The sequence below is a fragment of the Tursiops truncatus genome, chromosome 2, assembly GCF_011762595.2.
Source record: "Tursiops truncatus isolate mTurTru1 chromosome 2, mTurTru1.mat.Y, whole genome shotgun sequence".
Classification (NCBI taxonomy): domain Eukaryota; kingdom Metazoa; phylum Chordata; class Mammalia; order Artiodactyla; family Delphinidae; genus Tursiops; species Tursiops truncatus.
Window position 1 is genome coordinate 164,791,548 of NC_047035.1, and position 477,124 is coordinate 165,268,671.

General features: G+C 43.4%; 1 protein-coding gene and 1 long non-coding RNA gene across 12 annotated transcripts; one reads left to right on the forward strand and one right to left on the reverse strand.

Annotated features, from left to right (window-relative positions):
- Window positions 1–34,548: 34,548 nt before the first annotated feature.
- Window positions 34,549–39,139, reverse strand: LOC141277895 (uncharacterized). Its single transcript, XR_012329768.1, has 3 exons — window positions 39,101–39,139; window positions 37,264–37,396; window positions 34,549–35,246 (listed from the first exon to the last, which is right to left on the reverse strand). It is a non-coding gene; the product is annotated as an uncharacterized lncRNA (long non-coding RNA).
- Window positions 39,140–124,546: 85,407 nt separating this feature from the next.
- Window positions 124,547–451,909, forward strand: KIAA1217 (KIAA1217 ortholog). Of its 11 annotated transcripts, XM_019933399.3 has the most exons (22): window positions 124,551–124,996; window positions 134,513–134,796; window positions 281,121–281,319; window positions 331,976–332,174; window positions 336,126–336,219; window positions 374,219–375,051; window positions 399,523–399,627; window positions 400,098–400,147; window positions 406,635–406,801; window positions 418,845–419,020; window positions 422,961–423,091; window positions 423,591–423,738; window positions 426,179–426,608; window positions 428,994–429,177; window positions 430,952–431,115; window positions 431,903–432,064; window positions 442,755–442,874; window positions 446,960–446,995; window positions 447,144–447,221; window positions 447,334–448,929; window positions 449,450–449,572; window positions 450,282–451,909. In XM_019933399.3, the coding sequence occupies exons 1-22, from the start codon at window positions 124,927–124,929 to the stop codon at window positions 450,774–450,776; spliced, it is 5,844 nt and encodes a 1,947-aa protein (XP_019788958.1). In that variant the 5' UTR covers window positions 124,551–124,926; the 3' UTR covers window positions 450,777–451,909. The 11 variants fall into 11 exon arrangements, with proteins under 11 accessions (XP_019788979.1, XP_073657750.1, XP_019788980.1 ...); XM_019933402.3 differs by lacking the exon at window positions 446,960–446,995; XM_019933404.2 differs by lacking the exons at window positions 399,523–399,627; window positions 446,960–446,995 and having other exon boundaries at window positions 124,552–124,996.
- The last annotated feature ends 25,215 nt before the right edge of the window (window positions 451,910–477,124 follow it).

The following is a 477,124-nucleotide window of genomic DNA, read 5'->3' on the forward strand; positions in this document are numbered from 1 at the left end:
AAAATGTCCAAACCCTCTCGCTTGGCTAGACCTTTCTTTGCTAATGCAGCTTCTAAGCTGCCAACATCTAGAAGGGATGATTTAAACAGCAAACAGAAAAAAAACAGCTTAGGAGAGAAGATTTTGAAAACTGGAAGAGAAGGAAATTTGGTCAAACAGCAGCAGGTGCAAACGGCAGCCACTCCTGCCCAGCGGAAGACTTCGCCACACAAAGGTAATGTTTTAAATCAGCTGCTTTTGTCAGTTTAGGCTTAGAAACTTCTCTCTTAATAATACTGCCACGTAACTTGAATAAGACTCTTTATGGTTTCAAAAACTTATCCGTGTGAGCGTGACATTTCTAAAATCCTAGAGTGCCTTGCTAAAATAACCAATAATTAGGAAGATGGAGGTATTAGAACTTTCTTTCGTGAATTAAGGAATGATGAAAGAAAAACTGATTGCTTTCCCTTCTCTTCGAGAATGAGAGATGTTACTCTTGGTTGTGTTTCACAGTCTTTCTTAATCCAGTTATATACACATATTAAGTTATTAATCCAGTTAATAACACATACTAAGTTTCTTTTTTTATTGCTTATCTATATGAAAAGAAACAAAAAAAGAAATAATATGTTCTAAAAACACATCATTAACTAGCAAAAGAATTTTTGCATGCTTAGTTTTTTGCAGTCTCTTTGAAAAATGAATTTGTGTCTGAAATGATAATCTAACGATATGGTTCCTGGCCAAGCATGACAAAAATCTCTGCTAACGTTATTACCTGAAGCATTTAAATGAGTCTTCTCAGGTGATTATTAGAATGTTTCACTGAAAAAGAATACTGTTGAGTTTTTGACATGGAATTGAGAAATGGAACAACCAAATAAAGCCGTCTATTGTTTTTGTGTATATAATCACAGAGGGCAATGAAATCATAGCTTAAAATATCATCATAATTTCCTTCATTATACCAAGACCCACATATTCAATCACTAAACATTTATAATAGTTATTTTAATACATTTTGAACTCTCTATCAAAAATGTAATATTTTTAGCCCTGTGATTTTGTACTAAAATAAAAAATTGTTTTAATATACTCATTCTTATAAATAGAAGTTTTTATTTTGTAGAAAAAAATAAGTTCATTGTATAATTTTAGTCCTGACCTCTTCTCTATTAAAAACTGTTACCAATGAATATGCAGTTATACCTTTTTGTGCCAGGTGCTATTTTAAGGATGCAAATTTCTGTCTGGAAATTTAAAATTTTTCCCTTAATGTGGCTTATTATTGATTTATCCCCTGTGATCAATGAAGTGTTTGTACAAAAACTATTTCATTAACCAAACTGCTTTATAAAAGACACATACAGTGAGCACTGAAGGACTTTAAAATGCTTAATAGGCTGAGTTTCAGCTGCCTAAAAGGAAAGTTCTCTTTGATGTTATAATAGTCTAAAAAATTCTTCTAAAATGGAATGTCAATCACCTCAATCTGAAGAGTGTCCAAACACTTATATGGTGTGTATATATATATATATATATATATATATATATATATCTGTGTCTGTGTCGGGTATACTGGGGAGGGAGTTTTTAAACAAACAATCTAAGGCTAAATGCTTATCCCGAAGATTACTCAAAATACTGACCTTCTTTCAGCAACCTATGGGGTTTGAATGGACTTAGTGCGTGAAAATAGTTTTTCTTTAATAACAAATTTGGTTTGGGGGTTAGTTAAAAGTTATTTGAAACCAAGAATGATTATCAAGGTACAAGGTCCCTATAGATAATGCACGTTTTTGTAAAAAATAAACTGGGGGCAGATTAAAATATGGTGGTATTTCCTTTGCGTCTCCCTGAGAGGAGGATCCAGGCTGTCCAAAAGGAAAACTTCAAGAATTTTGAAATTGGCAGCAGGACTGGATTATTTGGAACGACAATACTCATCAGAATGTATATTTGTTTTTCTTTTTAATCAGAATCCTTTTTTCATGGCCACACGTCATATCATACAGAACCAATAGGAACCTTTAATTGCTGGAGAACAGGGCTAAGGCTCTCTTTATAGGATAGTCATGTTGTATTAGGCTTTTACTTAAAGTGGTTATTATAAGATCAAGAAATCCAAATAATAGTCATGCTATCTTAGATTGCGTTGAGTTGGTATATGCGTTCCTACCCATGGCAATAGGATCTTAGTGTTCGCTCTTTAGAATGTTTATTTCATGTGATCCACAAGGTTTAGTTTAGTCTCTTTATGTAAGTTCTCGTGGACCCGACTTCCTTTTTTCCCTTGTGTAATTTGTTTGGTAATGTATGTGTATTCTGGTACCTTTTTAACTTAAAAAAAAAAGTTAGCCTCTCATTTAGTTTATTCCTTAAATTAGTGCAGTGAGCTTTCCCTTTGCTTCTTTTCTATGCCCCCCTCTCTACCTCTTAAATTTTATCTTCTGTACTTTTGTTTTCTTATTAAAAAGGTTGATAACAGTTATTTTTTCGTTATCATAATTCATGGTTTATCTATAGGCTAATTCTAAAAGTTGAAAATCAATGAAGTATATAAGTAATAAGAGTTCATAAATATTTTCATTGCTAAGCCAAAAAGTGTGCTGTCATCATTTTCTCTTACAGCCTTAAAACTCTTTTTATTCTTCTCTCCTCAGCATTTCCAATTCTCCCAAGGACAAATGGCTCTGATCCTGTTTATAAAAACTCATTTTCAGATACTTCTCTCTGTATCCCTCAGTCCTTCAAGGCTTTTCTCCATAACCTTTCAGGATCAAGAAGTGTTGACGAGAAGTCCCATGTCGTTCACACATTCCTTTGTAGGTGATTTTTTTCTCTCTCTCTTGAAGCTTTGAGGATATCCTCTTTATCCTTGATGTTCTGAAACTTCTCTGAAGTATTTAAAAGTGTGGGGTTCTTCCCGTTCACTTTTACTGGATATTTGATGAGCCCTTTCAATTTAAAGAGTAATAGTCTTCAGTTCTGGGAATTCTTTTTTATTATTACTTTGATAATGTCTTCCTCTGTATTTGCTCTAATTTTCTCTTTATGGATCTCCTATGAGTTGGCTGTTAACTCTACTGTATCAATTTTCTCATACTTACCTTTCCCTTATATTTTTTATCTCTGTCTTTTTATGTTTCTAGATTGTTTTCGACCTTACCTTTCAACTCCTCTAACTTTGATCATCATCATATTTTTAATTTCTAAGAAGCTTTTCTTCGATTATTTTGAGACCTAAATACATGGGGGTTATTTTCTATATATAAGCAGTAGATCTGTGTGCTTTATTTACCTGATGTAGTTATCTTTGTCTGTTCCAGCTTGAAGGTACAGTTCATCCAAGTTTAATGATGTGAGTAACCACATCACTGTGATGTTGGTGTGCTTTTCATTCTGAGCCAGTAGTCCATATTGGCCCCTAGAACAGAAAAGCTTGGCAATCAACAAACTTTAGGACAACAGCATTAATATCTAATTTTCACCATGAAGAACTTTCTTCATGATGAAAACTGTCCACACGGAAGATGAATGTTGAAGTGTATATTGAGATGTACCAACAATTTTATTCAGAATCAGGGTACGAGTCAACATCTGAGAATGTGACATTTCTTCCCAAGTTTTCTGTACTCCCCTGAATTCTGTTTAGGTATATTCCCTCAAATTGTCTTGTCCTGATTTTATTCATTTATGTAGCCTCTTAACTCTTCTAAATAAAGGAAAGCATTTTTTTCAGAAGTGGCAGGAGCGCTGACCACTATCTTGGTTTGAAAAAATATCTTCTGTCTCCTGTACATGTGTAATGATGATGATGATAGACTTCAACCTTTACTGAGGTCATCCTATGTGGCCAGCACAGTTCTAAGCACATTATCAATATATTATCTCAGATAATCTTTAAAACAATCCTCTGACATCCCTAGTTTGTAGATGATAAAACTGAGACAAAGAGTTTCAGTTATTTTCCCAAGATCGTAAGGTAGACAGAAAAAGGTAGAACCAGAATTCTGCTTCTCGCGCTTCTGACTCATGCACCTACACACTTCGCCACTCTGCTAAAGCACCTTTTTAGACAGAAAAACAATTCTTTCATCAAAGAAGTTATTAAAAATTAATCAAAACCTTGAGATTGGATGGACTGGTCCCTGAAAATAACTGTCTGGTGACACTTTGTAGTTCAGAATATGCTCTTCTGTTTTCAGCCTTTTGATTTGTTGCCCAGGGTTGCTGTTTCTCAGATAAAACGAAGAAATGAAGAGGGAAGAGAACAAATTTCAGAGTTAATAAATATATTACAATACTGTAAATGTTTTTTGAATATTGAGGCATGAAAGGTTGCACTGAATATAGGACCTTGCAATCCCAACATGTACACTCTTGCCTACAGACTTGAGAACGTATGGGTGTGCGCGCACACACACAGAAACACAAATACTCTGCGTACAATTCTGGGAAGGCTCTTCCATCTCATGTGACCTGGTGGTCCAAGTACAAGCCTGTAGGACACAAATCACTCAAGTCTAATTCTTTTCTAACACAGGCTACCTATGTGGCCTTGAGCAAGGCAATTATCTCTCCTGACTGAGTTTCGTCAACCATTAAAGAATAATCATATGTGGTTTATGGGGTGAAGTCGTGGTGAGGATTAATGACTTAGTTAATGTGTGTCCAGAGCTTTCAAGAGCACATGTGCTGCGTGAATACTCTAAGTCAAGCACAGTGGGGTCTCTGTTTACCTTCAGTTGCTGTGGAACTGTATTTTTTCACAGATATCACACATGTACTCCCACCAGGAAATCTCCATGATCAACCCCTGATTGCATGCCTTACACTCTTCTGTTTGCACATGGGGTAACCCCACGTGCATCTTATTTGCCAAAGCACATATCGACTGAGACTGTCTCTGGATACCTGGTGTCCAGTGTTGTCCACCTCTGTAAGTCAAAAAGATTAATAACCAGAGCACAAGTGTGTTTTCTCTCTAGTAGGCTTCAAATTCATTCTCGATACTGCTGATGACTACAGTGACATTAAGCCCTTGTACATTAGACTTTCACACAGGGAAGTAATGTGGAAGGTAATCATGTCTATAGGTAGGCAGTGTTGCTAAAAGGTGTCCTCAATGGACTGCTTTTACGTGTAACAAGCTGATAATACCAGTGAACAGTCATCAACCACTGGTAGGGCCTGCACTTTGTCTAGTACTTTCCAAAAGCAGCAGTGGTTTTGTACTGATCGTGTATGTCCTTTATCTGGTTGCCTTTGTGACCAACACCTCTCACTTTAGAGGAGAGCTGAGGTCAAGTACACAGTAATTCTTCAACAAGGCAGTGGTAACATGCTCACACAGTTACGGAAATCATACTTTTGGCTCTTTATTGATACCATTCAGTCCAGAGTCATGCATTACACATCTGTATAGCTCTGTATAGCTCTGTCATGCATTACACATCTGTATAGCTCTTACACATCTGTATAGCTCAATAATAGGTTATTATTGAAACTCACGTGGCCTACCTTGGACAGTTGTTTTACAAATAAAATCTAAACATACTTAATGCTGCTTACCAGTATTTAATGGCATTTTTTTCTTCAACTAGAGGCAGTGTGCACTATGACTGTGTGAATATTGAAAATGAACAGTTTCTTCCCGAGTTCGCCTTACTTTCCTTGATTAATCTTATCTATATTTATCTTCTTCTACCTAGTAAGATGAGAAGAAATATAACATGTATTCCCATATTTCGTTTGCTTACTTGATGCTGTTAAAATGTAATATGTCATAGAAGGAGTATGAGACCACCTCTTAAAATTAATCTGGGGTTTTCTTTGAGTACATCTGTGTGTTATTAGTTACTTTGACATAGTCAATTTATTCTAGAGGGGTCAGTAACTCACAAGTCTGATCAAAAATGAAATGCCGAGCTTCCCTGGTGGCTCAGTGGTTAAGAATCTGCCTGCTAATGCAGGGGACACGGGTTCAAGCCCTGGTCTGGGAAGATCCCACATGCCGCGGAGCAACTACGCCCGTGAGCCACAACTGCTGAGCCTGCGCATCTGGAGTCTGTGCTCCGCAACAAGAGAGGCCGCGATAGTGAGAGGCCCGCGTACCACGATGAAGAGTGGCCCCTGCTTGCCACAACTAGAGAAAGCCCTCACACAGAAACAAAGACCCAACACAGCAAAAATAAATAAATTAATTAATAAACTCCTACCCCCAACATCAAAAAAAAAATGAAATGCCCCCGTACCAAAGAAGCATAGGCTACTGAGGAAAAAAAGAATTAACAGTCTCAGAACTTTAGAGTGGGATAAAAACGTTAAAATCATCTAATTTATCTCTCTCTTTTGGTACATATGGAAAAAGCCTAGAGTTGCTTCTTTTGATCAAGACTGAAGGTGCACTCTTTGAGCCAGTGTCTTCCAACTCAGTGCTTTTTTCCCTTTCCTTTAGCCTACACGGAAAAGGCAAAAACTACTAGAACATCATGAAGCTTCCCTTCAAATGTTTGCTTCCTTGACATGGACTCCTTTTGACCTCTGATATGTAACATCTCTTGTGCTATGCAACCTACACTCCTAGTTCTCTGTTACTTGCTTCTTCCAAGTTTAAGATTACTGGGCAACGAATGGCCAATGGTTGTGCTAATTCTTTGTTGGATATTATATACGTAATTAAATTATAATCAGAGCTCATTTAATACTGAAAAGTTGTGAGCACTATCTCTTATTATGTTTATGTTTGGTTGCTTATCTCTAATGAACCTGATAAAGAAATATATTCCTTACCTTGATAAAGGTAGAAAATCATCAAATGATTTTCTGTCTCTCCTTTAGCTACAGTTGAAACCTAAAGTAACAAACTATTTTTACAAATCTGTTTCTAAAATCTGTATTATTCAGTACCTTCCAAAATTTAGATCTGTGTCCCAGTGAAGTTTTCCTTCTATAAAAAGCTTAAGAGATTGTATACAATCACAAATGAGAAATTTGCCAACCTCAATAGAATATTTTACTACCTGGGCTACTTTTTCACTTTCATTCCCTATACTCAGCTTTTTACTTTGTTGTGTATATTGCTTCTAACTTTGAGTTGTCAGGTCTAATGAGCCAGATTCTCTTCAAAATCCTTCTATTCCATTGGGTTTATTTAAGCAATCAGAATTTGACCATTTGAAAAAAAAATCAGAATTAATATAGATGAAAGAGTTTGTGGTTACCTTGCTATTTGGGGATATAGTTATAAAAATTCTTCCAAGCTAATAAATCATCTCTTTGTATCATTATATGCCACATATGTTCTTAAGAATAGTTTCATTGATTGTGGCCATTTAGGAGCAAACTACCATGAATCTCTACTTGTCTGTCTGCCTACAAGGCACTTATCTCTTCTATAATCACATAATACCAAACATCTTAGCTCATGTCCAGATATGGGTAGGATGACTGTCTGGGAATTTGAGAACCTACACAGAAGAAAGGCCTTCTTGGTGATGCTGCTATACCTGGTTAACTATTATGGCTTCTTGAGTTAATCATCTCTAGGGTCTTAAATTAAGTCAAAAACTCTACCTCTGTGTTTTTTTCCCACCTTTTTGTAACAGGAAAAAAATCTCAAATGGATTCAGCTTCATTTTATTTTCCATGTTTCCAAAGTGTACATTTACATTGCCAAAATAAACTAGAGAAAACCACAAACAAGTAAAGAATCCTTTCTTATAGAAGAAATTTCAGTTGAATGTTATCTGTCAAGAATAGAATTTTTGTTATATTTTGTACTTCTTGATAGTTCATCTTTACAAATACACAAGTTAGGCTTTAAAGGAAATTAATTTTTTAAACATAAGTATTTATTCAGACCGTGAAATATTATCCTTATATTTGACATGCTTATCATATTATGCTTATATCTACATATGCTTATCATATGCATTATGAATATGTATAATATGCTGGTATATTATATGTATTCATTACTTTGAAATTAATAAACTTAGGAAGTTCCAGTTGAATATGTGTTAGATAGATAGACTTTTTTGAGCCAGTATTTTAATACTTGGTAATTAGGTTGTTTTCTGATAATATAATTGCTACAATCCCCTACTCACCTAAAAAAATAACTCACTGACTATCTACTCTATGTCCGACATTGTGCTAAATACTAGAAAATTTAAAAACAAACAAAACAAAAACTAAAACATGGTTATTGACTTTGTGGAAGATCATATTGAGATATCCAGGTTATCTGATCTAAATAGAATTCTCTGAATAGGTTTATATACAACATTGAAATGAGTGCATGGAAAAAGCAGAGTAGGCTACTTCCCCCAGGTAATAGTTTATACCAGGTAGGGAAGAAAGGATTATAAAAGACCACATTGCATTTATAAAATGGCAAAGTAGACCAGTGTTGACAGAGTAAAACAGAACTGGGGGAAAAAGAGATGGAGGGAGGGAGAGGGCTATTTGGAATGATTTCAGAAGAGAAAAAGATGTTCATATTTCCATTCCTTCAGTAAACAATTATTGGGCCCCTACTATTTGTCAGGTGTTCTTCTACGCTCTAACCAACTCGAAGGCCATGACAGATGAAGGCTGTGGTTCCACAGGGCTTACTTTATAAAGTGGGTTCTGTGATAAACAGTAAACAAGGCAAAGTCACAGAGTAATGGGAAGCAAGGCAAGGAACTGAGAAAGTCAGAAGTTCTGTTTGTGATATGAATGTGGACCGGCTAGTCAGTATTCAAGAGACAATGCCAGAAAGGAAATTAGAAACGTGGATCTAGAGATCAAAACAGGGCAGGGGCTGCTGATACAGAAAAGTGGATCACCGATATATAAATATTATTTAAAGCCATGGGACTGGATGAAATCACCTACGGAGGATGTAGAAAAGAGACTGTAGCCCATGTCTGAGAAGAGAAGGTGGCCCAGGACTCCAGAGCACCCCAACGTTCAAGGGTCAACACAGGGACAGGGGTAGGACCAAAATCTTAAGGCTTGTGTACACCAACTTGAGAACGTTCTTTTAAAACTCCAGGCCAGAGTATTCTAAACAATCTCTCTCAACAAAACAAATGCATTCATGCCCCCATCTGTGGATACAAACAAATACCCCAAGTAGGAATTTTCTTTGAAATGTTTTATATTTAAAATTATGCAAGCCTGAACTCTAGACCATGATATATTTTTTTGACGATTTTTTTTTTGATGTGGACCATTTTTAAAGTCTTTATTGAATTTGTTACAGTATTGCTTCTGTTTTATGTTTTGGTTTTTTGGCCACGAGGCATGTGGGATTTTAGCTCCCCGACCAGGGATTGAACCTGCAACCCCTGCATTGGAAGGCAAAGTCGTAACAACTGGACCGCCAGGGAATTCCCCCATGTTATATTTGATATAACATCACATTTAACTGAATTACCATCAGAATTAAAATGTTTTCGACTGTGTTTAACTTATAGCTTTAGGTATCCACAAAAGCCTATTACATATCATAGGGGTGCCCCTGTTACACTTTAAGAAGAAAGATTCAGCAATGGGGAGCCATTAAGAGACTTCCAACATCATTTCATTCTTATTTACAATTTCATATTTATATCACAGAATTATTTTATATGGCTTATTACTATTTGGCTGGCTATTCTTCACATATCCCTGAGAGTAGTGTTTTCTGTTTTCTGATTATGAACTTCTTTCTCAGAAGGTGAGGGTTCATTTGCTACTTCAATTTCTAGCACAACATAATGTGAATTTTTTTATGGTGAAACGTCTATTTTCATTCTTCGAGATTTTTGAAGTCGCATCTTGAATATTTAAAGATAATACACTAGGAAGACTTCAAATCTGTTCTATTTGCACCCTATCTATTAATTTCACAAAGATTTTTAAATAGCTGTAACTAGAAGAACCAACAAAAAATAATAATGGAAATAGTACATAACAGATGTTCAGAGAATGCCCTCCCAGGAGAACAAAGCTAAAAACACCGGATTTTTAAAAAATACCATATATATCTTTTGTAGTGCCTGGTTAATCTGACAGGAAAACAAATGAGTTTCTCAGAGGCCAAAAAACAAGAAAGCTTCAATGCAAAGGAATAACTGAAAGCCAGACCCATCATTTGCTGTAATGGTGTCTGTCCATCCCTTGTGGCCCAGGAGATTTTAACAGACACCTCCAATGGAGAAGAAGGTGTCTTGGAAAGAAGATGCTCTATATCCAGGTATCTAAGAATTCCCACAGGTAAAAGTCCAAAAACATGAGCCCCCAATAAAAATTCACAAAATATGTAGAGGAACAAGTGACCATAAATAAGAGTCAGAAAGGGAAAAGAATTGCAGAATTTCAAAATCTACATAAATTGCCAATATTAGAATTATCAGATATAGACTATGAAGTAAGTGTATTATATATATTGAAAGAATAGATTCTAACAATATTGACCTGTAACATTTGAACAATAGATTTTCTAGGAATGAAAAATGTAATAACTAAAGAAAAAACTCAGTGGACTTGTTAAATGGTTCACTAGCTTGACAGACTTTTAAAATTCCTAATAATACAACACTGAGAGACAAAATGATGGAAAATATGAAATAAGGGTTAAAAACACAAACAATAGAGTGAGGAGGTCCAACGTAAGTCTAATTGGATGTCCAGAAGAAGACCATATGGAGACTAAGAGAGACGCATTACTTGAAAAGATAATGGCTGAGAATATTCCAGAGCTGATCAAAAGTCATTAATATCTGAAGTCAAGAAACCCAACAGTTCTTAAGAAAGGTGCGTTAAGAAGAAAACACTACCACACCTAGACAGAAAAATTATGATAAATAATTATTTAATTTTTATATCTATGGAGGGTTATGATCAAACAGCAGTTGATAGATCGGTATACAGCAGTTCCTTAATTTTAATAAAATGTGTCCTCTGTAGATATGTCTATGGATAATACATTAATATGTCAGTTACTCGTTACTAGTTATAATTGGGCCAAATACATTTGAGAGGTGTGTGTTTTCTGGCCACATCTTGCTTTTTGACCCAAGCAGAAACACAATAGTTAAAACTCAACGTAAAGTGTAAGAGCTACCACCTGTTTTCCCATGGGGGCAGGGGAAGGAACATCAGTGCTAATTTGTTCAAGTTTTGCTGAAAGTGTTTTCAACTCATTTCCATTTGCATACTATCAGATGAGAGAAAGGTTGAAAAAGGGGGAAACTATATAGACAACACTATGCAAATGGGCATTAGAAATTGGAATTCTAGAATGAATATAAATTGTTTTATACTCAGGGCATGTATATGCGTCACTGAAAGCATGTCTCTATGGAATTCAACAAGTAGTCATGTTGCTTGGATGACATTGTAGTCTTGTAAATATTTGTAAGGATATTGCTATAATCATCATGTCTTGAGTATTCGAGAAAGTAGATACTATATCTACTAAATAAATCACTATATGTTTTAGCATACCTATTGAAACCGATTAAAGGGAACACTGTACCGTCACTGAGGGAATTAGAACTTCCCTTAATGTATAATCCCCAATTACTGAGATATTGTTTCTTTTCCAGTTATCCATCTAAACAGCTAGAAATTCTAAAAACTGTGCAGATAATTATGTAATCCTCTTCTCTATTTGTGAATCAGGGATGCACAAAATATTGCAAGTTTTGTTTGTAAAACCTTCATTGGGTTTGGTTTGATAAGTGCTTTTATACTCACTGGTTTATTTATACATATAGAACTCTACCAAGGGACTTCCCTGGTGGCACAGTGGTTAAGAATCCGCCTGCCAGTGCAGGAGACACAGATTCAATCCGTGGCCTGGGAAGATCCCACATGCCACGGAGCAGCTAAGCCCATGTGCCACAACTACTGAGCCTGTGCTCTAGAGCCTTCGAGCCACAGCTACTGAAGCCTGCGTGCCTAGAGCCCGCGCACCAAGAGAAGCTACCACAATGAGAAGCGCGCGCAGCGCAACGAAGTGTGGCCCCTGCTCTCCACAACTGGAGAAAGCCCGCGTGCAGCAACGAAGACCCAATGCAGCGTAAAATAAATAAATTTATTTAAAAAAACAAAAACAAAAAAACTCTACCCAGCTGAACTTCATGCACTAAACATTGGTCGTCCTAAGGCTAACTTTCCTCTTTCCACTTGTACTCAGGTAATCTCAGTGTTTCTCCAGATCTGACCCTTAATTGCTTAGTGAAATCAGCAAAAATAGAGAAGAGGGGGTGTTTTTAAATCTTTCTTTATAACTTAATATTTCGTTAAATAGACACCTTGCTTAATGATTTCTGATTTTGAAGCACATGTTTTGGGAAGTCACGTTTCTGCTTTGTTGATCTTCTAATGCCAAAAAGTGAGTAAAAGATCAAGTATTATACATACAGCCTGGTGTGGATTTACACAAGATGAAGAGCATATCTACACCGTGCTGAATGGTTAACTAATTGCCTTCATTTGTCAGATGACCAAACGTGAACCATGACTGCTGCAATGACCCTGAAAAGGCATTATTCCCCATCATCGTCAGAATGTAGGGGGGAAATGTGGTGAGCATTGAGGAAGGAATGGGGGAGTATGGCACAGAAGGAGAGAGAGAAGTGAGATAAGGAAAATATATTTGGAAAATGACAAAAATAATAGAATATTATTTTGCTTATTATTTCACCATCTTTTAACTCAGCAGACAGAATCCTTGATTCAGAAGTACTTCCTCAGCATTACTTTTTTTTTTTTTTTTTTGCGGCACGCGGGCCTCTCACTGTCGTGGCCTCTCCCATTGCAGAGCACAGGCTCCGGACGCACAGGCTTAGCGGCCATGGCTCACGGGCCCAGCCACTCCGCGGCATGTGGGATCTTCCTGGACCGGGACACGAACCCGCGTCCCCTGCATCGGCAGGCGGACTCTCAACCACTGCGCCACCACGGAAGCCCCTTCAGCATTACTTTTTACGAATGTTACTGAAAAGCAAAAAGGGAAAATGTCTACTCTGTTTTAATAATAAAATCCAATTCCAGAGGAGAGATATCTTAGAAGCACTAATTTAGTACAGACATCCTAAGTGGAAGATTGGTCAATTCATCAGGAAAGAAGAAATAAACATTGTTCTTTCCTAAATGTATAAGGTAAACATAAATCATAATAACACGATCATTTGTGTGCTGCTATTGAGATGTTTAATCTGAGTTCTCAGTAACATGTTACGTTTGTAAGATTCATTGAGGGGCAGTGTGTGCTTCCTGACAAATGTGGTCAAATAGCTTCAAGGATCATTAGGTCATTCAAAGGTCAAATGACAAGTGTCATTATTAAGTAGTCACCACCACAGAAGCCTTAGCTGTGCTTCAAACACTGATAATTCAGCAGGACCTGGAAGACTGGTGAGAAGGGGGTGAGTGACATCAAATTTATGATATCAAGGTAACTTTGGAAGCAGTTTGGAGGATTGGGAGTTGGAGATTAAGAACATGGACAGAACTAAAAATAGAATTACTAGATAATCCAGCAATCCCGCTCCTGGGCATATATCCAGACAAAACTATAATTCAGAAAGGTACATGCACCTCTATGTTCATAGCAGCACTATTCACCATAGCTAAGAAATGGAAACAACCTAAATGTCCATCAATAGATGAATGGGTAAAGAAGATGTGGTACATATATACAATGGAATACTACTCAGCCATAAAAAAGAACAAAATAATGCCATTTGCAGCAACATGGATGCAACTAGAGATTATCATACTAAGAGAAGTAAGTCAGAAAGAGAAAGACAGGGCTTCCCTGGTGGCGCAGTGGTTGGGGGTCCGCCTGCCGGTGCGGGGGACGCAGGTTCGCGCCCCGGTCCGGGAAGATCCCACATGCCGCGGAGCGGCTGGGCCCGTGGGCCATAGCTGCTGGGCCTGCGTGTCCGGAGCCTGTGCTCCGCAACGGGAGAGGCCCGCGTGCCGCAAAAAAAAAAAAAAAAAAAAAAAGAGAAAGACAAATACCATATGATATCACTTACATGTTGAATCTAAAATATGACACAAATGAACTTATCTGTGAAACGGAAACAGACTCACTGACATAGAGAACAGACTGGTGGTTGCCAAGGGGGAGGGGTCTGCGGGAGGGATGGAGTGGGAGGTTGGGATTAGCAGATGTAAACTTATATATATAGAATGGATAAACAACAAGGTCCTACTGTATAAAACAGAGAATTGTATTCAGTATCCTCTGATAAACCATAATAGAAAAGAATATTAAAAAAAAAAAAAAAAGAATGGATAAAGAACACAGACGGAGAGTAAGTAAACCCAACAGAGAGGGACAGGATCCGGGGCAGGTGAATCTTTTCTTTCACTCTCTTGGGGAACTTCTCCTGCCTCTAGGAATCACATTCGCTTTCAAGTGTACAGAGCAGCTCTTTCAACTTCCCTAACAGTCCCCCTTTACAGTGAGGAAACTGAAGCTTAGAAAAGTTAAGTGCCTTAATGAGAGGTCTCAAAAGTTGGAGAGTTGCAACCCAAACTCAGGGTCCTCTCTCCCCTGCTCTCTCCTGTCCTAACCAATAACATACAATAAAAGCCTGTTCTCCTTATTATGCTAAGAGAATACTAGAAAAGAGATAGAGAGACTTGAAATCTCATGAGTTCAGAAATTTTTAAAAGAATGCTATTATACTCTCAGATATAATAAGTTGAAACTACTATTTAAAGGATATTCAGATGTAACGGACTATTTTGGATGTAAAGGAGGGTCAAGGGAAGAAGCATTATTTAGAAAAAATTTGGCCCAAGGAATTGAACTGGGCCTTGGGGTTTGGAGACTGGCCACTATTACAGAGAGGAAGCCCAGATGGAGTGGTCCTCTGGGAACCCTGAGAAGTCATGCCACCTGCAGAAGGGACGTTTTCTTTTTTTTTGGCCGTGCCATGCAGCTTGTGTGATTTTAGTTCCCCAACCAGGGATAGAACCCAGACCGCCAGGGAATTCCCTATGCAGCTTTAACATATTAGACTGGCAACTTTCTAGGATTCTCCCCAGCAAAAGCCAAATCTATTTACTTTGAATGAACTACTTTTCTCTCCTGTGAGAATCTTCACATTGGACATTCACCAGCAATGCCAATGTGTGGGCAAGTTCCTGAGCTCTAACATTGGTGTTTCCTGCGACTAGCTGAGTGACCCTCTCTGAACCCCAGTTTTCTCGAGTAGGATGCAGGGCACAGTAGATCGTTGGTTTCTAAGTTTCCTTCCATGGCTCTCTTATTCCATGAGAGTGTGGTCAGTGCCATGGCACTTGGGGTCCTCTTGCCTGTGGAACACACTGGAGGGCTATGTTAACCCCCTTCATCCCTCCTTTGATGGACTGATTCAGGAAAGGATTTGTCATGTCCATTATGTGCAGGGATTGTGGGAAAAGACACCTATGAAAGAGACATGAGTAAAGAAAACAAATACTGAAAGGCAGAGAAGAGGAGATGTCCTGGGATGTGTAACTGTGAGGTTTGGAATAGAGACAGAGTGTAGGGGCAATGGGAGAGCAGCAGTCACTTACACCCCCAAGGAGGGCATTTGAATTTATCGTAGGTCCATGAGGCAACTCTGAGCACCAGAGCTGGGTTTGGGCACTTCCTGTCCACACCATTAAGCTCTCCTGATCCGCTGTTTATCAAATGACCACCTCTTATAATTTTCTCTCTGTATGAGGAGGGTAACCCTCTCCTTTTCCCATAGAAAATAAATGGCATAATACCATTTTCCCCTTCGTGGCATCATATTGTCATTAAAAGGAAATAAGGTAAGCCTATTGAAATACAAATAAGGTATCTGATTATTCCTATTCCTTTGAAATACTGAAACAGGCTTCCTGTAAAAGATCTGTGGTTGCTCTTGGATAAGAGATGACCCGTTCCTTGATAGAACATTTTCTTGCAGCCAGATTGATCTTTTGCAAAGGGGAGTGCCGCTCCTGACGCTGTTCATAGATAACTTCTGGGACGGTGGCACAGCTCACATCTACATCCTTAGCACCCACAGACGTGGCCCCGACGTCTATAGTAATATTCGCATCCCCAATGCCAGACTATAGGTGACACTACTGAAATGAAACACTGATATAACAGATAATCTCTTCTGAAAATTTAGAATTGGATCTGAGAGATGATAGGAAGTTTCTGTTGGTACTTAGACCAAAATACCCTGGCACATCCAAGTTTGGCCCAGTGCATAGAGAATCAGAGAAAAACAGTTTACAGGGAGAAAAAAATAAAGAGACGTGCAGAGAGACAGATGAGAGAGGCAGAGACAGATGAGACTGCTGAGTCCAGACTCTCCTGAGGTCCTTCTGTGCATCTCTGTGTCTTCTATGAAATGTTGCCGCATCCTTTAAATCTTTTCGCTTAAGCTAGCGTCAGTGGGTTTCTGTTGCGTACAACCAAAGGATCCCTAATTAAGTATCCGGAGTATCCAAGGCCTTTTCTACCTTTCTTATTTTTGTTTAAGGTTTCTTGTAGGTGTGTCAGTTCTGGCTAGCAGGGTGAGAGATGAAAACAGGCTCATTGTACTGGTATTGGCTGTTGGCTGTGCAGGCTTTTTCAAACTCTGACGATAGTCTAAGCTGTTTGGTTGTTTATCCAGTGCTCCTGGGTCAGTGTTTGTCCTTGGTTTTATTAAAAAGGATGGAGGAATAAGCAGGGATACTCTGTCCTTGGCATGACTAGCATTGCTCAGTGGCACATCTGTTTTCCTAAGTCATTAATGGGTCCTTCCGGAAGCAGCCAATCCTTCCTCAAGCATTAGGTCAGCAATCCTGATTAGAATCGCATCAACCACCCATGAAACTAGAAGCTTCCCTGTGATTTATTGTTACAATAAAACCTCACTAATTAATCATAATTAGGAGGAAAAGCCCATCTCAATTTTAAGGTTCTGAAAGAAACAACATTTTAATTTCTTCCAACTTTACATAGTGATTTAAATTAGGTTAACCAAGCATATTTGACTTAACGTATAAATAAAAATTATTTCTAGATAGCACATCGACTTTATATGTGCATTTTTGGTATGTAAGTGGTCTTTAAGGAACAGATTGTTTTTCCAGGCAATTTAAATATTCTACTTACATTTTTAGAGTATTAATAGTTCAGCAAGTGCTTTTTCCCATTGAGAGCACAATGGCTAACTTAATCTTAGCACGACATGCAGAGAGACAGATGAGAGAGAGACAGATTATTTTTAAAATAATCTGTCAAAATTATTTTTAAACAAGTAGGTCCTGAACTGTAGAGATTATTGTTATTTTTGGATCAATATGACAATGGTTAGGGTAACAAATGGGTTGAGTTCGTGTCATGAAAGCCTGTTTGGAAGCTTTTCTCTATTTTTCACCGGGGTTTACATCACAGTCACAAATAAAGCTGATTTATTTAAGTCTAGTGGGATGATTGTGTTGTGGATGTGCTGAAAATTGTTTCTCCTGCCCATTTGATAACTCTTTGATCTTTACACTATGGTTCCAATTTACAGAGGGACAAGGGTACATGCAAATAAGCCTGGGACAGAATGTTTGGTGCCCCGTGTCATTTCCCCTGATTGTTTATTTCCTTTTCTGAAGTCTACAGAAAATGAGCTAGGAAGCCAAAACTGATGCTGTGAATAGAGCTATCTTAAAAGCTATGCTGATTTCAAGCATGCAGGAATGTCTCTAGAGGACACCTGATGTGTGCTGCATTGGGCTGTCATGGCCCAGAGTTTTTATTTTCTGTTTGGGAGACAGATAAAAGCTGGCACGAGGGAGCTGGACACAGCATTTGGATTGACCCTGGGACCACATTTGCTGCGGACTCCAGAGGACCTGACTTGTGCTGGCTGTTCGCCTCCTGCCGGTGCCCCCCCTCCCCCGCTCCCCCCCTCCCCCCCCCCTTCCTTCCTGTTACATTGGACACTGTCAACTTCCTGCCTCACTTTTCACCTGAGCCCATACAATTATCTGCACAGTCTAGTAGGTTGATGCATGCTTGAAAACTAAGGCAGGGTTTTAGAACTCCTTGGAAACTGCCTACATGCTGGCGTTCCTTCCGCTAGGACGAGAAGCTGCAGCCTAGCCCCGTTGGGCCCAAGAAGAGCATCTTCCGACTTCACAGGGTCCGGTCTGCTAGAGGTGTACCCCCTTGGCAGATCTCCCAGGCAGGTAAAGACAGGGCTAAACACGGCATTAACGTTGCCAGAGTTAGTACAGGAAGATGAAAAGAAGCTTTCTGTCATTGAAAGCCATGGGGCTTTGTCCCCACTTGCCTCTGGACAGCAATGACTGAGGAGAGCGGATAACTTATCCTCCAAGGAATTTACTATGCTCGCCCAGGGTGCCAGCTTCCGTCCCAGTTTTGGGGGGCTTCAACATTTTTGAGTATGTCTGTTATTTGTTTGCCACCTTTACTTCCTTTTTACAACTTTTTACTTTATAAAAATAAAGCATGTGTGAGATGCCACGATCGAATTTTCCTAAAGAGGGACAGGAGGGAAGCAGGGCCTATGGCGTGAGCACAGCCTTCCTTCCAGGGCCACACTGCGGTCTCTCTCCCTGCTTTCCTCCAGTCGTGGTTTCCTGATCACAGCGGGCACCTGGCCTAGAGGACGTTGCTGGTACAGAGCACCTGAGCATCACCCTGGCTGGGCTCTAATCCAGACCCTACTATTTGCTATTTGCATAACCTCTGGCAGACTCCTTAGACTCTCCAGGACTTGGTTTTATGAAAAATACAACTGAATGATATAAGAGGATGTGCTCAATGATCGCTAGTTAGCTTCATGACGTAAGAGTTAGGGTAATAGATGGGCCTTCATATATCCTGGGGGAGCATTGGTCTCCACATCTTCCCAAGCACCTCGACGCAGTAGAGGAATAGCACTTTACGTTTCCGAGTACTTGGACAGACATCTCAATATTTTGTTCATCGACTATTAATTAAATTATGTTTGCTTAATTGGTGAGGTGATAAAGCAAATTTAAAGCCAAATGTAAATCTAAAATTACGTCATTAAGAAATTGCAACTAGTTCCATAGAGGGGAAGGGGGAGGAGGGAGCTGAGGCTGCCCTGGGTTTCAGCCTCAAGTGGTGAGTGATGACAGCTCTGTTCACCGAGGCAGGGATCGCAGGGTGGGGGGTGGGGCCACAAACAGGTTGTTGATCATCAGTCTATCTGAAGACCTGTTGGGTTTCAGGTGCCCCGGGAACATCTAGGGGAGATGTCCAGTGAGAGGCTGGACCTCGGGAGAGAAACCTAAGAGCTAACACGTTATAGTTACTAATGGTTTAGTCTTTGCATCTGCCTTCTTCCTGTCCGGAACACTCTCTTCGGGGAATCGCCACAGTTGGCTTTCTGTCTCCTTCAGATCTTTGCTGAAAACATCGTCCTTGCAGTCCGACCCTTCCGGGCACCCAGTTTTAATGGGCAAGTGTTTTCCACCCAAGCACTCCCTGTCCGCCTTCTCTGCATCATACTTCCCCCATAATATGTAGCATTATCTAAACTACTATACATTTTCCTTATCTTTACCTAATTATCTCGCTTACGATATTCTATTTATTAGAATGTAAGCTCCATGCAGGCAGGGATTTTTGTCTGCTTTGCTTGCTTCTGTATCTGCAGCAGCTAGCAGGGGGCCTGGGACATATAAGCCGTCAATAGATAGTTGAGTAAGAGAACGAGCCCTTCCTGTGTGCCTGCCAGTAAGTGCTTCGTATGTACTCTCTCCGTCTCCAGGAGAGAAGTTTAGGAGCTACAGCTTAGGGTTAGTAATGAGCGCCATGAAAATGAATGAGATCTGCAGAGAGAAGAGGACCTGGAACAGAAAAATAAAGAACGTCATCCTTTCAGAGACAGGCCAATGTGGAAGTGGACTACACACAGGAACCCAAGAAAAGTCACTCAGAGAGCAGGAGACAAACCAAGCTGCTGTTTTGCTGTCAGACCAACTGGGGGACCATTTCAAGAGGGAGGAAGCACCTGCAGGTGTTGGATGCTGCAGAGAGGTCGGCTTAGATAAGGCACAAGAAGTGATTAAGAGAGGTGAACCTATAGAGCGTCCCCAGCTTGTCCGCTGCATCTGATTCAGATTCCTACTGACAAACCTCTTACCAAAATGGGCGGAGTTGTTTTTACTATCTCCTCTGACAAAGCATACTGCAAGGATATAAATGGCAGAGTTTACTTTTAAGCAAAATGTAAGTAATGATATATAGTTCAGTGGTTCCTAGACTGTGGAATATCAAGAGCTACAAATATTTGAGAAAAAAAAAATGGGTCACTGAAATGTTAGATTGCCTTGCCAATCATCTCGTTATTCTGCTCAATGCATATCGGGCAGCCTGACCACAGGGAAGGAATAAATTCAGAATCATTTAGGAGACATGACACCCAGACACCAAGATCATCTCTGTTGGCTTGGCTTCTGGTCCTCAGTGTAAGTCAGAAATGCTTTTGGGAAAAGGGTATGACTTCCGGTCCTTTGCCACCAACAACTCACCCTATTGCGGGCGCTCTCATTTGCTCTGCTGCTTCCTTTGCCTTTGCCTTAATTCACATCTGTGAAATTCTGGATTGAATCAGAGAAAACAGTGGTTCCTAGAGGTGCCAAGGAGTAGCCTGCGAAGTCTTTAGCACCTTTGACGAGTAATCTCCATCAGTCTCCCCACCCCACAAATAAATACATAGCCATGTAATCTCAGTTTTTAAGTGTATTCATTATGTCACTTGAAGGCTAGCCCCCTGGCTGCCCTCAGTGTCCCCCTACACACACACACACACACACACACACACACACACACACACACACACACACACACACACTCTCTCTCTCTCTCTCTCTCTCTCTCTCTCTCTCTCTCTCTGTCACACACATACACACATACACACATACACACACACACACCCCTAGCACTGGGCAGGTGAGATTCTATGTGATGTGGTGGTCTGGTGCTGGTTGTTAATAGAGTGAGGCTTTATAAGGAGGAGAATACTGAAAACAGGGTGGAAGTAACTCCAAAAAAGAGCCTTGACAGAGGAGGCTTTTTTCCAGAGGCTTTTGGCAGTTGAGCAAATTAGTCATTCCTTTTGCTTCTGACAGTATTTCAAACCAGTATAGCCTCCCTCATTTTTGGAGAGTACACATACTCTTTCATTATCAGATTGACATTAGCCAGAATCTTTTAATGTCAACAAAGACACGTGAATGATTGTTCCCCTAATTATTTCTTATTTCCCCTTTGGAAGTTTCCATGTGTACAAGATTTTAAATAAGGAGTATGTCCAGATTAATTTTTTTTTTTTTTTTTTTTTGGTTCTTGTAAGAATCCTGAATTTTATCAAGGATGCAGTTTAAGTGAACTTGGAATAAAGCTTTAGTTTCATATTTTCTGGCTAATGTTCCATAAATGTCGTAACTTTGCTGTTTAATGGGGAATGTGTTTTTTTATATAATATGCACCAAACATTAATGGACGGAAGAGAGGGAATGACTGAGAAATGCCATCTCAAGCTCAAGAACATCAAAATTAGCAATAAAAATAGAAGGTTCTTATCACCAGGAATGGGAGGAAAACAGTCACAGACATTGAAACAGATACAGCCCAGTCCATGCTCCCAGTTTCCCATGAGTCCCTCATGGGGTGACCTTGACCCAGCAGTTCAACTATCTCATGCCTGTATTTCCTTCATCTGTTCATCGAGGACTAATTGCCTAAAAGACACGGAGGTTTCCAGCTGGTGCAGGGGGGTTGTTACAGTGCTTCCGTGACATGGACCTAGGTCACCGCACTGTCCTCTAAGGCCCTGGCTAGGGGCACTCATCTAATCTGGAGATTCACGCATGATATCTGTGGTCTCCAAGCTCAGCAAATCCATTAATCCTTAACTGAAAGCCACTCTGCAGGAAAAGGTTTAATACCAACCATGAGTAAGGGCAGCAGAAAAAACGGTCTGATTTATTTGGAAGTATGAATCCTAGAAAAGCTTTAAGAAATGTAGTTTTATTACTCTGACAGATTGATAGTAACTAGGATCAGGTTAAATCTGGCCTAATGGCCATTCTTTAACAAACACTGAGACAAATTTTTAAGAGTCGTCTGTTTTTAATGTGTTTTCTTTGTGTGCTTCTACAGGCACCTCTAAAGTGGGGGTCCTTGAAAATTACGGTCCTACATAATTTGCGCATTCTTCTGTGACTATATTTATGTTACTCTTTGGCTTAGTAAGTATTTATTTCAGTGTTAAATTTTACATACTTTCCAAATGAGTCTCAAATTGTTAACTAAAGGGGTCCAAATATATGAAGTTTTATTATTGTGATAGTTATCTTTTAGCCCAGATTTTCTCTGCTCGTGCAGTGCTTGGCAAACATAATAAATGTTTGAATAAATGAATTAGTGAATAAATGAATGAATGGCAAAAGGCCATAGATTTAACCCTTATACCCCTTAGTTGGTTTCACGTTATTCCATTCTGCAGGGACAGAATCCTAATTCTGACCATCTATTTAGTGCCATCTGCAAAGTCCATTTGTACAATCTAGGCTTAGTTCAGGCTGCTATAAGAAAGTACCCTATATTGGGTGGCTGATAAACACAGAAATTAATTTATCACAGCCGTGAAGGGTGGAAGTTCAAGATCAGAGTGCAGCATGGTCAGGTTCTCATGAGAGCCTGCTTTCTGGTTCACAGATGGCCATCTTCTCACTCCGTCCTCACATGGAGAAGGGTCAAGGGACTTCTCTGGGGTCCCTTTTATAAGGGCACTAATCCCATTCATGGGGTCTCCACCCTCATGACCTAATAACCTCTCAAAGGCCCCAACCTCCTACAGTCATCACATTCAGGATTAGTGTTTCAACCTATGAATTTGGGGGTGACCCGAACGTTCAGTCTGTAACAGCCACGAAGGAGAGCATATTACAGCCGTGTGACATGGGGTTTGTTCCATCACAGCAGAGTCTTCTCGCTCATGGTGACAGATCTCAGCACGCTTCACATTTACACATTTAAGAGTAGGAGGGATTAATAGGGGTATGCACTTCCTGGATGCACAGGAGTTAGAAAGAGCACATTGTGAGTCATTCCCTCTGTACACCAGACCAAGCTGCATCAGGTTACCCGGGGCTTCCCGGATGGGATGTGAAGGAGCAGGGCATCTGCTGATTTCCCAAACCATGTGAGTGGACTGTCCGCTATTGACGAGGTAGCCCAAATGTCCCTGCTCTGGACTCCCTGGTCCATTCCCATTCCACATCTCCCAGTGGCCCCAAAACTGTGTTGGCATAGGACAAACTTCAAGGATTAGGATGAGAATGGCTTTTCCCTGGAGAACAGGTTTATGGCTTTGGGACACATGGCTTTGCTTCAGCCAGGCTCAAGGAGTCCTTTCCAAACTCACATTCTCCAAGTCTCTGTATTCTTTTTTTTTTTTTTAAATTGAAGTATAGTTGATTTACAGTGTTGTGTTAATTACTGCTGTACAGCAAAGTGATTCACTTATACATATATATATATATACATTTTTTAATATTCCTTTCCATTATGGTTTATCATAGGATATTGAATATAGTTCTCTGTGCTATAGAGTAGGACCTTGTTGTTTATCCATTCTGTATATAATAGCTTACATCTGCTCACCCCAACCTCCCACTCCACCCCTCCCCCAAACCCCTCCCCCTTGGCAACCACTGGTCTGTTCTCTATGTCCGTGATTCTGTTTCATAGGTTCATTTGTGTCATATTTTAGATAATTCAAAAGATACATGCACCCCTATGTTCATAGCAGCATTATGAACATAGCAGCACATAGCAGAAGCACAATAGCCAGGACATGGAAACAACCTAAATGTCCATCGACAGATGAATGGATAAAGAAGACGTGGTACATATATACAATGGAATATTACTCAGCCATAAAAAAGAATGAAATAATGCCATTTGCAGCAACATGGATGGACCTAGGGGTTATCACACTAAGTGAAGGAAGTCAAATAGAGAAAGACAAATACCATACGATATCGCTCACATGTGGAAAAGTCTCTGTGCTCTAACGCCTCTTGGCCACTCTGCCTTGCTCTCTGCCTTCTCCGCTGGGGACACCTCGACCACTCACTGAGATTCAGTCACTGTAGACACTTTCTTAAACACGTCTTCTCTAGACTTTCCAAACAGAGCTAAGCTTCCCTTTCCTGTGCTCCACAATGACACAAATCACATTGGATTCTAGTCTCTGCTTTCCAAGGGCATTTGTGACAGGGGTGGGGGAGCGGTGGAGAAGTAGGAAGAGGGGCTGTGAGCGTTTTGAGGGGAGGGTCTCTCTCTGTAACCCACACCAGATCCCCAGCCCCCAGCGTAGAGTGGCTGCTCTCGAGATTCTGGAGTGATTCAAAATCAAGCGACAACTTCCTAATCACAGAGCTACTTCCTGACATTCTCAGCCCTGCTTTAATGGTGCTAAGTATTTTGGAAGGAATTTCTCAAAGGTATACACAAATGTATTTATAGTATGGCAGGCTTGCAGTATATAACAGCGTAGCTGAGAAAATCAAAACAATAACCAAAAGTCATTAAAGCACTAGTCACCTGTGTAGATTATTTTGGGATTCACAGCCCAAGTTGCCATCTGCAGAATTCTTCCCTGGTTATATTAGACTTATGACTGTCTTCAAGCCTTTTCCAAAAATAAGAGGTTATGTTTCCTGATGTTAAACCTCTCGTTTTTTCAGGTACATTAAAATGAGATTACTGCAGCAGGTTCTTTTGTACAGAACTATTCCACAAAACGTTTATTGGTCCCTATGAGTTCTGAAGGCATTAAATCGGATATCCAGCAACTGTGTTATTATCAGTCCTGGCTTACAAATTGCTCTGCACCATATCACAGTGAGGCTTTATGGAATCTGAGTGATTGGCTGGAGTCATTCAAATATCCCCTGAAGGTCTTAAATCCATCACTTCATCCACAATCTACCCAACAACGTGCATCATTATCGTTCTGGGGGATAGAATGCTCTTTTTCTGAATGGGTCATTCTTGTTACACTATTTTCTTTTTAAGGGTAGAAATAGATGAGGAAAAAATATAGCCTGCTTTACTCATTAATGAGTCAGAGGAAAAGTCACCACCGCTTCGAATTATCAAGGGTCAATGTCAGGGTCTATAACAAGGAAACATGTTTATTTTATCAAGAAGCCTGGCTAAGATGCCAGACTGTACAAGGTTAGGGGAATTTCCATGATCATGTCACCTGCCCCCAAGTCCTGTACACACCCAAGTCCTGTGACCTGGGGACTATTTGGTGACTTGGTGGTTATTTGTGACATTGAGATCAAATTTTGAATATCAGAAGAGTATTTTTATAGAAAATGAGGCAAAAACATACCTCTGGGGATGAATCTGTAGCTTTTCTTCTTTTCCTGGCACCTGCTTCATCACTGTTGGACAAGCAAATGTGACAGACGTCCTCCTCCAGAGATGGTGATTGGCTCTTAGAGAAGAGGGGGAGCATGATGTAATCATGAGACAGTCCGGTTGGGGTCAAGGGTTTACGTGGTTGGGTCATCTGAAAGGTCTGACCTTGTCCTCTACTGTCCCCTGTGAGGTCACTTTAAGGTCAGAGTAGGGCTTTGAAAGGCTTGTGGCTTTCCTGCTCTCCCAGTAAGACGGAGTGGGTACCTTCTTCAAATCAAAACCCAGTCCCTCCCAGCCTCTCAGCAATCCGTGTCAGTTAGAATTCTCCAGAGCCTTGCTTTCACTTACTGTGTCCCCCTCCTCTCTCCTCTTCTACGTCTTAACCCTCTCCAATCCTGTTGTGACCTTACCACCTCCGCAAAACTGCAGAGTCTTTACAGTACTTATGATCATCAAGTTAAACATAGCGGCTTTACCGTAAAACTCAGCAATCACACGCCCAAGAGAAATAAAAACTTATGTTCAGGCAAAACCTGCATGCGAATGTTTACAACAGCTCTACTTGTAGTCAACAAAAACTGAAAATGGCCAGCGTATCCTTCAACCTATGAATGGCTGGACAATTTGTGGTATGTGTATCGCAAGATGGAACCCTACTCAGCAATGAAAAGGAATGAGCTACTGATTCATGTAATAACATGAATGATTCTTAAATATATGTTGCTACATGAAAGAGGCCAGGTCCCAAAGGCTACATGTGTATGATGCCATGTGACATTTTGGAAAAGACAAAACTCTAGGAGTGGAAAATAAATCGGTGGTTGCCAGGAGCGGGAAGAAAGGTTGAACTACAAAGGGATAGCGTGAGGAAATCTGGGGGCGAGGGAACTGTTCTGTCTCATGACTGTGGTGCTGGATACATGGTTCTTTGCATTTGTCAAAACCCAGAGAACTCTATAGCACAGAGTATATTTTACTGTATATTAATTTTTTTAATATCAACTAGGATATAGGGGACCAACCCAAATGGAATTCAAACTAACAAATGAAAAAACAAAATAACACTAAGGACCCCCGGGGCCCCATGGTGCATCCGGCACCTTGACAGACTTTCTGCCCTTAGCTTTCTGGCATTGCGCCCTCTTACTTTCCCGCTGCGTAATCGGCTTCTCTTTCTGAACCTCCTTTGCAAGCTCTTTCTTCTCTCCTCAGCCTTTCCATGTGGCCGTTTCTTGAGCCTCAGGCCTAGGCTACTCTTTTCTCACTGTACAAGGTCTCCCTAAACAACTTCATCCACCCCCATGGTCTCAATCACCAGATACACCCATGAATTTCCAATTTCTGTCTCACACTGGGACCTCTCTTCTGAGCTCCAGACCGATGTATGCTACTGCCTGCTAGAAGTATCCACTTTGGACTAAACTGTCCCAAGCTCAGCTTCGCACCTAAGGCTCCCCCACACTCATACCTGCTTCTTCTCCCGGGCCCCCAACTCATTAAAGACTAAGAACTTGGACTTCCTGCTTAACTTCCCTCCCCATCTCTTCCTTCTCCTCACTGCTGATCCCGGCATCTCGTTCTCTCTTGAATCCACATGTTTTGTCTGTTTCCACTGACGACCGTGGTACCACCCTGGTCCAACCCACCCCATCTGTTGCCTCCAGTCCCACCCCCCACCCCCATTTGGTCACCCAGCAGCGTCTTCTTCAAACCTTCTCCACTGTGTAGCTGGAGTGATCTTTTTAAAACACAATAAATTGTTACATTTCTCTGCTTGAAACCTGTCTGTGGTTTCCCATTGCTTTTATAATAAAGCCCCAATTCCTCAATGCATCCTCCCAGGAGTTGTGCGGTCTGCCCCCTGGTGACCTTTGGCCTTTCTTCCCCCATCTCTCTGCCCCCTTCCCTCTTCCCACAGATGCATCAGACTCTCTACCCCATCAGGCCCTTTGCGTACACGGTCCCCTTCACCTGCACCTCACTAATTAATCATCATTCCCCCTTCAGGCTTCAGCTTAAATGTCGTTCTAGGGAGGCTTTCCACGACCCAAGAGACCAGCTTTGCTTCCCTCGTTACGTGCTTTCACAGTTTCTCTTTCTGAGCATTTATCTGAAATATCAACCCCCTTCTCTAAAAGGCAAGAAAGAAACGGGTCTGCCTATTCATTTCCCTAGAGCTAAGGATGATGTAGAAGACTCCGCAGGTATGGAACAAATATCTGTTGGAAGGAAATAAATGAGTTTAGTAGTGCACAGCACAGTGCGTTGCATACAGGTAGTGGTGCGCCACTGAATGCATCGGTGCGTGCGAAGAAAAGAGGAGAATGTGTCCAATGGTATTAATTTGGTAGTCGTGGGCAGGGGCGACGGGGGAAACCTAAAAGCCAGAGATGACCATATGATAGGCAGAGTATGGGGTAGTAAGATTCTGGGTTAGAATGGTGACAGTACGAATGGAGAGGAAAAAAGACATTATAGGATTTGATGACTCATTGTATTTGGAAGTGAGAAGGGAAAACAGAGAATCAGAAATTAGGGTCTGGCGATTTTTAAAAAATAATAAGACATTAAGAAAAGAGAACTAGGTTTCAGAGGAAGCTGATGATGTCAGGTTAGTAAACTGTCCTGGGGACGGTGAGGTTTGCAGAGAAGAATTCCAAGTGGCCTAAAAAAGAGAAGTCAGATTCCAAAGACTGTCTGCGTGCCTTCTCCAAATCAGGACCATCTGCAGGGAACGCTGGAGTGAAATTGTTGTTTATGCAGATCATTTTCTCCGCAAGTGGTCCCCTTCTCTTAGGCCTGGGGGGCGGGGGTTGTGTGAGGCCAGGGCCACAGCAGCGCGGGAGGTACCTGCATTCTCTTCCAGGGAAGCTGCCTGGAACTGGAAGCCGCAGTCTCCTTCCTCTTGCCTTCCCACAAGGTGCCAGCGGCCTTTGGCACAGGGTGACGCAGAGGAAAGGCCACAGAGCTCGACAATAACGCAGTGACCTGTGGGTGTGTGGGTTGTGGACCTGGTGCACTCTGGCTTTCTGAGATAGAGGAAGAGGAGTAGCCATCACTAAGACACGTGGGTTCTACGGAGGCAGCGAGGCTGAGGGGGCCCTGGGCAGGGGGGGACTGGAGGAGAGGTTGCAGAGACCTGTCTCAGTGTAGGGGCCGAGAACTCACCCAAGTGCGGACGGGATGGAACTCTTTTGCCTAACTTAGAGTGAAGGGAGAGGATAGAGAGTGGTTTTAGGCTACACGGGCTAGAGAAAGGAGATGTCTGAATATGGAACTGAAGTTTGCAGAAACCCAGTAGGGAGGGAGCCAGGACTGCTCAGCTGAGCTCTGCAGGGGTGGCTTCTGGCCTGGGAGGGTTTTGCCCAGCTATGTCCTCAGAGACCAGAGGCCCAGGTTAAGGGCTCAGACACTCTAGTGGAGCAAGATCCATGCCAGTCACTCTCCGGCAGCTCTGGAACCAGGGGAAGTTCTCTGAGCTCTGCGGGGAGATGGGAAGTGGGTTTAACTTGGGCTCCATAGTGTCGTTCTTTGTTCAGACTCCAGACGATTTGACTATCTGATGAGAGCAGTTTGTAGTTCTCATCTGTCTGAGTGAGAGAGGGAGAATGTGTGTGTGTGTGTGGCTGTGAGATAGAGAGAAAACACTTCTGTCTGAATGTGCCAGTGTCCGTCTTGGCAGGGATTCAAGACCAGACCACACCCACTTGAGTCCACCCGTGGCTGAAAAAACAACAGCAAGAAAAGCTTCAAGGCTCCCTCTCTGATCCCGCTCACGAATCCTACTCTTGTGTCGGCAAATCATTTCCCAGCTCATACGAGGAAGCCTTTTATCAATATTATCCACTGCAGGGGTCAAGTTTCCTAGTTCTGCCCCTGGGGAGATTATTCCCACCTGCAACACAGCCAAGCTTCACCTTCCTGAAAAGGAAGACTTAATTTTATTTACTTGTGTTTTGTTTGGTGGCCAATAACGTCCTACCTGGTAGAAGGGTGATGGTAGCTATTGCATCATTAGGACAATCCATTTCTTTACTTGGCCTCCTTTTCTCTCTGGTCCTCACTCTAGCAATCACCCTGCAAGATCTGTGGGTCTTATTGCAGTGGTCTTCAGATCTTTGAGGGTTTTTTCATCACTCCACCAGGAAACAAGGGTATGAGACTGCTGTTAGGAGAGTTATGTTGGTAATGAGCCCAAGTTGTTACTCTACTTGGCCAGTAACTTCTAAGGACACCAGGGTGCACGTCTGTTTCAGGGTCTGAGAATAAAAGGTGTCTCTGCAGATGGCAGCCTTGTGGGTGTATGTTCTAAAGGTCCCCAGAGAGAACTCTCTGTAACTCCTGGTACTGAGTCAGGGGAGCAGCAGTAGTAATCTGGAGAGATTTATCCTCCCCCAAATACTGTATATTCCATGCTTTGGGCCCCAAAATTATCAAAAAAAGAATGACAACAAAATAAACATAACTAAAAGTTGCCAGATTATAACATACACTTTCTCGAGTCTATCTACCTATCCTCAGCTTTTACCGTAACTAGGATGCATTTTCACTCTTATATAAGGCTAGCACTTAATACATAAAGTGAATATTGCTTTTAGCAAGACTGTCATTTAGTTTGTGTCCTGGCCCAGTTTAAAGAGTTGCCTTAAAGGCAAGAAATATTATTAACTCTTCTCTTTCCAAACAATTCTAAAAGGATATCAGTTTTTACATTAGAGGATATATTTCTGGTAGAGTGCAATTTGTATTATAAATAATCTAAATTATCCCAGATAGTTTGCTTCTCCATTTTCTTCCTTTTAGTATCAGTTTTAGGGAAATTGTTTGTTGACATGTTTCTTGTAAGATGGGCTAGGAAAAAAAAAACTTAGCTATGCAAGCCTGTTATTAACTGCTCTAAGAAAACACATGCAAAGAATATATCCAGGGGACCTAGAGCGGGTATTCAGTAATAGGAACTTCCTGGCCATTTTGCTGGGAATTTTAGCTCTGCTAACAAGCATTTTTTAAGGTTTTATGATTTTTTTCTTTTTCTTAAAAAAAAAAAAAAAAGTTCCACGTGTTACTATTGTCCAAAAGAACTAAAACAACAAACTGCAATTTGCTCACTCAAATCACAATAACAGTCAAGGTCAAAATATAGTCACAGCTTGGAGAAAGCGGCAACCTGTGTTAATAGCAGACACTCCTGCAAGAACCCAGCTGATGGGACATCGCAGGAGGAGATGCTAGCAGAGGGCACACGGGATTGGCACGAGTTCCATGTTTTTTTTCTCAAATGGGTGTTAATGGAGCTTTGTAATATGTTTATAGATTATTCATGAAATCCCCTAACAAGTTTAAATGCTGTAAAAAAAGATTTCTTTTCATTAAAACTAGTTTTAAGTAGTTAAGTCATAGTTAATGGCAACCGCCCAGGGCATCCATTCTTATGGAGATGGCTAGACTGGAGGATGCTTAAATCCAGGATTTGAATGTGATTTGAAAACGTTTGCAGAGTTTTCATGGATTCATGTTTTGGTTACATAATATTATTCCTATGCCTGGGAGCTGATTTTCAGTTAAATTGAAGGGCTAGAGTCATTAAGATTTTCTGAAACAATTCAGTGATCCAGATATCCCGATGTAAATATTAGATCGAGCCGTATGAAATTGCCACCGTTAGGTCATTTTGCCTACAAAAATGACAGTTGCATAGCATTTAGCCTAGTATTTTTCACTTGGAAATCAGTCGTATTGTGCTTTTTTCCCTTCCAGTTTTATTGGAGATATAACTGACATACAGCACTGTGTAAGTTGAAGGCGTACAACATAAGGATTTGATCTATGTACCTCATGAGATGATGATCACAGTACATTGAGTGAACACCCAGCATCTCACATCAAAATACAAAAGAAAAGAAAAAGAAAACCCACTTTTCCCTTGTGATGAGAACTCTTAGGATTTCCTCTCTTAACGACTTTCATTTATCACACACAGCGGTGTTCATTATATTCATCATATTATACATTACAGCCCTAACACTTGTTTATCTTATAACTGGAAGTTTGTACCTTTTGACCACCTTCCTCCAGTTCCCCCTCCCCCCGCCTCTGGTAACCACAAATCTGATCTCTGTTTCTGAGTGTGTTTTTTGAAGTGTAATTGGCCTACAACACTATGTTAGCTCCTGGTGCACAACATAGTGATTCGATATTTCTATACATTTCAAAAGGTTCACCACGATAAGTCTAGTTACCATCTGTTACCGTACAAAGATATTATTGACTGTATTCACCGCGCTGTGCATTTGATCGCCATGACTCATTTATTTTGTGACTGGAAGGTTGTACCTCTTAATTTCCCTCATCTATTTCACTCACCACCCCCCAACCCTCTCCTCTGGCAACCAGCCGTTTGTTCTCTGTATCTACGATTCTGTTTCTGTTTAGTTTTGTTTGTGCATTTGTTTTTTAGATTCAACATATAAGTGAAATCTTACGATGTTTGTCTTTTTCTGTCTGACTTATTTCACTTAGCATAATACCCCCCAGGTCCATCCATGTTGCTGTAAGGCAAGAGCTCATTCTTTTTATGGCTGAGTAATGTTCCATTTTATTTATATATATATATAATTTTATACATATAATTATATATATATCACATCTTCTTTATCCATTCATCTATCAATGAGCTTCCATATTTTGGTTATTGCGAATAATGCTGCAATGAACATAGGGATGCATATACATTTTCTTTTTTAAAAAATTTATTTATTTATTTATTTTTGACTGTGTTGGGTTTTCGTGGCTATGCACAGGCTTTCTCTAGTTGCGGCGAGCGGGGGCTACTCTTCGTTGCGGTGCATGGGCTTCTTGTTGCGGTGGCTTCCCTTGTTGCGAGCACAGGCTCTAGACACGTGGGCTTCAGTAGTCGTGGCACATGGGCTTAGTAGTTGTGGCTCTTTATATGACAGAATAAAACCCCTGTGTGTTTACGCTTCAGTCATGGGGGTGGGGAAACTCACTTACCTTCAGCTGAATAATAAGCCAGGAAAAAGGTTCTCATTGAATATCTCAGCTTGTCTCGCCTTTCTGTTATCAAGAGTCTATGCCAGATGAACAACAGAATACATCTCAATCTGCTCTGATCGGTTCACATATTTTTCTGCCTAAATGCACAGGATAGAACCAAATCCTCTTGCAAAGTCCCCATCAGCTATTTCATAACCCATATAAATATATATAGTATATCTTGGAATGTCTTGGTACACCAAATCTCCTAGCAATCAGAATTTTTTTCCTGATAAAAGGCCCTTGCCCTCACAGAAGGGATGAAGAATATTGCTTAGTGTTGCGAAGGGGAAGAATAGTTCTGGCAAGGTGCTGGCTGTGATATCATTGATAAGTTACTTCCTGTTAGTTGTGGAACTGATAAAGTGGAAGAGAAAAAAATAAATGAAAAATTCGTGGTTTGATCACATTACTCTACGACATGGTTGGTGACTCAGTGGAGTTGCTCGCACAAAAGCAGATCTGGGGGTGAACCTAGGAGAGGGTTCAGAGCACCCAGCAAGAATCCTGTGTCAAGGCAGGGAAGAGGGGGTAGAGAAAGGTGCTGTGGGAATTAGCAGCCAGGAAGGTTCTGGAAGCCTCCAGATGTCACATTTGACCTCTTACCCTAAGGCAGGCTATTTTACTTTATCCACTAGTTGTGAGCAACTGTGTAACCATAGGGATCGTTTATAACAGAAGGAAACCACACATCTTCATAAAAATACTAACCTTGATTGAGGCAGGGACAGAAATGCTAGGATTACCTCAGAGCCAAAATTATTTAGGTGGCAAAAATCAGATAAAGCCACCTGATAATCATGTTATTAACTAGAATTCAATGACTGAAGGGCTCTTGAGCTTAAAAAGACATCGTAGGCTGGATAGTAAATAAGAGCTAGAGGGAGTCGAAAAAACGTGGCACTTTAAGTTTTAAAAGATGTTAGCAAAATACATCTTAGAATTTACTACCCTGAAAGCCTAGCTTAAATCTGTTGTGAAACAGTTGAACAAATATTAAGAGAAAAGAAACCTTTAAGCCAACTAAAGGTTAGAAAAACCTGGAGTTAGAAATCATGTTTTTTACTCACTCGATTGCTTTTTCATGGAATGATAAAATTAATGGATAAGGAGAATGCAATAGACATAATATACCTGAACTTCCAAAAAAGCAGTTATTGTGGGCTTCCCTGGTGGCGCAGTGGTTAAGAATTCGCCTGCCAATTCAGGGGACACGGGTTCGAGCCCTGTTCCAGGAAGATCCCACATGCTGCGGAGCAACTAAGTGTGTGCGCCACAACTACTGAGCCTGCGCTCTAGAGCCTGCGAGCCACAACTACTGAAGCCCACGTGCCACAACTACTGAAGCCTGAGCTCTAGAGCCCGTGAGTCACAACTACTGAGCCCATGAGCCACAACTGCTGAAGCCTGTGCGCCTAGAGCCCGTGCTCTGCAACAAGAGAAGCCACCGCAGTGAGAAGCCCGCGCACACAACGGAGAGTAGCCCCCGCTTGCCGCAACTAGAGAAAGCCCATGCACAGCAACAAAGACCCAACACAGCCAGAAGTAAATAAATAAAATAAATAAATAAATATTTTTTAAAAAGCAGTTATTGCCATGTCACTGAATTTTCCTGGATAAGTCAACTCAGACTTGCCAAGATCTAAATATGTCCCCTGGATTAAAAAGTAGATAGAAATCTTGGTAACATCGAATAATGATGATGGGGGCGGGGGGGGGGTGGGGTTGAAAAAGCAAAGAGCTCCCCAAACTGGCTGTAGCTTGCATTTTACTTTATTCATCACTCTTTTCCTTAAAGATCAGAGAAATGGGATCAACACTATGAATTAAAAAAAAAAAAATGCCACCATGGATGTTTAATTTATTTAATGTCACAAATGGAAAGAAACATAGTAACTCTTTTGTCTACCTTCCCAGTGGCCTTTTTAATTTTTCATTGTGATAATTACCTTGCTTTATGTAGCTAGTTGAGTTCATTAACTTTTCAGTTGAATTGTGGTCTTTTTTTTTTTCTTTTGTAACACTGTAGAGTTCACTGGTATATTACTGGGCAGTATTTACATTGATCCACAGCTTTATGGTCTCTGGATGCTTCCCACTTTCTGTCGATAATTCTCTGTGTGCCCGAGAAAACCAGCCAAAAGGAGACTAGGTGGAAATTGGGTGATGGAGTGGAAAGTAAGCTAAAGGGGATCTGAAATGAACAGAAATCCAGATGGACATTCAGGGGGAAATGAAGAATGTTGAAAAGGAGAGAAAGAACGCTTAACAGTTAAAGGATGAATGGAATGCTGGATCCAGAAATAAATATAAAAAGAAACAGAATAAAAAGAAAAAGAATAAAAAGAAAATGATGGAAGATGAAGCTATGATAGAGGGTTTAGAGCAATAGGGGATTTGGTTTGAGAACACTTTGGAATTGGGGGTTATTGAAATAAAAATTCAATTTGATTGTAGCTGACAATTCATATTTTTTTTTTCATTCATCATTTTTTTACATACCCGTCAAGTGCATAATGGCTCTGGTATAACTGTGGTTGAAAACCGGACTTTGGGACAGTCTTACAGACTTGAGTTTGTACAAGAGGATTGTAGTTCATAATTTTCCTTCTCAATATTGGTAAATCAGTTAATCTCTGTCTTCATATGAAGATGGACTAGTTGTATATTTGTATCCATCGTGAAAAAGTGAAGTATCAGCACAGATGTTCCGAGCTCTCCTTTCTCCGTATGTAAAGTAGGACGATCTGTGATTTTATTCATTGGCCTCAGGGAGCAAAAGGAAAACAAAAGCATAAAAACATGAAGATTCATTTTCCAAAAGAGTTTGTGTTCACTATTAGTGATTGCCATGATTGGGCAATAAAAACGTACAAATTTCAGGTTGGCATCCCTTTAACAGTGAAATGAAAGTATGTAATTATGCGTCTGGAGAAGAGAAATACATGTAGATTGGGGCATATGTATGCAAAGTCCTGACCAATAGCTTTTTTCCTGTCTTCCTGTGGCTCCACCTAAAGCAAATACATTACAAACCTTTGTTGCAAAGTGTTACGGGAAATAATTCATTAATAAATGTTAAACGTTCCCAAATGGCACAGGTTTTAAGTGCCCATGATGCCGGTAATGTCTCTGCATTGTAAATTTGAATTTTAAATTATCAGGGGACAAATAGTTCGGTTAGAACAATGCAGGTTTTAGTTTCCTCAAAGTGCACATTAAAGGTCAGGGAATTTGACAGCCATTCACCAAAACCTATTTTCAAATTATGTTTTTCAGACATGACATACTTTTAATACTTTTTTCTTTATGCATTCTATTAGCTTAACTATTCAGACTTTTAATAGCTACGATGGGCATTGTATTGACATTTTTAGTGACACATTAATGTATGCCAAGAATGATTGTGCTATGCGGTTTGTTTTACCAGTAGTTATTTTTGATGTTAGCTGTTTGGTGCAAAATACAATTCTTACGTGTTATGGGAGCATAAACTTTATTGCTGTCTCATTACCATGCAGAGGCCGAATATGAGCAAAAGAATAACATCCTATATTAATCTTCCAAAGGTTGGTTATGGGTAACCCAAGTGATGGTATTATAGTTTAATTAGTGGAATAGGAGGGAATGAATAGGTTCAGTGCTGCCTGATAAATGTAATTCTCTCATGGAAAGATTTGTACAGTGAAAACCAGTAAAGGAGTGCTGATGGAATGGCTTTTTGTCTAGTTCAGTAATGCAATCATCTCTTCTATGCCCATTAAAAAAAAAAAATCTCCATCCTAAGGCTATATTTTGTAGTGTCATTTTAGGTATTCATTTTGGGGGAAAATAGTTGCTTCTTCAACTTTAAAGAATTAGATCCCATTGAACTAGAAAAAAAAGCATCTAAAATAGCTTAAATTGTTTTTTTTTTTGGAAATGCAAAAAGTCATCACACTGTACATGAGTGAAGTGGTGTTAGTTTCAATGACTGTGTCTGACATTTTTGTGCTCTGCACAAACACTTGTCCTTTGCTGATGGTCCTGTGGAAATTTCCCCTGGGCAGAACAAAATCAGAGGGGTGCATTCACGGCAGAAAAAATTTAGATGAGGGGGTTGGTAGTTTTGAGGGTTTATTTGGGGTCAATTATGGGCATTTCCCTGTAACTTTAAGATTTTCTGACCACAAATGCATTGGAAGAAAGCCAGGCATTACTATGTATACAGAGTGGTAGGTACCTATACGCATACGATGAGTGTTAGGTTGTGTCTGAAGGTAAAACAAACTGCAGTGTCTTTCTCTTCCTTCCACACCAGTATGCTTACCTGTAAGTCCTTCTAACCTCATGTGTCTGTAGCTGTTTGGTTCAGCTGGCCGGGAACCAATAGCCATGAGGCCAAGATATTTGACTTCTCTGTAGGCCAGATAGCCTTATTTTGTTCCATAGGCTGCAATCTGTACCTTGGTGGAGTGGGTTGAATAGTGTCCCCACAAAATACATCTCCCAGATCCTCAGAATGTGACCTTGCTTGGAAATAGGGTCTTTGCCGAGGTTATTAAGTGACAATGAGGTCATAGTGGATTAGGGTTGGACCTGAATCCAATGACTAGTATAATTATAAGAAGACATGAGAACACAAAGATTAGAGAGGAGAAAGCCATGTGCAGACCCAGGAGGCACAGGTTAGAATAAAGAATGCCAAGGAATGCCAAGGCTTGCCAGCAAGCACCAGCAGCTAGCAGCGAGGCATAGAACAGATCCTCCCTCAGAGCCCCCGGAAGGAACTGATTCAGCCTCACCTGGATCTGGGACTTGTGGACTCCAGAACTGTGAGAGAATAAAGTCCTCTTGTATTAAGGCACCGGGTTTGTGTTATCTTGTTGTGGCAGCCACAGGTCACCGAGACACCTGGACGGACAGCCTGTTCACATTCTACCTGTCACAATGGCATCCCAGTGAGACTGTAGACAGGTATACTTCTAGGTCCACCAGTGGGAGTCAACAGTCTACCAGTCAGGAAAAGAATGCATCTTCACAATGAAAGGGTGTAACTAATGTGCCCTGGTCCATCCCTGCCAAACAGCAGCTCAGGTTCTCTGCCTCAGAAACACCACGTCCAGAACAGGGAATCTCAGTATGACCGCTAAATTCTAACATCTCTCCAGTACAAAGTCTGATGATAAAACACTGAGAAAGCTCTTTCAGAAGCCAGGCTTTTCCTCCAGGTGTGTCCTTAATGAGGGATTCGTCTGGTTGAAGATAATGGAATCCGCTCTATTTTAAACAAAAAGGAAATTTTGCTCAAAAAATTGTTGGAGGGCTTCCCTGGTGGCGCAGTGGTTGAGAGTCCGCCTGCCGATGCAGGGGACATGGGTTCGTGCCCCGGTCCGGGAAGATCCCACATGCCGCGGAGCGGCTGGGCCCGTGAGCCAGTGGCCGCTGAGCCTGCACGTCCGGAGCCTGTGCTCCGCAACAGGAGAGGCCACAACAGTGAGAGGCCCACGGACCGCAAAAAAAAAAAAATAATAAAGAATCGAGACAGCAACAAAAAGCATTAAACCAAGTGTGGGCCCCTCTAGACGTGGGCCCTGTGTGACTGCTCTGGTCACAGCCCAGGATGCTGGCCGCGACTCTCGCCATATTGGCCTGCTCATCACACCTGCAAAACAGATGCTTCCTGCACCGTTGCTCCTCCCCACCTACATCAGGACCAAATCCACGTCTGTGAGAGCGCAGAAGCCTGCAGAACCCTGGCTGCAAGGGCATCTGAGAAAAACATCCTTTCCGGCAGTGCAGGCTCTTCCCCAATGGAAGCACTCTAGGAGGAGCTGGGAAAGACGCTGGGCTGCTCTGCTTATCTACCCAAATGCACAGACGCCAGAAGCAAAGATGCCTTTTGCGGAGCGACGTCTTCTCCCTCTGTTGTTTCGAGACCCATCCTGCTCTGTTGTGGCTTTTCATTCACGACACCTGACGCACAGCGGACCGAATGCCATGCGTGCCTTCTCTGTGGGAGGCATGTGTTGGGTGCTGGAGATGCCATGGTGATGAAAGAAGATGAGGTCCCTGCTCACTGGAGTTTCCCTCAAGTGGGTGGAAATGAAACATTAACGCCTGAACAACCAAGTGGGATGATGTCAGGTGACCATTTCTGGGGGGCAGAGTTGCTATATTCCAAAATACATCTCAAAGCCATTCTCTCCCCTTGAGCATCAATGGTACCATTTTATCCCAGCCAACACCATCTCTTAGCTGATCTCCTCATTTTCACTCTTACCTCCCTCCAATCCATCCACCACGGCACGGCTAGGCAAATCCTTTTGAAAACCTAAATCAGATCATGGACATTCCGTTGCTTAAATCCTCCCCCTAGTTTTGGCCTGTCCTTGGAAAAAGTCCATACGTCCTCATGAGTCCTACAAAACCACATGCCAGCTGGTCCCTGTCTGTCTCTAACCATCCCCCACTCGCCCACTATGCCGCACCAGTGTCCTTTCTGCTTCTGGGGACACGCCAAGTTCCTCCTGACCTCTGTCTTTGAACTTAGATCTTATAGTTCACGGGACACGGCAGTCCTTCTCAGCTTGCGGCATTCAGCTGACAGGTCACCTTCTCAGAAAGGTTATCTCTGGCCACCTACCTAGGGCAGAATCTTCACACCACCCCACAGTTACGCTACAGCATGTGTTTCTCCCCAAGCATATCAGAGTCTGAAATTATCCTGTTTATCTGTTTCTGGGTTTCCCCTTCCTCTCTATGAGGTCAGAGACCCTACCTTTGTGATTCAATCCTTCACCCCAAGCTCAGCACAGTGCCTGACACATAGTAGCAGCTCTAGAAGTATTTGTTAATGGGCTGACTTTCTGACAGATGGATGAGTGGAAACACAGCTACGCTCACGGGGCTTAGAAAGTTGGATCAGCGTTCCTTATTTAAGGAGAAGGAATTCAACTTAAAACCTGAGCAAGATTTGGGGTGGCTGGAGAGCTTGGGAAAGTTGAAGCAGAGATTTCAAAGTGACAGGCCGTAATCAAATCATGCAAGTCAGCTATTCTGGAAAAAATGCAGGCTGGCTTCGGGGTGAAAAGGCCAGGCCAACAACTGTCCAGTAGGACGGATGATCTCACACTTGTTCAGGGGTTGTTCTGAGGTTATTCTCTTCCTGTTCACGTGGTGCGCGTTGTCACAGTGAAATCGCTGGAACCAGATGGCCTGTTCTTCTCCGGGGGCTCCCCTGGCCCCTGTAGCACTGGAACGGCTCCCTGCTTCTTATACGAGCCCCCTAAGGACAGAGGGACTAAGTGCTGGAAAGGCCCAGCTACCATGCTTGAGGGTTTTCTTTTCAGGTTGATTTCCCAGCTTTCTGCCCAGCCCCAGATGAAGGCAGACAACTGTCCAGATTCCTTGGGGCTGAGGAGGTCCCCGGATGGCAGGACCTTCAATTTTAAAGCTAGGAAAGTCCAGATTGGGACAACGGAGTCACCCTTCCACCAGGCCACCGAAGGAAGGTGTCCAGCATCCTTATGTTTTTCCTCAAGGTCTTAGTCCTGGCAGCTTGCTGTAGCCGCTTCCCACCCCACATCCTGACTTGTGATTAATGTTCATTGTTTTTCCCTCCACCTGTGGCTTTACGTACTTCTCCCTCTCAGCCCTGCTTCTTTGGCTTCCCTCCTTGATGGTGTCCGGATTCTGCCTCCAAGTGTGTCATCCTACACCACCCTTATATGGTCTGATCCATTTTGTACCCCGGGACCTCAGGGTTTCACCTCCTCCTTGTAACCCCAAGAAGCCCTCCTGCCATGTCTACTCTGGGAGGAGTAGGAGAACGTTTAGGGACATTCCTTAAATACAATTATAATGATACCTCTGACGATACAACTCAGGGGAAAATAATGCCTAAGTATTCATAGTAGTGACCCTCTGTCATATTGAAGATGGGTCTGCAAGCTTTTTCTCTAAAGCTTGCAGTAATCTTTTCGGCTAGACGGTAATCTTTTAGGTTGTGTGGACCATACAGTCTCTCATAACTACCGAGCTTTGCCACTGTAGCATGAAAGCAGCCAAAACAGTATGTGAACAAATGGGCCTGGCTGTTCCAATAAAACTTTATTTACAAATACTGGCAGTGAGCCTGATTCAGCCCCTGGGCCATAGTTTGTGGATCTCTTCTGTAGAGCATGCTTCCAGATAATTAAAACATTTCTTTTCTTAAGTCCACAGAAGCTTTCTTTGTCCCCACCACACAGATAGGCCATAGCTCCACGTACACCTTACACACCTTCTTCTGTATTCCTGTCTTTACCTCCTTTAATCATTCATGCCATCACTCAGCTGGGCTTATGGAAACATCTGCCCCACAAAGTGAATTCTTGCACAACGACATTGACATGGAAAGAAAGATCACGTGGAACTTACTTTTAGAGGATGTTTAATGCCAGTTTGTAATATAAAAGCTGGACATGGAGTCTGAGCCAATAACTAGGATAATTGAGATGAATACCTAGTTGATGCTTTGTCAATGGGATTGCTAGATTAATAGGGTAAAACTCCTCTGATGAGGAGGATCACCGTCACCCCAAATAGTGGCTTTAAAGGGAGGTTTTGAGATGTTCGCTGTTTCTGGTTTTGTTTTTCAAACTAAAGAGTATTAATCTGTGGGATCGGGGGCAGGCCTCTGTAGGCGTGAGTGGCTTACTAGAGCGCTGCTTTCATCATGTGTGCAATTTAATATTCCTGAGCCAACCAGCATCTTCGTAGCATATTTTGAGTTGTGCTGTCCTTAGAAGTATACTTTGTTTTCATGTGCCCCTTGGCCATCTGTATGTCTTCTTTGGAGAAATGTCTGTTTAGGTCTTCCACCCATTTGTTGATTGGGTTGTCTGTTTCTTTGATATTGAGCTGCATGAGCTGTTTGTATATTTTGGAGATTAATCCTTTGTCAGTTGCTTCGTTTGCAAATATTTTCTCCTATTCTGAGGGTTGTCTTTTCATCTTGTTTCATCACGAATTATTAGAGAAACGCAAATCAAAACCACAATGAGGTATCACCTCACACCAGTCAGAATGGCCATCATCAAAAAGTCTACAAACAGTAAATGCTAGAGAGGGTGTGGAGAAAAGGGAACCCTCCTGCACTGTTGGTGGGAATGTAAACTGATACAGCCACTATGGAGAACAGTATGGACATTCATTAAAAATAGACCTACCATATGACCCAGCAAGCCCACTACTGGGCATATACCCTGAGAAAACCATAATTCAAAAAGACACATGTACCCCAATGTTCATTGGAGCACTATTTACAATAGCCAGTATATGGAAACAACCTAAATGTCCATTGACAGAGGAATGGATAAAGAAGATGCGGTACATGTATACAACGGAATATTACTCAGCCATAAAAAGGAACGAAATTGGGTCTTTTGTAGAGATGTGGATGGAACTAGATTCTGTCATACAGAGTGAAATAAGTCAGAAAGAGAAAAACAAATATCATATATTAACGCATATATGTGGAATCTAGAAAAATGGTACAGATGAACCTATTTGCAGGGTAGGAATAGAGACGCAGACGTAGAGAACGGACATGTGGATGGGGTGGGGAGGAAGGGGATGGTGGGACGAATTGGGAGGTTAAGATTGACATATATATACACTACCGTGTGTAAAGTGGATAACTAGTAGGAACCTGCTGTATAGCACAGGGAGCTCAGCTCGGTGCTCTGTGGTGACCCAGATGGGTGGGATCAGGGGTGGGACGGTGGGAGGGAGGTCCAAGAGGGAGGGGATATATGTATACACATAGCTGATTCACTTTGCTGTACAGCAGAAACTAACACAACACTGTAAAGCAACTATACTCCAATAAAACAGAAAAAGCGTGACAAAAAAAGTATGCTTTTTAAAATTGAAGTATAGTTGAATTACAATGTTGTGTTAATTAACGGCTGTACAGCAAAGTGACTCAGTTATACATGCATATATCTATATACACATTTTTTTCATATTCTTTTCCATTATGGTTTATCACAAGATATTGAATATAGTTCCCTGTGCTACAAGAAGCATACTTTCAAACGGAGAAGGGGTAGAAGGGGAAAGAAAACACTGGTAACATTTTAAATTAATTTTCAGAATACGATCCATCGATCGTGCACGTACATGGAAACTGTTTATCTCAGGTGAGAAGTCAGGAGGTGAATGTGAAGAGACAGGGAGAAAAAAAAGGGGGAAAGAAGCTTGTATTTCAGCAGAACGGGCTTATGTGCATTTACCTGGCCCAGAGGTTGGATGTGATTGGAACAGGGACGATGACGAACAGGGCACTAACATTCTGTTGACCCTCTTCCTCCAAGTCCTCTCGGCTGGTGGGGTTATTGCAGAAGAAGAGAGTTCTCTGCAGAGCAGCAGCAGCCCATGTGGGCTCATTGCTGAGCAGATACTGCTGAGTCTAGAAAACGGAGAGCCTTAACAAGTAAATTCCACACCCCCTCGAATTTGTGCCTCGGTAGGGAAGCCTCAGCAGGAAATCCTCCATATGTTTTCCTTTACTACAAGGAACTTCAGAGAATGAGTTCATTCTCTTCAAACATCCTCTCACTGCTGTAAAACGGCACTGGCTGGATGATGAGAAATGTCACCAGGAACACGAGAGGACGCCTACAAACGGAGATAGGGGAGCAGTTACTCTTCTGAATCAGATATTAGTTTGGGAGAAGTTTTATTTTTCCTTTGCTGCTTACATTCTGGACTTCGTGGGCTTTTTTCATTTTGGTTTTCTTTTTTTAAGGACAGTCTTTTGTTTTTGACTGCTTCCTAGTAGAGCTTGGATACTTGGAGAAATAAATATCAAAAGAAGATTTCTCAAAAATTTGTCCTATGGAGGAATGGAGCTCATACCCTGAGTACCAAAGGATTATAGCTCAGATTAGCCCTTGCTCTTAAACAAAAAAGCCAAATTTAAATTCAGGATTACTGGAAAAATATCACTGCAAGTAAGTACTTTGTCTTTATTGTTTTCTTTCTTCCTTTTTAATCTCCTAATAAGCATCTTTTTGGCCTATTGTAATCTCAGTGAAGTTAACAGTTAGATTCTAAATATAAGTAAAATGATTTTGCTAGCTCGTAAATTAATTGCAAGATGAGATATGAAGTGTTCTGCTCTTAACAGTTTAGCAGGTAATATTTATAGAAATGTTTATGTTATCATGCCAAGAATCACTTAATTTCATTAATGTCTCAAGTGAATATCTTTTGCCTCATTTCCTCCAGTAATATAAACTCTATTTTAGATTGGAAAATAAGCCAGTAAAAATGTCTTCTGAAAAGAGCATGGCTGCCCTAGCAAGCAATCAACTTTTGTTGACTTCTCTGGAATATTAAGGGAGATTTGCTGAAGGACCTGTAAATCTACAAAGTAAAATTTGCTACAACTCTGACTCTTGTGAACCCCTTTTGAAAATATGATGAAATCAATGTAGCAAATGTGAAAAAAATCTTAGTGGCGAAAGGGCATTGAAACATCAAAATATTTCAGCTGCTATTACCTTTTCTTAATTACACTATTAAACTGAGCTCCAGCTGTGCATACGTTGTTACCTGCTCAGGACTCCAGGAGTCAAGAGCTGTCAAGCTGATCTAGCAGGATGTGGTAGATGGTGCACAAGTCATCAGGGAGGAAACTAGAAGTGGCCAAGATGTCTTGTTTCCCTCCAGATTCCTAATTTCCACCACCCGTCCCTCTGCCCTCCCTTCCTGATGTGGTAACTGCATCAATTTGTTAGGAGGCGTCCTGCTCCCTCCCTGGCAATCGTAAATAAAGAACTGGCTGCTTTCAAAGTCAAGCCACGTCTGATTGATCTTTGGACAAGAATGAACATAGGAATGATCTGTGCTTTCTCTGCACTCCAGTTCCCCCACTGTACCGCTAGAGCCATCCTCCGGGACCCAGCTTTCCGTACACCAGCTGGTCTGAAACGATGTATTCCAAAGAAAGATAATGGTGAAAGTCCCTTCCATGAATGGAGCGTGTTGCACTCCTTCCTCCCTCCAATTTCCCCTAGTCTGTAGAGACTGTCTGCCTTGTCCTCTAAGAAACATGATTCCTGTTCATCACTGGTTGCAAAGCCAAATTCTCCCAGCACTGGCCTCATGACTGTGCAGCCTGTCAGTTAAAGATCATTATCTGCCAAGCCATCTGTTATTCTCCCTTAGGAAAGGGTGTTATTTCAGTTCTATAGGTATCCTTTAAATGTTCCCTACATGTTGTATAGCAGCTAAATGTAGTCTGAGGGTTAAGTCCTGTTGATAGCAATGGGAGTCTGTGTCCCACTTTTGAAAGTGTTAGTGGTAATGGTGTAATCTTGGATGGCCCAAAAGAGAGAGGTGAGCTGGGGACTGTGAAAAATGCAGCCAGATGAGAGGCTGGTCTTTGCCATCCTGGAAGGTTGTTGCTTTCATTTTATTTATTTGTTTATTTATTAGAAAATTAGCTATAGGTAGAATTGTTTGTTTGTTTGTTTGTTTATTTATGGCTGCGTTGGGCCTTCGTTGCTGCCTGCGGACTTTCTCTAGTTGTGGCGAGCTGGGACTACTCTTCGTTGTGGTGCCTGGACTTCTCATTGCGGTGGCTTCTCTTGTTGCGGAGCGTGGGCTCTAGGTGCATGGGCTTCAGTAGTTGTGGCACACGGGCTCAGCAGTTGTGGCTCACGGGCTCTAGAGCGCAGGCTCAGTAGTTGTGGCGCACGGGCTTAGTTGCTCCGCAGCATGTGGGATCTTCCCAGACCAGGGCTTGAACCCATGTCCCCTGCATTGACAGGCGGATTCTTAATCACTGCACCACCAGGGAAGTCCCAGTTGTTGCTTTTAGAGGAATTACTTGCTTCCTGATTTAGTTGTGCCTAAGGGCTTGTGCTTCTTTTATGGGGCATCGTGTTGTCCTAACAGCCCCTGTTACGGATGCTGGCTACCCATCAGCGACGGCAGTTTGGAGGCTTGACCCTTACAAAGGAGACCCATGAAGAATGTGAGCTTTCCTACTTGTCACACTCCTCCTTCACTAGTTAGGAAAAAGATTTTGCCTTCTTTAAGTGGTCTATGCTCTATCTGCTAAGTGAGAGTGGACCTCTATAACTTCTCGCCCTCAATAATGGAACTTACATTGCTGAATTTCAAAAGCCATCAGGTCATCTCTGCAACCTTGGAGAACTTTCCTTTTGTAAAGAGAATGTTTCCTTTGCTTTGAGCAGCTCTTTTATAAACTTATGTCCTGGACAAATCTGAACTACCCTGTCCTGTGGTACTAGCAGGTGATGACGATGACGATGATGATAATGACATCTAACGAGTATTGACTGCCATCTTTTGCCAGGTGTGATACTAAATATCTATGACACTTATGACATTAAATCTTCCCTGCCTTACCTGTAATGCAGATAATGTAGACAGCCTCCTTCACACATTTCAATGGAGGAGGAACAAAAGAGATATAAGAACGTTCCTATCAACTGGCATCCTGTCTTCTTTTTGTTTGTTGTCTTTGTATCTTTCATTCAACTGTCTAATGACCAAGGTTATGGATTGTCCAGGTTCCTTTCTGTATGACTTTAATTCATGGGTAACATTCCTGGCGGAACCTAGGCAGTGGGCTGGGGTGGAGTGGCAGGTGAAATTGGAACTTCAGCAGTGAGCTTTAGGGCATGTATTGGAAATGAATTTCATTTCTTTCTGCTCTGCATTAGACTCTATGTAGAGTGTGGCTTCACCCCACATCATGCTTCTCTATGGTTCACTTTCTTCAGGGTTATGGGGATAATTAAACTTTGTTGGCTTAAAAGCATCAAAATCCTGGGGAGAAAACAGCACATTCGTGAGCAAACGTGTTTTAACTGTTCATGTTGGGCCAGGTTCTCATTGGGAGCAAATAATACACTTAGAAGATAGAACAAAGTCTTTCAAATTACCAGAAGGTGGGTAATATGGAGGGAGAGGGTTCAGATTTTTTTTTGCAATCATAAAACGTATATTTTAAGTAAGGTTTACTATTAATATCTACTGTTATTAAGATTTTATTAACATATGACAAATTGGGATAAGCTGGTTTGTAGATGATTCAGGACAAATGACATATGAAATAATGAGTAAATGAATAAAGAAGTAATACATTTATTAATTGGGAGATGGAAGTCATTGGGGATTTAATAATACTTTTTTTGCTTTTTGATATTGTTTCTAATCTGGGTCATGGAAACATTTTAAGATAATTTGCTGCCTTGATTATATCTTTGATTCAATGATTATTTATTGAGTATCATTTAGGGCATCACTCTCTGGAATAATCCATGATTACATTTGGGAACAAATGTAGGGCTCTAGGGTGAGTGAGTATATTAGATGAGGAGAGAGAACAATTGAATTCAGAAATACTAACCTCTCACAACTTCAGATTCACAGAAATTTGAAACTAGGATAGATTTTGGATCATCTTATCCAACTCCTTTACATTATATAAGAGGAAACCGAAGTCAAAAACTGATTTACACATCACTAATTAGCTACAGAACTAGGATGAGAATTCTAGCCTCTGGCCTGCAAATCCAATAGCTTTTTGTTTACTTTTCAGTTCTATGTTTTTAATATATTATTTTTTTAATCATTCAAAAATAAAGATATGCTCCATGATCATGCCAATTGCATTGCTTTCGCCTTTTAAATATCTTAATGTAAAATATCTCAAACACACAAAAATAGTATCATGATTATCTGCAAACACACCACCAAGATTAAATATGTTATTTTGCTATCTTTAGTTCAGATAATGTGTAAAATAAAAGGAAGCACATTACAAATACAGTCAAAGCACTATCCCCACCTTTCTCCCTTCTTCCCTCCCAAGAGATAGTCATCCTTAAATTGCTATATATGATTCCTATGTACTATACTTTAGTACTTTTACTGTGTGTGGGGGTTTGTATATGTGTGAGGGGGTGGTGGGTTTTTAGGTCCAGACGTGGATGTATCTATGTGAGGTTATATCTAACATCTATTTGTGGTTATACTATTGCTTTGTGTTCAAATTTTAAGATATATAAAGCATTGTCTTTATATATTTATATATTCTCTAACTTTTTTATTCAAAGTTGTTTTGGAGATGTATCCATGTTGATACATAGGTATCTAGTTGATTTTGTTATAACTGCGGGATAGCATCACATTGCATAAATCATCGAAGGTTGATTTATCCATTTTCTTACTGAGGGAAATTTGCATCGTCTCTGCAGTTTTGCTATCTGAACAGTACAGCAATGGTCTTTGTATATATCTTCTTACACTTGTGCTAGGATTTCTCAAGAAGAGTTCAACCTAGAAGTTGAACTGTCAGGTCATAAGGGTACACATTTTCCCTAGAGATTGTTAAGCTCTTCTGCAAACTCTACTGGTTTATTTGACCACCAACGATGTTGAGCAGTAGTTCTAAACTCTGCCTGCAGAAAGAATCAGCTAAGGAGCACTTTAAAATGACCAATGCCTAAGTCCCACCCCAGACCAATTAAACCAGAATCTCTGGGGATGGGAGCCAAGACAGTTTTCAAGTTCCCTGGGTGATTCTAATGTACAACTAGGGTTAAGAACCACTGATTTAGCATTTTTCTGTTTCCCCACATGTTTTCCAACATTTGGTATTATCAGACATTCTGTTCTGCTAATCTCTGGGTGCAAGGACTTTGTAATTACTGGTGAAGCTGAGTATATTTGTACAGTGTTACTGAGCATTCCAATGACTTCCATTGAGAATTACGTGTGGCATATTTCACCCATTTTTTCCTCTTTAATTGTCTTTTATTATTGATTTGTAGGCACTTTCTTTACATTCTGGACAGTAATTGTGAAAGGGGGGCATATAATTGCCAAATATCTACCCTAGTCAATAACTTATCTTTTCACTTATTTGTGCTACCTATCATATATAGAAGTTTAAAAATTTTTAATATACTTAAATCTGTCAATATTTTCCTTTATGCTTTGTATGATGAGAAATCTTACATATTTTCTATATGATTTTGTAAATCTATGTTTCTGTCTTTTCTTCAAAAAGTTTTACAGTTATACTTTTTCCCAATGAAGTTTTTAATCTGTCTAGAATTTATATTTCTGTATGGTGTAATGTATTGATCAAATTTTATCTTTGCTTTTTTTTCTTCTTTTTTTTGGTTCTAGTACAGTTTTCTAACTAGTCCATCTTTTCCCAGTGACATTTAGTGCTATTGAGACCTCATATGTCTTTTTTCCATTCCATCCTTGTACCAATACCATGTTTTAATTATTACAATCCTATAATAAATGAACCATTTTAAACTATTTTTCCAAAAATGTGCATTGCCTATTCTTGAATATTTACTATACCATATGAATGTATGTGCAACACCGTTTCAGGTTACATGAAAGACAGTGCTGTGAGTTGGCTTACAGTTGCTTTGAATTTATAGATTATTGGGGGGTGATTTCTCTATATAAATTCGAGTCTCCCCATTCAAGGGCATAATTTAGCTCTCCATTTATTTAAGCTTACTTTCATGTCTTTCAATATATTTTATAATTTTCCCTACAAATATTTTCCAGATTTTTGTTAGATTCATGATTGTTGTTGAAGTGAATTATTTTTATTGTAAATTTTATTTTTTCCTGAAATGTTCTAACTACTGGCTGACGGTTCATAGAAACATACTAGATTTTTGTTTAACTCTTGTTTCCAACCATGTTGAACTCATTTGTTTTAAAAGTTTATCAATTACTTAGATTTTCTAAATAATCATATATACAAATAATAACAATCCTGTTCATTCTTGTAACATTGATGCGTTTTATTTTAATTTAACTGAGTATAAAGATTTAATTAATTGATTAATTAATTTATATTCTCTATATATTTTTTTCTACTTGCTATCATGATTAGGCACTCCTGCACAAGGTTAAATAGAAGCATTGACAGCAAGCATCCTGTCTTGTCCTGAGTTTTATATAAAATCCCTTTGACTTTTTCACCATTAAGTATATTTTCTTGAGTTTTTACTGGATATTTTTTATCAGGTTAAGAAAAAGTTTCCTTCTAATTCTTCTTTGCTGAAATGTTTTATTAGGAAAGTATTTTGAGTTTCAAATATTTTCTGCATCTGTAGAGATGAATTTATGGTGTTCCCCTTTTAATATGTTAACTGGTAAATTATATTAATAAGTTTTGAAAATTGAACCATCCCTGTATTCTGGGATAACGCCTTGATCATAATTTTTAAAATATTCATTCTAAGTTTGGTTTGCTAATATTCTGCCTAGGATTTTTATATTTATAGATGAAACTGGCCTGTAATTTTTCTTACTCGTTTTACATCAGTTTATCTTCTTATGGGTTAAAAAATGATTATCAGCTTATTCTATTCTATGGAAACATTTAAATAAGATTAGGATTACTTTTAATTTGAAACTTGATAGAACGTATCTGAAAAAATCCTAGGTCTGTGTGTGTGTGTGTGTGTGTGTGTGTGTGTGTATACAGACTTTAGTGATTCCATTTCTCTTAATTTTGGTCAATTAAGGTTTTCACTTCCTTCCTGAGTAATTGTTAGTTACATTTATAGTGAATTTACCATTTTGGCTAGATTTTCAAATGCATTGACATAAAATTGTTCCTGATATTCTCTTTTTTAACAATTTCTACCTTATCTGTAGTTGTTCCTTTTTTTCATACTAATATAGTCATTTGTGTTGTCCCTTTCTCTCTTTTTAAATCAGTATTGCAAGAATGTTATCAGTTTATTAGTTTTTTTCAACTAATAAACAATTTTTGTTTTTCTAGTATATCTCTGTCATTAATTGGCAAATACCCTTGGCAGTCAAACCATAATTTAGTTGGGTATATTATTCTAGATCAGCAGGTATTTTCTCTAATTCATTTTATTGGGTTGGCCAAAAAGTTCATTCGGGATTTTCCGTAACAACTTACAGAAGAACTCAAATGAACTTTTTGGCCAACCCAATAAAATATTCTATTGATTTCTGTTACTTATCTTTGGTTTTGGAAGTCTACTGTGCCTATTGTTATCCCTTGGTGCAACTTATCTTTTCTCTCTGGATACTTTTAAAATCTCTTTTAAGATCTCTTTGTAGTTCTGCTGTTTCACTACAATGTATCTCATTGTGGATTTGTCTTTTATTTATCTTGATTACTTCTTAACTCATAGGAATCATATATTTAATCTATTCTGGGACATATACAGGCCTATATCTTTGAATATTGATGCTTTGATAATTCTGTTCACTCTCTGAAATTAATATTAGACATGAATGTTTTGTTCATTTCATGCTCTCTGTCTCTTAATTTTATATTTATCCCTTTATCTCACTGTGCTGCATTCTGAGTTGTTTCCTTAAACCTGTCTTTCAGACCACTGATTATGTCTTCAGCTGTGTCTATTCAGCTGTTTCACCTCTCCATTGAATTTCTCATTCCATAGCTATAGTTTTCATTTCTAGATAGTCTACCTACCATTATTTTAATACCGTGTTTTTCTTTTCATATGGCTTGTATTCCTTTTAGTGTTAGTCATTTAAAATTTATGTGAAATAATCTCTTATTTTGTTCATTTATCCAAAGTCCTTAGGGTTCAGAGTCTTCTATTTGTTGTGTCTGGTGGTATGATTCTTCTGATGGATTGTTTCTTCGTGTGATGAGTAATTTAGGACAATGGGCTCATCCTCAGTAGGGAATACTGTATAAAAACATGCAACCAGTGTCCCCTTCAGACATTTTGCATTTGTTTTTGCTTTTTGTGTCCTAGGATGAATCCTTAGGCTAATTTCTTGACTCACAAATTCCTGGACCACACAAACAATCCTGATTATAAATTCTGGCACTATCTTTTCCCTTCATTTGGTATCTAGATAGAGACAGACAGGCATCTTTACCGTGTCCATTTGCTGGGACTCTATCACCTGTCCGTACCCTTACATTGGAATTTAAACCCAACCTTCTGGGTTACTGAGACATGTAAGTTTTCCCGATGCAGACCACAATCTGTTTGTGCCCTTACCATACTGCTTTTTAGATCCACATATCTTACCCCTGGCCTTCTCTCTTGCATGCTCTTTCTCTCACTCTTGCTTTCTTTTTTTGCAAACGTAGTAATGCATTTAAAAGAATAGCATCTTGGGCTTCCCAGGTGGCGCAGTGGTTGAGAGTCTGCCTGCCGATGCAGGGGACACGGGTTTGTGCCTCGGTCCGGGAAGATCCCACATGCCGCGGAGCAGCTGGGCTTGTGAGCCACGGCCGCTGAGGCTGCGTGTCCGGAGCCTGTGCTCTGCAACGGGAGAGGCCACAACAGTGAGAGGCCCGCGTACCGCAAAAAAAAAAAAAAAAAAAAAAAAAGAATAGTGTCTTTTTATCTGTTTTTTCTAAGTGGGAAAGTTTTCAAATTTTCTTGAGAAAAAAATTCAGAACAAGAAGTCCTAGTTTGGCCTTTTGGACAATAAAAAAGAAGCCTAAGAATTTCACAAATCATATTCTCCATGCAAACTTTTCTTGCTAGTTTCTGTAGAAATGTAGTTTATCCAAAAATCAGCGTGAAAATTATTAATGTAACTCTGAATGTTTTGCTGTGTAACTGCTGACGAATTGCATTCCTTTGAACTTCTACGATAAACTCAGCCACAGCCTGGTGTGTTGAGAATAACGGGGTGAGGAGGGGCTATATCCTACTTTGAGAAATTTTTCAGGGAGTGTTCTGTAGAAGAACAAATACTGTTTTCTGAAAAAGTGCAAGCATCATTTGCTTTTTCTTAGTGAGAGACCAGAAGGATATATATTTTTAAAGGTTATAATGAAACCCCAAAGCCCTTTCTGGCTCTATAATTCTGTGATTTTTTTACTATCTTGAGAAAATTTCCCAAAAAATCTTATAGCCTGTGTGCAGCTTTGTAACCAAATCCTAGGAATCAAAGTTCCTTAATCTTCCTAAGATGCTCTCCTTTTCTCTCTGTCATTCACCCTAGCGTCTTAGCAAGTCCATAGATATGAAAGGGACTGTATTCAACCTTTTTTTGCCGTTAATATTTTTTGATCTGATTTTTCCACGGGATGTCAAAGAATACATTGCCAAACAAAACAATTATTTGACTAAAGAGAACGTTACTTATTGAATACTATCTAAACATGACATATTTCAAAGTATACACTGTTGGAAGTTTTCAAAACTTCCACTGAACATGCTATAATTTTGAGATATTTTGCCCCAAAATTCTCTTTGGAAGCAACAACTTAATAATAAGACACAGTTGAAATAAAAACAAAGGATTCTTTTAAAAAAATATCAAATGTTCTTTCAACACTCGATACCCAAAGTTATTTCTGAGGCCTCACCGTATTATTTTAGATTAAATATCTAAAACAAATTATTACAAAAATAAACCCATCCCTTCGCTGGATTTCATTCTGTGTTTGGATTGGGGTGGAGTCAGTTGTTAGGTGCATGACCAGAGCACAGGCGCTGAGTCTTTTTATTTTCTTAATTATGAATTATCGTTTCAAGCCCTCATTGGCGGTTTACCATGGCAGTAATCCCTACCAAAACAGTTGTTCGTCTAGATCCTAAGTGGTTTGCTAGAACATTAACCTTGACTTGACCCCTGATGGTCACAGGGTCAATAATTACAACTTCTAGAAAAACTATCAGTAGGGACTGTACCCTGAATTATGTTACTTGCCTTTAAAAATAATTATAGTATGTTTGTCATTCAGAAGGACTAGATCAGCAAGGCTAATGAAAATGTTTAAATCCTTATCAGTTGGAATGAAAAGGGCTGGCTCCAGAAAGTGCTGACCTTGGAATTTTTGTGCCGCTTGTGTTGATCCTGTTTGCTGATGCACATGACCTACTGATGTGTGGCTTGGCAAGCCATAGAGGCTTATTCACCCATGCTGGATGGGAAAGGGGCTTCCGGGCCGCTCCCTGGGCTGTGGCATTCCTCTGGTTCTCTAACAAAGCTTTCAACTGGCGTCTGGGACTAATGAGCATACAGTCCCAGGAGCAATGGAGCACAGTTTTCCGTCACCCATTAAGACGAGCTCTAAGCCCCAAGCTTATCAAGACTGAACCAGGAGAAGCTAGGGCCAAAGGCTGAAGATAAAACAGTCACTAATAGTTTCATAAACTGCGTGAATAATTCCACGTTAACAATAAATACTGCATGTTTAGTGATATTACCTAAGCCCTAATAGCCAAGGTGCTCACTGACCCTGGCCATTAAAGGCAACATAGCTCTTTTCAGGAGAATCTGAATTAAGCCTACTTTACATAAAGTTTAGTCTGAGGACATTTCTCCAAGTAATCTTCCCCCTCTTTGTGTAGACAAGCGACCTCATTCTGCTAGGGTCACAAGGGATGAAGTAAGTGCTAGAGGTGGGCCATCCTGAGCTGGTGGGAGATGTACAGAAAATCCTGGTGCAGATGATTCTGCCTTAGGATGTCGGTTATTTTTGCATTTTAATTTAAGCTTTCAATTATGTGCCTTGCTGCAGTGTAATCGGGGAATAAATAGATTAGAGGAAAACAGGGCGAAAAACTACTCATAGTCGTTACATATTATTTATTCTATTTTGTCAAGGATGTCAGAAATATAAGGTCATTAAAAATCAGTAAGTTGCTGGAAATGGGGATGATGGGAAGGGGGAGTCATACCCCTTCCCTAAGACCTTAGCATTGATGTTTGAAAGGACACTTGAAGATCCTATTCGGCCACTGGTATATTGTAGACTTCATACATATAAGTGGCATAAGTGAATATGGAGACCTACTCAATAAAAATATTTTAAAAGTCTTTAAAGTACATAATCATTAATTTGTAATTCTAAAGCTGTTATATTCTTCCCCACTCGCATTGGTGATCTTGATTTTACACAGCCATCCCTGTACTATATGGCTCTACTATTTTTTGTCCTATATATTTGCATCCTACCATTTCTACTTCTCTGTCTCATTTATTTCACAATGCTGTTTGAGAATCCCTGGAGACCTGGCTTAAACTTCCTTTCATCCTGTCCAGATTGGCCATCTCATTCCAGTTTTTCATTGAGCTCTTCTTTCTTTCCTCTATCATGGCATTCCATCGTTGCTCTTAATCAGGTCTGATTCACGGTCACAGGTCTCATGGGTCTCTGCCCATGTACACTGTTCCACGTTACCTTTGATGCCCCTTGCCTCCTTCTTCCTTTCTAATAGGACCTGCATCCTTAACATCTACAGACTAGTTGAGAAACTTGTTGATCATTCTCTCATGCCATCTCTCACACAAAATGTTTCTTTGCACATCCCCTCTGCCCTCAGTATATAAATTAGAACTCAACCTTTCAATGTAAACTTACTTGATTTGGGACTATTGGGTATTTGAAGTATAACTTGAGCAACACTCCTTTCCTATGTTAAAATATGTGTGATTGACATGCATTGGGAAGGCCGGATATGACTGGATACCAGATTATAGGCAATTGTAAGGCAGTTACTAGGTTTCATGTTCTGTGGCATCTCGTGTGAATCCATGAACTCTTAATTTGCAGAATCAGTATCACAGAAGCTGATGGTGGTGGTATCGAACCCCCTAAATGAACTTCTAGCAAATATATAGAGTTGGCAGAGTGCCGTGGAGTTCTAGCATTATTTAAATTATTCTAAAAAAATATCCAGGAACCACCCCAAACAGATAAATCATCCATATGCTTATAAACATCAGAACAGTATCCATTGGAATTACCTTTTCATGCACCTAGCGACTGGCATATACAGGTTCTCAAGAAGTATTAAATCTATCATCATTGGAATATGTTTTCAATACCGTATGATTGATCACCATCATCAACTCTTCCAGCAATTTTTCTGTAAAATCTGTAGCTAGTTTATGGTTACGTCAAGAGTCCCAAAGCCACTGTGAAATCAGTGCAGCAGTTGGTGGTCACAGCTCCTTAAACTGAAGTTCTTTAACCTAAGGGTACAAGCTTCCATCTTCCCTTGGTATGCCTAAAAGATAAAAAGTTAACATTTTTCAAGATTGATGAAACAGTGATAACAGTTCTTCCTCATGGAAGAATGAAAATATACATCTTTAGATTACTACATGAATGATTTAATTCACACATAAAGAATTATCACAGTTCAGTATTATTAAATATTGAAACAGAAGTAGAAGATATACGATCACCTTTCTTATATTTTATTAAAAGTAGGGTAACACATTGAGATCCAAGGTGGATTTGGAGACTAATTTAAGCTCTGCAGACCTTGGATTTTATACTTATCAATAATGGTTCCCCTGTTCTTTGATTACATGTGTTTCTTTCGAGGTGTTTTTAACTTTAGAACGCTGAAGCAAAGATATTCAGATTCAACCTTGGAATTTAATACATCATCTCTTTCGCCAGAGACATTTCACTGATCCTGTGTTATTTAAAGGCCAAATGGAACTGTTATGGTGAAAATCTGAAAAGAATGTCAGAACTAACACAGTATGGAGATCACATTTTCACAGAAATAATGATTCCAAGTCTTGTCATTTAATTTGCATGGTTGAATGAACTTGTCTTTCTCCTACTCCAGAAATACAGCCTACCACGTCCCGAACTGCAGCCCTTTCGAAAAGAGGTCAAGTCCCTAGGTTAGCATTCCACGATCGTGCCCACTCCACAACTTCAAACCCAGTAACAATTTTTTAATTAAAAATGAATTCTTGTATGACTGATTCACTTTGTTATAAAGCAGAAACTAACACACCATTGTAAAGCAATTATACCCCAATAAAGATGTTAAAAAAAAAAAATGAATTCTAAGCCTATAAGCTTATCCTTTCTGAGAAAATGATGGGAGGAGGATGGAATTGCTCTATATTTCTTTTAACTAAAAATGAAGTCACTTAACCTAGAAATTTGTATCTCAGGTGGGGGCATGTGAAATATCACAGAAAGGAATAGATCGTGTTACCCAGAACCCAAGGACCACTGATGGTACCTTCTCAGGACAGCTGACAAAATTCTTCCTAGGAGAATTTCCCTGGGTCACTTTCATGAGTATATTATTAGCATCCTCTGTGTTAGTGGGCATAGTTCTATAATAAACAATGTCCACATTTCAGTGGCTCATCACTAAAATGTGTGTTTATTACTCACAACATAGTCCATTGGTGTGAGGATGAACAAAGCGTGAGGGTTCTGCTCTAAGCAGTCACTCAGGGACCCAAGCTACTTCAACATGTGACTTTGCTATTTCTAGGACCCCTGCCTTCTCTGCATTCAGCCCACCAGAGGGAGCCAATCACAGAGGACTTCCTGGGAGGTTACCTGGGGCCAGATCTGAAAGTAGTGTATGGCCCTTCTGTCCTCATCCCATTGGCTGGAACTCAATCATACAACCCCATTTAACTGCAAGGGAGACTGAAAAATGAAGCCTAAACGGGTGCCAAGAGGGAAAAAAAATAGGAGCTGATGAACACTGAGCAATGTCTGTCGCACCTTTAGTAGTTTTGAGTTGGGGTTGATTGACAGGGTATGTGAAGATAGCCCCATGGTTGGTCTTGAACACTAGTAGCTATAAGAAAATATTGGACCAAGGGTGCCCATCCCAGGAAGCTGTAACTATATGTTCCCTACTGGGGAGGGTGCTCAATTTTAATGTTGTGAGAAATATAAGATGAATCAGATATTGTTTCTGCCCTCAGGCAGTACATAGTCTCCTAAAGGAGTAGGCTCTCTATATAACTAGCTATCTTCTAGCTCATATAACAGGCTATTAAATTGGAAGTTTTTACTGAGACTCCTAGATCTAATAGACAGGAAATGCCAAAGTTAAATACCAGATCAAGGTTCAGATTTTCAAAGGGCTACCAAAAATGTGTTCCATAACCTAAAATTTTCTTAGCTACAAAGGGGATATAAATATAAAAGGTCTCTGAGACTGAAAGTTGAGAGAGGATATCCTGAGGAGGATTTCTGCTTAAAAAATAAATTAAAAAAAAAATTTTAAACATGCTATGTTTTCATCCACGTCCCTGAGGATGAGGGCTGGGGGCTGTCTGCCACCCCACCTCAACTCTAGTAAGACTGACTTCTACAGAACCATCTAGAGAAGTTGACCTCTACCTCCTGAGGTTGGGAGAGGGGACACAGTAGACTGATGTCTCCCTCAATTCTGAGAAAGCTGGAGGGGATACACCATGACTGGTTAGCTGTTCTGATGTCAGGAGCAAAGGGAAGTTGTTGCTGGGTTGAAATCAACCTGCATAGTGGCATCTTAGATTCTGTCCAATATGGCGGCCCAGGGGTGATGAGACCTCAACAGAGAAATGCTGGAGGTGGACCGCTAGATGCCCAGGGGCTAAGAAAGGAGCAGCAGGCTGGACTAGAGCTGCAGTGATTGAGTCAGCAAGTCAGGAGAAGACCTTAGAGTGGGAGAGTGAAGAACCCACAAAAGTGATCTTAGAGAAAAAGAGTCAGCTTTCAATATTGGCCACACTCTCTTATGATCCTGTCAGTCAAAGAGATCTTTCCTGTCCCTCTTATCTATCTTCCATACTTCAACTGTGGGGATGGAGGTTGGTCACAAAAAGTAATTAGCGGATGAAGAAAGATGGAAATGAGGGACTTCCCTGGTGGCGCAGTGGTTAAGAATCCACCTGCCAATGCAGGGACACGAGTTGATCCCTGGTCCGGGAAGATCCCACGTGCCGCAGAACAACTAAGCCCGTGCGCCACAACTACTGAGCCTGCGCTCTAGAGCCTGCGAGCCACAGCTGCTGAAGCCTGAGCGCCTAGAGCCCGTGCTCCACAACGAGAGAAGCCACCGCAATGAGAAGCCGGCGCACCACAACAAAGAGTAGCCCCTGCTCACCGCAACTAGAGAGAAAGCCCGTGCATGGTAATGAAGACCCAGTGCAGCCAATAGATAAATAAATAAATTAAATTAAAAAAAAAAAAGAAGAAAGATGGAAATGAGACAGATGGAAGAAACCAAACACACTCTTTATGTTGAAGACACCAGTTTGCCTGCAGGCAGCCTTGGATGGGAGATGATGATGGTTCAGCTTTGAGTGATGGTTCAGGGCTGATGAATCCCGAGCTGGGCATTCTCATTTCTGAATTGAGACTGTGTTTGGCAACCGGCAGAGAATGTAGAACTTTTCCTTAACTAGGGATGAAAAGTCATAGCTCTGCAGGAATTTTCATCAGGGACAGTGGAAGAGCTAACTTCTTTGATTAGGCTTAAAGGGACAGTGACAGGCGAAAACAATGCTCTTTTTAAAAAAATTTATTTATTTTATTTTTGGCTGCGTTGGGTCGTTGTTGCTGCGCACAGGCTTTCTCCAGTTGCGGCGAGCGGGGGCTACTCTTCATTGTGGTGCGTGGGCTTCTCATCATGGTGGCTTCTCTTGTTGTGGCTCGAGAGCTCTAGAGCGCAGGCTCAGTAGCTGTGGCACACGGACTTAGTTGCTCCATTGCATGTGGAATCTTCCCGGACCAGGGCTCGAACCCGTGTACCCTGCATTGGCAGGTGGATTCTTAATCACTGCGCCACCAGGGAAGCCCAACAGTGGTCTTTTATGACTACAGCTGGCATAGCTGATTTGTTCATTGTGCCATTCATGTTTGAATTCTGGTGAAGTGCCCTAGGAGAAGTACAAGTAGAGTGCTCTGGGAGGCTGTATAGACAGTGCTTGCTTCTAGCTGGAGTGGAAGTGTGCCTAAGGTAGGGATGCGTGGAGAAGAAGGCACATGCAGCAGACCTGAAAGGTAGATTTAAATGTGCAGAGATTTGGGATGGGCTAGGGAGGGTAGGTGGCTGTTGGAGCTTTGTTACAGGCATTTCTAGCAGAGCAAACAATAGAAAAAGCAAAGGATGTGTCAGTGTACATTCATCCTTGGGGAAAAAACAAAACAAAACAGAAAAGTGCCATTCTCATGAGGGATATTGGTAACGGAGAAGGCTATGCATGGGTGGCACAGAGGTAGATGGGAAATCTCCTTACCTCTCCCTCAATTTATTGTAAACCTAAAATGCTCTTTTAAAACTGTCTTTTTTAAAACAGGTAGGGAGGCAGAAAAACATAACAGATGCCTGTAGAATAGCAATTAGTTCCATTTGGCTGAAGCCAAGCATGGGGCAATAATGGAAAATAAGGTGGAAAGTGTTGGCCTACAGTTTAGGTAAAAAGCATTAGGCAAGCTTGAAACCTCAGCAAGGAGTCTGCAGAAAAGGCAAGGAATCAAGGACGAGGCAGGCTACCAGGGCAAAAGGAGAAGCCTTGTAGTCGGGCTGACCTTCATGGCAGGCGGCCAGACATCTACCTCACAGTGTCCAGCAAGGTACAGGGCATTAGTTTCTATCTAGATAGACCAGGTTGATGTCCAAGGGGGGATAATGTGGTAAGTAGGGTGTGAAAACAAGAACCTGTAGGCAATGAAGATGATAAATTCAGTAAGTTGTACCTGAAGGTAGGAATTTCACCTTGGATTAGGTTTGGGAGTCAAATCTATACAGATAGGAAAGGCTTCTTTTCAGAAAGGCAGCTCCACCACACCAGTTCTATGACCTCTGACCAGTAATCTAACTCCTCTAAGCCTCAGTTTCCTCATCTATGAAGTGGTAATAATAATAATATATGATAATTCAGGGCTTCCCTGGTGGCGCAGTGGTTGAGAGTCCACCTGCCGATGCAGGGGACACGGGTTCGTGCCCCGGTCCGGGAAGATCCCACATGCCGCGGAGCGGCTGGGCCCGTGAGCCATGGCCGCTGAGCCTGCGCGTCCGGAGCCTGTGCTCCGCAACGGGAGAGGCCACGACAGTGAGAGGCCCGTGTACTGCAAAATAAATAAATAAATAAATAATAATATATGATAATTCAGTCCACACACAGATTACCCAGCATGGTGCCTGGCACATTTTTGGTGACCAGGAAAAGCCTCTTCTCTCTCCTTCAAGAGGAGGAGGCTGGAGATTTCTAATAAGCAGACTGCAAATCAGGTTATGGTCCCTGTCTTGGTGAGGGAACTAGAGAAAAAACTCTGTAAGCCACAGCAGATGCTCTGTTTCATGGACCAAGCCAGTGGGGGGCGGGGGTAGGGGTGGGAGGGGGCTTGAGAACAGTGGGTCTCTAGATGCCCTTCATACTGAAGTTAGAGCAAAGAGCACCCACCTTGTGGCAGTTCTCAGCCTGCTGGCCTTGCCTGGGATTGGCTGAGGGACTGGGTAGGGCTGAGTTTGCAAGACTCAAGCTCTCAGTGTTTTAAGGCAGGAGAAGGGAGGCAGGAGAAGAATGGAGAGTGGAGAGCAGGTGGGCAGGCCAGGAAGTTTGAACATGATTCCAGTGCAATCTCCAGCTTTCAAGGAGGGCAGAGCTGGAAGAGGGGAAAGACCTGAGACTTCACGTGTCCATGCAGCCGGGGAGATGGCAGGGTGAGCTGGTGGGGCAGCCCCAAGAGTGAAAACAGCATGGACCGTGGCCTGGAGGCAGAAAGAACAGTAAGAGTCCAGGGATGGGCTCTAGTCATTGTTCTGCCGCTAAGCTTTCTGAGCCTCGGTTTCTCCAGCCATCAAATGCGCTTACGGTGACACTTTCCTCACCCATAGGCTGTGATCTGAAACTTCATCTATGCAGAACTTAGCCAAAACAGAAAAGTAAATTAAGATGGTCTTTGGGCAGTCAGTGTAGGCGTGATTACAACCTTCATGCTGAAAGCATGAGACAGTCCTCCTCTCCAGTTTATTCATCAAGGACTATGTACTTAATTTGGACACAATTTTAATATGCTTGACATCCTAGTTACTCTTCCCAGGAAACTGAAGATGCAAACAGAGAGGGGGCGTTAGAGTAGGAGGCGAGCAGAGGAACAAGCAGGGCCGGAGAGACCACTGCAAACAGGAGATAAAAGGAAGTAAAGGAATTATTTTAGGAATAGCAATGTGGATCCACTCAGTACAGGGACAGACAACGTGTGTGTCTCCATGTGCTCTGGGGACTATTCAGTTTTGTGCTCTAGTTTCTGGAATCTGCAAAAAACATGACTAGTCTATGTTTGATAATTGAGTCCTCAAAAAATGGATAAATTATAGAAGAGACAGAGCAGGGAAGTAGAATATATTTTTAAAGTACTATTGAAAATTATAGAATTTAAAAAATGTGGGCCTTCCAAGGCCCAAGTCTTCATTCTGTGGATATATTCATTTATCCAGTATTTGTCTCTTATAGATCACAGTATTCTTATACAGACCCACTGTGACTATAAGATGTTCAGACTGCTTAAAAAAAAAAAAAAGAGGAAACAGGTATACCAGAACATAGTTAAACGAATGGTCATATCGGAAGGCTATAAACTTATATTGATAATCCTACCATTAGGTAGGATTTTTTGTGTGTCATTTGTATTTATTGAGTATATATAGCCTTTTTAATAAGTTTATAATAATATAAGGCAACATCTTCCTTACTTTAGAATCTCAAGTTATTATTTACAAAGAAAACCACCAATGACAACATATTTTAAGCCTGGTTCTTCTAGAAAACACTGGCTGAGCACTTTATTCCATAAGGACACACTGGCTGGCCCTTGAAATTAGCTCAGAGTGAGGCTGAATTATTCGTATTGTTCACTTTTTGATGACTTTCAAGACATTAGGCCTACCGTAAAGGTCAAAACCCTGGCACCACTGAAAAGATTAGTTTAAAGGTACCATAAACCCTGGGGTCAGGATCCATAGTGGAGTGTCAAAGATGGTTTGAATGATGGTGGCATCATTAAAATAAGGTGACTCCTTTGAAGGGGACAGTGGTCATTTAGTGTGTAAGTTCTGGCATATATGTTTTAAAAATGCATCCCATGGAATCCCATTGGAGAAGGCATTGATCATTATTAGTACCTTTACAAAAGTAAAAAGATGGTTGTCATAGTGGATGCTACCTTGGAGCCTGCAGGTTGCAGAGGCTCAAGTTCACCCTCACTGCTGCCGGCAGGATTAGAGTTCTCTGTCGGCCCCCGGCAGCTGGGCAGGTTGATGACTGAATCCTGCCAAGACCCAATGACTACAGATGCCCGGGCTTGTAGCAAAGCATCCCTGGGCCCTCAGGAAAGTGCTTTTCCAGTGGTGATTGAGAACAGAGACTGACACCTGGCAAAGAGCCTGGTGCTCCACCCACACCTGCTTTGAAAGGCCACACCGCATTTGAACGAACCTGCTTTTCCTGAAATGTCTAGCACCAGGAAGGTGGGCCGAGAGCCAGCACTTTTTGCCCAGACTTTCTTTCAAACTGTTATGAACTGAGTTCATTTTTTAAGCATGTCGTTTTAAAACATAGAGTAAGATCATATTATTACGTAAAGTATCGTAAGCCATTTATAACTCTACCAGGATGTGCCAAGCCTGAACCTGAAAACTGTGAAGATGGTATGTTGTATTTGGAAGGTTTTAGCATAAAAAAATACCTTGTTCACCCTAATGACTAGGAAGCATTAAGGTTTAATTATCTATGTATTCTCTGATTAAACTGATGTCATGACATCTTATTAAAAACACTTCTTGGGACTTCCCTGGTGGTGCAGTGGTTAAGAATCCACCTGCCAATGCAGGGGACATGGGTTTGAGCCCTGGTCCAGGGAGATCCCACATGCTGCGGAGCAACTAAGCCCATGTGCCACAAGTACTGAGCTCACGTGCCACGCTCTAGAGCCTGCGAGCCACAATTACTGAAGCCCTCGTGCCTAGAGTCCATGCTCCACAACAAGAGAAGCCACCGCGATGAGAAGCCTGCGCACTGCAACGAAGAGTAGCCCCTGCTCACCACAACTAGAGAGAGCCCGTGCACAGCAACGAAGACCCAATGCAACCAAAAATAAAAAAAAAAAAACAAAAAAAAACACTTCTTTTCTACTCATGGTCTTAAAAAGCCAGGTTTAAGTAGACATGTCAGTTCATATTTAGCAATTCTTTCAAAAGCACAAATGAATTCTGTTGGGATTTTTTTTAATTGCAAAGGGCATTTGTTTTGCTTTAAATAACATAACTTAAAATATAAAACTAATATATTCTTAATGTAGATTTGAAAAATAGAAATTTAAAAAATCTGTAGATAATGACTATTAAAAATTGGACTTGATCAAAAATTAAAACTTACTCTGCAAAAGACACTGTTGAATGAATAAAAAGGCAAACTATGGACTGGGAGAAAACATCTGAAAATCAGACAGTTGACGGAAGACTTGAATAATGAACAGAAGACAAGAATAATGAACACTTAAAACTCAACAGTTAGAAAACAACCCAATTAAAAAGCAGCTTGTGACCACCTAGAGGGGTATTGTGACCACCTAGAGGGGTGGGAGGGAGATGCAAGAGGGAGGGGATACCGGGGATATATGTATATGTATAGCTGATTCACTTTGTTATAAAGCGGAAACTAACACACCATTGTAAAACAATTATACTCCATTAAAGATGTTTAAAAGAAAAAAAGCAGCAAATGACTTGAACAAACACTTAACCATAAAGAAACATGTATGGCTGGCACATAAGCACATGAAAAGGTGTTCAACTTCATTAGTCATTAGGAAAAGGCAAGTTAAACCATGATAAGATGCCACTATTAACCTATTAGAATAGATAAAATGTAAAAGATTGACAATGCCGCGTGTTGGTGAGAACTTTCACATACTGCTGGTGGGAATGCAAAATGCTGAAAAACAGCTCGGCGGTTTCTTGTAAGGTGAAACACACTCTTACAATATGATCCAGCAATCCCACTTCTAGGTATTTCCCCTAGAGAAATGAAAACTTGTGTTCACACAAAAACTACACAAATATTTAAAGAAGCTTTATTTATAATCTCCAAAAACTGGTAACAACCCAAATCTTCTTCAGAGGATGAGTGGGTTAAACATACTGTGATAAATACTGCTGACCTGAAACAAATAGACTGCCAAGTGTTTCTCCAGCAAAGATGGGTTTATTTGGGATCAGCAGAGAACTGCAATCTTGAGTCTGCAAGGCAAGTGCAAGTCCTGGAAGGGCAAGGCTTTTACAGAGGGGAAAAGGAAGTCGGGAGGACTGCAGTAAACAGAGTCCACGGCTTGTCATTGGCTGAACCTTGCCAGGTCTTTCTTCTTCCTGTTGGGCTATGGACACAGGGTATGAGAGCTCCCCCTTCTGGTCTCCCTATTTATTTAATTGAGGTTTCTGTTTATAAATTGTTTTGCAATACATATAGGGGAATAGTCCTCGACAATAAAATGGAATGAAATTTCTTTTTTTTTTTTTTTGCGGTACGCGGGCCTCTCACTGTTGTGGCCTCTCCCGCCGCGGAACACAGGCTCCAGACGTGCAGGCTCAGCGGCCATGGCCCACGGGCCCAGCCGCTCCGCGACATGTGGGATCCTCCCAGACCCGGGCACGAACCCACGTGCCCTGCATCGGCAGGCGGACTCTCAACCACTGCGCCATCAGGGAAGCCCATGGAATGAAATTTTGACACGTGTAAATCAAACAACTTGTATAAATCATAAAATAGTTATGCTGATTGAAAGAAGCCAGACAAAAAAGTTTACCTGATATATGATTCCATTTGTATGACATTCTCAAAAACCGAAAGTATAGTAACAGAAGATCAGTGGTGAGGTATTAGGTGATTGTGACTGCAACTGGATTATAAGAGGGAATTTTGATGGGTCATAGAACTTTTAGGTATCCTGATGGTGGTAGCAGTTACATGAAACTATATATGTGTTTAAATTCATAGAACTGTTAAATTCATAGAACACACATGCACAAAAGTCAGTTTTATTGTATATCAATTAAAAAGTAAAATAAAATAGGGTTTCCCTGCTGGCGCAGGGGTTGAGAGTCCGCCTGCCAATGCAGGGGACGCGGGTTCGTGCCCCGGTCTGGGAAGATCCCACATGCTGCGGAGCGGCTGGGACTGTGAGCCATGGCCGCTGAGCCTGCGCGTCCGGAGCCTGTGCTCCGCAACAGGAGAGGCCACAACGGTGAGAGGCCCGCGTACCGCAAAAAAAATAAATAAATAATAAAATAAAATAAATAGTATCATGAGTAGGCATAGGTACTAGGATTCCTGTGAGAAAAATTAATTTTACTATTAAATTATCACAGCATAAATAATTTTAAAGTAGTTCCAGAATTTTAGTTCTCTTCATACTATAGGCTACAGCATATTTGAGAGCAACAGCCACAATTTTGCAGAGAAAACTGTCCTCCCCCGCTTTTCCAACTTCGAAATCTTTATTTCGTAACGTTCAGGAGATCACAGAATTTTTCCAGCCATCCAGACTAATCTTTTCCGTGCAGTCACTGAGCAGTGCTGGCGTGTTAAATTTGATAATGGAAAGAGTTACTTGATTAAGAAATTGAATCGTTCTTCAAGGGTCTCCTGAGGGTTTACTCAGTGATGGGAACAAAACGGTCCAATGCACAAACAGGTAGAATACTTGCCTTCCCAGACTGTAAGTGGACAGGAGAGAGTGTGGAAGAAGTAAAAGACAGCCCCTTGGAAACAGGAGGAATGATTTCTGGGTCAAAGAATATCCTCTCCAAGGTCCAGAGAGTTCCATTGTATTGAAGAATAATCCTGCCTGCTTGGTACAAAATTGCACAAAAGGAAGTGGGGTTGTTTTTGGTGGGGGGATGGGGGGTGGCAGGGAGGACTGCCAGCTCAGGACTTAGTGAAATGCGAATTCTTAAATTGAAATGAGATCGTTTTCCTGCCCTGACTGTGGATTCAAGCCCCCAGGTGTTCAGTGGGAGAAGGTGTTGTAATCTCTGCCGGTGTGTTCTAGCCGGAAGACTTGCTTGGAGGAGGCATCTGGGCTCCTTTCAGTCGTGGCTCTGGCACAGGTGACTCCACGCTCACACCTCTGTGATCCGTGTTGAGGCTCTTGGGGTTTTGTGACTTCATGGCAGCCACTCTGAGAAATAAGAACTGGGTGATTTCCTTAAGGGGATGTTGAACCTTTGGGTATGTGATTTTGGCAACACTTTAAAACAACAGATATCTCCATGAGAAATAAACTTTAGGTGTATTGTGGACAAGAATGAAAAGGACTCTTCCTTCCAGAACAAATGGGTGGAGGAAAAAGAATGGGGAGAGTTAGTGTTGATCTTGCAACAGCATTTAAATATTTGGGTTGGTTGGGTAAAGAATTTATGAGCAATATTCTTCACCCTCAGACGGTTATTAGCACTGTAAATTAGCTTTGTTCTTAACCCTCAGATGATTCCATTGGAGAGGGTCAGATCATGACTCCAGAGAATTTCCTCCGAATTCTGAGTCCAGTCACTGGATTGAACAGCTGTGGTCTAGTGATATTCAGCCACTGTTCTCTAACAAATACATATCTGGGGCCCGTCGAACCTCTGATGCCAAAAAGACATAGATGATAAAAGCAAATTGAATCTGATCTCTACTTTTGATCATTCAGAATGAGCCAAGATCAACATATACATATAGTACAAGCTTACGGAGCTGTTATATTTATTTTTTAAATGTTATTTTAATTGACTTATTAAAACTTAGAACCAAGTAACCCATAACAATGATGTTAATATAAATAATGATTCGATTCTTAGGCTATCCTTTGAGGATCTATTTAATCTATGACAGAGATGGACCATGGAAACTTGTCACACACAACCTTCCTTCTCTTGGAAAATGAATTCCAATTTGAGACACAAAATAGACGGTGCACATTGTTCCATCCAGGCAGCTAGAGAAGGACCCCTTTACCCTCTCAGTGGATTCTCTGGTGGGCACACTACACATTTTCTTAGGGTAGAAACAAAGCAGAAACACTAAACCCCTTGCTATGGGGTGAATATCTGTGTCCCCCCCAAATTCACATGTTGAAATCCTAATTCCCCAAGGTGATGGGACCTTTGGGAGGTACATAGGTCATGAGGGCAGAGCCCTAATGATTGAGATTAGTGCCCTTCTGAAAGTACTGTTCTCAATACTAAAAAAACAGCATATATACAGGAAGAGAAAAAGAATTTATTACTAACGTCAAAGACCAAAACTACCATAATTCCACAGCAGGAGAAAGACATGAATCTACACCATACTGAAACTGTTTTCTTACACCGTTAAGAAGTAGGACACAGAGGAGAAATAGTAAGGAGCAGCTCTCTGGTTGTTTCAGGTAGATTCTTTAGGGTTGCAAAGGGCACAGTGATATGCACTTTACCTTAGTTGAAGAACATTTAAAGTTAAATAAAGAAATAAGGAGGGAAGTGTCTCCATAGCTGCGTGGAAACCTGGTGGAACAGGAAAGCGGTGCAGGATGCAGCTGGAGTCTTGCTGCCCTCTGGTCACAGCAGCTGTAACGACCCGGTTATCTTGTCAGCTTGTAAACCTGTGCCCCACCGTGTTAGGGGCTCACTTACCTTCTGTTTCTACTTCTACTTATTTTGCTGCTGTAACCTACTAGTGAACCTTCCCTCTGTGCCCCATACTCAGTCTCACTAAGAACCAGGGTTTGAATGGTTCAGCCAGTCAGCACTGAGATGTGCGGCCTTCTTCACACCCTGGCCTCCTATGTGAGCAGGGAGCCTTTGGATGAGTAAAAAGTAATGCACATGTTGGCTCTCTGCATCATTAGACTTGAACCTACACAATCTAGACAGAGAAGTGAAAAAACAAAGGATCCAGAAATAAATAGGAAACTATAATAGAATTTTTAAAACTAAAAATAGAGTTACCATATGATCCAGCAATCCCACTCTTGGGCATATATCTGGAAAAGACAAAAACTCTAATTTGAAAAGATCCATGCACCCCAATGTTCATAGCAGCACTGTTTACAATAGCCAGGACATGGAAGCAACCTAAGGGTCCATCAACAGAGGAAGGGACAAAGAAGATGTGACATATATATATATGTATATATATGTATATGTATATATATATAATAGAATATTACTCAGCCATCAAAAACAATGAAATAATGTCATTTGTAGCAACATAGTTGGACCTAGAAATTATCATGCTAAGTGAAGTAAGTCAGACAAAGACAAATATTATATGATATCACTTATATGTGGAATCTGAAATAGTACAAATGAACTTATTTACAAAACAGAAACAGACCCACAGACATAGAAAACAAACCTATGGATACCAAAGGGGAAGGGTGGGGAGAGATAAATTAGGAATATGGGATTAACACATATAAACTATGACATATAAAATATTCAATAGATAAACAACAAGGATATACTATATAGCACAGGGAACTATATTCAATATCTTGTAATAACCTATAGTGGAAATAGTCTGATACATATATGTGTGTGTGTGTGTGTGTGTGTGTGTATACATAAAACTGAATCACTTTGCTGTACACCTGAAACTAACACAATTATAAAGCAGCTATACTTGTTTTTTAAAAATCTAAAATTTAAAGGATCAGAAAAATTGTATTAAATAAAGAATTTTATTTTTATTCATGCATACACTCAAACTCTGAAGTATGGTACTTTTCAGTCTTCAGTAAGGGACTACATTTTCAAAGTATGTATCTCACTTTATCAGTCACCTATGACATATTGGTAATTCAGAAGCCTTTCATTGATTAATGTTAGGAAAACCAAACAAAAGAATATTTATGTAGCATCTCTTGTAAAGCAAAGGCAAAAGGAAATAAAAGGAAAGATACGAAGCAAAAATAAATGTAGAGTGAGCCCTGGTAAGGGTAGGAGGGGTGCAGATTTTAAAATGTGTTTGGAAGCCTCACATCTGCTCCACCCTCGTGCTTCCAAGGTTGGTTACAAGGATGAGAGGGGAAAATGTTATTGACTCAGTTTTGTGATTCATGTAAATTCACAAAGAGAAAGCAATGTAAATGAGACTGACTTTTTAAAGTAAGAAATTCAGAAATCCGGGCGTTAAGGGCCACCAGTACAAAACAGGATACGTAATCAGTATCTTTACTGAATAGATAGGAAGGAGGTGATGTATTTTTAAAAGACGTCTTTTTATAGGTCCAAACTGAAATGGCAGGATTTGAGTACAATGGCAGATCGAATTCCCCTGGGACGATTTCCTACAGTTCTGCTATATTTAGATGTTTTGTGCTTACTTCTTCCTTAGGTCCTACCGTAGCCTGTCTCCAAGTTAGTGTCCTCCAAGTTACTCGTGCATCTGCTTTTCCCTCTTAACCCCACCTCTCACATCCTTTATAATTTATATATCCTGCTTCTCTGTGAGTTTTCCAATCCTGGACAAAGAGTTATTTACAACTGCCAAGTGGGCACAATGGTTTTGTAAACAGGGAACTCATTTGAGTTAATGATTATCATCTTATTTGGGTTTTCGCTGCAGGTCAAAGAACACTTTGGAACTTGCTTTAGTATGAGATTGAACATTGTAGAGGGTCTCTTTTGGAGTTGCACAGAGAGAACACAAGCAAAAGTCTCCCTCCACGTGAACTGTCTGGTGTTCACAAAACCTACCTCTGCAGTTCCTATTAATTTGATCTCTGCCCCATCAGCAGCAGCTACATAAACAGGTCTTGAATTGTTAGAAAATCGGGATAACAACCTTAAACGATTGGGTCAAGGTTAACTCTGTCCTATTCTTCCTTGTCTGTTTCACTGGAGTTCCGGGCCTTGCCCACAAACACATCCGGTGTTGATAATCTGAGATTACTCAAGAGCTTAAATTATAATTATTTTACACACCTATACAGGTGGACAGGTAGCTCTTTTATAAGAGGTAAAAGGTAGCTCTTTTATAAGAGCTATTCTGGCCATTAATTCTTATAAAAGAATCATATAAACAAGACTTCAAGAAAAGCAAAGCCAGAAAATAATCGTTGACTGAGTAACCAGCATATGTTTATGCTTTTTTTTTTTGCCTTTGTAAGAAATTCAAGGTACTTCCCTGGCAGTCCAGTGGTTGGGACTCTGCGCCTCCACTGCGGGGGCGTGGGGCGTGGCTTCAATCGCTGGTTGGGGAACTAGGATTCCGCATTCCAAGCAGCTCGGCCAAAAAAAAAAGAAAGAAATTGAAAGGAGACAAGCATCTACCTGTGATAAGAATCAACCACTAAGTTTTGCATTTGTAACATTTGGTCAGGAAAGATACAATGATTGAGCTCCCCCTGCACATTTTTCTGTTTTTTCAGCACATCTTTAAAAGTATTTGGTGTGAATACCCTTCGACGTTTGAAGAAAATTCCAAAGTTGCCTGTTATCATTTATAGACTAAGTTTCTAAGTTGTATAAGGTTTATAGAGAAATACTCTCTGTTTAGAAATTATCTCAAAGAGAATCTAGGCACTGTTGCAGGAACTGTCAACTTGATCTATAGAGGACCTGGGTCACTAATTTCACACAATCTGATCACTATCAAGAATATATTTATTACCTGATTGAAATATCAAACAAGGTGAATACATCCTTTGCCTGCTAAGCTCTGATGGGAGAAGATAGGCCAGGACGACCCACCTTTCTACCTCCCAAATATGGAGGAAGAAAGGTGCTTCTTTAGGGATCTGAGGTTGCTCTGTCTTCAACATCCTATGCTTTGGCTTACAAACTTCAGTGCACCTAAGAATCACTTACGCATCTTGTTTAAAAAAAAAAAAATTCGTGGAGATTCTGACTCCAATACAAAAAGATTTGGTGAGGTCCCAGGATCTGCAGTTTTAATTAGCCTTTCTCAGCAGTTCTGGAAGAGTCTGGGTAATAGCTTCTGCTGGTTGACAAATGTAGGACATCTTGTTCTGTTCTACCACTGTTTTCATTGCAGAGATCAAATAAGCACCCTGTTTCCTTTTGAAAGTTTGCAAACTTAGTTTTTTATTTTTGTAATTCAGTGAGGCTAGGGTGAGAGTGAAGAGAAGATAATCTTTATTTCTCTAAATACGTTTTGTTTTCTAGGAAAAGAAAAACGTTTCAAAGTGATCTATATTGTCAGTTCTTAGAGAGCCTCCCTAAACCTTGAAAGCACCACTTTGGGAATTCTTGGAGGGGTCCAGTTAATATCAGAGTTTTAGAGAGTAAGTTGTCCAGCAGATGTGCTGGGTCTAAACAGGGGTAAAATCATCGTAATGTCAGAGATGTACATTGAGCAAAGTCATTTAGTCATCTGCAAAATGAACTTTCTACTCTGTGACTAGATTCACTTTGCAATGACGTATTTTAGAAAATACAAAATAAAAGCTATTAAACTTAATGTATGTGTTATTGAAACACTGGTTTTTAAGAATATAAGGTTAGGGGGCTTCCCTGGTGGTGCAGTGGTTGAGAGTCCGCCTGCCGATGCAGGGTACACGGGGCGAGGATCCCACGTGCCGCAGAGCGGCTGGGCCCGTGAGCCATGGCCGCTGAGCCTGCGCGTCCGGAGCCTGTGCTGCGCAACGGGAGAGGCCACAGCAGTGAGAGGCCCGCATACAGCAAAAAATAAATAAATAAAATAAAATAATAAAAATATAAGGTTAAAATATTGTCTTAAATATAAATAGTCACTTTTGAGCATATAAGTCCAAAAGAGCTAAGGAGTTGTGTTTTTTTTTCTCCAGCTTCCTAAAAATAAGTTGCCTTTGAATAAAAACCATATATGGAATATTTATCCCTAAAGGAGATTTTTTTTCTTTGTTTTAAATGACTAAAACTATTTTGCATTCTTAACTACAGCATTCATTCCTATGAATAGATTTGAATTTTTTCTTGCACACATTTGAACTGAGCTTTCTAGAACACTATGTAGTGTTATGTGGAAGAACTGCTACTTCTGATGCTAATCTTTTACATCTAAATAGAAAGACACCGGTTTCTAAAGCTAAAAATAAAGTTAAACTAAGTATTTTTCCTACTTACTGATATTTAATTGTACTAAGAAAAGATGTATACTTTTAAAATCTGAATATATATTTTCATTTCTATAAACTGTTTATTCCTGACCCTCAGACCTTAATCTCTTTTGTGTGTCAAAAAAATAATATGAAAACTGCAGTGAGTTCTTATTGTTGTTGACACAGATAACCTCATTCTGTCCTAAAGTGAGAACCTTTGGGTTTTGTAAAGCCCCTGCTTACTGCCTGGCATTGGGTTTCCCTATGACATCGTTCTTAAGGCCTCCTGGATTTTATAGATGCCCGATGTGAATGATTTGATAGAACTGACCGTTTATAAAAGGGTATAATATCAGCAACAAATATTTGCTCCTCAAGAATAGTTGTGTGTGTGTGTGTGTGTTTTCATGTAAGAAAATAGAGGTGGTTTGTTTATAAACGGGTACTGGATTTCATGTGCGAGCTTGAAGTGTCTGGAGGTAAGAAGAAAAAAATAAAGACAGATTTTCTTTTTCAGTAGGACTGCAAGAAATTCTGTATTTTTCTTAAGCATATTTTTAGAAGGCAGGAAGACCTTGTTCACCAATGTGTCCCTAATTGGGAGAAGAGAGCCAACACTGAGAATTTGTTTAAGAGGATGGGCAGGTCTTGCTTCCATATCTTCAGGGACTGGTCTGATTCTGGGTCCACTGGAGAGTGTGGGCCCGACTGGGGAAGATCTATGGGAACGGAAGGGCTTGTTTAGAAGCAATCCTGGAGGTTCCACTGATTTTCAGGTCTACCTTTCCCTCCCTCCTTCTACTCTTTCATGCATTCTTTCAGTTGTCTGGGTGGAGTTCAGCTATCAGATCTCTCTCACTTGCCATGAGCAGAAATCAGCATAAATTGGCCTGGGGGTGGTATGAGGTAAAGATAATAATCAATTGATTACGCAACAAAATGATGCGGATATGTCAGCATCAGGCATGTCTGCCTCCAAGGTCACTGTCATGGGGAATCTCTTCCCCTCCCTCCTTCTCTAGGCTCTTCGTGTCTTCCCGGTGACTTATTCTCAATAAGTGGATGATCTCACAGAGCTGACATCTTAAAAAAGGGCATCATTTTCCCATGAGGATTTCAGTAGTTGGAACTGGAGAGTGTTATCCCTCCTGGGAGACACAGAGGCAAGACTGGCCTGGTCGGCAGCCTTGAGAATTCTGGATTCCAGCTCACACCTGAAATGGACAAGCATGTTATCCGTAGGGGCCAGGAGTAAGATGAGCCAGGGGATGAGGCTTGGAAGACCGGAGAAGCTGAGATCAGACCTCCAGATCCTGGAGATGAAGCCAGATATTCAGAAGCCCATTGTGCCCGGAGCTGAACAGAGAGAGGTGATAAGTCAGAAGGAGGGAGGCACACTTGAGGCAATTGCTAGAACTAAGTCCTAGAGAAATGTCCCAGTTCTTGTATTTGTGAGAGCTTTGTAAAGACAGACATCACATACTTTGCAATTCCACAGTAGTTTGTGCTGCTCAGATCACATTGGGCTTATTTTACCTGGTTGAATAAAAACCTCATGTTAAGAGTCAGGAGACGGAAGCTTTGAGAGACTAAGAAAGTGACTTGCCCAAGGTCACTCTCCCCAGGCAGGGCTAGAATCTGGCCAGAGGAGGGATCTTCCTGGAGTTCATTCATTGAGCATGTAGCATGTGCCAGGCATGCTTTGAGATTCCATGCTACAAGCTGGAAGAGAGGTGTCCCAACAATTCAATGCTGTGACATGTTTAAGAGAGGGATGGACCCAGTGCTGTAGGGAGTGGTGTCATCTGGGTGTGAGTGCTTCATGAGGACGTAAAAGCTCCCTGGAGAGAGAACGCTGTCTTATCCCAGGAAAGAATACATCTGTCTTCCTCTCTACTTAATTTCCTCCCTAAATTTTGCTGAATGTCCCGTTGAGGGTCCTTTGCTAGATGCACTATTAGCTTTTTATGTGGCTTTACCAGAGAACCATGGGACTTCCCTGGCAGTCCAGTGGTTAAGACTCCAAGCTTCCAATGCAGGGGTTGAGGGTTCGACCCCTGGTTGGGGAACTAAGATCCCACATGCCACACAGTGCGGCCAAAAAATAAATAAATAAAAATAATGCTATATAGACCCAAGGGAAGGATTTAATCCAGTCCCCTCATTTTACAGGCTCAGGAACTGAGGGCCAGAAGGGATGGGTGGATCACTTGAGGTCACACAATGGGTTAGTGGCAGTGCTAAGACGTGAATCCAATTCCAAATTTGGTGTTTTTGGTGTTTTTTCCATACTAACCCCAATCATGTAAGTTTTCAGATAAAAGTTAAGTCCCTTGCTGTTAACCAAAGTAGTGAAGTTTTGTGACCATAGGCCAGACCTGACATTTTAGGTTAGAACAGGCTTTCTCTCTTGTTCTGCCTCCGTCTTTCCTCGCTCTTACTTCTTAACTTCCACTGTCGCAAGAACGCTTTGGTTCTTGGCTACGGATAATAAACTCTCTCTGTCTCTCCCTCTCTCAGCACTGAATATATCATGCAATGAGTGTATGATTTTCTTCTGATGTGCTTTTATGTATTTTAAACTCTGGTTTGACTAGTGTGCCTTTGCTGTAAATGCCCAGATTGCAAATGGTAGCGAGGCGCTGTAAAAACAAAACGCTATTATTCTGGTAGATATCCACAGCTAGAGACAGAGCACCCGTTCCCATTTCCTTTCCTTCTCATTTACTGGATAAGTACTTAGCCTTTTCAAAACCCTTCCTGGTGAATAAGTATGTAAAATATTTGCTGTATGTGTCAAAACTGGAAGTTAATGAATTACAAAAAAATTCTTATTTTGTGAAATAGCATTTTCTAGCTCTTTCAGCATGAAGGATACAGAAATAGGCAGTGGCTTTCAGTGTAATGATGGTCTTTACAAAGGGAAGATTATGTTACTTCTGTGAGACTTCACAATCCCCTCAACATCCAGTAAATCTCCTTTTGGACCAAATAAGGCAGAACATATTATGCCTTTTTCATTTATTGTCTAACACTTAAAACAAACAAACAAACTTTACCTTGTACTTCCTATTAAAAAGTACAAGTTCTCTTTGTCAGGAAAGATTGTATTGCTTTATTTTAAAAGCAATGCCAAATGTTTTAGCAAGAAGGGAAGACTCCAAGTTTGGATTTTTTTTTTTTCTCATTAAAAACAATCTCTTCCTAGAAACTGTGGCATGCTCTCAAGGTTCTTTATTAATGAATAAATAAGTTTCATAAGACCCGTAGAGAAAAGGAAAGAAATTCATGCATGCTGGAGTTAAGAATAAACCTAAGAACAGTTTTGTTTGAAAAAAAAATAAATTCTTGAATGTCAACAAAGCTGACTTACTCAATAGGGTGCCTGCTGGGTGCAAATCCAGTGTTCTTGGGCCTTAGGGCCTATTGTCACCTTCATGAACTGTTACCCCAAAGTCAGTAGGCCCATCACAGGCAGGCCCTTTATCCTTTCCACCATGAGGTCTGGCTGTGGGACTGTCTGGTTCACTCTGGGGTTGATTGACTACAGCTGGTCTTGGAAGCAAATGTTCCTTCATGTAACATTAAGGATTGCAATCCTGCACCCTAGGATCCACCAACAGCTGAAACAGCAGCCGGGAAAGGGTTCGTTTACACTTTTGAGGGTAAGGACACCACTTGTGGTTATGTCTGTCTGGAATCTTATTCTGTGTTTTCTAGAGACATTTCACTCTAAACATGGGAAGCAATAAAAACATAGACAGTGGTTACACGACATTATGCTTGTTTCAGGAAGAGCTTGGAGCTTTACACATTTTCTCTAACTCATTTTTGTTTCACCTTGGTTTTAGGAATAAACCTAAGTAATATAAATAAACACACACACACATAATTTATAGAGATACGGAGACTGAGCCACTAAGGTCTCAGAGGCCTATTGTAGTCTAATCAGGACTGGCAGTAATTCCACTGACCTATATACTGTTTTCCGTCTTCTGTCCCCACTTTGCTAGATCACTGCCTTTTCACTGACTGTGTTATTATCTGATTACAGTAATGGAAGGATTAGGACTTTGGAACTAGCCGACCTATGTTTCAATCCTGGCTCACTGATGTGGTAGTTGTGTGATATAGAGCTCCCCACTCAAAGTCTTAGTTTGTTCACCATTTTTTAAAAAAAGGATAATTTCTACTTTTTGGAAGGATTAAAGGAGATAATATAAGAGCACTTGGTACTGTATGATTCGACTTATATGAGGCACCAAGAGTAGTCAGATTCATAGAGACAGAAAGTAGAATGGTGGTTTGCCGGAGACTCGGGGGAGGAGAATTCGGAGTTATTGTTTAACGGGTTCAGAGTTTAAGTTTTGCAAGATGAAAGGAGTTCTGGGGGTGGATGGTGGTGACGGTTGCCTGACAATGTGAATGCACGTAGTGCCACTGATCTGCACACCTAACATTGGTTTAGGTGGTATATTTCACGTGAAATGTGTTTTCCACATACAATACTCGTGCGTTGCCAGGCCACTTTTGTTAAGCTGCCACTCCTGCACCCTTTCCTTGTCTTCCTTTTTGCCCGTGGCAGATGGCTGACCTCACTGGACATCTGATCAGGGGTTATCTGGAACTCTCTCAGCAGGGCAACTTGGGCAGATCCACGTAACCCTAAGTCGCAATGCTGAGTCCACTGCTCAGAAGCTCAGAATCACAGATTGTCCGAGATGACAAGCTCAGAGAATATCTAAGTCCCACGTTAAACACAAGAAAACTGAGGTCCATAGAAACGGAGTTTTTTGCCTAAAATGACATGGAAAATCAGTGGTGGAGCTGGATCTAAAACCCAAGCGTATAAATTCCTAGTCCAGTCTTGGGAATCCTTTGCTTCCCAAGAGATCATGGATCTGTGGACATATCTAGACATCATTTGGGCCCCTCTGGTACCTCAAGTCAGGGTAAGGGTTTTCTGTACTCTGATAAGATAACCTCAGAGACTAGGATGTAAAACATTACCTTGAAAGGCAGTTGTTCTAAATAGCTTTATGGAGGTATCAATGAGCTACAGAACTATACACATTTAAATTGCACTATTTGAGGACATATGGAATATTCAACTCTTTATAAAGCCAAACCCATCTATCTTTTCCTTAGTGATATGTTCTCCCACTTTGAAATTCAGAAAGTCTTTGTCTACTGGAGTTTATTAAAGATTCATTTCATCTTCAAAAAATACTAAATTGTATGATCTGATAAGACTTGTTGTATGTATATACCGTGAAGCCATTACCACCATCAAGATAATGGCAGGTCCATCGCCGCCACAGTTTTCTTGTTCCCATTTTTTTTTTTTTTTTTTTTGTGGTATGCGGGCCTCTCACTGTTGTGGCCTCTCCCGTTGCGGAGCACAGGCTCCGGACGCGCAGGCTCAGCGTCCATGGCTCACGGGCCCAGCCGCTCCGCGGCATGTGGGATCTTCCCGGACCGGGGCACGAACCCGTGTCCCCTGCATCGGCAGGCGGACTCTCAACCACCGCGCCACCAGGGAAGCCCCTCTTATTCCCATTTTTAATGTTGCTCCCTATCCTACCTTGTCACCAGACAACCACTGATCTGTGTTCTGTCACCATAAATTGGTTGGCGTTTTCTAGAATGAATGGAATCATACATACTCTGTTTTTCCTCCGTCTTTTACCCAGCATAATTATTTTGAGATTCATCTATGCTGTTGCATTTATCAGTAGTTTATTCCTTTTGTTGCTGAGTAGTAGTCCATTGTTTGGATATACCACAATCTGTTTATCCATCTAGCTGTTAACACGTATTTAGGTTGTTTTCAGTTTGAGGCTATTACATATAAAGCTGATATGGACATTCACGTACAGTCTTTGCATGGACGTCTGATTTCTGTATTAACCATGTGTTTCTGATGTGACGACATCTGGTGATCTTGGAGAGGCTGCCCCCCAGTCAAGTGTGCATTTCATGTGCAAGCTTACTCCCCAGTGCCTCTTTTTTGGTGCTCTTACAATCTGGGCCACTATCCCCCTGCACTAACTACCCCCAGGCCAGGTATCAGACAACAGCTAGGAGCAACCTCCACACTTTGGAGACTGTTGAAATCATTCATACTAGCCAGTCCGCCTTACCCTGACTCGCTCATTCCTTCTCGAAAACACCACAGTAAAAGCTCTTGCCTTTATCTTCGCCTCGCTCCTTTTGCCTCCTGATTGAGCCAAGTGCTTCCTGGTGCGGTACCCCTGCATGGTGTGCCATGCCTCCAGTTTCTAGGCAACTGTGAGTAAACCATCTTCCTTCCTGACAGTCATTTCTACATCTGCATGTCTTACCAGACCTGATTAAAACAAATCCCAGTTGCATTTTTAAACACTTTCATTGCTCTTGAGTAAATCCTAGGAGTGGAATGGCTGGATCACATGGCAGGTATATGTTTAAGTTTTTAAGAAACTATCAAACTGCTTTCCACATTGCTTGTACCATTTTACATTCTCAACAGCAGTGTAGGAGAGTTCTAGCGCCTCCATTTCCTCACCAGCCCATGGTATTATCAGTCTTTTTAATTTTAACCATTCTAAAAGCTGTGTATCTCATTGTGGTTTTAATCTGCATACCCTTAATGAATAATTCTGTTGAATATTTTTGTGTGCTAATTTGCCATCCTTATATCTTCTTTGGAGATGTATCTGTTCAAATCCTTTGTTCACTTTTTTATTGTTTTTTTTTTATGGTTGAGTTTTGAGAGTTCTTTATATATTCTAGATACAAATTCTTTGTCAGATACATGATTTGCAAAGATCTTCCCCCAGCCCCTGACTTATCTTTTTGTTCCATTAGCAGTGTCTTTTGAAGAGCAGACGTTTTCAATTTTGATGAGTCCATTTTGTCAATTTGTTTTTTTATGGATTTTGGTTTTGGTGTCAGATCTAAGGAATCTTTGCCTGACCCAAGATCACAAAGATTTTTCTCTTCTGTTTTCTTTTAGAGGTTTTATAGTTTTAGGTTTCACAGTTAGGTCTATCATTTACATAGTACTACTTTTTTATCTGGTGCAAGATACCAATTGAAGTTTTTGTTTGCTTTTTTTGCATATAGATATCCAATTGTTACAGCACCATTTGTTGAAAAGACTGTTCTTTCCCATAGACCTGCCTTTGTATCTTTTTCAAAAATCGGTTGTGCATATACATGTAGGTCTGTTTCTCAATTCTCTACTCTGAGATCTGTCAGTCTTTCTGCTAATTCCACACTGTCTTGATTACTATAATTTTACAATAAGTCATGAAATCAGATAGTATTAGTCCTCCAACTTTGTTCTTCTTTTTCAAAGTTGTTTTGGTGACTCTAGGTCCTCTCCGTTGGATATACACGTAGAATCATTTTGTCAATTTCTACACAAAAACCTTCTGGGATGTCAATCAGAATACATCAATTTGGGGAAAACTGACATCTTAACAACATTAAATCTTCCAACCCACGAACACAATATATGTCTCTCCATTTACGTAGGTCTTTTTAACCTTTCGAGCAATATTTTGTTGTTTTCAGTGTACATGTATTGCACATCTTTTGTGAAATTTATCTTTAAGTATTTCACATTTTTGATGCTATGTGAATGGTATTCTTAATTTCAACTTCCAATTAGAAAAAAACTTATGTCAAACTTGAACGCTCTCTTTCCATAGAGAAAAGTAAAACAATGGTTTCCCTGTTCTATTTTGGCCCCTATCTCTCTTCATTCTATTTTGGCCCCTATGTCTCTCAAGAAGTTCTACAAATGGATTTTCCTCTCTGCCTTTCAAACTAAATGCCATGAGTCCTATCGTGGGGCTGAAAATGTAGCCATGTTGCCCAGAAGGAGCTAGCTGTGCTGTCCTCTTTTGCCAAAGGAGCTCAGCAAACTGAGTATATCAGAAACACAAATTTCTAGGGCTTGTAAGAATTCTGTGAAGAGTGCGTAATAGGGATAAATTACTCTTGCCGTGAGAACTTCCACTTTTGCACTTCCTGGCTTTACTATGGTTAAAATTGAAATACCAACGTGGTAGTACCCAAAGTGCTTGAACTTAATACCATTAATTCCCAAGTCCCCGCAAGTCTATAAATTCTTATTCTAAAATTCAACATTTCTATTTGTAATTCCTAAGAGTGCTTAACTTTCAGTTCCTTACCTGTAAACTTTACAAAAAGTAAACAACCTCACATCTGATATCAGGTCTTTATAAGAAATGAGTGAGCAATTCTGTCTCCCCAGCAAAGCAGTTGCCCTCACAAGCTATCTCTTGGTCAAAGTTTGGCTGACTCTTATCTCTTTCTTTTCCATAAAAGTCTTACTGTTCAGTAAACCTGTTCAGCATAAAATATTAAGAACAGAGAGCTGGTTAATACTTCTAAGAGTATCTGCATTTCAAAAGACTATCACTGTAATGCAGACAGGTATTGTAATCGTGGATTTCAGGCATTGTGGGAGGGAAGGCTACAGAGGGGCAAGAAAGCTTCCAAGATTCCCTCATATCTCACTGTTGTCCTACCTTTGCGTAGTTCTGACCCAGCCTTCACCTCTGACTGTGTGACGGTTGGGTTTTAACTCTTGAAAGACGTTACTGATGCACACAAGACTTTTGTGTCCCTATGTCCCCATCTATGTAACTAGTAGATCATGGATCTTCCTTCCTTCCCTCCCTTCCTCCTTCCCTCCTTCCCTCTTTCCTTTTCCCTTTCTTCCTCCTTTCCTTCCTTCCTTCTTTTCTTCCTTCCTTTCTTCCTTCCTTCCCTCCTTCCTTTTCTCTCTCTCTCTCTCTTTCCCTCACAGGAAAGTTGAGAGGTAGCACACGATATCCAAAGGCACCCTAAAGAAAGTTCAGACCCAAGTTGAATTGCCATGATTACCATGATTCAACTCCTTCCCTACATGCCAGCCTCTCAGGCACTGGCACTATTTGGTGACATTTATTAAGCCCCCACTGTTCAAAGTCATGAATGTCCTTCAATTCAGAGAATTAATGTGGGGAACTGGAAAAGACACCCCCAGAGACAAACAGGATGTTGAACCAAGCTCAGATCTACTCAAGCGTGAGGACTAGTGATAAGAAGGAGAAGGGTAAGAAATGATACTAACTAGATAGCATCTCTTTAGAAAAACTTTATGAATCTAGTGCACTCCAACTGATATCTGAAGAAAGAAAGAGACATAGTCTAGCAGAGGAAAAAGGGTAGGGCGACTCAGGTGCCAGGTGCTGCCTTTAAGACCCAAGGCACACCAGCATAAGTATATTCCATGCCCTAAATTGCAATTTTTAAGAAAGTATCCACATACCTGGAACAGGTTAAGAAGGTATGAAATTTGAGTTCATTGACATCTTCAAAAATCTTTTCCATCAAATCCAGGGCAGGGAAAGAGCAGCCTCTGGGAATTTGCAGTTCTCTGAAAGTGTGAAAATAGCAGCAGGACTGTTCGTGTTTAAAGGAAGTCTGCCTAAAGCCATGCTTTATATTCACGCTTCTCTGTGAACATCAAACTACTGCCAGGCCTTTGTTCCAGGTTTTCCAAGGAAAGTTGAACACAGGCTGCCACCTGCCATGAGTTGTCCTTAAGGAGGTGATGTTGGTGTTCGGCAGGACCCCACTCTCCCCTCTACATCCCAGTTGGCAGAGACTGAGCTGAGGCAGGTCCTTGAACAGAGCAAGTGTGTCTGTCTCTGTCCTGTGTGAGGAGGGCCAAGAAGATGGAGTTATCCCTGAGTAACACAGCCCATCACATGGTACTGAGGATGATTTAGAAGAATTGAAGCACTCTGCCTGTATCTGTTACCTTTAGTGGCACAAAAAGTGACCCCTCAAGATGTCAGCCTAAAGAGCAAATATTTATTATTTCACAGGTTTTTGCGTGTTTTTTGTGTTAGGAATCTGGGAGCACTTCAGCTGGGTGGTTCAGGCTCAGGATTTCCTATGAGGTTGCAGTCAACCTGTTGGCCGGGACTGTAGTCACATGAAGCTGGAGGACGTGCTTCCAAGCTCATTCATGTGTTGCTGGCTATTGGTTGAGTATCTCGCTTACTCACCATGTGGGTCTTTCCATAGGCTGTCTCAGCATCCTCACACCATGGCAGCTGGTACTCCCCAGAGTAAGTGAACCGAGAGAGAGACCAAGATGGCAGCCACAGTCTTTTATAACCAATCTTGAAAGTGGCATACCATCACTTCTGCCATATTCTGTTGGTCATCTAGACCAACCTTGGTATAATATAGGAGGGGATTCTAGAAGGGTGTGAATATTAGGAGGTGGGAATCATTGGGGGCCATCTTGAAGGCTGCCTCCACCATAGTCTAACTGTGCTGAGAACACAGTTGGTCCTGGTGTTTGATATAATGTATATCACGTAACATGTCTTAGCTTAGAGGTCCTGCAGTGTAGTGGCAAGACTAGTGGACTTGGAGTAGAGGAGTTGGAATTCAAGTTCAACTCTGGCAATTATGAATGCTATGTGAATTTGGAATGCTGCTTAACCTTTCTGAATATCTGTTATCTCATCCGACATCTCAGGGTTTTCCTTAATAAGGTCAAAGATATCTTTCAGCTCCAAAATTCCATGCCGCTAAGAAATAGGCTATTTGGGGCATGAATGTTATGAAGGCAATTTTAACAAAATGGGCAATGCTAGTGAGAGTTCTCTTACTTCAAAGTAATAAACCAACTGGAGAATTGGCACCTCAGAGCTTCCTTGGACCTTATTTCTTTTTCATTCATGATCCATATTTTATTCTAGTAAGTACACCTCACAATCGCATATTTTTATTTGATAATGCTTTAAGATGTAACGTACACATTTTAACGTGCAAGTAAACTCATCTGTAAGCCCCATTAGGAAGATGTTAGGCATGGGAAGTCTTACAGCTCTGGTTTTCCGGTTCCTGGTGGCTGATGTCTACATGGGTGACAGTTTGGCCAGAGCTACTGATAAGGATGCTTCCTGGCACGTGACCCAAATAAGTGGATGGAATGCTCATTTATGAAGAAAAGTAGAATTTCGAAGTCTAAAGAGACAGCTGTTAACGGCCTCACGTGTACAGGTGCACTAAGACGAGATGAACAGTGGAGTTCTTTATCTCATGTACTAGCCTGGAGCGAGCAGAGGGCGGGGAGAAGCATCCTGGGATGTGTAAGTCTAAGATGAGACTGGGAAGACCACCACTTGCTTATCTTAAATTCCTTCAACGTGCCAAACAAACTCTCCTTTCAGGGCCTTTGCGTTTGCCCCGCTCTGGAATCCTTTAGGTCCAGTTCGGTGATCTCCCCTTCAGAGAAGCCTTCTCCGGCCACCAATCTTCAATGGCACCCTTCTCCTGGTAACCATTCTACCCGCATTTTACTATCGCAGAGTGCTTAGCGCTATCTGAAGTCATCTCGTGGGCATACCTGTCTAAGGTGTTCACCTCCAGTAGACTGTAAGCTGAGAGAGGTCACCCGTCCATCCCGCTGCTGCCGTATCCCTGGTGCTTTCAACAGTTCCCAGAGCAGGGTAGGCACTCGAGATATTTGTTAAATGGGTGAATGAACTGGGCAGTCTGGAAAGGTTTGTGGTTTGATGGAGGTCAGTTTCAGGAGATGTCTGGATGGGGATATGAGAGAATATTAACTGGGCCTTTTTCCTCTTCCCTTGGAATCCATAACTAGGGACTGAATCTGAGAACACAGGCTTCAAGCATCCCACACACCAAAGATAACCCCCAACAAGTGGAAGCAGACACCTTCCCCAAGGCTTCAGGAAGAATAGGCCCAGCTACTAGAAGCAACAACTGTGTTCCAGGAAGGGGAGAAGAGGAGAGAAGGGTTTCCTGTAGTATCAGGGACTATGCCATGAATGCATTGTGACAGGGCAGCCTCTCCCCTGGAGACAGGAGGGATGCTTTTCCCTTCTTAAAAGCCAAGGGAAGATTGACTTTGAAGAGAAGGGTACTGGCAAGAGGGGAAGACTGGCACCCCTCTCGCTTGCCACCTCTGCTTAGGTGACGGGCCAGCCAATCAGCTTCTGTGCCTGGTTGACCTGGGGAGAGGGAACAGGAGAAAGATGGCAGAGCAAAGCAGAGAAAAGAACTGGCCATGAAGCCAGCGGTCCTTGCAGTGTGTGGGTGGCAAGGATGGGTGAGTTTCTCGCGTGGACCATGGGGGAGGGCAGGCTGGGGCCATCTTGAAAGTTCTCCACTAGCAGACAAGGCTCCCAAGTTTCTAAGAGGATGCACGTGTGGGGCTGGGGGTGGGGACGGGGACAGAGGCAGGGGAACGCTGCTGGTAGTGGGAGCTGGGGGTGGGTGGGTGGAAGAGGCTGAACAAGGGCCTGTTCTCCCATCTCCAGAAACTGTGTAGACCCTGCAAAATTAGCCAGAAGATTCAGTCAGGTGTTCGAGAGTCACATTTACACAGTAGATGCTAAGAGCTTGCCCGTGTGAGCCCAAGAAGCAAAGAACGCTACCCAGAGCGATTTCATCTGATCCCTTCTCACTGCCCCGCACCCACTGAGGAGTCAGATTTTGGAGGAGGGTGGGGTAGAGGGGCCCAGAGGCAGACCGTGTCCCGTCCCCATGGGGTGTCCTTAGAGCCACAGCCCAGCCTGTGCTGGGGGACAGAAGACATGAGATTTTGATTGGATACGAGATTGGCGTTTTAAACCAACCTGGATTTTTTATAGGGGAAAGCGACCAGCAGTCTATAGCATCTAGCAGAGTTGTCATTAAGGGACAGGCGAAAGGTATCTGACAGAGCATGGTGGAAGGCAGGAGAAGAGGAAAAAAGTAATATTGAATATTAAATTAAATATTAAATTTTCAACACTGAGTTCAAACTATCCAGTCGCCTAGTTACAGCAGGAAAAGGCAGTTCGAGGGACCTTTATTAAGCGAGTTTCTCAAGCCTTTGCTTTTTCTTTGTGTGAACTATTGCTGCTTTTTGTCAGAGGCTAAGGTGACAAGCCAGTTTATAAAATCCATGATTCCAGACACACCCTTTAGTACTGCAAATTCAGTTACCTTTCCTTCTTGCACGCACCCTCCCCAGCAGAAGACTAAATGCTAATTTTGTGAAAATCATTTTCCTACAGCTTCAAAAGATTTGTTTTAGATCTTTGGGAAAATCATTTTTAAAATTTCAAAGATACTTTTTACTAAAATGGAGTGGCTAGGTTGAGAGAAAAGCACCTCCCTCGTTCCCTCCTTGCTTGATAAATAAATCACCAGGAAAACCCATCAGACTATTCCCAAAAGGGGGGATGTCCTGGGAAGGCATTTCCTGTTGCTGGTGAAAGCTAGTTCAAGGGAGGACCTACTGAAATCCATGTTCGGAACATCCTGGGTCAGAGGCAGCAGTTTGGTTGTTGTCAGCTGAAAGAGAAAGTTTTCTGGAAAGGAATGATAGTTGAAGAAGTTAAAAGTTAACTGTATAGCTTTGGGTTTTACATAATCTGTTTTCAAAAGGAAAATACATTTCTTGAATGGTAAAAAAAAAAAAAATCAGAAAACACACTTACTTTTATCTGATGACAGTAAACTGGTAAAACTGTCTTGCGTGGACCTCTCTAATCTCTGCTGCCAAGAACCCCTTTCATCTTCCTGATAAAAAGCACTGAATAACGCCTACACCTACGAGAGACATTGGAAAGGTTGTGTGTGTGTGTGTGTGTGTGTGTGTTACTTTAGATGTAACAAAAATGTAAAGCAAAGCAATGCCGTGTGTGTGTCCTTTTCAGAATTTTGTGGAATTCGAAGACTTTGTCATGGTATTTGTGCAGTCGTTCATTGGTTAACAGCCAAAAGTCAAGGTGTCTTTATTTTTCCTGCAGTTTATACATGAAAAACCCAGCTTGCGATGGAGAGGTCCCTCTCTGCCGGGCATGGGATGGTGATCTTGTAAGGGGCCAGGTACCCTGGCCCTCCCGCCTCCGAGAGCCCGGAGCTCTTTCCACTCTGCCCAACGCTGAAAGCTGTGAACTACTCATTGGCCTTCCATTATATGATTATATCCATCAATAAACCCCTCTCCTCACTGACCCTACTCCCCTCCCTCACACAAAACCAATATTTTCTTTTTTTTAAGTGTTTTACTTCTTTTTATTTTTATTTTAATTTTATATTGAAGCATAGTTGACTAAGAATGTTGTGTTAGTTTCAGGTGTACAGCAAAGTGATTCAGTTATACATATACATGTACCTATTCTTTTTTCAAATTCTTTTCCCATTTAGGTCATTACAGAATATTGAGCAGTGTTCCCTGTGCTATACAGTAGGTCCTTGTTGGTTATCTATTTTAAATATAGTAGTGTGCACATGTCAATCCCAAACTCCCTAACTGTCCTTCCCCCCAACCCTTCCCCCCTGGTGACCATAAATTTGTTCTCTAAGTCTCTGAGTCTGTTTCTGTTTTATAAATAAGTTCACTTGTATCATTTTTCTTTAGATTCTGCATGTAAGTGACATCATAGATATTTGTCTTTCTCTGTATGACTTACTTCACTTAGTACGATAACCTCCAGGTCCATCCACGTTGCTGCAAATGGCATTATTTCATTCTTTTTCATGGCTGAGTAATATTCCATTGTATATATGTACCACATCTTCTTTATTTGTTCATCTGCTGATGGACGTTTAGGTTGCTTCCATATCTTGGCTATTATAAACAGCACTGCAGTGAACATTGGGGTGCATGTATTCTTTTGAACCATGTTTTTCTCCAGATGTATACCCAGAAGTAAAACCAATATTTTCTAGTCGTCATTTAGACCCAGGATAGGAATTAGGTTTTATCTCCTTTGATAGTTGCTATCTATTGTTAGAGGATGCTGCGGGTACTGAGCTGAGAAGGATTCTGAGAAGATTCTGGACAGGACTCTGTGGTAAAGAAAAATGTGATGGATGGAAGAAGTCCTGGAGCAGAGGGTGGTAACAGGTTTATGAAACATTTGTCTTCCCTCATCTAGACGTCGTGTCTTCCCTTAAAACCTCAGGCTTTGCTAATGGAGAGACCATTAGGATCCTGATTCTGGAAGACTTTTCTTTCTCAGACTGCTGCTGAAATCGAACCCTTGGAGTCTCTAGGGACATGTACCATAGGGACCTCAAAATTATAAGATTTGAACTGTTATTAGTAATAATAATAAACATGTTAGATTATTATTAATAATAGTAATAAAATGAATTCTTATTAATAGTAATAAAAATTATGCCCATCAAGAATTAATTTTCTACTAGACGCTAGGTAATATGTAGATACGGATGTAGGTAAGGCTACAGGTATATAACTTCCAGTCCCTAAAGCCTACATATAAGGAGGGAATTATTATTTTTACAGATGAAGAGACCGAGGCTTGCAGAAAGTATGTAATTTGCCCAAGGACACACGCGAGTAGGTAGATAAGCAGGAATTCAGTGCTGAGTTTTTCTGACTAGAGCGCGGCCTCCTTCCAAAGAAAACTTTTCAGCAGGAGCTGAAGTACTGCAGGCCGTTTCATCTGGGCTGTGGAGACCTTTTGTGGAGGGGTGGACATGTCGAGAAGTCTCTCCCTCTATGGGATCCCTGCATTTTCTTTTTTAAGAGAAACATGGCAGAGTGAAGAGCTGATTACTAAAGAATGAGGTTCCTTTCTGAATGATAAAGGGAGGTGGGAAGAAGGAACCGGCTAGCCCAATATATCAGGGTTTCCTGACTCCCCCGCAGAAGCAGAGGGGGCTGCCCCCATTCAGCCCGTTCACTAGGCCAGTCTCGGGCTCTCCCTGGCCGCTGCCTGACACTATCAGCATTCACATGTGTTGGCATCCAAGGACACCCTGCATTCCAGAGCATCCCACCTCTCAGTTGCTGGAGAAATCATTCTTCTTTTAAGCAAAGAAAAACCCCACAGTCTAAAGAGGCCGTTTTTCATCTGGACCATCAAACAGCAGCTCTGAAGGTATATATAAGTCCTCTCTTGGCTGTGCTTGCCAAGCTCACGATCCAGGGGCTGAAGGGGCATAATTCACGGGATTCCGGCCGCCAGCAGGGCCTGGAACCCGGCAGGAAGGTTGGCCGCTCTAATGAGCTTAGTTAACTCTTCAGAAGCCTGAGGTACAGCAACACTTCCAAAGATCCTCCGCATATTGAAGTTTTGTGCTGTGGCCGCTTTTATTTTTAGGTACCTTTAAATTAGCAAGGGCATTAAAACTCAGAGCTTTGGGGCAAGAAGGCTCTTGATGAATACACTACCACTTCTCATCAGCGCTCGGCACGAAATTAACGAGACTCTTCCGGTTTGGGCGGGGCTGGACCTTCCTGACCGCGTTCTACCACTCTCCTCTCTATTCTGTCTTTTCTGGTCACTCCTAGAGAGTTCCATGGTGCTCTCTGTGTTTATCAGATATGCTTTGCCTCCAGACGTTTGAGTGTGTTTGCTCTTCCTTCTACCTGGAACGTTTTTCCTCTAGGTGCCAGCATGGCTCCTTCTGCCACCTCATTTAGGTCCCCAGAGCATCAGTGTTACCTCATCAGAGACATCTTCCCTAATCTCCAGCCCCTGCCCCCCAAGGCCCACTGCCATCACTCTTTACCCTTTATCCTGCCTTGTTTTGCTTTGCTGCATTTATCAGTCCTTGTTTACTGTTGTCTGCGTGACCAGAAGGCTAACTCCATGAGGACAGGGAATTTATTTTGTTCCCTACTATGTCCCAAAGCCTAGCCATTATTTAATAAATTTTAAAAAAAATCATGGTAAATGGGGGCTTCCCTGGTGGCGCAGTGGTTGAGAGTCCGCCTGCCGATGCAGGGGACACGGGTTCGTGCCCCGGTCCGGGAAGATCCCACATGCCGCGGAGCGGCTGGGCCCATGAGCCACGGCCGCTGAGCCTGCGCGTCCAGAGCCTGTGCTCCGCAACGGGAGAGGCCACAACGGTGAGAGGCCCGTGTACCTCAAAAAAAAATCATGGTACATGAAGGAACGAAATACTGATCTGGAAAAGATGTTGGTACACAATCAGTCAGCAAGTCAGTCAAATTTTACTGAGGACTTAACCTACCCTGGGTTCACTGGGCCAGGGTCAGGCATCCTAGATTGCCAGGACTCTTCCAAGGGAGAGGGTGCTTCTCTTAGAAAAATGGGATTAAGTTTCTGTTCTCATTTTGGTTGCCATCTTATTTTCGTGGCAGCCTGTACGTGGCGCTTCTAACGCTGAGCCATTTATAGGCAATAAAGCACCCAACGCTTGTAAAACAGGGAAAAATCCAAGCTCACTGCATTACTATTTTGCAAGGTAATTTACTAATATTCAAAAGGCTTTAAGGGATTTTATTCCCCAGAAACAAGCTATACTTAATAGCAATAGTTGAATATATTATGCCAGTTCATCTCTGCTAACCATGGAAAATGTACAGATTTTGTCCTACTATAGAGGCTATTGGGTCTGGTTATCTGCACGTGTTCATGCATTATACAAAATCCCAAACTAAATTTAGAATAACATTTTCCAGTGCTAGTTTGTTTTTGTCCTAAATACAGCAGCGTTGGAAAGACTTTATTTCATTTGCTGCCCTTTGCCTGGCGGCAAGTTGAGACTTCAGAACAGAGAAATGGAGTTGCTTCCGAAAGCAGAGAGGAAGGTGGGAGTCCCACGGGGAACTGGCCTCTGTGTTTGGATGAGCAAGTCTTTTTCAGGTATCTCTGTTCTTTGGGGGTTTTTTTTGTTTTTTTGTTTTTTTTGCGGTACACGGGCCTCTCACCGTTGTGGCCTCTCCCGTTGCGGAGCACAGGCTCCGGACACACAGGCTCAGCGGCCATGGCTCATGGGCCCAGCCGCTCCACGGCATGTGGGATCTTCCCGGACCGGGGCACGAACCCGTGTCCCCCGCATCGGCAGGCGGACTCTCAACCACTGCGCCACCAGGGAAGCCCCTGTTCTTTGGTTTTTAAAGGAAACAGAGACACTCTCCCATCTGTCCCCAAGTCCATTGTGTGAAATTTGCCTCCTTTGGGGACTCCGTTATTTTCCTGGCTGTGAAATGGAGAGTCCCTGGGATTTGCAGGAATGTGCTGTCTGGAGACGTTCCCAGGGGAGATTCTTTTTGGCAGCCTTCCTCATACTACAGTCTGGGGACGAGCGCTCAGTAAATAAGCCCAAATTCCATGGCAGAGAGAGGACAAAGGCAATGGTGAATGGTTACAATGGTCAAAAGACACTCTCCACTTCAGACTTTTTGTTCATATTCTTGCCACCTCTACTGCTATAGGTAACAAGAGGTTGAAGTTGTCACCATCCATTTCTATTCTGACTTGACTAAAGTTGTGTTCATCTAAAAGGCACCATAAAAACTTGAAGAAAAGTCTGCAAGGTTTGAAAGTTAGAAAAATTTTTTAAAATAGTATGGTTTATAGTTTCATGTCCTCTGGTTGCTCTGACTATAAAACTGCCTTGAAGGGGGGGGGGTCCCCGATGGACCTGCTTTTTTCAGGGTAATATCCTTGGAAAAGCAAAGTTCCATTGTTTTCTGAACATCCTCTTTTCTCTCACCTGCATCAGCAAAACTGAGCCTTACCAGCCCATTTAGGAGAGCTAGAAGCTTAGATTGACAGGACCAATTTGCCAAACAAGGCGTAATGCAGTTCATTCACTCAGAGACTTCTCTTCGTACCATTGGAATTTCAGAATTATCCTCAGCCGAATTAGGTACCGTTGCAGTGTGAGAACTCAGAGAGAAAAGGCTTGTTACTGTCATCCTCATCACCATCATCATCACCTTCATCATCATTTTGTAGTGAACTTGTAACACCAAAATATACCGCCCTGATGAGAAAAGTTCCAAGACACATTTTTGTTGAAAAGATCTCATGAGTAGGGGGTATAGTGTGCCTGGAAGGGACTTTGCTAGGCTAGGTATTTACAAAAAGCTCAGAAATTCTTTTTAAATAAACAATCTTATTAAAATTTTTAATAAAAAGCATTTGAACTATTTAAAATAAAATACTGTTTTCCCTTCAGTAATGATGATCAACATCATAGTCCAAATCATAGCAAATAGCTAAGAGTTATTGAAATCTTCCTACCAACCAGGAGCTGTGGGGAGCAGTTTACATGCATTGTTTTAATTTAATCCTCACAACATCCTCTGAGGTTGGTGCTATTTTTATCCCTATTTTACCAAAGAGAAAACTGAGGCTTAGAGAGGGCAAGTGACTTGACAGAAGTCCTATTGTTGGTTTGTGATGGAATCAAAATTTAAACCCAAAAGTGTTGGCTACTGTACTGAGTGTGTAATTCACACAGGCTGGTACAGAAAAGAATTGAATAAATTTGACATTCTGGGTTTTTATTGAGAGAGCAGCCATTTGAATGCGATATAAAGGTTTGTTGTGACTTGCCGTGAAGTGGTGAACAAGGAGAAAAGTTTTAAAGGAAAAGCTGTCCAATAATTTGTCTTTCCTAGAGGAGCTGTTTTCCTACTACTGCTATACCAAGAAGGTATTCTTTCATGTCCAGATTCACAGAGACAGGATAAATAGCCCACTCCAGGATTCTGGAAGGCAACAGCTCAGTCATGATTCTGAGAAGCCTGTGTAGTTCTTAGAAGAGCACAAACCCTGGAGCCAAACTCTCTGGGTTCAGGTTCTGGCCCCAATATGTACTGGCTGTGTGACTTCGGGAAAGTTAGTCAGTCTTTCTGTGCCTCCATTTTCTCATCTGTAGAACTGAGACAATAACAGCACCTATTTCAATGAGCTTTTGAGAGGATTTAATGAGTCAACATTTGTCCAGTGGTTAGAGCATACAAGGCACATAGTAAGTACTTAATAAAGGTTGGCTATTACTAGTGCCTCCACGAGAATAACCCTTGTTTAAGGCCCGACAGTTGACCAAAGATTTCAGTGCTGTGCATGATTCCCTATCTGTCCACAAGTTCAAACTCAGAATCTCTGTGCATCTTGTTCTTCAAGGTGTTTAGGGTCTATTTATTTGCTACTATTTTCTCCCTTTGACATGATGCTTCAGACCTGCTTTCACCTTCCTGGCTCATTCTTAAATGAACGTGGACTTTTCCTTTGTTCTGCCCCCAAATTAATGTGTCAATGAAGTTAATTAACAAGATCATTCACAGAAGCATAAGACTCAGAAGTTACCGAGACTACTTGGATGCTATCATAGGAGTTACAGAGACTAAGGATTCCACGTCTAAACTGATCTGGTTCAACCCTCTATCTAAATGGGTGGTTCAACTTTGTCACATTAAAAGGTTCTGTAAGAGGTTAACCTCAAAGGAAGCAGGAGACAATTTTGGGTGGTTGAGACTGTTTCGCATATTGATTTTGGTGTTGAACTGTATACATGTATCCAAACTGTCACTAATGAACACCCTAACATAAATTTTACTTTATAGAAATTGCCTTTAAAAAATAAAGGAGAGGGCTTCCCTGGTGGCTCAGTGGTTGGGAGTCCGCCTGCTGATGCGGGGGACACGGGTTCGTGCCCCGGTCCGGGAGGGTCCCGCATGCCGCGGAGCGGCTGGGCCCGTGAGCCATGGCCGCTGAGCCTGCGCGTCCGTAGCCTGTGCTCCGCAGCGGGAGAGGCCGCAACGGTGAGAGGCCCGTGTACCGAAAAAAAAAGAGTCCCCAGACCCACGCGTTTCCAGGTCTGCTAGCTCCAGGCTTGCTGCCGTGTGACCTGGCTAGATCTACGCTCATCACAGGGTGTGCGCCAGGCATCTCCATGTCTCAGAGTGCACACCAAACCACCACCAGAGCCTAGGAGAGAGGAGGACACCCCCATTCCCCCCAGCACCCCTCCATCACACGCCTGCAGCCTCATGCACGCCCACACACCCGATTTCCTGTCACAGAAGATGATTCTTCCAGAAGATTGAAGAGCAAGGCTTCCACTTCCTACTTAGTAAAACCACATCCTCCTAAGAAGAGGGTGTTCTTGCCTCCCCCAAGCAAATAATTTACATCAGAACATACTGTTTCAAACTAGTACATTTGGGTTACAGCTCTGCTAAAATATTTAAGTTGCGCAATCAGACCACTTAATATTCACCCTGAAATATCTGCATTTGGGCACTTCTTTAGTACTACTTTTCTGTCTTTCCCTTGCTTACATTTCATTGGTTAAAAAGCCCATTGTCTGTCCCAAGGTTAAATTCAAGTCTCTAAGACTCTATAAACTGCTTATAACTTGAATTGATCAAATCGATTTTAAAGCTTAGAGTACAATCTCAGGGAATCCCTTGAGAAGGGACAAATAGGTACGTACCCACACACAAACGCACATACGCATGCAGAATAATTAAAAGTAGGGAGAGAATATTGAGGATTTGATGTGCTGTCCCTTAAAAGGAGTCACTACAAGCTTCTTCACAGGGCGATGGGTTAGTGGGCTCTTCCAACAGTTTATTTGGGAGGAGATGGTGACTTTGACAAGGTGGGAGCAGTGGAGGAGGGGGAAGGGGTCACATTTCGGATATATGTTCAAGATAGTGTTAAAAGACGTTACTATGTAAATTGGATATGGGATGTTAGGAGGTGAAAAGTGATTTTGATTTTGTGGAATATTATTCAGCTATAAAAAAGAAGGAAATTCGGCAACAGTAACAGTATTGGGAGAAAAGGCTCACACGTGCCTTATAGGATCATCTCATAAGATCAGATCTGTTTGGAACTGTTATGGAAGATGTCCACGTGCAGGTGAGTTATGTGCCACAAGCCAAGATGGGCTTGGGGCTACCAGAAGCTGGAAGAGGTTAGGAAAGATTCTTCCTTAGAAGCTTTGGAGAGATCACGGCCTTGCCGACAACTTGATTTCAGACTTCTAGCCTCCAGAATTGGAAAAAACAAATTTATCTTGTTCTAAGCCACCCAGTTCACTATAATTTGTTACAGCAGCCCTAGGAAACTAATACAGGAGCTATAGACATATTTGACATATTACATATATATGTGTAAATCTGTGTAATAAAGGTATTCTACTACTTTTACAAATATCTCAAAGGATGGCATTTAAAAAAATCTCAACTCAGGGCTTCCCTGGTGGCGCAGTGGTTGAGAGTCCACCTGCCGATGCAGGGGACACGGGTTTGTGCCCCGGTCCGGGAGGATCCCACGTACCGCGGAGCGGCTGGGCCCATGAGCCATGGCTGCTGAGCCTGCACGTCCGGAGCCTGTGCTCTGCAACGGGAGAGGCCACAACAGTGAGAGGCAATCTCAACTCAGAAAAAAAATGCACAAAATCCAAATCAATGCCCATATTTATTTTTTCCCCAAGTAATTAAATTGAAAGTGGTGGCAGAGGCTAGCTTCCCTTGACTTCCGGTGAATAGTGTTGATGAGTCAGGACCATTATATCTCAGAAAATGCCCTGTAAAGCGAAATCTGAGTGTTGTGTTTACTGAAGTGATAGCATATGTCGGCTGATTAACAAGTTGTCGAATATTAGAAATTCTTGTCTGATTGCAAGAAGGAGCATCTGTTTGCTAAATCTTTTATCTAATATGTGTACAGATAAGTACAGGTTTGGCACTTTTCCTAAATATCAGATATAAATTTTTGCAGTGTTTAGCCTTCAGAGAGTGACACTGATGTACTGCTGGGGTTTAAGATATTTATTCTCAGGAAAGCAAATGGAGTAAGGCCAGTGAGACAAAGTGTACACTTAAGAGTATTATGAGTCATTCATAATTGTGTCACCATTTTATCTCACATCATCTCCTACAACTAATGTTTCCTTGAGTGTCACTTGCATAGTAATTAAGGAAAAAATAAAGATTACATCTCCTTTAGAACTATTTATTGCTTTATGTATTGATAGAATTTAATAATGCCTTCTATTTACAAAGCAACTTACAGTTTACAAATGCTTCGGGAAGGTTGCTCCCAACCCTGTAAGGATGACAATTAATCGTATCCGCATTTCACAGATAAAGAATCTGCAGTTGAAATGAGGTAAATCAAGCCATCTGGCTTGGAAGTGATAGAACCAGGACATGCAGCCTGGTCTTTTGAGCTCCACCTCTGCACCACCTGCAAATTCCATATGTAGAAGTTCAGGAGCAGGTTGTGGGTACAATAACAGGATCTAGTTAGGGTGAAATTCTGGGGTTGTCCTTTGCACCTTTTTACACGCCCTCCCCCCTTGATTCAATCAGCCACCATATAATAGATTGTTCCATTCTAATTCTAGCAAGTAGATTCTGTTGAGGAGGAAAAAAAGACTTTTCCTCTACCCTCTTAGGTTCAGTGTGTGGGGTCTGCAAATTTAATTGACAGAAAAAAGACAGATTAAGAGGAAAAAGGAATATAAATTTTATTAATATTTTACATGCATGAGATTTCTCAGAAAAGAAGTGAAATTCAAAGAAGTGGTGAGACTCAGGGACTTATATACCATTTTAACAAACGCTCTCTTTCCTTTGTTTGGGCTTCGAGGGTTGATAAATTGTGGGAAAGTGACTAGAAAATACATGGGGGAAACTAATGGAAGATAAGGGTTATTTTAGTAAGGTTTGTTTATGCAGACTCACCTCAGTGCTGACTGTCTCCAGTGATGAGAGTTGCTCTCCTCTTCCTGGTACAGGAATGGGGGACCCCTTCACAAAGGGAAGTTTATGCCCTGCTTTTAGGTCGAAAGGGGGAGGGCGGAGAGTTCCTCCTGCAGCTATTTCTCAATTGCCTTCAACTCAAAATAGTCCTTACGGCAAAGTGGCATATTTGGAGGTGGCATGTTCTGACTCCCTTCATGAACTTCAAGGACCTCTACAGTCGGGCCCTTCCCTATATTTCCAGTCATATCCCCAACCACTCAATTTCTGAACCTTCTTTTCAGCAAAGTGTTTCACTTCTTGCCCTAGACTTCCCTTCCTCTGAACTCGTGCTCCTCCTTGTGTATCTGTCTACAATGCCATTTTCCCTCCTCCCCTTCTTTCCAACATTACCCATCCTTCAGCACAAGATCAAAGTAATTTTCCTATTTTAATACCTCCTCTGACCTCCAGCCACGTCAGGTAGCTGCCTCTTCGAACCATTTTGGGCTCTCGTTGTCTGAGGAATACATCTGACAGTCTGTCATTTAGTCCTTCAGATTTTCCGTGGTTGTTTGAACAGTTACATAAATCATCTCTTGTTATTTAACTTCTCACACTTTGCTCCCTTTTGTCTCTTTAACCTCAATTCTGGTTCTCTCCCCTTGCTCTCTGTATCCTGGAGTATTGCTTTGCAAAGTGTGAGCCAGAAACAGTCTGCATCAAAATCTCCGGAGTTCTTGTTGAAAGGTAGATTCTGGGACTGATCATGGACCTGCCAGTTCACTTCCCAGGTGATTCTTCTGCACGGTGAAGTTTATGAATCACTGATTGAGAGAGCACGTCATTCATTAATGCATTCATTCAACAACTATTTGAGCACAAAGTAGATGCTAGGTACCTGGGATGCAACAGTGGTTGAGGCAGACAGGGTCTTTGTTATCTTGGAATTTGTAACCTAGTTTGGGAACCAGACAACGAACAAGGACATAAAAGTATGATGTGGGTTACAAAGGAGAGCTGTAAAGACCTGTGAGACTATCTAAGAGGGGACTTGCAGGGGCAAGGGTCAGGGACTACTTACCTGAGGATGTGGAGTTGATATCTGAAGGAAGAGGAGGATCTGGCTAGAAGAAGAAAGAGAGGGAGAAAGGAAGAGGCAGAAGGAATAGCACGTATGAAGCTCTGAGATGCGTAAGAGTGTGGCCTCCTCTTTGGAGGGACGGGGAGTGTCATGACTTGAGTTCTCGAGCACAAGGGGGGAGTGACAGGAGGGACAGCCCGAGAGGTACCAAGTGGCCAGATCATGCAGGACCTTAAGGCTAAGGAGTTTGGAACTTATCCTAAGGGCAGAAGGAAGCCATCAGAGATAAGTTTTGTCTTTCAGATCGTTTTGGTTCTAGAATGGAGCAAGCGTGTACCTGCAGAGGCTGATGGGGAGGCTTCTGCAAATGTCTAAGACAGAGAAGATGATGCGTTTGTCCAGGGTGGTAGCGGTAGGGTGGATTCAAATGGTACTTAGGAGATGGATAAAGTAGAATTTAGTTATTAATAGTATACTGGGGTGAAAGAAAGGGAAATGTAAGGGATGTCCTTCATTTTTGTTTTGGTAACAGTTGTCGAAGCCTTGTATCACTAGAGAGGACCAGGGCATGAGGATAAAATTACAAGTTCAATTCCAGGTATACAGATTTTGAAATACTAGTGAAATATTCAGGTGGTCCCAGTCATGTACTTTTTCATATTTCTCATGGAAGAGGTGGAATTTAAGTGGGCTTTGAGAGAATCATGGAAATAATTAGTACCAATGGGGATCCAGTTAGAAGACCACAAATATGTTTTTCCATCAAAGGGGTTTCTTTGGGCTTCCCTGGTGGCACAGTGGTTGAGAGTCCGCCTGCCGATGCAGGGGACACGGGTTCGTGCCCTGGTCCGGGAAGATCCCACATGCCGCGGAGCGGCTGGGCCCGTGAGCCATGGCCGCTGAGCCTGCACGTCCGGAGCCTGTGCTCCACAACGGGAGAAGCCACAACAGTGAGAGGCCCGCGTACCGCAAAAAAAAAAAAGGGGGGGGGGTTCTTTGTGTCTTTTTTCTTACTTGGTATTTGGTGTTGAGCTGAGTTCTATATTTTTTCAGTTCATCTTCAGAAGTGACTCATTTCTCCAAGGAGATTATGATGGCTTTGTTTATTTAATTTTGTTTTGTTTAGGAAGTGGTTTGGCTCTTTGCATGTATTTGTTGGTTCCTTTGGTTGAGGACAAGCTTAATAAAGATGTGCATGTTCTCTAAAGTTAATCTGTAAATACAGCCTGTATTTTTCTTAAGGTAGCATATTAACTAGTTACAGATGAGCTCAAATATACTGGAAGATCTGAGAGAACTTCCGTGAAGAGAACAAATGAAAACAAGGGGTCTGTCATTTTGTACCAACATTGTAGTGCTGCTGGTGAAAATTCAGGTCCTGTGAGAGATTTTAGGAGACTGTTTGTAAGAGAGAGCTGGTCTTTGATGTACTTCAGTTGTGCAATGCTTTAAATTTGATATGATTATTCAAATATAGCCTAATTTCCAAGAAAGAGAGGATAATGGAAGGCTGTGGATTCTCCTTCTACCCTCTAATCTTCCTCCCCTTTTTCTGTTCATCATTGGCTTCTCATTTATCTTCACAAAGAGAATAAGGAATAAAGAAGCAATGGGGCTAAATTACTCTCTTTGTCTTAAAAATAATAACCCCCAAATCATTATTCTCTGAGTTTCAAAAATTACACAAAAGGCTTTAAACTAAGCATGCATGTAAAAATAGGTCATTTGGTTGGTCCTGCATTCCAGGATGAGAAATCTCTACACACAATTCCTGAGCAATGCTCATCTGGCCTCTATTTGGTTATTCTTAGTGGCAGGGAGCTCCCCCTCTATTTTAGGAATCAACAAACTTTGTTACTAAATCCAATTAGACAGAGGATCTTTCCTAGAATGAATCAAAATGAGCCCACTTGCTGACACTGGTTCTGCACCCCACAGCAACACAGAGTAAATCTATTCTGTGTTTCGCGTGACAGCCTTTCAACGTGTTAACACAACTGCCGTGTCTCCACAAGCCTTCTCTTCCGCAAACAAGATAGCTCCAATTCTCTCAAATACATTTCTTGCAAGGCTCAGTTTCTACATCATTCACATTCTTTATAACAATGTCTCTCCTCTGGGCCCTCTCCAAGGGCATTCACCCCCTTCTAAGTGAGAGCCACACTGACCAGGGAGGGACATGTCTGGCAGGACGGCTGCCACTTACTTGTTCTTGTGCTTATGTTCAATGACAGACACTTCCGTTTTAAACAGAGGACAATTAGTAGAGACCCAGGGCTGCGTGGGATGCATGTTGTTTTTAGAACTCTGAGGCATTCCACAGGTAGGTGGAATATTTATGTTTGGTTTATAACAGAGTGGTTTTTCACTTGTGGGACTTGAAATGTGCTGATGAATTCCAGTGGAATGACTCGGTAATAAATGGGAGGGATTTTAAATTCTGTCAGAGTAAAATGGGAAGATATTTGCCTTTTTCACTTTTTATGTAGCAGTTGTACCTTAATCTGCTTTTAGGCACAGCTGTTATGACAGATGTTCGTTTTAGATGCTATCTTTTTTTTTTTCTTAGTATACCTAGCAAAATCCTTTTCATGAAGAGATGTTTCTGAAAGCCCAGATCTTTTTTCTAATGCAAATAAGCTTCCATTTGTATAGCATATTCAGTCTGTCACCCACACTGACTAAGCACCCTCCAACCTTCCAATGACACAGTCTGCTACTCCAAGTCATGGAGGCCTCACATGGAACCAGCGCTTCTTCCTGGCTTCAGGAAACTTGCAATGTCCTGACTGCTGTCCGCGCAGGCTTCCAGCTAATGGGGACGTCACTGGCCAAAAGAGTAGATTTGATGGGAACAGGAAAGTTGGTCCCATAGCTGGGAGTATTAGGCTCAGAGCCAGGAGCGGCATAACATTGTTCTTTTTCCTAATTAGACTCATTTTTAGATTTGGGGCCCTAGCCCCACAGACAGTCATTAAAACAAGAAGTAAATCACAGATGTGCTGGTACAGCCTTCTCTTGGTTGGTGGAGGGACAAAAACTATATTACCTCAGAGAAAAAAGTATTTCTCTCATTACCTACTGTATATAATATAGATACATGTACCATTTATAAAACAGGCGTTTCTATATGCAAAAAGAGAAAGAGATATGTGCTGTATAGTATTTTTCAAATCACTGACCTAAAATGAAACAGGAGACCCTCAAGAAGAGGTTTCCCTTCCAACCTCTGGTCTCCATTTATTTATGATCTAAAAGGGGACATTCTTGGCTCAAGAGTAGGCTCCTGGGATCACCATTTACCCAACTGTCACTAATGTGAAAGTCTTCACACTTGCACTGTGCGTCCATAAAACCACAGGTAAGATCCCAATTTTGAGTAATATCGATGCCCCCAGAAGATATGCCATGTGTTAACCCTACAGTATAAGGAATTCCAGTTGAAGTAACTTACAAGTGCATATGCCAGGACACTACTCAGTTCTGCTCTTTGGTTGGTAAAATTTTAGTTAGAATCCCCTCCAGGACATTCTCTCTTTAGCATTCTCCTTGGAAGTCCTGAAGCTCTTCCTTGTAACTGTTATTTTATTATTTTTTATTTATCTTAAGAAGGAACCTGTAGTAATGTTATTCAGCCATGATAAAGAAAGAAATCCTGCCTCTTGCAACTACATGTATGGATCGTGAGGGCTTTATGCTAAGTGGAATAAGCTAAACAGAGAAAGGCAAATACTGTATGATCTCACTTATATGTGGAACCTAAGAAAGCCACACTCAAAGGAACAGAGAGTAGAATGGTGGTTACCAGGCACTGGGATGAGGGAAATGAGGAGGTGTTGTTAAAGGTACAAACTTACGACTAGAAGATGAGTAAGTCCTGGAGATCTAATGCACAGCACAGTGATTACAGTCAACAATACCGTATCGTAAACTGCCAAGTTGCTGAGAGACTAGATCCTTAAATGTTCTCACCACAAAAAAAGTAGTGATAATTATGTGAGGGTAGTGCAATGGTGGTAATCATATTGCAATATATAAATATTATCAACTCAGCATGGTGTACACCTTATATCTTACACAATGTTATATGTCAATTACATCTCAATTAAAAAATTAAAGAAAAAACCTGTACACATGATTTTAAAAAATCAGAGTACTAATCCGTACATCTATTACCTGATTTACTAGCTTTAAGGAATGGCTTTTGACCCTCGATGTGAAAAACAAAGAAATCAACATATGTGCTCTAACTTCTATTCTCTCTCCCCTCCGCTTTCCAATACATGTTAGCAATATTGTTAAATTCAGTGGCCGTTGTTCATAAAATTTATGTTCTGAAATTGTAATTTTTAGTACCAGATGGATTCTGTCCTCAAGGCAGCTCTTTGACTCCAGTTCTTTCAATCTTCTCTTAGATGACTGGGGTTTGCTCTTCCAATATTTCTGCAAAAGGGCTTACAGAAGTTATTTACCTGAATTCTTAAAATTGAAAATCCTTTGCCTTTCTACTTGAATGACAGTGCTGAGTGTAAAATTCTCGAGTCACACTTGACATTTCTGAATCCTTTGTGCTATCACCCTCTGCCTTCCAGAGTTGACTTCCTCTCATGATTTATTTGATATGCATCCATTTTTTCCTTACTCTACCTTTCAATCTGTACATACAAGTCTTATTTCAGAAAAGCTTCTTGAATGATGTCTGGATAGAATTATACCTTTTTCCCTTCCTTGGTCTTCTCCAGAGATACCTATTATTTACAAGTTGGATCTCTTTGGTTTTCCTCAGCTACGATTTTTTTGTCTAATCACTTTTACCCTTTTTTCCCCAGTTCATTTTACTCTGTTTTCTCAACTCTACACTATGACTCAGATTGTGTTTCCAGCATCATAACCTCCTCCTCTTTTCTTCTTCCAGCGTTGTCTCAGTTCTAGGATAGCTTTATTTATGTGCCTTTGAAACTTTCCTCACAACCCTGACCTCTGCCCACTGTCTTTAGGATCTGTTCCTAAACAGTTTCTGTTTTCTTTTTTAAAGAATAAGAAGTGGATTTTATTTTATTTTTTTAATATTTATTCATTTATTTGGTTGCACCGGGTCTTAGTTGCAGCAGGCAGCCTCCTTAGTTGTGTCTCGCCAGCTCCTTAGTTGCAGCACGTGGGCTCTTTAGTTGTGGCATGGGTGTGGGATCTAGTTCCCTGACCAGGGATCGAACCCAGGCCCCCTGCATTGGGAGCACAGAGTCCTATCCACTGAGCCACCAGGGAAGTCCCCATAAACAGTTTCTGAAAACTTGATTATGGATCCAATTTTTCACTCAGTTTTTCCTAACCTGAGCTTCCTCCATAGTCACAGCATTGTGTGTTCACTAAGCCTCTTTCTCTCATTCTTTTCTCTTTTATATTTGCTCACGCAACTTTTGTAGCTGACTGAGCTAGTCAAAATTAACCTCTTCACAGTTTTTCCCGCACCCCAAACCTCACCTCCCAGGTCATCTATTTCCAGCTTCTAGAAGATATCACTGTCTCTATGTGTCTGTCTCCTTTCACTAATTAATACATTCTTTGCCTTTTAGCTGTCCCTTCTCTAATTAATACATTCTGTACTTTTTAACTGTTTCCACCCAGTTATGAAGGAAACCCTATCAGAGAGAAAAGAGAAGTACCACCCTTGGGAACTCAAGGGTGTAACCCTGAGGGAGGTGACCTCATGAATGCAGTTTCTTTGAAGTCCAGCGTTTTATCTTAAAAATAAGGCAATATTTTTATTCAACTCCATAATATCTGCGTTTGTTTTCAATGTTTGTTTGAAGTGTTGTAAATTACTTTGCTATTAAATTACTTAATTCCCCTACCCCACCTCTAATCTTTGAGTAAAATTGAAGCCTCAAAGAGACAAGCCATAATGATAATAATGAGGTTTCAAGAACTTTCTAGGATGCCACTGCGGGATCCCCAGGAGTATGAGGATCACAGCCATGAATAAATAACATGTTTAAAAGGATCCCTCATTTGCATCTTTCAGTCCCCGGCCTCTGGCACAGTACCAGGTGCAGATTTGGCAGTCAGTAATCGTTTGTGGAATTGACTGGCATTGAAGTTGCAAGATTTCTTCACTCCATTCGGTAGCTGCTGCCTGTGCTGGCTGGTTCTTGGTGCTTTTCTAACTAAAATGCAATCCTCCTTCGTCCTGAAGGAAAGATGGAGGTGGGGCCTTAAAGAATCAATTGTAACATGTGTTTATACTTTGATTATCAGGCGTCAGCTATTGAAGTAGGTGTTTTCTGGTGGCTCCTTCCGGCCTCAAGGAGACCAGACACTGTCTTGAGTACAGTGTCTTGAGGGCTTGAAGGAGTACAGTGGACCGTTTGGGAGCCTGGGCTCTGCAGTCAAACTGCCTGATTGCGAACCCTGGCATTACCCTGGTATCTGTGGGTTTCCTGGTTGACCTGTCAAGGCTTCATTTTCCTCATGTGTAGTACGGGGCTGATAATGAGACCTACCTCATCAGGTTGTTGAAAGGGATAAATGATGCCACCTATGAAAACGTTCAACATAAATCCTGAGACAAAGTCTGCACTCATTAAAAGGCAGATGTTCTTACTACTAGTTGACTGAAGGGGTAGAGAAATCACAGGATGAGCCCAAAACAGTTCATCTAAAAATACTTTGAAAATGTGACCCAGAGACTAGGAAGCAGCTCTGGACAATAATCAATTGCCTTGGTGTAAAATTCCAAAATTCCCACGATGAATATAATAATTTAAAGTATTTTGGCACTCTCCACCCGTCTGCCATACACACATGCACATACACTCTTAACCAGCAATAGTAAAATAGTAGGGGAAGGTTTTGCCTAATAGAGAAAGGTCTTACGCTGCAGCCATTTTTCATCCTTTTCTTCTAAAGCCAGAACTTCCCAGAACAGCTTGGTGTGCATGGGATGCTGAACCACCTAGCTCATGGTAGAGTGGTGAGCAGCCTTGGACTCCCGCCGAGCTTTAGAAGTTAGCTTTAGAAGTTAGCTTTAGAGCTTTCCTGCAGCAGGATTGCCCTGGCTGTCAGACATAAGGAGCCCCAAAGTTTCTCCTACCCACAGATTTCCCCATTCCCCCATATGTCCTGGGAAAGCCCAGCGCTATCTAGGAATTCCAGAATTAGAATGCGCTACTGAAGGTGTCATATTTAAGGGTAGGAAGGCTGCTGACTGGTTATTTTTTTTAACATCTTCCCATCCTTTGGCATCTACTCCAGGAAACGCCAGCCAGAAGTCTCTGATTAGGTACCATATGGATAGAATTCTATAAGAAAACACTGTATAATCTGTATCATTTAAGTGCTGTGGTGAACAGGTGATTTCATGGTAAGGGAAGGATCACAAGCACATTGGTTTGGCCTGCTGTCTTATTAAAAAGTTATCAGGCAACCTTGAACCACTATTTTTTTTCCTAGCACAGTTTTATTCTGTTGAATGTGATTTAAAGACCTGCATTTTTACCTGATTGATTTGGTCAGGAGTAAGAAACATTTAGTGCACAGAATAGAAAAGTTTTTCATTCAAGAGAGGTATTTATGGTTTTGAAATTCCTGCAAAAGAAATCCAGATGGTGATCAAAGACCAAAGCAGTGAGATAGTCATTGTGACCTCATTTTCCAAAGACATCTCCACAAGGTGAAGTGCTTCACATTCCCCTGTTCATGGCCCAGGCTTCTAAGAGAAGCATATTGGAGACAGGTGACATGGGGCCATGCTAGGGTCCTCCCACCAGAGCTAAAGGTCACACCCAGATGAGGATTAGCAAGATCCCTAAAGGCCTGGAGAAAACCACAGGGTCTAATGAATTCATTCTGTGTTTGTGACCAGAAGTGATGTAACAATGGCTCGGGTAGTGCCTTCCTCGAGACTTTGGGAAGCTTACCCTGATAATGGCTAAAAAGCTCTAGCTGCAAAAATCCCTCAGGTAACTTTCCCTTAGTCTCAAACAAAGCTTACAGCTCTGGTTTTATTGAAATCCTGTGGATTTACCTTGTTACCAAATCAGACTTAGGTCTGCTCATCCACCATGCAGTAAAGCCAATTTACTGACACCACATTGTGGTGAAAGTACAGCATTTATTGCAGGGCCAGCAAGGAGTCTGGGCAGCTCATGCTCAAAAGACCTAAACTCCCCAATGGTTTTCAGGGAGGCATTTTTAAAGGCAATATTTGGGGTGAGGGCTGCAGGGTGCCTTCTGATTGGTTGGTGGTGAGGTAACAGGGTGATGTTTCAGGAATGTTAATCATCAGCCTTCTGGTGTCAGCAGTCTGGGGTGTAAGTGCTTGTGCTCAGCTTGTAGTCAGCATCCTCTACCTGGAGTGGGCCGGGAGGTGTCTTTGGTTCCTACAGAACAACTCAAAGATATCCTTCAGATTGTTATGTGTATCCCTTGAGGAGGAACTAGGACTTTTTTTTTTTTTTGCGGTACGCGGGCCTCTCAGTGTTGTGGCCTCTCCCGTTGTGGAGCACAGGCTCCTGACGCTCAGGCTCAGCGGCCACGGCTCACAGGCCCAGCCGCTCCGCGGCATGCGGGATCCTCCCAGACTGGGGCACAAACCCGCGTCCCCTGTATCGGCAGGCAGACTCTCAACCACTGCGCCACCAGGGAAGCCCTAGGACTCTCTTTTATTGCTGAAGTGTTGTTATTACTTTTCTTGTTTAAACTGATTTTCCTTTGTTTCTGCATTCCCTCACTTCCCTAATTAGTTACTGACTGTGCCTGCTCTTTGGAACTCAGGAAGGGCCTAGGAGACTAAAGCCTTTTTCTACAAACAAGAAATGGGGATATATTGCAGGAAGGTAGACCCCTTCCAGGGCCTGAGAGTGGGCTCTTGTCTAATACTCGGAAATGAATTGTCAGAGGAGACACACGTGCTGGCCAAGCAAGAGACTTTATTGGGAAGAGGCGCCCAAGTGGAGAGCAGCAGGGTGCGGGAACCCAGGAGGACTGCTCTGCCACATGGCTCGCAGTCTCGGGTTTTATGGTGATGGGGTTAGTTTCCGGGTTGTCTCTGGCCAGTCATGTTGCTTGGCACATGGTCTGACTCAGGGTCCTTCCTGGTGGTACGCGCGTCGCTCAGCCAAGATGGATTCCAGCAAGGGTTCTGGGAGGTTGGTTGGACATATGGACTGGCACCTTCTCTCTCCTTTTGACCTTTCCCAAATGCTTCCGGTGGGTGGTAGCTTGTGAGTTCCGCATTACTTACCAGGACCTCCTGTTGTAAGATAACTCATGCAAGTGGTTACTATCGGGCCTGGCCAGGGCCAGCAGTTTTGGTCAGTGGTCCCCCTAAAAGATAAGGATGGACTTTTGTACCCGGAGGGCCCTGCGGGGTCCTGCTTGTTTTCCATCTGGAGAGAGTATTGGCTATGAAGCAGTAGAGGTCTGTTACAAGATTTTGTGCCAGTGACCAGTTTAAACAGCCCCTTGGCAGTGTCCCTCCAGGATCTAAATGCTGAGCCCTATGTAGACAGGAGGGTCTTGGCTGTCGTAAGGATCGCCTTCTGTCCTGCTGGGTTATAAATACAGCATGAGAAACTCCTTCCTCATCTTCTCCACCATCAGGTCACATAATATTTGTCTTCCTTTAGCTACAGGGGAGGATTCTCTAAATCGTTGCCATATAACCTGAACAAGAACGATGGTTTAAGTTGTCTCTCCTTGAGGAAATAAGTATGCTGCTAGCTGCCCTAATCCAAAGAGCTCTGTCTGCGTCAACAGTAGATGAGAAAAAATGTTCTGTCCTTAACATTGGAAGGGTGAGAGCAGATCTCAGCTCGCAAGGAAGGGCATTTCTTTTGTCTTGGTGGTTTCTCCCTCTTCTGTGTTTTCTTCACGAAAAGAATAGTCACATATGTGCACTTTGGTTTGCTGATTTAAAGAGAATTTTTACACTTGGTTAGAAAAAAAATGAGAGGCTTATACCACAAAAGAAATTCGAGCAGAGGCAGCGTCGCCTGGAAGTAGTTTTGGGGCTCTACAGGTGGAAGTGAGCTTGAACGCCAGCTCCTCCTCTTCCTAAGGATGGGAGCTTGGTCGAGCTAATGAATATCTTGTTTCCTCATTTGCAAAATAATAATAATAGTAATACCTTCTTCCTAGGACTGTAGGGAGGATTAAATATGAAAGCACATTTAAAGAGTTTACAACAATGACTAACACATGCTAAGGGATAGTTTGTGATTTTAAAAAGGCCCCACTTGGGGCTTCCCTGGTGGCGCAGTGGTTGAGAGTCCGCCTGCCGATGTGGGGGACATGGGTTCGTGCCCCAGCATGCCGCGGAGCGGCTGGGCCCGTGAGCCATGGCCGCTGAGCCTGCGCATCTGGAGACTGTGCTCCGCAATGGGAGAGGCCACGTCAGTGAGAGGCCCGTGTACCGCAAAAAAAAAAAAAAAAAAAAGGCCCCACTTTCCTTACCCAAGTTCTGAACAAATTAAGCGTAAGCCCCACTTTCCTTACCCAAGTTCTGAACAAATTAAGCGTAAGACAAAAGGAGACGAAAATACTGGGAACTTCCCTGGTGGTGCAGTGGTTAAGAATCCTCCTGCCAATACAGGGGACAACAGTTCCATCTCTGGTCTGGGAAGATCCCACATGCTGCGGAGCAACTAAGCCCATGCACCACAACTACTGAGCACTCATTCTGCAACTGCTGAAGCCCGCGTGCCTAGAGCCCATGCTCCGCAACAAGAGAAGCCACCGCAATGAGAAGCCCGCGCACCGCAACGAAGAGTAGCCTCCGGCTCGCCGCAACTAGAGAAAGCCCGCGTGCAGCAACGAAGACCCAGTGCAGCCAAAAATAAATAAAAATTAAAAAAAGAAAGGAGACTAAAATATTAACTTGGTTCCTTGATAAAGTCAATGCTGAAATATAGCTGAGGGTTAGGGCAGCAGTGGGCTGTACCCCAGAATGAGGCTAACATCCTCACCAGTTCCATTCTCACCAGACACATGTGGACCATCTCAAGCCTTCCCACATGGGGGCCCAGAGAGAGACTGGGAGACACAGTGTTAGACTAGAGAAGCCCCATTGCTTTTGGGAGAGAGGGAGGAGCGGGGAGAGGGCTTGGGGGAAAATCACACTTTCTGGAACGTCAGGGAGTGGAAGAAGCGCCTCCCTGCCAATGTGGCCATTGTGAGCCGTTATAATGGCTGTGTCGTGTCTTTTGCTGTTTGTTTTTATTAAAAATCTCCAAGGAGACTATAAATAATTTGCCATCCCTTCTAGGAGACCTTCCCCACCAATCCTGGCCTTTATTTTCACCCTCTTCTCAATTTCCAACCCAGGAGTCTGTAGAGATCGCTTGGGCCTTAGCACAGGTGAGCTGTATTTGCATCGATTTCATATACCTGTTCTCTCTCTCCACCCACCTCATCCCTCCATGTTCCTCAGCGCCCTGGGCATTATGGGTGTTGCACCATTTCCCCAGATTTCATGACATTTCCCGCTCCACGCAGAGGCCAGAGGGAGACCCTGGACATGTATCAGAGGAGACCAGAGCAGAAGCGAGGGCTGATCCATGGACCTTTCTGGACCACAGGGTCTCTACTCTTCACACTGTTTCTACCCCCAAATTGGTGAATTTGCTCTTTAATTTAATTCAACAACCACTTAATAAAAACTGGTGGTCAAGGAGAATGAGACGGGCCCTCCCCTCCCCCCCCGCCCCCTTCAGGGTCACATTCTGGGGAGACCACACTCAACCAGGCAGCCCCTGTGGAGCTTTCTCTCTCCAGGCTGCACGACGTGCTCCCTCCTCTTGCCTTTTCAGGCCTAGAGAAGGTAAGCATCCCCGTGCTGACTGCAGCATCCCTTGTGGGCGTGTGTCGGACCCTTCCCACCCCTATGGAAACACTGAGGTCCCTTTACTAAGCTCTCCTCAGTTACCAGTTCCGGGTGCTATCTATTCTCACTCCAGACCCTGCCTGAACAAGACATTAGGCATATGGCCCAGGAGCACGTGTCCTTGTTTAAACTGAAACCCGAGTCGTCCTTGGATGGTGGCTCTGAGCCTGCCCGCTGCCCGCTGCCGGGGACACGGCGCCAGGAGCAGCAGGCTCTCGGGCAGGAGGTGGCTGTATGCCTCTGCCCCGTCCTGAAGGCTCTCTGGGTGTCAGTTGTTGGTAAAGGGTCTTTTCCAGGGTATCCACCCACAGAAAGGCGGGTAAAAACAGAGGGGAGGGAGGGATCAGGGGGCAGCAGAGCCAGTAAGGTGATGTGTGAAAGTGTTCCCGGGAAGGTAAGGATGTTGGGAAGTCTGATGATTCCAAGGTGGGTGAGGAAGTGGCAGAGTGGGGAGAACAAATGAGGAGGAGAGGCGGCTAAGAGATAAAATGGGCCCAAAAGGGAGCCGTGGGAGATATCTATCTATCTATCTATCTATCTATCTATCTATATAAAGAACTAGGGCTTTGCTATTATATTATTTTAAGAATATGTAACTGTGTTGAGTTTCTGCGAGGAGCTGGTCTCTGTGCTAGACACAGAGGACACAAAGATGAGCTTCGGACATGATAGAGGCCTTGCCTCCAGAGGGCTGGGAAGCCCATGCAGTGGTTTCCAACCTTGCTTTTGCTTCCATATATAGGAACTTCCATACATTTATCCCCTCCCTTCTGGCCCCCACTGAGAATCACTGATGCCCTGGCGCACACACACACCTACCTGAAATGCTAGGCAGGCGCGATAAGCTACACCGCGTAGGTAAGCGTCACCCTAACAGCACTGAAGAGGAAGCAAGAGGTAACATCCAAGCCGGCCCTTGAGTAAGGAGTGTGATACGGGTGGTGAAGCGAGCAGAGCATCCCACACGGGGGAGGTGGTGTGAGCAGCGGCAGAAGAGTGAAGTACCCAGTAGGTCCAGGAAGAGCAGGCATCCTTGCGCCCCACGCAGGAAGGGTTGCTGGATTCAGTAAATAAAAACGGCAGATTGTCCCCCCATTAGGGCAGATTGATATTTTAAAAGTATTCATTGTTTATCTGAAACTCCAATTTGACTGGGCATCCTGTATTTTACCTGTTGGCATCCCTACCTGACCCATAGGGCCTCTGGGCACACCTCCTGGCCAGTCTGAGGAGCATGTCCGGCCCCAGGGCTTCCGGGCAGTTTGCACGGGAAGCCGCTCAAAGCAGTGGCCTTACTGAGACTTGCTTGGTCAGCGGTGGAAAATGTTCCTGACTGTGTTCTGGTTTCGTCTTTAAATTATGATTAGCACAAGAGGAAAGCATTGCCAAAGGTGGCTATTTCAAATATCTCGGCGGTGAAATCATACGACTGTTCCTGCTGTACCAAGTATTGGGGGCTATCAGTGAAAAGAAATGCTGCGTGGGAAGCATGGACGTTTCCACCCTGCAAAGGGCAACAACGCTGACACCCAGACGCAGGCTTTTGACTCTCTTGCCCTCTGGTGGCCGAATATCTACACAGGAATTTGAGTTCCTGCTCCTCTCGTGCCCTTGGACTAACTGCTCTATCTCTGCAGTAAGTGACATAATTAAGGAAGATGCAAACAGCTGCAGGTCCAGGCAGATCCTAAGCCCCAAAGCCAGCCCGAGAGGTGCTTGGATCCAGGGAAGAGGCGTAGAAGGCTATGTTTCTCTTCTGTAGCCTCTTTGTACTTCATGAACCTCCTGGGCCAGGTTTCAGGCCCTGGGGATTGAATCTGCCCACCGCTGCCTTTACTTTCATTCATTCATCTGACAGGTATTTCCAGAGTCCCTGTGATGAGCCAGGCACTGTGCTGGGTGCTGGACGTAACATCTGGCGTATTTCATTTTGATGTGGAGTTAAACCAGAGGGTTGGCACACAGCTCTAGAAATCACACTCAAGGCAAATTGAACAAATCACTAGGCACAGGAATTTTAAAATTGTGAAAGCACCTACATGACTAATACATTTTTCGTTGACTCCAATTTTCCTGCCACATCCTTCCTTTATAACTCATACCTACAGCGTCTTTTTGATAAACGGTCCTGAGACTTCTTGGTAACCGTTCATAATTTGGCACACAGTAATCAATCAGATTGCACATAATGCAAAATTAATGCCATGTGACGTGCCCAGAGCTATTCCTAACTTTATGAAAAAAGAGGGTCTTGGCAGAATGTTGGATTTTTCCTCCTTTCATAGAACATGCGATGCTGAGTTGCTGACAGTGAAAGAATGTACCAACAGAAAGCTATTAGAACGGTGAAGTTGTTTTGGAAAGAGTTGGGTCTGTTTGTGGTCGTACTGACCCAAATATATCAGTGTAAAATCGTAGGTGGGATGTTGCTATGTCACCTGAGTTTGTTCAGCTCTACAGGGTCACTTTCCCGACTTCTGCCACCCCACATGCAGTTCATCTTTACACCATGCCTAGTTCACTTCCTAGGTAGTTCTCAAACCTACCTGCTCTTGATGCAGATTAGTATATATAGGCTGGATAAACAACAAGGTCCTACTGTCTAGCACGGGGAACTATATTCAATATCTTGTGATAAACCATAATGGAAAAGAATATGAAAAAGAATGTATATACACGTGTGTGTGTATATATCTGAATCACTTTGCTTTATGCCAGAAATTAACACAGCATTGTAAATCAACTATACTTCAACTAAAAAAAAGTTTTTTTAATGAAAATTTGCCTTCAGCTTTCCCTTGAAATTTAAAGCACTCATGTTTCAAATCAATAAATACTTTCTTAAATGATCAAAAAAAAATCTACTTGCTCTTTTAATCCTTACTTCCTCCTTAGGTCAGATTCTTGCATCTTTTCCCCTGAACTGTTATAACAGACACTTTAGTGTGGTCCCTTTTTCTGCTTCTCTGAAATACATTCTCCACACACATTGGTCTAAAACACAGATCATGTCTCTGCAGCACTTACAGGATAAAGCAGACTCCTTGTGCATGGAACGCATGGGACCACCACCTGTCCAGCCGCATCTAACATCACTCCCGTGTCCTTCCCATTACGTCCCTGCTTGTAGCTGCTCTGAAGTGGTTTGTGGACCTGTTAAATGAATATCCAAACATAGATACCACTTCTGTGCTATATTGCTTAAGGGTTTTCTCCCTTATATAACCAGATAGCCCTGAGGTGACCAAATCCCATTCTAACCATACTATGAATCCCTGACTGTGTTTTCAGAGTGCTGTCATCCATGAGTACTGTGTTTATCAGATTCCAGGCTTCCTGCCTCCCCCGCCACCCGCCCCCAGCTGTGTAGGATTCTCTGGCTAATTCTCTTTGCGTCCCCAGGGTTGCGTGAAATGGATTTTGACCTCAACATGGAGTAAAAATGCTTTGGTTATAAAGGCCTACAACCTTTTTTTTGGAAAGGTTACTGGTGGGGCAAGGGTGGGGACTCCCAGTCTCTCTAACTGGGGAACAAGTTTGTTCCTGGCAGGTGCTTCCTACACTAAATTTCAACGTGTTCTAATTTTCCCAATCAGTCTTGCAAATGTAATGTCACTGGGCGTGCCTCATCCGAATCTATTCTTGTTATTTCCATTATGTTTAGATTACTGAGGTCACTGCATTTTATTTTTGTTGAGAGCTCTACAGACTTTGAAGAAAAATGCCAAAATAAATTCCCTGAATTTAGTAGAGAGGGAATAGCTATGCGTATCACCGTGTGGGAATGACCTGATGAATACCAACGGATCTCGGGGTTCTGCCCAGCAACGTCACTTTCTACTTTGACCCACCAGACTTAGTCACCTGTCTGGCTCTCTTAGGGATCATGACCCACATGGGGATGATAAAGGATGGTTTATCATGTTATCACTGAGATTGATAGCACTGCCTATCAGGTTCTATTTATTCATTGACCACACTAAAATGGCACTTACGAGGGGCCGGGTACCGTCCTTCTTTTATCCTCATAACAACCCTGTGAGGTAGGTACTACTATTATGTCCATCTTATTGGTAGGAAAACTGAAGTCACTTGCCCATGTTGGCATAGCAAGTAAGGGATGGAGCAGAGACTCACGCTTGGACTCAGAGTCTCCATGCTGACACTCCTGGAGAAATATGAGCAGCTCAAGGTGACGAAAGCCACGTGCTTCTCCTCACCTTAGAGCTCAGTGTGTGCCCCGCTCAGCCTCTGTGTAAAGACGAGGCCTCAAGAGCTAGGCTGTAGCTTGTATGTGCAGACAGCATTGGTACTCAAGGTAGAACGCTGGGAATAAAGCATAAGCAACTCTCTGCTCCCTCCCATTAGTACAGCTGGGGCCCCGGATGGAAGAGCTGCTTAAGAACAAAGACGCTCCAGCCTGAGTTGTTATCCTTCCTCCTGACATGAGCCTGGGTTGTCTGCAAAAGCTGTACTAGAAGAACTGAGATATTAGGTTATCATGGCGAGGGGTCTCAGAATTTATCCAGCCTAAAGCCTTCATTCTACAGGTGAGAAACCCCAGGGCCCAGAGAGGTTAAATAACCACTCATCCAGGCTTCCCTGGTGGCTCAGTGGTTAAGAATCCACCTGCCAATGCAGGGGACACGGGTTCGAGCCCTGGTCCGGGAAGATCCCACATGCTGCGGAGCAACTAGGCCCATGTGCCACAACTGCTGAGCCTCTGCTCCACAACAAGAGAAGCCAAAACAATGAGAAGCCAGCACATCGCGACGAAGAGCAGCCCCCACTCGCCGCAACTGGAGGAAGCCCATGCACAGCAACGAAGACCCAATGCAGCCAAAAACCAAAACAAAGCAAAAGAAAAACAAATGAATAAATTTAGGCAAAACAATTATTTAAAAGAGGCAAATCAGCTTTATTAAAAACAAACAAAACCACTCCTCCAAGATCACACAGCTCAAGAGTGAGCAGGAATTTGCTTCTGTGTAAACTGAGAACCTGAATGAAACAGCACTTTGTTAATTACTAGTTTACTGCCTCTGTTTTGTTATCTTTGGATTTTTTGTTCACCAGGCCACACTTATTGTTGTTGATTTTTTTTTTCTTATTGGATAAACATAGATGCTGGTCTACGTAACTTCTGTGTCATAGTGACTCAGACTGGTGTGAAATCGATGAGCTTTTCCTTGGGAGAATATTTAAACCAGAGTGGGCAGATCGCAGAGCATGTGCTCTTGTGAACAAATACGCAGAGAAGGTGGGAAGGGGTAACAGAGAGACATTGCCCATGACCCCAGCAGATACACCGTGAAACGGTTCGTTTATTATAGCTCCAAACTAACTGCCCTGCTGCTCATCTGCCCCCTCCCCGCCACTCCATGCAATAAAGCCCCCACTGTGCGAACAGAATCACTTTCTAAAGCACGGATTTGGTCCATTCACCCCTCATGGCCTACAGATGACAAGTTAAACTTCTCCTTTGAAATGCAAGAACCCTCGAAATGGCCCTTACTTGTTTTAACAATCTGCCAATCCCCATCCCCATCATCAATTTTTTATTTATTTTTTAAAAATTAGAAAATAATTGAACTAGAGTTGATTTACAATGTTATATTAGTTTCAGGTGTACAACATAATGATTGGATATTTTTATAGATTATACTCCATTTAAAATTATTATAAAATATTGACTATATTCCCTGTGCTGTAGATTACATCCTGTGCTGTGTCTTATTTATTTTATACCTAGCAGTTTGTACCCCTTAATCCCCTTCTGCTATCTTGCCCCTCCCCCTTCCTCCCCATGGGTAACCACTAGTTTATTCTCTGTATCTGTGAATCTGTGAATCTGCTTCTGTTTTGTTATATTCATTCGTTTGTTTTATTCTTTAGATTCCACATATAAGTGAAAATGTACAGTATTTGTCTTTCTCTGTCTGACTTACTTGACTAAGAGTAATACCCTCCAGGTCCATCCATGTTGCTGCAAATGGCATTATTTCATTCTTTTTTATAGCTGAGTAACATTCCATTGTGTATATACCACATCTTCTTTATCCCTACATGTAATGATGGACACTTTGGTTGCTTCCATGTCTTGGCTATTATAAATAATGCTGCTATGAACATCGGGGTGCATATATCTTTTCGAATTACTGTTTTCGTCTTCTTCGGATATATACCCAGGAGTGGAATTGCTGGATCACATGGTGGTTCTATATTTAGTTTCTTGAGGAACAGCCATGCTGTTTTCCACAGTGGCTGCACCAATTTATATTCCCAGCAACAGTGCACAGGGGTTCCCTCCTCACCAACGTTTATTATTTGTTGTCTTTTTGATGATAGCCATTCTGACAGGTGTGAGAGATCTCACTGTGATTTTGGTTTGCATTTCCCTGATGATTAGTGATGCTGAGCATCTTTTCATGTACCTGTTGGCCATCTTTATATCTTCTTTGAAAAAAATGTCTATTCGGGTCTTCTGCCCACCATTAATTTTTAAAAATGTCTTCATTTTCGGCCATTATTTGTCACCATCCCCTACTCCCCACACTCCCCAACACATACCCCACAACTCATGCTCTCAAGGCATTGGCTATTGCACTCGGGTTCCCTGAGTTGAAATGCTCGTTCCCCAGAGATTCGCCTGGTGACACTCTATTTATTCTTTGAGACCACATGGCACCCTCGCTCCCGTCTTTCCTGTTCTTGATAAATATGGTTGCTCCTCCTTCCATGCCCCTGCTTTATACCTTTACTAGAAATCTTCTCATCATTCTCTAATTAAGTCAACATAGATATTATCTTCTTAGTCTACATGGTACCATCATTCCTTCATTGATCCCACCATGCAAAACATTTTCTCAGTGTCTCAGTGGGCCAAGGGCTGTGGTACGAGCTGGGGATTCAAAAATGATCTAAAGCTATTCTCACTCCTTTGAGACCTTACAATCTCATGACAGAGGCTCACATATGAGCAAATAAATACTGTGCAGTATGATAAACATTCACAAATCTATGGCTTGTCTCATCACTTCCTCCATCCTTAACATCCGCCAATGGCAAGGGAGTGCTCGATAACTTCTTGAACAAGTGATGGTAGGAATGAATGATGCCATGGTTGGATGGGTCACCTTTAACCTAAACCAGTACTCCACACGGCAGTGTCTTATGAGGCACTTTTAAGAGTTACACCAACAAAACATTTTACTTTTAAAAACCAGTTATGTGTCTACTCTACTATATGTAAGAAAATATATAATTATCAAACCCATACTTTTAACAATATTATAGATGAGAAAAAGCTTAATCTTTTTAAGTGAGTCAATATAAAGTCCATACTAATATAATATGAAAATTTGGTTGCAGAATATAAATGGCTGAACTTTTAGAAATACTGCCTTAAACAAGGTAACTTTCAGTTTCCTTTCCTTTTTCTTTTTTTCATAAATTTATTTATTTATCTCTGGCTGCGTTGGGTCTTTGTTGCTGCGTGTGGGCTTTCTCTAGTTGTGGAGAGCGGGGGCTACTCTTCGTTGCAGTGCGTGGGCTTCTCACTGCGGTGGCTTCTCTTGTTGCAGAGCACGGGCTCTAAGTGCGTGGGCCTCAGTAGTTGCAGCATGCGGGCTCAGGAGTTGTGGCTTGTGGGCTCTAGGCGTGTGGGCTTCAGTAGTTGTGGTACACGAGCTTAGTTGCTCCGCAGCATGTGGGATCTTCCTGGACCAGAGCTTGAACCCGTGTCCCCTGCATTGGCAGGCGGATTCTTAACCACTGCACCACCAGGGAAGTGCCCACCATTTGCTTTTCGTAGGTTTTGTTCTTTTCCTCAATCCAGTCTGTATAAATTTACCTGTAGAATTTGGGGAACCTCTTGAAATAAATCTTTTAGTGTAAAAACTTGCAGCCAAGGGCAATTTAAATCTTTAAAAAGATAGGACAAAGAAAGTGTGTGTTGAAGATGTACCAAACCATATTTATATTATTTTATTTCAGAAGTGATTCTGTAAACTCTTCACTTGGATGTCCTGATTTTCACAGGTGAGACCTGTTCAGGTGACAGGGGATAGAACTGCACATAGGCTGGGTTGAGGAGGGAGGAAGATTAGGGAATGGCTTTGCCAGGCATCCTGAGCAGTTGGACATGGTTCTTTGACATTTATTAGGTACAGCAGTAGCTACATGAGGACGGGGATGACAGCAACTCTGGGAAACCAACAGGGATCTGTCCTTGTCCTCGTACAGCTGTTTCGTGCCTACCTGGTCTTTTTTTCCTGTGGCTGCCGCTTACTCTTTTTTTTTTTGGCTGCGTGGCATGCGGGATCTTAGTTCCCTGACCAGGAATCAAACCCGCTCCTCCTGCAATGGAAGCGCAGAGTCTTAACCACTGGACCACCAGGGGAGTCCCTGCTTACTCTTTATTTCTCCCTTCTCTCTTCTCTATCCCTCTCTCTCTCTCTCTCTCTCTCTCTCTCTCTCTCTCTCCCATGGCTTTTGCCTGCTAACGTCTCTGTTTGTGGGTCTCAGCTTTTTGCCCACCATATGCTTGCATCTGGGGTGACTAACCCAACCCAAGTTCCCTGGGACTTCCCAGGTTTTAAGCCCAGAATTTCCACATCCTGGGAACACCCAAAGTCCTGGGCAAACCATCTCTTTTCTATATGGCTCGTATGCAAATGCTGTAAGAAAGAAGAGGGAAGACCTGACTGGGTCTCTTAACCCCTCCCCAGCCCAGAGCATCAGAGCTCTCCCACCAGGCTCTCCCATCAGGGTGCTAATCCCTAGTGGCTGGACCAAGGTCAGGCTTGGGGGTGGCATAGAGAAGCTTCCCCAGTGCCTTCCTCAGAAGGTGCTTGTGAGCTGGGCAAGCCTGGAATTTGCTTTGCTGGTCCCCTTTTCACTGTACACACCAGTTTGTCGTTTATCAGGGTCCTGGGGTTCTTATGCATATTGGCTGTGGGTGTGTTGAATGGCGGATGTATATATGTGAGGGACCAGGTAGAAACTACCTGTTATCATTTCATTCCTTTCATTTTTATGAAATCAATCATGGTACACAGATTAGACTCCTAATATAGTGTTATGGAAACCCTGGCCCAGCTTCTAATTATGATCCCAACCTTGTCCACTCCAGAGAACATGAAGTTTGCAAAAAGCTATGTTTCAATAGCAAAACAGCATAACCTGGGAAACGTCGAATTTTAAGCACATGGGGATGAACACAAAATTCCCTCCCACCCCCCTCCGGCTGGAAGGCAGAGAAGCTGAGCTGCAGAGTGGTTGGTAAAGGCCGGAGGTCTTCATCTCCCTCCCCAAGTTCAGCACCCCACCCACCCACTTGGCCCCAGAAATTAGGTCCTTCATTATTAAAACTGTTTCTCCCATCTGCAAGAAACAGAAATTCTCCCCACCTCTTAAATTCTAGGGGCCGGGTTGGGGGAGAGAAAAATGAAATCGCTGTAAAAATACTTAAGTTCTGAAGCACATGATTGGTTTTCAGGAATTGACCGTAAAACTAGAGGGTGAAGAAGCTGGAGGGCTGAGGCTCGGGGCGGGGCTGCTGCAGCATCCCGTACCCCACTGCACTCCCGGGGCACCCCGCGTCCTAGGAGCATCGGCAGCGCCGTACTCCACGTGCGGGGTGAACTCGGCCAGCTCCGCGCCATCCCGGTGTCACTGCGTACCCCTGTTGCCCCCCACCCCCTCCCCTCCCTCCCCCTCCCCTCCCCCACCCCTCCCCTCTCCCCCCACCTCGCGGGAACCGAAGGGCCGTGTATTTGCACTGACCTTTCCATTCTCTGCGTCGGTGGCTCTCTTACAAATAAAGTTTGTCGCTGTTACTCACCAAAGCTAAGAACTGCTGAGAAAACTGAAAAAACAAGTCTAGATGCATTATTGAAACGAAGTCTAGTTCAGCATTTACTTGGCACTGAAGCATAGGGAGACCATCAGTCCAGTTTGAAATGGGTTCCCCTGCCCTGGTAGGAAAGGTGAGGAGCTCTGAGTTCTAGAGGTAGGGGTGGAGGAGAGCAGAGGCTCAGGGGAGGGAGCAGTAAGGACCATCCCCTCCCCTTAGGGCCCCAAGACGCACGTCTGTAGACCTGGTTTCTGCTGAATCAAGGTCACCTCCAGGGCAGGCTCTCAGGGCCCCACACCCCACCCCTGTACTGTACAGGTGTGCCTTCCCGGCCACGCCTCCCCCAGCTCATCTCACGGGCTCTTTCCCCTACTGACCATGTCCAGGCTCCTCTCCAGCATTTCTGATGGCTGGTCCCAGCCTCACCTCCTCAGGGAAGCCCTGCCCACCTGGGATGGTCCATGGCGGTACAGAACCAGCACACACCAGGTCTCAGTGAGCAGAGAGGGTGCTATGCCTGGTGCCGCGTGGCTTGTACAGCAGTGCTCCCCGAATAATACCAGACCCAATTCTATAGTCGAGGGGAGAGGGATTTTAGAAGCTGGGTATAACCTCCCCTTTACCAACCCTGACTTGATTCTTCATTTCAGTAGAGCAAAAGGAATTAGAATAATTGAGAGACCCCCTAAGGTGGTCGTGAGAAAAGAGGATAAAAGATCCTAAGTAGGGGGGAGGGATTAATTGGGAGATTGGGATTGACATGTACACACTACTATGTATAGAGTAGATAACTAATAAGGACCTACTGTCTAGCACAGGGAACTCTACTCAATACTCTGTAATGCCCTATGTGGGAAAAGAATCTAAAAAAGAGTGGATATATGTATAACTGACTCACTTCGCTGTACACCTGAAACTAACACAACGATGTAAATCAACTATACTCCAATAAAAATTAAAACAAACAAAAAAAAGATCCTAAGTATTCAGCAAGTTTAACAGGGTGAAGGCTGACCAGGATACAGGAGGGACAGGACCCTGACTGGCATTAACGCTCCGGGCCTCAGTTTGCTCATCTGCAGAATGGGGGAGGCCAGTGGGGAGAAGGGAACCACAGGATCCCAGTCTTCTGGCTCTGTGATTGGCTCCCCTTAGTTCTTGTTCCCCCACGACCCCCGATGGCTCACCGCAGCTTTTGAGGGAGGCCATGTGGAGAAGCCCCAAAGCAGAAATAGGCCAGCGAAGTCCGTTTCCAATGAGGCCTCACCAAATACTCCATACTGAAAGGGTTCATAATGGTATCACTGGGAAAAGCGAGGAAGCCAGCAGGGCACTAACGTCTGTGGAAGTTCTCACATTGCCGTGGATTCCATCCTGGGCCTTTAGGAATTCTGTGGACTATGTCGTGGTTTAGTTCACTCTGGGAGAAAAGGCATGAGCATATACAAGTTGCAGTTTTCACTTAAAAGCTGCCACCTGGGATCCAGACCGGGTCTGCGGTGACCCCGCATGAGCTCCACCCTGACGTACTGCACACATGGCAGCTTAGCTGCAGTGTGTTGCAGAGGAGGTCTGTGCTCTCCTGTATCTAGCAGCTTAAAAGAGATAAAAAGAAACCCCAATAAAAACTAACATCAATGGATTCTTTTGAAAAGAAAGCAAATCTGCTTAAAGCATTAACACATTGGATCTAAGTGTGGCTCATGAGGAATTTGTTATGACGTCGGGGAGGAAAGTTCCAGGACATCGGAATAGAGAGACTTGAGTGGAGCGGGGGGCTCTTGGCCACCTCCCTTCTCCTTGGCCAGCAGGGTCTCTTTGGAGCAATGGGGATTTTAAGAACTGTGAGGAAGATTGGTTATTCTGTGGAGAGATGCTGGAGCTATAAATGCTTACCTGGTCCCATCTGTGAGATCTTCGCCCTAAACACAGAAAGGAAAATTCTGTTTTGGTGGATGAATCATACAGAATATCATATTGTAGAATTTGTGTTTCTTGATGTGAAATTGGTGGGGCTTGTAATACAGAGATGAGGTTCACACCTTTAACTAATGCTTAAGTTTCTCTTTTGAGGTCTGTGTTGGGAAACTCAAGCAGCATTATTATGTTCATTTTGCATTTGGAAACCAGAGGAGTACGTAGGGCTTATCTTGGACTACACGTAAGTGACCATCTGTGCTGGTTTGCCAGGGACAGTCATACTTTCTGCATCTTGTCCTGTTGTCATTATTAATGGTGTCCCCTTTCCCTATCACAAGTGCTCTGGTTTATATTTAAGTATACAGTCGCCCTACCCAGCTGACACACAGCTGGCAACAGTAGGATTGAAGATCCTGCATTTCATTCACCAGATCACCCATTTAAGCAAATGTTTTCCCAGTTGTCAAAAGTCCTTTATTTCTGACTTACAGAGTGACACACAACAGTGTGTCCTTAAAAAAGGAGGTGGGTGACACGTCAGACATGAGGTCTCTGATTGAAACATTGTTGCTCGTTTTTCACTTCGTTTTGTTTGACTTTCACAGTTATCAAGGCCTTGGAAAATTATATTTTATGACTTGGCCCAGCAATAATTATTTCTTTTGTGTCCCAATGTCATACCATTTTAAGCTCTCGTGTTCTTAATAGGGTTTAAAGTTAAAAAAAAAAGGAAAGAAAAGAAAACAAAAATTGAAACATAGCAGCACAATTCCACAAATGCTTGATTCCAGCCATGATTTCTCTCTTGAAAAACTTACACAAAGGCAGTTGACATGCTTTCCTCAGCCCTGTAATTAAATAGGCCTGCCGAGAAGTCATACACAACAGTTTATGGTTTTTGTGATTAATGCCCAGCATGGCGATGCCTGTTGAAGTTCTATTATCACAACCAGTAATGGCCCAGTCCAGTCATAGGTTTGCTCTGAGTGCAAAATCACCATTTGCCCTTACATCACTCTTTTATCTCATCAGTTGTCTTTCCTTTTATTTATTTTTACATTGTCTTTATTCAGATGATATGTTTTTCTTTTTTTTTTTTTTTTTGGCCACACCACGCTGTATGTGGGATCTTACTTCCCCAACCAGGGATCGAACCCACATCCCCTGCGTTGGAAGCGTGGAGCCTTAAACACTAGACTGCCAGGGAAGTCCCGTCTTTCCTTCTAAATGACACGTCTCTGTGTCTTAGCTCACTTTGAGTCACAAATTGCCAACATATGGAGCCATTAACCAAGAAATCGTCTTGCACCCTTGCTGGTTAACTGAAATGGAGTTGAAAATGTAGCCTGCTGGTAACCTCTTGTAGTTCTCTATGTGACTGTGGGAGAATCACATGTCAAGTTCTTCCCGCTTTCCTTACGCCTTTCACAGCAAATTTCAAAGTCTGGCAGTAGGCAGATTGGTTTGTCCTAGCAATTTTTTAATCCAGAAATTAAATTAAACTGAAAAGCCTTGTATACATCCAGTTCAAATAGTGTTTCTTCCAGAAGGAACATCTCCACAGTAACGGCAATGACAATAATAGTGTGTTTCATGAAGATATGAGTTACTAAGCTAATGTAGATTGTAGAATACAGTTACTGTTTTCCAGAGACCCCTTTCAGAGAAACTGACAATCAGCGAAAAGTTCTTAGTAAAGGGCTGTGTGTTTTGGGGAGAGATGTATAGAATAGTGCCATGGCATTAACACAGAGCCTCTCAAAGTGTTGCCAGTTCCTGTGCTCAAGGAGGAGGAACAAAGGGCCAGTAATGAGTAGAGAAGAAGCTTTCCCCCATATTGTGGTCAGAAAGTTTGACTTCAGGAGAACATGTTTTACTGTAAATATGTCTAAATTTCATGGTCCTTAACGATTGATGTTAATGATCTTCACTGCTAATGCCTTTTTCTTTTGTGCATTCCCCAGAGAATTCTGCTTCGAGGAATGTCTACAGAGGCAGCAGTCTGCTTTGCTTTGGGGGAGGGGAGGGTTCGATCAGCTAAGACACGTGGTCCCCCAAGGGGGTTCCTTGGGCTGCCAGGAAACTAAGCAGAGTTCAGGATGCTTGGAGAGCTGCCCCCATCTTGCTTACCTGGGCGTCATCAAGAGGAGCTCTTCTGCTCTCACACTTTCCAAACAGCCCCAGGCAGGCAAAATCTGCATCTCAAAATGGATCTTTTCTTCCTGGATTGAGCTAGTCTGGAAGGGCCCAGGTAGGGCGGGGTGCTGTTGCTTGTTGAGGACTGCCCTTGGAGGTGCCTTGCTACCTCCTTCATCCTGGGACCCTGCACTCTCCTGGGCCTCTGTACTGTGTCAGGTGACAGGTGGAAACTGCCAGAAGCAGGCTCTTCACTCACCACATCGAGTCAGGTTGATGTCAGAGCCCAAAGCCCAGGGACATCTGGTTTACGCTGATGACCTGGTGCTGCAGGGTTGCTCTCTCTCTCCGTCTGCCCTGCCCCCATCCTTTCTGGCATGAATCATCTGAAGACAAATACACAACATCTATACAAGGATCCGGATAATCTGGACCTGGGGGCCTGAACACAGATCCCTCCTTCATAAGCACTTTGTACCCAAGGAAATAGTCAGGTTGAAAGGAGATTCGGCTGGCTTTTGCCGCAGGCTACCAGTACAGAAACTGTGTAAGATTAGCTCCTCCTTAAAGCAAGATTACCAGGTCCTTCTGTTGCAAAGTCACGGAGTCCTTGAGTTACCTGCGCCTTCAAACCCAACTGCCTGCCTTCCTGCTACCAGGCTTGGCTTTAACTTTCTAGATGATCTACCACTTCTTGGGTTTCAAGAAAAATTCTTTTAGGAGTTGAGGGGTCTCTTCTTCCCTTCCTGATGTGAGTTGAGCTCACCTCCTGGCAGGATGACTTTTCTTTGTCCTTTACAGCCTTCCGAATCTTTCTTCTCCCAAGTGGCCAAAATATGTCCCCCACGCTGCCAAAGCACACAGGTGACTCAAGGTCAGAATCAGGAGCATAGGCCAGCCATTGTTCTGCACACGTTCTTCATCTAAATTAATCTAAAACCTTGCCTGAATGACCTGTAAACTGGCTCAAGTTATGGGCAGCGGCCTAACCTCTATGTTCCCCACCCCCCAAAATGATGGGGCTCCTACAGATTAAAGTATCACGCTCTCCCTACCAGCGAGTGTGTTACTTGTCCGTATCTGAAACAGCAGCACCCACGTTGCTCAGATTAGTTTCCCGTTTTGTTGTTGTTGTTTTTTTTTTGTGGACACTGTGCCTCCTCTTTTCACTTTCTGGGAAATTTGCCAGTGTTTCAAGGACTGGGTAAAGAACAAAATAAATATTTGTAGGTAGTTTAAAGGGAGAATGAGTAAGTTGGATGTAACCCTGTCCCTTCCAAAGAAAAGCATTGAATCCATTCAAATATTTTAAAGTCATTAACTGGAGAGATTCAAAAGGTTGATTTTACTAGTTTGCTTTTCAGATTTGTGATCAACGTGTGTGTGTGTGTGTGTGTGTGTGTGTGTGTGTGTGTGTGTGTATGTTGGGGAGAGGAAGAAGAGTCGAGAAAGTGTAGGGAAAGGAGTACAGACTTTGTAAGTCCAGCTGAAGAGATTGAAGTTGATTGCGTGAAAAGTCAGCTGCCTCTTTGTGTCTGTTAATCAAGTTCTAAACAGTTGGTGCCGGAGTGTTTACTCAAGAACCTTCAGCATATACCCTGTCTTTCTCACTGTCCTTTTAAAATGGGATTTCACTGAAATTTGGGACGTTCCGCAGTCGGCTGTTTATTTCTCTGGATATCAGCCTATTGGGAAGGCTGATTCTGTGTCTGAGATTAAAGGGACGGGAGAAGCGGCTTCCAGCAAAGGCTCCTGCCGGCGATCCTGGGAAATGTTTTCCTTCCTAGGCTGCGGAGTCGCCGCAGTTGGTGGCAGGGGCCACAGGCCGTGCGGGTCCCGGGCAGGAGAGCGCATCACCTGTTGGGGCCTACGGGAGCGCGCGGCGCGGGGCTGGCCTGGGCACAGCCCGCGTTCCTCGGGGGCCCGGCCCGCGGGCGGGCGGACAGACGGACGGACGCGGGGACGCGCGCGCGGGGGGACGCGGGAGGCCCGGCGCTGGAATGCAGTTTTCCCCGGCGAGAGAGACTTTGTACCGGAGTGGAGAGTAGTTTGGGGTGGGGTTTCGCACCGTTCCCTCCTCCCCACCCCCGGGCCCCCTTCCAGGCGCTTTCTGGGAGCTTTTTCAGAACTGCGCTCTGAAGTTTAAAGACCAGCGAAGGGCCTGGGCCGTAGGCAGGGACAATGGAAGAAAATGAAAGCCAGAAATGTGAGCCGTGCCTTCCTTACTCAGCAGACAGCAGACAGATGCAGGGTAAGTAACAGGCTCATTCAAAGATGGAGTTACGGTTCCGCGTGTCCCTCGCCGCTGGAGGCTGCTTTTTAGAACTGCAGACCGGGCGCCTGGCACAGAAAAGGCGTATTTCTTGGGGTGGTGCGTTTCCCAAACTGAGTGGAGAGCTGTGAGCTGGACTTTATCTCTGGAAGGATTTGCTTAGTTAGTAAAAGAAGTGGCGGGGTGATGTCACGTTTGTAGCCCCGTAAGCCGTCAGTACGTGCTAGATCTCTAGGCAATGACAAATATATCGCTAAAAGCAGCTTTTCATACTCACGGCTCCAGCCGTGGGAGAGAGGAGCTCTTTCTGGAAAGCTCTTTCTGGGACGGCAACACTTCCATTCATTGGTTGGGGGATTCCATGAGGCAAAGGCACGTTGGATGCAAGTTTTGTCGTATTTGAGAGTTAAATCGCAGAGTTTGGGCTGTTTTCTTTTCCAGATCGGAACAGCAGGGGAGCACTTGTCCAAGTGGGGGAGAGATGGAAAACTCGGTGAATTTTCTGTATGCTTTCATTCAAAAGTTGGGAGCTGTTAGATAATTTTCTCCGAGCAGTTTCCCTTTGTGTTTATAATAGACTTGTCTTTTCTGTAGGGAATTTCCAGAAGCCTATGTTGTTCCAAAGAAATTTTGCAGTGGGGTTGGGTTGCAGTGGAGAAAGGACTCCTTTGCTGTGCAGTGTCTGACGTCTGTGATTCCAGAGCCTACCCTGCAGTATCATACAGGCAGCATGTTCAGACACCAAACAATCGAGAAGCCCCCAGCCCCCAGCCTATCCCAGGTTCATCCGGGGGCCAGTTAGTAACGGTGTTTGCCGGGCTGCTGTGATGTGCGTGGGAGAAGCAACTGCACAGGGGGAAAGGTGTGTGTTTTTTAAAAAGGCAAAAGGGAAGTAACGAATGACTCATCCGCACCGAAAATGCAAAACTAAGCCAGATAGAAGAAAATGCAATTAGAAGAGATAGACGCACACACACTCCCACCCACCCACCAGTGAAATGCAGGAAACCTTAAGACCAGTAAATCCTGGAGAATCCCAGTCGCATAGCCATCAACTAGCCAGCTGTGTTTGTGCTTCCAAAGCACCACGCTCTCCTCAGTGGGGCTCCCTCGCCTCCCTTTCTCTCCCCATGTTGATAGACAGGATCCTCCAGCAGGAATTCAACCTCTGGGCTTCTGTTGAAATAAAAATACTCAGAATCTAGAGGGGCAACAAGAGTGGGACCGATTTAAGAAACGACTTTCAAACAACCGTAGCAATTCGAAGATACTTCACAGGCTGGAGACCGTCAGACTGAGTGTGATCACTTTCTTTCTTCATTCATTCAACGAATATTGAGCATCTGTTACTTGGGAGTTACTGTTTTAGCTGCTGGGGATCCAGCAATGACCAAAATAGACTAAAAACACTTGCCTTCATTGAATTTTTATTCTGAGGGCCAAGTTTGGGGGGAAGGGGAGTGGTGGAGCTAGACAATGAACAAATAAGGAAAAGAGATGGCATATTAGGTGGCAGGGTTACCAGATTTGGCAAAGAAAAATACAGAATGCTTAGTTAAATTTGAATTTCAGATAAACGGCAAATAATTTTTTAGTATAAGTATATCCCATGCAATATTCAGGACATACTTATGCTAAAAATTATTCGTTATTTATCTGAAATTCAAATTTAACTGGGCATCTTTTATTTTAGCTAGTAACTCTGTTAGGTGGAAATAAGGCCGTGGGGAAAAATAAGGCAGGGAAAGGGAGGATTGAGTGTGGGGAGGGGGCAGGGGGTGAACCCGTAGTAAGGTCATTAGGGAGAACGTCACTGCTGTGATATTTGAACAAACATCCGAAAGAAGGAAGAGCATTTTCAAAGAACAGAGTGGGGAAAGGACGGGAAGAAAAGAGGTTAAGAGATAATTCTAGGCCATATCGGGTAGGGCCTGTGAGAGTGTAGTAAGGACTTGGGCATCTGTTTCAAGGGAGGTGGGAGCTGCTGGCAGGTCTGAGTGGTCTCATAAAGGGTGGATCCTGGGTGCTGTACTGAGAATCACCCCAGTGGGAGTGGGGGAGGGCAGGGAGCCCAGTTGGGAGGCTTCCACAGTAAACCAGGCCCTCGCTTGGGCCAGCGGGTAGGGTAGTAGAGTATTGAGGATGAAGCCAGATTTGCCAAGGTATTGGATATGGGGGTGTACGAGAGACAGAGGAGTCAGAGATGAGTTCAAAAATTTTGGTCTGCGCCTTTGGGGAGTTGCCATTTACCTGAATGGGAAAGTGTTTGAGAGGAGTAGCTGAGAGGGTGTTTAATGGCTTGGAAGTGGGTGGAGAGCAGAAAATCTTTTGGATATGGTGGGATCGAGAGGCTTATCAGGCGTCCAAGTGGAGATGATGTTGATTGCGATTTGGATATTCATGGCTGGAATTGAGGAGAGGGGGACCGGGGATTGTGAACGATGGGCTAGGATTGGGTCCATGTGCAGAAGAAAAGGTCCCAGAGATGCGCCCCGGGGCACACCAGCATTTAGAGGTCAGGGAGGCTGGAAGGGGAGGCTGGAGAGACTGTGAAAGGGAGCTAAGAATCCCAGTTAGATTTCTAAGATCCGGTTGAGTCCTGGGTGAAAATGGTGCTGTGAAGGAGTGTGGCCTCCTCTCCAGTTCTTTGATGCGCGAGAGGCCCACGCAGGGAGGCCAGGCCTCTGATACAGGCATCACCCGAGATGCCACACGCCCACTCCTATCCTTGCACACTCGATCGCATTTGGCATTGTAATGCCGGTGGCAGTGTGGTGTTCGGGGGCAGAGAACATACCTTCTTTGTCTTCACATCCCCAGCACCTAACTGAGCACCAGGCATGAGACAGCGATCAAGAAATTTGCGCTGAACAGAAGGCTAATTATACCACCCCAGGGCTTTGAGTTTATCAATCTACAATAGATAAGGATCCCTTGGGTGATCATGTAACTTGTTCAAACCGAGACAGTTTTGAGAGTGAAAGGGGGGAATGCTATAAATAATTTCGCTGGGACGACAGTTGTAACCCAGAACTGTTTGGCAAACTGGGCGCATATGGTCACCTCGAGAATAGCTCTTATAAATGAGGCTCCCAGGGCTAAATCGTCAGCTAGTGAGTAATAACAGTGTGAAAGGGTACTCACAAGTGCACAGAGGTGCTTAGTAATTAGCGGTTGAATTTGAATCTAACCATATCACGCTTCTTTTGAAGGCCCTGGACTCCTCAGAGGGGTCCTGGGGGTTCCTGGGGATGCCTGTCCACCCACAGCAGCCCTGAGGCGACTGCTTTTGCTCTGGCCCCAAAGGTCTTGAAACCCCTGTGCAAGTGAAGTGCAGTCAGCCACCTGCTTACCTCTGCCACCCCTGATTCTCCCGTGTCTTAAGATACTAGTATTTACTGTGGTGGTAATCATTTCACAATATATAAGTGTATCAATTCAATACATTGTACACCTCAAACTCAGACAAGGTTATATGTCAATTATATCTAAATGAAGCTGGAAAAAAGAATAGTATTGGCAGCCCCACAGAATGCAAGCTTGGGGAGTCCCAGACATTTTGGTCTCTGCTCCGGTCTCCTCTAAAATTGCCCCATCGGTTTCTGTCTCTTATCCTGCTTTACTCTTCAGAGCACTTATCACTATGTGACATTTATATGCACATTATCTGTTCGTTGTCTGTCCCCCTAATTATAATGTGGATCCTCTTTGAGGGAAGGGAATTAAGTCTATCTAGATCGCCATTCCACTACACTTCCTAACTCCTTTCAGTGTTTGGAGCAGTCACTCAATAAATATTTGCAAAAAAATGAATCAATCAATTAATCAGCAAACCAACCTTTGAGACAACAATGCTCTCCTGGGTAGGGGAGGGGCTGTTGCTATTTTGTCTAAAATCTCTTCCAGAAACCTCTTTTTTTAAATTTTGTAAGGTTTTTAGAGCATTGTACATAATGATCTGGTTTCAGCTGTAATTTCTGTGCCCGTTTGTCTCTGGTGGTGATCTTTATGATATTAACAAGAGGGCTGGCAAACTGAGGAACCCTGTGGGCCCCCAACAGAATGTGTGATAGATACGTAGGAGTCAGATAACCTGATCGCCGTAATGTCTGTGGCTTAGCATAATCAAGGTTCATTCTTTTGAACGCACTGGAATGTGGACATTCTTGGCCGAGTGGAACTGCTGGGTGGTTTACCTCCAGACCACCCCGGGGCCTAGGTTCCTTCTGTCTAGTTATGACGCCATTCCCCAGGCTCTGGGAGGCTTCTGCTGGAGCTTTTGCATTTAACCGGCCAAAGGGGAAAGAGGAAGGGCACGGAAGATTATTCAGGAGGTCAGGGGCCAGGACTACAGGTGGCCCACATCACTTCTGCCCACATGGCATTGCCCGGAATTAGAACAAGACCCCAGCTAGATGAAGGGGACTGGAAAATGCACTTGTCTTTTGTGTGCACAGGAGGATGTTATGGTTTGAATACACAGACAGACAAAATGTGGCTGCTGCCGTGGTAGATCCAGGTAGATTGTACAGCGAGTCAAAGCTGCAACTCCCCGCGATGTTCCGATGCAAGAGAGCATCCCGGCACAATTGAAAAAGCGACACCTTAGAGAGAGCTGACCAGCAGCCACTAGGAAGCAGTGGGGGACTCCTTCCCTAGGAGGCCAGGGCCTGCCTAATCTGACCCAGGAATACAATGTCAGAAAAGCCATCAGCCCTGTTCCTGGCTCTCGGGTAGCAGGCAGGCGTGGGATGCCTAAATGATGCCAGGTCCGGATCCCGTTCTGCAGGTCAGCCGACCCAGCCCAGGCAACCCGAGAGGGGGCCAAGAAGCCAGTCTCGGCAGCTCCCGCAGCCTCGCGCCTGCAGGATGATTTGCTGTGTGGGTGTCTACCTTTGGATGACCCATCTTCCATAATCCTCTGCCTCCCCGGCATACCTGGTACATACCTGCCCCTCCCCATGTCCCCACTTTCTACTTTTCCTTTCCAGAAGCGTCCATCCCAGCCAGGAGACCCTTTGAAACTCAGAAGAGTCTCTCCCTGGCACTTCTGCTCTCTTGATCCCCACCCACTCCTGCTTGGGAAGGGTTGGAGGGGCCATTCTCCCCTGGAAGCTCCCAGCTGGAAACAAGCTGCCGGAGGGATGGCTCTGGGCTGGGGAGGGGTAGGGAGGGAAAACTGGAAGCCTTGTCTCCAGGCTCCAGCTTCATTATTTGTTTGACCCCGATTCCCAGAATAGCAAACAGCTCGACACACCCAGACTTAAATGTTAGCACCAAAGTGCCCTCCAGGCAAGGGTTAGCACTGTGTTTCTGTTTGCACGCCTGGGACAGCATGTCCATGTGGATGGTGAGGAATTGGTGGGACTTGAGATCTCTGACTCCGCGCTGTGGAATTGTGACTACGCGTCCTCTGCTGCTCCCCTTTGTTTGTTTCCTCCTCGGCTGAAAGATCCCATTCTCCCCAGATGACCGGAATGGGAGAGCAGTCTCCTCTCCCTCGGGCACGGGAGTCGGTGGCTTCCAAGAACTGAGTCTCATGGTGGGAGAGGCTCCAGTGACCGGGAGGCTTCGTGTGGGAACAGCGTTGGGTTGTTATGGGTGCCGTGAAAGTGGAGCAGGGGCCTGGTGGGGACCCGTGAGCAGATGGGGCCCAGAGCTGAGTGAGGGGCAGGCAGGTGAGGCCGGGGAGGGAGTGGGCGCCCAGGGCAGTTAGGTGTCTGCCAGGGGCAGTGCACTGGTGCCGTTCGCTGCTGCCCTCCACCTCGCCTTAAACCTCCGTAAGCACCTGGAGACATTTTAGAAGAATCCACAGGACAGAAAAAATGGAGAAGTAACCTAAGATTGACGTGACCTTCTTAGTGGGCAGTGTTAGGAAGGGTGGGGCTCGGAGGGTCGCAGAGTTGGGGGCTGCTCAAAAGTGGATGTTGACAGATGGACTCTGAACTCCCAGCTCTGCCCCTCCCCGCTCCTTTCCCAATTTATCTCAAAGAACGTGCAAAACTCTTTTCAGTCTCCAAGGGATTGCTGTTCTGGCGGTTTCGACCCCTTCTGAGGATCCTGAGATGAAACAGAATGGTTCTTGTGAGTCTGTGTGGCAAAGCAAGGCCGAATGGAACTTTCTGCCCTTGTTGGTAGTTGAAGAACAGGAGTGTTTATCCTTATGGGTGTATGTGGATGCTTGTGTTATGTCCAGGTGAAGAAATCACCTTCCCAGCGATTCCATCCTGCTAATTAATCTAGCTATCCTGGATGACTTTTCAAATATATTATTTTCATGATGTCAGAAGTAATCAAGGGCATTTCCTGGCGGTCCAGTGGTTAGGACTCCGTGCTTCCAATGCAGGGGGCACAGGTTCAATCCCTGGTTGGGGAACTAAGATCCCACAAGCCGTGCGGTATGGTCAAAAAAAAAGAAAAAAAAGTAATCGTAAAAATCCACTTGGAAGTCAGCTGTGTTATATCACATATATAACAAATTTGGCTAATACAAAACTCACATGCACACACTCACTCAAGAAGATAAGGCTGAACCTCTTCAGATTGCCCACATATTTACCAACCTGAGATACGGCATTTTCTGTACCTGGCTTTATCCCATAGATCCTATTACCTCCGTGTCGTTAGAGAAGAAACCACAAATAAGGTAGCCATCGCGTGAGCCCATATAATGAGAAGGTAAACTAAGTGAATGGAATTATAGTTAATCTCCCAATATCTTTTTTTTTTTCCAACCCAAAGGTCTTTATTGGATGCTTACTAATGATTAGCACGGGCTGGGTGCTGAGGGAAATTCCAAAGAAACACGTGCATGAAAGCTCATAATACACAGTCGCGTTCCCTTCTCACAATTTTCTTATTGATCCTGCAGTATCGATAGCACAGGTAATGTTATCGCACTCTCCATTTTGTAGGTAGGACATCAAGACAGACAGACACCAGACGGCTTGGCTAAAACCACATGTAGAGTTGGCAGTGGAGCAGGGCCTAGTGCTCAGGGCTTCTGTGTGATTCCTACCGCCATCCCCTTCCCTGTTGAAAAAATACTTCACTCAATAATTGCGTAACATGAGGTGCTCCCATGTTCAAGGTGATTTTCAGTGGAAGACTCTTCTTCTCATCATTTGAAGAAAAAGGGAACCATTTCCACCAATGCTTCCAGATTTCAATTCCATTATTTCAGGAGTGATTTGAGCCTCCCTGGTTTCATACTGAGTCCCAGAGCCTTTTTATTTATTTGTTTTTTTCAATGTCTTTTAATCCAATAGTTCTGTCTTCTCCCCCTTCTACACGTACTGCTGAAACTAATGAAAAGGAGAATGAACTAATTGGGCTCTTTTTTTTTCCTTCCCTTTCCTCATCAGTATCTGATGGAGAAGCTGTAATTAGCCATGTAATGAGAAGTGAAGGGTAAACGAGAAGAATTATTCCCAGAACACACACCTAGGGGTGAAAAACTGGAGCAGGACAAAGAGCCAGAGATTACAGTATTTTCTGTGCCTAAGCAAGGCTGTTGTACCTACAGTTCTAGACACGAGCATTTCTAGGTAAAGAAGAGGGAAACTGTATTGGTGTCATTGCCTCTGGAGGAGCTAGTTTACGTGTAAACTCTGGACACGTGTTGGTTTATATCACTGGTGTCAAGATTTAGTTCTCTGAGACTCTATCCTAAAACTCTTAAATATTGGGTGTATTTTCTGTACTTAATTTTTTAAGATAATTGGCAAATACACTCTTAAATTGGAAACTTATTTTTTTAAAAAAATTTAGAGTATATTTATAATAAAAAATTTTTAAAAATTAAAAAAATGGGACTTCCTTGGCAGTCCAGTGGTTAAGACCCCGTGCTTCAAAGGCAGGGGGCGCGAGTTCAGTCCCTGGTCGGGGACCTGGGATCCCACATGCTGCGTGGCGCAGCACAGCCAAAAAATAATTAAAAAATTAACAAATAGAGAGTATTTAAAAGATTTAAATTTGCATATCTAATAGCAGTTCAACCATGCTTATTTTATTAATGAAGACAGTGAGGCTGAGAGGGGTCCCATCGTTTGTCCTGAGTCTAGGATTAAAGGCAGGACTCCTGAGACCCAGCCCTGTGCTTTTCCAGGGAATGCAGTGGACGAGGATACCTTACTCTGCCTGCGTCTGCGTTACTGTATATGAGCTGCTCTCCATGAAGAGAACTTGCAAGCTTCTCAAGTACTTCAGAATGCTTATTACTTTCTCTTCCTATTCTGTTTTTTGTTCTGTTTTGTTTTGGTGTTTTTTTTTTAAGAAGTAACTCCTGGGACTTCCCTGGTGGCGCAGTGGTTAAGAATCCGCCTGCCATTGTAGGGAACATGGGTTCGAGCCCTGGTCCAGGAAGATCCCACATGCCGTGGAGCAACTAGGCCTGTGCGCCACAACTACTGAGCCTGTGCTCTAGAGCCTGTGAGCCACAGCTACTGAGCCTGTGTGCCACAACTACTGAAGCCCACATGCCTAGAGCCTGTGCTCCGCAACAAGAGAAGCCACCGCAATGAAAAGCCTGCGCACTGCAACGAAGAGTAGCCCCCACTCGCCGCAACTACAGAAAGCCCGCATGCAGCAACGAAGACCCAACGCAGCCAAAAATAAATAAATAAAAAGTAAATAAATTCATTTAAAAAAAAAAGGAAGTAACTCCTCTTTCTCAGTTAACTGGAATAGTCAAACCTGACACTCCATTTGCCACCCATTGAGAATGAGTGGGGATTCGCTATGCGTGGTCGTTGCCAGCCTCAGTTGCTCAGTTCTAAGTAGGAATCACTTGTTCCTACCTGGCCAGCTCAGAGGCCAGGTGTCTGGGTCAGGACCTTCAAAATGCACCACCTCTCTTCCCTTTTCATTGAGTATTTCAGATAAAGTCTGTTTCAAGTAAAACATGTCTAAGCCTTTACATCCCCTCGATTATTACCTGTAATAATATTCTTCGGCTTGCTTGGTTTGTGATAACAGGGAGAAATTGAATTTTCAAGTGGTTCACGTGTCCATGATTATAACGGCTATTTTTGGTCTTGGAGATAAAACAGATGTTTCAGAAACCACCTTCAGATTATAAAAATATACAAAATCCTGTTACCAGGATGAAACTGTGTTTAAAAATAAAGAAATAATCAGAATCACGGAAGTTAACTTTTCTGTAATTACAGATGAAGGTGAAGGGTAACCCAAATTGCCTGCAAACTAGTCCGACCAGGGGTTCTTGTTTTGAATAACCTCAGGGAAGGAGTCAGAAATGGTAGAGTTTTTGCTGCAACATCTTGATTTCTAAAGTACAGTTTTGCATATTTCTTCGATTGTTGATTTGCTCCCCTTCTTGCCACACACACACACACACACACACACACACACACGCACAAATGTGCTAAGTTGCATTCATGTTTTAACAGCTGCTCCAAATGCTCTTGGTGCCCTGTAGATGAGATTTCTAGTGTGAAATCATTAATTGTGAGCTGTATCTTTTTTGTTTTTCAGAGCAAGGAAAGAGCAATTTGCAGGTAGCATCCTTAGAAGATGCAGAATGTCGCAGAACCAAGGAACGCCTTTCTAATGGAAACAGTCGCGTTTCAGCTTCCAAATCTTCCCGAAACATCCCAAGGAGACACACTCTAGGTGGACCTCGAAGTTCCAAAGAAATACTGGGAATGCAAACATCAGAGATGGATCGTAAGAGAGAAGCTTTCCTAGAACATCTGAAGCAGAAATACCCCCATCATGCCACAGCCATCATGGGCCACCAAGAGAGGCTGAGAGACCAGGTACAGATATATGCTGCCGTTTCACTCTGCGGAGCTCATTCTTTTTTTTGTTTGTTTCTTCTTCTTCTTCCACTTTTATTGAGATATAATTGGTCTGTGGCACTGTACATTTCAAGTATACAGCATAATGATTTGACTTACATTCATCACGAAATGATTATCACAGAAAATTGAGTGAACATCTATCATCTCATTTAGATACAAAATGAAAGAAATAGAAAAACAATTTTCTTCCTTGTGATGAGAGCTCTTAGGGTTACTCTCTAAACAGCTTTCATATATAACCTACGACAGTATTATTACATTTATCATGTTTACTTTACATCCCGAGTACTTATTTATTTTATGACTGGAAGTGTGTACCTTTTGACCACCTTCATCCGATTCCCCCTCCCCGTGCAAAGCTCATTCTTCAATGAACATGAGGGAAAGTAAAGACCTTCAGTTTAAAGGGGAAACAAATAGTTGAGTGGGTTGTGCCCACTGTTGCGTTGTCCCAGATCTCTTTGGGGGGTTATGGGAAGGAGGCAGATTGGTTTGACCTGACGGCTTAGCCCTTTTTATCAGCAACAGTCAGAGAACCGGAGGTGAGAGAAGAGAGACCCGGAGAATATGCAGTTCCCCTAAAAGAGCATCCCACCTTCAGCCACAAATACATGTAAAGTGCAGGCAACGCACGGGTATCACTTGACTGAGTAAAGCACGGGACCAACTAATGTGAACCCCGATAGCACTGAGTGCTGGGCACAGTGAATGAATGAATACATGCATACGTACGTACATAGATTTTTCAGGCTAAAACAGAGCATGCAAAGGGGTAGACTTGTGATGAACCCCTTTTCCTTAAAAAGCTGACATTGGGGTTTTGTTTTCTGCTCTTTTCTCTTTTCTAATCGGAGATGTTTTCCTTTTGCGCGCTTGGCTTTCTGCTGTCATCAGCTACCTGTTTTCTCAGGTTATCTTGACAACCATACAGATACCACCACCCGACTGTGGCTCGGGATGCTTTTGTTTCTTGGCTGTGTGTATAGTTACTTGTTAGCAGACAGCGTGGGTTTGGGGTTACAGGAGATGGGGGGGCCACCCTCCTCTGTACCCCTCACAGATAGGCGTCTCCATCTGCGGATGGAGACCATGGTAACGGAAGCAGAGCACACTTAGCCATAGGACTGGTCGGGACAAGGGCAGGCTGTTATTGATTTTGACACTAATCGAAATTAGTAGAGAGACAGGTAGAGAGACAAGCTCTGTGTCTTAAGTCTGCTCTCTCGCCAGTTAGTTACAAAAGCGATGTCTAACTCGCCTTTTGATCGTCCGTGGAAACGGAGATTGGCACCAGCCTGAGTAATTTAAATCTATACTTTATCCGCAATCTCCTGTGCCCCTTTAAATGGAAGCTTCTCTTCTATGAAATCTTCATCAGAGTGCCTAAAAATGTGACATATGCCTCATGAACTGTATGTTGAAAAGTTCACATTCCCAAGAGGCAGTAGGCCCAGAAGAAGAGAAACAAAAGAAGAATCCGGGTTGATGTAGTAGAGATGAGCAGATTAATTCTTCAGTAAATAAGAAAAGGATGGCCATCTTCACTTCAAGCATATATAGAAAATACCCCTATTTTCTTTTATTTCTATTTATTTATTTTTTAAATTTATCTCCCCATCCCAGTTTGATTGAGATATAGTTGACATATAACAAAAATACCTCTATTTTCTATTGATAGTTGGACACGATCCATTTAATTAATGGAGTTTGTGCCTCTCTCTGTGTCATAATATATGAGGCATCATACTTTATCCAGTGCTCTTCAGATCGAGGAAACTCAGGACAGTTACGATTATACAATTTGGTAAAGAAAAGTTGGAATTTGAATCCAGTTAAATCTAAATCCTTGTTTATTCCACTGTTCTATTAGTTGAAAATCATTGCGTATAGAGTAGATAGTATGGTCTGTGTATGAGGTGTAAGGGACATGGTGTGTGTGTGTGTGTGTGTGTGTGAGAGAGAGAGAGAGAGAGAGAGAAAGATAGAGAGAGAAAGAGGCTATAGGGACAGCGATCTGGGTGAAGGAGGCTAGAGAGTTGATTTGTGTTGAGTGAGGAAGGCAAATGTATATTTTTGAAGTTAAAATGTATTATTTTGCAGAGAAATATAGAAATTAGTCTGTCAAAAATGTTAACTTTTCCATTTAAAAAATTTTTCAATTGCTGTAACTGTTATTATTTGTGATGTCATAATTGTTGCTACTACCATGATGATGATGGCTTTGGATAAAGTTATTATATGGGGAGCCTAAAAATAACCAGAAGGTTGTAAAGGGCGATGGTGTCAAAAGACAGAGAGTAATGAATGTGGCTGAGTGGCCTCAAGCTCCAATCTCCTGTCACTTGCATCTCCGCCATAATGTAGTCTGGCCACGGCTGGTCAGCTGCCCCTTCGTTGGGTAATTTGAGATGAATTCTTGTGTATTTCAAGCTGACTATCCAAAAGGGGAAAGGTTGTGATGCGTGGATCTGTGTGTACGTTTTTCCTTCTGCTGCTGTGTTGCAAAGGAACCTTAATCAGCACTGTAAACATGAGAGATAAGCTTAGGTGAGGACTTAGGAAATTCCTATAGACAGCACTTCACCTTCTGTCTTTTTCATTCTTTTTCTCCTACCGCCCATTTCATCTTTCCTGTCCTCTTCTCCACAACACGCTTTGCTCCTCCCTGACCTTCTGACAATGGATGACTCCAGGCTTCCTTTACAGGAAGATCACGTGACCCGCCGTAAGGAGGAATGCACATATCACAGGTCTGATGCACTTTCCAGATAGGGAGTTTCTAAACACCGCAGACTCTTCTGGTGGCTGTTTTCTTGGTTGCTTCCCAGAAAAGTGGCCTTAGTGAGAAGAGCGCCAGTGAGAGAAGTCAAGGATAACGTGACAAAAATGCTGTATCCAGTTACTATACATGAAATATCTTGGTGCTGAGGGAATCCAGGTTCTAATTCCTTGGTATCAAACATCAGGAGAATCAGAGCACGCCTTATGTTTTGAAATATGAATTCAAACACTTGGAAGATTCCTGGTTGAAAACTTATACTGGAGACTTTGAAAATAAGTCAGTCAAGAATTTTCTTCTGTCTAAATTATTGAAAAGCACAAAGGTTTCCTTTACTCTCTTCTACTATCTTTAAAAAATGCAGGTGACAGTATTGCGGAATAGGGCTTATCTGCATAATAGTAGACGGGATCTTTATTGACTCCCCAGCAGACTCCTGTGAGGCAGGCAGGCTGTGAAGCTGCATCATCTGGCAGCGGAAAGGCTTGGCTCTGGGGTCAGGCAGGACTGGGTTGGAATCCAGTCTCCACCATATGCTCGTTGCATGATTTGGAGCTAATGACTTAATCTTTCTGTTTCAGTTACCTCATTTGTCAAGGGAAGATAATACCTATATCACAGAGTATTGAGAAAGAGAATGATGGATTCTCTTCCTGTTTCAGTGGCAGCTCTTAGCATGACAGTATTCTGATTTGTGATGTCCAAAAGGAGAGCCTCGGAGGCTCTTATTTTCAAATTAGTGTTTAAAGTCATTTCACTTTTTTATCAACACATATTTGGGTACCTGAAGGAGTTAATTTTTACCATTATCAGAGCACAATTTTGTTATAGTTCTGAAATTCGCTTGTATTTTTCCTTCATTAAAAGCTTCCAGTTTGGATTTCTTTCACTTATTCATCCCATATATATTTATTTGGCACCTACCATGGAAAACGCACTGTGAGAAATACAGACAAAGAGACATGGCCCCTGCCTTCAAGTCAGTAAAAGAAATGAGGCATTCACATGCAGAGACTAATCTTTCCAGATCCAGCCTAAATGTCACACCTGCTGAGCTGGTCATAGCATCTTGCAGTACCTGTATTGTAGCATCTAATCGTGCCTTTATTGTGCTTTTACTTATGTTTCTTCTCTCATCTAAAATATGCTTTTGGAGCAAGAACTTTGTCTGAATCGCCTTTGTAAAGTCAGCATTTATGGGAGCACACAACCGAAATTAGGCATGATTAATTTTTGTTGAATGAATAAATGAATGAGTGAATATTTCTAATACAATTAGAATGTGACAGGTACCATTTGTTTGGTCCAGATAGCGGTGGGGAATCCAGGGGTAAAGAGATTGATGACAGTTTGGTCAGTCAGAAGGGACTGAGGCTAAGAAGCTAAGGAAGGCTAAACAATTTCCCTCAAGTCAAGAAACCAGCAGGTCAGCCAGGGTCTGAATTTCGCAAGTCTGTGGTCTCTCCATTTGTTTTTGACCTTGGTGTTTGCTTCCTCCGCCTTTCATTTTTATAAAGTTTTGATAACAAATTATGTAGCTCACAGTGGGTCAGGCAATAGAGACATTCATTCCATTGCCATTTCTTTAAAAAGAGAAATCTTATTCAATTCCCGAGCATATGAGATAACCATAGAAAATAGATTCCAGTATATATTTTGCCTTGACAGAAAGTTACTTTTTTGAAATAGCTCTGAGTTCAGAAAGGTCTGTAGTTCAGCCATCTCTCTCGGTCATCGTCACTGTGTCACTCTACAGTTTGGAAGTGCTCTTCTTTCATGTCTTTTCTAGTGAAGAAACAGATGTCCAACTGGCCTCTCTCCTACAGAAGCCAGCTGTCCACTCCTAGTCTCAATAATTTTTCAGTCCTGATTCAGTCCTTATTCCTAGTTACACACAGAATTTCTATTTAACTAACTAGGTATCTAGTATTCTACAGAGTATTAGTTTATGTGTATTCTTGTATCTAACGTGGTCAAATCTTTGGAGGAAAGAGGAACACAGTCGGACCTCCGTATCTGCGGGTTGCACATCCTTGGATTCAACCAACCACAGATAGAAAATATTGGGAAAGAAAAATTCCAGAAAGTTCCAAAAAGCAAAACTTGAATTTGCTGAGCTCTGGCAACTACTTCTATAGCCTTTGCATTATACTTAGAACTATTTATATAACATTCTATTGTATTAGGTATTATGTGACCTAGATGATTCATAGTATATGGGAGGAGGTACATAGGTTATATGCTAACACTATGTCATTTTGTGAAAGGGACTTGAGCATCTTTGGATTTTGTTATCCGAAGTGGGTACTGGATCCAATCCCCCGTGGCTCCCAGGGACCACTGTACATTTTAACTTAAAAGTCTAATGTGTTCTTCCATTTAGTACAAAGAGTGAGAGAGCTATAAAGGTTATTTTCCTTTAACGTGAACATTGTGGAGGGTTAAAATAAGGAGATAAGCACATGAACAATGACAGTATCTGAAATGGGGTCCATAAGTCCAGGAGGCATTTTGTCCGACCTGTTGCTGTCTCTGAGGGCCCCTCAGGTCTCCCTAGAGTCTCTCTTGTGTGTCCATGTGGAAATGACACTAGAGCTGTTTTCTCAGTGCCTGGCGAGTTGGGCACCACTTCCGCTGTCTACTGTATGTAGTCCAGCATATCTGGAGCCTGCATGTAATTATGCTGCCAACTGTGGAAGTGAAGAGAAGGAAGATATCTATCAGTCTGTTTAGTCAGAACCATCTCAAGTTCTAGTTCATGCTAGTCTTTTAAACAGCCTCTGAAGAACTTTATCCATTAGTGAAAAGCTGTACTATGGAACTTGGAACTAGAGTTTCAAGTTCAAGCTCAACATTATCCCTTCCTCCAGTATGGAAGACAGTATGGAGTTTCCTTAAAAAACTGAAAATAGAGCTACCATATGATCTAGCAATCCCACTCCTGGGCATACATAGGAAAAGACAAAAACTCTAATGTGAAAAGATAAATGCACCCCAATGTTCATAGCAGCACTATTTACAATAGCTAAGGCATGGAAACAACCAGAGTGGCCATCAACAGTCAGTTGGTTTAAGATGTGGTATATATATGCAATGGAATATTACTCAGCCATAAAGAAGAATGAAATAATGCCATCTGCAGCAATATGGATGGACCTAGAGATTATCATACTAAGTGAAGTAAGTCAGAGGGAGAAAGGCAAATATCATGTGATATCACTTATATGTGGAATCTAAAAAATAATACAAATAAATCTATATACAAAACAGAAACAGACTTACAGACGTAGAAAACAAACTTTTGTTTACCAGAGGAGAAAGGGAGGAGAGGAGGGATAAGTTAGGAGTATGGGATTAACAGATACAAGCTACTGTACGTAAAATAGATAAGCAACAAGGATTTACTGTATAGCACAGGGAACTATATTCAATATCTTGTAATAACCTATAATGGAAAAGAATCTGAAAAAACATATATATATAACTGAATCACTTTGCTGTACACCGGATACTAACACAATATTGTAAATCAACTCTACATCAGTTAAAAAATAAACATCCATTCCTTTGACTGACATCTCCTTTTCGGATGGTATATAACTGATTTTGTCAAGAATCATGAAAATCACACAGTTAAAGACAGAAGACAAGAGAAGTCTTAACTGCATTTGAATCAGAAGAGCAGGTATTAAGAAATGAGCACTGTTGGGGCTTCCCTGGTGGCGCAGTGGTTGAGAGTCCGCCTGCCGATGCAGGGGACACGGGTTCGTGCCCCGGTCCGGGAGGATCTCACATGCCACAGAGCGTCTGGGCCCGTGAGCCATGGTGGCTGAGCCTGCGCGTCCAGAGCCTGTGCTCCACAATGGGAGAGGCCACAACGGTGAGAAGCCCGTGTACCGCAGGAAAAAAAAAAAAAGAAGTGAGCACCATTTCCAGGTGGTAGAATGAAGGCATTCTTACTCCTGTTCCTTAGTAACTCACTGAGAACAATCAAGAGTATCAACAATGGAAAGAAAGAGGGGGTAAAAAAAAACCCCAAAAAACCTCCGTCTTGCAAAAAACAAGGAAATTATAAGGATCTATGGAATGTTTCTGTGAAGTATACACAGAATGTAGAAAGTGAAATAGTTTTTAAAAAGGAAAGTGTTCTACCAACAATTTATATGATCTTGACCTTACCTTCAGTAGAGGAAGCTTTCTGGATGAAAAGCCAAGTTCATAGATGAGAGGAGGCAGTGTTACCAGATCAAAATACTGCCAGTCGCAGAGAGCCTGTGATTTCAAGGGCTGTGCTGTGTGCCTCCCAGACGAAGAATGAGGGTAACACGATTTTAGGGCAAAGCAAGTAACATATTATTGTGGGGAAGGCGTTTGATGTCACAAATCACAGACGATGGTGCAGGTTACCTCTGCTGACTTCTCTCCCTTGCATGCTAGCTTTCGGTAGCTGGCTGGCCCCATTCAAATGGGAGTTATAAAGAGAAAGAAGCCAAGAGGAGAGGTATACCTTACAACTGACGTGTTAATCAGGATGGTCTTGATTATGCTGCATAACAAGTAAACCCGGTAGGTTTTTTGTTGTATGACACAAGGACGTTTTATTTCTCATGCACACAAAGTCAGTTATTTGCACACCTCTCCAGAGAAGCTGTCCTTGCAGTGACTTTGTGATTCAGGCTATATCCATGGTGTGGTGATGCCATCTTAACACATGGATTCCAAGTCACCGTGACAGGGAAAGAGAGAGCCAGTGGTTCCGCACAGACTCTTAGATATGTTGGCCCAGAAGCGGCATCTGTCGCTTCCCTTCACCACAGCATCTTGGTTCTGGCACCTACAAGGATATTTGCTTTATGCAGATTTGGGCTGTGGAGTTTAGTTTAAGAAAGAAATCCTCCCACACCCCCATTTCCTCATATTAGCTTTCCCAAATGTAATGAATGGTTTTATCTACTTTGTTGTACATAACACTTGATGCCTATCTGTACGCTAGCATCAATCACATTTATATGTAATATAAATATATTAACATAGATTTACATCTGCATGTAATGGCACCTTTTTCATTCAAGTATAGTTGATGTACTATATATATATATATATTTGTTTTTTGGGTTTTTTTAAATACACTTATTTATTTAATTTATTTATTTTTGGCTGCATTGGGTCTTCGTTGCTGCACACGGGCTTTCTCTAGTTGCAGCCAGTGGGGGCTAACTCTTCATTGCAGTGCATGGGCTTCTCATTGTGGTGGCTTCTCTTGTTGCGGAGCACAGGCTCTAGGCGCGTGGGCTTCAGTAGTTGTGGCACGTGGGCTCTAGAGTGCAGGCTCAGTAGTTGTGGCGCACGGGCCCAGTTGCTCCGCGGCATGTGGGATCTTCCCACACCAGGGATTGAACCCGTGTCCCCTGCATTGGCAGGTGGATTCTTAACCACTGCGCCACCAGGGAAGTCCCCTATATATATATTTTTGGCCGCACTGCATGGCTTTCGGAATCTTAGTTCCCTAACCCAGGGATCCAACCTGTGCCCCCTGCAGTGGAAGCATGGAGTCCTAACCACTGGACTGCCAGGGAAGTCCCGATGTACAGTATTATATGTTACAGGTGTACAAGATAGTGAGTCACAATTTTTAAAGGCTATACTCCATTTATAGTTATTATAAAATATTATATTCCCTGTGTTGTACAGTATATCCTCGTAGCTTTTTTTATCCATAATGGTTTGTCTCTCTTAATCCCCATGTAATGACATCTTTAGACTTATTTTTGATGGATTTAATTGTGTGACAGCAGAACTTCCGTCACAGTGGATCACGCCTCATGCCATGGATTTCAGACTCAGTTTATACCTTGGGGATAGATGTAGTCCCTCTGTCATGTATGAAAAGCTCCAAATTAATCACATTTTTGTCTATCCCGTTTGTCTTAACCCTGATCAACCCAGATATGTGAAGTGTTCAAAATTCGCAAATATGCACTGATATTCATGGATCAATGTATCGGCAAAGCCTGGAAAGGAAGGCTAATGGGAACTAAAGATACACTAAGACCATAGATGTAGTGGAGGGCTTGGGATCTGGTAAAAGGCTAACATTGTAGGGGGATAGGTTTTATACAATTATACATATTTTGTAAATAAATAAATAAACAACTGAAAAGCTTATAAGTTATAGTAAAGGAGATAGACCCCCAGCTAAGAATTTCCTCTTTAGAGCTATTACTTTACCCTAATCCAAAGTGGAAGATGACGGTAGAATAACATATTTAGCTGTTTAAACTAATGACTGAATTGGGGTTTACAGACCAATTTCTTGCCTAAATCTTAAGGGAAAAGGAAACAGCTTCTTGGCAGTTAAGAAATCTAATACAGTGTATGCAGAGTAAATAATAATACCAAGTCACAACAGGAAGAGGGAAGAAGCACCCTTACACAGACTGCCGTGCACATAGAGAATCTTAGTTCAACGTTCAGGTTTTCTTTAGCACTGTTTTCTCAGCTGTTATTTATCGTGGTGGAAAAGTGGAGAAGACCTACAAGGACTACATATTATCGGCAGCCGCCAAAACTGTGACACTGTTGCTCTTTACACATATAAGTATAGTCCATCCTCCCCCAAACCCAGTGGGGTAGACACTATTTATTATGAACTTTACTTAACAGAATGGCACAGAGCAGTTAGATCTTGCCCAAAGTGACACAGCAGGTAGGTAGCAGCACCAGGACTTAGTCTTATTACCTGGGTTTGGGAGCCTTGCTCTTACCCTCCAGATTATCCCATCCTTCTGATCAGTGACAGAATCCAAAGATACTCCAAAACATTGAAGAAATAAGGAAGGATTGGAATGGGAGAGCAGTTTGCCCAGCATCAATATGTAAGAAATTTAGTGGTGATCCCAGAATGGCTGAAGTACCAGCCTCCTGATTAGCTCAGCCTTTAATCAGTTTGGGGATGAAAAGGAATTTGGCACAAGAGAAGCAATGGCATCAATCGTGGTGTGTATCTGAGAAAGGCAAAAATTGAGAAAATGTTTCTATTGCCAGAGCAGTGCCTCCAGAGGAAAGGAGCACATGTCATAACGGGATGACACAGTGTATTTGGAGAATGTATATTAGTGTATGTGTGAGTATGTATTTAATGAACTACCACAGGCTTGTGAATAAAGAATATGATAGGACTGAAAGAATCAGTATAAAAAAATTTCTTGTTCTCAGAAATTTCAAATACTATTAGATACGTCAAAGGGAAACAATAGTCATCTAAAGTTGGATGTGATGGAAAACAACAGTAAAAAAAAACAAGCAGAAAGAGCATTATGATACTTAACAGATGATGCTACTCAAGGAATCAGATGAAAGAGCTGCCCTGGAGATATTTCCCAGAAGACTGATAGTTTGCACTGTGGCTTAGAGGGTGGGGGAGGTGTATTTCAGCAGATTTGGAATATTACGTAGTACGATGTGTGGTGGGGACTCAGTAAAAAAAAGACTAAATTCAGGGGGGTATAGTTTTTACTTGTAAACTTGACATCGAGTTTACATTACTCATACAGGATACAGAAAAAGAGAGAAAGAATACTGAATGGGGACCATTCATAGCGCATGGCTTTTGATCCATGTTTAATTGGGTACCACCAACCCCCGCGTTAGCTTTCATTTTAATTAGTGTTGAGGAAGAGCAGGAGAACACGTTCTGAGAGCAGTGCTATATTAAGAAGGGCTCTGCAAAAAAAAAAAAAAAAAAAGAATCAAAATAAGATTCGACTGGAAAATCTGCTGAAGGGTGCCTGGGAGTAGGTGGGAAAGTTGGGGGAAGTCAAAAACCCAAGTAGAGCTGCGCCGTGGCAGGAGACACCTGGAAAGTGATCATCAGTAAAACCTAGAGAAAATTGCCACCGAATTAGATGGAAATTTTGGTACTGAGGAATCCAGAAAAGACCGGCGGGATGCAGTCCACACATTGATGCAGAAGTTATATTGCAAACGTCTGAATTGTCCTAACTCTCCTCACTCATCAAGCTCACTTCTTCGCCATTGTTCATCCTTCCCCCTGCAGTGTTTTCTTGGATTAATTCAGTCAAATGGTTACTTATCATGGTCCTACACTATGAGCTTGGCATTGGGCAGTATATAGAAAATACAAAACACAATACCTGCCCTGCCAAGTGTACATCGCTTTAGCGGAAAGAGTACCAACTTTTGGATCCAGTATGAGTGAGTTGATATATGCTGAGATACTCAGCCGTGTGATTGCAGGCCAGTCAGACCATTTCCCTGAGGCTTTTTCTTAACCATAGAAATGAGATAATAGCGTTGGGGTGCTGATTACATGAGATAATATATCTCTACTGTAACAGGTGTTGAATGCATGTCAAAACTCTTCTCATCAAGGAGAGCATTCTCCTGGGGAAGTCAAGGCCAGTGCCATTAGGGCAGCACGAAACAGTGTACGTTCTCAATGGCAATGATCGAGACCAGCATTTTGTAAAAGTATGTTCTACAGAATCCTAGATCCCTGGGCTGTTAATAGCTGTTTCGGGAATGGGGAGAAAGTTTCTAATCTGGGGACATTCTTGGTTAACCAAAGTTAAATGAATTTCTACATTGCAGGGCTGGTCAGATCTTTTAATGAGCCAGAAGGCATTGTGAATCCCAGGTGGGAGATTTGGGAGCGGGTGGGTGAGGAATGAAATAGGTAGTGTTTCCCAAACCTATTTGCTGAAGAATTATTGTTGGGTACTCTTGTTTTATGGGACACGTTAGAAAGTGGTGGAATGTTATGAGAAAGCTTGTATTCAGAGCAGTGGGAGATTTCAGAGAGGGAAGATTTCATACAGGAGATCAGAAGTCGAATGGAGTCTCATGGAATGATTGAGGGTCTTGGTGACAGGAGACTGTCCTAATTATCTATTTCCTCAATGCCCAGTATATAGTAGGTATTCAGCAAATATCTATGGCAAGGTTATTGACAGATTATGGTCTGAATGATATGATGAAGGTGTGGAGACATTCTGATGGAGGGGAGTGGCCAGGAGAGGCAGTGATGTGACAAGAATGGAGGTGGCTCCCTGGTGAGTCAATGAGTAGGCCAGTCTGAGTGAGGTGGGAGTGCCATTTGGACAAGCCGGGGGAGGTCAGTGGAGTTAAGTAAAGGGAAGTCAGATTGTACTGGACCTTGAATGTCCGGCAGAAAGCTCAGAATGGCAGACACAGGGTACCGCTATAGCCTTGAACCCGGAACTGGAATAAAAGCCAAGTTTGAAGGTTAGCTTTCCAGTGCTACACAGGAGGGACCATGTGAAAAGCCTGGGTGCTGGCTGGAAGCGGATGGAGTGTCCAGGTGGCTGTGATAAGGTCCAAGGTAGTGGCAGTAGGCATGGTGCTCAGCCGGAATAGAAGGATGATGACACATCAGATATTCGAATGAAAAAATGAGAATGGGGGCTTCCCTGGTGGCGTGGTGGTTAAGAATCTGCCTGCCAGTTCAAGGGACATGGGTTTGAGCCCTGGTCTGGGAGGATCCCACATGCCATGGAGCAACTGAGCCTGTGCACCACAACTACTGAGCCTGCACTCTAGAGCCACAACTTCTGAGCCTGTGTGCTGCAGTTACTGAAGCCCTTGTGCCTAGAGCCCACGCTCTGCAATGAGAGAAGCCACCGCAATGAGAAGCCCGTGGACCACAACGAAGTGTAACCCCCGCTCGCCACAACTAGAGAAAGTCCACGTGCAGCAACAAAGACCCAACGCAGCCAAAAATAAATAAATTTTTAAAAAAAAGAAAAGAAAAAATGAGAATGACTTGGCAACTCATTAGAGAAGGATGAAGGTACGAAGAGCTGCAGCGGTGTAGCAGAAAGGCAGGAACACCCAGGGAGGTCCCCCAAAACCTGGTTTCTTGTTCCCACTCTTCTCCCACCTGTGCCATCTCCTTGTGCAAGTCACTAAGCTGTCTGCATCCATCCATATTGTGTGACCCACTGAAGATCTAGAGGAGTGCCATTGAAGTTTACAGCCACTATCACAAGAGGAATGGGGAGAAAAGGACACCAGTGTTAACACTTGGGATCTGATGTTGGAGGTGGAATATGGGGGGGAAGATCTGGTCTGAAGCTCAGTGGAATTTTCGACACAATTCTATAGTGTCTTCCTTTTGAAAGGCTCTCAGATTTGCCCTCGCAGGGCCCTGCTTTGCGCCAGCCTCATTTTGCATTCCCATCTCGGCATCTTTGTCGTGTCTGGCCTTTTCTTTCTCCTTCCCTTGCCCTAATCTGAGGTTTTCAGACCCTGCGCAGGTGTGAAGGTGAATCGTGAAGAGTGAGTTAATGTTATGGGCTGTCAGATGGATCTTAGAACCGAGGTGTTGATTTTGACAGTAAGAGGCTTCGCTCCATCTCCTGCTTGCACCTAAGAGGTACTTAGGGGTTAATGAATGTGTGAGGACTTTGTTTCATGAGTACTTACTGAGACCACCACTGGGCCAGTCAACAGTTCTACTCGGACAGCACCAAGATGCTGAGGGGAGAGCAGGTGGTTGGTGTAATACTTTAGATAGCGATGTACCTGAGAAAGGAACGGGTGTATGCACTGTAATTATTGCGGGTGGATTCCATCTTTTGGGTCCTTCTGCCTCCCTCTATCCCTCCTTTCCCATTCCTTTGTTCCTTCTTTCTTTCCCTTTAGCTTTTAAACATTTAAGTTAGACCGGAACATTCTCATACACGGAAGAGTGCTGAATATTAAAAGTGTGAGAACCGTCGCTCTTCCAAGTCAGCCGTGTACTTGTCCCATCTCTGTGATTCTTTCTCCAGCTGCTCTGTACAACATCTGTTTTACTTCTGGTTAAGTAGCAGGCAGCTTAGCGCCCATACAGGCTTCTAGAGAACAAATGTCATTTGTGTACTCTCGGGTTTACCTGCTTTATTTGTTATTTCAAAGAATCAGTTTGGGCCACAACAGTGAGAGGCCCACATACCGGAAAAAAAAAAAAGAATCAGTTTGCATTTATTTTTCTTTTCCATATTATTGTTTGCTATCTTGTTACTCTCAGCTTTTATTATAGTTTAGTCGCCTTTTCCTAGTTTTTTAAGTTATCATTGTCTTTTATACTGTCTTAGAATGTGTATTGAGTTCACTTATTTTTAGTATTCCTTATTTAATAATGAAGGCATTTAAGGGCAAATATTTCCTGATGCCAGCTTGGGCCATGTCCCGCAGGGGGGTATTTTTGGTTTTGTTTTTCTTTTTGTTTTTGGCTGTGCCGTGCAGCTTTCAGGATCTTAGTTCTCTGACCAGGAATTGAATCCCGGCCCTGGCAGTCAGAGTGTGGAGTCCTACCCGCTGGACCACCAGGGAATTCCCTGTCCCACAGTTTTATATGAAATATTTTCTGTTTCATTGTTTAAAGAAAGGTGAAAATTACAGTTTTGATTTTTCTCTTTTATTTAAGGATTGCCCAGGAATATTTCATTTCCAAGTAGTTGAGGTTATCATTATTTATTTATAATTTCACTGGATGTGATCAGAGAATGCAGTCTGTAAAGTTCCTACCTTTAAATTTGTTTAAGGATTTGTTAAAAAAACATTTTTTTGAAAAGTCAAATATGCAGTCAATGTAAGTGTGCCATAAATATTCACGGAAAATTACCTATTTTGTGTTTTTTATATATGCCCATGCATGCACATATATATGTCAGGTTTCTTGTTGTTGTTTTGTTTGTTTGTTTGTTTTTTAGGTTTGTTGTTTTTATCACTCATTGCTTCTCAGTCCTTATTTTGTTATTCTACTGCTATTCAGTTTTAAACAAAGTATAATAAAACCACTCACTATACTTGTACTTTTATCCTGTTTTTGCATTCTTAAGAATTTTTGCTTTATAATTTTTTAATTGTTTTATTTGTTGCAAACGAATTTGCGATGATTAGTCCTTCTTCCTAAATTATGTCTTTTTACATTCTGTTTAGTGTGTGGTTAACTTTTCTTAATATTAACATTGTCACTCTTGCTTTAAGCTTGTTTGCATTTGTCTGGTATGTTTTACCCATCTATTTTCAAATTTTATTAATGAGTATGTATTAGAAATGACATATAACTTGGCTTACTTTTTTAGCCTAATGTATCAGTCTTTGTCTTTAATAGGAAAATTCAGCCCTTTGATAACTAGTGTAATAACCAATGGACTTGATTATATTCCTTCATCTTAATTTGATAGCAAATATGTTTATTCTTTATTAAATACCATTCACACTCGCTAATACTAAACAGTTACTCGAGTTTTAGTCTTGGGACTTCTCTGGTGGCGCAGTGGTTAAGAATCCGCCTGCCAATGCAGGGAACACGGGTTCGAGCCCTGGTCCGGGAAGATCCCACATGCTGCGGAGCAACTAAGCCCATGCACCACAACTACTGAGCCTGCACTCTAGAGCCCACGAGCCACAACTACTGAGCTTGCGTGCCACAACTACTGAAGCCCATGCGCCTCTAGGCGCATGTGCTCCACAACAAAAGAAGCCACCGCAATGAGAAGCCCACGCACCACAATGAAGAGTCACTCCCGCTCACCACAACTAGAGAAAGCCCGCATGCAGCAATGAAGACCCAACGCAGCCAAAAATAAATTAAAAAAAAAAAGTTTTAGTCTCGACAAACCTCACTTGACATGACGGTAGGAGCTCCAAGTGAAAATGACTGTTACACAGTCGGAGATAGAAGAGGACCAGGACCTGAGCCAGGAAACAAGACTGGACAGAAGCGTATTGGCAGTATCTGCTCTATTACGGTTCTCCAGAGAAACAGAACCATAGGTTAGAGATAGAACAAGAGTGAGCATGAGAGAAAGTGACTGATTCAGTTTAAGGACTTGGCTGCCACAGTCGCAGGGAGTGATAAGTTTGAAATCTGTAGAGCAAGCTGGGAGGTTGGAAATTCAGGTACGAGTTGATGTTGCTGCCTTGAGTCCAAGATTGGCAGGCCGGAAACTCAGGCAGGGTTTCTGTGTTACAGTGTTGAGGCAGAATTCCTTTTTTGGAAACTCTAAGTCTTTGCTCTTAAGGCAAAGGCTTTGATTGGATGAGGCCCACCCACACTATGGAGGGCAATCTGCTTGACTCAAAAGTGTGCTGACTTAAATGTTAATCACATCTAAAAATACCATCACAGCAGCATCTAGACAGTTGTGTGACCGAACAACTGAGCACCATAGTCTAGCCAAGTTGGCACATAAAATTAATCATCACCTCAGTACCATAGAAAAAGCTGACTAAATGTGAATGGGTAATTTCTAAAGCAAATGACATCTAAAAACAAAAACAGAGCCACAGATCAAGGACTTAGCATTAGGGAAGTACCACAGCTGGTTTCCATTGTTTCATTAAAAAATCCAAGTGTTCTTATGCTTTTGGTGATGCTCTGTAGTGTGCTCTTGATTTACAAAATGTATCGTTGTTTTATTCTTTTGAATGTTGGTCAGTTTTTCTTTACACCAGAACTTCAGGTTGAAGGTGCTTTTTGAGAGCCTGCTGTTTTGTTAACCGTATCTGTTTCGTAGTGGTTCTGTGTGTCCCAGGGTTATGAGCTGTAACATGTTAATCCTGTTCCATGAAGCCCTTGCAGGCCTCCACACAGCCCAAAGCTGAACAAATGCCGCCGCTCCGCCGATGCTGCTGTGCTGGTGGAACATCTCGGTCTGGACTGTTCCAGCCCCCATACCAGCTGTTGACTTGGTATATATGAGAGTCTGTGTTGCCCTTTACAATCCAGTATAGTCAACATTCCTTATCTGCGGGTGTTGCATCCATGGATACGGAGGGCTGACTGTACTGCACCACTTTGAATAAGGCACTTGAGCATCTGCAGATTTTGGTACCTGCGGAGGTCCTGGAACCAGTCACTGGTGGATAACAAGGGACGGCTGTATATATTTTCAGATTAGTCTGCTAAATAAATCTTTTCAGCATAGCTTAGTTTAGTTACTATTTAGTATCTCCAGTTATAAGCAAATTATTTTATTGGAGCATAGTTGATTTACAATATTGTGTTAGTTTCAGGTGTACAGCAAAGGGATTCAGTTATAAACATGTGTATATATATTTTTCAGACTCTTTTTTTTCAGACTCTTACATTATAGGTTATTATAAGATAATGAATATAGTTCCCTGGGCTATACAGTAGGGCCTTGTTGTTTATTTTATATATAGTAGAGTGTATCTGTTAATCTCATACTCCTAATTTATCCCTCTCCGCTTCCTCTTTGGCAACCATAAGTTTGTTTTCTATGTCTGTGAGTCTGTTTCTGTTTTGTAAATAAGTTCATTTGTGTTACTTTTTAGATTCCACATTTAAGTGATATCATATATTTGTCTTTCTCTGTCTGACTGACTTAGTATGATAATCTCAAGGTCAATCCATGCTATTGCAAATGGCAAAATTTTCATTCTTTTTCACAGTTGAGTAATATTCCATTGTGTGTATGTCTGTGTGTGTGTGTGCCACATCTTTATCCTTCATCAGTTGATGGACATTTATGTGGCTTCCATGTTTTGACTATTGTAAATAGAGCTGTTTATGAACACTGGGGTGCATGGATCTTTTCAAATTAGAGTTTTCACATTTTCCAGATATATGCCCAGGAGTGGGATTGCTGGATCATAAGGCAGCTCTCTTTTTAGTTTTTTAAGGAACCTCCACTGTTTTCCACAGTGACTGTACCAATTTACATTCCCACCAACAGTGTAGGAGGGTTGCCTTTTCTCCACACCCTCTGCAGCATTTATTGTTTATAGACTTCTTAATGATGGCCATTCTGACCAGTGTGAGGTGACGTCTCATTGTAGTTTTGATTTGCATTTCTCGAATAATTAGCGATGTTGAGCATCTTTTCATGTGCCTGTTGGCCATCCGTATGTCTTCTTTGGAGAAATGTCTGTTTTGGTCTTCTGCCCATTTTTTGATTGGATTATTTGGGTTTTTTGACATTGAGTTGTATGAGCTGTTTGTATATTTTGGAAATTAAACCCTTGATGGTCACATCATTTACAAATATTTTCTCCACATCTGTAGGTTGTCTTTTTGTTTTGTTTATGGTTTCCTTTGCTATGCAAAAGCTTATAAGTTTGACTGGATCCCATTTGTTTATTTTTGCTTTTACTTATTTTGCCTTGGGAGACTGATCTGAGAAAATATTGCTACAATTTTTGCCAGAATGTTTTGCCTGTCTTCTCTTCTAGAAGTTTTATGATGTCATGTCAATTACAAGGAATTTTATTAAACTAGGGATAGCAGTGCCTGGTGGTTAAGCACATGCGTTTTGGTGGGGGTTTTTTATTTTATTTTATTTTATTTTTTTGTCTGTGCCACACAGCCTGTGGGATCTTAGTTCCCCGACCAGGGATCAAGCCCGTGTCCCCTGCCTTGGAAGCGTGGATTCGTAACCACTGGACCGCCAGGGCATTACCAAGCACATGAGTTTTGGATTCAAATCTTGGATCTGCCTGGATTCAAACCGAGATTCCAACCCTTAGTAGCCATCACTCAAATTACCTAACCTCTCTTAGGCTCACTTTCCCTTTCTCAACATGGGGATATCCATCATTCTTGCATCATACTACTGTTATGAGGCTTAAATGACATACAGATTAGTTATTTTCATTATGAAAGTACTATTTTTTTCCTACTCAAAGTGGTATTCCTTTTCTACGTGACACTTCTAACTCATGTTTTTAAGAAACAAAAATTCAGGCCATCAGTGGTGAAAGCCAGTGTCTTTCCCCAGTTATTTGTGTTCCTATCTTTCCATGGACTTTTTCAGTGAGCAGCTTTCTATGTCTGTTATAAGATAGGTTTGATGAAACAAATTCAAGAGAAAGAATGTATATGCCACCCAAGTCCATCATGGCTACCTAAAATGTTGCTAAATTTAGAAACAAAACAGCCCAGGAGTATGCGTATATTGAGCTTTGACTGGGTTACCGTGGTGCTAAGTTGCTGTTAGGCAAATCGCAATGCTGCAGCGCTGTTAAAGCTTCATCCTACTGGATGGTTTCCTCATTTGGGGGATGGTAGGAAAAATCAGAAATGGACTGGTCACCTTTCAGCAAATCTTGGCCTTTCTGCACAGCCCTCACATGTGTTGTCCTTACTGCCGAGATTACTGCTCAAAACTTTCCCCACTCTAAATAGTTCAAGATTGTCACGTATCATAATGATGTCATTGTTTTGGTTACAGAGTCTTCGGTCAGTGATGCATGAATGGGTTAATCTAAAGTGGCTTTCACATCTGAGTTATTTGTGGGACTGTCTCCACTTGCCTGACTCTCAGATTCTGACTCTTCTCCCTCTCTTTTCCAAGCTTGAATTCAGCAAGTAAAAGCTGAGATATTGTCATTTCCTAAATAACCCAAAGGGAAGATCTGGCATAATTTATAAGCACTCTGATGGTTGCATCAACTCTCCCACGCTCCTCTCCCTAATGGAACTTTGAGGAATAACCCTAAAATTGAATAGAGCCTCCATTCCATCTTTTATTTTCATTTATTTATTTATTTTTGCGGTACGCAGGCCTCTCACTGTTGTGGCCTCTTCCGTTGCGGAGCACAGGCTCCGGACGCGCAGGCTCAGCGGCCATGGCTCACGGGCCCAGCCGCTCCACGGCATGTGGGATCTTCCCAGACCGGGGCACGAACCCGTGTCCCCTGCATCGGCAGGCGGACTCTCAACCACTGCGCCACCAGGGAAGCCCTCCACTCCATCTTTGAATTTCACCTAACAAAGCCTAGATCTGGTTATTGCTTGTTTTTGTTTGTTTCACACTGTCTGTGCCCCACTGGGTAAAGCACGAGCATGGCCTTCATCTGGATGTGTTTCCATCTCACAGAAGCAGTAATTGAATCTCTGACATAGCCTTGCCTCCGAGGAGTGTTCCAACTCAGGCTGCTATCTTAAACCCGTGTAGTTCTCGGTTCCCTTAGAAGGTAATGTCCCATCTGTGGACTGTGAAGGATGGTGATGCAAAACTCTCAGAAGCGTCAAGGTTGGGGATCCAAAGCATCTAGTGTTGCTTCCATGCAAAGAGCCATCCTGAGTTTGTGAACATGGTGCTTTTACCTATGACCCTCTCTGCAAATACCTAGGCAGCTTCAGCGCGGGGCCCGGTAGTGGGGGGGTTAGTATCTGCTCTCTGACCTTTGAGGACAGAGCTGTTGAGCCTGTCGCAGTTTGCAGCAGGAGCTATGGCAAATGAGATCAGGCTGCACCCTCAGCCCCTGCTGCTCCCAGAATCCTGCAATGTTATAGTAGATGCTACTGGAAGTTGCCTTCAGGTGCTCCCCAGCTCCCTGCTCAGCCCCACTGAAGAATTTTCCATGATGGCATTTGACAACCATTTGACAATATTATTATAAATTCTCACAGATTTGGAGGAAGTCCCATTCAAACCTTTCTGGCACCTCGACATCATGGATCTTGGACTTGGGGGGTATGCGGTGTGTCTGGGGTGAATTTAGAGGTGAGAAGAAAAGGTGCTGAGCCCAGTGTCACCAAGAGGGATTGGGCACAAATCTGGGGACTCCATAAAATTTGGGATAGTGAAAAGTGAATGAATGAAAGAAGGATTGAATATCTTACAGCCTATTGACCCTTCCCAAGAAAAGTCAAGAACATGGATTTCAGTGCTATTGTGGTAACATATATAAACTAGGACAAACGTACAAAAGATGTGAGTACGTTAGGAAAGAGTTAAAAAAATTCTCAGCACCTTCTCCTACCACCTCTGCAAACACAGAGGCCAAGAGAAAATGCACACCACACACACACACACACACACACACACACACACACACACTCTCTCTCTCTCTCTCTCTCTCTCTCTCTCTCTCTCTCTCTCTCTCTCTCTCTCTCTCTCACATTCCAGCAAAGAACCCGTTTTGCAAGTTTTGCTGGTAAAAAGCAGGAAGGGGGTTGCTGGAGAGTGGAGTAGAAAAGCCTTAGAAGTATTCATAGAAGGTTTTTCAAAACCCAAGTTTTCAACGTAACTTTATCCTGCAGAGAGAGGCACATGGCCCACTGTAGGTTTTTCTTCAACCGATTAAGCGCATTGTTGGACAGGGAGGGGCAGATTAACGAATGCCTATAATTTTGATCATTGTTTTCTGCAAAACAGCTCAGGCTTTGAAAATGAAACCATCGTTCTTGGCAGAGTTTCTGCCAACAGCACAAATTATACTGTACAGAGATCCAAAGCCCCTAAAAAGGTTTCATTAATGAACAGTTTCAGATGATTGTTTAAGTCTTCGCCCGACAGGTAACGTTGGCATGTAAGCAGGTGGGGTTAGGGTTTCCGTGGAGATTTATGATGTCATGCTTGAAAGAGCATGTCAAGACAGCCAATTTAACAAGTAGCTACTCAAAAAGTCCTATAGGCTGGAAGTAGCTTTTATGCAAATGACAAAAGAGTTTCACTGGGAAAAACTGCAAAAGAAAACAGTAGAGACATGGAGGGGGGTTTACCTGACAGCTCGGAAGGATGACCCCGGAGTCCATTAGAGACAAAAACTTCCAGGAGCCGAATTAGATTTTTCTGCTTCAACGGCCGCTTCACCTGTGGAGCTCCAGGTATGGGTAAATATGGTTTTTTTTTTTCTTCTGAGTTATTGCCAGAAATTATTTGGAAACATGGAGGTCTCTTTCTCTGCATTGTTCTCTTGGCAGGAAGCATTGAATCAATAAGCATGGCTTTCCCACACTGAATATTCGAGCGCTCACGCTTCAGGGCTGTTTTTTCAGGGCTTTTTTTATTGAATGAACTGAGATTTTTGAATAGAGTTGAAAAACAAGTGATGCATTATGCGTTCTGCTGATTCTGCCCTGTGAATAATGCTGTAATAATGCGTAGGTAAGGATTAGAAGGATGACCTGAGAATTGAGATACTATATGTATTTGTGGATTATTCCCAGATGTTGGTTTCTTTCTCTCTTTTTAATTTTTTTCTTTAAACTCTTCGAACAGAACTGAAATCGGGACTATGTGTATTGCTGTATTTTCAGGTTGCAAACTACAACCCGTGGAATATTACAGAAACAGGTTTATGAACATTGCACTTATTTTTTAAGTGTGTCTGTATTTTTTTTCTCACAGAGGCATTTTATAAGACTAGAAAAATATCCTGTTTGAGATATCAGAGTTTCTGGACTTGAGGGAAGCAGGAATTGTAAATCCTAAGACAGATAAAGGCTTCTAGGGTGGGGGAATGCTTGATAAAAGTAGTTTTTAAAGCGCGCTTTCAGAAGGAAACCTTACTTTGGTGGTACGAGGTTTTCTGTTTGCATCAGTTACTAGCAAGACTGCGTAAACAGTCTTGCCTGCGGTATGGATGTGATAACAATCGCCGAAGGTAGCTGTGTGTCTGCAAAGTTGACTTAAAGGGGTTAGTTTGGGGACATCAGGGTGCGATATGAGTAGTTAGGTCCACCAAGCTTAAAAGGCAATGAAAATCACATTTTTTTTTTCTCTTTCATACACTGCATAAGGTGAAAGCACAGAGTTAAGAATAAAGATAACCTGTGCAATGGGAATTTGGGCTTTTGAAAGCAAAACTATTTAGGAGCACGTGGACAGGATTTAAACTATTTTAAAAACTGACTAATGTCTGAGAATGAGAGCCTCCTGAAATTTGGCCATCAGCTAATGTAGGTTAGCATCTGCATTGATATTCATGTTAAATGGTTGGGTTACCACAGTTATTGCAGAAAATTCGAGGGGCAGAGAATTCTGCCCCTAACATCAGAATGCCTGGGTGTTGAATCCACCTCCTACCTGTGCAACCTTAGCAAAGTAAATTCACGTCCTTAAGCCTCAGTGTTCTCCTCCGTAGGATGGGAGTGATAATTGTGGCGTGGTGAGGATTAAATGACAAAATACATGTTGCACAGTTCTCAGAATACAGGCTCCACGTGTTGATGATTGTTTTTGTTTACTATGTTTGTGGTCCTGGACCGTTTGTAAAGTGTTTTCATCTTTTCCTTCATCTTATCATTGTAACAGCCCAGTGGGATTAGCAGAATCTTTTCATTCCCACTTTACAGATCAAGAAACCCTGGTTCAGAGAGATACTGAAATATACAACACGATAAGCCATCCTTCTACATTTCCTGCTATTTTTTCCTCCTTTTAGGGGTCTCTAAAAAAAATTAATGTGTTCCTGAAATAACTCCCAGTGGCAACTATTATTTCTATAAAGTAATTAAAATACAAAATGCTAAGTGTGTCAAAGGAGCTAGGGTATTCACGTTTTTACATTAATTATATGCGACATTTTTTTCTTGACGGGCCAGAGAAGTGATATTAATTTACTTTTTACTGGCACCTACTGATAGGAGCTTATCACTGCAGAGGCTTATGTGGTTAACTCTTACCTGCCTGCGATTTTTCTGGGCCCTGCAAGAAGAGTCAGGTTTTGCTGTTACCTGAGCAGGAAACCAAGTCACCAGGAGGCCGTGGGAATGGCCACAGAGAGCTCGGGGTCGGACACACTGTCTTTTCTCCTTTGTCTTCTAGACCTTGGCAACTCCCTCCCTTGTCTACCTCCCAGACCAAAACAGCCCATAATTGTATTCTACATCCATTGTGTGTCAGAGACAAATATGTTTTTCTTTGTGTTATTTTTAACAGCAGGGTTTCCAGCCAGAGAAAACACTCTGTTAGTTCCAGGGTTTTCCTAATGACTTGTCCGATGTTACCAAGTTGTCCACATCAGACTGTTCAGAATTGTTCGGGTTCCCCACTCCTAGAAGAAGGCTCTTAGCAGGAGTGGTGGGTAGATTCATCGAGTGGAATCCTGAAGGCGTTCTGATCTCTGAGCTGCTGAGGGCGAACTCATTCTGTCCCAGGTAATTCATTAAATGTGGTCATCTGAACGGCAGCAGGCTGTATGGTACCGAGTGCTGTTTGGGGACCCTGGGAAAAGCTCTGATTATCTCAAGGGCAGATCTCTGAGTCTGAAAGCAAAGGTTGATTTCATTCAGAGTTTCAGTTCCAAATATGAACCACCACGCTGCAAGTTGAAAGTAGAAACCAGTCATGAAATCAAACAGCCACAGGGTGCTGAATTCCACATTGGTTCGGAGTCACTCATGTATATTCTTATAATTTTTTTCCCCACAGACTCTGTTTTAGAAGTCCATTAAGCTTTTTATTACACTTAATTGTTGTATTGCTCAGAGATTATCTGCTGACTCATAAGCAGTGATTGCATCTAGAAGCAGGTTTTGCACCCAGTGGGGTTGAATAAAGATTTATTGAATCACAGGGACTGTGCACACAAGGGTTCAAGGGCCAGGTTTCCTGGGTTCGAATCTTGTCTCCATTACTCACTAGTAGCAAGGTTTCCTGTTGAAGAACATATGTAGGTCTATTCATACTACCAATAAAATGTAACATCTGAATTTTAAAAGCCTCTTAGCACAGGGATTAGTGATCTTTAAATACAGTTGACCCTTGAACAATGTGAGTATAAAATCCACGTATAACTTTTGACTCTCCCCAAATTTAACCACTGATAATAGCCTACGGCTGACCGGAAGCCGTACCGATAGCATAAACAGCCGGTTAACACCTATTTTGTATGTTATATGTATAATATACTGTATTCTCACAATAAAATAAACCGGAGAAAAGCAAAAGTTAAAAAACCGTAAGGAGGAGAAAATACATTTACAGTATACATACGTATTTATTGAAAAAAGTGGACTGACCTAGTTCAAACCCATGTTGTTCAAAGGTCAACTGTATTATACTTTTCTCTTTTAAAAACGTTTTGGAGATTTCTTCTTCAGAAAGAAAGGCACTGAAATCTCACAGTTCAGGAAGTGGAACCAGGACTTGCTCTGGGGGATGTGTGCGTAAAGCTCTTCCGAGTGGGGGTGAGGCTAGAAGCTGCTTAAGGCTCAGGCCCTTGTCCTTGCTATTCATCAATTTAACTTTGTCAGAAACACTGCGATATGGATGTGATAACAATTGCCGAAGGTAGCTGTGTGTCTGCAAAGTTGACTTAAAGGGGTTAGTTTAAGTTAAATTTAAATTTGTCAGAAACACTCCTGTTTAGAAGCTGATGGGGAGTTGTTTCCAAAAATCTATTTATTAAAAAAAAAACGCGTCATCCTGGAAAATGGTGGCATCCCAGTTGATGTTGCTTTTCTCTTCAGTGTGAAGCCCTGAAGGGACCAGCAGGTGGACTGAGAAGGGCCTTCCCTCCTCCTGTCGGTTTTCTTTCCTTAACTTTTTCTTAAGCAGGAGAAACATAATTCACTGGAAGCAAAAATTCCTCAGGGACCTGAGTTTGGGATTTGTTTCTATGATGAATTGTGAAACACCATGGCCAGGCTCTGAGTATGAATTTTGGCCACTGCGTATTTCAGGGTGAAATTTTCTTTTTTTTTTTTTTACATCTTTATTGGAGTATAATTGCTTTACAATGGTGTGTTAGTTTCTGCTTTATAACAAAGTGAATCAGTTATACGTATACATATGTTCCCATATCTCTTCCCTCTTGCGATTCCCTCCCTCCCACCCTCCCTATCCCATTCAGGGTGAAATTTCCTCAGAAATCATTCCGATATGGATTGCTTTCTTGTAAACTTCCCGTCCTGTGCATTGAACTTGTAACCTGATGAGAGAAAATATGGGAGAGAAGCCTTTTTTTGTTGTTTTCTGGAAGCATAGTATCAAGGTAGACAGGGTTCTGACGTTACCAAATCTGCTCTCTCCTGTGCAACCAAAACAAGTCCTCCTTGGCTTGTGCAGACGGTTGTGTAACGTCTGTGCACCTGGAGGTCTTGGGGCCCGTGGGTTGTGGTGGAAAGGATGGAATTCTGGGCAACCTTAGGGAGGGAGGGACCAGAGGGGGGCAAAGGTTGGAGACTGGGGTGAGCTTTATACCAATGACAGGAAGTTCAGCTGCTTTTGTGTCCAGACTTACAGGCAGCGGGAAGAATTTTGAACTACTCCTTTGTACGAATGGCAAGAGTGAATGTAAAGTATTACGCGTTTGGAGAAATCCCTTCTCTAGAGATCTTCCAGAGAGGAGCGTACAACTGATTTTATGTGATGACCTGAGGACAGTCAGTCCAAGGTAAAGGCAGGTGATAGCTTTTCTGGCCTCTTACAGCCCTAGGATTCTAGCCGGTGGTCTCCCCGCACACATGGTTCACTTCACTTCCACCCCTGCCTGTTTGCTCAAGACTAAGCAACAGAAGTGATAGTGGGTTTCCCATCAGCATTTTCACCAGGGTTCACCAATGCAGGTGGTCACATCAGTCCCCGTAAACCCGACAGTGGCACCGTCCTCCAAGCTGTTTGGATGGCACAAGGCAGAAAGCAAAGACCCCATCGGGGGTGTTTTTGATTGATCCCTAGTGCGCACTGTGAACTTTTCGGAAGGGACGTTCTTGGGCCTTACGACTTGCCACTCAGAAGGAAAGCAGTCTGCTGCCACACACGCTTTTCGGAATAGCTGACAAAACAGATTCGGATGGACCCTTGGTCATTTTCAGTCTTTGACATTAAGAATGTTTGTAAACACCCCTGAGAATGTCACATGGATGTCAAGTCACAATAGGCATTAGTCGGGTACATGTGTCACCATCACGCAGCCTCCTGGTGCAGAGGGACAATTTTTAAAAATCGTCCTGTTTGCATTTTGCACCAGGAAAGGTTGCATGGGCCCCCTTCAACTTCAACTCTACCTCTATTCGAATCCTTTTTCAGGGTAAATTTTAAGACTGCAGAAGAGGGCAGCTCCAGCCCATTGACTCATAAAGGACCATTTTCAGTCTCTTCTTTGGGGAGTGTGTGCGTGTGCTTCTGTGTGTAACTGTGTGTGTTTACAATGGTGAGAAGAGCCCGAACTGATTTAGAGCTATTCTGTCTTCAGAGCAATGAAAGTAGTACCCTATAATCTATTAACTTGACCCTTCTTAATTGCTGTTTCGATTGCTTCTTTTTTCTCCCCCTGTTATGAACAGCACTGCGGTGACCTTCTATGTGACTGTGCACATGTCAGTAAATCCGAAGCACAAGTTCCTAGACGTCAGATTACTAGGTTTTTACTGTTCATTTACAGGGCTTACTCACATTGAAAGGTATTGCCCAGTTTTCTCTCAAAAAGACTTACCAGTTTATTCTGTCAGTATGAGTGCTTGAGAATCAGTTATGGTATGTTCAGATAATACAGTTCTGATAATACAGTCATGACAGTAGACGACGTAGGCTGGATGTGCAGGTGTGGACATGTAACCAAGCTACATTAAATAAGCAGTATTATTCATGGAGCAATGTAGGTAGTGGGATCCCATTTATTTTTAAAAGGCTGGGTCCTGTGTGTATGGAAAAACATATCTATTTTCTGGGTACTTATTTTTCCGTTAAACATTTCTAGAATGACGCCTAGAAATCAGAAAGAGGGACCAGTGGGCTGGTGAGGACGGAAGCTTTTTTTTTAACTTCTAGACTTCTCTACTATTTCTATTTTTATCTTGTGCATAATACTTCCCTGGAGGCCGGCCGTTTCCAGGTGGACTGAGAGAGTGACTTTCTCATGCACCAGCCCATGAGCAGATTTGTGCTTTGATGTAGTTGTCCCTTGAAGAAGGAGGTGATTCTCTTTTTTTCCTTCTTCTTGGGAGCAGTTGCTTCTGATGGCACTAGTAACCTTATTCCCAGCAGAATTTTCCCTAAACCATTTTATTCCGGTCACGACCCCATTTATTTATTTATTTCTAAATAAATGCTCTTTGGGGTTCTGAGCCTTAGGTGTGTGTGGATTCAATATGTTTAAGCTGCCTGAGCTTGTCAACAAAAGCACTAACTTCACCTTCCCTTGGTCAAGTCATCCTCTGACCAATGGTATAAAACATTCACTTCACGTCCACATGAAAATACTTTACAACCAAACTTCACCCCTTGCCCGTTAGTGGGGATCCGTTTGGGATAAAGGGTACTTAGGCTTTTATGTTAAGTCTGTAACTATATAACTATGATTCGGTTTCCTCGGTGAAAAAAGAAAAAGCCCTGTTTTAACATACAGAATATCTAGATTTGAAAAGACTTTTCTTTTACAAGTCAAGAATAGAAAGCATCGTGTCAGAGGCTACCTTTTAAAAGAAAAGAAACATTTTTTTTATGCTCCCAAATCAGTGAAGAAAGCTTTAGACGTTATTTTAAACTCCAGCTCCTTTTTAATTCAGGTGCCCGGAATTCATTAAAACTGCAAGTGATGTCTACGTTCCCTTCACACAAATCAGTACAGATCTCCACTGTAATTAGACTTTTCTTCCTTTCTCCTTCTCCAAAGCTACTTTTGAAACTTCACATTCTTTCCCGGATATCTATTTTTTTGCTTCATAAAATATCACAGTTCTTCTGCTAAACGCAAATATTTGCAAAAGAGAACCAATATAAAATAAATGCCTCTTAATGTGGTAGTTTGTGAATAAGTGTATGCCTGGCATTAGTTGGTTAACCAAAGAAATAATGAGGAATAACTATGCTTAGAGAGAAAAGGGTAGGATAGTGGCTGTGATGTGCAAAACGAGGAGAGCTATAATTTAAGCAATTCCATTAAAGAGAATATAATTACTGTAGCCCCAGGGTGGTGGCAGGTCACTCTTAAGCCTACCTGAACTTTTTCTGTATCATTAGAAAAATGGACCAAACTTCGGTATCATGGGGTAAATACAATATTTTCTTCCTCCAGGTTTTAGATACCACTGGCTTTTTAAGACATATACATCCAAATCTCAAATGCCTTTATGCATGCCAAGATAATACATTAAAAAATTTCCCTGTATGTGTTCAAACCACTGCAAATAAATACATTCTAATGCCCATAATTATTACTATATGCTAAGACTTTCACACAAGTTATCTCATAAGCCTCTAAATGTAAATTAGGAAACCAAGGCTTAGAAAAATCTAGAGAGTTGATTCTTTTTTTTTAATTTAATTTTATATTGGAGTATAGTTGATTTACAGTGTTGTGTTCGTTTCAGGTGTACAGCATAGTGATTCAGTTATACATATACATATAGCCATTCTTTTTCAGATTCTTTTCCCATGGAGGTTATTACAGAATATTGAGTAGAGTTCCTGTGCTAGACACTAGGTCCCTGCTGGTTATCTGTTTTAGATATAGTAGTGTGTGTATGTCAGTCCCAAACTCCTAGTTGATTCTTTAGGCGACCGAGCTGGGATATGAACCCAGCAGTTCTGCTGCAAACCTACAGCATCTTCCTGGGACCCTGGAGGTTATGAAAAGCATTGTTGCTTTCACGAGGGTGGATTTCCAAACAGGGAACGATAATCACGCAGGGGATGGTTTACCTCTTGCCTCTGTAGTCTCACATTCTTTTGCACCTCCTACCTTTTTTGCCATTTCAGCATTACTCCAAAGGGTGGTCTTGGAGAATCTGAGGGCTTGGAACAGCAGTTCATTTTGTTACTTGTTAGCAGGTTTTCTGAAGTCAAGCCTGGAGCTGGCGCGTCAGGAATGCACTCACGAAGCAACCTTCCTCTTGGCGTTAGAGGAAGAAGGCCTCCTGCATGCATCAAATCCCTTCCTTTAGAAACCTGCACTCTGTGTACAGACCTTTAGAATTCACTCTAGAAGAAGAATAGTACCTGGTGGTTCTTAGAAAATGAAAATTTACAAAATGGCGTGGCTCACACCCTTTGCATAATAACCTGCAAACACTCTCTCTCCCATTGCCAATATTTTTACGAGAGATTGCAAAAGTTCTTACTGGAATTGAAGGGACAAATTGGGCAACTTTCATAGGTAAATTCCTGGTGCAGGCCAGAATAAGTATGGGTCCCAGGCACCAGGCCTGGGGCCAGGTTCTCCAGACAGGCCTGGGCAAGGGCTTCTACAAATTTTTTTTTTTTTTTTTTTTTTTTTGCGGTACACGGGCCTCTCACTGTTGTGGCCTCTCCCGTTGTGGAGCACAGGCTCCGGATGCACAGACTCAGCGGCCATGGCTCACGGGCCCAGCCGCTCCGCGGCATGTGGGATCTTCCCAGGCCGGGGGCACGAACCCGTGTCCCCTGCATCGGCAGGCGGACTCTCAACCACTGCGCCACCAGGGAAGCCCGAGAATCAGGAGTTTTTACATGCAAATCAAATTTCTTACATTAGGAGGGGAAAAAGAAATCAGACGATCAGTAAACACTGGGCTCAAATTCCTTTGTTAAAATTTCTAGAACTACGTTGCAGCTGTCCTGTTAAGATGGGGGGGAGGGTAACAGATCCTTGGGGTCATCACAGCCCTGTACTTTCTATTTATTTTTTTTAATTTTTATTTTTAATGTTTGTTTATTTGGCTGTACTGGATCTTAGTTGCAGCACACGGGATCTTTAGTTGCGGCACGCAGGATCTTTAGTTGTAGCATGCATGTGGGATCTGGTTCCCTCACCAGGGATCGAACCTGGGTCCCTTGCATTGGGAGTGTGGAGTCTTAGCCACTGGACCACCAGGGAAGTCCCAGCAGCCCCCTACTTTCCATCCCACACCTGTCTCCCTTACCTGCCTGACTCACATCGCACCGTTTTTGTTCTATGTAGGCTTGCTCCATGGCGCACTGTTGGTGGAAGGAATCTGGCCTTTGTTGTTGGACAGAGTTAGGTTTGGGAACTGGTTCTGCCAGTTATTCTTTGTGTGGTCTTGGGCAAGTCCCTTAATCTAAGGAAGCTTCCATTGCTGCATCTGCAAAAAAAAAAAAGGCTAAGACCTCCTACCCAGCCAGGTGGTTTGCAGATCAGAGACAGTGTGAGAAGTACTTACCCCCGTCCCTGGCATGTAGTAGATGCTCAATTCACAGAAACAACATAATGGAAACATCTCATAAAGCATTTTATAAGAGAGGATCAGTGTCTACCCATCCAAGTCTTAAATACTCATAGGTTGTTCAAGGTGGGAGGGAGCACAGAGATGCCTCACAACACATCCTGGCTTTATGGAGAAGGACTCAAAGCTGGGAGTGGACTTGTCCCAGATTACTCTGTTACTTCAAGGCAAACAGGTGCAGAGCCAGTGACTTGCCACTGACCCACACAGAGGCCTTAGAGAGTGGCTTTGAGGATTAGGAATGTGAACGTGCTTCTTGAATTATTGAGTGTGAGAAGAATAAGGTAGTTTTGATTAGCATGGAGATGCACAGTGACTCAGGACTGTCGGATTTAGGAAGAATGGACTGTCACCCTGTCGTTCATTCATTCATTCATTCATCAGCATGGATTGAGTCTCTCGGTTGGACTGGTGCTCTGATTACAGCAAGCCCGACAAGGCCATTGCCTTCAGAGAGCTTTGACTCTAAAGAGCGGGTGGGAGGGGGAGGCAGAGGAGAAAACAGATACAGGGGTGACTTCAGATTGAGAAAAAATGTGAAGGAAACGAGGAGGACTGTGTAAGGAGGAGCCCGTCATGCAAACAGTGGGGTAAGGCCCCAAGGAGGAGCCGTGAGCACAGGGGCCCCGAGGCAGGAAGCCCTGTGTGCCTGAAGAACCAGGTGACCTGGGAGAGGCAGCTGGAGTCCTAGTTCGGAGTTTGGGCTTTATTCTTACTACAGTGCAAAGGGTTGTAATCAGAAGAGTACAGAATAATTTTAGCTTTTGTTCAGATGCTGTTTTAGGCAGAAGTCCCTTTGGGGGGACAGAACTTTGAACTAAGCCAGTCTCCCCTCACTCCGTCTCTGGGACTGTCTCCAAATGGGCTTTTTGGCTCTCCAGAGCCCCTCATCCCCTCACAACACATGGTAGAGTCCCCAGTGCAGGCAGGTTACAGAATCCTGAGGGTCTGTGACTTGCCCACCCAGGAGCCCTCGCCTGGTGTCCAGAAACAGGATTCAGTGTTCAGTTCTTGTCATTAACCCAAAGGCCGAAGGCTGGTGCTTCTGTTCTTTTTCTTGTTTGAATTTTTCGTAATTCTCAGCACTTCTGTCAGTCTCACTCTTAGGTCACTAAAATGTTTCCCCCTTGACCACAAAAAAGGCATTAAGTCGATGAAGGACTGCCTGAAACAGGATACGTGAGTCACGCGTCCCTGAGTTTGGGTTTTTCCAGTGACATTGTGATACATCAAACTTTTGCCTTTTCATCTGCTTTCAACTACAAAAAAGAAATCATTAATTTGTATTTCAGTCCAAGTCAGCTTTTTTGTTTTGTGATAGTTGATGTGAGGTCAGACAGACATTATCAACAGCAGAAGCCACCAGCTTCCCCACGGAGCCCACCAGACGGCGCCCAGGGAAGGCTGGCTGATCCGTGCGGTGTAGACAGAGCGAATCCCACTGGCACCTGTAATACTGGCCGTTGTTCACTTTGTTTGTAAAAATTATGGAAATGCCGGAAAGGTGAGTAGATAGCATTCAACGCCCTCATTTTACAAGTAAAGAAATACTTAGAAAAGTGATGTGAATCGGGTTAACCTCACGCTTTGTGGGATCCAGGCTTCTGATGCCGAGTGACCCCTGCACACCGGCTCATGCGCTTTGGAGACCACATTCTCAGAATGGTCAGGTGGGGTGGAGGGCCTAGCACAGGTCCTGCCATCAGGAAATCGGGGGCGTGTCCTTTGGGTGGTTCTCAACCCGTGGGCATCATAGCCTCCCCACCTCTTGGTTCTGTCCTGGAAGTTCCAGCCTGGTGGGGTTTGAGGCAGATATGGCCAAAGATGAAGCATATTCACCATGACTGCACTGCCTCTGAGGATGAAGCAATTTGATCAGACGCTGCTGTGGAGGCAGTTGGCAGTTTGAGATCTGGCTCATGAAGCTATAAATACGTTTCCATGGGAACTGAGATCTGCAACTGCATCTGAACTTGCACTGCCCAATTGTGCTCATGAACTTGATTTATTTTGAAGTGGATCATCTTTTTTTTTTTTTTTTTAAGTCTTTATTGAATTTGTTACAGTATTGCTTCTGTTTTATGTTTGGGTTTTTTGACTGCAAGGCATGTGGGATCTTAGCTCCCCTACCAGGGATCGAACCCACACCTGCTGCATTGGAAGGTGGTCCACTGCCTTAACCACTGGTCCACCAGGGAAGTCCCATGTGCTGATGAACTTGAGATGCTGCCTTCCCACTCCGTTCGACTCGAATCTTTTTTAATGAGCGGTGGGCAGGCCGAGCCCATTTGGCCAAGTGAAATTTATGGAAAAGAGGCCCATCTTGCCTTGCTTTTTGGCATCCACATCCAGATTTATCTAAACCCCACCCAGGTTGCATTTGCGTAGCTATGAAAAACCGGTATTTTCTATCCGTGAATCACACTCCAAATCCTCTGTCTGTCAGGCCTCTGTCTGACAGAGGTGCGGCAGCCCAGCTTCCGGGAAGGGGGGGCACGGCCGAAGGTGAGCGGAGTGTGGAGCGGGCAGGTCCCGCTGCCCGGGGATCGGGCAGGTAACTGCTGATGTCTGCTTTCGGATCTGGACATGGAGCCGTCCGTGTGCCCTCCTGTAAAAAGGCCAAGCAAGGAAGGAGGCGTCCTGAGTTTCTGCTGCCAGGGGCCCTGCAGTGCAGTGGACAAGAGCGAGGTACAGAAGTGGCCTGATTCTGGGGGTTGCCACCCCTCCCTGGGGTCTCTTCTCTGCTGTGTAATGCATTCCTGACCACCTGGGCATCTCACCTGGGACTGAGCTCTTCCTGGCCACTTAGTGCTGGGAGAGAGCCAGAGAGGGTCATGGGTCCCTGTGGTTTCTTTTAAGTTAAATTACGCTTCGGTGCCGAGGATGATTGCCCACAGCAGTTAAACCTTATTTAGTGGTAATTAAATTTCTTTTCTTTACTCTGAAAAATCTCTTCATTTTCTGTACAAAGGCAGGAAGCGTTTTTCTTTGATTATTACAGAACGTCTCCAGGTCAGGTGTAATCCATCTTACCACACTGGACTCTGAAAATACTGAGTCTGTGGAATCCTGATTTGGAAATGCCACAAAGAATAGAACACTGAGTGCTTCCGGTTAAGAATTTTCTCAGAAACCAAAAACGCTGCTTTTTCCTCCTTCCTCCTCCCCCTTTGGTTCAGAGTTGTTAGGAGACTCTCAAAACATGCACGGCTGCTTCTAAGCCGGTCTGGATCACCTTTTCGAAGCACAGGGGAGTTTTGGCGTGTGTCATCTTGTTACCTCCTGACTTAACCCCTCCGCACAGGCAGTGCTGAGCTACTGTGGGAACCTGCAGAGCGTGGACAGTAGAAACTTCACCTCTTCCCACTGCTCCAGAGGTTGACCAGCTCTCTTCTCATGAGGAAAACGCTTTCAGGCCGCAGGGGCAGCAAAGAGACTTTGGCTGAAGCCCACATTTAAAAAAAGAAAAGAAAAAGAAAAATTTCAAGAATGAAAAGCCCTAAAACAGGAATTCATTGGATGAGTTCTATCATTTCACGTGCCTGACTTCCCACTGCCAGAATCAAGGTGTTCTGAAAAGAAGCTTTAGGAAATGGGTCACGGTTACCAAGTTTGACGGAGGGAAAAACTGACTTTTCATGAAGGAACTGAACCAACCGTACTCTCAGAAACCCGAGTTTTAAGTTTTATTGGAAACGTTTGGCAGTATGAGGATTTGGGGGCCGTGCGTGTGTGTTGCCTTGTGTTTGAGCACGGGAACACTTCGGTTCAGACTCATGTCGCCCTCTCAGTCTTGGAGGTTGGTTCCCTGGCCCAGTGTGCCTTGTTCAGACATTTTGAGCTGCTGGCAGCAGAAGAGCTGGGGATCGAGGTATGGGATGTCGGGCCTGCGGGGAATAATTACAGAATAAGACGCACAAGGTCATGGGCAGGAGAAAGAAGATGCTAGTCGTTGATGTGGAGAAGAAAGAAAGGCCCAGGGACCAAGGACCGTACAATTTGGACCGGGCAGAGCAAAGGAGTTTGAGTACATATAAATGTATTTAACCAAGATGGTCAGAAAAATCTTTTTTCAAAGAGGGTACGAGTGGAGTGAGGTCAGGGAATTCACAGTCATGTATTGGTGGAATGATAAGGAAAGGTAATGACTTGAGTTCTGCCCTCTTCCAGAACAGAGGATTCAGAGCATCCCGTTCTAGAGAGGACACTTCTATTTCTACCTGGTTTTCTTTTGGCTGCACCTCGCGCAGCTTGTGGGATCTTGGTTCCCCGACCATGGATCGAAGCGGCGCTCTCGGCAGTGAAAGCGCTGAGTCCTAACCACTGGACCGCCAGGGAAGTCCCCTACCCGGTTTTCTAATGGCTTTTAAAACTTGGGTCTATGAGGAAATGCAGAGGAAGCTATCATTAGAATTGGTTGGCCAGACGTGCCAAGCATATTATTGAGGGAGGATGGAGCGGCCTTCGGGGGACGGGCTTGGAACCACACTCCAAATTCCCCAAGACCGATCAGAACCTGGATCCAGCTGGACCCCTGATTCCCTCACACAGCTCCAAGACCCTTTTCTTTTCTAAAACTAACTCAGAGCAGGGCTTTCCTGGTGGCGCAGTGGTTGAGAGTCCACCTGCCGATGCAGGGAACACGGGTTCGTGCCCCGGTCCGGGAAGATCCCACATGCCGCGGAGCGGCTGGGCCCGTGAGCCATGGCCGCTGAGCCTGCGCGTCCGGAGCCTGTGCTCCGCAACGGGAGAGGCCACAACAGTGAGAGGCCCGCGTACCGCAAAAAAAAAAACCCAAAAAACCTAACTCAGAGCAAACTCTAACTCAGAGAATCAGAGAACACAGGAGCAGGAAGTTGTATCCAGCCATTCCCCAAGTGACAGATGAGGTCACAGGAGCCAGAAAGCTTAGGTGACTTGTTCAGGCTAACAGCTCAGCCTTCCTGAGAGTCCTGTGAGAATTTTACCCAGCTTATGAAAAACAGGTTTTTCCTCCAATTGTCCCTCTACTTGTGCTACTCAGTGTGTAAAGGTATATAGTTATACCAGCCCCTCGATTTCCTCTAATTGTTTCATCTGTTGTGCAGTGTTTAATACGTTACACCCTTATTAAAGCTGTCTGCCCATTTATCTTTATTTCAGAAGTCCGAACGTAGGGCCAGCATACACTTATGTTCAGTGTTGGTGAAATGTAAATGTAAGTAAAATAAAGGTAGTATAGCCATGTTAAACAAACAAGGGGCAAATCTGTGGAAGATCCAGGCTGAGAATGGGGACCTGTGACTCGGCCTACAGTCTTGTTATTGAAGATGAGCATTATGGTGACTAAAACCAGAGCCAGCCAGGTGCAAACAGCGCTCAGAAAATTCCTGTCATCCGGGGGCTTACGGTTTAATGAGCCTGCAGATACCTATCAGCATTGTGTCATCACAAAGGTGATAGCTTTTTCCAGCAAGCGATTTTTCCCTCAAAGCCCAGGGCTCAGGGGCAGCTCTTCAAAGATAAAGCCCTGTCTGATTCTAACAGACGCATGTGGGCAGAAGTTAAGCTGCTTCTGCCCTGTTCAACTGTGATGAGATTCCAGCTCAAGTCAGTCATCAGGGGATTGTGTTTGCAGAGGACTCTGCTATTTTTTTAAAAAAATAGAGGTATCTATCTGTGTGTCTGTGTTTGTGAGCGTTTCTTTTCTTTTCTTTTTTGTTTTTGACCGCACCGCATCTTAGTTCCCCAACCAGGCATCGAACCTGTGCCCCTGCAGTGGAAGCACAGAGTCTTAACCACGGGACCGCCAGGGAAGTCCCAGCGTTTCTTTCAGTAGGAAAATGCAAGCACAGATTTTTCACAAATTAAGTTGGGAGATTTCTCATAGTCTTTCCTAACTAAACGCATGCTTGCCAGATCACTTGGAATTACCCTAATAAGAACTTTGTCAAAATACTTGGCGCTAAAAATGAGCCCTATTTGGGGGTCCCTTCCGGCAAGTCCTGAAATCTGTAAGTGAGCCCTGTGTTTCCCCTCCTCACCCCTTCCAAGAGTCCAAGCACCCCTGAAGATGCCATACTCACAGGGTAACCTGGAGATGGCTCCCTTGCTCGGGTCCCACCTCCACCTGCCCTGCAGAGGGGTCACCCCCAGGCGTGATGGAAAATGTCCTGTCTCAGTGCTTCCCACCCGCCTCATTCTTTCTCCCCTAGATAGAGGAAGGGGGATGTGAGAGGAAACGCAACAGACTTCTGTTTCCTTCCCTGCACCCAGGCCCAACCCCCAACACACACACACACACACACACACACACACACACACACACACACACACACACACACACACACACACACACACACACACACACACACACACACACACACACACACACACACACCCCTCCCAGGGTTGAGATTCTTTCTCCTGTGTGACTGGATTGTGACGGGCCAGACCATTCCATCTGGGTTTTGGCTCAGTTGCTCAAACGAGCTCAGGTGTCTGAATCCAGAATTTTCCCATGGTTTTAAAATTTGGTCCTGCAGATCTGTCCCCACCACGGGAAACCGAGGGGCCTTCCTTGGATTTGTTTTTCTCACCCTGTAAAGAAAACAGAAAGCTTTAGACCTCTTTGGAAGAGCCTAAGTAGGAAGGAAAGATCGTTTGAATCAAAGCAGTCTCATTGTAGAGTCATAAACCTGGATTTCGTGTGTGTGCGGTGCTAGCCGGAGGAAGGAACACAGGGGTCGGACCTCTTGGATGGATTAGAAAGGGGATGCAACAAATGAGCAGTTACGCTTCAGGCAGCGTGTTTTCACACATATGCCTTAGAAGGGCTCTCTCCAGGTGGATGGGGAACCTCTGACTAGGGAGATACCAGGAAAACCAAAACAAAGTGTTTGCCACAGTCAACATCTGAATTGCAAAAGGCACAAGCATATTTAAAAGGACAATTTTGAGATGTAAAACAGTCCACTCTCAGCTTTATTTAGACTACCCCCTCTTCTCTAGACTTGATAGAAATTGTTAAATACTGGGATGTGACACTATCTCGCCTCACCTGTTCTGTCAGTGAACAGAGGTGTCTGTTTGTTACCTTAGTGTGCCGGACTTCCGTGAGGAAAAGTGAAGTCACAATAGATTCACAGTATTGGAGGTGGAGGCTCAAAATGCCTCTTCATAGAAGAGACCTCGTTACCGAGCTGTGTGACGAAGTCACCGTTCAGTGTGTCAGTTATGGGTAGTGCTTCTCGATGCCACAGAAACAATGTACCAAGACCTCTCTGCCCTTATACTGTACGTATGTCATTCCCCATAGGACTGTTTATGGCTCTAAGAGTGTATCTTCTGAGCTGGTTGTACGGTACCCGCCTTTCACATAGTGCTATAGAAGTGCTTTTAGTCTACAGGTTAGCTGATCTCCAGTGCTCTGGGTTTTCTGTTGTTTCTGTGGGAAGTGGGTCCTGAGTTCTAATTCTGTACTGGGACTAGTAAGTGCTGCTTTCCCTGGCTGGGAGGTGGAGGGTGGGCGATGGAGGGGTGGGTACGTGAGATGGGAGCCGTTCCCCTGTGCTGGGGGTCGAGGGGCTGTGTTATGGTGGTTGTTTTTTTTCTATGACTGATTTTTTTTTTATTGGAGTATAGTTGCTTTACAATACTGTGTTAATTTATACTGTACAGCAAAGTGAATCAGCTATACGTATACATATATCCCCTCTTTTTTGGATTTCCTTCCCATTTAGGTCACCACAGAGCACTGAGTAGAGGTCCCTGTGCTCTACAGTAGGGTCTCATTAGTTATCTATTTTATACATAGTATCAATAGTGTACATATGTCAGTCCCAATCTCCCAATTCATCCTATCCCCCTCCCTTCCCCTTGGTGTCCATACATTTGTCCTCTACGTCTGTGTCTCTGTTTCTGCTTTGTAAATAAGATCATCTATACGAAATTTTTCAGTTTCCACATACGTGCGTTAATATACGATATTTGTTTTTCTTTCTGACTTACTTCACTCTGTGTGACAGTCTCTAGGTCCATCCGTGTCTCCATGAATGACCCAATTTCGTTCCTTTTTATGGCTGAGTAATATTCCATTGTATACATGTACCACATCTTCTTTATCCAATCTGAGGGGCTGTGTTGTTGGTGAGGGCCTTCCTGGGTTGTATGCCAGGCTGGGAAGACGAAGCTTCTGCAGTGGTTCTGTCTCAGGAGGGATATGGGAGAGGGGAGCGGACTCCACCTGTGAAGAGGGATGGGTGGGGCTGCTGGAGGTTGGGGCACAGTGTAAGCTTGGTTACCTGGAGCCAGGGCCCTGAGGAGAGACTGGGGCCAGCTGACGGCCAGAGAGAGTTACAGGGCCTGCTGCCATTCACGGTGCATGGAAAGGACATTTGTCTGAGCTAAGCCATGGGAAAGATCTAAATTTAGAGACCTTAGTTCTTTCCAGCAACTGAGCCAAGACACAGTAGACAAAATGATTTGGCCTTTGAAAATCTAGTTTTTGACCTACAAGGATCCAATTTCATAGGAGAGTGAAGCTCCTCAATGCTGTGTGCATATGGAAAAAGCAGACATGCAAAGATCATCGCAATGTATGGGGTCCACATCACAGTGCTCAGCCCATTTGAGTTATCACAGAGGAGTCAGGGAGGGAAGGGTGACAAAGGGATGGGGCTGTTTTTGAAGAGAAGGCTGCCAGTGATGTGTTTGTTGTCTGGGAGCATCAGAGGGACTGCTCGGGAGAGGATTCAGACATCATTTCAAACGTCCAGAGAGTGCCGCACAAGGAGGAAAAGACTTTAAGGCCAAATGTTCGTTGACCCGGTTGGACAAGTTGCCGTGACAAAACATTGGCCTCTGTTACCAATTAGGTAGGTGGGCTGTTGCTGTTTCAGAGGCTGGATGACTGTCTTTTTTTTTTTTTTTTTTTTTTTTTTTATTTTCTTGGAGTATAGTTGGTTTACAATGTTGTGTTAGTTTCAGGTGTACAGCAAAGTGATTCAGTGACACATATACATATATCCGTTCTTTTTCAGATTTTTTTCCCATAGAAGTTATTACAGAGTATTGAGTAGAGTTCCCTGTGCTCTACACTAGGTCCTTGTTGGTTATCTATCTTATATAGAGTAGTGTGTGTATGTTCATCCCAACCTCCTGATTTATCCCTCCCGCCCCGCCCTCACCTTTCCCCCCTGGTAACCATAAGTTTGTTTTCGATATCTGTGTGTCTGTTTCTGTTTTGTAAATAAGTTCATTTGTATCATTTTTTAAAATTAGATTCCACATATGAGTGGTATCATATGATATTTGTCTTTCTCTGTCTGACTTTCTTCACTCAGGATGACAATCTCTAGGTCCATCCATGTTGCTGCAAATGGCATAATTTCGTTCTTTTTTATGGCTGAATAATATTCCATTCTGTATATGTGCCACATCTTCTTTATGCATTCGCCTGTCAATGGGCATTTAGGTTGCTTCCATGACCTGGCTATTGTAAATAGTGCTGCTATGAATAGGGGGGTGCCTGTGTCTTTTTGAATTATGGTTCTCTCCGGATCCGTCTTAAAGAGTAAATATTCATGGGAGTCTCAATGTAAGGGGCTAGGGAAAACGGGAGTTCTTCCTGGGGTACCTTCTAAAGCACTCGTAACTTTATCATGGAGGGGGGTCAAGGTCCACCTGTGAAGTGGCCCCACGAGGAAGGCTCCTCTCTCTGTGCCTCAGCACCTCCTTGAGCTGAAGTCACATCAGTCTTCCTGCTTCTCCATCTCAGACACTCGTGATACGTGAGTGTGTGCCTGTGTGTGCTGGGGCCTCACCCAGAGCCTGGCACGCTCACTCGCTCTCTCCCTCTCCCTCTTTCCCACTCCATCCTTCCTCTTCTCCCCTCTCTCTCTGTCTGTGTAAACGTCCATAGAAGATTAGCATCTATTTATACATTTTCCAACTGTAGAGATTCACTGCTACTCCTGTTCGTTGGTGGCTGGGAGGCAGGTGTCTGTCTGCATGAAGGTGGCTTCGAACTGAAAAGGTGCAAAATGTTAGGCCAATTTGGGGAAGGAAAAAAGGCTTGAGAAGAAAGGCTTGGGTCCTTCGGCTGTGCTGAGCTTTTGTGGGGAAGCCTTGCCACGCTGCTGCGTTGTCCCCGCCTGGGTTTCAGCCCACGTGAACGGTGTCTTTAATGTCTTACGGAAGGGACTTGGGCTCTTCAAGGCCAAAACGGGCTTCCCCTTCCACCGCTTCTGCCACTACTGACTCCTCTTGACTCTCAAAAGACATCAGAACCTCTGAATATCTTGTTTTCCAGCCAGAGACGAGTTAGCTGTCTCCCCTGTGCGTCTGGAAGACTGACCACTAAGCATGAAGTTTTTTAGGTTTGAGGAGCTGTTTCTTTCTTGGACGCATTGTTCTTGGCTGGCCTTAGTACCCAATTGAGTGGAGTTATGTTTACAATTCTGTGGAGAGCCTCTAACATTTTTTATTTTAAAACTAATTTTTTAATCTATTGAAGAGTAGGTTTGGGAGGAGTATTTAAGGTTGTGTAGGGTAATCATAGATTTCGTGGCAGATATACCCTGTCCATCATACACACACCTGAAATCCATAGAGGTGCAGGGTGATTTTTCTTTCTCTGCTCTGAGGCTAGCAGGCTGAGTAAAACATATATAATAAAGGTCAGAGCTGTGTTAGGCTACTCGAAATTCAGTCTTTCCCTGTTTTTGTCATATTTTCCAGGCATAGAGAGGGACAGGATAAAGATGCCTTATCAAAGGGTCTGCTAGTGAACATATAACCAAATGGTAATTTGGGAAAGGGGTGGGCAAAATGAAACAAAAGCATACAGGTTCTGATTTTATCAGGTTGACACAGTTATGTAAGGAGATGGAAGATAACGTTTGTGATAATGTGTTGAGCTAGTTATACCAGGTTTAGAGTTAAAAAAAGAAGAAGAAAAAGGAAAGCACAGACAGGACATTCCACGAAATCACTGAACTGTGGGTGATAACATGCTTCCTTCTTTTCCTTCAAAGACTTGTTTCAGAGGTTAGCTGGGGTAAGGACCAGTACTGTAAAAACAACACAGGGGATCTGTAAAGAACAGGGGAAGGAACTGTCTGACACAACATTGATTACCAGCAAAGTTTTAAAAAATTGAATCTGAATTTCGTACAGCATTGGTCTTGATATCTCAAAGACATTGGCCATGGCCTTCCTAATTTTCTGGACCTGAAGACTTGCTTGTCTTCAACCACAAGTAATGCTTAAATTGGCCCCACCCATGGTCTCAGATCCACCAGTGTTTCATTCAGGTCAAATAACAATCATCTTGGTAATGCCAGTGTGGATGAACGTGGTCCTTTAGAAAATATTAAAACGTGAATTCCCTGGTGCTCCAGTGGTTAGGACTCCGCCCTGCCACTGCAAGGAACACAGGGTCCATCCCTGGTCAGGGAACTAAGATCCCGCATGCCGTGCCGTGTGGCCAGAAGAAAAGAAAAGAAAAGATTAAAACATCTTTTGTAACTGACAACACTTTCGCCCTCATGTTAGTTCACACTCCTTAATCCCACGACAGCATGCACCGTCCTGTATTCAGCCTTCCTCTTAGCTTTCTTTCCTAAGCTCATTTTCATCCTGAGACAGTGTCTGAACAAAGACTCTTCTTTCCTGAAGCAGCTCAGAGTGGGAAGAGTAGAGGGTGAAGAGACACTGGCCATCCCACCATCGCTGTCTTAATGTCATTGTCTTGCAGCCGTCTTCCTGTGAAAGTTCTCCTTTCCCTTTCCTCCCTTTTATCCTCCATTCACTGAATAAAGAGATTGGGTATCTGTTTTGTATTGGGCACTGTGCTAGGCAGTGGTCATAACTCAGCGAGCAAGATGAACAAAATTTCCATCTTCTTAGCAGGGATTAAAGTATTAAGTAATTACAAGGATGGTGAGTGTTTAAAAATAAGATAAGAAATGTCGAATGAGGGACTGACATAGTCTGTGGGTAGGATTGAGGAGTCAGGGAAGTGTGAATAGGTAGAACCAGAGAGGAAATCAAAGACCTCTAAAATTTATCTTTCGAGGAGAGGAAGGAGAAAGCAATAGAATTCCAAAAGAAAAGGGCCAAAGATGCTTTTTTTTTTTTTTTTGGCCTCGCCGCACAGCTCATGGGATTTTAGTTCCCCCATCAGGGATCGAACCTGGCCCTCGGCAGTGGGAGCACAGAGTCCTAACCATGGGACCGCTAGGGAATTCCCCAAAGATGCTTTTTTTATACAGAACATTGGAGGCGACATTACATTCAATTCCAAGTCTGTGCAACTGTGAAGACTGATCATTTTTTATTGGTTTTCCAGATACTTCATCTTTTCTCTTTCTCAGCTAACAGTACTTTTGACCATTATGCTACTCAACAAACAGTGTCCTCTGTGACTAGATGACAGGAATCCCCCCGCCCCCCCCAAATCTGCCAGTGTGCTACTGTGATCATGTGAGTAGCTGTCATTGGAGGTAAAAAGTTTGGAGTAGAAATTTGTCAGCCTTGATTACAGTGAGACTGAGTTATTTATTTATTTATAATTTTTTAAAAAATTATTTTTGTTTGTTTTTATTTTTGGCTGCATTGGGTCTTCATTGCTGCACGTGTTTCTTCTGGTTGCAGCGAGTGGAAGCTGTTCTTCGTTGCAGAACACGGACTCAATAGTTGTGGCACGCGGGCTCAGTAGTTGTGGCTCGCGGGCTCTAGAGCGCAGACTCAGTAGTTATGGTGCACAGGCTTAATCGCTCCATGGCATGTGGGACCTTCCCGGACCAAGGCTTGAACCCGTGTCTCCTGCATTGGCAGGCAGATTCGTAACCACTGTGCCACCAGGGAAGCCCGAGACTGAGTTATTTATAACTTTTTGTTTTTCCTCTTCTCCATAAATGTAACAAAATAAATTTTCATCAAGCATCCACCAAGAGCGAAGAATTCATGTAGCTGGTGGGAACATAAAGATTAATAAAGATAATTTGTGTCCTCAAGGACCTTCAGTCTGGTGGCAGAGACTCATATCTATAGAACTGACAGAATAAATCTTCTGCAGGGAATATGAATAAGGCATTATAGGGACCCAGAGGAGGAAAGAGTTCTCCCCAAGTACGGGAACCTGGAAGGACTTCAGAGAGAAGGAGGTGCTTGAATTGGTCTTAAAAGAATGATAGCCTGCTAATACAGCTAGCCAGGCTTTTTTAAACAGTCAAATTATTTTTGTAGTTCAGGCTTAATATGAGTAATAATGCGAGTAGTAATGCTATAAAGGGAGAAAAAGCACCAGTTGAAGCAGATCTGTTTTCTTTTCATCTAGGTGTCACACTTGGCAGATGTTGGTCTAGAAACAACTTGATGTTTTGCTCACTGCCACAGGGTTTGCCTATCGTTGCACAGTAAATGGAGTCTTGAAATTTGGGTGTCGGTTGAACTTTCATAAATCAAAGCGCATTTCCCATTATCTTACGTTTAATTAAAGAGGTGATGTGCTTTCTGATTACCCTGTAATTGGCTGGTAGTTGTCTCTTTAACTCTATTTTCCTGCCCTAAAGCTCTCTTCGCCAGCAGTTAAACATCACTGCCCTTAGACTAAGAGCAGGTTACTAGGGGTGATGCTGTTAAAAAAAAAAAAAAACAACTGTCAGTGATTCTGGTGCAAATCATCTGCTCCCTAGTTCTTTTGGGTAGAAAGGTCAGTTTTCTTACACTGGATTTTCATAAAACTGAGCAAACTAACAGTCCCCTATATCCAATATGTCAACAACATGTTATATTTGAAATTACTCTTTAAAATGAGATGTAAAACTGCACTACACTTTCTCCCTGTCCGTTAATTGACTTGCTAACCTCCTGCCAAGATTTGTCCATTTTAAACATAGCTTTAAACATTCATCAGAAAAAGCGTAGAGCAAATTATACGCTGGCAGAAACACGAAGGCTAATATTTGCATCCGACCAGCCACTCACTCAGGGTTTACAACACTGAAGGCAGAACGAGTGGGGTCGGTTTTCTCTTGGAGGAATGTTGCTTTGGGACAGAGAGTTGTTGGTCTTTGTTCTGTGCAGTCCGCCACCATAGAATAGGTTTGGTTCTGTGATATGTTCAAACAATGCAGATATTATCAAGGGGCACTTTCAAAAATAGCAGAGTATCAAATGGTCCCCCTCAGCTAAAGACTGGGGCCCCGTGCTGTATAAAACCCGAAATAAACCTCAATTCTGTGGTTGTAAGAGACCGGGAGAGGGCCCCTCATCTCTTTCCAACATGTCACCACCTGCCGTAGGCTCAGGCCTAAATCAGCACAGGTAGGGAGGGGTCTCCCCCACCGTGGGAGAGAGCAGTGGGTGATGGAACCAGAACCCAAGTCAGATTGCTGAGTTCTGGGGTCAACCCAAGTCACTGATCTGGTCTGTTTCCCTAACTTGCCTAGGTGTTGGCAATGGAAAATGCTCAATACTTTCTTTGATTTCCAAAAGAGAACAATCAGTTTTCATCATCTCTCTTAGTAACTCTTTCATGTTTACGATGATCCTGGACTGATACCCAAGATTGTTGTTGATGTAGAGTAAGTTTGGGGGCTTCCCTGGTGGCGCAGTGGTTGAGAGTCCGCCTGCCGATGCAGGGGACACGGGTTCGTGCCCCGGTCCGGGAAGATCCCACATGCCGCGGAGCGGCTGGGCCCGTGAGCCATGGCCGCTGAGCCTGCGTGTCCGGAGCCTGTGCTCCGCATAGGGAGAGGCCGCAGCAGTGAGAGGCCTGCGTACCGCAAAAAAAAAAAAAAAAGAGTAAGTTTGGTCACTGAGCACTGTTCCTTCCAGCTCTGTGACACTCACATGCATTCTGTCCTGGGCGGCTCACGCTCATCCCCTTATCAGGCTCTGATGACTTTTTTGTTACAAGCAGGATGTTAGATGAAATACTTACAAACCATCCCTCCATCGTTATAAAGGCAGTTCATGTGCACACACTCCGATGAAGTACAGCACACTGTCATTAAATTACATGAAGTGTGACATCTTTGTTCTTTTCATCTTTTTGCCAATTAGCAAGCATGAAAAATAAAGGTGATGGGTTAAGCTACTACGTGGTGGAGAAGTGTAGTTTAGGTTTCTTCTTTTTGATGATACACAAGAGTAATCCTGGCATGTGCCCCCCTTCCCATTTGCATTGTAGAGTAATATTTCCTTGAACTAAAACCCACAACATATAGTTCTCTATTTATTCTGCTGAAGGGAAATGGGTGAGATTGCCAGATTTCTCTGAGAATTATAGGGTTTTCAAATCATTGTGAAGAAAATTACTGAGGTTCAGTGTCAATGGAAAAAGCATATTCTTAATTTGCCTGTAATTTTTCTTTTAATTGGTACTTTGGTTCCACTTTCAAAGCACTTTTGAAGCTTTCTTTTCCAATTTGGCAGCAACATTATTTTTTAAAACACCATTTCACTTCAGGATTATTTTGTGTTTTGATTGACATAAAATATATCATTCTGAAGGGAAAAATATTAACGCATTTTGGGGTAAGGAACTCAGATAAATTGAGGTTTGTAATCACTTTCCTAGGAATGCAGTTTCGTGGTTATAGATATTGGAAAAACCTCACAATATAACCAACAAGCTGTTGGAATCTTGGTTGAGATTCCAGACCATAAGTGCTCATTTCCATTCTAAAAATAAACATTTCACTAGTGAACACTGGCCTTTTACTAAGAGAGTAAAGAATAGGGATAATGAAATTGTACACACACAGGCCTTTTAACAAACTTTTCCCTTGTGCATAGCTCATTCTAAATATATATATATTTCTTGCCCCACCTCCCCGCCTCTTCACATGAAAATCGTTTCATTCAAAAATATGACCTGGCCCCATACAAGATAAAGTAGCACTCATTGTCAGGTGCGTGCAGAACTCACCTCTGTTTTAGGCTGGTCACGAGAAGCACAGAGGGAGCAAGACCAGTGGAGATGCTCAGAAGATTGAGAAATAGGGGCCGGAGCTCTGGGCTGGGGAGGCAACCTGGCATTGCTCTACCCTCTGTCGTATGTCTACTAGCAATGGCATTAGAAGGTCCCTCAGGCCTCTCTCTCCCTTCTCTCCACACGATCAGGGTCCCATTCCTGTAACAGATGGCAATGTGTTTAGGCAGTAAAATTAGATAAGAGGGAACCATCAGGAGAATCACTATTCACTTAGGGACGGCAGTGATGCTCTCACTACAGACCCCAGTTAGTGATGGAGCCGCAACCAGGAGGGCTCCGATCCAGCCTTGTCCTATTTCGAACGCACTGTGTGACATCGGTCACTTAATTTCTTAGGCCTCGGTAATCTCATCTATTGGAAAAAGTGTTCAAATTGCGTAGGTGATGAAATGATGTCTGAGGCTTCTTTCAACTCTAGAAGTCTTCAGGGAGAGACCACTGAAAACAGTGTAAATTCCTGACGTCACACTCTCGGGAGCCCTACCTTCACCAAGCCACTCTGTCATTTTTGAGAATAAAATGCGGAGGTTGCCTGTCAAATTCTAGTCAAATTGAATGTACATACACAAATTTTAGCCACCTTCTGGTGAAATTGAGATAGCTGTTAAAATAGTAACAGATTTATTTAATAACTGTCTTTGAAATTTCTCACTTATTTCTTTCAAGGTAACCATTAACAGCCATCCTGGAATTTTAGCAGAGATCTGTTTTCACATACTCTTTAATGATCCCTGTGAAATAAATCATATTGAAGGGTTTTTTTCTCCTTATGAGTTATTTGCCTGGAGGAAAAATTCTTAACTTTCTTTTTCATTTAAATGCATGCTAGAATAAAGTATCCTTTGAAAAGTCTTAATGAAAAGGGCAAACATGGGAATATCTTCCACCCCAGTTCTTTCTGTGGACTCTGGGCTCTGAGAATGAGGTCTCTGACTGCAGGAGGAATGTCAGGGGACTTCCACTATGTAAAAGTCCACACCCTTCTGCCCCTTAGACAGCTGGCCTGTTGACTACTTATGGAGAGCAGCCTTTGGGAAGAAAAAATATTAAAAATTGGTTCATTTTCTATGAGTTATTTTAGCCACACTAAATATATAAGAGAGAGAAGCTGGCATTTTCTATGTGAGATGCCTCTCCTCTTTGCCCAGCTCAGGGGAGAGAGTAAGAATTATGTTTAGAGACTGATAAAGTTTCCCGTGGTTACTATCAAGAGATCAGAGTCTTATTAACTTTTGCCAAATGGGAACAGGGAAAAACATTTGAAAAATAAACATTAAGTTATTACTCTCTCTTTCGTCCCCCTTTCTCTAGAGATATTCTTAGGGAGTCCATGCTATGCATTAACAGTCTTCTTTGAAGCAAAATATACCCTTGCTACTTTCATGTTATGTTTTTTTTTTTTTTTTTTACCAGTTCCCCCTTTGGCAGAATCTCTCACGTGCAGCTCACTATCCCAACCCAGTGAGGATCCCACAGAAAGGCCTTTTGCTTTCTTCTGTGTACAACTGTCCCACACCACACGCTTAATTAGAACCCCAGGTTATCTTTGAGAGGGTCATGGTGCGTCCCTTCCCTATGTCGATTTGAGAACATGGATAGTACTCCCAAACTTAAACATTGAAGATCTGGAGCCTGACTAGAGCAGACATTTAGTGCCGCAAATTTTCCAGTACAGTACCAATGAGTTAGAACTACATACGTTAAACAAGCAAACAAAAAACAACTGAAATCTCATAAATAATAAGACAATGGTTTCCGTTCCACATCCTGCCAGAGTCTAACAGCACACATATATATGAACTGATTTTATGCAAATTACTAGAAACATTTGTGTCAGGGGAAGATCTGAGGTGACTGATACTTATTTTCAGATTGGTTCAATGGTGTTGGATAACTTGGGGGGAATATCGTATGTGTTCTAGGATTTGGTGGTAAGGAAATTCAACTATTGCTTACTTTAAAAAATTTGGTCATAGATTTAACAGTGTGATACCCAAGTCAGATGACAGTGGTTAGTTAAAACTGAGGTAAATAACTTTTACTTTGTCTCTGTTAAGAGGATTTTCTGTTTTTATTCTAAGAATCACGCTGTTGAAGCTGAGCTTTCCATAAAAACTAGGTCTTGGAGAGCAGTGGCGATGTTATGTAGGCTGCATAAGCACTCCGTTCCTGAGTGGAAGCAGTGGCCTAACATTTCATATTGCTTTTGTTAAAGATCACCTTTGCAGAGTGAGCACATATTAGTCTTAGTTTGCAGAATAGGTTAAGATTAGACTTGAGGTCCTGAAGTCTTAACTCTCCAATGAATATGAATCATACACCTGCGAAATCCTCATTTCGAGGAAGCCCATTTTGCAGGTGGTTAAGAAGTGTAACCTCCTCTTTTTTAAGCTGAAAAATATACATTATGTTGAGCAGTTAATCATAATAATTATGATTAATTGCTAATAAAACTTCACAATTTATAGAGGACTACGTAAGTAGTAGCTGGCTATGTTCTCCCAACGCAAGCCAGGGATCAGAAATTGGCAGATTCTTAAACCTGCAAAAAGTAAAAAAGGACCTACTACAGATGAATACCCTTTGCTTTTTTCCTCCAAGTCCTGTTTTATGTACTTATGGAATTTTTGCTGTAATTTGAAAACACAGTTGATTCTTGTTATTCGCAGTAGTTACGTTCTATAAAGTTGCTACAGACACTGAATTAGTAAAAACTGAATTCATGAATATTGAATTTTCTAGGGGAAATTCAGGTTAGGTTCCTGTGAGCCTCTGGTCTCAACATTTTTTTTTTTGCGGTACGCGGGCCTCTCACTGCCGTGGCCTCTCCCGTTGCGGAGCGCAGGCTCCGGACGCGCAGGCTCAGTGGCCATGGCTCACGGGCCCAGCCGATCTGCGGCATGTGGGATCTTCCCAGACCAGGGCATGAGCCCGTGTCCCCTGCATCGGCAGGCGGACTCTCAACCACTGCACCACCAGGGAAGCCCTCAACATTTTTTGTCAACTCGTCGACACAAAGCCTTGTGTGTGTGTTTCTGTCTAAAAACACCTCAGGTAGGATATATTGTTGATTCACTAACATTGAACCCATGGCCGCTGGCACTATAGTTCATGCCTGAAGGAAGCTTATCTAAGACACATCATTTTGTCCATAAAGCATGTCATAGCCTTCTTGCACTCAGGACGCCAGACACTTCAGCAGACATGGGGGCCTTTTCTTTTTTTGGCCGCACTGCTTGTGGGTCTTAGTTCCCCGACCAGGGATCGAACCTGGGCCCTGGCAGTGAAAGCGCCGAGTCCCAACCCCTGGACCGCCAGGGAATTCCCTCGGGGGCCATTTTAAATAGTGCAATCACACACCAAAAAAAGGCAAAAAAAAAAAAAGCAGAAATTGTGGCCCTACATAGCCTGCAGAAAAGGACACTTTTTTACAGTATGAGCTGGAACAAGAAAGCAGAGTGTAGCCTTGTTAGCCTCCAGCTGGGACCATGCTCTACCTGCAACTCAAACTGTTCCCTGCTCTGTGAATGTTGGCAAATGACAGCAAAAGTGCTGGGAGTATTATTGGGGGTTGCAAATAAGTTTGAGCAGGTAGGTGAGTTTGTAAATATAGAATCTGAGAATAATGAGGATTGATTGTATAATAATACAGTGGTTTCTAGTATCTTTTTTTTCCCATTAAGCTTCTGCTTGAGATGCAGGTGAATGAAGTACACTTTAAATATCTTACAATTTTATTGGTCCGTTATACCTCAGTGAAAAAAAATTTTTTGACCAGAAAAAAACACTGCAGGTGAAATTGATGCTACTGGCTTGGTTAACTTTAGCACCAGTGTAACTGGCTCCTGATAGAATTTTCCAAAGTTGAGTTTACTCGCTATTATGGCAGCGGGAGTCCCAGCCATCACTTCTACTTTCTTGGCTTCTTTGATAGATATTCTTTTCTAACCTGTCCTTTTCAACTCCACCCTCCAGTGAACTTGGCAGTGTTGTCCTAAACGATGCAGGAGAGGCAGCCTGCCGCCCCAGTCCCGACCGTTTCTCTTTGTGCCCAGACCTGCTCAGAATGTGGAAGAGAAGTTGAGTTTAATTGATAAATTCAACAGCTTGAGTACTGTTGCTTTTGCTCTTATGTAGTGAAACTGTCAGTGAATTGGGCCGCAAGGTCATTGGAATCAGTGCTGTTTCATTTCAGATCATTTTACATGTTATTATTCTAATAATAGTGCAAACGGCGTTCAGTGCCATTTGCTGATCCTCCGTCTTTTTTTTTTTTTAAAGAAGATGTTGGGGGTAGGAGTTGATTAATTAATTAATTTATTTTTGCTGTGTTGGGTCTTCGTTTCTGTGCGAGGGCTTTCTCTAGTTGCGGCGAGTGGGGGCCACTCTTCATCGCGGTACGCGGGCCTCTCGCTATCGCAGCCTCTCTTGTTGCGGAGCACAGGCTCCAGACGCGCAGGCTCAGTAGTTGTGGCTCATGGGCCTAGTTGCTCCGCGGCATGTGGGATCCTCCCAGACCAGGGCTCGAACCCGTGTCCCCTGCATTAGCAGGTAGATTCTCAACCACTGTGCCACCAGGGGAGCCCCTCCATCCTCTTGATGTCATTAGGCAGAACCCAGAAACACAAAGGGCATTTCAGCTTTGATGTCCTTTGAATAAGGAAGATCTTTTCAGAAATGTCCAATTCCATCTAGTTCTGCCTAGCTTGCGAGCCTCCTTTCCTATTCCTGAGATACCTACTAAATCCTGTGGAAACCTGGGTGTGAGTTTTTCAAAAACTTTCCAATCTGTAGTCAAATGTTTTGACTCTACAGTCCCATCCCTAGTTATGTAGATTGGAGATTCTCACTTTGTTCAAACCAAGTCTTAACTCTAACCTGATTAAAAGGTGGCAACTTTTCAAGTACAGGCTGTGTCAGTTACTCAGCCTGGATTTATTACTTCTAGAGCGTGGCTTTTTCAGAATTGCTGAATTTCCTTCCAATAATTCAGATGTTTCTGAGGCAGGCCCTGGAGGAGCTCTCACACGCAGCAGTGCCGGAAGGTCTGTGGCAGCTCGTCCTTCTAGAGGGAAGCCTCGGAGGTGAAGTGGGGGAGATGCTGCCCTGGGTGGCCTTTGAAGAAGAGGACGGGAGGCTGTACTAGACTAGAGCCAGCAGGCAGGCCTGGAGGCCAGTGGCCCTCGTGGTAAAGCAGTGTGTGCTGGCTTTGCCTGTGATCCTTGTGGAGGGCAGCTGTATGATTTGTGCCTGTTGTCCTGCGGAGGCCTGGTCTTGGCACTTCGAGGGGGGTGTCATGGGTGGGATGCTTTAAAGCGTGGTGACACCGTCTCTTAGGCTCTGCGTGAAAACAGCGAGGAGAAGCAAGCCTTGAGGAGCCACCTGGGAGAGGGCCACAGGTGCCGTGGAGAAGCGCGCTCCAGCCACAGTGAGGGTACCAGGGGTCAACTCAGCCACTAGCTTCTGGCAAGCCTTCATCTTTGAAGGACTGTCCAGTGGAAGATTGATTAGAGTTACCCTGAGAGGCCGATGCCTAGACCTCTGGCATCGTGCTCCGGCTACCGGGAAAGGCAGTGTTCGCAAGGAGATGAGGACGTTTTGAAGCTACACAGACCTGGTTTTCAGTGCACATGCGAGCTGTGTGACCTAGAGAAAGCTGTTTAATGCCCCTGACCTTCATCTGTAAAATGTCCAAAAATAATACAGAGCTTGCCGAGTTGTGTGGATAAGAGATAATCGAGTCCAAGCATCTGGCAGGTTGCAACCTGTAGTGGGCGATGGTCAGTGGCAGCCTCCTTATACTGGGTCTCATTTGTTCATTCTCTCAGGGTTTGCGTGCTGACTCGGGTCTGGGTGTTCTCTTCAGCACTGGAGAGACAAAAGGGGTAAGAGAGGCAGGGGAACCAGGTGTTCACGGGCCAGCGGGGACAGCCAACAAACAGGAGGTTAAAATAGACTCTGAGAAGTGCTGTGATAACAGAAGTTGGTGACATGAGAGCACAGAGGAGGGGCTCCTAACCCCATACTTGTGGGGCTAGGAAACTTTTCCGTGAGGATGAAGCGTCTCCACTGAGCTGCAGAAAAGGAGTTGAGTTAGCTGGCCAAGCAGAGAGAGGGCTGGGCTTCCGCAGACCAGCATCTGCAGAGACCTGGCGGGAAAAGAGAGCATCAGTCTGTAGTGGAACTGAATTAAGGTCAAAGCACATGAGCGCAGGTATAACGGGGGGGTTGGAAACGGTAGAGAGAGAATGAACAGAGCCAGGAGGCCGTGTCCAAGAGGCCGTGTCTAGATTTTATGTTGAGGGCAATAGACAGCCATTGAAGATTTGCTTTCAGAAAGGCCACTGACTGCAGGGTGGAGATGGGATGGGAGTCCAGGGCTGTTGGAAGACAGCAGGCTGGTGTAGAAGGCCATACGGGAGAGGAGAGTGCCTGATTCAGGGTCGACTGAGTGGCAGGGAGGATGGAGAGAAACGGATGGATTCAGGGTGTATGAGGGAGCTGCAGTCAGCAGGACTTGGTGAATGGCGGAGAGGGCAGGGGAACGAGAGGGGGGAAGGGCGACTCTTCAGTTTCTAGTGTGGACATCAGGGTGGATGATGGTGTGTTTCTCAAGATGAGGGAGCAGTCTGAGAGCTTGAGGACTTCGGTGCTGGGTGCTGTGTTTGGGATTATAGAGTACATTCAAGGGGAGATACCCATTAGGCAGTTCAATAGCACAGGTGGAAGCCCAGGAGAGATGTGTGAGCTAGAGGGACCGATTTGTGGCTCATTGACATATATCTGTATGTATGGCACATATCCATAGGTCATTTGAAGCCAAGGGAGTGGATGGTATGGCCAAGGGGGGTGGGCAGAGAGAGATGCGGGCAGAGGACCACCCTGCATGCAGTGGTGCCCAACCGGAAAAGTGGCGTGCTCTGCCAGAGACCTCTTTGCATTCTGCCCAATTTGATTGGCTGTAACCATCATCTCATAAGGGTGAACAGAAAGGTTTTAGGGAATGTTCTACACCTTTTGTTGGCCGATGACAGCAAAAACAAAACTATATTTTAATAAAGCACATTTTGAGAAGTTTAGGAAAGTAGTGAGGGGGACTTAATAGAGACAAAATAGTCTAAGAAAGAAAGGGAAATTATTACATAGATCAGGGCCCAGCAATAGCAAAACTGATGTTGAAATGCTGAAGGGCTTTGCAATTAAATGTTGTTCTTTGTTTTTGTTTTTGTTTTTTTGCGGTACGCGGACCTCTCACTGCTGTGGCCTCTCCCATTGCGGAGCACAGGCTCCGGACGCGCAGGCTCAGCGGCCATGGCTCACGGGCCCAGCCGCTCCGCGGCATGTGGGATCTTCCCGGACCGGGGCACGAACCCGCGTCCCCCGCATCGGCAGGCGGACTCTCAACCACTGCGCCACCAGGGAAGCCCTTAAATGTTGTTCTTTAGGGGATTGTGAATTTTCTCCCTCAGGGTGTAGGATTCAAGCCCTCCTAACCATGCCTCACTTTCACCTCTTACTTTGCAAATAAAATAGAACAAAAAGAGTTCAATTCTGCAGGGAAATACAGTTGTTTATGTTCCCTTCAGTAACACGGAGGATATTGCAACTGAAATTCCCGAAGTTCTCCAGGTTTGCAGAAAGGGTGCTCAATCAAAATGGATGTTTCAGATGCTTGGCATTTATGTTCTGCTTTCAGTCTTGCGAAGATTTCCTGTATAATTCGTAGTGAGGATAAGTTCTCTGTGTGCCAAGAAAGAAGACTCCTTAGCCTTCACTGGTGTCCAGCTTCACATTCTTAAAAGTCTGTGCTGTGGTCCAGATCAGGAAAGGCTTTACAAATACCATCCAAAATGCATATTGGGAAAAACGATGTTATGTCTTTGAAAAACTTAACTCTGATCTTATTATCTCTAAATTGCATTCCTGTTTGAAGCACTTAAAGTAGTTTCTGCAGAGGAAATGGGCACAGAGTTAATGATCTAGATCTTACAGAAAGTAAGAATATAGAATGAATACATCTCCAACACACACTTTAATTTCTTAGTAAGGTAACTCAGATTACAACGGGCCGCCAGCAATCCCCTCCTGTGCCTCAGGTTACAAGTTAACAGCACCATAACGTCAAGGGCTTTAACATCTCAGCTGGTTTACAGTGAGTGTGTTGGTTCTATAATTAGAGGTTAATAAACAGCTTGGAGATGAGGTGGTGTCACACACCCCATTTATGTGTGAGGTTCTGGTGACTAAGAAGAGGCCATGCAAACTCTTTCTTGAGCCTTAGGGAACTTCAGGTTCCCTGCCATGGGATCCTAAGTTGTTTCAGGCAGCTTCTTGGTCATCTCTAAAGAAATTATAGGTGGGAGCAGTTCCCGAATTATGTCTGTTTGGGCAAAATATTGAAATACTATGAACGTTGCTGAAAACTTCTCCAGAAAGCTTTTTTCTTGAAAGTCTTTCCCAGCAACTGCCTGTCAGGTGAACTCAAGTTTTGCATTTCGACCTTCTCCACACTCTCTGTACCTTTTCATGACACATCCTTTCTGTCCCGGCCCATTCCTCCCACCCAATATAATATGCGTTTCAGAGGGAATGATTCTAAACCCCAGATTCAGTTTTGTTAGGAAAGTCATCATAAGTTTTTTTTGGGGGGGTGGCATCAATGCTTGTTAAATTTTTTATTTTATTCAGGGTAAAAATGTTGGAAAAATATGAAAAATACTCCCTCGTAAATCTACCCCCAAGAAGTAATCCCTGTTCACATTTTTGTTGATAATTTTCAATATTTTATTGATGCAAAGATATTTTTAGACAAAAGTAGCATCTTTTGGTACACTCGAATCCTTTAAATTTGTCAACATTTCATGAGCATATTCTCAAGTTGTCAAAATACAGGATATAAAATAGCTTCACTCACATCCTCTTAAAACTGAAAATTCATCCTATTTCAGCTCTCCGATCCCTGTTCGGCACACCCCATCTTAGAGGCTGTCTTTAAGCAGTAAATGTAAAATTACCTTGTGGCAACACCCTTAGAAATAATTATAATTCTTCTACCTTACTTATACCAAGATGTCAGGTTAACTATGTGAAGGGCAAGTAGAATCCCTTCAGTTGTAGAAAATCATTGCATTCCATCGTAGAAAATCCCAGCCGGATGTGTAGCATGTCATAATTGTTACCCTCTCCATCAGAAAGCATGAATTGATCACGTAATTTACAAAGTATCCCAGGATCAGTAGGAAACTACACTGCATCACCGCAACCTTTAAGGACTTACTACTGTAGGCAAATGAGCTCCCAGTTTCCTTCCCTCACACATGGCTTTGGCATAACAAGGGCCATTATTGCTCCTGGCTCCGTCACACATAGGTTGGCTACTGTAAATCACCGATGCCAGCTCAAGGCACAAGGTATGTTCCAGAAAATCAGAATTGTACCAAAGCACAATGGTTTTTGAGTCCACTAATTCCAACAGCCTGATACTCCTTGCAGAATGAATTGGGGGTTACCACCCCCATGCTTTACAACATGATGCTAGATAGAAATTTGCCTCCATCAAGTGCACTCATCTCTTTGTTTTCAAATAAAAAAGAGATTGAAGTAGAAGTAGAAGAGGTGAGACAGTTGAGTCTGCTGGGGTTGAACTCAAATTAATGGGCATGATTCGGGATAGTGCAGCGTGGGTATAAGGTTGTGTGCTTTCTTTCTTTTTTCTTTAAAACAAAGTATGGTTTATTTTGATGCACAAATGCAAAGTGGAAACTCAACAAAATTGAACTTAGTACCATTTAAGCAGATTGCTCTGTAGGGACATATGCTTTTTCTTCTTCTGGTCCTTTATATCTGTGTTTTGTAGGTGTGTCCAAAGAAGAAAAAGATTTCCAGGGTCCATCATATACCACAGTAGCATCCTTGATTTCAAAGTCCTCTAGCATTAATGGCATTTGACTCAGACATAATTGTCTTTAATACATCACTGTAAAATCTACCATATTACACAAGGGAGGTGCTACCGTTTAACTGGGAGATGCTACTGATTAATGATTATATGGAAAATTTATCTAGAAAATGGAGTCTTTGTGAAAAGGAATAACGGATGTTTGCAAAAGAGTGTATGAGAAAGATATTATAAATCAAAGGTTTATGAATTCTGCATATTAAATATAAATAGCTATTAAAATATTTACTGTATTACAATTAAAAAGAGTAATTAAATTAGAGCCTATCATGAAGGATTTGGAATTTATGTGAAAACTTACAAAACTTAAATGTAATAAATCCAAAACAGAAAAAAATTTCACCAACTGACTCCAGTTAAAAAAGTTTCCTGCTTCTTCTTTTTGCAGTACCAGAGGGGAAGAATTATGTGATAAACATGTTATTATGGGAAAAAAGTGAAAATAATATTACCAGTGGACAGAAGAAAGTGAGAGGTAGTGAAAGGGCTCAATTTCATCTGAAGGTTGCAGCTCTGATGTTCTAAGGAAGGTCTTGGTCATTTGATTTTCCAGGTTTAATGTGTGACTTTTTGAAAACTAATTTGAAATTTCACTGTGTACAGGGCTCAGGGAACTCCTCTTGTTGAAGAAATGACTCACTAAAATAAATGAACGTGTGGGCCCTTGACCATTTTTAACGCCATGGAGGATAGGTTTGAAGAGGTCAATGTTCATCCTTTGTGCTCAGATTATTGGTGACGCTTCTCTAGAAAAGGAAGGTTGAAGTCTTTCACATGGAACCACAAGAAATTGACACTTAGATATGTCAAAAATAGGCGAATATCTGCAGTTTCATGTAGTTCATGCTAACAAGTTCTAAATGGGACTAAGACCATGACTTGACTGAGTTGAAAAGGAAGGAGGTACATGTTTTAAGGACAAAATAACATTTGCAAAAATGTAATAGAAAATGGAAAGAAGTAAAACAGTTTTGCTTTGCTGGAATTTCTGGAATAATCTGGGGCACTAATGGTGGACTTCGGGTGATTACCATGTGTCAGTGTATGTTCATCAATTGTCACAAACGTACCACTCTTGTGGGGTATTATAAAGTGATAACCTGCTGTCAGGTCAAATGGGAGGGTGCTGAACTTCACCGTTAATTTGAAATTTGCCTAGATTATAAATTGAAAATGACCTTTCCCCATCTGTAAACAAATTATTTCCATTTTTTAAAAATTTATTTATTTAAAAAATTTTTTTTCAAATTATTTCAATTAAAAACCCTAATTTAATTATAATTCTTCAACTTAGGAGAGATCTTTTTTTTTTTTTAAGATTTTTTAAAATTTTTGATGTGGACCATTTTTAGTCTTTATTGAATATCTTACAATATTGCTTCTGTTTTATGTTTTGGTTTTTTGGCCACAAGGCATGTGGGATCTTAGCTCCCTGACCAGGGATCGAACCCGCACCCCCTGCATTGGAAGGTGAAGTCTTAACCACTGGACCGCCAGGGAAGTCCCACGATAATTTTCTATTTAAGAAAACATTAGTTTTTTTTGTTATATGAGATACACGAGAAAAATTTGTTTATTCTTAAATAGTGTGATCTCAACACATGTGAAGGTCAGTGTTCCTTAGATTGGTGTGTTGATAGCTTATTTCAAATCAATATTTTTTATTTATTAAAACTAGACTTCTGGGAATTCCCTGGCAGGTCCAGTGGTTAGGACTTGGCAGTGAAAGCACAAAAAAAAAAAAAAAAAGCCTAGACTGCCAAGGCACTATTCGGCAGAAAATAATGTGATTTTCAAAACTTCACTTACATATTTAAAATAAACTTTTTAATTTTCGACCAATTTTAATATCATAAAGATCATTTAAAAGTTCCCATTTACCCCACACACAGTTTCTTCAATTATTAACATCTTAAATGGTACATTTGTCACAATTCATGAACCAGTATTGCTAGATATTATTATTATCTGCAGTCCATAGTTTATTCAGTTTTCCATAGTTTTTACCAAATGTCCTATTTCTATTCCAGGATCCCACAGTACATTGAATTGTCGTGTCTTCTTAGGATTCTCTTGGCTAACAGTTCCTCAAATTTTCCTTGTTTATAATGACCTTGACAATTTGGAGGAGTACTGGTCAGATATTTTGTGGACTTCCCCTCAGATGAGCCTTGTTTGATGTATTTTTAAAATATGTTTTTTATTAAGACAATAGTTTTAGAGCAGTTTTAGGTTCATGACAAAATGAGGGGGAAGTACAGAGATTTCCTATCTACCCCCCGCCCCGCAACAGACTGGTACATATGCTACAACTGACGAACCTATGCTGACACATCGTAATCACCTGAAGTCCATAGTTTACCTTATGGTTTAGTCTTTTTGTTTTGTGTGTGTGTGTGTGTGGTACATGGGCCTCTCACTGTTGTGGCCTCTCCCGTTGTGGAGCACAGGCTCCGGACGCGCAGGCTCAGCGGCCATGGCTCACGGGCCCAGCCGCTCTGCGGCATGTGGGATCTTCCCGGACCGGGGCACGAACCCGTGTCCCCTGCATCGGCAGGCAGACTCTCAACCACTGCGCCACCAGGGAAGCCCTACCTCTTTTTTTTTTAGTTGGGTTGTTTGTTTTCTTATGGTTGAGTTTTGAGAGCTCTCTGTATAATTTCACTTACTTTTCACAACCGAAATACTCTACGTATTTTAAGACACCTTAAGTGCTATCATCAACTTTCAATTGTACAGGATTTCTTATTAATTTAGAATAAGGTTTACGCTTCCTCTATTAATACAGGTTAGAAGGTTTATTTATTTAGTTTCAACAGATACATATTTGTACGCATCAAATGAGCCAAGCAAGGACCCTACATTTAGAAGTTTACAATTCAGGAAGAGAGAATCAAAGGGAGGTATTGTTATAGATTTAGTTTGATGGGAAAAGAGGCAGAAAGTTTCAAGGACAATTAGCCCCTTAAGTCTTCCTTATCCTTGTCTGATTCTGGCTTTAGAGACTTCAGAAGTCTTCCCCAGACAGTTCTGTATTCTCTGAAGGAATGTTAAAAATCCTAATTCTGGGTACCTTTGTTTTACTCCAGACTCTGAGTGCTAAGGTTAGTTTCTCAAGCAAAGCATTCTGTCCCCTCCAGGAATGGAAGCCTGGATGAACAGAAAACATCCACCCTCTCTTGATTCTTCTACTCAGCAGTATTGGAATAACGCCCTGGTCAGCTTTAAATCGTAACGGGGGGGATGTGTAATTATGTTTGATTCAAGCAAATAATTCCAAATTCCCCAGTCCATGCCTGTGAATTTGGTTTTAATAGCATCCTGTACTTTACCTCTCAGAAGCTTTTCTAACTTGTCTTCAATTAGAATGTTAGGTCAGTGAGAACTTGGGTGAGTTAAAAAGGACCACATTGATATTTGAGAAGACCTAGGCTGACAAATCAAGTTTTTAATTACAGGAAATGATCAGAAACTACTGTAGATGCAATTAAAGGCCTTTTTCTTTGGGGGAAGCTTGTTTGTCTTTTATTTTTTTTTTCCTAATCTCAATATAAAAAATACTATACTCTTTCATGCTTACAGCCTGAACTCTATAACTTCCTGCTGTGAATATGGAAATGAATTTTGTCGAAATCAAAGAAATTAGTTAATAGGATTTTTTAAAGCCTGTTAGTAGAAGCGGTTTAACATTTTTTAAGAAAATGTTTGCTTTGTTCATGATTAAACTGAACTAGACATCTGACCTCTGATAATCTCTCAAATCCCATACCTCTCTTTCTGTAACCAATGAATTGCTTTAAATTTTACGAGTTGAGAATTGATTAAATAAAACCATAATTTGATTCTCCAAACTGGTTAAAATTCAAATGTATAAAGTATAGCTCACTTAATAACATGAGAGTTTTTTTGGTTTTCTTTTTTTTAATAACTTTTTTTAAAAGTGAATTTCCTCCCGTGTACTTGCTGTGGTTTTTTTTTTAACATTTTATTTTATTTATTTATTTATTTTGCGGTACGCGGGCCTCTCACTGTTGTGGCCTCTCCCGTTGCGGAGCACAGGCTCCGGACGCGCAGGCTCAGCGGCCATGGCTCACGGGCCTAGCCGCTCTGTGGCGTGTGGGATCTTCGCGGACCGGGGCACGAACCCGTGTCCCTTGCATCGGCAGGCGGACTCTCAACCACTGCGCCACCAGGGAAGCCCAACATTTTATATTTATTTATTTATGTATGTATTATTTATTTTGGCTGTGCCTGGTCTTAGTTGCACCACAGGGGATCTTCGTTGTGGCATATGGGCTTCTTAGTTGTGGCATGCAGACTGTTAGTTGTGGCATGCATGTGTGTTCTAGTTCCCGGGCCAGGGATCGAACCTGGGCCCCCTGCATTGGTAGCCTGGAGTCTTACCCACTGGGCCACCAGAGAAGTCCCTTGGTTTTCTTTTTAAATGGTCACTTTGGCATTTGGTAGCTACCAGAGAAACACATGGGTTTAGAAGGGCATCTTAGGTCAATTCAAAAGCCTGGAGAAGAACTGAGTTGGCAGAATATAATATTGCCAGCTGAAGTTCAACCAGCCTTTGAAATTTATTCTCATCTGAAAAGTACTACAGGATTTCAAAATAATGCAGCAGACATGCTGCTTAGAAGCCCACTTCCTAATATTCCTCTAATTACGCAGTTGCCAACCCAGCTTGTTTATTTGAAAGACATTGGGATGGAGGTTGCACAAAATATATTAGGATTACTTTTCTTCCCGTGTATTATTTTAATTTGAAAATGTTAAAGTATATTACAGAGTATTTTCCTATTTCACAGATTTGTAAAACTAAGATTTTGACGGGCTTATGCTCCCAGGGCTAGATCTTCCTTTAGCTTTTTCTTCTATTATTCATTGCAATCCATACAAGGCAGCCGCCCTGTGAGCATTTTCCCTGCATCCTCCTTGTGTTTACATTCCTACTGCATTTATGTACAGGCGTACTGTACTCCATGTGGGTTTGGTTCCAGACCACTGCAATAAAGCAAACATCGCGGTACAGTGAGTCACACGGATTCTTTGGTTTCCCAGTGCGTATAAAGTTATATTTACACTACACTGTACTCTGTTAAGTGTGCAATAGCATTATGTCTTAAAACAAACAATGTATATACCTTAATTTAAAAATACTTAGTTGCTAAAAATGCTAACCATCATCTGAGCCCCCAGCGAGTTGTAATCTTTTTGCGGTAGTCACGTCACAGATCACTGGTCACCCTGACACATATAATAATAATGAAAAAGTTTGAGATATCGTGAGGATTACCAAAATGTGATACAGAGACATGAAAGGAGCAAATGCTGTTGGAAAAATGACCCTGATGCACTTGCTCGACACAGGGTTGCCACAAACCTTCAATTTGTAAAAACAATGCAATAAGGTGAAGCACGATAAAACAAGGTCTGCCTGCATTGGACAGCAAACACGTGGCAGACAGTGGAGCTGCACGTGTGGACAGTGCTCATCTCTTGCCCTCAAGTCTCTTGGTGGAGGTGGCACAGGGTTGCTCTATAGGATGTAGGTGCTGACTCGAGGGACAGAGCATGCAGTGGGACCTGAGCGGGGGACACCTCCCAAGGAGATGAGAGGCGACCAGGGAAGGTTGCCCAGAGACGCTGACCCTGAAGCTGATTCTTAAAGAATGAGTCAGAGTTTGCCAGACACAAAAGAGTCAAGGGGAAACAAAGAGTCACAATGTGTCCAAGAAATGGGCTATAAGTAGTTTAATGAGCCTGCAACTCAGCGTGTGTGTGGAGACTCCTGGGAAGTGAGGGAGCTGGGGCCGGATTCATGAAGTGCTTGGACTTGGTCAAAAAGTCTGGATTTCATCCTGTGCACAATGGGAAGCAAGTGAAAGATCATCCTTAGGGAAGCGATGTGATCCAATGTGCATTTTAGGCAAGTCCAATGAGAAGGGTTTGAGTTTCATCTTATAAAAAGCAGCTTCTAGATGCCCTTCACACTTACATAGCTGCCATGTATTAATCCCCTACTGTGTGCCTAGGCATGCCCAAATATCTTTTTTCCCCCCCCCCATACTCTTTATCCCTTTCTCTCTACTGGCTTTTGTCTGCCTCATCCCATTCCAAGTTTATAAACATGACTAAGTCCAATGTTATAAATAAAATAATGGTACTAAGGCATTACGGGGAGGGTATTGACATCGCTGTTGGATTCAGCAACGGCGAAGCCAGGCGACCTTGGAAAGAGCCGTTTCAGTTGAGGGATAGGAGCAGTGGGTCAGGAATTGATTGGCAGGTCAGGAAGGTGAAGTGGGGAATAGAGATGCTCTTTCTGGGAAACTTACCATGAAAGGAAGGAGTTAAGCATAGAAGATTGTAAGAAGTGTGTGGTACCCAACAGAGCCTGGAAGGGGAGAGCCCAAAGGCACGAGAAAGTTGGTGGGTGGATTTGTTTCAAGAGGGGAAAGAGGAGGCAGAGGAGGGATGGGAAGTTCTTTTCCATTGTCAGTGGAAGATGACTGGAGGTTGAATGTAGATTGTCTGTGGTGTGTTGGAAGTTGGGGAAGTCTTACCAACTGCCTTCGAGTTTTCCGATGAAGATCTTCTGCTGAGAATGGAGAAGAGGCTGGTGAGAAAAGAATCTGAAGGGAATGGGCAAGGTTTGAGGGAGTGTTTGTGTGAGAAGGAGAGGGACATGTCGAGAAGGACGATCACCAGTGCCCTGTGGGAGCCCAGCGAGGTTGGGGACCAAAGGCAGGATGGGGCACCACACAGCGAGGCTGTGGGGAACTTCCTTCAGCCTCATCAGCAGACCGGTGTGGGAACAGAGAAGGTGTGAGTGGAGGGTGAGGTTTGGTTGTGTGGGTCAGAGGAGATGAAGGGTTTGAGAAAAGTGTGGAGACGTGATAGATAACAGCATCCAGTCCATTTAGGAAGAGATGCTCAACAGGGAGGAGACTGTAAGAAGACAAGACATAGTCAGAGGAGGCAATTGTGAGAACTGAAAGGTTGTGATCAGAAGTGAGGATAAAAGAAAGCTGAACATTTCAGACCCAGAGTAGCAGTTGTGGGCTCAGCTCCAAGCGATGGCCGTTAATGTGGGTGGAGAGCTGGCAAGGATCCTCTAAAGTAGAGACCCAAGGGACTTCCCTGATTGTCCACTGGTTAGGACTCTGTGCTTCCACTACAGCGGGCACGGGTTTGATCCCTGGCCAGGGAACTAAGATCCCGCAAGCTGGGCTGCACGGCCAAAAGAAAAAGAGAGAGAGACCCAAGATCCTGGAGGCAAAGGTGTGCAAGGCTGGTCCTCAGGGCACTGGAGCACCCAGGGTGGTGGCGGAAATTAGAGTGAAGACAGGGAGGGGAGGAGAGTTCCAAGCATCGGTGAGCAGTGGAGTCATTATCTGAAGGGGAGTAAGGATTCATGTAACATGGGGTGTGTTCCTCTGTAGAAGAAGGCTTCTTCCTTGCATTCAAAAAAATTAAATATAACTCTTAAAATCGGATTTTCATCACAATTTCTCACAATGGAAACATGACCCAAAGTTAGCATCTATTGGAATTCTGAAAGTATCCTGAAAACCATGCCTGTAAACATCCCCTGTCATTCATCTCTCAGGTGAGGTTTTATAGGTTCCAGAAAAAGAGAGAGAGAAGGGGTAGTTCTCGCTCCTTTGCTGAGTTTCATCTTACTGGCATAATACAACAGGAAGAAGGCTTTTCAAAGCATGATATGAACAGACATTTCTCTTAAGACCTTTTATTTTGAGAGGATTAAAATCTGTCTAGTAGGGATAGCCAACTGTCCTCTCTTTTCAAAGCTTGGTTTCCATCCATCACCTGTATCGGTTGTTCTGTTTTATATTAAGTTGTTCAGTGCCACCACCTCCACCTCGACTGCAGTTGGTGTTGGAATAGGAAGTATAGCCCCTGAGATGGTCAAGGACAAGGGGACCCAGGCTGCCTTTTCTTGCCACATACCCACTGGCAGCCCCAGAGCCCGATCCCCAGTGGGAGGGAAGTTCCTACCAGCTTTTATCTTAAAAACCCTTGACCAACCATCCCACTTCTTCTGTTCCTCCCATTCCTCCTTGGCGCATGGGGACACATATTATTATTATTATTTTTTTAGTTTTTTTTATTTTTGGCTGCGTTGGGTCTTCATTGCTGCATGTGGGTTTTCTCTGGTTGTGGCGAGCGGAGGCTACTCTTCATTGCAGTGCGTGGGCTTCTCATTGCGGTGGCTTCTCTTGTTGCGGAGCACGGGCTCTAGGCGCGCAGACTTCAGTAGTTGTAGCACGTGGGCTCAGTAGTTGTGGCGCATGGGCTCAGTAGTTGTGGCACGTGGGCTCAGTAGTTGTGGCACACGGGCTTACTTGCTCCTCAGCATGTGGGATCTTCCTGGACCAGGGATCGAACCTGTGTCCCCTGCGTTGGCAGGAGGATTCTTAGCCACTGGACCACCAGGGAAGTCCCTGCATGGGGACACTTCTAAGGCAGACTTTGCGGACAGTGCATTTATGTTCCTGTCTACTCATGAACTTTTCTCAGAAGTGTGTTTTTGGTCAAACTGCAATGTTTATTTCTATGTACTACCACAGAGTTAGTATTAACCCATTTCATCTTGCTTTACTACCCCCATTTGAACAGAATCCTGCAAAGGATCATATATCCCTTGCAGATTTTTAAAATCAGGAGCTACTGTTAAAATGCAAGGGATCCCCAGAGTCTAAGACTGAAGGCTTTAGTTTCATCTACTACATGTGAAATTCTCCCGTATATATACACAGGGCTTTAGGTAAATCATAGTTAATGTGTGTCCCTACTTCTCTGGCAACATTAGAGGGTTTTTATTTAGTGGCTTAAACATTCAATAATATTTGAAACACTTTGTCCAGGTCTCTAACGGAGATGCTTTGATGAGTCCTCCAGCTCTTGTCTAATCAGGAAAGACTCACGGGAGAATTAAGGAGAGCATGCGTGAGAAAATAAAACAGTCAAAACAATGCATTATTCTGGGTATGAAGTGGATTATTATGATGGTATTTAAAAAAAAAAGGACCCCAAAGGATTACATTGATGCAGTTTGCAGTGAGGACTAAATTGTCACCACAGTTTGCTGTGGGCATTGGTTAACTGATGGAAAACTCCAGAAGATGGGTCCAAGGGGCACTGAACTGGACCTATGTGGACCAATAACCTGGAGCTCAGTCGCAGACTCTGCCCCTCCAAGTATGCCTTCCTCTGCCCTGGCAGCTTGGGCTGGGCCAGCACACTTTCCCCAAGCCCCTCGTGGTTCTGGTGCTGGAGGGGGCCTGCTTGCCTCCCTGGTCAGAAGGCAAAGGGTTTGTTCCATGAACTGCGACCAGGCTAGAGGGAAGGGTGGGAAGGCTGTGTGTGTCCCGACGGTTCATCTGGAGTTAAACGTACGCCATTAACTTCTTAACAGCCTGGCGGGACTTGCCCCAGACTATCCCTGGTGCGCTGCTTATCTGCAGCGGAATTACATGTGTAGTTAATGTACTGGCTCCAAAAATTGGGAAAAGCGTTGCACTGCTCTGTCTCCCTGATAAGGAAAAACTCCCAGGTCGTGGTTGAGGTGGACCGTCTGAAGAGATCAAAGCCTGAGTCAAGTTAAAATTCAGGACGTTAGCTCCCGAGTGGCAGACACTGCCTATTGCGATGGGGAGGGGATTCAGAGCACATCCTGGAGTTTAAGAAGAAACAAACAAACAAGCAAAAAAGCTGGTTTAAAATATTCTTATTTAAGTAATCTCTAGAAATATACAGACATCTAGGACTTTAGTTGCGGCAGCCTGTGAACCAGAAATCTGACTCCTGCTTGCTGCAAGTTGCACCTCAAAATGCATCTAACTGTAAGCTCGGAAAGTCTTCTTCAACGGCAGTAACTAAATGAACTCTGTCTTGCCCTTTCCGCCTCTGCACTCACCGCCCCGCTCCCTGCCTTCTCCTCTCTTCCCTCCCACTAATCAGAGGAAAGCACCTGGCATTTTGCATCTTTCATTGTACCCCCGGGAAATGACACAAATGCTCAGGGACTTTTCTTCTGCCTTGTCATCAGGTGTGTTTGTTGGGCTTGGCAGCCGTCAGGATTAGAGGAACTCAACTTCAAAGCTTCCAATGTGGATCTCCACCCCCAGCATGTGCGTGGGGCTTAGAGGTCCAGGATGTCTTGTGTGTGGGCTTCAGCCTCTGAAGCCCCCTGTTGTCTGCTCTTCATCAACTGCATCATCAACAGTGTCTTCAATTAATGGCTTCTCTCTACCAGCGGTCACCTTGGTGCCCATGGATGAAGCTAACACGTGGGACAGAGAAGACCATGCAGGGTCTGTTTTATGAGCATTGCTGGCAGCACCTGTCGTGAGAGTCCCCACAGCAGCCCTTGTCATAGTCTGCTTCCCCCAAGGGGAGGTGGGTGGAACAGGCCACCTTGGGGCTTCATCTCTGCCAGGTTGGTCCAGACAGTTTCCTCCTATTTCATGTCCATTTCACTCTTTCCCTCTGCTAGTTTGCATCCATTCAAGTTCTTAATGCAACTGTCTACTCAGATAAATATTTCTTTTAAGAGTCAGTCAGTTAAAGACTCCCATTTTTTCTTTTTGAATTTTATTTTATGTATTTATTTTTTATACAGCAGGTTCTTATTAATCCATTTGATACATATTAGTGTATATATGTCAACCCCAGTCTCCCAATTCATCCCACCACCCCCTTTCCCCCTTGGTGTCCATACGTTTGTTCTCTACATCTGTGTCTCTATTTCTGCCCTGCAAACCACTTCATCTGTACCATTTTTCTAGATTCCATATACATGCATTAATATACGATATTTGTTTTTCTCTTTCTGGCTCACTTCACTCTGTATGACAGTCTCTAGGTCCATCCACGTCTCTGCAAATGACCCACTTTCGTTTCTTTTTATGGCTGAGTAGTATTGCACTGTATATATGTACCACATCTCCTTTATCTATTCATCCGTCGATGGGCATTTAGGTTGCTTCCATGGCCTGGCAAGACTCCAATTTTTTTATGTCAATGAGGTGGAGACAGAACACTGACATGAGACATTTTCCGTTCCTCGAGGGGCGTGCCGTTTGCTGCTTCCGTTAGGCAAATTCATGGCTGCTACACACGCTCACACCGAGGAGAAAAGACACTACTGAATATGTATTTCATAAACAGAAATGCAGTCGGTGTATCTGTTTCCTTAATGTTAGAACATGGTCCTGCTGCCCTGTACAATTCCACAAACTGCTTCAGGGCGAAATTGTTCCTTAGAAGAATTTTCACCTAATTGAGATTTGGAAAGGAACATGGATACTTTGCGATCTCCATTCGCTTCGCTGCACATTTCAGGGGCTTCTGCTGTCTCTTGCTGAGAGGGGAAAAGAGTCAGTGGTCTGAAACTTTAAGATCCAAAAGGTAGACACAGTTTGGAAATTGTCCACATTACCGTGGTGTCAAATCACAAGATATCAAGCCTGACAATGCGGAAATTGGGGGATTTAAAGTTATAATAATTTCTGCCTTGGAACACCTTGCATCCTCCCACCCTGTGAACTAATGTTTTGGAGGCAGCCTCTTACTCTTTTTCAAAGCCAGACCCTTTTCTCTGGAAATACATCTCTTTCTAAGGTGACCTAAAACTAACAGAGTGCCCGGCATGGGAGTCAAGGAGAATGTGCTTAATGACACTGAGACCAACTCTTCTGAGAATGAAAAATGACGGAGTATTTTGTGTTAGATGGGACATGATTCATTAATAACCAACTTAAATTTTAAGTCTCTAGGAAACAAAATGACAGCATTTCTTAGTTATTTCTGATATAGCCCAGGAATGCGTGCTCCATGACCACTATAACTTTTAATTCATGTACTTATCTGTTTTTCCCAGACCTTTTAAGAAATGCTTATAGCTTTGCTTGTCAAATCAGGAGAAGGTAGATCATTATTCAAAGGAAAGCCCAATATAGGAAATTCAGATATAAATGGTTCAGCATTTTCTTCTTGTCAAAGATTTATGACCGTCTCTATTTCAGACCTTCCTTAGCACTCTCTGGACTATTTCAGTAGCCTCTTCATTGGTCTGGAGCCTCTGTTTCTCATCCTTCATCCCTCTGTCTGTCTCTCCCGCTGCTCTGTGGGTAGTTGTCATGAGCTCGGATCTAGATTTCCTGACTGGGTGTCCTGGGTGCTTCTCAATCTTCTTTCAGCCTGACTTTCCAACGCCGTCTTCCACCATTTTATTCACACCTCTGGTAGTCATTACCTCCCGATGGGGAAGAGACCCCTCCTTCCTCACCTGAGTACACCACACTTTTTGATGCTGTCCCTTGTCGGCCTTGGTCCCTCTGCCAGCCCTAGCCTCTCTGTGGCCATGTGCCCAAGCCTACATCCACTAAGGGGCCAGCCTAAATCCCACCTTCTTCACCATCTCTCCCCAGACACCCAACCATCCCCAAGTCAGGAGTCATTCTTTGACCTTGAATAGTGCCTTATGTGTTGTGTCGCTCTTAGAGCAGGTAGCTCTTCTGTTTACTTGGAAGGTATATATATATCTCCTGACCTAAACCATGAGTTCTTAGAAGGCAGGGTCTGTGTTTGTTTATTTGCTTCCCTGAAGCTCCTTGTTACTCAAAACATGGTCTGCTGACCAGCAGGGTCAACATTACCTGGGAGCTTGTTAGAAATCCAGAATCTTAGTCCCCATCCCTAATCTGACGAATCAGAACCCACGTGTTAGCAAACCCCCTGGGTGATTAGAACACACATGAAATTTCAAGAAGCTCTGCTTTGTTACGTTGCATGGACCCTGGTGTGAAGCAGGTACCCCCTGGACGCTTGTTAATGACTGGGTGGCATTGAAAGCTGAGGTTGTTCTCATTGACTTATGGGAAGATTATCTCATAATCAGACGTCGAAAATATAACTCAGCATACATCATTTTTCTGTGACCACTTTTAGTCTTAAATCATGGAGACCCTTTTCTCCTTTTAAAATCTTTGATTTGTTACTTTCAGGTCACCTCAGTCGTTGTTTGGGTTTTTTTTGGGGGGGGGGCGGGTTGGGTTTTGTTTTATGTTTTTTTTTTTGTTGTTTTTCATTAAAAAAAAAAAAATCCCCTCACAGGGCAGTACTGTATTGGCCTTAGGTGAATGAGTATAGAAAGAAAGCTTGCTAATTGGGTCTAAATATAGATTATGTGCAAAAAATAATAGCTAACGTCTGAAAATAAGCATTCATATGGCGTGTATCGTGTTGTCATCTTGGTAGCTGTTTCTTTAGTCAGGGACAACTAAAGGCTAAGGGAATGCTCTCTGTCACTGTGTCAAAGGCCGAGTGATCCATTTCACACGTTTGCTAATAACCACGGAAGAAGATAAATGACAATATGATATGCCGAGATTTTTAAAGTGCTGAAGAATTTGATATTAAAGTATCCTTTGCTGCCTGGGAATAAAAGGAGAACTGAGAGAAACTTGTAAAGTAAGGAGGAGTATTGCTACAGCTTAGAGCAGCGGAAAGTACCACCCATTGCAAGGCCATCTCTGCTTATCACAACAGCTAGGGCGGTAGCATTTGCATGGGCGCCACCCAGGGATGCTAGATGCCCTGCAATGCATAGGGTTGTCTCACGCTGTGAAGAATGGTCCCCTGTGAGGCCACGACTTCAGAACACACTGGCCAGATGTTTCGGGGAGGGGGTGTGAAAAAGTGTTTATATCACTAAAATCTAAACCTATTTTGTATATTTTTTGTATTTTTATTTACTTATATTTCATATAAATAAATGTTTTGATGTAAAATGTTTATATACATGTACATATATATATATTTGTATATATATATGTACATATTATATATTTGTATAAGTATGTATACAAAAAGCATTTTAAATACATGCTGAATTTTCCAGGAACGCGACCACCATATTAATTGAGAGGATATTATTTCTTGTTTTATTTAGAACTTTTCTATATGTTTATTTCAGAAAGATCATGTCGCGGCTCCTGTCGGTCTGCATGGGTAGCTGTTAAATTCATACTGGTCTCACGTAGAGGTACCAGCGTCCTCCTATTTTTTCTTTCTTTCTTTCTTATTTTTGGCTGTGCCACGTGGCACGTGGGATCCTAGTTCAGGATTTCCAGTCCAGCAAATTTGTGACTTTCCCGTGGCAGCTTAAGTGCCATTGACACACGTTAGCTGTTGTTGCTGCCGTTGTTTTTGAGAGTCACTACAATTTTATGAAGGAAGAGGAGATGAGAAAAGGTATTTCCTCAGGCACTCTTTTCCTCCAGGTATTCCTCAATCATCCCAGAACCCACTTGGTGCTGAGTTCTATCCTGCAGCCACAGGGCTTTTCTCTCTAGATTCCACCTGTCACCTCCTTAGGAGACTTAACTAGAATTAAGTCTCCCTCCCACTCCAACTTCCCTGCCTCCCCCGCCAAGCCATTCCTGGTTTCCTTCTCTTTGAGCCTCCAGAGCCTAGGCAAGCTTGGATCCAGCAACAACTCTGCCTATAGATTTTTTCCTAATTGGTTTAATTTCAGATATAAAAAGGGTGGACTTCCCAAGCGTTCCAGATCTTTCTAAGAGTGGCTTCACTTTTACCTTGGGGAGGCTAAGGCTGTGCCAATAGTGATGCTTTGCTGCCTCTTCCCCTCCCTGCTGGGGACGTCTGGAGTTGGGGTGGGGATTACTGGAGAAAATGTGAGTTTCTAAGACAATGTGAGTTACTATTTTGCATTAAAATTCCTTTTAAATGATACTAACGAAATGAATCCCCTGCTTTGTAGAGAAAAGAGATGGCTGCTTAGGTCACTTTGGGAAGAATTATTTCAGATTTCTTTTGAAAGTTAAATGCTTATCCTTAGACGTGACACCATGGCCCCTTGAGTCTATTTTGACCTTTCTGTCCGTGTTTTTTTTTCTTCTCCACCTCTTTGTTCACTTGTCACAATGTGTTCACAGGTTCCTTCTGTTCATGTCTTTGGCAAGATTGTCTTCGGTTAAGTGTGGTATAAATATATCCCTCTCCGGTCCCATTACCAAGGCTGCTCTTAGTATTTCAACTCTCGTCTGCGTTTTGGGTGGCATCTACCTTCTTAATGCTGCGTCAAGGCTTTGGCATCTCAGCCAGTAAAATCCAGCGCATCTGGGGCAGATAACGCCCTCTGCTCTGATATTCTCTTTGGTCTTGGTGTGTTAAAGTTAGACCCAGGTCATTATTTTTGTAACAATGACATTTTCATAATGCACTAAATAATGAAGTGTTAAGAACACCCAGCAAAAGCCTTAAAGATGCCTAGAACATCTCCTGAAGCATTTACTATTAAGGCTATTAACTTTTTACATCTCTTTTTTAATATAAATTGATCATAAAGCCTATTGAAAGTGACTTTACACCAAGGTATTCAGTATCAGGAAAAGTGACGTTTAATTGCAGTCTGCCCCAGATCATTGCAGTCCCATGCCCAGCTCCGGCCTCCGTGCTCCAAGCACCTCCCATTTCGAATCCCAAATAGTCCTAGGTCTTCTCTCTACCTCTCCCCAAAGCCCAACCCTCGCCACCTGCTGAAAACCCAGCCAGGTCCACGATCACCCTAGCTGGAAAGTGGTTTGCCCTTTTCCGAATTCCACGAGTCTTTTGCTTGCAAAACTGGCAACAAAGTTTCCACATTCAGTGTTTTATAGTCACACTCTATCTTCCTGAATATAATACAGTGGAGACTCCATGAGGGCAGGCGATGACCAGTTGCTGTTTCACTCTACCGTGTCTAATACTCAGCTTGTCAGTCACTACACAGTGTGTTTTGAAGGAGGAGTCAAATAGACATCTCCTCTGCACTAGCTATAGAGTAGCATGTGAATTGACTTTTTTAAACGGAATCCTTCAGAGAGAGAAGCTCATTGTTTAAAAGACACTTTCAGAGAAGGCAAATGATTCTTTCTTTTAGCATAATGAGTCCCTGTCTAAATGAACTACCTTTGATCTGGCATTTCAACTATTATATACGTCTTGCTTCTCTTATACCCTTTAATTTATTCAGCATGTATTTAATAAAAGCATATCACATACCACTGTGCAGGTGTGGGAACACAGTAGTGAACAGGACAAAGGACCCGCCCTCTCGGCACTAACTTCTCAGAGAAGAGGGGCAGGCAATACACAAATCTAAGAAATGCCATGTGGTATAAAGGCTGTGTAGAAAAATAAGGTGGGATAAGGGAAATGGAGAGGCAGGGGGTGCTTTTTATAGAGGAGGAATTTCAAATGAAGGGATAGTCTGAGCAGAGACCAGGGAGGACGGAGGGTGGGAGGCCCCCAGGTGGATATCCGTCAGAGGAAGAGCCCAGGCTGCAGAGGAAACAGCAAAGGCCGGGGCTGGGCAGTGGGCGTCTGGGGAACAGGGTGCAGGGAGGCCATGTGGCTGATGTGGCTGAGGGACCGGTGTGGGGTGGGTCTTGAGACAGAGCTGGGCAAGGTCAGTAGAGCTAAGGGACCGTGGTAAAGACTTGAGTTTTTAGTTAAGAGAGGCTGTCATTGGACGTCTGGAAGACCTACATACTGCTGTGGAGAGTAGTCTGTAGAAGCAGGAAGACCCACAGGAGCCTCCTGAATAGGAGACAACAGGGACCATGACTAGGGTGGTGACTTGAGGGGTAAGAAGCCATCAGACCCTGGTTCTTAGAGGTGATGGGATTTGCTGCTGGCCAGACTGTGGACCTTCTTCCCATGAGAGGAAGAGGGAAGTCAAGAGTCATCACAAACAAGGTTTGGTTTTAGCAGCTGGAAGATTCATGTTTTCATTGACTGACGCGGGGCAGGTCTGAGGAGGATTGAGTTTGAAGGACACACTCAAGTTGGGTGTTAGACGGATTGTCGAACATCCCAGCCTGTTAGCTGTGAGTCTTTCTTCCAAAACTGTGAGTCCTTGAATTCAAGGTCACGTCTTGGTCATCTTTGTGTTCTCCTGTTAATTTGCAGAAGTTCTCGCTCACAGGACCCCTAACACTTGCGTTTGAGTTCATGCAATTCAGATTCGCATACGTGGGAGTTTCTGAAAGTGGCCTGTGGTTTCACTTGCATTTTCGTATTCCTTTTCATCATAATCTGTAAAAGCAGAGAAGAGACAGTTGGAAAAAAATGCTGTATGAAACTTGCTGGAAACGGGTAGAACCAGAAATGATGCTGACAAGAGGTTTAGAAGTACAAAATAGATAGTACTCAGACCAAATATAAGTAAATTAGCATAAATCATCAATCTCTGATTTCCATGCCTGTCTTCTCCGAGTTGGCTGACTCAACAGCTGCTTCTGTGACTACAGCTGTATAATTCCTCCACATTTCCTTTTTGCATGGAAAAAGTATTCCAGTTTGTCATTGCTTCAACATTTGCAATTTTATATTAGGTTCTCGTTTTTTATTTTTTGGGCCTGACCATGTGCTTAAGAAAGTCATGCAACTGTCATCCCTTCTGAACTGTTTTGTTTTCACTTGGGGTTTGGTTTTGGGTCCACTTGGGGTTTTATTATTTGCCCTTGGGGTTCTCCAGGCTTGGAAATGCTTCTCTCAGTAAACTTCCCGATCCCTGGTTGAAACTTGCAGGACGGTGGGGATTCCAGGTAGAGAAAGCCCTCACAGTCAGAGGGAAAAGCAGGGTGAGGGCAGGTGCCTAGTTTGTTGTGGTTGCAACATAAGCTTCATAGGGAGTGTGAAGAGAGTGAAGAACACGTGATGAGAAGGTAATAAAGGTCATTACGGGGACTTCCCTAGTGACGCAGTGGTTAAGAGTCGCCTGCCAACGCAGGGGACACAGGTTCGATCCTTGGTCCGGGAAGATCCCACATGCCACGGAGCATGTAAGCCCGTGCGCCACAACTACTGAGCCTGCGCTCTAGAGCCCGCGAGCCACAACTACTGAACCTGCGTGCTGCAACTACTGAAGCCCGCGCGCCTAGAGCCCTTGCTCCACAACAAGAGAAGCCACCGCAATGAGAAACCCGCGTACCGCAACGAAGAGTAGACCCCGCTCGCCGCAACTAGAGAAAGCCCGCGTGCAGCAATGAAGACCCAATGTAGCCAAAAATAAATAAATAAACAAATACTTTTTTTTTTAAAAAAAGGTCCTTATGGGCTATGCTAAGGAGTATAGAAAACGAAGAGCTTCAGACACTTAGAGTCTGGAAGTACTGTGATGAGATTTGTATTGTAGGCAAAGCTGCTTTGACTGCCATAGGAAGAGCAGACGGGTGGGGGAGACAGGTAAGAGGTTCTGGTGATGAAGGCAAAAGATGGTGAAGGTCTTGTAAAGTTCTTATAGACCAGTGACTGGCACGCATTCAATAATATATCAGTCTTTATAAAATAAAATTAAACAAATGAAAGTAGAAATGCTTGTGATGGGGAGAACACCACATTAGAGAGACATCTTACAAGTAGGATGATTACAGCATCTACTTGGGTGAGTGGTGACATCATTCCAGGGCAAGGAGCAGGTGGGGTCACGGGGAGGTTGACCAGATGCCCTAGTTCTGCCTGGACATGCGTTCTCCTTGTGGAGCCCATGGAGCGTCCATTAGACAGCTGGCAGTATAGCTCTGGGACTCAGCTGAGACTTTGGCTTGGACGGACGTGTTTGGGGCATGTTTAGAAGTCTTCAACATCTAGATAGGAAAGAAAGAGATCACTCCAAAAAAGGAAGTAAAGCAAGGAGAGTCTCTTATCATAGCAATGAAGTTAAAAAAAGTTATCTCCAAATTCTGGTTGATATAACCTCTTATTAAGATCCTCTGGCTAACCTACTGGTACCTGTTCCAGGAAAATAGTACCTTATTATTATTATTATTTTAAAAGAATAGAAGCTACTTATTTGATCACCCTTCAGGCAGGGCTAGGTGGTGTCACTGTCAGCAGCTTAATAATGTGCCCTTTCTACTCTGAAGACCCACCACAACTGACCTGGAAGTTCAGTCTCCATAGAGGATCAATGCTTGAGCCAGCTTCCCCGGAGCACCGGTAAGCTACAGCTTTGGGCATGGCTGTTCCATTTTTGATATTGTACAACCCTCAGTGGTACGTGAGCCTTCTGGCATCTTAAGGAGTTGAAGTAGAGGATCATTTTGCTCCCAACCTAAGTGCCACAATAGATAACCAAACAGCCTCCTCTTAACAGCAGTGTAGATTCCCGAAAGATGTGATGGAAGAAGAATAAGTGCGTATGTACGTGAATTCTCTCCAAAACTCCATGGCATGGTATTTAAAGCTGCCTCTCTGGGCACTGGCGTGTCTTAGTGACTTGCAGGTAGAGTCGGCCTTTAGCAGGAGCGATTCTCTGAAGCCGTAGCGTGCATCAGGGCAGGCTGGACGCATATCACATACGTGCCTGGGAAGCATTGCTTTCAGCAGCAGCATCTTCCAAGTGATAAAAATAACTTTGCTTTGGTCAGTAGCCCTGGAGCCAGGTGTCTCCTTTCACTTCCTGTTCTCTGTTGGGTCCTGCAAAGGGACATCTCATCTTCCACAGTTTGGAATGTGACATTTCTGGTCTCGCCACTTTAACTGTCTAATATCTAGCTGTCTCGTCTCCTCTTGTTGTGTATTTTGAGGGTCCTCTCCTCTTGAACCTTTGCATTTTACATCCTCATGTCTACTGCTCATTCCTGCAGGGGGAGATTGACAGCTCCCCCCTGCCAGACACTCGATAACCTAGATGTTTATACTTTGATTTCTGTCATGTCCCCACTTTTTAAAGCCTAATCTGTATAATTATGGGGCAACAACTTTCCTGTCCGTGATTCTCTTAAAAGTCTTACTTTATCTTATTCCCCCGTCACAGAAGCTTCTTTCTGGTCCTCTGTTCTGATAATAGATGTATTTCCTGCACAATATCGGATCATCTTTTAGATTCTGAAGTTCTTCACAGTCTCCTTTTTGAAACTGTCGTTGACCCGTGAGTCTAATTTCTTCTTTTCCACGAGCTCCAGGTCAGACTCCTTCTCGAGAGTTCTTACGTTCTAAAGCCTTTGTGAGCTCGGAGGGATGGATGGTGGGTGTGATTAATCCCTGAGAGATGTGGCTGCTGGTGGGGTTATTTCTGTGTCAAGCTTCCCACTGTCAGACTTGGAAGAGAGCTGACGCTCTGGGGGGCCGCCTTCGTGTAGACACTGCCCGACCCCATGCTCTCTCTCTCTCCTTCCTTCCCGTTGAGATAGAATCGTGTCCGTCTGCACCCAGCACGCCAGAGCAGGAAGGCTGTCTCACTCCCCGTGGAGAAAAACCTCCCATGGACCTGCTAAAGTAACTGCTGAGTGGTTTTTTATTGCGGGAAACAAAGGATGGTTAAGTCTCCTGAGTCCTAGGTTGCTAGTCTATAGGTTTCTCTGGCGTGAGCCCTAGAAAATTCCTCTTGATTTCAGCAGCCATATTTAACTGACCATTGACATTTAAATTTGTAAAAGAAAACTATAGCCCAAGATAATTGGATTCAAGAAACCAATTTATCTTATCTGGGAGGACATGTCACAACTGTGGTTTGGGGACTATGTCCTTTATTGCTAGGCAATGTATGGAGCCTTCCTTGTGAACCCCTGGCTCTTCTTCCCCATCTTTTCCTCAGCCGTGTCCCTTCTCAGCCTCCTGTGCTAACTGATAGCACATGTGTTTCAGAATGGAACCTGGAAAAGGAATGTATAGGGCCTCGTATGGAAATGCCATTCCAGATTCCATACGCCAATCGATAATACACTGGCTAGACTGTCGAGAGTCACCCCAGAAAGGAGGAATTTGGATTGGAAGGGAATCAAAGGAATTGTGGACCTAGCATAATTGATTGCAGTGAAGCAGTAACGGGGTGGTCTGGACAACTGGACGCAGGCCAAGTTCAAAATCACAAGCAATTCCCCCTACCCTCTGAGAATGAGGTGAGGTCTACTGAATGGAGAACAGGGCGAGTCATCAACCTTCTTATGGTTTAATTCAAACCTGGGCCCTGAGCTTTGTCTGTTGTTTTTTGAAAGGGACGAAGGTGTTGAATCCAGCCAGAAAAACCTGTGCTTATCCGTCCAGTTACTTCTTTTATCCCCGCTGCCCTTCTCTCTCAGAAACAGGATTCTAAAGTAAGTTCTTGCTTGTGTCTGATAAATGTCAGCTGATATCCAGGGCTCATTTATTTTCTTTGTCCCAGGCATAATGTCTAGCATAACATACTTTATAAATGAATGAATAGCAATCGTGTGAAAAAACAGGGAAAATGTTAGTGGGTGGAAGAAAGAGTGAAAACAAATCCTGGTGTTAAGAAGAAAGAGTTGGCCCTTGATGCCATGGTGGAAGCAAGATGGCATGACTGTGGGGTTACCAAACTCTATTCCATGGAACAGTAGAGCATCTCACACGCACACGCACAGAGGCTTCCATGATGTGACAAATATTGCACACTATATCACACTGTGGGATCCACAGTATAGGTTTGCATGCTGAAGTCTCTGAAAAGACCTGCAATGAAGACAACCTGATTAACCTTTATTTAACTCAGCCTTTCTCCCAACATAGTTGGCTGTGGAATTCTCTGCCTTACATCTCCTTACATCCAGACCCACTGAACACACTTTGGCCAACACTGGTAGAAATATACAAAATTGTCATAGACTTGAGTCCAGCTGACCTGGGTTTGAATCATGGCTACCATTTTCTGTGTGATCCTAAGTTGAATTAAGTAAGCTCTAGTCTCCTGTTTCCTCATCTGCAAGATCAGGATAATGTCCACTTCCTGAAATAAGAGAATTAAAGCAGGTGATGGAGATAAACCATCTTCTGGGCACCTAGCACAGGCTGACTCCTTTGTGGCTACTTATTCCCACACTGACGCACTGCATTTCTCTGTACCACACTGGTACCCACATACAGGGGCTTCTTAGGATGCAGCCTATTCTCCTCGACCCTTACAACCAGTGGCAGACAAATTGTTGTTTGCGCTTGTAAAATGTGAATAATTAGTCTTTTTTAAGAAACTGCTTTCCCAAAGGAAAACTATGGCAGAGAGCACATAGTTACTTTTACATTTGTTGGTGCCACTGGCTCCTAAGTTCTGCCATCATTATTGCCCAGTTTTTTTCTTGGCTCTCCAGGTTCTTCTAAATTGGATATTAGAAAGGAAAAGTCTTTCTGGAAATGTCTTATTAACCCACCAAATAAATGGCTGTTCAAAAACTATACGTAACAAGAATACCAGCCATGAGCATTTGTTTCGCTTCTACCATGTACCAGGCACTGCTCAGAACTCTTTATGTGTATAACTCATTTAATCCTTACAGCAACCCAGTGAGTATGCACTGTTATCTGCATTTTGCAGATGAGGAAACTGAAGCTTTCAGAGTAATATGTCCAAGGCCACCAGGTAATAAAAGATGATGATGACTCTGAGTGACTCTAGTCGTGCAGGTTAGCACAGACAAGGACAAGCTGAAGATTGGAAAGCCAATTCGTGGTCAACCTTGAGGTTGTTATTTTCTTGCCTAGTCTAGGTGAAAACTTTTCCTTTTTTTTAGGAAATAAAAGTTATCTATCCTATATTAGGGTTCTCTAGAGGAATGAACCAACAGGAGATATATATATATATATATATACACACACACATACATACACACACACACACATATATATAAAGAAATTTATTGTAAGGAATTGGCTCACTCAGTTACGGAGGCTAAGATTTCCCAAGATCTAGAGTTAGTAAGCTGGAGACTCAGGAGTGACAATGAGAGAAGTTCCAGTCTGAAAAGGGCAGGTGTAAGGCCCAGGAAGGGCTGATGTTTCAGCTCAGGTCCTCAGGCAGGAAAAACTGCTGTCCCAGCTTAGGCAGAAATGTAGGAAGAGTTCCCACTTATTCTTGTGAGTGAGAGGTCAACCTTTTTGTTCTCTTCAGGTCTTCAGCTGATTGGTTGAGGCCCACCCACACTAGGGAGGACAGTCTGCTTTACTCAGTCTACCCATTCAAATGTTAATCTCACCCAGAAAACACCCTCGCAGACACACCCAGAATAATATTTAACCAAATATCCAGGCCCCTTGTGGCCCAGTCATACTGACACATAAAATTAACCGTCACACATCCCATGGTTTGAAATCACAAATTAGACATCCTCCTCTCTTGTTTCTGTTTTCAAGCAGACCAGTTGAACCCAGTGGGGTTCTACTGAGTTCAGAGACCTCATTCCAAAGGTTCCTCCAAAACTTTCATAAGACATGCATAATTGAATAATGTCAAATATTCAAATGTAAATTACTAGTAATTTAAATACATAAAGTTTGAGCAGGGGGTCTCCTTAAGTCAAAAGCTACTGTTTCCCATAATGCCAGCAATCATAATAGGGGAGCCCAGGCTCTCTGGGGGGATCCACAGTGACCCCAAATTCAGAGCTTTGTGCTCTGCATGTGTAATGCAGCCCCAGGATCAGATATGCGTTAGGTCATAGCCTGTGCCCCGTGACCATTGGGAGGATGAGTGAGACTGAGTTATGTTGGCAGAGGTGAGGAAGGAAGCTTTCTTTCGCTAGCTGCTCTGCTGTTGTCTACGCATCTTGAAGGCAGTGAACTGACCTTAGTTGGACACGTGTCTGAGCTTCACACCTGGCCTTGTACACAGGAGTCAAGTAGTAAATATTGGCTGAAGGTATCAGTAATTTTGTAGGTATCCACTGTAATCTTCTTTGATATTTGCTTGGGAGACGGTGATGAGAAAAAAAGCCCGCGGGACCAGTACAGAGCTGTTTTCTGAGCGAATCAGTGACGCCAATTATGTTACATTTCTTAGCCCATGGTTGCAGCTGTATGTAACTATTTCTACCTGATTACCTGAAAGAATCACCTTCAAACCCTGATAACTGATTCCGTACAGGGCAGTACTGCAGCGGGGGCCTCTCAGTTTGAGTTAGGGTTCCTTATATCTCACTAAGAGACACATATTCTTCTGGAGTCAGGGTGTTAAAAATCATTTGTCTCTTTTCTGTCATCTGGGAAAAACAAGGCTCTTCCAGAAAATAAAAATGTCTCCTTTTTTACTTCCTAAAGGTGAAAAAGAAATGCAGTTGGAATGGGTAGGGGCTTTTTTTTTTTTTTTTTTTTTTTGCGTTACGCGGGCCTCTCACTGTTGTGGCCTCTCCCGTTGCGGAGCACAGGCTCCGGACGCGCAGGCTCAGCGGCCATGGCTCACAGGCCTAGCCGCTCCACGGCATGTGGGATCTTCCCGGACCGGGGCACGAACCCGTGTCCCCTGCATCGGCAGGCGGACTCTCAACCACCGCGCCACCAGGGAAGCCCAGACAAGGGCTTTTTATAGACAAGAAAAGTGAAGGATTTGACAGATGACTCCTGAACTTTGTTCAGCGTCAGAGACAGGGGGAAGAGGGCAGAAACACAGCAACTTTTTTAGACTCAGTGACCCTGTGGCCCACTGATAAGAAGCTCTGTGCCCTGCAAGGTGGACTCTTCTTGCAGTGGAATTTTACGTTCCTCCCTGGGCCGGTGTTGGATTCTCTGGATACCTAAGGTGACACAAGGAGGGGCAGATGATGTCAACAGTTTATTTGTGGAACCTGGGCCTCCTCTTCAGGGCCAAAGCTTTTCCTCCAAAGGAGGGAGACTTATGCCCAGGATGTCTGCTCCCACATGGAGGCTTTGGGCACAAAAGCAAGAAGAAGATTCCAGCTAATGGGGGCCAATCCACAAGTCATTTCAGGAAAAATGGATATAAATAGAAGCGCCTGGAAGGCTGAATATGTTTTCTGCTGTGGGAAGGTTAAAGTGGAACTCTAAGTCATAGATTTTCTGCAAACCAGCATTTAAGAATATGCCAGGTGTGGAAACTGGTAGGAGAGACTTGGTTTAATAACATGTGAAGGGAAATTTAGCACCACCAGTGTTCTCCTTCCCTCCATCATCTCCTCCGATGAACCTCTTGATGAAGATCAACAGGAAACTGGGACATATTTTGCAGTTAATTTTTTTTAATTAATTAATTAATTAATTTAATTTTGGCTGTGTTGGGTCTTCGTTTCTGTGCGAGGGCTTTCTCTAGTTGCGGCAAGCAGGGGCCACTCTTCATTGCGGTACGCATGCCTCTCACTGTCGCAGCCTCTCTTGTTGCATAGCACAGGCTCCAGACGCGCAGGCTCAGTAGTTGTGGCTCACGGGTCTAGTTGCTCCGTGGCATGTGGCATCTTCCCAGACCAGGGCTCGAACCCATGTCCCCTGCATTGGCAGGCAGATTCTCAACCACTGTGCCACCAGGGAAGCCCTGCAGTTAATTTGCAGGGAACTTGGGAGGGTAGACTTATACATGTTTCTCTGAGGACAGTGCCAGGCGCCCTGGTTGTCAGTAGAGCTGAGAGTGAAGCTGTCGTCCCGTCTGCTGGCAAGCACTGATATTAGCGCAGGATGGAGTGCTCTCGTTGGCAGACGTGGGAAGAGTAGCCTGGTGATTAAATGCTCTTATTACAGAGTGAGCGGTGTGACTGTGTTCAGAAGAGCCCATGAATGTTGAGTGTGAGGCTCATCAACTGTCCAATTAAGAGGAAAGGAAGTGGAAATATCTGTGGGTTGTGTTGCTAAAGCTGCCTGGGTTTAGAGCCAAATGGAACTTTTCAGTATGAAGTCGATACGAATCTCTGGTGTGTTTTCATGTCAGGTGCCCTTCTACAGAGGGGGGTAAGTTTTAGAGAATGATTGTTTTGCTTCTTTGGGTACCACCTGCAGAAATGTGTTTATTTTGACTAGTTTGTGGAAACCTGGTGAAGCAGCCTCGTGAGAGGATTCTTTGGATGGGGGTTTTCTCATCAGTTGACAACGCCCAGCTTGGAATTGCCATCGGGCTAAAGGTTATAGGCCATGATATAGGAGCTGAGTGTTGGTTTACAGAACTGCTGTAATGGTTTTGGTGGGCGTCCTTGGGAACGATGGGACCAACCTTATTCGCATCTGAAAGACAATCCTCAGCAAGGGAGCTTCAACAACACCTATTATTCCATACTTTCATTCAGAAAATAAATCCTTATTGCCTTGTTCAGCCTTATGCAACTCCTCCTCTAGTTCTGTTTACATGTTATAAAATGAAGGGAACCCACTGCATGGCTCTGCAGAGGACTAGCCCCATTAATCTGTGCTAACATTTCTGCCTGAAATGTAAGCATCTTGATAACAGGGTGAAGACTCCTGGGGCGGGGCAGTTAAGCAGCAGCTCAGGACCATTTTACAGAGGAATAACCCCTTAGCTCGGCAAAGTTGTGTCATCTATCCAGAGAGGCACGTTCACAGGTGCTGCAGGCACAGTTTGTGTGTGGAAGGAGCCCTGCTGCAGTTCCACTTAGCTCCCTTGGTTGTTGATGGAGGTTCAGATGTGTTATTTGATCACGTCTGCTATCTACAAAACAAGCCCATTGTTTACCCAGGAACCCATGTGGGTCTTTTGGGTGGCTCTTCATCTAGCCTTAATGTTGACCATCTCCAGCACTGAGGGTCTTCCGTGGGACCCAGACATACCCAGAACCATCTCTGAAAGGCTAATGCAGAGAAAGGAATGGGTTAAAGGTGCGGGGAGGGATGCAGTGTACAGGAACCTTACAAAGAGGAGAAGGTGGTACAGAGCAGTCAGGAGCAGTTGCCTCAGCTACTGATGTTAAAGATAACTGCAGGGCTTCCCTGGTGGCGCAGTGGTTGAGAGTCCGCCTGCCGATGCAGGGGACGCGGGTTCGTGCCCCGGTCCGGGAAGATCCCACATGCCGCGGAGCGGCTGGACCCGTGAGCCATGGCCGCTGAGCCTGCGCGTCCGGAGCCTGTGCTCCGCAACGGGAGAGGCCACAACAGTGAGAGGCCCCGTGTACCGCAAAAAAAAAAAAAAAAAAAAAAAAAAAAAAGATAACTGCAGAAAATCAGTGCTGCTATCTTAAAGAAAGGGAGAACCAAATTTGAGGCAGAGAGTGGGTGTTTTTCAAAGGTGAAAACGAGCCCAAGAGTTTCACAGGATTACCAGGGCAAACAGGAATTCTTCTCTGTCTTTGTCAGATCTTCTGCTTCAAAAGAGGAGATCCTGTAGTTAGAGGAGATAGAACACAGGGCAAACTACATGCTTTTCCACCTCGTTTCTAGAGAGTGATCCTGGGTGTTGGAGACTGTTTGAAAGGAAGAGGTGAAGCTGTGGTGAATCCTGAAAGCAGCACTTCTCTGTTTTCACAGGGGGCAGATTTATTCGCATCCTGCCTCGACTCAGCACATCAGCTGGATCTCCTGCCCCTGCGCTCTGAGTCTTAGTGTGTTTTCAACTGAGAGATCCACTGATGGAAACAATTGTCATTTTGTCTGTTGCCAGAATGGGAGTTAAGTATTTTAAAAACATGAACAGTGAAACAGTATCAGATTATACTAAACACATTTTGTTATTTGCGATGATTTTGACTTTTGATCATTTAAACGGTAACTGCAAAGTTTATCGTGATATTATCTAATAGTGGATAAAAGGAGTTGAGCTAAAAGAGATCTGATGTAATGAGGACAGTAAAGAAGACAGTTATCTACTAAACTGAAAATGCTTTCTTTAAACACTTTGGGTATCCCTTTCTACCTAAAGATGAGGTGGAGTCCAGTCTAGAACATCTTCAGCCAGTGCTTTTCATATGTTCAGTACACATCCTGATGATGTAGGAAATTCCAGGTTTCCTTCATGTGCTTTGGGTAATGCGTCTACTCCAACAGGTAGCCCTCAATCTGGGCTCTTCATCGGTTGCTGGATGGCTGTGGTTGGAGACGCTTCAAAGTGAGGTCAGCTGCCAGCAGGGGCGATTCTATAGTATTATGTGGAGGGTAGAGTATCTAACTGCCCTGTCCCCCTTTGCCAGCAGAGAGGGGGTTCCCGGGACATGGGACTTCCAGTTTTCATACTGGGGAAGTCCTGGGCAAACCAGGATGAGTTGTCACCCTGTGTGAGGTAATGGATTTGACCATAAACTTCAACATTACACTTCAAAATACTAAGCGGTTGGAATTCTGAGTGTTCTTGAACTTACTTTACGGTACAGAGTGGACTTGCTCCCCAAATACCCTGTGTCCATGCCTAGCTGACCCCATCAACTCTTGACGCTCTCCTTCTAGAAAAGACCACCAAAATGGCTTCAGAATGCATCCCATTTCCCTTCAATGACTCTTTGTTCTTACAGACTGGGGCGGAGAGCAGCCTGAGAAGACAGGGAAGCCCCTGACCCCACCCCCTTCTTCAACCAAAATGTCATCGCTTTTACCTACCAAGAGGAAAGCTTCCCAGCTCAGATTTTTAAAAAATAGTACATTTTCAGCAACATGAATGGACCTAGAGATTATCATACTAAGTGAAGTAAATCAGAGAAAGACAAATATCATATGATATCACTTGTATGTGGAATCTAAAAAAATGGTACAATGATAGATCTGTGAGTCTGTTTCTGTTTTGTAAGACTCATAGGTGTTGAAAACAAACTTACAGTTACCAAAGAGGGAAGGAGGGGGGTGATAAATTAGGAGTTTGGGATTAACATAGACACACTACTATATATAAAATAGATAAACAACAAGGACCTACTATACAGCACAGGGAACTATATTCAATATCTTGTAATAACCTATAATGGAAAAGAATCTGAAATATATATATATATATGTATGTATACATATGTATAACTGAATCACTTTGCTGTACACCTGAAACTAACACAACATTGTAAATTTTTTAAAAATAATATATTTCCAAGCCAGTGGCTAGATGCCCGCATATATCCCTTCTCGCACCAGTATTTTGTGGTCTTACATGGAGAATTGCTAATTTTCCAAAGGCTTTGACTGAAATGAATTTAAAGAAAACTGCCTGTTCCAATGGTTCTTCTGCGAGAGATACTGACTGTGTGGTCCTTTTATTTTTAGCAATAGTGTTGGAAAAATCAGGTTATGTTTACTCTGTCTGGGGGGCTGGTGAGATTGTGTAGTCTAGAAAATGCTGCAATTATAAATTATTATAAATGTCGACTGAGTGGAGAAATTCGTATATGAAAAAATATTGTAATATGCAAGTCAGCCTATAGGTTTTCCCCTAGTTCATTGTCCAAAAATGTATACATTGGCCAAGGAGGATAAACCAAGAAAGTACTTTCACAGAGAAACATAAATACGTTTCACTGTGCTGTTCTTTTGTCAGATGCGTTTTTACATCATATTTGTTGCTCATCCCCAAAGCCCCAGGTTTGAGTTTATTTATTTCTTGCTGCCTTCATTGTAAATCTCATAGCGCGAACTTGTTTTGCTAGTCGATAAATACATTCAGACTGTCATACTTCCTGGTTTTTAGCATTAATCAAATATTGTATGGACTTAGTCTCTGAGTTATCGTTTATTTTTAGCCTTTTGATGTTTGTTTTCACTAGAATACTGAATTTTTTACAGGGCTGCCTACTTCTCTAGGTATCTTGAGGGCTGGTGATAGCAGCATTCACTCAGCTGGGGCCAGAAGCTCCATTTGAACGGGTTGGCTTCTTTCAGTTTATTTATTTACTTTTAAAAGTTTTTATTGGAGTGTAGCTGACTTACAGTGTTGTGTTAGTTTCAAGTGTACAGCAAAATGAATCAGGTATACATATACATATACCCACGCTTTTTTAGACTCTTTTCCCATATAGGTCATTGCAGAGTACTGTGCTACACAGTAGGTCCTTATTAGTTACCTATTTTATATATAGTAGTGTGTATATGTCAATCCCAATCTCCCAGTTAATCCCTCCCCCCGCCCCCTTACCCCTTGGTAACCGTAAGTTTGTTTTCTACATCTGTAACTCTATTTCTGTTTTACAGATAAGTCCATTTGTACCCTTCTTTTAGATTCCACATATAAGGGTTATCATATGATATTTATCTTTCTCTGTCTGACTTAACTTCACTCAGGATGATAATCTCTAGGTCCATCCATATTGCTGCAAATGGTATGGGCTGGCTTCTTTTAAACGGCAAACCTACTGCCCTCAATGAATAACAAGTTCCCCTCCTTGAGAGGGAAAAATCACATTGCCTTGGTATCTCAGGAGTGCAGCTCCGTAAATGTTATTATGCCTCACGGAACACATCTTTATTCAATAGAGCAGATATTGCCAACAAAAATGAAATAATAGAGGAAATAACTTCTAGTGGTTTCCAGCTTTAATTATGAGAAATAAGTGAAAAAGAGAGTTTTCAATCAAAGTTTTTCGTACAGTGATGGTTTACTATCTTACGCTCAAAGATACTTATGCTCTCGGGGGAAAACAGATAAAATGAATGTTTTGGGTTTGTTTTTTTCAGCATTTTCTGCCTTTGGTTTTTGCTTTATAAGGTCAAATGTTACACTTGTCTTTTAAGCCACCCACAGACTCAGCTCTTTGGGTGGGGCTGGGCTCATCACTAGAACAGAGGGAGGGCGAGGGCGGGGGGTCAGTAGGGGAGTGCTCAAGTTCATGAGTGTGGGATGGCCTCATCACATCAAGACTCGCTTTCATGAAATGTCTGCCTTCAGAATGTTTCACTAGAGGCAATATTTTAGAGTGTTGTTATTCTCTAAATCAAGGAGAATTTCCCTTAAAAAGAATCCTTATTTATCACCAGGCCGGGTACTGTCTCTAAGCTATCTTGACTGCTTTTTCTAAATACGAAGACATAGAAGAAGTGAAAAATAAACATTATCCACTAAAAAATTATAAGCCCATAATTTGTGACATAGGTAAAAATCATTGTATTATACTGCTTCAAGAGAGTGCCATGATGCGGGTGGACTGGATAGTTAATGGGGAGGAAGAGTGGTGAGGATTAAAAAATACTTTGTTGGGGGCTTCCCTGGTGGCGCAGTGGTTGAGAGTCCGCCTGCCGACGCAGGGACACGGGTTCGTGCCCCGGTCCGGGAAGATCCCACATGCCGCGGAGCAGCTGGGCCCGTGAGCCATGGCCGCTGAGCCTGCGCGTCCGGAGCCTGTGCTCCGCAACGGGAGAGGCCGCAACAGTGAGAGGCCCGTGTACTGCAAAAAAAAAAAAAAAAACTTTGTTGGGAGTCAGACTGACAGATTTCGTGGAGGAAATAAGAAATTGAGTTTAGGAACATTTGAGGTGAGGTAACTGTGGAAATTCTCCTCCTTGGAATATACATGTATATTGACATGAATTTAGAACCTACATGTATGTATATATATATATTTTTAATTAATTAATTTGTTTTTGGCTGCGTTGTGTCTTCATTGCTGTGCGTGGGCTTTCACTAGTTGCGGCGAGCAGGGGCTACTCTTCGTTCAGGTGCACGGGCTTCTCATTGCGGTGGCTTCTTGTTGCGGAGCACGGGCTCTAGGTGAGCGGGTTTCAGTAGTTGTGGCACGCAGGCTCAGTAGTTGTGGCTTGCGGGCTCTAGAGTGCAGGCTCAGTAGTTGTGGTGCATGGGCATAGTTGCTCCGCAGCATGTGGGATCTTCCCGGACCAGGGCTCGAACCCGTGTTCCCTGTGCTGGCAGGCAGATTCTTAACCACTGCGCCACCAGGGAAGTCCCTAGAATCTACCTGTATATTGAAGTGCACTTAGGACACATGTATATCCACAAACATAGAATATGTATGTCAGGATTTGGGGAATACAGGCTGGACTGCAGCCATCAGTGTATAGGTGCGTTGTTTTTTTTTTAAACATCTTTATTGGAGTATAATTGCTTTACAATGGTGTGTTAGTTTCTGCTTTATAACAAAGTGAATCAGCTATACATATACATATATCCCCATATGTCCTCCCTCTTGCATCTCCCTCCCACCCTTCCTATCCCACCCCTCTAGGTGGTCACAAAGCCTATAGGCGCGTTCTTAAGCTTTTTCTGGTCGCGATATTCTCCGTGCCCCTGGGCCAAAAGAAATACCTGACAGCTCTGTTCATTTAGGCAGTGGAGTCCATACAACTTAATTAGAATTTATGTCCTAACAATTTAGTGGCCGATTGAAAATATAATTGTACACACTGAAAGGAAGTACATATATCTTTTTCATTCTTAAGTGATGGTTAATTTCATGTGCCAACTTGGCTTGGCCTAGTATCCATGTATTTATTTGGTCAAGCACCAGTCTGGATGCCGCTGCGAAGGTAATTTTTATATGAGATGAACGTTTGAATCGGTAGACCTTCAGAAAAGCAAGTTACTCTTCATAATGTGGGTGGGCCTCACCCAATCTTCCTGAGGCCTTAAGAGAACAGCCAGGCTCTCTGGAGGAGGAGGGAATTCTGCCTCCAGACTGTCTTCAGACTCAGCTGCATCACCAGCTCTTCACGACGTCCCAGCCTGCTGGCCTGCCTTGCAGACTTGGGACTTGCTTGCCCCTACAATGGCATGAACCAATTCCTAAAATCAATCTCTTTCTCTCTGTACACACATACATACACACATGCGTGCACGCACACGCACTCACACACACACACACACACTCTACTGTTTCCGTTTCTCCGGAGAAAACTTAGCAACGGGATGTGTGTACCATTGGATACTGCACAGCTTCTCAAGCATTGGACACAGATGGGACACCATTTCTTGTTCCACCTTGATTTTTGTACAGATCTTGCTTTTTATCACAACTACTTCTCAGGAGCCCACTTTGCAAAGATGACATCATCCAAGGGAATGTGAGTGATCTCATGTTGAAACCGGGAACTACCTCAAGCTTGTATTTTGCACAGTGTTCAACAAGTGTTGAATATGGCTGTGTTTCCCTCCGAAATTTATGCATCCCACAGCGCATCTGTGCACTGGCTGTGACGTCAGGGCAGCTGCGCACGTGGTTTGGGAACTGCAGGTACCAGTGTGGCAGCAGTCATAGGGATGAGATTAGCTCACACAGAGAGCAGAGATGAGCCCCAGAAAACACCTGCAAGGAGGAGGCAGTAGCAGAGGAGCTTTTGAGAGGAGAGTCTAAAGAGAGACTCGAGACGCAAGAAAAACTTCATACGCTCTCTGAACAGAGCAGGGGAAGTATGATACCAGCTAAGAAATGAATCCAGGCGTAGGACGGCAGGCAGGAGGAAATATTCTCTGACTCTTACACAGTTGGGGAGTTAGGGTGATGGGGCTGTGGTAGTGTTTTCACCTTTTTCTCTCTTTTCCAACATTTTTTCACGTCTGTGTCTTCATTGTATAATGAAAAAAGAGATGTTTACAACCATAAAAAAAGTGCTCTCTAGCTTTCCTATTACTCAACATACCCAGTCTTTTTTCCTTTTTTTCTGTCCAGTTCCAGCATTCAGCTGCGTGTGTGTGTGTGTGTGTGTGTGTGTGTTTGTGTTCAGGGTGAGGAGGTGGGCAGGAATGAGGAGATAGTAAAATAAGGATGTAACAGAAAAAAACTTCGAGGTTTGCTTTCCTTCATGAAACATTCAGTAGAGTTGGGGAGGTAAGATGTGAAGCAGGTTCACAGAAGTCCATACAAGGAAGCCACAGATAGAAGCCAAGGCCGCGTGCACTAGAGCAGGAGGTGGAAGGTGGGCAGGGCTGGAGCAGGCCCTGGGGAGGGCGTGAGAATCGTGCAGGTGAGTAGAGCTGGGAGGAACCCCCCGGGGGAGCCTTAGCACTGCGCTTGGGCAAGGCCCCAGCAAGGGGCCTGAACGGGTGGTCTGGGGCCCTGCTTTAATTCAGAGCCGTCGTTTTCCCAAGCCAGCATAAAAGCCGTCAGTCTTTGCCAAAGCACTTTAAGTTTCTTGGCATTTATTGAAATTAATTCACCTGCAAGAAAATTCATATATCCAGCTTTGTGAAGTATACATTCAGGGAAGTGTTTCTTTGCATTAGCTAAAGCCCGTATTACTGATACAATAATGTGATGTGACACAACAGAAAGGCGATATAATCTAAGCATATAAAACTCCAGATTGTTTTGGAATTACTATCATCTTGACACTGGTTGTTTCCTCAGGTAAAAGTAGTGATTCCAAGAGTTATGTGGCTGGAACCAGTGGGCTTATTTTGCATATAATATGAAACTCTATTTGGTATCTATTTTTATTTTGAGGAAAGAATAAAGGACAAGAAAGCATTCCTGTTCCAAGTCTCCAAGAAGGTTGTGATTTTAATTACACACCACAGAAAAGGCAAAGAAATTTGTAATTACACTTCATGCATAGAGCTCTGTAGAGGAAAAATAAATGGGTACCCATCTACCCCAAATCCATAAATCAGACATAGAATGGCTAATCACAGACATAAATTGTATAAATTGTATGCTTGGCGCTGATTACCTTTCCCTCAGTCTGTGTGGACAATAAAGGATTTAGATCTTAGGCTGGCTGTGCTGTTTCTGAAGTGTGACTCAAAAGCAAAAGTTCGTTTTAAATTCTCTTAAGCCTGGTTTACACTTTTTTTTTTTTTTTTTTGGTTTACACTTTTCATTCCTTTTCGGTTGAAGTATTATCTTCAGGGGGCCCGTATTAATCTGTAAGTACCAACTTGGGCTGTTTTCAGAGTTAATAGAATGGAAATGGTTCTAACAGGCCCAGCACTGGTTTTCCACGTTCTCATTCTCATCACAGACATCCCGGAACATCTTAAAAGCTACAGAATAAATGATGCAGCTGCTAGGAAAACAGTGTGGTCGTTCCTCAAAAAAAAAGTTACAAACAGAATTACCATATGACCCAACAATTCAGCTTCATGGTGTGTACTCAATAGAATTGAAAGCTGGGACGCAAAGAGATTTTTGTACACCCGTGTTCGTGGGAGGATTATTCATGACAGCCAAGAGGTAGAAGCAACCCAGGTGTTTACCAGTGGAAGAATGGATACACAAAAGGTGGTCTGCACATACAATGGAATATTATTCAGCCTTAAAAAGTAAGGAAATCCTGTTACATGCTTCAACATGGATGAACCTTCAGGACACTATGCTAAGTGAAGTAACTCAGTCATGAAAGGACAAATAGGATTCCACTTTTATGAGCTACCTAGAGTAGTGAAATGCTTAGAGGCAGAACGTAGAATGATGAGTGATTATTAAATGGGTACAGAGTTTCAGTTTTGCAACATGGAAGGAGCTCTGGAGATGGGTGGTGGTGATGGTTGCACAGCAACGTGAATGTCCTTAATGCCACTGAACCATACACTTAAAAATGGTTAAGACGGTAATTTTATATTATGTTTATTTTACCATCATTGAAAAACCAAAACCAAAAACGACAGAGGAGTGGGCTCCACCACAGAAATTCAGTTTCGGTTAGTCTGCAGCAGGGGCCAAGGTGCAGTGATTCTGGTCTAAGGCGTTGCTGGTGTCTGGAGTGGTGAGGCCTGAGTGGTACAGCCAGCAGTGGGAAGCCCGCGCTGCCCTGTGATGGGAGGGGACACCAGGCACCGGAAGGAGGGAATGGCAGCGCACAGGGCAGGGAGACCCATGCAAAGAAGACCCTGCGTTGGCCAAGGAGTTAGTCCATTGAGCAGAATTTCAGGCATTTTGGAATAATTTGTGCACATGAGCCAGAAGGGTCTTTCAGTCACATCTGAGCTACTGTCCTTCAAAGCACGCAGAGTGGGTGGGTGGATGGCTGTCACGCCTCCAAGAAGCATCAGCTCCGCCCTGGGTCTGGCCTCACTGGCTGCTCAGGTGAGAATCTGGAAAATAGGGTACACGCATCTGCTCAGAGTGAAGCAAGGAAGAAGGGAGGCTCGGAATGAACAGACCACGCTACGGACCAGCGATTCGTGACTGAATAAAACAACTTTTTTAGATGCTTCAGAGAGAGACGAGGTGATGTGTCTTACAAGTGATCCTTCCCTCTTTCATTTGTGAGGACATGAACCTGGGTTCAGACCTTTGTTTCCTCATGAGCCTGGCCTTCTCCTGGCGCAGAAGCACTTTACTGAGCATCTGATTAATGGAGTGACATGTGCATCCATTCGATTAATACACGTGCACAGGGAGCTTCACGCGTGCTGCGGTGGCGCACCAAATAAGACGCACCAGAGTTCAATTGAGTCAGTCCTTCCACGCCAGGAGAAATCTCTGACAAGGCTGCATTTCTCCTTTGCCAGAGAATTTTATGGCAATCAATAATAGCTAGCCCTGGTGTCCCTACCGAAGCTCTTTATTGAATGCAATTCATTTTAAGTGACCTTTGCTTTTCTGGAGCAGTTCTTTATGTGTGAAGTGCAGATTGCAAACAGCCTAATCAGCCCTCTGCCTTTTGGTTATTAGCATCCATCTGCTTTATAATGCCATTTAAAAACCAGCTGTGCTAGGGAAGAAAAAAGTATTCACTGAATCTTTTTCTCTGGAAGAAAACTTCGTGTGACATTAAGATTGCCAAATGGCAATGTCTTCTTTTGGGGTGTGTGTGTGTGTATGAGTGACTTAAGGTGTTTGTCATATTTCTTCTTAAAGGACCAGAGTTCATGTGCCCTAGTTAATGTTAGAATTATGAACAAAAATGTTTCTAGAAACCAAAGGAGGAATAATAATTTAAATAATGAAATGTTGTAAGTAATTTTATTATAAATGATACCATGTTACAAAGTTAAGTATTAGATCTTGGGCTGAGGAGCTGATGTAAACATGGAGAAGAAAATACGGATGAACGGTTGAACGCAGGGTGGGAGTATTATGAAGAATTCTTGGATTTTTCGTCCCAAGGTGTGGCTCATTAGTTGTTTATTTTGTAGTTCTGCTTCTTCGGTACTCTTCGTGTCTTAGACCGTACATTTTTAAAAGGTGATGTTGATACTTGTTTCTATGCTGGTCTTGTCAAGTCTTGCAAACTTGTACTGCTGCTGTGCTAATTGCTTGGATAGAAGCCTAAAATCATCATGTGTGTTCATAATGACGCTTATACCTGCTTTTATTCAGAGACTGCTTGAAAGAGCCTTGCCTTCCTGGATTGATCATGGCTTGACCCTCCTCCCCACCCCCCCACCACCCCCCCCGCCCCAGGTACTTGAGTTGGGGAAGGTATAAGCCGGTGGTCATCAAGGTGCTGGTTGGGTACCACCATCTCAACTTGAAATAATCCTAGAAATTCTCATTTCTGTTTATCAAGGAACAATGCCAAGGTCACCTGGAAATGAGCAGTAAATTGAGGCTCAGTTTTCTGACTGGTCTTCATTCTCTCAACATTCCCTCATTACAGACGTGTGGGACCCTGATTTGCAAGTTCTCTGAAGGTAGAATCTTGTCTTTCGGATTTTCTTTTCCTTTTCAGGTTTGGAGCTTAGCTCTTTGATTTCAGGGAGGAAAACTCGGACAGGCTATGGCAGTTCAGCTCTGTCCACTGGCATCAGTTCCTGGAGTTATGGATAAATTGGGAATTATTAGGGGGGGAATATGGAAGTGAGATGAGATGAGAAAGAAAGGTGTGTTTGGTCCCTGGGTGAGCATCTAAGAATGAGAGCGGGAGGGTCATCCTGGACTCAGCCCTTCAACTTACAGATGAGACCCCGGAGAGAACACAGGGTTCTCGACCAAGCTCCCAGGTAGTTAATGGCAACTCAGCCACCATGCCCCTTACTGACTACATTTTACACCACAGTGTGGATGGATCCTCTTATACCTCTCAGACAAGACTAATTACAAGCAGCCGGTTGATCCTATAAGGTACCGATTTGTCTGGTCTGGCTCTAAGATGAGAGAAAGTGATGCTCTTGATGCAGAGTGAGGAAAGCAATGACGTAATGGGGCAGCAGTTTTGGTCTGCACATGGATCTGAGTGGACGCATATGGGCATGTGTGTGCACTTTGGCGTGGTGTTGAAGAAAGTGCAGAAATCTGTTAATTTGCTAGTTTCTCTCCTAAATGCGATTTCAGTATTTTGTAGTCTTTCTATCCCGTGCTGTTTTCTTGTATGGGTTTGTGTTCTTTCAGTTATGTTTTCTGGGACTGGATTTGGGGTCCTTGTTCTTCAAATCCAGGGTTCTAGAATTATTTGAGCTTACAGGTGGGAAGGTATGCACTGGTTAAGTCACTCGTCCACTCTAGTTTGTTGCATTGATGGTTTACCGTTGTGGGTCTGTCGGAGACAAGGGTGGGTTACTGCCACCTCCCTCCTCAATACACTGTTTTAGGTTACTCATGGGTCCATTGCATAACTTGTTAGACAAAGTGTGCATGTTATTGAAAAATTGGCTCAAAATTCTTGTCATCCTTTTGATAACAAAAAGAGTTTATCCTGAACATTATTCCCTACGTTGGAATTCAGAGGAGATGGCATAAGGCTGATTCTAGGATATGCCTTTCTCCCCCTAGCCCCTTGACTGCTGTACCGGTCTTCTGCCTCCTTCTTTCGTAAGTTGTGCGCTGTAGCCTCTAGTCTCCTTTTCATACACACTATGTATGTCAGCATCTTTCAGGATTGTCTCTCTACCAGGCATCCCCCGGAGGGCAGGCAGGTCCAGATCCCAGGCCTGCTCAGGAGGTTTCTAAGAGAACACCACATGGTTGCTTTTTCCTAGACCCATCACCCCAGAATGAACAGAGGGTACCGTTCCCAGCCACCTCAGGGACTTATCCTGCCTTCTTCTCAGAGGTTTTACCCACCATGGCGTCCATGCATTTGAGAGAGAAGCCAGTCTCTCTGAATGACCCCTCCGATGAATTTGTAAGGAAAAACCTCCTTTGGGAATGCCAAGGAATTACACTCAGATTTTTGTTTTAAATTTTGTTCATACTGTATGTAGTCTTGTTCCGTTTATGTGTTACATTGTCAATGAAATAGCATATTCTCCAGCTAAGTAATTTCCAGAAAATTGCTAGGTGTTCATGTACTTAGAGCTACTCGGCTAAAGGACAGGTCATCTTCGTAAGAGCTAAAATGTTTTGGTTTCACTTCATCAAATATATATATATAACTATTGAGAATAGTTAGGTTGAACCTGTATTGATTTCCAGGCTGGTGCAGTGGCAGAAGAGAGGGTCAAGGCAGATGAAGATTACTGGCAAGGAACTGATCATAAAGTTGGACCACAGAATCTAAACCGGGTGTGGTGAAGTGGACAGTGGATTGGGATTGAAGGATAAGATCCCTGTGGGTCAAGGAATCGTTGGAAAGTGTTTTCGCTGGTTTAATCATTATGCCTTCAATTTGTTATGACTGTGCATTGTTGAAACTATGCCCTGTGTGGCCAGCTGTCCTGAAGTTGCTTGCTGGGGTAGCTGGTGGGGAGGATGGATGTCCATAGGTCCAATAGCCAAACTCTCATATCAGGAGAAAACTAGGGAGCATGGTTTTTATTTAAATGACTATGTTAGCAATTTGAGAAATGATAAAAGTGGGGTTTTTTTTGTTTATCAGCCTTTATTCAGTTTGAGGTTAGTAATTTTTTTAAAGCTCAGCTATTTTTTAATAGATTTTAAAAAATAGCTGTCCCTTTTTATTTTAATTAATTAATTAATTTATTTATTTATTTTTAGCTGCTTTGGGTCTTTGTTTCTGCACACGGGCTTTCTCTAATTGCGGCGAGCGGGGGTTACTCTTCGTTGCCGTGCGCGGGCTTCTCATTGCAGTGTCTTCTCTTGTGGAGCACGGGCTCTAGGCGCACGGCCCTCAGTAGTTGTGGCACACGGGCTCAGTAGTTGTGGCTCGCGGGCTCTAGGGCGCAGGCTCAGTACTTGTGGTGCACGGGCTTAGTTGCTCCGCGGCATGTGGGATCTTCCCGGACCAGAGCTCGAACCCGTGTCCCGTTCCCTGCATTGGCAGGCAGATTGTTAACCACTGCGCCACCAGGGGAGCCCCTGCCCCTTTTTAAAATTTCATTTTTACTTATTTGAAGAGTAAATCACAAGTAAAGGTGAGAATTAATATTTAGTCCTCTGGAAATAATTTTTTTTTTTTTTTTTTTTTTTTTTGCGGTACTGGGGCCTCTCACTGTTGCGGCCTCTCCCGTTGCGGAGCACAGGCTCCGGACGCACAGGCTCAGCAGCCATGGCTCACGGGCCCAGCCGCTCCGCGGCATGTGGGATCTTCCCGGACCGGGGCACGAACCCGTGTCCCCTGCATCGGCAGGCGGACTCTCAACCACTGCGCCACCAGGGAAGCCCGGAAATAATTTTTTTTTAAGTAAATCACATCCATTATGGAAATTCAAAAAGTTCAAAAAGCATTTTAAAAAATCCTGTCCTACAGATAGACAGAAATGTCTTTCTATCTTTTTGGCATATTTTTAAAATAGTAGTTATTATTACCTAATGTCTTGTCATTTTATTTTTAATGGCTGTAAGATATTTGTGTTAATTTTTAAAATATATGAAATTATTATTGTTATTAGACATTGAAATCTTTTCACATACATGTATATGATGAATAACTCATCATTGAGCCCCAGAAAGGGACTATCTTAAGTTGTAAATATACAAGTTAAAGGGTCTACGACCTTCCCTGCTAAGGCCTTGCTGGGAGCAGTGTTTCTGTTTCAGCAAGTTCTAGGACTGTCTGGAAGAAAGTACCACTATGAAGACTTTGGATACCTGCGAAAGTAAAGGGACCTCACTTTATACCCAGTTTTCACTTCTTTATCTTTTCCATCAAGCTCTTTCATCACTAGAGTACCTGTTGGTTGATGCTTTTAGATGTTATAAGTTGTAAAGTTTCCTTCCTGTAGGCTGTCGTCTTACATATCTCCAGGATCTTGAAATTAACATCTTATAGGAGAAAACCTTAAATCACAAAAATTCTACTTGTTTCCTCTACCCCGTCCCCCACTCAGAATTAAAAAGAGTGCTATTTTTAAAATTTTGATGGCAGAATACTTTGGTCTAGCTCATGCAATGCAAATATTTGTGATAGCCTAGTTTGAGAAAAACAGATAAAAGCTCTTTATAACACAGGCATTGTACTTATCGAATTCATTTTTTCCAGCGTGCTCTAACATTTCTCAGATGTAAAGGTGTGAAGGGCATGGTTACCCAAAACAAATAGATGTGAACGGTGCTGTGTTATTAAATGTCACGCTTCTTGATTTGTCGGTCTTGTATTATCTCAAACAAAAATGGATTTTCCTACTCACGCTTTTGCACTTTCTCAGCTGGGCTATCCACGAACTGGTTTGTGGCATTCTTACTTTGCAATGAGGAATGAAAATATAAATTGCTTTGGTTCCTTTCCCAATTATATGAATTAATACTGGTTCTCAAAATTCTTATATATAAGAAAGGTACAGTTGAAGTGGAAGGGTGTTTTGTTGGTAACGAGGGAAGAGAGTGGTGGAACAGCTGATGGTTTGTCAATGATGCTAATAATTTAAGCAGAGTAAGCTGGTAAATTCTTGTCCACATAGGAGATGTTTTGTGCATATACCACTCTTAGATTTCCTTTCACTGGATTATACTGGTTTCTTGGCATTTTCGAAAGAGAGCATAAATGTTTGGTTTTTGTTTTCTGGAAGATGAAAAGTGCAAAGTCATTGCATTTATATTAGAAAGGGCGCAAACCAGTAGTAATCTTCTAAATTGGTTTCGCTTCTCCTTTGGTAAGAACTAGACTGAGTATTGTCAGCGTTTTAGAAAACCTTTCCATGGGTGTTGCCTTCACACGGCAAAGTAAGATGCCAGATAACAGATGTTTCAGAAATGTTAGTTCAACAGGCTAGCATCACTGTGGTACCCAATTTTGACGTATCAAGAAAGTGAGATGTTCAGCAGTCTTTCCCAAAATGTGACTACCTCTGTGATTTTTAGTGTATTTCTGCTCTTTTTTTAACTGGTATAAAATCCCCTTTCAGTATAAATTTAAGGGAATTGCTCATTGAGTCCTCCATACTTTCCACATTATTATGTATTGATACCTCTCAAATACCCTTTGTTATTTTTTTTGTTTTTTGTTTTTTGCGGTACGCGGGCCTCTCACTGTTGTGGCCTCTCCCGTTGCGGAGCACAGGCTCCGGACGCGCAGGCTCAGCGGCCATGGCTCACGGGCCCAGCCGCTCCGCGGCATGTGGGATCTTCCCGGACCGGGACACGAACCCGTGTCCCCTGCATCGGCAGGTGGACTCTCAACCACTGCACCACCAGGGAAGCCCCACCCTTTGTTTTTATTCCCATTTCACTGATGAAGAAATAGAGGCAAAGAGGATATATGTAACTTGTCCGGGATCACAGCTAACAAATGGCAGAGCCAGGATTGAAATTCTGGTTGTAGAGAGTGTAATCTTAAATCTATGTATTGTATTTTTCTCAGTTCCAGGATTCTGGGAGCTAATGTGCTCTGTCTACTACATGCTATCATGATACACTCTGTTCTGGAATGTTAGTCATCTTTGTGGGTGACCTTGTGACTCTGATTGGGATCCAAACTCGGCCACTGAGCAGTCAAACAGCTCTATTAACAGAGATGTCAATGTCCTTATTTTTTATTTACTAGGAATAAATTAGTAATTGACATGTTGTTTTCAAATTTCCATGACTGTATCCCTCTTCTCTTCTTTATATGTACAAAATGTCCTAGGAACAGCATAAATAATATATAGCTTTATCTCTTTATTTTTGAGACCCACACTTATATCTCTATTCATAGCTTGTCTTAGGATCCATGCAATTCTATGCACTGAACTGGTCACCATAGATATCACCGTGTGAGCTGCAATCCCAGTTTTATTAACTGAATTTGCAACATGGGATATGAAATCACTGTCCTTCTGTATGTATCTTTCCAAGTTTCAAAACTAATGGCATTTTTTGATAGGGCTCACTAGTAGCATTGTTATGATTTATACGATATTACATTTATACTGTATTATACGATCTATCCCTTTGTGCCTGTTACTCAGAGGAAAATAAGAATTCTTTTACACTTAAGTAATGAAAAAAATCTCTTTTGTGGGTAAGACCCCAGAGAGTATTCCCCTTGCTCCAGAGCCAAAGGAGAAAGGTAAATTGTCTTACGGTGTAAGTACATCTCTCGTCCTTTTACTGACCTGAGGGGGTAGCGATACAATGTCCCCTCTGATGGAACACAGCAGTGAGAAGTTGAGTGTGAACCCTCCTGTATTTAATAAACCAGGTGTTATTTAACTCCTCTGAGGCTTCATCTTCTCACCTGTTAACTAGGATCAAGAATACTTATCTTGGGACTTCCCTGGCTGTCCAATGGTTAAGACTCCATGCTCCCGATGCAGGGACATGCGTTCGGCCTGTGGTCAGGGAACTAAGATCCATGCTGCATGGTACGGCCAAATAAGAAGAAAAAAAGAATGCTTATCTTACTGGCTTTATTGACATTTAAGTATTTCATATAATGTGCTTAGTACTGTGCCTCTCTCCTAATGTAGACATTTAGTAAGGGGTAGTTACTTGATTTTTAAAAAATATTTATTCATTTATTATTTATTTTGTGGCTGCGCTGGGTGTTAGTCGCGGCACGAAGGATCTTAGTTGCGGCATGCCGACTCTTAGTTGCAGCATGCGTGCAGGATCTAGTTCCCTGACCAGGGATCGAACCCAGGCTCCCTGCATTGGGAGCTCGGAGTCCTACCCACTGGACCACCAGGGAAGTCCCGTTACTTGATTATTGATTATTAGTAGGCTACCAAAAGGAACTAGAGCAGGTTTGGAGAATCAGTCATTAGCAAAGAAATCATAATGGAAAACGCACTTAGGCAAATGCACTAAGCCAGTAAGTAGTGTTTCATGGGTTTGCCTAAAACATAGGAAATATAAAAAATAAGGAAAAATAGGGATAAAGGAATCTCTCCTGTTGACTTAAGGCCTTGTTTGACTTGTCTCATGTGTAATTTATGTGAGACTCCAAAGTGTGGACTGTTTAAGAATAGGTAGGAACTTGAAAAGTAAGACTGTGTTACCCTTTGCGCAATTCTTTGGCTGACTTAAGAGGGCATAAAATGAGGTCATCAGACAGAAAGGTTGTAGTTTCCAAAGAAACACTTTAGAAAAAGTAAAGGGAACCCTTTCAAGGAATTTTGATGCCGATCTCTCATTTAAGAGAAGAGGTGGACAGGCTTTCTGAACCTCTGAACAAGTCATAGATCTGGACGGTGTCAGGGATCTCCTTGCCCTCTTCTGCCTTATAGAGCCAAATCAACCCCTAGAGAAACAGGGTGGTCATTCTGGAGAAGAAGGAAGAAAAATCAAACAGGATGACTGGCCTGTTTGAAATTAACTATTACAAATGTAGCAATTAGATGAGCGTCTAATTGTGAAAGATGTTAGTATTTCTTAGGATCTTCAATGGCTAAATGTCAGCAGTATTAGTAAAGTTGAATTTGTGAAAGAGGATTTCAGGTATTTACGAGGAAACTCTCACTTACAGAGATTGAATAGAAAAAGACAGGAGAATCCCAGTGGTCCTGAAGGTGCTTTAATGAAACTCGGTTACAGGAAACAATGAGAGGCCAGTCTAAGGAAGGTAGGGATGGTAGGAGGAAACCCAACAGGGTGAACAAAGAACTGCTTGAATAGCTGAGACTTGATCAGGAATGCTGCCACAAAGCAGGGGGCTGGCTGGCAAAGGGCCAAGGAGGAGTACAAAGAAACAGCAGCAGAGTGAAGCAGGCAGCAGAGTGAAGCAGGCAAAACTCTAGCAGGAAGTGAGAAGCAACTTTCAGAACACATCAAGGGAAGCCTTCTTTAAGTACATCAGAAGCAGCAAGACAGGGAAATGTCATTTCTCTGTTCGGTGGAGGGAGTTGATTTTAAATGACAGCAATAGGTCAAGTTGTCTACCTTCCCTCCCGCCCCGCCCCCCCCCCCAAAAATACCCCAAAACTTCGTTTTAAAAGAGTCCGATAGTATTGACTGGGGGGGGGGGGCGCAACATTATTAGAAGAGCTGACGGAAGGCTGTTTTAGCAGACTGCTTATATTAAAATCTGTAGGCACCAATGGGTACTGGAATAATTGTTTAGAATGATTGCCTCAGAGAACACCAGTTGTAGAGAGAATATGGAGAAAAAATGCCCCTGAAATAACAAAGCCGGAAGCTTATATGACTTGGAAGAAAAGGGGATCAGGGTTGGGGGACGGAGACGTAGCAGGTATCATCACAACATTGATTTGGAAACACCCTGCAGACTGAAAGGTAGCAGGGGTACTAGTGTGATTTGAAAGAGACCAAGTTCTGTCAGCCTAACGCAGTCTCTCTCTGTGACGCAGTGGCAGCCCGGTAGCTTGAGGGAGAGTGGAAGTGATCCAGTCTGATTTTAGGAAAGCAGATGGTGCCCCTCCACTGGTCACACTTCACGGGACCTCAAAGAAATGATTATTTTTCACTACATCACTTTTGGGCTGAGTGGCCACCACGTTGGAGCATACTGAAAGTGTGTTTAAATACGAACTGATGTTCATGGCGAAATAGGTCAAAGGGTCATAGCAAGACATGTTCTAAAGTGATCAGTACCAGATCCAGTGCTTATTCAAAATGTTCTACAACCTGTAGGATGTGCAAGAAACACAGAAAATGACCAGGCTGTTGGTGGGGATGGGAGGTGGGAGGGATTTAGGTCAGGAGGGTCTTGGCCATTTGGGACGCATGGTTGAAAATGAAGTAGTGGAAGGTGATGTCAGGGCAGAAGGGTAATACTTACATTTTCATATGTAAGGGTCATGATGATCATGATTTTTTTTTTTCTTTTGCGGTACGCGGGCCTCTCACTGTTGTGGCCTCTCCCGTTGCGGAGCACAGGCTCCGGACGTGCAGCCTCAGTGGCCATGGCTCACGGGCCCAGCCGCTCCGTGGCGTGTGGGATCTTCCCAGACAGGGGCACGAACTCGTGTCCCCTGCATCGGCAGGTGTACTCTCAACCACTGTGCCACTAGGGAAGCCCGATGATCATGATTTGAATTCACGCTCAGAAGACATACATTTTGAGTTTATCTGATGGTTTGTTTTTTCCCCAAAGCAGTGTTGAGTCGGTTTCTTTCTGAGCCCTGTAAGTTGTTTTTTTTCTGGGCCAACTACCCTCTAAGAATAGTTCAAGAGAAGGTCTTGTGGGTGTAAAGTTCAAAATCAATAGGCCAACCTTCAAGGTCAGGTAACAAAGTACCTTCTACTAAGTTCAGGTCTTAGCCTTGTGTAAGCAAGGATCTAGTCTTAGCTCTACAAGAAAAGGAGTGGTTGAAGACGTTGAAAAGAGTCACAAGGATGGTTAACAAACGTGAATATATTTTAAAAACATCGTGCTGGTCACAGAGGACCACCTATTATATGATTCCATTTATGTGAAAGGTCCAAACTAGGCAAATCCACAGAGATAAAAAGTAAACTGGTGGCTGCCTAGGGCTGAGGCAGTTTGGGGGAGATGGGAAGTGACTGCTAGTGGGCGTGGGGTTTTATCGTAGGATGATGAAAGTGTTCTAAACCTGCGTGCCACGGTGGTTGTACAGCCCTGTGAATATACTAAAAACCATTCAATTGTACACCTTTTTTTTTTTTTTTGCAATTTTTAAAACTATTTTGAAGTATAGTTGATTTACAATATGATATTTGTTTCAGGTGTACAAGATAGTAATTCAATATTTTTACAGATTATACTCCTTTTAAAGTTATTGTAAAATATTGGCTACATTCCCTGTGCTAAACTGTACCCCTTAAATGGGTGTATTCCTGGGACACCAGGCACCCTGGTAATAGGCCTCTAGCAAGAAAAAGAGCATGAAGAACATATTCAGACAGCACAACATTCCATTTTTTTCTACTGTCCAGTTTTGCCTTTGGCTAACGGTATTTAAGAATTATGTTTGGCAAACACCTCTTCTACAAAACAAGCATTGTAGAGCATCGCTGTCTTCCCTTAGAATATGTGCAGGCCTCCTAATCTTGCCCTTAGCACAAAAGATCTAAAGTGTGGGTTTCTGTGTCCGTCTCACCCTTCACAACATGGACATGGGTATGTGATCCCATCCTGTTCAGCACTCTGTCCTTGTTGGTTTACCCAGGACCTGGCTCAGGGTAGGAGGACCACATCGTTGCATTATCTATAACTAATAGGTAAATATTAAATATAAAGGCCTGTGTAGATTTTGCCTTAAGATATGGTACAGAGTCTGTTATGAGCTTGAGCTGCTTACTTAGAAAATGCTTTTTAAAAAATTATTATTTAAATGATTTTCAATAAGCATACCAAGACTGTCCAATGAGGAAAGGACAGTCTTTCAACAGATGATGCTGTGAAAACTGAATATCCAAAACTTGGAGCCTTACCTCACACCATATACAAAAATTTACTCAAAGTGGATCAAAGACCTAAATATAAGAGCTAAAGGGCTTCCCTGGTGGCGCAGTGGTTCAGAGTCCGCCCGCTGATGCAGGGGACACGGGTTCGTGCCCCGGTCTGGGAAGATCCCACATGCCGCGGAGCGGCTGGGCCCGTGAGCCATGGCCGCAGAGCCTGCGTGTCCGGAGCCTGTGCTCCGCAACGGGAGAGGCCACAACAGTGAGAGGCCCACTTACTGCAAAAAAAAAAAAAAAAAAAAAAGAGCTAAAACTATAAAACTCTTGGAAGAAAACATAAGGGAAAAATTTAATGACATTGAATTTGACAGTGATTTCTTGGATATGACACCAAAAACACAGACCACAAAAGAAAAAATAGATTAAATTGGATTCAAAATTTAAACATTTGTGCAACAAAGGACACTATCAGTAGACTGAAAGGCAAGCCATGGAATGGGAGAAAATATTTGCAAATCATTTATCTCAGAAGGAATTGCTCTCCAGTTTATATAAAGAACTCCTACAACTAAACAGTAACAGCATTTTTTTAAAACCCAGTTCGAAAATGGGCAAAAGACTTGTAAAAGGAAAAACTCTTCCTTCTCAATACTTCACTTCCGACACTAGATATGTGGGTTTTTCCACATCAAACAATTCTCCAATTCTCAGCAGACACCAGTTTCTTATCCTACAATTTAACTCCCCAGAGTTAGTACAGACCCCACAGCTTAAGGGCTCAGTTCCACAAGTCTGCCTCCCATCCTGCTTCAGACTCTAGTCACAAGTAGTGGGTTCCAGGTGACCCGCAACTTCTGCCTGGCCTGGCTACCAGTCGGAGGTTCATCTTCCTCCCTCCTCGGGTTTGATAATTTGCTAGAATGGCTCACAGAATAGAAGGAAACAGCTGAATTACTGTTACCAATTTATTACAAAGGATGCATTACAGGATACAAATGGACAGCCAGGAGAAGGGGTGCGTAGGGTGAGGTCTGGAAGGGTCCTCGGCTTGGGATCTTCTGTCCCTGTGAAGTCTCGCATGTGCCACCCTTCCAGAACATGAATGCATTCTTGTTCACAGGCCCAGAAGCTCTCCAGATTTCTTTGGTTAGGGTTTTTATGGCGGCTTCTTTGTGTAGCCGTGATTGATTAAACCACTGGCCACTGGCGAGAAATTCAGTCTTCCTTCCCTGAAGGTTGGGGGGTGGGGCTAAAAGTTCCAACTTTCTAATTACAGGGTCGGTGCTCCTGGCAACCAGCACCCTCATCCCACGGGCTTTCCAGAAGTCACCTCATTAACAACTCCAACGTGCTTGAAAGGGGCTTGTTGTTAATAACAAAAGATGCTCCCTTCACCTTTATCATTCTGGAGCTGTTGCAGGAGCTGGGGACAGAACCCAAATATTATAACAAAAGATGCTCCTATGGCTCATATCACTTAGGAAATTACAAGGGTTTTAGGAGCTCTAGCCTGGAGCAGGGAGCAGGGACCACTTTATGTTTCTTATTAGAAGTTGAATAAACATTTCTCCAAAGAAGATATGTGAATGGCCAGTAAGTACATGAAAAGATGGTCAAGTCATTAGAGAAATGCAAATCAAAACCACAATGAAATAATACTTCACACTGTTAGGATGGCTGTTGGAAGGAAGGAAAGGAGAGGGAGGGAGGGAGGGAGGAAGGAAGGAAGGAAGGAGAGGAGAGACAGGAAAAGAGAGAGAAAGAGACAGTGTTGGTGAAGATGTGGAGACATTGGAACCCTTGTGCATTGCTGATGGACTGAAATGCTGCAGCTGCTCTGGAAAACACGATGACAGTACCTCAAAATAGTAAACATACAATTACCATCGGATCTAGCAAATCTACTTCTGTATGAATACCCAAAATAAGTAAAAGCATGGACTCAAACAGAAATCTGTGCACCCATGTTCATAGCAGCATTATTCCCAAGAGCTAAAAGGTGGAAGCAATCCACCCAGTGTTCCTCATTGGGTGAATGGATAAACTAAGTGTGGTACCTACGTACAATGGAGTATTATTCAGCCTTAAAAAGGAGGGAAAATTCTGACACAGGCTACAACGCGAAAAACCTTGAAAACATTATGCTAAGTGAAATAAACCAGTCACAAAAAGACAAATATTGCATCATCCCACTCATGTGAGATTTCTAGAATGGTCAGATTCATAGAGACAAGAGTAGCATGGTAGATGCCGGGGACTAGGGGGAGTTACTGATGAATGGGTACAGAGTCTCATTTGGGAAAGCTGCAAAGGATGATGGTGGTGCTTGCCCAGCAATGTGTATGTACTTAATGCCAGAACCGCACCCTTCAAAAGGGTTAAATTGGTAAATTCTATGTCATATATTTTACCACAATAAAAAATATTATTTTCAAATGAGGGCCTTTACTTATACAGACAGAAGTCTACCATAAAAGTCCCATGTTGGGCTTCCCTGGTGGCGCAGTGGTTGAGAGTCCACCTGCCGATGCAGGGGACACGGGTTTGTGCCCCGGTCCAGGAAGATCCCACATGCCGCGGAGCGGCTGGGCCCGTGAGCCATGGCCACTGAGCCTGCGCGTCCGGAGCCTGTGCTCCACAACGGGAGAGGCCACAGCAGTGAGAGGCTCACGTACTGCAAAAAAAAAAAAGTCCCATGTCACCTGTCCCAGCATAAGTATCCTCAGTTGCTTCTTCTAGAACATAGCAAGCACAGTAAACATTGCCTCACCCAGATTCTTTCACAGCTTTTACTACAAAATTACCGAGTTAGGGACTTCCCTGGTGGTCCAGTGTTTAAGACTTCACCTTCCAACACAAGGGGTGCAGGTTTGATCCCTGGTCGGGGAGCTAAGATCCCACATGCTTCATGGCCAAAAAGCCAAAAGACAAGCAATATTGTAACAAATTCAATAAAGACTTTAAAAGATCCACATCAAAAAAAAAAAATCTTAAAAAAAAAGAGAAAACAAAATTACTCAGTGAACCAACCAGTAATTGACAACATTTTTAACAGTGCTTCAGAGACTATTGTAAACCCTGGGATTCGTTAGTCATCACCTGGAGCAAACTCTATGAGATTCCATAATGTTGTTTCGTGTTTGTTATAATTTTTCATACTAATTTATTCAATTCAGTAATTTAAAAATATATTTATAAGTAATGCATTTTTGAAAGATATACTGCATCTCATAAGCTATTTCTTACTAGAAACCAAAGACTTCCTGATAATGATGGAATGCAATTTTGATGCTTGGAAAGGGGTCTGGAAAATGGATGCTGTGCACACATTATTTCTTCCATGACCTATGGCTTATCATCTTGGGCTGGGCTGTTCATGCATACCTCGCCTTGTGGGAGCAGGACGCATAGCAGTTTGTTAATCTGCAGACTTAACATTTTTGCGTTTGCCTTTTTCCTAGACTTTTTGCCAAGTTTCAGCAATGAATTGGACATTGTAATCTCTCAACGTGTTTTCTAAATTTAACTTAAGTGAGTTTGAAGTCTAGAAGGCAACCAAGAAATGCTGAATCCGGCATAAGAGTCAGCGGAAGTGAGGAGTAGTCTCTGTCCCACTGTGGGTTATTTTCTAGGTTCTTCTGTCAAAGATTCCTTCAGGAACCTTCCCAGGTGATTCTGGTATCTGAAGTTCAAGGCCTTTGGCTGTACCCTTCAGAATACCTACCATCCCATTATGGAACTTCAGCAACCTTCTTAGCCCGCATCCCCCAGTCCTGGGGGGTCTCACCTAAGTGGCACTGAAACAAATGACTTGAATGGCCCCTTCCTTCTGGAGGACAGACAGACTCTTCAAGTCCTGTAGGATGTGCACATTCTGGAAACAAGCTCATGAACTTATTGCCTTCAAGCTCTGCTGAATTTAATCCTTCAGAGACAGGCAGCTATCACGTTTTTAAGATGTTGAACATATTTATTTTATAATTTTGACCTGGCTGCTCAAGATATTGAGTCTAACCTCAAACTGGTTTGAAATGGCTTTTCTTTTCACATAATATAAATTATATATTTTACATGTTCCTTTTAAACGATTGTCCATTTTTAAGACATTTTATTTCCTTGGTTCTTTTCTTGTGGCTTTGAAATTTAGACAGAATTGGTTCTTACAATACACATGACTGTTAAGGAATTGTCATTTCATCTTAACAGAATCATGTGGAAACTCTTTTAGAGCAACATCTAGAAAAATGTAAACTAATGTTTCTAGAATACATTTTATTTTCATGGAGAAGGAAAACTTTGAGTCCAAGTGACACATTTAGATCCAGGTTTATGCCTGAACCAGCTTTTTAAAGCAAGTTTTCAAGCTTGGTTTCCTTATCTATAAATTGAAGAAACATGTTTTTCTCAGGTTTGCGTGAACTGAGTAAAATACTATATGTGAAAGACCCTGATAGGAATCAGGTACACAGAGTAGCTTCTCAAATAATCATTTCTCCTCCCATACCTTCTCCATCTCTTCTTAACTTCTTTTTCTTACATATATTATCCCTTTTTAGACATCTCTTTATTAGCACAGAAAATATGTTTTTTTCTGGGTTGTGACACTGCAATTCAGTCATTGAATATATTCTTCCCCTTTTGGGTATTGCCACCCAATTTTTGGCCTCTCAAAAAAATCTTCAAATATAGTTCATTAGTTATTACCTGAATCTAAAATTCCAACTTAAAGAAAATCAGTCTTCTAAGTGTAAAGAAATCCCGTGCCATCCTTTGTAAAGGATTTGCTTTCTCACTGTCAAAGCAAAGTGTGTTTGGGGCTGGGCCTCAACCTTCCATGGACCTGTTGAATTACTAGGTCCGGAAGCTAGTAAACTCACAGGTAAGCGGATAATCAGGAATTTTGGCACTACTTGTACCAATCACCAGGAACTAGGTCACGTGCGTTATATGTGTTTCAATTCTAATCTCCCCAGCTCTCCAATGGGTATTATTATCACTATTTTATGGAAGAGGAAAGGAAGATCCTTAGAGGTCGGTCAACTCCCTCGGGATGGCACAGTGAGAAAGTTCTAGACCAAGACTGCACCAGGTCTGCCTGAGACTTTTAGTATTTTCCACAATTTGATTACATTTAGGGGGTGTAATTATGGGAGACATAGCCTAGCTTGCAGAACAGCAGTGTCCCATCAAAGCCAGTGTTTGTCTCACAGGACAGAGTCTTTCCTGTCCTCTGACGCCGTCTTCTCTCTGCTGTCCCTTGCTTGCCAGGATAACAGGGTCATGGTTGAGAGTGTGTTCATCAGTCTCGCTAATTCCAAGGATTGATAGTATCATGATGTCCTACTGCAGGCTGTGCAGTTCTACACAGAATGAAAGGAGAATCTAATCAGGACTTGATCTCTAGGCCATTTGGGATCAGGTAGGAAGGAGGACTACCTGGTCTGTTCACTATCCCGGAGGAGCGTGAATTCAACCACAATTGCTGTGCTAATTCTCTCCCAACTCGCATCTCTCCCCTCCCATCCCCACGGTGCCCATCATGGGGCCGAAGCCAGGCAAGGCTCCCCGACCCAAACAGACTGATTCATGGTGAAGTCTACTCCTGGGAGCCTTCTTTGGCCTTAAACTGCCATCCAAAGAACTCTCCAGACGGCTTCCTTCTGTCACTGAGTTGACTATCTCACATTTAGTTGAATGTTCTTTTCTGTGATAGCCACCTCACAAGGAATCATAGGATTTGCTTGGACATTATTTTCAAGTTATTTTCAAGTAAGCAGAAGTAACTCAGCATTCAATCCAGCTTTTTAATGGTGGAAATATTCTCTGTGTGTGTGTGAAAATGTGTCTGGCACATGTTATGTGGAGATAGTTCTCTGTCACATAATCCTCAAAATACACATCCTGTTCTCTGACTGCTTTGCTCTTTCTTTCCTTGTAGATAATTGTGTTATGTTCACTAGGATGCCACGTCCATACGGATTAGAGCTGCTTGTTATCGTTCTCCTACTCCTGTCAAAATAAGCAGCCATCATTGTGCAAAAGGAAGACCAAGAAATGCATTCTTCCTGGGCTACCGTGGGACTCAGGGTCCCAGCTTGCCAATGAACTTATTCTTTCTTTCTAGAAGCATTCTGTCATCGTATGTAATAGGATTCCCTTTTTCATGTCTTCTGCACATAGGCAAAATCTTTATTAAACCCCTGTTGAGGTGACGGTCAGGAGGTCACTTGGAAGATTGTCATGCCAAGGTGATTCCTACTCCTCTCTTCCTGAAAAGGAGACTTCGCAAAGTTGTTTTTATTTAAATTGTATTAAGTCACTATGCGGAGTTGAGTTCTCCTTTTGCTTTCCTTTTCAGTGGAGACTTGATGTTTATCTCATTACTTCCACTTCTAGATAAGTATAGATTCTCCCTTATCTGAACCCAACACTCCTGGGAAAACTGTAGGAAATTGAATCAGGAAAACAAAGTATATTTCCTTTCATGCTCTATGTCATATCCTGTGGCTCTTTTTTTTTTTTTTTTAACCGTGTGCAGGCCTCTCACTGTTGTGGCCTCTCCCGTTGCGGAGCGCAGGCTCAGCGGCCATGGCTCACGGGCCCAGCCACTCCGCAGCATGTGGGATCTTCCCGGACTGGGGCACGAACCTGTGTCCCCTGCATCGGCAGGTGGACTCCCAACCACTGCGCCACGAGGGAAGCCCTCCTGTGGCTCTTTTAATATTTATTTTTATGAACTGAGGCTGTAGTTTAGATTTCCTCAATATGGTTTTTAGAGCAAAAAAGCACAAAACTGGCATTCGGGAGATCAAGGATTTCCCACTGGCTCTGCCAGTTGCTAACTGGTGACTTCAGACGAGGCATTTAACTTTGGTTCCAGTCTCTTCAACGTGTGGGTTGAACTGGATGGCCTCGAAAATTCCTTTTAGTGTCAACATTCTGGGACTCTGAACTAAAGATAGTTGCATGGAGTAAAAATATTCTTCTTTGTTCCTAGAAGATTGCCCTTTATAATAATTAATGTTGCTTGAAAGGAGTGCCGATATACAGATCTTGGACAAATAATTAAAATTTAAGGAAGTCTACCAGACTGTTATTACGAGCATGAAATTATGCTTCAGGGCATAGCCCTGTGGCCTTTGCAGGAAGTCAGCTTGTTTTTGAGAAACACCATCCGCTGTAGACCTGAGGGTAGCCGCTGAGCTCTGTGTTCAGATGTGTACAGGGTCACCAGCGCAGAGAACAGCAGCCACAAACATCTGGAATATAGCCATAAATTCAGATGTGGAGAAAATGATTGTCCCTACACCTAAACATTTCAATTAGAGAGACAGCCACCTACCTTATATACTTGCCCAATTTCGTAGAAGACTATGACAGCAGAAAGAAGGCTAATTTCTTAAATTAAATGTAACATAAGTACATGGTAAAATCTTCAAATCATACCTGAAGCCCATGCATACACCCACAGATTAAAAGCTTCTACCCTCAATTCTCAGTCCCTCTATCCAAAAATAACCATTGTTAATAATTTCTTGTTGGATCCTTTCTAAAGATGGTACATGTATGTCCCAGTAGATACATGCATAGCTTCTTTTTACATTTATATAAATTATATACAGTTGTTCTATACTTTGCTTCTTAATGGTGCATCTTCGAGATACGACCACATACGACGATCTTCTGTATGACCACATAAGGTTATACAGAATCAACTTATTCTTTAATGTCTAGATTGTTTACTACTGTATAGATTCTCATAATATTAAATCAGTATCCTGTATAGAGTATCGTAATTTTAAATCAATGATCATTTCTCTGTTTCAACCTCTCTCAACCTGCAACACCTGCGTTTTGGTCACTGTTCTCATTCTGTTCATGTATCTAAGTCTTTTCCCCCAGCTGTTCTATAGGGTAAATTTCTAAAAGTGGAATTGATCAAAACATGTATAGATTTTACCAGAAAGTTTGAACCAACTTAAATATCCCTGCAACATATAAGGGTGCTGCTTTCCCTATTGTTGCCATCCTGGGTATCCAATTTTTTAAAATTCTTCAAATCTAATAAGGGAAAAAAAAAGACACTCGTTTTGATTTAGCTTTTTAAAATAAATGGTTGATTTTCCTATTAATTAGTTGATTTGTGTGTGTGTATAAGGTTTCAGTTTGTGGTTTTGCTCATTTTTAATTGGATGATGACTCTACATTGATTTGCAAGACAGAGTCATAAACTAAGGAATTAACTTTCTATCATACTTGTTGCAAATAGTTTTCCAGTCTGTCTTTGGATCTTGTTGGCGGAAATTTTTTTCCCTAGAAATTTAAAAATTGCGTGTAATCAAATTTAGAGATCTTTTCCATCATACGTCTGCCTTTAGAGTTGTGTTTTTAGAAAGGGCACCCCTGTTGAAATATTACATATTAAAAATTGTTTGTGTTTTATTCTAGTACTTCTCTTTAGAGTTTAACTTTCCTAGGTTGTAATATTTGACCCTTCTGAAGTTTGTTTTTGAGGTAAGGAGTTTGATGGGCATCCAGCCTAATTTCTTTTTCCAAGTGGCTAATCAGTGACGCCACTACCACTGGCTGTATAATTAATCTTTTCCCCGCTGATTCGAAATACCACCTTGTGAGAGCCAGATTCTGCTTGTTTCTGAGTCTGTTCCTGAGCTCGGTTTGGTTCCATTGAACTACTTTTTTTTTTTCTTTCTCCAATGCCAGTATATTTGAGTTGCAGTAGTTTCAGATATGAGTCAAGCAAGGGGAAGGTTAGCCACTGTTCTGCTCCACTCATAGGCACCCCGTTTTGAGGCTACTTAATGAAGGGACCTCTGTTTTCAATTGTCTCTAGTAACATCAGAACTAACGTTCATGCCGACATCGTATCATTCAAAAAAGAATTAACTTTTGCCATGATACAAAGCTTAGAAAGATTGGGTGTATGCCAAATTAAAAAAGGTGATTTTAAAAAAAAAATAGCATCTAAAAAGATATTTTAAGAATCTTATCTGGAAATCTCACTTCTGTGGCAATGTTCCGTAAATAAGACATTACTGTATCTATTTGCACATTTGTAGATCAGCCAGGAAAGTATTCGTGTTTCTGTGCCATGTCTTTTAGTATGTGGCATATCAAATAGAGTTATGGGTTTCCTTGATCTGATTGATTTCATTTAAAGGTCTTTTTTGGCAACGTTTGGGACCTCTTCACTCTCCGAGGTAAATCTTGCAGAGCAGGAAGTTGAGGTTTTGGGGTAGATTCCAAGAGTCAGTTCTGATCTTATGGTTGGGGAATGTGGAAACCTAACGCTTTCCTTTACTTAATAATGTGAGTAGTGAAGGATCTTTTTCCCCCTGAGCTAATTAAGTATTTTCTAAAAGAGGATGAACTTTTAATAGTAGGAATATAATTTTTCACTTTTTATTTTACACAGATCTGTGCTTAAACGTGGTCAGAGAACAGTCCCTGCTTTAAAATCTCCTTATTTGTACATGTTACAGTTCAAAGGAGAGACCTTACCATTTATGTGGAGAGAAAATAAATGAGATTTCTTTCTATCTGTCTTCCATATGTTTAATGGTAGGATTTGTGTCTTGGATCCTACTTTGAGTTAAAACAGACGGTGGATTCAAAGAGTTGCTACAATAAAGAACTGTTCTTATCTCAGAATCAGCCCTGCAGACGATCTCTGAGAATCCCATATCAACTGTCCAGGCGGTAGATCCATCTTAATCTGAACAGGCAGTTTGATTGCTTCTTTTCGATTAAACAAACATGGGGCCTTATTAGCCCCAGACCCCAGTCAGAGAAGCAGTGTGGGCGAGACACCAAGCATAGTGATTTCTTCACCGACAATTTGCACTGAAAATGAACACCTGTGTCTTCCTTCGGTACGTAAGAAGGGTCAGTGAAAAGCTATGGCAGATGGTACTTGAGAGACAGTTGTAGCGCTTGGCTTGAGTTCCCCTCAACCCAGCATGGAACTGCCCACTTGGTACCAATACAACAGTATTTGCCTGCACATCACACTCACCTTGAATAAGAAGGGCCACATAGACTGAGCACGGTCTTACCTCAGCGAGCCTATCCAAAGGGCATCCGTACATAGTCCAGCATTTGGGGTAAGAGCATGGTTAAATATCTCAAGGAATCAAAAGATTGGGGAAATACCAAAGGGACCATCAGGCCAAATGAAATGTAGCCAAGATCTTCATTCGAACTTGATGGGGTCCAGAGCCATGTCCCTCTGGAGTGAGCCCTTAAGGTAAGACTTAGCTTTCACTATACGCAGGCAAGGACTTGCTCCCGCATCACAAATGACGTGCTAGGGATAATTTACCATTTCAGCCCTCCTTATATATCTAGATACTTTGTAGAGAACCCTGGCTAGAGGTCACTCTTCCTTGTTCACTTTTTTTCTCTCTCTCATTTTATTTGTTTTGACAGTTGACAGGATTTTATTATTTGTTAAATAGTTAATTGTGGTAAAATACACATAACGCAAAATTTTTACCATCTTAACCGTTTTTAAGTGTACAGTTCAGTAGTGTTAAGTATATTTACAGTGTTATACAGCTAATCTCTGAAACCTTTTCATCTTGTAAAACTGAAACACTATACCTTTTAAACAACAGCTTCCCAGACCCCTTCCCCAGCCCCTGGCAACCACCATTCTACTTTCTTTCTTTCTTTTTTTTTTTTTTTATTGGAGTATAGTTGATCTACACTGTTGCGTTAGTTTCTGCTGTACAGCAAAGTGAATCAGTTATACATATACATATATCTACTCTTTTTTAGATTCTTTTCCCATATAGGCCATTACAGAGTATTGAGTAGAGTTCCCTGTGCTAGACAGTAGGTCCTTATTAGTTATCTACCTTATATATAGTAGTGTGTATATGTCAATCCCAATCTCCCAATTTATCCCCCCCTTCTTTCCCCCCCCAGTAACCATAAGTTTGTTTTTTACATCTGTGACTCTATTTCTGTTTTGTAAATAAGTTCATTTGTACCATTTTTTTGGATTCCACATATAAGTGATATCATATATTTGTCTTTGTCTGACTTACGTCACTCAGTATGACAGTCTATAGATCCATCCATTGTTGCTGCAAATGGCATTATTTCATTCCTCTTTATGGCTGAGTAATATTCCACTGTGTATATGTACCACACCTTCTTTATCCATTCATTCCTCTGTCAATGGGCATTTAGGTTGCTTCCATGTCCTGGCTATTGTAAATAGTGCTGCAGTGAACATGCAAGTGCATGTATCTTTTCAAATTATGCTTTTCTCCAGATATATGCCCAGGAGTGGGATTGCTGGATCATAAGGTAGCTCTGTTTTTAGTTTTTTAAGGAACCTCCATACTGTTCTCCGTAATGGTTGTACCAATTTACATTCCCACCAACAGTGTAAGAGGGTTCCCTTTCTCCACACCCTCTCCAGCATTTATTATTTGTAGATTGTTTTTAACATCTTTATTGGAGTATAATTGCTTTTCAATGGTGTGTTAGTTTCTGTTGTCTTGTAGATTTTTTGATGATGGCCATTCTGACTGGTGAGATGATACCTTCATTGTAGTTTTGATTTGCATTTCTCTAATGATTAGCGTTGTTGAGCATCTTTTCATGTGCCTCTTGGCCATCCATTCTACTTTCTGTCTCTGTGAACTGACTACTCTAAGTACCTTACATAAGTGGAATCATAGAGTGTTTGTCTTTTTTTACTGGCTTTTATTTCACTGAGCATAATGTCCTCAAGGTTCATCTATATTGTAGCAAGTTTCGGCATTTCCTTCTTTCTAAGGCCGAATAATATTCCATTCTATGTATAGACCACATTTTGTCCATTTATGTGTCAATGGGCATTCAGGTTTTTTTCATTTTTAATTAGTAAAATATACCCACACTACTATTACCCATGTGCATATGTCTGAATTGAAAAGTTTTAGAATCTGAAGGGACTTCCCGGTTAGACTTTTACTGTTGCCAGTAAGTGTGAGATGGCTTAGTAAGTGCTCAGGCACAGAACAGGAGTCCAGATGATTGCTTTAAAAATAAATTACAGCAGGGCTTCCCTGGTGGCGCAGTGGTTGAGAGTCCGCCTGCCGATGCAGGGGACGCGGGTTCGTGTCCTGGTCCGGGAGGATCCCACGTGCCGTGGAGAGGCTGGGCCCGTGAGCCATGGCCGCTGAGCCTGCGCGTCCGGAGCCTGTGCTCCGCAACGGGAGAGGCCACAGCAGTGAGAGGCCCGCGTACCGCAAATAAATAAATAAATAAGTAAATAAATTACAGCAATCGCTCACTGGTCTCGAAACTTCAAGTCTCCCCCATTTCAAGTTCAGGCAGCCGCGGGATCCACAAGAGAAGTCGAAGGACAGAAGTGGCAGCCACTTGGTGAGAGATGTTTACTTTCTTAAACTGATTTCCCTCTACCTGGCATCCAGGAAGGTGTGTTTTCCGTGGACATTTTCAGACCTCGAAGCTTGAGATGTGGATTTATGTCCTCAAAGACACGGTACGTGGTCTTTCTCACCAGACTCTCTTGAAGGCTCCACCAGATAAACACTCAGAGGTCTGGAAAATGGGAGGAAGGGGAGCCGTTTAGATTATTTCACATCCTCTGCCCTGGAGTACTTGTCTCACTCGACTCTTTCCTTACATTTCTCAGAGGAAGAAAGACTTGGAAACTTGGTACATTTATTTTTTACATACGTGCCAGCTTTGACCACTCCTGGCACTGGGTGAGCGGGAGATCAATGATCCAGGTTATGCCGTGGAAAAAGCCATAAACTTTTACATCACGATTTTTGTTTTTAAGACATTTTGCTTTCATAGCTGGGTATTCCTCTATTAGCATGGGGGGAGGGAGAATGAAAAAAATGTAATAGGATAAAAGAGAGAGTACTAATTTTAAAAAAAGAAACAAAACCCAAAGTACAAAGCACGCACATACACAAAAAGATACTCAATTTCCTTGTCGGTTTTGTGAAGAAATGCTGAGTTTTGAGGTGAATAAACAGGATAGGATCCCTGTGTATATGCCGTTCATAGATCATTCCTTGACCTGGGGAACACTGCTATACAACTAAGAGGTAATTACTCACCCAGTGAACTTAGGGTATGATTATTCTTATCCTGAAAGGATTACCAATAAAGTTACTTCTAAAAGAGAAGTTACTCTAGTTCATTTCAATATTGACATACTAGACCCAAGTTATTTTACAGCCGTATGCTAAATGGTGAAAATTTAACTGAAGATAAATTACAAATGAAAATAAAAGCATTGGTATAGTCCTAATAATTAACTAGTTAAGAAATGAAAACTATAATTCCATTAATATTTGTTTGACTTTTATGCAACTTTGGGGGAACTTCCTGCTCTATAACTTGATATACACAAGTAGCTAGAAATGTGTAAGTGCGTGTGCATTGTTATTGCTCGTGGATACAGTGGCTTTAGAATAGTGTAGCAAGTGGACATATATGTGACCTTGAGTATATGCTCACAACAGATAGCTCTTTGCTTTATACTCTATTCATAAGAGTATAAATACTCATTTATATGAGTATATATTTATTTATATATCTTATTATATGTAAATAGATAAGTATTTCTATTTACTTATCTAAGTGTATCTTATTTATATGAGATCTATCTATCTATCTATATATATATATATACACACACACACATATATATGATTTATATAAGGCATAAGAGATCTTTTAAAATTATTTTGTATTTATTTTTGGTAAAAACTACCTAAGGATAAAGGGAAGTGATTACATTTTTTAAAAAATTAAAAATTAGTGAGAGCTTAAGAATTAGATCTTTGGGAAAAAAGAAATATCGTATATGGTCAGGAAAGCCACCTCTTGCACGTTCTGTAGGATCTTGTAGATAAGGAAACCAGAAGATCTAAGTTAAGAGTAGATCTCAAGAATAAGCAGACCAAAGACTCATACCCATTCCTTGGGCAGTGGGTTCGATGAAAACCAATGACATTGGAGAGAAACCTGGGGCCCCAGCAAGGGTACATGGTGCTCTGGGCAAGTTCCAGCTCCCGTGGTATCAGCCCAAGCATGCAGAGGAAGCTGGGCTCCAGTATTTCTATAGGTTTATGCTGATTATCAACAGATACATATTCACTTAGAGATTTTGTGAAGAACGTGTAACCTTGGTCATTTGAAAGGAAAAATGACCGCCAGAATCAGCCAATGTGTACTATTGAAAACCACCCCCACAGCCTGGGGATCCCCTAAGATCTGTGTGTATTCTAGCAGGCTTGTTTGGAATGAGCAAAGCAAAAGTATTTGTTGCACGTGGAGCATGTGCCAGGCACAGGAGTGATTCCATTTACTCCTCACTGAAACTCTGGATAAGCTACTTGGTGGTTTCCCATTTTGCAGACAAGAAGACTGACGCTCAGTCAAGCTAACTTATTTGGTAGGCAGTGTATATATCCTGGACAGTCTGATTCCAAGCCTGCGCCCTTTCTTAAACACCCTCCTGCGCCACCTGGCCAGCTGGTTCCACCAGACGCACTGACGAGGCACCTTCCTCATAAAACCTGAGGCTGTGTTACCTCCTCTGCTTGGAGTAATGGAACTGTAAACGTTGGAAGGGGCATGCCAGTATCTGAAAGCCATTAAGGGAAAATGAGTCACTTGCTGGATGCAATGAACGTCTTTCGATTATGAGAGTTTCATGGTGAAAGAAAGCACCCAATGATTTTTCTTAAAAAGAATTGAATCTCTCTGCTGAACAGAGATCGTTGGCAAGTCCATGTGCAATCATGGTCAGCAGAAAAGAACTTTAAGCAGTAATGAAAAGCTTGTGGGCCCAGACGCCTTTACCTCCTCCCTCCCCGCAAAGAGCGCTAAAGAACAGGCCTTTGGGGGGACTGACGTTGAAAAGAATTCTGATCCTGGAGGAAAAGACAAGTAACACAAAATAAGAAGATTAAAAGCAGTCATGATAGGTAGTTACTCATCACCCCTGGGTTACGTGGTGTACATCGCTTTGTCTCACCCCCTATCCTCCAAATATTTTTGTTGTTGTTGTTAAAGAAAGAGAAGAAAATATTTTTGAGGTAACTCATTACCTTTTGGCTTTAGGCCTAGAAGCTTCAGAAGTTGAAAGTAATTTTATATGCTGCAGATGCTTCCTGGTTTTAAAAACTATGACCTGGCCTCTAAACAATGATGACATCAACTCAGAAGGATAATAATCTTCCATATCGTGTAACTCCGGTAGCAGCTGTGGGGTAGTCTATGAAATGAGAAGGAGGGGAAGCAGTCTGATTTAGATCATGAAATAACCGAAGCAAAGTTAGTGTGACTTCTCTTGTATGTAAAGATAATTTTTTACTGCATTTTCGTTCTGAGACAGTTATTTGATAAACCTGTCTTGCCTGTTTGTACTTTTAAAAAGTCTTTTTATGGACTACATACTTTCGAAGTGTTTTCACGATCCGTTCAGACTACCCAAGACGACCATAAAACACCAGTAATTAAGAAAAACTCTCCTTCAGAGAAGAATCAAGGAAACTCTGTTTCCATTATTTAATTTTTGACGTCTCTGGAGGGACACAGTAAATTTTTTTTTTAACCCATTAAGAGTTGACCTTGAATCAGGATGTGGATTTCCTCTGTAGTGCATTAGTGAGCCTCGGTTATAGCCTTGTTAGCATGAGGTTAATTAAGTGTTAGAACCAAAAGAAATTTCATAAAACAGCTGGTTTCCAAATCCCATCCTCCTACATTCATGGGAGCTAGCTATCAGTAGATATGTGATGTTTATGGTTGATGAGACCTTAATGGGCCATATATTTCAACTGCTGTTTTTTGGAAGAGTGAATATATGGTTTGTAAATAAATTTTTGGAATCTAACCCTTCGAAGATTTCTAGCTGGCTTCCTTCCTTCCCATCTAAGCGTCCTCATTTCTTCCCTGCCCTGGGCTGCATTGTTTTCTGGAGCTCCTGCCGGTGTCTGTAACTCTGCCCTTCACAGCACAGTCCAAGGTCAGCATCATTCATGTCTTCGTTTGGTCATTCACCATATGGGGGGTTGAAGCTGTGCTCTACCACTGCGGGCAGGAGAGGGATACTAACAGTCTCAACCACCGTCTGACCCTGTTGCCCAGTATAAGATGGGGAGAGTCATCCTGTAGGAGACGGGGAGATGGAGAGCCCGTGAGAATAGCGGACTTTTTCCCACCTTGGGTCTAGGCTCGTGAACTCATGACAAACAAACAAGAAAGGAATAGTTGCCTTTGCACACGTGATTTCATTTCTGGATCCCGTTTCCTGCTCCTTACCAAAATCTCCTCTCAAGAAAGGCTCTCCTGAATTACTGATACGAATTCTAACTATCTGATGAGGCTGCTGTCGTTTCTCTCCCAGCAGTATCTTGTGCTTTTAGTGATGGAGTCCAAAGCCCCTGCTTAGCTGGGCTAGGGATCTGCAGGGTTCTGCCGGCAGGTTGGTGGGGCATTCCTGGAACAAGATGATGGTTCCTTAGTGCCCACGAAATCACCCTCCTCCTCTCGCAACCCATCCGCAAGCTACTATCCTGCCTGCTCGTAGGGCAGACCCTACCCTTGTGGTTGATGGACAGGACAAGGGTCCATATACACTGGTGGATGGTGGCACAATGGGGAAGAGCTGTGTTCTCCTGCCTGGGGGTGTAATGCAGCTCTGTGTCAGGAATGAGCCTTCCAGACACCCTTGGGTTGGATCACTTGCCCAGCGGGGCTGTTTTCCCTTGTTCCTGGGGGGCAAGGGCTGCCTATCAGCATGACAGCTCTGTATGCCCAATGGAAGCCTGCCTTCCCCCTCTGAGCCAACGCTGGAGTAGGGAAGAAGTGAGCAGACAAATCTGCAACAGGGCTGAACATCGGATTCCACTTCATCATAAATCTTTACAGCTGATCAAAGATCTGCATGATGAATGGGGAGGAGGGTGGCTCACCAAGAGAATCTTTTTTTAAAAAATAAATTTACTTATTTATTTATTTATTTTTGGCTGCGTTGGGTCTTTGTCACCGCGCGTGGGCTTTCTCCAGTTGCGGCAAGCAGGGGCTACTCTTCGTTGTGGTGCACAGGCTTCTCATTGCTGTGGATTCTCTTGTTGTGGAGCATGGGCTTCAGTAGTTGTGGCACACGGGCTCAGTAGTTGTAGCTCACGGGCTTAGTTGCTCCGCGGCATGTGCGATCTTCCCCGACCAGGGCTCAAACCCATGTCCCCTGCGTTGGCAGGCGGATTCTTAACCACTGCGCCACCAGGGAAGTCCCAAGATAATCTTTAAAGAGTGATTGAGTCCATAGAAAGTCTCCCTTCTTTCCAGTGTTCCACATGGAACAATCATGGGTCACATAATAGTTCTGCACTACATGCAATTAATTGCAAGGTGTGGTGTATATTTTAAGTAAAACTTAAAAACTATGCTTTACGCTTCTCATAAATGGACGCTGATCTGCCTCTTGTAGATTATGGTGGCCAGAGCCCCACCATTCCCTTAAAAATATAATCTTCCTTTTTTAAATTGCCAACGAATCAAATGCTTTATCTGCTTAAACTCTGTCCTGTGCTCTGGAGTTTAAAGCTCTTCAGTCGCATTTCAGAATCAGCTCTATGTTGAGAAGGTCAGTGTCAATCGAAGTAAATGGAGAGTCGAGGTTATTCTTGCTCTGCGGTCTTGCCTTCAAAGAGTGAGTAGCTGTACCCAGAGGCAAAGGAACTGCTACCGTGCTTCAGTTGATGCTATGCAAGTGGGATTTATTAACTTCGTGAAGGAAGTAGAAGGCCATCGTGATACTTGGTAAATTATGAGAGAGGCCAGGGGGTCAAAAAGAGGGGGATTCCATGCCAGACATCTTGGGCTAAGAATTGAAATACCATGGAGCAAATAGTCTGAAAATTGTGAGTGACCTTCTCAACTTTATCCTAAGCCAGGATCCTGCCTGGGGGTGCAAACCCATGGAGGGAGTGTGACTTGGCAGGGACTTGGGGGAGGGGAGGATGGTGGCTGGCCAATTTCTTGGGATTCTCCAGGGAGTGCTGGAGGGTGAAAATGATGTTGCGGCCTCCCCGTGAGCCCTAGAATGACCGTGTATGCCTACACGGCAGCCTAAGACCCACGGCAGCCTCAGACCCACGGCAGCCTCGTGGGTCTTCCTGGCAGAAGAGGAGAGACATTTGCACACAGGAGGTATTCAGACCAGTGAGGAGTACTCATCTCAGTGATGGGGTTTCCTCTTTGCTCCCCGACTGCAGTTCCCCTATCCCCTTTACTGCACCTCAGAGCTGCCAAACCGGACCTCCTTCAGAGGAGGGAAGAGAAGGCCACTTCACCCTGTGGTGTTAACATTCTAGCGTTGCACCTGCCCAGTGTTCTCAAGGACAGGAGGTGGGGCAACCCAAGCAGATGGTCCGCATGGAAATGCCTGTGACCCATTTGGAGCTTATTGATGGTGAAAACCACCTTTACAGTAGCTCTGTAGTTTGTTTGTAAGTCGCAATTTCTGTTTTTCTTTCTCTTAGAACACATTCCTCATCGGGTTTGTTCCAACATATATTTTCAACGTGTTTCTGTGAAGTTTGGATGGGAGGAGGGTCAGAGGAGTTCTGCATGAAGGTTTTTGTGCCCTAGTTCTAGAAGGGTAGCTGGTAATCTTCTTAAATGAGTTTTTTGAAAGCTTTTTAATGGCACTACCCAGTGTCCTGCTGTGAACTGTGGCTCATAAAATTCCATATTTACAATGATAAATAGGAGTTCTACGACTCTTAGTTTTGCTGAAGGGCTCTGTCCTCTCTTCTGAGGACAGTCTGTCAGTTTTTCGGTGTAAGGCTACAGGCTGTTTGTGCACTTAGAGCCTGTTTTCAACTTTTTACTTCTGCTATTTCCAAGCGGTTAGGAAAGCCTGTTTAGAGTTGAATTGTTATGTGCACACATTCTATTTTAATTCATTGTAATTAGAGGAGCGCGTATTAAACTTCCTCAAGAAGAACTGCTAGGATCCAACCTTCTGTTTCAAAAAATTATTTTATGAGAAAAAATTTGACTGGATATTTAAAATGACAGCCAGTAGTATTCATCCACCTAGAAGAATGTGTGAGCTCTACGCCTGTAACCTCAAAATCGTACTAGAGAGCTACAGCTGGGGGTTTTGTTGGTGGTGATGGTGGTGGTGTTTTTGTTTCTCCATGGGTTATTTACCTTAATTGCAATGTTAAAAATACTAATTTGTGGGCTTCCCTGGTGCAGTGGTTGAGAGTCCGCCTGCTGATGCAGGGGACGTGGGTTCGTGACCCGGTCTGGGAAGATCCCACGTGCCGCGGAGCGGCTGGGCCCGTGAGCCATGGCCGCTGAGCCTGCGCGTCCGGAGCCTGTGCTCCGCAGCGGGAGAGGCCACAACAGTGAGAGGCCCGCGTACCCAAAAAAAAAAAAAAAACTAATTTGTAATTATGGCCTCGATCATGTCGTATTTACTATAATGAAGACGTTTGATCACACAAACCAGCTATTGATCATAGCCTGTGTTCCTTGTCTATTTAAGTAACAGTAATCCACTTTTGAATTTAAGAAATGGCATCACTCTCTTATTCGTTTGCTCTTAGCAGTGAAATGGAACTGTCAAGAAGAGTATTTGTAGAAGAAGGGATTTTTCTCCCAGTAAAGCTTATTTGTTTTCACAAAAATAATTTTCAGCCCCTAAAATGTATTGGGGCTGTTTCTGGAGAATAATAGGCCAGAAGCTGGGAAATGAGGCTGGAGGCCAGCACTGAGCTCTCAGTAATGTGGGCTGGGTTAGGAGCCCCATCCACAGGGCTCCACACACCCGCGGCAGCAGAGAACAGGAGATCCAGCCAGGAGTTAGGTTGGGGTCGGGAAGGGTTGCAGCTCCACGGGAAGATGGGTCTCGGGACCTCAGGACAGCAAGCCTCACGTCGCGGCCCAGGCCCCCAGCTGGGGATGGGAGTGCTGACATCCGCCGCCTTGAGTTTCATCTGCTCGTGAATTGAAGCTGCGCGTTGAAGGCCTCGTGTCCCTGCTGCAGAGCCAGCTGGGATGGGCATAGGCATAGCCGACCTCGTGCTTGAGCAGCAAAACATTTTAGCAGCTCTTTTCTGTGTGCCTGCCTCAAGCCCCTTCTCTTTAACCGTAACACCGCCGCTTTATTACTTTTAGAGCTTTACAGTTAGCAGTGCTTTTGTCTGCTCTACCTCACTCGTGCTTCTTGGTGACCTTGTGAGGTCTGCAGCATGGCTGTTGCCGTTTTGCAGATGTGGAAAGGGAGACTCGGTTGGTTTAATGGGCACCATACAAAACCTAACGTCGGGTTAAATCACTCCTTCAAAGTAAAAGAGTTAATGAGGGCAGAACCTTGGTCTTGAACCCAGGACCTTCTGACTCCAGGTTCTTCCCACCTGCATGTGGAGCCTTGGAGTTGAGCACTTGCAGCTCTGGCCCAACTTGCCAATAAGCCTTCCTTGGGAATGACTTGTGAGGGGCTCTCTGGTGTGACAAGGGTGTTGCGGGGCAGTTGCGTCTAGAGCTAAGATCTGCCGTAGAGGTTGGCTCTGTGCTTTACACGTAAGGCCGTCGAGGACCAGGCTGATGCTACCTTACGTTGCGTGGGCGTCTCCTACCCTCCGCCCAGTGCTTTCCGGACCACTGAGTCATGCCCCCGCCTCACACAGTGTGCAGGACCCCCCTGGGTAGTTCTGCCAGCCATCCTGGAATCTTCCAGAGTAGATGTGTGTGGAAAGGCCAGCCTCTGCTCGCTACAGGTCAAGGAAGACAAGAGTCTCAGGGCGGTGTGGATGCCAGCGCCTGGGGAGGTGTGAATCAGCACACTTCTGACGCAGGTTTGGGGATCTGAGAGATTCCAGACTCTGTGTCTGTTTTCTGTGGGAGAAAAAGTGGAATTAGAATTGCATTCCCAACTGGCCTCAGTAAATGACCCGTTTCTTAACCCACCTCCCCCATTAAAATTAAATTCTCTTACCTCTCCGCCCTGTGAAAATTCTTTTTTTTTAAATTTCAATAAGGTTTTAAAATTTTTTTAATTTTTAAATTTGTCTTGGAGTGTAGTTGATTTACAATGTTGTGTCAGTTTCAGGTGTACAGCAAAGTGATTCAGTTATACATACACATATATTCATTCTTTTTTAGATTCTTTTCTCATATAGGTTATCACAGAGTATTGAGTAGAGTTCCCTGTGCTAGACGGCAGGTCCTCGGTGGTTATCTACCTTAAATAGAGTAGTGTGTGTATGTTCATCCCAAGCTTCTGAATTATCCCTCCCCCCAGCCCCGAAAGTTCTTACCTTCTGTCAGGTCTCGAGCCCGAGAAGGCTACTCCCAAGGCACGGTCCAGTCAGATCAAGTGAGGCAAGTGTTAACTGCCACCTGCCATTCGGGCACAAAGCACAAAGCTGCGGCTTCTGCAGCACTTTCCCGGACTGGCCCCCATTAAAGCAAGGGTGGAATGGATTGCAAAGCCTTTGTATAATGAGGGAGAAATGGAAACTTCCGGTTTGGAAGGCCTTTTTCTTCTTGAGGGGTTTGGAGTATTTTTTGATTAACTTGAGTTTCGTGTTCCAGGGGAAGAGGGTTTTGGTGAAAATGGAAGAGAAACCCTGCCCAACAGAAATTCCGTATCAGATGGAGATTTTCCTCCTTTCGAGAAGGTTGTGAGAGCAGCCGAGGAGCACAAGAGCACGGGGGGTGGGGGGTCGGGGTGACGGGCTGGAATGCTCTGGGGGGGCACGAAGCAGCGGTGGCTGGAGAGGCTGGCGTGAGTACGGCCGAGCTCGCTCACCTGCCGGCTGTAGGCACGGCCCCTCGGGCACATATCTGAACTCACACCCAGTGAGGTCATTGGGTCCAGGGGGAAGCCCTCAAGTCAGGAGGCTGCAGGAAGCCCAGGCTCCCAGAGGCCACCGCCTCCTCTCCTCCAGCCTTCCATCCATTCATTATAGAAGGGAAGTCTGAGCCCTGGAGACACCCTGCCTTCGTGGTGGTTACACTCATGTGTGGGGCAGGGGGGCACCGGGGAGACAGACAAGAAACCACCAAGTAAGTAAAATATCTCGTGTATCCGGTGGCATTCATGCTGCGGAGGAAAAGTCAGCAGGGTTCTCGAGGAGCCGGTCATCCTGGTGGCCGTAGGCTGCCCCCAGTGGGGGGACACCTGTCACCCTTGTGGAGGTGACCCGGGTTAACTCTTCCCAAACGCTCTGCACCTGGCAGGCATATTTCCAAGTCAGCTGACTTCCGTTTCCCTGTTTGTCATGTGGGAACGTGGAGGGTCAGGAAGGGACCCGGAGATCTGTTCACGAGACACCAGTCAGCTTTATAAATAGCTCCCTGCAGCGTTTGTTATCCTACGGACACCTTTCATTTCCACGGGACTCGACTCTTTCAAATCCCTCATAGATCTATTGCGTCACTTAAGGCTCCTGTTCTAGGAGGTGGGAAGGGTGGAGATTGAGACACCAAACGGAAGATGTACGACCAGGGTTAGTCTTAGGATGACTGAGAGTCGCTGTGGCACAGGCTGTCCTATGGGAGAAGTGACCATAAACCACGGTGGTAGCTGATTCACTTTGTTATGCAGCAGAAACTAACACACCATTGTAAAGCAATTAGACTCCAATAAAGATGTTAAAAAACAAAAACATGGTGGTGCAGCTCCAGGGAGAACTGGCTGAATGTCTGCCCTGCAGGTGGCAGGTTTGCTTGCTTCCTTCACAGTCTGTTTCTGCAGACAATGGCAAGGTCATAGAAAAAATTGTGCGACCCTGCAAACCCACTACTTTGAAGACTCCACTGTATGCATAAGAATACTAAGTTTATTGGGGTTTTGTTTTTCTTTAAAGCAGACTCCTTCCCACCATTTGACTCATGAGAACACGGGCACAGAGGGGTTGAGACACTTCCCCGGGCCACATACTGGGTAAGAGCCGTGGCAATCCAATTATTTATCAGGCTCTTATTAAGTCAGGTGCTGCCTTATTGTATGCTAGGCCCTGGGGTTAGCATTTTTCATAAGTTATCTTATTTCATACAATAAACTGTAATTTAAGTCTTATTATTAATATTTCTATTATCTCATGGACGAGGAAGCTACACATGACCGCGGAAGGTAGCATTTCCAGGGTACATGGCCCAGAGTCTCACAGATATTAAGTGTCGAAACAGAGGCTCCAGCCCAGTTTTCTTTCCAAAAGAAAATAAAAGTTGCATTCCCAATCACTGTCCAAAATTCACTACAGAATTACTTAGGATTTTTAGTTAATTAGAAATTCTTCAGATTTCTTAAGATTCTTAGTTAATTAGAAATTCTTCAGATTTCTACCCTGAACTCTTTCTGTGACATGCTGCAGCCTTTTTTATTTGTGTGTTTATCCTTCAGAATCCTCAGGCTTCATCCTACATTTTAAGCTTATGGTTGACCCAGGTACAGCATGGGTTTGAACTGCGTGGGTCCACTTATACATGGATTTTTTTCAATAAATAAATTGGAAAAATTTTTTGAGATTTGCAACAGTTTGAAAAAAACTTGCAAATGAACCGCATAGCCTAGCAATATCCCCCCAAATTAAGAAAGAGGTATGTCATGAAGGCATAAAATATATGTAGATAATATATAAGACACACACAGTATGTGTTAATCAACTGTTTATGTTAACAGTGAGGCTTCCTGTCAACAGTAGGCTATTAGTAGTTAAGTTCTGGGGAGTCAAAAGTTGTACACGGATTTTCAACTATGCAGCGGGTGGGAGGTGGAGTGTCTGTAACTCCCCAAGTTGTTCAAGGGTCAACTGCATTCTTATATCAATTATAAATCTTAGCATGACTTAGAAAGCCTCCCACTTCCACCTAATTTGATTCCATCTCTAATATTTTAAACACTTTTAGAAGAAGAATTATATTACACTTGGGTTTCTCAGTTGAGTAACTTTCTTTTTTCTTTTTACCCCAAATAACCTGAAATTGCTTTGGTCTCCAAGTTACTTATAGAACTCTGTGTCTTTAGGATAGAATTATTTCTAAGACTGTTTCCCCAACATTAGCTTTTGTTGGGCTCTTTAGTTTTGTGTCACAGTGGCTACTAATGTTAAATCAGCTCTCTTTCCCTTCTGTCATTGGTAGCAGTGACACAAGCTGTCAGCCCACTGTGGTTTCTTTCAAAGATTGGTTACGTACCTCCAAAGTGAGTTTGTACAGGGAACTCTGTGAGGTATACTGAACAGGGTGAAGACTGACGAAAAGCAGTCAGTGTGGAGTGCGTCTCGTTTCCTCCTAAGCTTGGGACGTCAGCTGCTTCCTTCCATCATGCTGGCGACTGTATTATCGTACTTGCTAAGTTCAAGGCGCCCCCTTGTGGTGAGACTGATACTAATCAACATGAGAAAGCAAAATGGCGAGATTACAAGTGATATAGAGGCAATGCCTTTGGATATAATCTTATTGCTCTCCTCATTTTTAAGGCTCTCAAAGGAATAAAATATTTTTTCTCCTTTTGTTTTAAATTCATCTGTAGCTCTTCAACTCATATTCAATGCTAAGTGTTTTGGAGGTAGAAGCGAATCAGAAAAGCAAGCGCAAATAATTTGATGCCAAATCCCAGGTGACTTTTAAAAATAATTTCGTATTTTTTATTACAAAAGTAATACTTGTAAATCCTAGAAATGTTAGAAAGAACAGATAAAGAGTAAAAGAATCATTTACCCTCTCACAACCCACGTGGATTAACATTTTGTTATGTATCTTTTTTTTTTTTTTTTTAGGCATATAGACTCAAAAGAAAACCAAACATGCCATTTTTCAAACATGATTATATGTGTGGACTTCATTCCGTGTTGTTAGAGTCGGCTACTTCATCATTCTTAGTGTTGCTCGATTTGGTCGGTTCCATTGTGTGCACACCTTACGATACACAAACGCAACACCATGTGGGGCTTTCTTGTGCGTTATTGTAGATTTCCTTATGATTAATTGCTCGAAATGGAATGGCTGAACCAAAACGGTGTACAAAATTTTAAGACATTTGACATTTATTGCCTGGTTATTTGTTTAAGTAAGGCATCTTTTTGACAACGCAATATTTTTTTTTAAAGTCTCAAATTCCTAGCATTTGCCTTCTTAGTCTGTGCCAAGAATTGTGCACTGTGTTTTACATGCCTCAATCTCAGTTGATCCTCACAACAACCATGAGACTTAAATACTATTAATGTCCCCACTTACAGATAAGGAAGGTCAGGCTTAAGGAAAATAAATCGCTGTCACGTGACTTCAAAAGCAGGAAGACAGTAGTAGGCTTTCAGAAAGGTGATTAAAAATAGCACTTTGCATCCCTCGAATATTGAACTCAGTGGAAACTAAGAGTGATAATTTTCTATTTGTAAAATAAAGACGGTAAGAGAGGAGGAAGAGGAAATGTGCTTCCATAAATTTAGAAACATGAATAAGCATCTAAGTTAATGCTCTGGTAATTAGATCTTCATGTTAGAAGATATGGTGGACAACTCAGTGATTACCGTGGAATTACAAACTCTAGGGAGCTCCTAATATAGACATGTTTTCACTAGATCTTTTCATTTTGTTCCTGAATGCATTTTCTTTAACCACAGTTCATCTTCAGACTGGTTAAACCACTCCCAAGTAGTCAAAAGTTGACTAAAGGGAAAGTGGGATCAGAAAAATCTCCAATTTCTGAATAAAACCGGAACTTTTTTGTGAGTACAAAGAATTTGGCAGTCTCCAACTTTTTTGCAGTTTTTCTCTCATTGTTGCTCGCTAGAGACCTACATTTCACTTTTGTCACCTTTGTCCGTACTCTTTGATTTTTCTATTATTATATAACTCTTTATTATAGAAAACTCAGGCACAGCAAAACAAAGAAAATAAATATCCCCCATCAGTGTTATAAATACTGTGTTTATTGTTCATCTTTGGTTCTCTCTGCCACATCTGGGTATTAGGCATTTACCCAATACTTGCTCTTCCTGATCAGCTCTTCTTGGGCTCATCAGCATTGTTTTTATTCTTAAGGAAAAAAAAAAAAAAACTGTTGAACCTGTTTTCCTTCCAGCTACACTTAGCCTTTCAAAGACATTCCAAGTACCATTCAGTATAAGAGCAACATCTGTAGTTTCTCTGCCATTTTCCTTTTCGGAGAGCCATTGGATTTATTGGAAGTCTTTGAGGTAATTAAAGTGTCCTTCTGTTTCATTTTTACAGCGTTATTATTTTTGCCGCTTCAGCTGTTTCCTTGTGGCGGTGAGCTGTCGCTTTCTTCCAGTTACATTTCCCTCAATCTTGATGCAACCTCACTATATTGATAAAGTACTCGATTATCACTGTAATTCTCTGAAGTGACTTGCAGACGTTCAACTCCTTTCCCACCCAGCCTTTTTTTTTTTCCTTTAAGAACAATTTTCTGGTTTATAGTCAAATCCATAAATCAGGCTTCTGAGTTCTACCCACCTGATTTAATGGGGGTATGTGAGTGGCCTAATAAAATCCAGTTTTCTTTCTCTGCTTTCTTACTGTCGGGCTCAAAACCTGTAGGGCTCAAAATATTTTCCACGCAGATGGAGCCTGGCAAGAAGTGAGAAAGTTTCCCTTGAGTTTCATTTTGTAATCCTGAGAAAATTTCTATCAGTGTAGAGATTAATGTTCCTGTGGCCTCAAGTCCCTTTCTCTGTAGGAGGCATTGCATCTTCTGAGATGGACTCCCCCACCCCAGCACCCCTGGGTCCTTCCTGCTCTGACCCAGGGACACTCTTCCAGCTTCTGCATTTCCTCGACCTTAGTCAACGAAGGCAAGAAAGATGCAGCCACGGTCGGGTTTGCTCCGAGCGTGGAGCGTTTGACCATTTATGTGATTCTCTTGCCCTTTCTTCCTTGGATTTCAGGTGCTCTTCACCTAAGGCAGCTGCTGTAGTGACTTTTTTTGTCCCCTCGTGTCCAGCTTTTCTAAGCTTGGTGCAGGTTCCTCTGCTGAGAGTCGCCTTGCAGAGAGAGGTTGGGGGTCTCCGCCCCTCCTGGCAGCCTCACGGTTGGGGCGCTGGTCTCCTCCAGCCCCTTCCGTTCTCTGTCGCCTGTGTGCAGGGCTGTGTCCCCCCCAGGTCCTCCGCCCTCAGCCCATTTTATTCCCCATCTCCTTGAGATGGAAACTGTGATTTTCTGTACCTCTTTCCCCCTTGTCTGTCCACAACAGCTCTTCAAACCTATCATCCTGTTTGCATCTTGCACTTTTATTTATCATGTACCTACAGGGTGTTATTATTTGTGGTCTTCATTGGGGTATTTCTTTCATAGTTGAGGAAACCTATAAACTTGGGAGCAGGAGAATCAGAGGCCCTACAGCAACCCTCACCTTTCAAAGGAGAATATATTCACCTCGAAAAGAGCTTTTATGAGGTCAGTCTAGCTAATAGTTCTTCTAATGGTGTCACTCCCCTATCCTCTTAAAAGTCTCTTTTCCTTTTTTTTTTAACCCCCGAGTGCATTCTGGGTAGAATATTTGAGTACTGTTCTTGTCTGGAGACCTGGCTTCTGGCTTTTGGCTTTTGGAGATCGCTCTCTGAACTCAAGTGTGCTTTTTCTTGTGGAGATTTGCGTCTGATATGTGTGAGACTAGGTTCTAAATAATACAGAATTATTCAGAAGTAAAGGAAATACACGCATAGTACATATCTATATCTAAGTCTGTCATGGTGTATGAATCATGGCTATTGTATAATCCAGTTATGATGGTATTTAGGGGCTCTGTGTGTGCTGGTTATCCAGGTGGATATATCTGTATGCACACGCCGTAACTTATGAAGTGAGCTGCCAAACCGTGACACCTCATTGGCTGATTTTTTCCTCTTTTTTACCTTTTTCTTTTGAATTGTGGAAAAGTATACATGACTTACAATTTAGCACCTTAACCATTTTTAAGTGTACAGTTCAGTAGCGTTAAGTACGTTCACGTCGTTGTGCTGCCAACCTCCAGAACTCTTTTCGTTTTGCTAAATTGAAACTCTGCATGCATTGAACAGCTCTTCCCCAATCCCCCTTCCCCAGCCCCTGCTGACCACCGTCCTGCTTTCTATTTCTACGAATTGACTACTGTACGTACCTCACGTAAGTGAACTCATGCAGTATGTGTCTTTTTGTGACCGGCTTCTTCCACTTTGTATTATGTTCTAAAGTTTAATCAATGTGGTAGCATGTAACAGAATTCCTCTTTAAGGCTGAATGCCTTTCAGTATGTATAGACCACATTTTGTTTATCCGTTCATCTGTTGATGGGCATTTGGGCCGCTTCCACCTTTTGGCTATTGTAAATAATGCCACCATGAACGTGGTGGTAGAGATATCTCTTTGAGACCCTGCCTTTCCTTCTCATGGCTGATTTTGGATGCAAGAGTAAGTCATTCTTCTTGCATGAGGATTATGAAGTTTTCATTTTTTAAAACACAAAACCATCTTTCCATCATGGTTTTTTTTAAAAATTAAGTTATCCAAAAGTCAGTGGATCAATAAGAATTGAAATGTTTAAATACTGGTACAGTAAGCATAGTAAGTGGAAGACATCCTCCAGGGTCAGCCAGGTTCAGATGTCAGAATTTGTTCCCTGAACTATAATTCTGATCTGCTGTTCCCGTAAGTATTCACCTGGGATCTTCTCGTGAAGAAGTCTTGTCATCTGGTGTGGCGCAGCCCAGGCACAAAAAGTCCTGCACTCTTGTCTTCACAGAGCAGCCCAGTGGCCAGTGGCCCAGTGGCCAGTGCCAGTCAAGATGGCAGGCTGGGGCTCACCACCAGACTGCATTCTGACTGAGGAAGGTATTTCATTCTGGCTCTGGTCACCGGCCTGCAACCTTGAGACACCCTCAAGGACAACAAGCCAGTGTGACATATTCTCAAATGACCAGGTGAATTTAGAAGGGCCCCGCTGTGAGACATGTCGGGGAAAACTCACTGCTGGTCAGGGCTGGCTTTCACCATATCTCTCTAAATCCTAAGGATGGGACTACCACCTTTCTGTCTTTCTTTGTCAGGGGAGAGGGCTTCACGGTGCTGCACTGTCATCATGAACAAATAGATGATTCCTTTGGGTCAACTGTTCTTTTTCTGTTCGTGTTTTCACCCTTTTTCTTTTCTATTTTTTTTTCTCTCTTTTTCTCCTGATACACAGGCTTTGCAGCACATGCTGATCTCTCTTCAGGCAGAACTTGACATTCAAAGGTACTTGATGAAAATTGAATCATCTCAGCGAGTTAGTACTTTACCTTTTCTTCTCTGCATTGAGTCTTACCTCGCCGCATGCCTTTTCACTCAGCTGCGTGTGGCATTCTAATCAGTGTCAGCCTGTTCCTGTCCCCGTCTACCCTGAGCCTGGGTTTAAACCTCTCAGAGCCAAATGCTTGCAGCATTCCCAAACTTGTGCCTTTTTTTAAAAATCTTGAGAGTGAATATTAAAAATGAACACTAATCGCATGCTTGCTTCGAAATCTGTCATCAACTTTTCCACAGTTGGAGTTGTGGGATCGGCAGTAACGCGACGGCAATTCAGAGATCTCTGCACAGTCCTCTGAAAAGTGGGGCTCTGGCCCCAGCAGCTTTCTCAAGGCAGAAAGGTTCTGGAGCTGAAACAGAAACCTATCCTTCTAACAGCCTCAGAGCTCTGGGACTCTTCTTTCGCTTGGCTCCCAAACACCCAGTATGGGGTCCAGACCATTTCACTGGCATACATCTTAATAATAAACATGATAGGAACAGACATATTTATATAAAGTTTACTAGGCACCAAGCACTGTTCCAAGTGCTTTACAAGCGTTAACCTCTCACGCCAGCCCCATGGGGTAGGCATCCTATGGTCCCCATTTTATAAATGAAGAAACTGAGGCACAGGGAAGTTCAATACCTTGCCCAGGGCCACATAACAGGTAAGTTAGAGTTGGGACTCCAGGCAGTCAGGCCCCAGAGTTAGTTTCAATATATTATTTATTTCCCCATAACCCTCAATGTCCCCTATTTCATAATAGGTCAGTTTAGAATGTTACACCTGGAAGGGGGTGGAGAGTGTCCAGTACTTGGACACCTGGCTTGGCATTGGATACGTGTACCAACTGACCCATTGGCACATGGCCACCCATATCCTTTTTGTCCCCCAGACGTGGCCTGTTTCTTTATTGTGTCCGGAGCTTGCCCAGATGAGAACCATTTGGTCTTTACTGTGAGGCCCAAAACACACTGTGCTCAGGAAGCATCCGGCGGTCTGGCTTTAGTGCATCTGTGACTTCCTGGCCATTCGGTCAGTCTTCAATGACCTCTTCACCTTCCTTTTCTTATAATCATTCTCTTTGATCTTGTCTAAAGTCACAAGCTCAAATTAGAAAGTTCCTGCCCAAACGAATAGACATAGAAGGAAAAGTTGGGGGACACATACGACAGAGACCCATGGTCCTACTCTACACCAGCTCAGTTCTGATGAGGTGTTTACCGTTCATTTTTTCCACGAGTTCTTCATTGTTTTCACAGCTCTGTAATTCATGCAAAATAGAGCTGTCTTTATGATTTCCTTGCGCACATATTGTGCACCAAATAGAAATGCAGAAAAGGAAGCATGGAGAGCTCTTCCCCACAACTTTACATGCTGCCATTAGCTACTCCTTTCTACTTTCAGAACAGAGACTTGACATTGTGATGTAGGGTTTTCTACAGAATTTGGGGTCCCTCTCACTGTTCTTTTTTTCTTAAAGCCTGAAACAAATTCTCATTGCTAACTTCTATTTTTTGACATATCAGCAAATAATGGAATATGTGAGAATTTTTCAAGAGCTTTTTTTTTTTAAGGTTTTAAACACAAGTTACAGTGACAATGGTGTTTTTTGGAGAAGGAGTGGGATGAAAGTTAAGGTGGGAAATTGAAGATTTTCTTTCTTCTCTTTGATAAAGAGTGGCTCCCAGAGCCTCTAAGGAGGTCACAATCTCTATTTTGAAGTTGGAAGTAATCATTTACCGACTTCAGGCAAGGTGGTGGCAGTAAGAGGTTGGGTGTATCCTCTCCTCTCACACAGGACCCCACAAACCATGGGACCTTCCGAGCACAGCAGGGAGCCAAGCCATGTAGAACCATCCCTACGAGAATGTACTACCTAGAGCAGCTGAATGCTTCCCATCATTTATTGTTGACAAATTCCTGTGCATTTTTTCCTTAGTGACTCCTCACCACAATCATATCAAGCAGATACTCAGATTTTTTTTTTTTTTTTTTTTTTTTTTTTGCGGTACGCGGGCCTCTCACTGTTGCGGCCTCTCCCGTTGCGGAGCACAGGCTCCGGATGCGCAGGCTCAGCGGCCACAGCCCATGGGTCCAGCCGCTCCACGGCATGTGGGATCCTCCCAGACCGGGGCACGAACCCGTGTCCCCTGCATCGGCAGGCGGACTCTCAACCACTGCGCCACCAGGGAAGCCCAGATCTTTTTTTTAATAAAAGTGAGAACTAAGGTTCAAAGAGCTTCCCTGTGGGGTCGCACTGCCAGTGCATGGGAGGATTGGAGCCTGTGTTCTGCAAGAACAGCGTGATAAAAAGATTAAAGTCCTCTCATTCTAAATCTTGTTCTCTTTCCATCTCTCCAGACTCTGGTATTCTTTCTTATAGCAGAACTAGAGGGAAAAAGAACCTTTGACCTGAAAAGCTCGTCGGAATTTTCACAAGGTTTTTCTCATTTGAAAATCAATGCAGGGAAATTGGGAGGGCAGTTGGTGGTGGTAATGGGCTGTGTGTGTTTAGAAACGAGAGTTTGAAAACCAGCAGCAGCTTCTACTCCCAAGATGTCCGGATAGGGTCTGGCCTCAAGCACTGAAGCTTGGTGACCTCGGGCACCACAGTATCCCCGCTGACACTGAAGGCCAGCTCCTTCTTCACTGTGAGGATGCACATCCTCAAATCTCCCAGGACAGGCTGAGGAAGGGGGGCCTCTGCTATCGGGGAAACCTCTCTGGTTTCACAACAGTGTAGTTAAGCTCTAGGGGCATCACCCCTGGGCCTGGCGTCCCACATCCTCTCCAAACTGAAGTCTGGGCTGCAGAGATGAGCTGAATGATGGCTTTTGAGGAGGCCTTCTAAGGGGCATACTTAGCACTAAGTGTGATGCTGGTTGTATTTCACTTGAAATTTCAAAGCCTGCAAGCAGGCCCCTTTCCTTTCATCTCTGTAATAACACATCCTCACGTGGACACCTATTATCCCGAAGCCTTTTAAGTGCATTCCAGGCACTCTGAGTTGCAAAGGCACCTGCTACCTTGCTCAAGCCCCTCCCAATGCGGACGGTAGGAGCCAAAGCCTCGGAAACTGTTTGTTTGTTTATAATGCACACCGTCTTAGTTCACGAGTAAAAGGAAAGAGAAAGAAACGGATTGATTGACTTAAGGCAGCTCACAATAAAGAGGCATCTGCCTTCAGGTGGCTAAACTAAAAATCGAAAGGGAAAACCGCATAAGAGGAGGAGACCAAGTTATGAATATGGCCAACTCTGATTAGCTTGAACATTAAATTTAGCTTCGACTTTTCTGATACATGCGGTATTTTATATATATTTGATATACTTCTCATTATAGGACAAAGCAATACTTATGACTCCTTCACAAGGCAGAATTATTTTCTTTGTTTTAAATTCTAAAAGAAACATTGTTTGCTCATGCCTTCAGAAAAGGGACATCCGTCAACGTAACAGACAGGATCAACAGGAAAACAGCAGTATTCTTCATCTGGCCTTTCATTTTACATCAAATCCTTCAAGATGAAGCACAACACTAAATAATAATTGTAGGAACGTGCGTCTGAAGGGGGTGGGGGGGCTGAGTTAATGAGATCCAGTTTTGGAACTTGCTGATGGTGTAAGTTTCTAACTTGATGGAAGGATGCTGAAGAGAGATGATGGCGAGCCAGGACCTCATCATCTTTAAATAGGATTTGTCTCTTTCTGTCTTTGAAGGGAAGTCAGAGAGCAGCCGATTCAAGGTGTTATATCAGAAGCGAGTCTGTGTCACATCCCAGGTAGACCACCAGGCAGGCGGGTGGCAGGTTGACATCCAGACATCCTGGAGGTGGGAGAGGCCACACCTTACCTGTGGGTCAACCCACTTTGGCCTCTTCTCCAGGCACAGCTAAACCTCTTAAAGGAAAAAAGAAGAAGAATCGCATCATCTACACATTATGAAGGGGTTGAAAAGTAGAAAATATCCAGGAGATGGTAGAAAATCGCTGAAGTTCCAAATTTACCTGGAGTCAAATTGTAAAAGCCTTAAAATGCAGTTACTGTCAGGGTGTCAGGGTGTCAGAGCTCTGGATGGGAGAGTCTGTCTCCTTAAAAGGTGAAGTGCGTGATCTGCATGTCCAAAAAATTGCATTGATGGCTTTGGGCTCTTCTTTCTTAATCATTTCTTTCTTGAAAGTGGAAGTCTACGCAGTTTCGGATTCCTGCAAATTTTTGCATGGCATGAACATGGAAATGTGTCTTTGTTCCCGTGTTTCCCCATGAATTAGTGTCCTCAATTCAGGGGCCATCTGTGAGGACAAACCTTCTACCTGGAATCTAATTGTGGGAAGTAACACATGAGAGGCCCAGGTGGGCATGGGTATCTTCAGGTCACCATAGACAAGAATCCTTCTGGATTCTAAATGTTTTGCGAGAAGGTCTTCCCTTCCCCTGATTCACTCTTTAAAAAGATCATGCTTACGCAGTAAATCTCTGATTTGCAAAAGCAATATTATCCTCGTTTTGGAGAAATAAAGACGAAGGTATATTACTCATAATACTACTGTGTAAAAGAAACCAAGGCTAGTATTTGGGTATATTCCTTCTATTTCTTAGATTATGAAAAAAAAGTTCTTAAAAGCACCTTGATTATGACTGCATAGTGTTCCATAGTGTGGCTCCATTGTGACTTGTTAACCAGCCTTCTAAGTTTCTAGCTTTATGTATTCTATTAAAGATGTAACATGTACAGATTTGTTCCCTGACCCTCAACTATAGTAAGTAACACTCTTCTCCATGTTTGTATATCAAATTAATCTGGCTTGGCTTCAGCAGTTATTGAGAAATGTATTCTCGTCACTCGGGGTCATAAAGAAATCCCAGGGATGGCATCTAGTCTGATAGAACCGGGTAAGGTTCCTGGGTCTCCTGGGACTCAGCAGATGGCCTCCCAGTGGTCTGTTTGCAGGTGGGCTCACGGGGCTGTCTGCCAGGCTAAGCCCTTCAGCCGCTCTGAGCACACCACACACACCTCCTCCACCCGGGGCCACTCCTTGTGAATGGAATCCAGGCCTCCAGAGTCTGAAGAACATCCTCACCATCACCACCACCAACAACAAAGCCAGCATCCTCTTCCCGGCCCTGCAAAGTCACTCAGCACCCCTCTTCCTGCCCAATTAGCAACCTTTCTCCTCTCACACTGGGGGGGCCGGGGGTGGGCAACCCCAGACTCATCTTCCAAACACCTTTACCCCCTGAGCCCAATCTAGGGAGGGAGTCTTTGGGGTGACCTCTGTAGCACTGAGACACTGATCACAGCCCTTGCACCCGGGAAGACCTTGGAACACAGAGGCTTGGCCGTTTCCCCAGGAACTTGGGGATGGGGGTAGATGTCCCATCACGTTTGTTGCTGACAGCCGTGAGGACAAGGTAAGTTGATGATACCTCAGAAGAGTCATCTGACGCACAGATACCTCGAGAGAGTGTCTGTGTCATGCGATGCTTCTTGAAATAACGAGGAAGCATCCTTGTCTGAACAGAGGTGTCCTTGTCATGCGTCTCTTGGCATCTGCGGGAGGGGGCTTCGCATGGTGAGAGCGCGTCGGCAGAGGGATCCTGCTCGTCTCGCTCGGCTCTGTGCAGCGCCTGCCTCGCCGCAGGGATGCCTGTGGCCGGCTCTGGCCGGGGAGGCGAGGGGAGCTGACTCCCCAGCCTCATGGCCTTTTCATCTTTCTGATCTGTTAATGAACTAATAGGCACAGTGAAGGAAAAATGGGGAAGCAAAAGACACAGCTGTACTTTGCTCAACTGCTGAATTGTCTGATTTGAGTCCAGACCAAACATCTTTTCTGTTTTCACAGGTGAAAATCATGAAAAATGTCTGGGTACCCTTTTGGGGGAAAGAGGGAGGAAGGGGTTGAAATATTACCCTTGAAGAAACAGGGTATAAACTGAGTTTATCAAGGATAATTCATCGAAATAAATCCTAGAGAAAAATGTATCCCCTTTGTCCAAGCTGGGGAAGGGAAATACTGATTTGCAGGGCTAAACCTAAGTCCGTCTTTATGAGAATCTCAGATATGCACAGTTGGAAGTTGGTATTAGAATGAGAGGTGTGTGTGCATGTACGTCCTTCTTGTGTTAAGACCCAGAAATACCTGGTTACCGGTGAACCTGGCACGTGTCCACAAACTACTCCCAAGAAGCACCCAGGTACACATTCAACACTGTATCGTGTGTGTGTGTGTGTGTGTGTGTGTGTGTGTGTGTGCGCGCATTACCAGCAGGACCCTTTTGTGCTTGCACCCAAGTTTTCTATTGAAAACAAAAGCTGATTTCTTGTCCTCTGAGTCATTAGCACCAGGCCCCCCCCCAAAATTACACATTTGTTACAAAACTAAGTACAGTTCTCGCCTACACTTGTGTTCCAGTTCTCACATCGATCTGTCATGCTCTAGAACCGGGATGTCCTCGGTCTGTTCCCCAGATCGGCCATCAGGCTAAGACCGGCCCCGAGGAGATGTTGGCTCAGGTTTCATCACTGTGGCCATCGGCCACGGAAGTTGTGAGAAGTAGCCAAAGAGCTGTGGGGAGACCCGGTCCCGCTGCTTTAGAAGCACCCCAGGGTGTGGGTCCCTGCATGCACCTGAGAATGGCAGGTCCTCAGCTGCTGCGGCCACCTGGACGGGTTTATGTAAGGGGAAGCCCCTATGGGAGCTCTTGGTCTTCACATCCCCAGACCCAAACCCAGCAGAGGCCGTAGACTTTGGAAACAAGGAGGGCTGGAGAAGGGAGCGGAAGCACTGCGCTGTGGTTCTAAAAAGGACTCTGAGCACATTTCAAAGCTTAAACCTTCCATAGCGGCGATTTGTCCGTTCTCCTGAGGTTAGAGGAGCGCAAAGCAGGGATGGGAAAGAAAACTAACGTCTGGGGATCTTCCAGTGTTCGTGAACTTCAAATATTTTGCTCCTTTTATCTTTCATAAGAGTACATAACACCTAGAAAAATCTCTTCAGTTGACGTCACAATTTTGACTGGATTTTGAGTTGAAAGCTTCCCAAGCGCAAGAAATGGGGTGAAAGTGTCTGAATGTCATGATTAAATTAACCATGTCAATTAGTGAGTATTAGGATAATGAGTCATTCTGAATACATTTGCATTTGCATGTGGGAAGCTTTACTCTATTTCTGAACTCTCTGTGGATATTGGGCATTCATTAAAATGAAGTAAAATTCCAGTAAGGCAACTTTTGGAAAAACTTTGGGTTTTCTTTTTAAAATAGCACATAATCTGACGCGAAGTGTGCGCCCTGGCTAATCAGACACCCCACTGTTGCCAACAGTTAGCATCTTACCTAAAGGTACATGTGCAGGCTTTATTTTCTGGACCTTGGCATTTCAAATTAGAGTTTACAGGGTCTGAAAAATGGGAATGACGAAACATCATCAATGCCTCCAGCCCTAATTTTCTTTTCTCTTTGCTTTTAGTCCCCAAATACAACACTGCATATAATAAGAACAATTTGATCTCCTAGCAGAGCATACTCCTCATGGTGAACACTTCAGCCAATATTTGTTCATGACCTTAAAATGCATGTATGGCAGCCTTTTAAAAATTAATGCTCTGCAACTGTGTTGCGTGCGCTTGAGGACATAAATGCAGGAACCTGGATCTTGGTGCTAGCTAGCTACATATTTCTGTAGAGCAGATGCAATAGGGGAAATCATTTGGGGAAAACCATTTGAAGGAATCTCAGTAAGCTGAAGTTTTCTGGGTGACATGATTTTTCTTCTTCTTTGTGGTGTGTATCTTAGAGTGATGAAATTTTAGTCCTGAAAGGACTAGCTACCAACCAGTCAACCTCTGGTCTTACAGAAGAGGAAACTATGACTTAGTGAGATTGTACGTTGCCCAATTTTGGTGCAAGCTGGCCGACAGACTCCTGGTTAAATGACTTTACCCCTGTCAGCTCTGGAATCCTGCAGACTTGGTCCCAGTTCCTCCACTAGCTAGAATTTTTGGGTAAGTTGCTTCCACGATTTGTCTCCTCAGTGTAGCCAGTATTATGAAGTGGCAGTGAGGGTTCAATGAGATGACCACACAGTCAATCACAGTGCAGCAGGCACTGAATTTGTGAGTTCCTTTCTCTCTCCCCACGCCCCTTCACTAGGAAGACAGTCTTCCTAGAGAACCGGTCTGCTCTTGTTACGGGTGATGCAGAGGAGGGATCTGCCTGAAGCCTCCTACCCCAGCATCCCTTGGTGATTGAAAGCCCTTTTTGAAGAAGTAAAGACAAGAAAGGATCAGTGGGGTTCAGGTGGCCTGGTTACACAGACTGCCCCTTCCTGCATGACCCCAGAGGACTTCCTGTTTGAGTGGTAGGTTTGGGATCACCTGATGATTTAGGGAAACATCTAGAAGGTTGTGATGGAAACAGAGGGAGGTGGTCATGGGTGTCCGTGAAGCGCTGAAATCCAGCTTTCCAGGCCCTGGAGTCCTGCCCAGGTGGCTCAGGGAGCGTTTCCACCATTCTCTGCTTCCTGAGTCTTCCCAGTTAGGGGCAGCTCTCCTCCCAGAAGCTTGGGGCAGGGGCTCCAAACACCATGCTAGAGATGATGCATGACCAAGAAAAGGCTTCTCCTGAGCCAGAATGAGAACAGTAACTCCCAACAGAAAGACTTTTTTCTTGAGCCAAATCTGAATTGTGTGAGTATCCTGCCTCCCATTTTTTTGGTATTAAAATATCTTTCCTTTCTCGTGGCAACATGGTGCCGTACAGAGGGAAAATTTCAAGCGAGAGGGCATGTTTGGATGCCCCTTACTTTGCAAAATAAAATCCTAGTAACCCTGCGTTGTGCCCTCCCCCATAATTTTTAAAAGAATGTTTAATTTGTGAAATACAAAATGAGAACAAATGCTCCAGGGAGTTTAACTTTCTCCACAGTTATTACCAATGTTATAAACCTGTCAGCCTCATAGCTGCCTGGGTAGGGGAGCTGTTAGAATTGGTCTTTGTGATGGTTTGCTTGGAAGACACAGAGTCACCTCAAACTGGTTTAAGTATAAGAATGGAATTAGTTGGAAGGAATAATTTGGAAAGACCTCACAGTGTACTGGACTCAGGAGCTGGCATGCCTAGGGGCCCAGAGAGCTGTTCTGTCTTTTAGGGTCTCCCATTGGAGTCATGGGGGTCTCTTGTCTCCCTTTTTCTATACAGATCTGCTTCATCCTTTCTCTGTACTCTTCTCTCTCTGTTTCACATTCCCTTGTGCGTGTCAGCCACAGCTTCAAATGACCTCACATTTTAAGTTCTCAGTGGATACAGACTAAAGAGCTTCATTGTCCCAGGGCTCCATTTCCAGGAAGAGCATGTGATTGGTCCAGCCAGGATCAGGTGGCTACTGCTCGGTCCAGTCAGCTGCGACTGGGCTGGGAGTGGGTGACCATACACTGCATCACTCAAACCAGGATACCTTTGAGAGTGGAAGGGAGTTACTACTAATATTTACACTGGGACAACAGGTGCAAAGCAGAACGGTCCAAGGATGCTACAATCTGTATTTACCCTGGATGTGGGACATTGGACATCAGGAACTTATCCATGTGGGCAGGGAGGAATTCCGCAGAGAGGGGGGCATTGTTTGAGGGCCAGAACCCTTTCAAAGATGGCTAAGTGTCAAGTCAAATAACAAAAGGGGAACTTTGTCATGTATTCACTGTTACTGGAGAGGGGGTTGCCTGTACGAAAAGACGACTTGGTACTCAGCTGCTCCTGGACGGTGCATCTGTTAGCTCCTTTGAGAGAGCAGAGAAGGACCTCAGAGTGTGCACAGGGGGGACAACTCCTTTAGAGGCCGCCAGCTGTCCCACTCCCTCCTCCCATGTGCCCCCGAGTGCACACAGACCTGAGAACCTCAGTGGGTGACTTCGCTCAGACCATCCCTAGCACCTCTCACCTCTGCTCTCCGTCCTCTCCCAACCCATCCTTTAATGTCAGCACTTATCCCTCAAACCCCGTTCTGCCCTGTGCTGTCACAGTGACACATCTCTTAGTGCCTCTTGTCCAACTGTTACACGTATATTATCCTTGGCCCCAAAATATACCTTAAATGCGTTATGAGCTTAAGAACCCCACAGCACTTTTAACCTCCCGAGACTCGCACCGGGCTGAGTACCAAGTCCCTGTTTCAAATGCTTCTTGCCTTTTTTTTTTTTTAATATGTCAAATCATAGCGTATCTGACACCAGTGTCAGCAATTTTCATTGTCTTTTCTCTTCCCTAAATGATGTCTCAGCATCGAGCTGGCATCTGAGGGGAGAGTACGGTGTGAGAAGATTGCTAATATGCAGTGATAGTTTGCAATGAGAAAGTGGATGACATAATAACGAGAGCAGGCGTTTATATTTGGAACTGAATAGCTGTGTTTAGGAAGCTTAAAAAAAATAAAAAAGGATTGAGCCCTTATATCTTTATTTTTATACATACTTACTCCAACCACGATGACCCTGAACAAGAAATAGAAATTTGATTTTGATTTTCTTCAAGGATTATTGCCTTTTGCAATGGAAAATGACAACTCATCAAATGCATTGTGTCTTCCATGGGCTGCAAAGATGACCAAACACCAGAGGTTGTCATTGTAGCCATGTTGCTTCAAGTAATATTATTTCTTGGCTACTTTGCTAAGCTGAATGTATTTTCTTTCTTTTTTTTTTTAAGTCAGGGATGAGGACATTTGAGTTTGATATTCTGCTGAGAATAGTAACCAGCTATCTACCTCACTGAAGACCATATGAATTTACATAACTCTTGGTGAGCTGGGCAGTGATTTAGGGTTGGTTTTTTTTTTTTTTTAAGTCTAGCAATACTCTTAAAGAGTGCCAAAGCCAGATCCCAATCTTTGTAATACAAGCAGACTTTATGAAAAATAAACCACTTCGGGGCCTTGCACAGAAACATTAACCCAAAGCAAAGAGACAAGTTAACTGTTCATGGGTGTCCTTTCTGGCTATGATGTGGGCATGTCATCTGAGCGGAGAGTTTCCTGTGGAACACCGAGGCTGGCCACCTCGATGAAGGGGGTACAGGGGGCTATGTTCTGACCTTACTTCTGTTTTCTTCTGTGGAAATGTCCTAAGAGGTGTAGCAGGGGTGGGTGTCTAGATAATACAGTAGTGCGCCTGCCAAGAGGGGTCTCCTGGTACTTTTAGCAAGAAAAGGGAAAGGAACTGACCATCGCATCCTCAAAGGGCTCCCCTAGAACATCAGGCACACCTGGGACATCCCTGAAAGAGTTCTGCAGCTGAAGCCTTGAGGCAGGACCGGCTGTATATAATTCTTAGTGTATCTTGTTCCAAAAAATTATTAAGCATTTCAAGACGGCCACAGCAGAGCATGAAACCAAGCCCAGAGCACTTTTAAATGCTGGGTTGCTTGTACACCCACAAAGCTGGTCCTACCTTGACAGTTAAGTGCTTTGGTGTTTTTAACTTCAAAATGCATCCTTAGGAAGACTTAAGAGGACGTTAAGGAATGCAAACCACGCCCCCCACCCCCCCACCCCCCCCCGCAAAAAAAACCTGGCTCCTGGGGACTGCCTGTGTCCCACGACCAGCCCGTCAGCACCTTCGGCATCTTAGTAAGAGAAAACTCACCTGCTGATTAATTCAGATCAGTTTGCCTGGAATTGTAATGAAAGCAGGGGCAGGCTTTGGGAGGGGGAAAGCTGAGATCGTGCATTCATTCATCCTAAGCCCCCCAGTTTCACTGACTCCCTTTCTTTGACCTTCTACACGTATAATCTCCAGCCTCCACACAATAGCCCAAATGATCTTACGAAAAATGTGTCTGATCCTGGCCACCTCCCCCTTCTCCCTGCCTCAAATACCTCAGTGGCATTCTGGTATCTTAGAGTCACATTGAAAATTCTCCCCTTGACACTAAGGCTCCATGAGATCTGGGCTCTTCTGGTCTCCAGTCCCACCATGTCTCCAGTCCTTGCCACTTCTTTCTGCCTCGGGGACTTTGCACATGCTGTCCCTTCCACCTGGAATGCCTTTTTCTTTTCACCCCACCCGCTGGCTTGCCCCCTCCTCCCAACTTCGCACGTCCTTGAGGTCACAGTTTACTTGCTTTTCCAACTTTCCACCCACATACACCCCCTCCCCAGCCTGGGTTACACACTGTCAATGTCTTCAGTGTCTGTCCCCTGACTCGACTGTAAGCACCATGAGGGCAGGATCATGTCTCTTTTGTCTGTCGTTCTGTTCCCAGTACCTAACGTGTGCTAGCGTGTACCTAGCAGGTGCCTGGAACACAGTAGGCACTCAACAGGTGTCTGTTGAAAGGATGAATGGACGTACCACACAGTTCGTGGTTTAAACTTAATTATACATTATCTTGTGTTATTTGTTGTCCTTCATTCATTTCACCAATTAGTTTTGAAACTCATTCACATCAGGCAACATGACATCTGTCTGTCTCTGAATTGCCCACAGAGCTCAGTATATGTTCAAGGAATGTTATTGACCAACATAGATTATGAGTGTTTTACACATTCAGTCCCTTGCCATTACAGTATAGATAACCAAGAGAGAAATTAAATTTTGTATTATGTGTGTTTAAGTTATTATAGATACCGTCTGTTGATTGGCGAGGTAAGTAATAACCAAAACTAGACATAATCCAAATTATGGGATTTCTGCCTCAAAAGAAAAAAATCAACTGTGATAGAAATATCTCCCTCACAATCATATTTTACTGATTTTGGAAACAGTCTTAATAGAAGAGTTTAAAGAACTGGGTGTGTTCAATTTACTCTGGTGCGGGTGCATCATCCGTGTTAGGTGATAAAAACGTGCACAGTCCCCTCTGCTGTGATCGTAACAACCACTAGAATTTGTCTGGCCAAAGGAATTGACTTGCCATCGTTCTTTCCTGTGATGCGGCTTGTCCTCCATGCCTTGCTTGAAACGGCATATGCACAGTAGATGTCCAGTGATAAAAATCTTAATGGAATACTCAGGGACTCTTTTCTCTCACTAACTTTCACAACTGCTACTTTGAACCACTCTGTCTTTATTTTTGTATCTAGTCCTTCCGATGGACTTTTTCTCATTGCCATGTTGTTTTTCCAGATTAGTAGACCTTGATGGCATTAAAAATATTTTCAGCATAATTAATAATAGGCTCTTTTCCACTTTCTTTCAAATGCCTTTTGCAGACAAGAAGCCCCAAACTGTCTCACAGTCCTCAGCCTCCCAACGTGGGTGACCCGGCAGAGCGTTTATCAGAGGCGTCTGGAGAGTCTTTGGAAGCCATGTCTGAGGGAGAAGCTCCAAGTCCTTTCTCCAGAGGCAGCCGGACTCGAGCGAGCCTTCCGGTGGTGAGGTCGGCCAACCAGACGAAGGAAAGATCTCTGGGTAAGCTTCGAAAGGCGGTTTCTAACGTTTATTACTGCATGTGTGTATGTTTATACTTCTGGACACATACCCCTGCATCTGGATGTTAATTTGATCTTGATTTGTAAACACACAAACTACTCAGAAACTCTGTTGATGTAGCATCAAGCCTTGAGGAGTTACCTGCTGAAGAAGCAGCAAGTCCGACCGGTCTTTGGGGCTGGGCACATTCAGAACGGGCTGGGGTTAGTCACTCAAGCAAGAGACTAGCAGTGCCTGTGGGTATTCCTGGTATAAGGAATAGCAAGGGCCGGATTACAGAATGAGCCTCATTTCTTAGGGAACCTCCTCCACGGTTTCAGAATTGTAGGCGGATGGGGTGTGAGCCCCACTCCACTGTCTGGCAGTCCAGGGGAAGATATGAATGGCTGCAGGAAGAAGAGGTACAAGGTGGCCAACACCACCGTGACTGGTAAGGAAAGCCAGAAACACAGGGCTGTTTCCTCTACCACCACATGAAAGGGTGGAGGGGTTTGGCAAGAGTGTGGCATAGCCTTGTCTTTCAATAAGCTTTTAGGAAAAGCAGGATTCTCTCCTTCCGCCTTCACTTATCATTCGCTGTTTCATATTGGATATTCACTTTCTATCTTGCTGTGCCTTTTTTCTTCCTCCTAGCCCCTTAACAAAAGGTACAGGCCATAAAGATTCAGACCTTTTTGCAAATTGTGCTGGTGTTTCATATGCTTAACCTGCCATCTCAAGGTTCTGAGTCAGTACCTGTGTTTTTCAGACGTTTGTGGTCAGGAAAAACAGGGGACAGAAACAGGGTCAACCCACAGAAGGCTTCAGGGTCTGGCCTCTGCAGAAGACAGCTGAATTCTGCCTCCTATAACTGAGCAGATGCCTTGCTTGAAGAAGAAAAGAGAGGGATGTGGGGAGGTATACTGATTTTATTTCCTCCGTTGCAGATGATAACCAGAGCAGATTGGGTTCAGACATGGTCCTAGCTCTTCTGAACAAAAACAAAAACAAACAAACAAACAAAAAACCCTGTTATTTACTTGTATTACTCATATCAATTTTTAACGTTAGACTTTGTATACTTCATCTTAGTTTAATAATCCAGGGTCGTCATTTTACAAATGAAAGATGAAAGGCCCAGAAAATCTGGTTTTTGTTCTTTGAGGTTGCATAGTTAATTAAATGGCAGAAGTGGGAAGCCCCTGCAGTTCCTATTAACTCCACTTACCAGTGAAGGCATGGGACTTGCAGGGGTGTGGTGCACTCAGGGAGCACACAGGGCTGGAGCAGTGTCAAGATGACACAGGCTGGGGCTTTCCATCAGGACTACAGAGCTTAGTGTTCTCTTAACCCCACTCATGCTTGAGGCAGGGGCACAGGAGCCTGCCAGGAGTGGAATTTCTCCTCTGTGCCTTGCAGGAAATGAATGAGGTTCAGGTCTCTGTAAAGATAGCCTGTGCTTTGCAAAGTAGAATGAAAGATAAAAACAAACGCCTGTGCGCTTCCCCATACCTGGGGGACAGCGAGCCTGTGGAATAATGGACCCTCTGTCTTGCAGGCAGGAATTTGCCCCACAGCCAAGGGTAGTTGGCAATGCAGGTAGATACCGGCTGCCTTCAGGAAGCAGGTCTCTGGGTGCAGGGGTTGCAGGAGCTGATGGCAGCCTTGCCCTAGGAACTGCTGAGCGTGGCTGCTGTTTTCTCATGGGGTGGCTGCACTTTGGCGAAACGCTGCTTTACGCTGAGCACGCCTTGCTGTGAAGTTCTGGCGAGTCACAGCAGATTCAAAACGCACAGGAGGTACTTATTCTTCCAGCTCCAGGAGAATGTTTTTGGCCAGTGATTTCCACGACTCGTGGATAGAAACAAAGGAACACAGGGAGAGGAGAGGAATGAGAAGTGTGCCCCAGCGAGGGGAGCCCTGGGGTCAGAAAATGAGGCTGCCCCTGGGCCGGCGGCTTGGTGCTGCCCTTCACCGCCGCTCTGTGGCCAATTTGCGAATGTCCTTGCGGCCGCACCTGGCTTTCACAGCATAATTCAGTTGAGCGGGGATGGGAAATAAACAGGAAAGTGTGAGTCAGGGGGAGTCTAAACACAATCTCCTGCCAGGGGCCTTGCTAGCCTTGTGTTCGGGAAAATTCCCATGTGCCTGGCTGTATTTAATGCACAGACGTGGGCTCCTGGAAAGAGCAGGCTCCCCAGAGAGCCCCGGACCGGGAGCAGCGGGATCCCCCAGCATCTTGGTGGCGAGGCGCAGCCAGGACCCCAGGCCTCAGAGGCTGCAGATGGAGGCTGAGCTGGGACCTCCTGCAGATCCACTCTTCGTGCCACCTGGAAGGCCAGCGTTTCCTTTGGGATCTGTACAATGTCATTTTATCTTTTATTTAAATTTTAATTTTTTTATACAGCTGTTTCTTATTAGTTATCTATTTTATACATATTAGTGTATATATGTCAATCCCAATCTCCCAATTCATCCCACCACCATCACTCCCCACCCCCCCGCCCCACCACTTTCCCCCCTTAGTGTCCATATGTTTGTTCTCTACATCTGTGTCTCTATTTCTGCCTTGAAAACCATTTCATCTGTACCATTTTTCTAGATTCCACATACATGCGTTAATGTACGATATTTGTTTTTCTATTTCTGACTCAGTTCACTCTGTATGACAGTCTCTAGGTCCATCCACGTCTCTACAAATGACCCGATTTCGTTCCTTTTTATGGCTGAGTAATATTCCATTGTATATATGTACCACATCTTCTTTATCCATTCGCCTGTCAATGGGCATTTAGGTTGCTTCCATGACCTGGCTATTGTAAATAGAGCTGCAGTGAACATTGGGGTACATGTGTCCTTTTGAATTATGGTTTTCTCAGGGTATATGCCCAGTAGTGGGATTGCTGGATCACATGGTAGTTCTTTTTTTAGTTTTTTAAGGGACCTCCATACTGTTCTCCATAATGGCTATATCACTTTACATTCCCACCAACAGTGCAAGAAGGTTCCCTTTTCTCCACACCCTCTCCAGCATTTGTTTGTAGAATTTCTGATGATGCCCATTCTAACTGGTGTGAGGTGATACCTCATTGTAGTTTTGATTTGCATTTCTCTAATGATTAGTGATGTTGAACAGCTTTTCATGTGCCTCTTGGCCATCTGTATGTCTTCTTTGGAGAAATGTTTATTTAGGTCTTCTGCCCAATTTTTGACTGGGTTTGTTTTTTTAATATCGAGCTGCATGAGCTGTTTAAATATTTTGGAGATTAATCCTTTGTCTGTTGATTCATTTGCAAATATTTTCTCCCATTCTGAGGGTTGTCTTTTCATCTTGTTTATAGTTTGTTTGCTGTGCAAAAGCTTTTAAGTTTCATTAGGACCCATTTGTTTATTTTTACTTTCATTACTCTAGGAGGTGGGTCAAAAAAGATCTTGCTGTGATATATGTCAAAGAGTGTTCTTCCTCTGTTTTCCTCTAAGAGTTTTATAGTGTCTGGTCTTACATTTAGGTCTTTAATCCATTTTGAGTTTATTTTTGTATATGGTATTAGGGAGTGTTCTAATTTCATTCTTTTACATGTAGCTGTCCGTGTAGTTTTCCCAGAACCACTTATTGAAGAGACTGTCTTTTCTCCATTGTATATCCTTGCCTCCTTTGTCACAGATTAGTTGACCATAGGTGCATGGGTTTATCTGGGCTTTCTATCCTGTTCCATTGATCTGTATTTCTGTTTTTGTGCCAGTACCATATTGTCTTAATTACTGTAGCTTTGTAGTATAGTCTGAAGTCAGGGAGTCTGATTCCTCCAGCTCCGTTGTTTTTTTTTTTTGCGGTACGCGGGCCTCTCACTCTTGTGGTCTCTCCCGTTGCGGAGCACAGGCTCTGGACGTGCAGGCTCAGCGGCCATGGCTCATGAGCCCAGCCGCTCCGCGGCATGTGGGATCTTCCCAGACCGGGGCACGAACCCGTGTCCCCTGCATCGGCAGGTGGACTCCCAACCACTGCGCCACCAGGGAAGCCCCAGCTCTCTTTTTTTCTCTCAAGATTGCTTTGGCTGTTCAGGATCTTTTGTGTTTCCATACAGATTTTAAGATTTTTTGCTCTAGTTCTGTAAAAAATGCCATTGGTAATTTGATAGGGATTGCACTGAATCTGTAGATTGCTTTGGGTAGTAGAGTCATTTTCATAATATTGATTCTTCCAATCCAAGAACATGGTATATCTCTCCATCTATTTGTGTCATCTTTGATTTCTTTCCTCAGTGTCTTATAATTTTCTGAGTACAGGTCTTTTACCTCCTTAGGTAGGTTTATTACTAAGCATTTTATTCTTTTTGTTTCAATGGTGAATGGGATTGTTCCTTAATTTCTCTTTCTGATCTTTCATTGTTAGTGTATAGGAATGCAGGAGATTTCTGTGCATTAATTTTGTATCCTGCAACTTTACCAAATTCATTGATTAGCTCTAGTAGTTTTCTGCTGGCATCTTTAGGATTCTCTATATATAATATCATGTCATCTGCAAACAGTGACAGCTTTACTTCTTCTTTTCCGATTTGGATTCCTTTTATTTCTCTTTCTTCTCTGATTGCCATGGCTAGGACTTCCAAAACTATGTTGAATAATAGTGGCGAGAGTGGACATCCTTGTGTTCTTCATGATCTTAGAGGAAATGCTTTCGGTTTTTAACCATTGAGAATGATGTTGGCTATGGGTTTGTCATATATGGCCTTTATTATATTGAGGTAGGTTCCCTCTATGCCCACTTCCTGGAAAATTTTTATCAAGAGTTATCAAGAGTTTTTATCATAATTTGACAAAATTCAGAAGCTTTTTCTGCTTCTATTGAGATGATCATATGGTTTTTATTCTTCAGTTTGTTAGTATGGTGTATCACATTCATTGATTTGCGTATATTGAAGAATCCTTGCATCCCTGGGATAAATCCCACTTAATCATGGTGTATGATCCTTTTCATGTGTTGTTGGATTCTGTTTGCTAGTATTTTTTGAGGATTTTTGCATCTATATTCATCGGTGATATTGAATTTTCTCTTTTTGTAGTAGCTTCGCCTGGTTTTGGTATCAGGGTGATGGTGGCCTCATAGAATGAGTTTGGGAGTGTTCATTCCTCTGCAATATTTTTCCCTTTTTTTTTTTTTTTTTTTTTTGCGGTACGCGGGCCTCTCACTGTTGTGGCCTCTCCCGTTGCGGAGCACAGGCTCCGGACGCGCAGGCTCAGTGTCTATGGCTCACAGGCCCAGCCGCTCCACGACATGTGGGATCTTCCCGGACCGGGGCACGAACCCGTGTCCCCTGCATCAGCAGGCGGACTCTCAACCACTGCGCCACCAGAGAAGCCCCATTCCTTTGCAATTTTTTGGAAGAGTTTGAGAAGGATGGGTGTTAGCTCTTCTCTAAATGTTTGATAGAATTCACCTGTGAAGCCATCTGATCCTGGACTTTTGTTTGTTGGAAGATTTTTAATCACAGTATCAATTTCATTATTTGTGACTGGTCTGTTCATATTTTCTATTCCTCCTGGTTCAGTCTTGGAAGGTTATTCCTTTCTAAGAATTTTTCCATTTCTTCCAAGTTGTCCATTTTATTGGCACAGAGTTAATTGTAGTAGTCTCTTATGATGCTTTGTATTTCTGCAGTGTCCATTGTAACTTCTCCTTTTTCATTTCTAATTTTACTGATTTGAGTCCTCTCTTTTTCTTGAGGAGTCTGGCTAAAGGTTTATCAATTTTGTTTATCTTCTCAAAGAACCAGCTTTTAGTTTTATTGATCTTTGCTATTATTTTCTTTGTTTCTATTTTGCTTATTTCTGCTCTGATCTTTATGATTTCGTTTCTTCTACTAACTGGGTTTTTTGTTTGTTTGTTATTCATTCTCTAGTTCCTTTAGGTGTAAGGTTAGATCGTTTATTTGAGATTTTTCTTGTTTCTTGAGGTACGATTGTACTGATATAAAGTCCCCCACTATTATTGTGTTACTGTCGATTTCCTCTTTTATAGCTGTTAGCATTTGTCTTATGTATTGAGGTGCTCCTATGTTGGGTGCATATATATTTATAATTGTTTTTTTTTTTTTTTTTTTTTTTATAAATTTATTTTATTTATTATTTCTGGCTGCGTTGGGTCTTCGCCGCCGCACGCGGGCCCTCCCTAGCTGCGGCGAGCAGGGGCCACTCCCCGCTGCAGTGCGCGGGCCCCTCACTGCAGTGGCCTCTCCCGCCGCGGAGCATGGGCTCTAGGCGTGCGGGCTTCAGCAGCCGCGGCTCGTGGGCTTCAGTAGTTGTGGCTCGCGGGCTGTAGAGGGCAGGCTCAGCAGTTGTGGACACGGGCCCAGTTGCTCCGCGGCATGTGGGATCCTCCCGGACCAGGGCTCGAACCAGCATCCCCTGCATTGGCAGGCGGACTCCCAACCACTGCTCCACCAGGGAAGCCCTATAATTGTTTTATCTTCTTCTTGGATTGATCCCTTGATCATTATGTAGTGTCCTTCCTTGTCTGCTGTAACATTCTTTATTTTAAAGTCTTTTTATCTGGTATGAGTATAGCTACTCGAGCTTTCTTTTGATTTTCATTTGCATGGAATATCTTTTTCCATCCCCTCACTTTCAGTCTGTATGTGTCCCTAGGTCTGAAGTGAGTCTCTTGTAGACAGCATATATATGGGTCTTATTTTTGTATCCATTCAGTGAGCCTGTGTCTTTTGGTTGGAGCATTTAATCTATTTACATTTAAGGTAGTTATCAATATGTATATTTCTATTACCATTTTCTTAATTGTTTTGGGTTTGTTATTGTAAGTCCTTTGCTTCTCTTGTGTTTCCTGCATAGAAAAGTTCCTTTAGTATTTGTTGTAGAACTGGTTTGGTGGTGCTAAATTCTCTTAGCTTTTGCTCATCTGTGAAGCTTTTGATTTCTCCATTGAATCTGAATGAGATCCTTGCCAGGTAGAGTAATCTTGGTTGTAGGTTCTTCCCTTTCATCACTTTAAATATATCATGCCACTCCCTTCTGGCTTGTAGAGTTTCTGCTGAGAAATCAGCTGTTAACCGTATGGGAGTTCCCTTGTATGTGATTTGTCATTTTTCCCTTGTTGCTGTTAATAATTTTTCTTTGTCTTTAATTTTTGTCAGTTTGATTACTATGTGTCTCAGCATGTTTCTCCTTGGGTTTATCCTGCCTGGGACTCTGCGCTTCCTGGACTTGGGTGGCTATTTCCTTTCCCATGTTAGGGAAGTTTTCGACTATAATCTCTTCAAACATTTTCTCAGGTCCCTTCTAGCCCTCTTCTCCTTCTGGGACCCCTATAATGCAAATCTTGGTGTGTTTAATGTTGTCCCAGGGGTCTCCTAGGCTGTCTTCATTTCTTTTCACTCTTCTTTCTTTATTCTGTTCTGCGGCAGTGAATTCCACCATTCTGTCTTCCAGATCACTTATCCATTCTTCTCCCTCAGTTATTCTGCTACTGATTCCTTCTAGTGCATTCTTCCCTTCAGTTATTGTATTGTTCTTCTCTGTTTGTTTGTTCTTCAATTCTTCTAGGTGTTTGTTAAACATTTCTTGTGTCTTCTTGATCTTTGCCTCCATCCTTTTGCCAAGGTCCTGATCATGTTCACTATCATTATTCTGAATTCTTTTTCTGGAAGGTTGCCTATCTCCACTTCATTTAGTTGTTTTTCTGGGGTTTTGTCTTGTTCCTACATCTGGTACCTAGTCCTCTGCCTTTTCATTTTGTGTATCTTTCTGTGAATGTGGTTTTCATTCCATAGGCTGCAGAATTGTAATTCTTCTTGCTTCTGCTGTCTGCCCTCTTTTCTTTCGTCTTAATCCACAGAATTTTAGGATCTCCCTCCCAAGTCCTGTTGATCTTGTGTTTAGTTAAAATGGTCATAGTTGGTTCATCATGGGTTATTGCATTAATTCTGATTTTTAAAATTGTCTCATTAAAATATTATTTTATCTTGATTATTGAGTTCGGTGGGGAGGAGCCTTCAATTTTGCACCCGAGGAGAGTACCTCACTCTCCTCACCCCAGTAGCTGCCTGTGTGTCACCCCAGGGACTTCACATCTCATGGGGTGACCTCCAGCCACAGAGCCCAGAAGAGGCAGAGTTGGGAAAGCCCAGCTCCCAGGCTTCACTTCTGCACATACGCAGTGTGTCACTGGAGCCGTTCCCCAGCTCTGGGAGTCACGTCTGGACCAATCCTCCAACCACTCCTGCTCCCTGGAGGGGATGCAACCTTGCTCTCACTCTAGGCAGCCTGTGCCTGGAGATAAACCTGCCAGCTTAATCATTTTTCCACTTGGATAATCCCTCCTTTCTACTACTTTGGCATAGTAGAAAGCGAGGAGCCGGGGGAGGCTGGGCTTGGTGCATTGCACAGAGGCTTTTAGAAGCCATGCAAGAGAGAGAAGGTTTAGCCCTAAGCTGCTGTTTAGGACAGAGAAGTTAGACATTGCTGGTGTCTATACAATATTCTTTCTCCGTTGCTGTCCTGGATGCAAGATGTGAGCTTCTCATTCTGGCACTTCAGGCAGGACCAAATGACAGCAAAACCCAAAAATCTTTTCTGATGCTGAGGACCAACTAGTCACTCTTGGAGACTGACAAAGCAGAAAGGTAAAGAAAGAATTTGATCAGCAGCTCTGATTTATAACGTGACCGGGTTCCAAAAACCTATCACCTCTAAATCTTCACTTGTACAGAGTGGTGGGGTCCCCATGCCCTCCACCCATCCAGAGACCAAATGAAATTCTTCTCAGTGGAATTTATGCCATTTCTGCTTACCTCTCTCTCTTCAGTGAAAAGAGAGACCATTAGGAGAAAGGAAGTCTACAAAAGAAAGTAAAATCAGTTTTGCAGTAGATTTGAGTTTTAGAAATAATTTCCGTGAAGAATTGTCCCGCTGATATTAGGTCTGGGTCTTAATGATGGAGTCGTTTCCTTTTAATCATTGCTGTCTTATAAATGTCTGTCTGGAATGCAACCACGGGCAGGGGCTGCTGTCTGGCTTCTTCGTGGTCGGCCTCGGGGGAAAGGGTAGCCACAAGATGTTCCCACCCTTCTGTGTACCCTCAGGAATTTGAAAATAAAACTCATGTGAAAACAAGAACAGCAACTTCCTTCTCCCTGCAGCCACATGCCTTGGTTGACCGTATCCTGAAGGGTTAGCTTTGGAAAAGGCACCTCCCTTACCAGCCCAGCAGCCAGAGGTGCTGCCATGTCTGTAACGAATTACCTGTTAAACACTCAGACCCAACACGCAAGAATGATTTGAAAAGGCTCGGGAGGATTTTAGACTAGTTGAGGGAGAACTTGCCCAACGTGTGTCCCTTCTCCGTGGCTGTTCTTTTATTTCAAGGTGGTTACAGTGATGGTGACCATTTGCTGGTGGGGGTATTTAAGGAACAGAAGGTTCTCTGTTGTCACAATCGCCCCTCCTGTGCAGAAGAGTGGGTAGGAGGTTAGAGAAAAAGATGGAGGAAACGTCTGTCTGTAAAGCGGAAAACCAAGAAGGTTTATAGGCAAAGACTGTGAGCCTCGTATTAGATTGAGAGTGAAGAGGTATCCGTAGGATAGTTTAAAAAAGAAATGAGTTTCAGACAAATGGAAAGATATGTATTGCTCTATAGAGTAAGTGAAGCACTTCTGGAATTTGTTTTCCTAAGTGCCAGTAGTGATTGACATGTAATAGTATAAAAACTAAAATTTACAGAAGAGAGTATGATTGCAGGTCAGTAGCTTTGGGGCACATTCCTGACCTTTTTAAAGTGCAATCAAAGAAAAGGTCAGAGGATCGTCTCTAGCTTGGGAACTCAGTGGACAGGGTGGGAGGATTTGGTGACCGGCCGGCGTGGTCCACTCCAGTCTCCTTCTGGCGTGCCTCCCTTTACTTTGGAGCCTGGAAGGCAGACCCATTCTGGAATAGAAGATGCGCTGGGTTCTGGAAGTAGGGACCAAGGCATCTGTGGAGGCTTTGGGTTTTCTTTAGCATCGTTTGCTGAGAGGTCTCTAGGCAGTCACTCGCTGGATAGGGTTGAAAGTCAGGGTACCAGGCATCCATTTTTCTCCTTCTGAGGGCACGGGTGTGGTCTGGTTTTCAGCAGGACCAGCTGCTTCCTGACTTCCAAAGTGGAGTCACAGTGGTCCAGGGCTGTGACCGTGGACCGGAAGCTTCCTCCCCATCAAACGGGTTCTGCAACGTCCCAGTTCTCCAGTGAACATTCAGCTCAGTGATTCCACAAGCCATTTAATGAATCTGTCTGGGTTTTTTTTGTTTGTTTGTTTGTTTGCTTAAAGCTGGAGTTGGTTCAGTTCTCTGCAACTGAACTCTGACAGATACGTGGGGTCTGATTTGCTGTTTTTGTGGAAGTTGTAGTGCCTGCCCCTTCTTCACGTTCTAGAAAATATGGCAAGTACTGGTAGATCCAGACTGATGACTTTCAGAGACTTGGCAGTGAACTGGAGAATGGACTGGAGGTGTGGTTTCCCAACTGTGTTCCTCAGAGCTCTGGAGTTTTGTGGAGTTTTCTCTACTCTAAATGTTGTACTTTCATAAAAGATTTCATTTGGCAAATGAGCTATGCTGAACTGCTAACACCCACACAGTAAAAAACATTAAGTAGACCAAGGGGCGTTGGAGAATAAGGAAAGAGAGAAGTTATGAAGAAATTTCCTTTCGATAACAGCAGTCCTCGAGTACTTCTATTTGGCTATATCGGGTGAGTCAAAAAGATTGATATCATGAATGTGCTGAAAGGTAATTTTTTAAAAAAGTGAATCAATCTTTAAGCTAAGGGAGAAAAAATGGATTTGGGACAGGGAATTAACCACTGAAAGGAATATTTCAAGAATTCCTCTGGTATAGCAAAACATGTTTTTGTGATAGAAGTAATCACCCCCCAATTTTCCTTTACAAGCTTGGATTTTCATATATGAGGTTTTCTGAAAGAAGGGAGAACTCATCCAAGTTTACCCACTTGGCTCTTAAATTCACCCATATGAAAGAATGTTCTTGCAAAAGATTGTGTAGAGTCATGATTTGTTTGTACTTACTTTAAAAAATAAAGTTAGTCAGATGTCTTTCGAAATCCCTTGCTATTAACATTCCTGGGTTGAAACTTTAGAACAGATTACTCAGACTTTGAGGAAATGATGTAGTTAATGCGGAACCTACAGAGTTCCGTGCCCTTTACCGACATCTCAAGGATTGCTTTGCAGGCAGGATGCAGGTAGGGAAAGCATCAATGAAGGTGAATAGAAGGTTTGGTGGAATCTAAGGGTCGGAGCCCTCCCCAAGGCACCATTAATTTACAGGGTCTGCCGTCTGTTGGCTGAGTACCAGTGAAAAGACTTGCAGAAGACTTGGGGTGTACTGTGTCTGTTCCTTCCTTTACAACCGGGGTGTTGCTAAACCTGGACCACAGGTCACCTTTTTGTAAACTTAACAGCAAACATGTCTAAACTGCAGGTGGAGCTATAGGGCTAAATAGCTGGAAAGGTGACTTCGGTTTCCTAAGCTATTTCAGAAAATCAGTCTGCCTATAAGCCAGTGTGAAATATTTCTCTCTCTCTGTCACAGCCATGAAACCCCATTCAAACCCAGAGACCTAGATAATGTTTATGCTTTTTTTTCTGATGTTAAAATACCCTTATTCAAAAAAGAACTCTTCATCGAGTTTCATAAGACAACAGAAGAAAGCAAGGCAAGTTTTATCTGTGTAAGGTATAAATATACTTCTCTACATCCAAAATAGATTTGATTTGGCATAAAACAGTAATGGTATATAAGAACCATTAAAACAAGAATTAATACAAGTAGCAGTTGGGCATCATATGTGTGCCAGGAAAATTAGGATAAGAATAATTGCTGTAATTGCAATCGAGACAAAAACAGAAGACGAAAGGATTAACGTGTAATGAGCTCCATGAATTTCATGATTTAAGAAGAGGTTTAATGCAGGGGACACGGGTTCGTGCCCCGGTCCGGGAGGATCCCACGTGCCACGGGGCGGCTGGGCCCGTGAGCCATGGCCGCTGAGCCTGCGCGTCCGGAGCCCGTGCTCCGCAACGGGAGAGGCCCCAACAGAGAGAGGCCCGCGTACCGCAAAAAAAAAAAAAAAAAAAAAAAAAAAAAAAAAAAGAAGAGGTTTATAGCAGCCCATTTAGAACATTATAGTCCAAGAACCCCTGTATCTTAATGCTGTTGACATCATATTATGCAATAGACAGTTATATTTAACAGTTGTTTTATGGAAAGCTTCTTTGTCTAAAACTTCAAAATCCAAGGACATAGTATGAAACCATCTTTTTAAAGGTTATGTCTTTTGGACTCTGTAGGTTTCTAGCGATCTAATCTGATACATGGAAAGAGTTCATACCGTCTTGATAATTCACCTGGCCCCCAGGTGGTTGGCCCTTGGCAATTAATCATCTCATCAGGGTGGGTAACTTCAGATAGAGAGGAATATTTGAGAAGCATGTCATGGCTGAAGGCTTGAAAGGAAAAAGAGAGTTGAAGAAGAAATCTCTCCCGGAATTCCAAATTCCTAATAATACCAACTGTTACTCTGTACTCTCTCCAGGGATGAGGTTGAAAGTATCTGGATTGAGATGATGTAGTCTGATATACTCCGCTACAGTTTGGTTGGAACAAGAGATCAGACATTGAACTACTTTTGGGGGAAAAAATTTCATTTACCAGTTGCTGTTGTTTTCCTTTGCCTCAAAAACTCTACCTAAAATCTGTTGACTGTGCCTTGCTATTTTTTCTGGTAAGTGCAAAATTCATTGCACCCTTAAGGGTTTCTTGCCAAGTTAGTTTGTTTTTTAAAAGCTGACTTTAAAACATAATCCTTTACATGCATCTAATTCTATAAGAGTTCGCACACATTTTTTGCACCTGCTTTTTAAAGATGATTCTATGGACTGCTAAAAATAATATTAAGATGCAAGCCAGCTTTGTGTCATATACCCAAGTAAAATTCCATCCATGGTGCCCTCATGCTAAACGTGGCCTCCAGAGAGCTGCCTGCTGACATCTGGAAACTGAGATTTGTGGCAGCTTCTTCTATTTCAGGCAGAGTGTAAGAACAGAGGGAACTTCACATCTGTGTTGTTAGAGGGTAGATGTATATCTTCTTAGGCAAAGAAATTGGTGATTTTCCATCGAATTTCTCAAGTAAGCTCTGTGACAGGGGATTGCAGCTAAGTGGCTTCGGGTCTGGAGATGAGGTCCTGTCCACCTCACCTATCTACGTGAGGCCCAGTCTCCATTCCAGAAGCTGCTTTTGAGCACGACAGTAGGTGAGTGCCAAGGCGCCACCACAATGCTCTTTAGTTTCTTATCAGTTTGGGCCGCTCTCTGAGGGGCTGTTATTGGCCAAACTGTATCTTCCCCTATTTCCCCCACCTCCAAGTTTGTATGTTGAAGTCCTAACCCCTAGTACCTCAAAATGTGACTGTCTTAGGAGAAAGACCTTTAAAAAGGTAATTAAGTTAGAATGAGGTCACAAGGGTGGGCCCTCATCCGATAGGACTGGTGTCCTTATAAGAAGAGAAGGTTAGGACACAGGCATGTGCAGAGGGAAGGCCATGTGAGGACACAGGGGGAAGACTGCCATCTATGAACCAAGGAGAGAAGCCTCCGAAGAAACCAATCCGGCCGACACCTTGGTCTCAGACTTCTAGCCTTCAGAACAGTGAGAGAACAGATTTCTGTTGTGAAGCCCCCCAGTCTGTGGAGCCTTGTTATGGCGGCCCCAGCACACTAACACAGAGACTCAGGACACTCTTTTCCTCCTACTTCCTTTGTCATATGAGGGGACAGCCAGGTTTATGGCAGTTGTCACAAACTTAAGGTATTTCTTTCTTCAAGACAGTAAAATTCGATTCGTCAAGGTTTCTGTTTATTTTAAGTTGAGTTTTATTCTATCCTCTTCCACCTTTGCTCAGTGCATCAACTTGGTTTCTTCGCATTGCAAGGGGAAATCTTAAACTCCCGGGACAGATTCATCTTCCATGACTGCTTTTCTGTCTGACGTCTCCCCAGCCCCATCTTCAGATTTAGCAAATGAAAGTTGCTTCACATCTAAGTGACTTCACCGGATTCCATCAAGAAAAGCTCCGAATGTCATCATGCTGAGTTTGAGGTCTCAGGAGTTTGGTGATGTCATTAAAAATGATACTCCCACCAACTTTCCACTTTCAGAATTTTTCTAGGGTGTTAATTGGCTTTCAGACGTCTCTGGCTAAATGTCTCCCAGTAATATTAAAACTAAACATGATAAAAATAAATCCTTCATTTTTTTTTTGCTCCACAAGTTTTGCCCATTTCTCAATTTTTTTTCTCCATTCATGTATTTATGCATTTATTAAGAATCTGTTCAGTTCCTGGCACTGTTAAAGGTGTCATGGTGAGTTATTTAAAAAATATATGAAATCTGGTTCTTGTATTCAAGGAATTTTCAGTAAACTAAAGACACATGGTAACCATGTAAGGTCTTTAAAATGTACATAAATCAAAGAGTACACAGATGAAGCTGTGCGTACACCCAGCCATACTGGCCTCTTGGCTGTGCCGCATCAGGAATAGACCCGTGCTGCTCTCTCTGTCTGGATTCAGCCCCCATTCACAGGCCCCCATGTCTGCATGGCCCCTGCTCACTTCATTCAGAGCTAAGCTCAAATGGCCTCATCAGAGAGCCCTCCCCTGAGTAAGATGGGACCCACCCTGCCAATCCTTTTTGCATCCTTTCTCATGACACATCATTTGGGACAGTGGTTCTCAAATTTTAGCCGAGATATTATTAAAACACAGACGTCTGGCTCTGCTTATCGCATTTATGGTTCAGTGGACCTGGGATGAGACCCAAGAATTTGCAGCTCTAGCTAGTTCCTAGGTGATGCTGGCGCTTCTGGTCAGGGGATCGCTGATTCAGGGTAATATTGTGCCCTAGGAAAGATGTTAACGTGTCATTACAATGTAGCACCACATGAGGGCGCTTTCATCGGTTCACAGTAGGGGATGGAAAGTAGTCCTCCTACTTTGGCAGGAAAACGTGGAGGCCTTAAATGTCTGGCCTGGTCCACGTCCTTGAACTAGAGTATTTAATTCCAGCCCACGTGACTGGCAGGACTGTCACAAGAAGTATGGGGGTACACAGCCTCCTGCAGCAAGCCGTGGAGCCAACCTGCTAAGCTAGGACTGTCTTGTCTTCTGCTCTGTGCAGTTCCTGTTTCTGATCCCTACTTGGTCGCTGAACTACCTTTATCTTGCACCTCATCACCCAGCTTGACACACTTGGAAATGTCGGTAGAGCCAACAGTGGAAAGGTAGCTGGACTCTTCACAGGACTTCATGCCTCTCTCTACCATGTCCCAGTTTCCTCAATTCAGGTGTTCCCCCCACCAGCGTCCTGCCCTTGTCTGCCCCAGGGGAACCCTGGCCCCAGTCATGGTCAGTTAACACCCAGCTATTGGTACTGCTTGTTGTACTGACAAGGCAGAGGCAGATGGACGAGGCCAGGGCTGAAGACTTTCCTGGAGGAGAGAGTTCCCTTGGATTTGCATGATTCTAGAGTAGCGTTCTTTCATATGCTTTCATTTGCCTTCATAAAAAGAGTCAAGTAATATAGGAACCTTTTTAAGAGGAAAAGAGTTCAATTTAACATATTAATTGAGTACATTTTAAATACCTGCAATACACATGGTGCTGTATTAGGTAGGAAGAAAGGAAATCATTCTTTTGACAAACACTGACTGAGTTCCTACTAAGACAGCCCTGGGTGCAGTCAACAAGAGTCACAACCCTCTAGAGCTTCTATTCTGTTGGGAGAGGCGGAGGATAAACAAATAAAATAGGGAATAGATGGTATAGATACTAAGGAGAAAAATAAAATAGGGGCAGGGGTATAGGGAGTGCTGAAGAGATGAAGGTGTTAGAGTTGTCATTCTGAAAAGGATGGACAGGGAGAACATCACTGAGAAAGTGGCACGTGAGCCATGATCCAGAGCGCGTGAAGATGTGAGCCGCACAGATGTCTGGGGGAGGAGAATTCCAGGCAGAGGGATCAGCCAGTGCAAAGACTTTGCGCAAGGGCACACCAAGAGCATTCAAGGAACAGCAAGGAGACCACTGTGATTGGAGTCACTCTGTAACAGAGGAGTAGGGAATGAGGTTGGAGAAGCCCCGGGAGCCGAACAGTATAGGGCTTTGACAACGGCAAAGGCTTGGGCTGCACTGTCCTCATCGTGATGGGAATGGCTATATTGCAGAATTATGAGCAGTGGCATCGCTCCCATTTTAAAGATTGTATTGTGGCTGCTGGGTGTGGAATAGACTAAAGGGGGCCTGGGCACATGTTGCGAAGACCAGTTAGGAGTCTTGGCATAATGTGGGGAGATGAGAAGGTTAGCAGTGGAAGCGGTGAGAAGAATTTGGATTCTGTAGGTGTTTTGAAATTAGAGTAAGAAGGATCCCTGCCATACAGGGGGTCTAATGAAGGAGGCTTACATATAAGAAATCACCACAGCAGCTAATACTTACTGAGCGCTGACTCTATGCCAGATATGCGAATCTAACACACGGTGCAGCAAAGCCAGGATCTGAACCCTGGCAGTCTGTCTGCAGAGCCCACATGCTAAACCACTATACTGAAAAGAGAAAGCAAGAAGAAGGCAGAAAACAGTGGAATAATATCTTCAAAAGCCTGGGGAAAGTATCACTTTGAATGAATATTTCTTTAACTGGCAAAATTATTACTTAAGGGTGAGGGCAAAAAGAAGACATTTTCAGGTAAATGGATGAAGAGTATTTAGCATTCACAGGCTCTGGCTGAAAGAACTAGTAGCATATGTATTTCACACAAAAATCCTCAACAAAATATTAGCAAATCAGATCCAAAAATGTATTAAAAAAATACGTCACCACTGAGTGGGATTTATTCCAGGTATGCAAGGCTGGTTCAGTGTTTGAAATACAATCAGTGTAATCTACCATATCAACAGGCTAAAGAAGAAAAAATCATATGATTATATCAATTGGCACATAAAAAGCATTTGAAAGAAACCGATACCCATACATGATTTTTTAAAAACTCCTAGCAAACTAGGAATGGAGGGGAACTTTCTCACATCATAAAGGGCATCGACAAAAAAAAACCTACTGCTCACATCATACTTAATAACGAGAGACTGAAAGCTTTCTCTCGAAGTTTGGGAACATGGCAGGAATGTCCAACCTCACCACTCTTATTCAACATAATTCGAGAAGTTCTAGCCAGTTCAGCAGACAAGAAAAAGGAATAAAAAGCATGCCATTTGGAAAAGAAAATATAAAACTCACTGTTTCCAAGTGATGTTATCTACGTAGAAAATCCCAAAGAATGTACCAAAACAACAATAATGACAACAACCCTCTTGGAGAATAAGTGAGTTCAGCAAGGTCACAGGATCCTGGGTTAACATACAAACTCAACTGCATTTCTGTATGCTAACAGCAAACACCTGGAAGCTAAAACAAAAGGCATAATAGCATTCACAGTTGCTCTGAAGAAAATTAAATATTAAGTATAAATCTAACAAAACATGGATAGGATCTGTATGCTGAAAATTACAATATGCTGAGGAAAGTAATCAAAGACCTAATAAGTGAAGAAACACGGTTTTCATCAATTGGAAGCCTCAGCAAAGTAAAGATGTCTGTTTTCCCCAAATTGATCTATAGGATTAAAACAATTCCTATTAAAATCACAGCAAGATTTTTTTTTGAAACATACACAAGCTTATTCTGAAATTTATATAAAAAGGCAAAGGAGCCTTTTATAGAATATTTAAAATAGCTAAGACAATTTTGAGAAAGAATAGAACGTGAGAACTCAGTCTACCTGATTTCAAGCCTTACCACAGAGCTATAGAAATCAAGACTGTACCATATTAGCAGGGGGGTAGACACATAGATCAAGGAAACAGAATAGAGAACCCAGAAATACACCCATAAAATTATGCTGATCTGATTTTTGACAAAATTGCAAAAGCAATTCAATGAAAGAGAGACGGCTTTTTCAACAAGTCATACTGGATCGATTGGACATCCACAGGCAGAAAAGAGAACTTTAACCTAATTCTCACACTAGTACAAAAATTAACTCAAAATAGATCATGGACTTTATTTATTTATTTATTTTTGCGCTACGCGGGCCTCTCACTGTTGTGGCCTCTCCCGTTGCGGAGCACAGGCTCCAGACCCGCAGGCTCAGCGGCCATGGCTCACGGGCCCAGCCGCTCCGCGGCACGTGGGATCTTCCAGGACCGGGGCACGAACCCATGTCCCCTGCAGGCGGACTCTCAACCACTGTGCCACCAGGGAATCCCTAGATCATGGACTTTAATGTAAAATGTAAAACTATAAAAACCTTTAGAAAAAGATAAGAGATGTTATTCTGGACTTGGAGCTTTGTGAAGAGTTCTTAGACAGGACACTGAAAGCACAATCCATAAAAAAGAAAAACTAGACCTTCTCCAAAAAGTGTCCAAAAACATGGACCTTGTTAAGATGAAAATATAAGCTACAATCTGGGAGAAAAATATTTGTAGTCATGTAACTGACAAAGGACTAATATTTAAAATATACAAAGAACTCAAACTCAACAGTAAAAAATCAAACAATCCAATTAGAAAAATACGGTAAGAGACGTAAGAGACATTTCAGCTGGAAAGGATGTACGGATAGTAAATAAGGACATGGAAATATGTTCATCATTAGCTTTTTGGGAAGTGCAGATTTAAATATAGTGCAGAGACATCACTACACATATGTCAGAGTGGTTGAAATTTAAAATAATGATAACAGCAAGTGTTAACAAGGATGCAGATAAACTGGGTCACTCATACATTGCTGGTGGGAATGTAAAATGGTACAGTCACTCTGGAAAACAGTTTTACAGTTTCTTTTAAAACTAAAAATGGGGGCTTCCCTGGTGGCGCAGTGGTTGAGAGTCTGCCTGCCGATGTAGGGGACGTGGGTTCGTGCCCCGGTCCGGGAAGATCCCACATGCCGCAGAGCGGCTGGGCCCGTGAGCCATGGCCGCTGAGCCTGCGCGTCTGGAGCCTGTGCTCCGCAACGGGAGAGGCCACAACAGTGAGAGGCTCGCGTACCCAAAAAAAAAAAAAAAAAAAAAAAACTAAAAATGGCTTATAGTATGACCCAGCATTTACAGTATTTGGCTTTTATCTCAGGAAAATGAACACTTATATTCACCAAGAAACTCGTACATGGATGTTAACAGCAGCTTTGTTTGTAATACCAACAGCTGGAAACTATGCACATGTCCTTCAGTGGGCGAATAGTAAGTAAAGTGCAGTACCTCCATACCTTGGAATACTGCTGCCATAAAAAGGGACAAACTGTTGATTCTTGCAATACCTTGGATGTACCTGAAGGGGATTATTCAGTGTCTGTGGGGGGGTGGGGGAAAGCACCAATTTCTAAAGGTACTATTCCATTTACTTAAAACACTATTTAAATAAAATTATACAAATAGGGAACAAATTAGTAGTTGCCAGGGGTTAAGGGGTTTCTACACAGGGGTAGCATGAGGGGGACTTGTTACGATGATACAATTATGTATTGTGATTGGGGTAGTAGTCACACAGGTAAATTTCATAGAATTACACACACATTTAAATCTGAGTAAGCTCTGTGGGTGGTTCCAATGCCAACGGCCTGGTTTTGTTATTATACAAGAGGTCGTCATTGGTGGAAGCAGGGGAAGGGTGCGTGGGACCTCCCTGTATATTTCTTTCCAACTTTCTGTGAATCTGTAATTATTTCAAAATAAAAAAATGAAAAAAAGTTCACTAAGAAGTATAATAAACCTAGGAGGAAGAAGCAGAGTATGTGAAGTGATGGTGAGAAAAATAAATTGGTAGTCGTGTTTTCCAGAAAACTGAAAATAAGTGTCAATCCCAATGAATTCTTTAAGGGAGTTAAAAGCAGAATAAAAGAAAAATACCAGAGAGAAACAAGGTCAGACCAGAGAGCGTGATCAGAGTAAACGCATTCTGAAAGCTTCTTATTACCTAAGAGGACAGAAAACCAAATATTTGAAGTGTCTTTATGATGAAAAGGTAGGACAGCATCTAAACCAACAATGCTATTTTAATTCATACTAAAATCACTTACCGAGTATCTGCTGTATGTCTGGAAACCTACTAACGTCACTAATTCTTATCATAATTTTGAGAGAAGGTCGTTTTATCCCCTTTTCATTGATGAAGCAGAGCCTAAATGGGGGTGAATGACATATACGGAAGGTCATAGCAGGAAGTGGCAAAGCCAGGATTTGAACCCTGGGCTCTCTGATGCGTAAGCCTTTGTTCTTATAACTCCACTATGCCCTCCTGGGCATGATGAATATTGAAATAAGTTAATTTTCTAAAGAGAATGCTTGCAGCGTTTTGAAGGTGAAATATTTTGACTTCTTATGGAATGAAATATGAATCATCTCTAAATTATGGGAAAAACAGAAAGCTTTCAAACTATGGGCAAAAACTTACTGCAAAATGGAAAGCTTTCAGGACTTCCCTGGTGGCACAGTGGTTAAGAATCCGCCTGCCAATGCAGGGGACATGGGTTCAACCCCTGGTCCGGGAAGATCCCACATGCCACGGAGCAACTAAGCCCGTGTGCCACAACTACTGAGCCCACGTGCCACAGCTACTGAAGCCCGTGTGCCTAAAGCCCGTGCTCCGCAACAAGAGAAACCACCGCAATGGGAAGCCCACTCACCGCAACAAAGAGTAGCCCCCGCTCGCCACAACTAGAGAAAGCCCGCGTGTAGCAACGAAGACCCAACACAGCCGGAAGGAAGGAAGGGAGGGAGGGAGGGAGGGAGGAAGGAAGGAAGGAAGGAAGGAAGGAAGGAAGGAAGGAAGGAAAGAAAGAAAGAAATGTATTAAAAAAATATTTCTCCCTCCCAAAAAATATAGAAAACTCTCATGTCTTCCCTTCTCCTTTGTCAGTGCTAAACAGTCCTTGTGAAGCTGGGTATCTCAGGAGCCCATACTTCAACTAGTTGTGTTACCTGGAAGAATAAAGAGCATCAATTAACATTCGAATTTAATGTTTTCTCAGTAAAGCTATGAGCATAGAAATATAATTTTTAAATCTTATCCTGTGTGGATGAGATAAAGGTGATTTTTAAAATTTAATTTAATTTTTAATTGAAATATAGTTGATTTACAATGTTGTGTTAATGCTGTACAGCAAAGTGACTCAGTTCTACATATATATACCTTATTTTTCATATTCTTTTCCATTATGGTTTATCAGAGGATATTGAATATAGTTCCCTGTGCTGTACAGTAGGACCTTGCTGCTTATTCATTCTATATATACCAATTTTCATCTGTTAATCCCAAACTCCCACTCCATCCCTCTCCCTCCCCACTCCCTCTTGACAAGCCCCAGTCTCTTCTCTATGTCCATTCTGTTTCTGTTTCATAGATAGGTTCATTTGTGTCATATTTTAGGTTCCATAAGTGATATCATATGGTATTTGTCTTTCTCTTTCTGACTTAACTTCACTTAGTATGATAGTTTGTAGGTCCATCCATGTTGCTGCACATGGCATTATTTCATTCTTTTTTATGGCTGAGTAATATTCCATTGTATATATGTACCACATCTTCTTTATCCATTCATCTGTTGCTGGGCATTTAGGTTGTTTCCACGTCTTGGCTATTGTGAATAGTGCTGCTATGAACATAGCAGTGTACGTATCTTTTTGAATTATGGTTTTGTCTGGATATATGCCCAGGAGTGGGATTGCTGGATCATATGGCAATTCTAATTTTAGTTTCCTGAGGAACCTCAATACTGTTTTCCATAGTGGCTGTACTAACTTACATTCCTACCAACAGTGTAGGAGTGTTCCCTTTTCTAGGAGGTGGTATTTTGAAGATCAAAGAAAACCACACGTCTATCGAACTCTTGGTTAATTTCCCAATTGTAAATCTTATTTCTGTTTCTCCGGATGCTAACATGATCTTGAAGCCCAAGTATTCTAAGATACATTTTCACACACACACATATTCACAGAGCATGTGGTGAGAACACACACACATGCACGAGCACGCATACAGACACACACACAGGTTGATAATGGATCCTTAGGAAAGAGGTGTTAGGGCTTAGTTTCTCCTGTCTGTTGACAGGTGTGAATAAAAGAAACCTGAAGATTCATCTTTGATCTGGCAAACTTTTTCTCCTTCTTTTAGTCTGGAGTAAATGGCTAAATAAAGCTCTCCATTTTATAGGACTGAAGAGAAGGAGTACTTTGATCTTACTTGAAACATTGTTCAGCAGAAGCTTCTATTTACTGGCTCATAAAAGATTTTATGCCTCATCTGTCGTACTTCGGATGACTCTAGCAAATGTACTGGGAGAAGATTTGAAATGTGTTGCTTCCTGAAGTTAGAATTATAATCAGGTGTATTATTGAACCATCCAGCTTTCCTTAATGTGTACAGCTTTCTGCGCTGGCAGGAAGTCTTGAAGTTAAACTCAAAGAGAACATTAAGCAAAATGTAGCCTTAGACTCTGAAAACATGGTGATCACCCACCTCTTTGTGCACAGACTTCAGAACGTGTGTGCCCAGCTCTTCCACAACAGTTTTATCTGATGAAATAACAGAAACACCTGTCAAGGGCTGAGCTCACCGCCATCTATGAAAACATCAGGAACATTCTGATCCCGGCTCTGTTATGGAACAACTCAGAGACCTTGGCCAAATCTTGCCTCCTTGTTAGGCTTCAATTTCCTCATCTGCAAAATCTTGACCCACTTCCCAGGAGATCTCAGAAAAAGATTGGCACTAGAGAGATGGTTATGAAAAGCATAAAAATTTCCAGAAATTCTTATTGATAATTTAAAAAAGGGACCATTGGTTTATGTTCTGCCCTTGATACAGGGCACTCTTTCAACAAGGCAAAAACAAAAGGAAAGTACCAGAAAGAATTCCCCAAAAGACAGGCAGCCATGGCCCTAGTGCTCTGATTCTTCATGTCCAGCCCCGTTTTAGAGTCAGTGCTTTTCCAAAGGGTCACCTTCAGTGCAGTCTTAACAGCACTCACCATTCACATGGCCATGGTCATGAAGAGTGACCAGGGAGCTCTGCCTTACCCAAGTGGACCTATGAAAAGTGGCTCCACTGACAATTGGTTTATCTTTTTTTTCTTTTAATTGTTTTTCTTTAGATCTTTATTATTTATTTTTGGCTGCGTTGGGTCTTTGTTGCTGAGTGCGGGCTTTCTCTAGTCATCGTGAGCAGGGCCTACTCTTCATTGCGGTGCACGGGCTTCTCATTGTGGTGGCTTCTCTTGTTGCGGAGCACGGGCTCTAGGACTTCAGTAGTTGTGTCATGCGGGCTTAGTTGCTCGGCAGCATGTGAGATCTTCCCGGACCAGGGCTCGAACCCGTGTCCCCTGCATTGGCAGGTAGATTCTTAACCACTACACCACCAGGGAAGTCCCTGTTTATCTTTTTCTTAACAAAAGATAAAAAGATATTTCTGAAATTTTTGTTTGAGACTCTTAATTTTTTAATAACTGGCCATTAAAATATTTTTTCTCAATTTTTTTATTCAATAAGGTTCACCTGGTCAACATAGTTATTAATTCTCTTATACATTAACCTTGAGAAGTCAGATAGCATATACTAAAAGCACAGACTCTGAAGCCAGATTGCTCGGGTTCACAACCCAGCTCCATCATCTACCACTATGTGATGCTGGTCAAATTACATCACTACACTTTGCCTCAACTTCCTCATCTATAAATGGGAATAGAAGTAAAACCTACTTCACAGTGTTGCTGTAAGGAGCAAATGAGTTTATGTCAATTGCTCAGTGTGATGCCTGAACCATAGTAAGTACTACATAGTTGGGAACATTATTAAGTATCAATATTTCTTAAAACCACTGTGGGCAGGGCTTCCCTGGTGGCGCAGTGGTTGAGAGTCCGCCTGCCGATGCAGGGGACGCAGGTTCATGCCCCGGTCCGGGAAGATCCCACATGCTGCGGAGCGGCTGGGCCCGTGAGCCATGGCCGCTGAGCCTGCGTGTCCAGAGCCTGTGCTCCTCAGCGGGAGAGGCCACAGCAGTGAGAGGCCCGTGTACCGCAAAAAAAAAAAAAAAAAAAAAAAAAAACACTGTGGGCAGATAAATCGTGAGCTATCAGCTCACCTTCAAAATGTACCTGGAACCTGACCACTTTGTACCCCCTCTGCCCCTAGTCCACCATCACTTCTTGCTGGGCCTGTTGCAGTAGCCTCCTAACTGGTTCTCCTGCTTTCATTCTTGCCACCAACAATCTCCATAGAGCAACCTGAGTAGTCATCCCAACCCCTGAGTCACATCACATCACTCCTCTGCTCCATGTGCTTCATGACCCATCATCTGTTCAAAGTACTGGCCATCCACCATCTGGATGAGTTCAGGTTTCTCCACCATCTGGCATCATCTTACGCTACCCTGTTCTCATCCCTCTGCTCCAACTACTGACATCTTGGTAGTTCCTTTCTTTGTTTTTTTTTTAAACATCTTTATTGGAGTATAATTGCTTTACAATGGTGTGTTAGTTTCTGCTTCATAACAAAGTGAATCAGCTCTATGTATACATATATCCCCATATCTCCTCCCTCTTGCGTCTGCCTCCCACCCTCCCTATCCCACCCCTCTAGGTGGTCACAAAGCACTAAGCTGATCTCGCTGTGCTATGCGGCTGCTTCCAACTAGCTATTTTATGTTTCGTAGTATATATAAGTCCATACCACTCTCTCACTTCGTCCCAGCTTACCCTTCCCCCTCCCCATGTCCTCAAGTCCAGTCTCTACGTCTGTGTCGTTATTCCTGTCCTGCCCCTAGGTTCTTCATAACCCCTTTTTTTGTTTTTTTTTTTTTAGATTCCTTATATATGTGTTAGCATATGGTATTTGTTTTTCTTTTTCTGACTTACTTCACTCTGTCTGACAGACTCTAGGTCCATCCACCTCACTACAAATAACTCAGTTTTGTTTCTCTTTATGGCTAATATTCCATTGTATATATGTGCCACATCTTCTTTATTCGTTCGTCTGTCGATGGGCACTTGGATTGCTTCCATGTCCTGGCTATTGTAAATAGAGCTGCAATGAAAATTGTGGTACATGACTTTTTGAATTATGGTTTTCTCAGGGTATATGCCCAGTAGTGGGATAGCTGGGTCATGTGGTAGTTCTATTTTTAGTTTTTTAAGGAACCTCCTTACTGTTCTCCATAGTGGCTGTATCAATTTACATTCCCACCAACAGTGCAGGAGGGTTCCCTTTTCTCCACACCCTCTCCAGCATTTATTGTTTGTAGATTTTTTGATGATGGCCATACTGACCAGTGTGAGGTGATACCTCATTGTAGTTTTGATTTGCATTTCTCTAATGACTAGTGATGTTGAGCAACCTTTCATGTGTTTGTGGCAATCTGTATGTCTTCTTTGGAGAAATGTCGATTTAGGTCTTCTGCCCATTTTTGGATTGGATTGTTTGTTTTTATGATATTGAGCTGCATGAGCTGCTTGTAAATTTTGGAGATTACTCCTTTGTCAGTTGCTTCATTTGCAAGTATTTTCTCCCATTCTGAGGGTTGTCTTTTCATCTTGTTTATGGTCTCCTTTGCTGTGCAAAAGCTTTTAAGTTTCATTAAGTCCCATTTGTTTATTTTGGTTTTTATTTCCATTTCTCTAGGAGGTGGGTCAAAAAGGATCTCGCTGTGATTTATGTCATAGAGTGTTCTGCCTATGTTTTCCTCTGAGAGTTTTATGGTGTCTGACCTTACATTTATGTCTTTAATCCACTTTGAGTTTATTTGTGTGTATGGTGTTAGGGAGTGTTCTAATTTAATTCTTTTACATGTAGCTGTCCAGTTTTCCCAGCACCACTTATTGAAGAGGCTGTCTTTTCTCCATTGTATATTCTTGCCTCCTTTATCAAAAATAAGGTGGCCATATGAGCGTGGGCTTATCTCTGGGCTTTCTATCCTGTTCCAGTGATCTGTATTTCTGTTTTTGTGCCAGTACCATACTGTCTTGATTACTGTAGCTTTGTAGTATAGTCTGAAGTCAGGGAGTCTGATTCCTCCAGCTCTGTTTTTCTTTGTCAAGATTGCTTTGGCTATTCGGAGTCATTTGTGTTTCCATACAAATTGTGAATTTTTTTGTTCTAATTCTGTGAAAAATGCCACTGGCAGTTTGATAGGGATTGCGTTGAATCTGTACATTGCTTTGGGTAGTATAGTCATTTTCACAATGTTGATTCTTCCAATCCAAGAACATGATATATCTCTCCATCTGTTTCTATCATCTTTAATTTCTTTCATCAGTGTCTTATACTTTTCTGCCTACACATCTTTTGTCTCGTTAGGTAGGTTTATTCCTAGATATCTTTTTCTTTTTGTTGCAGTGGTAAATGGAAGTGTATCCTTAATTTCTCTTTCAGATTTTCCATCATTAGTATATAGGAATGCAAGAGATTTCTGTGCATTAATTTTGTATGCTGCTACTTTACCAAATTCATTGATTAGCTCCAGTAGTTTTCTGGTAGAGTATTTAGGATTCTTTATGTGTAGTACCATGTCATCTGCAAACAGTGACAGCTTTACTTCTTCTTTTCCGATTTGGATTCCTTTTATTTCTTTTTCTTCTCTGATTGCTGTGGCTGCAACTTCCAAAACTATGGTGAGTAATAGTGGTGAGAGTAGGCAACCTTGTCTTGTTCCTGATCTTAGTGGAAATGCTTTCAGTTTTTCACCATTGAGAACGATGTTGGCTGTGGGTTTGTCATATATGGCCTTTATTATGTTGAGGTAAGTTCCCTCTATGCCTACTTTCAGGAGGGTTTTTATCATAAATCGGTGTTGAATTTTGTCAAAAGCTTTTTCTGCATCTATTGAGTTGATCATATGGTTTTTCTCCTTCAATTTGTTAATATGGTGTATCACATTCATTGATTTGCGTATATTGAAGAATCCTTGCATTCCTGGGATAAACCCCACTTGATCATGGTGTATGATCCTTTTAATGTGCTGTTGCATTCTGTTTGCTAGTATTTTGTTGAGGATTTTTGTATCTATATTCATCAGTGATATTGGCCTGTAGTTTTCTTTCTTTGTGACATCTTTGTCTGGTTTTGGTATCAGGGTGATGCTGGTCTCATAGAATTAGTTTGAGAGTGTTCCTCCCTCTGCTATATCTTGGAAGAGTTTGAGAAGGATAGGTGTTAGCTCTTCTCTAAATGTTTGATAGAATTGGCCTGCAAAGCCATCTGGTCCTAAGCTTTTGTTTGTTGGAAGATTTTTTATCACAGTCTCAATTTCAGTGCTTGTGATGTGTCTGTTTGTATTTTCTATTTCTTCCTGGTTCAGTCTCACAAGGTTGTGCTTTTCTATGAATTTGTCCATTTCTTCCAGGTTGTCCATTTTATTGGCACATAGTTGCTTGTAGTAATCTCTCATGATCCTTTGTATTTCTGCAGTGTCAGTTGTTACTTCTCCTTTTTCATTTCTAATTCTATTGATTTGAGTCTTCTCCCTTTTTTTCTTGGTGAGTCTGGCTAATGGTTTATCAATTTTGTTTATCTTCTCAAAGGACCAGCTTTTGCTTTTATTAATCTTTGTTATAGTTTCCTTCATTTCTTTTTCATTTATTTCTGATCTGATCTTTATGATTTCTTTCCTTCCGCTAACTTTGGGGGTTTTTTGGTTTTTCTTTCTCTAATTGCTTTAGGTGTAAGGTTACATTGTTTATTTGAGATGTTTCTTGTTTCTTGAGGTAGGATTGTATTGCTATAATCTTCCCTCTTAAAACTGCTTTTGCTGCATCCCATAGGTTTTTGGGTCATCATGTTTTCATTGTCATTTTTTTCTAGGTGTTTTTTATTTCCTCTTTGATTTCTTCAGTGATCTCTTGGTTATTAAGTAGTGTATTGTTTAGCTTCCATGTGTTTGTATTTTTTACAGATTTTTTCCTGTAATTGATATCTAGTCTCATAGTGTTGTGGTCAAAAAGGATACTCGATATGATCTCAGTTTTCTTAGATTTACCAAGGCTTGATTTGTGACCCAACATGTGATCTATCCTGGAGAATGTTCCATGAGCACTTGAGAAGAAAGTGTATTCTGTTGTTTTTGGATGGAATGTCCTATAAATATCAATTAACTCCATCTCGTTTAATGTATCATTTAAAGCTTGTGTTTCCTTATTTATTTTCATTTTGGATGATCTGTCCATTGGTGAAAGTGGGTTGTTAAAGTCCCCTACTATGATTGTGTTACTGTCGATTTCCCCTTTTATGGCTGTTAGCATTTGCCTTATGTATTGAGGTGCTCCTATGTTGGGTCCATAAATATTTACAGTTGTTATATCTTCTTCTTGGATTGATCCCTTGATCATTATGTAGTGTCCTTCTTTGTCTCTTGTAATGCTCTTTATTTTAAAGGCTATTTTGTCTGATATGAGAATTGCTACTCCAGCTTTCTTTTGATTTCCATTTGCATGGAATATCTTTTTCCATCTCCTCACTTTCAGTCTGTATGTGTCCCTAGGTCTGAAGTGGGTCTCTTGTAGATAGCATATATACGGGTCTTGTTTTTATATCCATTCAGCCAGTCTGTGTCTTTTGGTGGGAGCATTTAATCCATTTACATTTAAGGTAATTATCGATGTATGTTCCTATTACCATTTTCTTAATTGTTTTGGGTTTGTTATTGTAGATCTTTCCCCTCTCTTGTGTTTCCTGCCTAGAGAATTTCATGTAGCGTTTGTTGTAAATCTGGTTTTGTGGTGCTGAATTCTCTTAGCTTTTGCTTGTCTGTAAGTTTTTTAATATCTCTGTCGAATCTGAATGAGATCCTTGCTGGGTAGAGTAATGTTGGTTGTAGATTTTCCCCTTTCATCACTTTAAATATGTCATGCCACTCCCTTCTGGCTTGCAGAGTTTCTGCTGAAAGATCAGCTGTTAACCTTATGGGGATCCCCTTGTATGTTATTTGTTGTTTTTCCCTTGCTGCTTTTAATATTTTTTCTTTGTGTTTAATTTTTGATAGTTTGATTAATACGTGTCTTGGTATGTTTCTCCTTAGATTTATCCTGTATGGGACTCTCTGCGCTTCCTGGATTTGATTATGTATTTCCTTTCCCGTATTAGGGAAGTTTTCAACTATAATCTCTTCAAATATTTTCTCAGTCCCTTTTTATTTCTCTTCTTCTTCTGGGACCCATATAAATCGAATGTTGGTGAGTTTAATGTTGTCCCAGAGGTCTCTGAGACTGTGCTCAATTCTTTTCATTCTTTTTTCTTTATTCTGTTCTGCAGTGGTTATTTCCACTATTTTATCTTTCAGGTCACTTCTCCGTTCTTCTGCCTCAGTTATTCTGCTATTGATTACTTCTAGAGAATTTTTCTTTTCATTTATTGTGTTGTTCATCATTGTTTGTTTGTTCTTTAGTTTTTCTTCATCCTTGTTTAACGGTTCTTATATTTTCTCCATTTCTACTTCTAGGATTTTGGATCATCTTTACTATCATTACTCTGAATTCTTTTTCAGGTAGACTGCCTATTTCCTCTTCATTTGTTTGGTCCAGTGGGTTTTTACCTTGCTCCTTCATCTACTGTGTGTTTCTCTGTCTTACTTTGCTTAACTTACTCTGTTTGGGGTCTCCTTTTCACAGGCTGCAGGTTCATAGTTCCTGTTGTTTTTGGTGTCTGCCCCCAGTGACTAAGGTTTTGGTAGTTCCTTTAACAGCCTAGCTTATTGCTACCCAAGGCTTTATATTTTCTGAGATGTTCTTCGACTAGACATCTGTGACAAGGGTGGCTTCTTCATTCAATCTTTATTTACATGTCATCCTATCTGAAGTGTGTTCTTGGCCACAGTTTCTGAAATACCATTTCCTTTGCTCTTAGGTTTACCCTTACCTGCTTTATTTTCCTTTAGTGAACTACAGATCTTCCCTGGTTTATGATGGGCTTATGTCCTGAGAAACCCATAATAACTGCAGAATACCATAAGTTGAGAATGGGTTTAATACACCTAGCCTACCAAACACTGTAGCTTAGCCTAGCTTACGTTACACGTACTCAAAACACTTACATTAGCCTACAGGTGGGCAAAATCATCTAACACCAAGCCTGTTTTATAATACAGTGTTGAATAACTCATGTAATTTATTGGATACTGTACTGAAAGTGAAAAACAGAATGGGTGTCTGGTACTGAACGGTTGTAAGTGTCTTGGTCGTTCACCCTGGTGATCACATGGCAGACAGGCAGCTGCAGCTCTGCATCTGTACAGCATCACGAGGGACTATCTACCGCATATCAGTAGCCCAGGAAAAGGTCAGAATTCAAAATCTGACGTATGGTTTCTACTGAATGCATATTACTTTCACACCACCATAAAGTCAGAACATCGTAAGTCAAACCATTTTAATTTGGGGACCGTTTGTAATTACCGCCTGACATGGTATATGCTCGTGTGTGTAGTAGCACATCCCTGACTCTCCCCAACTCGCATAAAGGATCCAAGAGAGCAAATGTCTTGTTTCGTTTGCTGCTCTTTTACAAGCTCCTAATATGGCGCCTACGTATAGTTAGATGCTCAGTAAGTACGTGTTGAATGAATTAACGAACTGGCGTAGATAATGTAGTTGTTTATATTTGAAAACACTTTTACGTACACTATTTTATTTGATTCCCCAAAGTTGGAGTCAACAGGGGGGCAAATTTCTTTTCTTGCACGTTACACCTATATACAGTGGGTCCGATCCCAGAATGATTTCCATAGTGACAGAAAGCAGATCAGTGGTTGCTCAGGGGATGACGAGGATCACAAAGGGGACGAGGGAATATTTGGGAGCCATCAGGTATTCATTATCCTCGTTGTGGTGATAGTTTCATTGGTATATGCGTATATCAGAACTTTCCAAGTTTGTACATCTTAAATACGTACAATTTATTGTATGTTATTTTCCCTCAATAAAGCTGTTTTGCAAAAAAACACATTAGATAACTTTCAAGATCATGCAACATTTTAATGGCAAAGTTTGGAGCCACATCGGCAGTGTCCTTGGGTCTTTATTAACAGTAACAGTTTACAATTTTCTTTACATATTCCTCCACGTTGAAAAGGGGACTTTGATTTTAAAGTTTGGAGATGTTCTCCATCACTTACGCTTCATCCCTTAAATTAAGTGAAAATCAAAGAGCCAAAAGTAATTGGATAGTATTTGAAGAATTGCAAGTTTATAGAATTTTCAGATGAGCAAGTTAGAGAATTAAATGATTGGACCGAGGTCACCTAGAACAGCAGGTTGGCACAGGAATTAGAAACTGGATAACCCCGAATTTTGTTTCTCAGCATAAAAGCCACATTTCTCTTCCTTCCATTCTTTATTGACAAATTGTAATTTTTTTCCCCCAAAGTACTGAAAATATCTGTTTCTCAAAGTCCTTTGAGTGTGTTTTCTTTTCCTCTTTGTGAATGAGGCGTTCTAAATGCCTTCTGGCATGTACAAGACTCACTGCGAAGCTCTTTTTTTTTTAATTTACTATTTAAGAGAGGGACCCTCTATTGAAAAAAAAATACCAGTAGAACTGGGGTCAGTGAAGATATCAGCAAGATATATGTGTCAGGTCAAGTTAAGGCTGAAATCCCATCTAATGTAGTCAAAGAGCCACCCTTTAATTAATAAATCTGTTCCTGAGAAAGCAACTCTTCTCAAATTGATCAATATTTTTCTATTTAAATGGACCCATTTTTTAAATTTTCTGCTGTATGCTACTGAGTACTTACTGAATGCGGAATACACAGAGGGATACAAAGAGGTCAGCCTAACTCTCAAGGAGATGGAATAGAACAAATGACAGGTATTTTGGAATGCAAGGAGCATATGTTTTTGAGATTCTTAAGACCATTTTGTTTTGTTTTGTTTTGAATTGTTACTGAATCTTTACCTTTTAGCTTTAAATTGATTGGTTTATCCCCTTTATTTCACTAACATTCCCAAGACCCTTGGTCAAATAATTTATAATTGTGATTTTAAGCACATTTGAGTACTAATAACTACTTAAAAGTTATGCTTGGTGAATTCTTTCATAATATTAATAATTACTCCTTGATTACTTATTATGAGAAATTGTGTGTATGCATGTATATGTGCATATGCACATATGTGATTTTCTTAAATTGGGACAACCTTTTCCATTATATTTGCAAGCATCACTCAGTAATCTTAGGCAACCCTATTTGGGCAGAGAGAAAGAAAACAATGGAAAATTAAAACTCCAATGTGATTATTTTTCCATTTGCATCACATCTCACATCTAAACAGACACTAGGATGTTTCCGTGTGTCTAGCTGTGAACATTGAATATTTTTAGTTTCTCTTTAGAATTGGAGACTAGACATACCAGTAGGAAGTTTCTAATGGAAATTGATGCTTTTGCTTCTGGCCAAGCATACCACAGAGATCATGGAGGTAACATCCAACTCATGCACAGAACATGCCTTATAAACAAGAGAAGTCATCGCCCAGGATAGATTAGTATATCTGTGTAGAAACAAGCTCTAGCTGGATTGCCAGATACCACTGTGACTAAAAGTTGTTTGTGTCTGCAGAATTCTAAAAGAAAGGTCCCTTGCAATTTTTTACATTTGTTATAATTTTCCATTAAGGTTGTAACAATACCACAAAAATGTTTGGTCAAAAAAAAAAAAAAGAAATCCGAATCTTCTAAAAATATTTCTCGTATTACTGATGGCATTTGAGCAGTGTCTCATATGACTTGCTTTGCCAGTCGTCTGCAATCCTTTGGGACTATTTTGAGACTGGATTACCCAATGCTTTAGCTTAAGTTCTCCATATTTTACAAAATCCCCTTCCAGCTATGTGACAGAATGACTAGAAAGTTCTCTATAAGCACTGTCTCCAATTCCCCTCCTGTGGTTTCTCTTGAACCCGTCCATTCAGAACTTTAGTCCCACCACTCCATACAAACAGCTGTAGTCAAGGTCACCAGTGACCGCCCCATGTAAATCAGCCCTCTTTTCATCTGACTTCTGAGCACTCGACATGCTAGGACTTCCTGTCCTTAAGGCATGAACTTCTCCTGGCTTCCTGGACGCCTCTCACTCTCAGCCATCTTCTGACCTCACCACCCGCTCCTCTTAGATCTTCTTTGTTGACTCCTTTTCAATTTCTCACCCTTAAACACTGGCCTCAGCCCCCAGACCACTTCTGTTCTCAGCTATGCTAGTGCCCTCAGTGGTCTGATCAAGCCTCCTGCTGCCAAATGTCACCTATATGATTGTCTTGGTCAGCTCAGGCTGTCATGACAAAATACCATAAACTTAGTGGCTTAAACAATGGAAATGTATTTCCTCACAGTTTGGAGGCTTGGAAGTCCAAGATCAGGGGCCAGCATGGTCAGGTTCTGGTGAGGCCTCTCTTCCCGGCTTGCAGATGGCCACCTTCTCAGTGTGCCCATCCATGGCCTTTCCTTGGTGCCTATGCATGGAGAGAGAAAGAAGGTAAGCTCTCTGGTGTATTATTTTATAAGGGCACTAATCCCTTCATGAGAGCCCCACCCTCATGCCCTTATCCAGACCTAATCACCTCCCAAAGGCCCCACCTCCAAAAACTGTCACATTAAGGTTTGGGGCTTCAACATATGAATTTGGGGGGGACACAAACATTCAGTGCATAACAATGATAATGACCCCCCTCTGGCCCAGACCTCTCCCCTGAAGTCCCCAGATACATATTTCACATCACCTGCTTGACATCTCACCCTTAACAGGTCTAAAAATGAACTTCTAATTCCCCCAACAAAACCTACTTCGCCAACAGCAGTCCATTGCAGCCCTCCCCTGCCAGCTGCTCACACCAAAACCCTGTCATTTTCCTTGACTCTTTTTTTTTTTTTTAATCTCATTTCACATCCAATCTGTCACTCTCCTTTCGTACTATATCCAGAAATCTGACCACTTTTTACCACCTCTAATACTCTGCCCAGGTCCAAACCACCATAATTCCTGTGGTCTCCTGATGTTAACCCTTGTCCTATTTAGTCAGTTCTTAACAAAGCAGCCCTGGTAAATAAATCACACCTTTACCTTGTCTCACCTCCGCTCATAACCCTCTGTTGTTTTCCTAGCTATCGAGAGTTAAGGGTCTACACCATCTGACCACTTGCTTCCTTCCTAATCTCATCTCATCCATTCACTACCTCTCACACTGTCCTCCAAACACACTAGTCCTTTACTGTTCCTGGGACGCACCAGGCACACTCCTGCCCTAAGAAAACTTGCTCCTCTCTCTGTCTGGATTGTTCTTCGCCCAGATATCTGCAAGCCTTGCTCCCACCCTTCTTTCAAATATCTTATCAGCAGGACATCCAACTACTGGGAATAAAATAGCAATGCCCCACTCCCGCCCCACTTCTCTCTGCCCCCCACACTCTGTTTTATTTTACTCCCTGTTATTTGACACATTCTCCACTGTCTCATCTATGAGCTTATTGTCTACTGTACATCAGTACAGGGCTTCCCTAGTGGCACAGTGTTTAAAAATCTGCCTGCCAATACAGGGGACCTGGGTTCAAGCCCTGGTCCGGGAAGATCCCACATGCCGTAGAGCAACTAAGCCCGTGCGCCATAACTACTGAGCCTACGCTCTAGAGCCTGTGAGCCACAACTGCTGAGCCCACGTGCCACAACTACTGAAGCCCGCACACCCAGAGCCCATGTTCCGCAACAAAGAGAAGCACCACAATGAGAAGCCGGTGCACCGCAACGAAGAGTAACCCCCACTCACCGCAAGTAGAGAAAGCCCGCGCGCAGCAACGAAGGCCCAACACAGCCAAAAAAAAGACTGTTAGGAAACTTTTGTACATCAGTAGAAACTCAGATCTCTGAGCTTACCGTTCTACAGCTCACCTGTATTACACCCAGGTACTCAATAAGTATTTCTAGAAGGACCGAAATCTGTCTTTCATGCTAATTCTGCTTAAGTGAATGCAGTGCCGCTGCTCTAAATCTGAAACAGCCCCAAGTTTCACCAACGTTTCTCCCTTCCTAAAGTTTTCATTGTGGGATCAAAATAACGATTCAGTCTCCTTTTGCTCTCAGTTGTTTTAAACGGCACAAACACACTGTGTAGGTTGAAGTACTTGTCCCATGGAAAGGGTACAGAGTCTATGATTCTGCCTTCTGTTATGCTTGTTTTAAAGCATAATGTTTATGTATCAGTTGAACTGCTATTATAGAAGATAAAGCCGGGAGAATGCATAGATGCCCGGATGTGATAGTAATTTGGGTTGGGTCTTGTGTCTCCAGGTTACTTCCAGCCTAGGGGAGGGAGGGACTCCACTTGTCCAGTGCCTGTTGTGATGGGGCAGCCCAAGAGGATTGCTTGATAAATTCTTTAGCCTTTAAAGCAAGTAGAGATATTATGGGCTTATCACTTCTTTCCCAGGGCTTTCAGTAGGAATACCAACAATTTTGATCTTGAGGCATTTAGGGGTGGGGTGGGGGGGACTCACCTCTGAAAGCAGGGAGAAAGGTTATTGATGGTAAGTCTGGAAGCAGGGCTTGTACTTTGCTGGCAGTGATGGGAAGACCTGGGGACATGGATCTGGGCAGGACCGCTTTGATGAGCTTTGTCATCACGGTCCCTTCCCGCCCACCACTCCCAGAGCTGCTTTTGCCACCCTCAGGCCATCTGTTCTTTATTGTGATCGTGTGGCGGAGAACAGAAGCTACTTTGAAAAGGCAGCACTGAAACTTCAAAGGGAAATGGGGAGGAAGAGGAAGCAGCCATGTGTCATGTCTCTTAAATGCCTCTTCAGCAAGTACCAGAGGAAACAGAAGGTAAAGGTACGATAAAGTCTCTTGGGGTCTTGTGAGGGCAGACTGGAAAGCTCAGATTGTCAAGCCCAGCCCTGGAAATTCATGTCACGGGAACCAGTGCCCAGAGCCAGCCACTGCGGGCTGGAGGTGGGGCCTTTGGGGGGAGGGACTGTGGCTTCATCTTGCTACCCTCTTGCACCTAGAATTCCACTGGCAGCAACTCTCTCTTTCCACTTGCTTATAAAGCAAGAACAGGCGTACAAGGATACCTCTGTCAGAGATTAGATAAACCTTACAAAAGCTTTGTAAAGCCCCCTTCCAACCAGGACAAGGGCCACCAAGTGACCTAGGTTGGCACACTTGACCGGCAGGTCCATCTCAACCCCATTCTCTCTTCTCTGTGGCTCACACCCTTGAACACACGACTGTGATCCTGAGCGCCCATCCGGGCCTTAGAGAATGCCATGTCTCTTGGGACCCCCTTTAATCCTCTGGCCAGGGCTGAGAGAAGGACATTCCAGGTCTCCCCAGAGGGGCAGGGTGTGGAGAGGGCTGAAGACAGGAGACACAGAAGAGGCTTCCAGAAGAGCCACACCCTCTGGCCTGGGCCCAAGGACACAGGAGGAGCGGCAGGAAAGACACAGGGAGAGGGGAGCAGGCAGGCGGCCAGGGACAGGCCTTGGAAGGGCCTCACCCACCTCTCGCTCCATCACTGCCCGCTCCAGGCTGGAGTCCGGCTAGATTTGTCTGGGAGGGTCCACAGGGCAGCTGTGGCCCGTTGTGGCGGAGGGGAACATGTATTACAGCCTGGGAAAGCCTGTTGAAAGGCTCAGAAGAACCCAGTGGTGAACAAACAACAGAATAATTAGCACATAATCATCATGGTAGAAATGTGAAGCTTAGATAGTCACCGAAGCAGTTCATCCGTGTAAACACCGTGGAGACACTAAAAGCAGCTCAGCGTGACTCGGCTTTGCTGCCAACATCCAACCAAAGATAAAGTGAGCGAATCTCTGCAGAGGTAGAGGACACGCAAGTACCCGGGTGCGTGAGGACTGCTCAAAACATAAACGTAAATCACCTGTCGCTGGAAGATGCTATTCCTAGCGCTGAGGCTGATGTTCAGGAAACTTTCCTCATCCTTCTGTGTCACAGAGCCTGCCTGGGGCACGATCACAGAGGCTCCCATACTGTGTGTCTGAATATCTTTAAAGCTGTAGATCAAGCCGACAAGCTATTAGATAGAATATGTTCTAGCCTCTCGTGCTTTGACCAGTACACCTTCGTAACAACGTAGAAAGGCACTTCTGCTTTTAGCGTTTTTGAAATTCTCAGAGTCCTCTACTGGATCATGAAGCAAAGGGGGATCCCCCTCACCCCCTACCTGCAGCAGTGCCCCTTCCTCCTGACTCTCCCGCCGGCTCTTTTCTCATTTCACTCGTGAGTGATGCCCGACTGCAAACACAAGCTCCCTCAACGCGCCCCGCAGGTACCCGAGCCTTGATTCCCACCCCCTCAGCACTTGGGGTGCACATGCTGATGTTGGGGTGAGGGGGTGCTCCAAAGTGTAGCCCCCGAGACAGGGCCCCTCTGCCACCTACTCATCCAGCACGTAATTCAATCCTCGTTCCATCAGGACTTAAACACATAAGCCCTGCCCTTCCATCAGATATAGAAGTGTGTAACCGAATCCCTTTGCTGTACAGCAGAAATTAACGCAGCACTGCAAATCAACTATGCTTCAACTAAAAGCAGTCAGATCGCAGGCACTGAGGGAAGCTGATCATTCCTATGAGAGCTGGCACCGGATGGGTTAGTTCCTTTATGTTTCTCATGTGACGGAGCAAGTCTCTTGTTTAAGAGCTTTGAAATGAAGGCGGGTGAGATGTGAATTCCCCTAATGGCCCACGCCCTCTTTCTCACCACTCTCCTCCACAGACCTGGGAGCAGAAGAGCAAAGAGTGAGATGTGAGTGTTCTGGAATATTCGTCAGTGGCTACCTATGCTCAGAGTATCACCCTTCGACCAAGGCCCTCTCGGCTTTCCGGCTCCATTACCTGCGTGGGTGCTGCCCCCCACCCAGGCCTGAGGGTGGCAAAGGCCAGCTGCTTGCAGACAGATGGGTTTTATCCCCCAAATATTTCACTGAGGCGCTGGGGAACGGATGAGTCCCATGAGAGTCACAGATGGACAGAGAGTAGAATTACTGGAGCCAAGAGCCCCGGCGGAAGGCTGGGCCTCCAGAGGAGACCAGGATGTGGAGTCCGGGAATGAGAGTGAGGATGGGAAGGATGCAGGAAGAGGTAGCACCAAAGGCTCTTTGGGGTCCAAGCATCCCACAGTTACTGCTTCTAAAACATGAATTTGAAAAAGTGGGGAGTCTGTCTAATGAAATGGAATCCACAGATATCGATCTACTGGAATTTGTTTACAACATTTGTCATCAAAGGATGATTTTTATTTTTTGTCATTTGCGTGACTTAGGGCATAAAAGTATAAGGAAGCAGCACGGCTCCCAGTTACCCTGAAAGTTTCCTCTGGAAATTGTTGACGATCCTGAGGTTTGCTTACCAGAGGAGAAAAGAAGTTTGTCCTATCAACACCTCCCAATGTCTTTCTCCCCCAGTTCAGGGACCGGACAGGTTGTCTCTTTTCAAGTAGAATAATTTTCATATAATAATAGAAAATAAAAGAAATTATGAACAATAAAATTCATAACACTATATATGGGTGGGTATTTTTAAATCTACATGTAATTTATATAAAAACCAGCATTTCATACTGAAAAGTTTTCTAAAGATATATTCATTCATCCATAATAATTACTGGTTATTATTATGTAAGACACTAATAATTTAGTATAGAAGAAAATAAATTTCCGATTAACTCAGATGGTTTCTCACTAATGTCCATAATCTCTGGGCCTAAGTCTGCTAATCAGTATGATTGAAGACCATGCACGATGTATAAATCTCCTAGTGGGATGGGTATATATACATTTTGATTTATAGTCAAAGTCTTTCTGATACTTGGAAAACATTCATTGGAAATTCTGTGAAAGTTGCACTTTTCATATCCATAAAAGGCCAATTAATTTTTTTCTGGGACCATGATAATTGTACTTTTATACTTGTGTTCTTCAAGAAAATCTGCTTCCTTCTGTGGCCTTTACTCTTTGGGTCTGTATTATAGAATTTCAACACCCACTTTTTTATCAAAAGCCGAGGAAAACTTGCAAATTTCTATAACTACATCCAGGTTTAAACTCCTAGGTCAGATCTGGGTGCTCTGTGGAAGCAATACTATTTAGATAGTATTATTTTAACATTTAAAAAAAATGATTTATTCTTTAATTTTTTTGGTTGGAAAAAGTACAGAAAACCTAACAATATAATAACATAGTAGACATTACCGAAATTAAACAGATACTCGCATCCGTTTAACACCTAAGAGGCAGAGTGGCACAGTGGTTAAGATCATTAGCTGGGTGAGTCATACAGGTTACTTCTCTTTGCCTCAGTGTTCCTCATCTGTAAAATGGGGATAATTACAATAGCAACCTCATAAAGAAGATTAAATGAGTTACTCTGTTTGGAGAAGGTTTAGATCAGTGCCTGGCACACAGCAAGTGCTATGTAAGTTGTCAAATTTTATTTTTTTTATTCCCCCCCCGCAAAGCTTATCAAAATATAGTTAGGCTGACCTCTGGTAGCCCTCAAATTTTAAAAAGAAAGGTAATATTTCTATAATAGCTTCAGGCTTCATATGTTTTTAAAGAAGTAAAATGTAAAACCCCATCTTCTCTCCTCCCTCCTTCTTCTTTCCCAGAGCTAACCGACCCCTGCAGTTGGAGAGTATAGCTGCCATGCAAGTTCTGGTGCTTGTGCTGTATTTGGTACACGCATAAACAATATATATTACTATTTTGTGTTATAAAACTTTACATACATGGGATCGTACTGCATGTATCCTTTTGTAACTTTCTGTGTTCACTCAACTTTACCTTTTGGAGATTCATCCATGTTGGTAGATGTGGTTCTACTTCATTCATTATAACTGTTGTTGGCAATTCCATTATATGAATGAACCACTGAGAACAGATCAATGAGAAATAGTGCCACAGTGAGCACCATGGGGCCGGTGACCACACATGAGATTTTTATCTGTGATGGATAATTTACAGGAAATAGCGAGCTTACAGGATGCACATCTGACATTTCACCAGGTGTCCTAAAATGATTGTGCAAGTTTTCACTTTCACCAGCAGTGAACAACAGACCCCATTTTCCCATGACTTCGCCAGTAATTGAGGTTATTGGATTTACTGACTTTTGCCTATCTGGTGGGTATAAAATAGTACATCATTGTTTCCATTTTTATTTCCATAATTACTAGTGAGATTGAGCATTTTTATATTTATTGGCTGCTGGGGTTTCTTCTGCCATGCGTTGCATATTTATATCCATTTTTGCATATCCGCTATTGCCCATTTTCTATATTCTTATTGATTTATGAGGGTTCTTTAATTATTCGGACTACTAATCCCTGGTAGAGCATGTGAGTTATAAATATCTTCTTTCAGACTCTGGTTTGTCTTCTTTACTTTGTTTTCAGTGTCTTTTGTAGTCCAGAATATTCATTTTAATTAAGCAATACTTTCTGGGAGTTACCTGACTGTCCAGTGGTTAGGACTCTGCACTTTCACTGCCGAAGGCCCAGGTTCAGTCCCTGGTCGGGAAACTAAGACCCAGAAAGCCATGTGGTGCAACCGAAAAAAAAAAAAAAAAAAAAAGGCAATACTTTTCTCTGTGGTTTATAGTTTTTATTTCTTTTAAAAGTCTTTTCCTCTACCAGTATGCAAGGATACAACACCATGTTTCGTTTTGTTTCATAGTTTAGCTTCTCACACATAGGTCTTTAGTCCATTAGGAATTTATTTTACTTATGTTGTAAGGAAAGGATATATTTTTTACTTTTTCCATATGGTGCACCAAGTTTCCTGACACTGTGTATTGGATAGTTGTTTCTCCATGGACTTGTACCACAACCTCAGTCATACCAAGCTTTCATAAAACCTGTGTCTTCTTCTAGGCAATCTATTTTGTTCCGTAGTCCTGTTTGTTCTATCCCTGTGCCAAAACCACACTGTCCTAATAGTGTTGATATCTGGTGGGAAAATACTACCTCTTACTATTGTTCCTCAAAATTGACATTGTTATAAGTGGTATGTTTTTATCAAACTATATTCTCTGATTTTTTTCTAGTATTTGGGGTGGCTTTCGAGTCTCTATATTGATCTTATATTATTCAGTCATATTCTAACACTGTGTCTGCAGGTTTCCTTGGATCCTCTGTTATATCATCTAAGAATAATCACAATTTTGGTGATCCCTTCCAATCCATATGCCTTGTATTTCTTTTTCTTGTATTGACTGGAACTTTAGCTGCAAAGATAGCAAAAATTCTGAATTTGAAGAGAATGCCTCTAAGATTTCATCATCGAGTGCTATGCTTGTCGGAGGTTTTTGGTGGATGCCTTTCACCACATTAAGAAAGTTCTCTTTAATTCTTTTTTTTATTTTATTATTTTTTAATTTATTTATTTTAATTTATTTTTGGCTGCGTTGGGTCTTTGTTGCTGCACGTGGGCTTTCTCTAGCTGCAGTGAGCTGGGGTTACTCTTCGTTGCAGTGCGAGGGCTTCTCATTGCAGTGGCTTCTCTTGTTGTGGAGCACGGGCTCTAGGTGCACGGGCTTCAATAGTTGTGGCACGCGGGCTCAGTAGTTGTGTCTCATGGGCTCTAGAGCACAGGCTCAGTAGTTGTGGCGCATGGGCTTAGTTGTTCCGCAGCATGTGGGATCTTGCCGGACCAGGGCTCGAAGCCCTGTCCCCTGCATTGGCAGGTGGATTCTTAACCACTGCGCCACCAGGGAAGCCCTTTAATTCTTAAGTTATTGTATTTTTTTTTTAATTATAGATGTGTTTTGGATTTTTCTTAACATTTTTCTGACACTATCAAGATTACTATAGAGTTTCTCTTTACTTATTTATTATTGCAGAACATATTAGTACTAGATTTTCTAGTGTTAAACCATCTTTACACTCCTGAGATAAACTCTTCTTGGTCATGATGTACTTTTTTCATACATTGCTAGAGTTGCTTTGCTATTATTTAATCTAGGGGATTGCATTTAAATTTGAAGTCTTTCCTTTTATTACTTTCCTAATATCCAGGTGAATACTAGCCTTATAAAATGAGTTGATATGGCAATGTTTAATTTAACCAGCAGTTCACCCTAAGTGTAAGAAAGAATCCAATTACAGTTGTAGTATACGCACAATCAGTTATGTTTCTCACAGCATTTTCTTATAATATATATATTTTTTATAATTTCTGTTGCTCTTTTTCTTCTAACTTTATTATTTTTTTTGGCTGCATTGGGTCTTCATTGCTGCATGCAGGCTTTTTCTAGTTGTGCCGAGTGGGCTCTTCTCTTGTTGCGGAGCACAGGCTTGTCATTGCAGTGGCTTCTCTTGTTGCAGAGCATAGGCTCTAGGCACATGAGCTTCAGTAGTTGTGGCACACAGGCTCAGTAGTTGTGGCCCGCGGGCTCTAGAGCGCAGGCTCAGTAGTTGTGGCGCACGGGCTTAGTTGCTCCGCAGCATGTGGGATCTTCCCGGACCAGGGCTTGAACCCGTGTCCCCTGCATTGGCAGGTGGATTCTCAACCACTGCGCCACCAGGGAAGTCCTTATAATATGTTTTGCCTTAATTGTTGAGTAAGCTTTAAGATTAAATTATTGACCCGGCTGCTGTTTCTCTGAGTGACTTTGCACTGTAACCTCTTCATAGTCAAGTGTCTAACTCTCCGTGTAAGAGGGCAGTAAGACCCACTGGGAAGGACTGGCTCATGGCACCAGAAATCAGCATCTTAGATATGCACATCTTTAACACAGCCTGAATTCCAAAAGTTACCAACAGATATCAGTGTTTTTTAGAGAAATGCTTTGGGATGCTCACTTCAACAGTATTATCATTTCACTTGAGTCCCAACTGTACTAATTTGTCTGGAACAAAACCAAGTTAAGTGATTAAGCACTAACGGTGCCATTACTAAGACTCTATGTCAAGAATGAGTACCTCCCAGAAAGATCTCTGTCCACTGACTGCTGTCAGTCAGGTTGTTGGGTGGGCAAGACTCTATCATATTTAACTTTTATACAAACTTATTTTTTAACACACCCTGTCATGATTCTAACACGTGTTGCTCCACAATCATGACTCTTTAAAGCACGTTCTAAATTAGCATTTCGCTTAAAATTGCTGCTGCAATTTTTCAGTCCCTCATGAAGACTTTCCATAGGGTCTTCATCGTTCTCCGGTTATAAGTCATAGAAGATAAATTAGTTAAAAGACTTAACAAAGTCTTGCCTTGTCTTTAAATATCACATGTCTGAAAGAAATAAGAAAATATCTGATTGATATAATCCATTTCAGTTACTGCAGCAAAGATTTAGTATTTACCTAAATCAAAGACACTAAAAGCTGAGAGTAAAGTTATTCCCCACCCCTCCCCCCCCAGAATAAAAGAGCATCCAGACTTCCTGTGGAGAACACATTTTCTATTATCTTTTTCTTCCGTGCAAGGCAACGCTCAACATCTTGCTTTGTCACCTACTTGAAAAGCTATTCCGTAGGAAGGGGCGTGGCAACGTGAGTCCCCTCCGGGATGTGAAATGCTTCCGACATCAGAGGGCATGGTAGCACTTTTCAAGGAACACACGTGGCCAGGTCTTCAAATTGCTGCTGTGTCTGAAACAAAATGTCAGCTGGTGTTGGACCTGAATTGTTAACTTCTACATAACAGTGTCGTTTATGGAACCACTGTGTAGGTTAGAACACAGGGTGTGACCCTTGGTTTACCACTGTACCTCCCATTCCTGGCACAGTATAGAGGCTGGTCTCTTGAATGAATAAAGCCATCTCTACAAGTCCGTCCAAGGTACATTTCAGTGCATTACACTTCTTTTTTAAATCATAAGACTCTTAAATTCAGTCTCTTAAGGATAACACCACGACATTAACTATACTAGAATCTTTCGCTTGTATTAAATACCAATGTCTTCCCCATTTCAGATGCCAGTTTACATTCTACCAGCTCCACTCATAGTTTAATATGTTCCCCTCCCTTGGCCCATCACTTCTGGCTTAAAAAATGACCCAATTAACTGAATAGAAGCCCTAATTGGCCAGTCTCTTTAGATCTGTGAGGGTCATCTTTGAAGACGATCGAATCAAAGCATGCTAATTTGAGAAAATATAAAAAATATAGAAAATCATGAAGAAAAGAGCATCGCCCAGGAGCTTACCACCCAGAGACAACCTCTCTGGACATTCATCAAATAGGAAGACTAAACCATGAACCTGATGAGACCAAGGTTCAGGCCCCTATAAATAAATGATTTACTTTCATAATGAATTTTATGTTTCTAACTTGGTATTCTTATTCTGAAGGAGGTCCCTCAAAATTGTAGTAAGCTTCAGGACCCACAAAACTTGGATCCATCACTGCCATTAAGGTGATTGATTGATTTTTTAATGTCTAATTCCTTTCTGTTTTATAACATACTTTGCCACTTGACAAATTTTTTTCTCATTGCCATTTTCTTTTAGAATCCCTTTTAATAACAGTGTAGTGTTCCAGTGAATGGATTTATTATGTGAACTGATTTATTAAATGAATCCTCTAATTAAATGAATCCTCTAATTAAATGAATCCTCTAGAGAGGAATCCACTCTTCCCCCCCCCACCCCCGCCACTTATTCTTATAAACGATGATTTATTGAGCATCCTGGTAAGTATATCTTTGTGCATAAATGTGTAGAAGTTGAATTACTGGCTCAAACCATGTGTGTATTTTGGGGGCTTTTGACGCATATTGACAAGTAGCTCTTTGGAGAAGTGGGATCAACTTTCTTTCCCAACAGTGGTTTGTGAGGGAACTCATTTTCCCAGCTCCTGTCAGTACTGTTTATTTTATTGTAAAAACTTTTGCTAATTTCATGGGTATAAAAAGCTATCTTATTATTTTTATATTTATGTTTTTCTTATTAAGGTGAAAGTTGTCAGTTTTCCATCAGAAAGTACTCTGAGAGCTCTTTGTATTTTTAGGGCATTAGCCATTTGCCAGTTACAATGTGTATTGATTCGCCTAGTCTTAAACTGGATTTGGAGAAACGGAGGCATTTAGGTCATTTGGAATTGTCACCATCATCTGCCTGCAGAAAATGCCGTTTAGGGGAAATTGTAGAAGGCATTCCAGAAGGCAAGCCTACGTCTGATTAAGTCGTGGCCACGTTACCGGGAGAATTGATTTCAGCTAAAAGATATCTGAGCATCTATTATGTGCCTAACACTTTACTATCTATTACCCTTTGATGAATACAGCTAATTGGGATGCAGAATTTCGCAGAAATGCAAAAGTCATGCTTGCAATTTCAATAAGACATATTTGAGAAAATTTCCTCAATTCTTAATGCAAAAGTGTTGGCGGAAGATGGCTCAGAGATAGAGCACGTGCTACGCAGAAGTGGGGGGAAAGTCCCCCAAGTGGGTGGCACAGCGTGGAGAGTGAGCGTGCTTCATAAGGTCACAGAGCAGCGCAATGTCCGGTACAACTATGATGTCCTAGGAATGTGGCGTGATTTGGGGTAATAAGGCAGCGACGGGAGGCTGAGGTCTGTTTTAGTTGGTTTGGGCGGCTGTGACAAATTACTGAAGACAGGGTGTCTTAGACAACAGTGTATTTCCCACAGTTGCAGAGGCTAGGAAGTCCAAGGTCAAAGTGGCTGGGTAGGACCCACTTCCTGGTTTGCAGTTAGCCAACATCTCATTGTATCCCCACAAGCCAGAGAGCAGAGATAGAAAAGAAACTCTGCCATGTCTGTTCTTATGAGAGTGCTAATCCCATTGGGGAAGGGGCTCCACCCTCATGACCTAATTACCTCCCAGAGGCCCCACCTCCAAATGCCATCACAGTGGGGATTAGGAGTTTAACATGAATTTTGGAGGAACATGAATATTCAGTTCTTAGCAAGGTCACACAGTGAAAATCCTTGCATGCCATATGAAGATAAAGAACATTTTAGAAGTTGTCCCGCATTCTGGAATGGATTCTGAGATTCAGAAAATTATGAGGATGTGTAACACGATGTGACCTGCCAAGTGCACTTAATTTTTTGCAGAATGTCACCAAGAGTTCTTGGTGACAAACACACATTCCATTTGCAGAGCCATTGAGATGGAAGAACCCAAGTGTTCAGGCTTCTCAGAAGGTCTGCAAGTGCTGTGAGGTTCCTTTCAACACTCTTGCTTTCAGGGCTCTGCGCCTTCCCCTACTCCCCCAGCACGTGCATTATTTCTAACCACGTGTCATCATTTACTTCAGTTGACTTCAAGACAGGAATATTTTTTCCAAGCTGCCCCCATCATGCTTCCACATCTTCAAGCAGATGGTCAGGCTAAAAGTGCAAGGACAGCTAAGATGGTCCAGAGAGGCCAGCTAGAGGAAATGGATGTGGCTAAATGCAAAATTTTGGAGGCTGTGTGCTTCCAGGGAGAGATTGTGGCTTCTGCGGATTGACAAAGTGGGATATATAAGTTAGTTAAGCCATTTTACCACCTGTAACTTGTGGCAAGTTACTTGGACCTTCTGAGCTGCCTTCTCCCTATCTGTGAAATGGGGCCATAACACCGACCTCATCAGAGATGCTGATTCAGTGAAATTACACGCGTACCGTTCCTGACACACAGCAGACATCCTATAAATGCATTTCGCATGTCCTCTTCCCTTCTTCACAAAAAGGGAGTTTATCATCTAAAGTCCTTCAGCCTTCCTCTGAATCTGGAACAGCCAGCACTAACTCAGCGCGAGGGAAGAATGCCAGAGCATGCTGAATCTCATCGCCGTGCCAACAACACGCCATCGTAGATTCAGAAAATTCCTTCTGAGTTTAAGCATTTCTAAATACCTTTCCTGAACTGAGAAGGCAGAGCGAACCAAGTGTAAAAAGACTCTTCTCCTCTGTTTGTAAAGGCATCTTTTCCGTCTTCTGTGGATTTTCACGATCTGTAACTGGACTTGTGTACCCAGCTGGCAGCTGCGCCACCCAGACCCCGAGGTAACTGTAGTTTAGCCCCAATTGTTTTTTTCACTCAGAGCAGCCTACAAATTCTATTTCAAGCACACACACGTACAGAATGCAGATGTGGGAATGAAAACCAGGCCCTTTTGGGGAATGAGGCCGTGATATTTGACTGTAGTGAGGCCACTAGTGGCCCATGTACAGGGGCCCCACCCAGGCATAGTTGGGGCTCAGACCTCAAGAGTGGTTTTGGCCTTTGGATATGACATTAGCAATCACATGGACAGTCACCACATCTCCCGTTCGGGGCAAAGACGTTGCACAATCTATGATCAGACAGGCTTGAAAGGCTTTTTCTGTATACTGAAAAACGTGTAACAGCATGGAAATTCTAGAAAACTAACTCTCTGAAGGTCTACTCCAATCAAGGAAATGGCCACTTCAGAACGTGCTTCTCATGTGTATCCAAACCAGGAACAAGATTCCTAGGCTGTTCACATCATGCAGCAAAAGCTCTTACAGCTCAGATGGATCCCCAAATGAACATTCCTTTTGGATGACTAATAAATCATTCATTCATTCATTCAACAAATATTTATTAAGAACCTACTATATCATTGGTAGTATCACAGGTACTAAGGATGCCCTGGTGAACATCAACAACAAGAAACATTTTTAAAGAAATCCCTGGCCGAATTCCCTGGCGGTCCAGTGGTTGGGACTCTGCTCTTCCGCTGCCGAGGATGCGGATTCAGTCCCTGGCGGGGAACTAAGATTCCGCCAGCCGTGAGGTGCAGCCAATAAATAAATACATACATACATCATAAAAAATTAAAAGGAGACAAGAGGAATTGGATGCATTTTTTAAAATCCCTGGCCTCATGAAGCTTCCATTTCGGCAGGAGAGACTGACAATAAACAGTAGTAATAATGAAAATATGAGTTACAGTGTCTAGTGGAAAACACTCAGGAAGAAAATGAAGCAGGGCTGGGGTATGAAATATGAGACAGAGTGGGTGCTGAAATTTTGGAGAAGGTGGTGAGGGGAGGCCTCGCTGGGAAGCTGACTTTAATGAAAGACTTGATGAATGGTTTGGATAAATATAGACTTAGATCAAAAATATTTCCTCCCGGGTTTTCGAGGCTGTGTCTCCATTGTCTTTGGTTTCTGGGCTGCTGTTAAGAAAGCGAATGCCCTTCTGACTTCTCCTTCCTCTGTGACTTTTCTCCACACCCGCTGGGAACTTGTAGGAACCTCTGTGTTTCCCCTGCCATCTGGAACGTCTCAGGGACAAGCCTGAGTGTGTTGAGCATTTCATGAACACTTTCAGTCTCCAAGCTCATGTCCTTCAGTTTGGGGAGAAAAAAAAAAATCTTGTAATACTTTTGGAAAACTGCTCTGCTTTTCCTGACCTCCTTACCCAAATCCCCATTATTAGGAATTGAGAGGCTCTGAAGTCATTCTCTATTGTTCTTACTGGTTCTCACCTTTTCCCCTCTCGTAGTCGTTTTGCTGCCCTTTTTGAGATTTCGTCAACTTTTTCTTCTCCACTGAATTTGTCATTTCTGTTCTCATGGTCCCCAGAGCTCGCTCTTGCCCTCCAAATTTCCCCTTTTCTTGGACTGTCTCATCTCTTCTGAGTTTCTGTTTTCTGTTTATTTCTCACATGAAAGAGGCTTTATGAAATGTCTCTTAACCCTTGCTAGTCTGTTCATGCATAAGCGAGGCACGGTTGTACTCACTGGAAGCTTTTATATATGGCCCAGGGTGCTTCACGATGGAGTGACCGGACAGAATCGAAACCTTACCCTCAAAAATCTGTTGGTCTGTTCTTGGAGGACAGTCAGCTTCCCTCCAGTTTCCTGACCAAGACGTCAGCCCTTTGCCAGAATTTTGTCAGAGGGCACCTCATGCACCTTCCCCTGTGCTTCGTGACCCAGAATCCAGTCCGTGGGTTCAACCTCTTCAGTGGTTCTGCTGTGGCTTTGGGGAATCGCCTGGCTGAATGGCGTAGACAGGGGGATGGAGGAAGCGTGTTGCACCATTACAAAGATTCAGCCAGCCCTCATGCGTTCCACTCACTCTGCGTTCTTAGCTTCAGAAGGATCTGGTGCCTCTTTTCCTGAACTTCCCTGGCCCTGCAGTTATGCAGAGTCCTGTGCTTGAAGACCTAGGTGTCAGCTTTCTCTCGTCTGCTGTTGTCTCCTCTCTCCTCCCCTTAATTCTTTGATGTACACTTTTTTAATTCTTCATTGTCATCTGAATGGAATTTCAGAAGGAGATGGACATAAATTGGTTACATCAACTGCCATATTTAAGCACAAGTCACATTCTGTTCTATTTCGAGTCTCTCCTGCCAACAATTACTCTGTTGGTCCTGGTAGAGTGCCTCAGGAGATTCTCACAAGAAGTAGGAGTCAAAACGAAATGTCAGGATCTTCCGTCCCGACGCAGTTATCTATCTCTGAACAACAAGTGACCCTAAACATAGTGACCTAAAGCAACCACAATTGTTTATTTGCTCATGATTCTGCCATTTGGGCAGTGTGTGGAGGGGGCATCTCATTTCTGTTCCACGGGACATCGGCTGGGACAGCTCTCCTGGGACTGAGGGTTCCCCTCTCAAGATGGTGCACCCACATGACTGGCCAGTGGTCCTGGCTGGAGAATGGGTGCTCAGCGGGGGCCGTCAGTCAGGGCTTCCGTTCTTCTTCATGTGGCCTCGGTTGGGCTCCATGGACGCTTGGTTCCGTGAGGGAGCGTCCAAGACCACACTCACCAAGAAGGCAAGCTCTCTTGTGCAAACTCGTATTGAGCTTCCGTTTTGCGTCACACTTGCTAGTGTCCCATTGGCCAAAGCAGGTCACGTGGCCAAGCCCAGACCCCACGTGGGAAGGGACACTCCACAGGGCCGTGACGGCTGGGAGGCATGGTTCATGGGGAACCACATGCCCCCTGGAAGTTTAAAATGCTATGATCCTGTGCTTGTGTTGTTCTTTGTGTAACTGATTTGTTCCATTTTCTTTCTGACACATTGGGGCACCAGGCTCTTGTAGATATTTTCATTTGATATAAACATTCAATATGTCTTAGAGCCACAGAAATGCATTTCCACTTAAAACATTTCTGAATGGACATAAAGACATAACCTATGTCGTTCACCTATGGCTATAATGATTGTGTTCCTGGTCAGTGAAAGATGTGGGAAAAAATTCACCCTATGGGGTCAAATTCCTAAATATACCTTTCAAGGGAATTGAGTATTGTTGTCTTTTGCCTTAGGTTACCAAAGGTTAGCTTCTTGTCCTTTTGGTTTTAAAATAGTTGAAAATGAGCCTCTTTAACACCTGCCCAGACTCCAAAGAATAAAAGTGGGTATTTACATCATAACCAGAGAGTGCATTTCTTGGAAATTCCAAACACATGTCTCTTGTGACGTGCTTTGCAAGCGTGTCCGGAACATTCCTGCCTGTGGTAGGGCAGAAGTGGCTTAGCTTGTGCTGTGTGTCGTTGAGTCTTGGTCTGTGACTGATAACTGTGTCCATCTTGTGCGCAGGGGTTCTTTATCTCCAGTATGGAGATGAAACCAAGCAGCTCAGGATGCCGAATGAAATTACAAGTGCAGACACAATCCGTGCTCTCTTCGTAAGTGCCTTTCCACAGCAGCTCACCATGAAAATGCTGGAGTCGCCCAGTGTCGCCATTTACATCAAAGATGAAAGCAGAAATGTCTATTATGAGTTAAATGATGTCAGGTAAGCAGTTACGTCATTTGATCGTGTGCGTGTGTCCACCATCTTGCGTTGACGGTTGGTTCCGACTCCTTATCTCTTTGTGTTCCAGTGAAGAAAGCACACCTGTTGTCCTGGTGGGCAGGTTTATTTTACCCAGGTGTGAAACCACTATCTGGTTTTCTAGAACTTATTGACAAGGTTTGGTTTACAAAGGTGAGGACAGACTTCTCCCACACAGATCTTTGCATGTTACTTCTGAAAGGAATGGAAGAAATGAGCCAGTCTGCTGTTCATCTAAGAGTTAGGAGAACTAAGGCCCAGAAAGATCATATGAGTTGAAGGTTATACTTACAGGTGGAATTTAACCAACTCCTTCTCAAGGGTTCTTGTCATCACAGACAGAGCCTGTAGACATTTTAGGTAATGATCTCACTGGCCTATTCTTTATACGAACAAGTTAGAATAAAAGCAGTGGACTCTATGCTATTGTCCACAAGAAAGGAGGCTAAGAAGCGTTCTCCTTTTCCATTTGTTTCTTAAATAGTTGGCCTTTACTAAAGGATCCCACTTTCTCAGTGAGCTTTCTCCTGGGCTTCTAGTAAAATGTACTCTAAAACGAGGCTAAATGGAGTCATGCTGTGGCAGGTGGCATGGAAAGAGAAACGTCTTTATCAACCGCAGGGGTGTTGTGCATAGAACAGAAGGGACCATCTGAGCTCTTCCAGCCAAACAAGCCTGAGAAACAGGACTTAAATCAACGCAAGTAAGCAGTCGCTAGTATAGCCGCTGAACATTCTAGAGCGGAAAAAAATGATTGAGCGACTCATCCAGCCCTTTCATTTGATGGGACCAGAACCTCAGATGCATAAATGTTAAGACTTACTCAAGATCATGTAGCCGATTAATTTCTAAACCCAGACCCAAACCTGACTGTCCATATTCTGGGCCAAGAATTTTTTATTCCCTCAGAATGTTCTCCCCTCAACTCATCTGGGCCCCAACTTGGACTTGTGGATTCCTTCCCTGTGGGGATAGCAGACTTTCCTGTTTCTTCATCATGGAATTAATAGGAACTACTTTTTTAAAATATGCCTTTAGTGCATAATAAATGTAAACTGATAAATATCTAACAGTGATCTGAAATGACATATTTAGGCATGTACCAAGGCATATGAGTAATTTAGAGCTTTCAAGGTTTGACACATGCCCTCAGGTATAGGTGCTATATCTGTTACCCAACCTTCCTGCTTTTTAAAAACATGTTTCAATATTCATGGGTTTCAGAAAATTCACATTTGTTTTTTGAAATAAATTATTGATCCAGCTGTCACCAAAAAAATCCTGAATTTACAAAGCATAAACTTAAACATGAAGTAATCATGTGATATTTAGAGAGTATGTTCACAGTAATATAATCCCATGTAGTGGTTTAACATGGACAACCATCTTCTTGAATTTCTGCGTTTTGCAGTTAGAGAACTTGAGGGATATGGTAATAATAAATACACATGAAACTACACAAAGCCACTTTTGATTGTGGAGCTCAAGGCTGATGAGATTATTGTAAGCAGTTGGACCCCACTGTCTTGCAGCCCGTACAAGAATTTTTGTATTACAATGAGTCATGATTTTCTAGAGGCTTTCCCAAGCCTCAGAGTATGACTACTAAGACTTTCTGCACACATTCTTTGGGAATGTGTGACGTAGTCACAAAAGGAGAAATGGGAGGGCCGACAAAGAGGAAAAGGTACCCAAAACTTCCAAACTGAGATGATCTTTCTTGATGCAAATTCAGTTGATAAAATATTGGATTGGCCAAAAAGTTCATTCTGGTTTTTCCATAAGATGTTATGGAAAACCTGAATGAACTTTTTGGCCAACCCAATAAATGAAAGCAGAGCTTGAGAGAAGTGATCACTTTAAACAATAATAATTTTCAGTTAGTTTGTTTCTATTTGCGGAAGTGATGGTCTCCTTGATTCTTAGGCTGCGGTACTGATAGCCTGATTTTTTTTAAATCTCATTTAAAATGTTTAAGTGGAAAGTCCTTGGTTTATAAATTTGTCTATAATTTTACTTTTCAGTGTTTTGATTTACATATAAAAAGTAGATCTCAAAATATTTAAGTGGATAAAATGTGTTTATGTGGTGATGAGTATAATATTTATGTGAGATGATCACATCTATGTCCTTTCCAAAGAATTATTATTCTTTGCTTTTATGCATAAAATGCCCCAAGTATATTTTATTTTATTTTATTTCACCATCAGCATTAAATAGAACCTCGCTCCTTGCAAGAAAAAAAAAAATGTAACGTGTAGATTTTACCTGAAGACACTGGCTTTAGTCTTCTAAACCCAGAGACAAATTTCATTTCACATCCAATATTTTTGAAGTGACGGTATATTTGTTAAACATTTGGTTCTTTCATCATGGTGTTGGGTTCTCCATCTTTTCCTTAGGGAAATGCTACAGAGAGTTTAGGCTGAAATTCTGTGTTGTAAATGTCGCCATGGTAAACGCAAGCTGGGCCTTTACTGTTGGTTCATCTTGGATGAACATGTTTCTAAATTAATAAATCAACCTCCTGTGTTTTAAATACCTTCAGACCCACACTAGTTTTTTTCATGGCTCAAGTAAGGTTTTCAGTTTCTTTACATCGTCCCTTGGGACTTTGCCCCCTCCTCCTCCTCCCAGCCACAGGGTGAGTTCCTGCAGTGAATCCCCACATCCTTTTCTTCCGCAACCTCTTTACCTCCTAGTAACTTAGTCCCTTCTAATAACGAGGACCGCACGCCTCCCCTTGAGCAGACTTCTAATGAGCTGCTTGAAATTTGGCGCAACCGTGCAAGCTGGGGCTAGTCACTGCTTTAAAGCAACCACTGATGGGTATTTGTTGGAGGGAAGCAAGCCTCGTCCAAGGATGCTCCGCTTCGTTGAAAACAGAAGCACAACCCAATAATCCCAATGATTGCGATCAGCCCACAAAACATGTGGCTGCAGCTGGAGGAAAGGAACGTGTCTTCCTGCACAGGGTTCCCTGAGCTCACCACGCTGGCACTGGCAGGAATCGCAGTGTAGACGGGGCTAAACGTTCCTGGGGGTGTCCCTTCTGCTGATGAAAGCCGCAGGTGGAGGGCGAAGGACTTTGTAGACATTCCTAAGCTCTTAAATAATTTTGAGGTAGGCTCTTAGCGAATTGTGGTTCTGTCCTTTGCAGCAGTACGAGTGACTCCAGGGTTCTAAGTGTTTTCAGAGGGAGAGACAGACCAACGGAAGAATTTATCCGCTGCTTTTCCTGTAATTCAGCTTGTATGTAGAACAGTATTTTTAAAAATCCACTATGGAGAGAAGAATCTAGTAAAATTTTTAAATGCCTTCGAAAAAAAAAATCCACCATGGAAGAAAAAAAAGGCATCGTAAAGATACTAGTTTTGATCTTTGTGGTACTTTTTTTTTTCTGGACTGCAAATACATTTTCTTTCCCTTGCTTAAGGTGTTTGAAGGGAAAAAAAGCATTTTTCCTTTGCATGTATTCGTGAGATAAGCAGAAAACCAGGTGTCTGGGCAAAGTAAACAATTAAATATTTAAATATTAACCAAATCCCTTTGAATGTATTGTAAATATGGGAGCTTTATTGTTTCTTAAAGTGTTAGCTTTCATTACCCAGAATCTTGAAAGAAGGTTTATGCTACCCGATGTTTATGGGTGGAGAACTACAGGGAAAGAATAATACTTTGCTGAGGAACCAAAATAAAAAGGAACGGAAAGAAAAGCTGAAGTCATTTTTCTCCTTTGCCTTATTTATTTTTGCCTATTTTTATGGTAAAAGAACGTTTTGCCTGGTTGATCGCACACAACGGCTAGATTGTCTGTGGATGTCTTTTACCTGATTCTTACGGGCAGACGGAGGAAATGGCCAAAATAAGGCTCCTTTCATCTGCCATAGTTATTGATGTTTCCGATTCCAGGAACATTCAGGACAGATCCCTTCTCAAAGTGTACAACAAGGATCCTGCCCACGCATTCAACCACACGCCGAAAACTGTGAACGGAGACGTGAGGGTAAGTGTCCCTGTTCTATTTTTACTTGAATTCTGTGGGTTGAACCATCCCTCCTTCTGGCATTGGTTCCCTGTGTAATCACACCCAAACACCAGATCTGGGGGGTTCTTACTGCTGTCCTTGTCTGATAACTCATTATTTGTTCATTGGTAGAGAAATCAGATTGCCTGATCATTTGGAGTAAAGGGATTGAAACAGGGCTTCACACATCCTAATTCACCTCTAAGCATGGAATTTAGTTATATCCTTACTCCAGGGGGGTCCTGAAAATCTGTACATGAAAGAGTTCTTGGTCTATAATATATTAACTTACTCAGAGGATCTCTTGCTGTTTTTTCTCCAGTTAAAAACAAGGCTAACATACCAACAACAACAAAGCCCATGCATTGTAGAATCTATTAATATCCTTATATCTGCTGTTCCAAGTCCTAGCAGCCTAATTAAGTTATTCCCCTCCTAATTCAGGACTGTTTGCTGTTATAACAGCAAATAGTGTTAAATATTATCCGATGTCACCTGAATTGTGTTGAGGGCAAAGTACAAAAATCCGCATGCTTTGTGAGCTAAAATTCTCTAGATTTAGATCATCGTAGAAGATTATCCAGACATTCAAAGCACACAGGGATATTTTGAAGAATAAAGAACAGGGAAACTGAAAAGACAGATTGCAAAATCACACTAATGCAAGTCCATTAGACAGGGATTGAGTTTCTAACAGTAGCGCTACATTCCTCTGCAGTAAAAATGAGAAGAAAAAAAGATTAACTTCTCCAGATGTACCTTCCCCCTACCCCAACCCATTGCCCCACACAAATTTAGAAGGTGCCTCGCCATTTTATATCATCCTTTCTGAGGATTAGCACTGGATGCTGAAAAGAGTTTTACTAGAAGAAAAGTAAATGAGGAGGTCCTGTTGCCAAAGAAACCCAGGCACTGTCTGTCCTAGAGTTGCAGTAGTGTTCTTCAAGGTCTGCGCTTCCTGACAGTGGGTATTAGTTTTTGTACTGCTGCTGTAACAAATGATCACGTATTTAGTGGCTTACAATGACACAGATTTACTACCTTACAGTTCTAGAGGTCAGAAGTCCAACATAACTCCAGTGGACTCAAATCAAGAGGTCACTGGCATTCCTTTCCAGAAGCTTGGAGACAATATGTTTCCTTTTTTTTCTCCAGCTTCTAGAAGCCACCCCCATTCTTCATCTTGTAGCCCTTTTCCTCCATCTCTAAACCCAGCCAAATAGCATCTTTCTGACCCTGCTTCCCTCATCACACCTCCAGCCCTCCCTCTTCCTCTGTTAAGGACACTTGTCATAACATTGGGCCCAAGACTCCAGAATGATCTCCCTGTATTAGGGTCAGCTGATTGGCCACCTTCATCCCCTTTTCCGTGTAGTCACAGGTTCTGGGGACTAGGACGAAGACATCGTTGTTCTGCCTACCACACAGGGTCTGTGAGTTTAGGACCAAGAGGCCAGGAGGTAAGATAGAAAGTGCTGGGAGAATTTCCATGTCATTCTGGACTGGAAGATGAGTGATGACATTGTGGGATCAGAGCCTACACATTTTTGGAGGAAGAGGCCTCTTACATTCTCCACGGCTGCTTTTTTATGTCAGAAATAATCTGTGATTTGAAGTGGAGGCTGTGCTGCTACTTGAGGAAAGCTAGGAGTTGGAAGTTTGCTTTTAGGCTTTACAGTTTCAGTATAAACCAGCTCCACGTGAAGGCTGATGGAATCACGCTACTCACAAAGCCTGCGCCGGATTTTATGGTACACTTTGCTTTTCATGACCCCATTCTTCTCTTTCTCAGTGACATTCTTAAGAGTCCTTGCTCCCTTGGAGATCCTTACTTTTTGAGACATCTAGCCTTCAAAGTTTCATGAGTTTCAGAGTTCTGTTTTTGCTACATGCAGTCCGCACAGGGGCCTCAGAATCGCCTCTGAAAATCTTGTTTATGGCTGGAGAGGACACCTGTTTTTAACTCTTGAGCAGATGTGGTACCTCCATAAGGAGCAGCAGTGAGCACGGAGAAAATCAAGTATTAACCATCTGGACAGAGTCTATGAGGATTCAGTACTTTGGCTCTGGGTTTCAGTAGAGTTGTTCAGTTTTTACTTTTAAATGAGACCCTTGTGGGTCACTTTCCGAGTGGCCCACAGCCTGCTTTAGACAGCAGTGTTCTCTGGGGGAAAGTCAGACTGTTCGCCCTAGAGGAGGGGAAACGAATGTTCACCATCCAACCCGCAGAAAAACTTTCAGGTTTCAGTGAAGACGACTTAGAAATGAGAAATAGAACGCAGTTTTAAAACCAACTCAGTGTGATCGTGCCTGCAGTTTGCCACTTGGCCCCTGTTGATGGATTCCAGAAGCTAAAAGACCTGGAATTCCTTCTGCCTCACCTTTTGGCTCTGGGGGTTGGAATTCTGTCTCCTTCTTGATGAAGGTGGCTGCCTTGCTATTAAAGGAAAGGAAGCTTTGTTGAGTCCTGCCAGGAACGCAGCTGCATAAGCCCACTGCTCATGGTAACAGAAATAGAGAACAAGGATCAACTGCTATAGACTAAACCAAGCTGCATGGTGGGTGGAGAGCTCCGTCTTCTCGTGTGTTCGCAATGCTCACGTGGCCGGGAAGGAATTTGATGATAACTGCTCACCTGAAGCAGTGGTGCAGCCCTGCGCCTCATGTCGCTGGTCTTCATCCACCAGCCTCCAGAGGCAGCCTGGGCCAGACCTCCCAGCTGCCCACTCGTTACCAATACACATGCGTGTCTCGGAAAACATGGGTGGGACCAGGCAGAGGTACGACAGCGGCAATGCCAGCACTTTGTGGTGGCCTCGGGGACTTTCCTTAGACAATGAATTTAATATCTTGCCTGTGAGAGAGGAGAAAATGTGAGACTCCGGATCCAAAACGGTCAGTTATCCAGAGCAGTGATGGTAGTGGTGTTAGTCGTGAAGCATGGAAAGCTACAGTATTAACGCCGAGGTTTTGGGCCTTAGGGTGTGCGTGGAATAGATGTTTGGCGGGGAAAACACGTGTCGAGTTTTCATTGAGCATCTAGCTGAGCATTTTTTAAATTGATTTATTTCTTTAATTGAAGTATAGTTGATATACAATATTGTGTTAGTTTCAGGTGTACAGCAAAGGGATTCAGTTATTTTTTTCAGATTATATTCTATTTTAGGCTATTACAAGATATTGAATATAGTTCCCTGTGCTATCCAGTAAATCCTTATTGCTTATCTATCTTATGTATAATAGTTTGTGTCTATTAATCCCATACTCCTAATTTGTCCCTCCCTTCTTCCCTCCCTCTCCCGTTCGGTAAACATGTGTTTGTTTTCTTTGTCTGTGAGTCTGTTTCTGTTTTGTATATAGATTCATTTGTAATATTTTTAGGTTCCACATATAAGTGATATCATATAGTATTTGTCTGTCTGACTTCACTAAGTATAATATTCTCTAGGTCAATCTATGTTGGTGCAAATGACAATATTTCATTCTTTTTATGGAAGAGTAATATTTCATTGTGTGTGTATGTATATACACACACACCCCTCATCTTCTTAAGCCAGTCATCAGTTAATGGGCACTTGGGTTGTTTCGATGTCTTGGCTATTGTAAATAGTGCTGCTGTGAACAATGGGGTGCATGTATCTTTTCAGTTTAGCGTTTTCGTTCCTTCCCGAGCTGAGCATTTTTGAAGCTAGTCTATCCAATGAGACTTGTGGTTCTCTGCTGGGACTGAGCATCCCCTGACTCTTTACCTGTGGGTGCAAATCACCCAGATCTCAATGAATCGCCTGGCTTTTGTTTCATCACATTAGATAGTAGCTTTGATAATTAAGTTCCCAAGGGGCTGAGCTCACCACATGGAACGGGCCCTTTTGCCAAATTTACATATGTACTCATGGGTTTGTAATTCACACATGTACAACTCAGAAGATGAGCTATTCCATTCTGTGGCTCTCAGAGGGTACCAGGGACTTCCAGTTCACCTAACCTAGTGGCTCTTACACAGTTTTCAGGCTTTTCCACAGTTTTCAGGCTTTTCCACCTTCTTGTGTGCTTTGAGATTACTTCCCAAGGTTCTTTGCTCCAGTCCGTCAGTTCTCTCCTTCCTGTATGTCTTAATTTTTACTTGCATGTAAGATAGCTTCCACATTTGCATAGAGAATGCATTCCCCAGAATTGCCCTGCATCTTAAATTACTTCCTAATGGCCAACTCACTGCCCCCCAGACCTCTTCTATCTGACCTCTGCATTTCACTATGACGGGTGGTCTCCTTAGAGACCTTGGTTCCCATTACACTGTCATCTCTAAATCCCTTGCCTACATGCAAACACACCCCAGTCTCCTTCATTTACTGACTCTTCTTCTTCCTCTTTCCTTCTACCTGGTCTTCAGTGCCTTCAGGCAGGCTTCACCTGTTTGTGTGTGTGTGTGTGTGTGTGTGTGTGTGTGTGTGTGTTTTAATTTGCTTTTTTTCTTTCATCTGCACCTTTTCATTTGTCATTTTTGTCTTACTACTGATTTAACCATTAGGTCAATGTAGGTGACCCTTAAAACTGTCCCTAACTCTGCCATTTCTCTAGAGTTCAAGACCAATGTTCAACTTTCAAGTGGTTGTCTCCACATGGATATTCTTCCAGTGCTTCCAGTGTTTCCAGTGTATCCTGTAGAAGAAAAAAAAATCCTAATCTTTTTTTTTAGCCCCAAGCCTTTTCCTCCTTGTTTTTCTGTCTTTGTGAATGAGTGCATGACTGCACATGGTGTGGATGTGTGTGCATGTGCCTGTGTGTTTTGAAGGGTGAGAGAGAAGAGATTTAAGAAGTCGAGTTATCAGAGAGTCTTCAGCGGCCTAACTCCTGTTTCTCACCGCATCCCACCAGTCCCCAGAGCCCGTCCATTTCACTCTGCAAGGACTCTTACACACCTCCTGCCGCCCTGGCCTGCACCATTACTCTCATGATAGCTAACTTTTTTGTGCATTGATGAAGCACGTTGACGGGTAATTTCATGTAAATCCTTAAGGCGCCATTTTGAGGCAGGTATTGCTACAAGCCCTCGTATTTATAGCTCAGAAAACAGTAGCTTAGGTCTGTTGAAGACACCTGCCCAAGGCCACACAGCAAGAGAGTGCAGAGCTGAGACCTGAATCCAGGCAACTTGGCTGCAGATCCCGGCTCTTAGCAGCACCGCTCTGATGCTGTAGTTCTGGCGTTCTTTATTTTTCTATCAGTCGGTTATGCAAGAGCCTTTAACCAGTCTCCCCAGCTCTTTTTACTCCAGTCAATCAGCTATTTGCCAAGTCAGGTCCCTGAGCGCAACTTGCCATTGTGCAAAGAATAGCACAGGCTGATGGTCGATATCATCTCCATCCCAACAGCCAGCCTGAGCCCCCTCAGTTCTTGCTCCGAGTCTCTGAAATGCACTGTCCTTCCCCACATACAGTGAATCCCCTATATACAAATGAGTTCCGTTCTGAGAGCGAGTTCGTTAAGTGCAGTTTGTTCGTTAAGTCCAACTGAGTGAACCTAAGTACCCAACTAACACAATCAGCTGTGTAGTACTGTACCAGCTACATCGCCACTGCTCTTATGCTTGCTTCCGGACATCCTGGGCTTGAAATAAAGATACTGATTACCGTACTCTATACAGTAGTGCACAGTAAAGTACACAAAAGCACAGCCATTTGTAGGGGATGCACACACCTGACAACGTATGCCAGACACATGAACTAACTTACGTGATTGGACATGCAAACGCACGTTCGTATCTTTGAGTTTTTGCAACTTGAAGGTTCGTACGTAGGGGACTTACTGTCTATACCTTCCGAAATTCCATGCATCAGACATACTCCAAGACAATTGCTCAATTATGTCGACAAGCTGCTGGCATGAAAAAAGGGTGGGAGGGGACACTGTTCTATTTCTCAGGTCTCTTCTACCCCCTAACAGCCAAAGGCCACGTGTGCACCATGGTTGGATCCTGATTGGAACAAACCAACTGTAAAAGACATCTTTAAAGCCATTTGGGAAATTTGAACATGTGTTAGGAATCAGATGATATTAAGGGATAATCAGTGATTCTGTTGGGTAGAATAATGGCTGGATGGTTATGTTTTTAAAAATGAGACACACTAAGGTATTTACAGGCTAAAACGGCATGACTGCTGGGGATTGCTCTAAAAGGCTCCGGCAAAACAAGCCCAAAAAGTGGCATTTGATGAAACAAAATTGGTAAAATGTTGAAAAATGTGAGAGCTGAATGACGGGAGTTCATTATATTATTTTCTCTACTTATTTTATGGTGGAAGTGCCCATAATAAAATGCAAAAAAGTAAAAACTTGCTTTTAGAGGCCAAATAAAAGACCGCCTACTCTATGAAGTCTTCCCTGTCAGATTTCATCTTTCCTTTTGGGGGAGGCATGTCGTACATTCTCCTGGTGTTCTAATCCTTTAGGCGCCTGCTAATCTTATCACACAAGATTGTAAGCTCTCCGAGGGCACACGCCAGCTCATGTTCATTTCCGAAAGCCAGTCCTGGTGCCTCATCCGTGGCGAGTGTAAATGCTTGTTAAGCAGATGCTTTGAGCGCTAGAATCATGGTGCTACGACTGGTTGTTTTATTCATTTTCTGTCATTAATGAGAACCCACTGTAAAAATATCTCTCTGTTCTCATCACCAGAAATAGTTGTGCTCCTCCTGGTTTATTTTTATCATAGGGACACTTTGAATCTTGTAAGTGATCATTTTCCCTCTTTGTGTTGCTACTCTAAAGCTTAGAATTAAATTCATGGCTCACCCACAGCTAGCGTACAGGCATTTACAGCGTGAGTGTTGGTGGTGTGCTGGCTTCGTGCCTGGACTCTATTTTTACTTTTTCCTACTTTCATCTTCTTTCTGTCATACATTCCAATTTGACTTTTTCGGGGGGTGCAAAATTGTAATGATTTCTGTGAACTCTATTAATTTCTTTGTGGAATCAGTCAGGTTACGAGTAGTATTCAGTTGGGACTTCCCTGGCGGTCCAATGGTTAGGACTCGGCGCTTTCATTGCTGAGGGCGCGGGTTCGATCCGTGGTTGGGGAACTAAGATCCTGCAAGCCACGTGGTGCAGGCAAAAATAAATTAATTAATTTAATTTAATTTTCTTTTAAAGAGTAGTATTCATTCTATACCGTTGTGTTTCTAGATATGATAATAGACCTTTTTGTGTCCACGGAGAAGGCAATGTGTTAAATACTTCACATGTTATTTAAATTAGTCAACAACTCTACAAAGCATGTAAACTGACTCAGTTGTTACAGATGATAAAATTGAGGCCAGTGACGTCTTTTCCAGGCCCGAATAGCTGGTATATGTCAGACATGGGATTTGAACCCAGTTCTTTCTGACTCTTTGTACTCAGCCCACAGCCTCCCTTCCTTGACATTCCATTCAGGTTTTGCAAGTTTTGAAACGATGCTCTTAACAAGATTTTAGAACATGTAACATATCCTGTTTAAATATTTGTCTCACTTCTGAATTCTATTATGTGTCTGTTTCCTGGCATCTTTTTATATTGAACATGCTTCATTCTATTCTATTCTGACTGGGCTAAAAGGATATCCCACCAAAAACAAAAACAAGAACAAAAAAACGGAGAAAGAATAGAAGAAAGAGAAAGAAGAAGTATGTACCGTTTAGTGTGTGTGTCTGAAATGGCCCTTCCACAGAGCTCAGAGCCCTCTTTTCTACAGGGCAGTGCTCTGGTTGAGAAGAAGTGTTTGGGATTTGGGGAAGGATAAAGTAATCCTACAGAAATGGATTACTTTTCTTTCATTCATTCATTTTCTTTCATTCACTCAAGGTCCTCCTTGACCCGGCCACCCTGGTGTCCCCTTCACTCACACAATGGCAGTGATATTAATAACTAACAGTCATGAAACACACTGTGCCCAGTACTGTGCTGAGTATTGTGCTCATAATCACTCTCATTTGTTCAAAACAACCCAGTGTGAGAGGAACTCTCATGACCGCCTGTTTCAGATGTGGAAACTGCGGATCAGAGAGGTTAGGGAGCTTGCTCAAAGCCACACAGCTCATCAGAGGTAGAGCTAGATTCGGAGCCAGACAGGCCAGCTCCAGAACTGACCTTCTTACCACTACAGTCACTAATGTCATTCCCCACGCTACTGTCTTCATCATCAATGTCCACGGGCCACCCATTTTTTAACTATGTAAGTTTCAGGTGGGCGGCATCTGTATAGACTCCAGAGCAATCACCACTGCACATCTAGTTTCCATCCGTTATCATACAGTTGATCCTCTTCACCCATTTCACCCTTCCCCCAACGTCCTTTCCCCCTAATAACCACCAATCTGTTCTCTGTATCTGTGAGTTTGTTTTTGTTTTATCTTGTTTGTTCACTGATTTTGGTGTTTTTGTTTTTGTTTAGATTCCACATATGAGTGAAATCATATGGTATTGGTCTTTCTCTGTCTGACTTATTTCGCTTAGTGTAATACCCTCCTGGTCCATTCATGTTGTTGCAAACAGCAGGATTTCATTCTTTTTTATGGCTGAGTAGTATTCCATTGTATGTATGTGTGTGTGTATGTTTATGCATGTGTACATTTCAGAGCTTCATCCATTCATCCACTGATGGACACTTAGGTTGTTTCCATATCTTGGCTATTGTAAATAGTGCTGCAGTGAACATGAGGGTGCAGATATCTTTTCAAATTAGTGTTCTTTGTATAAATACCCGTAAGTAGACTAGCTGGGTCATATGGCAGTTCTATTCTTATTTTTTTGAGGAATCTGCGTACTGTCTTCCATAGTGGCTGCACTAATTTACAATCCCACCAGCAGTGTGCAAGGGTTCCCTTTTCTCCACGTCATGTGCTGCCCATTTCTGAAGACCTAACTCAACAGCCACTGTCTTCTTCAAGCCTTTCCTTACTCCTCTCGTCTCCAAGCCTCACTCGCTACTGTCCCTTCTCTGATTCCGTAGAGCCTCACCTGTCCCCCCGCCTCTGATCACCCTCACCTTTTCCTGTCTGCATTGTAGTTATAGATGTGCACATCTTAAGTTCTGTTCTAAACTCCAGGCTTCAGGGGGCAAAGCCCCTATTCCATTCATCTTCACACTCTCTGTTTCCCTGAGAAAATGTCCTGCTTTGAGGAAATTCTCATTAAACGTCTGGTTGGAAAAGGGGCTCATGTCAGCACTTTTTGTATCACAAACTTTTAGTTAATACCTTCTCTGCTAAGACCAGTACAGTGATTTGCACGTGTAAACATTTGAGATTTACAGCACATCCCCTTGTTTATCCCAGGAATAATTCCTGACCAAAATAAGAACTAAGAATGTCTATTCTAACAAAATTACCCATCCTATAAATATAATTTTATCACAGTTAATTACCCTATAATTTAAGATGAGAGTAACAGATTTGTCAGATTAAACTAAGTGATTGCCAGAAATGCACACATACCTGCATTTTATCTTCAAGAGTTAAATTCACCTGTGGTAGAAAGTAAGCAAATCTCTGGATAACGATTAAATAAGACAGATCTTGGTTTACTGTATTTATAACTCAGCAGGACAGATCTTGCTTTTAGACTGAATGGGAATCAGTATTTCAAATACCTCCAGACTTATCAAGTAGGGGTGATGATTTTGGAACAGTTAACCTACTTCTGTTATCGTGAAGTTTTGCTAATCCACTCACCCAACCATTATGCATTGAGTCCCTCTGGTGGTTCAGGCTCTTGTACAAGTTCCGAAGATATAACAGTGACCAAGTATGGTAACTGCCCTCACAGATCTTCCAATCTAGTAGAAGATCAGAAAGTCAATAATCAGTAATGATACAGACATCTGTAGTTGTCACATCCATTACAGGCTATGTGCCATCTTGCCTTTGCTGGAGTTAACACTATGGAACTGGCATTCGAGGGATGCACCTCGTTGTGTCCCTTTTATGACGTGTCTTTCTGACAGGCGAAAAGATGTTTCTGTGGCAGTTGGTAAGGAATTACTCTTACTGAAATGATTAGCTGGGCAAACACATTTTAATACAGTGGCTATCCAGAGCAAGGTATTTTCTTCCTTCCTCCCTGCTTCCAGCTTTATTTTTTAAGACGCAAGAAAGAGTAATATATGCATATCTGATAGGCAGCTTCCAAGTGTTACAAATCTCATCTTTCCTGCTGTGTGGCTGCTTGCTTTTCCTTGCACTTTTTTTTTTTGGTCGTTGAGAGGTTATGACAACATGAGCCATATTGTATTTATAAACATCACGTGTTCCCTTGATATGGCTTGCCGTTTCTGCCAGACGGAACACATGGAAGAAACATTTCTTGTTAACTCAGCATTGGTTTTTAGTTATGCTGATTTCCGGGACGGGAAAAATGCCTTCCTACTCAGATTTAACTTTCACAGAGGAGAAACAAAACCTCTGAATGTCCGTGAAATAGTTTTAACAAGGGTGGATACAGCTCCTTTAAACCACATATTTTGACTAAAACTTCCCTCGGTAAAAAACCCCAGCCTTGCATTTAGTTACCATCAAGACAGGCAGAGCTGGAAGCATTTGAGAGATGGGTGGTTTCAGGGTCTCTGCACGTCTAGAAAGTTTCTTCTAGAAGAGGACGGTTCGTGGAAGATGTAAGGTAAGAACTGTGCCTTTATAACAAAATAGGATTTTCAGAATTTTTTGGTCCTGCTGTAGCACACTTACCTCAATTTGAGTTAACGTTTCTGTAGTCAAGTTCAATGCAATGTGGAATTTAAATGCTAGGTTTTTATTTTAACTTCTTGCACGCTGCTTAGAAGGAAACTTCTTTGTTATTGGCATTAGTCTGTTTTTGAAAATGCACTTAAGTTACATTGGCTGTCTCCAATCTATAATCTCATGATCTAGTTTCTGTTTAACCTTATAATTTAGAAAAGGATTTCAAGTGTCAACCTTGTTTGCTAGTACAGATCTCATTGATGTATGTGTTTTGTGATAATTTTCAGTGTTTTCACAAAGGTATTTGACTTGCCTTCGGTTTCCGAGACAAATGAAAATTTGAAGGCGTGGTACAAATTGGGGGGAGCAGAGGGGGATTAGTGTGCTTCTTTCAACATTCAAGGAAAACATTATTTGTTGTATTTTCCTTGTGAACATCACTTTACATTTTAAAATATAAAGTGCGGGCTTCCCTGGTGGCGCAGTGGTTGAGAGTCCGCCTGCCGATGCAGGGGACACGGGTTCGAGCCCCGGTCCGGGAAGATCCCACATGCCGCGGAGCGGCTGGGCCCGTGAGCCATGGCCTCTGAGCCTGCGCGTCCAGACCCTGTGCTCCACAGCAGGGAGAGGCCCACGTACCGCAAAAAAAAATAATAATAAAATATAATATAAAGTGCTTTTTTATCTGGGTTTTAAAAAATTCTTTAAAAAATATCAATTTAAGCTTTATGTATAACATTAAAAATGTCTGCAATTTTTATATAACAGATATAAGCCTGTTATTATCAGGTTTAATGGAAAAACCTGGAAAAAAACCTTTGGCAGAAATTATATTGACTTGAGATAACTATTCTGTCTTATTCTTGTAATAGTTCAGTCACAATGTTTTGTATTTATTTCTTTTAAAGACATTTAATAAGAGCAATGTCCTTTTAAGGCAGTCTGTTTCCTTTTAAAGGTACATGTGTGCATGGATCTGTTTATCTTTATCTCAATTTATAGATGAGTTAGTATGGATGAGAAGTTGTTAACCAATATGGTCTCAACTAATATATATTATTTCATATAGTCATCATTATAACCCCAAGGCATAGGTACTTTTATACCCATTTTAAGGTTGGAAAACTGAGGCTGAGAGAGATTAAGTGACAAATGACACACTAGCAAGGAGCAAAGCTGGGATTCAGCCCCAGGCTGACTGTGTCTATAGTCCCTGTTTTTAAATCCCACACTGCACACCCTTCCTTACCAGTAGCTAAGAACTCCCAGTCTGTCGTCAGATTCAGATAACTTATCTTGAAAATAACAATTATCAAAGAGCAATGCTTATTCGGCTTCAAGAGAAATTATTTTGTACAGTTTGGGGACTTTTTGGTTCAATCTGTAGCATCCAAAAGCCTAGGATCAGACTGGTTGCTCCTCCGGGGACTTGGTTGCAACTGACTTGGAGTAAGAAGAACACAGTGAAAGTCAGATCGCATGGGGATTGCAAAAAGCACTGTGGATGAACTACCCTCTCCTCCTTCCTGCTTCCTTCTTTGCTTCATGTGCTGCGTCACTCATAAAAACCGTCTTCCCGGGATAGGGCAGGGAGCTGATTCATGAGCCTGATTTGGAAGTGAGAAAAGTGTCTTGGAATGGAGATTTGCCTACATGTGCCTGCCTACTGCCCTTTCAGGCTTCTGGCAGAGCTGTTAGGAGAAGGACAGCAAGAAAGTTACAGAACATCAGAGGTGGAGGGCTCTGGAGTCAGGGCAGCTAGCCAAGCCACCCCAGAGGCAGGGACTGTTGCTCTCCTGAACACACCTACCCCCCCCACTGCCCAGAGACTGAGACATCCACTCGGCTGCAAAAACATCCTGGTGCTTTGCGATGAGAAGTAATTACTGCCAGCAGCATCAACGGGGACGCAGCTGCTCATCACAGCCCTGAACTTGGGCTGCAGGATCAAGGCAACTTGCTTCCAGCTCCATGGCTGCATAAAACCCAGGGCTGGCCAACAACCAGCCAATTGGATCAGAACAGGACTTCCCTCTTCCTTCAGCACGGGCTGGGTTGTTAGCCATTGCTGGGGAGATCCGGAGGGGTTTCGGCCACACCCCTTGCCCTTTGATATCCAAACCGCATCTCCTGGCTTGGCTTTTGTAAATACAGATGTTAGCAGAAATTGCCTCTGACGGGGAGTTTATTGTCCTGGTATTTTCAGGTTGTATTCTTTGCACCCACGTGTTGCTTTCTTCCTGGGGTTTTGTTTTTCTGTCTTCTCCGTGGGTCCCCATCAGGGAAGCCCAGACTATAGGAGATTGCATCCGGCCACCCTCAGCACAGGTTCCCTTGGTCCAAGATCCTAATTTGTAGAGAGCTTCCAGGGGACCATTCTTCTTTTATTTCTTTTTTTAAATTGAAGTATAGTTGATATACAATATTGTGTTAGTTTTGGGTGTACAGCAAAGTGATTCAGTTACATATTTTTTTTTTCAGGTTCTTTTCCCTTATAGGTTATCATAGGTATTGAATATAGTTCCCTGTTCTATACAGCAAATTCTTGTTGCTTATCTAATTTATGTATAGTAGTGTGTATCTGGGGGCCATTCTTTTCTTTACACTTTTTCTTAAATTTCTCAGCATTTTATATAAATGCTTTTATATAAATCGTGCTACTTTTATATATGTATATATATCTATTTGTAGGGGGAAAAGCACATGTTGATTTTTCTTAAGAGGGAAGAAAAAGTTTTTAAGCTATAAATCAGCTGGTGCTAAGCCATTTCCTTTCTGTCCTGCTTTTTGCCCATGGGGTCTGCATGTAATTTGCAGGAGCGATCCGTCTGCTCCTGAGACACTTGAACTGCTCCTCCAGACTGGTGGCTGAGGAAATACACCTGATCTGTGTCATTGAACTTACCTCAAGAAACAGGCCTGGCTGACTTGGAATCATAGAGTTTCAGAGGTAGAAATGAGGTCTTACACATCATGTTTTATAACCCTTCACCTGTCAGTTGAGACTCTGCAGGCCTGGCGTGGATGGAGTGACTAGGTCCAGATCACAAAATTAGGAAGTGACAAAAACCTCAGACCAGCTCTTTCTCCATCTCTAGTGCCCCCCTGCTTTAGTTCTCACCCCACTGGGTCCCCCAAGGTGTGTTTTCTTGGTTGATTTAGGAAAAGACTCTACGTCTGACTTCCCTGAGCCGTCCGTGTTGCAGTTAAGTGTAGCCAGGTCCCCGCTTCCTGTTCAGATAGCAGCCCAGCCCTGCAGTGGGACCAGAGCTCATTAATTGGAAATGCATGGGCCTGGCCCAAAAATTAAACGGATTTTGAGCTAACCAGATTTAGATTATCCAATATTTTTATTGAAAGAGAATAGGCCATCAAGTCAACTGAAGAAACAGCAGCTGCTTCAAATTATGAGATGCTTTGAATGAAGCAATCTTGGCTTAAAAGAGTTGGGAAGTATTATAGCATTATTTGCAAAAGTCAGCCTCTTTGCTGAAGCAATGGCTCCTATGATAACCCTGTTGGAAACTCCCGCATATCCCTACTCAGAGTACTTTGAAAGCTGTTCTTCACTTGGAACCAGTGATTTTTGACAGCACATAGAAAAACAGATTCCTACATTTTAATGATTATATAATGTTGTTGTATGGAGTATTGGAAAGATAAGTAGCACAAAGAACCTGAGAGTTAATGAATGTGATCGTTCATCACAACTAGGTAAGAAAGAAAAGGTCAATTTAACACTGACATCAAGAAAAGCATTAAAGGGCTTCCCTGGTGGTGCAGTGGCTGAGAGTCCGCCTGCCGATGCAGGGGACACGGGTTCGTGCCCCGGTCCGGGAGGATCCCACATGCCGCGGAGCGGCTGAGCCCGTGAGCCATGGCCGCTGAACCTGCGCGTCCGGAGCCTGTGCTCCGCAGCGGGAGAGGCCACAACAGTGAGAGGCCCGCGTACCGCAAAAAAAAAAAAAATTAAATTAAAAAAAAAAAGCGTTAAAGAGTAAATAATACAGCTGGTGCGAGGATGTGGGCGAAATGGTGATAGTCTCTTGTAACTGAGCAAAGTGTAGAAACCAAGGCTTTAAGGTAAAGCCCAAATTACGGAGGGGACAGAGCAAAACGTCATTAAAGATTATACAGTTGACAGCCATGAACCGTTCTGATGTCAGAATAAAATCTAATTCGTGTTTAAGCGTCCTCAGGACCTCCGGTGTCTTGTTACTTGGCCCCAAAGAAAAGCTGTTCAGTACATCACTTTTGTGCAGATTTATTTATCTAAGACCTGTCCAGATAAAAGGTGTGAACGCCGAGTGCATCGTTCCAGCTGGAGGGACACTGGTCCTTGCTCAGGCTGCGCTAACTCACCCCATATTCCTGAAATACGAAGACTGTTTCCCTCAGTTGGTTGATCGCCACATGTACTTGATTTCTTTCTTTTTATTTATTTTTTTCTCTCCCTGTGAAATCAAAGGTCATGCTTTTCCCTAGTTCTGATTGAACTCTTTGAACCTGTTCCTTTTCGCTTGCCCTTGGTATGGTATCAAGAGCTGCGAAAGGAAAACCGAAACAAGAAATGGTAATGATGTCAATGATGAGGTAGTTCAGACATAGTGGGGACCTGATCTACAAGGCACTTAAACTTCAAAGCAAACGCCTCTAAAGCGTTGGGTGTCACTGTCAGGGTCTGAAGGCTTCATACAGATGAGCGACTAGGGCTGCTCCTTGTATCCCCTTCCAAGGAGAAGGCAACTGAATGGAACATTCCGTAGGTGGGTCCCTACTCCCTTGCCAGAGGGACTGAGGGAACATTCTGGTTACATATCCACAAAGTGGGTATCATTTTTGCTTGCCTTGAAAAGCAAATCTAAAAATATATTTCCCAGCAGCTGTGTAACTGCAGAACAAAACAAAAAAAATCTGCTCTACTGCAGCGCAAATTACTCACTAGATATCTCCAGGGTTCAGATGTTAATGCTTCAGAAATTTGCCGCAGATTTTACTGTATATATTTAGACCAAGGAACCTATTAGCTTGCGATCCACTAGAACCTCTACATTCTCATGAAAATAAGAAATGTGCCACTGTTGGCAACTTAAGGCTATAATTATGTTAATCTGACCATTCTAAGACTGAAATACGTTGTTTTAAAATGTTTCTGTATTTTTTATTATTCGTAACGATGATCTGAAGAAACTTGGTGAAATGCTAATAAGTTTCTATTCAGTATCACTTTGTGACTAGAGCATAAAAATGAGTCAAACGTGGTATTTGGATATTTTTAATTTGGGCAGAGAATTTTTATCTACAGATATGTACTCATATACACAGTGCATCTTAATAATATGAAAACTACCCAAATGTACTTTTATATTTTAAACGTAGAGACAGTGCATATACATGCAAGGCCGTCTCCACGTATATGCCCAATAACAAAAGTTTCAGCGTTTGCATTGAATCACCACACTTTGCTATACCAAAAAAAAGAAAGGTCAAAAATCGTTGTTTGAGCAATACCACAAGGTAAATGTTTTTCTATCAAGAAGTATTCTAAAGCACATGGGTCCCTGTTTTTAATGTGGGACCAGACTAAAGTGGACTGTGTAGGTGAAATTCTGAGCACATCCGAAAGCTTGCCTTTAGCGACTTGGTCCAGCTTCCTCCTCACCAACCAAAACTTTTATTCCAGCCACAGTCAAGTGATGACATAGATTCTCTTTTCATTCCCAAAGAGAGGTTCTCCCGGCTGATAAGATAGGAAGGGAAGGGCTTTCCTGGTGGCGCAGTGGTTGAGAGTCCGCCTGCCGATGCAGGGAACGCGGGTTCGTGCCCCGGTCCGGGAGAATCCCACGTGCCGCGGAGCGGCTGGGCCCGTGAGCCATGGCCGCTGAGCCTGCGCGTCCGGAGCCTGTGCTCCGCAACGGGAGAGGCCACAGCAGTGAGAGGCCCGCGTACCGCAAAAAAAAAAAAAAAAAAAGATAGGAAGGGAAGAAGAAGGATCCAAAACAAAGATGTGGGTCATCACCCATCTCACAATTTTTATAAATAATTAATACTTGAATCTGCTAGTTGAACCAGGATCAAGTGGATGGAGAGTCTTATGTCTCCTGATCTGGGGTCAGGATCACCAATTCGTGTGGGAATGGGAATGAGGAAAAGCGCCTCCTTGAAACGTTATTTGATTGCATATGAATGGACTTTTTTTCCTCAAGGATGAGATCTTTGGAATATAATACAGCCTGGTGTTCTTGTGTCGGCTGCTTTCAGAATCTTCTTTCTTTCGTGAGCTCTTGTATCTCGAGAAGAGAGTGTATCATTCTCTTTACCCTCCTGTGCATGTGTTAAAGTGGGGATTAGCCATTCTATTCGTGTTGCTGTCACAGTTCATGGGGTGAGCCCGTGAATGTTCATCATACTGTGTGTGGACCATGCTCTTCTGCATGCAAAGTCACATAAGGGTAATTCAGCTCATTTGATGTTCACAGCACCAGCAGGGTGAGTACAGAGGGTGTTCCCCAGCTCACTTAGCAGCAGAACCAGTGGCAGGACCACAGTCACCGCCGTGAGACCACAGCCCAGGGAGATCTTCGGGAACAGAAACCAAGTCTCTTCATTCATAATCCAGCACTCTCTCCACCACACCCTGCTGTCCTCCTTCTGTATCATGGTGAAGAAGGGTACTGATCAAAGAGCGAAGATGATTAAATCTTTTTTTAAAAAAAAACATTGGAAACTACTTTGTGGGCTTCAGCACATTGAACAAGTTGAGAGTTGAGGGTCTCTGGAATCCAGACAACGTCTTCTGATTTTAAGAAACTCCCTTTGTCTGTTTATCGACCCATATCTTCCTGTCCTCTTTTGGAGAAATTTTGCCCCAATGTTGCTTTTCAGAGAAAGGAAGAAAAGTGAGAGAAAGGATAATACAAAGAAGAAAAAGAAAGCTGGAGGTTGGCTTGGGCAGTGGGGGAGGATGAGGTGCTTTGGGGTCAGCCTGGAGCCTGTTTCCCTTTGAAGGGAGTTGCAAGCTCTCCCTGATAATCATGAACTTTGGAAGGCATCCCGTAGGTGACAACGCATTTTTGTCACCTGCCTCATCTCCTGTGTGATAGGATTCTTCCCTTTCAGGGGGCAGTGTTTGGAGGTGGGGGGAACACAACTGGATCGGGGCTGCCCTTTTGCCTGATGTGGGCATTTTGTCACATGGCACGCGACTTCCTTACATACTGGGCCGGTAGCTGTCCATTTGGTTCCTCGTGGTTACTACGAGTCAGGAATGCAGGGCGTCACTCGAGGGTAGGAATGCTCAAAGGCTCAGCAGTGTGTCCCTGGATGCAGGGAAGCAGATCTTGTGTCTGGCAGGGAGGCTCCTGGCCTGGTCAGAACCTGGCGGGGAGCAGGGACTGTCAGTGCAGGGTGAGGCCTGGCGGGGCATGGACAGAGAGGCACGCCAAGCCCAGCCTCAGGGTGTGCTCGACTCCCAAACTGGTTGTCTTTGAGCATGTTATTTATCCAAATAAGGAGAGGCAGTGCTTTTGCTGACCATCTCAGATTCCAAGCCTTGTGCACCGGCTGGCTGGTTGGCTGACTTGATATTTGAACTGAAAACACAAAGGTATTCCTTTGAAATGGAGCATTCTCGTGGGGCTCCTGGGTGCCCTGGAGTCAATGTTTGGAAGGCAGTTATCTACCCACGTTTGTAGATAACAGTAATATGGTCTGATCTATGTTACTCTCCTCTCATGCCTCTTGCAACATTCAATCCAGATGACTTCGTTCAGGTATTTCTGGACCTGATTTTAGACGGGAATAATACTGACCTTAGTGATTCTTGAACCACTGCCCTCCTTTGAACCTTGAACCATTCAGAGAAAGTCAGGTCTCTACACCGATTTCTTAACCCTAGAGTTTGAGATTGTTCTGGTCCTGGTATTTGACTTTGTTCCTTCATCTGTCAAATGGGGATTATATTGTTTATCTGATGGGAGTGTGCTAGGAATTAAATGGAAATGCATTTGATAAGTAAGAAGTCTCCAGAAATATTAGTTTCCCTTCCCTATCTCCATCTTCTCCTGGCAGATTTAATTGCCAATATTTACAGATGGAGAAACTCTAGGTAATTATGATTATCACCCAAAGTTGAGTAAGGTCAGCTTTCTGAATTAGGATTTAACCAAGCCCACAATAGAATGGAGATTTGGATGTGAGCTTGCCTCTCCCCTTTACTCCCTAGAGCAGTTTTTGTCAAAGAGTGGTCCCTGGACCAGCAGGTCAGCATCATCTGGGAACTTGTTAAAAAGGCAAATTCTCAGGCCCCACCCGAGTCCTGTTAAATGGGAAGTGGGACGCATTAATCTGGGTTTCAGCAAGGCCCCTGTGGGATTCTAATGTTGTTGAATTACGTTGAATTTGGAGAACCACTGCCCTAGAATAATTTGCTGGTCGGATCAGAGGTCTAGTCATTCCCCAGGACACTCAACACTTCCCTACCTCTGGTCTATGACCATGCCTTTCTTCCTGCCTGGAATTCCTAAGAAAGGAAACTCTTTCTTCTCTACTGAAATTCTGCTCATAATTTGTGGACTCACTTAAATCTCACCTCTTCAGAGAAGTGTTCCTCAACTATCCCAACCAGAAAAATCTTATTCTTCTAGAGATTCCAGAGGGTTTGTCTGTCGCACCTATTTGACACTTGCCACAGTTATTCTTGCTTTTTGTCTTATTTTTATTACTCATGTCCATGCTTCATCTTCTCTACTCTTAAAAGGTAGGAACTGTGGCGTAAAGATTCTTTTGCCATCCTCAGCCTTAACCTTGGGCTTTGCATAGCTTTGCATACATAGTGACTACTCACATATTTCACAGACCCACAAAATGTCGCCTTTGGAATGGGCCTGAGAGACAACAAGAGATCAGACTTCTTGCTTACAGGTAAAGAACCAGATCTTAACACCTGAATCAGAAGTCAGGTTCCGGGGCTTCCCTGGTGGCGCAGTGGTTGGGAGTCCGCCTGCCGATGCGGGGGACACAGGTTCGTGCCCCGGTCCAGGAAGATCCCACATGCCGCGGAGCGGCTGGGCCCGTGAGCCATGGCCTCTGAGCCTGCGCGTCCGGAGCCTGTGCTCCGCAACGGGAGAGGCCACAACAGTGAGAGGCCCGCACACTGCAAAAAAAAAAAAAGAAGTCAAGTTCCATGATACCCAGTTTGGTGTTCTTCCTTCTCCACGTACTGCATTGACTGGTGAGAGACACCTGACTGGGACACGCGGGGCCACTGGCCTGGTCCAGACTAGCAGATGTCCTTGGTTTGCTGCCACAGACTCCAGCTAAACCCAAGGAAAACAGATGGGTTTTCAAAAGTATATTCATGTAATTTATAAACCTGGAACCTTTTCAGTTCTTCCATAACTAATGAGAACTGGGAAAGTTCACAAGCCTATATAATTATATAACAAATGGCATCTATTCCCAGTCATACGTGAGACAATGTTGCCAGTTCACATACTCAGTATACCTGGGACACCCGTGGAACTTCTTTTAGTTTCAAGAGTTGCTGTTAAGAGTAGAAAGAAAGTGGCTCTTCTGAGCCCAGGAAAAATACGCACAAGGGCTGTTTTGATCGGGATCTGCCATCATTGTTTTTTCATGTTTATTTTGAGGGAAAAATTGAACTTGGTGGATTTATTGAATTATTGTCCCTCAGTGTTATCCTCTGGGGCTCTTTGCTCACACAACCCTTTCTTCTTTTGACACTGGCTAATATTGTGCAGCCGAGGATCAAAAATAATGGCACGGGGCTTCCCTGGTGGTGCAGCGGTAGGGAGTCCGCCTGCCGATGCAGGGGACGCGGGTTCGTGCCCCGGTCCAGGAAGATCCCACATGCCGCGGAGCGGCTGGGCCCGTGAGCCATGGCCGCTGAGCCTGCGCGTCCGGAGCCTGTGCTCTGCAACGGGAGAGGCCACAACAGTGAGAGGCCCGCGTACCGGAAAAAAAAATAATAATAATAATAATAATGGTACGACTAAAACACCTTTCATCAGAAGCCATCCATAAAATTCCCTTTAAAATTGGCTCTGCTGACATAGCTCACCTTATATTGTGTTGTTCGTTCTATCACTTGGTAACAGAACCAGCACATATCCTACCCCGATCAGTATGAAAACAGAGCAGAATGCAGGCAACGGGATGATTCCAATAGAAGGGCCACGGTTATAACCCAGGTACACAGAGTTGATTCCAGAAAAGTTGTGAGGAAAGAAGGGGGAGAGGGGCAGGGGGACAGGAGGCAGGCCTGAAGGGGTTAAATCTACCAGGGAACGCTTGGTGTTAAGAAGCCCTGAGAAAGGGGCTGATGGCGATTTGAGTACTACATTGTGAGAGGGCAGTGGCAGACCGAGAATAAAAGACCATTTGTTTTCCAACTTGGCATCATCCATTCATCAGTTTGTTTACCAGCATTGTCTCCAGTGGTCTCTGAAGAATATCTGTCCGTTAATCTGTAGCTATAGAGCGTAAAATTCTAGGTAGATCGTTGTCAGTTTGCTGTTTAGGTTTGGATACGGGGAGGATATGTTGTATCATCAAACTAAACTTTTTTTTAAAATTCTTACATTGTTGTGAGCATCCTAAAGCTATATAATGTTGTGTCAGCTTTCTTTCACTTACAACATAATCACCTAGATCCATTTCCTGAATGAAAGGTAAGTGGGACGTAGGGCACAGTGACAGAGGTGGAACGCATCTGAGAGATGTGGTCCCAGGAATGTCACCCAGTAGCAGAATCGGGGTCCTAATGGTAAAGAATGTTAATCAGATGAGGCCCAGATATTTTATCCCATAAGCAATCTGGTGTCTGTGACTAATGAAGACATATATATGTGTGTATACATATACGTATATGTGTATATACACGTATTTACACGTATGTAACCGGTAATGTAATGATACCCATATAGTGATAATCAACTAGTGCTATATATGAGGATATGTAAGTATATATAAGCATAATGTACACTAATATGTATATTAGTTAAGTACAATGTATAATTAATTATATAACTAATTTTGAGGCAGGAAGATAAAAATTAATAGGAAGTCAAGAGAGTACCTGTATCATTATATCCTAAAGCCACTGAGATGTCCTGTTACTCTTTTCCTTTGCCCTGAAAATCTGGACCTGAAAGGCAAGCAAATGAGGTACTTCTCGAGTGGAATTCACCAGACTGCCCACTCATGGTCAAAACTCAAGTGCATTAACCCTCAGTAATTCTGTAGGGAAGACCTTGGGAGCATGAGTCCTCGCTGAGCTGCTCAGCGACCTGAAGGACATGAGATTTCACACTTAAACAGAGAAGGAAGTAGTGACAGTGTTGAGGCTGAAGATGGGGATTCTTGCTGCCTTGCTTCTTAGTCCTGTGTGAAGTCGGACAAGGTTCTCATCTCCTCACACTTCCATTTTCTCACCATTCACATGTGGAGAGAGACACCGGACCTCCTGACCCGTGCATTTCACTTCGTGCTGTGGCTCGTGAAATAAAATCACCACTGAAAGCACTGTCTAAACTGCAAACTGCTGGATGATGACGATGACGATGGTGTGTGTGTGTGTGTAGCCATCTTCCATCGTACCTTCACCCCATGGAGTTATCTAGATTTTTCTTGGCTGTCATCCCAAGATAAGAGAAGTGGAGGAGAGGGGAATTCCCTGGCAGTTAGGACTCCGTGCTTCCACTGCAGGGGGCAGGCGTTCAATCCCTGGTCGGGGAACTAAGATCCCACATGCCTCGTGGTGTGGCCAAAAAAAGGGGAAAAGAAGTAAAATCCTTCGTAGAATAAAAAACATTATAAATAAATAAAACAGTATATTATATATTGTAGGATGTTATGTTGACCAGTGAAATAGGAGTTTAGAGACTTGTCCTAAAAAGAAAAACAAAATCTAAGGCACTGAACGTTTGTATTTGGGTGACGGAGATGACTTATCTCGGAGCACCAAAAGGGGGTTGTGTATAAAAGTAATTGTCTGTGCAGGAAATGGGTGGACGTGCAGAGATGAGATAAATAATGAGGAGTTCTTTGTACCATCCGTTGCAAGTGGTAGCAAGAAAATATCGTTTTACAAACTGTAACTATTTTAGATATAAAAGGAGGTTGTCCTTGCCTGAGTGTCCCAACAGAAGATTGAGTGTCGGTATGAGGACATTGTTCTTTTATCTGTGCTGCAGCTCTGCACAGTTACTGATTGTGGCTTGGAAGTTACATGATTTATTTCATGTTACTTGTTGTGCGTTTCCATCCTGAGATCTTGAGTCACCACTGGGCACAGTATTAAGTCAGCCAGCGGGTCTGGTGCAGGAGGGCTCAGCAGAGTTGGCTGTGTCAAAATATTTGTGGGAATAACACTCATCTTAAATATAGCCAGAAGCTCACCGTGTCTTTCCTGAGAATTAAATAATTTTGGCAACAGTCTGTCTGTCTCGTGTCTGGGAAACATTCCATTTATGACCAAATGAAACATTAATAGACCTTCCAAATGACCATCTCTCCAATTTTAACAGTGTAAGAAAGATGAATTTGAAAGTTTTCCAGCATCAAAATCACTCCCCTTCACAATAACATCTTTGTGTTTATAAGAGTGGTTTAGATTTTCTTTTAGCATATGTACTTTTTTAAAAAGCCAATAAAGCAGCGAATGCGAAAGGGGAAATAGGAATAAATTTCACAAGACCGTTAGCCTTACCAGAGCATAAAAAGTATTTCCTGTTGAGGTAATGCTGACTATTTATTAGCATGTCTTTTCTTAATACTCACTAGAAATAAATTGCTTCCACTTTGCCTATAGTGCCAGTCAGTGAAAGGAACAGGGAGAATGAATAGCAGGACACTTAACACACTGCTGGGAAGCGCAGGTTCACAGAGGCTGTAGCATCCGAGCTAGGCAGCTGAGAACTTGGCCAAGTAACAGAACCAGAGCGGGGGATGTTGGTGATTGGGTCCACCCAGAATGAGCCAAACTTTGCAGTAGGTTGTCCTGTAAGAGCCATTCTCTGGAGGGCATAGGCCACCCAGGTGAAGCTGAGTTCTGTGGCAGCAGAATCCTGCTTAGGAAATTACCTTGCCTGGTCCCCCAGCTGGCACTGGGTTACTGAGCTCCCCTCTCTCTTGGGTGAGCTGGGCGCTGAATCCTTACTAGAGAGCATTTAACTCATCCCGATTCACCACGGGATTGGGCCAGCTCTCACGCTCCGGACGGTGGATTACTGCTCTAGTCCTGACCAAGCCATGCCTCTCATGCCCAGACGGTGCCCTGAAGCATTTTGAGTGTAAAAGAAAATTGCCCTGAACATGGCAGGAAGGAAGGGATGGGAGAGGTGACCAGGACCATGTCTCACCGTGCACCCACCGACTCCCAAGGTAGCAGGGCCCACAGAAGCCACCTGCCACTAAGGCGGCGGACATGGACTCCCATGCTGAGCTTGGCGGGGTTCACGTGGCCAACAGCAGTGACAGCTCAGTGCTTCTGGGCCGGGGGGCGGGGCCAGCAGAACCCAGACACTCCCGCATTCGTTCACCTCCCTAACGGTCCTACACATACGAAGAGCCAGGTCCATTCGTACAAGAATGCTGCTGGTTAGGACATCTCATGCCCTACAGCTGGGGCTTTGGAGAAGCAGTCGGGGTGGGCCCACAGCTTCACCTCCATCCCCCTTCCTGGAAAGCACGCGTTTGACTAAGGGACCAAGACCTGCCAAATGGATACCAGATGTGTCAGGGGCCAAGACTGTGCGCTTCCCATACTCTGGTGAGAGATAACAAACTCTCGCCAATTAGATTAAAAATCAAAACAAGGCTTTTCACGTTCCATCTACTCTTCTCCGACCTCTCAGGTGGCATCTGTTACAACCACTTCATCCAAATATTGTTTCGAATGAGACATCTTAGGAGGAAAGCAATGTCATGGGCTCCGTGTTCTCCTTCCTTTAATCAGAGCTTTTTGATAGCAGTAAACAGTTTTTTTAGAGAGAGAGAGCCTGCGACACTGACTGGATTTGAATTTAAGAAACATCATGGAATTCTTTTGGTCAGCAAGAACGACCTCTAAAGGCCTTAAAATGTTTGAAAAATGCACGTGGTCGTGGGGTGTGGCATAAGGCCAGCAGGGCCTCCAGCCCAGCCTTCGGAGCTGTTTGTCCCTGGGTTCCCACTGGAATGGCTTTCTGCCCCATTCAGTCCCCGAGGGCTCAGAAAGCACGATGGTGATTACACAGAGCCTACCTGGGAGCTAAGGAAATGCTTCCTCGCTCTCACCTTTTGTTGGTAATATGCTAATACCTGTCTCTTCTGAGGGCTGCACAAGCCACTTCTTGTTGGGAACACAGCCCTCCTAGTGCCTGTTCCCCTGGAAGAAAAGAGCTGTGTTGACAGTGATTGCCCACGGGCGTCTCCGGAGACTGCCCCGGCCTTCCCCTCCTCTGTCTTGTCGAGGGTAAGGCAGAAGGACTCGGGCTCCCTTTCCCAAACACCCTCTTTGCTTAGCCTTGGCTGGTCCTCTGTCTCTTTCCCGCCCCTTTCAGGCATGTTTTCTAGAATGATTGCACTTGCCTGGTGCTGCCTAGGTCTGATTCATGGCTGCTACTCAAAGTTCAGCTTGGTAAAACCTGGTTAATTAATAGACAGCCTCCTCTGTCACCCTCGTGTTTACCCTCCGGCGTTATAAACCAGGGGGAAAGGCTCCCGTTTCTTTCGGCTGTCAGCCCACGGACTTCAGAAGTCTGGCAGCAGAATGGGCATTGGGTGCTGGCCCATCTGGGTTTTCTCAGGAGCCCCCCGTCTCCAGCAGAACACTGAGAGGTGGACCTGGGGAAAATGAGCATGTTGGGTTTTCTGATGATTTTGTTTGTTGGTGGCTGGTCGTTTGCTTGTGTTCGTGACTCTCTTCGCCTTAGTAAGATCTGTCTTGTAATATTTCCTTCATTGTTACCCCATTTACCTAGGCCTCTCTGAGTTCATTTGTTGGTGTGTGTTTTCCGTGTGAGCAGTCGTTAGAGGACTGAGTCACCCGTGCGGTAGCCTGTGGTTGGATGTGGGCTGAGGTTATTCAGTGACTAATATCCAAGGGGAGGAGAAATTGGCTTATCATGGGGAGGACGTCTTTTTATCCATGCCTGGAGCAGCTTCGCTCAGAAGACCGGGGTAAAAGAGAATGGTCCTTCCTGGTCGTGAACACCAGGGAACATTTTAGGATCTGTGTTTGTGTGTGTGTGATTTCCTCTCTGAAAAGAAAGCTGTCTAAAATGTCCACGTGTGGAACCGAGGATTGAGATGAAGCCAGCAAACAAAGGAATCGCGTGATTGAGAGCTCAGCCAATGTGCTTTCTCCCGGCGTTAGCTGCACAGGTGATTTCCTTAAGAGAAAGTAAGTGGCTTTAATTCTTTGAGGATGAAAGAGTCTCCTAAGACCCATTTTCAGTTTTGTCTGGTGACTTCATTGTATGGTCTGATTGAGTGGTGTGTTTACAAATCCTAGACTTGGAAGGGTGGGGTTTGAAATACAATAAACTGTACATGATACTCCCTTCCGCAAAGAATATATATATATATATATATATATATATATATATATATTTTTTTTTTTTTTTTTTTAATGCTCCATAAAGAGACATGATTACAATGAGACAGTTTCCCAAATCATTTGAAAGAAACATTTTTCATCCTGGATTTTTTTTTTCCCAGAAGCCATTGTAAGTTTTTTCTCCTCCTCTTTTATATTCAAGAAACTTGTAAATGAGTAATATTGGATTTAACTTACGGTGTTTGGGGGGAAACGAAATATAGGTATGTTAGGATTCCTACCTCAGACTTCAGGTGATTAATTTGAAACTGCCCCAGATTCATTCTGGTCTTTGAGGAGGGTGAGCCTAGCAGCGTATTGAGCCGGGTGCTATGAGCAGGGCAGCGGCCTCTCAGCTGGGGGCCACGGTGCAGAGGCTCTGGAAGAAACTATGCTGTTTACAAGAATTGGAGGGACTCACTCAACCAAGAGCTGGCCGTAGTTTGGGCAGTAATGGAAGGAGGGAGACAATGCCCAACACACCGATGAACAATGAGGAACAGCCTCATTCATGCGTTGCCAATTTATCTAGCGCAAATAAATGACTTTTTTCTTTGTCTGGGCCAAGGTGCAGGGAAATAAATACCCATGTTGTGTCCTGGGGAGGTGTTAAAAGAATCTTTATTTTTGTATTTAGGGCATCTCTTTCTTGCTGCAAAATTAAATGCTTTAAAGCTCACATAAGGACGTTAGGGTTGAAATTTTCTGGGCTAAAAGTGTCAGTGAGATAACATGTCAGATATTTTCAACTTTCTAAGAGCGATGAAATGATACAGAAGATTAGTGACCATCAGAAGAACTGGTGGGAGAATAAAGGATTCAGGTATTTTAAGGTGAATAGCAACTGTGGGCATGTGTGTGTATGTTTTGCTTATTTATTTTACATTTAAAGTTGAATATAAGTTTCTCCTAAAAGGTCTGACTGAGTAATAGTATAGGAAAAACCTAGCATGTATTTAAGGTCATTTCTTTACTCGTTAGCCAAAACACAGTTAAAATACAAAACAAAACAAGACCATGCAAGTGCCTGGTTCTAGGAAGATACCTCCATAGAAAGAACACTAATACAAAGGGCTGGGATTATTTTTAAACTATGAATTATAGAATCTTAACTGTCATCCTGGTTCAGTCAGTCAGGCAATGGGTATCTCCTATATATAAAGTCCACTTTTTTTTTTTTTTTTTTTTGCGGTACGCGGGCCTCTCACTGTTGTGGCCTCTCCCATTGCGGAGCACAGGCTCCAGACGCGCAGGCACAGCGGCCACGGCTCACGGGCCCAGCCGCTCCGCGGCATGTGGGATCTTCCCGGACCGGGGCACGAACCGTGTCCCCTGCATCGGCAGGCGGACTCTCAACCACTGCGCCACCAGGGAAGCCCCTAAAGTCCACTTCTTATTGGAATAGCAAGTGGACTCTGGGAGATCACACTGAAGACTTCTTCATCACCGTCTGCCTCATCCTAAGAGTGATTTCCCTTTGGTTGCTCTGTATCCTTTAGTGTACGAACCCAAGTTACCTAATTTTAAGGGTTTATTCAAGCGGTAGGTTTAAAACATTTCCCTACTATATCATGGGAAGATGATGTCATTCTCTACTTGGGCTCCATGTAGAGCCAAGGATGAAATTATCAAGGTTCTTCTCAAAACTCAGTCTTGGAAAGTCAGTCCTGGGTTGGCAAACCAAGAGAAGAATTTTGCCAAAGGCTTCCAACCTCTAGGTCACCCCTATTGATGGAGACATTCAACCTTAGATGACCTGTTTTGGCCTAGCAGAACGCTTGTATTCCCCTCCACTGTGGATAACTCAGGTGGACAGCAATTCATTCAGTGACCCTGTTGGATAATGGCAGGATTATTTTGAAGTGGACAAGGCAGGGCTGACATACAGCATTACCATCAGGTACGTAGTGTTCATTGCTTATGGCTACGATCCAGCCTCGTTGGCTGAGGTCCCATTCTGGCTGGTTGGTACTCATGAGATACAGGCTGTTGGATGTTAAATATTTTTACTATCACCTGCATTTCCCATATGAATGCACAGTGTATCTGAATTATTGGTAATTAATTGTTACATTTCTTTCTGAATTCATCTGCACAAGGCGTCCAGAAAGTCTAATGAGATTTTTCTAATAAGTTTTTTGCATGTGTTTTATTTTAAATTTTACATAACTTCATTTCACTTAGTTATATAATGTGCCTCCTAGCCATTTCTTTTCACATCACCAAACATGTTTTTAAAAGACCTACGCAGGCATCTCTGTTGTTTTAAAAGAAATTTACTCAAATTTTTATTAATTAAACTTAACTTTACATTTTTCTTTCATTAATACTCTTTATTCTTCTAGACAGTTCTGTACTCCTAGGAATGTTGATGTCTCATTTTGCTCTCTTACCAGAAAAGGGGGGGTTCTCTATGTGTTCATTTGGTTCAGGATCCCCCAAATCCAGATGAAGCCGGTTGAGGAGGAAAGAGAGAACAGGGAGTAGTGACTAACCCCGTTAGGATTATTGTTCATCCTAAGTGGGTTCTAGACATTTGAAACCCTATTTTGGGGGGAATGGGGATGAATAACGATAATGACAACAGTACCTACTATTTGTTGCACCTGGTTGACCTTGAGCACCATGTGATGCTTTACACACAGTGGCATGTCTGAATATATCTTTACGTGTGTTTGGGTTGATTATTGCATTGTGTGGTCTGACTGGGTGGGGAATTTGGCCAACTATGCACCGCCGGCTGAGCCAGTCCCTCTTGTATTTTATCACCTGTGAAGCCCTGCCATGCTTACCACTGAGCCTGACCTTTCTTTTCATTGAGCCCTGCATTGAGGAAGACGGGGGAGAGGTATTTATAGAGGATCCGTGTTGATCTACTACAAAACTTTGGTTATATGGTTGCTCCAGCCATTCTGGAATGGGAATCAGGTATATTACCGCACAGTGACCTTGGGAATGCCCTCCTGGTCTATGGCCGTGAGCCCCTGAGCCTTGAGAGTGTGTGGGCTGGAGCATCGGGACTGGGCCGTGTGGTGGAGCGGACACAACTGGAGGCTGACCTTGACCTCACCCTAGGTGTGACTCCCCAGGGGCTAGGAACTGGGGTGAGGGTCCCAGGGGTGAGGACAGCCTGAGGATATCCCAAGTCCGGTTTAGAGGGGGAGAACAGACTAGTCTACTGTGGCGTGTGTGCGTGTGGCGTGTGTGCGTGTGGCATGCGTGTGGTGTGCGTGCGTGTGTGTGGTGCGTGTGGTGTATGGTGTGTCTGTGTGGTGTGTGTGTGTGTTGGGGAGGCAGGGGTAGTGGAGATAAAATTGTACCGTCGAGTGAGGAGCCTGCATACTCTGGGATCCCCTAGGGGGTCAGGAGCCAGTTCAGTAGTGCTTGGATAATGTACCCCTCAAAGGGCTCCTTTTGGTTGCTAATACTTGCATTTTGCCTGCATTTTTTTGTCAGTCATTTCTATTATGAAATCCACCATAATGTGTAAAACTCCCCGGGTCAGGGACTCTGCATTGCTGGGTCCTTCCAGTGACAAGATGAGGAAGCCTGTGGGAGACCAGCCAGGTCATCCCCTGCATCCTCGTGACCAGGTGTAGGTAAGAATGTATCCTCTCAAGAGCAGGACGTTCCCCTCCAGGGCAGGAACTTACGGGCTTGTTTAGAGCTGTGTCCTAGAATCATGCTTGGTTCTTAGCAAGTGCTTGGTAAATATTGTTTACTAAGTGAATGAATTTATAAGGTAAGGAATCAACATGTCTTCAGGGCATTGGGCTCTGTTTCCTTTTCAGCCTTCTTCTTGTTGCCTCTTCTATGTCTTCTCTCACCCACACTACGGGTCTCTCAGCTGCTTATCTTGATTTTCGTCCATTTGAGCCCATCTCCTCTCTCCTCACACCCCTACCTCACCCACCCTCCAATCATTTATACCCTCCTTGTCTGTCACATCTCTGAGAAGTCCAAATGGAAATGTGGCTTCTGTGATAGCACAAATCAAACTAGAAGACAGAGCTTGGGAGGTGCCACTGGCTGTCCGTCCCCTCCCTTGTAGCCGTTTGGAGAATCTCAGTGAGCATGACCCTCCTGGGCTTTGATCAAAACAAAAAGTACCACCTATTCACATCCTGAATTCATTTGTATTTTTGATTCTGCCCCTTGCTAAATAAAATAGTGCACTTGCAAATTAGTTTCCTCTTTTGCCATTAACTTGCTTCCTTTTTTTAAAATTAAGATCTAATTGACATATAACATTATATTAGTTTCAGAGGTACAACATAATGGTTCAATAGATGCATATATTGCGAAAAAATGACCACACTAAGTCTAGTTGACATCCATCACCACACAGTTAACGATTGTTTTCTTGTGATGAGAACTTTTAAAATCTACTCTCTTCACTTTCAAATACAATACAGTATTATTAACTATAGTCACCATGCTGGACCGTACATCCGCAGGACTTAAATGTATTTTATAACTGCAAGTTTGTATATTTTGACCATCTTCACCCATTTCACACACATACCCCCAGCCCCCCGGGCACCCACCTCCTGCGTCTGGCAGCCACCGATCTGTTTTCTGTATCTGTGGTTCTTGAGTTATTGATTCTTTAGTCATTGTTTCTTCTAAAGGAGAGCTAGTGGGAGAGTCCTAACTCTCCTGAACTGGGTGGTAATGAAACAGCCCAGAAATCACTGCTGCCTGGGCAAGTACTGCGGGGCTTATGACGACCTCTCCCAGCATGCTCACCATCATCACGTGGCAGCCCCAGAGCGGGTACTGTTAGCATTCTTCCTCCCCGCCATGCCTGGGGTTCCCTTCCCTCTTCTATCTCTTGCCATCCCTACTATGCATTTGCCTCCAATTGCACTCATCTCCTGAATCATTATTTCCTCCTGACCTTTCTCATAGTAAGGCATCAGCAAATGAGTAAAACTTCCCTCCAAACTTTTCCCATGCATCTCCTTTCTCTCTCTGGCCATGTCCCTATATTGTATCAGCTTGAAAAGATGGGAAAGATGCTTACTATCTACTTTCCAGGGCCTCCACTCGAAAAATGTGCCCAAGATGAGCTTTAGGAGACAGTTTAGCCCTTTTGGTACATTAGACCCACATAGTTTCTTAGTGTCTCTAAGAAGCTATGACCTCAGTATTTAAACCACTGCACTGTTTTTTCCCTCAGACCCCACAATGTTGAGCTCTACATCAGGTATATTCATTTCCAGTGATTGCTCTGACAAACTACCACAAACTTAGTAGCTTAAGACACCACAAATTTGTTATTTCCCAGTTGTGGAGATCAGAAATACAGAATGGTTTCACCGGCCAATGCCAAGGTGTTGGCAGTGCCACACTGCCTCCGAAGACTCTATGGGAGAATCCCGTTCTTTGCCTTTTCCAGCTGCTGGGGGCTGCTGCATTCCTTGGCTCATGGCTCTGCTTCATCTTCAGAGTCAGCAGTGTAGCCTTGTAATAGGGAAGAACCTTTTGTGTTCTATTACAAGCTAGCTAATCACTAAAGGGATGTTGCCTATAAGCTTAAATTACACATAATGGCCCATCTCTGGGAACCCTGACTCCCAGGTAATAAGCATTAAGTTAAAATAATTTTTTTTAGCTCACAAGAAACGTCTTGACCAGACCCACCTGTGAATGACTGCAGGGAGAAAGAAATTAACACCTCCCCTCTGGAGGCTGACCGGAAACAGGAAGTGTTTGACTTTACGCCCTCCCCTTTTAGTATAAAAGGAGCCTGAGTTCTGACTCAGGCAAGATGGTTGTTTGGTGGGTGTGGGTACGTTGTCTTCTCGGGCTGCTGGCTTTCCGAATAAAGTCGCCAGTCCTCGCCCCGACACCTCATCTCTTGATTAATTGGCCTGGCGTGGGGCGAGCAGTATGAGCTTGGATTCAGTAACAAATTTGGGGGAGCCATCCAGCAGCCTTGCTGCTCCTGGCCAGCCGGCCCCGGTTGGGGAATTTTCCGGTAAGGCCCTAGCAGCTGCCAGGCCCACTTGTCCTGAGGGTCTTCCCTTCAGAGTTCCTCGAAGCAGCACCGGCTGCCCCAGCACTTGGCAGTTGGAGCAAGGAATGGACATCTGGGAGCCGACAGTTTGCTTGCAGTAGGGTAAGTCGCTCCGGTGTGTACAGCCGAGAACTGTGCTTCCTCTCTTCGTTTGGGGCGTTTTCTCCGGAATAAGCCAATTTGTTCTGTATTTGAGTGGGATACCCTGTTGGAGAGAGGAAGGAGTTGTTGGGCTTCTACCCTATGTGTCAACTGGTTTGTTTCTTTGGACGCTAGCATGTGTGTGGTGCCGTTTGTGTTTTGTTTGTCTTGAATTTCTATCTTTAAAAATGGGAGGCTTCCCTGGTGGCGCAGTGGTTGAGAGTCCGCCCACCGATGCAGGGGACGCGGGTTCGTGTCCCGGTCTGGGAGGATCCCACGTGCCGCGGAGCGGCTACACCCGTGAGCCATGGCCGCTGAGCCTGCGCGTCCGGAGCCTGTGCTCCGCAACGGGAGAGGCCACAGCAGTGGGAGGCCCGCGTAGCGCAAAAGAAAAAAAAAAAAAATGGGGAATGTTTCAACTATTCCTGAAGAAAGTTCTCTAAGGTGCATTTATGGGTAAGGGATCCGATTACAGCTCAGAAGCCATGTGTCAGAGGAAGATGATACTTTGTTACAATAGTGCGTAGCCGCAGTACCTGTTAGGATCTCTACAGGGGGGTTAGGCAGGGTTATCTTGGGGCCCTGTGCACCATGTACTGGTACGCTTGCTGTGTTAATTATGTCATTTATGGTCTCCTGTGTCGTTGGTATATGTAAAAACCCAAGACCAAACTTGAGGGTTTATTTAGGATTTTCTGTGTGTTCTTTGGGTTTTGGGTTTCATTTTGTTTGGTACCGTTTACAGCCAAATCAGTTTTGTGATACTTCAAACTTTTACTGATGTCAGATGGAGAAAAGGAACAGGGAAAAAAAACCCTGTCTGCTCTTGTCCAAGAGTGGGACATTCCGAGGAAGAGAACGTTTCCACTTGGTTCTTAAAATCACCAAAAGCTACAAATAGAAATAAGTCTTTTCCATAAATATTACTAAAAAGGGTTTAGCCATCTGTACAGGTGACCTTGATTTGCCCCATCTGCCAGAAACCCCGTCTGCATCCAATCTTTTGTAACTGATGCGTTTTACATTGTTGTACTTGATTCATGGCTAAAATTTTGGAATGGGAACTACGACATCCCTGTGTGTGTTTGTACGTGTGATAGATGTGTGGCATGGCCAGAAATTTGTAAAAGAGCTCTATTTAATTGGCTTAAAGGAAATTAAGTGCTTAAGTGAATACTCAAATATAAAAGAAACTCTCCAGAATGAGTTTCAGGCTCTCGTCATCTAGGAAATTCAGTATTGAATTAATATCTGGTGTTAAAGTTAGCTTAAGCTTGTTGGTTTGATACAGGTATGTCATTAGAGTCATCAACATTAGGTATAATACTTTCATTGTACCTGGATTTACTAGAAATCAAATAAGACCTTATTATTCCTGTTAAAAAGTTTGTCAGCAAGAAAAATAATGTGACAAAGCTTTTAAGTAAATAAAATAAAGGTAAATGAAGTAAAGAGTTTTGGTTAAACTCTATGGGAATAATGTTCTGGAAACGTCTGTCTGGAATAGTCTCTCCAGATTTTCGTACCTTGAAACTAAACTTAGTTCTAAGATAAGATTGAACTTAATTAAGAAAATAAATCTTGGGGCTTCCCTGGTGACGCAGTGGTTGAGAGTCCGCCTGCCGATGCAGGGGATGCGGGTTCGTGCCCCGGTCCGGGAAGATCCCACATGCCGTGGAGCGGCTGGGCTCGTGAGCCATGGCCGCTGAGCCTGCGCGTCCGGAGCCTCTGCTCTGCAACGGGAGAGGCCACAACAGTGACAGGCCCGCGTACCGCTAAATAAATAAATAAATAAATCTTGAAGGTAAAGTGGTACAAAATCTGAATTTGGTTCTCTAAGAGGACAAAGTTCTCTTAAAATATTGAACTCCTGTTGGTAATAGATCATGAGTTTTTGTTTAAGTGACCTGTATTTGCCATTGGGATCGCTTATCTCTGGTTAAAACTTTCGATATTTTTGACAGATGTCCCAAAAATCAAGTTCTAAGTGGGATTCATTTGACCTCTGGCTAACGTTGGGGTTTTCTGGAGAGTCTCTGGAACACCTCAAATTACTTGTTTTCTCTCCATCTCAGAGAGAGGAATATTAAACTAATTGGGCTTATTTGGTGTGAGGAATTGCGTGGGAGGCATTGTCAAATGGGTGGTGATAAAACTTCTTAGGTTGTACTGTATGGGTAAATGTTATTAACATATATATTCCAGAAATTATATGGAACTCCTAAAATTCTGGCACATCAGTCATATATATCAGTCATAACTTTAGTAATTACCGTATTGTCATAGCCACAGCAGTAGTCAATTTTCTATTCAGTTGCACTGTAATCCCAGCTGGCTGATGCCAGGGCAAAAAGGCATCCTTTTAACGGCTAGATGATCACTTGCTGTCTATAGTTTTACAGTGGCTTTTGAATGACACTCCAGCTATTTTGTGAAGAAACAGGCCAGAATAATGAACTCCTTTATGTGCAAGCATTTGTACTATTCCCAGGGAAAATAGGGAAGGGAATGAGAGGACATGTTGCCTCAGACCTTAACTCCTCTGGCTGAGCTGGCTGTCCCAGCCGCTCCGGCCGTTACGCCGGTATATCCAACCCTTACACCACCTTCCATTCCTATCCAGGCCCAGTTCCTGACACTGGGGCCCAGGACTTCCCTCCTTATAGGATCAGTTAGAAAATGCTGGGAATTCCCTGGCGGTCCAGTGGTTAAGGACTCAGCACGTTCACTGCGGTAGCCTGGGTTCAATCCTTGGTTGGGGAACTAAGATCCCACAAGCTGTGCAGCGCGGCCAAAAGAACAAAACAAGAAAATCCTGTGCTAGTTTCTGGGGCACAGGGACTTGGTCTGGAATCGCCATCTAAGACCCAACGGGGCAGCAGATTTGGGCCTGGAGCCACTTCTGGGACGGGTATTTTCCTTACGCCATTATCTCATGGGGGGCCTAAATGGAAATGACCAGTGGCTGGGTTTCTCAAACTTGTTTAGTTGGAAAGATTGCAGCCCTCCTTATAGAGAGGATGCTCTACACCTGAAGCCCACTTGCCAGCACCCACAGCTGAACCAAATGGGGACCCCGGTGAGGGAAGAAGGCCCTTAGGAGAGCACTGCTCATTAGTGCATCTTAGCAGGACCTTGAAAGGGGAAACCAAGGCAAAAGGGTTGGAACGAAATTCAAGAAATTCAGCAAAACAAATGAAGACCTCTCTGAACTTTTGGAAGGGATTTATCAGGCCTACACACATCGTACTAATGCAGATCCCGAGGCCCCTGCAAATATTAGAATGGTAAATTTGACCTTTTGGGGCAAAGTGCCTTGGATTTCAGGAGAACACTGCAAAAATTAGATGGTACATTTGGAATGAACCCATCTCAGTTGGTAGATGTTGCTTTGAAAGTGTTGAGGGAACAACAACAGAAGAAAGATACAAAACGAAATGCCACTTTTTTGGCAGTGGCCTTGGCTTCCTGGAAGGCAGGTAACCCGGAGAGGTAGGCCACGACTGGGGAAGGAACAATACGCTTATTGTGAGGAGTAGCATCGCTGGGAAACAGATTGCCCTCTGCTGAAACAGAACAGTAGAAGCTGAGAGCCTCTCATGGGAGAGAGGATGCTCTGAATGAAGAGACCCAGGGACTCCCTTGGCCTTGAGGTACCCAACTCCCCACAGGAGCCAGGGGTGAAATTGACAGTGGGGGGATGACCTGATTGACTTTCTGAAAGACAGGCCTCACCCTGAAGTTTTTCAGCACAATAGGGTGACATCTGAGTCCCACCAGAACATGCTTTAAGCCATCCCAGAAAAGGAGACCAAGCCCTTACCCCCAGAGTCTTAAAAATAACCCAGAGACTGCTGTCAGACCTCCCAGGTAGGGACTCAACACAGAGGAACCTGCCCCACCAAGGACTGACAAATATTTACTCAAAGGCCTTGAGCCTCAGGAAATCTCAGATACCTGCTAGTGTTTGTGTGGACACCTTTTCAGGATCGGTGGAAGCATATCCCACCTGGACAGAAGCTCTCTGAAGCGGTTAAAGCCCTCCTTAGCGAAATTATCCCCTGACTTGGATGAAGGCATTAAAACTGCATTCATCCTAGAGACGGCAATCAACAGGAAAAACCAAGAAAATGAATCATATATCAGAAAGGAGCGTTGCTAAAACGTCAGGAGACATTTAACTTGGGATAACCTTGCTAGTTGCCATGCTGTGGATCAGTGGCTCCCAGAAGCAGGCTTAAGTTAAACACCTTTAAAATATTGTATGGTACTCCATTCCAGGTGTGTGCCCAGGCAGGAGAATCTATAAACGCTAAAAGACCTAGCGGTTGCCAATTACATTAAAACTTTGGGCTCTATACTGACCTCTGCTCCTGAGTTTGACTCCAACAGGTCTGCCCATCCAACTGAAGTAGATGGGAATTCCATTGCAGCTGGAGAAGGGGCAACCAATTTCTTTAATTGTGTCCAAATAAATAGCACAGGAATTTATATGTATTAGGAACTGGAACCAAAACCCCAAGTTCAATTATGAATTAGACAACAAAGTGCTAATAGGTTTCATCGGGTTCAAATAGTTGTAGATAAACAAAGGCTGACAAAAGATTCTAAGGAATATTCGTCACCTCCGTTCAACAGGAAGTAACCAGCCAGAGTGGTCTTCCTCCCTTTTCCCACAAGATTGTGGAATGGACATTGACAATGGGGAATTATTATAGGGAAGCACCTTTTGTGTTCTATTACAAGTTAGTCACTAAAGGGATATTGCCTATAAGCTTAAAATATACATAATGGCCCATCTCTGGGAACCCTGACTCCCAGGTAGTGAGCATTAAGCTAAAATACCTTTGTTTAGCTCACAGGAAACATCCTGACCAGGCCCACCTGTGATTCCTTTCTGCAGGGAGAAAGAAGTTAACACCTTCCCTCTGGAGGCTGACCGGAAGCAGGAAATGTTTGAGTTCACTCCCTCCCCTTTTAGTATAAAAGAAGCCTGAATTCTAACTCAGGCAGGATGATTCTTTGGGGAATGAGTCCACCGTCTTCTCGGTCTGCTGGCTTTCCAAATAAAGTCACTCTTCGTGCCCCAACACCTCACGCCTCGATTTATTGGCCTGTTGTGGGGCGAGCAGTACGAGCTTGGACTCCGTAACAGCATCTTCCCATTCTCTCTCTCTGATTCTGCTTCTGTCATCACATCTCCTTCCATGACGCTGACCCTCCTGCCTCTTTCACATATAAGTGAATGCATTGCATTACTTTCACATGATTGTGATTGCATTGGGTCCACCTGGATAATCTCCCCAACTCAACATCCTTAACGGGGTATCTACAAAGGCCCTTTTGCCCTGTAAGGGGACATGGTTACAGGTTCCAGGGATTAAGGTGTGGACATCTTGCAGGGGCCACTCTTCAGCCTGCTTCATCAGGGAAACCACACTGAGATGTCTCCAAAAATATGAATATCAAAGTAGATTTTCTAATTTCTTGTTTTCTTTTCAGATGCAGAGAGAAATCGTTTATGCAAGAGGAGATGGCCCTGGTGCCTCTCGACCTGGACCCGCAGCTCTTCTACCCCACGCCATTCCAAATTCTCCACCGTCCACTCCTGTGCCACATTCCATGCCTCCCTCTCCATCCAGAATCCCTTACGGAGGCACCCGGCCGATGGTCGTTCCTGGTAACGCCACCATCCCCAGGGACAGACTCTCCAGCCTGCCGGTCTCCAGATCCATCTCTCCCAGCCCCAGCGCCATCTTGGAAAGAAGAGACGTGAAGCCAGATGAAGACATGAGCTCCAAGAGCCTCGCGATGTACCGCAACGAGGGTTTCTACGCCGATCCTTATCTCTATCACGAGGGGAGGATGAGCATAGCCTCTTCGCACGGCGGGCACCCCCTGGATCTCCCCGATCACATCATCGGGTATCACCGCGCCGCAGTTCGTTCAGCCAGTGCTTACTGCAACCCTTCTTTGCAAGCGGAAATGCACATGGAGCAGTCACTGTACAGACAGAAGTCAAGGAAGTATCCAGAGAGCCTCTTGCCTACTCTGGGCTCCAAAACGCCCCCGGCCTCTCCTCACCGAGTCAGTGACCTGAGGATGGTGGAGATGCACGGTCTCCATAACGCCCACGGGCCCTCCCACACCATGCAGTCAGACCGGGTCTCACCCAGCCGCCAGGCCTTCAAAAAGGAGCCCGGCACCTTGGTGTACATTGAGAAGCCACGGACGACTCCAGGATTAGCCGGCATTGTGGACCTCGGCCCTCCTCTAGTTGAGAAGCAAGTGTTTGCTTATAGCACGGCTACGATACCCAAAGACAGAGAGACCAGGTAAGGCGGTGAGGGTGGCCAAGGGTGGGCCACGCCCACGTGCTGGTTTTGAGGGCTGCTTTACGGAAGTCGAACCAAGAGAACAGTGGTCAGCTGAGCGCCGGCCTTGAGCACTGTGCCCTGTGGGTACTGGCCGCTGCGGGGTAGGGGAGGAAGAATAGGACCAGAGGGCTGTTGTCAGCAAAGAGTTTCTAAATCCGGTGGTCGAGTGAGGCTGGGCAGTAGCCAGGCTAAAGGCAGGCAGGCACCCCAACAAGAGAGGTCAGAACGGGCCTCCCGAGTGTGGATCTAACGGCAGCATCGTTAATGTAAGTCTGAATACTTGAGAAGAAAATTATGATTTCAGAAACCATTCAGACAAATCATCAAAAGCTGATCATAACTGATCTCCCACGGAAAGTGAGTGAGCGGTTCGAGTGTTAACTGTTTGAAATGGCGGTTTTTGTTCTTCCTTGTGAAGTGCAATTTTGTTTACTCATCTGGTTATGAGAAATGAGAAGGGTGTGTCATCCAGGGTGATAAAAACATGAATTTGCATAAAAATAGGATGGTGTCGATGTAATACTCATTCAGGAGTGGTACAGAGATCAGCAAATTTTTTCTAGTGGATGTGACACTCCAGGAATTTAAATTTCTTTTTAAGTTTACATGTGTTTATAATTTACCAGCCCAGAACCTTCATACTACATCTTGAAAACCCTCAAGTCTGTAGAGTAATAGAAAAACTAATCTTTTTTTTTTTTAATTTATTTTTGGCCGCGTTGGGTCTTCGTTGCTGTGCGGGCTTTCTCTAGTTGCAGCGAGCGGGGGCTTCTCCGTTGTGGTGCACGGGCTTCTCACTGTGGTGGTTTCTCTTGTTGCGGAGCACGGGCTCTAGGCACGCGGGCTCAGTAGTTGCAGCAAGTGGGCTCTAGAGTGCAGGCTCAGTAGTTGTGGCGCACGGGCTTAGTTGCTCCGCGGCATGTGGGATCTTCCCGGGCCAGGGATCGAACCCATGTCCCCTGCATTGGCAGGCAGATTCTTAACCACTGCACCACCTGGGAAGCCCCAGAAAAGCTACTCTTGATAGAGGGGATTTCTCTACCCTGAACTGGCTGACAGAAGGCAACATAATAATTATAATCATAAAAATCTAGTCAAAGAAACTGAGTCCGAAGGAGGTTAAGCATTTGACCTGTTGTCATATGGGAATTCAGAAGGGGCATGAGAAATAAAATTCAGATATTCAGCCACTCAGTACCTCACTGGAACCACTGTTCCATCCTCCTTACCAAAACCGGTCATGTCACTTTCTACTACATGACCTTGTAAAAAGAAGGCCAAAATTGTGACTGGAATGTGATGGTATATCACTATCTTAATCACACAAATTGGAACGCTCTGTCCTCACTGGCAGAATTTTATCATGAAAGGGCCATCTCTTATCTGGTTCCAGAAGAAAGATTCCAGGAAGATGGAAAGAGCATAAACCTGGAAGTTGGGGGATCATCAATGTACCAAAAAGCTCTAACCCTCTCTACACAGTTTAAAAAAAAAAACACAGCAACAGTGGGCTTCCCTGGTGGCGCAGTGGTTGAGAGTCCATCTGCCGACGCAGGGGACACGGGTTCGTGCCCCGGTCCGGGAAGATCCCACATGCCGCGGAGCGGCTGGGCCTGTGAGCCGTGGCCGCTGAGCCTGCGCGTCCGGGCTCAGCCTGTGCTCCACAACGGGAGAGGCCACAGCAGTGAGAGGCCCGCGTATGGTTAAAACAAACAAACAAACAAACAAAAAAACAGCAACAGTGACTGGCTTGAACTAGAGTGAAGTGGTTTATAGACAAGAGCTACCAAATATTCAAGGAACAAGAGGTTACAAATTGTCTTTGCTCCGCTGCTGTAGTACTGGTTGTGAGGGCTGCAGGTAACTTGGCTTTTTAGTTAACTGCTTGCAAGGTCAGCAGGAGCCACATCTGATACCGATGGGGCAGATTACACGTTTCCCAGAGATCCTGTACATGGCGCTGGATTCCGTGACAGAATGAGACTTTGCATTGTTTCCCTTGTGGGGGGAGGGTATACATTCTTTGTGTGGAAAGAAGGATGAAACAGGTATTTGCTGAGAGAAGAATAGATGATGGCAGAGACAAGGCTATGTGGTTACCAAACCGTATTTTCTTTTCCTCTGGGGCACAAAACTATCTGCATCTCCGAGCCTCCTTTGCAGTTAAGTGTGGCCATGTGAGTGGGTTCTGGCCAATGGCAAGTGGGTAGAGTTGATGTAAACTGTCTCCAAGAATAGTTCCTATTAAAAAATCTGCATGGGAAACAAGACAAAACGATGACAGGCTTGATCATGCAGGACTAAGAAAAATGAAGACTCGGAAAAAGGTATTTATTCTCTCCTTGCCAAAGTCCTTAGGAAGTTAAATTCTAAGAAGCAAAGAAAGGGATGCCTCCCACGACCATAGAAAGCTGAGGGGTGTGGGATAAATACTGAGGCTCTTTGAACAGACCAGTGTCACAACCAGAGGGAAGTCTACCAAGACGTGCCTTAAGGCTGTAGGGAGCTTGCACCCTGTGCTTCTAAGAAAGGGTAACACATCTGCCCCGGTGGGCTGTGAGGCACTGGTTGGGAAATGTGTGTCACTGATAGGAAGGGACTTGGAGTCATAAGAATTTAGTCCAGGAAAAAATAAGAACTGTCCATCTCCAGGGCCAGAATCCGTCCTCCCCCACCACCCTGCTGACCCACCTCGTGGGAATGAGATGATCGTGAGCTTGATTCCACTGTTTATCACATCCAGCCACATGCACCCTGCTGAGCGCCAGGCACGCTCTGGCCAACGATGGCGTCTGGCTTCTCGCTCAGCACCTAGTTCATCGTCACACATGTGGTTACCACGTGCATATAACTGAACATCACTGAACCCAGTTCCCAGGATTGGGTTATGGGTGGGACCAAAATGAAGGGACCTCTGCTATGTGGAGTTGCCTCTGTACTGCTCCCTGATCAGAGTCTTGAAGAATTTTAGCCTTCGGTAGCATCGGTATATTTTCAGGGCCTCTGCTTCCTCAGGTTTCTGTTTTTTAAGAAAGCTCAGAAAACGCTATGGGTTTCTGTCTTATGTGTTAGCAACTCCTTTTAGAAAATCCAAGTTCTTATTTCTAGAAAAACAAGGATTAGGAAAGTTGACTAAAGATTAATGTTCACCTAAAATACACTGTCATGATCACTGCCGTATTCTGACATATGGTTGTAATTCAGAATATGATTTCACATTTTTGAATTCATTCCTGTAAATGTGAAATAGCAGAGAAGAAATTTTATCTCACATCTTGTCTAGGTGATTTCTCACCACAGGCTAGATTCCCTTCTCCTGTAGCCCTACACACGTGCACGCGTGTGCGCGCGCGCACACACACGCACACACACACACATCGTCTACGTTTAGAGTTGGTATTACTGAAACACCTAAACATTCCCACTGACTCAACCCAGGCACATGACAAAAGTATGTAAAGAATGATTCTCGAGTAAACACTTGAGTCTGGACATTGTGCTGCTAACACTGCTACCCACCACCCCCCACTGTTACCTGGACAGGTCGGAATGCGCCATACTTCCTCTTTTTCAGCTGCAATTGTAAACTCTTGGAAAGCTGGATGTCTAGGCTGAAATGTAGTCCTGCTGGGTAATATAAGAACACTGACGATAGCTATCATTTATTGAGAGTCTTTTATGGACCAAGCGTGATGTTAAGTAGTTTCCATACATCATCCGAAGTAATCGTCATGACGATCCAGTGCGGTATGTACTATCATCATCCCTATTTTACAGATGCAGAAACAGAGCTCAGAGAGGTTAAGTAACTTGCCCAAGGTCACAAAGCCAGTAAGTGGCATAGAATGTCCAGGTACATTAAGGAATCCATACTTTTTACCGCTGTGCAGTATTCTGCCTGCTGGGTGAGAACTGTGAGCCCCACCTTCACCCAGCAGAGAAGTGAATTTGCGAGTGAATTCGAAGCATTTCAACCAGGACAAACTGCTAAGTAGCTGGGCTTCCCTGGTGGCGCAGTGGTTGAGAGTCCGCCTGCCGATGCAGGGGATGCGGGTTCGTGCCCCGGTCCGGGAGGATCCCACATGCCGCGGAGCGGGTGGGCCCGTGAGCCGTGGCCTCTGAGCCTGCGCGTCCGAAGCCTGTGCTCTGCAACGGGAGAGGCCACAGCAGTGAGAGGCCCACGTACCGCGAGAAAAAAAAAAAAATGCTAAGTAGCTGCTCTGAAAGGATATTTACAATCATCAACATGGTAGAATTTGCATAATTATGCTGCTAAATATATACATGTCATTTAAAATATAACTGTCCCAGCTAGTATATTAGCAGAATTATGCAGAGATAGGGGAAGAAAGAAGAGAACACTCTTGGTAGATTTTATTTTGAAAAAAATGAATGTGAGTACCATGTCAAAGAAAATTTTAAAAACAAGAACACCAGAAACAATTACTGAAGCACACAATTATAATCCATTGTTACACCTATACAGTGGTGCTATTTTAGGTATATTTAGTCTGTGCAAGTAAATATTTGTAAAGAAGCTTCAACCCCTAAAAGTAACTTCATGAGTACAGGGTCCTATGACGTGTCAAACCAATTTCTGTTGCAATTTCATAATATTAAAAAGCAAATCTGAGTGTTTTTTATATGAAACTCTCAAGTGAAATTTTACTTCTAAGATGTGAAGCTACAAAAACACAGGAGGGAGACTGAGAAATCTGTAGAGATACTTTCTTTGGGCACTGCTGGATTCATATACTCTTCAGAAGAGCACTTCTATGAAATAGCCCATTAACTGCAGAGTGTTTGAAATCAGAGAGAAAAATTTTCTTTCTCATCTGTACTCAGGAAACTTCCAACGGTAGCTTTTTTTTTCTTTTGAACGCAATTTTGTAATAGCTCTATTGACTTGAAAATGAGTTAAAGACAAAGTAATTTCCCCTTGATCTTGTACGTAGCTCATGTGCTTCGATTTAATGAATTTGGCATCTCTTATAAAGATGCTTCCACAGAGCATCTAGCGGTGACAAATTATATATAGGAGATCTGGAAAAAATAGTGTAGAACATATATGATGGTAGCATCTTCCTCCCAAGACGGCCATGGACTTTGGGGTAGGAAAGCGGATTACAACTGCTTTGACCTTCAGAACAGTATGGTTGTCTCTCAGTATCTATGGGGATTGGTTCCGGGAGCCCGTGGATACCCAAATCCGCAGATGCTCAAGTCCCTTATTTAAAAGGGCATAGTTCAGTCAGCCCTCCATATCCGTGGTTCCACGTCCACGGATTCAACCAATCTGCAAAATTCTTTCTGCGGTTGGTTGAAACTGAGGTCGCAAAGCCTGCGAATATGGAGGGCTGACTGTAATTCTCAAGTCTGAGCTTCTAGAAGGAAAATGACCTTGAGTGCTGAGGTGGTTTTACCCAGATGATTTCCTTTCAGCAAGGCCTCCAGGAAGAGAGTGGGTCCATGTGACTAAGAGGCCCTGTGCAAGGGAGACAGTGTGTGACAGGTGACTGTGGGCGTGAGGCTGTGTCTTGCCAAGGTTATAAAATTACTTCATTAAACAGCATCATCATCCCTATCCATGGCACATAAAACAGCCCTTAAGAACTGTAAAATGCTAGGACATTTATGTTTTGCTATTTTGTATTTATAGCCCGGCTCATATAATGTGAAATATCTCTATCGAAATAACACTCAAAATTCAAGGGTGCTCACTGCAAAGTGACTAATAGCTCTCCTTCCAAATGTATAACAGATTCCTCCTAATAAAGTATTTTTCAAGACATGGTAAACTTGAACTGAGATCATACTTTTTACACTGTTCTGCACCTACAGTAGCTAAATTCAACGGACTAGTCAAGACTTCACTTGGGAGCAGATTCTTGCCTGTCTGGGCACTTGTATGTGGAGGAAAAGAAGCCACATGACAGCTGCTGTGATTTCTAAGGCATCGCAGATTTAGAGAAGTAGAATCCCGTGCCTTAGAATGAAAGGGAAGGAAAATTTCTATGTACAGGAGGAAGCCTGCATGCTAACTGGTAGCTTGGGTCTGTTCTTAATCATTTAACATCACTTTCTCATTTTATGAGCATGAAGTATTATTGTGTTGGTAGCTTTGAGGAATAGGATACATCCTCGGTTTACCAGTTAATTGAAAGTCTGAATTCCTATTTGTGTCATTTAAAATGTTCACAGTGCCTGGCATACCTTTGAAGATTTTCTAAACTATGTTAGATATCCTGCTAGAGAGGTGATTCTGAAAAAGAATGCTTAATTTGTTTCTTTCTCCTGATTGTATAGTCAAAAGGGAGCTATATCAGACGTCTTGTAAGTAGTTAGACTTGGGACCTTCCCAGAGCAAGGTTTCTTAACTTCTGCACGCTTGGTATTTGGGGCCTGTCCTGTGCATTATACGATGTTTAGCAGCATCTCCAGCCTCCCCGCATCCCACTAGATGCCAGTAGCAAACTCCCCTGAAATGCTGCCCCAGTCGCAACAACCGAAGATGTATGTCTCCAGACATTGTGAAATGCTGTCAAATCCAAAACGTGGATCTTGGTGATGATTAGCTCAGTTCTACCCTTTCCCTCGTGGTAAAGCAGCTTCATTATTGTTAGAACTTGCTGTTATCTTTGGTTCAACCAACCTGTGATCAGTCATTCATCGAGAGGCAGTCACGTGCCATGTTTATGAACATGGTCTCCAAAGCCAGATAGCCTGGGTTCAAGTGCCTGTGCTAACACTTGTTAGCAGTTGTAAACTTTGACAGATCACTGAGTCTTGCTCTGCCTCAGCTTGCTCATCTGTAAAGTAGAGATAATAATAGCACCTACCTCATAGGATGGAGCAACTCATTACAGTTAAGTGCCTTGTGCCATGCCTGGCGTAGCATAAGTGCCGAGTTCCTACTTTGAACAAAGCACTCCACTAAATGCTACTAAGCCCAGAGGTGGATACACAGAAATGGTAGGACAAGGACTGTGCCAGAGGAAGCAGGGAGACAAATTGTTAACTATAATGCTAGGAAGAATATAAAGCAGGTGGGCGGGGGATACAGGAGAGAGTAAAAGTAAGTGCGCACAGAGAATGGAATTAGGTGGGATGAAAGATCCAGTTGAGAATGTTTAGGCTCTCAAAGCCACTTTTCAGTCCCTATCAGGAGAATAGTGGGGGTCGTACGTTGTCTTGGGACCAGGTGCCAAGAGACAAGCCAGGATTACAGCATCTTCTTAAAATTGCACCTGAGCTGTATGACGGATGCCAAACCGGGTAGCGCTGAAATGATTAGGTTATCTGATGCCTGTTTTGATGCCTAACAGTGCCTGACCGATTCAGTTATTGCCTGAATTGCTTTCCTGGGTAGCTCTAATTAGGGATCAATACATGGTTATTGAGCTCTTTGTGTGCTTAGTTGGGGACTGATTGCTTTGCAGGGTACAAAGAAACTTAGATGTGTCCCCACCTGCAAGGAATACGAACTGGGGAAGACAGTCACAAAACATTAGAAGCATAATACGAATGTGTAAGCTATGCCACGGTTAAGCGCAGGAAGCTTCTGAGCTACGAATGCTTATTAAATAACTGGTTTTTAAGAACAATCCCAACAATAGGATTTCATTCGTAGGTGTTGCCCAGGGATGATCTCGTCACCCTAAGAGCGGCAGTGTCTCCTGGTGAAGTGGAGAGAAGAGAGGAGGCTGTACAAGTCACTAAGGGGGACGGTGTCTTTCCCTGAGGCTGGAGGTGCAGGGGGAGATCTGTTCCCAGCATCTCCCAAGTTCAGCTGGAAAGTCAGGACACGTTTTCCTTGAAAACAATGAGGAACAATGAAAGGACTAATAATACACTGTAGGTTAAAGAGGCTTCCATGGGCCAGCTGGAAATCCAACCACCATTTTATTCCAAGTTCTAAACAATGAAAGTAGACGAAAACTTTGCAGTTACAAGCCTACCATAATTTGGGGACGGCTTGTACATAATTAATTCCAAAGAAGTGATACAGAGAGTGATTGCTGTGAGTTCAGAAATGGGAGCATTTTCCTGAACTTAGGCTGGGCTGGAAGCCTTCATGAGAATGCCAAGATGGACTCGCATTTAAGGAATTTACATAATGGAATGAAAAGATACCATTTGGAAAGACAGATTGGTCTCTATTCAAAATTTGCTGTATTTCTTCCATTATGCTTCCTATAAAAATGACATCTAGATATGCTGTTTTGGCAGTCTCAGAGCGCATAGGTGCTGATAAATTGAATTATGATTTCATTCACAGGAATATAACTTTATGGTTAAGTCATATTTGCTAGTCATTCCTTAGGCTGCTGAGTTCATTCAAGAGCTGTCTGACAAACGTGATATTCAACCAACTGACAAATGTCTGAAGCTAGCCCTACTCTTATCCAAGGGGTATTCTATCAAAAATACCGGTGGAATGACTGCCACAAGCTCTGTGTTACTTTAAACAAATCAGTTTCTCAAAAGGGAAAGCCATCCTCTGTCACTAATTAGGTGACATTAAAATGCACCCCTGTATCTCCTCTGAATATTCACGAGGTGCTGTCCATCAGACACCTTAGGTCTGAAACCAGAAACTAAGTCAGAGCAACCTAGATTCTGTGAGATTCAGATAAGCCCCTTTCCTTGCCAACTAAAACGTCTTTCTTCAAAGAGAAGAGGAATAAATGTTTAGGTACAGGTTCAGCCTGGCAAGATCAACTCACTGCAGAATTGGTGTGACTATGACCCAACCTGAAGATGGGGCTCATCTAAAAATAGCCTGACGGCCCAGCAGCTGAATAATCCAGGGCTGCCATGATGTCCCAGCCATTTAACCGCTCTTGTGATTAGTTGTCCTGCTCTCTGGTGGAGTTTACAGAGATTACACTTGTCCTTATTTGAGTTTTGGACTTGATTTTTCATGAATGAAGTGATTCAAAAATATAGCCAGGTCTAAGCATTAATTTGAATTTCCAAAAATTTGGGTCTTAAAAAGTCTTTATTGACTCTTACAGGGCCATCATGTATTGCCAGTGATACCTACTCTTTCTCCCTGTCCATCTTCAGAGCTGAAGGGATGCAATCTCTTTTTTTTAAGTTTATTTTCTTGAAGTATAGTTATTTACAATGTTGTGTTAATTTCTGCTCTACAGCAAAGTGATTCATATTCTTTTCCATTATGGTTTAATCACAGGATATCGAATATAGTTAGTTCCCTTGTTGTTTATCCATCCTATATATAATAGTTTGCCTCTGCTAATCCCGAACTCCCAATCCATCCTTCCCCCAACCCCCTTTCCCCTTGGCAACCACAAGTCTGTTCTCCGTGAGTCTATTTCTGTTTCATAGATAAATTCATTTGTGTCATATTTTAGATTCCATATGTAAGTGATATCACATGGTATTTGTCTTTGTCTGACTTACTTCACTTAGTGTGATAATCTCTAGGTCCATCCATGTTGCTGCAGATGGCATTTTTTCATTCTTTTTTGTGGCTGAGTAGTATTCCATTGTCTGTATGTAACACATCATCTTTATCCATTCATGTGTCAGTGGACGTTTAGGTTGCTTCCATGTCTTGGCTATTGTGACTAGTACTGCTGTGAACATTGGGGTGCATGTATCTTTTTGAATTAGACTTTTCATCTTTTCTGGATATATGCCCAGGAGTGGGATTGCTGGATCATATGGCAACTCTATTTTTAGTTTTTTAACTGTTTTTCAAAGTGGCTGCACCAATTTACATTCCCACCAACAATGTAGGATAAAGGGGTTCGATCTCTTAATTGCAGACTTTTAGAAGGAGAAACAGGACACTTCCCAAAGGACCAATGATTGCTGCTTCTCTGGTCAAATGATGTTTTCACTGTCATGCAGCCTCAGGTTTTTTTGTCTTTGTAATAAAGGCAGTGTGTCCCTACTCCTGCAACAAGCACAGGGATCTAAGAAGACCAAAAAAAAAAAAAAAGAGAGAAAGAGAAAGAAAAACCCATGAGAGAGACCAAGTATAGGAAATGCCTTCCTTCTTTTCCCTAGGAATCATTATCTTATCTCTTTGGAGTCCACCCTGAGAATCTGTGGATCAAAAGCAGGTGGGAAGGGCTTCCCTGGTGGCACAGTGGTTAAGAATCCGCCTGCCAATGCAGGGGACATGAGTTCGAGCCCTGGTCCAGGAAGATCCCACATGCTGCAGAGCAACTAAGCCCTTGTGCCACAATTACTGAGCCTGTGCTCTAGAGCCTGTGAGCCACAACTACTGAGCCCATGTGCCACAACTACTGAGCCTGTGCTCTAGAGCCCGCAAGCCACAACCACTGAGCCCGCACGCCTTGAGCCCGTGCTCCGCAACAAAGAGAAGCCACCATAATGAGAAGCCTGCGTGCCGCAACTAGAGGAAGCCCGTGTGCAGCAACGAAGACCCAATGCAGCCAAAAATAAATAAATAAATTTATTATTAAAAAAAAAACAGGTGGGAGTGGGGAGCTTCCTTCTGCAGCCCCCGTAGGATCACTCAAGAGACCATAACCCCGTATCCTCTGATACCTTCACTCATTGGAAGGTCAAATACAGGTCTGTATTCAAGTAGCCAGAACGTGAACAAACAGCTATTCATACTGGTTTGTACCTGTACAAAAAAAAAGAAAACTGCTCTGTCACTTCCAGAGCAGGAATATTAAAAATTGCCCTCAGGGAAGAGGAAGAAAACGCAAAGCACATGATATCATAAGGCAGGGTGTAGGCTTGCCCTGGGGAGTGAAGGCGCTCGTCAACTGGGAAGTGGAGCCTCACCCCAGATGGTGGGTGAGTCACAGGAGGTGGCCCAGAGCCCTGCTGGGAGCCCTGGATGGGGGAGGGGGTACACGTGACCAGCTGTGTTTCCTTAGACCCTGCCTTGCCAGTAAGCCTCGGTGTCCTTGTTGTGACCAGGGGATGGCAACTAGGACCTCCTACGGGTTCTGTTGAAATGGAAACGGGTGTAAAATTGCTTTGTGAACTGGAAAGTTCTCCATAAATAAGAGACTTTATGACATACACCGTGAAGCCATAGCCCCTTTGCATAAAGGAGCAGTAGCGCACGGGCCGTTTGGAGACTGTGTGTCTGAGGCACTGTGTGTCCAGAGGCTGGCTTAGGTCCGTATTCTGGTCTCAGCCAGAACAGCCCGCCCAGACAGTAGGTTGTGAAATAGATTAAAGGCGACCTGGAGTTTTTCCAGGTGCAGTTGCTATGCTGCGCAGAAGCCTCCCCTCACGGAAGTCAGCCATTGTGCCTGTCAGGAGCGCAGGCCCGGGCGTGGCTGAGCTTTGCCCAGCCTGCTGGGCCTGCCACACTTTCTTTTTTTTTTTTTTTTTTTTTTTTGCTTCAGTCAAGATCACCAGACCAGAATGGAAAGAAAACCAGGGGCGTCTAAAATAAGTTCCTTCTAACTAGACAATTGTGTGAGTCTAGAATTCTGCATCTGGCAGGATGCGGTTCTCCTTGGGTTATGGGGGTGAAGAGAAGGGGCGCCTCTATTTAACAAGGGGTGGGAGCCCCTTGGGGGAAGGCGGGCCGTGTTTCCTCTGTGTGCCAAGTTCATTCAGCTGCTTACGTTTCCTGCCGTGACCTCGTTCACTGGCTTCCTGTGTTTGAACTTCCTGGGACTTTTCTTGCCTCTGGCATTTTGCATTTACTCTTCCTTTGCCTTGTGCTTCCTTCCACCTTCATCTACCTGGATGGCTCCTCCCTGATGTCAGGGCTTCACCCGAAGGCCATGAGCTCAGCAAGGCACACCTACACACGTACCTGTGCACATACACATAACCGTATGATTAGTATATCGATATTACAAATAATATATTACATTATAAACAAGTAATATCTGTATATATATATATATATATATATACACATACATATATATATAGGCTTGGCTAAAAAGTTCATTCAGGTTTTTCTGTGATATTGTATGGAAAAACCCGAAGGAACTTTTTGGCCAGCGATATATATCTATATCTATATATATTTTTTTTTTTTTTTTTTTTTACACTATGTTGTACCATTACTTTCAACCCCTAGAATGTAAATTCCACCAGGGTAAGCCCTTTGTTTTATTTATTTATTTTTATTTATTTATTTTATTGGAGTATAATTGCTTTACAGTGTTGTGTTAGTTTCTGCTGTACAATGAAGTGAATCAGCTCTATGTATATATATATCCCCTCCTTCCCACCTCCCCCACCTCCCACCCATCTAGGTCATCACAGTGCACCAAGCTGAGCTTCCTGTGCTTTATAGCATGTTCCCACTTGCTAGCTGTTTTACACATGGTAGTGTATATATGTCAATGCTAATCTCCCAATTCGTCCCACCCTCCCCTTCCCCCCGTGGGTCCACATGTCCCTTCTGTATGCCTGTGTCTCTATATCTGCCCTGCAAATAGGTTCCTCTGTACCATTTTTCTAAATTGCACATAAATGCGTTAATATACAATATTTGTTTTTCTGGCTTCACTCAATATGACAGGCTCCAGGTCCATCCACATCTCTACAAATGACCCAATTTTGTTCCTTTTTATGGCTGAGTAATATTCCATTGTATATATGTACCACATCTTCTTTATCCATTTGTCTGGCAGTGAGCATTTAGGTTGCTTCCATGACCTGGCTACTGTAAATAGTGCTGCAGTGAACATTGGGGTGCATGTGTCCTTTTGAATTATGGTTTTTTCAGGGTATATGCTCAGTAGTGGGATTGCTGGGTCGTATGATAGTTCAATTTTTAGTTTAAGGACCCCCCATATTGTCCTCCGTAGTGGCTGTATCACTTTACATTCCCACCAGCAGTGCAAGAGTGTTCCTTTTTCTCCACACCCTCTCCAGCATTTATTGTTTGTAAATTTTTTGATGATGGCCATTCTGACCGGTGTGAGGTGATACCTCATTGTAGTTTTGTTTTGCATTTCTCTAATAATTAGTGATGTTGAGCATCTTTTCATGTTCCTCTTGGCCATCTGTATGTCTTCTTCGGTGAAACGTCTATTTAGGTTTTCTGCCCATTTTTTAATTGGGTGGTTTGTTTTTTTGATATTGAGCTCCATGAGCTGTTTATATTTTGGCGTTTAATCCTTTGCTGCTTTGTTTGCAAATATTTTCTCCCATTCTGAGGGTTGTCTTTTCGTCTTGTTTATGGTTTCCTTTGCAGTGCAGAAGGTTTTAAGTTTAATTAGGTTCTATTTATTTATTTTTGTTTTATTTTCATTACTCTAGGAGGTGGGTCAAAAAGATCTTGCTGTGGTTTATGTCAAAAAGTGTTTTTCCTGTTTTCCTCTAAGAGTTTTACACTGTCCGGTCTTACAGTTAGGTCTTTAATCCATTTTAAGTGTATTTTTGCGTATGGTATTAGGGAGTGTTCTAATTTTCATTCTTTCACATATAGCTGCCCAGTTTTCCCAGCACCACTTACTGAAGAGGCTGTCTTTTCTCCATTGTATGTTCTTGGCTCCTTTGTCATAAATTAAGTGACCGTATGTACGTGGGTTTATCTCTGGGCTTTCTATCCTGTTCCATTGTTCTATATTTCTGTTTTTGTGCCATTACCATATTGTCTTGATTACTGTAGCTTTATAGTATAGTTTGAAGTCGGGGAGCCTGATTCCCCCAGCTCTGTTTTTCTTAAGATTGTTTTGTCTATTTAGGGTCTTTTGTGTTTCCGTACAAATTGTAAAATATTTTGTTCTAATTATGTGAAGAATGCTATTGGTAATTTGATAGGGATTGCATTGAACATGTAGGTTGCTTTGGGTAGTATAGTCATTTTCACAATATTGATTCTTCCAATCCAAGAACATGGTGTATCTCTCCCTCTGTTGGTGTCATCTTTGATTTCTTTCATCAGTGTTTTATAGTTTCTGAGTACAGGTCTTTTGCCTCCTTAGGTAGGTTTATTCCTTGGTATTTTATTCTTTTTGTTGCAGTGGTAAATGGGATTGTTTCCTTAATTTCTCTTGCTGATTTTTCATCATTAGTGTATAGGAATGCCAGAGATTTCTGTGCATTAATTTTGTATCCTGTACCTTACCAAATTCATTGATTAGCTCTAGTAGTTTTCTGGTGGCATCTTTAGGATTTTCTATGTATAGTATCATGTCACCTGCGAACAGTGACAGTTTTGCTTCTTCTTTTCTAATTTGGATTCCTTTTCTTTTTCTTCTCTGATTGTCATGGTTAGGACTTCCGAAACTGTGTTGAATAAGAGTGGCGAGAGGGGACATCCTTGTCTTGTTCCTGATCTTAGTGGAAACGCTTTCAGTTTTTCACCATTGAGAATAACGTTTGCTGTGGGTTTGTCATATATGGCCTTTATGTTGAGGTAGGTTTCCTCTGTGCCCATTTTCTGGAGAGTTTTTATCATAAATTGGTGTTGAATTTTGTCAAAAGCTTTTTCTCCATCTGTTGAGATGATCATATGGTTTTTATTCCTTAATGGTGTATCACATTGATTGATTTGCGTATATTGAAGAATCCTTGCATTCCTGGGATAAATTCCACTTGATCGTGGTGTATGATCCTTTTAATGTGTTGTTGGATTCTGTTTGCTAGTATTTTGTTGAGGATTTTTGCATCTATGTTCATCAGTGACATTGATCTGTAATTTTTTGGTGTCTTATAATGTCTAGTTTGGTATCAGGGTCATGGTGGCCTCGTTGAACAAATTTGGGAGTGTTCCTCCCTCTGCAATTTTTTGGAAGAGTTTGAGAAGGATAGGTGTTAGCTCTTCTCTAAATGTTTGCTAGAATTTGCCTATGAAGCCATCTGGTCCTAGACTTTTGTTTGTTAAAAAAGATTTTTAATTTCAGTTTCAATTTCATTACTTGTGATAGGTCTGTTTATATTTTCTAATTCTTCCTGGTTCAGTCTTGGAAAATTGTACCTTTCCAAGAATTTCTCCCATTTCTTCCAGGTTGTCCATTTTATTGACATATAGTTGTTTGTAGTAGTCTCTGATAATCCTTTGTATTTCTGCAGTGTCAGTTGTGATTGCTATTTTCATTTCTAATTTTATTGATTTGCATCCTCTTCCTTTTTTTCTTGATGAGTCTGTCTAAAGGTTAATCAATTTTGTTTCTCTTCTCAAAGAACCAACTTTTAGTTTCATTGATCTTTGCTGTTGTTTTCTTCATTTCTATTTCATTTATTTCTGCTCTGATCTTTATGATTTCTTTCCTTCTACTGACTTTGGGTTTTCTTTGTTCTTTTTTTCTATAGTTGCTTTAGGTGTAAGGTTAGATTGTTTGTTTGAGATTTTTCTTGTTTCTTTGGTGAGATTGAATTGCTATAAACTTCCCTCTTAGAACTGTTTTTTTTTGCATCCCACAGGTTTTGGGTCATCGTGTTTTCGTTGTCATATGTGTCTATGTATGTTTTTATTTCCTCTTTGATTTCTTCAGTGATCTCTTGGTTATTTAGTAGTTCACTGTTTAGCCTCCATGTATTCGTGTTTTTTACAGTTTTTTCCCTGTAATTGATTTCTAATCTCACAGCATTATGGTTGGAAAAGAAGCTTGATATGTTTTCAGTTTTCTTAAATTTTCCAACGCTTGCTTTGTGACCCAAGATGTGATCTATCCTGGAGAATGTTCTGTGTGCACTTGAGAGGAAAGTGTATTATGCCACTTTCAGGTGGAATGTCCTATAAATATCAATTAAGTCTATCTGGTCTATTGTGTCATTTAAATCTTGTGTTTCCTTATTAATTTTCTGTCTGGATGATCTGTCCATTGGTGTAAGTGGGGTGTTAAAGTCCCCCACTATTATTGTGTTACTGTCAGTTTCCCCTTTTATAGCTGTTAGCATTTGCCTTATGTATTGAGGTGCTCCTATATTGGGTGCATATATATTTATAATTGTTATAGCTTCTTCTTGGATTGATCCCTTGATCATTATGTAGTGTCCTTCCTTGTCTCTTGTTAACATTCTTTATTTTAAAGTCTGTTTTATCTGATATGAGTATTGCTATTCCCGCTTTCTTTTGATTTCCATTTGCATGGAGTATCTTTTTCCATCCCCTCACTTTCAGTCTGTATGTGTCCCTAGGTCTGAAGTGGACTTCTTGTAGACAGCATACATATGGGTCTTGTTTTTATATCCATTCAGCCAGTCTGTGTCTTTTGGTTGGAGCATTTAATCCATTTACAGTCAAGGTAGTTTTCGATATGTATGTTCCTATTACCATTTTCTTAATTGTTTTGGGTTTGTTTTTGTGGGTCCTTTTCTTCTCTTGTGTTCCTGCCTAGGGAAGTTCCTTTAGCATTTGTTGTAAAGCTGGTTTGGTGGTGCTGAATTCTTTTTGCTGAACTTTTGCTTGTATGTAAAGCTTTTGATTTCTCCATCTGAATGAGATCTTTGCCAGGTAGAGTAATCTTGGTTGTAGGTTTTTCTCTTTCATCACTTTAAGTATATCCTGCCACTCCCTTCTGGCCTGCAGAGTTTCTGCTGAAAAATCAGCTGATAACCTTATGGGGAGTCCCATGTATGTTATTTGTTGCTTTTCCCTTGCTGCTTTTAATATTTTTTCTTTGAATTTAACTTTTGTTAGTTTGATTAACATGTGTCTTGGCGTATTTCTCCTTGGTTTTATCCTGTATGGGACTCTCTATGCTCCCTGGACTTGGTTGGGTATTCCCTTTCCCACTTAAGGAAGTTTTTGACTATAATCTCTTCAAATATTTTCTCAGACCCTTTCTTTTTCTCTTCTTCTTCTGGGACCCCTATAATTCAAATGTTGGTACGTTTAATGTTGCCCTAGAGGTCTCTGAGACTGTCCTCAATTCTTTTTTCTTTATTCTGCTCCTTGGCAGTTATTTCCACCTTACTGTCTTCCAGCTCATTATTCGTTCGTCTACCCCAGTTATTCTGTTATTGATTCCTTCTAGTGTATTTTTTAGTTCAGTTATTGTATTGTTCATCTCTGTTTGTTCTTTAATTCTTCTAGATCTTTGTCAAACATTTCTTGTATTTTCTCGATCCGTGCCTCTATCTTTTTCCAAGATTCTGGATCATCTTTACTATCATTACTTTGAATTCTTTTTCAGGTAGGTTGCCTATTTCCTCTTCATTTATTTGGTCTTGTAGGTTTTCACCTTGCTCCTTCATTTGTAACATATTTTTTTGTCATCTCAATTTTTTTTTTTTTTAATGGGTGGGATTGTGTTTCTGTCTTCCTGGTTGTTTGGCCTGAGGCTTCCCGCACTGGAGTTTGTAGGCTGTTGGGTAGAGCCGGGTCTTGGTGCTGAGATGAGGACCTATGGGAGATCTCACTCTGATGAATATTCCCTGGGGTCTGAGGTTCTTTGTTAGCCCAGTGGTCCTGACTCAGAGCTCCCACCACAGGAGCTCAGGCCCGACCCCTGGCTTGTGAACCAAGATCCTGCAAGCTGCATGGGGTGGCAAAAAAAAAAAAAAAAAGGAGCAGAACAATAACAAAGAGTAAAAAATAAAATAAGATGAGAAAACTAACAGCTATGTTAGAAAAAATAAAAATGTAGATGAAACAACAGCCAGAAGGTAAAACAGAACCACAGTAGCATACACACAAAAAACAAACAGCTGGAAAAGGCCTTGGCTGTGGGAGGCGGGGCTTTGGTGGGGGCGGGGTTTAGGCTGGGGCGGGGTCTAGGTTTAGAACCCGCATGATTGGGAAAGGCCCTGGGGTGGGGGGCTTAGGGTCAGCACGGCTGGAGGGGCCCAGGAACGCCTCTGGCCTCGAAGGCCAGAGGAGCAGGCCCAGGACCCCAGCAGGCTTTCTGGGCCCGAGTGGGCGGGGGAAACACTAGGTGCATTCCCCCCAGCCTCTGATTCCGGAGGCTCCTTCCCTGTTCGTCTCTCCTCTTCTCACTGTCCGCCCCACCCGCCCCATGACCCGTGCAGCTGGAGGGGGCCCTGAAAGGCAGGGGACCAGGCCTGGAAGCCCAGCAGGGCCCAGGTGGGTGGGGGAAACTAGCCGCATTTCCCCTGATCCTCCGATCCTGGAGGGCCCCTCCCTGTCTGCCCCTCCTCCTCTTCTCCCCCTCCCTACGCCCCTAGGACCAGCATGGCTGGAGAGGGCCCCAGAAGGCAGAGAACCCAGCCTGGGACCCAGCAGGCCTCCCGGGGCCTGATTGGGCAGGGGAAATGCTAGCTGCACTCTCCCCTGATCCTCGGAGCCCCCAAGGGTCCCTCCAGGTGTGGGAACCCCTCCCCTTTCCCAGCCACCCCTCAGGGGCACCGGTCCCATCCGGCCTCCACTTTTCCTCCTACCCAGTCGCTCGGGGGATCCTCCTGTCTCCTTGAGTGTCGAGGTCCCCCACCAGCATCTGGCAGGTGCCCTAGTTGTGGGGAGACGTGAACTCCGTGTCCTCCTACTCCACCACCTTGACTCCACCAAGCCCTTTGTTTTATTCACCACTAATGCCCCAGCAGTTAGAACTGTGTCTGGCATAGTTGATGCCAGAAAAATCGTTGCTGAATGAATGAACTTGAAGGGATAAAAGGAAGCCTTACGTATCCATCAGGTTTTGCCTGTTATAATGTGCTTGTGCATGTATTTTCTCCTTTGCCCTCCTTCCCCATGTCACTGTGGGAGGACAGCCCTGTGGGACAGCTAAGGCAGTTGTTCTCCTAGTTTGATGGTTGAGGAAACTGAGACTCAGAGACATGAGTGATTTATGAGCACTGATTTGTATCTCCCCTTGAGTGTCTGTTGGCCAACTCAGCATGTCCAAAAACGAACTCCTCTCTTCCCATCTCGGGTATGACTACTTCTTTCATCCATTACTGGGGCCAAAAGCCTTGGTGTCTTATTGATGCTGTCTCTCACATTCCACACGGGACAGCAGAGGATGCTCTCGGAGCTGTATCCCAGATGCCCAGACTCCAGCCCTTGCTCTCGACCTCACTGCCACCACGCCAGTCAGTTTCTTCTCATCTGTTCTGCTCCTCAGTCATTCAGGGGCAAAGTCATACCAGCAGAGGGACAGCAAGGCTGAGAGAGAGGTCAGGACAGTGGAGAGTATGTGAGGGGGTCTCCCAGGTAAGGAGCAGGAAAATTAAAAGGAATTCCCACACAGTATTGATGGCTGGCAGTGAAGGAGGTAAGGCCAGCCTTCAGGCAAAGAGCTGGTTTGTGTGAATGGGAACAGGAGACAACCGAAGATTGCTGTTCTTAAAGGGGATTTTGGAGTTTCAGATCTAGAACGTAAAACTGTATCAAGTAAGAATTTAAGGTCAGAGAATGTCTGAAGAAGACCTTGGGGATCTTAGTGCCAAATTTCTGAAAGGGTTATTGGTGCAAATGTTGAAGCTCTCAAAGGTCATGGCCTGGGGTGTGGCAGCCAGGAGGCCAACTTCCTGTGCTGAGGTCATCCAGGGATGTGTGGGAATTTCCTGGATGCTGGTAGGGAACTTCAGGATGAGTAATTCAGAACCCAGAAACAGGGGAGATGTTGAGGGTTTGGACAGATGACGGATTGAAGTGGCAATGGGAAGATAGAACAGCCCTGGTCTCCTTTCTCCATGAGCAGAGGGCAAGGGGAGAGATAGCAGCCTTCAAGATCAGGGTTTTAGATGATATTTCTTCATGAGCCTCTGTGTGCCCCGTCCTCCTCTAAGGACTGAGGATGCAAGAAAAGGTGCGAGATGTGGTTGTTATCCCCAGGGAGCATGCAGTGGTACCCAGGCAGTACTGTTGCCTATGAAATATTTAGAGGTACGTGTCATTGTAGCCCCGTTGCAATTACCACTAACTCTGTTAATATCTCCTCAATAAATCTAGGTGTTTCCATGAGAAGTTAAATTTATTGGGCATTTTTAGAAGAATGTCCTTAATTATCAGCTCTTTCACCAATAGGTCACCTTTGGGCAGAAATAGAAAGCTCATGGCTCAGAGTCCTCCTTAAAGCTTTACCACAAATTCAGATCATTTGAATTCCAGTACTCTGTTGAATTCATCTAAAAACAGTGTCTTCAATTACTCTGGATTTTTTTCCCTCATAGCAGAGAATCGGGGCATGAACAAACAAGGGCATGGCCTAGCTTTCAACCTGTTCACTATTCAAGTTCTGGGAAAAACGCCTTTGGCACTGCCAAGACGAAAGGGTTTTAAGTCACTTAGATTGCTCCTAGAAAAAAAAATTGACTTTGTGAAAGGCAGGCATTGCTTAAGAATGATGATACTTGCCACGTCCACAGCAGCTCACATGGTACCTAGCACATATTAAGTGCTCAGAAATGTTTGTTGATGACTCATTGACCATTTATCACTTTCTGAAGGGGAGAGAGTTGACAGGGAATGAGCAGGAACCAGAAAAATAATTACAAAATATTAGAACTAGAAGGGAATGATGGACCACCTAGCAAGTACTCTCAGAAAGCCAGCCCTGGTTACTATAGTGGTTGCTGACTATCCTGTACCACTGCGTTCCAAAGTTAGTAACTGGTTACAAAGGTGAATGCGGACTTGGGACCTATCACATCAGCTTGGTTGGCTGGTGTCAGCCAGCTCCCCGCACTTCGGGATATTTAAAAACATTTCCTTAGGGGTTTATTATAGGGGAATTCCATTCTCATACTACTTGTTTTTTAATAGCCATTAATTTACCTAGATACACAATGATAAAGACTTAATTCAGGCTTAAGGAGGCCTCAGTCAGTCCAAAGACAAGTCCGCAGTCAAAAAACATTGAAAGTGAAAACTTAAATCAAAGTCGTATGAATGGACTCAACTGGCTAAAAATATCTCCCCAAATGCAGATTTTTTTTTTTTTTTCCTTCGCTGGACTCTGCAGACAGAGAGCAGACCACGAGCAGACTGGGTTTTGCTTCATCTTCACAGGCAGACGTGGGGCTCGCAGGAAAGCTGGTTGTAGCAACAGGAATTTAATACCGGGATCAGCACGTTCTCTGGATTGGATTTGAATTTTTTATTAATATTATGCTTGGACCCCGAGAAAATTCATTCAGCCAGCCCGACTTATGACACTAAATGACTAGTTAACCATACGTACTAATCACATAAATATGGTTTATGGAATGATATAAAATGGTTTCTGAAATCACTTTTAAACCATCTTTTCAACAGTAATTATACCTGCCCTGGAATACCTTAAACCAAGCGATACTGGCAACAATTAACTTAAGCATCTTTAGTCTTCTGATGATTATCGTACAAAATTGCCACTGCAATAAAATGACAGGGTTGTTTTAATTTCTCTTCTTCCACTGCATTTCTCTTTTTTCCCCTTTCCCATTAAAACATACTTCATAACATTTCATCATGGGAGAAGTCTGCCTAAGTTTCCAGTTGCTGAAATTTAGTTAAACCATAAAATTGTTTCCAGATTACCAACCATGAAATGGAAAGACAATCTTATTTATGAATTTATAAATCAGATAATCTCCCTCAAATGAATCCTGAAACCAGAAACACTTTGATGATTAAACAGGAGGGGGAAAGTTTTCTCATTACCATGTGTCAAAAGAATTGTATTTCTGTGAAGTGGATTTGGCCAAGACGGTGGAACACGCATGTGCAATCCGTGTGCACAGCGCCTGGGGCATGCACTGTTTCCTGAGCAGGGGGAGAGAATCGCTCTCCCTTGACCGTCAAGCTCAAGTGTACTGAACTCTCAAGGTTCTGACAGATCATGTCTCCTTCCTGGTGACCCCACTGGTGACAGAGCCTGGAGGAGGCCACCCAAGGAGCATCCCGTCCTGTCCTCACAGATACAAAAAGGAGAACAAGCGCGTGGATATCTGGACTAAACGCAGGGCTGTTGCTCTGCAGCATCCAGACCCTCATCCTATGTCAACGTCATCCCTGGGTAGTCAGGAGACTGGGGCGCCGTTTGGGGGTTTTCTTTCTCTGCATCCTAAAACCGTTGTCTAGGGGAAGATGGGTGAGAAGCCAAGTACCTGCTGAGCCAAGGCGGATGCCAAAGGCGTGTACAAAGCCCTGTGGACACCCCTCTGAGAGGACCCACCTGTGCTGAACCATTCGGCAGTTCTCACCGTGGTGATGAATCTGTTGACGGTCAACGTCTTGAATCTGGAATGATTCTAGTGCTTTGTTTCAGTTTTTAATGCTGCTGCCCTCCTTTGTTAGACCAGTTAATGAAAGCTGGTGACCAGAGAGGGACCAGAGAGTACACTGATTTAGCCCTAATCAGGACCGTGCCTAGGCCAGCACTGGAATCCGTCTGCCGTTTCTCTCCCACCAGACTCTTGCTTATTCTCTGCATCTGTGGACTTACCTACTGTTTACATCTCTTAATGTGATTGTCTCTTGAGTGTAGTCAGTCTCCGCACCTTCGTATCCTGCACTACAGCTTCACAGAACCCGTTAAGCCTCTTCCTAACCAAAGCTGTCTAGACCCTAAGAATGTCCTGCCATTTTAAAAGAAATGAAATCCTTTGCATTTGCCTAGGATTGAGTAAGAGCGTTAAACTCGTACATCTCGGGGTAGCTCTCCGCCACTCTTAGGGTCTTGAGTTTGGCTTCCAGCCTTACTGTGGGAAGAATGGGGGTTCTGGACAACTTCTACCTGGAACTCAGCAGGTCCTCCCAGCAGTGGTCCATTTCCCAAGAGCTCATTTGTGTGAGTCTGTACCCCCGACACACGGAGACCAGCCACCACCCCATCGCTTCCGAGCTGCCATGCAACTTGGGTCTGATAAACTTGGGATCTCCCATGGGTATTTACTAACCTGCTTTCGTGAGTGGAATTTCTTACTTATTTTCCTCTTTGGCAATGCACTGCTTAATGGCAGACAGGCCGCCAAGAATACACGTATAACTGAAAATGCTCTGCAGCTCAGAGGTTTAGCGTTCTCAGCTGTGCCTGAAAACACTGGGAAAGTCATTCCGGGTGGATGCATATCTCTTCTCACTGTTTGAGATTTCTTCTTTCCACACTATTAGAACAAAGAGATCATGCTATTAATGCTTAATTTTTCCCCCCATTGGTTTGACAACCATTAACTCTCCAGACTGCACGACTTACATCCAAGAAACCCAGTATTGTGACACAACCGTCCATTTTAAACTAAAGAAAATGCATGGAATTCTGAAGTCAGAAGCTTGCGATTGTGAAATGACTCTCAATGGGTTTTTTTACGGCACTAAGAGTTATATTCCAAAGGCAAAACGCAAGACCAAAAAGTTGTGTATGAACAAAATTACCCTTGAAAGTCCTCTTGATTGCCATGAAGTTCAGGATACAGATACAGCATCTCTCGTGAAGTCCAGCATATCAGTTATTTTGTTCTAGTGAAAGAACAGACCGCCATGACTTTTTCTGTTGGGTACCAGGTAAAGTAGTGGGCTTGTACTTAAAAGCCACAGTGTCTGAAAGTGCTGTTTGTAGCCCAGGAATCATCACCATTGCTCATACTACAAGAGGCCCATGGGACTGAGACCCCCCATGAAGAATGGGGTCCCTTTTCTGTCTCAGGCTGGGACTAGACACCTGCTGATGGCAGTCCAGGTGTCCACACTGTTCTAACTCTTCTCCCTTCTCTCTTTTATTGTCTTGAACTACCAAGTAGGTATAACTGAATTCACATGCCAGTGCGTGTGTGATGGCCGTCCTTAGCAGAGGTCACTCTGTGGTGGTGATTTGACAATGTGTTGGGAATACTGGGAATAGTTCCTTGGCACTGCCATTGTCTGACGTACAGAAATGGGAGCCAGTTTCAAACGCTACGTGAATTGTGTGTAGCCCCGGAGAGCCCTGAACAGAGAGGTGTAGTGTCTGTGCATAATATCAAAATTGGGAAGAGTTTTTATTTAGGTCTTGAGATAACCGAGTTGTTAGGGGTATTTGTTTTCCTGCTTGATCCTGTAAAAGCCCCCAGGTTCCTATGACATTGAGTTGAGGAGCCTCTACCCTCAAGGAAGACACTGATGTCAAGCACACTTTATCGTGTTCGTAAGAGACATTCGCTTTGTGTTGCTCTTGGGCTTTACAACAAGTTTTACTCCAGACACACAACGAACATCTCCATCGTTTACACCAAAGTCAGCCAGCAGCCTCCCAGCTGCGGGGAGGAACACAGCTCAGAAGTGGCCTAGGGTCCCCCTGGTGCAGAGGTCAAATAGTAAAAGAAGGGCAGAAAGGCTCAAACACACAAAGATGCACAAAGAGAATTATTTCCAAGCTTTTCCATTTTCCACGAGGCCTCTGCTGGTCTGTCCAGTGTCTTTTCAGTAAGGTCATCGGGTTAATACTAAACTCTGTCCATCAAATCTTGAGCTCAGTGGGAATTTGCAGGCTCAGTAGCTTCCCCAAGCCAGGTTGGGGTGAACTTTGGAGGCCTGCTAAGTGGAGCTTTTATAACCCTCAGATGATCATTCACCTAGACAAACCAGTCTGAAAGTCAACATAAGCTTTAACAAACAATTCTCTTGTTTTACAGAGAGAGGATGCAAGCCATGGAGAAACAGATTGCCAGTTTAACTGGCCTTGTTCAGTCTGCGCTTTTTAAAGGGCCCCTTACAAGTAATAGCAAAGATGCATCTAGGTAAAAAAAAACAAAAAAAAAAACCAATTCAAAGTAATTCAATCTGTTTCTCTTTAATGATTAAGATCATTCATTCATTCCAATCGTTTTCTTGTAATCATTTCAAGGCTGAAAATACCCGCATCTCTATGAATCATGGTTTGTTTGCTTGTCTATTTCTGGTAATTCTTTGGCCCAAGAAGGGTAAATGGGCTTCCCAGTGCATGTGGCTTCATGGACCACTGTGCAGTGCCTGCCGCCACCATCCACATGTATCCACATCCTCCGTCATCTGAGGGCCATGAGCGTGCCTCAGCTGCACACCTGGGAAGCCTTTTCCATCCCGGCCAGTAGTGGTGCTGACGCTGAAATACCTTCATTGCTTAATACCCTCACTAGCTGCTGCTGATTGCTTAGAATAGTGAATGGAAGGGGGGTGGGGAAACACATTTGGGAAACCGGATCGCTGACTCTCTTTTTCTTTCCTTCAGCGAGAAAATGATGAAAACCACAGCCAGTAAGAACCACACAGATGGTGCAGGTGAGTGTCCTCCAGACCTGCAGGAGGCCTGGACGGTGCCTTTGATGAGCCTGGTTTGCTTCCAGACGTATTAACCTCTCCCCAAGTCACCTATCTGATGCAACGTCAGAGGCTCTGGGGTAACTCCCTGCACCACCCCTTCCCTGCTTAATGCTGAAATTCCAGATGAGTCATTAATTTGCAGGGGGCGGTCTTTAGTCCTCTCCCTTCAGTCTTCATTCATTTATTCACTTCCTCATTCATTTATTCATTTATGAGGCCATATATCCAACAAATGCTTATATGCCTGATACTGGACCAGGGCGGTGGACATCACTAGGACAAGGCTCCCTGCTCCCTAATCCGATGCAGAAAGTGGATCTGGGACAGGTCATTATATGTGTGCTGAGTGTTAAGAAAAAGTGCAGGATAAATGTTTACCCAACAGAGCTGGCCTCAAGCAAGGCCGCTTCCCTGAGGAAGTAAAACAAACTGAGGCCGAAAGGATGAGGACAGAAGGAAAGAGCCATTCAAGTAGAGAGCAAAGCATGTACAGATGTTGTGGTGAGGAATTTAGACACTATTCTAAGTGCAGAGGGAAGGCAGTGGAAGGTTCTACAGCGGGGAAGGGCCTCAGCCCAGCTGCAGGATGTGACCGGATGAGAAAGGGGCACGAGCTGATAGAGTGCCCCCATGGGTCAGGGCAGGAGAAAGAGGCGTGCTTGGACCAAGGCCTGCTTTCAAATGCCAGCATCCCCTCAAAGAGGCCCCAGTTATAGCCCCTGTGCCCTTTACTAGTATCCAGGTATATTTGATGTCCATCTTATCCTGCAGACTCAAGGTGGGCCTCTCTCAAGAATATGAAGTCTTCCCTTCCCTTGGGTTAGAAATAGAAATCGTCACCAGGGACATGCTTGGCTACTGAATTACTCAGAAAGCATGTGGCAAGTTGGGTGAAACCCCTGATTTGGAGGAAGCCCCACAGAGTGTAGTGCCACACGGTAGAATGGACAGAACTGGGGACTTCAGTTGAGACGTCTATTGGTCCTGGTTCCGCTCCAGCCAAGTTCAGGCCCTTCAGCCGTAAAGCCAGCAGGGCTGCTCTTCCAGCATTCCAAGTCCTCATGGGATTGGTTGGTTTACTTAGAAATCAGTCAGTGACCTTGGTGGCAGCCAGAGAATCGTTTCATGGAAATTGCTGAGCTTGTCTTCATAGCAACTGCCAGGTTGCTTTGGAGATATTTATTCATCTATTTTCTGATCTATTATGAACCTACAGAAAAAAAGGCACTTACTGAACTCGTAGAAACAGCAGAAGGGTGGTTGCCAGGGGTGGGGGACATGGGAGATGTTGGTCAAAAAGTACCAATTTCCAGTTAGAAGATGAATAAGTTCTAAGGTACAGCATGGTGATTGTAGATAACAGCGTTGAACTATATACTCGAAAGTTGCCAGGAGAATAGGTCTTAAATGTTCTCACCCCAAGAAAGCCATGGTAATTATGTGACAGGATGGGCGAGTTAGATGATAATCATGTGGCAATGTGTAAGTGTATCCAATCAACACATTGTACACCTTAAAGTTGTACAGTGTTACATGTCAGTTATAACTAATAAAGTTGGGGGGTTGGGAGGGGGCAGCTACCAAACACTAAAACATTTCACTCCTCTGGATTCTATTCTAGAAATTATTCATATCCAATACCATTGTTCTAATCGATATGTACGTGCTGTTTTGTATTCTTCTTTATTCCTTTTCCCTTTTGGTAAAATAATAATTAATAGTAATAATAGGAAGCATTTAGTGAAGTTTCCTATGTACCGGGCACTGTTGTAAGTGCTTTTCTAAGCTGAACTTGTTACCCCCTGACGCAGCCTCGTGGGACAGGTACACTCATGATTCCCATGTTCCAGATGACGACACTGAACACACATCCACACACACATGACACACATCAGCGCGCTCCACCAAGCATGACGTGCTATCTCATGACATCACGATACCTCATCCTTTTGTGTTAAGGTGCCCCAGTCCCTTTACAGATATCTCATGACATCACGATACCTCATCCTTTTGTGTTAAGGTGCCCCAGTCCCTTTAAAGAAATGTAGGTTGCTTCATTTCTTCGTTTTGAAAGAGTTTGCAAATGTCTTTTTTGAAGCATGGGGGAAGGAGCAGGTGTCATTTCTTTGGGATGCATTTCCCGGAGTGGAGTTAATAAAGCCAAAGGGACAAACAGCTCAGTGGCCCTGGTGGCACATGCCAGTGCTCTCTTCTGAAAGGCTGGGCCAATTTTCGGTGCCGCTGGCAACACGCACGTGGGTTTGCTGCCCTGCGTCTCTGCTGAGGTTGGTCTTTCTCATTCTCATCTGTCGGCTACATGTGGTCCACAGGGCTTTCGTTGCCATAGCAGCCTTGTACGGCGTGCAAAATACGTCCTTCCAGAATCCTACGAAGTTAGCGACGAGGAGTATTATCCCTGTTCTGTAGACAAGTACACGGAATTATGTAGTAAGTCAAGGAAGCTCATTTGGCCAAGGGTACATGAAAAAGGGAAACCCAGACTTGCTGTTACTTTAGGAATATTTGGTTGACCGTGGGTATAAGAGAACAGAAGGAACTTCCCATTTCACAGTCATAGCCTGTGTTTTATAGTGTATTATATCATTTAAACACATAACCCTGTAAAGAAGATGTTAACTATGGAGCTAGTAAGATTCGCAGCCAGTCTGGCCAACCCAAACCCATTAAATTCCCATCAAATGTGTACTTAATAAGATTTATATTAAGATATACCTGACTGAAGTAAGTTACCTAAGAGCGGACTTGGTAGGAGGAAGAAGAGGCTGTTGCCTGGAGAGGGTGAGGTGCAGGGAAGGGAGGTTCTGAGGATAAACTGCCTGACTCTCCTCCCTAGACTAGAATGTGACCACCCCACATGCGGGTTCGGAGAGTGGGTCCCAGGTCCCGTGACTAGTCTGAAGCAGAACTCATTTACCACTCGGGGTCCGCACCCACCAGATCAGCTCCATCCATAGATTTTGGGGCACCTGCCTATAGCTCTCAGCCTGTCACCACTGCCACCTGCTGCCACTCCAGGTGGGGCTCCTCCCCCTCACTCTGCTTAGAGAAATAATCACAGCCAGGGCTTCCCTGGTGGCACAGGGCTAAGAATCCGCCTGCCAGTGCAGGGGACCCCGGGTTCGAGCCCTGGTCCAGGAAGATCCCACATGCCGCAGAGCAGCTAAGCCCGTGCACCACAACTACTGAGCCTGTGCCCTAGAGCCCGCGAGCCACAACTACTGAGCCTGCGTGCCACAACTACTGAGGCCCACGTGCCTAGAGACCATGCCCCGCAACAAGAGAAGCCACTGCAGTGAGAAGCCCGTACACCGCAACGAAGAGTAGCCTCCACTCACCGCAACTAGAGAAAGCCCACGTGCAGCAACGAAGACCCAACACAGCCAAAAATAAACTAAATTTTTTAAAAAATTAAAAAAAAATAATCACAGCCAATCACAGTGGGGTCCTTCTGTGCCAGACACCAGGCGGAGCAGTTTATGTGTTAATTCCATCATCCTGCACAATCACCCTTACAACCATTTTACAGATGAGGAAACTGAGGGAGAGAGAGAGAGGTTAAGTCAGTTGCCCAAGGTCACACAACTAGGAAGTGGATGCTGAGAATGACTTCCAGGTTTCTGGTTTAAATACTTGAGTGAATAATAGTGCCATTGGCTAAAATGAGTTCAAAACAGATTTGGGGGAAATAAGTAGAAATAATAAATTCAACCGGCTTGTGGAAAAGTCCTGTAGCAGCATGAAGGTATGGGGACGGGGCTGTAAAGAGAATCGTGTGCTGGAGGCAAAGGTGTGGAGGACGTTGGCGGGTGGCATTGTGGAAGTGACCTCCCCTGAAGTCATGTCCAGTGAGAGAAGAAGCAGGCTAGGATTCAGAAGGTTGGCCGAGGAAGAAATTAGGAAAGAGGCTGGCCAAGATGGGCTGTGGAGAGGGAAGAAGACGAGGGAAAGGAAAGTTTCAGTTACTGAGAAGGAAAGGACTGACTGACGAAGCCCAGCATCACATCAGGGTGCCATGATGGCAACGCAGCGTCTGTTGGATTGACAGCTGACCACTGGCCACCTTCTAAAGGGCCAGTGCAGTGAATGATGGAGTTGGAAACCGGACTCAGTGGATTAAGAGGTTGTAGATGAGGAAATTTTATACATGAGCATAGGTTCCATAAAGAAACTCGGTTGTGAAAGACATATTTTAAACCCGTTATCGGTACTCAATTCTCGCAGATGGTGCGTAAACTTGAGCCCCTCCTCCACGGAGGATGTCGGCAAGGTGCGACGGTGACCTCAGAATACACGAGGAGAAGCACGATCGTTGAAGGAATATGTGCCTTCATTTGGCTGAGGAATTAGCAGGACGGTTCTCATTCCCGAACAGGAGTAGCTGGTAGCGCAGTGTCATTTTTGTTGGAGAAACACCTTGAGGGTGTCATCGTTTGTACAGATGAAGTTGTGTGGTGAGGGTAGGTGGGTGTGCGTGCACGCGTGCGTGCGTGCACACACACACCTGTGCCTGAGAATGTGGAGTGATGATAAAGTAACCTGAGTCTTAAAGGAAGACTTCCAGTTCATTGTCATCCCCTCAGAATACTTGTTCTGGAAGGTGCTGTGTTAACTCGGACAGGCTGCTGTTACTGGAAATGTTACTGGATGTTCTTGCACTGAGGACCTTCACAGTTAGGGAACCCTCTTTGGAATAACTACAGAGATGGCAAATCCTGCTCTTTCGAGGGTGACGTTGAACTGGGGGATGGTCAGAAGTCGGTCAGAGTCATGACTGGTGATGACGCAAGTGGCCAGTTGGGCTCATAAAGATAACAAAAAGCTCACCGTCTGGTCTGCTGGGTCTCCTTTGTAAATCCTTCAAATGCTTTCCCATGTGTTCCCCCGACTCTCCAAGGGGGCCACGAGAGCTGGGAGACCAGTTCTGTTGGGACGGGCGCCCAGGGGTGAGGAATTTGGTGCTCCGTCAGCTCTCCGTTGGCACTGCTGAGGCCACGCAAGTCAGAGGACGGTTTCGAGGCACTTCCTTGCTCACTGGCGCACCGTCCGTAGCCGTGGCAGCAGCTTGCGGGGCTGTGCAACCTGGGGAAGGACAGGTTTCCACGGCTGTTGAGCCTAGATGGAAAGAGAGGCTGCTGTGCTCTAAGCTCTCCAGGTCCACAGAGCAGCGAGAGGTTCTGCCGTGCAAGGCCGGCCTGAACTAAGCAAACCTTCCACTTTGTCCCTTACAGGAAAGAGAGCTGAACAGCCCCTTCAGGTGTGAGTGAGTTGTGTGTGTCTGTGTGTTGTGAATTCCTTGGCTTCTCTCTACTTGAAGCTCTTCTACAGTAATTGCATTGTCCTAAAAAGGAACTAGCCTCTCCTTTTGATTCCCACACCTCGCCGATCCTGTGAGCGCTACCTGGGATCCTTTGGGGGACATTTTTAAAACAGACTTGGTGAAATCAGGCCCTTCCCAGATGGACTTAGGAACTACATGAGGATGATTTAAGTTGCACTCGGGGAGCAGAGGTTTATGGCAGCAACAAAACTGTTGAGGAAGAGTTTCTCTCTGCTGCCTTTTTTTTTGATTCTTCTCCTCAAGAATATTCGCGTCATGCCTGATTTTCTCACTAAAGGAGGTGTACGCAGAGGTCCTGCTTCCTTGGGGCTGGAAACCCGAAGGGAGTACCCAGTTCCTATTAGTTTCCCCTTGGTGATCGGCCAGATCTCTGCCCAGAACTAAGTGGGTGTTCTTGGGATACATCTGCCTATAGGGAATAGTCACAGGAAGCAGCCTGTGTTAGGGCCCAGAGTTTTAAGTTATTTTTTCTATTATAAAATTATAGGGAATTCCCTGGTGGTCTAGTGGTTAAGACTCCGTGCTACCACTGCAGGCGGCATGGGTTTGATCCCTGGTCTGGGAAATAAGATCCCACAAGCCATGCGGTGCAGCCCCCCGCCAAAAAAGTTATAGATACTCGCTATGCAAATTTTAAAATACAAAAAGTGGTGATATCAAAAATAGAAAACTCACAGAATACCACCAGCTAAAGTTACTGTTAACACTTTGTTATATGTACATCTGTCTTTTTTCTGTGCAAACCCGTGTGTTTAAAGAAGACACATGGATAGATAGACAGCTAGGTTCCTTAATACGGCATCATGTTGTACATACCGCTCTGTGATCTCCCTTCCTATAGCACCAAACTTCTAGAACATGACTTCTACAGAGTACACCCTATAACATTGCATGCACGTTCCTTAATTTATTTAAATTCGATTCCCTCTTTTTGCCCTTTAGAGAACCAGTGTCATTTTTTACGATTCTTTTCATCATGAAGGAAATGGGCATTTGCAGAGTTCCCGGTAGTCTGTTGGGATGGGACTTGAAGCTTAGACTTTCCTTCCTGGCATTCTCAGGGACTCTGCTGCTCTTTTCTCCTAGGAACTCCCCAGGTTTCCGGCGGGAAGCCTCTTGGCGCCCTGGAGTCCTCGGGGCCACCCAGCCAGCTCCCGCCTGCTGCCACCTCCGCCGCCCACATGAGCCTGCTCGACATGAAGAGGAGTGTGGCCGAACTCAGGCTCCAGCTGCAGCAGATGCGACAGCTCCAGGTACAGACCATGTTCCCTGTGGATGGTGTCCGCTGACTGAATGGCCCACAGTCAGCTTCCTCCTCCTCCCATCGGCCTCCTTCCACATCCCTGGCCCCACGGCACCTTCTCGGGGTTCTTTCCACCATCCTTTCTAGGGATGACTGAGGACCAGGTGCAGGCGCCGTTCCGCAGTGGTCTCCTCTCCCACGCACATAATCTTGGTCTAGAACCTTCCACTGCAGTGGTGGTCTGTAGCCTCTTGTCTAAGCTGGGTATGCTTCTACACACGAAAAAAGCATTAAGCCTGTGCTTTTTGGAGGAGAGCTGAAAGCAGAAGAGCCCGTGGAGCGTTCTAAAGCCAGTTACGACTTCCTGCTTCACAGTGTTTAGCTCTTCCCCACTGAGCATGTGCAAAGGTGCTGCGGGCAGCTCAGGTGTTTTGCAAGGAGCTATGATGTGTTTAGAAATAGGAGTTCAGACCGGAGGGTGAATTCCTAAGGAAGAGGAGCCATCATGGATGGCTTGAGAAGAACATCTGCATTTTATTTGGGTAGGTGTGTGCGCCGCGATATTCTCCTGACTCGCTCCCATTGTTAGGAATCTATGCACTACACAGGAAGCAAAGGGCAGGGGGAAATGACCCTTCGTGTCACGGGTCTTGGTGAACAAATCCCATAAGTCTGACGAGGCAGGGCGGTGAGGACCTGGGAGGAGGGTGTACCTTTGTGAGATCATCTGTCTGCGCCACGGATGAGTCTCCCGTCTCTCTGCCCTTGGTGGCAGGTTGATGAATGTGCACGTGGTGCTGGCTTAGGCTATACCCAGGCATCCTCCTGGACTCCGAGAAGCTCCCAGTGCAAACGTTAGTACAAGGCACCCGTAGCCAGGAGCAGCCACACAGCCGTGGTGCCCTCCGTGGGTTGCAGGCTCCTGTGCTGGTGCGTCCGGGAAGGAAAGGGCTTCAGAGCACAGCTGCTCTCTCCCTTCAGCTCGCCGATGCACGAGTCCTGCATTTTCCACAGCCTGAGTAAAGCTTAGAAGATGATTTCCCCTTGCCCTCTACCTACTGGAGAACAAACAGGAGGGGAAGGTAGCTTGAGAGCCTGCCTTGAGGTCCCATCACCGAGCAGGCTGCTCATGCTTAGGTCTCCAAAGGCTACTCTGCCTCTCAGGCAACGTCCCAGACTCTTGGACAGCCCATGCAAATTCACTTAAATCCTCTTCTGAATCGTGTCACCGGGGAAGTTCCCCATCCTTTACGTTCGCTTCTCCTTGCTTTGTGATTTTAAAGACACTTTGCAGTGAAATGAAGTGTACAGGTTGGGCTGAGGGTGTGTGCAGGGTGCCAAAATCCAGTGCCCACCGTGTCTGGCGTTAACTTGAGTGGACGAGGGACAGTGACAAGTTGGCCTCTCTAAAGGACAGTTGCCACTCAGCTCCAGGCAGCTCTTGACCTGGTAGAATGAGAGTCCATTGTTTCTAGATGTTTCAGTATTTCAAGGGAATCTGGAGGTTTTATATAAAATACCTGTACTCATTCTAAAAATGTTGGAAGGTAATTTAAAAATCAGTTCTTTCCTACTCTGCAGGCCAGAGAGGGTCTGTGGGCTCCCAGGTTCTTACCTGGAGGTTGTGGAGGTTAAGCCCCCATCTTGCGCTGCATCTGCCTTTTAGTGCCACCTGCTGGTCATTTGGAAATTGTGCACTCCTGGTTGGACCTTCACAAGAAAAAAACTCCTAAATGTGTCGTGTGTATGGTAGTTCCTACTGCTTTCAAAGGTGAGCATCTGCTGGTTTGGGGCACAGGGGGAATTGCCCTGAGGTGTGGCGAATTTGATACCTAGGCCGTGATGTGTGAGGCTGCAGCATCACCCTGCTGGTGGCCGGCAGTGTTTGGTCCTCTGGCCAGGAGGGAGGGCTCTCCCACTTGCCGCTCCTTGTAACCCATGAACTGGGGAGGCTCAGTTGCAAAATCACAGCTTCTCAAACAAAGAGGTTCTCTAGTCAAGTCCGGGACACTGTCTTAACCACGCAGTTTTCTTTATTGCCCCAGAGCTGCTCAGCTTTCCTGGTTTCTGGGTAAAGGACACCGAGCAGGTGTGCTCTTGAGCTGAGACGTTGGTACAGTTCTAAAGCACAGGCACGTGGGGGAAGAGAAGCACTTTGTTTCCTAACCTGGATGCTCCTATTTCTACCTCGGTCTTGGCATCCTCCGTGCCCCCATCAGCTTTAAGGGGAGTCTATTTGAGACAAAACCAGTTTAGAATAATTAAGCTATCTCAGCGCCAGTCCCCCCTCTGCACATGTATTATACACCAAAAGTAAAGTGCAACCCCCCAAAATGATTATAAGCCCAATAATGGAGCTATGATTAGAGAGCTCCGAAACTCCAGAACAGTCTCAAAAGAACAAAAATTGAATTAGAAATTCAAATGTTCTTTGAACTGTGTTATAAAATAGTGAAAATGAATGAAATCTGTTTGTGCTTGGCAGCCGGCTCCAGTAATTAGATAATTAAATCAATGGGGAAATCCTAGACTGTCAAGCATAGTCTATTTGAGCATTTCATTTGCAGAACTGATGGATTATTCTCCAAAGCAGAAATTTGATGCAGGCATTGTGGGGCGTATAGATTTAAATAGGGCAAAGAGAATGTTGAGGGAGGTGAAGGAGCCTGAGAAAATGATGCAAAAAAACGTGAAAACTTCGCTCCTGTCTTCCTGCTCACCAGTCTCGCGTGAGTTACCAGTCTCAGAGAACGGTTCTTAATCCTGGCTACACATTAGAATCACCTGAGGCCTTTCACAGAAATATTGATACCCAAACACCCCTGCCAGAGTCTGACTTCATTGGTATGGGTCAAAGGCCAAGCACTGGTGGTTCTAGAACGTTCCAGGGTGAGAACTACTGCTCTCAGATAGTATGAGCTCTCAGTCCATTGAGATGCCTTTTGGAAATTGAGATCTCAGCCAGCTATCACAAGGGGTGAGGCAGAAACACCCTGTAAGCATGAAAAACACACCCAGTGGCTTCAAAGCCCCGATTCTAAACAATGCGCCTCATTCCCAGTGGCTAATCAGACGTATTCTCTGCTCAGTCATAAACGATAAGAGCTATATGGAACTTTTACATTGTGATGGTCCCACTCCCAGGTAGGGGCTGCACCTGCAGTTAGCTGGCAACAACGGAAAAAGAGACAGGGGAAGGTCTGGCACCTAATAAATGTGCCCTTCAAAAGATGATTGTCTATTACCTTTTCTGGTATGATGTAGAAAAAAAACAAAAGTGATGAGCTACATCTTTTTCCCAAAATGCCACCATACTTGGCTTTTACTAAGGTCGTCCAGTATCCACAGAAGTGGCTGCAGTTCTGCCCCCCTTTGTGCGCTTGAGGGGAGAGAGAAATTTCTGGAAGAGCGGGTTCAAGTTCCTCGGGGGTGCAGATGAGACTTGGCCTCCTTCTCCAGTTCCCACAATTTTTTTCTTTGTCCCTTATCTCTTCCTTGTGCTTCCCGATAAACTGAAAATTAGATTATTCTGAACTTGGTGTTCCATTTTTAAGACTACTGAGAATTTACTGTGTGTTCCCAAGAGAGGGAAGAGGTAAGACATCAACATAAAAAAGAAACATAGCAGGACACAGAGGCATTGTACTTGAAATGATATAATTCAGCAGTTATCTTAAGGTGTCTTTTCATAAGATAGCGACTCATAAAAATGTGCCAGAGTCTCATTTATCTTCTGACATTGAAAATAACGGTCATGGGAATGTGTGTCCCTGAGAAAAGCACTCGAGAGGTTGGCCCGTGCTGAGCAGGCCTGTTTCTCCCCACCAGGCAGAAATAATCAACGGAACTAGCACAGGAGTTGACAATCAGGCTGCCATACAATGTATCAAGCCCTAGACAGACCTGCACACAGAGGCTGTCTAAGACGGGGCAACATCTCCCAGATAACACGTGCTTGTGAAAAGGCATCCGATACCTGGTTCCCTACAGCCTGGGGAGCTAAGCTGGGTGGTCAGGAGTCATTCTGGGGTCTGGCTGTTAGGAAGCTTCCTGACCTGTTGTACAGCCACTGTTTACTGTCACTGCTGGACAGCAAAATCAGTTCAATTAAACGACACTGTTGGCAAGACCGACGGTCTTAAATTTTACCTGAGAAATCAAATGAGTATGTGAGGTACGTGTCCATTTTGAGGTGGGTGGAATTAGGTTTAGGCAGTTTCCCAGCTTCTCAGTGAAGCTGATATGGATAACTTGTTTGGTCCACTTAAATTTTTAAAAGCGAAGAGCGTTACTTCCGTCTGAGTATTTTTGTAAAAACGTCAAGGCACAGAATAAACTGAAGTTTCCAGAGATGAAGGGATAACTACAGCTGTGCTTGCCTTCCTACTGTTGACATCTAGAACACTGAAAAATAAGTAGATGTGTGAAACGACTCTATTCAGACATTGGACAACAGACAACACAGGAGTGTGATCCTTAGGAGAACTGAAGGAAAGGAGGTGAAACCTGTAACTTCCTCAGCTTTCTGTCTGGGGACACTTTAGGTTGTGACGCAGAGAGGGATAACCCAAACAGAGCACTGACCATCCAGCTGAGCTGAGGGTGAAGAGCTGAAGCAGCTAGAAGTTGTGGAGCGAAGTACCAAATAAAAGGAAGGTCTGTGGGAAAGAATTACGTACATCTGTGGATCTGTTGTCTACTAGTAATCCGAGCATGTGTATTGTGAAAGACCACTAAGCCAGACACAAAGTGGGAGGCTGTACGCCAGAAATTTCCCAGAGCTCACACAGGGAGATGTTTATGTCAACCAGCAGGCACAAAGAGGTTTTATTAATCACCTGGGGCATTCAGTAGCAATCAGAGAAAGGCCATGCTTCAGTCTTAAGACTAAACTAGCCCTAGAGTCAAGGCTACCCTAGATTCACCCTGACAAAGCTTAAACACAAGCTTCTAAAGAACAAAAATGGTCCACAAGGAGCTAAACTGTCTGCCAAAGGAAGTCTAACATCTGTAAAGGAAAACAGCAAAACCCAGAACTCCATGTCCAGCATTCAATCAAAAGTTACTAGACAGGTGATGATGCTGAGAGATGTGACCCATAAGCTTAAGAAAAATCAGTCAGTGGAAACCAATCAGAAATGACAGGGATAACGAGGTCATCAGCAAGGACTTTAAAACAGCTGTGATAATCATTCTCAAGGATTCAAAGAAAAACATGGACACAATGAGACCAAAAAAATGGAAGATATTTTAAAACTCTAAGTAAAACTTTCAAGAGCTGAAAAACACAATATCTCAACAGACTTAATAGAAGATTAGTCACTGCTGAAACGAAATATCAGTCAGCTTGAAAAGATAGCAATGGACATGTCCAAACTGAAGGATAGAGAAGAAAAAGTCTGAAGAAAATGAACTGAAACTTAATGGTTCTTGGGACAATATTAAGTGGTCAGGGGGAAGAGAAAATTACTAGAAGAAACAATGGCTGAAATTTTTCCAAATTTGATGAAAGCTGTAAATCTACAGACAAAAAAACTTAATAAGCTCCTAAAAGGATAAGCACAAATGTAACCACACCAAAAGCAATTGCTAAAAACCAAGAATAAAGAGAGAAATCTTAAAAGCAGCCGGGGGAGGTGGAGGACACATTACATACAGGGAAACGTAAATAAGAACACTGACTTCTCAGAGACAAAAGTTAAGTCAAAAAACAATGGCATCAACATCCTTAAAGTACTGAAAGTAAAAAACTCCTCCAGAAAATAGAGGACGCTTCCCAACTCATTTTACGAAGGCAGAATTACACTAAGAGCAAAACCAGTCAAAGATGTTGTAAGAAAAGAAAACCACAGACCAATATGCCTCATGAAAATATATGTAACAAATCCTTAACAAAGTAGGGCCAAGTGAATCCAGCAATATATAAAAAGGGTAATACATTATCCTGGATTTTACCCCAGGAGTCCAAGGTGTTTTAATATGAAAAGAATGAGTCAATGTATTTGACCTTTTTAGCAGAATAAAGAAGACAATCATATCATTTCAGTAAGTGCAGGAAAAAACGTGACAAAATTCAATACCGATGATAAAAGCACTCAGCGCTCTTGGGGTAGAAGGAAACTTTCTTAACCTGATAAAGGATGTCTGAAAATCCTACAGAAAACATTATAGTTAGTGGTGAAACACTATCACATTCTCCATAAAATCGGGACCAAGGCCAAAGAAGCCTCCTCTCACTTCTGTTTAACTCTGTACTGAATATCCTAGCAAGTGCAGTAGGGCTGGAAAAAGAAAAAATAGGCACGTGGATGGGAAAGTTAAAACTATAATTGGCATTACTCGCAAATCACAATCATGATTGTGTAATATCAAATCAAAAAAGAGGGCTTCCCTGTTGGCGCAGTGGTTGAGAGTCCACCTGCCAATGCAGGGGACGCGGGTTCATGCCCCGGTCCGGGAAGGTCCCACATGCCGTGGAGCGTCTAGGCCCGTGAGCCATGGCCGCTGAGCCTGCGTGTCTGGAGCCTGTGCTCCGCAACGGGAGAGGCCACAGCAGTGAGAGGCCTGCGTACCACAAAAAAAAAAAAAACCTTCCGGGGCCTTCTCTGGTGGTGCAGTGGTTAAGAATCCGCCTGCCAATGCAGGGGACACGGGTTCGAGCCCTGGTCCGGGAAGATCCCACATGCTGCAGAACAACCAAGCCCGTGCACCACAATTACTGAGCCTGTGCTCTAGAGCCTGTGAGCCACAACTACTGAGCCCATGTGCCACAACTACTGAAGCCCGCACGCCTAGAGCCCGTGCTCCACAACAAGAAAAGCCACCACAATGAGAAGCCCACACTGCACAGCAATGAAGAGTAGCCCCTACTCGCCGTAACTAGAGAAAGCCCACGTGCAGCAATGAAGACCCAACACAGCCAAAAATAAATTTTAAAAAAAGATGCTTCCAGAAATAAGTGAATATAAACAAGATCACCAGAATCAAGTCAATATGTAAAAACATTAAAATGTTAGTACATGCAACCTACTAAATGCATACAATAGAATGCCACTCAGCATGAAAAATAACTACTAAAACTCTCAACAGCATGGCTGGATCTCAAGAACAATATCCTGAGGGAAAGAAGCCAGACACAAAACATTTCATAGTGTGCAATTCCATTTGTATGACATTCTAGAACAGGAAAAACTAAGCTAGAGGGACAAAACACATATCGGTGGTTTCCTTGAGCTGGGGGTTAGGAGATTGCGTGCAGAGTGTCATGAAGGAATTTCCTAGGGTGAGAACAAATGTTGTCTCCCTTTTTAGTGGTGCTTGAGCTGGGGGTTAGGAGATTGCGTGCAGAGTGTCATGAAGGAATTTCCTAGGGTGAGAACAAATGTTGTCTCCCTTTTTAGAGGTGCTTCCATCAGTGTATACATTTGTCAAAACTCATTGACCTGTGCACTTAAAATGGGTATATTTTCTAGTTTGTAAACTATACCTTAAATAGAGTTTTATTAACTGGAATTTAGAATCCCTGCTAAGCAAAACTAATTGTCATGTTTTTTTGTTTGTTTGTTTGTTTATTTATTTATTTACATTTTTGCGGTACACGGGCCTCTCACTGCTGTGGCCTCTCCCGTTGCGGAGCACAGGCTCCAGACGCGCAGGCTCAGCGGCCATGGCTCACGGGCCCAGCCGCTCCCTCCACGACACGTGGGATCTTCCCGGACCGGGGCACGAACCCGCGTCCCCTGCATCGGCAGGCGGACTTTCAACCACTGCGCCACCAGGGAAGCCCTAAATGTCATGTTTTAAAGTGCTGGTGACTAGTTTATCCGAAGCATTTAGTGAGAGATGTTGGCACACTTCAGCACTGCGTTTTACACATGCTGGAAGTCCTAGAGACAGTGGTAAGGACTCCAGGCAGGGAGGGCAGGGGACCAGGGGACAGTGGCAAGAGAACCTGTGTACGTCTTTATTCCTTCATGATTAATTCGTTGTTGCCCATGTGCCAGCCAGTGTGCTATGGGAATTCCCTGTTTAGTCTCTCTCTAGCTGGCTCCAGGAAGCCCCTCTTTCTGGGAAGGAAAATCATACAGCCTGGAACTCGAGGCGAGCCTCTCCTTGCCTCCGCTTTGAGTGGAATAATGTGAGTGTGATCTGACCCTGTTACCAGTTGAATAATTTGAATATTACATGCAGGTGTGTTCTTCTGATATGGCTGTAGACATCTCAGAAATGTTATACATCTGATCCGCAGTTGATTGGACCTGCGGATGCAGAAGCGTGACTATGGAGGGTGGGCTATGAAGTTACACCCGGATTGTTGATTGCGTGGAGGGTAGGCACCCCACGCCTGCGTTGTTCAAGGGTCAACCGTATTGTCGTTCATACCTCAGGTATGTGTTGGGTACCTACTGTGTGCCAGAAACTGCTTGTGGCTGGGAAGAAAGCAGACATTGCTATGTCGTACTGTGTCTAGCAGATGGCGATTGGAAAATTACTGGGTCGAATTTGAAAGACCCTTTACTATTACTATCCCTTTTTCTGTTTTGGAGAGACACAGGGAGATTAATACATACGAACGCATTTCGTTCCAAGAGTGCATTCATAAGTCTCATGCTGATTCTGCCCCCCCCACAACTGCTGAGTGACTCTTAACAAGCATCCTAACTTCTCAGGGCCTCACTTCTCCCATCTTTCAAATTTTAAGAATTTGAAATATTCTAGCAATAATTTCTGGCTTCATAGCCACTGTCAGTATCCACTGCTGATTAGACCATAACTTCATTGGAGCTTGTCTGTGAGACTTGGGCAGGAGGGTTAGGTGCAGAGGGCCGTGCCACACAGCGCATGGCACAGTGACATCATCTGTCCATTCCTGAGCCCTTTTCTTAGACCACAGTGCTCACCCTTAGTGGCACATCAGAATCATCTAAGGGCTTTAAAAAATTCTCAGTGCCAAGGCTGCACCTCAGACCAGTTAGAATCTTTCAGGGATGGACCTCGGCATCAGTCCTTTTTGGACACATTTAATTGTCTTCTTATTTGTACCTTACGTATCCATTACCATTCACCCTCAACCCCCAAAGGAAATAGGTCTGTGGGACCTGACACATGGCATTGAACTTGAGTGTACCATTTTGATAACAGCTGATGTTACTGTGTGTGTTTAACAACTGCAGTCAGAGCAAGCCAGGGCATGCGCACTGAGCTCGAGGCATAGCTGAGCCCATGGGTTTCTACCATCCGGGAAGGAACTTTGGATACTCCATTGTCTGTTATTACCAACATTATTGCTTAACTCAGTTCATGCGTTCAACAAATATTTATCGAATGCCGGCCACGTGCCAGGCACGTGTGTCCTGGAGACTCCGTGGAGAGCAGAAATTAGCCAGGTAGAGGGAGTAGCACATGCACAGTCCCCGTGGCAGAAAGGAGGTTGGGCAGTCAGAAGAACTGAAAGGATGGTCCTGTGGCTAGAGCAGAGAAAGTGCCGGCTGCACACAGTGCAAGGAGCGGGAAAGTGCCCGCCTGCCCGACGCCTTGTGGGCAGAGCTGTAGCTGCAGAGAGCATGGGGGGAAGCCGCCGTCTGTGCATCGTCTCCAAACGTGTTGCCTTTCAGCAGTAGACTGACTGTTTTTAAGACCTTAATAAAAAGATATTCTTGGCAAGAACAGTGTGAGACCACGGTCGTGAGTCATACAGAGGAGGCAACCCAAGGGCAGCACATTTTAATTTGCTTCCCTCCCAGACAGACCAGCAGGTCCCGCCCCCAGGGTGATGCCCCCTGATAACAACGGGTCATCTGCACCGAGAGCTCGGTTCGTGCCGGGCATGACTGCAAGCACTTTATTGCTTCTCGAAGCTCCATTACCAGTCTGTGAGATAGGAACTATTACTATCCCTTTTTCTGTTTTGGAGAGACACAGGGAGATTAATACATACGAACGCATTTCATTCCAAGAGTGCGTTCATAAGTCCAATTTGTTTGTAAGTCCAAGAAAGTTAGCCTAGGTACCCAACTAACACAATCGGCTATATAATACTGTACTGTAATAGGTTTATAATACATTTCACACAAATAATACATTAAAAAAAACAAAAAAAATAATTTTTTTTTTTTTTTTTTTTGTGGTACTTGGGCCTCTCACTGTTGTGGCCTCTCCCGTTGCGGAGCATAGGCTCCGGACACGCAGGCTCAGCGGCCATGGCTCACGGGCCCAGCCAATCCGCAGCATGTGGGATCTTCCCAGACTGGGGCACGAACCCGTGTCCCCTGCATCGGCAGGTGGACTCTCAACCACTGCGCCACCAGGGAAGCCCAAAGAAAACATTTTTTTTTTCAAAGAAAACATTTTTAATCTTACAGTACAGTACCCTGAAAAGTACAGTAGTCCAGTACAACAGTTGGCATACAGGGGCACGTCCACATCTTTGAAAGTTCACAACTTGAAGATTTGTGTGTAGGGGACTTACTGTAACATAATCACACTAATTTCCCACTAAGTGGGAAAACTCGGAAGTGAACCCAGGCAGCCTCTCTCTGGATGGCCGCTTGACCGTGGTGCCATGTTGATGTTCGAACATGAGGTGGTTTCGCTTGAGTGGTTCGCGTTGAAACGTTTTATTTTATTCAGAGAAAATGGAAGCCATGATGAGGTTTCAAGTGGGTAGTAGGTAACACGGTCAGATGGTATTTCCGCTCTGTTTGCACAGATGATGGACAGTTGACAGAGGCATCATTATCCCTACGAGGTGATACACAGTGCACGAAACCAGAAAATGAAGAAAACAATAACAGCTAATTGAAATTTCAGGGGAACTTTAGATAATAGAATAGGTATAATATAATTACTGGTTTTGAGGCTGATTGAATGAACTCACTTGATGCATGTACTGTCAGAAAATTGTCCTGCCCCAGGAAAGCACTTAACGCCTTGTTGGAAACAGGACTCAAGTGTTTGGCTAGATTGTTGTGAAGCGTGGATTCAAACTCACACATCCTATAGTCTGGGGTGAGAAACAAGAGTGCTCTGGAAACTACATGGAAAATTATATGGAAATTGTGGTCTTATGTATGCAAGCAAGCTACGTATAATCCAGGGAAATTAGTTAATTGCCAAGAGCCTTGGGCTCGTCTGGAAATTATCATTGCCACCGTCAACATCAAGTTCTGTGTTTTGGGAGTTTTTAATTTTTTTTTTTATTGAAGTATAGTTGATTTAAAGTGTTGTGCCCATCTCTGCTGTACAGCAAAGCGACTCAGTTATACACACACACATTCTTTTTTTAATATATTCTTTTCCATTATGATTTATCACAGGATATTGAATATAGTTCCCTGTGCTATACAGTAGGACCTTGTTGTTTATCCATCCTCTATATAATATTGAATAGTTTACATCTACTAATCCCAAACCCCCAGTCCTTCCCTCTGCCACATCCTCAAGTACTGTGTTTTGATGGTCTGTGATTACAGGGCATTTGGTCCATGGACCCATTAACAGGAGGGACACAGATTCTCTTTTAACTGATACGCTGAAGTAGTCCACGCTCTAATCAACTTTCGTTGAGTACCTTTCTGTACCAAACAGTATCTCATTTAATTTTCAGAATAGCCCTGGCAAAGGAAGTGAATCCCCATCCTTAGAGATAAGGAATGTGCCCAAAGTCTCTCAGTGCATCCGGGAGAGGGTGTAGGGTTTGATCCAAAGTCAGCTTGGCTCCACAGCTGGTACTCTTGGCTCTCGCTAGGAAAACATGTCAGTGAGACTTTACACCCATTACCAGGATGCACTACCAGCGTACAGAAAGGACCCTGTTTTTTTTTGGCAGACAGGGACGTGGAAGTCTGGTTGTCAGTTGACTGCTAAAACTTGGACGTTGGCTGAAGCCGCAAGATTATATACGGTCTGTGCTCCCTTCCCTCTCTCACTGAAATAAAGAGAGATTCAGCTGTGGGGCTCTTTATCCAAACCCGCGCCTGGAGCGTGTCAGGCACCCCCGGCACCCCCGTGGCAGCCCTCAGAGCCAACGGAGGGTGGTTTCTTTTGTCCAACAGCTGCAGAACCAGGAGCTGCTGAGGGCGATGATGAGGAAGGCTGAGCAGGAAATCAACAGCAAAGTGATTGAAACGTTGAAGAGACTGGAGGACCCTGTGCAGCGACAGCGGGTCCTGGTGGAACAGGAGAGGCAGAAGTACCTGCACGAGGAGGAAAAGGTTGTCCGGAAGTTGTGGTGAGTGCAGTCCCTTGTTGCGTGCTTAGCTGCTCAACCTGGAAGGCAAGCCTGTCTTTGCCAAGGAGGAGGCCCTTCCTAGACGGTGTTCTGAGCCTCTTTCTTTATTGAGCACCTACTGTGTACAGTTAGAGTTCTGCTGGTTCTGGGTATCCATGGACACTTAGCTAGTGCCCCTCCATCCAGGCCCAGGAAATTCAACAATCCTTGGGAGTCTGAGCTAGTCTCTTTTTCTTTTTAATTATATATATTTTTTGCAGTATGCGGGCCTTTCACTGTTGTGGCCTCTCCCGTTGCGGAGCACAGGCTCCGGACGCGCAGGCTCAGCAGCCATGGCTCACGGGCCCAGCCGCTCCGCGGCATGTGGGATCCTCCCAGACCGGGGCACGAACCCGCGTCCCCTGCATCGGCAGGCAGACTTTCAACCACTGCGCCACCAGGGAAGCCCTGAGCTAGTCTCTTTGAAGCCGGAGCATCACACTGTTCTATAGGGCTTGGCAACGCCTAAAATTAAGAGGAGCCAGTTGCACAATCCAATGATAAATGGGAAGTCTGCATTTAATCTCAATAAATTAAAACTAATAGCCAAAATAACACAGCGCCAAAGTTATCCTCCTATTATTCAACGGTAGTTAAAATCACAAAAGAAGAATTTAAATGTAAAGTATGTCTGATCCAGAATGAAAGATGCTTCCTTGAATGTTACCCATCTTCTGTGAGGTTCTTATTGAAAGCATCTATCAAGTCCCACTATTGAAATGAGCAGAGTTTTATTACGCCCCAGTCACTGGGGCAGGCCCATCTTTTATGTTAATGTATGTTTTGTTATGCAATGAAGATTTATCATAGAATAATTTCACCTTTTAGTATAATGAATAATCATTTGCGTGGGTTCTTCTAGTGTTGGTATTTTTTTTGTTTCATAAAGGCTTTTTTTAAAATTATTTTTTAAATGTTTTATAGTTTTTAAAGGTTATACTCCATTTATAGTTATTACAAAATATTGGCTTTATTCCCCATGTCGTGCAGTACATCCTTGTACCCTATCTTTCACCCACTAGTTTGTACCTCTGACTCCCCGACCCTTACATTCCCCCCTCCCCGCCTCACTGGTAACCACTAGTTTGTTCTCTGTACCTGTGAGTCTGTTTCTTTTCTGTTATATCCACTAGTTAGTTGTATTTTTTAGATTCCACCTATAAGTGATATCATACAGTACTTGTCTTTCTCTGACTTGTTTCACTTAGCATAATGCCCTCCAAGTCCATCCATGTTGCTGCAAATGGCAAAATTTTCACTCTTTTTTATGGCTGAGTAGTATTCCATTGTATATAGGTAATTCTCTCGTTTCTTGGAAAGCTTAAACCTCCCAAAATGGGACTGTAGGGGAGCAGCTTCCAAATTCTTTTCATGACCAGAATCACCAGAAGCCTACAACACGATGGAGAGTGCTGTGCTCTGTCACCTATTTGATATTTGAGGTGTAGCTTATGTCACCTCATATGCCAACCCAATGTGCCTGATTAGAATTAGAATACCCCTCTCAGTAGCAGTCTAGAGGAAGAAATCACTTTGAGTTATTATTTTCCTGAAGAAGAGAATTTGACGACCATGCATCATCTCAAGAGTAGCCTCTGGGGCTTCCCTGGTGGCACAGTGGTTGAGAGTCCGCCTGCCGATGCAGGGGACATGGGTTCGTGCCCCGGTCTGGGAAGATCCCACATGCCACGGAGTGGCTGGGCCCGTGAGCCATGGCCGCTGGGCCTGCGCGTCTGGACCTGTGCTCCGCAACGGGAGAGGCCACAACAGTGAGAGGCCCACGTACCGCAAAAAAAAGAGCAGCCTCTAAATTTTTATTTAGTTCATGCCTTTATAGACAGACAGTTAATCACCCACCATGAGGTAAAAAGGCTATTATTTGTCTGAAACATTTCTGCGACAGCCCGATTGTCTACAACTACATGTCAAGGTTCTTCTTGAAAAGTTCTTTTAAAAAAACATAGCCTTTTAATATTTTTATAGAATTGCCAATTATTTTTCCTTCCAGCTTAATTGAGATGTAATTGTCATACATCACTGTAAGAGTTTAAGTACAGCGTAATGATTTGACTTACACACATCTTGCAACTATGGCCACAGTAAGTTTAGTGAACATCCATCATCTCATAAAGATACAAAATTAAAGAAATAGAAAAAAACATTTTTTCCTTCTGATAAGAACTCAGGATTTCCTCTCTTAACAGCTTTCATATATATAACCTACAGCAGTGCTAATTATATTTATCGTGTTGTACATTACACCCCCGAGTACTTATTTATATTATAACTGGAAGTTTGTACTTTTCTCAACCTGCTGCCTACCCGAGCACACTCAAGGCTCTGGCAGTGGACTAGATGTTCGCTTACTGCCACCTAGTGGTTCTTCAAATCAAAGCTCTTTTCCTGTTTCTTTTTCTGTTGTTGGGTTTACAGGCAAACTGCAAGGATGCACCCCATCTAGGGCCGAGGCGACAGGATGTTATTATTGGTGTGTTTGTTGACGTAGGAGACCTTAATTTAGTTCTATTGGAACTGGCAGTACCCTAAGAGGTGTGTGTAAGTGTGTGCACACACCCCCCAGAAATCAGATCTGTGATCATTTCTTCTCTTTGTAGCCTGGAGAGGACACTCAATCCTTATTGACAGGACAATTGGTATAAACCAGAGGTTCTCGGTCAGGGGCAAGTTCGTTCCCCTCCCCTAAGGACATTTAACAGTGCCTGCCGACATTCTTGTTTGTCACAAGTAGGGGAGGTCGCTGCTGGCATCTATCATCAATGGGTGTTGAATTTTGTCAAAAGCTTTTTCTGCATGTATTGAGATGATCATATGTTTTTATTCTTCAATTTGTTCATGTGGTGTATCGCACTGATTGATGTGTGGATATTAAAGAATCCTTGCATCCCTGGGATACTTGATCATGGTGTATGATCCTTTTAATGTGCTGTTGGATTCGGTTGGCTAGTATTTTGTTGAGGATTTTTGCGTCTATGTTCATCAGTGATATTGGCCTGTAATTTTCTTTTTTGTGGTATCTTTGCCTGGATTTGGTAGCAGGGTAATGGTGGCCTCATAGAATGAGTCTGGGAGTGTTCCTTCCTCTGCAATTTTTGGAAATAGTTTCAGGAGGATAGGTGTTAACTCTTCTCTAAATGTTTGATAGAATTCACCTGTGAAGCCATCTGGTCCTGGACTTTTGTTTGTTGGAAGATTTTTAATCACAGATTCAATTTCAGTGCTTGTGACTGGTCTGTTCATATTTTCTGTTTCTTCCTGGTTCAGTCTTGGAAGGTTGTACCTTTGTAAGAATTTGTCCCTCTTCTAGGTTGTCCAATTTGTCGGCATGTAGTTGCTGCTCCTGGCATCTAGTGTGTTGAGGCCAGGGGCACTGCTAAACATCCTACAGTGCATAGGACAGGCCCCACACACACAGAAAAGAGTTACCTGAGCCCAAAGGCCAAGTGCCAAGGTTGAGAAGCCGGACCTAAAGCCGTCCGGGCTCCTCTTTCTGCCCCCTCCGTCCCTCTTTCTCCTCTGTCACATCGCAGAGTGCACACACCCTCCCTTAGTTGGCATCAGCAACACTGAAAACGAAGAGTGGGTCCTTGGTCAGACAGGTGGCCAACCTGGGCCCCCCCGTGGACAGCCCCAGGAAGACGGCCTCGCACCTGCCTCATACCACAGCAGAGTACCTGCCTCATACCACCGCAGAGTATCTTAAGCCAAACCAAGCTACTCCTGTACCAGCTGCTTCCGTCGCCTCCGTGGGCGTGGAGGGAGCGGCCAGGACGCGGTGCAGGAGGGGAGGCCAGGCGGTGAGGCTCAGGGGTCCCTCTGCTCCTGCACTGTCCTTATTGAAGGCCCCAGCATTCACTCCATCTGTGGTTTGCGCTCCCCACAGTGACCTGGAAGACTTCGTTGAAGATTTAAAGAAGGACTCTGCCTTGGCCAGCCGCGTGGTTACTCTAAAAGACGTGGAAGACGGGGCTTTCCTCCTGCACCAGGTGGGAGAGGCAGTAGCTTCCCTGAAAGGTGAGTGTCCTCCTTGCGGCGGGGAGGAGTCTGAAGCTTGTTTCCTGGGGTGTTTGAAAATCCATCAGACGGTGAAGGATTCATTCATGCACATGGGCAGGTACTCATCCAACACCTCCGTGTGCCAGGCACTGTTCTGGGCACTTGGGATACATCACTGCCTGTCTTCTGGGAGCTGATACTTTAGTGGTGGCTGTAATATTTAGGACTGAATGACTCTTAAGACTCTTAAGTACGGTGCACCAGGCACCTGTACCAAATTCATTAAACACAACCCAAGGGCCTTGTGAGCTTATCCCAGATATACAGGCAGGAAATGAGGCCTGGGGCTCTGCCTTGGCCCAGGTCACGCTGGGCCCAGCTCGGCCTCAAGGCACGTGAGCTGCCCTGTGGTGGGTGAACCCCGTGCTTCTCAGCCCTGTCCAGAGTTGGGGCTCGGCACAGGGGGCTTGCTGCTCTGGCTTTTTCATATAGCTCACCAGCTGCTCTTGGCCCGCAGGAGAATTTCCAACCTTACAAAACAAGATGCGAGCCATCCTGCGCATAGAAGTGGAGGCCGTGCGGTTTCTGAAGGAGGAGCCGCACAGGCTGGACAGTCTCCTGCAGAGAGTGCGAGGCATGACCGACGCCCTGACCATGCTGCGCAGGTGACCGCAGCTTCCTGGGCTGGTGGGGGGGCGGGGCTGGGGTGAGAACTGATAGTTTGACGCCAGACTTCTTGTTGGTTCTGATCTCACAGCCAGGCAGTCAGCCGTATTTGGACATTGTCTGCTCCAGCCCTGGTGGTGGTAGGTGTCAAGAATATAATAATAAACAGGACCCCTGCCCTTATAAAACTTCCTTTCCCACGTGGGAAACAGACACGACTACCACACATGAACCACTTCCCAGTCTTCCCAGTAGTGGCAGTCCTGAATTTTCCTTTTTTTTTTTAAGTAGAACTTGGAAATTACAAAGATGTTACCCCTTAGATCTTGGACCAGATTTGAGAGCAGGTCACAAGCAGAATATAAATTCTTGGGAGAATTTTAATCACTAATAATCTTTAATCACTATAATCTTTTGATCAGGTTTGTAGGAGAAATATGTGAAACGTGCAGTTGACTTTTAGATGAATTATTAACTATATTCTTGTACCAGTGACGTCAAAAAGAACCTCTTTTGAGATGCTAAGACTACAGAGCGCACTATAATCACCTGTGTAAGTTCCAGGATGCCAAAAATAATCTGAATTAGAACAACAAGAGGCCTCTTCCTGCAGAGACCTCGTCTGCCTGGGCACAGGAAGAAGTTGTACCCGAATTGCACTTTCTCACAGGTTCCCTCATTTAAAATTGCCAGAGTGAACTTTTCCTTCCCGTAGGATAAAAATATGTTCAAAGAATTCTTAACTAAGCTCTTACCTAAATGTGGTAACCCACCCACAAAGCCTAAAGCAAACCATCCTTATTAAGTGTTTAAAGAGGGAGCAGGCTGGCTGGTAACGTTGCCCACCCTCCCTTCTCTTCCCTGAAAAACAATTTTTAAAAAATTTTAGAGCCAGCACAGATGAAGCTCAGTATTTGTCTTATCTCCATCTAAAAACAGATGGGATTGTGTGTCTTGAATGTTATAGGACTTTGTGTCCCGTAAATGCTCAGTGGTGGGAATGATAGATAAAGCCAGTTAAGTAACTTTAACAATGAAATATTAGCTGCTCATCACAGGCCTTTATACTATTGATCTTTCCTTGGTATCTTCCCGGTGTAACATGCTGTACGCAGCACTGTGGAAGACACAAGAAGGAAGGTAGGAATATGCACGACCCCAAGGACAGGCACATGTCCTGGTGCCTGATAGAGAAGACAGAGCGGGTGACAGTCACAGTTCAGAGCAACTTAGCGGCTTGGGAAGATGCTGAAGGGATTTGGTACATGCTGAATTTGAGGTGCTGGAAGGATAGCAAAACAGAGCTGCCCATGAGGCACTTAGAGTTAAGGGAGTCCCTGCCTAACTCGGAGGGAGGAGAGGTTTAGAGTTGGAAGTCGCCTTCATGAAGGTGATTACTGAAAATGGAAGCGATACCTATGATAGAATGAGAAGGAAAGGAGGAAAGAGACCCTTAGGGATTTGGGATTGAAGGGACGGGGTAGGTAAAGAGCAAAAGAAACAAGTGAGTAGAAGAGGAGAGTCGTAGAAAGCAATGTCTTCTTTCCAATCAAAAAAAAAAGCATTTTGCTAAGAAGGGAATGAGGGACTAATTAAAAGGTATGGGTCGGTGCCATGTGTGACAAAGTCTTACATGTAACTACATTGATCGTAGCACCGAGCCCTGAGGAAGACATTGAACAGCACTGTCACCGTCACTATTATAATCTCCAGAAAAGTATCTGAGGCTCACAGAGGTGAAGTTCCCGGCCTTGCAGAGCTAGAACAGGGCAGAACCGATACTCAAACACAAGCCTGTCTGTCCCCGAAGGTCATGTCTTTGCCGCTGGACCATGGGTGGAGGTGGACAGACAGAATCAATGACCCCGCCCCCCAAGCAGAGGAGGACTAACCCGGCGGTTAGATTCGAAGTCACTCGTGATGTTGCAGAAAGGCTGCCCAAGTCCGGGTGGGGCAGCCAGATGGCACCAGGCTGAGCTGTAGGAAGAGCAAAGCAAAGGGAACTGGCATATAAACCACCTCCCAAGACGTGGAGCAGTGAAAGGAGGAGAGAATGGAGGGTTTAGGAAGCTTTGGGTTAGAACCGAGCATCTAGGAGAGCTGCCCAGGCCTGGATCGGGTGCAGGAGTTACTGTTAGAATCGTGTGTCCACTTGATGTCACCACCCCCCAGTCTGGACACGACAGTGCACGTGGAAAGGGAAAGACAGACCATGTCCTGAGGGAAAAAGTAGGCAAGCAGCTGCCGGAGATAACAAGGAGGCAGTTAGGTTGCTATGGGAACCCTCAACTCTAAGCTGCTACTCCGGGTTTTAGAATCTTAATTTTGCAACACAATCGTGTCTGGCTTTGGGATGACACAGCACTCGAGCATACCATGCGACTAAAATGCACATTACCTGGTTCACCAGTTCATGCTGCTGTGCGTGGTTTCTCCCAGGCATGTCACTGATGGGCTCTTGAAAGGCACAGATGCAGCCCAGGCCGCACAGTATGTCGTGATGGAAAAGACCACGGCCGCAGAAGTCCTGAAGGCCCAGGAGGAGGCTCCCCGCGCCTCGGGCCAGCCCCTCCCCGGTGCGGGCGTCCCTGGCGACGTGAAGTCGGAAGTGGTGCCCTTGACGGTTCACCACGCTCAGAGCTCTCCTGTGGTCATCCAGCCGTCCCAGCTCTCCTCCGCGCTGCTGAACCCTGCCCAGCACTTGCCAGGGGGGCCCGGGCCTCACCCGGCCAGCCCTCCCGCTGTCACACAGGAGGTGACCTCAGCTCTGCAGTCCCCGCAGATGCCCGGGAATGGTTCCTCCGTGCAGAACCTGTTCATGGACGAAATCCACAGTGTGAGTGCCAAGAACAGGGCAGTGTCTATCGAGGTAGAGTCCTATTTCCATTTTTCGTAATTCCATAAAGGAGGAAAGGATGTGGTCCTTTCCTTCCAAGAGTGTGTACAGTCTGGTTGTGGAGATAATGCATATATGTATCAAAGATACATTTTTATCAAAAATATATATAACTATTTTATATACATATCGGTTTTTTTAAACTGTGAATGGGTTTCAATGGCCAGGTTGAGAGAGAGGCCATCAGATTTCAGACAAGGCTCAGGCGCCCGACCTGTAGGAAGGTGAGGCAGTGGTGTGCTGCTAAGTGTGGAACAACCGGCATTCTGATGGGAGAAGCCTCATTTGTAGTGTCTGCCAGCTTCTGTGGTGCAAAGGCTCCCACCATTGCTGACATCAGTGACCATGCCGGTGGGAAGAAGGGTGACACTCAGCCCTCCCGAGCCAGTATGAGCTGGGGAGGGTTTGCCAGTGACCTTGAAAATGAAGTAGAATCTGGGTAAGCAGAGGGTGGGAAGAACATTCTAGGATAGCGGGATCCTGGGGCAAAGGCTGGACCTTGGATAAACCAGTTTAAGTGGAACAAGAAGGAGGAGATAAGGCTGGCAGAACAGGCTGGAAGCTGGTTTGGGGCAGCTGGCTCACCATTCCCATGGAGCCAAGGTTCATTTCATGGGTATCAGAGAAATGCTGTAGCTTGGACCAGTGATAAAAAAAATGGCATCTTCAGAAAATTAATCTGGAAACAATAGGCAGAATAGATTAAGGTAGTGGGTCTCGAATTAAGGGTGCAGGATAGGAAGTTGTTACAGAAGTCTCAGAAGGAAGGAGAAAGAAGGTCTCAAGGTCACATAATATAGAGAGAAAACTTGCTGTGTTCTTAAATATTCTTTTCAAGAGCTGGTGTAGGTGCTCAGGCAGCACATTGTGTTTCCCTGGCTCTCTCCTTCCTCTTCCCTAAAATGTTTCCTCCACTCATCACTGTGTCCTTAGCCACCTGGTCCTAAGCATTCCTGCCTCTCTTGCAAGTCAGCAGCAGATAACTCTGGTTTCAGGAGGAGATGGACCTCTTAAAACCACTAAGGCCACAGTCACGGCCACTGGGCCTCTGAACACTAGGTAGCTCCCCTCTGCTCCAGAGTCAGTGGCTGTGCCCCCTAATCCAAGTTAGCTGCTTACAAAGTGCATAAGATGGGGTGGAGTGTGATTGGCTGATGATGATTCTGCCTATCAGAGTCAGGGAGGGGACCAAAAACATATTTCCTCCTGAAAATTAGTGGATTTACCACTTCAAACATCTCTACGTTTAAAGGATGTCAGTAGGATGATTCTTCTATTGAAAAAATGTCTATTGAGAACCCACTAGGCATAGTTACCATTGTTACGTGTATATTTTAAGTAAGTTTTGATGGCACACTTACAAGTCATCTCTGAAATGCTCTGATCCACGATAAGGAGGCCTGAGTCTTCCTGACAGCTCTGCTACGGCGCTTCATCCACTCCAAAGATGTTACTGAGTCCTAGTATGTGCCAGGCCTTCATAGGCTCTGGGGTTGGCAGTGAACAGAAGGGACCAAGGCCAGGCTCTGGTGATAATAAGTGCTACGAAGGAAAACTAGAGGAGGATAAGGATGGTGACAGTGGTGGCTGTTACTCATAGCGAGTGAATCTCGGGCAGATCCTTCGTCTCACTGGGCCCCAGTGTTCTCGCGTGTAAAATAGATTGATTCCGTGATCTCCTGGGTCTTCTCCGACCCTGACATTATGGGGTTCCACTAATCCTGGTGCTCATTTCCACTCTGTCCTCCTGCAATGATTAATGTGGCATCTCAAAATCACAGGAAAATGCTCTTTAAAAAAATGTCCGGGTATTTAAAAATGCATTTTATATATTTCTCCCTCCTGTAGAACCTGATGGAGCTTAGAGATATCTCAATAGCCCCTCATTTTGTAAACAGGAGAATGTGACCTAGAAGATCATACAGCAATTCTTTGACAGCAGTGGAACTAAGACATAGGATTAGTGAGTGTTTTGGTGTTTGTTTCTGTTTCTTTGAACATCTCCTCAGTGTAGAAAAACAAAACCTTAGTTATGGGATACATGCCTTTGAATGCATATATCCCTGTGTCCCTGCCGTGAGTGCTGGCGAGTATGTAGTAAGTGCTCAGTAATAAGTGAATGAATGAATGGTTGGGTTTCTGAGCGCGCTTCTCTGTGAGCGAATACTACTTGGGCTTCAGTGGCAGCCTGTTTAAAACATGTGGCAGACAGCACAAGGGTCAGGTTTGTCTGATGTGCGGAAGTGTCCCTGGACACAGAAACCAGAGCTTCACTTTACCAACACTTCAACTGTGTTATACTTCCTCCCACCCCGACATGCAATCTCAAAACTTTCTTTACTTGCTGTTGTCCTTCAGAAAGCAGAAAGGAAATGGGAAGAGAAAAGGCAAAATCTGGACCACTATAACGGAAAAGAGTTTGAGAAGCTCCTAGAAGAAGCCCAGGCCAATATTATGAAGTCAATTCCAAACCTGGAGATGCCGCCAGCCTCGGGCCCACAGCCAAAGGGCGATGCTCCAGTGGACAAGCTAGAACCTTCAGGTAAGGCGCTACCAGAGCTTTGTGGGCTGCTCACCCTCGGGTCAGTGCGGTGCCGCCCACATAGGCACAACCTCTCACTTCCTAAAAACCTCATCAATTAAAAGAAGAAAAGTAATTGGAGAAGCAAGCCCCAGGGGTCCCTAGAGCCTCCCTACTAGTTTTTGTTGTTTTATTGACTACTACTTTTTAGTTATAAACATAGTAGGGAAACTGTTCTGCGTTAGGAATCTACAACAATGCTCACTAAGGAAAAATGTAGCTCCCCAGTTTCTGCCTTTCCTACGAATTTATGACCCTTCACAGCACCAGCTGGGAGAATATGAGACCTGCATTTAAATTGAGAGGTTTTCTTAGAAAACGTCAGCTTTTATAGGGATATTAGATCACAAGGAGAAATCGCATTTTTTAAATCAAAATTATTAGATGGTATATTTAACCAACCGAAACTATGGAAATTAAGCATCAGTGTGTCGATAATAATACAAAAAAGCTGTTAAAAAACTTAACCTGCTAAATCTTCAACCAATTACAAACCGTGTGCCTTATTCTCATCTTAAAATTACGGACAGTGTATCTCAAGTTGGTCAAAGAGGGAGCCCTTGTCATTACACATGAGAGGGAGACCAGAGCCCACCTCCAGAGCCCATCAGCCTGTGCCCGTCCCCAGAGGCAGCCATCCCGAGGCCAAGCTGCTGGCCTAGGACAAGACACGTCCCAGTGGTGCTGGTGCCCTGTAACCTGGCACCCTCTACATAAGACAGGGACCGCCCACTACAAACAATCACTGGCTTGTCACCCTGATGACTTAGCCAAAGCTTCGTTACAACTTTCAGCAGGAAGTCCTCAAGCACCTCCTCTAAACAACTCTGTTTCAGTTGCTCAGAAAAGACACACACACTCCTGGGAGGCCAGGCAGGCCTGTGTGTCCCCAGAGTTCGGACAGAGGCCAGCTGGAAGCTCTGATCCCGAATTTCTTGTTTTACCACTTTTGTAAGCTCTTAGAGTGTTGGTAAAAGGCTGAAGTGAAGAATGTTGGTAAAGGGCAGGAGTGAAGCTCTTTCCGTTTTGAGAGAGAAATGCCTTTTGGGGGGCATTTTTCTGGGGAAAGCTCAGCAGACAGCTTCATCTCCCAACCTTTGGTGTCAATACTGATTTGTAATTCTCTCATTTCTGCATTTGCTGCCTCCTTTTCCTAGCAGAGAACCTTTTCTAACCACATAACCGTGACCAAAATGATCCACTTTCTCCCTGACTTGTCCACTGACACCTTCTGCCTCTGGCTCTTCCTGGGCCAGATTCTACTCTAACCTCCTCTCCATGAATCCTTCCTGCCAACACTGCTTTCCAGACTCAGGGATGAAGGCTCTGCAAGCCATGCAGGGAGCTCTGACCCTTCATCTCTCCAAGTAACACTCAACTTTTTGGGGTAACAAGAGATTTGTTTAATAATAATAGGTAATACTTGCATAGCATTTACTATAAGCCAAGCACTCTTCTAAATGCTTTATGTATATCAAGCCCATTTGATCTTCACAACACCCTGGTGGAGATGATATTATTAGAATACACATTTAACAGATGGGAAAACTGAGGCAGAGAGAGGTTAATTAACTTGTGCAGGGCCTTTCTGCTTCAGGGCCTGTATTTTCAGTTGTTGCACTATGAAGAGAATAGAGAAATTTTTCAGTCAGATTGCATCAAGTTCCTAGAAATACATTGGACTTTCTGGATGTTATCTCGAAAGATGATTTTGCAATGACACACTGTTTTCCAGAAGACCCTCCAAATTCAGAACAGGACTTGGACAAGCTGGGGGCTAAGTCCCCGCCTCGTCCTCCCCCACCTCCACGGAGGAGCTACCTGCCAGGATCGGGGCTCACCACCACGAGGTCCGGCGATGTGGTCTACACCAGCAGGAAGGAGAGTGCCACCACAAAGGTCTGATGGGTGAAGCCCTGGTAAACTGTCTCTGGGTTCAGATGCTGCCCGTAGACAAAGTCTTCTCTGCTCTCATTTAGAACATAAAAAGTAGTGAGGCAGAGAAGAGAAGTGGAGAATAAACTAGGTCTCCAAGGAAGTGCCGTTGGACTAGGCGGCACTGTGTTCCAAGGTGACACTGAACTAGGCTCTCAGGCACCTTTAAGACGTGTAAGGAATGACCATTGCACGAAATTGCACAGATGGGAAAATGTCAGCCAGTGCTATAGGACTAGACTGAGCAACAGGAGTTGTATCCTTACTTGACTTTTAACTGTATGTGAAATGCAAATCACCAGCTACTTCCGCAGCAAAGCACACTAAGGTTGAAAACGGGGGCCTGAGGGGCAAGCCAAAGGAAGATCATCTTACAGAGGTAACTGAGATTAGCTAACATAGCTGTGGGAGTCTTCAGAAAGAGATTCAGAGAGCTTTAACTTCCACTTAACCTGGCAAGTTGTGTCATGTATGTTCAATGTAAAATACAATTTCCAAGGAGGGCCTTTCTTAAAGGCACTGAAGTTACAGTCTTATTATAATTCTTCAATCCGTTTGCCAAAATGACACCTTGGGCAAAGAAAAACCCAAACTAAATGCAAGTAGACAAAGCAGCCTTTCAGCTTGATTTGAAGAGCTAGGAAGCCAGTGCACCAGGCAGTGAGAGAACGTGTATTCTTTTGCGATCTGTCCCTCTTTTGCCAGCACCTGGGGGTGTTAAGCCAGTATCTGTGGTTTGACTCTTTCTCAGGCAAGCAGTGAAGATGCTGGACCAAGCCTGCAGGCTAGAGCCACAAAGTGTCCAGCAGAGGAGCCTGCTTCAGCCTGGGCCCCGTCACCACCACCTGTCACTACTTCCTCCTTAAAGGATGAGGAGGAGGAAGAAGGAGACAAAATCATGGCAGAACTCCAGGTATGTGGATGCGGTAACTGACGTGGCCGCCTGCCCTTCCCATCTGGGATTCTGGTTGTGTCTGACACCAGTTCATTAGCTAGAGAGGGCTGGGGAAGAGCCCCATGCCCCTGGGCCATGTAAGCTGCATCTCTGGCCTTGGCCTCCACTTTTCCAAGGTGGCACTGAACTAGGCTCTCAGGCACCTTTAAGACATGTGTAAGGAACGACCATTGCACAAAACAACTCAGAAAGTTTATACCAAAAAATCAATCCCAAGCTTTCCTAGCGCTGGCTGCTAGGATTGCCTTTCCTTTCCTTTCTTTCAGTGTGAAAATAGTCCCTGCTTCATTTTAAAAGCACTTAAGATGGGGATTAGAAATACCAACCATTGTCCTGTCTTCCCAAGGACTGAGTAAAGCCCCCTTCAAGTGGTGTCCCCTTCTTTGGCTTTAATTCTTAGAATGACAGGCCTGGAATCATGTGGCCCGTCTGTCCTCCATACCAAGTTTCCAGTCAGTGTCAATGTCATCTTTTCAGGGATTCCAAAAAGCTTAATAATTTTGTTTCCCGTCTTCTTTGTTCTATTTGAGAAATGATACTTTACTTTTAGACTTTTATGTGTTAACTAATTGCCACAGTCTACTCCTAGGACTAAGGAGGGGGTACAGGGCTACACCCGAAGCTCATCCCACATTCAGATCATGGTGTGAATCTGCCCTAGGTGTACATTCTAAGAACTCGTCTAATCAGTCATAAAACACAATTCCTGGACGACAGTCTGTTCATAAAGTATTTCATTTTGATCCATGAATTAACGTAGGATATTTTGCCGATTTGATGGTCAGGTCACGACCTCCTTCGGGCTCCAGCACATGTTCACTAAGGTACCGATGATTTTGTGCAGGCCCAGGGATCTGCCTTCTTCATTTGGAGGAGGGAGAACATTCTGACCATGTCACTTCCACCTCAACTCTTCTGCTCTGCTTCCCATGGAAGTAATTGCCAACATTAAGCACCTTGGGTTTTCCAGGGAAAACAGGGCTGCTGGTTTACTTGTCACATGCGTGAGCCCTGTCCAGCCCCATTAAAACTCAGACTGGCCTGAGACATCCCCTCCATCACAGTTTGCTTACAGGCTTTTAGATTGGTCAGAGAATTTCATTCATAGGAACCATAGATTTATAAAGTTACTGACTCATGGAACAGTTGAGAGCGTGGAGGCCTCCATCAGTTATCCACTGAGGGCCCTCTGACTAAGACACTGGTATGTCAGGGCTACATGTTGCTGGGCATTGGTGCTTCTCCTAAGATGTGTAGGCAGATGCTGGGGCCATTCATTGTAGCATTTGCCCCTAAATTATGGTATAAGTAACAAATATGGAGGGAGAAAGAACAAGATAGTGGAGTAGAAGGACGTTAGCTCACTTCTCACAAAAACACCAAAGTCACGACTGACTGCTGAACAACCATCAACAAAAAAGACTGGAACCTACCAAAAAAAGATATAGTACATCCAAAAATAAAGAAGAAGCCACAACGAGACGATAGGAGGGACACAATCACAACAAAGTCAAATCCCATACCCACTCAGTGGGCGACACACAAACTGGAAAATAATTATAGTGCAGAGGGTCTCCCACAAAAGTGAGAGTTCTGAGTCCCACATCAGGCTCCCCAGCCTGGGGGTCTAGAATTGGGAGGAGGAGACCCCATAGCATTTGGCTTTGAAGGCCAGTGGGGCTTGGTCGCAGGAACTCCACAGGACTGGGGGAAATGGAAACTTCATTCTTGGAGGGCGCACACAAGGTCTTGTGCCCTCTGGAACCCAGGGAGAAAGCAGTGACTTCATAGGAGCCTGGGCCAGACCTACCTGCTAGTCTTGGAGGGTCTCCTGGAGAGGTTGGGGGGTGGCTGTGGCTCACTGTGGGGTCAAAGACACTGGTGGGGGCATACTGGGAAGTACTCGTTGGTGTGAGCTCCCTGGGAGGCTTCCATTTTTACCTGCCCCACCTGACAGCCTGTAGACTCCAGTGCTGGGACACCTCACGCCAAACAACCAACAGGGTGGGAACACAGCCCTAGCCCAAAGCCACCTCTAAACACACCCCTTCACACGGCCCTGCCCACCAGAGAGACAAGATGCAGCTCCACCTACCAGTGGGCAGGAAGCAGCCCCTCCCACCAGGAAGCCTGCACAAGCCTCTGAGGCCTCATCCACCAGGGGGCAGAGACCAGAAGCAATGGGAAGTACAGCCCTGCAGCCTGTGGAACAGAAACCACAATCACAGAAAGTTAGACAAAATGAGACAGCAGAGGAATATGTTCCAGGCAAAGGAACAAGATAAAACCCCAGAAAAACAACTAAGTGAGGGGAAGATAGGCAATCTACCCAAAAAAGAATTTGGAGTATTGATAGTAAAGATGATCCAAGATCTTGGAAAAAGAATGGAGGTACAGACTGAGAAGATGCAAGAAATGGTTAACAAAGAGCTAGAAGATACAAAGAAGAAACAGAGATGAACAATACAATAACTGAAATGAAAAATACACTAGAAAGAATCAACAACAGAATAAATGAGACAGAAGAATGGATAAGTGAGCTGGAAGACAGAATGGTGGAAATCAGTGCTGCAGAATAGAATAAAGAATGAAATGAGGACAGTTTCAGAGACCTCTGGGACTACATTAGGTGCACCAACATTTGCATCATAGGGGGCCCTGAAGGAGAAGAGAGAGAAAGGGCCCGAGAAAATATTTGAAGAGATAATAGCTAAAATCCTCCCTAACATGGGAAAGGAAACAGTCACCCAAGTCCAGGAAGCACAGAGTCCCAGGCAGGATAAACCCAAGGAGGAGCACACCAAGACACATATTAATCAAACTGACAAAAAGACAAAGAGAAAATACTAAAAGCAACAAGTAACATACAATGGAATCCCCATAAGGTCATAAACTGATTTTTCAGCAGAAACTTAGCAGGCTATAAAGAGGTGGCATGATATATCAATATTTAAAGTGATGAAAGGGAAAAACCTACAACCAAGATTACTCTACCCAGCAAGGCTCTCACTCAGATTTGACAGAGAAATCAAAAACTTTACAGACAAGCAAAAGCTAAGAGAATTCAGCACCACTAGACCAGCTTTGTAACAAATGCTAAATGAACTTCTGTAGGTGAAAAAGAAAAGGCCACAACTAGAAACAAGAAAATTACAAATGGGAAAGCTCACCAGTAAAGGCAGGAAATCATTCACACACAAATGTGATATCAAAACCAGCAGTCGTGAGAAGAGGAGAGTACAAGTGCAGGATACTAGAAATACATTTGAAATTAAAAGACAACTTAAAAACACTCATATATATTATACAGACTGCTATATCAAAACCTCATAGTAACCGCAAACTGAAAATCTACAATACACACAAAAAAGAAAAAGGAATCTAAACACAACACTAAAGTTAGTCATCAAATCACAAGAGAACAAAAGGAAGGGAAGAAAAGAGACCTACAAAAACAAATCCAAAACAATTAACAAAATGACAGTAAGAATATACATATCTATAATGACCTTACATGTAAACAAATTAAATGCTCCAAACAAAAGATACAGACTGGCTGAATGGATACAAAAACAAGACCTTTATATATGTTGTCTGCAAGAGACCCACTTCAGATCTAGGGACACATACAGACTGAGACTGAGGGGATGGAAAAAGGTATTCCATGGAAATGGAAATCAGAAGAAAGCTGGAGTAGCAATTCTCATATCAGACAAAATAGACTTTAAAGGACTGTTATAAGAGACAAAGAAGGACACTACATAATGATCAAGGGATCAATCCAAGAAAATATAACAATTGTAAATATATATGCACCCAACATAGGAGCATCTCAATAGATAAGGCAAATGCTAACAGCCATAAAAGGAGAATTCAGCAGTAACACAATAATAGTGGGGGACTTTAACACCCTACTTACAGCAATGGACAGATCATCAGACAGAAAATCAATAAGGACACACAAGCCTTAAATGACACATTAGAGCAGATGGACTTAATTGGTATTTATAGAGCATTCCATTCAAAAGCAGCAGAATACACATTCTTTTCAAGTGCATGCAGAACATTTTCCAGGATCACACACTGGACCTCAAAGCAAGCCTCGGTAAATTTAAGCAAATTGAAATTGTATCAAGCATCTTTTCTGACCACAGTGCTATGAGATTAGAAATCAACTACAAGGAAAAGAAAAAAAAACACAAACATGCGGAGGCCAAACAATATGCTACTAAACAACCAATGGATCACTGAAGAAATCGGAGGAAATCAAAAAATACCTAGAAAAAACAGCCCAATCCAAAAATGGGCAGAAGACCTAAATAGACATTTCTCTGAAGAAGATATACAGACTGCCAACAGACACATGAAAGAATGCTCAACATCATTAATCATTAGAGAAATGCAAATCAAAACTACAATGAGATATCATCTTACACCAGTCAGAATGGCCATCATCAAAAAATCTAGAAACAGTAAATGCTGGAGAGGGTGTGAAGAAAAGGGAACCCTCTTGCACTGTTGGTGGGAATGTAAATTGATACCACCACTATGGAGAACAGTATGGAGATTCCTTAAAAAGCTGAAAATAGAATTACCAACAACCCAGCAATCCCACTACTGGGCATATACCCTGAGAAAACCATAATTCAAAAAGAGTCACATACCACAGTGTTCATTGCAGCTCTATTTACAGTAGCCAGGACATGGAAGCAACCTAAGTGTCCATCGACAGATGACTGGATAAAGATGTGGCACATATATACAATGGAATATTAACTCAGTTATAAAAAGAAACAAAATTGTTATTTGTAGTGAGATTGGTGGACCTAGAGTCTGTCATACAGAGTGTAGTAAGTCATAAAGAGAAAGACAAATACTGTATGCTAACACATACATATGGAATCTAGAAAAAAAAAGGCATGAAGAACCTAGGGGTAGGACAGGAATAAAGACACAGACCTACTAGAGAATGGACTTGAGGACACAGGGAGGGGGAAGGGTAAGCTGGGACAAAGTGAGAGAGTTTCATGGGCATATATACACTACCAAATGTAAAACCTATAGCTAGTGGGAAGCAGCCGCATAGCACAGGGAGATCAGCTAGGTGCTTTGTAACCACCTAGAGGGGTGGGATAGGGAGGGTGAGAGGGAGGGAGATGCAAGAGGGAAGAGATAAGGGGATATATGTATAGCTGATTCACTTTATTATAAAGCAGAAACTAACACCATTGTAAAGCAATTACACTCCAATAAAGATGTTTAAAAAAAAATACCTAGAGACATGAAAATGAAAACAGGACAATGCAAAACCTATGAGACATAGCAAAAGCAGTTCAGAGGGGAAGTATATAGCAATATAATCTTACCTCAGGAAACAAAACTCTCAGACAACATAATCTTACACCTAAAACAACTAGAGAAAGAACAGACAAAACCCAAAGTTAGTAGAAGGAAAAAAATCATAAAGATCAGAGCAGAAATAAATGAAATAGAGACAAAGAAAGCAATAGAAAAGATCAATGAAACTAAAAGTTGGTTCTCTGAAAAGATAAAATTGATAAACCTTTAGCCAGACTCATCAAGAAAAAAAGGGAGAGGGCTCAAACCAACAAAATTAGAAGTGAAAAGGAGAAGTTACAACAGAAACCACAGAAATACAAAGGATAATAAGAGATTACTACAAGCAACTATATGCCAATAAAATGGACAACCTAGAAGAAATGAACAAATTCTTAGAAAGGTACAATCTCCCAAGACTGAACCAGGAAGAAATAGAAAATATGAACAGACCAGTCACAAGTACTGAAATTGAAACTGTGATTTAAAAACTCCCAACACACAAAAATCCAGGACCAGATGGCTTCACAGGCAGATTCTATCAAACATTTAGAGAAGAGTTAACACCTGTCCTTCTCAAACTATTCCAAAAGATTGCAGAGGAAGGAATGTTCCCGAACTCGTTCTTTGTGGCCACTATCACCCTGATACCAAAACCAGACAAAGATATCACAAAAAGAGAAAATTACAGGCCAATATCACTGATGAACATAGACGCAAAAATCCTCAACAGAATACTAGCAGACCAAATACGACAATGCATTAAAAGGATCATACACCATGATCAAGTGGGATTTATCCCAGGGATGCAAGAATTTTTCAATATCTGCAAATCAATCAGTGTGATACACCACATTAACAAATTGAAGAATAAAAACCATGTGATCATCTCAATAGATGCAGAAAAAGCTTTCAACAAAATTCAACACCGATTTATGATAAAAACTCTCCAGAAAGTGGACATAGAGGGAACCTATCTCAGCATAATAAAGGCCATATATGACAAACCCACAGCTAACATCAACAGTGAAAAGCTGAAAGCATTTCCTCTAAGATCAGGAACAAGACACGGATGTTCACTCTCGCCACTTTTATTCAACGTAGTCTTTGAAGTCCTAGCCATGGCAATCAGAGAAGAAAAAGAAATGAAAGGAATCCAAATTGGAAAAGAAGAAGTAATACTGTCACTGTCTGTAGATGACATGACACTATACACTGAAAATCCTAAAGATGCTGCCTGAAAACTATCGGAGCTCATCGATGAATTCAGTAAAGTTGCAGGACATAAAATTAATACACAGAAATCTGTTGCATTCCTATACACTAACAATGAAAGATCAGAAAAAGAAATGAAGGAAACAATCCCATTTACCATCGCATCAAGAAGAATTAAATACCTAGAAATAAACCTACCCAAGGAGGCAAAAGACCTGTACTCTGAAAACTGTAAGACACTGATGAAAGAAATCGAAGATGATGCAAACAGATGGAAGGATATACCATGTTCTTGGATTGGAAGAATCAGTATTCTCAAAATGACTATACTACCCAAGCCAATCTCCAGATTCAATGCAATCCCTATCCAACTACCAATGGCATTTTTCACAGAACAAAAAAAAATTTTTTAATTTATATGGAAACACAAAAGACCCTGAATAGTCAATGCAAGCTTGAGAAAGAAAAATGGAGCTGGAGGCATCAGGCTCCCTGACTTCAGACAGTACTACAGAGCTACAGTAATCAAAACAGTATGGTGCTGGCACAAAACGAGAAATATATTCAATAGATCAATGGAACAGGATAGAAAGCCCAGAAATAAACCCATGCACCTATGGTCAGTTAATCTTCGACCAAGGAGGCAAGAATATACAATGGAGAAAAGACAGCCTCTTCAATAAGTGGTGCTGGGAAAACTAGACAGCTACATGTAAGAAAATGAAATTAGAACATTCTCTTACACCACACACAAAAATAAATTTAAAATGGATTAAAGACCTAAATGTAACACTGGATACTATAAAACCCTTAGAGGAGAACATAGGCAGAACACTCTGACACAAATTGTAGCAATATCTTTTTGGATTCACCTCCTAGAGTAATGAAAATAAAAACAAGAATAAACAAATGGGACCTAATTAAACTTAAAAGCTTTTGCACAGCAAAGGAAACCATAAACAAAATGAAAAGACAACCTACAGAATGAGAGAAAATAGTTGCAAACGAAGCAACCAACAAGGGATTAATCTCCAAAATATATAAACAGCTCATGCAGCTCACTATCAAAAAAAAAAAAAAAGCTCAATCAAAAAATGGGCAGAAACATTAAAAAGAATGAAATAATGCCTTTTGCAGCAACATGGATGGACATAGAGATTATCATATTAAGTGAAGTAAATCAGACAGAGAAAGACAAATATCCTGATATCACACACACACACACAAAAAATTCCAAAATCCCACCAGGGTATTTACTGTTGCTTTCTTTCTCCAACAAGTAGTTATTTTCTTTAATTGATTAATTATTAGTGATGTCTTAATAAAGATTAATGAACACATAATAGTGTTTATTGTAAACTCTACATTTATTTAAAAAAAAACAAACAATGGGCAGAAGATCTAAATAGACATTTCTCCAAAGAAGACATATAGATGGCCAAAAGCACATGAAAAGATGCTCAACATTCCTAATTATTAGAGAAATGCAAATCAGAATTACAATAAGGTATCACCTCATACCAGTCAGAATGGCCATCATCAAAAAGTCTACAAAACAATAAGTGCTGGAGATGGTGTGGAGAAAAGGGAACCCTCCTACACTGTTGGGGGAATGTAAATTAGTACAGCCACTATGGAGAACAGTATGGAGGTCCATAAAAAACTAAAAATAGAACTACCATACTACCCAGCAGTCCCACTACTGGGCATATATCTGGAGAAAACCATAATTCAAAAAGATACATGCATCCCAATGTTCATAGCAACACTATTTACAATAGCCAAGTCATGGAAGCAACCTAAATGTCCATGGACATATGAATGGATAAAGAAGATGTGGTACCTATATACAATGGAATATTACTCAGCCATAAAAAAGAATGAAATAATGCCACTTGCAGAACATGAATGGACCTAGAGATTATCATACTAAGTGAAGTAACTCAGACAAAGACAAATACCATATGATACCACTTATATGTGGAATCAAAAAAATAAATGATACAAATGAACTTACTTACAAAACAGCAACAGACTCACAGACTAAGAAAATAAATTTACGGCTGCCAAAGGGAAAAGGTGGCGGCAGGGGAGGGATTAATTAGGAGTTTTGGGTTAACGTATACACACTACTATATATAAAATAATCAACAAGGACCTACTGTATAGCATAGGGAACTCTACTCAATATTCTGTAATAACTTAAATGGGAAAAGAATTTGAAAAACAGGTATACGTGTAACTGAGTCACTTTGCTGTACACCTGAAACTAACACAACATTGTAAATCAATTATACTCCAATATTCAAGTATGGTATAAATAATAAATAAATCATGGTATAAATAAATCATGACCTGGTTTGTTTCAAATGGATGACTAAGCACTAGGTAACTTCTCATTTGTGAAGGGTGAGCAACAAGCACTAATGATCAAAGAAGTGAGGCGTTTAAGCTTGTGAATAATCTTGCACTAGCCCCCGAGAGAAGTAACTTTCCTTCTAGCCACTTAGAGCCCATCACTTGAGGATATTTCCCTCCACTGAAAGCTAAATATCTTTGATGCTTCCTTTGACTGAAAGCGTTACAAAGGCAGAGTATCTGACTTCTTGTTATATTATTGGTGGTCAGGTAACAGTGGTGAGTGAAGTGCTCTGACCCTAAGGCAACCAAACCTCATTAGCCAGCCTGCTGCATCGAAGAGTCGCCAGCGGCCATGCTGGAGCCTTTGCAGGCTCTCGAGTTAGACGCCTCCCCCACCCGCCAGCCCCTCCGAGGCAGGAAGGAGCAGCTGCAGCACCGCCCCCCCCCCCACCCCGCCCGCCCCGAGTGTAATCGTAGCACAGCTTTCCTGCTCTGCGTCACCAGGCATCAGAAGAAACCACAAGCTCCCGAGTTCAGGGTCTAACAGCCCAACGGAAATGCCGAGTGGCCTTAGCAGGCAGAGCCCCGGGCACCTCCAGGGCCCGCGAGGACCGGGTGGGTGTCTAAGGAGGGAACTGGGAGCCAGCGGAGCGAGGGAAGAGCAGGCCGGGGAAGGTCCCGGGCATCCGCTCCGCTAGTATTTTAAAACCTGTGCTGGAATGTTCACCTGGGGAAGGCGTGAGGTATTCTTTGTGCCTGCAGTTATTTCCAAATGACACTATTTGACATTAAGGAAATACGAGGCGATCAGTTGAAATTATTCACTTCAACAACTGCTCTTTAATCCTGCCTGCACATTAGAATAATTTGAGTTAAAAAAAAAAATCCTACAGCCCAGAGAGTCTGACTTAATTATGCTCTGGGTGAGGCCTGGGTAACAGTATTTTTTTTCAACTGGGTGTCATGTAGCCTGATTGAGAATCACCGATTTCAGGACATTTCGCTGCTTGGGTTACCGTCTCTCCTGCTCTCGCGATCATATATATTGTCACTTCTTTTCTGCCCTATAGACACAGCAGATGCTTTCTCTCTGAGAACCGACCTCCCTCACTCAGTGTTCACAGGAGTGGCCCTGGGCTCCTATAACTACGATCCATCATTAGTTTTCAGAGACAAGTCTTTGGGGGTCAGGCAGCTCCCAGGCCGCTCAGAATCACTTGCGTGCTAAAGGGATTGCTTTATTCTACGTGAGTCAGAACTACCCAGGGCACAGGAGTATGTTGCTACTGCAGACAACGAATTGTTAAGGATTACTTTCCTTTTAAGGTTTAATGGTTTGCAATATCTTGTGCCCTTTTATAATGAAGAGGAAGAAAGATAGATAGCTTCTTAATTCATTTACATATTCAGCATTTTTTAAAGGTCAAAGCCCTTTAAAAGAAGCCCTACTAAATGCAAATCAGGTTCACCCGGACAGGAAGAAGGGGCGTTCTTTTCAAAGGCTCTATCCATTTAATCTTAGCCTGGACCAGAAAATAAGGAAGCCTTTGGCCCGGGCTTTGCTGACCTGAGGTCAGATGGGGAGCCGGTTTTCAGGGCGCTGACGCCCTGGCATGACCCGCATGTAGGACCCGGCCGGGGTCTCGACCGGGAGATCCTCTGGATTCCCTGCCTGTTCCCTCTGACCTCCTTGCTGCACTCGGATCCCTATTAACTCAGTGTTTTAATTCCTTAGGCATTCCAGAAGTGTTCCTTTATGGATGTAAATTCAAACAGTCACGCTGAGCAGTCCCGGGCTGACAGTCACGTTAAAGACACTAGGCCGGGGGCCACAGCCCTACCCAAGGAGAAGAAGGTAACGTGGCAATTACACGTTGGCCACCCGGTGGGCCGCCCTTCTTTCCTTGCTCTGACACTAATACCGCTCTGTGCTTGAGCTTCTGTGCCTTCTCTTTTTTCCTCACCCTTCTTTTTTTTAAACTAATGGAGACACAGCTTGGGGTTTCACCAGCGATCTCTGGCTCAGGTTTCCTGAGCGGACGCTGTGTTCCTGTGTACAGCACACAACAGTATATGCAGAATTCAGGCATTATCTTCCCAAACCAAAGATACACATACACCTTCCAAGATTTTCCAGAACAATGCTGGTGGAACAAATGGAAACATCAACCAAGTAGGTAGCAGTTTTTCTAATTTGTATCATGTCTTCTGGACCAAAGACATCTACGTTAAAAGTAGGTGAAAGCTTTAGGGGCTTCCCTGGTGGCGCAGTGGTTGAGAGTCCGCCTGCCGATGCAGGGGACGCGGGTTCGTGCCCCAGTCCGGGAAGATCTCACATGCCGAGGAGCGGCTGGGCCCGTGAGCCATGGCCGCTGAGCCTGCGCGTCCGGAGCCTGTGCTCCGCAACGGGAGAGACCACAACAGTGAGAGGCCCGCGTACCGCAAAAAAAAAAAAAAAAAAAGTAGGTGAAAGCTTTAGATTCCAGGAAGAGAATGCATAGCAGAGCTGTCTATCCGCCATCCACAGGCGTATCCATGGAAACATACACACATGTATTTGCACACATGTTCGAGGATGCCAAGCAGAGTTTTTGTTACTCTTAGAAATTCTCAAAGTGTACCTGCCAAGGTAGTAAGTTCAGTATCGTTTTAGTGCTACTAAACTTTGTGGCATTCTCATGGCTTCCAAACAGACATCCAGGCTCTGAAACAGAGGTCACTATCATGACATAGAACTTTAAGGAGAGGAGATTAACCTGCATATTTGAACTTCAACTTTGTAAGTTGAATCTAGAGCTTTTGTGATTTTTGGAAATAGCGCCATCTTATTTAAATGAAGCCTCTGTCTAAACTTCAGGGTAAAAAGCTTATCATGACCAACTCAAGTCTTAACATTTTTTGCCAGGAACTTGTATCTTAGAATTCAAAGGTTCTAGCGTCCTTTAAATAAAGTCAAACAAATCAGCCATAATAGATAGCCCAGTAGTCACTCCGCATAGGTGCCTCAGTGCAGGAATAAGTAAGCTCAGTGAAAGAGATACAGGATCACACAGTCGGAGGGCTATTCTAGCAGAGTCCTTCAAGAGATGCAGTCCTGGGGCTCACAGCTCTCAGCCGTGCAGCCCCCCGCAGAGGCTGACCTGCTCCCCCCCAGCTCCCAGCTTTCCCAGAGCCCTCGTGTAAACTCCGCCAGCCACGGATCTGGCAAGTGGAGCTGTTAACCAGGCGATGGGGATGGGGGCTCTCTAGGCACGGGGGAGATTAGGAGACTATCTGGATAAATCCTTCTTGTGAGGGAAACCTCCTGTTAATGGGAATTGAACCCATAATTATCACACTGGAAATACGTTGCTGCTTCAGTCTGTGGGCTTTCCTTCTGTGGCCTTATTAAAGCCAATTCACAGAAGGTCCTGGCGGGTCCTGAGTTATGTGCTGTACTTGGGCCAGTGTGACCGTTTCTTTCAAACACTGACCCGGAGCTTCTCGAAGATCCCTCTGGAGACAATCATCATCTCATTGTAGAATTTTGCTAATTTGCTAAAAAGCTGCATGGGGTTTCTTGCCCTGCAATTAGAAATCCATATTCCATCGATCACACTGATCTCAATCAAGGTCCATCAGATACTAAGCAGGTCTGTACTGAATGCCCAACACCAGGGCATTAAACACTAGGTTTAATTACAGATGCTTTTTCTGGATAATTATACTCAGTAGACTGATGTACTTCACAATAACCGTGACTATCAGACCTGTCCCCAAAGTATTGTCCTTATTAACCTCTTCCTGGGCTATTCATCTACCCTTCTATAACTCAAATGTTTCTTAAAGTTTTTTTCCTCTTATTATGAAGTGCTAGTCTAGTACTTACTTTTATGCAATTTTTCTATAACTTAATGTTTCTAATTTTGGTTTCTTGCCCAAATGCATATGGTCCCTGCTTCACCAGTTGTCTGAACAACCCAAACCTCGGGGCCCCAAAACAGATATTAATGAGGCTTAACTAGCTTTCCTGCAGAGTCCTGACTATCTAAGACTACCTAAGATATCGTTGTGAGATTACATGACGACCGTGAACAAGTTACCCTGGACAAAGCTGAGGCACTTCCTTTGATCCAGGCCTTCATTTTTCTAGCCCACTTCCAAAACTGCTGGGTCATGTGAAACCTACACTTGACATCTTTATCTTACTGACTTTCCATTGGAGGATTCCTGCTAGTAGATCTGTTTTAAAATACGTATATTGCTGGGTGGCATTTGAAATATTTAACAGTGGGTATGACACGGGCCCTGACCAATCAGAACAGATGCCAGCCCTAACCCCCCAATCAATGAGGCCAGCAGAACAGCAGCCCTGCAGATGCCAATTCCTCCTGTGACTCAAGGGTAAAGTCGCACTCAGGTCCTGGCATGATACGCTGACTCCCTGTTTGGAGCTGAAACCTCATTTGTTTTTCTTCTTGTAACGTTTACTTGATGCATTAGTTGTTGATTCTAAATTTAAAATCCCACCAAAGAGATGATATTGTTCCACCGTAGCAGCTGAATCTCGTTGCTCTTGTTTGGGGCCTGATGCAGCCGAGGGGAAGTTGAACAGGAGGTGTTTGGTGGCTCGTGCACCTTGGATCCTGTGCCGTATTTCCATGTGATTAATACTGACTTTGTTGTCTCTGTGCGTGATTGCTTGAATGTGTACGGACATTCTTTCTGGTTTTAACCAGGCAGCAGGATCGCTCTAGGCTGTCATCGGTGGGAGCCTGGGTTCTTGCGCTTCGTTATGTTGTCATTGCTTTAACCCAACAGGCTTCTTGGGATCGTGTCCCATCCTGTTCTAATCACCTCTTCCTCTTGGGCTTCTACAGCCAGAAGAAAGGACAGCAGTGCCTTGGAAGTGACAAGGCACGGCTAGTGGTAGCATGGCGGCAGGGCCCGAGGCTACCGATACACCCGTGCCTGGTGGAGCATTCTCCATACCCGGTTCTCACTGCTGGGCTCTTACCTTCTGAATCTCTTGGCGAGAACCTCAGAAGTGCAGCTTTCCTCAGCATCAGAGCACACAGAGAACCAAAGCTGAATCATGTAGTTAAAATATTGTACCTGATGACCTATTTGGTATAAATACCCAGAAATGAGAATTGAAATTTCTAGGTCAAACAGAAACCATTTTAAAGGGTTTTGATTTGTTTGTACCACCAGAGGGCCAAGCAGAAAAACTGTAGAGTACCCAGATCTTCATGGATGAAAGCCGGAGTCTTTGTTAATGGGTATTATATTAAAAATTCTTGTCTCTTCAAGGAAAAGCTGAGTCATGTTGTCACGGTCACCACTTGAGCCTCAAATATCTGTTTTGTAAATGTTTAGATGACATCTTGGTAGCACTGTCACTCTGAACTGGGATTTGAGCATCTTGGCTACGATTAGTTTGAAGGTTATTTTGACACTTTACTTGGCAAGTTTAAGTACAAACTGCAAGTATGTTTTCAAATCTGTGATTTGACCAGGGAAAACTGGGTTTTTTTCATCTCAAAGTACCATACCCAAGCAATGCAGAGTCGTTATAGGACAATCCCCAAACAAGAAGCAGAGATGAGACTGAAATATGAAATAACTAGTTGGCAGAGACGTGAAAACTTTCCTGGTCTAGTTCCTTGGTTTATAAGCAAGAAAACTGAGGCCCAAGGAAGTGAAATGACTTGCCTAAAATAACACAGTTAAGTGGCAGATCTGGGTTAGAGTCACAATCTGCCTGCTCGTGTATTGTGCTTTCTACGATGCCATGCCACTCTTCTGGTTTTAGAGTCGGCTAAGCTCACAGTCAGATGTTGAAAAGAGGAGGTGTTGGTCCCGAACTGGTCCCTTTATTCTCTTAACTGCTCCTCCCACCAAAATTTGAAATCCTTGTAATATTTTGCTAATTGAGATTTTCATCTTGTGCAAACACAGGGCATTTTTGGAAGTTGGAGAACCAAGCCACCCAAGGTAAACAGAGCTGTAGGCTTTGGACTGGTGTGTGACGAATGTGCTTGGCCCGCATGTTTTGAAGTGTAATTAAAGAAACAATCTAGTTGTAGCCCACTTTGGGGGGGTGTGGTTTTGTGGAGTAACATGTCCTACACTGTTCTACCAGAATTTGGAATTTTTCCACGAAGACGTACGGAAATGTGATGTTGAATATGAAAATGGCCCCCAAATGGAATCCTGGAAGGTGAGTCCACCAGATCTGTGTTCCAACTGATACCATGCAGATTAATTCCCTTCCTTTGCAGATCCATTTCTGATCACTGTGTGTGGTTTCCCTCCTCCACTCTCCCTCCCAGGTTACCGCAGGGGCTTCCATACCTAGTGACCATCCTAAGTGGGAAAGAGGAATGGAGAATAGTATTTCTGGTGCAGCAAGAACATCAGAATACAAAACTGACATCTTAATGAAGGAAAGTTCCATATCCACTAAGAGTTTACTTAGAGACGGTAGAAACTATTCCCAGAAAAATGTGTCCAGGGTCAATTCTAGTTTCTCTGGCGTTAGTTCCTTAGAAGATGAAATCAACAAAGGATCTAAAATCTCAGGGCAGCCGTACCCTGTGTGTGACACTGAGAATCAGAAGATGAATTATGGGAAGACAAAGGGGGTGATCCAGCAAGGACAAGAAAATACAGATAAGTGTCACCTTCCCTCTCCCACTAGATCAACCGAATCGACTATTCGTGATGTCAAAACTCAAGACCAAGAGGTTCCCTTGACAGAGTTTGGCCAAGTTGTCCTGAGACCGAAGGGAGCCAGGCCTGCTAACCTGACGCCTGATGAGGATGGGGAGTCCACAGCAGGCTCTCCCACCGAGGAAAGTGCAACCACCGACAGCATTGCCTTCATGATCACCAAAACCGCGGTCCAAGTTCTCTCCAGCGGGGAGGTCCGCGACATAGTGAGCAAACAGGGGCAAGATGTACAGACGGTCAACATTGACGCCAAAAAAGAGACAACTTCCCAGCAAGAAGGCACTGACAGTGAAGAGCCGGTCGTGTGCCTGGACAAGAAACCCGTGATCATCATTTTTGATGAACCCATGGACATCCGGTCCGCATACAAGAGACTTTCAACCATATTTGAGGAATGCGACGAGGAATTGGAGAGAATGATGACAGAGGAGAAGATAGAGGAAGAGGAGGAGAATGGAGATACTGTGGTCCAGAGTAACACCTCCCAAAAGTTTCCTAAGGAGGGGGCCTCGGGCAACCTCGGAGCAGGGCGGGAGGCTGAGAGTAAATTCCAGCCGCACTTCCTTTCAGCGGAGACCAGGATGTCAGGAGGACAGGACGTGACTAAAACCGAGCAGAGCAAGTTCAACCCAGCCGATTCTCCAAGTTCAGAAAGCCAGGGCGACACGACCGATGACCAGTTTGAAAGCCCCAAGAAAAAGTTCAAATTCAAATTCCCAAAAAAGCAGCTCGCCGCTCTCACGCAAGCCATTCGCACGGGAACCAAGACGGGGAAGAAGACGTTGCAGGTGGTGGTCTATGAAGAGGAGGAAGAGGACGGCACTTTGAAGCAGCACAGAGAAGCCAAGCGCTTCGAGATCAGCGGGTCTCGATCCGAAGACACCCCGAAAAGTATGCTCAGGAGACTAGAGCAGCCCAGTCTGGAGAGCACAGCTCCGATCTCGAGAACTGATGAAATCAGAAAAAATACCTACAGAACGTTGGACAGCCTGGAGCAGACCATCAAACAGCTGGAAAATACGATCAGTGAGATGAGTCCCAAAGCCCTAGTTGAGACCTCGGGTTCCTCCAACAGAGAGTCTGTTGCAAGCTCATCCCACGTGGCCCAGGAGGCCTGTCCCCAGTCCTTGCTAGTCCTGGATGAAGCTCCCACTGCCCTAGAGCCCCCCTCGTCTGTACCTTCGGCTTCACGTAAGGTATCTTGGTCTGACGGAAAATGAAAAGAGCCAGCTGCTTTCTTAAACCTGTCATAATCACCGTTAGCGAAAGTGTCTTGTGATTTACTTGCTTCCTTTCAGGTGGCTCGTTTCGTTTGGTTTCGTTGTCTGTTCGCCATGATCCTTTCTCTCACACTTTCTCCCTCGCCTTCAGAACAACAACAACTAGGTGTCTAACAGCTAATCGATTCTGTTTTTACCTCTGTTGCTGACTGGTGTTGGGAAAACCGCAAAGGATGCTGGGTCAGCCATTTGCCGTTGGAGTGATTGCTCTGATACTCACATTAAAATCCGTTTGATCAGTAGTGGAGCAGTGTTATTCTGTTTGATTCTTCAAATTAACCCCAGTGGTGTCTCCTGATGTCCGTCTCCTAGATCTGTCCTGCATGTAGGGCTGTGGCTTCTCACGTTGAGCTTCTCTGCGCACAGTGGGGCAGCCTCGGGGGTAAGCCGCTCACACGCATCCTCTCTCTCCCCCACTTGCTGCTTCTCCCCACAGGGCTCCACGGGAACCCCTCAGACGAGCAGGATGCCGATCCCCATGAGTTCCAAGAACAGACCCGGAAGCCTGGACAAACCTGGCAAGCAGTCCAAACTGCAGGATCCCCGCCAATATCGTCAGGTAGTTTTACCTTAAACCCAATATTGGATGGACACTCTTGCGCTTAAGAAGCAAGTCACTGACTTAGTTTATACCAAATATTGCATTTTTCTTTGTAAGATACCGTTTACGTACACGTCCTGGATCTGGGGGCATGAAGAGAGTCTCAAAGCCTCTGTTGAATTTCTCACCACTCTTTTGCATGCTCGCAATAAAACAGCTTTTACTTTGTGACTCCAAAGTTGACCTGTTAACACAAGGTGGCGGGCCAGGTGGCTTTCCTTGGGGGAGTGTAGTGGTTCATCAGAACACCTTGGGAAACCGAGACAGACAAAGCCGCCCTGAAAGTCTCCAGCACTAACGTGTACGTGGACGGCATCGCACTAGAGGCCCATTAACACTCCGTCACGATGCCTCAGCCCCGCCCCAGTAACAGCCCTCACGCAACCCTCACGTCTCCACCCAGCACCCGGAGACGGTAGTAGAATGATGTGCCTGTTCTCACAAACACTCTTCTTCCTTCTTCCCTGTTCTGTACACCCTCTGCTCTGCACTTTGGGGGTTTCTCCCAGGTCCAGTACAGCACGACAAGACTTAGCTCAGGCCTTGAACTGGTTTGGTGTGGTGTCTTTGATTTAATGACTCTCAGAAGGGCTGTGTTGCCAGGCCCTGTGGATTGATGGTGTTACCAGCTTTCTGACAAACTGTCTCCTGCCGTCTTTATTTGCAGGCTAATGGAAGTGCTAAGAAAGCTGGTGGGGACTGTAAGCCTACTTTCCCCTCCTTACCTGCTTCTAAGATTCCAGCCCTTTCTCCCAGCTCTGGGAAAAGCAGTTCTCTGCCTTCTTCTAGTGGTGACAGCTCTAACTTCCCTAATCCACCTGCTACTAAACCATCGGTTCCTTCTAACCCTCTCAGCCCCCAAACAGGACGATCTGCTCCCTCTGCCTCCCTCATCCCCTCTGTCTCTAATGGCTCCTTGAAGTTTCAGAGCCCCGCTCACACAGGTAAAGGTCACCATCTCTCATTCTCACTGCAGACTCAGAATGGCCGAGCAGCCCCTCCTTCCTTCTCCTCCTCCCTGCCCCCCCCTGCCTCCCCAGCTTCACTGAATCAAGGTGCCAAGAGCATCAGGACCATCCATACTCCTAGCCTCACCAGCTACAAGGCACAGAGCGGAAGTTCAAGCAAAGCCACCCAGTCCACAGCAAAGGAAACCTCTTAAAGGCCAAATCCTATTAGGCACGAGTCGGAGTTGCATTTAAGAAAAAAAAAATTTTTAACAGTCTTCGACAAGTGTTTTCACAAGAGAATGTAACATATCGCTGTACTGTTTGAGGTTTACTGCTAAGTATGTGCTAAATACTGGATTAATAGATTTCAGTAAAGCTTGTTTGTTTTTTTACTTTGTCGCTGTTCTAATTACATAGTGTTTACTGTCTCTATTCAATACCTGTTAAATGAAGTAAGCATGTGTTACCAGAAGAGAGTATGGCAGGAGAGAAGGGTGTGGTGAGACAAGAAAAAAAATGTATGAAGCATGTAAAACATGTACGATTCCAGAATTTTAGTATGTTTTGTATAAAAATATTTTTCATTACGGAGACTAGACGTGAACAGAGAAATACACAGGTGTGACTATACAAATTGTAAAACAGATACTATAATATTTCCTTTTATTTTAGTGTTATTTAGCTTTATTACAGATTTCTATTTTTGTCAAAACTTCATGGTTCCTTTCGAGATCTTTTTTGCCAAAACATTTTGATACTGTAGCCTTGTACATTTGAAAGTAGCATGCTAGACAATAAGCCAATGAACTTCTGCACAAGCCAACACAGAGGCACATGTGGAAGGCAATGATCAACCCTACTGCACTGCCATGAAAATTATGTATAATAATTTGCCGGCCCAAGCAAGCTAGTTCTGTTCTGTTTCTTTTTTCTCTTTTCTAACATATTGGGATTCGCTAGTTGTTTTCTTTGCAGTATCTAAATCCTTCCTTTGTTTTCTGAGACCTGGTAACCCACACTATTGCATTGTGGATTTTAGAATGTACACTTCTGTACGGTTCTGTAAACTGATCAATTTTTGTAAATATATAAATAGACACCAAAAATACTGTATGTGACAGCACATAGAGTAGTTTTCCCACACCAAAGTTAATTTTTATGCATGCTTTAAAAATATATCTTGGGATGGGCAGAAATGGAACTTCCTGGACATTTTTAAAAAGCAACAAGTTTGCACAGCTAGAGTGTTTTTGTAAATAAATGTATTTGTATAACACAGTTATGTAATATACAGAACTATAAGCAGAGACTTTGCAAAACTAAATAAAGGGCTGCATGCTTATTATTTTTTGTACCTTGTCCCTATAACTACTTCCTAGTCAAAGAACGCAACCGTTACCAAGTTAAAAGGTTTTGGCTTTGAGGGCATGGTAAGTAAACACGTAACCAGATGCAAACTGCTTTTCTGAAAGTTGTGCTTTTCTTTTTTTCTTTTTAACATCTCTATTGGAGTATAATTGCTTTACAGTGGTGTGTTAGTTTCTGCTTTATAACAAAGTGAATCAGTTATACATATACATACGTCCCCATATCTCTTCCCTCTTTCGTCTCCCTCCCTCCCACCCTCCCTATCCCACCCCTCTAGATGGTCACAAAGCACCGAGCTGACCTCCCTGTGCTATGCGGCTGCTTCCCACTAGCTAGCTATTTTACGTTTGGTAGTGTATATATGTCCATGCCACTCTCTCACTTTGTCCCAGCTTACCCTTCCCCCTCTCCGTATCCTCAAGTCCATTCTCTAGTAGGTCTGCATCTTTATTCCTGTCCTTCCCCTAGGTTCTTCATGACCATTTTTTCTTTTTTAGATTCAATATATATATATGTGTGTTGGCATATGGTATTTGTTTTTCTCTTTCTGACTTACTTCACTCTGTATGACAGTCTCTAGGTCCATCCACCTCACTACCAATAACTCAGTTTCATTCCTTTTTATGGCTGAGTATATTCCATTGTATATATGTGCCACATCTTCTTTATCCATTCATCTGTTGATGGAAACCCATGCACATATGGTCACCTTATCTTTGATAAAGGAGGCAAGAATATACAGTGGAGAAAAGACAGCCTCTTCAGTAAGTGGTGCTGGGAAAACTGGACAGCTACATGTAAAAGAATGAAATTAGAAAACTCCCTAACACCATACACAAAAATAAACTCAAAATGGATTAAAGACCTAAATGTAAGGCCAGATACCATCAAACTCTTAGAGGAAAACATAGGCAGAATACTCTATGACATAAATCACAGCAAGATCCTTTTTGACCCACCTCCTAGAGAAATGGAAATAAAAACAAAAATAAACAAATGGGACCTAATGAAACTTAAAAGCTTTTGCACAGCAAGGGAAACCATAAACAAGACAAAAAGACAACCCTCAGAATGGGAGAAAATATTTGCAAACGAAGCAACTGACAAAGGATTAATCTCCAAAATTTACAAGCAGCTCATGCAGCTCAATATCAATAAAACAAACAACCCAATCCAAAAATGGGCAGAAAACCTAAATAGACATTTCTCCAAAGAAGATATGCAGATTGCCAACAAACACATGAAAGAATGCTCACATCATTAATCATTAGAGAAATGTAAATCAAAACTACAATGAGGTATCACTCACACCGGTCAGAATGGCCATCATCAAAAAATCTACAAACAATAAATGCTGGAGAGGGTGTGGAGAAAAGGGAACCCTCTTGCACTGTTGGTGGGAATGTAAATTGATACAGCCACTGTGGAGAATAGTATGGAGGTTCCTTAAAAAACTAAATGCAGGGGCTTCCCTGGTGGCACAGTGGTTGAGAATCTGCCTGCCAATGCAGGGGACACAGGTTCGAGCCCTGGTCTGGGAACATCCCACGTGCCACGGAGCAACTGGGCCCGTGAGCCACAACTACTGAGCCTGCGCGTCTGGAGCCTGTGCTCCCAACAAGAGAGGGCGCGATAGTGAGAGGCCCACGCACCGCGATTAAGAGTGGCCCCGCTTGGCACAACTAGAGAAAGCCCTTACACAGAAACAAAGACCCAACACAGCCAAAAATTAATTAATTAAAAAAAAAACTAAATATAGAACTACCATACGACCCAGCAGTCCCACTACTGGGCATATACCCTGAGAAAACCATAATTCAAAAAGAGTCATGTACCAAAATGTTCATTGCAGCTCTATTTACAATTGCCAGGACATGGAAGCAACCTAAGCTCTGCTTTTCTGAAAGCTCTGGGATGATGCCTGGTGAGTTCCTGATAAATTCATTGCAAGTATGGTGCCTTCCCATGTAACCTGCTGACCCTCTTCTCCATGGCTGACAGCAAGCAAACCAGATACAGTTTCCACCACCCTCATTTACCAGACAGGCTCTTACTACTTTCTTTTTTAAATTTCCAGTATTAGTAAAGTAGAAATAAAATGCCTTTATCACTAGGTTTTCTTGTTTTTTTGAGTTCTCAATTTTAAAAAATATTGTTGGTCTAGAGGGAAATATGCTAGCTAACATTACACCATATGTATTCATTTTAAAAATCAGGAGAAAAGCTAGTGAAAATAATATCAAGATTATGAACTGACTGTAAGAAATGTCAGGAACCTGCTTATCATGATTTTTTGCCCCCTCCCAATATTTAACTTGACTTCATGTAAAGTACAAATATTACTATTACTTTAGCACCTGATTTTTTAAATTTATTTAGTTTATTTTTTGGCTGCATTAGGTCTTTGTTGCTGCAATGTGGGCTTTCTCTAGTTGTGGCGAGCAGGGGCTACTCTTCATTGCGGTGCACGGACTTTTCATTGCGGTGGCTTCTCTTTGTTTCAGAGCATGGGCTCTAGGCACTCAGGCTCAGTAGTTGTGGCACACGGGCTTTAGAGCGCAGGCTCAGTAGTTGTGGTGCATGGGCTTAGTTGCTCCATGGCATGTGGGATCTTCCCGGACCAGGGCTTGAACCCTTGTCCCCTGCACTGGCAGGCGGATGGATTCTTAACCACTGAGCCACCAGGGAAGCCCAGCACTTGATTGTTAATGTTCTCAAACTTCAGGTTTACTGAGCTGGGATGCCTTCACTAGTAATATGTTAGTATGTCTCTACTCATTATATTAATTGTAATCACATATTTCACGGCACACTCAGGAAAGTCATTATCTTTTTTGCCCCCCTTTTTGTCCAGTTTTATTGGATATAATTGACATATAGTGCTGTATAAGTTTAAGGTGTACAGTGTAACAATCTGACTTACATACATCATGAAATGATGAGAACGACAAGTTTAGTGTCCAAAAAAGACATACAGATGGCCAATAGGCACATGAAAAGATGCTCAACATCACTAAAAGAGAAACGCAAATCAAAACTACAATGATGTACCACCTCACACCAGTCAGAATGGCCATCATGAAAAAGTCTACAAGTAACAAATGCTGGAGGGGGTGTCGAAAAAAGGGAACTCTTTTACACTGTTGTTGGGAATGTAAATTGGTGCAGCCACTATGGAAAACAGTATGGAGGTTCCTCAAAAAACTAAAAAGAGAGTTGCCATATGATCCAGCAGTCCCACTCCTGGGCATATACCCAGACAACACTATAATCTGAAAAGATATGTGCACCCCTACATTCATAGCAACACTATTTACAATAGCCAAGACATCGAAACAACCTAAATGTCCATCGACAGATGAATGATAAAGAAAATGTGGTACATACATACCATGGAGTATTACTCAGCCATCAGAAAAGGATGAAATGATGCCATTTGCAGCAACATGGATAGGCCTAGAGATCATCATACTAAGTGAACTAAGTCAGAAAGAGAAAAACAAATACCTTATGATATCACTTATATGTGTCATCTAAATATGACACAAACCAACGTATCTATGAAACAAAAACAGACTCACAGACATAGAGAACAGATTTGTGGTTGCCAAGGGGGAGGGCAGGATTGGGAGTTTGGGATTAGTAGAGGCCAACTATTATATGTAGTATGGATAAACAACAAGGTCCTACTGTATAGCACAGGGAACTATATTCAATATCCTATGACAAACCATAATGGAAAAGAATATATATATGTATGTATAACTGAGTCACTTTGCTGTACAGAAGAAATTAACACAACATTGTAAATCAACTATACTTCAATAAAATTTTTTAAAAATTCAAAAAATCAGTTTAGTGAAAATCCACCATCTCATATAGATACAGAATTAAAGCAATAGGAAGCCATTATTTTATACTTTTTAGGTATAAAAGGTTCCAACATTTCAATCATGTCCCATAATATCAACTATATTATATAAATTATAATGTATATATTACAATGTATACATAAAATATAATATAGCTAAAATATATACACAAGCTAGCTGTTCATGTCAGTTTATTTGCTCCTGTGTGTGGACAAGCTGAGAATCCTTTGTGAGCAGCTATACAAAGTTTTCAGTTGACCTTCAGACTTACCAGAGCTCTGGCCAGGATGATGGTCAGTTTCAGCCAGTGTAATAAAGACTGGAGCATGTTCGCCAGGTAAGGAAAAGCTCAGCATGTCTCCAGCATTACCTTGCCCAAGACCCAGCCAAGCGCTGCCTGCCTCCAACACCATACACAAAAGTAAACTCCAAATGGATTAGAGACCTAAATGTAAGACCGGACGCTATAAAACTCTTAGAGGAAAACATAGGCAGAACACTCTATGACATAAATCACAGCAAGATTTTTTTTGACCCACCTCCTAGAGTAATGAAAATAAAAACAAAAATAAATAAATGAGACCTAATGAAACTTAAAAGCTTTTGCACAGCAAGGGAAACCATAAACAAGACAAAAAGACAACCCTCAGAATGGGAGAAAATATTTGCAAATGAAGCAACTGACAAAGGATTAATCTCCAAAATATACAAACAGCTCATGCAGCTCAATATCAAAAAAACAACCCAATCAAAAAATGGGTGGAAGACCTACATAGACATTTCTCCAAAGAAGACATACAGATGACTAACAAACACATGAAAGGATATTCAACATCACTAATCATTAGAGAAATGCAAATCAAAACTACAATGAGGTGTCACCTCACACCAGTCAGAGTGGCCATCACCAAAAAATCTACAAACGATAAATGCTGGAGAGGGTGTGGAGAAAAGGGAACCCTCTTGTACTGTTGGTGGGAATGTAAATTGATATAGTCACTATGGAGAACAGTATGGAGGTTCCTTAAAAAACTAAAAATAGAACTACCGTGAGACCCAGCAATCCCACTACTGGGCATATACCCTGAGAAAACCATAATTCAAAAAGACCCCAATGTTCATTGCAGCTCTATTTACAATAGTCAGGACGTGGAAGTAACCTAAATGTCCATCAACAGAGGAATGGATAAAGAAGATGTGGTACATATATACAATGGACTATTACTCAGCCATAAAAAGGAACGAAATTGGGTCATTTGTAGAGACGTGGATGGACCTAGAGACTCATACAGAGTTAAGTGAGTCCGAAAGAGAAAAATAAATATTAATGCATATATGTGGAATCTAAGAAAAATGGTATAGATGATCTTATTTGCAAAGCAGAAAAAGAGACACAGATGTAGAGAACAAACGTATGGCTACCAAGGGGGAAGGGTGGGGTGGATGAACTGGGAGATGGGGACTGATATATATACACTATTGATACTATGTATAAAATAGATAACTAATGAGAACCTACTGTATAGCACAGGGAACTCTACTCAATGCTCTCTGGTGACCTAAACGGGAAGGAAATCCAGAAACGAGGGGATATATGTATAGGTATAGCTGGTTCACTTTGCTGTACAGTAGAAACTAATACAACATTGTAAAGCAACTATACTGCAATAAACATTTAAAAAATAAAGTGGGTGATGTTAGATCGGGTGAGCTCCTGGATTTTCAGATTTTATTCAACCACCATTAATGGACTCTTGCTACATATTATTTTAAGCTCGTCATTCAACCAACAGATGGTTGCACCTGAAAAAAGATTCTTAGAAATAAACCATGGGGCTTCTCAGATTCATTCACCAATCAATCCATCAACCAGTGCCCCTACTGGCTGTGCAACCTTGGACTTGTCTTGGTTTCCTCATCTATTAATAGAAAATAGTATTGGAGCCTCCCTCACAGGATTGTTGAGAAGATTCAATGTGACGTAGTACAGAAAACTCTTAAGACAGAACCTGACACCTAGCATACTCAATAAAGGTTAGTTAGGGTGGTTGCTGTCACTGCTGCAATTATGACTGGACACTGTCCCTGCCCTTAAAAGGCTTCTGGTCTGCCAGAGGAGGGGGTGGCACAAACACGGACACCCAGGGAGTAAGACAAGTCGAACTGTGGCCGGAGGAGTCCAGGAGAGCGATCATGTCATTGGCAGTGAGGGCATTTGGCCCTCGCAGGTACAATACAGAACTTTTAATAGTGTCACAGCCCTAAAGAGGCTGCTTTTATTTTAATGCTGCTTGGGACTGAATTCTTTCCAACGTAAACAAATATGTACACAGACTAGGAGTCAAGCCAAGCCCCTGGAATTGTGCTTACAGAAAAGGGGTCCTTTGGTGAGATCTGTCTTCCATTTTCAGGCATGGGAGAAGGTGCCCTCAAATCCCCCCACCCAGATGCCATGGGTGGTGAGAGGTGCCGGTGGCCATCCCTGAGCTAAGTCCCATGAGAACAAGTGGACACATCCACTGAGGACCGAGAGCAGGTCTGGCCATACCCCTCCTCCAGCCAGATTCATGGCAAACCCAGACCACCTCCACCAGCCGCCTTGTGATTAAAACTAACTTCCCTCTCCGTGGTTCTGTAAATGCAAACGCATTTGAGAGCAACCAGGAAGCTTTTTGGGAGGGAGTCAAGGAATCAAAACGGCTTCAACTCCAAATTCAAAAGTTAATTTTGCACAAGTAACCAGGTGACATCATCCAGGGAAACACACCACTGACCACAGGCAACCACGCACTCTGACCTCTGCTCCTGACAGGAGGCTGTCCAAAAGCAAGAAAGTGATCACAAGAGCGCTTCTGAGGAGAGAATCCCAGACTCTCCCAGGGCTCCTGGCCCTCCAGCTCCAGAGCCAAGCTCACCCTGGAGGCAGGAAGTTCAAGTTATACTCCGCACACCCCACCAAGAAGGCGGGGGAGCTTACAGGGCAGACCTTAGATTCACACAAAATGCTTTATTTGTTTAATGGCCATGTCTGTGGACACATCAACAATAACGGCCATCTGTCGCCTATCATCATGGGCCGCGTTGTGGGCTAAAGTATTCTGCATATATTGCCTTTTAATCCTCACGAAAGCCCTGTGAGAAAGTTCCCGCCGTTATCCTCCCCATCGCGCTGCGGAACACACGGGCTGGGTAAAAGATGTAAAGTGCAGGACGGCCGTCTGGGATGAGGCTTGACCATTTTGCTCAGAGTGGACGGAATGAACCAAACGAATGAGCTTCATTCAGAAAGTCGTCCGTTTAGGGATTATTGGATGGCAAATTGTGGCTGCCTCACCTTCAAAAGAAGGGGTAGGCAGGAAGGCGCCCGGCTCAGGGGACTAATAGTCCCATCCTGCATCCTTGGAGGCAGGTGAAGCTGGGTCGGTAACTCAGATGGTGACTCCTTTCTCCCTGAGCCCCAGGAAGGGCAAGGGGCAAGCGCAGAAATCCAGCCCCCTGACACGAAAGGCCCCGCCCTTCCCGACCAGGCCACGCCCCCTGTTTCCCACGCTCTGCCCAACCCCTGCGGCTGCTCCCTCTAGGCCACGCCTCTCCCGCGGCCCTCGATCCTCCTGGTACCTGGTTGAACTGCCCCTTCTCCAGCCCTGAGGGTAAGAGGCTCCCAAGTGGCCCCTAAAAGACGTTTCTCAGGGATTTGTTTCCTGAGGCTTCCCAGGCACAGATGTGAGTGGGCAGTTCAGTCCCTCAGTGAGAGTCTTTGAAATGCGAGGACGAGGGTCTCAATCCTATCAGATCCTAAGCTTGCTTTTAAATTACAGATGTTTTGCACGAGATAAAATGCTTGATGGCATATCCTACCTACTCTCCTACTGTCCAAAGCAAAACGTAATATAATGCCCTAACGGTAATATAAGGAAGCCGTCACACTCCCGCATGGATAAGCAGAATTCAGCAACAAATGTTTTGCTGCATTTGGAGACAAACCCCGTGTTTGCTGATATGACTTTTCCAAAATAGTGAACGACTCTGTTTAAAGTTTCAAAGAAAGCAAAGTACGGTTCTTCCTCATATTACACATTCCTGGAAATGTTACTGCCTATTTGAAGAATGCAAAAAAAAAAAAACAGCTGCTTATTTGTAAAACAGAACTGACCTCTAGACTCAGATCATTATAAACAGGTTTTTTGCTACGTAAATGTCCAGTGGGACATCACACGGTCCTGCTGGAGGGGACAGTTCTTCCTCAGCAGCTCACTGTAGGACATCAAGCATCCCTGGCCTGCCTCCATGAAATGCCGGTTTTGCCTCCATCACTGTGACAAGTGGGAAAAAAAAAAAAAAAAAAAACAACCTCTCACAAATACCCCAGATTTCCTCTAAGGGGCGCTGCTGCTTTGGCTGAGAACCACGGGCACAGAATAAGGAACAGACTCCGCTACTGAAAAAGGCAGGGCAAACCCCAAAGGCACAAGCATCCAGCAGTGAGGCTCCAGCCCGACACACCTCCCCCACAAAGTAACAGCATTTAGGGGCCACGCGCAGAGCTCGGGTCCACTTGAATGTCCTTCTGCCTTTTCTGGACCTTTCCCATGATGCTTCTACCCATATTAGCATTTATGCTCTTTCATTCATGCCTGGAAGAGCAAGTGATTAACAACAAAAGAAACCCAGCCTGAAAGCAACCGTAAGGAGGAGAGGGATAGGAAATCTCGGGAAGGTGGGTGGGAACGGATTTTTCTTTTCTAAGTGCTGAGCCTCTGGGTTTCGCAATGGGCTCTGTCATTTAGAATGAGGGCCCTACCCTGCTACAGATACTATCTCCTCTCTGATTTAATGTGAAAAGATGAGGAACCAGGTGGTGGCCCGTGGACTACACCCCAGCAGCCCAGTCTTGCATTTAGGATAACTCTGACTCATGTTCCAGGTTCTCAAACATGGCTGCAACCTGGGATCACATGGAAGACTTTAATACCGAGGCCAGGACTTCCCTGGTGGCGCAGTGGTTAGGAGTCCGCCTGCCAATGCGGGGGACACAGGTTCAATCCCTGGTCCGGGAAGATCCCACACGCCGCAGAGCAACTAAGCCTGTGAGCCACAACTACTGAGCCTGCGCTCTAGAGCCCACGAGCCACAACTACTGAGCCCACGTGCCTAGAGCCCATGCTGCGCAACAAAGAGAAGCCACCTCAATGAGAAGGCCACACACCACAGCAAAGAGTAGCCCCTGCTCACCTCAACTAGAGAAAGCCCATGCGCAGCAACAAAGACCCAACGCAGCCAAAAAATTATTTATTTATTTATTTTAAAAAATGCTGAGGCCTGGGTCCTACTTGCAAAGATTCTAAATCAGGGATCTGAGGTGTTGCCTGTGCATGGGGATTGTCAAACCTTTCCAGGTGATTCTAAGGGAAAGCCAGGGCTGAGAATCACAGTCTTACACTAGGAAAGAAGCGGCCCCAGGAGTATTGAGAAGATGCTGTCTCTTAAAAATAAAAGGTGACTATTGGGCTTCCCTGGTGGCGCAGTGGTTGAGAGTCCGCCTGCCGATGCAAGGGACACGGGTTCGTGCCCCGGTCCGGGAAGATCCCACATGCCGCAGAGCGGCTGGGCCAGTGAGCCATGGCCGCTGAGCCTGCGCGTCCGGAGCCTGTGCTCCGCAACGGGAGAGGCCACAACAGTGAGAGGCCCACGTACCACAAAAAAGAAAATGTGTAAAAGTGACTATTACCACATGACAGCAGATTCACCCCTGGAAAGTATGATTTTTTTCAAGCTTTCCAACTGTTTAAAAAACAATAACAATTTGAATTTATAGACTTTTTTTCCCCCCACTTCCAGCAGATATTGGCCTCCCCCCACTTCCAGCAGATAGTTTTTCTTAAGTTTTGATGCTTCCAGTGCAGTCAGGGTCTGTCAACACTGGCTGAACTTACAGCTTGTTTGGTTCGCAGGTAGCTGACATGTACAGTATTCAAGTGCCTTTGGAGCTGGAGCCATTTAAGGATCCGACTTCAAGAAAATCCAGATGTAGCTCCCCCGCTTAGCTTCTGGAGATCCTGGAAGTCCCCAAAATGGTTCCCAGGGTTTGGTTAAATGGGACATTTCAAGTGCATTTGTTACAGAGGCCCCACTTGATGGTGGATATCTTTCTAGTGATTATTTCAATTGTTGCATCTGGGTCTCTGTTTGACATATTATGAATGTAGAAAGCCGAAAAGCAGAAGTGGGGAGCTTCTCCTGGGGAGGGGGCCAGTGGGAGAGTGGCTCATGAGGACATGAAAACGATTCAGGTGACGTGGAGTCTGGGGACAGGACGGGGGAGTTCAGAAACAAAGACGTGCACAGCAAGCAGAGGAAGACTGGGCGGGAGAAAGCCTCTCTCCAACCTCACCCTTGCAGGGTAAGAAGGTGGGGGGGTGGGATGGAGGCTCTTCCAAGAGCCCCTCATCCTCCCCTTAGTCCTCAGAGGATTAGCTCTTCCAGCTGGCCCCTGCCCTCGCTCCCACAACACTGCGCCCTGGAATGGATCCCTCCAGTGGTACCCAAGCCTCCATATTGCCACGCCCAGTGCACATCCTTCAGTCCCCATCTGTGGCTTTATTTAAAGGTTTTACCTACTAATACTCCATATTAAACAAAGAGATGAAGTCCCTTTTCTATGATGAAGGGCAGCAGGAACCAATGTGCACCTTTACCAACCCATATAGGGCAGTAGGAACACAGACTAAAAACAGAGCTACCATATGATCCAGCAATCCCACTCCTGGGCATATATCCGGAGGAAACCATAATTTGAAAAGATACATGCACCCTAATGTTCATTGCAGCACTATTTACAATAGCCAAGACATGGAAACAACCTAAATGCCCACTGATAGATGAATGGATAAAGAAGATGTGGGATATATGTATACAATGGAATACTACTCAGCCATAAAAAAGAATAAAAATAATGCCATTTGCAGCAACATGGATGGACCTAGAGATTATCATACTAAGTCAGAGAAAGACAAATACCATATGATACCACTTGTATGTGGAATCTAAAAATACGATGCAAATGAACTTATTTACAAACAGAAATGGACTCACAGACTTCAAAAACAAACTTATGGTTACCAAAGGGGAAAGGTGAGGGAGAGGGATAAATTAGGAGTTTGGGATCAACATATACCCACTACTACTATATATGACATATACATACACATACGTGCAATATAACACATACATACTATATATGACATATACATATACTATGTATAACATATACATACTACTACTATATATAAAATATAGTCAACAAGGACCTACTGTCTAGCACAGGGAACTGTACTCAATATTCTGTAATAACCTGTGGGAAAGAATCTGAAAAAGAATGGCTATATGTATATGTATGACTGAGTCACTTTGCTGTACACTTGAAACTAACACAACATTGTAAATCAACGACACTCCAGTATAAAATACAAATTAAAAAAAAAATGTTGGCCAACACAGTCCTGCATTAGTTAAGTGCTTCTCCACAGCAGTTACTTAATCATATTCTGTTTGAGCCAGTTCTTAAAGTGGTTTTCAGTGCTGCCTCTTAAGGCAGATTAGATCTAAGATTATACGCAGATTAGAGGGCTAAGCTTCCTTAGATCTGTAAGGAAGATGAAGTCTGTCTTTGAGCTGTTCAGTCTCCTTGCTTGAGTGTCTTTCCTCCCCCTTTTTTTTTTTGCGGTACGCGGGCCTCTCACTGTTGCGGCCTCTCCCGTTGCGGAGCACAGGCTCCAGACGTGCAGGCTCAGCGGCCATGGCTCACGGGCCCAGCCGCTCCGCGGCATGTGGGATCTTCCCGGACCGGGGCACGAACCCGCATCCCCTGCATCGGCAGGCAGACTCTCAACCACTGCACCACCAGAGAAGCCCTTTCCCCCTTTCTGATTTTGCAACCACTGGACCACACACACCACTGCCAGTGTCTGGGGCCTCGGTGCCGCTCGCCTCCACACCCCTGGCCTCCTCCAAGCCAGAAAAGAGCCGTATGGGCCTGCTCTTTCTGAAACAGAGGGCCCTGAACACCTCCTGTATCTCGAGAAGGGCTTTTTTTTTTTTTTTACCCCTGCCACCAGCTCGGGTAAACCAAACCAAGAGAAAATATTTTGCACACGAGAAAGAGCTCACCCCCCTGAAGATGGAGTCAGGGGGTGAGACTTTCAGGAATAAATAGGTCATCGTATGGTGTTTGCAATCAGACAGTCTTCATTTCCGCAAATGAATAGAATCACACAGCGGAAGGGGTCTGGCCAGGTCTGACACACCTTCCAGGTCCCAGAGGAAGAATGTCCTTTCATTGAGTGACCCCAGAGAAAGGGGCTATGCCCTCCTTCTGCCCCGTCTGTCCAAAATTCCTCAAGAGACACTCCCAGGACATTCCTGCCCTAGGGGATCTGGCTGTTACCTGCCCTTCATCTCAGCTCAGAGTATCTGCCACATCACTCCCTCTGCTCCAGCTGCCCTGCCGTAGGTTCTGTCCATCAGACAAGCCTGAGCCACGAGCTGCTCTCTCTGCCTGGAATATTCTCTCCAGGAAGCCTGGGTCAGGACCCCTGCTATGAGCATCCTCTCCTGCATAATCCTTGGGAGAGCTGACAATCCCCCAAGTGGTATGAAGTAGTCGGTAAAAATTTAAGAGGTACAGGGATTAAGGTCCATCCATACACACAGAGACGCCCATAGCAGTGAGGCAGGAGATAGATGGGCCCCAAGCTAAACAGATAAAAGACAGAGACCACATATTTCTCATTCTTGAAGTCAAGGAGACCTTCCTGACTATACATGCACAGAAAAGCTCCTTGGAGGTCAAAAGGGGAGTGATATCAACCTACCCATAGGCCTCTTCGCTGGAGTCCATCTTGGCTAAGAAATGCACGCACACACGGGAGGGTCCTGAGATATACCACGTACAGATCCAGGCAAAGCAAGATGACTGGCCAAGGAAACCTGAAAGAAATGCCCCACATAAGTGATGTGAACGACCACGAGGACACGACTCTGAGTCCGCCCGTGTGTCTATCCTCCTAATAATTTACTTGTTTCACTACTTTCTGTCTTTGTGCGAATTCATTTCTGCAAAGCTGAAGGGCCAGGGCCTTGTCACTGGTCATTAGTCTAGTGGCTAGGATTCACCGCTCTCACCATTATGGCCTGACCTCAGTCTCTGGCCGGGAACCAAAATCCTGCTTCAAACCACTGCAGGCCAAGGCCACCCAAGATCAGCAGGACCCGCTAAAAACCATGAAGGACGATGCTCTTCTGTGGAACCTGGTGGAAGGGGGCTGGGAGGCTCATATCGTTTCCCCCCTCCATGCCATCCAGAGCTTAAAGACTCCCTCCCAGTTCAGCAGCGTTGCTGCCACCTGGTGGTCATTTCTGGAACTTCCTCCAAGAGACTTGCAAGCCCTGCTCCTCACTAAATCCAACTTCCTTCATCTCAGTTTTGGCCACGGGTGTACAGACGTACAACCCATCAGTGGTACGCAGCCACGGCCTTGGATGAATGTGTGAGGCAGGTGGCATTTGTATTCATTTCAGGGCCTCCCTTTCAGAACTACTCAGTACCTCTCATCATTCCTATTTGGGGGAAAGTGATAAACTAAAGCACTGGAAAACTAATGTTTCCCTCTTATCACCTTAGAGCTATAGGAAGACGGCAATGTTTAATCAAAGGGTCGAGCATCCAGTGGTGGAATTCCAAGTTTCAGAGGCCAGAACTGTTATGGACTGAATATTGGTGTCCCTCCTAAGTCCACGTGTTGAAGCCCAAATGCCTAACGTGATGGTATGCGGTGGGGGGAGGGCACCTTTGGAAGGTAATGAAGGTTAAATGAGGTCATGAGGGTGAGGCCCTCCTGTTAGGATTAATGCCCTTCTAAGAAAAGACACCTGACTCTGAGAAAATATTTGAAGAGATTATAGTTGAAAACTTCCCTAACATGGGAAAGGAAATAGGCAATCAAGTCCAGGAAGCATAGAGAATCCCACACAGGATAAACCCAAGGAGAAACATGCTGAGACACATAGTAATCAAACTATCAAAAATTAAATACAGGGACTTCCCTGGTGGCGCAGTGGTTAAGAATCCGCCTGCCAGTGCAGGGGACATGGGTTCAAGCCCTGGTCCGGGAAGATCCCACATGCCGCAGAGCAACTAAGCCCGTGCGCCACAACTACTGAGCCCGCACCCTAGAGCCCATGAGCCACAACTACTGCAGCCCGCATGCCACAACTACTGAAGGCTGCGCACCTAGAGCCTGTGCTCCGCAACAAAGAGAAGCCACCACAATGAGAAGCCCACACACTGCAACAAAGAGTAGACCCCACTTGCCACAAGTAGAGAAAGCCCGCATGCAGCAACTAAGACCCAACACAGCCAAAAAATAAATAAATAAATTTATTTTTAAAAATTAAATACAAAGAAAAATTATTAAAAATCAGCAAGGGAAAAGCAACAAATAACATATAAGGGAATCCCCATAATGTTATCAGCTGATTTTTTCAGCAGAAACTCTGCAGGCCAGAAGGGAATGGCAGGATATATTTAAAGTGATGAAAGGGAAAAACCTACAACCAAGATTACTCTACCCAGCAAGGATCTCATTCATATTCAACAGAGAAATCAAAAGCTTTACAGACAAGCAAAAGCTAAGAGAATTCAACACCACCAAACCAGCTCCACAACAAATACTAAAGGAACTTCTCTAAGTGGGAAACACAAAAGAAGAAAAAGACCTACAAAAACAAACCCAAAACAATTAAGAAAATGGTAATAGGAACACACATATCCATAATTACCCTAAATGTGAATGGATTAAATGCTCCAACCAAAAGACACACACTGGCTGAATGTATACAAAAACAAGACCCATATATACACTGTCTACAAGAGACCCACTTCAGACCTAGGGACACATACAGACTAAAAGTGAGGGGATGGAAAAAGACATTCCATGCAAATGGAAATCAAAAGAAAGCTGGAGTAGCAATACTCATATCAGACAAAATAGACTTTAAAATAAAGACTATCATAAGAGACAAAGAAGGACACCACATAATGATCAATGGATCAATCCAAGAAGATATAACAATTATAAATATATATGCACCCAACATAGGAGCACCTCAATACATAAGGCAAATGCTAACAACTGTAAAAGAGGAAATTGACAGTAACACGGTAATACTGGGGGACTTTAACACCCCACTACACCAATGGACAGATCATCCAGACAGAAAATTAATAAGGAAAAACAAGATTTAAATGATACAATAGACCAGATAGATTTAATTGATATTTATAGAACAGTCCATCCGAAAACAGCAGAATACACTTTCTTCTCAAGTGCACATGGAACATTCTTCAGGATAGATCACACCTTGGGTCACAAAGCAAGCCTTGGAAAATTTAAGAAAACTGAAATCGTATCAAGCATCTTTTCTGACCACAACACTGTGAGATTAGAAATCAATTACAGGAAAAAAATGTAAAAAAACACAAACAAATGGAGGCTAAACAGTGTGCTACTAAATAACCAACAGATCACTGAAGAAATCAAAAAATACCTACAGACAAATGACAACAAAAACACCACGACCCAGAACCTATGGGATGCAGCAAAAGCAGTTCTAAGATGGAAGTTTATAGCAATACAATCCTACCTCAAGAAACAAGAAAAATCTCAAATAAACTATCTAACCTTACACCTAAAGGAACTAGAGAAAGCATAACAAACAAAAAAACCCAGTTAGTAGAAGGAAAGAAATCATAAAGATCAGAGCAGAAATAAATGAAATAGAAACAAAGAAAATAATAGCAAATATCAATAAAACTAAAAGCTGGTTCTTTGAGAAGATAAACAAAATTGATAAACTTTTAGCCAGACTCATCAAGAGTGAGAGGACTCAAATCAATAAAATTAGAAATGAAAAAGGAAAAGTTACAACAGACACCACAGAAATACAAAGCATCATAAGAGACAAGCAACTCTACGCCAATAAAATGGACAACTTGGAAGAGATGGACAAATTCTTAGAAAGGTACAATCTCCCAAGACTGAACCAGGAAGAAATAGAAAATATGAACAGACCAATCACAAGTAATGAAATTGAAACCATGATTTAAAATCTTCCAACAAACAAAAGGCCAGGACCAGAGGGCTTCACAGGTGAATTCTATCAAACATTTAGAGAAGAGCTAACACCCATCCTTCTCAAACTCTTCCAAAAAATTGCAGAGGAAGGAGGCTTCCCTGGTGGTGCAGTGGTTGAGAATCTGTCTGCCAATGCAGGAGATATGGGTTTGAGCCCTGGTCTGGGAAGATACCACATGCCGCGGAGCAACTAAGCCTGTGCGCCACAACTACTGAGCCCACGTGCCACAACTACTGAAGCCGCGCACTGCAATGAAGAGTAGCCCCCGTTCGCCACAACTAGAGAAAAGTCTGCGTGCAGCAATGAAGACCCAATGCAGCCAAAAATTAATTAATTAATTAATTTTTAAAAATTGCAGAGGAAGGATCACTCCCAAACTCATTCCATGAGACCACAATCACCCTGACACCAAAACCAGACAAAGATATCACAAAAAAAGAAAATTACAAACCAATGTCACTGATGAACATAGACACAAAAATCCTCAACAGAATACTAGCAAACCAAATACAACAATGCATTAAAAGGATCATATACCACGATCAAGTGGAATTTGTCCCACTTGACAGAGGAATTCAGGGATGCAAGAATTTTTCAGTGTCCGCAAATCAAATCTCAACAGATTCAGAAAAAGCTTTTGACAAAATTCAATACCCATTTATGATAAAAACTCTCCAAAAAGTGGACACAGAGGCAACCTACCTCAACATAATAAAGGCCATATATGACAAACCCACAGCAAACATCATTCCAATGGTGAAAAACTGAAAGCATTTCCTCTAATATCAGGAGGAAGACAAGGATGTCCACCCTTGCCACTCTTATTCAACATAGTTTTGGAAGTCCTAGCCACAGTAATCAGAGAAGAAATCTGATTTATAAAAGGAATACAAATTGGAAAAGAAGAAGTAAAACTGTCACTGTTTGCAGATGACATGATACTGTACATAGAAAATCCTAAAGGTGCCACCAGAAAACTACTAGAGCTAATCAATGAATTTGGTATATTTGCAGGATAAAAAATTAATATACAGAAATCTCTTGCATTCCTATAAACTAACAACAAAAGATCAGAAAGAGAAATTAAGGAAACAATCACATTCACCATGCAACAAAAAGAATAAAATACCTAGGAATAAACCTACCCAAGGAGGTAAAAGACCTGTACTCAGAAAACTATAAGACACTGATGAAAGAAATCAAAGATGACAGAAACAGATGGAGAGATATACCATGTTCTTGGATTGGAAGAATCCATATTCTTAAAATGACTATACTATCCAAGCCAATCTACAGATTCAATGGAATCCCTATCAAACTACCAGTGGCATTTTTCACAGAACTAGAAAAAAAAGTCACAATTTTTATGGAAATACAAAAGACCCTGAATAGCCAAAGCAATTGTGAGGGGAAAAAAATGGAGCTGGAGGAATCAGGCTCCCTGACCTCAGACTATACTATAAAGCTACAGTAATCAAGACAGTATGGTACTGGCACAAAAACAGAAATATAGAACAATGGAATCGGATAGAAAGCCCAGAGATAAACTCGTACACCTACGGACATCTCATCTATCACAAAGGAGGCAAGAACACACAATGGAGTAAAGACAGTCTCTTCAATAAGTGGTGCTGGGAAAACTGGACAGCTACATGTAAAAGAATTGAAATTAGAGGGGCTTCCCTGGTGGCGCAGTGGTTGAGAGTCCACCTGCCGATGCAGGGGACACGGGTTCGTGCCCCGGTCCGGGAAGATCCTACATGCCGCGGAGTGGTTAGGCCCGTGAGCCATGGCCACTGAGCCTGTGCGTCCGGAGCCTGTGCTCCGCAATGGGAGAGGCCACAGCAGTGAGAGGCCTGCGTACCGCAAAAAAAAAAAAAAAAAAAAAAAAAAAAAAAAAAAAAAAATTGAAATTAGAATACTCCCTAACACCATACACAAAAATAAACTCAAAATGGATTAAAGACCTAAATGTAAGACCGGACACTATAAAACTCTTAGAGGACACTCTTTGACATAAATCACACCAAGATCTTTTTTGACCCACCTTCTAGAGTAATAGAAATAAAAATAAACAAATGGGACCTAATGACACTTAAAAGCTTTTGCACAGCAAAGGAAACCATAAACAAGATGAAAAGACAACCCTCAGAATGGGAGAAAATATTTGCAAACGAATCAACGGACAAAGGATTAATCTCCAAAATATACAAACAGCTCATGCAGCTCAATATCACAAAAACAAAACAACCCAATCAAAAAATGGGTGGAAGACCTACATAGACATTTCTCCAAAGAAGACATACAGATGGCCAAAAGGCACATGAAAAGATGCTCAACGTCACTAATTATTAGAGAAATGCAAATCAAAACTACAATGAGGTATATCACCTCACACCAGTCAGAATGGCCAGCATCACAAAATCTACAAACAATAAATGCTGGAGAGGGTGTGGAGAAAAGGGAACCCTCCTCCACTGTTGGTGGGAATGTAAATTGTTACAGCCACTATGGAGAACAGTATGGAGGTTCCTTAAAAAACTACAAATAGAACTACCATAGGACCCAGCAATCCCACTACTGGGCATATACCCTGAGAAAACCGTAAGACACATGCACCCCAATGTTCATTGCAGCACTATTTACGATAGCCAGGTCATGGAAGCAACCTAAATGCCCATCAACAGACGAAAAGATAAAGAAGATGTGATACATATATACAATGGAATATTACTCAGCCATAAAAAGCAATGAAACTGGGTCATTTGTAGAGACGTGGATGGACCTAGAGCCTGTCATAGAGAGTGAAGTTAGAAACAGAAAAACAAATATCGTATATTAACGCATATAGGTGGAATCTAGATAAGTGGTACAGATGAACCTGTTTGCAAGGCAGAAATAGAGACACAGGTGTAGAGAACAAACGTATGGACACCAAGAGGGAAAAGGGGGTGGGGTGGGATGAATGGGGAGATTGGGATTGACATATATACACTAATATGTATAAAATAGATAACTGAGAACCTGCTGTATAGCACAGGGAACTCTATCTACTTCACTTCGCTGTACAGTAGAAACCAACACAACACTTTAAAACAACTATATCCCAATTAAAAAAAAGACACCTGGGCTTCCCTGGTGGCGCAGTGGTTGAGAGTCCGCCTGCCAATGCAGGGGACACGGGTTCGTGCCCCGGTCCGGGAAGATCCCACATGCCGCGGAGCGGCTGGGCCCGTGAGCCAATGGCCGCTGAGCCTGCGCGTCCGGAGCCTGTGCTCCGCAACGGGAGAGGCCACAGCAGTGAGAGGCCCGAAAAAAAAAAAAAAAAAAAAAAAAAGACACCTGAGAAGATGGCCATCTGCAAGCCAGGAGGAGAGCCTTCACCAGAACCCAACCACCCTGATCTCCAACTTCCAGCCTCTAGAACTGTGAGGAAATAAATGTCTGCTGTGTAAGCCACCCCGTCTGTAGCATTTGTTGGTTACCAGAACCAAGAACCGAGGTATGGAATCCCCTGGGAACTCAAATCCCACCAGCGGGGCTGTGAATCTGTGCAAGGCAGCCCTGTCTCCCACCTCTGCTCACCATGAACTTGCTGCCCTTTCATTTTTAGTTGTGGGGCTTCTGGAAGCAGTTGTGCTGCGCACAGCAGGGATGAAGGAGCCAGAAGCTGGAGACGCGTGGGTGAGGAAGGAAGCCGGGGAAACCGAGGGCCTGACTCAGGTGTGCTCACCAGAACAGTGGTTTGACCCAGAAAAGGTAGTCAGCGAGCAGGTGACGCGTATTTTAATTGAAATCTGAACAAAAGGCTCCAGGCAGAGCCTAGCGAGAGGGTTCCCGCTCTTAGCCTGAAGATCTGGTTTCTATTCGAGCTCCCCAGGACTGCATTAGATCCTGAGCAACAGGACCTCACAGTTCATTCTCGGGTGTCAGCAGAAGACAAACGTGTGCAAATGCCAAGCCACGCAGCCCCGTTCTAGATTGTGCAATTGATACTTTGTACTCAAGGACGAATTTACATGTATCCCTGTTGCATTTCCACCTGTTACAGTCAACAGATCATTCCAGGTGCATTAAATAAAACACAAACCCTTTACGGGGGCCACGGGGCTCTGCTATGCAGCTCCTACCAACATCTCCAACCTGCTCTGCAGACGCTTGTGCTTGAATGCAAGGAATGCAAAGATATTACCTCTGTCTTTCAGTAGCTCTTAGCTGGTGGGAAACCCTTACTGTGCCCCAGAGCCCTATCAGGATGGCGGGGGAGGTGTGTGGAATTTTCATCTGCAACAAAAGGCCACGTGCTACCAAAAAAGGAGAGATTCTGCCCTGGCGTCTTTTTGAAGTGCCGCTGCCAGCACCTCCCTCGTCCAGGCTCTCGGGTGTCAGCGCACCTGGAGGCCTCATCACTCGGAGTCGGGGGTGGGGCTGGGGGAGGCGTTCTCACTGCGCATGCGCTGAGTCCCCGCTCCCTCCGTTGACTCCCCTCCCCCAGTCCCTACCCCCGCCAGCAGAGAGGATCCCCCATCTCCCGGCGACCAATAACTCTGTCTCCCGGGTTCCCAACTAGAGGGGATTTGCCCCCAGGAGACAGCTGGGAATGTCTGGAGACAATTTGGGGGTCTCACCACTGTGGGTCTTGGGGGGTGCCACTGGCGTCTAGTGGGTGGGCGCCAGGGTGCTGCCGACCACCCTACAACCCACAGGGCAGGCCCCCAGAATCAACAGTGACAAGGCTTGTCAACACTCACCTGGGACGGCCTTCCAGTCTCTTCACAGCGGAGGGCCCAGGGAGCATGGCGTCTCGCTTGGACAGATCCGGTTCTCGGCTGTCGGAAGATGCCAGGGAGGGAGTGGGCTGTATCCCACTTTCCAGCCCCAAACCACTCCTTTTCGGGGCAGCCCCTTCACGGGCAGCTGACCGTGCCATTGTGGCCCCCACTGGGGAAGAAGGAAGAGGGCCTCCGGTTCCCCGAGGCACCAGGCCTCCTTCCTCTGGCCTTCACACTTGCCGCTCCCTCTTCTTCGCCACCACCATTTAGCCTTTTCTAACTTTGGCCCCTCCGTGCTGGTTTTAAGCTACGTCGGCGTCACACGCAGGGCGTGGGAGGGAGGAGCCGGGGGGCGTCCCAGGCTGCAGAGCCCGCTCTCCGCAGCCCAGCCCGAGTGGGCGCAGCTGGGCGCGCTGAGCCGTTAACTGCGGGGCGTGGAAAGCCCAGCGGCTGGGAATTTGCTGGAGAAGAGGATCAGCTGGAAGCTCAGCGAGGAGGAAAGGGCTGAGGACCTGGGGTCAGCTCCACGGAGCTGGAGAGGCAGGACCCACCCGGGGAAGCCGGGCCCGGACACCCGCTGTTCGGCTGGCCTGGTGCCTGAGGGAAGGAGCAGAGGCGATGTAGTAAATGTAGGTTGCAGCCAAAATCAGAAAGGCCTTGCACGCAAAGCCACAAAGGCAGTGCTTTTCCTAGTGGGCGAAAGGGAAGAATGAGTGGATTTTAAGCAGAAAAGGGACGCGATTTGCATCCGGAAGAGATGTGGAGAGAGACGAGAGGGAAGCAGAGGCTCAGAGGTGGGAAGGGCCCGTGAGCGTGCGTGGTGCCCGCGCAGAAGCTAAGGGGGCAGATCACGAAGGTGTGACTCCATCTTGTCCTAACTGGAGGCGTGGGTGTGTGTGTTTCCACTCGGCCCAGAGCCTCACTTCTCTTGCCCTTCCATCCACCTCTGCCTTCTGCAAAACTAAAGCATACTGCTCGCCCACGGAGGACATTCACAAGAGGGAAATCTGAAGTCCATCAACATTAGCCATTGCTTATGCGGCCAAGCGCGCGCGGCCTGCATTCTGTTGCCATAGCAATACCAGATGCTTCTGGGAAGATGGCGGTACTGAGAAGAACTGACTTTTTTTTTTTTTTTTTAACTGGAGACCAAAGTTTTGAAAAATTAGCTCAATTACTGTGTCAGGTTCAGTCACACCAAAGCCTAAGGAAGGACAGACGTCCCGGCAAGTATCGTGACACTTCCCCAGCTTTTTCAAGGAACCAGTATGATGGGGGCAGCCACACAGTCCACCTACCACCCTGGGCTCTAACCACCCGCTTCTCGGTCAGGGCACAACGGTCCTGCCCTAGCTGCTTCCAAAGAGGACGCCACCCACTTCTGGTTGCCCCTGCAGTGTGAAAGCTGCCAGTTCTGGGAAGAAGAGCACAGTCCCTTCAAGTGAAGACCCGTGTGGCCTGCAGCCTGGCTGACAGCCAGGCCCACAGGCGACACAGGTCAGCTCCAGGCCCCCCTGGAGCTCAGGCTGCCCTCCCATCACGAGGGCGCCAGTCGCTGGACCAGGGCATGGAAGTGGCTTTCTGCCACACTGTCTTCCTGCCTCGGAATGAGAAAAGACAGGGTGTTGCTTTGAGTAAGTGACCCCATCCGCTTACCTCTCCCAAGACCTTTCCTCACATCTTTCCCAATGGGAACCAGGGCTGGAAAATGGCACCTGAGGGGAGATGGCCTATTCCAGGGATAAGGGGGAGGAGGGAGGTGACTGAGGGGACAGGCACTCTGGGGTGATGTGATGGGGGTGATTGTGTCTCTGAAGTCAGGAAGAGTGGCACTGATGTCAGTAGGCAGCTTCCAAAAGTTGAGAAGCACCAAAGAGACAAGAGAGGTTAGTCAGGGAAGATTGCAGGTGACGTCTGCAGAGCCAGAGGGTTTGCTGTCCATGAGAAAATAAGAGGAGCTGCCCTAGAATGTGGCGACGGAACGCACGCCCAGGGCTCAGTTCCAGGCCGTACAGAGCTGGTATGTTCTGTCTGTTTCGTTTTTGAGAAAAGAAATTGCATGTACCAAGCTATTGTTTGGATTTCAAATGGGAATTGAGGTTGGTGGTATGGCTCGGTTTGAAAATTTGAAAATATATATTTTATCTAAGAAATGATTTTTGTTCCCAGAAAATAAAAATATTTAAACAAATCAAAGCTTTTTTCTTGAGGGAGTTTTGTTTCTCAGAACTTGGCTTTCCTACGGGAAACTGAGATTGCTTATAGAAATGGCCCAGAGTTAGTAACTAAAAGCAAGTTTAAGTTATATATGTAAGAGATATTAAAAGTGCTTAAACCATCGAAAGTCGTGTTCTGATGTCCTCTATTTCTTCCGGATACACCTCCCGAAGTAAATTCTCTCATTTTAGAAAATCCTCTGATCAGTCTAAAATCCTCAAGTGACTAGTAGGTTTTATTCAGATACATAATACTAACCCTATGTTTTTACTTTTGTGTTCTTAGCATATTATAAAGAGAGAGAAATCTCTAAGTTCTAAAATCCTGCCTTACTAAAACAAAAACTGGAACCACTGGAGTCAATTTAATGAATCCTAATGCCACTGCTAGGTATGGGACCACACATGGTACACCTGACCTGGGTGGAAAACCATTTGGCATTCTTAGCTGCAAAATCTTGGTCCAGTGGCTGAAACTCTGCCTCTGTTTCCTCATCTGGAAGAGAGGGATATCATAGGATATTATACTTCTGGAACATCTAGGGCTAGGTTCAGCTACGCATGACAGAAAACCCCAAATAATAATGGCCTAAACCAGAGAGAAGTCTATCCCTCTGTCATGCCCAGGCCACCTAGCGGTGGGGTCCACAGCTGGTGTGGCAGGCAGTCCATGGGGTCAGATGTGTAGGCTCCCCCTCGAGGCTCTCTCCTGTTCCCGGTTACCTCATGGTTCAAAAGGGCTGCTGATGCTCCAGGATCCATTGGTGAAAAGAGGAAAGCAGGGAGAACCACATGCCCCTCCGTTTAAGGACACTTGCGGGAAGTTGCATAAACCACTCCTTTTAGCTGGTGGGCACATGGCCACACCTGGCTGGGAGAGAGGCTGAGAAGTGTGATCTTTACACTGGTGAAGAAGCAGGACTCTGCACCACATCTGTTGCACGGTCCATCTGTGCAGTCAGTGTCGTTGCCTAGAAAACACTTAGAACACTGGGTGCCCGGCAGTCGCCGCACCTCGTGTGAGCCGCGGTCATCACACATGCAGTGGTGGAGGCGCTGAGGAAACATCCCTGTCGAGGAATTCCCTTCTCGGCTGTCCTTTTCTGTTCTTTCTTACTCCTGATTTTAGACACTGGGATTGGGGCTGGCGAGAGGCCACAGTTGTACTTTCTTTCATCAAGGACGGCTTATCCACTCTAGGCATCAGGGTGGTAATTTAGGGCTTAAAGCAGAGACTGCAGTGTTCTGTGCAGTGGCCCCAGGCTGGTGGAGGCAGGGGTGGGGGGCCTGGGGGAGCCAGAAAGCTGTAAGGAGTGGCAGCTACCCAGTTTCTGTGGGAATGTGGGTCTAGAGGAACCAGAGCTGCCGGATCTTCCAGATTCCAGAGAATCTGGATTCTTACGTGACATCTCTTTTTGTTCACTGTGAACACTTTTCTTATTATGGCCACAGGCAAGCAATCCATCCACTAAGACCGCATGAGATGAAAATAATTAGGTAAGGGGCAGGCTGGACAAAGCGATCAGGAGCCACAGCTGGAGGGCGCGCTTGTGAAAAGCACATGTGGAGAGACATGGGGGGAGGTGGGCCCGAGGTCCTTGAGTCCGCGGCCCCTTCTTAGCAGGATGAGGAACCCAAGGAAGGAAGTTTGAATGCTTAAGCTATAATTTTATGATTTAAGAGCTTCGTTTGCATGATGTCTATTCCAAGGGGCTGGAGGAACGGGAAGATTACTGTTTCCTAATGTTTAAAATGGTATCAGGGCTTCCCTGGTGGCGCAGTGGTTAAGAATCCGGCTGCCAATGCAGGAGATATGGATTCCAGCCCCGGTCTGGGAAGATCCCACATGCTACGGAGCAACTAAGCCACAACTACTGAGTCTGCGCTCTAGAGCCCGTGAGCCACAACTACTGAGCCCGCGCGCCCTAGAGCCCGTGCTCCACAAGAGAAGCCACTGCAGTGAGAAGCCCCCGCTCGCCACAACTAGAGAAAGCCTGTGCACAGCAACGAAGACCCAATGCAGCCAAAAATAATAAATAATCAAAATAGAATAAACTGTCCATTTTGTAGTTTTAAAATGGTATCTATCCTAGAAATATAATACAGTGGTCACTTAATAAAGAACAAAGTCATATTTCTG

Coding starts and splice junctions, on each gene's coding strand:
- KIAA1217 (XM_019933399.3), top strand. CDS start 124,927: ATGGAAGAAAATGAAAGCCAGAAATGTGAGCCGTGCCTTCCTTACTCA. Junction 399,628..400,097: donor AATAGCAAAGATGCATCTAG/GTAAAAAAAAAC, acceptor TCTTTCCTTCAG/CGAGAAAATGATGAAAACCA. Junction 431,116..431,902: donor AGGAGAGTGCCACCACAAAG/GTCTGATGGGTG, acceptor ACTCTTTCTCAG/GCAAGCAGTGAAGATGCTGG.